Source organism: Rhinatrema bivittatum, chromosome 3 (assembly GCF_901001135.1).
Source record: "Rhinatrema bivittatum chromosome 3, aRhiBiv1.1, whole genome shotgun sequence".
Lineage (NCBI taxonomy): Eukaryota > Metazoa > Chordata > Amphibia > Gymnophiona > Rhinatrematidae > Rhinatrema > Rhinatrema bivittatum.
In genome coordinates, this window is record NC_042617.1 from 481,495,047 (window position 1) to 481,930,791 (window position 435,745).

General features: G+C 43.9%; 2 protein-coding genes across 12 annotated transcripts; one reads left to right on the plus strand and one right to left on the minus strand.

The window, feature by feature from the left end:
- Window positions 1-14,931: 14,931 nt before the first annotated feature.
- Window positions 14,932-133,620, minus strand: PFN4 (profilin family member 4). 6 transcript variants are annotated; one of them, XM_029596033.1, is made up of 7 exons: window positions 133,561-133,620; window positions 119,581-119,610; window positions 89,339-89,641; window positions 45,837-45,971; window positions 35,403-35,508; window positions 31,126-31,217; window positions 14,932-15,402 (listed from the first exon to the last, which is right to left on the minus strand). In XM_029596033.1, the coding sequence occupies exons 3-6, from the start codon at window positions 89,453-89,455 to the stop codon at window positions 31,165-31,167; spliced, it is 411 nt and encodes a 136-aa protein (XP_029451893.1). In that variant the 5' UTR covers window positions 89,456-89,641; window positions 119,581-119,610; window positions 133,561-133,620; the 3' UTR covers window positions 14,932-15,402; window positions 31,126-31,164. The 6 variants fall into 6 exon arrangements, with proteins under 6 accessions (XP_029451893.1, XP_029451894.1, XP_029451891.1 ...); XM_029596034.1 differs by lacking the exon at window positions 133,561-133,620 and adding an exon at window positions 132,271-132,331; XM_029596031.1 differs by lacking the exon at window positions 133,561-133,620 and adding an exon at window positions 131,640-131,776.
- FAM228B (family with sequence similarity 228 member B) lies at window positions 131,809-409,999 on the plus strand. 6 transcript variants are annotated; one of them, XM_029596027.1, is made up of 9 exons: window positions 131,809-131,958; window positions 148,396-148,516; window positions 245,289-245,444; window positions 247,276-247,353; window positions 250,191-250,388; window positions 334,221-334,301; window positions 381,624-381,711; window positions 385,983-386,127; window positions 407,778-409,999. In XM_029596027.1, exons 2-9 carry the CDS (start codon window positions 148,403-148,405, stop codon window positions 407,959-407,961), a joined length of 1,044 nt encoding a protein of 347 aa, XP_029451887.1. In that variant the 5' UTR covers window positions 131,809-131,958; window positions 148,396-148,402; the 3' UTR covers window positions 407,962-409,999. The 6 variants fall into 6 exon arrangements, with proteins under 6 accessions (XP_029451887.1, XP_029451886.1, XP_029451889.1 ...); XM_029596026.1 differs by having other exon boundaries at window positions 148,401-148,516; XM_029596029.1 differs by lacking the exon at window positions 131,809-131,958 and adding an exon at window positions 133,238-133,507.
- Window positions 410,000-435,745: the final 25,746 nt, after the last annotated feature.

Genomic DNA, 435,745 nt, shown 5'->3' on the forward strand with positions numbered 1-435,745 from the left:
GTAGATCTCTATGCTCTTCAGTTTTCAGCATGGTCATCAAATTTATTGGGCCTTGAGTTGACAAGCTCACAATAGGCCATATACTTGAAAAGATCTGACCTGTCTGACACTTCAGTTTTCAGATGATGAGAATTGCTGGATGCTGTGGTTGTGGGATGCTTTTGGTGACATATTGTCAGATTTCTGTTATGTTTTCCAGCTCGCAATATAGGCAGTGAACCAGCTCACTCATCCCAATATCAAACAGTGACAGGATGCCATCGTGCAGCTAGATGCTGCCACTCCTGCAGCCTCACGACGTGACACCATCCTCCTCTCCCTGTTGCTCCCTAGATGTGCACGCACAACATACGCTGGCACTTAAAGGCCCTGAGGCAGGAAACCAGCTCTTTGGTACTTCCTGATGATATCACATGGCTGGGTATTTAAATCCTGGTATGCAACACCAATGCATCTCAGCAACAGGTCTACTACCTGCTGGTAGTGTGTGTTGCTGCTTTGGACCATGTTTTCAGTTCAGCCTTGCCTTGCCTCTCTTGGAGTGACTCCTGGTCCTGACCATAGCCTGTGACCATCCTTGCTGCTGCCTGCCTTGTCCATAGCTTGTGATCTGACCATTCTTGCCTGCTGCGTGCATCAATCACAGCCTAACTACAGAACCTCTCTTAGTCTTCACCAGAGACACTCAACTAAGACCTGCTACCCCCAGAACCCAAAGGCTCAACCCATGGGGAAAGGGGCTGGGATAGGTGAAGCTCCAGTAAAGTCTCTGCATCATCTTCTGCCAGCTGGCAGTGAGGACTTACTGAGCCTTCCCAGTGGGTGGCATCAACCTCACTCCAGCACAAGGATCCACAATCTAACAATTTCTCTCTCACTGAATCAGTTCTAGGCATTGAAGTAGCGCAAGGTTGATCATGTGCATTTGGTTTCTGTGAAGGACATGTAGCATATGTTCTTGTTGATGACACACCCTCAGCATATCTTGAACACAATCCATATAGGGTGCTGAGATGTAGGCCTGAAGCAGTGTCTCTTTGTATATGTGTACATGAATCGTGAGCTAGCTGTAGTGTATCCATAAGTGTATGAGCGTGTGGATCACTGTGATAGCAATTAGCATTCATGGTAGAACATGCATTGAGTTGATCTCTGTTAGGGGTAGAGCCTACTTCATGGACAGACTGCACTGTCTCAGCATCTGTTACCTCTCCTGGCTGCGAAAAGATAACCATGTGTATTAGTGATAATGGATAGTCTTGCGGAAACCACTTTCATGTATCATGAGAAGGGCTAATTTAGCTCCATATGAGAGAGAAAAACATTTATAATAATAGGATGCAGCTTTGTGCTTGCTTGAATTCACTATAAAACTTAATTGTGTTAGGCAATCTTTCCTTTGCAGTTAGAAGCTTGCGATAGGGATAGGTAGGCCCCATTTTTTGTGTGAAAGTAAGACTCACAAAATGATAAAGTATGTTGTAAATGGTGAATGAGGTTATTATAAAGAAAAACACTTATTGGCATGTTTATTGGCATGTTATGTACATAATTTTCTGTACTTAGGGCCAGGCACACAAGAACACTTAGACTCAGTAAATGGTATAAAGTAAATTTTATTTGACATTAGAAGTGTTCTTGGGAGATGCTGGATACAGGGTGCCCTTTGTCTTTCAAAACGACCAGCATCTCATTGAATACAGGAAGTGACCCTTCTTTTATAGTTAAACATACAGTATTGCCGAAACTTCTAGAATTACGTGACTGCCCAAAGACTCATTTACAGAGACACATCAGGCTGTGGTCATGACAACCTATCCTCTGAACTGCCCTGACAAGTTTTTCCCCGGTGTAGCTCATTTGCCATCACTTTCCAGATACTCCTTTTGTCCTGTAAATGATCTTGTCCAGTGAGGTTTCAACAGAATAGTGCCTGAAGCTCCCGCCGTTGGTTTCTTCTGATCTCCTTTTGATCTTCTGTGTTGTGTAAACAGATAGTAGGTCTGTGTTCTGAATAGAGAGTAGGCCTGAATTCTGTTGCTGGTGCCAGAACTTTAATTAAAGCTGTAACCTTAGGGAATCTTCGTTTACCTGGCTCCTGTCCGTTGAGATAGGCATCTATGAGACACAAGCTTCTCGTGAGAACCAAGCTTCCTTGTATTATGAGTTAAATATTGCCATTGATGCCCACCTGGCCTTTAATTATAGGCTTTGCAGAGCATACAAGTTTCCCAGATCTTCTACATTCTTGAGTCTGAGAGGGTCAGAAATTCACTGTATTTCAACAGTGTCAGTGTGAATCAGCCAGCTGAGGATTCTGGGACTGGCTGAATGAGCCAAAGTTCTGAACCAGAGTTCTGAATTATATCAGTTATTATAAAGAAATACCACTTATTGGCATGTTTGTTCTCTTTGTTAAATTACTAGCACCTTTCCACTACTCAAAGTTGTGTTATTTCCCTGTTTTATTGTAACTACTATTTTTTCGTTCAGCACCTGTTTATGTTCTTATTATATTTCCCTTTGTCACACCTTGTTACATTGTAAACCGGCATGATGCGATTCCCATCGCGAATGCCGGTATAGAAAACCTCAAAATAAATAAATAAATAAAAAAAGACCAACTTATACTCCATATTTTAGTACAAGTTCAGCACATAGCTTGCTTAGAAAGTACTGAATATTCTGTCAGAAAAGATGAACGGAGACACAGTACTGCTTTTCTGAAGTTACAATGCTGAAAGCATAAACAAGAAATAACAGGATTCTGGGCAGTTAGGTAGCCCCTGCCCCTGTCCCCTTGATTGATAGAAACAGCCTGAAAACTTCAAGGTTATACACAGAGAGATACAAAAATTCAAGATAGTAAAAGACCTAATTAGAGAATAAGAACACCACTTAGAGACAGCTGGCAGTTAGGAAGTTAAATTTTGTTCTTGATGCTCACTGTACTTGTAACAATGAAAGCTGAAAATTAGAAAACACCTGCCATTTGCCCAGATTGAATTTCTACAGACTTATAGACCCTATGGATACAAGCGCATTTTTTTTAGCATTTTGTTATTTATTTTGATATCATATTACAGTAGTATTTGCTTCTGAAATAATAGTTATATGATTGCTTTTATTTATATGACGCTAATGATACTGACAGATTTTTATTATGATTTTGGGTATTAAATGCAGGGCCATTGGTCTCATGTTAGAGAGAATGTCTGAACAAAATGGCAATTACAAGTAGTGAGTACAAAAAAACCCAAACCCACCATTTCAGAGGACTCCTGACACACACAGTACAATAGTTTGACAATACTGAAAGAGAGCTAGTAGATCAAGAAACAGTACAGCGCATGCCCAGACATAGGGACAAGACTCTAGCACCCAGTGGAATGGGCAGATTTTCTGACGAGAGTTGAACCATGCCATTTCAGCAAGATCATCTCAGCAAAGATGATAACAGTACCGTTACAGTCCGCCCACTGAGACAATGTCTGCTGTCACACATCTGGGGAGCCTAGCAGATGCTCTTTCAGGAAAGTAGCAGCTTTTGCTAGGCTATTTGCATAGATATATATTTTCCTGTTAGCTGGGGAAGATTATTTACCCTTGCTCATTGTGCTTAAATAATTATTGGGTTTGTTTGTTATTGTCACAGGCATTCTTATAAGCATCTATTGGTGCATATATTATACAGGAAAATATAGTTTTTCATACTTCCACATAAACCATAGTCATGTGTAATTATTTTGTTTGTGTGCTCCAGACTGCAAGACAAAAACTCCTATGCTTCCACCTACTACACCATGTTCAGAGGTGAGTGCTAGGACATAGTGTTTGGTACATTGAACAAGATTATGTGAGAGAACCTGATCAATCTGGATCTCCCCACTTTCCTTTAGCGGCTTCTGCAGTTACAGCATCTCTAGTTTAGCATCTAGCTCGGACTTCCTGTGTACGGCTACCACTGTGTGCAACCATGGCAGCTTTCTGTTCTTCCTCCTGTAACTCAGTTTTCTTGTGTGCAGTTGCTGCTGCTGTTGCAGCCACTGCAGTGGTGGCAGCTTTGTTCTTCGGCCTTCAATTCCACTTTATTGTGTGTGACTGCTGCTGTGGTGCATTCTCTCTCTATAACTCTAGCTCTGGCTAGCTTTATAGCAGCTTTTTGTGTACTGAAAGAAGCATGTACTCATGCAGTTTCTGCTTCTATATTTGCCCTGGCAGTGGCCATACTTGCTGAAGACAGGTTTGAATGGATCGATTTCAGTGACCATGAAGATCCTGAGGAACTTCTATAAAAGTCTGGAGTATTTGGAGGCAGTTTATTTTACACTTTTAATTCTTTTTTCTGCTTGTGTATTAGTGTCTTGCACTAAATTGTCAAATTCTAAATCAATGTCCTTGTGCAGGTCTCTTTCTTCAAGGTTTCCCTGTGTATTGATTCTAGTTAAGAACATGAGGTATCTCTCTCTGGAGTTGATAGCATTTATAACTATACTGAAATTGCCTGGCTTGCTAAATTTCTTCTATACCTGTTGTGCTGGCATGTATGTATGTATGTCTCTCTCTCTCTCTCTCTCTCTATCTCTATATATATATATATATAAACAAAAACAAGGAACATTAGCAAAACCAAAATATTTTTTATTCACAAATATCTGATATACAAGTTATCTATTGTTTAAATAAAAATAGTTAATCAAAACACAAATACTTCCTGCTAAATTTTTCTTACAAAAGTAACCATATAAAACTGTAATGCATTCCACAGATGACAATCAAATCATTTAAATATTCTCAATGGTTTAAAGCAGACGATTTGAAGATGACGGATCAACACCTTCAAACTTCAGGAACTCAGTTCACAACTGCATTGTTGACACAAAGTTGCATTTTCTCAAATCGCCAAAAAAATGAAGGATGTTTTTCATAAAGCTCCAGAGATGAAAAGTGTTATAAAGTAGCCATTTTCCATATAACCATGACATGAGATTCTGACTCGTCTAACATTCTACTAATCTTCTAAAGGTAAACACCTTTTCAGATTTGTAATTCTCTAAAGCTTTGGTTGTTAAAACATCCTTTCACTTATAAGCAGCAGGTGTGGCTGGGACTGAAGTCTCATTTGTATGTTCACTGATGAGCACCATGTTTATAGAAGAGCCTCTTCTGCTACTGTGACAATAGTAAGGAAAGGATAGTGAACTATCTACAATCCAGTGGGTTGCTGGATCCAAGGCAGCATGGATTCACCAGGGGAAGGTTCTGTCAGACAAATCTGATTGTTTTTGATTGGGTGACTAGAGAATTGGATCAGGGAAGAATGCTCAATGTGATTTACTTGGATTTTAGTAAAGCTTTTGATATGGTCCTGCATAGGAGACTTGTGAACAAAATGAGAACCTTGGAAGTGGATGCCAGGGTAGTGGCATGGATTGCAAACTGGTTGAATGACAAGAGACAGCATGTAATTGTAAATGGAACTTACTCTGAAGAGAGAACTGTATTAAGTGGAGTACCACAGGAATCGGTTTTGGGACTGGTTCTGTTCAGTATCTTTGTGAGCGACATTGTGGAAGGGATAGAAAGTAAAGTTTGTCTATTTGTGGATGATACTAAGTTTTGCAACAGAATAGGCATGCCTGAAGAAGTAGAGAAAATGAAAAGTGATTTAAGAAAGCTTGAAAACTAGTCAAGAATTTGCCAGCTGGGATTAAATGCCAAGAAGTGCAGAGTCATGCATCTGGGGTACGGTAAACCAAAAGAGTTGTATGTGAAAGACTAATGTGCATGGACTGGGAGAGGGACCTTGGGGTGATAAGTGTCTGGCGATCTGAAGACAATATGACAAGGCAGTAGCTAAAGCTAGAAGAATGCTAGGCTGCATAGAGAGAGGAATAACCAAAAAAAAAAAAGGAGGTGGTAATGCCCTTGTACAGGTCCTTGGCGAGGCCTCAGCTGGAGTACTGCATTCAGTATTGGAGACCCTATCTCAAAAAGGATGGAGGTGGTCCAAAGAAGAGCAACCAAAATGGTATGAGATCTGTATCGGAAGACATTTATTTATTTAAAAGTGTTTCTATACCGCTTTTACAAACAAAGTTTAGTCAAAACAGTTTACATAAATATAAAAACATAAAAATAATAAAATAGCTGAAAAAATTACACAAATCATATAATGATAAAATAAAGGTTAATAAGAATTATAAATAATCTAATTAAATCAAAACAAATCGAAATCGAAATCAAGTGCCATCTTATAACCGCTAAAAATATATGGAAGGAAGGAGAAAATTGAGGTAAGGGGTTGACTTTTTATACAAGAAATTTATATAGAGATTAGTGGCAGGTGAAAAGGGAGGGGGAGGGGAAGGGGAGGGGAAGAGCGAGGATTTTTTGGAATGAAAAATTGACATGGAGTTCTTGGTTGATGAAATTTTGAAGGCAATCTGAAACAGGTATGTTTTTAAAGAATTCTTGAAATGTAAAGGGTTTATGAGGAGAAGCTGAATGAGCTGCATATGTGCACCCTGGAAAAGAGGAGGTACAGAGGAGATATGATGCACACCTTCAGATACCTGAAAGGTTATAACAATACATGTACTTCAAACCTTTTCTGTTGGAAAGGAAACAGAATTCCGGGGGGGACTCAGAAGCAAAGTCAGGAAATATTTCTTCATGGAAAGGGTAGTGGATGCTTGGAATGCCCTTCTGGTGAACACAAAAACAGTCAAACAATTCAAAGGGGCATGGGATAAACATTGTGGATCTCAAAAGGCTGAAGGATGGAAATGAAGAAAAGGGTGATGGTGGTAACCTGCTCAGTGGCCATTTCTACCCTTAACAATATGCAGGGGAATTACCCTTAAGTCTTGATGCTTTTGACCCAACTGCTCTCCGCTTTGACATCATGCTCCACTTTGATGACATGAGAGGAAAAGGGGAATTGGATTCAGAGGACAATCAACAAGGGCCTCGACTTTTACGGTCTTGGGTATTGAAACACAGACATATGGGAAAAAGAACAGGATTGCTTCTATGGCCAAACTCAAAAGCAAAGCACCTCAGGTAGCATTGTCTGAATTTTCAAGATGGCTCTTCACCCAGTAAATATATTGCTTTGTTAATATACAGTATAAGGATTGGGGGTAAACTGCATGGAGTGGTAGTTACCAGCCTTAACAAAAACATGGGGGGAACCTGCATGGAGTAGTAGTTACTATCCTTAACAGAAACATGTTTTCAGAGATAGAACATGAGAAGGCAGCCAGGTTTAATGAATGACATCACAACTGAGCATGCACAGAAATCCCTATTGTTTGCACAGGGCCAGTGTTTTAAAAATAAAAGAACCAGCCTCTTTTTTTCAACCTACAGGGATTTTGTGAATCAGCTAATTCTTTTTCCATTTATCTTCATCTCCTAAGTTAGAGATGTTGAATTTCAGCCCCTGTTGTTTGCAACAGAGACCAAAAAAACAGGACATGGCTAGTACTTTTATTTAATTTTAAGAGGAACAAACCAATATTTTTATAGTCTAAAGAAGAGGTATGTTTTCTTTTGCACATACCATACATTATAGCCAATTCAAGGGATCGTATCTGTTTGTGCTTACTTGGCACAATTGAAAGATATCCTCTGCCTCATTGTAAAATTGACTATCAGCCTATGGAAAAAGGGAAGTGAGAGGTTTCAGTTTAACAAGCCTTGCACTAAGACTGTATGCTGAAATTCAGTGCACAGTTTCTTAACACAGGCACTAAAATGGTATGCTAATCCATTTAAAAAATGTGCATACAAATTCAAGTTAAAATGTTGGTTCAGCACAGGCTGATTGCATATTTTAATTTGGGTGATGAGGATGATTCTCTCTGGAGAATTTATGTGCACAAAAATTATGTTTTGTGCACATACAAAACTCATAAAACATGATTTATACTTCTGTATACATAAAATTGTGTGCACAAAAATGCTTTCAGCACAGAAAATTCTTTTTGTGCACAAACCGTATTTATTTATTTAGAGTTTTTCTATACCGGCATTCGTGATTAAAAATCACATCATGCTGGTTTACATATAACAAGGGGGTGTGAAAACGAAAAGTAAAACGGAACATTAACAGGTGCAAAGAGGTCATAAAGTTACATTACAACAAGGTTGATATAACTGGGGAAAGAATTAGAGCAAGATAACCGAGCAGTTAAGGATTAACTATTTACATTATATTGTGAAGTCTCTTAAAAGATGTTGCTGTCATTCAATTGGGATCTGGGAAGGCTTGCTTAAATAGCCAAGTCTTAAGCCTTTTTCTGAATGTAGGTAGGCATGTTTCTTGTCTCAGATCCGGGGGAATAGAATTCCATAGTGAAGGTCCGGCTGTGGAGAAGGCTCGGTCTCTGAAAGTTAAATGGTGTGTGGTTTTGGTTTGGGGAATGAGAAGTGATCCTCTGTAAGCTTCTCTGATGGGTCTAGTGGATGTGTGTCGTCGGAGTGAAATTTGTAGATCGAGCATAGCATTGTGATGGGTAGCTTTATAGATGATGGTGATGGATTTGTGGATAATTCTAAAGTGTATTGGCAGCCAGTGTAAGTTCTTGAGAGTGGGAGAGATGTGATCTCTTCTCCCGGTATTAGTCAGAATTCTCGCAGCAGAGTTCTGAAGCATCTGAAGGGGTTTAATGGAAGCGGAAGGGAGACCAAGTAAGATAGAATTACAAGAGTCTATCTTAGAAAAGATAACTGCTTGAAGGACCATTCTGAAGTCTCGCACGTGAAGGAGAGGTTTGATTCTTTTCAGAACCTGTAGTTTATAGAAGCCGTCTTTAGTTGTTTGTTTGATGAAGGATTTTAAGTTAAGACGGTTGTCGATAAGTCCCTTGTTTGGGTAGTAAGTAGGTTGGTTGGAAGACATGGAGAGGGGTTACTTTTTTCTGGTGAGATGATAAGAAGTTCTGTCTTAGCTGTATTTAATATCAGATTTAGATTAGTGAGAAGGAGATTGATCTCTCGAAGGCAGAATTTATGCTCAGAATTTATGCTCAGAAATCCCAACTATACATCCTCGCACCAGAACTCTTGCTTCTACCCATACACTAACACTAGTGCTGGAAACCTTAATCCACCTCTGATCAGGAATAAACTTTACAGTGCTAAGAAATCATGAGTTAAGCCTGCACACTTTTCTGCATTGGGGGTAATAGCTAATGCCTTCATTAGCATGGGATTTCCATGCGAGGATACCAGAGCCACTGCAAGGGTATTAGATGCCCTAGGTGAACCTTACAGCCTTTCTCCCCATTTCCCAGCCCTTACACACACCATTCCTCATAAATCATAATATAATAAAATCAAGAAATACGAAACATAAATCATAATAGTAAAACCATACTAATAAAAAGAATATTTCAAAACTGTTAATGAACAATATCAAATAATTAAAAACATATACAAATTTTAAAAAACTTCCCAAACACCAATAAAATGTCAAAACAGCAGCCACATCAAACAACACTCAATAATTAAAACTAATAAAGATTTAAAAAAAAAAAAAAATCCTCCTCTCCCCATATCTGGGTAAGTTTGATTTCCAGTCACCCTGAAATTGTCGATTAATATGTGTATGTGTGTGTGCATCATGTACACGCACAATATTTCTCCTCTCTCAAATACACACACTAACACACCCACATTTATTCTCACACACATTCGCTTACATACGTTCACTAACACACACTCACACTTATGCTCTTATGCATGTGCATGCTCTCACATGCACTCACCCACTAAGTTACACTCACACACATGCACACACACTAATATTCACTCACTCAATCACAAGCACATTCTCACTCACATTACATGCACACACTTGTTCATTCTCACTCATGCATGCTCACCTATTTCTGTCTGAGAACAAGGACCGTACACGGGATTTCAATAGATACGTGCGTAGCCATGCGTATCCATTAAAATCTGGGGTCGGCCTCCATTCCCTTCCCTTCCCCCACCTTCCCCTACCTAACCCACCCCCCGGCCCTATCTAACCCCCCTACCTCTATCACGAAAGTTACGCCTGCTCGAAGCAGGCGTAACTTTGTGCGCGCCGGGCTGGCTGCCGCGCTCCATGTTCCGGTCCGGGGGCTGGTCCGGAGGCCATGGCCACGCCCCCGGAACGCCCCCAAGCCGAAACCATGCCTGCGGCACCACCCCCGGATGACGTGATGAACGCGTCACGCCCCCCCCCCCCCAGGAAAGCCCCGGGACTTACGTGTGTCCAGGGGCTTTGCGCCCGCCGGAAGCCTATGCAACATAGGCTTGGTGCGTGCAGGGGGTGTTTGGGCCAGGTTTTCGGGGGGTACGTGCATACCCTTTTGAAAATCTGCCCCTAAGTCTATTCCATGTTACCATTGCTAATGGCAGTGGCTATTCTCTAAATGAACTTAATAGCAGGTAATGGACCTCTCCTCCAAGAACTTATCCAATCCTTTTTTAAACACAGCTATACTAACTGCACTAACCACATCCTCTGGCAACAAATTCCAGAGTTTAATTGTGCGTTGAGTAAAAAAGAACTTTCTCCGATTAGTTTTAAATGTGCCCCATGCTAACTTCATGGAGTGTCCCCTAGTCTTTCTATTATCCGAAAGAGTAAATAACCAATTCACATCTACCCGTTCTAGACCTCTCATGATTTTAAACATCTCTATCTTATCCCCCCTCAGCCGTATTTTCTGCAAGCTGATAAGTCCTAACCTCTTTAGTCTTTCTTCATATGGGAGCTGTTCCATTCCCCTTATCATTTTGGTAGCCCTTCTCTGTACCTTCTCCATCGCAATTATATCTTTTTTGAGTGTTCTTATGAATTGTATTGTTTGTGATGGTTCCCGATGAGATTTCTCGTAACTGACCAAGAAACCCAGATTCTTCAGGAAGAATAAGACTTGTAGTTGCTGGATGTGAATCACGTCTCAATTTGGGGCTACCAGGAGTCATTCGTCGAGATAGGGGAAGAGTGTTATGCCATAGCTACTGTAAGACATTTGGTGAAAAGTCTTGGCGCAGAGGAGAGGCCAAAGGAAAGTACTTGATACTGATAGTGCTGATTGTGAGCTTGAAAGCATAGGTAGTGCCATGTATGTGGGCATAAGCATCTTTGAGGTCCAGTGAGCACATCCAGTCCTCTGATTATAGGGTAGGGTAGGATGTTCTTGAGAGAGGTCATCTTGAATTTCTCTTTGATGAGGAATTTGTTCAATCCTGAGATCGAGGATGGGTCTCAGCCCTCCGATTTTATTAGGTATGAGGAAGTATTTTGAATAAAATCGCTGGTAGCAAGTTACCTTCTGTACTGCCCTCTGGCTCAGGAGGAGCTCGATCTCCTGTATAAGGAGGGGATCATTGATCCCTCGAGAAGGAACTATTACAAGTGGTAACAAGGGAAGCATTTGAAATTCAGATGGTAGCCATTCCGGATGATGCTGAGGACTCAATGATCTGATGTAATCTGTTTCCATGCTGATGTAAGTCGGCATCCTACGATTTGAGGTAGCTGTGGTTGCAGAGGAATCAAAAGATGGAGTCTTTGGAGCAGCGGTTGGGGTTGGCTTGGGTGTATGCTGTGTTCGGGGTCTGCCCCGTAAGGTTGTATCTGGGGTGGTTGAGGCCTCTGGGTGATGTAGGAAGGACGGCAGTATGAAGGATATGGCTTGTAAGAGCGCCGGGGTAGAAAGGCCTTCTGTAGGAGAAATAACAACATCTTGAGGTTGATTGATCCAGGAAGAAAGTAAGAGAGGATACCACCACACTCTGTTCTTTATGTTGAGGGACAGTCTCGCGAAGCTTATCACCGAATAAGTTATTTCCTTTTCAGGGGAGATTGGCTAGTTTGTCATGAACATCCTCATGGATTGCGCTTGCTCTTAACCAAGCTCTGCATCGTGCTGCAATAGCATCTGCAGCGGACCAGGCCGATATGTCAAAGGCTTCATAGACAGTGAGTGAAAGGTGATGTAGGCCTTCTTCTGAACCATTCACCAAACTCCTATGTTGGTCTGATCCTGATGGTTGGTCTTCTTCAGATTTAGGCATTGAGTAATATAAAATTGGTGCTGTTGCACCTTGGCATTTAACATCGATCCCTGGAATACTTTTCGCCCAAAGTCATCTAGGTAATGATTGTCTTTGCCTGGCAGAATATTTGAATATAAACATGTCTTTCTGGCCTTTTTCATGGCAGATTCTACAACGATGGAGGCATGTAGAAGTTGTACTGCAGCAAACTGCTCATATTTTCGCATTCTGAATTTCAGCTCCGTTTTCCTAGAAGTGGTGGGCGTGGAGAAAGGGATTTGCCAGGCTTTGTCCTTGACTGCGTCGAGCACTGAGTGAACAGAAGTGCCCTAGGTTCCGCTGGAATGTCAAATATTTTGAGAAGGTCGGACACCTCTGATCATGGATCTAGACTCATCTTGAATTCAAGGTTCAATATGTAGCCCAGTTTCTCAACAAATCTGGAGTGAGCTGGATCTTTGGGCGGAGATGTCGTCTCCAGTGACCCACCAGGGGAGTCAGAAAGTATCCCTGTGGAAGAGCAGGGAGATGGTGGAAAAGGGGCTTCTGATTGCTCGAAATATGGGCTGCCACGGAGACACAAATGCTTAAAATCCGAGTGTTGAGGAAAAGGAGGTGTTGAGTGATCCATGTCCACACCAGAAATACTGGAGGGGGACCTAGGCTGTTGGGCATGGACCACCAAATCAAAGAAGATCTGGAGAAGCACTGTGATCTGAGAGAAAGTCTGTGAGGCCACTCCTTGGAGTTCTTTAGGAGGCCAAGTTGTCCTTGTCCTCTTTGGAGGGGGAGAGGGTCCAGTAAGGCGTCTCTGAGAAGAATGTCTGGAGGTGGAAGATCTTTTCCTTGAGCGACGTGCCTGGTCATCATGTGGGGCAGAGGCAGAGGAAGAGTGCAGAGAGTGATGTTAGGTATCCTCTTCTGAACCTGCTGAATAGTCCAACAGTAGTATTGGTAGTGGTGAAGAAGGTAACCGCTTCGGACTCTGGGGGGCTCAGTATTTCCTATGAACAGATGCTCCGTGTTCCATGAGGTAGGTCTTCTTATTTGCCTTGCCCTGTTTTTCAATTGGGTGCGTCGATGGACCACCCAATGCACCACGATGTGTTGGGTGCATCGGTGGCTAAAGTGTCAGAAGCGTCAGGGAATCTGCTCCATGCGCTGAGCAAGTCGGTTGAGGTCATGCATCGGTCGAAGTTTGATGAACTGGATCTTTAACTCGGCTTGGCACGTCTCCCTGCGCCGACGGTGGTCGTCCCAACGCAGATGACACATCACAGCTCCAGGAAGAGCTGGAAGTCGGGGCTTTATGGGCAGTCTTGGAAGGGGGTTCCCCGATCTTACCTTCACCTTCCCTTTCCCTCTGAGTGAGGAGGGTTGAAGGGACGAGGCTCTTTTTGTGTCCCTTGGCCTGCTTGTTTCCCTGGCCGGGGAAGATTGGGTAGACGTTGCGGGGCATAGGACCCCAATGTGTCCCAGACACTCTCCCTCAGATGTGTTATTTTTGCGGCCCGTTGTCTTTGGGCCCTGGGAGACATCTTCCCACAATTGGGGCAGGCCGCCATGTCATGGTCGGGCCCAAGGCACATATAACAATGTCTATGTCAGTCTGTGGCAGACATGATTTTGCTGCAACGGCAAAGCTTAAATCTTGGGGCCTTTGGGGCCATAATTAGCACTGAAAATTGCTGTTTGGGGCTCTCGGGTAAGAGGAATATAAAAAGAAAGGCAGGAGGAGAAGAAACCGCGTCCGAATCGCACACGAGGAAAGAAGAAACTGGCAGGAGACCGTTAGCTGCGAGGGCAGGGCACCGCGCAGGCATGCAGCAGCAAAACAATTAGCTGCTAGAAGAAGCTCCCGCCGAGAGCCGCCAGGGTGTGCTCCCAGGAAGCATGGCTAATTCAGCCCTGCTTATCTGCAGAAAAAAAATGTTTGTACAACAATGGGTAAAACTATATGCTCTACTGAGTGCATCTTATTAAGTCAAGCCCAATGTTAGTGGAGGCACTAATTTGTCTGTCTCTAAATGTCAATTTTTTTGATAGCATAATTAATTGCATGTCTGATTTCCAACAGGATCTCTGTACAGAGCTAGTGAGGTGAGTAGTCCCTGCTACCAAACAGGTAACTTCCCCATTGTGAGTAATGGACGTGATGTGTAAATAACTAAGTACTAGCAGGAGTGGCATGTATAAAGGCAGAGCTCCTTGTATGAGGAAATGATTTCTGAGGATGCCTCCTACAAAGCCTTGCAGGATAGATGATGTACAACTGGAGCTCTTGTGTTGGGCAGATGTGTTCCACTTACTATTACTCCTAACTCTTGCTGTCCTGTGTTGATGAATTCACTGTTGCTGGGAGCTGTCAGGCCATGAAAGCAGTACAAGGGTTGACTATTATAGGTTTCTAGTAGTGGCCTCATGAAGGGAATTTAGATCTCAAATGCTAGTCAAAAATATTTTCAGTTAGTCCAATAAAAAGAAACCTCACACAATGTGTTTACTGACCTTTATTTCTAATTCTTTATGATGACTGCCTCCTTCGACTGAATGTTTCTATCATTACAGGCCTGTGCAAGTTTCTCCTCCCCAGTGCTAAAAGAAGAAATCTGTTTCAGTAGTATGGGGATAAGGCTATTTGCTGCAGAAGCAAAACACTGTGAAATTTTGTACTACCACAGGAAAAATCCTCTGCATAAGTATGTGATGAATTAAAACATGTAAAATACCTCCAAGTGAGAGAGACCACTCTGTGGCCTGTGCCCATAATACTACTGAGTGAAAGTTCACAGGCATTCATTTAAGAGGTTTTCATTATAATATTTCATTTTACAACATTGGCATGAAGAAAACATTCAGGCTGTTGCCAATGGTAACTAAATTTATTGTATATTTACTGATTCATAAAACACCTTTAAAAACTGTACAGGGGAGAGTCAAGAAGCACCAGTAGAAAAGACCCGAAGGTTAAAAATAATGAAATGAGGTTTTGCCGATAGTAAGAAAAATGTTGGCACTTGTTACCATAGCCCCATCTCTCACATCCACCGGTGCTGTTTACATGTTTGGAGCTTATTATCCTGGTTTCATTGTCTACTTTTGAACTTTTTCCAGATAACTGAAATTTTCTCCGCAGATGAAGTGAATTATTATTATTATTATTATTATTATTATTAATATTTTTTACAACTCAAAACACTTCTACAATATTGTTTTCAGCTTCCTGTGGATTTCCCCACATATTTCTGTCCTTGCTTTTGTAACAATAAAGAAAGTCTTCAGAGTAGTTTTAGTGCCCATGCGGAACCTTGACTTCCTTCTCTTTGAAATAGTCACCTAGAAAGAAAAGAAAAATTACAGACAGAAAAGCCTCTGTGCATTAAAACCCATTGTGGACATGCAGACACTCGGGGAATACCACAAGTATAAGAGCCATAGACTCAGGAACTATGAATGAAATACTGCACAAGATAAAAAATCAGTAGCACATGGATATGAAACAGCAGAAGTACTGTAGGGTGCTCAGATGTTATGTAGGACAAGAGAAGAAGCCCAAGTCTGGGAGAAATATAAAGATTCTTGCTTCCTGGTCTGTCTTTGCAGGTCATACTACAGAGGGACAGTAAAGAACTTCAGTTTCTGATTGCAGAATTATACACTGTGCAGCACTTTCATATGACAGTTGGTTAATGTCACATTTAGCCTTCAAAGAGACTGCTTCCTTTACTTGAAGTCATGGGGAGAAGCAGTCACATCTGTTGAGAGAATATTAGTTAGGAGGGCAGAGCTGCATCAGGCCAGAAAGCTTAGCATGCTCGTAGTTGCAGTAATATCCTTAGTAATAATTGCACATGACTTGCTCACTGATCGGCTGATCATCAAAAGGTGAATACAGGGTGTCCGAATATTCTACAGCCCAATATGAATAAAGGAGAAAAGGAAGAAGTTGCAATAGCAAATAATAAAACTGGAAACTTGGATTTGGTAAAACATAGAAATAAATACTTATCCTGCTTCAAATTCAAAAGTAGCCAAAATTAGAAAGATCCATTATACCTAATAATTTGAGTCAAACATTGAATCAATTTGTAACAAACTGTGCTGCATAAATAGTTCTATATAGAAGGATTATCTTACATATAAGGAAACATTTTTTTTAAAAATCAAAGTGTACTCAAAACCAGTCATCTATTGGGGATCGTTCTCCTGATTTTATTCATGAGTGGAGAGAGAGAAATCACAAAAAATGTTTATCAGTTGGTGGCTTGTATTCCTTCTCAAATAGTGCCTTTATACTCAAATTTCGGGCTCCCTTGTATGCTTTTAATTCTGTCTTGCGAAGATAGCCTTTGCTTAAGATGTAAGCGGTCACCTCTTCTGCTCTTTGAATAAAATCAGACTTTGTGCCTTAGATGCATTCAGGTGCAGAAACTGTCCATTCAGGGGTGGACTGACAGTGATCTGTTCCCCCAGGTAGTAAGGGTCATTTGGAAAACCAGCCATCTGAGGCTAGGGGAGAGTGCTATGGGCCCTCAGGCATTGCCCTATTACACAAACAGTCAATCCGCCCCTGGCCCCACTATAAGGTTTATTTTAAGGTAAGGTAAATGGAACCTGCCATCTTGAAGCAAAGGCTCTCTGGCTATTGCTTTCATATATATTGTGGCAATGATTTGTTTGCGAGACTCTCATATCCAAAAAAGGGATGGTGGTTGTACCCATGTGCATACTGAATTTGCAGTCATAAGAATATAAGAAATTGCCATGCTGGGTCAGACCAAGGGTCCATCAAGCCCAGCATCCTGTTTCCAACAGAGGCCAAACCAGGCCACAAGAACCTGGCAATTACCCAAACACTAAGAAGATCCCATGCTACTGATGCAATTAATAGCAGTGGCTATTCCCTAAGTAAACTTGATTAATAGTTGTTAATGGACTTCTCCTCCAAGAACTTAAACCTTTTTTGAACCCAGCTACACTAACTGCACTAACCACATCCTCTGGCAACAAATTCCAGAGCTTGATTGTATGTTAGGTGAAAAATAATTCTCAGATTTGTCTTAAATGTGCTACATGCCAACTTCATGGAATGCCTCCTAGTCCTTCTATTATTTGAAAGTGTAAATAACCAATTCACATCTACTCGTTCAAGACCTCTCATGATCTTAAAGACCTCTATCATATCCCCCCTCAGCCGTCTCTTCTCCAAGCTTGACAGCCCTAACCTCTTCAGCCTTTCCTCAAAGGGGAGCTATTCCATTCCCTTTAGCATTTTGGTTGCCATTCTATGTACCTTCTCCATCACAACTATATCATTTCTTTAAGGTGCGGCGACCAATTCTGTGTACAGAATTGTACACAGTATTCAAGGTGTGGTCTCACCATGGAGCGATATAGAAGCATTATGACATTTTTCATTTTATTAACCATTCCCTTCCTAATAATTCCCAACATTCTGTTTGCTTTTTTGACTGCTGCGGCACACTGAGCTGACGATTTTAAAGTATTATCCACTATGATGCCTAGATCTTTTTCCTGGGAGGTAGCTCCTAATATGGAACCTAACATCGTGTAACTACAGCAAGGGTTATTTTTCTCTATATGCAACACTTTGCACTTGTCCACATTAAATTTCATCTGCCATTTGGATGCCCAATCTTCCAGTCTTGCAAGGTCCTCCTATAATGTATCACAATCCGCTTGTGATTTAACTACTCTGAATAATTTTGTATCATCCGCAAATTTGATAACCTCACTCGTCGTATTCCTTTCCAGATCATTTATATATATATTGAAAAGCACCGGTCCAAGTACAGATTCCTGAGGCACTCCACTGTTTACCCTTTTCCACTGAGAAAATTGACCATTTAATCCAGCTCTCTAGTTTCCTGTCTTTTAACCAGTTTCTAATCCACAAAAGGACATCGCCTCCTATCCCATGACTTTTTAGTTTTCTTAGAAGCCTCTCATGAGGGACTTTGTCAAACGCCTTCTGAAAATCCAAATACACTACATCTATGGTTCACCTTTATCCACATGTTTATTAACCCCTTCAAAAAAATGAAGCAGATTTGTAAGGCTAGACTTCCCTTGGGTAAATCTATGTTGACTGTGTTCCATTAAACCATGTATTTCTATATGGTCTACGATTTTGATCTTGAGAATAGTTTCCACTGTTTTTCCCGGCACTGAAATCAGGCTCACTGGCCTACAGTTACCCAGATCGCCCCTGGAGCCTTTTTTAAATATTGGGGTTACATTTGCCACCCTCCAATCTTCAGGTACAATGGATGATTTTAATGATAGGTTACAAATTTTAACTAACAGAATCAGAAATTTCATTTTTGATTTCCTTCAGTACCCTAGGATGCATACCATCTGGTCCAGGTGATTTGCTACTCTTTAGTTTGTCAATCTGGCCTACTACATCTTCCAGGTTCACAGTGATTTCGTTCAGTTCGTTTGACTCATCACCCCTGAAAACCATCTCCAGAACTGGTATCTCCCCAACATCCTCATTAGTAAACACGGAAGCAAAGAATTCATTTAGTCTTTCTGCAATGGCCTTATCTTCCCTAAGAGCCCCTTTAATCCCTGGGTCATCTAGTGGTCCAACCGATTCCCTCACAGGTTTGTTGCTTCGGATATATTTAAAAATGTTTTTATTATGAGTTTTTGCCTCTATGGCCAACTTCATTTCAAATTCTCTCTTCGCCTGTCTTATCAATGTTTTACACTTAACTTGACAATGCTAATGTTTTATCCTATTTTCTTCAGATGGATCCTTCTTCCAATTTTTGAAGGATTTTTTTTGGCTAAAATAGCCTCTTTCACCTCACCTTTTAACCATGATGGTAATCGTTCTGCCTTCCTTCCACCTTTCTCAATGTGTAAAATACATATGGACTGTGCCTCTAGGATTTTATTTTTAAACAATGTCCATGCCTGTTGAACACTTTTAACCTTTGCAGCTGCATCTTTTAGTTTTTTTCTATTTTCCTCATTTTATCAAAGTTTCCCTTTTGAAAGTTTAGTGTTAGAGCTGCAGATTTACTTATTGTCCCCCCTCCAGTTATTAGTTTAAATTTGATCATGTTATGATCACTGTTGCCAAGTGGCCGCACCACCATTACCTCTCTCACCAAATCCTGCGTTCCACTAAGAATTAAATCTAAAATAGCTCCCTCTCTTACATAAGAACATGCCATACTGGGTCAGACCAAGGGTCCATCAAGCCCAGCATCCTGTTTCCAACAGTGGCCAATCCAGGCCATAAGAACCTGGCAATTACACAAAAACTAAGTCTATTCCATGTAACCATTGCTAATGGCAGTGGCTATTCTCTAAGTGAACTTAATAGCAGGTAATGGACTTCTCCTCCAAGAACTTATCCGATCCTTTTTTAAACACAGCTATACTAACTGCACTAACCACATCCTCTGGCAACAAATTCCAGAGTTTAACTGTGTGTTGAGTAAAAAAGAACTTTCTCCAATTAGTTTTAAATGTGCCACATGCTAACTTCATGGAGTGCCCCCTAGTCTTTCTATTATCCGAAAGAGGAAATAACCGATTCACATCTACCTGTGGTTAGTGCAGTTAGTATAGCTGTGTTTAAAAAAGGATTGGATAAGTTCTTGGAGGAGAAGTCCATTACCTGCTATTAAGTTCACTTAGAGAATAGACACTGCCATTAGCAATGGTTACATGGAATAGACTTAGTTTTTGGGTACTTGCCAGGTTCTTATGGCCTGGATTGGCCACTGTTGGAAACAGGATGCTGGGCTTGATGGACCCTTGGTCTGACCCAGTATGGCATTTTCTTATGTTCTTATTTTCTTATGTACCTGTTCTAGACCTCTCATGATTTTAAACACCTCTTTCATATTCCCCCTCAGCCGTCTCTTCTCCAAGCTGAAAAGTCCTAATCTCTTTAGTCTTTCCTCATAGGGGAGCTGTTCCATTCCCCTTATCATTTTGGTTGCCCTTCTCTGTACCTTCTTCATCGCAATTATATCTTTTTTGAGATGCGGCGACCAGTTGGTTCCTGAACCAATTGCTCCATGAAGCAGTCATTTATTACATCCAGGAACTTTATGTCTCTAGCAAGTCCAGATGTTACATTTACCCAGTCAATATTGGGGTAATTGAAATCTCCCATTATTATTGCACTGCCAAATTGGTTAGCTTCCCTGATTTCTCTTAGTATTTCATCATCTGTCTGACCATTTTGTCCAGGTGGAGAGTAGTATACTCCTACCTCTATACTCTTACCCAACACACATGGGATTTCTACCAATATACATTCTACTGAGCTTTTAGTCTCTTGTATGATCTTTATCCTGTTGGACTCTATACTCTCCTGAAAATAAAGTGCCACACCCCCACCAAGTTGATCCTCCCTATCATTGTGATATAATTTGTACCCTGATATAGCACTGTCCCATTGGTTATCCTCCTTCCACCAAGTCTCTGTGATGCCAATTATGTCAATCTCATCATTTGCTGCTATACACTCTAACTCTCCCATTTTACTTCTTAGACTTCTGGCATTGGCATACAGACATTTCATGGTGTGTTTTTTGTTTGTATTAACAACCTGCTTTTCAGTTAGGAGGGATAATTCGGAAATCATTAGCTTTGGTGATTTTTTACATATAGGCACATGGACTATGTTTGCTTTTAATGGAACCTCTCTGTTGGGATGCCCTAACTCTCCTGTTTCATTAGTATCCTTCAAGGATACATTTCTCCGAACCATGCACTGCTGAGTGAGTGTCGGCTTTCCCGTTTGTTCTAGTTTAAAAGCTGCTCTATCTCCGTTTTGAAAGTTAGTGCCAGCAGCTTGGTTCCACTCTGTTTAAGGTGGAGCCCAACTCCGCGGGGTGGTGGATGGGTTTGATGAGGACTAACATCCTGCTGTCCTGTGAGAACACCTGTTACATGTAAACAACTCTGCTTTCTCACAGGACAAGCAGGATGGTAGTCCTCACACACGGGTGAATAGTGAGCTGAGGATGCCCGAGCAATGCACCAAATGCACCCAAAGACGTGCAACAGGCACAACAACAGGGGTGGATTTTGGTAGAAGGGCATCCTGAAACCCTGAACGGGTCGCTGGAAGGATGTTGGGAAGTTAAACTGAAAATAAGTTGCGAAGAACCGACTGTCCAAAGATGGAATCTTGCCAGCTAGCCTTATCCAAGCAATAATGGGCTGCGAAGGTATGGAGAGAGCTCCAGGTAGCAGCCTTATAGATGTCCTTAAGTGGCACGGAATGGAGGTGTGCCACTGAGGTTGCCATGGCCCTGATAGAGTGTGCTTTTACATGGTTTTGTAGCGGAATGCTTGCTTTTTGGTAGCAAAAGGAGATACAGTCCGCCAACCAGGAGGAAAGGGTGTGCTTTCCCACCGGATTGCCCAATTTGATGTTGTCGAAAGAAACAAATAATTGAGTGGACTTCCTGTGGCTTACATGCGCTCTAGATAAAAGGCCAGGGCACGTTTACAGTCTAAGGAATGTAGAGCCTGTTCTCCTGGGTTTGAATGGGGCCTTGGAAAGAAAGTAGGTAAGATGATGGATTGATTAAGATGAAATTCTGATACTACCTTTGGTAAAAATTTAGAGTGGGTGCAGAGCACCACCATGTCATGTAAAATCTTAGTGTAAGGCGGGTAGGTGACTAATGCCTGCAACTCACTAACTCTGCGAGCGGATGTTATAGCGAAAAGGAAAATTACTTTCCAGGTGAGATAGCGGAGATTGCAGGAATGGAGAAGCTCAAATGGAGGTTTCATGAGGCGTCCTAAGACCACGTTAAGGTCCCAAGCAGGGGCCGGAGGGCGCAGTGGAGGTTTCAGATGGAGCAAGCCTCTCATGAAGCGTGTGACTAAGGGTTGTGTCAAAAGAGAGACATCTCCCACGCTGTTGTGGAAAACGGCTACCGCACTGACATTCACCCTTATAGAGGAAGTTTTCAGGCCTGACTCTGACAGGTGCCAGAGATAGTCCAGAAACTTTGCAGTGGAACAAGAGAAGGGGTCTATGGACATGGACGTGCACCATACCGTAAACCTTTTCCATTTAGAACGATAAGATTGTCTCTTGGAAGGCTTTCGTGAAGCTACCAAGACTCGGGATACCGACTCCAAAAGGTTAAGGGGTTGGAGTATTAATCTTTCAACATCCAGGCCGTCAAGGACAGGGCCTGGAGGTTGGGGTGGCATAGGCACCCGCCGTTCTGAGTGATCAGAAGCGGATCCTCCCCTAGAGCGATGTGCCGGCATCCTGGAGGATTGGGAACCAGACTTGGCGTGTCCAGTGAAGGGCTATCAGAATCATTAAGCCCTTGACCCTCCGTAACTTTACGAGAGTCCTCGATATGAGTGGAAGTGGAGGATACAAGTAGAGGACACCACTGGACCACGAGACGATGAAAGCGTCCCTCGGCTGTGAGTGGCGGTTGCGAGTCAGCGAGCAGAATTTCTCTATTTTGCGGTTGTGGATGGATGCACCGTGGGGTTGAGAGACCATTCGTGCGGATGAAAGGTTCGACTCAACTTGTCTGCTAGGACATTGTCTATGCCCGCCAAGTAGGTCGCCCTGAGGTACATCGAGTGGGAAAGAGCCCACGCCCATATCTGCGTAGCTTCCTGACTCAGAAGGTAGGAGCCCGTTCCTCCTTGCTTGTTGATGTACCACATTGCCACCTGGTTGTCTGTCTGAATCAGGATGGCTTTGTTTGAGAAGCAATCCTGAAAAACTTTGAGGGCATATCTGATCGCCTGAAGTTCCAGGAAATTTATCTGATGTTTGGCTTCCTCTGGAGACCAGGTTCCGAATCTGAAGGTCGTCGACATGAGCACCCCAGCCTAGGTTGGAGGCATCCGTAGTCAACATGTTTGAGGATCTGGAATCTGAAAGGGAAGGCCTTGAATGAGATTGGAGTGTTGCATCCACCAGGCCAGCGATAGGCAGAGCTGCTTGGTAACGTGGACAATGCTGGACATTGGATGGTAAGCTTGATCCCCTGGGATTTTAGGGTCCACTGTGTTACTCCCATGGTGAGACGGGCCATTGGAGTAACATGTACGGACGATGCCATGTGACCCAGCAAAGTGAGGAAGTGATGAGCCATTGTGTAACTCCGAGCCTGGAGGTATTGTGCCAGGGATGTGAGAGTGCAAGCTTGATCCTGAGGAAGGAAGGAAGGCTTTTGCCTGTATGGTATCCAAATCCACCCCTATGAAGGAGAGGGTTTGAGATGGAACTAGTTTGGACTTGGGATAGTTGACTAGGAACCTGAAAGACAGAAATGTGTGGAGGATTAGACATAAGGAGGCTGGTGCGTCCTTTTGGGTTGGAGCCCTTATCAACCAATCATCGAGATAAGGGTAGACATGGACTCCTTGACCCCTGAGGTAGGCCGCAACCACTACGAGGCACTTGGTGAAGGCTCGAGGTGTGGACGCGAGGCCAAATGGCAGTACCTGTTATGCTGGTCAGCAGAGGAGGTCGACCCAGCTTACCCCTTCCGGCCATGGTCTGACGCATTACAGACCCAAAGGGGCTGCTGTAAAGTCGAAAGGCCTACCCCTGCGGTCGGGACGCCATCGCAGCGGAAGCTCCACCCCGGCGTCCTCTAGACGCGCGTGGCGAAGCCAGCCTTTTTTTTTGTTTTTTTTTAAGGATCAGCACAGGAAGGCTGGCCTACTACCACTGATCTCCCCCCCGAAGAGGAAGAAGTTGACGCCTTCGGAGTAGTTGGTGGCAGGTGGGCAGCACCAGTGTTCCGCTGCAGGCGAGAGGTCGATGGCACCGGTTCAGACGATGTCGAAGCGCTCGATGGAGTCGGTGGCTTTGCCTGAAAAAGAAACTCCATCTTCTCTGAGCGGGCCTTATGGCCCTTCAGTGTCATTTGGGCACATTTGGTGCAAGTTAAGATGTCATGGGGTCTGACCCCAAACACAATACACAAACCCTATGTGGGTCTGTGATGGACATTGTCCAAGGATAATCGGGGCACCGACTAAAACCCAACCTCATTGCTTCGACAAAAATTTAGCCGCGGTGTGGTTGATGGCCAGTAGGCCCCGAAGGGAAAACTCAACGGGAATCGATCGCAACTGAGGGTAAAGCCTTACCTTACGACTGCGGATACGGAAATCAATAGGGGGACCCTGGATGGGGTAGAATGTTTTTGAAATTTTTAAGAAGTTCTGTGAGGAAAATTCCAGTCAGGAATCTCTAGAGAGCTCCTTAACCTGCGTGGCTACTGCTGCATGGAAAAAAAGAGACTGAATGGGGGACCCCAGCTGGATGCAGGGTTAGTGCCATGCTGGGCATGCCCAGTAGGTGCCAGTCAAAGTTCTAAGAACATAAGAACATAAGAAAATGCCATACTGCGTCAGACCAAGGGTCCATCAAGCCCAGCATCCTGTTTCCAACAGTGGCCAATCCAGGCCATAAGAACCTGGCAAGTACCCAAAAACTAAGTCTATTCCATGTAACCATTGCTAATGGCAGTGGCTATTCTCTAAGTGAACTTAATAGCAGGTAATGGACTTCTCCTCCAAGAACTTATCCAATCCACACAGCTATACTAACTGCACTAACCACATCCTCTGGCAACAAATTCCAGAGTTTAATTGTGCGTTGAGTAAAAAAAAACTTTCTCCGATTAGTTTTAAATGTACCCCATGCTAACTTCATGGAGTGCCCCCTAGTCTTTCTACTATCCGAAAGAGTAAATAACCGATTCACATCTACCCGTTCTAGACCTCTCATGATTTTAATCACCTCTATCATATCCCCCCTCAGTCGTCTCTTCTCCAAGCTGAAAAGTCCTAACCTCTTTAGTCTTTCCTCATAGGGGAGTTGTTCCATTCCCCTTATCATTTTGGTAGCCCTTCTCTGTACCTTCTCCATCGCAATTATATCTTTTTTGAGATGCGGCGACCAGAATTGTACACAGTATTCAAGGTGCGGTCTCACCATGGAGCGATACAGAGGCATTATGACATTTTCCGTTTTATTCACCATTCCCTTTCTAATAATTCCCAACATTCTGTTTCCTTTTTTGACTGCCGCAGCACACTGTACTGACGATTTCAATGTGTTATCCACTATGACACCTAGATCTCTTTCTTGGGTTGTAGCACCTAATATGGAACCCAACATTGTGTAATTATTGCATGGGTTATTTTTCCCTATATGCATCACCTTGCACTTATCCACATTAAATTTCATCTGCCATTTGGATGCCCAATTTTCCAGTCTCACAAGGTCTTCCTGCAATTTATCACAATCTGCTTGTGATTTAACTACTCTGAACAATTTTGTGTCATCTGCAAATTTGATTATCTCACTCGTCGTATTTCTTTCCAGATCATTTATAAATATATTGAACAGTAAGGGTCCCAATACAGATCCCTCAGGCACTTCACTGTCCACTCCCTTCCACTGAGAAAATTGCCCATTTAATCCTACTCTCTGTTTCATGTCTTTTAGCCAGTTTGCAATCCGCGAAAGGACATCGCCACCTATCCCATGACTTTTTACTTTTCCTAGAAGCCTCTCATGAGGAACTTTGTCAAATGCTTTCTGAAAATCCAAGTATACTATATCTACCGGTTCACCTTTATCCACATGTTTATTAACTCCTTCAAAAAAGTGAAGCAGATTTGTGAGGCAAGACTTGCCCTGGGTAAAGCCATGCTGACTTTGTTCCATTAAACCATGTCTTTCTATATGTTCTGTGATTTTGATGTTTAGAACACTTTCCACTATTTTTCCTGGCACTGAAGTCAGGCTAACCGGTCTGTAGTTTCCCGGATCGCCCCTGGAGCCCTTTTTAAATATTGGGGTTACATTTGCTATCCTCCAGTCTTCAGGTACAATGGATGATTTTAATGATAAGTTACAAATTTTTACTAATAGGTCTGAAATTTCATTTTTTAGTTCCTTCAGAACTCTGGGGTGTATACCATCCGGTCCAGGTGATTTACTACTCTTCAGTTTGTCAATCAGGCCTACCACATCTTCTAGGTTCACCGTGATTTGATTCAGGCCATCTGAATCATTACCCATGAAAACCTTCTCCATTACGGGTACCTCCCCAACATCCTCTTCAGTAAACACCGAAGCAAAGAAATCATTTAATCTTTCCGCGATGGCCTTATCTTCTCTAAGTGCCCCTTTAACCCCTCGATCATCTAACGGTCCAACTAACTCCCTCACAGGCTTTCTGCTTAGGATATATTTAAAAAAGTTTTTACTGTGAGTTTTTGCCTCTACAGCCAACTTCTTTTCAAATTCTCTCTTAGCCTGTCTTATCAATGTCTTACATTTAACTTGCCAATGTTTATGCTTTATCCTATTTTCTTCTGTTGGCTCCTTCTTCCAAACTTTGACAAAAGTGTTCCGTGATTGGGCTCCATCCTGATGATGTCACCCATGTGTGAGGACTACCATCCTGCTTGTCCTGTGAGAACAGGGTCAAACTCTGGGACTGGCAATAGAGTGGAAGAGACTGAGCCTAGAGGTGGAGGGGAGAGATACTGGCAGGTGGAGGAGTTTGGGCCTGAGAGGGCAAAGTGGCCAGGGGAGTAGGGAGAGTGAGTGGAAGAGTGAATTTCTAGGGAAATTCTGCTCAAAATATTTAAAATTCTGCATCTTTAAGTAATTACTTTTTTCTGTGTTAATTTAAAATGTAATTACTTAAAGACTGTCATGTAAATTGTGTTATTTTGACCAATATAAAGTTTGCAGAATTTTCAGTTTTTGTGTGCAGAATTACCCCAGGTTTAAGATCCCTTGGCCAGTAAAGTATTCTCTTTTCTCCACAGAGAAAACTGACCAGTTAGCTGAACTCTGTTTTCTACCTTTTAACCAGATCTCAATCCACAATAGAATATTACCTCCTATCCCTTGACTTTTTAATTTCCTCAAGAGTCTCTCATGAGGTACTTTGTAAAATGCTTTCTGAAAATCCAGATATACTATATCAAATAGCTCACCTTCAAAAATATGTAGCAGACTGGAAAGGCAAGACTTCCTTTAGCTAAATCCAGAAATATTAATCTTGTAAACAAAGTTGTTCCCCACGGGCAACAAAGTTGTTTCCCACGGGCATGGAATCGGCCCGGGGGCATTCCAGGGGCGTGGCCACGGCCTCTGGACCAGCCCCCAGACCGGAACATGGCGCGCGGCTTCGAGCAGGCGTAACTTCTGCGACAAAGGTAGGGGTGGTTTAGATAGGGCCTGTGGGGGGGTGGATTAGGTAGGGGAAGGGAGGGGAAGGTGGGGGGAGGCGGAGGGAACGGGCAGCGCGCGCAGGGCTCGGCGCACAAAAGTTGCACAAATGTGCACCCCCTTGCGAGCACCGACCCCGGATTTTATAAGATACGCGCGGCTACGCACGTACCTTATAAAATCCGGCGTAGTTTTGTTCACGCCTGGTGCGCGAACAACAGTACGCGCACACGTAGATTTAGAAAATCTACCCCTAAGGGTTTTTCCCATAAACTCAGAATGGGAGAAAAGCCTTAATGAATCTGGCTCAATGTGAGGCATCCCTATTATAGGATAGACTATTATATGCTATATAAAAGAAATATTCAAACAGCTTAATGACACAATGTTCTTTCTATAAGACACCTAACAGGGACAGCATATAACAATTATAGAACATTCATAATATATGACAAAGACAACTTCAATCCAGGTGTATTTATATAACTGGAATTTTCTTTCCTATACAACAGAACACCCACTATTTGTGATCTGCATACTTTCTAAAATAACCTCTCAGCAAACCACTGTAAGGGGAAAGGACTCACCTTCTTCAACTACTGTCCAAATCAGGGATTGTTTTCTAAAAGACTTTGTACAAAAAAGTCCATCCTAGAGAGGGACTTCTCAAGAAAGAGTACAAGCCTCCGACTGACATCATTGCTTGTAATTTGTCTTTCTGCACATGTGAATAAAATCAGGAGAACGAGCCTTACTGAATGACTGGTTTTGAAAGCACTCTGTTTTATGGAATAAACTTATTTTCTTCTTGGTTATATGCAGCATAGGACCATCTTACATCTATTTATGTAGCACAATTTTTCACAAATGGTTTTAATGTTTGACTTGATTTTTGGTTTTGAAGATATTTATTAATATAATGGAGGTTCAAGGTTTTCTTGCCACTCATTTGTTTTTATCAGGGTTTTTAGGATTTTAGTATGTTTGATATTTGTTTCAGCTGATTTACATGCGTGACAATGACTAGGAAATTAGAGGGAAAAAACCAAGAGGCTTTATGCAAAGAAACAAAAATAGGATATTTCTTTGGCTCAGACATGGAATCTGCCTCAGATACTCCCAGCATCTTTAATGTCTGGGAAATCAGAGTCGGCAGCTCATCTCTATGAAAGAAGCACAACATAGTCCTATATGATTCCAGTCCTGAAGGAATTTCCCCCATCCTCCAGAGAGTCAGGATCAGCCTCATCATCTGTGCCATCCAGCTTCCTATCAGGAGGACCTGTTGCCAATTTAGTTGTACTTCGGCATTTAATAGCAGTACCAGGCGAATGAGAAGTCACCATCTGCTACTCTGGCCTGGCAGAATTGGACCGGGCTGAGGACTGTGCCTGAAGAAAGAAGTACAATCCTTGAAAAAATTCTACCCAAGAAAAGGCCAAGGGATCCATGTCAAAACCAGAAGGCACCTGTGCTGTGCCCACTGAGCTACCTTCCCCTGCTGACGAACCAGTTAAGGGAGTTCCAAGGTCAGGCACCCCTCCAAAAATGTGCTGTGAAGAATTAGGCTTAGTAAAATCAGAGAAAGATAATTCTCCCTGAGTCTCTAAGCAGCGCTGGTACAAGTTAGAGGGCATGCCAAGTTGAAATGCCCAAATATGTCAGGCAGCACAGAGGAAAAGGTGCTTAGGTTTCTTAGCTACAGGCACCATTAGTCCATCAGTATGCTTAACAGGCAACTGAAGGTATGTGTCCAGCTGAATTCATGCTGTCAAATACGTGCGTCCAAAATATAGGCGTCCCAAGATCAGGCATCGCAAAGTTAGGTGCACTTCTGCTCTTCCAAACATAAGTGCACAAACATTGCGGCCCAAATTGTGCGCACAGGCCTAACACAGAAGCTGCTATCATCTGGGTGTGCAAGCAGGCGTCCAACTAAGCATCCAAAAACTAGGCGCACACCCTGGACGCACAGCCAGATGCACTTGCACACACCAATGGTTCTGAAGATGGCAGCCTAATGTGCAGGAAAAGATGTGCAAAAACGCTGCTGCAGCCTACCATATAGCACTCAGAGAAAAGCCTAACAGCAGGGCCTAGCCTACACAGGCTGCTCGATCCGCCAGGCTGCCCATGTCCCTTATCTTCCCTTGGGGGTGGGAATGAATGTTGGAACGGCACGCCAAGCACAGAGACCAAAGGAAGGGGGAAGCCTTACAAACAACTCTTCTATTCTGTCTGGTTTTGGGGTTTTTTTTAAAGCTTTACCTGAGCTCAACGTTTCCTAACCGAGTACAGAGTAAGTCTCCGGCTGTGGGGGGAAAGGGCAAAGGCCTTCACAGCTGCGCTAGGCTTCCTGCACCCGCTAGTCTCTCAGCTGTTTCTCTCTCTACAGCAATGGTTTGAACCTTGTCCTGGGGACCCCCCAGCCAGTTGGGTTTTCAGGATATCCACAATGAATATGCATGAGAGAAAATTTGCATGTTATGAAGGCAATGCATGCAAAACGTTTTGAGGGAGGTATTGAGGGAGGGACCATAAGGTATCATCACAGGAGAGCGGGATGGAATAATTTCCTTTTCTCCTTCTAAAAGTTTTTTTTAAGCGATCCCCAAGAGGAAGATACACGTCTACCATCTGCTGGAGATGGAGAATACTGGCAGGCTGATGTCAGTGTAGGGGTAAATATACCGTGACATCAGCTTTGCTCCATCTCCATCTGCTGGTAGAGGTGCATAACCCACTGGTTGTGGATTAATCTATCTGAATGCTAAGAAAATTTCCAATCACGTAACAAAGGAGAGAGGAGAATAAACTCACTCAATACATCTAACAAACAATTTTTAACAAGACTGTTTTGCTCAAAGTGAATAACCCAACAAATGACAATATCATACGAGATTTTTGCTCAAATGATGTAATCTGCAGCCTCTCACCACGCAATGGGTCGCAGGCTGTTATCAGCTCACAGAGCTTGCTTTTTGTAATCATTTACCGTCATTTGTCCACCCACCAAATACCTTTATTTAAACCATTTGCTTAACCTTCTAAATTTCCAAAAAAATTTTAAATATTAAATCTTACTTAGAACAGAACGTTCTTTTAAATATCAAATCCAAAAATAGAATACTTAGCCGTAAATATTTTCAATCAAGCCACTACAGTGCTTTGCTGTTGAATTTTAACCGTCCCTGGGTTAAAATTCAACAGCAAAGCACTGTAGTGGCTTGATTGAAAATATTTACGGCTAAGTATTCTATTTTTGGATTTGATATTTAAAAGAACGTTCTGTTCTAAGTAAGATTTAATATTTAAATTTTTTTGGAAATTTAGAAGATTAAGCAAATGGTTTAAATAAAGGTATTTGGTGGGTGGACAAATGACGGTAAATGATTACAAAAAGCAAGCTCTGTGAGCTGATAACAGCCTGCGACCCATTGCGTGGTGAGAGGCTGCAGATTACATCATTTGAGCAAAAATCTCGTATGATATTGTCATTTGTTGGGTTATTCACTTTGAGCAAAACAGTCTTGTTAAAAATTGTTTGTTAGATGTATTGAGTGAGTTTATTCTCCTCTCTCCTTTGTTACGTGATTGATTTAGGAGAGGTAGCTGCTTCATCAATTTTTGATCATCTAAGAAAATTTCCAATGCATGAAAGCACTTTCTCTACCTATTTTATAATCATATGCACATATAATTGAGGTGAGAAAAAAAATATAAGATGTACATGCAATAACCCTGATTTACATGTGGAAGCAGATATTTTATAAAGTATGTGCATATACCATTTTAAAAACACTTACTTGTGAGTGTACTTGAAGTCATCAATTCACCCAGACCCTCTAGCACTTTCCTCTGAACTCCCCCTTGTTCACCCAGACCTCACACTCAAAATCTGCAGACAACAGACATCTGATTTCACTTGCGCTGGTCAAGTAGCAGGTGCAAAATTGAATGAATAATTTTGATAGTTTATACATGTATACCGCAGTACTTCTTGACTCCGCCCTGGACCACCTCTAGACTGCCCCTTTTTTTGTGCTGGTAAAATATGCACGTGAAACTGAAAATATGCGCATACTTTCCATGTATATAAAAAGCAAAATTGCTTACCTTGTAATAGGTGTTATCCCAGGACAGCAGGATGTAGTCCTCACATATGGGTGACATCATTCATGGAGCCCTGGTACAGAAAACTTTCTGTCAAAGTTTCTAGAAACGTTTGACTAGCCCTGTGAGGCCACTGAGCATGCCATGATATTCTCTGCCACAAGGGTCTCTCTTCAGTCTCGTTTGTAGCAATATGCGCGTAGCCGCATATCTTATAAAATCCGGGGTCGGCGCGCGCGCAAGGGGGTACACATTTGTGCAACCTGCGCGTGTCGAGCCCAGCGCGCGCTGCCTGTTCCCTCCGAGGCCGCTCCGATTTCGGAGCGGCCTCGGAGGGAACTTTCCTTCACCCTCCCCCCACCTTCCCCTCCCTAACCCACCCCCCCAGCCCTATCTAAACCCCCCCTTACCTTTGTTGGCAGATTTACGCCTGCTGAAAGCAGATGTAAATCTGCGCGCGCCAGCGGGCTGCTGGCGCACCATCACCCGACCTGGGGGCTGGTCCGGAGGCCTCGACCACGCCCCCGGGCTGGCACCACGCCCCCGGGCCCGCCCCCGAAACGCCACATCATTTACGGAACACCCCTGACATGCCCCTTTTACGAAGCGCCGGGACTTGCGCGCGCCGGCAGCCTATGCAAAATAGGCGCGCCAGCGCGCGAGGGCCCTGCACGCGTAAATCCGACTGGATTTACGCGCGCAGGGCATTTAAAATCCGGCCGTTGGTGAATACTCTGGGAGGAGAGGCAAGTCCGAAAGGCAGTACTCTGTATTAAAAATGTTGATGACCCACCATGAAGCGCAGATACTTGCGATGAGGAGGGAATATGAACATAAGCGTCTTGAAGATCCAGAGAACAAAGCCAATCTCCTATTTGAAGAAGTGGAAGCATGGTGCCTACAGAAACCATCCTGAACTTTTCTTTCTTTAGAAATTTGTTGAGATTTCTGAGGTCTAGGATGGAGCTTAAGCCTCCGGTTTTCTTTGGAATGAGGAAATAATGGGAATAGAATCCTCTGCCCTGCTGAGTCTGGGGCACCGGCTCTACAGCTCTAGCTCTCAGAAGGGTGGATAATTCTACTTGTAATTGGATTATGTGATTTTCGCTTAGAGAAAGAGGTCTCGGAGGAGAATCTGTTGAAATTGAGAGGAAATTGAGTTGGTAACCTCGAGATATTATTGCAAGTACCCATTGGTCTGTTGTTATTTGTAACCAATGGCTGTAAAAGGAGGATACTCGATCTCCTACCGGAAGCTCTGGATTAGGATTGGAGAGATGGCTTCGGTCTCTGGGAAAGGCCTCAAAAGCCAGCAGCCGGTCCCGTCTGTGGCGGAGGTTGAGGCCTAGCCACCCTAGGTTGTCTGGGCTGAGCTCTTTGTTGTGGCCTAGAAGATCTGCTCCTAGATGTTGGAGGGTAATAACGCCTCTGTCTATAGAAGGGTCTTCTAGCTTCTTTTCTTTGAGGCCTACGAGTTGACTGTGTAGCCGGATCCTGCGGAATCAATGAAAGTTGTCGCAGGGTTTCTGTGTGCTCTTTCAATTGAGCAACCGCATCTTGTACCTTGGAACCAAAAAGGTTATCACCAAGACATGGGAGGTCAACCAATTTTTCCTGGACTTCAGGCCTGAGGTCTGAGGCTTTAAGCCAAGCCCAACGTCTTGCACTTATACCCGATGCAGCCACTCTGGATGCTGTTTCAAAGCCATCATAAGCAGCACAGACCTCGTGCTTGCCCACCTCCAGCCCTTTGTGGATAATTGCTTGAGCTGCTTCTTGATGTTGTTGTGGCAATGATGGTATAAACTCCTGCATCTGTTCCCACAGATTTCTTTGGTATTGAGTCATGTATAATTGGTAAGAAGATATTTTAGAATTTAACATGGCTCCTTGATAAACCTTCCTACCCAGGGAATCCAAGAATCTGTGATCTTTTCCCGGGGGAGTTGAGGAATGTGGTCTTATTCTCTTTGACTTCTTTTGTGCAGATTCCACCACCACTGATTGGTGTGGAAGCTGTGACTTTTGGTAGCCAGGAGCAGACTGCACCAAATACGTTGTGTCCATTCTTTTATTTACAGCAGGCACTGAGCATGGATGCTCCCAAAGCCGATGTTGTAGGTCCAGAAGGACATCATGGACTGGTATGGCTACTACTTGCTTTGAGGGTCTACAAATTGGAGGACCTCCAATGTTTTTTGCCTTGAATCATTTTCTGTCACCATGGTGAAAGGTATGGTGTCAGCCATTTCCTGGATGAAATTGGTGAAGGATAAATCCTCCGGTGGAGATTTCTTTCTTGGGTCTGGAGGTGAAGGATCTGACATGAAATCTTCAGATGAGGTGTCTGTCCATCGTCCCAAGTATTGTATGGATCTTCTCTAGGTGGAGATAGTGGAGAAGGTCTAGGTGGACGAGGAAGCCCTGAAGGACCTGGTTGCGGGTCATCGAAGGGTATATGCCTTCAGGCTGTTCTTACCGAGGCATGGGAGGAAGAGCACCGACTCCCTCATCAAATCTTTTCATTAAGAGCTGATAGAGTGTCAGTTCTGGATGTCCTGGGTCTTCAGGTAAGCTTGGCATCGATGGTATCGGGGCCGGAATCAAAGATGGCTTCGGTGTCATTGATGGCCTTGTCGGTGGTACCTTGGCTGGTATCGGTGTAGGCACTGGCATCGACGGAATCGTCGGCATCGGTATAGGTACCGGCATCGACGGAGTCATCGGCATCGGTGTAGTCACCGGCTTCGGTGCAATCACCGGCATCGGTAATGGTACCGGCATTGGTTCGGGAACCAGCATCGGTGAAGGCGCCGGAATAGGCATCTGTTCCTTAAGGGCCTCGAGCACCATTTGCCGGATAAAATCCAAAAATTCCTGCGGAACAGCTGGTGCAGGCAGAGCAGCTGAATGCGGTGGCGGTGGAGGCGTCGATACCCCTTCCACAGAGCCCTGTGGAGGTTAGACTATTGGTTTTTCTTCGCAAGGTGAAGGCCCCAGTGTCGAGGGTAGCGGTGTTTCCTGTAGTTTAAGCCGCTTAGTGGTCAGTTCCTCCGGGGAGAGAAGCGCCGCTGGAGTCGATGTATGCCGATGTCTGTGACGGTTTTTCGGCCGGTGTTCGATTACTGACCTTGTCGATGCCGTCGATGGTGATGGATGATCTCCGGACCCCTCCTGATGACTTTTTTCCAATATTATTCTTTTTGAAACTCCAGCCGGAGACGATTTTGTTGATGTTGAGGGAGAAGGAAGAAGCTGTAAGTGAAAAAGATGTTCCATCTTCTCTTGGCGAAGTTTTCTTCCTTTGGGAGTCATCTCTGCACATTTAGGGCAGGTTGAGGCATCATGTTTGTCCCCCAAACAAAGGACACACTCGAGTGTGGGTCTGTAATGGACATTGTCCGATTACAGACAGGACATTTTTTAAATCCGGTAGCCATTTTCTATCGACAGCCGTCGATGAAATGAGGGAAAAAATTATGAGAAAAGTTTTTACTCAGGGAGTAAAAACGAGACTATGATTACTCACCAGCCGGTGGAAATCTGAGAGAGATCCCTTGTGGGAGAAAAAGAATGAGAAAATAGTGACTTTCAGTCAGCAAACACTGTGAGAAAACTCACAAGGCTCCTTGCTCCGCGATGCTTACAGCAGCGCGGAAAAACGAAGACTGAAGAGAGACTCTTGTGGCAGAGAATATCATGGCATGCTGGGCATGCTCAGTGGCCTCACAGGGCCAGTCAAAAGTTTCTAGAAACTTTGACAGAAAGTTTTCCGTACCAGGGCTCCATCAATGATGTCACCCATATGTGAGAACTAGCATCCTGCTTGTCCTGGGATAATAGCATTTACGCAAATACATGCTGCTTACATACGTATATGCTATTTTCCACTCGGAAACCCCTTCAAAATGTACTCATATTATTATAACTACTTTGTCAAGTTCAGCTGCAGACAATATTGGTTTCTTACCTAATTTCTCCACAGCTTCCACACAAACACTCGGATACATGCCTTCACTGTAAGTAGCAAGCAGGAGATATTCCATTGTTTTTACCAATATCAATCCCTGGTTCATCTAGACAAAGAAACAGTTACAGATTGGAAGACAATCAGTTTCCGATTTATCAGTGGCCACAAGCTGTAGAAATTGTGTTTGTTTTGTTTTTGGGGGGGGGGGGGGGAGGGGGGTTACACAGTTGGCCTATTGCTTGCACATCGTCTCACCCTAAATCCATGCCCAAGGATTGATTTCAGACTGTGTTTTCAGCCTCTCAGGCCAGCTGGGGGCTAACAGTATTCTGAATGTAGGGCTGGCAAGAGATCAAATGTGGGAATCTATGAGGTACCCTGGCATGAAACTGCCCACTGGCTAACCACAGCAGGAATGATCACACAAGATAGCCTATGGACCTAGGAGAAGAAGTAGCAATTTGAACCGAATATATAAGTGACAGCTAAAAGAAAAAAACAAAACTGTAGCATCCTTTTCATTTTCTGCTCATCACCACCACATATTTTTAAGAATCAGATCTCATATTCTCTTTACAGTAATTTCCATTTTCACAAGTCTAGAAACTACAGAGCAGAAAGAAATGTGCAATTAATATTTGTGTTTTTACAACACCCACTTGACCCTTGATTGCATGTTTTATCATAAAAGATCTTATCTGCATGACAAAGCATGAAGATCAATAGTCTAATGTCTTTTTTTGTTTTCTTCTATTCTGATTTCCCTTTACAAATCATAGAATATGCATTAGTTTCTATCTGTAATGCTATTAAGGAAAGTTTATAAAATAAGGGGAACTTTGCTACTAATGGGCAGTGACAGCACATTGTTCACTATGGGGCTGATCTCAGAAGGTGTGCTAGGCTGAGCGCACTCTTATGTTTGTGTGCATAACTGTATTTGCAATGTAATAAGAATTGTAGCACACAAAAATTGTGCACACATTCATGTAAATCCCATGCTAATAAAAGTATTGGCTATTACTCGCCAATGTAGGGAGGAGTGTTAAATTCCTGAAAGTTTGGTTTATGGTATTTTAACACTAGAAATTGAGGTGAAGTAAAGTTAACAGATATTTCTGGTGGCTAGTTTTAGTCTATGGTGTTGTGCCTCAATGGTCCTGGACCTGGAGTTCCTGTATATGGGAGTCTTGTACCTGGAATCCCAGGTCTGGGACCACGTTGGCATAGCACCATAGACAAATACTAGCCCCAGAAATGTGAGTTAACTTTTATTCTCTCTCTGATCCAGAGGAGGCCAAGTTGAAAAAAGAGTGAGCTAAGCACTGGGGTCCTCAAGTTCAGGACACCCCGAGCCAGAGACCCTCTGCCCCACCTAACTACCCACATCCACCTTCCCACTAATATCCCCCACCCAACTACCTACCCTCCCCACCAATTTCCTACTCAATCTAACCTACCCACACACACACTTAGCAATATCCCACCCATCCACTAATCTACTTCCTACAAATTAAACCCCATCCAACTACTCCCAACTCACCCATTATCCCAACCCCCACATATATCTAACTACATCTCCAACCTTCCACTAAAAGCTGAGATTACTTTATGTTTGTCCAGTGCATCTTTTATGTACAAGAATCATGTTTTATGCATGCTGATCATATAATGCAGCTGAGAGCATATTTTTATGCACACATTTTTGTGTTAGCGTGCTTTTTAAAACTCCTAGTGCATTTGTGCATCATTTGCCTACTGCATCAGGAGTAAATTTGTTTTTCAGCAAGTAAGTAAAGAAAATGTATACTAAACTTTAGCACACATTTTTTTATTACTTTGATCTTTGTGTCAGTGAATTAAAATAAAACCATTTTTGTCATTATCCTTACAATGAATCTCAACTTCATTTCATCTCTCAATGACCAGCATGCGGCAGGACTAAGTAACTAAGGTTATGTAGAAAAACCTTTCCCTAATGCACTTATTTTGAAAGATCACATATGATTTCTTTCTGTGTCTGATCACATCCCAGCAGGGCCATATTCTTGCAGCAATACTCATCCAAGAAAAACATCTGGATCCTTTTCAGGTTTTGCACCTTTTACTGGACCAACGTAAGTATTATCCAGATGATACTTATGAGTTTCCAAGCTCAGTGAGTCCTTTCTTCTCAACCAATGTCTCAATCTGATATCTCAAAAAAAGTTCCATATGGTCTCAAAAGTTCATATGAAACATCCTATTCCTTTCTTCTCTGTCTGTTTTGTCTTCTTCTCCCTCTCTATCCTTTTCCTTCATCTCTTCCTTCCATCTTACCTCTTTTGCACCTCTCTCCATCTTATTTCTTTTCTCTTCCTCTCATTCCATCTTCCCTTCTCTTTCCTTCCTCCTTCTACTCTGACTTATCTTTTTCTTGATTCAGTTCCTCTTCCCATCCTCTCCCTCCCTCTGCTCCAGGGATGAGTAAACGTTGGCCTGCAAAACCACTTTATCCAGTTTGTCAATTTTTAAAAATAACAGTCATATATTCACCAGCCTCATAATGCTGTAGCTGTGTGTGTCCTTATTGATATCATCAGCAAAGGCACAATATCATTTGTAGGCCTCTGCATATCATAAGAAGAAGATTGCTCAGGCCTTTGATGAGGATGTCGGCAGAGACATGTAGAGCTCCAGCATCACCAGCAAAGAAAAGAACACCGCCACCATCCATTCTCTTATTGGGGACTGGGCCAAGCTAAAAAAAGCATCAGCATTCATTGTACCCTTGTGCATTATGCTGCTCTCTGTTTACTCCTCCAGCTCATCAAACAAAAGTGGCAGCCCGGTCGGAGCAGGGGGTGGTTAGATGTGATGCGTGATCCTCGAGGTACAGAGCTTGTTGCATGTTACTGTCTCAGCTATGGAGGGTTAAGAGAGTCCTGGAAGATGCTGGGCTAATAAACCTATAATTTTACAGTGTGCTTTTTTTTTCTAATTCACTTTACAAACATGAAATAGCGAGGGATTCAAGATGGCTGCATGAAGGGGCCATGCTGAAACTAGGCTCTAATAACCTGTTTATATTTCGCCTATTAACCTTGCCAAATGTTTTAATTAAATGGTGAAGAAGTGAAGGGGAAAATCAGAGGAGTGTTCCCCATGACTCCGAACCTACCTTCTGGTTGCTAATTGATGCCTACTCTTTCTTCAGGTTTCAGTGGAGCATGTGAACTAGAGGCTTCAGTTTCTAGCCCTGAGACTGATGTCTCTCTCAGTCAGGATCTATGATTAACCTCCCCATCTGCTTCTGTGCAACTCATGGTGGATGGAGGCACAGAAAGACCCAGGGGGCTGAATTTTTTGGCATCAACAGCTGTTGAGTATTGCAGTGGGTGGGAGTTTGAAGCACCATGGGACCTGCAGGGACATGCAGACCTGACTGGAGTAGGAATTGGATTGTAAATGCCAAGGTTGAGCAGTCAGGAGGAAACGCCATCGGTGGGGGTAAATGGATTGGAACCTTCCCTTACTTCTCCCAGGAATGTAGTTCCTCTGTGCTTCCCCAGGTCAAGCCTGAGACTGGAGTCTTAGAGGCTATTTGGTCTGCACTAACTTCCCTTCATTAAGCTATTTCCTCGCTGGGGGTATTTACCTCACAAACTAAGAAACTCAGAAGTCCAATTTGTTAGGGCAAATCCAGGAATTTCCCCACTAGATTTGTTTAAAAGGTTTTCTGTCTCCACAGTGTATATTATGTGCTTATTATATTGTCATCCTGTGTCATCTTATGATATTGTGTAGCTTAGAGTCTTCTGGGTGTACAGCTCTTTTTCCTGATTGGTTATTGTTTGAATGTTTCAGAAATTCCTATTGGATCTATTCCTGTTTTTCTCTCTCTCTGTCTCCCTTCTCTCTATGTCTCCCTCCTCTTCTTATTGGTCCTTGCCTCGAGGCAAGCTGGGACTGTTTACTGCCTAGAAGGACTTTCAGTTGCAAAAAGGCTCTTGGCAAGCTAATAGCTCATCCTGAATCCTTCTCTACAAGCTCCTAAGAAGCATAACTGTTCACTTGTTCCTACTTTCCTATTCCACTTTTCTTATTCACCTCTATTCATTAGTTTCTACAGCTTCAATTACAGTTGTAGTTCATCTCCTTCTGATTGTTGGGCATCCAGAGATTCGTAACAGCTGAACAAAGTACTGCTGTCTGTACAGCTATTCTTTGTCTTGCCATTCACAGTGAGTGTTGAACTGTTACTGTTTTATCATTCTGATATACATTTTTGGTATTCAAGAACTTATATGGTATCTGAAGCTAGGAAAAGGTTTAACTGACTATCTAATCACTCAAGCTAGAGACTGAAAGCTGAGGGCAATACATAAATATTTGGTTAAAGGCCTTAAGATTCCAAAAAATGCTATTCTCCTTTTGAATAAAATGTATTATTCACCTGGTGTAAGAAAGGTGAAACAGAAAAGAGAACAACCTGGTGAGGAACTGTCTGTTGATAGCTTGGACTTGGCTGCTTTGTTAGAGAGATTGGGAGAGGAGGAAAACAGCATCTTGAACCACAGATTTAAAATCATCAATGGACAATACATTTTTCAAGTACATAACAGTTTGCATTTTATAAAAGGCAGTCCTAGCTACTCTAGATATCTGAGCCTTTACTGACAATCTAGAATCTAATAATACCCATAGATTTCTAGATTCCTCCTTGATACCAACAATCAATTTGTCGACATTAATATTCATGGGATGATCTAAGGGGATTTTTCCCACCCAATTTTCAGTAAATTAGGCCTAAACTGTTTTACTGGGACTTTTCCCAGGGTCAAACTGGGTATAAAAAATGATGCATAATCCATATACAATTTATGAATGACCCCTAGGACAGATAACATGCCCAGAGACTCATAAAAATATTAAAAAAGAGCTATGGACAGCACAGACTCCTGTGGCACCCCCACCCTACAAGAATACCAATCAGATCAAGTGCCTGCACAACAAACCTTTTGCATCCTGACTTCTGAAAAAGACCAAAAACAATACCACCCAATCCCCCCCCCCCCATACCACTATCCTTGTCTTCGAAGTAACACCACATGAGGTTCCATATCAAAGGCAGTTGTGATGTCCAGTTGTATTAATATTCCTGATTTTTTTCTATTCATTACTACAATATATCTCATCTAACAAAGACAAGAGTAATGATTCAGTTCCATAATACTTCTTAGTAAAGAGCAGTTTGGTTTCCAGAACAGAGTGTTCATTAGAAAATCATCTAGTTGTTTTAAAACCCAATTCTCAAGGGTCTTACTTAGAGAACAGAGATTGGATATAGGGCAGTAATTGATCAAATGTTCTGGAGGCATAGCAGCATCTATCTGAAATGTCCATAAAATTGCTTGTTTCAAAACCTGCAGAATAATGCCCTGTGCCAATGATTATTTCATGCAGATGCTTAATTTATCTTCAAAGGTAGACAACTTACTCCTAATCAGTAAAAAGGTGCAAGGAATCAGAAAACATGAATATGATCAAATTTGTATGACAGTTTCCCTTAATTTAGCAGGAGTAAATAACCTTAAAACTGGCCCATTAAACAGCAGCAGTGGACTATATCAAAATATCTTCATCCTGGCTTGTAGTGTATATGGGGAACTTGTAATTAATTGGAAAACTAATAAAATAAAAAAAACAAAATACATACATTTATTCTTTAAGAGGTCCATATTCACAAGCATTTAGCCGGCTAACTCAGATATTAAACCAAAAATTACAAAGCCCAAAAGATGTCCTCTCTTAAATTATCAAACTATCAACAAACAGAGGACACTATATTATTTAATGTACACAGTTGTCCAGTATTGCTCATTAGGCTACACCATAGATTGGTGATAGCCTTATTGGTATAAATACAGTTTTTTATTTTTAATTTTTCTTTGTGTTATTTCATATTTTAATGCAATTTTTTAATGTCCTTTAATAATATCCCTCCACCGAAGGTGTTCTTTAACAAGTGATACTGGTCTTAATCAAATAGCACTCTCTTGTACAGTCATCATCTATCGCCTTCCTTAATGTTATTTTGTACTTAACTATATTTAATTAGAAGTTATCTTCTCTTATGCAAGCCATTCATGATAGCGAAATTAGAGCCGCCAGCCCGACACTGGCAGTGTTTCGACCATCCCATCTTCCTCAGGGACTAAGAGAGGTTTTTGCTATATTTGTAGCATATTTGCTACAGTGTCGGGCTGACGGCTCCAATTTCGCTATCATGAATGACTTGCTTAAGAGAAGATAACTTCTAATTAAATATATTTATTTATTATTTATTTGTAGAGTTTTATATACCGTTATTCGGTAGAGCCATCATAACGGTTTAAAAACTACCGCCTGACCTGCGCCTTGAACCGTGTATGAACAACTTCAAAAAGAAATTAAAAACGTGGTTGTTCAAGCAAGCCTACCCAGAATAAAAGGCCCTCATACCTTCTTCCAAAGAACGACCACTCGGTGTTTACTCTTTTCTCATATTGAGGACCCATGTATTGTTAGTCTTTTTCTTCACAGCTGCCTCTTGTTACCCCTCTCCCAGTTTTGCTTTCCCTGTTAAAATGTAATTTCCAAGCTTAATTCATTTATTGTAAACCGGTATGATGTCCATAACTAATGCCGGTATATAAAAATGTTTAAATAAAATAAATAAATAAATAAATAAATATGCAAGTAGCATACAATCAAATGGAGTTATAGTTATAGTTAAGTACAAAATAACATTAAGGAAGGTGATAGATGGTGATCGTACAAGAGAGTGCTATTTGATTAAGACCAGTATCACTTTTTAAAGAACACCTTCGGTGGAGGGATATTATTAAAGGACATTAAAAAATTGCATTAAAATATGAAATAACACAAAGAAAAATAAAAATAAAAAATGATATTTATACCAATAAGGCTATCACCAATCTATGGTGTAGCCTAATGAGCAATACCGGACATCTGTGTACATTAAAGAATATAGTGTCCTCTGTTTGTTGATAATTTAAACTCAGATATCAGCCAGCTAAATGAATATTTGGGCACAAATCCAGTTAAATTCGGGCCGCTTAATAAGTTAGGCGGCTAGAATTTAGCTGGCAAATAGGGTCATTCATCAAAATGACTCTATAATAGGGTACCATCAATCTAGGGCAAGAGAACATTGTAGAAATATCATCTTTGTGAGACTTTCCTCACTCCAAATCTTCACCGAGGTGTACTGTGCAGTTTGTATTTCTAACTCTGCATGTAAAACTGGCCCCTAAACTGTAAACCAACACCTCACCTCAAGCGATTAGCTGGCCCTCCTATAGAGATATAAAAAGTTGACTACTATGAGGATCTTATAAATAGTTTCTCTCAATCTCAGCATTTCATGGGGTGCGAAAACTTTATCGCACCACATGATACTACCTATGCGAAGCGCTATGTTACTGCCCCTTTCTCTTACCGCGGGCGTTATGCATGCGATATTATAGCATTTTGATTAATCTAGGGGTAAGTTAGAAGTGTTCTGGGGGCATAACTCGGAAGAATTGAGTTTGCCAGCTAAGTTAACCAGCTAACTCCAATATTCAGTTAGCCGGATTACTTAGCTGGCTAACTCTGTTTGGCCAAATAGCTGTCCTACAGTTAGCCGGCTGACTAATTAAGGACCTGATTCACTAAGGCATTTCTCCCATTCTATGGGAAAATGCCGTGATGAATCTGGCCCTTAAGATAGCCAGCTATATTCAACAGGACTCAAAGGATCATGTGATTCTACATATGTAAGCTTATAAAATCAATGAAATATTACTCATATTTTAGCAGTATTAACATTTGCACATGAATATTATAAATTAGTCTTCAAACCTTTCCATAGGATGCAAAACTGGAAAAAACAATGGCACTAATTATACCTCTTCAGAAGGGAGTGGTTGGGGGGGGGGGGGGATGGAGAGTGAGAGGGCTGCACCAGAGTTTCTCATTCAAATATAATCTTTATCTAATTATGTATCCAAAACATTAATTGCTTAAAATCCCAACACCACCATATTTAAAATCCCAGGCAGCTTCTTCCTGTTTCTTGGAATTGGCCTAAACCCTGCTTGTTGCTGTTAATGACAAGGGGAGTTCTGAGGTCCAGGCCCCATGGCCCTTCATTCATATCTCCCACTTTTAATTCCTCCTCCTCCTAAGCCTGTCTCTGCCTGAGAGGCAAACAGCACAGTTGCCTTCAGAGCCCAGGAAGTATGTGTCCATAAACCAGCCAGCAGGAGTTGGCCGGGACATCTTTCTCCCCAGAGGCTACGAATGCTGCCTTCTAGCATCCCTGGCCCAAGAAGCCGAAGCTGAGTCTCCGGCACAAAAGCACACAGCACGGCTACTGGCCTGGAGTTCAACTGCTAATTCTGAAATGTTAACACATGCAGATGAATGACCAGGAAAAATGAGGGCTCAACCTCATAAACTGACAAATCTTTACCAGACTTTACTAAGTGATAATCATTACCAAGTGGTAAGGGAGGGAGGAGCCATAAAAGAGAACTGAAAGACAATAGGAAAAACAGAAAACAGTGGGAAATAAGGGAGCAAGTGAGGAAAAGAACAAATGTATACCATTCGAATTGCACACACACATATACACGATTTTGAAAATCTATTCGCTTAGTGAGAAGGCCCCTGAAGTAGGAGACAGCGTCTTCAGCTACGATCAGGGTATGGGAGGCAGCAGCAGGACCATGGGGATGAGACAGGGCTGAAGAAGGGGTGGGGAAATAGAGGAGAAGATTTAGAGGGATGGGAGAGAGCGAAGTGAGGAAAAGGGGGGAGGGAAGGTGAAAGGAGAGTGGGGGGAGGGATAGAGGAGAGTGGAAGGGCTAAAGAGGCAGAGGAGTGAGACTGGAGGGAGAGAGAGAAGACTGCACCTGATTTGGGGGGGGGGGGTAAGAGTGAGAAAACGGTACGTGGGTAGGATGATGGGGAAGAGGAGGGAGTGGTTGGGGGGGGGGGGGGGGGGAAGAGTGAGAGGGCTGCACCAGAGTGGGATAGGTGGTGTGTATTTGCAAGGGAAAAATGCATTCACTACGTCCTGCTGCTGCTCCCTGAAAATCAAATTATTGGGGGTGGGAGTACATGGTGACTGCAATTTTACCTCTGGCAAATAAGTCCTGGAAGAAATCTTGAATCTCTGTCCATATATGCACAAACTACACACTCAACATACATGTTTCTTGGTGGTACTCTCCTTTGTCACAAGAGCCAAATTTAACCACTGGTTTCTATTAACCTAAAATGTAATGCATGAGTGGTTCTAAAGTTTTCTTCCCGAGTCAGAGGGTGAGCATCCTGGATATACTAGGGATGTGCAGAGCAAAATTTTATGTTCATATTTTTTATGTCCGAAAGGGGGTCCCACTTGCGGCCAATATGGACATAAAAAAAATCCAATGAGTTGGGTATATGTACATATGTGCAAAAAAAAAATTTAAACCCCCTCACCCTCCTTAATCCCCCCCCCAGACTTACCACAACTCCCTGGTGATCGAGCGAGGAGTGAGGACGTCATTTCTGCAATCCTTGGCGAGAAGCATGTGACGTCGGTGGCACGTCGAGTGACGCGGCATCACGTGATTCCCGGCTCGTTCGCGCCGGACGGCTCGTTCGGCCCAAAAAGAACTTTTGGCCAGCTTGGGGGGGCCTCCTGACCCCCTCAAGCTGGCCAAAAGTTCTTTTTGGGCCGAACGAGCCGTCCGGCGCGAACTTGCCGGGAATCACGTGACGTCGCGTCTGAGTGACGCGGCGCCACGTGATTCCCGGCTCGTTCGCGCCGGACGGCTCGTTCGGCCCAAAAAGAACTTTTGGCCAGCTTGGGGGGGTCAGGAGGCCCCCCCAAGCTGGCCAAAAGTTCTTTTTGGGCCGAACGAGCCGTCCGGCGCGAACGAGCCGGGAATCACGTGACGCCGGCGTCACTCAACGTGCCGCCGATGTCACATGCTTCTCGCCAAGGATTGCAGAAATGGCGTCCTCACTCCTCGCTCCATCACCAGGGAGTTGTGGTAAGTCGGGGGGGGGGGATTAAGGAGGGTGAGGGGGTTTATATTTTTATTTTGGCTCAACAATCACGATTTCCCACATATCGAACATATCTATGTTCGATATGTGGGAAATCCGATCGTTTATGTCGAATCAATTTTTTAAGTAAAAAAAAAATATGAGTTGCGTTTTACTAATGCGGTCAATCCGAATGCACACCCCTAGGATATACTGCTGGACAAAGAGCATACAGTGATGGGGTTCTATATGTTATCCTGTTGTAAGATCTCTTTTTCTGTTTCCAGAGGTCACTGCTATACAACCTGAATAAAGAGGACATGTAGGTGTGAACCAGTTACATGAAAATTCAGGTTTATTACTTACATATTTAGCATAGATGGAAAAATTATCTGCTCGAACACAAGTGTAATTCTTGCCCTGGAAATAAATTCCTTCTTTTCTAATTACTGATGTGTTCTCGAAAGCATCTATAAAAGCTTCTGCTTGATGTGGCTGCACCTGCAATCAAAATGAATATGATTCATGCAATAATCCAGATCAGTAGAAAGTTTCATGTGCTGAGTAGGTAGCTCCTCACCAGCATCCAAGATGCTGTGCTGGTGTTCCCGTCCCTTGATTGCTTATGGCTAGAAGCTGCACTCAAAGCAAGCCAAAAGGAGCCACAAGGAGTACAAGAGCCTTAGCAACTGCTAATCTCCTTCCAAACGACCCCAGGCTGGAAAAAGAGCTGAATCCTGCCCCCTTTGACTCAGGATATCAGAGAAGTAAATGCATACTCCACAGTGAACTAATTTTGGCATTTGCGAATTATAAGAATCACTAAATAAATAAATATACTGAAATGCTGGAAAACAGAACAGGAGAAAAAAAATCTAGCAGGGAGACATTAGAGATCTCGGATCCTCTGGGAAAAATAAGAAGTCTTTTTTTTTTTTTTTTTAAATTTAAAGGGCATAGAGTTAGTCAGTGCTATATACCATCTGGGAACATTTCAAACTAGCCAGTATTTCAAACTAGTTTGAAATGATGGATCTTGCCCTCCCCTCGTTTGGGCTTTAAAACTCCCACCACTCAAGATGGCATGTCTGGGTGGCACCAGGAACTTTGAGATCAAGTAATTTTCCTCCTCTAAATTGATCTCTCAGTGCCATTCTTTATGGCCAGCACAGTAGTGGCAATCACTTCCCTCTCCTTCCCTTCCCTTTGGTTGAATCTATCGAATCTGCAAGCACATCCAACTCCAGCTGTCTCCAATGGACAGATGGCACACTACTGTGGCCACCCTTATATGTTCCTGTAAAGCAAGAGTTGTCATTGTCTTGTCTCAGTTTTGATCACATCTGAGTGAGGAATAAAATGATCTCCTAGCTCTGTAACCAAACAATCCAGTCAGTTCTTTTACACCTAGATTTTCTTTTAGAATAAGTAAAAAATTACTTGCAAGAATTATTTGTGAGAATTGAATTTAAATATGGCCACTAGTGCTCTTCTATGATTTTTCCATGTTTGTGGAATGCATGCTCTTATTGGCTCATGAGCAGAAAGGCTATGGGGTACCACAGACTCTTGGGGCAGAAATTGAAGAAAAGGATAGCCGGAGGGTGGGAAGGCTCAATAGTTCCTGGGAAACTAGTCACTAGCTTGATTCCTACTCAACCCCTCCCCATCTCCCATCCACCCTAGGCTCTTTTTCTGTTAAATAGATATCCCAGCCCCTCCAATTAGGAGGAGAATCTTAAAAATATGAGTCAGTTTGCAATTCTGAAAAACATATAATTAACCCTGATTTTAGTGATTGACTAATTTTAGTCTTGTTGCTGATCATTCACAGACTAACAAGAGTCACCTAGTTATCAATTTAACAACCTTAAGACTTTAAAAGACACAAAATAATTTAAAACCTTTTACACTGATAGACATACCTACTCCATAATAATCTTTGAAACTTTAGCAATTTAAGAAAATTAAGATGCAGACAGTAGTCCAGCACCAAATTGGGGGCTATTCATTCTTTTGCACCAAGTGCTACATATATGATCATCTGCTTATTGGTGAGATGTTGCATGTGTGCACCCGGTGCAAACAGCTGCTGGCTCTCAGAGAACAAGTCCGATCTCTGGAGATCGGTGTTGAAGATCTGGAGTAGCTGAGGCAGAGAGAGAGGTAAACAGAGGAGACCTTCAGGGACATAGTAGAGCAGTTCTAAATCCAGTCAAGTAGTCCTTATGCTGCTTTGGAAAACAAAGTCACCTGACAAGAGATCATCACCTTAGTGTAGCAGGAAGTGATCCTATAGGTAGGACCTGTCTACCAAGGGATGTCGTAGCCTTTTGCACTGAGAATGGTCACCAGGGCCGTGTGCCCAGAAGGGAAGGGTTAGGACAGCCGTTATAGTGAGTGATTCAATCATTAGAAATGTAGATCGCTGGGTGGCTGGTGGGCATGAGAAACACTTGGTAACTTTCCTGCCTGGTGCAAAGGTAGTGGACCTCACAAGCCACCTAGGTAAGATTTTAGAGAGTGCTGGGGAGGAACCGACTATCATGGTACATGTGGATACCAATGACACAGGAAAGTACAGGAGGGAGGTTCTGGAGACTAAATGCTCCCCATTCCAAGTGCAGGACTCCAAAGGCAGGTTGAGCTCCAGAGACAATGTGCGGATGAGACAATGGTTTAGTAAAAAGGGTTTTAGATTTGTTAGGAACTGTGGAATATTCTGGGGAAGGGGGAGCCTATTCTAACGGAATGGATTTCATCTTAACCAGAGTGGAACCATGATGTTGGCACTAACTTTTAAAAAGGAGACAGAGCAGCTTTTAAACTAGATGATGGAAGAAAGCAGATACCGGTAGTCGTTCAGAAGCACATGGTTTGGAATAATGTATCTGAAGGATACTAATAAAACAGGGATGTTAGGGCATCCTGATAGAAAGGATGCAATAAATGCTAAAATAGCCCGTGTGCCTTGAAGTAAAGAGCAGACAGAACAGAAAGATTACAAATTACCCCTGTCAACTGATAAGCAGGTTGTTAATTCAAACAAAATACATACTTTGAAATGTCTGTATACAAATACTAGAAGTCTAAAAAATAAGATGGGAGAATTAGAATGCATAGCACTGAATGAAGAGGTAGATATAATTGGCATCTCAGAGACCTGATGGAAGGAGGTTACCCAATGAGACACTTTGAAACCAGGGTACAAATTATATCGCAATGACAGGATGGATCGAACTGGTGGAGGGGTTGCACTAATGTATATGTTAAAGAGCGTATAAATTCAAACAGGATAGAAGTTCTACAGGAAACAAATGCACTTGTAGAATCTTTATGGATAGAAATTCTATGTAAGAATGAAATAGAGTAAGTGTGGGTGTACTACCATACACTTGGCCAGAATGAACAGATAGATCATAAAATGCTAACAGAAATTAAGGAAACTAACAAAAATAGCAACAGAGTAATAATGGGCGATTTCAATTACCCCAGTATTAGGTAAATGTCTCATCAGGACATGCTAAAGAGGTAAAATTTCTAAAAAAAATAAACAACTGCTTCGTAGAGCAGCTGGTACAAGAACTGACAAGGTTGGGGGAAACTATCTTAGACCTAATCCTTAGTGGAAGACATGATTTGGTGAAAGAGGGAATGAAGTAAGGGCCACTAGGCAACATGATCAAATCTGACTTGATAACTGGAGAGAGGACAATAAGGAAATCCACTGTGATAGTATTTAACTTTCAAAAGGGACATAGATTATGAGAAAATGAGAAAAATGGTTAGGAAAAAACTGTAATGAGTAGCTGCAAATGTCAAGAGTTTACACCAGGCATGGACATTGTTTAAAAATACCATCTAGGAAGCCCAGACCAGATGTATTCCATGCATTAAAAAAGATGGAAGGGGCGGTGAGGAGTCACCTACCTATTGAGCTCTGCAGCTGGAACACCTGAAAGCACCTTCAGCGCATTGCTGATGTCCTCTCTTTGTGACCTGGAACATGTTAAAAGGAGATGCACAGCAGCACGCTGCTTGCACCGGTGCGCATAGCCAAAGCTGCACACCAAAGGGGCGCAACCCTCTGTTACAATTTGGGCTCAACTGAACTTTTTAGACTGCTAGCTCCTCTTTGCTTCTTTGCTTTTTTTTTTTAACCTTCAATGGACAAGTGGAAGGGTTGGGTACATGGTTCCAATGTCCCCCTACCTTCTGGCCAATCAACGATCCTGCAGATGTTTTTGGGAGTTGGAGGGCCTTTAAGAACATAAGAACATGCCATACTGGGTCAGACCAAGGGTCCATCAAGCCCAGCATCCTGTTTCCAACAGTGGCCAATCCAGGCCATAAGAACCTGGCAAGTACCCAAAAACTAAGTCTATCCCATGCTACTGTTGCTAGTAATAGCAGTGGCTATTTTCTAAGTCAGCTTAATTAATAGCAGGTAATGGACTTCTCCTCCAAGAATTTATCCAATCCTTTTTAAACACAGCTATACTAACTGCACTAACCACATCCTCTAGCAACAAATTCCAGAGTTTAATTGTGCGTTGAGTGAAAAAGAACTTTCTCCGATTAGTTTTAAATGTGTCACATGCTAACTTCATGGAGTGCCCCCTAGTCTTTCTATTATCTGAAAGACTTGGTGAATTTTCTTGTTGCTGGTGGTGCCTGTGGAGAAGCATCTCAGTCAGAGACAGAAACATCTCTTAGTCCTGAGCTCAGTCTACTTCCTTCTGCACCGGATTCTGCAAGGTTCTCATGATCCTCAAGTGGGGCTGTCATTGTTGGGACAGGTGGATCTCCCCCCATGGTCACTGAGTCATCTGGACTAACAGAGGAACATGTAGCAGATTCCATTCTGCAGAGGCTAGCAAGTATAAGTCTGGAAGATATCTGGTGTGCCTTAATATTACTTGAGAAAACTGTGAGTAACAAAAAAAATTCCTTTTCTTCTTCGCTGGATGTAATGAAGAACCAAGTTTCTGTTCTTCAATCTGGAATTTCAGATCAAGATGAGAAGATTAAGAGTTTGGAATCCTATGTTTCTGCTACACAAGAGTTCAAAGCAACTTTGGCTATAGACATATCTTTTATCCATTGGTGTTTAGAACTAAAAAAAAAAAAAAAGGAGATTTCTTAATCTTCACTTCCTCAATTTTCCACGTTCTTCTTTAATAGGTCCAAATAGGTTTATCTTAAAATATATGAAAAATGCTTTGGGTTTATTTGATGAGTATATAATTTTTACTAAATTACTTTATATTTCTGTTAAAGGGAAAAGAGATTCTGATTCTAATGCTAATCCATTTCATTTGTCATCTTCTCCTACTTGTTTAACTGATTTCTTGCAGCAGACAGATGATATGATAAATGAGAGGGGTACCTTGGTGGTGTCACTTTCTCCTCTTGATCAAAAGAATCTGATAATGAGATTGTTCTTTTCCAACAGAGATGCTTTCTTTATGGATCATAAAATCCAGATTTTTCCAGATGTCTGTAAGCAGACACAAAATAGGAAGAAAGCCTTTCTCCAACTGAGAGAAAGGGTTCTTAGTTTAGGAGGAGAATTTTCTCTTCGATATCCCTCTAAATGTATGGTTAAATTGGATGGCCATAGATATTCTTATTTTGAACCAGCTGACTTATTGAACCTGTTAGATGCTAGACCAGTCAAGGTTGTTTCTTCTACTCCAGTACCTATGTAACTTGCGAAGTAGTGGAATTTAAAATTATTTGCAGCCTTGTATAGAGTACATTCTTTTTTTTAGGTTTACTCCATTAATCCTCACTTTCTCCTTTTAGTGGTTTTTCATGAGTGTTATTGGATAGTTTTCTATGTTGGATTGTTTTTTTCTTTTTTTTTTTAATGATGTATTTTCTTTCCAATAATATCTCTTATGTTACAAGCTATGATGTTTGCTTGTATTATATTGTGAAAATTTATAAATAAAGAGTTTAAAAAAAACAAAAAAAGATGGAAGGAAGGCAAAAGACTGCTGGCATGGTTAAAAGTTGAGGTGAAAGAGGCTATTCTAGCCAAAAGAACATCCTCAAAAAACAGGGGCATAGAGTGACTGCTGAAGTTGGTGGTGCACCAGAAAATGTGCTGCAGCCATGTGCCCTAGAATAGGGGTTGGCAAACATTTTTGTGCTGGGGCCACATTACAAGTTATCGACCTCAATGCGGGTAGGATCCCCCTTGGAACTCCTTGACACAACAATCAAGCCCCCATGTTGCAGGCATTTCAGCAAGATTAAGCACCATCATTTTTAGCACCCCAGGAGCCCCTTCAATCATGGATCCCAGCCTCTACCAAAAATCAGCAAAACCTTCAACCCAAGAGGTACAAGGCGTTTTTCCGGCTAGCAGAATATCTCACCTCGATCACAAATGCAGAACACAGACAGACCCTCAACAAATCAGAATAAAAAAGGCCATAAAGTATAAATGGTTCAGTTAGGTTCTTACCTGCTAATTGGCTTTCCTGTAGTCCTGACAAACCAGTCTGTACAAGTGGGATTATACTCTGGCCAGCAGATGGAGGCAGAGACCAAAAGCTCATCATTGAACCCCTTCTCCATATAAGCATACGGTGTTTCCTCAGTACACTATGCAAAAGCTAAAGACATCCAAAGACAATTGTTAGGTTTGGTTTCCAAATTCCCATCATAACCAAAACCTGATACCATCACAAATGTTCACTCCCTGGCTACTAGCACAGCAGCAAGAATTCCTACTTCACACTTGCAATTAGGATTGCTGCTTTCTGTATGGCCAACAACTTACTAGCCATTTGTTTTCTGAAGTTAAGGGTGCCATGGAACTCAAAGAAAGATATTAGCACAAACAATATCCTTTCACTCATTTCTCTGTGTATGTCAATCTATAAACCTACATACATATTTATGTATATATACACCTGCACACAGTTTTTTTTAAACCCCTGTTTTTCTTCCCAGGGTGGGGTTATAGACTGGTCTGTCAGGACTACATGAAATCCAATTCACAGGCAAGAACCTAATTGAAGCTTCCTGATTGTCCTGCCAGACCAGCCTGTACAAGTGGGTTGCACCAAAGCTGTACCTGTCCCAGGTGGGAGTAATTTAGACCTGCTTCTAGGACTCCCGAGGAAATACTGTGCCCTTCTCCTGAAGGTTCAGCCTCAAATATTTTGTAAATTCATGCAGAAATGCCCCTGTATCCACTCTGCAGATTTCTGCTAGGTCCACTATTTTATACCATGCCCAGGATGATGCCTGGGCCAAGAATGCTTTAGGCCCTTGGGGCATTGGCTTTGCCTTCAATATACCTTTTCCTGCATTTGCTTACTTAATCTGGTGTGCAATTGCTTCATTAAAGGCCCCCTTGCCCCTTTGGAATTCTAGACCATCAAGGAAATTCTAGATAGTTGGCTTTTGTCCTCTGCCTGGGCCCAGCTGCCTTGGTTCTCCACTAGAATTGCCATCCAAGCTTCAGCTAGTTCTGACCATATCCTCCTTCAACCTATATGGCAAATGCCAAGGGTGAAATTTGCAGGAGGGGCAGCTGTGAGGACTGGTCTGTACTGAAGCTTGGGAAGACTAGCTAGTATTTGAAATCCTGAACCATGAGCACAGGGCTTCACCTCGGCCCTATACTAATGTCTGCTTAAAAGGAGGAACTAGTTTCCCTCCCAGTCTAATTAGGCTTTACCCCTCCTTGTCTCTCAGGTATCTGGAGTCCCAGCTAAACCTTTTTGCGGTCCTTGAGGGCTCAAGAAGGCATATGAGCACTAATTTGTTCATAGGCCTACCCTGAGGGAAAGGAAATTCCCCTTATTGATGTTCTGCCACCCAGAGAAGAGACTCGCTGCATTTCTATGACTTATGTACACCAGTACCTGGGAGTCTATAATGACAATGGTGACTAATGCCTGATGAAACTCATGACATGGCTTACTTCCGAGGAAGAGAGAAAAAAAATTCCTAAGCTGATTGCTTTTAGCCTCCCACCCCGAGATCACGTGATGTAGTGAGGGAAGAGGATGTGATCCTCTTTCTCTCGGCGCCCAGCCCTCACCATCGGACCTCATCTGCACCATTTATACCTGCTAAATCAGCCCAAATTCATATGACGGCAGCCTGATCATCACATCCTACTCTGACCCGATATGTCAACGCGTGCCGCAAAAAAAGATAAAGAAAAGGGAAAAGACCAGCAGCAGGCCGTGGCTGCCCCAGAAATAGTGGCATCTCCCCCGACCGAGACGATCCCTGCCATGCCGATCGCAGATATTAAAGCCGCGGTACTGGAGGCGCTGGGACCAGATATAAAAAACATTGCCTCGAAAGTGGCAGAGATCTCTGTTAGTTTGAATAAATTTGAAACTCGTTTCGCTGAGATGGAGAATCACATGTTTGAGACTCAAAATGGCCTCCAGGTTGCCCAAGCCGATATTGCGGTTTTGCAAGCTTCGGTACAGAAGCATGTGGCTAAGCTTGAAGACCTGGAAAACCGCTCTCGTCTGGTCGTTTGGTCGGCTTGCCGGAATCACGAGAAGATCACAAGTTACCAGCGTTTTTGGAGTCGTGACTGACAAAGGAGCGGAGTCTCTCCTGGGCTCACGGCAAGCTCCATATCGAGTGTGCGCATTGGCTCGGGCCCTGAAAACAAAATGCTGTCAGACCCAGAGTTGTAGTGGCTAAGCTTTTCAATTTTGCACATAAGCAGGAAATCTTACAAGTGATTTGAGCTGGGAAGGCGCTGCAATATGAGAACACCAAAGTCCTGGGTTTCCAGGACTTTTCGATGGCAGTGGCGGCCCAGAGGAGAGCTATGGCCCCTATTTGTACGCAGCTAATTGCCCAGGGAATTCGGGCCACGCTGCTCTATCCTGCTCGTCTGCGGGTGGCCACCAAGAAAGGAGTCACTTGGAACAACTCTGCTGAAGAAGCACAGAGCCTTCTCAAACCGGCCAAGAAACAATGAGGCAGCCTATCACTTAGTTCCAGACGTTAGCTACTGGCTTTTCTGGGTTTTCATTTAAAAGTGGAGTGATTGGGGTTTTATGATCGTTCATATTGCCTGACATTCTTCACATCAGCTGCCCCTCTCTCACTCTATTTCACTGACCACTCTTTGACTGTTTCATGCTTCTAATCACTGTTAGGTTTGTTCTGCTTTAGTAGTGTGGTAGCTGCCTGTGTTTACTTATGCCAATGTACTTTATTCCCTGGCGAGCCTAGACAGATGATTTGGACTGCATGGGGGGTATGGGATAAAAATCATCTTCGATTGTATTCTTTTCCGCCTTGTGCACTCTCCATCCCAGCAGATAACGTGGGTGTTACCATCATCTGTAGGCTGGCTCGGGGCTTTAGCGCTCTCTAGTTCTGCGGAAATGATAGTCGGGCTTTATGATTGTTTATATCGTCTGAAGTTTGTTTCCACATGCTGCCTAAGCTTCTCGCTCTGTTTTTCAGAATCTTATGCCTGTTCAATAACTGCAGTCTCACTGTATTGTTTATTTTAGGACTGAAGTGCAGTTAGCTTCAGGTCCTTAAATTTTGTTGTATTTCTCATTTACAATGGGAACTGATATGGTGCGTGTGGGGTTAGGGTGGGGGGCTAGCATGGTAGTGTTCTCCAGTTATAGTAAGGGTTATGGGATAGGGGAAAGGGACAAGGGTCTTGTGGGGCTGGAAGGGAGGGGGGAGGAAGTGTGGGAACTTGCTGCGATTTATGACTGCTCTCATTATATTTATTCCTGTGTTCTGTCTACACTCTGATACCAAGAAATCCGGTTCTCAGTGTTTCGACGGCTGGGGGTCATTGCTGGGAGGCCCCCTGCTGTGGTTTCTGTATTGCAATTTTTTTATGCTGGCCCTTATTGTATGCTATCTCTAGTATTAGTACTGGCTTAATTACCTGGAATGTCTGTGGGATTAATTCCCCAGTTAAGAGGTCTAAGATGGTCTAAGATCCTGACTTTGCTTAAGCGACGGAAAGCCGCTATCACTTTTTTTTGCAGGAGACGCATCTTTAATGACATTGAACATGAGAAACTGTGTAGATATTGGGGGGTCTGGGTGCACTTTGCGTCTGCTACAACCAAATCTGCATGCGTGGCTATCTTGGTCAATAAAAATCTGCCTATCAATGTTCACAAAGAACTTAAGGACCCTGTTGGACGCTACATTATCCTAGAGGCTACAATCTGTCACTCGACAGTGATCCTTTGTAACCTCCTTGCTCCAAACAATTCTAGCCCTGGGTTTTTTCATGATTTATCAGCTCCTAATACCTTATTTAGGTGAATTTATTATTATAGGAGGAGATTTCAGTACAATCTGTGATCCTCAATTGGACAAATCTCCTCCTACAAGGCAGGATTCTGGCTGTGGCAGAGGCCCTCCTTTCTTAGAGCGCTCCCTGCACTTATTGGATATTTGGCATACTTTGCATCCTGGGGAATGTGATTTCTCTCATATCTCTCGAGCACATGGCACCCTATCTCGACTGTTTTTTGATCAGTGCTACGGCACTGTCTAAAGTCCGCACTGTGGTTATTGAGGACATTATTATTTCAGACCATGCCCCAGTTCGGTTGGAGCTGGCGCTGGATGCCTCTGCAGGTGCCTTTGGCTGGTGTTTTCCATTCTATCTGGCCACTGATGTTAAATTCCAAGACTATTTATGGGTCTGATGGATGGATTATGCGGAGCTGAATGAGCAGCATGTGTCATCCCCAGTATTATTCTTGTATGCGGCGAAGGCTGTCTTGAGGGGAGACATTATTTCGTACATGGCGCATAGAAAGAAAGCTATTGATTGCAGAATTCTGAATCTTACTGCCCAGTTACGCCGGGTGTGGACGAGTCTAAATAGGGCTAATATTAGCGCCTCACGGACTCAGTTTTTGACTGTGCAAGCCGAGATGAATACCTTACTCCACCAGAGGGCACAAAACTCTACCAGCATAGTAATAAGGCAGGTAAATTGCTGGCTAATCTAGTGCGCGCTACTCGCGGGTCCCATCACATTCCAGCGCTGCGTTCTCCTTCTGGTCAAGTCCTAACGGTGACAACAGCCATTCTCCAGCGCTTTAGGGACTTTTAGGCAGCTATACTCCTCGGAGGGCTGGGATAGCACAGCCTGTGATCGGTTTTGTTCGCAATTGAATCTCCCGCACCTAATGGATGACCAAAAACGGGTTTTGAATAGCCCCGTCATGTTGGAGGAGGCACGCTTGGTTGTTCAGAAAGTTCAACGCCTCAAGACTCCAGGACCTGACGGTTATAATGCTGAATTTAAGTGTTTGGCTGACTTGGTGTGTGGCCCGTTGGTTGATGTTTACTCAGAACTGCTAGTTAGTGGGGCCTTCCCTGCACATACTAATGCGGCCCATGTTACACTCATCCCTAAGCCTGGGAAGGACCCCTTGCTGCCGGAGTCGTACCATTCAATCTCATTATTAAACTTTGACAAAAGATTTTTGCAAAAATTTTGGCCGAGCGGTTGGCGGAAGTTCTCCCGTCACTCGTTGGGGTGGACCAAGTCAGTTTTATGAGAAAACGCTATGGCCTATCAAATATCAGAAAGGTGTTAGCCGCTATGACAATGTGTCAGCAAAGGGGCGCTCCATTTCTCACGATCAGTTTTGATGTAAAAAAAGCATTCGACCGGGTGGAATGGGAGTACCTCTTTTACATTCTGCATAAGATGGGTTTTGATGGGCTTTTTTTTATAACATGGTGCGCCTTTTGTACCAAGCCCCAGAGGCGATTATTGTAGCTAATGGATACAAAGCTGAAGCGTTTGAGGTCATCAGAGGTACCCAGCAGGGTTGCCCCCTTTCTCCCTTATTGTTTATTCTCCAGCTTGAACCCCTGCTGAAATCTATACAACTCTCTAAAGAGATAAAAGGCATGAGATTTCAGACAGTTACCTTTAAATACGCTGCTTTTGCAGATGATGTGCTCATTTTTCTCACTGATCCCCGGGGGTTCCCTGTTCCCTCTTCTCCAATTAATTTGGGCCTTTGGGGTCTTTTCGGGACTGCACCTTAATCTGGATAAATCCATGGCGTTGGCTTACCCGGAGGACCTGCCACAGACGTGGAACGCAGACTTTCCTCTCCAGTGGGCCGGGGAGTCCCTTTCCTATCTTGGTGTTACTATTCCGCACTCTATGGCAAAACTCTAAGACTAAATGTCCTGCCGTTGATTAAGTATACACAAGATAGATTACTTACTTGGAAGGATCTGCCGCTGTCCTTGGGGGGTAGGGTCAATCTCTTTAAGATGATTCTCCTCCCAAAATGGCTCTACCTCTTTCAGAACTTACCCCTTCAGATCCGGCGACTAGACTTAACACTTACTTGATAAAGCTCAGCGGAGGTTCTTTTGGAGGGATGGTAAGGCGAGAGTGCCGTTTAGTTGGTTGAGAGAGAGGTGGGGTTTGGATGGTTTGGGGGTCCCCAATTTAGCATGATACAATCTAGCTAGTAATCTCCGCATCATTAGAGATTGGTTGCTGGATACTTCCACATTTATTAATGTGGTCATGGACAAAGCCTTGGCTTGCTCCCTGGAGTTGAGGTATGTGCTTCAGGTACCGGCTCCTAAGCTTCCTACCTTCCTGGTACAAAATGTCCTTGTCAAGCCCATTCGGTCTGCCTGGGTCCATCTCCTGAGAGTGTTGAAGGCTGGTCGCATCTGTGTGTATTTTTTACCAGTCCGTGGGAATCCTGATTTTACCCCAGGGTCACAGATGAGTGTCTTTCACGACTGGGTAGCCAAGGGCTTCTCCTATTTGGTTAATGTGCTTACACCGGAGGGCTTAATTCTACCATGGCAGGAGCTCCGGGAGCTGTATGGCCTCTCGGTTCAGGGGGTGTTTTCATATTTACAACTTCAGCACTATGTGGGGTCCTTGACAATGGAATCCTGCCAGGCCTTGACTTTCCACTCACTGGATAATATTTTTTTGTTTGAGAAAATAAAGTACCTTCACTCTCGTGTTATTATAAGCGGTTAAAAACTCTCATGGCTATTGACACCTGCTCCATTCTAGCAGAGCGCTGGAACAGTGATGGGGTATTCATGATTGCTGGGGGTATGCTGCGGGCATGTTTTAAGCGAATAACCCAAATCTCAGCCAATATGAGCTATAGGGAAATGCAATATAAATTTCTTTGTCAGGGTTATATCTCTGCCCAACGCGCCTTTCATTTTAAACTATCGCCCACTACTGAGTGTGGGCAATGTTGACATGCACGTGGCACATTGTCCCACGCCTTTTGGGAGTGCCCGCCTAGCAAGAGTTACTGGGGCAAGGTGGTCAGCTACTTGAGTATTCTATTGGGGATTCCCATACCGCTTTCTCCCTATCGGGTGCTTTTTGGGTGTATTTCTCCCTTAAAGGTAAGAGATTTGGGATCTCGTTTATTAATTCGTAAGGCTTGTTTTGTAGATAAGAAAGTCATCTTACTACATTGGAGAGAGACTGCTCCTCTTTCATATTGGACATGGTGCAACTGTCTGCACAAGATGATGCAAATGGAAGCGGCAATGATGCGACATTCTCCGCGGTTCAAGAAAAAATTCCTGAGTATCTGGGATACATACCTCCTGTCTCTTTCACATCAGTCCTGCAGCTTGATTATAAACGAACGGTCTTAATCTGAACTGGAGACATTGGGTTGTTTGGGTTTTTTTTTGTGCGGAGTGGTGGTCAGAACAATGGACTATTGGAACCACCTGCTTGGCTCCCTTTCATCGCAGGGGTTGTAATTAGGGGTGGGGGTCATTCCCACAATGTTAATGTGAAGTATTAATGCAGCAGAGATTAACTGGCATGTGCTCTATATCTTGTATTTTTGTATGTTTCTGCATTCTCGTAAAATAAAAAACTGTTTTACACTAAACAGCCCCCACCCCTTCAAACAGGACCGGCTCTGGTTGGCAGGGTTGGCTGATGTGCAGAAGGAGCTTCTGATAGGCATTCCCCTACTAAGATCAGTCCATAAAAGTTTCTTTTACCATCGAAAAATACCTTGCAGCAAGTTTGAATTTATTGCATGATAACTGCAAATATTCCGTGTTTTAAAGCATGTTCTCGTAAATGAGTCCATACTTAAGACAATGAAGGGCAAAGTGACCTGCACAAGGTCACAAGTAGCAGCCGCTTGAACCTTGGCCTTGCTAGTCCACAGCCTGCTGCTTCAACTAGCAGGCCACTCCTCCATGCCCTCTGTGAGGGGGCTCCGCATAGGGCCTCTGGTCCCTCTTGAACTTGCCCCAACCAGGCTAGATGGGGGCATCTGACAAAGGGCAACCCCCAGCACTTATCTCTCCTGTGCAAGAGTCCAACTGTTACTCCGTCTGGGACCTTATGTAAGAAGGTTCACAACCTCGCCCTCTCTGTTGATTATTACCTGTGGGAAAAAGTTGCCTTGGCCTCCCTGAGGGCAGTGGGAACCAGCCCAGGAGAATATGAGACCCAGAGCCAAAGTACCTATTAGCCTGGGGAGAGAATGAGAAGGAAAGACAGCTTTAGTGGAGCTTTCCCCTATCTTACCTGGGATTCCTTAAACCTTTTTCCTTCCTCTGCTGGCTACAGACTTCATAGCTGAAGGCAACGCTCACTCACTGACTCAGTTTCCCACTCTGGAGAAATTTCTCCCTGTGGGGACCAGACTACCAGCTGGTTACACATAGGTAAATAGGTAGAGAAAGACATATGGAATCACCTTGCTAAAGTAAGATGCATCATATAATCTGCCCTCCTCATTTTTATTTTTTAAACCACGAGGCTTAAAAAAAAAAAAAAAAAGAAAAGGACTGCCATCCTCTTCAGCAGTGGCAGCTTATGATTCTACCAAACCCTATAGGAGCCTCTGTCAAGCAGAGGAGCAGACAGCCGGTTCCACTGGATGTTCCCAATCCTTCCCCAGCTGAGAGGGTGGGAGAGATATGCTCCCATGGACTTTGGGAGGGATAAGAGGTACAACATATGGCTTGATTGTCTTAACATAATTAACTACTTACTACTATATCTCTATATATTTAATTATTCATATATATGTGTATATATACACACACACACACAGACACACACACTTTTATTTTTTTTTTTAAACTAGGTACCCTGGCAAGGAGCTGGAATTACGCAAGGTACTGGAACTTGAAGTTCAAGCCAGGTTCCCAGATAACCGATTGCAGCTGATGATCTAAGTCAATGCCAAGTTCCCTGAGTTCATGGCAAGAAAATGCACCTTCACCCAGCTGCAACCTGGCCATTAGGATTACTGTTCACCTACTTTGAACTCCTAATTGGCTTTGCCTATTTTTCTGACATCCTCTCATTAAGGGAGTTTCCCCACAACTGTGACCAATCAAGGGTTTCAGAACCTGCAAATCTACTTTTATTATTTTTTCCCCAGCTCTACACCCACAAAAAATAATTCTATCTTCTTCTATAAGGAAATTGCAATTATGACTGCATTTTGCTATAATATGTGGGATCTGAACCCAGGATCTCCAAAAATGTGAATCTCAAGAAACAGATAAATTGCTTTGCACGATGTTAGAATTATCAGGTAACAAACTGGCTTAGGCAGTATTTTCCTAATTATTAGTCATTTATCTTAACCACTTAGCCACTTCCTCTCCTGGTTCCCTGAAGCATGTTCTTACTGTGCTCTTGAGTTGCCCACATGCTATTTCACAGTAGTGGTTGTGGGCTGGAGCTTTGCTACCATGTAGGAGAACAAAGTTGGATTCCCAAGCTCTGTTTCTGCTATTTAGGCCAGCAGAGGCTTGTGATCTATTAAGACTTACTTGCACCGTTTTCCTTTCTTCCTCTTTGGTTCCTGTCCTACTAGGGAAACCAGAGCCTTCTCTGGCTTTTTGCCCTGCTCCACCAGGGAAATCAGTACCTTGTCAGGTCTGTTGACTTGGGAACCCAGTCCTCAGCTCCTACTGCTGGACCCATCAAAGTAACACCACAGGGAATTCTCCTCCAGTGCTTTCTCCTTGGCACTGGGACTCAGAATCCATTGAGTAGGACTTATTATTTAAACACTTTTACATACCAAAGTTCGTATGGACATCACATCGGTTTATATAAAACAAAGGAAGCAGAGGGAGCGAAACTGGAAATAAAGTTACAATAAAACAATTAATTGATTAAATAAGAGGATCTAAGAAAGAAGAGGAGGGAAGAGACAAGCGGATAGGAGAGGGGGGTGACAGGTAGTGGAAAAGTTAACTGGAGAAATATAACATAGCTTCAGGAAACCAGAGAGACCAAAACACCTGGTTGCACTGGGAAGGGAAGATCATCCCTCTGGAGGACTGTCATCCCAGAGTATGCTAGGGAAAGCGACACTATAGAGTGCCGTTGCCCTGGAGACATTCCTTTCTGTTCCATGAAGCTAAAGCACCAAACCATATATCTGCACATCTGCTGAGGCAGAGACCTTACTGAGGAACCGAGGCAGCACTGGATGCTTATATGAAGAAGGGGCTTAATGATGAGCTTTTGTTCTCCGCCTCCATCTGCTGGCCAGAGGATAATCCCACTTGTACAGACTGGTCTGGCAGGACAATCAGGAAAGAAAAGGTACAGACAAAAAATTGGAAACTACTAAAAGTCATATTCATATGCAGTACAATAATGGAAAAACAGAAATATCACCAGTTCTCATAAAACAAAATCAAGAAAGCAAAATTGCTTACCTTGTAATAGGTGTTATCCCAGGACAGCAGGATGTAGTCCTCACATATGGGTGACGTCACTGACGGAGCCCTATTGCGGGAAAACTTCTGTCAAAGTTTCTAGAAACTTTTGACTGGCACTGCGAGGCCACTGAGCATGCCCAGCATGCCATGATATTCTCTGCCACAGGGGTCTCACTCTAGTCTCATATTGTAGCAATAAGCTTTAGCAAAAAATAAAACGTATTGGACCCAACTCCACGGGGTGGCAGGTGGGTTTCGTGAGGACTACATCCTGCTGTCCTGGGATAACACCTATTACAAGGTAAGCAATTTTGCTTTATCCCAGGACAAGCAGGATGCTAGTCCTCACATATGGGTGATTAGCAAGCTAGAGGCTGAGTCATTTTGTAGGGAAGCAACAGTGAAGTATTGTTGTTGAAAATGAATCAGCCGAAGGTTACAGCAGGTTGGATGTAGAAGGAGTTGGGATTAAACTGGAAACAAATTCTTTAAGACAGATTGTCCATAGGCTGAATCTTGTCATCCTTCTTTGTCCAAACAGTAATGAGCTGCAAAGGTATGAAGAGAACTCCATGTTGCTGCTTTACATATGTCAAGGATTGGCACTGAACGATAGTGTGCTACTGAAGTTAACATTGCTCTTACTGAATGTACCTTTACTCACCCTTGGAGAGGAAGGCCTGCTTTTTCATAGCAAAACTGTACGCAATCTGCTAGCCAATTGGATAGAGTATGTTTACCCACTGCTTTACCTGATTTGTTTGGATCATAGGAAACAAAAAGCTGATTGGATTTCCTGTGGATTGCAGTGCGGTTTAAGTAGAAAGATAGTGCACGCTTACAGTCCAAAGTATGTAAGGCTCTTTCTCCTTGGTGAGAATGAGGCATTGGGAAGAACGTGGGTAAAACTATGGATTGGTTCAAGTAGAATTCCGTAACTACCTTGGGGAAGAATTTTGGATGTGTACAGAGAACCACTCTGTCACTTGCTTGTAACTCACTAACCTTTCTAGCTGATGTAATGGCTATGAGGAAGATAGTTTTCCATGTGAGAAATTTAAGATCACAGGAATCTATGGGTTCAAAAGGAGAACGCATTAGTCTTCTTAAAACCAGATTCAGGTCCCATTCTGTGACTGGAGGCTGAATTGGTGGTCGAATTTGAGTTAAACCTCTCATAAACCTACTGACAAGAGGTTGTAAGGATATAGGTACATCTCCCATCTTGTTATGGTAAGCTGAGATTGCACTTTAATGCACCCTTACAGATGAAGTCTGGAGCCCAGAGTCTGAAAGATGGTATAAGTAGTCTAGTAGAGAAGTAGTGGGGCAAGTGAAAGGATCAATATTCTTTTGTCTGCACCACAAAGTGAATCTCTTCCATTTGGAATAATAGTTCTTTCGTGTGGAAGGTTTACGTGAAGCTATAAGCACTTGAGATACATTGGTGGAAAGATTGAGTGGTTGTAAAATCAAGTTTTCAACATCCATGCTGTCAGGGATAGGGATTGAAGGTTGGGATGGCGCAACCGACCCTGATCCTGAGTGATGAGAGTGGGAGCTATACCCAGGCGAATGGGATCCCTGACTGAGAGGTCTAGAAGTGTGGAGAACCATACTTGTCGAGGCCAATACGGGGCTATGAGAATCATAGTCTCCTTGTCCTGTTGTAGCTTCACAAGAGTTTTGGTTATAAGCGGTATTGGAGGCCTGAGTTCCAAGGGCGAGCAAAGGTGTCCTTGGCTGGCTGGTTTTTCTGTTTGTGTAGAGAACAGAATTTGTCCACCTTGTGAGTCAGATGTGACGCAAAGAGGTCTATTGTTAGTTGTCCCCAACGTTGAAATATCCTGGTCGCCACTGCAGGATCCAGGGACCATTCGTGTGGTTGGAACTGACGACTGAGTCAATCTGCCACTACATTGTGAATACCTGCCAGATAAGTGGCCTGGAGAATCATTGAGTGGTTCAGGGCCTAGCCCCAAATCTGTGCAGCTTCTTGACAAAGGAGATACGAGCCCGTACCTCCTTGCTTGTTGATGTACCACATGGCTACTGTGTTGTCCGTTTGGATCAGAACAGTCTTGTGTGAAAGGCAATCTTTGAACGCATGCAGCGCATAATGTATAGCTCGAAGTTCCAGGAAATTGATTTGAAATGTTGCTTCGAGCTTTGTCCAAGTACCTTGGGTTTGGAGAGTGTCTATGTGAGCTCCCCAACCCAAGGTGGATGCATCTGTAGTTAACGTTATCTGTGGGACTGGTTGTTGGAAGGGTAGGCCCTTGCGCAAACTGTCCTTGTTCACCCACCAAAGTAGAGAGGAACGTAACTGGTGGGTTACTTGAATTGGAGAATGCAGTGGTTGAATGGTTTGGATCTATTGAGATCTTAAAGTCCACTGAGTTATCCGCATGGCTAGTCTTGCCGTAGGGGTGACATGAACTGTGGAGGCCATATGGCCTAGTAAGGTGAGAAACTGATGGGCTGTTGCCTGTTTCTTTGAGTGAATTGAGTTTGCCAACAGGGATAGTGTTTCTGCTCGATCCTCGGGTAGAAAGGCTCTTGATAGGATAGTGTCCAAGTTTGCACCTATGGATTGAAGTAGGCGAGATGGAGTAAGGTGGGATTTTTGATAAATTGATGAGAAAACCCATGGAGTGGAGTAGGGAAATCGTTCGACTAAGAGAAGTGAGAGCACCCTCTTGAGAGTGACTTCTGATGAGCCAGTCGTCTAGATATGGAAAGACATGGACACTTTGCTTGTGCAAGTGTGCTATTACTGCCAGACATTTGGTGAACACTCTGGGAGCAGAGGCAAGTCCGAATGGCAGTACTCTGTATTGGAAATGTTGATGCCCCACCATGAAGCACAGGTACTTGTGGTGAGGAGGGAATATTGGTATGTGAGCGTAAGCATCTTGAAGATCCAGAGAACAAAGCCAATCTCCTGTTTGAAGAAGAGGAAGTATGGTGCCTAGCGAAACCATCCTGAATTTTTCCTTCTTTAGAAATTTGTTGAGATTTCTGAGGTCTAGGATGGGACGTAGGCCTCCGGTTTTCGTTGGAATGAGGAAGTAACGGGAATAGAATCCTCTTCCCTTCTGAGACCGGGGCACCGGCTGAACCGCCCTGGCTTTCAGAAGGGTGGATAATTCTATTTGTAATTGAAGCATATGATTTTCGCTGAGATGAGATTGACTTGGTGGAAAATCTTTGGGAATTGAGATGAAATTGAGTTGATATCCTCAATATTCTCAATTTTCTCAGTGGAAGGGAGTGGACAGTGGAGTGCCTCAGGGATCTATATTGGGACCCTTACTTTTCAATATATTTATAAATGATCTGGAAAGAAATATGACGAGTGAGATAATCAAATTTGCAGATGACACAAAATTGTTCAGAGTAGTTAAATCACAAGCAGATTGTGATAAATTGCAGGAAGACCTTGTGAGACTGGAAAATTGGGCATCCAAATGGCAGATGAAATTTAATGTGGATAAGTGCAAGGTGATGCATATAGGGAAAAATAACCCATGCTATAATTACACAATGTTGGGTTCCATATTAGGTGCTACAACCCAAGAAAAAGATCTAGGTGTCATAGTGGATAACACATTGAAATCGTCGGTGCAGTGTGCTGCGGCAGTCAAAAAAGCAAACAGAATGTTGGGAATTATTAGAAAAGGAATGGTGAATAAAACGGAAAATGTCATAATGCCTCTGTATCGCTCCATGGCAAGACCGTACCTTGAATACTGTGTACAATTCTGGTCGCCGCATCTCAAAAAAGATATAATTACGATGGAGAAGGTACAGAGAAGGGCTACCAAAATGATAAGGGGAATGGAACAACTCCCCTATGAGGAAAGACTAAAGAGGTTAGGACTTTTCAGCTTGGAGAAGAGACGACTGAGGGGGGATATGATAGAGGTGTTTAAAATCATGAGAGGTCTAGAACGGGTAGATGTGAATCGGTTATTTACTCTTTCGGATAGTAGAAAGACTAGGGGGCACTCCATGAAGTTAGCATGGGGCACATTTAAAACTAATCGGAGAAAGTTCTTTTTTACTCAACGCACAATTAAACTCTGGAATTTGTTGCCAGAGAATGTGGTTAGTGCAGTTAGTAGAGCTGTGTTTAAAAAAGGATTGGATAGGTTCTTGGAGGAGAAGTCCATTACCTGCTATTAAGTTCACTTAGGGGTAGATTTTAAGAGGCGCGCGAACAGCCTACTTTTGCTTGCGCATCAGACTCAAGCAAAAGTACGCTGGATTTTAGTAGATACGCGCGGAGCCGCGCGTATCCACTAAAATCCTGGATCGGCGCGCGCAAGGCTATCGATTTTGTATAGCCTGCGCGCGCCGAGCCGCGCTGCCTCCCCCCGTTCCCTCCAAGGCCGCTCCGAAATCGGAGCGGCCTCGGAGGGAACTTTCCTTTGCCCTCCCCTCACCTTACCCTCCCTTCCCCTACCTAACCCACCCACCCGGCCCTGTCTACACCCCCCCCCCTTACCGTTGTCGGGGGATTTACGCCTCCCGGAGGGAGACGTAAATCCCCGCGCGCCAGCGGGCCTGCTGCGCGCCGGGCCGCGACCTGGGGGCGGGTACGGAGGGCGCGGCCACGCCCCCTGGCCGTAGCCACGCCCCGTACCCGCCCCCAAAACGCGGCCGACACGCCCCCGAAACGCCGCGTCGACCGGGCCCGCCCCCCGACACGCCCCCGACACGCCCCCCTCCGAAAACCCCGGGACGTACGCGAGTCCCGGGGTCTGCGCGCGCCGGTAGGCCTATGTAAAATAGGCTTACCGGCGCGCAGGGCCCTGCTCGCCGAAATCCGCCCGGTTTTGGGCGGATTTAGGCGAGCAGGGCTCTGAAAATCCGCCCCTTAGAGAATAGCCACTGCCATTAGCAATGGTTACATGGAATAGACTTAGTTTTTGGGTACTTGCCAGGTTCTTGTGGCCTGGATTGGCCACTGTTGGAAACAGGATGCTGGGCTTGATGGACCCTTGGTCTGACCTAGTATGGCATTTTCTTATGTTCTTATATATTACTGATAGGACCCATTGGTCTCATGTTATTGATATCCAATTGTTGTAAAATTTGGATATCCAGCCTCTCACTGGTAGTCCTGGCTGAGGATTTGAGGAAAGGCTGAGTTCTCTGGATGAAATTTCAAAAACCAGTAGCAGGTCCAGTCTGTGGGGCAGGTTGAGGCCTAGCTGCTCTCTGCTGCCGTGGTTGCGGCCTTTGCTGAGTTCTAGAAGGCCTGGGTCGAGATGCTGGAGGATAGTATCTCTGCTGCCGGTAAAAGGGTCTTCTGGTGTCCTTTCGTTGAGGCCTACGCCCAGTGTGGGTAGGGGTATCCTGTGGGAGGGAGGATAGTTGTCTTAGTATCTCCGTATGTTCTTTTAATTGAGAGACAGCATCCTGGACCTTTGATCCGAAAAGGTTGTCTCTCAGACAGGGGAGATCCACTAATTTATCCTGCACTTCCGGGTCTTGAGCCATGCCCATCTTCTGGCGCTGATGCCTGATGCAGCCACTCTTGAAGCAGTCTCGAAGCCGTCATAGGCTGCCCTGACCTCATGTTTCCCGGCTTCCAGACCCTTGTGGATGATGTCCTGGGCAGCTTCCTGATATTGAGCAGGGAGAGATGGGACAAATTCCTGAATTTGTTTCCATAAGTTTCTTTGACACTGGGTCATGTAAAGGTGATAGGAAGAAATCCGAGAGTTTAGCATGGTCCCTTGAAACACTTTACGACCCAGGGAATCCAGAAATCTATGGTCTTTTCCTGGGGGGTTTGATGAATGAACTCTTGTTCTTTTTGATCTTTTTTGTGCTGATTCCACAACCACTGAATGGTGAGGAAGTTGTGACTTCTGGTATCCCGGAGTGGATTGGACTAAGTAGGTACTGTCCATCCTCTTGTTCACTGCTGGAACAGAGCAGGGATGTTCCCATAGACGATGTTGCAATTGTAAAGAACATCATGTATTGGAATGGCCACCACCTGTTTCGGAGGGTCAACAAATTGGAGTACCTCCAAGGTTTGTTGCCTGGTGTCCTGCTCTGTTTCTAATTTGAATGGAATGGAATCCGCCATTTCTTGCACAAAACTAGTAAACGAGAAATCCTCTGGAGGAGATTGTTTTCTGGGATGTGGTGGTGATGGTTCAGACATAAAATCTTCTGATGATGTCTGTGAGGTAGTATCATTCCAAGTATCATACTCTGGAGTCTGATGTGGTGGTACTGAAGTCCTAAGTGGTGGAGGAAGACCAGAAGGTCCTGGTAAAGGATCATCAGGAGAAGAGACTTCTGGATTATCCTCTCTTGGATTAGATGGTAAGGAATTCAATAAATCCTTTTATCTTTTCATAATGATGCTGTGTAGTGCTGACACTGAAGATCTTGGAGCCCCAGGAATGAGTGGCACCGTTGGTGAAGGTTTTGGCATCGAAGGAACTGGTGTCTTCGATGGATGTTTTCCAGTCATCGGTGTTTTACTCTTTTTCCCTTGTGTTGGTGCCAGGGTAAAGGTGGGCATCGGCACTGGAACCGATGAAGTCATTGATATCGGCAAGATAGAAGGTATTGGCTTTGGAATCGATGTCGAGGGCATCAGTGGAATCGACATCACTGGCATCGGGGTTTTCCCCGGCATCAGGAGTGATCCCGGCATCGGTGATGACACCGATATGGAGAGTGCCATCGTCATCAGCAAGGTGTCCGCCATCGGTGACGTCACCGGCATCAGCATGGTCGCCGGAAGCTGGTCTTTGAGGGCTTGCATTACTGCTTCTTTGATTAGTATCGACAAGTCCTGTGAGATTGTTGGTACAGTTGGCGTCAGTGGAGGAGGAGATAATATCTCCTGCGATGGCTGAACCGATTGTACCAGAGTAGGCCCGAATGGCACCGGTATGTCGGTATGTTTCTGCCGCTTCGCGCTCGGTTCCTCCTGGGAGTGGGGTAACGGTGATGCTGAGGCATGACGATGCCGATGTTTATGTTTAGGCCGTACGTCAGTTACTGACCTTATGGATATCGTCGACTGTGTTGGCAATGCTTCATCCCCGGATCCTTCCAGTCGACGTTTTTTCAGGAGGACTTTTTTCGTAACTCCTGCTGGTGATGATTTGGTGGATGTCGAAGGTGAAGGAAGGAGTTGCAGGTGGAACAGATGTTCCATTTTTTCTCTCTTTAGCTTTCTTCCCTTCGGAGTCATTTCCTGGCATTGTTGGCAAGATGAGATGTCATGTTTGTCGCCTAAACTCTAGGTGTGGATCTGTGACTGACATGGTCTGATTACAAATCGGGCATTTTTTAAAACCAGAAGCCATGTCTGTATCGACGGCCATCGATGAAAAGTTTTCTGTGAGAAAATCTATTATTTTTTCTTACGTAAGAACGCTATCAATTGCTCACGGTCCAGTGAGAAAGGGAGAGTGAGATTCCTGTGGGAAAAACTTTGGAAAAAATTTGACTTTTTCAGTCAGAAGTGAGTAATGAAACTCACAGGGCTCCTATCTCTGTGATGCTTACAGCAGCACGGACAAACGAAGACTAGAGTGAGACCCCTGTGGCAGAGAATATCATGGCATGCTGGGCATGCTCAGTGGCCTCACAGTGCCATTCAAAAGTTTCTAGAAACTTTAACTTTGACAGAAGTTTTCCCGCAATAGGGCTCCGTTAGTGATGTCACCCATATGTGAGGACTAGCATCCTGCCTGTCCTGGGATAAATATAAAATCAATCATAACAGTAAGTAAATCATACTAATAAAAAACATATTTCAAAATAGATGAAGAATGGAACATATAAATAAGAAGAATAAGGATTAAAAAAAAAGTTAATTTCCCAAAAATCAATTAAATATTTCAAAACTGCAGACTTAAACATTAAAACTAATAAGAATAAGAATATCTCCATATTCTGGATCAGACAGACATCCGAGTTTGCCATCCAGACAGATAAACTTTCTTTCCAATCAGTCCTCAAGACAAAGATTCTTTAAGTTTGAAATTATTTATTGTACAGGTAGATTCTACTTACAATTGTTGCATCTCAAACGTAAGCCCCAAGGCAAAGATCTTTGGTAACTGGAGACAGGGTAGCAGAAGGGAGAAGGATGTCTCTTGAGTTGCAGAAGTTAATTTATGGTGGAGGTAGGGAGCTTGAGGGATATGAGGCTGATTTAGTCTTCAGAAGAAGGCAGTAAAAAAAGAAGGTAAAAACTTGATTGTTTCAGGAAGTTTTACAGAGCGCTGCTGACTCTGAAGCCCGCATGGGCAAGACTGAGCCTTCGTCGAGAGCTGCTAAGGGAAACGCCTCCACAAGCTGGGGGCAAGGTCCAATGGCAGCGAGCCTAAGAACCATGTGACACAGGGGGAACATGAAGGGCAGTCCCTTGAGCCTATAAGGCACCTAGGAAGACTCAAGTTAGATTGAGGGACATTCAAGCTTTTCCGATAGTGAAAGAAAGCGGAGGGGGTAAGGAGCTTCTCTTAAGGGCAAAGGCTCCTCAAAGGAAAAACTCACAGACTTTTATCATGGGTTACAAAAAGTGTTTCAGTATCAAGAATCCTCAGAAGGAAGGACTGCACTAAACACAGTTAAACTACAGCATATACAGATACAAACATGTACTCACTGCTGGGGACAGAACACTCCATCTCCATACCTATGAACTTTTCATTTCCAGTCACCCTGAGATTGTAGTAGATTAGTGGAGAGGAGGTGGGGGAAACAAAAACTCTCTCTCTCTCATATATATACAAACACACACTTGCACTCACAAGCCCTTCTCATTCGCCTCTTCCATTGCCTCCTTCCCACTTCCCACACATTCACCTTTTAGTCATTCACCCCCTTTCTGCTACTCCATTTCACTTACCCCCTCAGTCATTCATCCTCCTTCCCTACCCTCCCACTGATACTCATCCCTTCCTTCATACTGACTCCCTTCCCTCTAAGTCACTCAACTCCCTTCCTGCTCACTGTCTTCCCTTAGTCACTGTCTCCTTTCCACTCACTCCCTTCCTGTCGCACACCTTATCGTTCCCCCCATTCATTCTCTTCCCTTCCATCTCCTCCCCTCTTATTCACTCACTACCCTCACCCCCCTTCCCTTCCCAACCTATCATGTGACCAGTATTCCCTCTAAGGATTGAGCTGATGCGTGGAAAAATGTTTTGCTTGTGAGCAAAATTTTTGGTTACGTTACTCTGTGAGCACTACTTTCTTTGATGCAAAAAGTCTATCAATTTTATGCTCACAGGAACCTATTCCTTAGAGAGAACACTGGCCAAGTCCATCATTAGAATAAATCACATAATCTACTAACAGCAGTTACAATAAAATGTGTATGAAAAAATAATTTCTGAAAGAACATTTAAAATCACTTTCTGCATATAAAGGAAATTAATAATGAGCAAACTTCTGTTTAAAATACAAATGAGGAACATGTGATATTAATGCCATATAAAACAGAGATAAGTACCATCATTTTCACAGCAAGAATTAAATTTACACAAGAATTAGACCTTTAATATACATACAGACTCTCACCAAATACTGAATAGAAAGACCATAAAGTATAAATAGAAATGTGCTGACAAAAACTCTACTGGAAACCACAAGCCTCACTGTATTATGCAGTGCAACAATGGAAAAACAGAAACATCAAGCAATAAATCAAGAGATATAAAATATCATTCATAATATTAAAACCATATTAATAACAAAAATGTCAAAACAGCAGACAAACTTTCAATAATTTAAAAAACTTGCATAAATTCATCCTATTTCCCAAATGCCAATAAAATATTTCAAAACATCTAATAAATAAAACATCCAATAATTTAAAAAATCTTCTATTATTTCTCCCCAAAAAAATTTCAAAACAAGAGACTCATCAAATTACATCCAATAATTTAAACTAATAAGGATAAAAGGTCTCCTGCTCTGCATACCTGGGATCTTTTGATTTCCAGTTACCCTGAGATTGTCACGCATTGGGGGAGGTAGGGCCACACAAACTATCTTCTCTCTCCCTCTCACATACACACTAACACATTAATTCTCTTACACATTATGGGCCAGATTTTAAAAAGCATTTACATGCGTAAATCTGGGTTTTACGCATGTAAATGCACTTTACTCGAGTAAGTGGGCTTTTGAAAATTGCTACAATATATGCCATTGAATCGTCCATAGGATTTATTCGCATAAGTGCACTTTACGTGAGTAAATGGCTTTTGAAAATTGCTACAATAGTAGTTACATTTATGCGCGTAACTCCTTTGAAAATTACCCCCTAGGTGTGTGTGCGTGCATGCCTGTGAGAGCCTATAAGTGACACAAAGGCTCTCACACAGACACACACACCATGCACTCAGGCTCTTACACAAAGGCTCTCAAAACAGACACACAGACAAGCCCTCACACACTCACACACACAGAGGACCTCCTTTGACTTATTCTGGTGGGGAGCAAGGAGAGAGATAGCTTCCCAAGTTGGTGGTATATGACACCTCAGTTTTAAAAATGGCAGTGTTTGTGCACTATGGATGCTATGACCATGTTCAAAAATGGAAAAGGGATCCAAATGAAGAAAATAGGAAACAGTATGTGCATTGGCAAGTTAGATGCAAAGCATTGATAAGGTAGGCAAAGACAGAGTTTTAAAAGAAGCTTACTGTGGAAGCAAAAAATTCTTAAATAAAAACATTTTGAAATATATTCAAAACAAAAAGCCTGCAAGGGAGTCAGTTGGACCATTAGATCAGGGGATCTCAGGAGGTAGTGCTTGCAAATAAATCTCATGCATATTCATTAGGGATATCCTGAAAACCTGACTGGCTGAGGGAGCCCTTGGGACCGGTTTGAGCACCCTGCATTAGATGATTAAAAGGTAAAAAGGGCACTAAAGGAGGACAAGGCCATAGTGGAAAGTTGAAATGAATTCTTTGCTCTGGTCTTTTCTGAGGAAGATGTAAGGCAGATTCCCATGCCAGAGGTGATATTTAAAGGTGATGATTCAGAGAAACTGAAACAAATCTCAGTGAACCTGGAAGATATACTAGGCCAGATTGACAAACTAAAGAGTTGTAAATCACCTGGACTGGAGGGTATACATTCCAGAGTCCTGAAATAACTGAAATATTAAATTGCAGACCTTCTGTTGGTAATCTGTGAACTATCATTAAAATCAGCTATGGTAACTGAAGATTTTAGGGTGGACAATGTAATGCCAGTTACAGACTAAGAAGCCCAATGTTAATGCTGGTAATAATGGTTGGAACTATTCTAAAGAACAAAACTACTGACCGTATAGATAAACATAATTTAATGGGACAAAGTCAACATGGATTTAGCCAAGGGAAGTCCTACCTCACCAAGTTGCTACTTTTTTTTAAGGTGTGAATAAACATGTGGGTAAAGGTGAGCTAGTTGATATAATGTATCTGGATTTTCAGAAAGCGTTTAACAAAGTACCTCATGAGAGACTCTTGAAGAAGTTAAAAAGTCATGGGATAGGAGGCAATGTTCTGCTGAGGACTGAGAACTAATTAAGATAGAAAACAGACAGTAGAACTAAATGGTCAATTTTCTCAATAGAGAAAAGTGAATAGTGGAGAGCCCCAGGGATCTGTACTAGGACCACTACTTTTTAATATGTTCATAAATGACCTAGAGATGAGAACGAGTGAGTTGATCATAATTGCTGATGATACAAAGTTATTAATTCACAAGTGGATTATAAGAAATTGCAAGAGGACCTTGCAACACTAGGAGACTGGGTATCCAAATAGCAGAAGACATTTAATGTGGACCAGTGAAGGATTTAGAATGTTGGTGCCCTAGGCACTGTTGATGCTGTCACTCCCTGTCATCCCCCTCTTCCGCCCCCCCCCCCAGGTTGGACAACAGGGGGCAGAAGGTCTAAGGCACAGTACCCCCTATTTTCCCGTGGCAGCTGAGAGGTAGATCTTGTGGCAAAAAAAGCACATTTGCTTACCGTAAATGGTGTTTTCCATAGATTGCAGAGTGAATTAGTCATGCTGTTTGGGTGCGATGTTCTCCGGCACTTATGTTACTTGTGCTGTACAACCCGGACACCTAAGTGAAAGGCTCTAGTTTTCTCCTACTTAACATACATAGTAATGACGGCAGAAATAGACCAAAATTGTCCATCTAGTCTGCCAAGCAAGCTTCCCAAGGTAGTAACTGCCGCTCCGTGCAAGTTACCCCACGTTTCTGTTAAGAGTAGTAACTGCCACTCCATGCAGGTTACCCCCAAGCTTTTTTATTTATTCCCATCCTCTAGCCTTTAGGGATCCACAGTGTTTATCCCATGCACCTTTGAAATCCTTCACAGTTTTAGTCTTCACCACTTCCTCCAGAAGGGCATTCCAGGCATCCACCACCCTCTCAGTGAAGAAATATTACCTGACATTGGTTCTAAGTTTTCCTCCCTGGAGTTTCAAATCGTGATCCCTAGTTCTACTAAATTGTTTCCAATGGAAAAGGTTTGTTGATGACCATGGATCATTAAAACCTTTCAAGTATCTGAAGGTCTGTATTATTTCACCCCCTGCTCCTCCTCTCCTCCAGGGTGTACATATTCAGGTTCTTCAACCTCTCCTCAAAAGTCATTCAATGGAGACACCCACCATTTTGGTCGCCCCTCTATGGACCGCCTCCATCCTGTCTCTTTCTCTTTTGAGTTACGGTCTCCAGAACTGAACATAGTACTCCAGGTGAGGCCTCACCAAGGACCTGTACAAGGGAATTATCACTTCCATTTTCTTACTAGATACTCCTCTCTCTATGCAGCCTAGCATTCTTCTGGTTTTGTCTATCGTTGTGTCATACTGCTTTGTCGACATCAGGTAGTTAGACACTATCACCCCAAGGTCTCTCTCCTGCTCCATGCACATCAGCCCTTCACCCCCCCCCCCCCCCCCCAAACGCATACAGTTCTTTTGAATTTCCACACCCCAGATGCATAACTCTGCACTTCTTGGCATTGAATCCCAGCTGCCATATCTTTGACCACTCTTCCAGCTTCCTTAAATCCTGTCTCATTCTCTGTATTCCTTCCGCATGTCCACTCTGTTGCAGATCTTAGCCAGTCATCTTTAGTTTAAGAACTGCTACCCGGCTAAAGTTGTTTATTGTATTCACCCTGTTAACATTGTTAATGAACCCAAGTTCTTAGCTTCCTTGTTTAATGTAATACCTTATTAGTGCAGGTTTTTTGGATTAATGTAAACCGAATTGATTTGTAACTTGTTACAAGAATATCGGTATATAAGAGCCCCTAAATAAATAAATAAACATATAAATAAATAAATAAATGTCATCTGCAAATAGACAAACTTTACCTTCTATCCCTTCCGCAATGACGCTCATGAAGATGTTGAACAGAACCGGTCCCAACACCAATCCCTGTGGCACTCCACTTAACACCATTCTCTCTTCAGAGTAGGTTCCATTTACCATCACCCGTTGTCCTCTATCTGTCAACCAGTTTGTAATCCACACCATCATCTTGGAGCTGACTCCTAAGCTTCTCATTTTGTTAATGAGTCTTCTATGTGGAACCGTATCAAAAGCTTTACTAAAATCCAAGTAAATTACATCGAGCGAGATCCAGTTCTCTAGTCACCCAATCAAAGAAATCAATTAGATTCGTCTGACAGGACCTTCCCCTGGTGAATCCATGCTGCTTCTGATCAAGCAACCCACTGGATTCTAGATAGTTCACTATCCTTTCCTTCAGCAGAGTCTCCATTAATTTTCCCACCACCGAGGTGATGCTAACTGGCCTATAGTTTCCAACCTCTTCTCTGCTCCCACTTATGTGAAGCGGGACCACCACCGCTCTTTTCCAGTCACTAGGCACTACACCCTTTTCCAGGGATCTATTGAACAGGTCACACAGTGGACCCGCCAGCACATCTCTGAGTTTCCTCAGTATTCTGGGGTGAACCTCATCAGGCCCCATGGCCTTGTCCACTTTCAGCTTTCTTAGCTCTTCCCATACATAACCTTCCGTAAATGGAGTTTCATCTACTCCACCCCCTTCTACTACTCTTCCTACTGAACTGTCTGACTCAGAAAGCTTTTCTAGACAATAACGAGACGTGAAGGTATGAACTGAGTACCATGCTGCAGCTCTACAGATTTCCGCTATAGGCACATTCTTTAGATATGCCACAGAGGATGTGGTCACCCTTATTTGGTGTGCTTTTACTGTCCCAGCAAGAGTCGTGGAAGTCGTGGTATGGCAGTGACGGATACAATTTATCAACCAATTTGCTAAGGCCTTTTGGATACTGCAACTCCCATTTTGTTGGGATTATAGGAAATGAATAACTGCTGGGATTTCTTGTGGCCCTGTGTTCTTTCCTTGTAATTTGCAAGGGCCCACTTGCTATCTAGCATATGTAGAGTCTTTTCCCTTTAATTTTTATGAAGTTTTGGAAAGTATGTTGGTAAGGAGATTGATTCATTCAGATGACAGGTAGATACCACCTTTAGCAAAAATTTGGGTGTGGACGAGGTAACACCTTGTCATGGAAGAATTGTAGATATGGCGAGAAATGGACCAGGGCCTGTATCTCACTAATTCATCTTGCTGATGTGAATGCTACAAGAATAGAGCTTTCCATTGTTGCTAGGGGTTTGAGGAGCTCTTCATGAGAACTGTCAGCACCACATTAACGTCCCATGGAATTGGGGGTTACTGTAACGGTGGACACATGTGCAGGAGGCCCTTTATGAAATGAGACACCAACGGATGCGTGGAAATGGATTGCCCATTTACTTGCTGGTGGTAAGCAGCAATTGCACTCAGATGCACTCTCAGCGAGGAAGTTTATAAACCTGCCTGGGATAGATGGTAAAGGTAGTTGAGTAGGAATTTCGGAGAGCTCTCGAATGGGTCGACTGATTGCGAATGTCACCAATGGACATAACGAGACCATTTGAAGGAGTAATTGCGGCAAGTGGACAATTTCCTTGCAGACCGGAGAACTTCTTGAATCAGGCTTGGAAAGTGCAATGGTTCTAATACTTGGCTCTCAATCTCCAAGCTGTGAGGTGGAGTGATGAGAGGAAAGAGTGTAGTAGGGTTAGGAGGCTTCCTTGGTCCCAGGGGCCTAGGCAGTTGCACTGACCGTTGTACAAGATTTGAGTACCATGGCTGCCTCGGCCACACTGGAGCTATGAGGATCATCTCTGCCTGGTCCTGGATGCACTTTTGCACTGTTCGTGTTAAAAGTAGAATTTTTGGAAACATGTAGAGTAGACCAGTTGACCACAAGAGGAGGAACGCATTGTTGTGCCCGGTCGCAGATGGCTGTGACCTCTCATGCTCACCACTTTTTTCCCTGCACATCAATCATGGGAAGAATGGCAGCCTCCGCCAACCTTCGCCGACCTCCCTGGGATCGGCGAGCATGCTGCCGACCGCCATCTTGCTTCCGGAATCACCTAGGTGCACGCACAAGGGCCTCCTTTTGTATATGTCATGGCAGGAGCCTCAGGGGCGTCCCCTCCGGATGACGTCAACTCGCTGCTGTACTTAAGCTGACCGGCCCATTGCTAATACGAGTTAGCAAGGAGTTCTCTCGTTGCTGAATCCGCTCCATTCTTTGATCTCCTGTTTCAGTATCTCCTCGTAGCATTCGGACGCTCTGGGTAACCGCTCCACGGGGGCCCTTCCATGTTCCTGGCTATCCGCTCCTCGGAGGGCCTTCCTGCCTTGGATTACTCCTGACCCGATCCTCGGGACTCTTTCCTGGAACTTCCTTGTGTGAGCATCTTCTTCAGCTTCCTACGATACCAGCATTGCTGAAGTCTCCATGATGTGCCCCATGCCTCGGGCCACTACCGTTCTTCAGCACTATCGCTCCAACATATCCTGAGCTGCAAGGTATTACTGCATCTGTTACAAGATCCACATCCGGGTTCCTGCACCTCAGACCTTATCTACATCTTCACCTACAGTACAGTCATCCTCGGCGTACCCCGTGCTGGGGGCCACTACCGGATCTTCTCATCAGTGGTATCACCCTGGGTATATCCTATTGTTCAAGAACTGTGCTTATTTGCATTCCCCGCTCCGCGAACTATGCCTTATCTTTCTCCTTAATAAGTCTCTCTCACAGCTGTGTCCTATATCTTTGAGACCATGCCCACCGATAGTGAGGCTCACAGGACTCCTCCCTGTGGGCGGAGACATCTCTCATCTCAGCCCAGGGTTCACATTCCAACAAAACCATAACACGCATCTTGTGATTCTCTGTTCGGGCTGGGAAGTAGAGCAAACCTTTTCCAGTTTCATATTGTAGTGAGTTGCAAAGGGGTCTATGTAAGGTTTGCCCCATTCGGCGAAGATGTTGGTGGCTATGGATTGGTCCAGAGCCCATTCATGTGGATGAAACACTGCTCAGTTTGTTTGCTTGTACATTCACTATTCCTGGTAGGTATGTAGCTTGCAACGAGATGGCCCATTCCCATATCAGAGTCACTTCCATGTATAGGCTCAGTGAACCTGATCCGCCTTGCTTATGTAAAACATGGCCACTTGGTTGTCTGAGTGGACCATGACTGTTTTCCCTGCCAGGATGTGTTCGAATACCACTAAGACCGTGTCAATTGCACTGAGCTCCAGGAGGTTGATCTGGTATGAGGCTTCTATGTTTGACCACAACCCCGGGTTTCATAGTGAATGAGGTGCGCCCCCCAGCCTGTGGTGGAGGCATCCATGGTGAGAATTAGCTGGTGAGGGGGAGGTCATAGACGTGCTCCCTCTGTTAGAACTCTTGGTTTCAGCCAAGTTATGTCTCTTTTCATTGAAGTTGTGACTAAAATCTTGGCAGAGAGAGGCTGACACTTGAGTCCACTGCCTTTTTAAACCCCTCTGTAGCCTTCTCAGCTGCAGCCGGGTCAGGGTTACCATGTGGATAGCTGATGCCATATGGCCTAGCAGTTTGCAACCTGTTGTTTTGGTTTTGTTTCTCAGGTGTAACACCAGACGTTGTAGGTATTTCACTCTATCCTTTGGATAGCAACATTCTCTCTCAAATGGAGTCTATCCTTGCTCCTATAAATTGTAGGATCTGTGTTAGTTGGAGGACAAACTTCTCGTAATTGATGAGGAAACCTAGGTCTTCTAGGCATTGTATGGTAATGTGAAGGTCCCTTTGAAGATCTAGTGGATTAGACGAAACAGTCAACCAGGTGTCCAGCTAAGGGAAGATTCACAACCCTTTGCAGTGAACCACTGCCAAACACTTTGTGAAGATTCTCAGGACAGAGGAGAGTCCAAAGGGAAGTACTTTATATTGGTAATGTGCATTGTCTGCTTGGAAGTTTAGGTAGCGCAAGCATGAGCAGTGGATTGGAATATGAGCATACTCAATCTTCGCCTCGCTGTATGAAGGGCAAAATGGCCTTCAGTATTGTCATCTTGAATTTCTCTCTCTTCAGTGTTTTGCTGAGGGACAGAGATCCCCAGTTTTTGGGTATTTGCCAGGTTCTTATGGCCTGGATTGACCACTGTTGGAAACAGGATGCTGGGCTTGATGGACCCTTGGTCTGACCCAGTATGGCATGTTCTTATGTTCTTAGATGCAGATCTCCCATGCATTTGGAGATGAAGAAGTACTGGGAGTAGAAACCCTTGTTGTGCAGGAAGGTGGAATGCGCTGAATCACTTTTTGCACTAATAACTTTCCTGCTTCAAGAGAGGAATTTGCTTGAGGTGCCTTGTTGGTGAAGCTAGTCGAGGCAAATATGGGGGAACCTTGAACTGTAAATGGTAACCTTGTTGGATTATTTTTAAAACCCATCGGTTGGAAGTTTTTTGGACCAAGCTAAAAGGTAATTGGTGACTCAGCCCCTACTGGTGTTGGTGGCTATGGCCTGGCTATCTTCAAAAACCCTGTTGGTTCTTTGAGGTTGTTTGTTGGAGAGGTTTTTTAGGTCTATGGTCCCACTGATGTCCTCTTTGTGCTGCTTGTGGAGGCTGTGGGTGAGGTTGTTGGTAGATTGAAGCCCTAAATTAGGTATACTCGCTATAGGGCTTCCACAGGTAGTAAGGTCTTTTGTAGTGTGAGAACTGATGTTTGTATATAGTGGGCTGGTGCGATTGCACTGTGAGGGACTGCACTGCCACATTCTGCTCCTTGATTTGCGTTATTGTTTCATGGATCTTGTCCCCAAATAGGTTATCACCTAAGCAGGGGACATGTGCCAATTTATCATGTACGTCCTCCCTGATTGAGCTTGTTCACAACCATGTGGTTTTACGAGCAGCTATTGCATATGCAGAGGTTCTTGAAGTTGTTTCAAAGGACTCATAAACCAAACTGAGGAGATGTTGGATTCCTTCCTCTAGGTCTTAGCTGAGGCAGGATTTGCTCACCCATGTCAGAGTGCACTAAGGGTTTGAATTGTTGCAAACACTCATACACATTCTGCACCATATAAAATTGATGCTGCTGAATACGTGAGGTAAGCATGGAACTCTGAAATATTTTCTTTATAAAGTTATTGAGGATCCTATTGACTTTACCTGGAGAGGAGGTCATATGAAGTTCTGACTTTCTCGTTCTCTTCTATGACTGAAGTGTGTGGAAGGGGAACTGAGGCGACATTTTAAGTCCAGATTTCCAGTCACCGGCAGATTAGAGTGAGGGGACTCTCAAGATTTGAGGAAAACTGAATCCAACTCTGCGTGAGATGGAATAGCTGCTGGTTCAGAAGGGATAACTAAAATCTTTAAGATCTGAGGGGGTTTGGGATTTTTCTTATCTTCATATTCAACGTAGTCCCCATTTTTTCCATGAACTTTGTATATGTGAGGGCCTCCAGAGATGTATGCTCTGGAGGCTCGTCAAGTGACAATGTTGGAAACTGAAAAATAAGGGTGAGGGTGGGGGGAAGGGAGTCTTCTCTGTTTCTTCAACCTGGATAGGGGAATTCTCTGGTGACCCCGGGCTCCTTGGACTTTCCTCAGTCAGTTTAGGAAAGTTTGCCTTTGTTCTTCTCTGTGCCTTTCAATTGGCGGAATGTGAAACCTTGGGGGACTGACATTCAGGTGGCAGGATGAGAAGAATCCTGTCAGTATGGCTGAAGTTTGTTGGATTGCTTCTGCGGAGCTATGTCTCAGAGATCCCAGAATAGGCTGCATCACCACTTGAGCTGGGGACAGAGGACACGGCCTTTTATAAGGCTGTGTTACTGGGATGGCTGCATGGTATATATCCGAGACTGGAGAATGAAGAGGCCTAACATATAAAAGCTCTTCAAAAACCCTCTTATCCCTGAAATACAACGTCTCCTGAAGATGGGGCTCTCCATGCTTCCGTTTTGACACTCGAGATGTCCAAGTAGACTTGAAGGTCGTGTTGTGAAGATCCTGATGAGACAATTGAAGGCGATTTTGACTGGGGAGACCATGGTTTGGGCGCAAATGTCTGGAGAATAGGTTCAACGTCTACCGAGACTTCTAAGTCCAGAGATGGTCCCCTCCCCTCGGGGACTCTCTAGGTGCTGGCGGTTCTCTTGAATTTTGGAGTTTTTCACAAACAAAGCTTTGGAATTATGCTTTAACACTCCTTGGAATTTTTCCTTAAGGTTATTAAACTATATTCATGCTCCTATTATTACAATTGAAGAAAACTGGCATACATTTCCATCTTTTATATTACATTCGGGCCGATACAGTAAAGTCTGCAGGAGAGTGGGCGAACGCCCGCTCTCCCGGTGCGCGCACCGGCCACTCACCGGTGCACGCGATTCAGTATTTAAATTAGGTCCGGCGGTAGATCCGGGTAAAAGGAGGCGCTAGGGACACTAGCACGTCCCTAGCGCCTCCTTTTTGACAGGAGCGGCGGCTGTCAGCGGGTTTGACAGCCGACACTCAATTTTGCCGGCGTCGTTCTCGAGCCCGCTGACAGCCACGGGCTCGGAAACCGGACGCAGGCAAAATTGAGCGTCCGGTTTTCGGCCCGACAGCCGCGGGCCAAATTCAAATTTTTTTTTTTTTTTTTACTCTTCGGGACCTCTGATTTAATATCGTTATGATATTAAGTCGGAAGGTGCACAGAAAAGCAGTTTTTACATCCTCCATCTGTTTCCATAAATTTCTCTGATACTGTGTCATGTACAGCTGGTATGCAGAGATTCTGGAGTTCAGCATAGAAGATTGATAAATTTTTCTTCCCATAGAATCAAGGAAACGATGATCTTTGCCCGGTGGGGTGGAAGAATGAGGACGGATTCTTTTTCATTTTTTCTGGGCAGATTCAACTACCACAGATTGATGTGGTAGTTGTGCCTTCTGGTATCCTGGAGCTGATTGTACTAAATAAGATGAATCTACTCTCTTGTTTACAGCTGACACTTTGGATGGGTGCTCCCAGATACGGTGTTGTAGGTCTAAAAGCACCTCGTGTGTTGGGATGGCCAAAACTTGTTTTGGAGGATCCACAAATTGCAGGACCTCTAAAGTATGTTGTCTTGAGTCCTGTTCCACTTCCAATTTAAAAGGAATGGTGTCTGCCATATCCTGTATGAAATTAGAGAAAGACAGGTCTTCAGGTGGGGACTTCTTTCTGGGCTCTGGAGGTGAGGGATCCGACATGAAGTCCTCTGAAGAGGATTCTGTATCTTGGCTATCACAGGATTCCTCTTCTTCCTGTCTGTGAGTGGTTCTTGGTGGAAAACGCAGACCTGATGGACCTGGTAATGGGTCATCAACAGGAGTAGGTGGAACACCATGTTCCCCAGGTTTTTTGGGCAAGGTGTCGATGACATCTCGGTATCTCTGAAGTAGGCGTTGAAAAGACGGTAGGTCATGAACCTCATCTTCATCCATCGGTGTCTGCCTCGATGGCACTGATGTTGGTCTCGACGACGTCGAGAGCGGCCTTTTCCCCGATGGAGGTGGTAACATGGGCATCGATACGGTAGTAGTCGATGGTAGTAGCGCATATATCGACGTCGATGTGGTGATTATCCTTGGTGTCGACGTCGACTCTTCTATTGTTCTTGGCGTCACTGTGGACACCGGCATCGGTGGTCCCACCGGCATCGGCAAAGTTGCCGGCATCGATGCTGGGAGCATCGGCGAGCCCGTCGGAATTAGCTGTTCCCTCAAAGCCTGTGATATCGCTTGTCTGATGATATCAGACAATTCCGGCGTTACAACTGTTGGTACCAGAGCAGTTGTAAGCGGTGGCGAAGGCTGAGGCGTTGGATCTGCTGCAGGGCCCTGCAGGGGATCAGGTGTCGAGATCGGAGGAGGAGGCCCAGGACTCTGATTCAGTCTCCTGGGACTCTGATTCAGTCGTCGATGACCTTCGATGTCGACCTGATGGACCTGGTAATGGGTCATCAACAGGAGTAGGTGGAACACCATGTTCCCCAGGTTTTTTGGGCAAGGATTGTCTGAAATGGATATGCTTATGCCGAGTGATGGAAAAATGAGAATGAAAAGGCTTGAAGTTGACAGCAAGACTGGCTAAGGCTGAATGGCTCGGACACATGGCTTACATGGTGTGAAGAACTAATGATCATGAAAGGGGGAGGGACAGAAGGAGAGGAAGTTGGAAGAACTGGGGATGGGGAAGGAAGGAGCAAGAGAACTTAAACTGACACAATCCCCTTCATGCCTATTCATCGCCTTGTACAAAGTTATCTCCTTACTTTAAATTGACAACTTTGTATACAGTTACTAATATATATATTTATTTCAACAGTTATGTACTCTCTTCTTCAGATGGACTGAATCAAATCACGGTAAACCTAGAAGATGTGGTAGACCTGATTGACAAACTGAAGAGTAGTAAATCACTTGGACCGGATGGTATGCAGCGCAGAGTACTGAAAGGAACTAAAAAATGAAATTTCAGGAGAGGATCTGGGTGAGAGGAAACTTTGAACTGAAATTACCTGCTCTGCCCTAACCGGGGGTTGGAGATTTTTCTTAGCCCCGACGGAGTGGTGGAGATTGATTGGCCGGCTGCCCCGAACCGGAACTGGGGCGGGACTTTAAAAACACTGCCAATAGCGGCACGCAGCCGACGCCAGGCGCGCCGCCAAAGCCGCGCGCCTAAGGGGCACGCGCGGTTATATCTGGCTTAGCCTGATTTGCCTGAATTGACTGCGACTAAATCGTGAGTTGATTATTTCTTTAAGTTTGCTGAGGTTTCCCCCACACAAATTCCTCTCCACGAGATTCTCTGCATTTTGATAAATAGTACGAGATCCTATCTGTACCTTGAAGTGACCAGGCTATTTACAAGGGTAAAATGCCTCATTCTAAGAGAAAGGCGAAACTACGCCTATTATCTAATATTCCTTCAATGCCTGGACAAAGATCAGTTACAGAATGGATGGAATCATCTGAAAATTCCCCCGTGGTACAGGTCGCTGTGCAGGGCGATTATGAGCTAAATCCCCTTCACCTGACCTCTGAAATATCTCTGAGTCCGGGGGCTCCCGATAAACCATCTCCTCCTGGTTATGAAGGGTCTCTACCCTTAATGGAACCTGAGGAACCACAAGAAGTTATTAATTGTAATGGAATAGTTGCTAACCTACAAAAAGGAGGAGAAAGACTGGTTGACCAACAGGTGGAACCTCCCTTATTAGAAGGAGATCATGAAATAATTCCCGATGGGAAAATTCAACAGGAACCTAGAGACTCTAGTACTCCTAAAATGTTAAATATAATTAAGGTTGATGTTGTAAAATCAGACCAGGAAAAATTGAAAATAATGAAACCTAATACTATAACATTAGAATCACTTTGGAATTACATGGTGAAAATTGATTCCCTCATTGTAAATTTGACAGGAGAAGTGCGACAGACTAATGTTTCTTTGAAAGAAAATAGTAATAAGATTCAGGAACAGCAAAAAGAAATTAGTAGCTTAGATAAAAGGTTGAAACATGTTGAAAACATTCAAGAATGTCAGATTAGAAGTGAGGTTATTATACAGAGAAAGATTGAAACATTGGAAAACACTAAGAGCATTGAATTTAAGAATAACAAATTTTCCAGTCTCTGAATATCTAAGCCCTATTGAATTGTTTAAAATATATGCCAACAAAATTCTTAATATATCTGAACAAATGTACCCTGTAATAGTACGAGCTTTCTATGTTGGGGGAAAGAAGAGAAAAGAGCAATTAGAGAAACCTGGTGCTGAGAGAGAACAAAAGATGGAACCATCATTAAATATTTCAGAAATATTACAAAAATCCCAAGATGAATTAGACATTAATGAAAGAAGTACTTTATTAATTCAGTTTGCTTTCATAACTGATAAAGATAATGTCTTAAAGTTATTTTTCCGTAACAGAACAAAAACTTTTTACGGACAGAAAGTTTGGATTTTTCCAGACTTGGAAAAAAATACACAACTACGAAGGAAAAAGTTTTTAGGTTTCAAAAAAGAGGTGGAAGAAAAAGGAGGTTTCTTTCTTCTAAAATACCCTTGTAGGTGCGCAATTAAACTAGGGGGGAAGGATTACTCCTTCCTAGATCCAGACCAGTTAAAAAAACTTCTTGGGAAATAAATTCGGGAAATAAGAGTGTAGCGAGATTCCAAGTACTATATTCTTGTGTATGTTTTCTTTTGAATTTGGCTCATTGATTGCAAATGTAGAGATCTCAACAAACTTTTCCTATAGTTAGAAGTGCATTTACGAATGTTGTATTGATATGACTATGTTATATTTTCTTTTTCATTGCTTGATGTAAATGACTTACATTTCTTATTTGCAAGATATTTAGAAATTCTTGTATATATGTGAAAATTCATAAATAAACAATTAAAAAAAAAAAAAAAGAAATTTCAGACCTATTAGTAAAAATTTGTAACCTATCATTAAAATCATCCATTGTACCTGAAGACTGGAGGATAGCTAATGTAACCCCAATATTTAAAAAGGGCTCCAGGGGCGATCCGGGAAACTATAGACCGGTTAGCCTGACTTCAGTGCCAGGAAAAATAGTGGAAAGTGTTCTACACATCAAAATCACAGAATATATAGAAATACATGGTTTAATGGAACAAAGTCAGCATGGCTTTACCCAAGGCAAGTCTTGCCTCACAAATCTGCTTCACTTTTTTGAAGGAGTTAATAAACATTTGGATAAAGGTGAACCGGTAGATGTAGTATACTTGGATTTTCAGAAGGCGTTTGACAAAGTTCCTCATGAGAGGCTTCTAGGAAAAGTAAAAAGTCATGGGATAGGTGGCAATGTCCTTTCGTGGATTGCAAACTGGCTAAAAAAACAGGAAACAGAGAGTAGAATTAAATGGACAATTTTCTCAGTGGAAGGGAGTGGGCAGTGGAGTGCCTCAGGGATCTGTATTGGGACCCGTGCTTTTCAATATATTTATAAATGATCTGGAAAGAAATACAACGAGTGAGATAATCAAATTTGCAGATGATACAAAATTGTTCAGAGTAGTTAAATCACAAGCAGATTGTGATAAATTGCAGGAAGACCTTGTGAGACTGGAAAATTGGGCATCCAAATGGCAGATGAAATTTAATGTGGATAAGTGCAAGGTGATGCATATAGGGAAAAATAACGCATGCTATAGTTATACAATGTTAGGTTCTATATTAGGTGCTACAACCCAAGAAAGAGATCTAGGCGTCATAGTGGATAACACATTGAAATCGTCGGTTCAGTGTGCTGCGGCAGTCAAAAAAGCAAACAGAATTTTGGGAATTATTAGGAAGGTAATGGTGAATAAAACAGAAAATGTCATAATGCCTCTGTATCGCTCCATGGTGAAACCGCACCCTGAATACTGTGAACAATTCTGGTCTCCGCATATCAAAAAAGATATAATTGCGATGAAGAAGGTACAGAGAAGGGCTACCAAAATGATAAGGGGAATGGAACAGCTCCCCTATGAGGAAAGTTTAAAGAGGTTAGGACTTTTCAGCTTGGAGAAGAGACAGCTATGATAGAGGTGTTTAAAATCATGAGAGGTCTACAACGGGTAGATGTGAATCTGTTATTTACTCTTTCGGATAATAGAAAGACTAGGGGGCACTCCATGAAGTTAGCATGTGGCACATTTAAAACTAATCGGAGAAAGTTCTTTTTTACTCAACGCACAATTAAACTCTGGAATTTGTTGCCAGAGGATGTGGTTAGTGCAGTTAGTATAACTGTGTTTAACAAAGGATTGGATAAGTTCTTGGAGAAGTCCATTACCTGCTATTAATTAAGTTGAATTAGAAAATAGCCACTGCTATTAGCAACAGTAACATGAAATAGACTTAGTTTTTGGGTACTTGCCAGGTTCTTATGGCCTGGATTGGCCACTGTTGGAAACAGGATGCTGGGCTTGATGGACCCTTGGTCTGACCCAGTATGGCATGTTATGTTCTTAATGTTATGTACTTTCTCTTACCATGCTATGCAATCTAATCGTTCCATGTAATTTCTCTCTCATTATTATATGTTCAATGTAAACCAATACGATGTGCAAACGGTTATCGGTATATAAAAACCTTTAAATAAAAAATAAATAAGTGCAAGCCCCCATAAAGAGGTAGCGGGGGAGTAAGAGGAGGAGGACCCAGGATGAAATGGAGGCACCCTCCTTAATTTTCACTCTGAACTCCATGCATGTCTAACATTGGCCCTAATAAGTACATAAGAAGTTGCCTTACTGGGTCAGACTGAGGGTCCATCAAGCCCAATATCCTGCTTCCCACAGTAGCCAATCCAGGCTACAAGTACCTGACAAGTAACCAATCATTAACTAGAATCCATGCCACTAATAAACAGTGGCTATTCCCTAAGTCAACAAGATTAATAGCAATTTATGGACTTCTCTTCCAGAAACTTATCCAAACCTTTTTTAAACCTAGCAAAAATAACTGTCTTAACCACATCCTTTAGCAATGAATTCCAGAGCTTAATTATGCATCAAGTGAAAAAGAAATTTCTCCAATTTGTTTTAAAATATGCAACTTGCTTACTTCATGGAGTGCCCCCGTAATCCTTGTATTATCAGAAAGAGTATATAACAGATTCACATTTACCCATTCAAGTCCTTCCTTGATTTTATAGAAATCTATCATATCCCCCCTCAGCTGTTTCTCTCCAAGCTGAACAGCCCTAACTTCTTTAGCCTGTCTTCATAGGGGAAACGTTTCATGCTCTTTATCATTTTGGTCGTCCTTCTCTGGAGTCTCCAGTACAACCATATCTTTTTTGAGATGTGGCAATGAGAACTGCATACAATATTTAAGGTGTGGTCTCATCACAGAGCGATAGAGGCATTATGACATTCTCAGTTTTATTCATCATTCCCTTCCTAATAATTCCTAAAATTCTGTTTGCTTTTTTGACCACCGTGGCGCACTGAGCCAATGATTTCAATGTATTATCTACTATGATGCCTAGATCTTTTTCCTGAGTGGTAGCTCCTAATATGGAACTTAACATCGTGTAACTACAGCATGGGTTATTTTTCCCTATATGAATCACTTTGCACTTGTTTTCATTAAATGTAATCTGCCATTTGAATGCTCAGTCTTCCAGTCTTGCAAGGTCCTCCTGCAATTTATCACAAATTGCTTGTGATTTAACTACTCTGAATAATTTTGTGTTGTCTGCAAATTTCATCACCTCACTCATTATACCCCTTTCCAGATCATTTATAAATACTGTATATTAAAAAGCATGATCCCTTTATTCTATAAACTTCCCTTCCACTGTAATACATCTGTTTCTTGTGACTTATTTATACTTTTGAGATTTGTGAATGTCTGATATTCTCCTAGTCTTTTTTTTTAACTCTAGGTTATGCGTATTTAGATCCCCACATCTCATCTCATAGGTCATGCCATGTCAGCCTGTACTCCATCAACTTCTAACATCAAATTACTGACATGGGCACCACTGCCTAAAAATGCCAAATAACCTGGAATTCTTTATTATGCTTATAAGTTCTGAAAACCACAGCACCGATTTGTGAGTTAGTTGGCCCAAATTTTGTGTCTCTCAGTGGACATTCTTTGTAGCCATTTTTCTCAGCCCTTTGGTTCGTAAAATTGTTATTGCTTACATTAATTCCTCTTGTCGATGCCAGCACATATTTTTCTTTAAGTTTTATTAGAGCTGCATGTTCCACATGCTTTGTTCTGATAAGGGCATCATACAGTAAATTCTGTGGCCAGTTCATGTTTCAGTAGGTCTGTTGTCGAGACAAGCTATTTTCCCTCTATTTCCTGAAGCAAGAAGAAAAGCCTCTAGTAAGGGGCAGGAAGAACCGGGCCCAAGTGCCTCCATTCAAAGACTCCAAAGGATTCAGAATACTGCTGCCCATTTCCTTTTAGGTCTTCGTCTGTCAGATCATGTCTCACCAGTTCTGAAAAATGATCAATATGAAAAATGATAAAAAGTGATAAATAGTAGAAGTACTAGTAATAAAATTCTCCACTGGTTTCCAGTGGATTTCTATTACAATTTAAAACAGTCTCCAATCTCAAGAGCATTATATAATAATGGGCCACAGTAGGGATTGTTTAGTCCACTGGTCCCAAACCTGAGGTCCATGAAACGACCAATGAGGGTTAGCTGAAAGGAGGAAACCATAGTGCAACTGCTAAGAAAAAGACTGACCTCATCTCTAAGGAGCTCTTCTGTAAAGCTGCAGCTGCCTAATTTATACAAATGTCTTTTATTCCATTCCTTCCACTTAAAAGTGTTCAGTGTGGATTTCATTTTTAACAAAATTATAAAACAAATATTAAAAAACAATTTAAAATACATCTTCACATTAACATAAAAAATACATTGTCATCCCAAGTCAGCAGGAAGAGAGGAAGAGTGCAGCTTCTAAGCCTAAACCAGCACGGAGAGGAGGCAGGGAAGAGTATGGCTCATAGCCACCACAAGGAGCCTGAAGCTGCACCAACAGGAGGTGAAATGTGATGCCATCAGCAGATTCAACAGCCACTCCACATGACAAGAGGCAGCAGGGTGATGACCCTGAGGAGAATTTGTGGTTGCTCTGCTGGCCTGACAGTGAGAGAAAAAAGCTGCACTAAGAGATTAGTATGGCCATGATTGGGTGGGGGATGGGGAAAGGAAGGAGTGGGCCATTAGGAAGTCAGCATTTGAGAAGGTATAGAGAATAGATCACAGGGAAGAAAGGGTAAGAGGGAGACCATAGGAGTGAGAGTATTTGGAAAGTGGCCTTAAGAGGAAGGAGGACAGGAGGGAAGAAATTGGGATGGGGCTATGGGGGAGGAAGAGGATCCTGGGAAAGGCTACAAGTGGGACAGGAGGGAAGGTACTCAGGAAGGGGCATGGAGGGAGGAAAGCAGGGAAGGCATTTGAGAAGAGGCCATGGGGCCTCATAAAGGGGCCGTAGAGAGAGGGAGGAAGGAGCACAGGAGGGAAAGCACTTCAGAAGGGGCCCTGAGGGATTAGAGAACTAGGGAAGGGGGCCACATTAAGAAAGGTGACAGAAGGAAAGGCATAAGGGAAGAGGTGGGGGAAGAAAGGCAGGAGGGAAGATTAGCACTCATGAAGGGGCCATAAGGGGAAGCACAATTTATATCAGAAACCATTATATAAGCAAGTTTGCTTACCATAAAACGGTGTTTCCGTAGATAGCAGGAGGAATTAGCCATGCTGTCTGGGAGCGTCGTCACGCGACCGGCAGGCGAAGCTTCTCCTAGAGTTCAAAGTTTGAACTCTGTGCTTCTGCGCGGTGAGGTTCCCGCGCGATTGTATCATTTACCTCAGTCTCTTGTTTCAAAGCGAGAAAAAATATATGCAAATAAAATAAAAAAATATATATCTGTTACGGCTGGGCTCCGTTCAGGAGTCGTGAACACCACCCAGAAGGGTGGCTCCAGGTTGAGAGAGACAGGAATGGCAAAAACAGAGTGCGGTTGCACTGCAGCCAAAACTGTAACAATATCTATATTCAGTGCATATGTATAGTCTGTCTAGGGAGGAGGGAGGGTCAGCATGGCTAATTCATCCTGCTATCTACGGAAACACCATTTACGGTAAGCAAACTTGCTTTTTCCCGGTGATAGCAGGCTGAATTAGCCATGCTGTCTGGGAGTCCCAAGCTCCCGGGTGGCGTCTAGATGTTTGCCCTATAGGTTAGGACGCCCACCCGTAGACCAGCTTATATGGTAGACAGTCTCATGGTTTTGTCATGGTTGACAGGATTGCGGAGCCCATGGCTGCATCAGAAGCGCTTTGCTGTTGTAAGCAGTAGTGCACTGTGAAATTAGGTAGAGAAGACCAAGTTGCTGCTTTGCAAATGTCTATTAGTGAAACGTTTCTGTAATGGGCGACTAATGTTGCAGTTGCTCTGATTTGGTGTGCCTTAGGTTTCGTTTGTAGTTGCAGATTACGCTTGTTGTAGCAAAACGTAATACATTGGGACAGCCAACTAGCCAAAGTCCGCTTGGTGACTGGCTGGTTAGGAAAATTTGGGTTAAAAGAGGAATAATTGAGATGGCCTGGATTCCGAATGAGTTCTTTGTTTGTAGGCCAATGCTCTTTTACAGTCTAAGGTGTGGAGAAGTTTATCTCTGTCGTTCTGATGAGGTTTTGGCTTGAAGATCGGTAGAGTAATGGTCTGGTTGATATGAAATGCCGATACCACTTTTGGAAGGAAGGTGGGATGAGGACGAAGTATGACTTTGTCGTGAAAAAATTGTAAATACGGGGAGTAGTGAACTAGTGCTTGCAATTCGCTTACTCTTCTTGCTGATGTTACCGCTACTAAGAAAACTGTTTTCCAAGTGAGGTATTTGATGTGACAGGTGTCCATAGGTTCGAAAGGAGGGAACATTAGTTGTTCTAGTATCATACTGAGATTCAATGGTACCGGTGGTTTCGTAACCGGTGGCCGGAGATGTAAAATACCACGCAAGAATCTGGAGATTAAAGGGTGGTTGGAAAATAGGTAGTCCGTTTTGAGTATTATGAAAAGCTGCTATTGCACTAACGTGTACCCTCACTGAGGCATAGGCGAGACCCGCTGTGAAGAGTGTATGTAGGTATTCAAGGAGATGTGTTATTCCAGTAGAGAATGGATCTTTTTGGGTTTGCACCATTCTGTATACCTGCGCCATTTCCCTGCATAGTTACGCCTAGTGGATAGTTTTCTGGACTCAATGAGAACATCTTCAAGGTGTGATGATAGCCCCAGGTAATTCTATACGTGCCTTTCAATCTCCATGCGGTCAGATGGAGGGATCGATGCATTGGATGCAGAAGGGATCCCCCCCTCCTGCTTCAGGAGTTGGGGATGGTCTTTTAATAGAATTGGAGGGCGAATGGATAGTCGCTTGAGATACGGATGCCATGGCTGCCTTGGCCAAGATGGGGCTATGAGAATCATGTCCGCTGCATCGTTGATGCATTTCTGTATTGTTCTGGAAATTAGCGGAATGGGAGGGTAAGCGTAAGGTAGGCCCTCCGTCCATGGAATGAGGAACGCATCTAGAGCGTAACGGAGTTTGCTGTGGTAGATTGAGCAAAATGTTTGTGTTTGTCAATTGCTCTCTGTGGCGAACAGATCTATTGTTGGAAATCCCCATTGATGAAATATGCTGACTACTACATTCCGATTCAAAGTCCATTCGTGTCGATGGAAGATTCTGCTGAGGCGATCCACTGTTACATTGTCGAGACCAGGGAGATAAGTGGCTTGAATCGATACTTGGTTGGATACTGCCCATGTCAGTATGCGAAGCATTTCTCGACAGAGGATCCAGGAACCTGACCATCCTTCTTTGTTTATGTAAAACATGGCTACTTGGTTGTCGGTGTATACCATGACATGCTTTCCTCGAAGCTGGTTCGAGAAGGTTTGAAGTGCTTTCCAGATGGCTCGAATCTCGAGGAGGTTGATCTGAAGATTGAACTCCCGTAGAGACCAACGGCCCTGAGTCTTTAAGGTGTTTAGATGGGCTCCCCAGCCCTTCCGTGAAGCATCTGTAGTGAGAGTGAGTTGATAGGGAGGTCGCTGAAACGGTGTCCCTGAGTTGAGGTGGCTGATCTTCATCCACCATTGAATGTCGGTTTTCATCTGTTTGGTGAGGTGTACTCTGGTTGAAAGTGGTTGCCAGAACTGTGACCACTGGTTCTTTAGTCCCCACTGTAGATGACGCATTTGGAGTCTCCTGTACGGAACTACATGGATGGCGGTTGCCATATGACCTAACAGTTGAAGAACCTGTCGTGCCGATGCTTGTGATTGGGTGAACAGACGTTGAGCCAGAGAAGACATGTGTATCCTGTCTGGAGGAAGATACGCCCTCTGATGAATCGTGTTTATGAGGGCTCCAATGAATTGTAGAACCTGAGTAGGTTGAAGGTGGGATTTTTCGTAATTGATTATGAATCCCAATTTTTGAAGACAACTGATTGTTTGAAATGTATGAGTCATTAATGTAGTCGGATGCGAGGCTACTAACAGCCAGTCGTCGAGATAGGGAAAAATCTGTATTGAGAGTTGTCTGAGATGAGCCACCACCACCGCTAAGCATTTTGTGAACACCCTCGGAACACCCTGAGGAAAGGCTAAAGGGTAGTAGCTTGAACTGGTAATGGGTATTCTGAACTTGGAAGCAAAGGTATTGCCAGGAGGAAGGGTGCATGGGTATATGGGAGTAAGCATCCTTCAGGTCTATGGAACATAGCCAGTCGTTGGGTTGTAGAAGAGGTAGGATATTCTTGAGAGATGTCATCTTGAATCTTTCTTTTTGAATGTGTTTGTTGAGATTTCTTAAATCTAAGATGGGTCGAAGTCTTCCTGATTTCTTTAGAATGAGAAAATATGGGGAGTAAAACCCTTAATTGAGTAGCGAATTGGGAATAATTTGAATGGATCTGTGCGCTTGCAGACTGACTAATTGTTCTTGTAGATCTGCTGCGTAATTTGATATGGTGTTGAGTGGAGAAATCTGTGGAAGTGTGGGTAGAGTCAACAGATTTAATCGGTAACCTTCTTTTATGATGTTTAGCACCCAACAATCTGAAGTGATGCCTTCCCAGTTGGGATAAAACTGTTGAAGACGTCCCCCTATGTAGTGGGGTGGAGGTGGCTCTGGGTAACTCAAAAAGACTGAGTTGGTTTTGATGTTGTTGCCGGAGTTGGTTTTGGCGGACGTGGTTGGCGGGGTCTGCCACGAGACGCCTGTGGTTGTTGTTGAAAACGTTGATGTTGATAATACTGAGATCTGTACGTGTTGTAGGGTCGAAATGAGGTTCTTCTGTAAGGTCTTCGTCAATATGAAGGATACAAACATTTAGCGGAAGAATGTGGATCTGAAGAAGTCAGAGATTGCACTGCCGTATTTTGCTCCTTAAGAAGAGTTACCGTTTCTCCAAACTTGGAACCAAAGAGATTGTCTCCCAAACAAGGAATATCCACTAGTTTGTCATGGACATCGTCCCTTATGGAACTAGCTCTTAACCAAGCTATTCGACGAGCCGCTATAGCTGTTGCTGAGGAACGAGTAGATGACTCAAAAGACTCGTAAACCGAACGCAGTAAGTGTCTGAGCCCCTCCTCCATATTTGTGAATGGTTGTGGTAAGGAATTATCCTCTGCCATACATACTGGACATAATTTCTGTAAGCATTCGAAGAGATACTGTACGACATAAAATTGATGGTGTTGAATTTTTGTGGACAGCATGGAGGAGTGATAGACTTTACGGCCAAAGTCATCTAAGGACTTATGATCCTTTCCAAGTGGTGAATTTGCATGGAGTTTTGATCTCTTTGCCTTTAAGAGTGCCGATTCAACCACTATCGAGTTGTGAGATAACTGGGTGGAGTCGTATATTGTGGAATTCCTCATTCTATATTTTAAATCCGTTTTCCTTGAAGTTGCCAAGGTAGAAAAAGGCTTTTCCCACATTTTGGGTAACACGGCATCCAACACCACATTTGGTGGTAAGGCAGTTGGTTCAGGGGGCATTTCAAAAATTTTTAAGATGCCGAGAACCTCTGCCCTAGGATCCGGACGTTTTCCCATTTCTATATTTAACAAAGATCCTACTTTCTCAATAAACTTAGCGTAGGATAGATCCTCGGGAGGAGAATATGGTTCGGGAAGACCTTCTGGTGGGTCTGATGGGAACCCTGTAGATGACGAAGGGGAAGCTGTGGACCATTGTGAATGAGGAGAGTCTGGCTGATCGGGATCTGGAACTGACTTTTCTGTTTGCTTTGGTGAAACTGTTGGGATCTGTGGAGTAGAAATTGGAGATTGAGCACCTGGGTCCCTTGGGTGCATCTCATCAAGATCTTGAAAAAATGATGACAAAGCAAGAAAAATTTGAGACATCGCCTTTGACGCTAAAGTATGGTGTGAAGGTGTGAGAAAAGGTTCTGAAGGAGGAGGTGGTACCTCCTTAGAGAATTCATGAGAAGGGTGACTTGGTTGTGCCCAGTAACTTGATTGAGATCTCAAGGAAGAGGACCAATTAGACTGAGAACTCTCCCCCTCTGAAGAAAGTATATCCACATCTGAATTGGTACCCGGTGAAGAGGGCATTTGGATATGTTTTGTCTTGGCCCTTTTCTTCCCATGGTGCTCCTGATGGGATGCCCCTTGGGAAGATGAGAGAGTCGAAGCTATAGGTGGATCATTATGCTTTGCACGTTTAGCCATATCGTGACGGTGATGGTGCAAATGCTGTCTTTTCCTGATAGTGTGATGGAATGACCCTGATAGCGAAGCCGCTCTCCTTGAAGGAGCATCAGAAGCATGCTGCCTCTTGTCTTCATCCCGAAGTACTGTAGGCGCCGGTGCTCCGTGAGATGCGCCATGTTATGCATCGTGCGCCGTTGCGCCGTGCGCCGTTGCGTCATGTTATGTGTGGTGAGCCGTTGCGCCGTGTTGATCTTTTGTGCCCTGCTTCGAACGGGGCCTTCCGCTTTTCCTGTGCTCCGATTGTTTTAGGGTCAGGGAGCGGAGGTATATTAATTGCTAAGGGAGTCGAGGCCTCGAGCTCCCTTCCTGGCCCTGGTGACAATACCGACCTGGCCGAATCCCCTTCCCATGACGTGGGATGTCGCGGCTTCGGTTTCTTCGCCGGACCCGGCGAGAAGAGAGGGGAACGTAGGCGCGCGATGTTCTCTGCGCGCTGTCTTCGGGCCCGGGGCGACATCCGACCACAGTCTCTGCAAGAGGCCGTGTCGTGCTCCGGGCCCAGGCAAATGTAGCAATAATTATGTCCATCAGTGATGGACATAATTTTGCCACATTGACAATACTTGAAACCTGATGGCTTCAGAGCCATTGCAAAGTGAGAATTCTTGAAATTGAGAAAAATCCAAAAATCTTGAAGAGATGAGGTGAGGAGAAAAACCGCCCGCGTGCAGTCTTGCTCACGGAAAAAAAAGAGACTGAGGTAAATGATACAATCGCGCGGGAACCTCACCACGCAGAAGCACAGAGTTCAAACTTTGAACTCTAGGAGAAGCTCCGCCTGCCAGTCGTGCGACCATGCTCCCAGACAGCATGGCTAATTCAGCCTGCTATCACAGGGAAATTAATATTACGTTTTAAACATTACAAATGCTTCTGGAGTGCATGTTAGTTGTTACATGAATCAGTTTTGATATGGCATTTAACTGCATGGAAAAAATAAAGGAGAAGCACGAAGGGGTTGGAAAAAATTCTGAAGGCTGAAAAAAAAGTCCATGCTTCCTAAAGGTGGGAACCCCTGCTTTAGTCCCTTAAATCCATACCCTCTGTATATTTGACTCATCTCAGGACCATTTTTCAACATTCCGAGGTCAAGTAATCAAGAAAGCTTTCTTTATGTTTGACCTAAACCGTGGAAATGAATGATTAAGAAGCTTCACTTAATGACTGATTAAAGATCTGCAAACAAGTTGAGGCCTGCCTCTTTATCACAGCTTTTAACTACCCGTATTTTTTGCTCCATAAGACGAACTTTTTTTTCCCCAAAAGTGGGGGGGAAATGTCTGTGCGTCTTATGGAGCGAATATAAAAAAAATAATAATTTACTACAACCCCCCCCCACCCCCCTGACCCCTCCAAGAGTTGCCAAAAGTCCCTGGTGGTCCAGCGGAGGTCCCGGGATTGATCTCCTGCTCTTGGGCCGTTGGCTGCCAGTAATCAAAATGGCGCCGGTGGCCCTTTGCCCTTACTGTGTGACAGGGGCTACCGGTGCCATTGGTCGGCCCCTATCACATGGTAGGAGCAATGGATGGTGGACCTGTTTTTGATTAATTTTATTAGCAATTTGTAATTTACTTTGTGCTCTTGTACTTTTTATATTAGTGGACTATATTTTTAGTTATTTTCTTTTAACTGCTGTACAGATAGGTCATGTCTATATGCTTTGTTAATTTTACTTATTTTATTAGATTTAAGTTATGAGTTTGCTCACTTGTGATGTTTTAGTGTTTAATGTTCATTTATTAGAATTATTAATCGCACTGTCAAAATACTAGACAGTGAAACCTGCATAATCAAATAAACATCACATAAACAAGACATAAAAGCAAGTTTCATTACCATAAACAGTGTTTTACGTAGATAGCAGGATGAATTAGCCATGCTGTCTGGGAGTGCCCCCTTGTGGTAACTTCTCTTAGAATGTTGAGAAAAAACTTCACTCCTGTACGCCTGCGTGGTGGCTTCCTGCACGACCGAGTCCCTCTCTCTTCAGTTTATTAAATAGCAAAGAAACAGGAGTGTACAGGAAGGTAGACATAGAGCATAAAGAAATGAATGAGACTGTCCAGGGAGGTGGGTGGGGACGCATGGCTAATTCATCCTGCTACCTATGGCAAATACCGTTTACGGTAAGCAAACTTGCTTCTTTCCCTTGCAGATAAGCAGGCTGAATTAGCCATGCTGTCTGGAAGTCCCTAGCTAGGGAGACTAGGCACAAGATTCTTTGTTTCGAAAAACAGTATGTTTGGATTTGTGTAGGGTTGTGCAGCATATGCCTGCAAAGTGTGGACAGTCTTAAGAATTAGTCACATGATGTATCTCTTGCCCCACAATTGCATCAGATTTGGTATGGTGCTGAAGGCAGTAATGAGAAGTGAAGGTAGTGTGTTGGAACTGTGGACCCTTGGACTGGGACCAAAGTTGATGCTACCACTGAGGGATGGCCCCCAATGGTCCTCGTCACGGGAAGGCGGTGCAGGTGAGGATGACCCGGCTGGAGCTTCACCTTTACCAGCCCTCGTTCTCCTCAAGTTGAGCCCTTGGATACCGGGGCCGGCAGGGCTTTGGTGCAGGTCTCCTCGACAAAGACGAATCCAGCAGCAGGCAGAGGCGAAGTCAGGAGTCCGGGTCGTGGCTAGCGGTGAAGGTGCGAAATGAAGATCCAAGCCGAAGATCAGAGGCAGGCAGCAGACGAGCAGAGATGAGGAAGCAAGCCGAAGTCAGAACCATGAGATCAAGCTGAGGAAGAGGACACAGGAACCAAGGAGAAGGGGAGGCACGGAGTCAGGAACAGGAATCCGGATCAGGAACTGGAGTCACAGGAACAGGAACAAGCAATGAACAATCGTGAAAACCTGTTGCCAAGGTTAGTCCTGACTATCAGGGCTCGCCTAATATAGGCCCTGGCAGATGACGTTATCGGGAAGGGCCAGCAGCCTTAGCGTGCCGCGGGCCCTTTAAATAAATCAGAGACGCGCACCTGGGGGAGCCAAGAGAGAAGAGGAGACGGCGATGGCATCTCAGGCCAGTCGGATGCAAGCAAGGCCGGAAAAGAAGAGCAGTGCTGGAAGTGCAACCTCCATAAGAACATAAGAAAATGCCATACTGGGTCAGACCAAGGGTCCATCAAGCCCAGCATCCTGTTTCCAACAGTGGCCAATCCAGGCCATAAGAACCTGGCAAGTACCCAAAAACTAAGTCTATTCCATGTAACCATTGCTAATGGCAGTGGCTATTCTCTAAGTGAACTTAATAGCAGGTAATGGACTTCTCCTCCAAGAACTTATCCAATCCTTTTTTAAACACAGCCATGTGGCGAGGGAGCTGGGACCCGCCCCCGGCAAGGTGGAGGACTGGGTAAGGAAAGCCAGGCGCAAGTTCTGCAGCCGGCCGATGCAACAGTGTGTAGTGATGACGTTGCTGCTTTGCAAATGTCTTTGATAGGACCCTGTCTAAGGTGGGCAATTGAAGCAGAGATGGCCTTCAACTGATGGGCTTTGACCTTTGAAGTTACATGCTCAGATTTGGTAGAATAGCAGAAGTGGGTGCATTGAATTAGCCAGTTTGCTAGCATCCATTTAGTCACTGGTAATCCCGGAGCATTCGCGTTGAAGGAAAGAAAGAGCTGGGAGAGCCTATTTGGAGTGTTAGTCTTTTGCTTATAATAGACTAACACTCTTTTGCATTCCAACATATGCAGCAAAGCTTCTCGACTGTTTGAATGCAGTTTAGGGAAGAAAGTTGGCAATGTTATGGTTTGGTTTCAGTGAAAGGCAGAAACTACCTTTGGAAGCAGGATGCATGTGTTCATAAGGTGGCTTTGTCATGCTAGAATTGTAGGAAAAGAGAATAGTGAACTAGTGCCCGAGGTTAGTTGTCTCTCCCAGCTGAGGTTATTGCTCCCAGGAATAATACTTTCCATGTGAGAAATTTTAGTGAAGATGTTTTCATTGGTTTGAAAGGAGGAAGCATGAATGCTTCCAAGATCACATTGAGGTCCCAGGGTACTGCTGGTCGGAGTCTCAAAGCACCCCTCATGAAGCGAGATACGAGGGGGTGCTTGGAAATGGAGGCTCCTTGTATTGAGAGACGATATGGTGCTATGACGCTTAGGGGCATTCTGATGGAGGAAATTGCTTGCTAGACCAGAAAGGAACAGTAGATGGAGGTATTTAAGCAACTGTTCTGGTGTGCCTGAAAGGGTTTGAGTGCTACTGATGCACACCAATGGTGATACCTTTGCCATTTAGCTGCATACTTTTTCCTCATGGAAAGTTTTATTTATTTATTTATAACTTTTCTATACCGAAGTTCAAATAACAGAGTTAATTATCTCTTGAAGAGATAAGAATATCAATCTCTGTGGGAATTCAAAGGTGGCTTAGTACTTCCCTTTCAATCTCCATGCTGTCAAGTGAAGGGAGTCATGCATGGGGTAAAGCAGTGTTCCCTCCTCCTGTATTAGAAGGTCCCTTCTGATTGGAAGAAGGATTGGTGGTTGTATGGAGAGATGCATGAGGTGGATGTACCAAGGTTGTCTGGGCTATATCGGCGCTCTGAGGATGAGATTTGACTCATCTGCTATGCATTTCTGTAATACTCGAGTTATTAGTGGGATTAGAGGGAATACATACAATAGGTTCTCTGTCCATCTGAGAAGAAAAGCGTCTTGCACTACCTTTTGTTTGCTTGGATAAAGAGAACAGAAACTTTGTAGCCTTGCGTTGTACTCGGTCGCAAAGAGATTGATGTGGGGCATTGTCCACCTTTGGAATAAGGAGTTTGTTACCAATGAAGCTCCCATTCATGGGGGTGAAAGATTCTGCTGAGGCAATCGGCCTCCGTATTCCTTACTCCTGGGAGATAGGTCACATCTGTCACATACAGTCGTATCAAGTGGGCTAGTGCCCAATCCAGTGTCAATACTGATTCCTTGCATAGAATCTTTGAACCGGACCCACCTTCATTGTTTATGTACAACATGGCCACTTGATTGTCTGTTTAAATCATCACTGTCTTGTGCTGAAGAAGTGTGAGAAGGCACAGATTGCATTCTGTATGGCATGTAGTTCTAGAAGGTTGATCTGGAATGATCTTTCGATGGGGGACCAAAGGACTTGTGTTTGAAGTGAAAAATGTGCACACCCCATCCCTTCATGGAAGCAACCGTAGTTAGGACTATCTGATGAGTCGGTACTTGAAAAAGGTGTACCTGCCTGTAAGATCCCAAGCTTCAACCACCAGTCCAAGTCCGATGACATTGGCTAAGTTAATGTTAGCATCTTTGATATAGAGTGGAATCTTTGCGACCATTGGGACTGTAGACCCCATTGCAAAATGGTTCATGTGAAGGCATGGTGAGGAACTACATATATCGCCGCTGCCATGTGACTGAAAATGGTGAGAATTTTCCAGCTGTAGATGTGGGAGGAGCTTTAGTGTTGAGGCCAGGTTCTGAAAGGTGTGAATTCTGTCCTCCGGAGGAAGGCCTTGCAAACACGCATGTTTATCATCGCCCCTATGAATTATAGGGTTTGAGAAGGGTCGAGATGCAGCTTTTCATAATTTATGATGAAGCCCAATCTTGCCAGGCAACTTATTGTTTGTGTTTTGATGGATGAGATCTGGACTCTTTGCTACAAGCAGCCAGTCATCCAGGTAGAGAAAAAGTTTTATTCCCTGTTTGCGAAGACGGGACACAGCTACTGCTAGATATTTTGTGAATACCCTGGGCGCTGAGGGTAGGCCAAATGGTAGGACTTTGTACTGGAAGTGCTGGGTACTGACTTGAAAACAAAGGTAGCACCAGGATGAGGAGTAACCTTGGTATGTGAGTGTATGCATCCGTCATGTCCAGAGAATACATCCAGTCGTTGGGTTGCAGAAAAGGTAAAATGGTTTTCAGAGAAGTCATTTTGAACCTCTCCAATTGAAAGTATCGATTCAGGGGCCAGAGGTCCAGAATCAGACGTAAGTCTCCACTTTTTTGGGGATGAGGAAGTATTGGGAATAAAATCTTTGGAGCTGTCAATGATGTGGCAGCATTTGAATCGCTTGTTGGCGAAGTAGCAATTGGGAGAAGGAGAACATCCCTTTCCCTTTTTTGAAGCAGAGCTAGGTGCGGTAATTGAGGAACTGTACGGAATTTTAGGCAATAACCAGTCCTTATGATGTTGAGGACCCAACGATCTGATGTGATCCGATGCCATTCGTGAAAAAAGGTAAGGTGGCGGCCTCCTATGGGTATTTGTAACTATGGCTTTTTTAGGCTCAAAAAGACTGTTGGGGTTTTGGAGCAATCAGCTGTGGCAGCTTTGATGTACGCTGAGAGCGATTTTACTCTCAAGGTTGGGTATTTTGAGACTGTGGTCTTTGTTGATATGGTAGAATCCTGTAGGAAACGGGTAACCCTATAAGAGCATCTAGGGTAAAATGGCTTCTGGTGTGCTGGATAATAACGTTTTGCTGTTGTTTGGTCAGAGGGCGATGTCAGTGAGAAACAGTTACACTTTGTTCTTTGAGTTGGGATACCATTTCCCTCAGTTTTTCTCCAAAAAGGACGTCTCCCTTACATAGAAGGTCCACTAGATTGTCGTGGACCTCTTCACGAATGGAGCTAGCCCGGAGCCATGCTATTCTTCTGGCCGCAATGGCTGCTGCCAAAGTGCGTGCTGAGGTATCAAGTCCTTCGCAATCCCTCTTCCATGTCTGCTATACTTTGTGTGTGTGGGACATTTTCTGTAGGTTGTGTACCAGACTTTAGTTTTTGAAGACATTCATATAAGATACTGCATTATACAGAATTGGCACTACTGGATTTTAGCTTTGAGTATTGTACCTTGGAACACCTTGTTTCCGAAGTCATCTAGATACCGGCTATTTTTACTCAGAGGGGTGTTAGAATAGAGCTTGGTTTTTCTGGCTTTCTTCATTGCAGACTCAACCACGACAGATGCATGCGGAAGGCTGACTGGCCATAGTATGTTGCCTTCCTCATCCTGAATTTTAAAAGTCTATCTTCTTGGAAGGGGGGGGGGGGGTACTAAGAGACGTGACTCCCATGTCCTTTCCATTACTCCATCTAATATGGAGTGGGACAGCAGAGCCGTTGGTTCAGCAGGTATGTCAAATATTTTTAGAAGAAGACCATGCATGTCTGCCCTAGGATCTGGTAGTTTTTTGGTTTCTAGGTTCAAGATGGGTTCCCACCTTTTCTATGAACCCAGGATACGAGAGATCCTCTGGTGGTGATGATGGCTCTGATGGATCCTCTGGAGGATCTGATGGTATACTTAGAGAAGGCTCTGGTGAGGGTGGAGAGGAATAAAGAGGCTTTCCACGTGGTATTTGTCATAGTGGGCTCCGTCCTAGTATCTGTTCCTCACCTTCTGTTTGTACATCGGGCGAGGGAGAAATACTGGAATGGTCTGATTCTTTCGCGGATGGACTAGAGGAGAGAGTACTGATTTTGAGAGGACACTAAAGTGTCAAAGAAGGTTTGAAGAATTCCTGTGATTTGGGACAGTGAATGAGAGGCTGCTGCTTGTAACCATTTGGTGGTAGGTGGAGAAGTTTTCTTTTCCTTGGCTGGTGGAGAGATGTCTTCTCCGGGTGAAGCTGACGTCCCTATCCGTTTTGAAGGGCAGTAGGAAGGTTGATTAGCGTCTTCCCCCTGTGTTTATCTGAACATTTTGGGATGCGAAGGATTTCAAGATCTGGAGCATCAGAATCTTCTAGATCAGAGATTGTAACCACCTCTTTATGTTGGTGCAAAGTTTTTGACGCATGTTGTTTCTGCATCGAATGCATCATTTTTTTAGTTTTTAATAGACTCGACTCCTGCGTCAGAGTTGGATGCATCGGCATCGTGGCCCAAAGCAGACTTCGATGCACTTTTTGATGTTTGCGTCAGTTGGCGCAGATCATCTGTTCCTTTGCGTTGGTTGGATTCATGCGTCGGTCTCGATGGTTCAGTGCTACCCTGGTTATCTCGGGAAGCATCAGGCGACGCAATGGTGCTTGACCAATTGTGCTTCGGTGCAGCCAGGCTGGAACAGCTATGCCCATGCTTCGTGTGCCCCCCCTTTGGATTTTGACTTACTGGCAGCTGGCTCTAAGGAGGATGCCCATTTTTGCTTGTGTGATCTGCTGGTTCTTGCCCTGGCGAAGACTGCATGGAACGCTGACTCGGGGCATAAGAACCAGATGGACCTTCTTCCAGTTTTTTTTTGAGTCCGGCTATCTTTGCGGCTCTCTGCTGCTGGGCCAGTGGGGACATTCTGCCACAATCCCGGCAGGATGCCCGATTTGGTCCGGGTCGAGGCATAGGTAACAAGTATGGCCATCCATGAGGGATATGATTTTGCCGCACTGGCAAAATTTGTATCCTGGATCCTTGGGAGCAATTGGGGCACTGAAAAATGCCATTTGGGGATCATCTTAGTGATTAAAAGAGAAGAGAGAAAAAATTGAAGAGCGAGAAGAACCCACAATTATTACTGAGTGGGAAAACTAAAAACTGAAGAGAGTGATTCAGCCGCATGGGAAGCCACCGCATAGGCAACAGGAGCAAAGTTTTTTTTCTCAACATTCTAAGAGAAGGTCCCGCGCCACACCGCCAGGGAGCGCTCCCAGAAACATAGCTAATTCAGCCTGCTTATCTGCGGGAAAACATCTTGGATCCTAATACTTCTTGACATAAAAGATCCTATCGAGGTTTCCTATTACAAGGATCCAGCAGATTTACAATCCCAGAGACACTAAAACCCAGATTTATCCCAGGCTATACACTTCTCTAAACAAAAAAGCTTTAAGCTTTTTCTAAACGACTGTACATCTACTACATCAGTTCTAATTTCATCAGGGAGCGAATTCCAAAACTGTGGTCTGGCAACTGTGAAAGCCTTAGCTTGAGTATCTTAATTTATAATATTTATATACCATATATTCAGTATAAGAACAGTAAATGCAGTTTACAAACACTCAATCTTTAAAAATAAACTAAAAAAGCATTTAATACCAAGGCAATTTAACTGCCAAATTTCCTACTCAGACAGTCCATGAAACAATGAATAAAAGAATATACCTCCCCTAATTTACACTCCTCAGATAAATTACCACTACTAAGATGAAAGGGAACATCCCTCCTACCTTGCCAATTTTGATGTTCACTTATTCCACCTAGGGAACAAATGGGCCTTAACTTGCTTACAAAATTTTAAGTAACTTAATTCTGCTCTAGTTGCTATGAGAAGGTTAGTCCATAACTGTGAGGCTACAATGGCAAAGGCCCAATTGGCGTACAGTCTACAACAAAACCTCCTGGTCTGAGCTGCAACTAACAAACAAACATGACACAGAGAGGAAACATCTAACAGATTCCTACCAAGAGATCATAGAGCAATTGAGGCTTTATACAATTTTCCACAGAGCACTTACACAATAAGGATTTCTCCACTTTGTGCCTTTTGCATTAATTGTTATTGTAATGCCACCTTGATTTATATCTCCCTAGCATCTTCTCTATGTTCTCTCTCTCTTTTCTATGCCAAAATCATCAGTTTCTTTTTTCCTGCTTCCTCTCACAGAGTTGGGCCCAGCAAGCTACCATCTGGCTCTGTTGACTAGTTACTCCAGGTGAAAACAGTTGTTGATCAGCCTACATATCTTATTGACTCCTTGCCAAGGTAAAGGTTTACCACTTCAGTACTAGTGGACTGGGTTATGCCATGAGGGCTGGAGTGCGAGTTCACAATCAGGCACTCATATTTATAAACCGCCTTTCCCAGAGGCCCAAGGCAGAATTACAAAACATAATATTTATTTATTTATTTTTAGTTTTTATAAACCGACGTTCCTGTATAATATGCATATCACACTGGTGTACAAGGAAATAAAACTGTCGCCTCGGGGGCGGCTTACATTTTAACAAATAACATTGTAAATAACATTGTAAACAATTAACAGAGAAACATAAAGGAGCATGACGGAGCTTAAAGGAGCATAAATGAACTTAGGGGAGATTAGAGGAGTTTACAGTAAAAACAATCGTGGCTAATTATTTCCTGCTCTTAGTTCTCCGGGAATGCTTGTGTGAAGAACCAAGTCTTTAGTTTCTTTTTGAACGTATTGTGGCAGTGTTCCAGGCGAAGGTCTGGAGGGAGTGAATTCCAGAGTGTGGGGCCCGCTGTGGATAGTGCGCGTTTCCTCAGGGAGGTTTTTGGCGGCTGGGTGATTAGCAGGTTCTTGTATGCGCTTCTGGTTGGTTTCTTGGAGGTGTGTAGCTGGAGTTGATAAGTTAAATTGAGAGGAGCGATGTTGTGTAGGGCTTTGTGTATCATCATAATGGTTTTAAAGTGAATCCTGTATTTAATCGGTAGCCAATGAAGCTGCTGAAGGATGGGGGTGATATGTTCCCTTTTTTTGGTGTTTGTGAGAATTCTGGCCGTGGCGTTCATTACCATCTGGAGTGGTTTGGTGGTGCAGGCGGGAAGGCCCAGAAGGAGTGAATTGCAGTAGTCCAGTTTTGGGAGTATGATGGCCTGTAGAACCAGGCGGAAGTCTCTGTAGTTTAGTAGTGGTTTTAGTTTCTTTAGAGTTTGCAATTTAAAGAAGCATTCTTTCGTGGTGTTATTTACGAACTTGTTTAGGCTGAATCTGTTGTCCAGCAGTACACCCAGGTCTCTTACTTGTGGCGAGGTAGAAGTGACAGGACCTTGGCTAGCCGAGGTCTATACTGGTGGGTGTAGGTAAGTTGAAATAAGCAGGCTTGAAGCACAGACAGCTAACTTAACTCAGAGAGAAAGCACAATTAAGACAGATAGGACAGATCAGAGCTCCCAATGGCAGGGGCCAAGGAGGTTGAAGGAAATCTGAGAGAATGCATGGGGGAAATCAGGATGCAGTAAGTAAGCTCCTCACCTTTCAGCTAAGATCAAATGGGGTTTTGTGATATGAACTGAGGACAGTCCTTTCTTGACCTTTTGACTGATATTGAACGTTGTTAAATATGGAATTTAATGTCTTGCAACCAGACCTTATTGGTAACATGATGATGTAACAACCATTGCCAAAGCAGAAAAATTAAACAACCTGCAAGTAAAAAAAGGGATGCATATACTCTCTGGAAGAAGTTATCAGTTAGTAAGGGAGTCTATCACAGACACAAAGCAGCCTTCCTCAATTTGTAATCCAGCACAAAGGTTCAGAAGAAGGCTTCACAGAGATTATAGGCCACTGGAAGCTGTGGTCCTGAAAAGAAAGACAATCTCTGAAAGGGAGGGCAGAGGACCAGACTTCAACAGAAGGCAATGAACCTCAGCACCAAGAAGCAGCACCACTGGGTCAGATATATTAAAAGGTTTCTCTCATTTTCTGCACATGGGAAAAATGCTTAGTACATCAACGTTGGAGATTTTGTCACAAAGTAAAGACCAATATCCATAAGCATAATTTATCTGCTTGTTTGGGAAGGGGAGCAAGGGCTAGGAAGGTCATACTGGCTAGAGGAAGGTTGCTAATTCACCAGTAGCACCTGGAGAAGTTTTTTTTTAAGGGAGCAGGAGGAGACTGACAGCAACATTGCTCTCCCCAAACTACACCTATGACAATATCACCAGTGCCACACGATATGGTTTTTAGATTTTGTATATTTTTATGTACATCGCTCTGAACATCGGATAGAGCAGGAATAAATCTTTCCAAATATATAAATAAAATAATCTCAATGTGAGACCTGAGCTCTGAATTCTGGAGAATTCACCTTCAGGGGTAACATACTAAAAGATGTGTTAATGGAATATTCTTCTTGTCCCCACTCCCCGATGAAAATAAAAACAGGCAAATTTAAATGAACAAAATATTAGCCTAGGTATTTTAGTATATTTTCATTGTTAAACATTTATCTTATGAACCTGAGCACACTATAACCTCAGGACTTCAGCGAGTGGGGGATGGGTCAGCAGAGGGAAACCAAAGTGCCTACTGTTTATGGTTGCTATGGAGAACCAAGCACTGAATAGTGGGCTCCCTCTTCCTTGTTGCTGCCTTTGTTAACTGTGTGTGCAGGATAAAATTTGTTGGATCCTTTGTTACACACCACTACAGAACCCACAGCTTCTGGGGCAGGAAGGAGAAAGTGACTGTTCAAACGGGTAAGAGTACTGAGATAAAGGAAAACGTCGAAAAGCCCAACAAACACATGCATATGCATTCTTTGCAACTCCTTGGCTCCCCCAAACCAAAATATCCATTTACATCACAACCAGATATAGTAGTGTAAAAAAGGAAAGAGATTACCTGATTCAAGAGGCTATCCAAAGCCCCTGAGCCTCTCCTCATCTATCGTCTGACTGATAGCACGGTTGATTCCCTGGCAAACTCAGAAAATCAGGTTTGCGTGCAAAGCGATTTGTTGGGGGGAGGTTCAGCCACATGCGGCTTTCACAGCCATTGAGGCAGTGTTGAAATCACCTGGAGTAACAGCAGCTGCAGGCTGCGTTGCTATGACTCCCGACAAGCCTGACGTACAGAGGGGAGGGGGAAAAAGCGAATGAGCTCCGGCAGCAGTCACTTCTGCCGCTGACTTGATAATCGCAGCGGTGAGAAGTTTGGACCGCCGCAGTTTTAATTAAAACTAGCTGAATGAACAAGGCCCCCGGGGACAAACCCCACTTAGAGCTCAAAACGAAGACAGTCAAGTCCAGGTAATGACATCAACAGGCGTCACTTCCGTGACCGCGAGAGAGTCGGCAGAGATACAAAAGTTTTAAAATAATGTAAATTAAGTAAACATAAGTTAAAAGCATGAGAGCAGGGGAAATTCTGCCTATAACCCCAGAAATCTTCGGAAATAAAATTAGAAAATTGGTAGAAGCAGCTTTACAACAAGCTGGCACAATAAGGAGAATAAAAAATAAAAAAAATTTAAATGAACTCAGGAACAACAGGATATGGGCAAGCCGTGCCCAAACTGACCCCCACTACGTTCAAACTGTTGAAATGAGACTGATTTAACACTGTATAAACGCTGTGATTTTCAGACAGGATGGAATAAATTGAAGAACGGAACAGTTTAGACCAGAGCTTCCCAAACCTGTCCTGGGGAACCCACAGCCAGTCGGGTTTTCATACATATGCATGAGATAAATTTGCATACCACGGAGACTTACTAAATGCAAATTTATTTGTGCATATTCATTGTGGATATCTTGAAAACCCGACTGGTTGTGGGGTTCCCATGACTGGTTTGGGAAGCCCTGGCTTCCACTATCTCTAAGGCTTTTATTAATGCCAAAGGAATGATTTTTGAAACAAAAAGAATGGGAAGAAAAGTTTATTTTTGCTGACTGAATACTTTAAAACAAGATCTCCCCAAGCGTGCTCAGCTGTTCAAATAGCTATTGCCATGGGAATCTGAGCATGGCTTGGGTAAACAAACATGGATCTGCCCGAGGAAGAACACTGTTGGGGGCACTGAAATAACCAAATTTAATATCCCAAACAAATTTAAGATGAAAAAATAACATCTAAACATGAACTGTTTGACACATGTGAGGACAGGTTGTCCTCACATGTGTCAAACAGTTCATGGCTTCAGTAAGTACACGTGACACCGAGTCTAAGGTCTCCAAAGCTATAAGGCTGAAAATTAACAGAGGCAGCTAAACAAAAATAGCTAAATTTGCCTCTACAGTAGAGAAAAAAATAAAGGAAAAGCTAAGATTATCCACCGATGAATGTGATGTGTGAATAAATGAATAGGATAGCTTGTTGATTGTTGCTAAAGATAAGAAGTAGAGTAGTTAAAAGTAAAACTGACAAAGTTGAGATAAGGTGATGAATGGTCTGCTTTTATTAGATTTATGTCTGACTGACTGACAGAAGGTCTGAAACAGAGCCTGAGATCCTCACACTGCAAATATATTATCCTGTGAAACTATGCTAAGGGCACTGAAAATTGAAATAAACTCCCTGTAAATAAAGGGAATTGGAAGAACACGGAAAGCCACTGTTGCAGCCATAAGAACATGCCAAACTGGGTCAGACCAAGGGTCCATCAAGCCCAGCATCCTGTTTCCAACAGTGGCCCATCCAGGCCATAAGAACCTGGCAAGTACCCAAAAACTGTCTATTCCATGCTACTGTTGCTAGTAATAGCAGTGGCTATTTTCTAAGTCAACTTAATTAATAGCAGGTAATGGACTTCTCCTCCAAGAACTTATCCAAACTTTTTTTAAACACAGCTACACTAACTGCACTAACCACATCCTCTGGCAATAAATTTCAAGAGTTTAATTGTGTGTTGAGTGAAAAAGAACTTTCTCCAATTAGTTTTAAATGTGCCACATGCTAATTTCATGGAGGGCCCCCTAGTCCTATTATCCGAAATAGTAAATAATCGATTCCCAATTACATCTTTAGAACAGTCTAGTTCCTCCTATACACAACCGAGTTAATTTCCTGGCAATTTACAGTGGTAGAAAAAGAATGGACATTTTGGTTGCTGATATCAGTACAGTTTGCTTCTGCTACCGGGAGTTCCGGTTGGGACAGGGGCTGAACGTGCCCTAGTGGACAGCAGGCCCCTCGGAGAAAGCACCGACTCTTCCTTCCATCGCAAAATTGGGGGGCGGCGGCGGCCCCCAGATGCCCTGTCAGTGGCAAGCGCAAGGCCTCCCACCACCCTCTCTTGTAAAGAAATATTTCCTTAGATTACTCCCATCCCATGGCTCCTTGTTCTGGAGCCTCCGTTCTATTGAAAAAAGCTTGCTTCTATGCATGGAAACCTTAGAGGTATTTAAATGTCTCTGTAATATCTCCCCTAACTCGCCTTTCCTATAGGGCAATGATTCTCAACTGGTGTGTCTCGTACTCCCACTGGCCCAGCTGCTCGTCCCTTCCCCTCCTTTTACCCCAATGAGACTGCACACATCCTTGCACTGCTGCCGTTGCTGCTCAGGCTCTCAGCATGCTCAACTCTGGATGGGAACGGCATCAGTGTCCGTGGGAGTTGGCCAGAAAGGGGCCAATGCAATAATCTTCGCGGAAAGTGGGCGCTGACTTTTCAGCGCCCACTTTCTTAATTCACATATGGCGCCCGTAAAGGGGGTGCCATGCAATATGTAAATTAGGAGGTCGCGCTAGGAAGGAGGCGCTAGGGTCACTTGCGCGACCTTAGCGCCTCCTTGCTAACGCAACCCACCGTGGCTGCCGGTTATGAAGACTGATGCCAGTAAACTCGGCCTCGGTTTTCATAACCTGCCCTTCTGCCAGTAATGATAATGGCTGCCGAGTTTCCAGTCTTTTAGAGTAGGAGTTGTTGCATGGTTTAAAATCAAACCATGGTGGAGTCGGGAACAGATTGATTCCTGATCGCTGGGCCTAAAAGGTAACTGGAGGAGTTTGGGGGTTTAGGGAGTGTGTGCGGCAGTGCTGAGTTTACTCGTCTGCCGTTCGTTGCTGCTGCTGCATCACGTTGGCTGTGTTCTGTGAGGCCCGGTCGGTTCTTTGTTGTGGTTGGTCCCCATGGAGTCCGATGAGGTGGCTATGGCAGCAGAAGTTGTCAGGGAGGAGAGCGGTTCCCTGTGGCCTGACATGATGGCAGATCGCGCTGATGTGAGCAGCCCGACGGGACCTGTGGCTGGTCCGGGCTTTCACTTGGTGAGTGTGCCCAACGGCGCGTGGTCCTTGCCTGTCGGCGGTGAGGGAGAGGCGGTCCGTCCCGCACCGCCACGTGAGGAAGGCGCAGGTTCCTGGGGTGTATTAGGCCACAACTATGCACACGTCGCGAGCTCGTGTGCGTAGTTGCGGCGCTCCTGCAGCCTCACAGGGGGAGGGCTTTGACTTGTAACGCTGTGCGGCCCTTGCCTGTGCCTCCTTCGTGAGCTGTGGGATTGGTCGATGTGGGGCCTGTTAGTGCTGCTGCCTCTGCTCCTGCTGCTGACGTCTGGGGTCGAACATTCCCCACCCCTTCTGAGGGGCAGGCCTTGGATTATCTTTTGGGCCAAGCACCTGACTCTGGATTGGTGGAGCCTGGAAGGGTGGAGTGGTCCCAGTGCATAGAGGGTTTCGCCAAGGGCATGATGGGAGAAGGGCATTCTGGGGATTTGTCTAATGCTGAGTTCACTCCGGATTGGGGGTTGGGGGTCAGGCCAATAATTGTAAGGGGCTATGGGAGAATTTGGGACAATATTTTCCTGCTGTGGGGGAGGGTTCCGCAGTGCTTTGGTTGGGACCGTGTTTTCAAGGGGTTTTCTTCACCGAATGGCAGTAGCTGGGGTAGTCCCCCTGGTTACTGGCCATCTGGCTCTAATTTTGGCAGAGTTCCATTCGGCAACCCAGGTCAGGAGGGGTGGTGTCCTATTTCCGGACATTATTCGGGTTGGGGTCCTTTGCCTGAGTCATCTAGGGTGGCTGACTCGGGTCCTGGGATGGTGTGGCTTGTCGGGCCTGCTGCTTCGGCTGCTTTTGTTCCTTCACAGGCTCATAATTTGCAGGAGTCGATGGATGGTCCAGGTCCCTTAAGTCAGGAAGGGTGGCGTAATGATCCAGCGTCGATTGCGGCCAATGCATCTTGTCCATTGATCCGAGCTCCTGGAGAGGTTGAACCAAGCACGGTTTCTGATTTGTTGCATGAGTTTGTGCTCTGTTGCATGATGCTAAATGTGACCATTTGGGCTCGTCATGTTCTGGGTGTGTCTAATGCTGAAGCTGATTCTCTTTCTCGTTGCAAGTGGGTGCTGTTTCGGAAGCATGATCCAGAGGCGGATATGTGTGGTGCTGCAGTACCTCCTTTCCTATGAAATTTGGTTCTTGGAAGAGTGGAAGCTGCTGCGTGTTATGTTCGCGGGTCACGGAGGGCCGCGTCTGGCTATGTGTACTTACCCTTGCCGCAGCGTGGCTCAAGAGGGCCCTGGGATGCTGGTGATGGCGGAGAGCAGCTGCTGATGCAGCTCCTCCTCACTGGCTCCCCGCCAGACTGACGCAGCCAGTTCCTCCGGCACTGCTTCCTTGCCAGCGTGTGGCCAAACACCACCGAAAGTTCGTCATTCCCCCCGGGAGCCATAGGCATGCATGGGCGCCTCCTTCTGAAATTTAAAGGGACTGCGCGGGAAAATGCCGTGTCCCTTCCCTCCTGTCAGCGGCCCATCCTATTTAAGGCAAGGTCTGGCCTGCAGACCTTGCCTTGACTACTTGGCTCCTTGCTCCTGAGTTTCCCAGATGTATGTTCCTGAGCTCCTGACCCATCCTGCACCTCGGACTGTCTTTTGGCCTTGACCTTCGCCTGGATAACCGACCACGAGATTCGCCGCCTATCATGAACCTTCCCTGGACACCGATCACAAGATTTGCCACCAGCCTCAACCCTTGCCTGGAAACAGACCCTGAGAACTGCCAACTGCTCCCACCCTCATCGGTACCCGCCCTCGTACCTGGCTCCAGCCAGCGTCACCACTCCACTGGGAGTGTCTGCAGATTCTCCATCCGGGAGAATCTGCAAAAGGGTTTCATCTGATGATCTACCTCTCTGGCAGTGGCTGGCTTCTTCTTTGTCTGCCTGAATGCCATCACCGTGAAAGATCGGTACCCATTCCCCCTCATAGCCGAACTGTTTGACCGCCTTCGGGGGGGGCGAGGGTCTTCTCTAAGATGGATCTCTGGGGGGCATTTAATCTGGTTTGGATATGGGAGAGCGACGAATGGAAGACGGCGTTTAACACCTGGGACGGCCAATTTGAGTACCTGGTCATGCCTTTCGGACTTAGCAATGCTTCTGCCGTCTTCCAAAATCTCCGATTGTGTGGTCGTGTATCTCGACATCTTGGTATATTCCAAGGACCTGCATGCTCATCGCCAGGATATTGCCAAAGTCCTACAACACCTAAGGGAAAATCGCCTGTACGCGGAAGTTGGAAAAGTGCGTATTTGAAAAAGAGTCCCTTCCATTTCTCGGCTACATAGTCTTCAACCACGGATTCCAGATGGACCTAGGAAAACTTAAGTGCATCCAGGATTGGCCACAACTCAGTGCCTTATGGGCTCTTCAAAGGTTCTTTGGCTTTGTGAATTATTACCGCAGTTTTATCTGGAAGGGGGCCAACGTCAAGAACTAGCCCGCCGGAGTGGTAGAAGCCTTTTGAGCCCTCAAAAAGGCCTTTCTACAGAAGTCATGATTCTGGCACTCAAATCCGAGGCTCCCGTTTATGGTGGAAGTGGATGCCTCCTCCAAAGCAGTAGAGGTGGTGCTCAGCCAACATGACTCGTCAGGAACCCTGCATCCATGCTCCTCCTTTTCTAGGAAGTTTTCCCTGGCTGAGCGGAACCAAGCCATAGGTGACAAAGAACTCTTGGCCATAAAACTCTCATTTGAAGAGTGGCGCCAGTGGTTTGAGGGGGCGCAACATCGTATTACACGGACCATAAAAACCTCGAACACCTCCAGCAAGTGCAGTGCCTCAACCCCCGCCAAGCTCGTTGGGCCCTTTTCTTCAAGCAATTTGATTTTGAGCTCCGTTACTGATCTGTGGCCAAGAATCTCCGAGCGGACGCGCTCTCCCGCTCGTTCTCTCCAGAAGACCACGTTGAGCCTTCACAACATATCATAGATCCAACCCGAGTCATCCTCACCACCATCCAGACCGTGCCGCCAGGAAAGACAGTCATTCCCAGAAGACTCTGCAACAAGGTCTTAAGCTGGGCTCATGATTCCCATATCGCCGGCCACCCTGGACAGGCCCGGATGCAGGCCCTACTCCAAAGGTTCTACTGGTGGCCAGAGATGCACATGGACATCTGGGCATTTGTGGACTCTTGCCCCATCTGCACCCAGCAGAAGACTCCAGTGGGAAAACCATGGGGCCTGTTGCATCCATTACCAGGCCCTGAAGAACCTTGGATGCACATATCCACGGATTTCATTGTGGTTGTACCCACTTTGGAGGGCAACAAAGTAATTTGGGTGGTGGTCGACCGCTTTTCAAAGATGTCACATTTCACGGCACTGCCAGGTCTTCCTTTGGCTTCCCAACTGGCGCAGTTATTCATTCAACACGTTTTCCGTCTACATGGGCTACCACAATATATCATCTCAGATTGAGGCCCTCAGTTTACCGCAAGGTACTGGCAGAACCTCTGCAAAAAATTCCATATTTCTCTGGATTTCATGACCGTTTATCACCCCTAAGCAAACGGGCAAGCAAAGCGGACTAATCGTGCCCTGAAACAATTCCTAAGAACGTATGTCAATGCTTGTCAGGACGATTGGGCTAACCTACTCCCCTGGGCTGAGTTTTCACATAACTTGCATCCCTGTACTGCTACTGGAGCTTCACCCTTTCAAATCATCTATGGTAAGCAACCGCTTCCGCCCTTACCACTCACCTTGTCTGTCCTGTCTCCTGCCACTCAGATGACGGTCAAGAAGTTGAAATTACTGTGGATATACCCTCAACGGATGATCCAGGAGACTGCCCTGACGGCTAAGAAATTTGCTGACTGCCATCAAAGATCAGCACCTTAATTCCAGCAGGGTGAAAAAATGTGGCTCAGCTCCCGCCACATTCGCCTGAGGATCCCATCCATACGCCTGGTTCCTCACTACATCGGCCCCTTCCCTGTACTCCGGCAACTAGGGCCCGTAACTTAGCAGCTCCGCCCAACTAATCTCTGAAGACAGACAATTCTTTCCACGTCTCACTCCTAAAACCTCTTTTACTCTCCTGGCCCTCCCAGAGAATCCCAGAGCCACCACAACTTGCCGCCGAGGACGAGACCACATACCAAGTTCATGAGATTCTTGATATTAGGAGACGAGGTTGGAGATGGGAGTACTTGCTAACCTGGGAAGGATTCGGCCCAGAAAAGAATTCCAGGGAACCGTCCTCCAACATCTTAGACAAGGGCCTAATTAGGCAGTTCCATGCGGATCACCCCAGAAAATCTAGACCCTCAGGAGGGGGGCTTAAAGAAGGGGGTAATGTTAAGTTCGCCAGTCACGGAGGGCCATGACCGGCTTCTTGTACTTACCCTTGCTGCGGCGTGGCTCAAGCGGGCCCCGGGGCGTTGGTGATGGCGGGGAGCCACTGCCAACGCAGCTCCTCCTCACTGGCTCCCTGCCAGGCTGACGCAGCCGGTTCCTCCGGCACTGCTTCCTTGCCGGCGCGCAGCCGAACACTGCCACAGGCTCCTCATTTCCCCCGGACACCTCCTTCTGAAATTTAAAGGGACCACAGTGGGAAAATGCCACAGCCCCTCCCTCCTGATGTCAGCGGCCCATCCTATTTAAGGCAAGGTCTGGCCTGCAGACCTTGCCTTGGCTACTTAGCTCCTTGCTCCTAAGTTCCTGACCCATCCTTCATCTCAGACTGTCTTTTGGCCTTGACCTTCGCCTGGAGAACCGACCATGAGATTCGCCGCCTGCCTCAACCCTTGCCTGGTAACCGATCACGAGATTCGCCGCCTGCCTCAATAATTGCCTGGATAACAGACAACGAGATTTGCAGCCTGTCGCAACTCTTGCCTGGATACCGATCACGAGATTCGCTGCCAACCTCAATGCTTGCCTGGACACCGACCCTGAGAACTGCCGACTGCTCTGACCCTCATCGGTACCCGAACCCAGCACCTAACTCCAGCCAGCGACACCACTCCACTGGGATTCCAGAGCCCATATGTAAGTCCAGCTGGCCCCGGCACCCAAGGGTTCAACCTGAGAGGAATATAGGCTGGTAGTGGTGAAGCTCCAGCGGGGTCTCTGTTCCTCTCTGGCCTCGCCTGCTGATGGTGGGGGCCTATGGGGCTCCTCCCCACAAGTAGTGTCAACTCCCCCTTGGTCCAGGGGTCCATGACCAGAACACTGCAAGCATCATTAGCCCCTTCAACTTGGATGGGTTATGTGAGTGGAGCCGACAAGGTGGTGTCTTTCCTTGCATCCCTGGTTGGCGATGGGGTCCTGTCCCTGTTTTCTTGTTGCAATTTATTTAGACATTGAAGGTGGAGGGGGTTTCAAAAGCAACAATGTCTAGGCAGTTATTAGGGTTTTCCTTTTTCATGCGGGTTCATGGTTGGGGCTTTCCTATGGGTCATTTCTTAGTCTGGCATTTGTTGCTTGGGTGGTCAAGGGGTGCTGTGCAGGGCTCAGACAGGCAGCTTCCCATTACTCATATCATGTTACTCAAGTTATGGGACGTGATGGCGAGCATCACCCGTTGGGCGACTTGGTTCGGCTTGGCTTGGCTTCTTGCTGGCCGGTGGCAGGAGCTGGTTTAGGTGGCAGGGTGCTACCTAAACAGGATTTGGCCAGATGGCCTGCAGATGGTTATCTTGCTGGCGGGTGGCGGATAACCACTGGTGTATACTGTAAAGGGCTTGGGCGACAGGTTTGTTAATAAAGCTGTGGCCTGTTAATTCCCAAAGTGTGCGTCTGTCAATTTGTAAATATGTGTGAAAGAGCGGTGAGAGAAAGTGTGTGCAGTGCTGACTGTGTGTGTTAGTCCATCCAGGGCCCTTATGAAGTGTTCACAGTTTACTAATTGTCTTCTCTTTACAGGTTCTGCATCCTGTGGGCAGATTGTTGGACCTTCATACATTTAGAAATCAGATTACAAAGAGACATCAAAACTTTCAGAAAAAGTCTAAAAATATGGTTAATTAAGCAGGCATACCACAAAGAGAATGGAGAGTAGAATCCAGGGAAATATAGGATGCGGCCAGTAGAACTCCCACACACACATCTTACTCAAATTGTGTGTATTTTATTTTTATTTTTTATTTTTATTTCAACAAAGGACTAGATTTAAGTATTAGTTTATCTTATAACTGATATAGATAGAATTAGACATAATTTATCTCACCCACCAATTCATATTTATTATGAAACTATGTTACAGCATTTTGATGGCACCTGTTTAGTTGATATAATTTAAGACATTTAAGCAACATGATGTTATGTGCCTTATTGTACACAGTTGTGACGGCATCTAGCTTAACGACGGTATAGAAAAGATTTTAAATAAATAAATAAATAAATTGTGTGGGCGTATAGGCATGCATGTGGACTTGACTCAGCTTGGTGTGACCATTCATTGTTTGAGGCATAGGAGGATGTTTTGGGATGAATTGATTCCATGTTTGCCGCATGGCCTAGAGCGGTTCGGTCAGCCTCATGTCTTGATTATCCATTTAGGGGGTAATGATTGGGGTAGGATGTCTGGGTGCAAATTCATCAGCATAGTTAGAAAGGATTGAATGTTTATTTCTTTACTATTTACCTGCTGCTGTAATTTGCTGGTCAGACATGATTGCAAGGTCTTCTGAGATGGATAAGGTGATTTGGCGTCACAGCTGGGCAAAGGCCATTGGTTCTTGGCTGGGTTTATTGGGGGGACGGCATATCAGACATTAGTAGTCATGAGATTTGGATTGGGGTCTGTTCCAAGATGAAGGGGTCCATTTATCCTTTATCGGTCTGGATTTGAATACATTTCAGGAGGCCTTGGAGGATTTGCTGATTTAGGAATCTTGGCTGCATCTTTGGGGGGGGGGGGGGGGGTCACAAGTTAGTTGTGCCTGTTTCCCAAGCCAGTTTGGGGTTCAGCATTATGCTGAGTGGTTTGCTGACTTGACAGTGGTCATGTTTGGATTTCTGGGGGGAACAACTGGGTGAAGTTGTCCCACGTACGGCTGGGCTGTGGCGGGGGTCTAAATGCACGGCTTCTTGCTAGGCAGTGGTGGGGGTCATGGGAGCATTGACAGTGCAATGCTTGAACCTGCAGGCCGGGTGGCCTGGTGATGTTCATCTTGCTAGTTGGTGGCGGATGTTCACACAGGGGGGGGGGGTGTTTGGAGGGAGGTTGATTATGACTGGAATTTCCAGTCTGTCAAGAGTAGGAGTCATTGCATGGTTTGAATTCAAACCATGGTGGGGTTGGGGAACACTTGAACACTGGGCCTGTAGGGTAAGGGGAGGTGTTTGGGTGTTTATGGGGTGTGCGCAGCAGTGCCATTTATTGCCATTGCTGCATCCCACCCGCACGCACTTATAATCTAATTTTATTGTAAGGGGTGTTTTCTCTATTGTTGCAGAAAAAAGGGGGGGTGCATCTTGCCCGAGCCATTTTGGGGTTCAGCGTTATGCTAAGTGGTTTGCTGACTTGATGGTGGTTATGTCTGGATTTCTGGGTGGGGAAACTGGGTGCAGTTGTCCTGCGTATGGCTCCTTGCTGGGCTGTGGCGGAGGTCTACATGAATGGCTCCTTGCTGGGCAGTGGCGGGGTTTGTCAGAGCGGTGATGGTGTAATGCTGCAACCTGCAGGCTGGGTGGCCTGGTAGTGTTCATCTTGCTGGTTGGTGGTGGATGTTCGTGGTGGGTTCATTATTTCTTGCTACTGTTGGGCTCAGGCACCTGGTTGTATATTATAATAAAGCTGCGGCCTATTTGATTCCACTCTGGTATCCGAGTGTTCATTGTGTTGATCTTTGTAAAAGGGTGGATGCTGGGAGAAGTGTATGTCCTGGCTACCCATATTATATTATATCTTAATTGTAAAACAAGGAAGAGCAAAGTAAGAAAAGGAGAAGAAACCATAAGGGTGGCTAGAATCCATACTTACCTGAAGACGACTTCATTTAGTGACATCATCCTGCAAAAGTGACAAAAATACACACAAAATGTAGTAGTATTTAAAAGTTACACTTTTCTGATATTCTTTCAATAGAAGCATTTTCAGAACTGGTTCTGCAATAGAAAAGATAAGAATTAAATTTGGCTTATTTACAAGTTTTGATAATTGTTACTTGTTGCCAGTACATTTTTGATTTGCAAAAAATTTCAACAAAACCATTTGACATTTTCTAGTTTCCTTTCCCTATATCCCTACTTTTCCTCTCTACCACCGGGAAAATTGATCAGGTGGGTCTTGGACCCTATTATAACAGACCTGATAGGAGAGAGGGTTTCTGGCAGTTACCCTGCGGTGACTCCTTTTGGGCAACATCAAGGATCTCCAAAATTTCATTATACTCGGTCAAGGACACCATAGTGGGAGGAGGTTTCATACAGAGAACAGGGGACATTCCTCCATCTCAGCTCATACAGGGCTGCTGCTACATTCTTCCTGAACACATTTTTAATTGCCAAAATGTATGGTCAGGGCCATCAAAAAATAAGAAAATGCAGGCCACTAACTTCCAAAATGTGCCGTCAATGATCATCATAAATAATATTTTCATTGGGAAAAGGGAAAATGATGATTTTAACTTCCAAAATATCAGAAATGAAAACTGACCCAACAAGGCACTGCCTTACCAGTATTGCACCCATTAGGGTTTGTAGTGCTAGACCCCTGATCCCTAATCGATTACAGTATGAAGCACACTTAGCGGGCATGTCCTTTTCCTGGCCATCTGCCATTGGCTGTCTCAGAAATCCAATGCCTGACCCCTCATGCATTCTCTGTGTTGGATTGGACAGCAGAGCTACTGTCACCCATTACTGCAAATGCACCACCCACAAAAAAGCGTTGCTGAAGCAACAGGATGCCAAGGGCCTGTTTGCCTAGGAAGGGTGGAAGGATGCATGGCTAAGTTTCACCATTCTTTCTTAAGGCCACTTAGTTTAGTTTGCTATGTTTCTGAAGACAGGTTTCATGTTAGTGTGCAAGTAACATCACATCATTGAGCGCTATCCAACAGGAGGAACTATTGTAGCTCGCAGAGGAGAACAGTTCACAGCAGCCCTGTTAAGTTTGAGGTATGTGGAATCGCCATTAGAAACAGTGGCAGTGCAGCAGATAGACTGGCAGTGACCTAGGACAGCGACCAGTGACCTCAAAGCAGAAACATGTCCCAGGGTTAAGCGGGCAAGAGTGTAACCTCCACCTGACTACCTCCAGTCCAGCAGGGACGTTTAGAGCCCAAATGGGGATGTTCTGTTCTAAGTGCCAAGCATACTTGGATTTTTAGTCCCAAACTTTATTCTGCTGAGGGCACGGAAGGAAGTGTTGGGGGGTGTAGAAACCAGGGCTGAGGGGATGGAGTTAGGGGATGGTGAGGTCCATTAGAACATGGCAGGATCTGGGGGTGAGGGGGCTTTAAAAAACAAAGTTTACGCTCTTGACTTAAAAACTGTGCTGCGTCTGCAGTTTCCTGTTTTCCTGCCATACACACGTGGCAGACCCTCCCACTCTGGCCATCAGATGTCATTGTCCCCTTTGTAAGGAACCATCCATACTCCTCAGTCAGCTGGAGAGTCTGGATTGGATGCCTAAGGACTGCTTAGCCCAGCCATGTTAATACACCGTTGGGTTCAGTTTGAGGAAGCAGTCAAGATGTTATTTTTTACACAGTCTGGTGGGGCCTCCCAGCTTCACCCAAAGGAATTTAGTTCAGAATTAATACCTCCCAGTGCACTCCCTGTCTGAGGATCCTTCTTATAATTTACAGAGAGATAGAGTTTTAAGCCTGATACCTTTTAGGGGCAAAAGGGCTCTCACCAGGGGACCAAAGACCTGTAAGCCTACGCTAAACCCTAGGTGGGCAAGCACCAGTGATGGATCCTGCTGCAAGAGACAGTGAAGGCAGAAGAGATATCCAATTTAAACTTTAAGATATTTTTTGGATTTAGGAAGAGTGGGGTGTGGATCTCCCCTTCCCCCCTGGGATTTCAGAGCAGAGAACTTGCCTGATCCCGCTAACTTTTCCCCAAGAGAAGTTCCTCAGAAAGATCAGAGTATAAGGATGAAAGAATTTTTAAACAAGAAAGAAAAAGAGCAGGAGAGCTGGAGCTCTACCATCAAAGGACTAGGACAGACTAGAATTATACCTGTATCATCAGTCAAATGTAAATTCACATTTCTGAATAATGGACTTTAATTTATGAGTATTAATCAGTAAACTTTATTTTAACAACTAGACCTGGTCCTTATTACAGCCGCTCACCTCATGAGAAGCACCAAATTACACACACACAAGGGCAACCTTTTCTCATTGTCTGGGCCATAAGCGAGAGCTTCCCACCAAGGATTAAGAGTCAGTGTGGGATGGGAATGGTTAGCCAGAGCAGCCCCTGAAGAAATAAATTAGTTATGTGCCCTTAGAAGGAACAATCCTCCAAAAAGAGGTTACACACAAAAGGTAGAAGTGGGAGTGACTAAGCAAGGGTCTTTCATAACCTCCAAAAGTTATTGCTCCCCAGCAATGAAATAGGAATCACAATGGAAAAGGGATTGTTTTAATTATATTGTCTGTTTTAATGACCTCTAAATAGTTGCTGACACTGCTAGTGTTATGGAAACTATACGGAACCTATTGTGGCAACCCCCCTTGGGTTGGCCACTAGATGTCACTGTCCCTGTCTAGAAAACACTATTAAACAGCCATTCATTTATTTATTATTTATTAACTTTTTTATACCACCATTCGTGGGTACATCATGGCGGTTTACAATATAACTGTTAAAGGTAGAAAATACAAAAAACAGGGCGGGTGAGGTGGAGCAAGAGAGAAGCATAGGCGATAGCAGCAGCAGGAAGAAAGGCAGGGAAGAAAGAAACTGATAGGAAAGCAGCAACCGGGGGCGAGAGGTGTAGAAGGGTGGACCATATAAACGGCCCAGGTAAAAACAATATTATGTACAGGGTATACAATAAAAATAATATTTACATGATTGAGCAAGACAGATACAAATAGTGAGAGGTTATTGGCAATACATGAATGGAGGGAAATTGCTATATATGAATGGTTAATGGCTATACATAGTTAAGGGCTATACATGAAAGGAGGGAATGGAGAGATGAAATAAAGATGACAGCAGGTGAATGACGGAGTCGGGTGAACTTGGATCTAGAAAAAAATTAACATCTTAGACAAGATTGGGTACACATAATAATTGGACGTACATAAAGGGTGCTGGGGGAGGCAGATGAAAAATAAAATATCAGAAAATTGAAACAAACTGGGGTGGGTTGGGATAGTCCTGTAAATGGTATGAGGACATTATAGTGACGAATACTTTATAGATGTCGTATCCAAGGGCTGGAGCACATGCTAAATTTGGTCCGGTTCTGGGTAGGCCTTTTTAAAGAGCCAGGTTTTAATGCCTTTTTTAAATTTGCGTGAGCATGGCTCTAAGCGGAGTTCGTGGGGCAGGGTGTTCCAAAGGGATGGGCCGGCGATGGAGAGGGCTCTTTCTCTAGTAAAGGTATGGTGTGCAGTTTTGAGTGTGGGGGTGAAGAGGGTCCCTGCAAGGCTGGATCTGGAGGGCCGATTGGAAGAGCGGAAGCGTGGTGCGTCATCAAGCCAGGAGTGATTGTGATTGTATAAAGCATTATGGAGGATGGTGAGGGTTTTGTATCTTATAACAGGCAGAAATGGGTAGCCAATGAAGATCCTTTAGGATGGGGGTGATGTGGTCAGCTTTATGGGTATTTGTGATAACTCTAGCCATGGCATTCTGCAGGATTTGTAGGGGTTTGATCGTTGAGTAGGGAAGGCCCAGTAGTAATGAATTACAATAGTCCAATTTTGATAATAAAGTTGTCTGTAGGACTGTATGGAAGTCATGAGTATTTATTTATTTATTTATTTTTAGTTTTTATATACCGGTGTTCCTGTATAAAATACATATCACACTGGTTTACAAGGAAATAAAACAGTCGCCTCGATGGGCGGTTTACATTGAAACAGATAACATAATGAGGCATAAAGAAACTTAGAAGTAGGTTACAGAGAACAAAACATGTTTGGTAAATTGTGATAACAAACTATTCAAAAAAACCTTTGTACAGGGGAGGATGGAGGTTCAAAGTCTATACAGGTATTGTATTCTTCTGGCTCTTAGATCTCTGGGAATGCTTGTGCAAAAAGCCAGGTCTTTAGCTTCTTTTTGAATGTAATATGGCAGGGTTCAAGTCGAAGGTCCAGGGGGAGCGAATTCCAGAGTGTGGGACCCGCTGTGGATAATGCACGTTTCCTCAGGGAAGTTTTCGCCGGCTGGGTGAGTAGCATGTTTCTGTACGCACTTCTAGTCGGTCTGTTGGAGATGTATAGCTGAAGTTGAAAAGTTAGACTGAGAGGAGAGATGTTATGTAGGGCCTTGTGTATCATCATAATTAAGTATATGGAGTTTGTAGAAACCTCCCTTTATGGTATTGTTGATGTGCTGTTTGAAATTGAGTTGTTGGTCTAGGGTGACACCGAGGTCTCTTACAGTGTGAGGGAGGGCGTCTGAGCGTGATATAGGATTGCTTGAGGAGGGAGGCGTACGCTCTGTGAGATTAGAAATGGTGAGGAGTTCCGTTTTGGAGGCAATTAAGACGAGGTGGAGGTTGGAGAGGAGAGTGTTGATGGAGGTGAGACATGATTCCCAAAAGTGGATTGTTTTGGGGAGGGATTCTTGAACGGGTATGAGGATTTGTATGTCGTCGGCATATAGGAAGAACTTTAGTCCAAGGTCAGATAGGAGGAGGCAAAGTGGCAGGAGGTAAATATTGAAGAGGGTGGAGGAGAGGGAGGAGCCCTGAGGGACGCCCTGGGTGAGGGGAATGCGGGAGGATTCGGAATTGGCAGTTCTTACGGAGTAATCTCTGTTGTTGAGGTAGGAGGTAAACCATTGGAGGGCTATGCCTGAGATACCAATATCAGTTAAACGGGTAATGAGGATATTATGGTTGGTGGTGTCGAAAGCCGCCGAAATGTCAAGTAGGGCAAGGATATAGGATTGTCCATGGTCCATGCCCTTGAGTATGGTGTCGGTGAGTGAAAGAAGGAGGCTTTTTGTATTGCGGGCTTTGCGGAAGCCGAATTGAGCGGGGTGTAGTATATTATGGTCTTCCAGGAAGTTGGAGAGCTGGGTATTAACAACCTTTTCCATGATTTTAGCTATGAGTGGCAAGTTGGAGATGGGACAGTAGTTAGCTGGGTTGACAGGATCGAGGGTGGGTTTTTTGAGGAGGGGTTTGACTAATGCATGTTTGAAGGAATCTGGAACATGTCCATGTGAAAGGAAGCAGTTGATTATATCAGCCAGGGGTTTAGCAACAGTCGAGGGAATTTCGACGACTTTAGGCCGTTTTGCTACTGGTTCCATCGATGGCGGAATCGACAATGGTCGACGGTGCCTATGCTAATGTTTTTGTTTAGATTCTGACACTGACCTGATTGAAGCCGAGGACGGTGTCGGTGAAGCCGCATCTCCAGAACCCTCGACATACTTCTTCTTAAGTAGGAGTTTTTTAGTTACCCCTGTGGGTGAAGACTTGGTCGATGGCGATGGTAACAGTTGAAGTTGAAAAACTTGAGCCATCTTCTCCCGTCTGAGTTTTCGACCCTTTGGGGTCATTTGTTGGCACTGAGAGCATGAAGATATTTCATGCTTCTCTCGTAGGCAGATCACACATTGGGAATGTGGATCTGTGATGGACATGGTCCGGTTACAAGAACATTTCTTGAACCCAGAGGCCATTTTGGAATCGACAGCCGTCGATGAGAAGTCTGTGAAAAAATTTTCCAAAAGTAATGAGAACCTATAAATTTGTCACCGTCCGGTGTCAAACAGGAATGAGACCCGATGTGGGAAAAAAACTTTGAGTTTTAAGTAACTTTTTTAGTCAAATTTGTAAGGAGACTAACAGGGCTCTGACGATCGCGGTGCTAATGGGCACGCGGAAAAGCGAAGACTGGAGTGAGACCTCTGTGACAGGGAATATCTTGGCACGCTGGGCATGCTCAGTAGCCCCAGGCTGCCAGTCAAAAGTTTATAGAAACTTTGACAGAAGTTTTTCCTGTGTTCGGGCTCTGTCGGTGACGTCACCCATATGTGAGGACTAGCATCCTGCTTGTCCTGGGATAATACTAAATCTGTGGTAAACCAAGGAGCGTAATGACCCTGAGGCTTCCTTTTTACAACTTTATCAGAAGCAGCTTCACTAGAGAGGTGTCATAGAGTGTGAGTACTTGGGCTATGGTGGAGTTGATACTACCCAGCTTGTGAGGCATGGCTGAGTCCATCCACGCCAATAGCAGGCAGGCATGCTACTAGCTGGGACTGAGAGAGAGACTTCACTTATACCAGCCTTTTTCCCTGCGGGTCAGAGGCCAGCAGGTTATGGAGAATGTACACAGGTAGGTGAGTGGTCCAAGGGTCAGGGAAGGTAGCAATCAGATAGAATCGGTATCCAGGCATGAATCAAGGCAGGTGGCAAACAGGTAGAGTCCAGGCAAATGTCGAGGCAATGAGAGATTAGTCTGAGGAGAGCAAAGGAAGGCAGGGACTGGAACAAGGCCAGGAGCAAAGCAGGAACTAGTAACAAACACCAGTGGGAAGCAGGAGGACCTCTTCCTGTTCTGCTCAGGTTTAAATAGCCTGACAGGTCTGACTTCATCAGAAGGTGTTGTTGAAAACTTTCTTGCTTGGCCCTGGAGGAAAGTTTAGACAAGGTCCCTTAACACTCAGCTTTGAATTATACTGCCAGGAAATAATAAAAAAGTGTTAGAAAATAAACTAATAAGGTAGTTTGGCAACTTACCCTTCCTTTTATTTGATCACATAGCATGCTAAATAGACCAGGCTGGCAGCCCAAAAATGAGAAACAAAAGTCCTGTGTCACAGTAGAAATGACATCTTATATAGTACTAGCTGTACCCGGCCACGCGTTGCAGTGGCAGAGCCAGGTTAAGTGGAAAAGAAAGAAAAGAGAATGGGGATAACCGCCCCCTGCCCCCCCCCCCCCCCGAACATGGACGCAAGAACATCCCCACGCCCCCCCTTGCAGGCCCGCCGATACCTGTCAAAAATGGTAGTCAGTGGAGCGGGTGTTCGTTCCGGCATGGAAATATTAGCGCCGGGCCCTCGGCAGCCAGCACTGAAACTGTCTCCGACGGCTGTTAGAACTTACTCTGTCAGTGGGGTGGAGCAATGGGAGCGGTCGTCTCGCTCAGATAGTAAGGGCGAAGGTGCGCCGGTTGCCAGTTCAGAAAATGGCGTCGACGGGCCCTCGCCCTTACTATGTCACATTGGCTACTGCCGCCATTGGCGTTCCCGAGTGTCCTAATAAGGGACAGAGCTGTCGGCGCCATTTTGATTGCTGGCAGCCGACGGCAGTAGTGTATGCAATGTGTCACGGAGCGCTGTTGCCCCCCCCCCCCCCCGCTGGAGCAGCCTGAACTATTCTGCAGTTTTCCGTGCATTCGGAGGTTGAGGGCAGTAAGTAGAAAAGTCATGGGTGTGGGGGGTGTGAGGAGTGTGTTTTTGTGTGAGTTCATAGGGTGTGGGAATAGCAAACATGTGGCATGTGAGTGGCCTCCTGGTGTAGCATGCTGGAATTTTGTGGGTTTTTGTGTGTTTTGGGAGGGTGTGTGAAGTAAGTACAATTGGCATGTGTGTGGGGGTGTGTGAGGAGGGTGGATTTGTGTCTGGTTGGAGGGTGTGTGAATCCCAAACATTGGTCACGTGTGTGTGGGGTGTGAGCGTTTGTGCAAGGTGTAAGGTGTAAGACCTTGCGCTTACGTCCAGCAGATGTCGCTGTTTTGTGGAACCAAATTTTAAAACTTTTTTACCAGCCCCAGGTGTGACATATATGTAATGTAAATGTAGAAGAACCTTGCCGTATGTGAGGTGAAGCTTGTGTCCAAATTTGAAAGCAATCGGTTCACGCGTTGCTGTGGCTGAGCCTGGTTAAGTTGAAAAAACAGAACAGAGCAGTAAAGGTTACAGTTTGTGTGTTTTTTGTATTTTTTTGTATCCCAAATGAACAGCACCAGCAAAGAATAGTTTAAATATGCAAGCACACCTTCCTGGCCCCCCCCCCCCCCCCCAACCTGGCGAAAGGGATGCATCAGGATTCCTGACCTAGTAAGGGCAAATGTCCGCTGAGGATATGGCGCCGACGGGCTCTTGCCTTACTATGTCACATAGTGTACCGACGTCATTGTTGTCTCCATATAGCACAGTAAGGGCAAGGTCCGCCGGCGCCATTTTGGTTGCTGGCATCTGACGGCCCTACTGAATGCGATGTGTCCCGGACCGTTCCTGTGGTGCCGGCGGAGCAGCACGGACTTGTTTCAGGTGTAGTGTGTGATCGGAGTGCAGTGCGTGGGTGGGTGGAAGAGGGTACTTTAATTTAAATTCAGAGGGTGTGTGAAATGCGTGGCTTCCCAATGTAGCAGCCAGGAATCCATGTTTTGGTGTGTTTTAGGAGGGTGGGTGAAGTAAGTGACATTGGCAGGCGTGTGGGTGGGGGGGTGTGGTGTGATGAGTGTGGATTTCTGTGTGTTATGAGGGAGTGTGAATGAAAGACAATAGCCCTGTGTGGGGGTGGGGGGTGGTGTGTGAGTGTGTGTGAAAGGTGTAAGAGGTTGCGCTTGCGCTGACGGCCACCAGATGTCGCTGTTTTGTGTAAGCAATTTTTAAACTTGTATTACCTGTCACAGGTGTGACCTATATGTAATGTAAGTGTATAAGAACCTTCCCGTATGGGAAGTGAATGTTGTGTGCAAATTTGAACGCATTCAGTTAAGTGGTTGGCGAGATTAGCGACGACGTACAAACTATTTAACATTTTTATTTATATAGATGTATAAGAGTACATTAAGTATATTCACCTTGTCTAACAGAAATGATACAAAACATTTTTAACGATGCTATGTCTCCTAAAGCACAGTTTGCACGCGTGATACATCGCATGCTACAGTAGTCAGTCTAAAAGCTGTAAACAACTTGTTCTATCAAGTCATAGAATACCTTATTATTTCCTAGCACTTACAGCAATGTTTAGCCATGTCACTTTGGTTCTTGCTTAAGCTCAACTGCGCAATCTCCGTAGATGCAGCGGTAAGTATCATAACCAACAGAATTTAATTAGAAATTAAAGCAAAATCACCTCAGTGCCATGAAGAAGTTCCCACTGCGAGGCCAATAAAGATGATGTATGAGCACACGAATGCCTAAGGAGAGGCAGCATGGCGGTGAGTTGGGGCCAGCCGCAGTGTGGCTGCTGTGGTCTGCTGATCATTACAACACACTGCCTCAGCTGGTGAATCCTGAATATCATCTTTAACTTGCTCCCATGATTGTAAAAAAAAGTTCACAATCTAACTCTCCCTTAACAGTTTTATAAGTATAAACAAGTTTAGAATATACTTTCTCTCATTCAATATCAAACTTTAAAAGAAAACTGTGAGATCAGGGGATCTTAATGTTTTCAATTACAGAAAAAGAATTCTAAGTTTTAAAAGCCTCAGACATGATAATTTGATCTAATAAATTAATGCTATCAGCAAGTAATCCTGGAGGCACGTACAAAAGACAAAATACCCTTACCTGCAATCTAACCAACATACCTTCACATTCACTAATACATTCATATGGTAGCTGAACATAAGTTAGCACCTTCTTCAATAATAACAATACAGCTCTACCCTGTTTGTCTTTGTGGGCAACTTCTATAAGTGCAATCTGGAAGACATACATTGTTTAGAAGAGAATCAGGTTCACAGTGCCAGGATTCAGTTATAAATGAATCTAACCTGTACTATAAAAATACATCAGGAATTTCTAGATCTTTCTTTCTTGCTGAGTATTAACATAAGCAACATGTATAGTATGTGCACAGGTACTTAAATAATTGTTATTGACCATAGGTGGATAAACCCAGGCCCGGCACGACTGGGTGTGCATACTGTGTGTTTGCACGAGGCAGCGAACCATCGGCAGCTGGAGAGACCACAGGACCGCTGGCAGCCAAAGAAGAAGAGAGGCTGCAAGCCGCCGTCGGCCATCAGAGAGGCCCGTCTTCTGGTTGCATGCCATGCGCGCGTGCATAGCTTCTGCTCTCCCCACCTCCAAACAGGAAGGCCCACAGGCCGGCCTGAAAACATCAGGAGGCTCATTGGGACCCAAAGACATCAGGAGGCCATGTGTGTATGTGTGTGACTGAGAACGTGTGTCAGAGCCTGTGTGTTTGTGCCTGTGTGTGAGCCTGTGTGTATGTTTGTGTGCCTGTAAGAGCCCATGTGTCACATATAGGCGCACATAATGTATCTGTGAAGGAGAGGGAGCCTATGTATATTAGAGAGGGAGTGTGTGAGAGAATAAATGTGTTATTGTGCGTGTGCGCAAGAGAGAAGATAAAATTTGGGCATCACTACCTCCCCCAATCCATGACAAATTCAGGGTGACTGGAAATCTGAAGATCTCAGATATGGAAAGCAGGAGATTTTTTTAAATCCTTTTTAGTTTTAATTATTGGGCATAATTTGATAATTCTGCTCTTTTGAAATATTTAATTTGGGGGGGGGAATAGGACATTTTTTTAAATTATTGGATTTTTTATTCATCAAATATTTTGAAATATTTTCTTGGTGTCTGGGAAATTTTGTAAATGCTATTCATTAACTATTTGAAATATATTTTATGAATATGATTTTATTATGATTGGTTTATATTTCTTGATTTTATTATTTAATGTTTTTATGAAGAATGGCAATGTTTCTAGTTTTTGTTTCTCTGCATGTAGAGGCTGGCTTGTTGTGGATTCCAGTTCAGTTCTTCTCAGCACATTTCTGTTTATACTTTCTGCTCTCTTTATTCAGTATTTGGTGAGGTTCTGTCTATGTTCTGCATATGTGACTGAGGTGAGGTATTTTGCTGGCATGTAATTTCTCTGTAGGAATCTATAGCAGCCTGGTTTCCTAATAAGAGTTTTATTTGTGTTCTAGGGCCTGGAGTAATATGTGCAGAGTTGCCTTTTCAGAGTTAAGGTTGTTAGTGTTGTTTTGCTATGGGAGTTTTACTATATTGTAATGGTAATTCTGTTTACTCTTGGCTTTCTGAGGGCCAAGCTCACACCCAATACACATTACAGAAAGACTAATTCCATAGAAGTTCCAAGTGTCTTTTTTGCATAATTTTCTGGTAGGCACCACAGCAGTGCATGTAAATATAATATGCATGTTGTTATTTTTACCTCAACAAACTGTACTTTTGAATGCTTTTTTTTTTTTTAAAGAAAAATGTATTATAAATGCATATTTTGTGTGTATCTGTAAAGGGGGTGTGTGTGTGTGGTGTGTTTTGGGGGGGGTGGCCTGTGTGCAAGTCTGCAAGGTTTGCCTAGGGTACCTAATACCTTTCCCTATCCGTGGATTCTGGGGGGAGGGCATATCAGTTTTTATTTACTCTTTCGGATAGTAGAAGGACTAGGGGACACTCCATGAAGTTAGCATGGGGCACATTTAAAACTAATCGGAGAAAGTTCTTTTTTACTCAACGCACAATTAAACTCTGGAATTTGTTGCCAGAGAATGTGGTTCGTGCAGTTAGTATAGCTGTGTTTAAAAAAGGATTGGATAAGTTCTTGGAGGAGAAGTCCATTACCTGCTATTAAGTTCACTTAGAGAATAGCCACTGCCATTAGCAATGGTTACATGGAATAGACTTATTTTTGGGTACTTGCCAGGTTCTTATGGCCTGGATTGGCCACTGTTGGAAACAGGATGCTGGGCTTGATGGACCCTTGGTCTGACCCAGTATGGCATTTTCTTATGTTCTTAAACATATAGATTGCAAGACGGCGCTGGGCTTTATTTGATGGGCCCGGGCCAGACACGGCACAGTAATTTTTCACACAGGGCAACAAACAAGCTAGCACCAGCCCTGGATAGACCAAACATTTACCTCGGTAAGGGTCCAGTTTGGGAGCAGGTAAGTCACCATACTGTCCTCTTCCCGTAACTCTCCAATATACATGCTTTCTAGTCTCATAGCCCCCCAAGAAATACCATATACAAACCAACATCCTAAACTAATCTTTCATCCGGACTTATATCGCAGAGCACTCCACGAAAAGACAGGCCCGCCAACGGCCACTCCTTTAATGTATTCTCCCTGGCGACGCCTGCTGACGTCACTCGTGGGGGCGGGCCAGTCTTCCGCACCAGTAGCAATCAGGAAAGGGCTGCAAGGAATGCTGCAGACACCGAGCTAAGGATGCCAGGTAGGCAGGCGCTTTCAATATTAGAACGCAGTAGGGCATTCTCTCAGCTATAAAGTGCTTCGTGCTATAAGCATTAGTGGAAAGTAATAGGGCAGTCTCTCGGCAAGAAAGTGCTGTTAGTAGTAGCAAAAAGTAGCAGGGCAGTCTTTCAGCAATTACTCGTGTTGTAAGTAGCAGCTTTCAATAGCAGGTAACAGCAGGGTAGCCTTTCAGCAATAAGGTGCTTTATGCTGCGTTCCGGTGCTTGAGACAAATTTAAGTGAACAAGAAAATACTTGCCTCTGTAGACTATTTTCCATTGTTAACATTTACCTGAATAAACCACAAGCTCAGGACTTCGGGGGGGCTCAGCATAGGGAAACAAAAGTGCCTACTGTTTAGGGTTGCTGTGGAGAACCGAAGCAATGAATTGTGGGCTCCCTCTGCCTTGTTGCTGCCTTTTGTAAACTGCGTGTGCAGAATAAAGTTTGTTGGATCCTTTGTTACACACCAGTACAGAATCCACAGCCAGTGGGGCAGGAAAGAAAAAGTGAACGCTGAAACGGATAACAGTACCCAGACAAAAGAATGTCAACAAGCACCAACAAATACATGCCTGCTTTGCACTTCCCTGGCTCATCCAAACCCAAATATTAATGCCCATCTACATCAGCTATCACAACCAGAGAACAGAGGGAGATTCCTCCACCTTGGCTCACAGAGGGCTGCTGCTGCTCCAATCTCGGCAAACACATTTTCAGTCACCAAAATGTATTGTGATGGGGCTTTGCCCATCACTAATACAATCCCCAGTACTTTTCCATCTTTAGGGATTAGGAGTGGAGGTTGCCAAAACCCCATCTTTTTTTTTGTGGGATAGGCTTCTTGGGATATATAACCCCTTGGAGCAAGCTAGGTTCTTTAGAAGGAAGAAAGAGTCAGGAGGTAGAGATCCTCTCCTAGGATCTTAAGATAGTCTTGAGTGGGTTAGGAGCTGGAGAGAGGACCAGAAGCTGGAGATCACCCCTTGATCTCAAAAAGAGGCATAGGCAGGCAATTTGGCACCTATGCCCAACTGAAAAAAAATGTATACTAAAGAACTGAATTAATATGCTGTAAAATATATACATGAATGAAGAACCACATATGCTGTCTGATTACACTTTATGAATGTCAGTGTTCGCCATCAAATGAGCCGGAGGCACTAGCGCTGTATAGCGTTTCTTTAACTTGTTCGCTTATTTTGATAATGCAAATTCCTTTACAAAGTGTAACAAAAGTGCCTGCTCAAAGACTTTTAATCATGGGGTTTTGAACACTTGTACATGATGTATACCACTTTCTTTTAAGAAAAATTTTTTTTTTAATTTTTTAACGGTTATATTATATAGTTCAACTTTAGCCTCCAACAACTTTGGAAAAGAAGAAGAGATATTCTTTAGACATTTATCCTTAAAGAGGCGCAGAAGCATTCAAAATTTTAGCTCTGCGACGCCCACGCTCGATACCGCTGGTGTTTCGAGGTCTTCATCAGGGGCTATTTTGCGTTACTGGAAAAGAAACATATTCTGTAAGTGTCATAAATACATCCATACAAATTAGTCACATTTCCAAGTTACATACATGTCTTAGTTGGAGATACAATTTTCTTTGCCGTGTGTCATTGCAGCAGGGATTCGCCATTTTAAAACTAACGTATTTAAGCTTACGTCTGACCCATGTCTCGGCCAATCAGAAGTAAAAATACTTTTGACCAATAGGAAATGTCCGGCTCACTCTTCAAACTAATGATGACCATTCAATGTTGTCATTCATGCCCTGGGGAAATTCAGTAGACAGTTCAAAGATCCATCTTTGTTCTTTATAACTGAGAAGCCGACGACTGTCTCCTCTATCATTTCTTGGGACCATATCTAAAACGGTCAAACGCAGCTGTAAAAAGTCGTGATGTGCTGATAGACAGTGTTTCACCATAGGGGCTTCAATATTTCCCGTATTGAGCCGGCTCCTATGTTCTCTTAATCTAATCTTGATTGTTCTCGATGTGCATCCTACAAACAACAAAAGGCAGACACATTGAATCACATAGACCACATTATGGGAATGACAGTCAGAAAAAAATTTCTTCTTATAGATGGTGCCAGTGATTGGATGTTTCCACTCTTCCCCTGTTATGGTACTGGAACACATATCACATTGTCCGCATGATGTATGAATCATAGCATTAGGTGAACTAGAAATGTCTGGCAATGCTGCACGTACAATGTGGTTTTTGATGTTTGATCCCCTTTGAAACAAAATTAATGGTGGTTCTGAAAATAAGGCATGTAGTTGTTCCACATGCCAATGTCGGCGAATGCTGCGGACAATGGCGGATGAATGATCCGTATGTTGTAATACATAAACATCCTGTGCTGTTGTTCTTCTGGTATGATATTCAATAAAGACTCTCTTGGTGTGAGTAAAGGGCTCTTTTGTATACCACCCTTATAACATTTAATGGATAGCCGCGTTCAAAAAAGCGTTTCACCAAGTTGAATGCTTGTTGTTTGAAATCACTCAATGAAGAGCATATGCGGCGTGCTCTAAAATAAAATTGACTCACCGGGAGGCCATTTTTAAAGGCTCTTGAATTGAAACTTTGATATCTAAGGAAATTATTTTATCAATAGGTTTCCGATATAATGTAGTCTTGATTGTAGTGCCATCTTTTACTAACAGAATATCCAAAAATGCGATTTGATGATTATCCACCTGAGATGTAAATTTTAAATCATTATCGATGGAATTTAACCACCTGAGAAATTGTTGCAACCGATGTGCATTGGACTTCCAGAAAAACAAGAGATCATCAATATAACGGATCCAAAAACATATGTCATGAAAAAATGGGGATTTGTAAATACGTAATGTTTCTAAACTGAAAAAAAAAGGCACCCTCATCCTGTGCACAACACATCACCATGAGCTGGAAGACTCTTAATTTTTAAAAAATTTTAAACAACACTATTATTATAATCTATAAGTCAATATAAGTGTGACCTTGGTCCCAAAATGTGACTCTCAGGTCTCTAAGGATTTGATCCTTAACCTTTACAAGAACTGACCCTTAATCCTTGTTACAAGAGAAATACAAATATTTCAGAACAGTTGATTAATAGAATAGCATCCAATAATTAAAAACTCATATGCAAATTTTTTTAAATTTCCCAAAAAATATTTCAAAACAGCAGAGATATCAAACAACCAATAATTAAAACGTATGGATTTAAAAAAATCACCAACTTTCCATACCAGGTTACTTTTGATTTCCAGTCACCCTGAGATTTTTGTGGATGTGTGTGTGCACAAACTTTCTCCTCTCTCTCCAACATGCACAAAGCATGCATTCTCTATCTCTCACACAAATACAATTGTTCTTTCTCTCCCCCCACGTACTCTCTCATGCACACACACACACACGCTTTCTCTTTCTTTCTCTTCACACAACATACACACTATCTCTTTCTCACACACAAACCTCTCTCCCCCCCTCATTCACACACACGAGCTTTCTCTCTCCCCCTCACACACACACACACGCTCTCTCTCTCACACACAGACAGGCTCTCTTTTTACACACACAGGCTCTCATACCGATGACCCTAGACAGTACAAGGAGAGGAGCTGCTGCACTGCCTGCAAGAAGCTTGTCCTCTTCATCTCCTTCCCATGCTGCTCTGCTCTTGCTCCGTCATACCTGAGTGAGAACAAAGCAGGTAGCATGTGCTTCTCTGCTGCATCTGTGCATTCGAAGGGCTCCTGGCTCCTAAGTATGACATTGATTCAGCAGCAAGGGAGAGGAAGATGGAGATGTGTACCTTAGTATACCTATTGCTACCTGCATCCTGCTGAAGTCTGCCTTGCCTCCTCTCTGGCTTGATACAAGAGCCAGTAGGAGGCGGCCAACCTGATTAGAGCCAGCCCATTCCTTCTGGTGGCCCCTGCTGCACTGCTCTCTGTCTCTGTTCCTAAGCCTTGTTCTGTGGCAGCTGTGGCTCACGGTGGATCCTCCTTTTCCCCTTGCTCTCTTGCTTCCTTTCTCAGGAGGAATGCAGCAGTGCACCGGCATGGACTGGATCAGCAGCAGATCCTTTTTCTGTAGGAAGCAGCACCTGTGTCACTGTGTGCTCTGCCTCTTTGGCCTGCACGTGCTCAGCTGTTTGCGATCGTGCTTACAGCAGGCACTGTGCCTGCGCTGTTGTGCCTTCTGTAAGCGTTTCAGCATGCCCAAAGTGCCAGTCCTGGGAGGGAAGATAGGAGGAAGTTGCGGTAGACAAGGTACTGCAATTAAAGGCCTTGTTCTGGACTGGAAGTTGCCACAGCATGAGTGGTGATGGTGGCGCTTTTCGGGCAATAGTGCCTATGGCCAAGGCCATATTGACCGCAGGCTAGCTATGGCACTGATCTCAAAGCAAAAGTACAGGGGAGTAGGAATTGCAGTTGGTCATAGCCTCACTTCATTGATTGAAAGGAGAGAAAGGATTTTGTCATGGATTATAGTGGAGACTTTGGACCTCTGACCAGTCTGGAAGGATGGGCTCCCCCCAGTATCTTGAAAGGCTGGGTCATTTTTTCTTTTAGCCCAAGAGATCAGGAAAACAAGGGTAAAGAGAAGTGTGAGGTTTGGACTTTTTGCCCAGGCAGCAAGAGTAAAGCTGGGGAGAACAGAAGCCGAAAGAAGTGAAGAAACGTTACAAAACATTTTTTTTTTTATTACAAGTTTGAGAATTTTGGACCCACATTTGGGATTTTTTTTTTAAATTTAGCTATCTTTTTGCTAGCTACATGCTGGGACCCCATTCCAGCTATTTAAACCTCCAATAAGGGAAATGTTTTCTATGGATAATTGTACAAGAGAGCCCATAAGGAAAGTAATGCCTAGTACAGATAAACTATCATATTTTGATGCTGTTTTTATTTTTGGAGTTTTGGCTTGGATTATTTTATTTATGTTGAAGTAAAGACTTTCAGTTGAACACCAACTTGGACTCCAGTTTGATTTTTACCTACTTTTCCCAGTGTTCTGGTTGGATGGAGGGAGCCTGGTGTGAGTGTGTGCTGCATCCTTTGTTTCCCATGCTCTCTTCAGGACTTCCGTGTACCAAGTGGCCAGGGGCCCTGGAGTTGAGCTTCTGTCCCCCATCTGGACTTGGAGTTAGACCTGTGGCACCCCTGGATAGTGTTTGGAGCACAAGATAGGAGCCGGCTACAATATGATCAGGGCCATCAAAAACCATAAAAACTCAAGCCACTAACTTTTAAAACTTGCTGTTAACGATCATAATAAATATTTTAATTGGGGAAAGGGAGAATGACTGTTTTGATTTTCAAAATGTCAGAGATGAGAGCCTGACCCAACAAAGCACTGGCTTACCAGTACTGCACACATTAGGGATCGCAGTGGGGGATTCCCGATCCCCAGCTGCTCACAGAATGAAGCACATGTCATGGGCATGCCCTTTTCCTGGCCCTTCGCCATTGGCTGTCTTGGAAATCCAGTACCCGCCCCTTCATACAGCCTCTGCGTCGGATTGGACAGCAGAGCCACCCGTCACCCATTGCTGCAAAAGGCACCACCCACAAAGAAGCGTTGCCCAAGCAACGGGATGCCAAAGGCCTGTTTGCTTAGGAAAGGCGGAGGGATGCGAGGCTAAGTTTCACTGTTCTTTCTTAAGGTCATTTAGTTTAGTTTGCTATGTTTCTGAAAACCGAATTCATTTTAGCACGGCAGTAACATCACATCACTGAGCGCCATCCAGCAGGAGGGACTGTTGTAGCTCACAGAGGAGTACAGTTTACAGCAGCCCCATTGAGTTTGAGGTATGTGGTATCTCTATTGGAAATGGTGGCAGCGTGGCACCGGACTGGCAGTGAGCTACTGTCCGGTCCAAGGACAGCGCCCAACAACCCAATTACCTTCAATCCAGCAGGGACTCTCAGTGCCAGGCGGGGGTGTTCTTTTCCAAGTGCCAAGCATGCTGGGATTTTTAGTCCCAACCTCTGTCCTGCTGAGAGCACAGGAGAAAACATTGGGGGTGTGGAAACCAGGGCTGAGGGGGCAGGAGTTAGGGGATGGCAAGGACAGGCACAATGTGTAAGGGCTCGGGAGCTTAAAAAATGCAGTATAGACTCTCAATTTAAAAACTGTGCTCTGTCTGCAGTCTCCTGACTTCCTAACATACACAAAAGGTGGAAGTAGGGGTGACTAGGCAAAGGTGTTTTCATAACCTCCAAACGCTGTTGCTCTCCGGCAATGAAATAGGAATCACAATGGGAAAGGAGTCACTTTAATTATATTGTTTGTTTTAATGACCTCTAAAAGTTGCTGACACTGTTAGTATAATAGAAAATATACAGAACCTATCTTTATTTTTTTGGCTTCCAGCTAAATCAGAACTGACCTCTGAAATGAGCCATCTTTTGTAGCTACTTCTAGATTTATTCTTTCACTCTCTTCCCTCTGTCATCACAGATCACAGCTTTTTCAGTCTGTATATTGGGGTGGGGGTGGGGGGGCAAGGTTAATATGGGTGGGAACTGGGGCTAACCTTATCCCATTCTATGTGGGACTTTAAGGCAGTGGCTACAAAAGCTTTTCCCGGATCAGTCCAGACTCCTGGGTTATTCATTCTTGCCAGCAGATGGAGACAGAGAAAGTTTTACTGCCACTGCCTCATAAACCCCAGTGCCACCTGCAGTTACTCATTATTTCTCTGTCTGCAGCAGATGGCAGAGGCTATGAAACCTGCAGTTCTGGTATTTTGAGCGTTCCTCTCGGGGGGGGGGGGGGGGGGATTTTTTTTGAACATAAGAACATAAGAAATTGCCATACTGGGTCAGACCAAGGGTCCATCAAGCCCAGCATCCTGTTTCCAACAGAGGCCAAACCAGGCCACAAGAACCTGGCAATTACCCAAACACTTAGTAGATCCCATGCTACTGATGCAATTAATAGCAGTGGCTATTCCCTAAGTGAACTTGATTAATAGCAGTTAATGGACTTCTCCTCCAAGAACTTATCCAAACCTTTTTTGAACCCAGCTACACTAACTGCACTAACCACATCCTCTGGCAACAAATTCCAGAGCTTTATTGTGCGTTGAGTGAAACCGCAGTCCACCCCCCAAAGCGGCTTGCTTTGGGGGGTGGACTGCGGTTTTCCACGGTTATTCCCTCTTCGGATCCCCTTTCCCATCATGGCCCGTCGTGCTGCGTGCAAAACATGCGGCTCAGCACGCTCGCAGTTCAATCGAGCAGGTCTCTGTGCGTTTTGTCTGGGGGGCAGGGAAGGCTCCTACGGGGCTCCCCCGCCCATGAAGCGGCGTCACTGCTCGGTCGATTATGGTGCAAATGTCAGCCAGGGCCCTGTCCTAGGTGCTGGTTCTTCTTCCTCCGTCGGCATGGGAATGGCAGCTATCTTGGATTTTTCGGCGGCTGTTCCCGTGCTGCTGAGGAGCGTGGGGGAGGGTTCTCCATCTTTGTCCCCGGTCTGGTCCAACTTGGTTGTTGGTCGGGGTTGTTGTTCCTGATGTTGGTCAGGGTTGTTGTTCCTGATGTTGGTCGGGGTTGTTGTTCCTGATGTTAGCCCTGAGGGGGCTGGGTCAGTGAGGATATTTTCTCCAGAATTCGTGTTATTACTTCATGAAGCCTTTTTGGCCCATCAGCAGCCCTCTCATGCACTGCCTTTGTCCAGGTCCTTGCAGGCATAACCCAGTGGTGCAGCTGGGGCTGCTCCTGTTCAGGCTCCATCGGGTAGTTTCTCTGAGGCTGGTTCTGCTCCAGCCCAGATGAGCAGGCCTGCAATATCCCTGGCTCATAGACTGCTTGACCCACAGGGTGCTATGTGGACTCCCAGAAACACAGTGGAGGAGCCTGACCAGGACATACCGGGGGAGGGGGGGGGGCCGGGGGGCCGGTTGATCCGGCGACCGTTGATACCACTCTAGGAGATGCCCAGGGAATCTCTACTCCAGCGGCTGAGGACCCAAAGGAGATCTGCTTGTTTAAAAGGGAGGAATTGGAGGTATTTCTCCCATTAGCCTTTCAAATGTTAGGAGTTAAGAGACCCCAGGGCGATATGGATTCAGAAGGGGCGGACCCGGTCCTTGAGGGGGTGAGGAGTCCCCCCAGCCTCATTCCCATTCCATAAGTTGGTTAGGAAGTTGGTAGATGCAGAGTGGGGAACGCCCGATGCTGGTCTGAAGGTTGTTAGGAACATGGGGAAGCTTTATATGCTTCCAAAGGAGGACTTGGAATGTTTTGTGAGCCTAAAGGTTGATGTGGCGGTGTCCACGGTGATTAAGAGAACTACTATTCCAGTGATTGGTTCCGCGGCGTTGAAGGACATGCAAGATCGCAAATTAGAAGTACACCTCAAGCGGATTTTTTAGGTCTCAGCCTTGCGGTTATGTGCAGCGATTTGTTCAAGCTTTATGCAGCGTGCATGCCTCAGCTGGGTGCAGCAGATGCAGGAGCACCTCCCATTGGCGAGGGAATATGCAGTCACAGCCAAGAGAGTCAAGGCAGCTGTGGCCTTCGGGGCGGATGCTCTCTATAATTTAGTATATACTTCCTCTAAAACTATGGCGTCGGCAGTAGCAGCCAGGAGATTACTCTGGCTGCGTAACTGATCGGCGGACATCTCCTCAAAGATGCAGCTGGGCTCCTTGCCTTTCAAGAGTCTCCTTTTATTTGGGGAAGACCATGAGCAGCTGATTCAATCTTTGGATGATAAGCCTCTTCGTTTACCTGAAGATAAACCTAAAGCTAAGAGATTCTTTCAGGTTTGGACTCTGTTTCATTCCGATAGGAGATCACGGCTAGCGAGGACTCCTCTGGCCTCTCAGAGACCATTCTCTACTCAAGGAAAACCTGAAGGCCAGTTAGGGAGACTGCAGGAAGATCTGCAGCCAATGGCAAGTCCTTACAATGAGATGAGGTCAGTCCACTCTCTCGTTCCTATTATGGGAGGTCGCTTGACTCAATTTTACGAGAGTGGGCCAAGATTACACAGGACCAGTGGGTTCTCTGTGTGCTAAAAGAAGGCTACATTTTAGAATTTGCTCGACCCGTTCACAAACTTTTTCTAATTTCCCCCTGCAGTCCAGTGAAAAAGCGATTGGCGGTGCGGGAGACCCCTAGTGCTTCTCCAGAGCTTGGAAGAAGTGATACCGGTCCCCGCCAAGGAGGTTCGCGTGGGGCATTACTCCATCTATTTTGTGGTCCCAAAGAAGGAGGGCACATTCTGTCCCATCCTCGATTTGAAGAAAGTGAATGCCACCCTCAAAGTTCCCCGCTTCCGGATAGAGACCTTGCATTCCATGATAGCAGTTGTTCGCAAGGAGGAGTTTTAGGCCTCTGTGAGATCCAAGGAAGCCAATCTACACATTCCAATCCACCCGGACTCCCAACGCTTTCTCCGTTTCATGGTGCTAGGCCAAGATTTTCATCCAGTCTCTCTGGCTGGGGAGCAGTTTGTCAACATCATTCAGTCCAGGGTATCTGGTATGTGACAGAATCTTCATGGTCTATCAACCGTTTGGAGACCAGGGCAGTCCATCTAGCCTTGAAGGAGTTCTTACTGTTGGTAAAAGGGCACTCAGTGTGGATTCTTTCCGACAATGCGACAACAGTGGTGTACATCAATCAGCAAGACGGAACCAAGAGTCAGTCAGTAGCTTGGGAAGCACAAGCCTTGCTTCGTTGGGTGGAGTTCCATCTAGAGGGAATAACGGCATCTCACATAGCCGGGGTCGAAAATGTACAAGCGGATTTCTTAAGTCGGACTCGATTAGATCAGGCGAGTGGGAATTATCAGAAGCCGCGATGCAACTCATCAGAAGTCGTTAGGGATCTCCTCACGTGGATTTAATGGCAACTCGTCAGAATACCAAAGCGTTTCGGTTCTTCAGTCGAAGGTAACAGCATGGAGCTGAAGGCGTCGATGCTCTAGTTCTGCCTTGGCCTCGGGCAGTTCTACTTTGTGTTCCCCCCTTGGGGATTTATCAAAATGCGTTAAGTATCGCAAAAGGGGCATGGTTTATGCAAATATTCAGTTTATCACAATTTGCGCTAATTACCTATGCGAAGAGCTAAGTTAGTGCAAATTGCGATAACATTATCAGACTTTGCGATAGTGCTAGGCCTGTTGTATTTATTTTTTATTTATTTATTTATTTCAGATTTTTATATACCGGCATTCGAGACAGCAGTCACATCATGCTGGTTCACATAAAACAGGGGTGCATAGTAAACATAACTATAACACATATGTTATATGTGTTATATATATATGTGTTATATATATGTGTGTTATATACATATGTTATATGTATAAATATACATATAACATATGTATTTCCTGCATACAACCACTGGGGGGACCATGAGAGAGAGTGTCTGGCCATAATGTCATCTCCCTAGATAGGTATTTGTATCCCTATGGTAGGCCCACCTAGTAACTCGAGGTAGGGGGTAAGGGGCCACTTTGACATTCAAAATGAGACGTACGAACAGAACAGTGGTCTCTTGTGAAGATTTGATGTCCTTTGGAGTGAGGAAACTCACTCCAAGATGAGATTTGGGCAATGTTCTCTCAACCTAGCTTGATGGACTCTCTACCTGGGTAACATCAAGCTAGGTGGAGAGAACATTGTACAAATCTCATCTTGGAGTGAGTTTCCTCACTCTGAAGGACATCAAATCTTCACAAGAGACCACTGTTCTGTTCGTACGTCTCACTTTGAATGTCAAAGTGGCCCCTAACCCCCTACACTAATACCTAAACCTCACCTCGAGTTACTAGGTGGGCCTACCAGAGGGATACAAATACCTATGTAGGGAGATGACATTATGGCCAGTCTCTCTCTCTCTCACTCACTCATCAGCGGAGTGCTTGGAGATGACCCTCGACTGTAAAGGAATGTAGATAGGTGGGTCCTTGGGCTGATGGCAGATGACAGCACCCCCAGGAGGATATCCTGAGAGGGAACACCGGCTAGGCTTGGATATGGAGACAGACACAGATAGTTCTTTTATTAGACAGGTTAGTAGAACCACCAGAGGTGGCAGTAGTGAGCTAATATACCCGGCAGGGCTGAAGTCCCTCAGAGACTGGAACAGTGATCCCAGGGTTGCTGAGCTGTAGAGAAACTATAGACAGTGAGTAGACAGGGTATGCAGTGTTCATAGCCAGAACTAGATGACAACTTACATAAGGTCTTAATGAAGCTCAGTAGCTGGAAAGGGTTAGGCCCTCGAGGAGCGAGTACCTGGTTCCAGGGAAAGCTCTGAGAGCGCGATGGTAACTCACAATTGTCTGTATCTGCGATAGCTTCCAGGCAGTAGAGATTCTTCAGAGTATTCAGGAACATAGGCCCTTGAGGAGTGAGTACCAGTTCCTGTCAGCAATCTGAAATAAGAAAAGAGAGCGAGACCCCCGAGGAGCGGGTACCCCTAGTAAGTCCGAGGAGGCAGAGTAGCTTAGGTAGCGAGACCGTTGCTAACTCGATCTGTTAGCAGATTCTGAGACCTTTTGTATTGGAAGCAGATGACTTCATCTCAAGGGACGCCCCCGAGGTTCACGCCCTTGCTGGTACATCAATGGGAGCGCGCGCCCTACGTCATCAGGAACATGGCGGATCCACAGCGTCGTGCCGGTCCGGGGACACAGGAGAGAAGCGGCAAGAAGACGCCGCGGCTGCTAGCCGTCCATCAGGCCCAGAGGGAGTCACCACAGAGGTAGAGAGGGCGTCGAGCAGCGAGGGACACAAGAATCCCTTCCTTCAAATTTCGGATTCGGGAGTTTTGTTGAGGACGGTGCCTTCTTTTTTGCCTAAAGTGGTTTCTGCTTTTCATGTAAACCAGCCGGTGGAGCTTCCAGCCTTTCCAATGGTAGATGCATCTGCTCCACATGCCAGGGAACTCTGGAGGTTAGATGACCACCTTTTTGTTTTGTGGAGCAGTGCAAAGCGAGGTTTCAAAGCTTCTAAGGCTACTATTGCACGTTGGTTGAAAGAGGCGATTGGTTCCACTTACATTACTGCCGGTAAGGAGATTCCAGAGGGCTTGTGTGCAGTTGGTGTCTCCTTAAGAGATTTTCAGGACAGCGACTTGAAAGTCGCTGCATACTTTTGCACGACACTAACGTTTGGATGTGGGAGATTCTTCCTTTGGCGAGAGTGTTCTACGAGTGGGACTCTCCAGGTCCCATCCTAAGTAGGGGGCTTTGGTACATCCCAGGAGTCTAGACTGATCCGGGTACATACAGGGAAAGGAAAATTGGTTCTTACCTGCTAATTTTCGTTCCTGTAATACTATGGATCAGTCCAGATCCCGCCCGCTTTTCAAGAGATGGAGAGTTTCCCGCTCAGCTCGAGTGTTAATTTATAAATACAGACTTGTTTCAAGTGATTTTCATGGTTTTTCAATATTTTTTAGCTTAGTTGCTTTTTGAATTGGATTTCTGGTTTATGCTTTGGTACAGAGCTATACTGAGGAACTGCAGGTGGTACTGGGGTTTATGAGACAGTGTCAGTAAAACTTTCTCTGTTTCCATCTGCTGGCAGGGATGAATAACCCAGGAGTCTGGACTGATCCGTGGTACTACAGGAATGAAAATTATCAGGTAAGAACCAATTTTCCTTTAGTATCTGGCAACACTATGTATCTCCTGTCTCTTCATCCTCTCCAGCTCTGTCTCAGCTGTTTCTCATTCTCCTTCTGTAGTTAATATAGTTACTTTATACAAGGATTGATCTCTTAGGCTGTTGAAGAACAATTATGTAATAGGCTTCCACCTAACTCAGCCATTCATGAATTTTGAAGGGGCTGAGAGGAGGGGTGATAATTACCTGTCAAAAATAAATAGACTTTGATAGCTTCACATTTTTACATGTTTAACCCAAGAGCAGGAGAGTTTCCTCATTCAAATTAACCCTCTTAAAGACACAGGGATCATGGACTGGCAGTGAGTCTAATACTTCCAGGCCTTCTAATTCATGCACCTTTAAGGAGCTGACTCAGATGAGACAGGATCCTGTTGCTAGGGGTGGGGCTTGATCCAAAAGTGAGGTGATGGACCCTTCCCTCTTCTGGGGCCTATGCATCTGCCACTATATGTACACCCTGAGTCCCATTTCTTGGGCATCCCTTGTGGGATGGCTGGGTATACCTTTGGGCACCCCCCCCCCCCTTAGGGTTTGTGAATACTACCTTTGCAACATCCCTGTCTGGGGAGCTGAAACTGGCTTCAGGAATCATACCTTGGTTTGTTGTCTAGTTACAGGCTTGGATTTAGGCATAGGCAAGTCTCCTAGGGTATCAGATTTTGAAGCGTGAAATATCTGGGCCAAAAATGTGCCTTCTCCCACTTATTTCAGAGAGGCACCACCATGGCAATCTGGTCTAACACCACCCTCCTATGCTTTCCAAGTTCCAGGGGTGAACCTCTGCTGTCTGCCTTTAGGCACCCAAATCTTTAATCCAGCCCTGCATAGTTACTCTATCACTGAGTCATCAAGCTACTCCAGGAACCCATACTGAGGCAAATGAACTTCTTTAGGTTTGCAGTGGCAATTATACACCTGGGAGCGGCATGAGATAGTCATTGTAGTATGTGTTGGAGGTGACCTATGGCTTTTAGCATAAGGAATAGTGAGATCTAACTCTTAAGTGCCCTAACCAGGTCTTGTTTTCAAAGTGCCTAGATCAGTGTGTGAGATTTATATGCAGGCAGTGGCATATTTACAATTTTTGGTTATCCTTAAATTGAGACGCATCTGTAATACTTGAGTTCATTATTTTTGTCATGGTATATAGATAATCAGGATCTGCTGGCCTGAATGATATTTGTACAGGTTGGGTGGTTAAAAACAAATAAAGGACAGTGTGCAGGAAAATAAATGGGACTGTGAACAAGGCTGGCAGTATTTTCAGATATATACAGGTTTATATATTATGTACAAATATATACAGGTTTATTATATCATTTCTACATGACTATGTACATTGCTAATAGGATGTCAAACAGCACACTTATCTACTCGTTGTTAGTAGGCCACACAACTATATACATTTCTACAAAATAGCAAGAATATTTAATATTTGGCAATTTGGGGTTGTTGGCCCCCACACTATACCACCATATGGAATAGAAGGGAGCTCTTACATTCCCACTTAAGCAAAAAGTATTATCATCCTCCCCTTTTTTCCCCAAGTCTCACCCATGTGAAAAGATGCAACTGGGCTGTGGGCAGGGTTGGCCTGGGGGGGGGGGGGGAGGTCTGTTGTATGTAAACCATCTCCTTCCACTCCTACTGAAAGGTCCACTCACTGGGGTCCATGCCCTCCTGGGGGACCTAACTGCACCTCCTGGAATGCCATTGGGGGCTGTGCCCTCCTGGGGGATCTGCTGCTAGGGTCTCCTTGCTCAAGGGGGACTGCTCCACCTCTGGATCTGGTGCTGGGTTTCCCTTGCTCCCTACTCTGTCATTCCATACTCCTCCCTTGATAGGAGGGTTTTCCATGGTGTGGGTTTTACAGCTCCACTAGGCTCATGGCTGTTTAAGGTTCATTGATTCGGGCCCTCCACAGTCTCAGCTTTCAGTGATTTTAGCTCTGCTAAGCTCATGGCTAGTCATTTGATGTTACCCAAGCTGGATGAGTCAACTTCTCTCAAACAAAAGGCCAAGTTTTCCTTTTTCTGTTGTCTGGCCCTGTATGGGTCAGCTTCTCTCAGTCAAAAGGCCAAGACCCAGGCAAGACCAAAGAATGAGACAATGTGCATGCCCCTCCATCCTGCCTAGTTATATCCTTCTGTTGTCTGGGAACTCGGCACCCAAGTGTTTGAATACCTTTGTTAGTCAGGGTGAGAATCTGTTTGCTTCCTAGGACTGTTCTCCAGTACATTTCTCTCATTAATCCCTTTCCCAGTCATAGTTCTGTGATTTAGGAGTTTGTATCCTTTGATTTTTAGTGATATTTCCTGCAAAATTACCAGCAGTAGTCCAGGGGGCTGTGACATGCTAATCCCCTACCTTAGTCCCTGACTAATCTAGTCAGTGGTCATTTAAGTACTTTCACAGTAAGGGGTCTGGCAATCTTTTCAATTTCCTGGGCTGGTGGCTCAAATTACATAGCTGCATTGTCTTCTCTTTTTTTTTTTTTGTGCTACAGTTCACCTAAATGGTAGCGTGCTCAAACCTCCATTTCTTGTGAGGGAGGTTTGATAATGAGCAGAAAACTGCAGCATGGAAAAGAACAGAATACATTGCTGCTTGTCCACTATTGTTCCTTAAAGGTTTTCAAACTGTCCCCGTTGGGAGAAAGATTGTGTGTATCTTGTACTGCAGACTTTGCACCAGTGCTAGAAGGAAACTGCATGATTACATTTGCATTGAGATTTGCCATGGATACAAGGTGTATGCTGTCACTTGCACCAGTTTTCTGGAGAGGTATGCATGAAACTTTGAAAATGCTGCATATGAATGATCCAAACTGAACATGCCTCCAGGACTATCTCCTCTGAGAGTGGCAAAAAGTCTGTGCCTTGTGGAAAAACATGTGGACTTTTAGCCACATGTGGGGAAGGCAGTGTTTAGACTGCCGATCAGTGACTTGTCTGAGACTGACCCACCAGTGGAGGGCTCCTGAAGCAGCATCCAGTACTTGATGTAATCTCTGATTGCTCACATGGGCAATTTCCTGTATCTGCCTGTTCCTGCAGTAAACTGCCTGGTTTATGAATCTGGAGAGTAATGGCCAGTGAAATTAAGCCACACCAAGAAAGCAGAAAGTCTTTTGCAAGCATCATTGAGCACCACTTAACGCCCCCACATGAGGATGCTGTTCCTTTTGATCTGCAGAGCAGGGCACTGCATGCCAGCCAGCACTCTGTCACAGTGCCTTGTTGTGAGCAGTTTTATATGCTGACAGTCCGCTCTGCCCTTTCCTCATTTCCTTTCCTATGCTTGTATATTCTGAGTCATTGGAGTAACCAAAATTAATAACTAGGCCAGTATTTTGAGTTTTTGGCTAACTTTTCAGTTTAAAAAAGTAAAATATTGAAGAGCTTATAACACAAAAGTCACGCTATAAGATGAGTCCAGCTGAAAAATATTTAGAAAGCACCAGCACATATCCAGTGCAAGTGCTGGATTGCTGAAGACAGGGCAATAATTGTTTTGTTGTTAATTAGTTTTTCATTTGCTTCTATTATTACCAATCTAATAGTTTGTACTTTGCAAGGAATCATGTGCAAATTCCCATCCCTAAAGAATGGGTTTACTAGACAGCTGAAAAGTTCTGGGAAATCAACTGGGTTACACTGTTAGTTGAGATATCTTAAGACATGAGTCTGAGACCAGGAGAGTTATTTTGTGATCGTGCTGTCTTAGTTTGCTCTTCTGCTTTGTTCAGTTTAGCCATGGCTTCAGCAGTGCGAAGCAGCTTCGGGGAAGGGATGATAACCATGCACTGGACCGTGGAGGACACCCAGAACCTCATAAGTGAAGAGCTGCCTGTTCCAGAATATCCACAGGTAAGCATTGTTGAATCGCAATTCATCCATTTCTGTGCTAGAATTTTGGTAGGGTTTTAAACTACTATTCTTGGGCTGACAAGGGATACCTTGGCATTGGGGGAGCTATAAAATTGAGTTAGCTTTATTCCAACAGAGTTACTTTCTAATTTGAATTCACAGATAGGACCGTGTGATATCTCACCAGAGGGTTGAAGCACTAAGACACTTGTTGAAATGGGTGTTCGTATTGAGTACCCGTTTCCCTAATGAGTGAGTAGCCACATCCCCTGGGTGCCTGATGCAATATTAAAATGAGGTGCTGCTTTAAAAGGGATGCGCTAGGGAAAAATTGTGAGTTCCTATCACTCAAATACATCAGGGGCCCAGAATTGCAAGAAGCATGCGACTGTTTTATCCCATTTCAGGCCAATTTTACCCCTTGCTGTTGTGCCGAGTGTATTTTGCGTGTAAAGTGTGTGTCCAGAATTTTTTTTTTTTTTTTTTTTACAGCAAGCTATTATATTAAACCTTTATTTTTATACACGCTCAGTAGCAAGGGGCGAAATTGGCCTGAAGCAGGATAAAACAGACATATGCTCATTGCAATTCTGGGCGCCCGATGTATTTTTTAATTTTTCATGAGCCCTTGACTTGTGGATTGACTTAACTCCAGCGCATAAAAGCTAATAGCCTCAACTATATGGAATTTACATGTAATGCGCGCTCTCGGCTACACATTTGTTTGAGCATGTGTTTTGGATGGACTAATCCCTTATTGCATCAGCTGCAAAACATGTGTAAACCTTTGTGCACTTATTGCATTGGCCCCCAGTTGTCCAGAAGGATATGGAACACTACATAATTATTTTACCTGTCGGAAAACACTGTGAATATGTCCAACAGCTCCCTGCTAATTTAAAATTCTAAAGGAAGATGCTATTCACTTGTATAGAGCATGAAGATGTTTCTCAGACATACAATACGAGAGAGAGAGAAGCTGTTGTACTGATATGGAGATTCTCTTGCTTGTTTCTGGTAGAAGCAAGATAACACAATTTCCTGCATATTACTACGTTCCCATGATTTATTTTTACCTTCTCCAGTACAAAGTGCTTTGTCTGGGTTCAGTCCTCTATGCTCCTGAGCCTTGCATTATGAGAACTAACAGTACCTTTCTTTGTATCGTCATCTTCCTGTATTGTTATTATTACTAGTGGAAGAGCTCTTCAAAAATGAGGGGCCAAAAATACATCTATACATGTAGACTCGGGCTCCTGCCTTCCCCCCATCCCTAGGCATGCCTGTTTTCTCAGACACGAAGAGAAAGCATGTGTACTTTTCTCAGTGGGTGAAAGTAAATACAACATTTCACTGCCTGTATACTTTTACCGTTAAAGAGGTTTGGATACTTCAGAAGTGCAGCTTATACATGTACATCTGTTCGCATCTATTGGAAAGATGAAGCTGGAGAAATTCATTTTTATTTTATTTTGTCTTTAATTTACATTCCTAAGAGGCAGTATTGGTTGAGATACCGAGAGGAGACTCTAACCAAACAAAACCAATTAGTAAATCTTCTGAAAACTGAACAGAAATATGTTATTTTTAAATCAAACATGACATACACAGTGACCAACACACAAACTGTTCTCTATACAAACCGTATAGAGAACAATTAATTTAATTTCATACATTGTGCATATTAATGGACTCATACACTAAAGTCTTTACTTTTTTGGCTCCGATCATAGTGTTCAGTCTGTGGTAGAATTTAGTTGTAGAACTGGGATTAGCATCTCTATGCTTGAGAAAAATGCCTTGGGAATTTTATTGCCCAGAGGGTAGACAGGATATGGGTTTTAATGTCTCATGTAAACGTTGGCATTCTCCTTAGCATAGTGCCCTTAACAGTGTATGGGGGCACTGGTTTGGTACTGACCTAGAAGAAGGTTTACATTCAACTCTTTCTCTCAGATCCCTCATGAACTCTTTAGTCCTCAGATATCTCTTGTATTTATAAGAGAGTCCATCATTTCAAAAATCAACTTTGACTTCTCATAGCAGACAGTCAGTAGTCACTGAGAAGTGCATGGCTTGGAGAGGGGTATCTTTAAAAGATACTGGCAAAACAGGGAAGTTAGCATATACTAATAGAGAGGTTGTGGTAAAGGTTGAAGTAGCATAGATTTAAATTAAGAACAAACAGATATGAATAATGCTAAACTGCCTATATTATCTGCTAATAAGAAGGTTATGAATACAAATAATAGAAATACAAATAAAAAACATACTTTAAAATGTCTGTATGTTAATTCCAGAAGTCTGAAAAATAAGATTGGAGAGTTAAAATGGCTTTGAATGAAGATATAGCCATAATAGGCATCTAAGAGTCCTGGTGGAAAGAGGATAACTAATGTGACAACTAGGGTACACATATTGACATGACAGGGCGGATCAAATTGGTGGAGGGGTGGCACTATATATTAAGCAGAATAAAAATTCTATAAGAAATAGACTGCACTCTGGAATCCGTTTGAATAAAAATTCCAAGTGCAATGGGGAAGAGTACAGTAGCTGGGGTATACTACTGACCACCTGGCCAGAATGAGGAAACAGAGATTAGACAGGCTAATAAAATTGGCAACACAATACAAGAAGATTTATTCACCCCAGTATTGATTTAGTAAATGTCATATCAGGACATGCTAGAGAGGCAAAGTTCCAAGTTGCTATAAATGACTGCTTTATACAGCAGCTTTTAAGAGATTTTTTTTTTTTTTTAATTCTTTATTTTCAGTTTTCACTGATTATAACAAGCAAAATATATATTTAGCAAACTGAAATATAATCATATAATCACTTTGACCTATATTATATTACTCAAGTTTTGCCCTTACAGTCAGTATATAGTAATTCATTCATATAGAAATTGTAAGACATTGACACAATTAATGAGCGAATTATAAGGGAAAGCAGAGTTATCACACTCAATTTTAAAGGAAACAGAAATGCAACAATTTAAACTTCTTGCTCTCACACATTAGCTGCTTTTGGGGGGTGTGCGTCTAGAAATGTCTGTAAAACTTCATAAAAGAGATATTTTTGGTCTTCATACCATATTTCACATTTACATGGATATCGGAGATAAAATTTTACTCCTCTAGACAGAATATCACTTTTCAATCTGAGAAATTCTCTTCTCCTTAATTGCGTTACTCTTGATAAGTCTGGATACATCCAGATCTATCGGCCATAATATTTCTGAGCCCTATTACGTAGAAATAACCGCAAAACTGTATCTTTTTCTAACGGAAATATGAAGGAGATGAATAGAGTTTGTCTTTCAGATATCTCTGTCTCATTTGACGTTTCTAGGATTTCTGACAGATCCATGGATTGCTCCGACTGCTTGTCCCTTTTTGATATTTTTTTGGAATATAATAAATTTTTGCCAAAGCAGGTATAGCCTGCTCTGGTATCTTTAATATCTGCTTTAAATAGTCCTTAAACATTTCTTTAGGTGCAATAGTTCTTTGAAAAGGAAAATTTAATATTCTTAAATTAGAATATCTAATATTATTCTCCATATATTCAAATCTTTTTTTATTCGAAATCTCTGACTTAACTAGATTCTTTTGAATATCTTCCACTTTATGTAATCGTTCATCTTGTTTATCCAATTTATTATTGTAAATGGCAACTACTTTTTCTACTTCAATAACCTTTTGTTGAGTATCAGTGTGAATTTTTGTTAACTTGATTATAGCAGTCTCAAGCTTTTAAGAGATTTTCTGTGAGATCCCTGATACTTGACCTGAGTTAGCAGATTTCAGATAGTCTGCTGCCCTGGGAAGGGCATGAATAGAGGAGATTCTGCTGCTTTCCTTTTCACTACTAGTAGCTGGATCAATGGTGATTCACTACAGGAGAGTTCCAATTTTTGTCCTTTTGTGAAGACTGGCCTTGTATCTTGGGGAGAAGTTTTACTATCACTCTTCCTGTCCCAGGGTGGGAAAATTGGAAGAGCTGCTTGTTCCCTGCTGCCTGAACCTTTCATTTGAAAGATCCCGTATGACACCTGGAGAAAGAGAACTGTGAGCAAGACCTTTTTGTTACATATGGAGACCCCCATCCAGAGTATTCACCCTGGGGAGCAGAGGTATAAGTGGCAGTTGTGTTGTGTTGTGCTTAGGATCCTATTTTGTCTTCCAGTATTTTTAGAAGGGGATTTTCTGCCCACAACTAGGAGTCCTTGTCTGTTTGGGAAGCCTGACTTTTTCCAAGCCCTGGAGAATGAGTTATTCCCTGGTTTAACTACTGAGGGATGCCTGCACAGATAAAGAAAATTGGGGAACTGTGATAATAAACTGCTGTGCCAAGAACTCGTTTCTATAATGCCATAACTTGCTATTGAAGAATTGCTGCAGTAAAGTTTTATTTGGAAACCCAACCTGAGCATCCAGAGTATTTTGTTGGCATTCATAACCTTCTCACTGAAAGTGAAAACTTCGCAGGAAAGAAAGAGGGAGTCATCTCCATATCTTGGGCCTTAGAGGAGTATTCCTCCCCTTCTCTTGTTGGAAAGAATCCGACAAGCTGGGGCTGTGGGACAAAGAGAAAGGAGTTGGTCTCAGGGGCTACATTAAAATCATCCAAAATCACTTGTTTAGAAAACCTACCTAGACATTAACTAAATCTGTCAAGTCTGAAAAGATATCTACAGAGGCTTGGGGGCTGTATAAATAATTTAAAAAAAACCCCACATCCCTTAAAACTCCAGATCTCATTAAAATATAGTCTGCTCTTAGGGTAGAATAAAATTTCAAATAGGAAAAATCAAGACTTGAATTAACCACCACTGCCACTCTTCTGCCCCTTCCATTTGCCCATTCCTGACTCAGCACTTGAAATACCAAGGGACAGCTAGAAACCAAACTTCTCATCTCCACCGCTACCCAAGACTCTGTCACACAAAGAATGCCTAAATTAAATTTGTCTATTATATCACAAACTAACTGACCCTTATTCCTTATTGACCTAATGTTGACAATCCAACTGATATATCAAATCTACAATGTGTTTCTAACCACCTTCCCCTGCATACCCTGGGGCTCCCAACAAGGGAATAATATAGTAATTAAAATTAATATTTTTCCTATTACATTGACCTTCCCAAAAGCTTTGCTTATAACGTCCGTGACAATTCTTTTAACCCTGTATCTAACACTTGACGCCATCTGCAAATAAAAAATATTCCAAAAGACATAATGCAATAATATTTAATTTTTTTTTCCAAAGTATTTTATTGGTCCAATAGATAAAGCAAATACATCACAAATAAAACCAGTTACAAAACTGCCACTGCCATGGCTTCCATACATGACTGCTCTGTGTTCGGCCTTCTATAATGACAACATACGGACACTGATTTTATATTTTCTCCCCTACAGAAACACCCACCCTACCCCCCCCCTTTCCTAGCATTGCGCAGTATACAATCTTACCACAATAATATCGATATGTATTTTTTGCCAACTGTTGGTTATAGTAGAGCATCAGTAAACAAAAATGGAAACGTAGCATAGGAAAACAAAAAGGAAAATTATACACATGTGTATTCAAGCACTTGAGTTCCCTCTCTCTCCCCTGGGAGCCACGGCTTCCAAAGGAAACAGCTGTTGAATCTTAATAGGGAGAGTTTCATAAAACGTGGACCACACGTCTCTGAAAAAGCATTTCCTCTTAAATGAAAATTTGTGGTAAGCAGATCCATATTCCATCTGGAACAAAGTTATCATCTGATTAGTCCAAAGAGAGCATTTCGGAGGAACTGCCTCCAGCCATTTCAATAATATACACTTTTTGGCCATCAAACACACTTTGCAAAAAAACAAAATATTATCATGGTTCAATGAGGCATCACCCGTATCAATATTTAACAAACAGAACGCACGAGACCACTGGATCTGTACAGAAAACATATTGGACACCGTCAAATGGACTTGTTCCCAAAAAGCTTGGATCGGAGGGCATTCCCAAAGTGCATGAATTAATGAGGCAGTACTCTGTGAACATTTTGCACAGAATTCTGATGTAGATAAACCCATTCGAAAAGCAGAGCGTGGGCTATATACGACTCTGTGAAAAATTCTTCCTTGCATTTCCCTCAAAGATACATTGGTGGTAATTTTAAAAATAGACAAATAACCTTCTTTAAGCATAAGAAAATCCAATTCTTCTGGGATATCATCTTGCCATTTGAGAACTAAGCGTTCAAAGGTTGAAGAGGGGGTAACATTCTGGCGGAACTTATATAGCAGTGATAACGACCCTTGTTTCCCCAAATATAACTGTATAAGGAAAAGAAATGTTGTATTGTCTAGTGGTCCTTGCGTATCCTTCAATAATTTGTTTACAAAAGCACGTAGTTGCGCATATCCCAAAAAAAGATTAGAGTGTAAGCCCATCTGTGTTTGCATTTCTGCAAAAGACTTGAGGCACCCAGTCTTAGGATCTATCAGTATTCCCAAATTTGTTGTCTCACGGTTGGGGGAAAAGCCTCTAAAAAAGGTGTCCATAAGTGAAAGCCCCGGATTACCTTGCAACGGGTACTGAGAAGAGACCCGTAGTGGCAAGCACAAGGCAGTCCGCAACTCAACCCAGACCCTTCTCAGAGCAAAAGCCAACTGAGCAGTAATTCCCTTTTGTACCAATGCTCGCTTCGACAGATGTAAAATCAGTTTAGGGTCCAAAAGTCTACAAATATCAACTGCTGAAGAATAATCAGTAAATTCTGAGGTACCATGTAGCCAGTCTCCCAAAAACTTTAGATTCGCAGCCCAGGCATATAGCTTGAAATCAGGTAGGTTTAAACCCCCTTTCTCTTTTGGGGCAGTCAAAACTTTAAAGGCCAATCGAGGTTTTTTACCCTGCCATATAAATCTTGTAACATCACGCTGTATATGCTTTAAATCTTTCCCCAGAAGGAAGATTGGCAGCATCAATAACAAACAGAGGAGCTTAGGTGCGATGATCATTTTTATAACTGCAATCCTGCCGTGCAAGGATAATGGGAAGCATCGCCAAGCTTCCAATTTACCTCTGATTTTATTTAACAAAGGAGGTATATTAACATGGTACCATTGGGTAGTTTTCTTGTGTATTTGTATCCCTAAGTATTTGATTCTATCCCCCGCCCATTTAACAGGAAAATTACGCCACGTGGTTTCCAGGGAACCATAAATATCTAGCGCCTCCGTTTTATCTAAATTCAATTTAAAACCAGCAACCTTCTGATACTCTTTGATGAGGCACAAGGCCGCGGGGAGAGACTTTCTGGCATTTGTAAGTAGTAGGAGGAGATCATCTGCAAATAGTAAAGTTTTATGACTATGGGATCCAACCCATGTACCTTCTATTTCTGGGTGTGCTCTAAGAGCTATTGCCAGGGGTTCTACTGATAGGATAAAAAGAAGAGGGGATAACGGACATCCCTGACGTCTCCCGCAACAAAGTGGAAATGGATGTGACAAAGAACCATTGACCATGATCCTAGTAGTGGGATTCGTATAAAGTAGTGTGATATATTGGAAAAAATTCCCCCTAATGCCGAATTTCTCTAGCACGGATTTCAAAAATGCCCACTCCACTCGGTCGAATGCTTTTTCAGCATCACACGCCACCAATAATGGTTCTCTCACATTTCCACGAGTGCACGCTTCCAGGGCACAGAGTACTCGATGGATATTAACCATTGCTCGGCGTCCCTTGACAAATCCCACCTGGTCTTTCTCAATAAGATACGGGATAACATGTTTGAGTCTATTGGCAAGTATTTTTGCATAAATCTTTATATCCAGATTTAATAAAGAAATGGGTCGATATGAGCCTGTAAGCATGGGGTCTCTACCTGGTTTAGGTAGGACCACTATAGTGGCAGACCGCATAGTGTCAGGCATCTTCCCCTCATCCTTCATAGTTACAAATACATTCCTCAGGGGTTCTGAAATGTCTGATATTAATGCTTTGTAAAAGACAGAGTCAAAGCCATCAGGCCCGGGGGCCTTGTGTGCCGGCAAAGACTGTATCGCGTCTCTTACTTCTTCCACTGCTATGTCCCTGTTTAGAGCAAGACGCTGATCTTCTGTTAGAACAGGGCAAGGGACACAGTCCAAAAAGTGAGTAATGGCATCTGGGCAGAGATTCTCAGATGAGTACAATTCGTGATAAAAGTGTGAAAATATATTAGCTATTTCCAAAGATCCATTTTGTACCCGTCCCTTATCATCTTTAATTGCAGATATGAATTTACTGGGCTCTTGACTTTTAAGGAGGTTAGCTAACGCTTTGCCAGCTTTATTTGCGTGATGGAACATGCGGAATTTATAAAGCTTCAACGAGCGCTCAGCCCTACTATGAAGAAGATTATTGAGCGCCATTTGGATCGCCTTAAACTCATCCAGTTTATGTCGGGCGGGGTGCCCTATGAGCTCTTTTTTCATATCTTTCAAGGATTTGGTGAGTTTAAGGATTTCAGCGTTTTGTTTCTTTTTTTAAGTGGCATACATAACTAATGATATGGCCTTTCATGACCGCTTTCGCTGTCTCCCAGTAAGGGGTCGGTTGTTGAGTGTGTTGGGCATTCTCCGCAGCAAACTCAACCCACTTTTTCCGTAAATATTTGGGAAATACAGGGTCTGAGAAAAGAAACCCAGGTAACCGCCATTGGGTTCCACCAGTGGCAGCAACAAATTCCAATTGAGCAGTCACTGGGCAGTGATCTGAAATCAAGAGTTTGGCAATCTTTGCCTTAGAAAATCTCGAAAGCAGAGATTCCGAGACTAAAAGATAATCAATTCTGGACCACGATGTGTGGGCCCTAGCCAGATGAGTATAATCATGGTCTCCTGGGTTCAGAGTTCGCAACAAGTCTAACATACGTAATTGCTTACATAAAAATGGGGGACCTTTGTTATCATTCATAGGCCTACCCTGCGTCCCTGGTCGCCTGTCTAAAGTAGGGTCCACAATGCAGTTAAGGTCTCCCCCTACAATAATCGGTCGGTCAGCATACACAGAAAGCTGAGATACTAAGTCAACAAAGAAAGAATGATCGTACTGATTGGGGGCATACACCGACGCGAGCACTATCTCCACCCCCATTAAGTGACCAATAACTATAAAAAACCTTCCTTTCGGGTCCACTATTTGTTTTTGCAATTTAAAGTCAAACGCTGTGTGTACTAAAATCATTACTCCACAGCTTTTGGAAGTGCCAGCGGCTGAGTAGTTCTGCCCAAACCCCTTTTTCTTCAGTTTGCACGCCTCCATTTGGGAGAGGTGTGTCTCTTGGAGAAAGACAAGTCTGGCGGACATTTTATGTAAACGGGACAAAACTTTCTCCCGCTTAATAGGTGTGCCGAGACCGGCAACATTCCATGTGACTATCAGCCCAGCCATAATACCTCGTCCATAGTAACGTGGAATTCAGAAAATCCCAAACCTTGTTTCCCAAAGAGACACCCAGCAGTATCAACATGTTGAGAAAATGTACACGTATTGTGAAGTGCAAAATTAAAAAAGACATGTAAGACCATATACATTTCTAAAGAGCAATGCATTCCCCACCCTTTCCCTAAACCACTCCCCCCACCCATCCCAAGAACCCAAAAGAACTACTAAATAAATGAGCCCCATAAGAGCCCCTGTCCCAATAATAGGACTGGGAGTCATCGAGTAGTCATGCTCAGCCATCTCATCCCTTGCAACGCTCGACAGCATCTGATTTGTGAGAAAAAAAAACAAAAGAAACAGCGTTCGGGATATCATGTCCACCCGTTGCCTGCCAACGGAAGTTCAGCAAATTATCTTCCATTTATTAAGGTATCTTATTAGACCCCAAAGTTCCATCCTTGCTTTATACTTCTTCCACTGGCGGCAGAATCATTAGGTAACAAAACTGGGGATCCGCGACACAAGCGCTCAACCATTCGTCTGTGGTGCCGTAGAGGACATCGCGTTCGTAAACTCCTGTGCAAGCTGTGACATCATCAAAAATTTGTGTTGTTCCTTGGTGCCATATTTTCAGTTTGGCGGGATATAGGAGCGAGAAACGCACTTTCTTAGTGACCAAGTCTGAGCAAATAGGGCATTAAGCCTTCCGTAATCCCGAAACGTGAGCTGAGAAGTCCTGAAAAATCAATATTTTCTGATTCCCAAATTTGAGATCTCTCTCCTTACGGAAATTTGCAGAATAATTATTTTGTGCACATAATTCAGAAATCTAGCGATAACCACACGTGGTCTGGGCATTACCCCCTTGGATAATTTAGGGCCCAACCGATGCGCCCATTCCATCAGGCCTGACACACTCTGCAGGGCTGGTATGTGGGATGACAACCAGGTATCTAGCGTGGTCATAATATCTGCATCCGCTATAGACTCGGGGAATCCAACGAAGTGAAGGTTGTTACGCCTCGCTCGGTTTTCTAGGTCATCTAGCTTTTCGCCTTGTTGTTTATTAAACTTCTCCAGCTCAATGATCCGGCGTTCTAGGGCCCCGACGTCATCTTCCAGAAGGGTGGTGCGGCCCTCAACCCTTTCCACCCGATTCTCTATTTCCACAATCGAGGATCTTACTTCAGCTATTTGCTAAGCTATTTGATGAAGCCGGGCGTCCAGTGCGAGTACCACCACCTGGGAAATCCTCTCTTCCAGTGATTCTTCCGTTGCCGTTTCTGAGACCTCCGGGGAAACTGGCGCCATTTTGGGATCAGGTTGCTTAGCTTTCTCTTTTTCTTTCCGCTGTATTTTCATTGCCATTGTGCTGTGAGCGATCAAATTTTGTCCGATGGGATCGAGGGTGTGGTAAGTCACAAAAATCTAAATGTTAATCGTCCACAACTAGCACCCACATATTTGTAAATAGATGAGACGGCTGGAGCTCGGTCAACGTGAGTCTATCCGAGCTCACCACATCACGTGACTCCTCATAATATTTAATTTTAAAAAGAGAGGCTATGATAAAATGAGGAAATTAGGAAAAAATAAAAGGAGATGCCAAGGTTAAAAGTGTGCATGAGGTGTGGACATTATTTTAAATTGCGTATATAACAGTCTATGCCATTGAATATAACACTCCCAAATAAACTTGTAAAGCAGTCAGAAAATGTTTTCACTTCTTTAAACCAAAATAATTTGACAGTATTGGGAGGAGCCAGCTGTCATGGTACTTGTTGGCACCAGAGACATAGGAAAGTATGGGAGGTGTTGTGTTTGGTCGGTCATGGGTCCATCACTCGACCGGCCGCTCTTAACTCCAGCCCCAGGTAGCAGGGGGCCCGCCAGTGTCGCAGCTGGGACCTGGTCAAAGACGTGGCCAGGTACTGCGCAGGCCCACTGCACTAGGGATACCGCTCAGCTGAGCGGGGCGTCCTTAGGCATGTGCATGACCTAGGCACTCTTAAAGGGCCCGTGGTGGGAAATCTGCTGTCCGTACCTTCTCCAGCAGCCCAATTAACTGCCCAAGAGCTCCAGTAACTCTGGATTTATACTGAAGAGATGCTTCAGAAGGCAGTTCAAAAAGCCAAAAGGGTGAAGAATGCTCACCATTGACCCGCTCCGCAATTTAGACGTAGGGATAGGGTTTGATTGAGTATCTGCCATATCCAGCTCAGAATGCCTTCCATGAGATTCGCACTGCGCTACATTGGACCCTTCCTTGTTTCACGTCAGGTGGGGTCTGTGACTTACCAACTGTGCTTACCCACCTCTTTGGGAATCCATTATGTTTTCCATGTCTCCCTCCTCAAGCTTTTAATTCTCACATGGTCATCTCGAAGGTACCCAGACCTCAAGAGGTATCCACTAAAGAAAACCAGGTCTGTCAAGTAAATGAGATACTGGATGTTTGGTATCAGAACAAAAGGTGGGAATAACTGATCTCGTGAGAGGGGGTATGGCCCAGAGGAAAATACATGGGAGTCTGCCTCGAACATCTTGGACAAAGAACCTCCTAAGGGCATTCCACTCTTTACACCCCAAGAAACCCAGGCCCTTGGGGAGGGGTTAAAGGAGGGGGTACTGTGGCATTTGGCCAGTCGCGGGTCTGTCCAATGACCGGCTGATTTTTCCTCCAGTCACAGGGGGGCCATCAACGCTGCAGCTGGGATGCCGCTAGACTGAGCGGGGCATCCCTAGGTGCCCACGACTCTGGCACTCTTAAAGACCCGTGGCGGGAAATCCTCCATGGTGCCCCTGGATGAGGTCACAGGCCTCTCCCTGTATAAGGCCTGCTTTGCCCTGCTTCAGATGCCTCAGCAATAAATCAAACTCCTTGGAGTTGCTGTTTGCCATGACGTTCCTTGTTCCTGTTCCAGTGCCCTGTCTTCATGTTTCTAGATGTTTCCTGCTTCTTCGAACTTCCGTTCTCATCTAGTGGTCCTTCATTTGTCTTCAGTGTCTTGCTGCTGTTCTGCCTTGCCTTCCTTCCCTCGGATTGACTCCTTGGCTTGACCTAGGCTTGTACCACTGGTTTCATCTTCATTTGGATTCCTGGCTTGACTTTGCACCTCTTCTCAACCACCTGGATTTCCACTTGCCTTGTGACCTCTATTTGCTTCTCGTCCTGCTGAACCCCGCCCTCCCTGATCTCGGCCTGCTCTTGTCTGCTGTCTGCTCTGACCTCTTCTTGGACTGACTTTGTTCTCTTCCTGCTGGCCAACTGTCTCTTCTGTGATGGATTCATCTCTGCACAGAGACCTGTGCCTAAGCCCAGCTGGCCTCGGCACCCGAGGACTCAATCTAAGAGGAACCAAGCTGGTAATGGTGAATTTCCTGTTGGGTCTCTGCTCCAGCCAGCTCTGCCTGCCGGCATTGAGGACCTGCAGGACTCCTCTCTGTGGGTAGCACCAACCTCACTTCTGTCCAAGGATTCACTTCTGCAACAGGAGGGAGGTTCTGGAAGCCAAATTTAGGCTTTTAGGTAGAAAGCTGAAATCCAGAACCTCCAGCATAGCATTCTCTGAAATGCTCCCTGTTCCAAACACAGGTCCCAAGAGGCAGTCAGAGCTCCAGAGTTGATGGTACAGGGAAGAGGGTTTTAGTTTTTGTTAGGAACTGGCCAACCTTATGGGGAGGGGGGGAGTCATTTCCTAAAGGATGGTGTCCACCTTAACTAGGGTGGAATCAAGCTGCCGGTGCTAACCTTTTAAAAAGGAGGTAAAGCAGCTTTTAAACTAGAACTAACAGGAAAGCCAAATGTTGCTCAGCAGCACATGGTTCGGAGGGAGGTATCTTCAAAGGATATTAATGAAACAGAAGAATTAGGGGATCCCAACAGAGGTTTAAATAAAAGTAAAAGTTGTCCATGTACCTCTAAGTAAAGAACCATTTGAGTTACAAGATTCCAAATGATCCCTGTCAACTGATAAGCAGGTTATTAATACCAACAAAAAACATGCTTTGAAATGTCTGTATGCCAATGCCAGAAGTCTAAGAAGTAAGATGGGACAGTTAGTGATACCACTGAATGAAGAAGTAGGCATAATTGGCATCTCAGAGACCTGGTGGAAAGAGGATAAACAATGGAACGGTGCTATATAGGGTACAAATTAAAATACAATGATAGGGTGGATCAACCTGGGACGGGGTGGCGGTTTATGTTCAGAATGGCATAGAGTCCAACAGGATAAAGATCCTGCAAGAGACTAAATGCACAGTAGAATCTTTATGGGTAGAAATCCCATGTGTGTTGGGGAAGAGTATAGTGATGTTATGGTTTTGAGGTGTTTGAGTGGATTCTTGGGTACTGTGGAGATGGCCACTCCCACGGGGAGTTGCCCTGTGAGGAACTGCAGTAATAGGCTAGACTCTATACATGCAGACACAGAGAATTCATGTTTATTATACAGCTTGATGGTACTGCCCAGGGGTGGCAGCTGTGAGGTAACCCAGTAGAGTAGTCCAGGGGTCCTTGGCAGAGGAGACCCATCCCACACTCCAATGATGGTAGACTGTGCTGGGTAGAAGAGAGAGTCCCAGATGTAGACTCGCAGCGCTGGAGCTGGAGGTGAGACAAGCTGACAAAGGTTAGTTTACTCACTGAATAGATAGCTGTATTTGTTGAAGATCCTGGCAGGTAGAAGTAGTTGGTTTGCAGGCACCAAGGCAGGGAGAGCAGGCCCTCGAGGAGCGAGTACCCAGTATCCCAGATAGGCACCTGAAAGAAAGCATAGGTCCTCCGAGGAGCTGGTACCCAGGTTAGAGGTGAATGGCCCGGAGGGCAGAGAGAACTTCCAGCGGCAGCAAGGAACCGGCAGAGTTGCATAGACCAGAGGCAATCCAATCCTTGCTAACTCAGTTTCAGGCGGATACAGTACAGTGCGCTCCACTGCGTTTGGACGCGCGTTTTCGACGCGCTAGCTTTACCCCTTATTCAGTAAGGGGTAATAGCGCGTCGAAAACGTGCGTCCAACCCCCCCCCCGAAACTAATAGCGCCCGCAACATGCAAATGCATGTTGATGGCCCTATTAGTTATTCCTGCGCGATTCAATAAGTACAATGTGCAGCCAAGCCACACATTTTACTTTCAGAAATTTGCGCCTACCCAAAGGTAGGCGTTAATTTCTGCCGGCACCAGGAAAATGCACAGAAAAGCAGTAAAAACTGTTTTTATGTGCACCCTCCAACTTAATATTATGGCGATATTTCAGTTTGAGGATCGGTTCATACGATAGATTCAGAAGATGTACGTAGCCCCGAAGGCCTGTTTAAAGATTAATGGTGGGTACTCCCAACCGTTTACTGTGGGAAGGGGTACCCGTCAGGGATGCCCACTCTCACCATTACTTTTTGCTCTTTTTCTGGAGCCTTTCACGCATCACATTAAGAATAATTTTCACATTCACGGAGTAGAGGTGGTCTCGTTCTCGTCTAAGCTTTCTCTATTCGCAGATGACATTCTCTTTACCATAATTAACCCATCACACTCCCTGGTAGCACTTATGATGAAATATCGGCCTTTAGCAGAGTTTCTGGTTTTAAAATAAACTGGGATAAATCTGAAATATTGAATGTCTCTACCCCCCAATCTATGGCCGATCGTCTCAAGGAATCCCACCCATTTAAGTGGGCAAAAGAGAAAATTAAATATCTGGGGATTTACATTGGATGTCAGAAAGATCTCTTTCAGTTGAATTATCCCCCGTTGATATAAAAAATTTACAAAGATTTAGAAGAATGGGACCGCTATCACATTTCGTGGTTGGGACGCCTAGCTATCCTAAAAATGAATGTGTTGCCTAGGATTCTGTATTTGTTACTCACGCTACCTATCGTGATACCCATAAAACTATTAGATAAGTGGCAGGGGAGGCTATTTAAATTCCTTTGGAAAGCCCGGAAACCTAGGATCAAGAAGCAGACTTTATACCTTCCCAAATCCCAGGGCGGTTTGGGAATGCCCAACTTTTTGGGTTACCATTGTGCAGCGCACCTTAAGGCTGCCGTGAAGTGGAATAACATTCGCTCGCCGAAACCATGGGTACAACTGGAGCAGGCGATGATGGGGGGGTTTCCCAGTATCTGCTCTTTTATGGCAAAAACAATCTAGCTGGACACCATTATACGCTTACCGGAATCAGTCCAAGCCACTTTAACCATAAGGAATAAATGGAGGGTGAAATTAGTTGGTCACCAACAATACTTTCTTAGCACACACCTTTTCCATCACCAATCATTTAGTTATGCCACACACTCACTAGTTTCTAAACAATGGACAGCGAAGAGCTTATTTCAGATCTCACGTGTATGGGAACCAGGAGGTATGTTAGCCTTCAATGCCCTTAGGGAATGTTATAATCTTGCTGACACAGACTATTATTTTTACTTACAAATTAAGCACTTTGTTACCTAGGATGATGGGGGATTTTGGCACGGGGAACAACTCCATTTGAAGCTCTTTGCATACAAGCGGCTAAAGCACGCAAACATGTTTCCAGACTTTATCTTATGCTAGTGGGAGTACTCTCGTTACAAGCACCTCATATTGTGGCGTGGGAAAAGGATCTCAATGAAAAGTGGCCGGTGGAAGACTGGAGACGTCTAAGCCACTCAGTAGGAAGGGGTCTTATATCTTCTTCCCATATAGAGAATGGTTATAAGATTTTATACAGGTGGTATTTAACCCCGGATAGGCTGCACAAGATGCAACCCAATATATCGAACCTCTGCTGGAAAGGGTGTCATGAACTGGGTTCTTTCTTCCACATGTGGTGGACATGCCATAAAAATACAATCCTTTTGGGCATCCGTGTCTTCATGGTTGACCAAAATATACGGCTGTACCATTAAACTCACACCGTCCCAAGCACTCCTAAATATGGAAAACGCACAATTTTCTAAGAATCAAAATGTTTTTATTAAAAATGTTATGACGGCAGCTAGAGAAGCTATGGCATTCATGTGGAAAGATCCAATGGTACCTTCTATACATGAGGTGCAAAAAAGAATGGTCCACGTATACACGTTGGGGGAAATTACCGCGCATAAACATAAAACCATTCTCAAATTCCAAAGGATATGGCAGCCCTATACAAATTGGCAGCTACAATCACATATCTAATATAATCTGTCATCTTTATGTTTGTTTCCATACTATCTGTGACTAATCCGGATAAGCATCTGAAGGCTTTCATCTCCAATTGGGATTTGTTCCACAGGGTTGGTTGAATAGACTACCATGATGAGTATGTCATCCTTCAGGTTATCATTGGTAATACAGACTTCATTATTTATAGCCCTTTCTTACTAAGCTTCGATATTTTTAGAAGATGTGCGGGTTAAAGGGTAACAATGAGGTCTGCATGTAACAATCTTAGATACTCCTTTCAGATTATTGTAATTAGACATCGCTCGTTCAAGATTCTTTAGTGTAACTTTAATACGCTTTCACTGTGAGGTGTGTGAATGGGGAGGGGGGGGACGAGTTGGATCTGGAAATCAATATTAATATGTAATAATGGCATATATGATGGGAGAAAAGATTACGGCATTTGTTGACAAGGTTGTACATATAGGGGTAGATCTGTAAAAAAATACGCGATCGCATACTTTTGTTCGCGCACCAGGCGCGAACAAAAGTACGCTGGATTTTATAAGATACGCGCTGAGTGCGGGAACGGCGGCCATTTTGTTTTCTGAGGAGGAAGCTGGCGGTTCTGATTTGGAGGAGACGGGAGATCTGATCCCGAGGCAGCCGGCTGTTTTAGCGCCCCTGGCCCAGAAGGAAGGCAGGCTGCAGGCTGGAGAGGTCCCAGGGGGACCTCTGCAGCCTGCCTTCCTGCCATGCAAACGCGGGCAATCCCCCCGGGATTGCCCGCGTTTTCCCCGGAGTTCATGGTCTTGATGCACCGGGCCTTCCTCCAAAGCTCCAGCCAGGCTATGGGTTCGTTTTTGGGCCCCTCTCCCGCCAAAGTACCGCGTCTGGATGCCCCGCTGGGGGGCTCTCCGGCACAGGGGTGGGGACAGCCCCTCAAGGTAAGCCAGACTCCTCCCAGGGCTCCCATGGGACCGCCGCAGGGCCTCCTGGTGCTCCCGGAGGGGGATACGCTGCAGGATCCAGCCGGGGAGGACCCCACCCTTTCGGCTCAGATGAAAGGCGACGATCCTAGGGTTCTCCGCATTTTTCAGGCTGAGGAATTGGAGGGTCTCATCCCGCTTATCCTTCAGGAGATGGACATTGATCCTCCTCCAGAGCCAATGCCTTCAGATCCCAAGATAAGAAAGGGAGACCCTCTCCTAGCGGGACTCCGGCCCCTAGCCAAGGCTTTCCCTACACATCCCAGTTTCTTGCAGTTGATCTCCAGGGAGTGGGACATGCCGGAGGCTTCTCTCAAGGTCAGCAGGGCTATGGAGAAGCTTTATCCTCTCCCGGTGGAGTTCCTGGAGCTTCTCAAGGTCCCGACAGTGGACTCTGCGGTCTCGGCAGTCACTAAGAGTACTACCATACCAGTCACTGGCGGAACGGCCCTAAGGGACCTGCAGGACAGAAAGCTGGAGGTCTATCTTAAGCGCATCTTCGAGGTCTCGGCGCTCGGAGTAAGAGAGGCCATTTGTAGCGCCCTGGCGCAGAGAGCTGGTCTCCGGTGGGTTCAACAACTACTCACCTCGCAGGATCTCCCGACGACCGAGGCTCAACAGGCAGATAGGTTGGAGTCTGTGATGGCTTATGGGGCGGACTCGCTGTATGACCTTCTCCGAGTCCTATCTCGTTCCATGGTGGCAGCTGTGTCGGCTCGTCGACTCCTGTGGCTCCGTAACTGGTCGGCGGACTCCTCTTCCAAGACACGTCTGGGTTCGTTGCCCTTTAAGGGTAAGTTCCTCTTCGGGGAGGATTTGGACCAAATCATTAAGTCTCTGAACGAGAATGCGGTTCATAAGCTGCTGGAGGACAGACCCCGTTCCGCCAGGTCATTCAGCTTTTCCAGGAACCGGTCCCGGAACCAGCGTCGTGCTCGAACAAACAGACAGCAGCAAGCTCCACGGACCCCTTCGTATCGCTCTCAGAGCTGGAACCGGTCCTTTCGTGGGCGCCGGCCTGGCAAGGAGGCTCCAGGATCCCGTGCCGCCTCAAAACCAGCTGAATGATGCCAGGTTGACCCACGAGCCGATCCCGTGGGTGGGGGCCGGCTCGCTCTCTTTTACGAAGAGTGGGCCCGCATTACGTCGGATCAGTGGGTCCTGGACATCCTAAGGCACGGTTACGCATTGGATTTTGTCCACGTCCCCAGGGACAGGTTCCTTTTCTCCCCTTGCGGTTCTCTTCGCAAGCAGAGGGCCTTCCGACAGACCCTGCAGCGACTGATAGCGTTGGGGGCAATAAGGCCGGTATCTGTCAACGATCTGGGTCGGGGACATTACTCCATCTATTTCGTGGTTCCCAAGAAAGAGGGCACGTTCCGGCCCATATTGGACCTCAAGTCTGTCAACAAGGTGCTGCGGGTCCCTCGCTTCTGCATGGAAACGCTCCGATCAGTGTTGGCGGCGCTTCATCAAGGGGAGTTCCTCGTCTCTCTGGGTCTGACGGAGGCGTACCTCCACATCCCGATCCATCCGGACTACCAAAGATATCTCTGCTTCAAGATACTGGGACAACATTTTCAGTTCCGGGCTCTACCCTTTGGTCTAGCAACATCGCCGTGGGTCTTTACAAAGGTGATAGTCGTGGTTGCGGCGGCTCTTCGCCAGGAAGGAATCTTAGTTCACCCATATCTGGACGACTGGCTCATACGGGCGAAGTCTCAAAGCCAGGGGGTTCAAGCCGTGAACCGGGTGGTGTCCCTGCTACGGTCGCTCGGCTGGATCATCAACTACAAGAGTCACCTCACACCCTCCCAGTCGTTGGACTACCTGGGCGCCCACTTCGATACGAGGGAAAGAAAGGTGTTTCTACGGCCGGAGCGGGCACAGGCGTTGCGAATGCAAGTGCGGCGTTTCATGTCTCTCTCGGACCCAACCGCCTGGGACTACCTGCAAGTACTGGGGACCATGGCCTCCACGATCGACCTGGTCCCGTGGGCCTTTGCTCATCTCCGCCCCTTGCAGAAGGCATTGCTGTCCCGGTGGAAGCCGGTCTCACGGGATTACTGTGCGGTCCTCCCGATCCTGGCGGCGACTCGGCTGAGTCTGGGATGGTGGTTAGATTTTCAGAGCCTAGCCAAAGGAGTCTCCCTTGAGATACTGGACTGGATAGTAGTCACCACGGATGCCAGTCTCACTGTCAAGCGAGCTCCATCCAAGGCACGTGGACGTGGGATCAGAGGCAGTGGCCCATCAACCACCTGGAGACCAGGGCGGTCCGGCTCACCCTGCAGGGTTTCTTTCCGCTAGTCCGTCGGAAAGCAGTAAGAATACTGTCGGACAACGCAACCACGGTATCGTACGTCAACCGACAGGGAGGTATGAGGAGCAGTCTGGTCGCGTGGGAAGCGGAAAAGCTGATGCAGTGGGCGGAGCGCCACTTGCTTCGACTAGCGGCTTCTCACATAGCAGGCGTGGACAACGTTCAGGCGGACTTCCTGAGCCGCCAGCGTCTGGACCCCAGCGAGTGGGAGCTATCCATGGACGCGATGGGCCTGATAGAACGTCGTTGGGGGAAGCCTCACATGGATCTCATGGCCACAGCCGGAAACGCAAAAGCGCCTCGCTTCTTCAGTCGCAGACGAGAGCACGGTGCGGAAGGAGTCGATGCCCTGGTTCTTCCGTGGCCCAGGCAGGTCCTTCTGTATGTCTTCCCTCCGTGGCCCCTGGTGGGGAAGGTGCTCCATCGCATAGAGACTCATCCAGGGCCGGTAATTCTGATAGCACCGGAGTGGCCGCGGCGCCCGTGGTTCGCGGATTTCCTCCACCTCGCACGTGAGGGGCCATTATGGCTCGGTCACTTACCTCAACTTCTCAGTCAGGGCCCCATATTTTCGAGGAGGCAGATCACTTTTGTCTTGCGGCCTGGCTTTTGAGAGGCACAAGCTGAGGCGTCGGAGCTATCCAGAGCCGGTGATTTCCACCTTACTACGAGCTAGAAAGACGTCTACCTCCGTAACTTATGTGAGGGTCTGGAAGGTCTTTGAAGATTGGTGTATTGTCCACTCCATTGTCCCGGGACGCGCCTCCGTGGTCCAGATCTTGGACTTCCTACAGGCTGGTCTGGAGATGGGACTGGCGTACAACTCCATTAGGGTTCAGGTGTCGGCGTTGGGGGCTCTGCTACACAACGGTAAGGACTCACTTCTCTCATCGCATCCGGATATTCTCCGCTTTCTCAAAGGGGGTGGGCAGCTGAAGCCTCCATCTAGGCCGCCCTGTCCATTGTGGAGTCTTAACTTGGTGCTCCGGGCCCTTGGCGGAGCACCTTTCGAGCCCTTGCGGGTGGCCACCATCAAGGATCTTACCCTTAAGTCCATTTTTCTGGTGGCCATTAGCTCAGCCCGCCGTATCTCGGAACTTCAGGCTCTGTCCTGTCGAGAACCTTTCCTACGCTTCTCTGATGGCGGGGTTTCCTTGCGAACGGTGCCTTCCTTCCTTCCGAAGGTGGTCTCGTCTTTTCATTTAAATCAGTCGGTGGAACTTCCCTCCGCGGCGACGGATCACAGACACCTCCGGACCCTGGATGTCAGGAGGTGTCTGATACAATACTTGGCAGCTACCAATGAATTCCATCTCTCGGATCATCTCTTCATTCTCTGGTCGGGCCCCAGGAAGGGGCACATGGCTTCCAAGACCACCATCGCACGATGGCTGAAGACTGTGATTTCTTCAGCATATCTAGGGGTTGGTCGCCAGCCACCGATGGGGGTCAAGGCACACTCCCTTCGGGCTCAGGCCGCATCGTGGGCGGAAAGTTCGGCGGTTTCGACCCAGGAGATTTGTCGAGCGGCCACCTGGAAGTCTCTTCATACTTTCTCTAGGCACTATCGGTTAGATGTCTGGGCCCCTGTTTTCGGGTCCTTCGGAGATAGTGTTCTACGAGCAGGGCTTTCATCGGCCCACCCGGTGTAGGGAAGCTTTGGTACATCCCACCGTCTGGACTGATCCTGGTACGTACAGGGAAAAGAAAATTATTCCTCACCTGCTAATTTTCATTCCTGTAGTACCGAGGATCAGTCCAGACACCCTCCCTGATCTTGGGGGTTGTTGTTGGGATAGGCCTCTGCTCATTATCTCTACTTGTCTGTTTCTTTTAAGCTCGCCCTGGGGCTCCAGGGTTCTCTACTTGAACAGTTTGGTTTGCAAGTTCCGTTTGGTTCTCTTAAACTTAGTTCAAAGTTTCTGGTTTGCAGTTTATTGGGTATGCTCAGTTCTTAATCCCTCCGTCTCTTCTCTTCTTGGCTTTGTAAGTCTAGTTACTGAGGATTGAGGCACAGGGGATGAGGTCATATAGGACCTCCCCCTCGAGCTTTTGTTCTGACTTCATCTGCTGGACGGGGGACATAACCCACCGTCTGGACTGATCCTCGGTACTACAGGAACGAAAATTAGCAGGTGAGGAATAATTTTCTTATGTCTGGTAGTGGCCTACACTGGAATGATCAAACTCTCAATAAGGTGGGTTTTTTTGTTTTTTTTAAAGTGGCACCTGCCTATAAATTAAAGGATGGGCGAGGGGTGGGAGGATTGGGAAATACAAACAATCTAACTTCAGTTAGTCAGCCAGAGTGACTCACTGCTCTCTTGATTAACAAATGTTGGTACCTAATCAAACCAAATCACACTACATAAGAACATAAGAACATGCCATACTGGGACAGACCAAGGGTCCATTAAGCCCAGCATCCTGTTTCCAACAGTGGCCAATCCAGGCCATAAGAACCTGGCAAGTACCCAAAAACTAAGGGCCTCATTTTCCAAGGAGTTACAGCGTGTGATAGTTCCGCAAACCGCAGTTAACGCGATTTGCGAATGCAAATTTTTAATTTCGTATTCAGGGGGCGGGGTTGGGGCGGAGCAAATGTAAAGTAGGGAGGATTTATCATGTGCCGCGAAACAGCCGCACTGTTAGCGTGGCTAATAACTACACCTCTTTCATTGTGTTATGTTGTGCGCTACAGGCCGGTAAAGGTTTATCGCGGTTCACGATGTCTCCTGACTGGCCTGTTTCAGTATGATGAGAGAGAGAGATCGAGAGCGAGCGAGCCTTGCCATAGTGCCTCCTCCCTAGACAGGGAGAGAGTCCATCAAGCTAGGTTGAGAGAACATTGCACAAATCTCATCTTGGAGTGAGTTTCCTCACTCCGTAGGTCATCAAATCTTCACAAGAGACCACTGTTCTGTTCGTACGTCTCACGTTGAATGTGAAAGTGGCCTCTAAACCCCTACACTAATACTTAAACCTCACCTCGAGTTACTAGGTGGGCCTACCATAGGGATACAAATACCTGTCTAGGGAGGAGGCACTATGGCAAGGCTCTCGCTCTCGCTCTCTCGCTCTCGCTCTCTCTCCTGTATCATACTGAAACAGGCCTGTCAGGAGACATCGTGAACCACGATATACTGGCAATGTAGCCCAAATTGGGCTAATAGCGCAACTTGCGATAACAAGTTGCTGATAGTGCAATTCGCGATACACATGCTTATTAGCATAAGGTACACCCCTTTTTGGTATCGCATGTGATACCAATGCGATATTGGAAAATGAGGCCCTAAGTCTATTCCATGTTACCGTTGCTAGTAATAGCAGTGGCTATTTTCTAAGTCAACTTAATTAATAACAGGTAATGGACTTCTCTTCCAAAAACTTATCCAATCCTTTTTTAAACATAGTTATACTAACTGCACTAACCACATCCTCTGGCAACAAATTCCAGAGTTTAATTGTGCATTGAGTGAAAAAGAACTTTCTCCGATTAGTTTTAAATGTGTCACATGCTAACTTCATGGAGTGACCCCTAATCTTTCTATTATCCGAAAAGTAAATAACCGATTCACATCTACCCATTCTAGACTGCTCATGATTTTAAACACCTCTATCATATCCCCCTCAGCCGTCTCTTCTCCAAGCTGAAAAGTCCTAACCTCTTTAGTCTTTCCTCATAGGGGAGCTGTTCCATTCCCCTTATCATTTTGGTCGCCCTTCTCCGTACCGTCTCCATCGCAATTATATCTTTTTTGAGATTCGGCGACCAGAATTGTACATAGTATTCAAGGTGCGGTCTCACCATGGAGCAATACAGAGACATTGTGACATTTTCCGTTTTATTCACTATTCCCTTTCTAATAATTCCCAACATTCTGTTTGCTTTTTTGACTGCCGCAGCACACTGAACCGACGATTTCAATGTGTTATCCACTATGACGCCTAGATCTCTTTCTTGGGTTGTAGCACCTAATATGGAACCTAACATTGTGTAACTATAGCATGGGTTATTCTTCCCTATATGCATCACCTTGCACTTATCCACATGAAATTTCATCTGCCATTTTGATGTCCAATTTTCCATTCTCACAAGGTCTTCCTGCAATTTATCACAATCTGCTTGTGATTTAACTACTCTGAACAATTTTGTATCATCTGCAAATTTGATTATCTCACTCGGCGTATTTCTTTCCAGATCATTTATAAATATATTGAAAAGTAAGGGTCCCAATACAGATCCCTGAGGCACTCCATTGCTCACTCCCTTCCACTGAGAAAATTGTCCATTTAATCCTACTCTCTGTTTCCTGTCTTTTAGCCAGTTTGCAATCCACAAAAGGACATTGCCAGCTATCCCATGACTTTTTACTTTTCCTAGAAGCCTCTCATGAGGAACTTTGTCAAACGCCTTCTGAAAATCCAAGTATACTACATCTACCTGTCTACCTTTATCCACATGTTTATTAACTCCTTCAAAAAAGTGAAGCAGATTTGTGAGGCAAGACTTGCCTTGGGTAAAGCCATGCTGACTTTGTTCCATTAAACCATGTCTTTCTATATGTTCTGTGATTTTGATGTTTAGAACACTTTCCACTATTTTTCCTGGCACTGAAGTGAGGCTAACCGGTCTGTAGTTTCCCGGATCGCCCCTGGAGCCCTTTATAAATATTGGGGTTACATTAGATATCCTCCAGTCTTCAGGTACAATGGATGATTTTAATGATAGGTTACAAATTTTTACTAATAGGTCTGAAATTTCATTTATTAGTTCCTTCAGAACTCTGGGGTGTATACCATATGGTCCAGATTGTCAATCTGGTCTACCACATCTTCTAGGTTCACCATGATTTGATTCAGTCCATCTGAATCATTACCCATGAAAACCTTCTCCAGTACGGGTACCTCCCCAACATCCTCTTCAGTAAACTCCGAAGCAAAGAAATCATTTAATCTTGCCGCGATGGCCTTATCTTCTCTAAGTGCCCCTTTAACCCCTCGATCATCTAACAGTCCAACTGACTCCCTCAGGCTTTCTGCTTCGGATATATTTAAAAACGTTTTTATTGTGAGTTTTTGCCTCTACGGCTCAACACTTTCCCAAGGTGAGTAACTGAACTGAACTTTTCAACCTTTTTTTTTTTTTTAATTTATATTTTACAAAGCCAGGCAAACATTCTCTCATAAAAACAAAACATTTGTTGAAATTACAAAAACTCATTCCATGTTCGCATACTAAGCATCAAATCTGGCTACATACCTTTTTACTTAGGTATACACTGCTCCTAGCTTATTTCTAGCTTCTGGCTACTTTTTTTTAGTATACAAATACTCTAACTTCTGCTTACTAGCTGCCTTACAGACTGTCTATTTAAAAATACAAACAATCTAACTTCTGTTTATTTGCTGCCTTACTGACTATTAAAAGCACAAACACACAAAATAATATTACCAAATAGTTAACTTTGCCCCAATACTTTAAAAAAAGACAATGTCCCAGGCAAAACCTTACTGATCCTCTCCTCTCAGTGCTCCCACTGGATTGTTATTGTTTTTTAAATTTTTATTTCATGCATTTTAGATTTTCAAACAAGTATCCACTTGCAAAGAAAAAGTAATCATTTTAAAAACAGACAAAAAGAAAACTAAATCCTAAACAAAGGAAAATAATTGCAATGCTTACTTACACAAGAACAAATTAAAAGGGAGGCCACAAGAATATCAGGGAGTTAAAAGTAAAAAAAAACCAAAACAACACAAAACAAAAAAAACAAGAAAAGCTATTCCAAGAGAAGCTATCCCCTCTAGACAAACATTTAGAGCTAACTGGGCCCCAAATCAACTTTGAGCAACTACACACATCAGAAAGAGGGAGTCCCATGGTTCCTGTATTTTAGTCTATAAAGTCTTTATTTTACATTAAATAATAAGAGTAAACATCTGCAAGGGAAACAAAGGAAAATAAAACTTGCACCTAGGTCCATAGCCTCATGGCACATAGACAACAATTTCTTTCTACACTCATGTGTAGATCTATGCATGTCCAGAAATATCCATATTGTGTAGCCCTGAATAAATGCTTAACATTCCAATTGTAGAGATGCAGGATCAAATCTCAATCTTGTAAGAATGCAAAAGTCACAAGCAGAGTGCCCTGTGAGACTCATCCACCACTGTTGACTCTTCTGTCTCAGAAAGGTTCAAGATAGCAATATCCTGACTTGTCTTATGTTGTCCATCCCCCCTCCCCCATTTATCTTTTTTCCTTTTCCAGAGGGAAGAAAAAAGGTCTTGCTAATAGGGGGCATTACATCTTGTGAAATATTGAGAACTTCATGCATATAGGACTTAAAGTTCAACAAGAGAGATCAGCGATATCATAGGAAAATTTAATACCTGCAACTTTAAATAGCTTACAGTATTTTCTAATTTCTCAATTCTTCATTGAGTTGCCATCTTGTCTTACACAAGAGTTTACTGTACCAAAAGATAGTTGATCAGTAGATCTTCCCAGATTCTTTATCTTCTCTATCTGAGCAAATTTGGAAGCTTCCTGAGTCTGTATCTGGCTATAAGTATTATTTGTAATTGTAACAAAAGATGAAACAGATTGTTCCAAGGAAGAAAAGACAGTCCATATACTTTCTAGTGTAATAGGAGAGAGTTTGGGAGTAAAGGGCCTGTTAACCAGAGCTGCAGTAGTCATAGGTTCAGGGGGAAGAGAGCCTGTGTTAAAAAGGGAAGGAAAAAACCATCTTCAATCTTAGGACCCCACATACCTTCCAAGCGCTTCTGGTACCTCTCCTCCAATCTCCATATGCTGCATGCTTTGTTCCATCCCCAAAAGTAATCCTACACGGGCTGAAAAGCCAAACACCAATGCATCTCCAACGCTCTCCTCCATAGTTCATGTGGTTAATGCAGTTAGTGTAGCTGGGTTTAAAAAAGGTTTGGATACGTTCTTGGAGGAGAAGTCCATTACCTGCTATTAAGTTCACTTAGAGAATAGCCACTGCCATTAGCAATGGTAACATGGAATAGACTTAGTTTTTGGGTACTTGCCAGGTTCTTATGGCCTGGATTGGCCACTGTTGGAAACAGGATGCTGGGCTTGATGGGCCCTTGGTCTGACCCAGTATGGCATGTTCTTAATTCTATGAGTGACTTGCTCACTGCCAGTGCTACTACTGTGGGAAATGGAGAAGGAAATTCTCTTAAGGTCCAGAGTGGAAACAGGCTGCTGGCACTAATCTTTAAAAAGGAGATAGAACAGTTTTTAAACTAGATGATGGGGGAAAAGCCAACTATTGCTTAGAAGTGCATAGTTTGGAATTATGTATCTTTGAAGGATACTAACAAAACAGGAAAGTAAGGGCATCCAGATAGAGAGGTTGTAATATATGGTAAAGTAGCCCAGGTGCCTTTTAAGTAAAGAAAAACAGAGCAGAAAGATTCCAAATTACCCCTGTCAACTGTTAAGCAGGTTGTTAATATAAATAAAAAACATACTTTGAAATGTTTGAATATACAGTATATGCTAGAAGTTTAAAAAAAAATAAGATGGGAGAGTTAAGTGTATATAATTGGGATCTTAGAGATTCTGGCAAAAGATGGATACCCAATGGGAAATTGATATCAGGGTACAAATTATATCACAAAGATAGGATGAATCAAATTGGTGGAGGGGTGATGCTATATATTAAAGAGGGCATTGAATCAAACAGGAAAAAAGTTCTGCAGCAAACAAAATATAACATAGTAATGATGGCAGAAAAGGACCAAATTGTCCATCCAGTCTGCCCAACTAGCTTCTTGTGGTAGTATCTACCACGCTGTACAGGTTACCTCCATGTTTCTCTTTTACTGAGTGATGAGCCACCTTGAAATTTCAGACACAGGAGGAGCGGTTATCCAAGATCTGTGCTCCTCAGAGGTCGGCTTCAATTTTAATATTAATAATACAATTTCTTAGCATCCAGTCAGATGAATCCAGAACCAAGTAGGTTATGCACCTCTACTAGCAGTTGGAGATGGAGCAAACTGATGTCACGGTATATATATCCCTGCAGTAAAAGCCTGCCAGTATTCTCTGTCTCTAGCAGATGGTGGATGTGCATCTCCCTACTGGGGATTGCTTCGTTTTGAAAAAGGAGAAATAAAGAAATTAAATTTGCCCCACTCTCCTGCGGTGATACCAAAAAGGTCACTCTGCCAGTTGAGAATTCATGAGGTGCTCTCCATGGTCCCTTGAATGAGTGCCTTGGTCTGGTAGTTGGTTTTACAGCTGGCATGGACTTAGCTGTTAAGCAGCTAAAGTGTGCGTCTAGCTATGCATTCAAGTTGTGCGCCCAGTTTTTGTACACTCAGACAGGCCTAGTAATCTGTGCTTCCAAGTTAAGCAGTGCCTTAAGTGGCCATCCGCTTACCTGTGCGCACAAATTGAGCGTTGCTGTGCACTTAAGTTTTTTATGGCACGCTTCCTAGGGACACCTAGGTGTGAGACACCTAATTTTTGGATGCCTAGATTGGACACCTACAATTTTTTGCTCCTGGAGGAATTCTGCGCAAAAAAATGTAAAATTCTGCGCACAAAAACTTAAAATTCTGCAAACTTTATATTGGTCAAAATAACACAATTTACAAGACAGTCTTTAAGTAATTACATTTTAAATTAATACAGAAAAATGTTATTACTTAAAGATGCAGAATTTTAAATATTTTGAGCAGAATTTCCCTAGAAATTCACTGTAAGAGTGTCCCTTCCACTCACTCTCCCTACTCCCCTGGCCACTTTGCCCTCTCAGGCCCCAACTCCTCCACCTGCCAGTATCTCTCCCCTCCATCTCTAGGTTCAACCCTTTCCACTCTATTCCCAGTCCCAGAGTTTGACCCCGTTCTCAGTACTGCCCCTCACACAGACTCCCTCTGTCCCTCCCTCTCTCACACACATGCTCCCTCTCTCTAATACACATACACACACCCCATACAGGCTTCCTCACTCTCTCGCACACACACACATCCCCTCATACAGAGCCCACTCTCTTGCATACACACCCACACAAGCTCCCTTTCTCTCTCTTACACATACATCCTCACACAGGCTACCTATGTCTCTCTCTCATGCACCCCTTCACTCAGGCTCTGTCTCACACATACACAATCCCTTCACACAGGCTAGCACCCTCACATACACACGATCCCTTTTTCATACACACAAGCTCCCAATCTCTCACACACCCACACACACTCCTTCACAATCTCCTCATATAGGCTCCCTCTCTCGGAAACCCACATTCAAGCATCCCCCCAGCTCTCTTACCTCCCATGCTCTCTCTCACACTCTCCTGCTGTCTCTCACCCTCCCCTCATATAGGCTCCCTCTCTCTGAAACCCACACTCAAGCACCCCCCCCTTACCTCCCATGCTCTCTCTCACCCCCTCCCCTCTCTCACACCCATTCTCTCTCACCAGGGCCTTTATCTTCGCCGCGAGCAGAGCACACTCTATTCGTGGCACACGGGGGCCTTCCATCTTCACTGCGAATGGCACGCTGGGGCCTTTGTCTTCGCCGCAAACGGAACACATCCCATGGCACACACGGGCCTTCATCTTCATGCGCTCCGTTCGCGGCATGCCAGGGTCTCCTTTGCTATTTTCTATGCAGAATTTGGCAATTCTGCGCAAATTCTGTTCTCCCGCAGTAGCGCAGAATTTCCCCAGGACTAAGTTTTGGATGCCTAGAATTTTTTGGACGTCCTAAACAAAAAAAAAAAAAGCTAGACACATGCCTCTGGCTGCCGATCAGTGAGCTGCTGGTCTAATGGCATCAGTATCTTAAGAAATCTAAGCACCTTTCTCTTTGCCTTTCATGTTCGGGCATCTCAACTAGGAGTGCCCGCTGACTTGTGCCAGCACTGTTTGGAGGCTCAGAGAGAATTATCTGATTTCAGATTTCACTAAGCCTGGTACTTCCCAGCCTGGTTCTTCTCAGCCGGTTGTAGCCTGGTTCTTCCCAGTCGGTAAAGATGTTTCAGATGTGGTACCTGATTTTGGAGCTTCCCTAACTGGTTCTTCAGCAGGGGAAGGCAGCTCAGTGAGTATGTCTCAGGTACCTCCTGGTCTGGATACCTCTACATTTTCATGGATAGAATTTTTCCAGGGATTGCAATCCTTTCTTCAGGCACAGTCCTCAGCCCCATCCAATGTTCCCAGGGCAGAGTCGCAGGTGCAAACCTTGCCTGGACCTACTGTTAAGTGCCGGAGGACTCCTAGAGCAGCAGCGGGACTGCCCAATAGAGATCCGGATAGCACAGAATATGACACTGATCCTATCTTGAGGCTGGTGAAATTCCTCCAGGATTAGAACTGAATACGACTATGCTACAGTTCTTCCATAGAGATGAACTGCCAGCCCTGATTTCCCAGACCTTGAAAATGCTGTGAGTACCTGGGGCAGATTCCATGTCTGAGCCAAAGAAAAATCCCATTTTTGTTTCTCTGTGTAAGGCCTCTTGTATTTTTCCCTGTGATGGAGGCCATTCAAGAATTGATGGATCTTGAGTGGGGTGCCCCAGAGGCTAATTTCAAAGTAGGTTGGGTTTTGAAAAGCCTGTACCCTCTGGATCTGAAAGTGAGAGAGCATTTCCGTTTTCTGAAGGTAGATGCACTTGTATGTGCAATCTCCAAGTGGATGACTATCTCCATGGAGGGAGAAGTGGCCTTGAAGGATGTACACGAAAGAAGGATTGAAACTATCCTTAAGCAGGCATTTAAAACAGTGGCAATGACTTTGCAAATAGCTTCTTGTTGTTCCCTGGTGGCTCTCTCTTGTTTACTTCTCTCTCAAGAGGTTGATGACTCTGGAGTGAATTCAAGGGTAGTTATGAAGCCAGCGGCTGTGATTTGGTCCGCATCTCAGTCAGAGGGGTGGCTTCGGTAATTGCGGCCAGGTGTCAGTTATAGCTGAGAAATTGGTCGGCCGATGCAACCTCCAAGGCTAACCTCACGAAATTGCCCTTTAAAGGCTCGCTCTTGTTTGGGAGCGAGTTGGAGAAACTGGCCAGTAAGTGGGGTAAATCACCGGTTCCTTGATTACCGGAGGATAATAGGCAGACGCCATACTCCTTTAGCATGAAAGGTCGTGCTAGGGGATCCAAGTGTTTTCAATCCTAAAGAGGAGTGTCCTTTCAGAAGACTCCACCTTTTGGTAAGTCTCAGTCCTTTCATCCCAGACAGCCCAGAAGGGGCACAGGCTCAGGAAGTGCATCCTCCTGAGCTTCCCGATGAAGGTTTGCCAACCCACCCCCGGGAACAGGAGATAGGGGGACACCTCTCTCACTTCTATCAGAGGTGGGTTGAGATCACATCAGATCAATGGGTCCTGGAGGTGATACAAGAAGGATATGTGCTGGAGTTTCACAGTATTCCTTGGGACAGTATTCCTTGGGACATGTTCATGGTCTCTCCTTGCCACTCCCCACAGAAGAAGCAAGTCATTGGAAGACTTTGGGATTCGATTTGACATGAAGCAGGGCAAGGTTTTCCTGCCAAAAGCTTGTATTCGGAAGTTGATGGCAAAGCTACATTTCTCGATGAGCATTCTGCGCCCGACCTTATGGTCCTCCCTGCAGGTATTTGGTTTAATGATGGCAACTCTGGAAGTGGTACCGTGGGTGAGAGCGCATATGTATCTTCTTCAGAGCTCCCTGTTGTCTCGGTGGAACCTGCAGTCTCTGGACTATTTGGTTTGGCTCCACCTGCTGATGGAGTTCTCCTCCCAACTGCAGAGAAGGCTACAGCTGGATCATCTAAGGAAAGGAATTTCCCTAGCACCACCGGACTAGCTAGTACTGATGACAGATGTGAGCTGTCATGGTTGCGGAACTCACTGTCAGGAGGAGACAGTGCAAGAGCGCTGAGATGCAGAAGAGTCTGTCTGGAACATTAATCATATGGAAACCAGGGCAGTCTGGCTTGCATGTTTCTGGTTTAGTGACAGGCTGCAGGGTTGAGCAGTCCGGATAATGTCGGACAATGCCACATCTGTGACTTATATAAATCAACAGGATGGAACCAAGATCCAACAAGTGTCACAGGAGATAGATCAACTTATGGAATGGGCCGAAAAACATCTCCTGATGATCTCAGCCTCACATATAGCAGGAAAAGACAATGTAAGAGCAGCCTGTCTCTGCAAGGAATGTTTGTAATCAGGAGAATGGGCACTATCAAATGAGGCATTTCAGCTGATTATGATTCTCCCATTTCTAGACCTGCTGGCAACTTCTTGCAGTGCAAAGGTTTTGTGATTCTTCAGTCGCAGGAGAGATCTGAAGTTGTTGGGAATCGATGCCTTGGTGCAGGAATGGCTGAAAGACAAGTTGCTGTATGGCTTTCCTCCATGGCCCATGTTGGGCAGATTAGTCCACAGGATCGAGCGCCACAGAGGGATGGGTGCTCTTGATTGCTCCGGATTGACCCAGGAAACACTGGTATGTGGATCTGCGGTGGCTCCTGGCAGAATCGCCCCTTCGGCTTCTGGTGCACAGGGATCTGTTGGGCAGGACCTGTAAAAGGCAATAAACCCCTGGCTAACAGACCCAATAAAAACCAGCTCTAAAGAGTCATAAAAGTGAGAGGTTTAATAATAAAAAGAAATGTGTCTTTTCTTTGGGGCAGCGGAGCATACAAGACAAGGGCTGTAACATCTAAACCTGTACAATGAATTAACGTGCGTGTTCAGCAATTTAAGGGTTACGTTCAGCCAATCACCAGGTGTCTGCAAATGCTCACCCATTATCTTATAGCCAATTAATAAATTTTAGCATGTGTACGTGCTCTGTTACTATGAACAGGTGCCCTCCTACAGGTACTTCCAGAGAATAAGCCCAGTCTAAGTTTCGTTTTCCCAGAATTTACGTCACTGTGTGCTGACGTGTGCTGGCTAGCAGTCCACTAGGTGTAGTTTTGTGTTGGCTATTCATACAGACCCTATTCTTCACAAAGATCTGATTCAATTTTGTCTCACAGTATGGCCCTTGAAAGGACTCGCTTGCTGAAACATGGATACTTTACGGCAGTGATTTCCACCTTGCTAAAAACTAGAGAGTTCTCCACTTCTTTGGCCTATGTGCATGTTTGGCGAGTGTTGAGGCCTGGTGTAAGGATTGAGGTACTCTTCCTTATTCGGTCAAGATCCCACTCATTTTGGAATTTTTGCAGGATGGCTTGAATAAAGGCTTGGCACTTAATTCCTTAAAGGTACAAGTAGTGGCTCTCACCTGTTTCAAAGGTCAGGTGAATGGCAGCTCCTCATTGGCTCATCTTGTTGTGGCCCATTTCCTGAAAGGAGTGAAACATCTTCCTCCTCCTTTGTGGTTTCCAATGCCCTTATGAAGTCTTAATTTGGTATTGGATTTCTTAACGGGACCTACATTTAGACTATTGCTTAACCTGACCTTGTGGTTACTGACCTTGAAAACGGTGTTTCTTATGGCAATTTGTACTGCGCAGGTTTCCGAATTGCAGACCTTGTCTTGCTGGGAAACATTTCTCTGGGTGACTCCGGGTGACTCCAAGGGCAGTACACTACTGAAGGTGGTCACTGACTTTCACTTGAATCAGTCCATCTCCCTGCCATCTCTGGACAGAGAAAGAGATGTAGAGGAGAATCGTCTGTTGCGACCCTTGGATGTCAAGAGACATATTGTTCAGTCTCAGGAAGTTACTAAGCCTTTACGGAAGACAGTTCGCCTGTTTGTACTTTACAGCAGTACTAGGCAGGGAGAGTGGGCCTCATGGGCTACCATAGCTCACTGGAGGTAGGCCCGGCTGCATACATTGATGCTGGGAAGCCATTACTTAGTCAGGTCAGGGCTCATTCCACTTGGGCTCAGGCAGTGTCATGGGTGGAAGAGAAATTGTTGTCTCCTGTCGACATTTGCCGAGCTGCGATGTGGTCCTCGTTACACACTTTTTCCAGATATTTGTTGCGTTCGTGCCTATTCTCGCCCTCGCTCCACCCTCTCTACCTTTGTGGCGACTCCCTTCGGCTCAGACTGACAGATGCAGCCGTGGCTTCTCCCCGCCTCTTGGTCCCGGTATCCCTGGGCTGGCTTGAAGCTACGGATCCGCCATGTTCCTGATGATGTAAGGGCGTGCGCGCGCTCCAAACTTTGTACCAGCAAGGGCGCGAACCTCGTGGGCGTCCCCCCGTAATGATGTCATCCGTTTTCAATTTAAAAGGTCTTTGTTTGCTAACTACTAGCGAGTCTGCAAGAAACTCCAATGGGACTTGCTTCGGCAGCCCACGCTACTTGCAACTACGTTCCAAGTCAGCAAAGGGAATTCTTCTCCACTGCTTGGCCTTTTCAAACTTACCAGGAGTACCCGCTCCTCGGAGGCTCCGCTCTCTTTATTCTTGATTTCAGATTGTTGGACGGGATCCGGTACTCGCTCCTCGAGGGCCTACATTCCCGAAGACTCCTATTGCCTGGAGGCAATCGCAGACGTGAACACAGTGAATCCTATCAGACAGGTACTCGCTCCACGAGGGCCATTGTTCCTAATCGCTAAGGCTCCCTTCAGTCTAAGACGTTATCGCAGGTACGGAGATAGTGAGTTACCATTGCAGATTGCAGATAGGAATCGGTACTCGCTCCACGAGGGCCCATGTTCCTAATTCCTTTCTCATACTCTCTTCTTCCTCAGACGATATTACATACCTATATCTTATGGATTACTATTACAGATTAACAGACAGGAACCGATACTCGCTCCACGAGAGCCTAAGTTTCTAAATCTCTTCTAGCCTCTCTTCTATTCCAGAAGCCATCCCATACATAGTTATTGTGAATTCTATTTCAGACTGCCTATTGAAACCAGTACTCACCTGCGGCTCCTGTTCCTGAATACTGAAGACTCTCTGTTGCATAAAGAAGATACTACAGAGATCTACAATTGTGAGTGTATCATCTACCACTGGTTATGCCCAGCATACCCTGTCTACTCACTACCTATAGTCTCTCCTTACAATCAAGCAACTCAGAGATCGTAGTTCCAGTATCAGAGGGACTTCAGCCCTGCCGGGCATATCAACTCACTACTGCCACCTCTGGTGGTTCTACTTCCAGTCTAATAAAGAACTATCTGTGTTTGTCTCAATACTCCAGCCTAGCCGGTGGTCCCTCTCAGGATCTCCACTTGAGGGCGCTGTCATCTGTCATCGGCCCAGGGATTCACTATTTCTACTAAGTGTTACTCCTACACTAATAGAGCGGTATTATCATTTGCCACTCTGTGGGAGCCAACCCACATCAGACCATTACTCCTCTCTGCCGAAGCTGATCCATATCAGATAGCCATCTCTCCGTGGGGATCATACAGGTTGCTGGTTCATCTTTCTACAGGAACAAAGCATAACAGTTGCTACTCCTTTCCTCTGGAATAGCAGAGCACTTGCTACTCCTTAGCAAGATCCGTAACAGAGTGCTACTCCGCCCCCTGGCGGGGTGATCGCTAACAGATTGTTAACTCCTCCTTCAACAGGAGTATCCAGCAGCTAAATTCATAACAGATTACTAACTCTTCCCCTCGTGGGGAGCAGATCTATAACAGATTGCTAAATCCTCCCCCTTTGGGGAGCAGGTCTTTAACAGTATTATTGTCTGGATGTGCAAGTCTTTGCACATGTGATTTTAACTGGACCACAGGCAGCCTTCTGCCCTATTCGGGAATAGCTTGTTATATCCCACTTGTTCTGGATTTATCTGACTGGATGCTAAGAAATGAGAAATTACTACTTACCTGATAATTTCCTTTTCTTTAGGACAGTCAGATGAATCCAGCTTCCCTCCCTTGGCTGCCAAATGGTTGTATTATGGTCCTCCTCCATAGCTACGTGTTACAGGAGTTACTGGTAAGTGTTCGTCCAGTCCCTAGTCTAGTGTTAATATATTCTTGCCTGAGCTCAGTGTTGCCTGTTGGCTGAGTATTAAAATGGTTATCTGTTTAATCAAGTTTTGCTAATCTGTCCAAGTTGCTTTTGAAGAGAATACTGGCAGGCTGATGATACTGCAAGAGTATATATATTTATTTATTTATTTAGGATTTTTATATACCGACATTCTTGATAAAAATATCAAATCATATCGTTTTCCATTGAAACAGAACAGTCGCAGCTATGGCGTTACATTGAAACAAGTCAACAAATCATTAAATAACAGGTGAATATAGAAAAGAATAATATTTGTAACTAAGCAATTGTAACTAAGGTGAAAATAGAAAAAAAAATAATTATAGATAAACAATTATAAATAAAACCATTATAGTTAACAATTGATTATAAATAATCAGGTTGTCAAAAAACAAATGACAAATATAATATGATGGGGCAGCAAAAACAGTGGAAAACAAGCGATACATAAAGAAAGGCGACTGATATATATATTGCTGTGCGTGAGCGGAATAGAAAGGGCATGGTGGGGCCCAGGGGAATCGGGTGGCCATGAGGAAGGAGAGGGTTGAGAAGCACAGGCTGAAAGGTGGATTGAGAAGATCTGGTTGAAGGATGGGGGAAAGGAAGAGCAAGGAGGATGGGGAAAAGGAAGAGCGAGGAGGGGGAGGGATGAGTGTCATTGAATCAGGATCGGGGAATGTGCTAGAGAGGTTGAGTCTCTCTACGGATCGGGGGATATGCTAGAGAGGTTGAGACTCTCTACGGTTCAGTTAAGTCCATTGACCAGTGTCTCCCTAATGTCCTGTTATGTCCTTTGACCAGTGTCCGAATGTTCTCGAGCCTCCGGGAAGGCTTGTCTGAAGAGCCAAGTTTTGAGGTGTTTCTTGAATGTTTGAAGACACGGTTCTTGTCTCAGCTCCGGAGGAAGCGAGTTCCAAAGGGTGGGCCCGGCTGTAGAAAAGGCGCATTTTCTTAAAGTGGTTTTGAGCGGAGGTGCGTATAGAGATCCTTTGTAGGCGTTTCTGATTGGTCTGGTAGATGTGTGTGTGCGAAGTTGAAAGCTTAGCTTGAGAGGAGCAACGCCGTGAATGTCCTTGTGGATCATCAACAGTATTTTGAAGGTGATCCTGGATTTATAATATATATATATATATCAACTCACTATATATATTGTTACGAGCGCGCGCGGTCGTCGTAAGCGGGTGGTGGTGAGCCCTTGGGCCACGGCAGGACTCAAGGAGGAGCCCCAAGCCCCACCGTGGGAGGTGAGCTGAGCAGGCATGGTGAGCGAGGCAGGCAGGAACAGAAGCAAGGAGTCCGACCCTCAGCCGGACCTGCATGCCCATGGTAGCCAACACGGGGAAGTTGACTAATGAACGGTCCTCCGACTGTTCCCGGCCCTTTCGGACCTGCCGCAGGGAACGGCAATGGGCAGCAGGCCGGACAGAGGCGAGGGCAGACAGAGTCCTTAAACAGAAGACATCAGACGGGGCAGAAGCAGGCTGAAGCAAGACGGAGACATCAGGACAAGGGCTGAAGCGAGACACAGGAAAGATCCAGGCGAGCAGGAACTCCGATGCTGGGATACTCACATCCGAAGCCCCCTCGGCTGGCAGAAGCTCAAGAGCCCGTGGGACGAATCCCTCCTGTTGGCCACTCCAGGGCCCAACAGGACAGAAGGCTCAGGAACCAGACGAGGACGTAGGTCAAGGCAGAGACAGGAAGACATCCGGGCAAGGGCTGAAGCAGACACTGTAGACAAGGCTGGACGGAAACATGGCACTGTCCATCAGGGCGCCCTACTCAGCCCACCCATGGGACTGAGTCGCGGACCACCCTGTCCCAGACGCGCCCTACACAGCCCAGGAAGGCTGGTCGCGGACCACGCTGAGAAGGAGGGTGCAGGGAAACTCCAGGCGAACAGGAACTCCGATGCTGGGATACTGACATCCGAAGTCCTTACGGCTGGCAGGAACAGGATCAGACATCAAGGCAGAGACACTGGACAGGGATCCATCAAGCAAAAGAGACCACTGAAGACCTGGATCAGCACGGATACAGACGACTGTAGGACCTGATCCGAAGGCCCTTTGCAAGTGAACAGAAAGTCCTTAAGTACTGGAGGTAGAAGGCAACTCCCTGGGAGGAGCTTGCCAGGACCGCCCACCGCTGGTCCTATAAGTCAGGTGGAGAGCTGCGGGCCAGCCCCTAGGAGAAGGGCGTCGCCAAACAGGAAGTCCAAACGCTGGCAAGCAAGCCACAGGCACAGCTAGGCCTCTCAGGCCCTGGAGCAAGTCCCGGATGGAACACAGGCGAGGCCCAGGCTTCAGAGCGGCCTCCGGAGGAAGGTAAGAGACCTCCTGTAGCGCAGCAGCAGGGGGGATCGCAACATATATATACTGTTATGTCAGTTTGCTGCGTCTCCATCTGCTGGTAGAGGTGCATAACCCAGTTGTTCTGGGTTCATCTGACTGTCCTAAAGAAAAGGAAATTATCAGGTAAGTCATAATTTTTCTATTTGAATCGAACTGCCTGCGTAAGAGGTTTGCCATTACGCCTGGATCTTTTTGCGGCCAATATTAGTGCGGAATATAGCAAATAGAGGAAAGAAAACGGGCACAGAGAAGGCCGCGACACAGGAGGACAAAATGGCTTAGGTACTAGCTCGGTGATTGAGGAGATCTCGGACTAGCTGCTGCGTGAACTAACTAAAGCAGTATCTACCATGGTGCAAATCAATTACAAAAATAACAATCTTCTCTCAATGCATTATATGAAAAATGGAGAATCAACATTTGTCATTTCAGTGATTGATCAGAAGTTAGGAAAACATGGAGAACAACTGGAGTCATTAGATACTAAAATGGCACGTCCTTAAAAAAAAGATACCAAATCCTGGAAGAAAAAATAGATGATCTAAAAAACTGCAGCAGAAGGAATAACTGCAGATTCTGGGCTTACCAGGAAGCATGAATAGTAAAACATTGCTACGATGGTGCAAAAGGGACCTCCTGGAGTTGTTGGGAGTGGAGCCACATGGCCACTAAATTTATTGGAAAGTGCACACTATTTGGGGACCTATGACGCAGACGACTCAGAAATCACGGCAATTATTTGTTAAATACCTCAATTTCATTGATAAAATGAAAAATTTTAATGCCTACAGGAAAATGGCTGAACTGAAATATGAAAGCCACAAATTATTTCCAGATTTCTCTGCTAAAGTCATTGTAGTGTGACGAGAGTTGAAACCATACTACTTGAAGTTATACCAATAAGGAGTTAAGTTTCCTGCAGTTCCCAGCTCATATGATAGTGTATCACAAAGGAGATATTAAGGTAATTAACACCAAGGAAGAAGCTAAAGCTTTTATGAAAAGTTTGGAATAAATAGCCAACAATGTGGGGAAGATTGCACATACTGTCAGATTCATTGCTATAATTCTCTGAACTTGGTGCTTGGAAAATGAACATAAAAAAATCAATTTTGCAACAAGAGCAAATAAGGTGGTAACTTTGCAGCTCAGATTGTTTCAGTGCTACTTCTTCTTTCAGTTAACACAGCATTAAGCTATTGTGGTTGAAGACCCAGCTAGGCTGGGGAACCACCACGGGAACAGACCAGGGCTACAGGGCAAGATAGAACTAAGCTAGGGAATCTTCAGCCTCTATCAGCCACCTCCCCTGTAGGTTAAGCCCTTGGGTTCTGGTGGCCAGCAGGACTTAGACAGGACTGAAGCTAGTGCTGGACTGGAGACTGGACTCAAATCAAGGCTGGAAACAAAGGTAACATGGAACTGGAGTCTGGAACCGGATGCAGGGAGGCGTGGGACACTGGAACTGGCTGGAACCTAGAACACTGGAGTAGGCTGGGACACTGAATCAGAACAAGACAGACAAGAACTAGACCAGACAGGTAACACAAAAGGCCTAGAGAGGCCACTGAGCAAGACAAAAGGAGAAGGCATAGGGAGACCACTGAGCAAGGCAAAAGGAGAAGGCCTAGGGAGGCCACTGAGCAAGGCAAAAGCAGAAGGCCTGGGGAGGCCACTGAGCAAGGCAAAAGCAGAAGGCCTGGGGAGGCCACTGAGCAAGGTTGTATTATGGTCAGATGTTCTTTTTATCAGAATCCTCCCCTTCCAGAAGAGAATTATTTTTGCAATGGAAATTCTCTTTTATATCACTCACACAACACAATGCTATCAACAGATATTCTTTTTGTGTCAATCCAGTCCAACGAGAGCCTCGTTTCACCCTGTTACCCAGGGCTTCTTCAGGGACATCACTCTCTTGAACTTTCCAACGCGATATTCTTTAGTTGCCTATGTTGTCTTATTAAATCAATGTATGGTGGTCCACCATATTGTGCTGTAATTGTATCAACAACAAAATGATCGCATCCCTCTGCTGAATCCTGTGCTTAATATCTTCATTTTCATCCGGAAACTAAGCGGATTATGAAGGAATAATAGCAAGTTACAAGATTTGGAAATACATCGGATGAAAATGAAGATATTAAGCACAGGATTCAGCAGAGGGACGTAATCAGTGGATCGTGTGGATGGGTGAAATTTTGAAGGGGGAGGTTAATAAACATTTGTGACATTTATTGATTACAAGCAATGTGATGATGTGTTTTCAGATTTTAATGGAAACTATCGTTCATAAGATTGAACCGACTGTGTTTTTGAGAGACACTTTGAAATTTGGTTTCATTGGCAACATTGGGAGCCCGATTTGGAACTGTCCACTGATGCAGGTGGCAAAGAGCCGCCGAAACGCCATGGGGTCGGGTATGGTTTGATAAGGATAAATGTGCGGATGAGAATCCATGTGAGACTTACAAAAGAAGAAGTACAATTTCTGCAAAGGAAAACAAAGAGGATCTTGATGTATAATTAACAAGAAAGTGGGTTATTGCTGATATAGGCGATACGAACAAAGTTATCATCAGTAAATACAATGATATTGTGCAAGTGCAAATATGATGGTAACATTTATTTAAGTGGCACTGTTTGAAAAATTGATTGAACTGTTTATTCAACGGGATAGATTTGCAATGCTGATCTTATATATGTCTAAGGTTTACAGGGTGGAGGTGAGTGTTGTGTAGTATGAATCGTGATGAATGAGTGTTTGTGTTTTAAAATATTAAAATATTAGAATATTGTTTAATATGGTATTTATATTGTTGAGGAAAGTTATAAATTAATAAAGAAGTATTATAAAAATTTAATGAGTATTGTGATATGCAGTGAGCAAAAATTGAGACTTTGTCTTTTGAGGTATTGTGTTTGTATATAGAGAGACAAGGGTAATCGGTAGTATAGAAAAAGTGTGGAAAAAGATATCTCCCAAGCATTTGGGCAAATATATAAGCTCTTGTTAGTAGCCAATATGAGAGAAATTCAATTCAAAATCATTCGTAGGAGCTATATTAGTAGAGAGATATGAGTAAAAATGAAATTGTGAGATAAAAAAGCGGGCCCGAGGCAGCTGCCAGGAGCCCGACTATGACGGCAGCGCGCGGGCAAGAGAGGTAACGGGGGAGGGGGGGTGGAAGCGAGAGAGAGGTGGGGGTAAAAATTACGGCGCTCATACCTCCACTCATGCGGCAGGAAGGCGGGGCGAGCTCAAGGCGGCGAGCCAATGATGTCATCGGGAGGCGCCGTCGGCGCAAGCAAATGACACCCACGGCCCTTTAAAGGGCCGCGACGCGCCTCATGCGATCCTTTTCGGATCGCCCAGCAAGCCGTGCATATCCCACCCACCCACCCTAAGGGTTTTCTTATACGCTCAGATAGTTATACTCTGTTAGACAGTTTGTTTCCCTGTTGATGTTCAATTGTTTTGCATGTTGTCGCAGCTTCATGGGGGGGGGGGGCGGGTACCCGGGCCGGGGCTGGCAGATTACACGTGGTGCTGGTGCCATTAAGCGACGGCGGGGTAGCCGTGGGCTTTGGAGGCAGATAAGGCAATGGACCCCTTGCTCGGTAACAAGGCGGGAGTCCCTCCTCATCAGACTGCCTTGCTTTGGTCCACACGGCGGGCAGCAGGGGACATACTGCTGGCTCGGGTAACCTCAAAAAAGTTATTATGTTTTGTTTAAATAAAAGCTGCGGCCAATTTTATACCAACAAAATGAGTCCGCGTAGTTACTTTTACTGGGAAGAAAAGGCGAATAAAGGGGGTTACGTGTATGGTTTATAAATGAAATGATCTGGTGTCAAGCAATGAAAGACTAGCTAGCAGCTGCTAACGTCATAATGTCTGTTTGAAATATAAAGCCCAGAGTGGCACTTTTGGCCACATGTTTACTGGATGTCCTAAGCTGCAACATTTGTAGAGGCAAGTATAGAGTTTGTTGGAAAAGATATTGAACTGTGAAATTGACTGGTTGGGAAAACTTTTGTATTTATATCTGTTTGATAGACCCAGAATAATGCAAAGTGGGGGAGTAAAGTTTTTTGTCTGTGGCTTTGTTATTAGCAAAAAAATCTTGTGGAAGGAAGAAGCAGTACCAGTTTATAAAATATGGACAGGCCTAATGCACCAAACAGAACTATTTGAGATTCAAAGAGATAAGGACATTTCTAACCCACATCAGAAATTGAATTTGAAAGGATACTTTCAATTATGGGTCAATACATGTCTACTGCTGTAAAGTACTTTAAAGTAAAGTAATTTACTTTGAAGGGTACAGTTTATCATAGCAGCTGTGATTTTGATGGGGATGAAAACTATAAGAGGTTAACTAAAAATAGATGAGAGGTATGAATGGGTGTGAGGAAGAGAATGAGTGCGAGAATGAGGAAGAAAAATGATGTAAAATATGTTTGAGCATACATATTTTCTTTGTAATACTTTTGTCTATGTTGGATTGAGACTTACTTATTATATTGTATATGTCTCAAACAAAATAAAAAAAATAAAATAAAATTCAGACAGTGCTGCTTGATGTATTTTGCTTATGGACATGGCCGTAGAAGTAGTCCTGTGCATTTCCCTTTATGTCTGTATATTAGTACACCAGATTGTAAAAGTCAGGGCCCATGTTGGTTATTGTCTGAATCCAATACCTTTTTCCACCACCATAATATAATACAGGATTGGAGACTCTGGTTCTTTTCTCTTGGTTCAGCTTTTGTCAGCAGACCCTCCCATCCCACTTTGAGTCCGTATATTAAGCCCTTAGCTGTCGCATGCTCAGAACAATTTTCTTCATTCTAACTCCTGATGTTTTTCCAAAATATCTGATAAGGAAAAACTACTGCGTGTGTCTCAGGACCACTCGGAAAATGGTAGATTTCTTGTAGTTTGTACACTACCTGTAATCGCCATTTTGTATAGACATTCTCTCTCTCATGTGAAACTACTTGCTCTTCATTTTTCTCTAAACCTAACCAAAAATCAGAATATGTATCACCTTTGTCAATGTAAAATAAAAGCAAATAATATAACTATTGTCTCCGATAATAAGCAAAACATTACTGAAAAGTATAAAAGTTCAGTGCAGTTGTCAGGTATTTCACCTCACAACCCTACTAGAACTGCTACAAAACCTTTAACTCTCTATCTCCTGGCTCACTCTAAGTAAGTGGTCTTCTTATACTTTTAATTAAGTCCTGTCTCCATTTTATACTCAGTTATCTAAGTGCTTGTGACATTGAAGCTTGCAAACTTAAAGTTAGGGGAAGGGAAGGCTTTATGGACGAAGCTGTGGGCTGTAACAGGGAAAATTGTGTATTGCAAAAGAAGAGGGGGCTATCTAACAGCCCAAATTCCTGTAGTTTCTTTAAGAAATACTGTGTGTCTGTATTATCTTTCTTTGAAAGAAAGCTACACACTGACCTTGTACATATAACTATATTTTCTCTGTCATATCGGATTAAATTAACTCTTTATGCTTCTCTTATTAATACAACCCCCCTTCCCCACCATCAAAGCAGAGTGATGTTGCAGTTACATCAAAGGCATCAAGGCTTATTGATTAAGGGTAGTAATCCCATGACTTATGTTATGCTCCGGGCAGGTTATTCCCATGCTTATAAGTTCACCAGTCCGTAAAAGTCAGGGCCCTCATTGGTTGTTGTCTGAATCCAATTCCCTTTTTCCCCTTGCGGTTAAAGCATAGAAAATATTGCAGTTGCATTAAAACATCAAGGCTTATTTGTTAAGGATAGTAATCCCCATACCTTCTGTTAAGAATAGTAACCGCCACACCAGCAGCTTACCCCCGTGCACCCTTTTTTTCATTTCCATCCTCTAGTCTTTAGGGATCTTCAGTGTTTATCCAATGCCCCTTTGAATTTTTTGACTGTTTTCATCTTCACCACCTCCTTTGGAAGGGCATTTCAATCATCCACCACCTTCTCTATGAAGAAATATTTCCTGATGTTGTTTCTGAGTCAATCCTCCTGGAGTTTCATTTCATGACCCCTAGTTCTACTGATTTCTTTCAAACAGAAAAGGTTCAAAGTTCGTGCATCATGAAAACCTTTCAGGTATCTGAATCTCCCCTGTACCTCCTCTCTTCCAGGATATACATATTTAGATCCTTCAGCCTCTCCACACAAATTTTCTGATACTGAACCTTCTGTGGACTGCCTCCATCCTGTCTCTGTTCTCTTCTCCAGAACTGAACTCGGCAAGGACGTGTACAAGGGCATCATCACCTTTTTCTAACTGATTATTCCTCTGTCTATGCAGCCCAACATTCTTCTTGCTTTAGCTATTACCTTATCAATTGCTTCACCATCTTCAGATCACCAGACACTATTACCCCAAAATCCCTCTCTCAGTCCATGCATATCAGTCTTTCACACACACCCCCCCCCCCCCCCCATATACAGCTCTTTTGGATTACTGCATTCCAGATGCATGGCTCTGCACATCTTGGCATTGAATCCCAGCTGCTAAGTTTTCAACCACTTTTTAAGCTTTCTTAAATCATGTTTCTTTCTCTCTGCTCCATCAGCATTGTCCAGTCTGTTGCAGATCTTAGTATCATCTGCAAAAAAACAAACTTTAACTTCTGTCCCTTCTGCAGTGTCGCTCACAAAGATATTTTTCCTTCTCCCAGTTCTATTACCTTGTTTCAATGTAACTGCAACCCTTATGCACCAGTTAAAGTTTTATCGTTCTATGCATCCCCTGTTCTAATGTAAACCGGCGTGATGTGATCTGCTCATGAATGCCGGTATAGAAGAAACCACGGAAAGGGTTTCTTCTATACCGGAAAGGGTGGTGGATGCCTGGAATGCCCTTCCAGAGGAAGTGGTGAAGTATAAAACTGTGAAGGACTTCAAAGGGGCGTGGGATAAACACTGTGGATCCATCAAGTCTAGAGGGCGTGAATAAAGAGGAGGCAGCAAAACACTGCACGGAGCGGCAGTAGCCACAGAGGCATTCACGGAGCGGGATGCCAGTGGTTGGTGTTCCACCTTCACGGAGCGGAAGGATGGAGGGCTGCCATCTCCAAAAAAAAAACCAACAAAAAAACAAAAAAAAAAAATCAGGGTTGGTAAGAGTATGGGGCAGGGGTGTGGCCTGCTTGTTACAGCGGTTGCTACCCCTAATTGAGCTGGATGATCACTTGGATGCAGATACGGCGCTGCTCTCTGCATTGGTGGTGGGGTGGAGGGGAATTAGGGCTGGAGGGTACTGGAAGCCAATAGTAACAGGTGGGAGAGAGAAAAAGGGAAAAAAAAAATGGATAAAGTGCGTAGCTTGCTGGGCAGACTGGATGGGCCGTTTGGTCTTCTTCTGCCGTCATTTCTATGTTTCTATAAATAAATACATAAATATTGAAGAGTAGGTTCCATTTATCATTATACATTGTCTCCTATCAGTCAACGAGTTTGTACTCCATGCTACCACCTTGGCGCTCACTCCTAAGCTTCTCATTTTATTCACAAGTCTCCTTTGCGGGACCATATTGAAATCCAAGTAGATCACATTGAGCGCTCTTCCTCAATCCAATTATCTAGTCACCCAACCAAAAAAATCAATTAGGTTTGTCTGATAGGACTTTCACCTGGTGAAATCATGCTACCTCAGGTCCAGCAACCCACCCAATTATAGATAGTTCACTATCCTTTCTTTCAGTAATGTCTCCATTAATTTTGCCACCCAGCAAAACCCCAGATGAGGATAACCAGCCTGGAGTTTTATTTATTTATTTATTTATTTATTTAACATTTTTTTCTATACCGACCTTCAAGGTTGAATACCATATCAGGTCGGTTTACATCGAACAGGGGTAGATCAGTATAACGTAACATAACATAAGGAGCAAATTTTGTGGTAAGAGACAAGAGCAGAGAAGCAAAAAGTTACATAATAACAAGGACCTTGAACTTGGAAGCTGGTTCAGCTGGAAAAAGAGAAGCCTTAAGAAGGTATTAAATTAAGTACATTGTGAGTACACCACAGTTTTAAGAGCTTTGTCTACCCCATCCCCATTTACAGTCTTCTCAACCAGTAACAGTCTTTCTCCAGGGTCGTCTTTAGTGAACACTGAACTGAAGTATTTGTTTTTAATATTTCTGCTATTTCTTCATGTCTGTGTACACATTGCTCTTCATCACCTTTCAATTTCACTATACCACTTCTTGGCTTCCATTCTTTCTCTGATATATCTTAAAAATGTTTTGTCACTTCGCTTTACCTCTTTGGCAAACCTTTCTTCCACTGGACCTTTGGCTTTCCTTATTTATTTTTTTGTCTCTCTGTTTTAACAGATTAATCCATATGTTCCCCTTTTTTGGGATTCTTTATACTTCTTGAATGCCTTTTTGCCTTTATTTTTTCAGCCACCTCCTTTGCGGACAGATCAGTTTCTTTTTCCTCTTACTCTTGTTTACTTTTCTAACATATAGATTTGTTGCCTTTGTAATATCTCCTTTTAATTTGGTCCACTGTTGTTTCATCTCACCCATTTTCTCCCAGTCTTCCAGTTCTTCCTCCAGGGACATCCCTATTTGTGAAATTCAAAACTCATGTCTTTGTATGACTTCTCTGTATTCTTTTCGTGATATCAAACCATATCATCTGATGATCACTGGTTCTCAGGTGAACCCCTACCCAAACATTAGACATCCCCGTTAGTGAGCACTAGATCGAGGATCACACCCTCCCTCATGGGTTCTATTAGTATTTGTTTGAGCAGAGCCCCTTGAAGGGGATTTACTATCTCTCTACTTCTCATAGATTCTCCTGTAGGGATACTCCAATTCACATCCAGCAGATTAAAATCTCCGAGTAATACTTCTTCCTTCTTTCCCACCTTTTGGATGTCCTCAGTCAAATTTCTTTCCAGTTCTTCTGTTTGAGTCGGTGGCCTTTAGATCACATCAGTAAAAATGGAAGCACTATCTTCTTTTTTTAGGAGGGTCCATAATGCTTCTTCTCTACCCCAAGTCCCTTGCGATTCAGTTCCTTGGATACTGTTTTTGACATAAAGAGCTACTCCCCCCCCCCCCCCCCCCCCACACACACACACACACTTTTCTGGCCTCTTTGTCCTTCCTTAACAAGTTATAGCCCAGGATGGCCGTATACCAATCTTGAGACTTGGTAAACCATGTCTCTGTAATAGCAGCATTGTCCAAGTCCGCCTCCGCCATTAGGGCCTGCAGGTCAGGGATGTTATTGTCCAGACTACAAGCATTTATGGTCATAGCTTTCCAGCTGCTCTTTCTATTCACATTTTCTGCATTTTTTAACTGATTGATTTTGTTTCTTTCTCTTCCTTCTTCCTATTTTGCTTTGGAATGACATACTAATTTCACTGGCTGCTTCCTGCCACTCCCACGCTCTAGTTGAAGTGCTTGATAATGTAGGATCTGAATTTTTTAGTTAGTATCCTCTTTCCTGACATAGACAAATGTAGGCCACCCTTACCATATAACCTTTTATTGTTCCATACATTTTATTTATTTATTTATTTATTTATGTTTTTTATATACCGGTCTTCTTACATTATATGCAAATCAAATCGGTTTACAGAGAACAGTTGAAAAACTTGCTTGGGGCAATTACATATAACGAAGAACTTTTTAAACAAACAGTTAAATAGAACTTTTTAAACAACAGTTAAATAGAGAAATATATTTGACAAAAAACAATGTTTTAAATGTCTAAATGTCTTAATGTTTTAAATATAGCTTTTAAATAGCATTTATAAAGAAGAAAACAATAAATAGCCAAAAGACAATGTCTAAATAAACATGGTATTAGGAATTATTCCTATTCCTAATTGTACAGATGCCTTGCAAGAGGCTGGAAACAGAAGTCATTGGATAACTAACTTCTGCTTGAGTGAATCGAATGACCCATTGTGGGAATGAAAATTAAGGGGTGGGGAGGAGGATGGAGCTGGAGTTATGCATTTTAGAGCGAGGCAGATGCAAAAATAGCAGGTTGAAAGCTGCTTGTTAGTGGTCAAGGCCCCAGCCTCCAATGTATCCAAAACCACTTTCCTTATACCAGGTTTTGAGCTAGGAATTAAAATTATCTATATGTCATAGTCTGTCCTTTTCCTTTCCATGAACAGCTAATACTTCCTACAAGTATTTCCTAAATAGTCTTTGCCATGTGTCTAATCTTCTTCCCTAAATTTTGGAAATCTTTCTGTGTTTCATGGACATCATATCTAGCAAGGTCATTGGTCTCCAGATGGATGAAAACATTGGTAATGGAGTCTTTATTTTCTTCTATAATTGTTTTGACCACCTGGTTTGCATTTCTTTTTTTTTTTTTTCTCTTTATTAACTTTTTCAAAATTTACATCAAGAAATATTTCTCGACATGCATATATGTATACAAAGTATTCTTCATAATTAAAAGTGCTCAAGAAATATCAAATCTCAAGTATACATTATTAAGTCCACAATACAGACTCCAAGAATAGCTATTAAGCCCAATTATCAATTATTTTCATATATTAAGGAGGAAAATTTAAAACTAAAACTAGCAACGGCAGGTGCTACTATTATAACTATGAGGTGGTATATTCTCAGACATACTGAGGCTTCGGTAACTGAATATCAGAAACTCATTCAGAACCCTCTACGTGTTTATCACTCAAGAACTGTGTTAGCTGTGAGGGTGTAAAAAACAAGAAAGATTTATCTTTAAATTTAACAAAACATTTACAAGGGAATTTAAGTAGGAATGATGCCCCTATCCGTAAGACCTGAGGTCTCAGCAATAAAAATTGTCTTCTTTTTTTTTGTGTAGTTTTAGAAACATCTGGATACACTCTAACTTGCATTCCCATAAATTTTTCAAGTTGATATTTAAAGAAACGCTTCAACACCCATTCTTTATCCATTTCTAGGACAAAGGTAACTATTAATGTTGCAGGTTCCGCCTGGGCCTGATCTGAAGTTTCCAAAAAGTCTGTTGTTAAACCCATTTTTTGTTTCTTTTTCCCCTCCTGTCACTCCCAACAGTTCTTTGTCATCTCGAGAAGTTAGTCTATTTGATTCTCCTCTTCTTATTTCTTTAGCTGGTATATAAAACGCCCGCACAAGTGGTGGAAGTTACTCTTGTCTCACTTTCAATATTTCTTGAAGGTACTTATTAAAGATATCTCTTGGCAACATATGTGGAATTTTCGGAAAATTCACCAGACGCAGATTTTTATTTTTTAAAGTGTTTTCCAAATTTTCCATTTTACCATGTAATGCCAAGTTATCTTTTACCATTAACTCATGCTTAGCTTTAATAGATTCTAATAAAGGTAATTTCTCAGCATCATGTTGATGTAATACTTTAACAGTACTTTCCAGCATTTTAACATGAACTTCATGGTTTTGCATATGTTACAAGAGGCTCAGTTTGTGTGATAACTAAATTACCAAGTCTCTCCATTACTTCCCACAGTGATTCCAACGTTATCTGGGCAGGTTTTTGTAATGAAAAAGTAGGAATAGACAAACTTAACTTTTGGGGTGTCGATGAGCTTCCCGGCATACTCAGTCCCGTTGAGCCTCTGTCTGGGCTGCCTATGGCCGCGACCAGCCCTTTGGGTCGATCTTCGATGCTGTCCTCTCCCGAATTGAGACTCCCTGGCCGGGTGCATTCTGCAGCTACTTCGGCCCGCGTTGCTTCCGGGTCTCCATCTGGGTTTCGCAGCGACGCAGGGTTCCTCGGCGCCTCCTTCATCATCGGGGATAGAGTGGTTTCTGAGTCTGGCAGGGAACTTGCTTCCTCCAATTCAGTTCCCAGTTCCTGCGACTCACCTCCCGATGTCAAATCAACTCTTAGAATGTGGGCATCCATCGGGCCGGTTTTCAGCATCTCAGGGATATCCCCAGGGATGGCTTTCTCCCTGGCTCGCCGTTTCCTGGCCGAATGGGGCATATTAACAAGATAAATTCTTAGGAAAACTTCCAAGTTAAGCGCCCCACGCTCTCGATGCTAGCACTCCAGCGCCATCTTGGAGTTGCTGGTTTGCATTTCTATTAGCTGAGGATCCTGGGAGGCATTTAACTGTTGTGTCCCCATCAAAATGAGTTCCTAAATTGATTCCTCTGTTGACTGAGTATCCCAGCAAAAGAAGTTTTCTTTTCTGGCATTTGATCTTCTTCAAGGGTTCCTGGATGCATTGGCTGACTACTACCCTTTTAGACATCACTTCATTTTCTATTGCTGGAGTACTGTCATTTTCCAATCCACAAAATGCATTATGTTAAGGTAACAGTAGGAAAACTGGATGTCTCTTCATCACCAGCCTTAATCTGCTAGAGCCCACTGTAATCCAATTATTCCTGGGTTTCTGAATCTTGGAAGTCTGACTTTTCTGTGGAAGTGGGGGTGGATACACAGGATGCATCAAAGTCTCAGAGTCATAGGTCTTGTTCTACCAGAGTCCACTGTAAACCATTTATGCCTGGGTTTCTGAATCCTCTGTAGGAGTTGGGAGAGAGATTCTGGATGCTGGAAGGAAGGGGAGGTTATTCTTTCAGGTGAATTAGCTCCTTATTCATGGCAAACAACAGAAGGCAAATTGGACAACCTTTAATTCTCCAAATGATAGGCCTTGGGACATAAGCTCCATAATTGTTGCACTGAATAAAGGACATTTTACTAATAGTGACTAATAAACAAGTTGTGAGATTAATGTTCTGCCTCTGTATTATTCACTTAACCTAAGGTCTTGGAAGAACTATTTAAGAAGAAAACACTCTAAAGCAATGTAGAATCTTTATGGATAGAAATTCCATGTGAGACGGGGAATAGAAAGCAGTGGAGGTGTACTACTGTCCATCTGGCCAGAATGAACAGATAGATGATGAAATGCTAAAATTAGGGAAGCTAACAAAATTAGCAATATAGTAATAATGTGTGCTTTCAATTGCCCTAATATTGACTGGGTAAATGTCACATCAGGACATGCTAAGAACATAAAGTTTCTAGATGAAATAAATGGTTGCTTCATGAAACAGCTGGTACAAGAACCAAGGGAGCTATTTTACACTTAATCCTTAATGGCACACTTGATTTGGTGTGAAAAATAAAGCTGTTGGGGGCCACTTGGCAATAGTGATCATAACATGATCAAATTTGACTTGATAACTGGAGGGAGGGCACTAAGGAAATCTATTGTAATAGCATTTAACTTTCAAAAGGGATACTGATAAAATGAAGAAAATGGTTAGGAAAATAATGAAAGGAGCAACTGCAAAGGTTAAGAGTTTACATCAAGCATGGGCATTGTTTAAAAATATCATCTTGGAAGCCCAGATCATATATATACCATGCATTAAAAAAGGTGGAAGAAAGGCCAAATAACTGCCTGCATGGTTACATGCTGAGGTGAGAGAGGTTGTTCTAGCCAAAAGAACATCTTTCAAAAAATGGAAAAGGATCCAAATGAAGAAAACAGGAAACAGCATAAACACTGGTAAGTTAGATGCAAAGCATCAATAAGGAAGGCAAAGACAAAATTTAAAAAGAAGCTTGCTCTGGAAGTATAAACTTTTTCAGGTACATTTGAAGCAAAAACCTACAAGGGAGTCAGTTGGACAGATGATCAAGGGGTAAAAGGGGCATTAAGGGAGGACAAAGGAGAGAGAGAGAGATTAAATGGATTCTTTGCTTTGGTCTTTCCTGAGGACGATGTGCCAGAAGTGATATTTAACAATGATGATTCAGAGGAAATGAAACAAATCTCAGTGAATCTGGAAGTCGAAATAGGGCAAATTAACAAACCAAACAGTAGCAAATCACCTAGGCCAGATGGTATATGTCATAGAGTGCTAAAGAACTGAAAAATAAAATTGCACACCTACTATTAATAATCTGTAAACTATCATTAAATTCAGCTGCAATTCCTGAAAATTGGAGGGTGGCCAACATAACACCAATATGTAAAAGGGTTCCAGGGGTGATCTAGGAAACTACAACCTGATGTTTGTGCTGGGAAAAATGATTGAAACTATTGTAAAGAACAACATTACTGAACATATAGATAGTCATAGTTTAATAAGACAAAGCCAAATTGAATTTAGCCAAGAGAAATCTTGCCTCACCAATCTGTTACTTTTTTTGAACGTGTGAATTAACGTGGATAAATGTAAGCCAGTTGATATTCTATATCTGGATTTTCAGAAAGCGTTTTACAAAGTTCCTCATGAGAACTCTTGAGGAAATTAAAAGTCATGGGATAGGAGGCAATTGATGTGGTTCACTGAAATAGACACATATCCAACAGCTTTGAAGAAAAGCTTCTTTATTAAATTCTACAGAATCGTATAATAAGGCTTTACTGAGAGAGAGACCAGCAGAGTGCTACACAAAGCACCAGTGTACAAGTCTTTCTTAAATGATTTCACTGATAATAAGATGTTATATAGGATTTTACACTTGTTTCTTTCCATCCCAAACTAGGTTACACAATTGTCAAAATTTCTATGATTGGTTGTCAACTGTAAACAATCTGAATGGCTGTATTTAGATTTGTTCTCACTCTGAATGTAAATTCATCCTTGCTTTGTATGCAGATGGGCCTGCCACTAGTTACATTGGCAGCATGGCCTTGTTTAGAATCAACATAGTTCCTGTAGCCCAATTCTTTTTGATAATATAGCATTTTCTTTTAGCCTGCAGCGTCTGTTTATCTAGCAAAAGCAAAGCACAAAGTGAAGCAGAAATATTATACAATACTTATTAGCAATTATAAAGTTCTTATGATCAAATTAAAAAATGTAGGAGAAGAAGAATACTGACTTCTTGTGTGACATGTCAAAAAGTGTTTCACTGCTCTTTATTACACGTTATATCTATAGTAGGGACTAAGGGCCTAGGAGCTCCCACAACACAATGTTCTATTGTGGACTGAGAACTAGTTAAAAGAAAGAAAAACAGAGTAAGGCTAAAGGTCAATTATTTTAATGGAGAAAGGTGAATAGAGAAGTGCCCAGAGATCTACACTGGGACCTCTGTTTTTTTTTTAACATATTTATACAGTAAATGACCTAGAAATGGAAACAATTAGTGAGGTGGTCAAATTTTCTGATACAAAATTATTTAAAGTCGTTAAATTACAAGAGGATTGTAAGAAATTGCAAGAGGATCTTGCAAGACTGTGAGACTGGGCATCCAAATGGCAGATGACATTTAATGTGGACAAATGCAAAATGATGCAGATAGAGAAAAGCAACCCAAATTATAGCGACACAATGCAAGGTTCCACATTGGGAGTCAACACTCAGTAAAGGAATCTGGGCATCATTGTGAATAATATGTTGAAATCCTCTGCTCAGTGTGTAGCAGCAGCCTAAGGAAGCAAATAGAATGCTAGGAATTATTAGTATAGAGCCTTTTTTGCTTCCCTACCAGTTCAAGATTAAACCTGTTCTTGTTTGGGGAAGAAACATAATAATAGTGTGTGGGTGGTTAGCTCCCCCATGTGAGAGATGTGAAATGGTGAGCTCCTCTGATATATAACCCTCTGACCACTATTTTACAGTATGGCAGGTTTTAGTTTCCCTTACATGGGCCAGGAAGCTGTCAGGTGTCCCCTGTTTGTATTGTACTGAAGGGAAAGGCCTCTGGGGTTCTCAAAAGCGAGACCTGGGATAAACATGGATTCAGAGAGCCTTCCTTTAGTTTTTGAAGAACTATTTTTAAGAGCATTTTCTTTTGCAGAGTTAGGTGTTTTTCCACTCTCCTGGACTCATGTATTTTTCCCTTTTTTCTTTAAAAGGATTTTCATTTTCCTTTTTCTGTGCTCCCATCAACTAGGTCCCCACTATGAAATAACTTGGGATCATCTGGATCCTTAGAAAGGATGACTTAAAGCCTTCCAGGGGAGGAAGGAGTTTGAGTGGATCCCTACAAGGGCTCACATACATCTGTTGAAGGTCTTGGGAGAAGAGTGCAACACATACCACTCAGATACTATGAAGAGAATGAGGAGTTGTCAGAAACTAATTGAGCGGTAGGAGATACCTGTGATTGATTGGACACTTAACTTACCAACTTTATGGGAGGGAAGCTTACAACTGCCTCTTTCCATGGGAAAGGAGAGAAGATAAAGTTCAAAGATTTGTATAATTGTCTTTACATCTATTAATAAATTAAAGGACAAAAGAGGTCACAAGTTTATTTAAAAAGCACATTTGTAACATCTAGACATGAAGATACAGCTGTAAAGATTATTTCATCGTTGCACATCAATTCAGTAAAAGCATTGTTGGATACCAACACAGCTGTCAGTGTGTTTCCTAATACATAGATAACATCTGTACTCATCACTTCTATATACAACTTTATTTTGAAAAATAAGTATATGCAATGCATAGGGACTAGAAAACTTGTCTTCCCCCGTTCAGGGAATCTTGATCACTCAGACCCTACTACATCATGGGACGATGTAGAGTAAAACCTATAAGGTGAATTATAAAAACCCAGTGCATGCCAAAAATTGGGAGATACATGTACAAATCGAGCTCGCGCACGCACACTGAATTTTAAAAGATGCCCAGATGCATGTGTATCTCCCACTGTACGCACACATCTGAAAAGTTTTCAAAAAGGGGCAGGGGATAGATGTGGTCTGGGCGGGATATAGGCATTTTGGGGCATGGCCAAGAGATGTGCATGTAAATACTTGCATGCCTGGGCGCTCACCTCGATCCCCTGCTGCAAAAGTTTATGTCTGCCATGGAGACGGTATAAGTTTAAAAATAAAAAAGGGGTTTAAAGGGTCTGGGGTAACTGGCAGCAGTGCAGACTATCAAAACATGTGCGTGCAGTCAGGCTATTTTATAACATACTTACATATATGTGTGCTAATTATAAAATGGCAACGTATCTGGGAAACGCACACCCACCAAAGTATTCCCGTGTGCGAAGTTGCCATCCTTTTTTGAGATATAGCCTCTGGTCCTTATATCCAGGACTACCAGACCCCGGGGTTACATTAGTAAAGGAATGGAGAATAAAACAGATATAATGCCTCTGTATGGCTCCATGGTGAGATCTCACCTAGGGCCAGTGCGGGAATAGTTGATGCCATAGGCGAATATTTTGTCATGCACCCCTTCTAGCACAGCGCTCCCTGCTACCGGCATCAGCAGCTCCAGAACAGTGCTCCCGTCTGGACCTCTTGATGGTAGAATTTTGCCACTGCACGCCAGGCAACCACCTGGTTTTCCTAATAGAAGCACTGGCCCTGACTGCACTGTGAGTAATGTGTGCAATTCTGGTCACCACATCTCAAAAACGATATAGCAGAATTAGTCAAGTTACAAAGAAGGACAACTAAAATGATAAAAGGGGATAGAACAATCCCCCTATAAGGAAAGGCTACAGAGGTTAAGGCTCTTCAGCTTGGTGAAGAGATGGCTTGGGGGGGGGGGGGGGGGCGGGATATGATATAGGTCTATAAAATAATGTGTGGAGTGCAATGGGTAAATGTGAATTGGTTGTTTACTCTTTCAAAAAGTACAAAATCTAGGGGACATGCAATGAAGTTACTAGGTAATACATTTAAGACAAATAGAACATTTTTTTTACTCAACACATAATTAAACTCTGGATGTTGTTGCTGGAGGATGTGGTAAACCGATGTTAGTGTAGCTGGGCTTAAAAAGGTTTGAACACGTTCCTGGAAGAAAAGTCCATAAACTATTATTAAGGTGGCCTTGGAAAAATCCACTGCTTATCCCAGAGAAAAGCAGCATGGAATCTATCAGTCTTTTGGAATCATGCCAGGTACTTGTGACCTGCATTGACCACTGTTGGAAACAGGATACTGGGCTTGATGAACCTTTGGTCTGGACCAATATGGAAATTCTTATATTCTTAAGGTTGCGGTTCAACAAAACTTGTGCATTTGCATCCAGCCGCTGAGCCGCTCTCTCGACTTCAATGACAATGGACATAGCTTCTGACTGAAAAATGGGGGTAGAATATAGGAGCTCCAGGATTGACTACTGATACAATTGGGAGGTCCTCTGGTGAGTAGGGGGAGATCCCCTGAACCTTCCCTTTCCATTTAACCATAGTCAGAAAAAATTGAGGAAATAATTTTTTCGATAGCTCAGGAGCTCATAATCAGAAATCCTCTTCAGTTGCCATCTTGGCCCCCAATACTCATTTTTTTTAACCCTGGGAATTTAATTCTTGATTAGAAGTGGAATAAAAGCTTACATTTCCAGTGGATGGCCTAGGTGTAGGTTACTGTGCCAGTTTCATTTCTGCCAGCATGATTTACCTGTGATTATTCTTTTGACTCACCTGCTTTTTCCAGATGAGGTCTAGAATTAAAACAAGAGAGTAGTAGAAAGAGAAGAATTAGTGAGGAAGAGAGAGGATCAAGCTGCTCTGGCTCAAGCTGCTAACAGGATGTCCGACAGGCAGTTTATACAACCAAAATGCTTCCAAAATGAATGTAGTCAAACTTTAATAAATCTAGGTAACTGAGAATGAAAATGATGCTTAAAATTGTTCATCTGCTTTAGTTTTCAAGATATGCTACTGAATCAGTATATACAACCTTTGACTTAGAAATGGAGGGAAGTGAGTTAAGAAGGGAAAGGATCTCAAATTAAACTATAAATGACTAATATACATCTTTGACTGAATCTACGAATAAATCTATGACTGGGTTTGCATAGCAAGGAAAAGATGGTGTGGAAAGCCTTCCAGTTATTGGTGATAAATTTTCTCAGAGCCAACAAGGCTGACAACTACAAGGAGTTGTTGGGAAAACCTCCTCATAGCATGCAAAGGCCTTAAGAACATAAGAAATTGCCATGCTGGTTCAGACCAAGGGTCCATCAAACCCAGCATCCTGTTTCCAACAGTGGCCAATCCAGGCCATAAGAACCTGGCAATTATCCAAACACCAAGAAGATCCCATGCTACTGATGCAATTAATAGCAGTGGCTATCCCTAAGTAATAGCCGTTAATGGACTTCTCCTCCAAGAACTTATCCAAACCTTTTTTGGCCTTGGCCGCAACATGCCACTAAAGATACATTTTTTGCATTCTCATCTAGATTTTTTTTCCACCAAACTGCTTAGCAGTGAGTGATGAGCAATTTCACCAGGACATCGCAGCAGTGGAAAAATGGTATCGGGGCAAATGGAGCTCATTGATGCTTGCAAATTATTGCTGAATAGTGACAGATGTTCCATTTAATTAACACAAAAGACAAGCCAAGAAGAGCTGAGTAGCCATTGAATAAGGACTAAACTATGTACATATATATATATGTGTGTGTGTGTGTGTGTGTGTGTGTGTGTGTACATAATAGATTTTGGCCTTTTGTTTCATAGTAAATTCTATTTCTCTAATTCATTTGTTGATTTAATTTTTAAAGTGATACATAAACAGGCAGATGAAATATTATGCAACACAAATACACAAAAAGGCCTATGTTTACAATTTGATTTAAAAATATACTACCTACACACTATCTACACAGACATAGACAGACATAAAATATAAAAATGTTAATATCATGGAAACAGTAGCCAATCAGCTGGTTTAATTGTCATATTTGGATATGGCACATTTTTTCACTGAAGCAGATGACTTCTAAAAAATGTGTATACCAGTGTTACCAGAGGTGGATGTGGTATGCAGGTAACAGGATGAGCTTTAGAGCAATTTTTTCCCTACACAAAGCCATTCAGATAATATTGATCATTTTACAGCTAGTGGGCATGCCATGCCTGGGTTGGTGAAGTTACTCGGCACCTTACAATTTCTGGCCAGTGGATCATTCCAGAATACAGTGGGTAATTAGGCTGGAATGGGCCATTAATTCTTTTCCAGACATTTGAGCCAAGTACTACACGCCAATACAAAGCATCCACTATCCTCAAGAAAAGGAAAAATGGCAACAGATGAAATATGCTTTTTTTGATATGGCTGGTATGCTAAATGAGATTGATGCAATTGATTGCACTCATGTTGCTCTTGCCACTTCCACTTGTCTCTTTGAGAAATGGCTTTCCACAATAGGAAATACTTCTCTTTGAATATCCAAGTTATGACATATGTATGAAAATCTTGTCATTTCAAAGTTTCCTAGGAGTTGCCACAACTTTTATATCCTTTCGCAGTCAGTGTTGGGCACCAGTTCACAGAAGGGAAGCACAGTGAAGTCTGGTTGATGGGTAAATTTTACATGGATCAGGAGTTGTTAACTGTTTGGTTTGGGCACTTAAAACGGCATAATGTGTTTTTGCCTTTGAACTCTTTGCTTATATACAGTATGTAGCAATCAACTCTTGGGGGAGCACAGGTTGTGGCACAAAAATAAGCCTCACTCTTTGTTTTTATATATATATATATATATATATATATATATTTACATAGCAGTCAGCTTTTGTGGGTCATAAATTGTGACGCAAAGGGAAGTCAGCATTGCATGGTGCTCACTCTTAGCTTATATATAATGGTTGGCTCTAGAGGTGCAATAAAAAGGCTTGTCATCAGTGTGAAAGTGCTTGATGCAATTTGTTATTTTTACCTTGATTTGTTTTTTTAGTAGATGGTGGATAAGTCTGCAAGCTATGGCTCCTAACTCCTCTGATAGCAGCAGGTACAGCTGCAGAGATGATATAATGGGGCACACAATACCTCTAGTCATTTCCATTGCTTGGTCCATTCTAGTAGAGCAAGTGGCAGATATTATTGTGATCTGCTGCATGCTTCACAATATCACTCTCAGGTTTGGCATGCATGATGAAGTTGATTCCAACCTGGGCTTTGAGCTCCCTATGTGCTTTCCTGCAGCCAATGTCGACAGTGCTGTGAAGAGGAACGAGGTCCACTGAAGGTCATACTACTTCTCACGTAAGTTATGAAGCCAGCTCTGGTGCCATACTTGTAGGGTTGTGGGGTCTCCAAAGAGCATGCAGTTTTTTCCATGTGTATAATGAGTGACTTGCATCTTTTGCCTTTTATTTTTCAGGGCACTGCAATTATAAATGGAAAGGTTGATGGAGTAAATGGACACCCCTGTGCTCATCATTGTCCATTCTTGTAGTTCAGTAGTTTCATGTATGTGAGAATTAAAATAAAAGTTTGTTTTCAATTACAATGCTCTTAGTTGTTACATATGTTGACCACCCTTTCTGTAAAGACATATTTCCTTTCATTCTTGTCCCATGACGCCTCATTCCTGAACTCCTTGTTCATTGATAGAGCATTTATTTCTTGGAGATATTTAAATGTTTCTATCATATCTCTCTTTGACTTTCTGCTCACCTTGAGATCATCAGATACATCAAAAGAACTTCTCTCCCTATATATTAGTATGCCACGCCCTTGGGTTTTGCAAATGCAGAACCCAACTTTTTTTTTTTTTTTTTAGATGGAGAAAGGGGTCCTGGAGCAGAAAAAGGATAGTTTCCTCAAACTCATCATCTTTCTTGTCCTTGACATCTAAAGTTGGGCTGGAAGACTAACCAGAGTTAATGGGCCAGGTTCACATCCCACACCATTAAGTTAGGTTTTCGCTCCAGTGGTGCTATTTAAATTGAGCAGAACTGGAAGGTAAGAAGTGCATGGGCTCCACACACATTGAAATTAGAAGTTGTGCACGTGGGAACAAGGTCCATGAATAACAGGACATCTGCATGCATAGATGCAAAGTTGCAAACACAGATTTGTGTTATGCATACATTAGCATGACATGCGCGTAATACTTTATTCATATGTGCAAAACTTTCTGCCCATGCGCAGAGCCTTCCATTTATGTACAAGGCCTTCTGGTAATGCACAGAACGTTATGCTTATATGTAGAGCACAATCTGCAGCAGTTCACCACAGATTCAGCAGGTGGGATATCCTGCACCTAACCCAGATAATTGTGACTGATGAATAAAGATTATTCCCCTAAGCCAAGCGGCAAAGAAACCAGATAATAGAAAGACTAGGGGGCACTCCATGAAGTTAGCATGTGGCACATTTAAAACTAATCGGAGAAAGTTCTTTTTCACTCAACGCACAATTAAACTCTGGAATTTGTTGCCAGAGGATGTGGTTAATACAGTTAGTATAGCTGTGTTTAAAAAAGGATTGGATAAGTTCTTGGAGGAGAAGTCCATTACCTGCTATTAATTGAGTTGGCTTAGAAAATAACCACTGCTATTACTAGCAACAGTAACATGGAATAGACTTAGTTTTTGGGTGCTTGCCAGGTTCTTATGGCCTGGATTGGCCACTGTTGGAAACAGAATGCTGGGCTTGATGGACCCTTGGTCTGACCCAGTATGGCATGTTCTTATGACAAAGTCTGGGTTACATTCCATAAGGAGTTCATGAAAAGTAAGTGCCTTGCAGAGCATTAACATGAGTAGCATCTGCTATCAGCTAATATGTCATCCAGCAAAGGGTGGTGGGTACATGGAAGGGGCTCCCAAGGGATACAGAAATAAGAACAGTATTAATTAAAACATTGGATGAAGAACAGATGTACAAAGGGTGCTTGGCATTGCATGGCGCTCACCTTTTGCTTATGAATTGTGATCTGTTCTTGGGGGAGCACAGATTTGTGCCATAAAGGGTAGTTTGCGTCACATAGTAGGTGGTGCATGCTTGGAAGGGGCTTCCAAGGGATAGATACAGAAATGGGAACAGAATTAAATAATGCATTGGATGAAGAAAAGAGGTGCAAAGTGGAAGGAAAGCCAGATATCAACAGGGCATCTATAGTTATTCAGCAGCAACAAAATTGGGCAGACCGACGAGAAGGATCCTTATCTGATGCTATCGCCTCTGTTTTTCCTTACTGCCTTTCTAGATGGAAGATCTGGGGGGGGGGGGGGGGGGGGGGGGAAAGCACACTATCTGTCTAGCAAAAGGAAACAATGGCTGCTTCAATTTTGGAGGAACCAGCAGCCAGATACTGGTAAGTGGGGAACTCTTTGGGGCTTGGGAGGGGTGTCAGATTTGACTCACTATTGTCCTTGGAACCACAGGTGCAGCATTATAGTCCAGGTAGCCTATTTTAAATTGTGTCATATGTGTCAGCTTCACCCACTGCTGGACTTAAATTCATTTATGCTGATTGTCCAGGCTTGTGTATCATCTTATTTAGACTGTAATGATGGGCTGCTGATTGAACTCCTGCAGAGATTGTTGCACCGAATTCAAGTTGTTCAAAATGTGGCAGTCAGATTGATTTGTGAGTGGCCATGGAAGATGTCTGCACAGCCATTGCTACTTCAGATGCATTGGCTGCCAATATCCTGTCAAGTTCAGTTTAAGATACTGTCCTTCAGTGAAGAAATGGGCCTACATATCTGAAAGATAAGATACAGTGGTATGAGCCCATGAGAAACCTTTGCTCTTCTCACTCTGCAAGATTGGCTGTTCTTCTTGTAAAGAGGCTAAGAAGTCTAGGTTGCAGGCCAGGTTGTTTTCTAAAGCTGCCCCTCAACTTTGGAACAAGTTTCCAACAAACATTAAGAAGGAGCCTAACTATCTGTCTTTTAAGAAAAAGTCAAATGCCTGGTTTTATCCAGTAAAGTGCCTGTTGGGAGTTATTAATTTTCGTTCAGATTGTACTGTTAGTCTGTTAATTCTACATTTGTCTGTTGTTGATTTTAAACCTTTTTATTTTTATTGTACACCGCTTTGGGTGTCAATAATTTGGTCAGGTAGGTGATCTATAAGAAGTTTAAATAAAATAAAAAACCATGTTCAGCTTCTGAGCTCTCGCCACATCTTTCTTGTTTCAGATACCAGTAGTTCTTCCTCTTCCTCTACAGAAGATGGTCCTCCTGATGTGCCACCATCATTGTAGGATACCGACATTGAGGAAGCACCAGCACTTCCACCAGTTCCACAGGCCCCCGTGGCCATTCTGACATCACCCTTTTCCCCTCCTTTTTTTAAATTTCATCTTTATTAATTTTGTCTCAAGGCAATGACATGTACAACGCAATCACATTTTCTTATAAATAATAAATATCAAGTTTGTCACATGAAATAAAGATTCATTCTCTTTTATAAACACTAAATATCAACTGCTTACAGCATGAAATGCAGCCATCCCCTTCTTTGACCCATCCCCTTCACCCAAACCACTACTCCTCTTTAATCTCTCATTCCTCCCCAATGGCATTCGCTTCATTCCATTTTTCAAATGGTTCCCAAATCTCTGAGAATGTAGAGAACCTGACCCTCTGAATTGCCATCAGCTTCTCCATTTGATATATATTACAAATACACTTATATAACAATATAGCACCGAGAGGCATTGGATTTTAAAATGAGCATGCTATTGCTATGATGTCCCCACTAATACCGGTATATAAAAGCCTTTAAATAAATCAAATAAATAAATATTGTGTGCCTGGCTGCCAGCATCAATTGATAAATTAATCTGTCTCTCAGTCTTTCACCTGGGAGACTCAAAAGGTAATTCTTGGTATTCCACTCTGTTTTTTCTGTGATATTGTTGTAAATAATCTTTGGAACTTTTTCCAATTGGGTACAATTTCCAGACAGTTTCACCATATGTGGGCCATGATGCACACTTCTCCACAACCACTCCAAAACTGCTCAGAAACTTACTTATATATATTTTTTCAGCCTCTGAGATGTAAGGTACCATCTGTAATAAACTTTATATGCAGTCTCAACTAAATTATGGATATGGATTTTTTTGTCACTCTGTCTAGCATCTTCCCAATCATCTTCAGCTGGAATACAATTTAAAACCCTCTCCCATGCCTTTTCATGTTTAGGTTTATCAATAGATAAGGGCAACAACATTTTATAAATTTTTTATATGATATTTGGATGTCCCAGGATTACCATTTAAAATTTCAAAATGGGTTTTCCTTCTTTTCAGTTTGTCTCTACCTGCTTTGTATTCCAAATACTGTCTCACTTGAAGGTATGCAAATAGATCCAAGTTCTGCAAATGGAATTTATCCCTCAAGGATGCAGAATTAAGAACACGTTTTGATCAGTAAGTTGCCCTAACCTTAATAAACCCTGAACCTCCCACTTTTTAAAATCCCCCATCCCCAATGTAAATTTTCTGTTGTACCTTATAGGTGACATAGGAGAGTAATTGCTCATCAATGCCAACTTTTTAAGCTAAGCATGTCCCATAATTTAACAGTGTGTTTTATGTAGAGATTAATTGGTTCCCTCTTAATCCGTGATGCCCGCTTTATCCAAGGACAATATCCAGTCGGAGTCTGTCTTAAGTCGTGCCGCTCTTTTCTTACCCATTTCTTCAATTTCCCCCTTTCCTTCTCCTATTGACTCCTGCTCTCTGTTTTGCTCCTCAGAGCTAAGGACAAAGGTCCTCTGGCACTTCCATCTTTGGAGCAGATTCTCCAGTCTGATGGCACAAAGGCTGCACCTGCTGTTGAGATGCCCGCAGCATCTGTGGCTGGGACTCAGAGAGAAACTGTACTTCCTTCTGCTGGTCCTAGTGGTAGAAACTGTGCTGGCAGTTGTGGATTGGCAGAGCCAGATGCTGACCAGCATTCAGGGGAATGAGGTAGGAGCAGCTCTTAGATATGCTAGCCATGATGTCAGCCCTGCTGTTCTGACTCGGTTGCCATCATGTTGGCCTATACCCCCTTAAAGGCAATACCATCCAGAACTTCTCCTCAGTTCCTTGGGGTCCTTTTTGTTTAATCCTCTGATTTTTTCCATTAGTTCTTCTTTCCTGCACTTATCACCCTCTCTCTTCCCCATTTGTTTGTATATAAAAATACTTTTCTTTTTCAATCGATAAACAGGCTTATTTAGCCATGCTATCTGGGTGACATCATCCAGGCATCACGGGGCGGAGATATCTCTCTAAGTTTGCAGAGTTTTCCCTTTGTGTGGTTGCGTGGCTTTTTCTGCATGTCTCAAGTGAATCTCCTCAATTTCATTTTTTCCGCGCTCTGCACAGATGTCTGGAGTCGAGTCTCTCTCTTATTTTTTTCTCCTCAGGAAATTAAAAAAAAAAAAAAAGCACTTTTAAGTGCTACAATGCCGAAGACCCCTGGCTTTAAGTACTGCCCGTGTGACAAGATCATGTTGGCGACCAATGGCAACAGTTGTCTGTGCCTCAGTCCCAATCATGACCAAGTGGCCTGCAAGGACATTGGGAGAATGCTCCCATAGCCCAGTGCCAAAGAGCCACAAAGATCTTAAGGCTCTGAGAGCAATCCTACGCACCTTCACCACATGAAGGAAGATCAAAGCACTCCTCTCCAGGACCAAAATTCCACCATCCAGACCCAGTAAGGCAATCATCAGTGGGATCTGGAGATGCCAAAAATAAACAAAAACAGGCATCCATGATACAGGCCACTAAAATTCATAAAAGTACATAGGAGTGGTCAATGCAGGCTAATCCTCCAGACAGATTGACGCAGACTGTGGCGTCAGAGGAATCGATGCAAAGGAAAGCATTGGACTGCCCAGCGCATGAGAAGGCATCAAGACCATCGACGCAGGTGAAGGCATCGGGGAAGTCAACGCAGGTAAAGGCGTCTGAGCATAGGGGAAGTGGATGTATTCTGAAGCATCGGAAAAGTCAACACATGTGAAAGTGTTGGCCCGTTCGAACCATGACAGTGAGTCTGGAACAGCGCACATCAAGACGTCGGAGAAGATGACACAAGTGAAAGCGTCATACCCCCTGACACAGATGAGTTCAAAGCACTTCAAATAGTACACATTACGCAATGCAAGACAGAATTTTGACGCAGGTGATGCACAGTAGAGCTTTGGACAAGTCTCTCTGCAAAAAAGAGATATCATCAAGAGCAGAACATAGTGACGCCCCAACATACCTCGAAGCTCTATCCAAAATCATCCTGAGATCAGAACAGTCACTAACACTATCCCCTCAGGATAGTGGCAGACCGTCATTACATAGGCCTCTGCTATAACTGTATGATCAGGAAATGGATGAAGAATCTCTTATCGAAGTATCCTCTTTCATAGACTCAGCTCACTTGAGATGGGATCTTTCTTTCAGGGATCATAGATATTGTTCCCCTTCTTTATAGGAACCTCTGCAAGATAGACCCAGACTTCCAGTAAAAGAACTTCCAATGCCCAGACCTAGGGTACCGGAGTCAAGCATTCTTAGGGCATCACTACCCCCACTGATAAGGAAAAGTTCCAGATCCCAATCATCTCCGGGTTCTGCATCTCAGTCCTCGTTGGACTGGTCAGAAGTTAAAACATCTCATAAGGGGCATACCCATACAACAGCCCCATGTATCTCTGCTGAAGAAACAATGTCCCAAATTGCCTCCATTTTGAAATCCTTCTTTGTGAATCTTCCTTCTCAACAGGTGTCTAATCCACCTCATTCTCCAGTTCCATATGACTCCAGTTCCATCTGAGGGAAATCACTCTCCTTATTCGGAATATCCTCCATCACCTACAAACATGGAGTTCACTCCACAACCTTCGGGACGTTCTAATTTTCCCCCTGAGCCGACCAACCACCCTCAAGAGTCACCTGCATCTTCACCAGGAAGCTCTATGTGTATCCCTTTGGACCCACTGAAAGAGCCACCTGAGCCTTCTTCACTGTATGAGGACCTAACCTACCCTAAATTTTTAGAGAAGGTGGGCACATTCTTGAAGGTGGAAATCCGCAAGATCCCTGATCCTAGAGTGGAGACAATGGGCATTTTAAAGATTTTAGAAGTTCCATCAAAACCAACAGCTCTGCCTTCCCATTCACTGCTAGATTCTGTCAAGGATAAAACATGGGAATCATCCCCCCACCCCCCCATACTATACTGACAACGTCCAGAAAATTAGATCTGAAATACAGGATGTGAAGGAAAACAGAGTGTTGAATGAATTTGGTCGAAACATTTTTCAGGGCTCCTTGCTAAATGCACATATACAACAATTTTACATTACACAAAACCTATACGAATGCATTGAAAACTTGATGCCCTTCATCTTGTAGGACAGGAGGATCCAGAAACACCACAACCATTAATAGATCTGCAAGAAGGTCTATGACATCTATTAACAACCATATAGGAAACTTTTGACACATCGGCTTGATCTTCAGCGACTTCCATTGCAGCCAGACACATAGCTTGGCTTCGCTGCAGCACAACGAAGACATTCATGATAAGTTAGCGAACTTTCCCTGTAAGGGAGATAGCCTTTTCGGAGAGAAGCTGAGAGAAACAGTCTCTCAAATAAAAGAACAAAATGTGGCAGTACATTTATTAACTTCAGCCACAGACAATCAATCTGCCACCAGGAGATGATATTCTCAGTACAAGAGGGGCTTCTACCAGTATAGATTGTATAGGAATTGCCATCTGTATTATCATCCATACAGAGAACCTTCCTATCAGCAACCGATTTCTCAGGGGCAACAGCCTCAACAAAAGAATCATCAAAGGGTTCAGAGACCCCAGAAACCCCAACAAATGCAGTCCCAAAAACAACAGAGTTTTTGAAAAAGACTCAATCACAACACTGACTGCAGTTCGGGGGTAGGATATCTTCCTTCTACCATGCCTGGTCCAAGATCCCAACCAATCAATGGGTCCTCAGTATAATATCCCAGGGATACAAACTAGATTTCACTCATTTCCCTCTGATTACCTCATCAAGTAGCGCCCACAAGAATCCTTTCCCAAATTTCCACACTACAGCAGGAGGCAAGAACTCTGGTGAAGCAACAAGCAATCCACCCACTCCTGCTTTCCCAGATCAACACAAGCTATTATTCCCAATACTTCCTCATTCCCAAGATGTCAGGGGGATCTATGTCCCATTCTGGACTTGTGTTCTCTCAAAAGTTTATTAAGAGGCAAAAGTTCAAAATGACTTCTTTGAAATCAATTCTGCCTTTTCTGCATCCCAACGATTGGATGTGCTCTCTGGACCTGAAGGGCGCATATACTCACATTCCCAACCACAAAGCTTATTGGTGTCACCTTTGTTTCCAAGTGGGGGATCAGCATTACCAGTACAAAATACTTCCTTTTGGATTCTCATCTGCTCCGAGAGTCTTCACAAAATATCTTGTAGTAGTTGTGGCTCATTTATGAAATGAGGAATTAGGATTTTCCCTTATCTTGACAATTGGCTCATTGTCTCGCCTATCCCGTAAACACTACAGGATCATTTGGTTGAGATAATTCAATGCTTAGAAGAACTGGGATTTATCATAAATTACAAAAAGTTCCACCTACATCTTTGCCAGATTCTTCAGTTCATAGGAGCAAGGATTCACACCCTGTTGCGCAGGGTATTCCTGCCCGATGATAGGGCTCAGCCTCTGCGTTCCCTGTGCCTGATCTTTCAGCAACTGTTGCATCTGTCAGTCTCAAACTGCTTCGACTCTTGTGCCTCACCTTTTTCTCTGTTCTCCCTGCTAGCCTTGGGAAGATGGCTACCGCCATGTCTGCTAGCCGCGTTCTCCGGCGTCCCCGGAACGGCTATGGCAAAGCCTCACACCATGTTTCTCCTAAGGGCGTCCTAGGGTGCGTGCGCGCACGCCACCCATGACTTTATCCACGTCATGGTGGGAACCTCGGGGATGTCCCCCTCGAGTGATATCACGCCATCCGGATATTTAGTCTACGCTTGTTTGCTAGCTCATTGAGTTAGCAAGGATTGGATTCATCCAGTCTAAGCTACTCTGCCACTTCCATGCTGTGGCTGGAAGCTCTCTCTGCCCTTCGGGGTAATTGTCTAACCTGGGTACCCACTCCTCAGGGCCTTTGCTTTCTTTCAGGTGCCTTACTGGGATCAGGTACTCGCTCCTCGAGGGCCTGCTCTCCTTGCCTCGGTGCCTGTTACCATCTACTTCTGCCTGATGGAATCATCAACCTTACAGCTACCATCTAGTGAGTAATCTAATTCTCAGTCTGTCTCATCTACAGCTCTGCCGTGCTGGGAAACCTACACCTGGATCTCCCTATACTATCTCGATGAGACGGGTTCCCTCTGCCGAGGGTCCCTGGACTGTTACCTCTGGATCATCTGACTACTGCCACCTCTGGAGGTATACATCAGCTGTACAATAAAAGACAAAACTCTGAGTTTGTGCATCCTGAGTCTAGCCCAGTACTGTGGCTCCCCACGGGGCTCCTCCCCGTTGGCATGGTCATCTCCCACAGTACCCAAGAATCCACTCAAACACCTCGAAACCATAACAGATTGCTAACTCCATGGATTCGACTCAGCTCACCGCATTGCAGGCCATTCCAGGCCTGGCCGAGTGAATCTCCAAAGAGGAGAACGCGCTGGAGAATTTGACTGCTGCATTTAACCAGCTGCATGCACAGATGAATTCACCAACCACCACAGGTAAAGAAGTTACACCGCCAGAACTGGCGGTCAAGACAATTATACCTCTATCTGCTCCAACATGCTTCTCAGGGGAAGTTTGGAAATGTAGAGGATTTATCAACCAATGTTGCATGCACTTTTCCCTGCAACCTAATCATTTTCCTACAGCCTATGCCAAGACCACCTACATCTTGTCTTATCTGGACGGAAGAGCGTTGGCTTGGGCCTCTTCGCTGTGGGAGCGCGATGATCCTATCCTACATGATATTGCCGGGTTCCTTGAACTGTTCAGATCAGTTTTTGATGACCCTGCCTGGCACACAACTGCAGGATCTTCGTTGGTTCACCTGAAGCAAGGTAATAATCCTTTACCAGACTTCGCCATAGAATTCAAGACACTGGCGTCTGAATTACATTGGGACCCTAAATGTCTGAGGACCCACTTCTTTGAAGGAATAAACTCTCGTTTGAAGGATGAGCTGGCAGCTCGTGAGATGCCTGCAACCTTGGTTGAACTGGTGAAGTTGGCAACAAGGATTGATCGCCGACTTTGTGACAAGGTTCAAGAAACCAAGACTCCCAGAAGACCCCTTCAGGGTGAAACTCGAGTTAAGTCTACACCCAGGCCTGTTCCCTTGGGCCCATTTGCTGGCAAAGAAGAACCAATGCAATTAGGCCGCAGTCACCTGACGTCAAAAGAGAGAAGAACGCGGAAGAGGTAGGGACTATGCATGTATTGTGGACAAGCTGGCCATGCTGTACAAACATGCCCTATATGTCCAGGAAACTGGCGGACCTAAGTCCTATAGGAGGACTCCATTCTCTCTTCCTGTATCCTTAATCTGCGGACCCTTAGAATATCAGACTCTTGCCCTAGTGGACTCAGGGGTAGGAGGCAACTTCATTTTGAAACGATTAGTGGAGCACTTGCGGATTACCACCACCACCATGACGTCTCTACTACTCCTTTCTTCAATTCATGGGGAGCCCTTACCGATTGAAGTAACCCAGCTCACCGAACCAGTGAGTTTACAGACCGGTGCTTTCCATTCAGAGACTCCTTCTTTATACTAGAGAAGGCCATGCACCCTGTAGTACTGGGGCTACCGTGGCTGCAGCAGCATATGCCTCAATTCAATTGGGCCACTCTGGAGCTTTCACGTTGGGGTCCAGATTGCCATGGTAAATGTCTGATGGAGGTCTCTCCTATACCCTGCATGCCAACTACCCCATTGATGCCTGGGTTGCCGCCTTAGTATGCATCTTTTCAAGATGTACTTTCCAAAGAAGCCGCAGACGTACTACCTCCACACAGATCCTACGACTGCGCCATCAATTTAAAGCCTAACACTGAACCACCCAAAGGAAGGGTTTATAGCAGAACCTTCAGAAAGGCTTCATAAGACCCTCCAAGTCTCCTGCCGGCGCAGGCTTCTTTTTTGTGGGGAAGAAGGATGGAACATTGCGTCCATGCATTGACTAAGAGGTCTAAACGAGATCACTGTGAAAGACCGCTATCCCTTACCACTCATCTCAGAGCTATTTGATAGACTACAGGGAGCCAAGATATTCTCCAAGCTTGATCTCAAGGGAGCCTATAACCTAGTTCGTATCCGCTCTGGCGATGAATGGCAAACAGCCTTCAATACCCGGGATGGGCACTTTGAATATCTAGTGATGCCCTTCGACCTGAGCAATGCCCCAGCTGTCTTCCAAAACATGATGAATGACATTCTGCGTGATCTACTTTACAAATGTGTCGTTGTGTACTTGGATGACATCTTGATATTTTCCCAGGACATGAGCACTCATCTGCAAGATGTCAAAAGAGTGCTGCAAAGACTCCGTGAGAACCACCTATACGCCAAGTTGTCAAAATGCGAGTTCCACAAGGAATCAGTGCCTTTCTTAGGGTACATTGTTTCCAACCAAGGTTTCCAGATGGACCCACAGAAGCTGGAGAGCATTCAGAAATGGACACAACCCACAGGTCTAAAGGCTCTTAGACGATTTCTGGGATTTACCAACTACTACAGAACATTTATCAAGAACTACTCCTAACTGTTCCGCTTACAGCAATGAGTAAGAAAGGTGTCAATGTCGCCAATAGGTCTACGGAGGCAGTAACAGCATTCCAGAAACTGAAAGACGCCTTCTCGAGCAAGCCATGCCTCCGACATCCGGATCCGACCTGGCCCTTCATCGTAGAGGTCGATGCCTCAGACGTAGGCGTAGGGGCCGTGCTAAGCCAGTCCAGTGACTCTTAGACCTTACACCCATGTTCTTTTTTCTCCCAATGCTTCTCGCCAGCAGAGAAGAACTACGGCTAAGGGGATGAAGAACTACTGGCGATAAAGATGGCATTCGAGGAGAGGTGCCCCTGGCTTGAAGGTGCAGAACATCAGATCACAGTTTTTACGGATCACAAAAATCTGGAGTACCTCCATCACGCTCAGCGCCTAAACCATAGGCAGGCGAGATGGTCCATGTTCTTCAACAGATTTGACTTTGTGCTGAAATACCGCCCTGGAGATAAGAATGTCAGAGCAGATGCCCTATCTCGCTCATTTCTCTCTGAGGATGTACCTGATGAACACCAACATATCATCGTCCCGAAAAGAGTTATCTTGTCAGCTACTCACCCAGTACCTGCAGGTAAGACTGTTGTACCCAAGAACCTAAGGAAAAAGCTGTTAGCATGGGCTCACGATTTTAAACTGGCTGGACACCCTGGTCAAAGCAGAACTCTGGCTAAACTACAGAAGTACTGCTGGTGGCCCACCATGAAGGAAGACACATTCTCCTATGTTGTTTCTTGTTCCAATTGTGCCAGACAGAAACCACCGCCCGACGTCCTTGGGGCCTACTCCAACCTTTGCCAGTACCAGATGAACCCTGGACTCACATTACTACAGATTTTGTGGTAGACTTACCACTCTCGGGAGGTAACAAGACCATCTGGATTACAGTGGATCATTTCTCGAAGATGGCTCAATTTGTGGCTCTCCCTGGCTTACCCTCAGCCATGGAGCTTGCAAAGCTTTTCATCACTCACATCTTTCGCCTACACGGCATGCCAAAGCACATCTTCTTTGATAGAGGAGCCCAATTCACAGCTAAGTTCTGGAAAGCATTGTGCAAGAAGTTTGATATCTCTCTTGACTTCACCTCTGCATACCATCCTCAGTCAAATGGGCAACTGGAGAGAATGAATAGGACACTCAAGCAGTTCATTCATGCCTATGTTGGTTCACGTCAAAATGACTGGGCTGAACTGTTGCCCTAGGCTGAATTCACCATCAACTCTCATCCAGCAACATCAACCTGATCAACACCATTTGAAGTGGTCTACGGACGACTACCATTACCACCCTTACCACTTCCACTTTCAGTGTCGTCTCCGGAAGCTCAATCTACTGCCAAAGAAATTCAACAACTATGGACTAAAACTAAGGAGATGGCTCCGTAGAGCAGGACAAAGAGCAAAGAAAGGCTATGATGCTCACCACTGCAAGGCTCCAGAATTCCAGCCTGGTGACAAAGTCTGGCTGTCTACAAAACATCTAAGACTCAAGCTAGCATCAGCTCGTTTTGCTCCACGCTTCGTCAGACCCTTTCCCATTCTCTGACGTCTAGGTACTCTCATATACAGTCTGAAACCTCCACCAGCAATGAAGATTCATAATGCGTTCCATGTCTCACTACTGAAACCGCTAGTCCTTAGCGAGTTCTCCACCAAGACACCTGAACCTACACCTATAGATGCAGAAGAAGACATCGAATACAAGGTAGATGCTATCCTTGATGTGAGAAAGAGAGGCAGAGTATGGGAATACCTCCTGTCATGGGAGGGTTATGGACCTGAAGAAAACTCTTGGGAACCTTTGGCAGATATCATGGATAAAGAGATGCTTCAGCAATACCACAGAACGCATCCTCAGAAACCAAGACCAGGTAGGAGGTCTGGAGGGGGCCCTTTGAAGGGGGGTACTGTTGTGTCCGTCGGTCTCAGACAGCTTCGATCCTTGTGCCTCACCTTTTTCTCTGCTCTCCCTGCTAGCCTTGGGAAGATGGCTACCACTGCGTCTGCTAGCTGCGCTTTCCGGTGTCCCCGGAATGGCTATGGCAAAGCCTCCTAGGGTGCGCACGCGAATGCCATCCACGTCTTTATCCACGTCATGGCAGGAACCTAGGGGGCGTCCCTCTCGAGTGATGTCCCCCTCGAGTGACGTCACGCCATCTGGATATTTAGCCTACGCTTGTTTGCTAGCTCATTGAGTTAGCAAGGATTGGATTCGTCCGGTCTAAGCTACTCTGCCGCTTCCGTGCTGCCGCTGGAAGCGCTCTCTTTGCCCTTCGGGGTAATTATCTAATCTGGGTACCCGCTCCTCGGGAGCCCTTTGCTTTCTTTCAGGTGCCTTACTGGGATCAGGTACTCACTCCTTGAGGGCCTGCTCTCCCTGCCTCGGTGCCTGTTACCATCTACTTCTGCCTGGTGGAATTATGAACCTTACAGCTATCATCTAGTGAGTAATCTAATTCTCAGTCTGTCTCATCTACAGCTCTGCCGTGCTGGGAAACCTACACCTGGATCTCCCTATACCATCTTGGTGAGACGGGTTCCCTCTGCCGAGGGTCCCTGGACTGTTACCTCTGGATCACCTCACTACTGCCACCTCTGGTGGTATACATCAGCTGTACAATAAAAGACAAAACTCTGTGTGCGTCCTGAGTCTAGCCCAGTACTGTGGCTCCCCATGGGGCTCCTCCCCGTGGGCATGGTCATCTCCCACAGTACTCAAGAATCCACTCAAACTCCTCGAAACATACCAGCAACAAACCTTTACTACAGTATGCTGAGTTCTTGTCTTATTGAGACATATGGCAGCAGCAATACATGTGGACCCTCATATCCATCTTCACATGAGGTGATTACAATGGGGCTAAAATCACAATGGAATCAGCGCAGAGAACCCATGTCGAAACAATTCGCATTACGGCCTCAATGAAAAGAGACATTTTGTGGTGGCTAGCGCCCTCAGTATTGACAGGAGGAGCACCATTCAGGAATCCTTCTCACCAATTGATAGTCATGATGGATTCTTCAACAAAAGGTTGGGGTCCCATCTTCTTCATCTAAAAACACAAGATTTATGGACCCCAGAAGATCACCAATTCCAAATAAACCTATTGGAATTGAGAGCAGTAAAGATGCAATGCATACATTTGAACCTACATGGGACATCAGTAATCTACATGGACAACCAAGTAGCCATGTTCTATATAAACAAAGAAGTAGAGTCAGGTTCCAGGATTCTCTGCAAGGAAGCAGTACAGATTTGCGAATAAGCAAAGAAAAATTAGATGATCCTACAGGCATCATACCTGCCGGGACTGGCAAATACGAAAGCAGACAGCCCTAGCAGAATCTTCCATCCACACAAGTGGTTCCTAGACCAAGCTGTAGTTGAGGATCTTTTCAGCTGCTGGGGAACTCCATGCATAGAGCTATTCACATCGGAATGCAACACAAAACGGGTCACCTTATGCTCAATTTTCCCCAGCAAGCAAAGAATATGTCAAGGGGCCTATTATATGCCTATCCCCTGATTCCACTAATATCCCAAACAATACAGAAATGTATACTGGACAAAAAGCAATGATACTTATTGCTCCAGCATGGCCAAGGCAGTTATGGTATGCCTATCTAGTACACCTCTCCAGTCATCCACCAATTTTTCTGGGAAACAGCACACAATTACTAACACAGGAGAACAGAACTCTCATTCACAATTGCCCTTTATTCGCAATTAGGCTAATTGCGAATAAAGGGCATTTCACACACCGATCTCCATTTCTTCTTTGCTGCACAGCCAACTGGATTGGCTTCCGATTTGTTTTTAAGGTTTTATTGCATACATTTCCGACCTTTTTACCTAAGGTGGTTTCAGCCTTTCACTTAAATCAGTCAATTTTATTACCCACCTTCTTTTCTAAAGGAGAGAAGGCACATCATATATTGGATTGCAAAAGAACCCTTGCATTTTACCAGAGAAGAACTCAAGCAGTTTAGAAGTACATCCCAAATTTTAATCTCTTTTAATCCAAATGACCCAGGAAAAGCAGTTACGAAAAGGACGCTATCAAATTGGATAACTCAATGCATTCAATTCTGTTATAAGTCACATTCAATGGTGCTCCATAATCCAATTAAGGTGCATCAGGTCAGGACTACAGCAAATTCATTGGCACACTTGCATAATGTACTAAATCAAGATATTTGTAAAACAGTGACGTGGTCATCATTTCACACTTTCACATCCCCCTACTGTCTCGACCAACATTCAATGGCTGACAGTGCATTGGGATCAGCAGTGTTGCATCATGTCCAGCAAAAGTAGTGGCTGTCCACAAGCACGGGTTTCTAGTTGAGATTGAAAATAATTGACTAACCCAAGCAACCTTCAACTTGGGACTCCTAGACAGCATGGCTAAATAAGCTTGCTTATTGACAGAAAAAAGCAAGTTTGTTTACCGTAAATGGTGTTTTCCATAGATAGCAAGATGATTTAGCTATGTGACCCCCTCCCTCCTCCCTGGACAGCCATCTGATATGTATTATTCATACATCTGTTAATAATCAACAGAAGAGATTCGCTCGAGCCACAGAGCCGCACAAAGGGAAAACTAAGAGCTTGGAGAGACAGCTCTGCCCCATGATGCCTGGATGACATCACCCAGACAGCATGGCTAAATCATCATGCTATCTACGGAAAACACCATTTACAGTAAGCAAACTTGCTTTTTTTAATTATTGAGATTTTTTTGGTACATGGGCCCACGTTAAGGGGATGGAAGTTTGAAACCAGGATTGCCTAAATCAGAGGTTGAGGTCAGTTGCTATCAATGGCAAAAGGTTTTCAGAGATTGATTATATCTACAAAGGCGTTATCTAAATATTCAGACAAAAAGTTAATATATTTGTGGTCTGATTTGTGGGAGTGGAAATATGTTACAGGATTTAGGGGTGTTGATATCCTCAGGCTAGCCTGGAAGGCCTGAATCCAAGTTTCACTGGACTTCTTGCTTCTGTAGGAGTAAAACATTTAATTTCAACGTGTGTGGAGTCCACGAACCACTTACCTTCTAGGCCTCACAGCTGACAGTTTCCAAATAAAAAAGACATTTCTTTATTAGTTTAATTACAACATGTAGTCAATCATCCTTTAGACAAAAAAACACATTAAATTAACTCAGAAAAATAAACCAGGAACCAGGCATACAATCAGATCATAGAACACGTATAAATACAGGAATCTTACAAAAATTAACCCAAAGGAATTCAATTCAGTAACGGATACTGTTTTGGTAATTGCATGTACATGGTTCAACATGGAAAGTTCTTGTAATTCCCTGCTCACTTTGAGAGCCTTTGTCATTTTCCACATGCAGCTGTTAAGGTTACTGAGCATGCCAGTGATGTTATGCATATATTGGTTATGTCTCTTCATGCTTTGATGTATTCTGTGCATTTCCTTTAGGGCATCCCACCATCCCTCCAATCACAATACTATCATGCAGCTCTTGCCTTGCCAACATTTCCATTTCCAGTTGTTCACTAAACTCCTCCACAGCCTGGATTGGTGCTGACTGGATATTAGGCTCTGCACTCTCACTGGCTGCAATGGTGCCTGTTGATATTAATATATCTGCAAATTCATGTCCAGACTATTGGCTATGGTCAGGGTGATCCAGGAGAGGCAAAAGGCAGTTGGATGTCTCTCTTTACCATCCCCTTGCTGAAAACTGGATCACACTTGGTCCTGGCTTTCCAAGGGGAGAAGATAATGAGCAGAATGGCAGGAGCTTCCAAGGTGTCTTCTGGCCTGCCTGCTGGGGCCAGTTCAGCTGCCACTGGATGCTCACCTGGCAAAGAACAATTGAGAAACATACGAGTAGCTGCTCCCCCTGATTAACTTGCCTTTCACAGTCACTGCCTTACACTGTACCTGGAACTCCAACCTGCAATACTACCCACTCCCCCTACACACACAAGGAAGTAGTAGTCTAAAACTCTTTGTGGAAAAGCAATTTAAAATCTAAATTAATATAAAATTAAGTAAATAAATAGTGGTTAGAGCAATGGGCTGCGAATTGGGGAAGCCAGGATTCAAATCCAGTGACATTCCTGTTGCGTCGGCAGGCCCACGGCCAGGCCCTCTTAACCTCTGCAGCCTAATCCAGCATCTGGCTCCACTTCCCTCACGGTGGTAGGCCGCCGGCTCTGTCCTCGGACCATCCCCGGTGCTCCTGATGCTACAAAGAGCTCCTGTGTTCCGCGGTGGGCCTCTCCGCGTGGCCTGATGAGAGACGCTGCCATCCAGCGCCATGCCCCTCCCTAAGCGCACGCTACAATTAGTTCAAAATAGTGCAGCTCGCTTATTATCCGGTACCTCCATTCGCAATCACATTACACCTATTTTACATTCCCTTCACTGGTTACCCATAAAATACAGGATAAAATACAAAGTAATCTCAATCATCCATAGTTTAATTTACAACTCTACATCCACTTGGCTTTGCACCTTACTCCGCATTTACAAACCCACCCGACACTTAAGATCACTTACTCAAAATCTCTTAGACATTCCATCACCACGACAGGCTAGATTAGATATCACCAGGAAAAGAGCTTTTTCAGTAGCAGGACCATCTCTCTGGAACTCTTTACCCAACCCACTCCGTTTAATATCAAATCCTCATCATTTCAAAAAGGCTTTAAAAACATTCTTTTTTCAACAAGCATTTAACACTCCCACTAAGCATCTCCCCGATCAAAAATGAAACTCCATCCCCTAAATTTCTCTCATCAGATACATATTACCTTAACGTCTCTCTTCTATTATCCCATCCGTGTTCCTTCTAGGACATTACAATTCGATAAGTTGCTACCCCCCCCCCCTCCATCCCTTTTACCCTCCCTACTCTTTACCCATGGCATGTTACCATTATTATTATTTTGTTTTTTAATAATTTGTTTTAGCTAACATTTATCTAGCTATTTAGTTAAATTTATGTATTTTAAGTTTATTTTAGTTATATTTTATTTTTTACTTTATTTTAACATGTTGTAAACCGTTTTGATAAAATTTTATTTTAAAAAGCGGTATATAAATACTTTTAAATAAATAAATAAATAAATAAATAAATATCACTGTCTCTTTTAAAGGGGAGGAGGAATAGCCTAGTGGTTAGAGCAGTGGACTATGAACCAGGAGACCAAGGTTCAAGTCCCGTTATCACTCCTTGTGACCTTGGGCAAGTCACTTTACCCTACATTGCCTCAGGTACAAAAATTTAGATTGTAAGCCCTCTGGGGATAGAGAAATACCTACAGTACCTGAATGTAAACCAGTGAGATATCTCAATTGAGATGAATGTCGGTATATAAAAAAAATATAAAAATAATAAAAAAAAAAAAAAAGGGCCCGTGGCCCCGGATGATGATGTCGCTGAAGCACTGGTATAAAAGGCCAGGTTCGGCTCCTGTTAGTCGGCTTTGCAACAGGTCTCCACGCTGGTTGTGTACTTTGTTGCCTCCTGGTGATTCCTTCGTGTTCCTGGTTCCTGTTCCTTTTGAGTTCCTGTTCCTGGTTTCATCTTCTCCGTTCCTGTGTTTTCTGATCCAGCCTATTCCTATGGACTGATCTCCTGGACTCAATCTCTGCTTTGCTCGACTACACTACTGATCTTCTCTTGGACCCGTCCTCTGCTTTGCCCGACTACACTACGGATCTTCTCCTGGACCCGACCTCTGCTTTGCCCGACTACACTACGGATCTTCTCCTGGACCCGACCTCTGCTTTGCCTGACTACGCTACTAATCTTCTCCTGGACCTGACCTCTGCTTTGCCCGACCACACTACGGATCTTCTCCTGGACCCGACCTCTGCTTTGCCTGACCACGCTACTGATCATCTCCTAGTCCAGACCTCTGCTTCATCCAACTACGCTAATGCTTCTCTCCTGGATTTGACCTCAGCCTTGCCTTGCCACCGTTCCTCGATTGCCGCCTGCCCTGACTCCAGCTTGTTCTACGATGCCTGTACTGTCTACGTCCTGGACTTAGCCTTTCAGGCTTCGGCCTGTTCTTACTCAGGCACCCCCTGTCAGACTTTGATTTCCATTAGCGCCCGGGCCTCCGGGACTCCGCCTCGTCCAGTACAGACTCCTCAGTGTTGCAGTTTCTGTCTCTGGGCTGATCTCTCCATCTTCCCATTGACGATTTCATACGGAGGCCCACCTAACTCCAGCCGGCCCGGGTACCCAAAGTCTCAACCTGCAGGGAACAAGGGCTGGTATTGGCGAAGCTCCAGCCGGCCTCTGTCAGTCAGCCCACTCTGCCTGCCGACGGTGGGGACCCATAGGGCCTCCCCTAAGGGTTGCATCAACTCCACCTCGGCCCAAGAGTCCACCTCCTGCGCAACAATTCCAGTATCTCCTTTTAGCTCAGGTAACCACTTAGATTGTAAATTTTTTGGGGAAGGCTATCTTGAGCATTATTTAGAAAGGTTGGATAAAAATCCAAAATTATATTATAATTATATACAAAGCTTATCCCTGACAGAGCTCCATACAAGTAAGAAATATACAGGTTTTCGTTCTGCTCCTGAATGTATGGGATAAGCAGCTGTGTGGGTATACTGCTATTATTTATTTAGCATGTAATTTATACTATTTATGTCAAGGAATAAAATTGCTCTTGATGTATCCAGTAGCCCATAAATTTGAAATATATTTAGACATCACTCTGATAAATATATTCCAGTCAGCATCATTGCCAAATGACATCAGTGGTCTCTTGAAAAAGCTGAAATCCAGTCATCATTGCAGAGAGTCCCGGGCAGGAAACTGTAAACTGGATTTAGGAATTACTGAAGCACAAGTTAATGTTTTATTTAATTACTTTAGCAATTAGGTCAACACAAGATTTATGTGAAACTTGATAACATGTATCAGGGTTTTGTTTTCTTTTTCATAACCAGATTATAGGGCCCATTCCTGTTTTTATGTGAAATTGAGATACAGAATTTAAAGAAGCTAGGGTATGTACAGTTAGGATCAGTGCAAGAGTATTAGGCTCCCTAGGTAAACCTTACAATCTTGTGCCCCCAAACCCTACCTAGCACTCCCCACACAATTAAAAACTAAACAGTTTTAAATTCTGAGGTAAGGATATGATTTACAACATCATATATATTTATAAGCATTACTGTGGTGCCAAGCAGAAAATCCTGCAAAAAAAGACATTTGGAAAATTTGAAAACCATATATCTATTGTAATGTATGTTGGATGTGGAGTTGGTCCTTAGAAAGCCTTAAATAAATGGAATTACAATATAGAAAATCTCCCATGCCAAAATCAGTACTAATTGCCAATACTCAAACAGCAACAACTTTACTTAGGAAAAGACAACACTGCTAATGTTATACCAGGCCTTCAAACAACTATACACTAAAACACAACCTATTAGGAAAACAAAACAAGCCAAGCTGCTATAGATCCATACACAGAAACTGCATCAGACATGCAGAATACAGCAGACCCTCATCAAATACAGAATAGAGTCCATAAAGAATAAATAGCAATGTTTAGGAAAAAAAATGAACTGGAAATTGCAAGAAGCCAGACTTTGTATGTAGTACAACAATGGAAAAACAGAAATATAAAAAAAATCAAACAAAATCAAGAAATATAAAAATAAATAGGGATCTATATTTTTGTTTTGTGTATTTTTCCTCGGAATTTAACAGGATTTATCATGAAAAGAACAAAAACAGGAGAAAATCAGTGGAAAAATATACTAATTATTTTTCTGGGTAAATATCAGCATTTATTTTGCTGGAGAGAAGGCAGGGCAGTAAATCAATATTAAGCAGATTCTCCTACCCACCTACTCAATAGCATATCCCTCCCTACCCCCATCCTCTGCCTAGCATGTTCCTCTTTCTCCTTTTCCCCACCAAAAATCTCCTTCTGTCCTCTGTCCCCCCACCACTGCAACAGTATTCCTCCTTACTGGTGGTAGCTCCAGACTCCTCCTCCCTCCTTGTTTGGTAGCATGCTTGCTGTGGCTCCTGTGCTCTGCAGCACTGCACTTGTGCTTTTGTGCAGGCCAGACAGCTTTCTGGGAGGGGGAGCCTGTTTCAGCGGCACTAGGCATTGTGGCTGGTTGGAGAGGGGAGGCATGACTTGAAACATCACATCAGCAAGCGCTTTCATAGGTGGCAGGGAGGCAGGACTTGGAACATAGTTCTTGTGTTGCGTCCGTCAGTCGCAGATGGCTGCACCTGCTCTGCCTTACCTCTTTTTCTCCCCTTTCTCTCTCTTTGGGCAAGATGGCTGCCTCCGTTGCCGAGTGCCAAGGGTCTCGGTGTTTCCAAACCAGCATGGGTGTCCCCATCTACCATGCTCACTCCCATGGCCTAAGAGGGGGCGAGCGTGCACATCTCCTACGCTCAAATACATGTCATGGCGGGAACCTTGGGGACGGCCCCACCGCATGATGTCAGTACCTCCGGGTATATCTAGCCTCCACTTTCACTACAACCTTGAGTTAGCAAGGACTTTGGTTTAAGCTACTCTGATCACTCTAAGCTGCATGCTTAGACGCTGCTTCACGCCAAGGGCCTCGCTCCAGTAGAAGCTCAAGATACCCACTCCTCGGGGGCTTTCACTTCCAACTACCCTTCGGGGTACTCTCTAACTAGACAACTGCTCCTCAGGGGTCTTTCTCTCTCTTCTACATTTCAGGATATCGGACCATCGGGTACTCGCTCCTCGAGGTCCTACCAGCCATTATATCCTGCACCACGGATATTGCACCATCAGGAAGACACCATCATTCCTGTGAGTACCTCTACGATCCGGTGCTCCAGCTCTACCCACCAGCTGCGACGTTACTTGCTCTGCGGGCTTCCGCCTAACGTGAAACATCTGGGTGAGACTTCACATTTGAGCCTGTTGAACATACTGGCACTTCTGGGATCAGTGCCTTACCTTCCTGCTTTACCATCTATCTACAAGCAGTACAATAAAGCCTCTATCCATACTGTGTCTGCTATCTAAGTTCAGCCTATCGCAGTGGTTCCCCACGGGGCTCCTCCCCGTGGGCAGAGTCATCTCCATTGTGACCAAGGGTCCACATTGCCACAAATACGACATCTTGCTTTGGCCTGCACTAGCTTCCAGCAGTAGCTTGAGGCCTTGAAACATATCCACAGCTCTGGAGCTGCTCTTTAATCAATCTAAAAGTAGAGTGAAGATCAGTTTAAACCCATCATCGTCTTTGGAAAAACCTGAGAATGTATAGTTGAAAATATTCAGTATAAACATAAATCATAAATCTTAAACCATACTTATAAAAAGAAATAAATATTTCAAAACAGTTCACAAACAGAATAACATTCAATAATTAAAAACTCATATACAAATTTTAAAAATTCCACACACATCAAGAAAATGTCAAAACAGCAGACACATCAAATAATATCCAATAATGAAAACTTATTTTAGAAAAATTCCCGCAGCTCTCTATACCTGGGATTTTATGATTTCCAGCCATCCTGAGACTATCGATTAGTGTATATTGTCTCATATACCCATACGAACACACATGTTCATAAGTATGGATTGTTAAATGTTTTTAAGGTGTATAATAATGATTAGTTTATGTTTATGTTGAAAAGAATAGGCTGATGAAGATCGTTAGTTCGAATAAGAAGTAAAGTTGGACTTTCCCTGTATGAAATAAGAACAACAGAAGTTTATCAGCTGATTGGATGTTCCCTGAAGTGGAAAGAAAAAATAATCGTTTTGTAGTGATCCCCTGAGGAAACCATCAGATGAAACAGGAGTCTCTTGTTGGGAGTTTTTTTCAGAAGTATGAGGAAATAATTTTTGGTGGGAACTTTGTATAACAGGGTATATGTAGACAAATTAAGTAAATTTAGCTTTAGAATAGATTTTGACATAACAAGACTAGCATTTGTAAGAAATGTGGTTATATAGTAGGAAAAGGGATGAAGAGTAAATAAAAATGAAATGAATACATATTTTAAGATTATAGGGATGTGTGCAATAAGTATTATTGTATTGTATTGTTATTGCTGGATGAATGTGTTATGAGTGGAAATGAATTACGGTATATAAATGTTTTAAATTATATGTTTGTAATAAAAGAATAAATATTGTTGAAAATAGAAACAGGTATATATTTTATGATTACCCTGTAGGAAGCCAAACAACATACTTCCTTTAGAGACTTTTCAAGCTGTTGCCTCATGACATAAGTCCGGTTCCCATCATACCAAAATTAGGGATGGGAGATATTTTTTTGTTTACTTTGAGCAGACTGCCCAACTAGCCAGATGGCATGAGGCTGTTTGGACTACCTATCTAGGAAACCTCTTAACAAGCAGTAGCCAAGCAGCGTATTAGTCTCCAAATCCAGATGGAAGGGCTAGCTATGCAGATGTAAAGACACCCACAATAGATAGGGCTGGCTGTATCCTGGAGGTATATTGGTTATGGTTGCAAAAAAGGACCTTGTGCTCTGGAGAAAGCCCCAGGAATTTATTTCATTGACTTAAAGATCTTGAGAGGAAATGGCTACAGCCAGAGGGGGAAGTCAAGTGGTGAAGTAGCCAATATAGTCTTGCTGGAGCAATTCGTAGAAGGCCTTTAACCAGCCATGTGGCCTGGAATCTGCCATATAGATGACCGATGCATTCTATTAAGCCAACTGGCAACAGACTATCCTAGTGTATGACCCAAGGTAGAGGGACACCCTGTACAAATGCCCGATCATGACAGAGAGAGTAGAGGAACCCAATAAATGTCCTCAGCGCAGGACATACCCACCTTGGTTTTCAGAGGACAGCCAGCAGACTCTTCACTGTGTTTCAGTTGTGACAGACCATACAGATGAGTGTGTTAGCTTTTGCCTGTTATGTAGCCTTATCCTACCCCTGCTGCCTCCTTGATGAAGCCTCCCCACTAGAGGAGGCCTCTGGTGAGCTTGGCTTCTAGTCATTGGAGCCAGCTCCTCAATGACCATCTGACTCAGCCCGTGTTGCGGCCTCAGCTCCACCAGGAGCCCTCAGTGAGCTTAGCCCCCAGCCTTGCCAAGCTCCTTGTCACTGCCTGCACCACATCCAAGCTGCATGTCTATATAACCCAGCCTCACCAGTGTAACCTTGCATTCTTATGGAGTCACTTTTGGCTCTCTGACTCGGCCGCTGTTTCCCTGCCTTAATCCTTTAGACTTCCGAGCCTTGTGGCCTATCTGGCCCCTCCCTTCTCCCAGGGGCTTTGGTCTATGCCATCCATTGCTCCTACCATGTGACAGGGGCTGGCCAATGGCACGGATACCCTGTCACATGCTAAGGGCAAAGGGCCATCAGCGCCATTTGATTAGTGGCAGCCGACGGCCCGAGAGCAGGAGATTGCTTCTAGGACCCCTGCTGGACCACCAGGTACTTAAAAAATTTGGGGGAGGGGTCGGGAGGGTGGGGGATGTGAAAGAATTAAATTTAAAGGGTCGGGGTGTTTTGGGTTTTTTTTCTGCACGACACAGCCGATTAAAACGGGTAAGAATCACGGGAACAAAGATTTTCCATGGTTTTTACCCGAACTCGATACCAGAAACGAGTCCGGTACCGATTCACATCCCTACTATGTAGTGCTGCTGCCGCAGAGGCCTATTGACTCCCACAACCCAAGGGCTCCACATGAATGGGAGGGAGCTGGCAAGGCGGAAGACTGGCCCTAATTCTGTTCAACATCCAGCCTTGCAGTCCTATACTGCTCCTCGGGCAATATACCACCCTGAAAGAGTGCCTATGGCTGGAAGATCTAGAATGGAAGCATTGGCTAGCAGAGCAGAGCAAGAAAGAGCGCAGTCAGCCAATGGAAGAGAATGATGAACCCTTGGTGGGAGCAGTTGAACTCAACCCGAAGGAACATTTTGACAAGGGTGGCCCCCATCTGGTGGAAAATGAAGAGTGGAAGCATGAATGGGCCAATACCTTTATGAAGCTTCAAAGCTGCAATCTGGTGGATGGTCCACATCTAGGACTGGCAGAATTTGTGATCTCAGTCAAACTGAATGAAGTCCCCACCCAAGCACTGATAGATTCAGGGTGTGGCAAGACACTCATTTGGAAGTGATTAGGTCAAAGTCTGGTGTATCAACTATAAGAAGAAGGCAACCCTTGCATGTATTTACGGGAACCAACAACAGTATCCCACCTCCTGTTAAACAGTACTGACAACTACTGCAGAGCATGGATATATGGAAGTCAGAATACTGCCTCAACTCCCATACCCAGTAGTAATAGGATAGAACTACCCACAATTTGAGGCACTCTGGAAACACCTCAGGACTAGCCCGAACAAAGCAGATTTCAAGGAATACTCCAAACAAACTAAGAAAGATAGACTTAAAAAGAACTAAAGAAAAAAGAATCCCCAATCTAGTCCAGGATACAAAGACTGAGGGAAATGGGACTCTCCTGTGGAAGGCCTGAAAGCCTACAGGAATAAGAGGAATTTTCTCACCCCAGTAAAGTTGAGCTGAGGGGGGAGGGTATGTGACAGAGTATTTATTATTTATTTATTTAAAGTTTTTTTATACCGGTATTTTTCAAAACATCATATCGGTTTACATGTAACGTGTAACAGAAGGGAAATACCTGGAACACCTTAAGGACCGTTCCCAGGTGTCTGGTCCCAGTATACTTTAAGACAGGGAATTATGAGTTCACAGACTCTCTTCTTGGAGAGAAACATAATGTTGGCTGAGAGGAGAAAAGAGAGAAGCCCCCAGGACTTCAGGAGAAGGTAAAAGCTAACCTGTTTTGTGTTTCTAAAAGGTGAATGTTGATGGTTTTGCTACACTGTGAATAAGTGATATAACAACCTGTATACAATTTTTACTTTTATTTATACAAGATACAAAAAATATATATAAAGCTCTTTTAATAATTATAGAGATACACTTAGAAACAGCTCAGGAACAATTCACCCAATAACAATAAAACCATACCACCACACATACAACCATTCACACCAATAATAACCAAATCTAACAAAATCTCCCAACATGTTTCGCTACAAAGATCTTCTTCAGGGGAGTCCACAATAGTCACAAATCACAATCGGGTTGATGTTCCTGTGCACTTTAAAACCGGGCACTCTTGCATTTTTCCGTCTCGAATGCTGATCCACTCCTCCAAAGAATAATTCATATACGTGTATCTTTCCAAATATTCATGAAAATATATATAAAATAAATTCATCCAAATAGGTTATTTTTATCACTAAATTCTTTTGTTCACCCTGTGTCTGGAAAAGAGATTTTTTTTTAGTTCTAGGACAACGTGTGAATCAGCGTCGGTTGTGTATATTGTTCATTGTTCATGCAATTTTTGTATGTAGGAAAAACCAATAGAAGGATGAAAACACGAATTGCGGAACATTGTAGTAGAATTTGTAATTTTGTTGCCAGTGCTCCTCTTGTTGAGCTTTGGCAACAATATCAACATTCTGTGGATAATCTTCATTTTTTTTGTTCTCCAGAAATAACCAGTAGGAGGGGCAGAGATATTAATAAGATGTTACGGGTTGAACAGCCTTGGACTTTTTTTCTTAAGAACTATCACTCCGGATGGTTTTAATGACAAAATCGATTGGGTGTCATGTCAGCTCATGATTGGCCCTTTCACATTATATAACCTGATGTGTTTGGCATTGTTTTGAAGCTTTTTGTAAAGATTCATCCATCTCACCATAGAAAACACAGATTTCAGATATATTAGCCTTCTTTCAAGGTCTAGCACATATCTTATGGAAAGACCAAGTTGCAGCCATAGCTTGTTATAGAGGACAAGTTAAAGGTCTACAAATGGCATCTCATCCTGATATCGTGCAATTTTTAAAAGGAATAAAAAAATGTGTCCTACTTCCAAACAATACCTCAATGGAATCTAAATTTGGTTCTAAAAGCTTTAATAATATCTCCATTTGAACATTTAGAAAAAGCCTCAATCAAGAATCTTACTTTGAAGATAGTACTTTTAATTTCCATCACATCTGTAAGACGAATTTCTGAAATTCAAGCCCTGTCATGCAGAGTTTCAGTTTAACAATTCAACAAAGATTCAGTCACTATAATCCCTGTACCTTCCTTTATACCAAAAGTACTGTAATTTTCTCCTTTCATTTAAAACAAACAATTACCTTGCAGGCCTTCTCAAAAGAGAAATGTCAAGAGAATGGAAAATCTTTAAAATTTCTGAATGTTAGACAAGTTTTAATTAAATACTTAGAAGTTACAGATTCATTTTGAAAGATGAAAAGGTTATTTGTGTTTGGCAGACAATGCAAAGAGGAAACAACTTCTTAAGCTACAATAGCAAGATGGCTTAAAGAGTCTATTTCTTCAGCATATATATTGCAAGGAAAACAAGTTCTGAAAATAATGAATTTCCATTCTTTGAGAGCACATTAATTGTCTTGAGTAGTATTAAGTGCTGTAAGTTCTGCAGACATATGTAAAGCAAGCTACTTGGTCCTTATTACATACATTTTCAAAACATAGATTTGATGTTTTTGCTAAAGCAGACATTATGTATGGAGCAAGTGTCTTGAAAGCAGGATTAACAACTTCCAACCAAGCATGGTTGGGCTTTGGTACTTCCCAAACATTCTGGACTGGTGTGTAAGAAAGTCAAGGAAGAAAAAATGTAACTTATCTGATAATATTATTTCCTATATTTCTGCTACACCAGTCCAGATACCTTTCCATGAAATTTAAAAAAAAAAGAAAGAAAAGAAAGTTCAAAAGAAACCTTCATCAAGCTTTTTCTAGTTGAAAAGCTTTTATAGATTTGAAGTTACACATTTTTTGTCTTTCAAGATTATATGCCTGCATGAAGGTTTTTTGGTTTTTTTTAAGTTTTGACTTGATGAATACTGGCTTATCTGGTTGTATAAGTAATAGAAGTAATGTCATTAAAAAAGAAAAAAGCTCTCCTTTCATCAGCTGAAATAGGGACAAATCTAAGCATTCTGGACTGGTGCAGCAGAAATAAAGAAAAGAAAGTTATCAGGTAAATTTAATTTTTGCTTCTGGTCTGTTTCTGTTGTTGAATAAAGACTTTCCTATACATGCCAAGGACCAGATGGTGTGCACCTCAGGTTTCTGAATGAACTAAAAAATGAAATTTCAGATCTCTTGGTTAAAATTTGTAACCTATCATTTCCTAGCGTGTAGCCAGATGGACTCAGGACCAATGGGTATAGTGTACTCCTGATAGCAGATGGGAGACTGAGTCAGATTTCAAAGTTGACGTCAGCCTACATATACCCGTGCAGGAAGCTCTGCTCTTCAGTATTTCTCCGTCTCCTAAAGCAGATAAGGACACATCCACACACTAGAATAGTGTTAGCAATCCTAAAACAAAAAAGAAAGAAAATTTACCTCAAGAAGACGAGCCCCGCTCTCCTGCGGTGATACCTAAAGGTCCCTCCCCCAGTCGAGAATTCCTGAGGTGATTTCCGAGATCCCTCAGAGGTAAGCCTCGGTCCGGTAACTGGCTCCCAGTGTGGACTTAGCCCCCAGGGTGGCTTAGAGGCAGCGGGTGCTGAATCGAGCGCGGCGGTGAAGGTATTTCCCTCTTCCCCCGCAGCCAGAGACCGCCCGGCACGAGACCGGGAAACGCCGAGACCAGGTAAGGTAGAAACTTTCTTTTAAGTCTCTGGTCTCCGAGGCTCCAATAGCCGCACAGATCGTCCCTTCCAGCGTCTGTTAAATCGGGTTGAGCAGCTCCGTCCGAGCTAGACCCCAATCCGGTGCGAGGGTCCACACACGTGGAGACTCTCCGGGGGGGGGGGGGGGGGTTCGCCATCTTGCCCACATGGTCAGCGCCATTTCCCCCCTTGACTGCCGTATTGTCCGCACAACTGAGCCGTGTGCACAGCGACAAGCGCTACGGTGCCGGGCGCATAGCGGCCCACATAAATGGCCCGAGTGCACAAATGGGCCCGTGCGCACAGTGACGCGCACATCTCACTCAGGCGCATAAAGTGGTAGCCTGCATGCGCATCCCGTACGCACATCATCAGCCACCATGAGCGTACAACTAAGCCTCCCGGCGTGCATACCAACGCACACAGATGAGTTTTGAATCACTCCACGCGCACAAGTCATGGCACCGCTGGCCAAGAAGATCAAGGGACAAGCCCTCTGCCCAGCCTGCCACCTGAGAGCAGAATCTGAAGTGGCCTCCACCTTATGCCAGCAGTGCGAAGAGGCTCATGGGAACTTAAGCAAGGCCCCCCCACAACCCACAGGGGGAACTTAAGCAAGGCCCCCCACAGCCAGTAAACTGTTCTGGATCCACTAACGATAGTACCCCGGATCTCTGTATCTCCGACTCAGCACCTACACAGGAAGGTACCTCGGGGGCTTCCACTATAAACCCACCGGGATTCAATATGGACCCAGGGACATTTTCCTGGGTGGAATTCTTCAGAGGGCTACAAATCTTTGTCCAGGAGCAATCGGTACCACCGGCGACACAGTCCCAGTCTCCACCAGAAGCATAAGTTCTTCCAAGCACCTCTAAGACCTCTCGAGATGTGCCCTACCTAGGCAAGAGCCTCTCTACAGGCGATACAGACACCTCGGGGGACGAGACTGACTCCCTGGAGGAAGGGGAAATCCCTCCAGGAATGGAACCATACCGAACCATGCTGCAATTCTTCTCCAAAGACGAGTTACCAGCTCTCGTGTCTCTGACGCTGCAGACGCTGGCCATTCCAGGCACAGGTACCACAGTGGAGCCAAAGATAAACCCCATCCTGGTGTCCCTCCATCAGGCCTCATGCTATATTCCAATGTTGCAGGCCATACAACAACTGATTGACCTGGAATGGAATGCCCTAGAGGCCATCTTCAAAGGAGGATGGGCCTTAGAAAGCCCTATACCCCCTGGAACCCATGGCCAAGGAACTCCTACGGTTCCCAAAAGTGGACGCTATGGTCTGCACCATCTCTAAGTGCACAACCATCCCAGTAGAAGGAGGAGCGGCGCTCAAGGATGCCCAGGACAGGCATCAGGGAGCCATCCCTAAACAGTCCTTTGATGTAGCAGCAATGATCCTGCAAATCGTGTCCTGCTGCGCCGTAGTAACACATGCCTGCTTGCTTCTCTCCAGAGATACAAACACGTCCACTGAAACATTAGAACCGGCAATATCCTTCCTCACGGATGCGACCTCGGTCGTAGTGCGCACCTCAGCCAAGGGTGTCTCCTCCATAGTGGCAGCCAGAAGACAACTATGGCTCCGAAATTGGTTGGCCGACATGACCTCCAAAACGAACCTCACGAGAATGCCTTTTAAAGGATCCCTTTTGTTCGGAAGTGAATTGGAGAAGTTAGCCAACAAATGGGGCGAATCTCCAGTACCTCGTCTACCACAGGACAGGAACAAAAGAAACCAGCGCTCCTCTCCCCAAAGAACCAAGGGCAGAGGAGCACAATGCTTTAGACCGTACAAGAACACATACTACCAAGCACCTCGCCCCACTGGCAGGTCCCAGTCCTTTCGGAACAGACTCAACAAGAGGGGAGCAGGCTCAGGTTCAGACTCCGGTCGTACCCCACAATGAGAATCAGCAGACCCATCCACAGGAAGAAGTCATAGGGGGCAGACTTACCCTCTTCTACCAAAGATGGGTCAAGATAACGTCAGACAAGTGGGTCCTAATCATCATTAGAGAGGGATACTATCTGGACTTCCACAACATCCCTCCAGACAAATTTGTGAGATCACCGTGCCACACCCTCTCCAAGAGGACGGCAGTGGAAACCACACTAACAAAACTACTCAGCCTAAAGGCGATAACCCTGGTGCCCACCATCAACAATATACAGGTCACTATTCCATCTATTTTATCTTTCCCAACAAGGAGGGAATGTTCCAGCCCATCCTGGACCTCAAGACTATCAATCGTTACTTGAGAGTACCACACTTCCGCATGGAAACCCTACGCTCAGTCATAAGAGCAGTACAGCCGGGAGAATTCCTGACTTCACTGGATCTATCCGAAGCCTATCTCCACATCCCGGTCCATCACGACCATCAGCGCTTCCTATGCTTTGCGATGCTGGACCATCATTACCAGTTCCAGGCGCTACCCTTCGGACTAGCTACCGCCCCTCGGACCTTCACCAAAATCATGGTGGTAGTGGCGGCAACACTGAGGAAAGAAGGAATCCCCGTACATCCTTACCTGGATGATTGGCTGATCAGGGCAAAATCTTCAGAGGAAAGTCACCAGACGACCATCAGAGTCAAGAATCGGCTGCAGAATCTCGGGTGGGTTGTCAACACAGCCAAGAGCTGTCTACAGCCCTCCCAGTCGCTAGAGTACCTGGGAGTCCGCTTTGACACCAAGCAAGACAAGATTATCCTCCCCCCTCCAAAGAGAAGGAAACTGATGGGTCAACTGTGAAAACTGTTGAACTATGCTCGCACCAAGGTATGAGACTACCTCCAAGTCCTCGGTCTCATGACATCAACTCTGGAAGTCGTTCCATGGGCAAGGGCCCACATGCGCCCACTACAACGTTCCCTACTGTCACAATGGGACCCGACGACCCAGAACTATTCCATGCACCTCCAGCTACCAGCAGAGGTTCGGACACTGCTCCAATGGTGGCCACAGGAGGGCCACCTGAGCAAGGGAATAAGACTATCCCCACCGAACTGGATCTTGCTCACCACGGATGCGAGCCTGCGAAGGTGGGGAGCCCACTGTCAGGAGCCAACAGGTGTCCCTGGAGATAGACCCCCTCATGGTGTGGGCGGAAACAAACCTGCAAGGGATCTCAGCCTCCCAGATCACGGGAAAGGACAACGTCTCTGCGGACTACCTCAGCAGAGAGGTAGTCCGCAGAGATCCAGGGGATCCAGAGATCCAGGGGAATGGACGCTGTTGACCACAGCCTTGCAGTTGATAGTAAACCGCTGGGGAACCCCAGCCATAGATCTACTGGCAACCCGGTCCAACGTCCAAGTTCCCAAGTTCTTCAGCTGCAGACAAGAATTGCAACCCGGGGGAATCAACGCCCTCATCCAGACCTGGCCACAGGAAGACCTGCTGTACGCTTTTCCCCCATGACCACTACTGGGCAGGATCATCCGAAAGATAGAACACCACAGGGGACTAGTACTTCTAGTGGCCTCGGACTGGCCAAGAAGACCATGGTATGCAGACATGCGAAGACTTCTTGCGGGGAACCCTCTGTGCCTACCTCCACACAGGGACCTTCTCTGGCAAGGACCGATCCTCCACGAAGACCCGACTCGATTCTCTCTTACGGTCTGGCCATTGAGAGGACTTGTCTGAAGAAGAGCGGATACTCTAAGGCAGTGATTGACACCTTGCTCCGAGCATGCAAGTTCTCCACATCTCTAGCTTACATACGAATATGGAGAGTATTCGAAGCCTGGTGTGAGGACCGCGAGATCCTTCCGCAGACAGTCAAAATCCCCATGATCTTGGAATTCCTGCAGGAAGGCTTGAAGAAGGGGTTGTCTCTCAACTCAACTTCCGGACAATTCTACAATCACTAATTTTCTCAGGACTTGACTACTGTAATTCTCTTTATGTAGGTCTTCCAGACACTCCAATCACTTCAACTAATTCAAAATGCATCTGCTTGCATTCTATCAGGTTCATCAATTAGAAATCACATTACTCCAATACTTCAGTCTTTACACTGGCTGCCTATTAAATATAGAATACAATTTAAAATATTAATCATGATACATTCCCTTATTCATAATCCTAATACTGATACTCTGTGTTCACTTCTTCGAATATACAAGCTATCCAGACATCTAAAATCAATGAATAAAAATCTTTTAGATGTGCCATCGCCCCGACAAGCACGCCTTGACATAACCAGAAAAAGAGCTTTCTCCATTTCAGGTCCTATTCTTTGGAATGCTTTACCAGATTCATTAAGATCCATTTCCAATCCAAAACAATTTAAAAAATCTTTAAAACACACCTTTTTCAAATCACATTCAAAATTACACCTACAAAATAATCATTCAACCATTTTTCTTCAAATTAACATATGGCACCTTACTATTATTAATATTATTAAGTAAAAATGTATTTTTCATTAATTATTTTTTATTTTTCATTTAGTATATTTTTGTAATTTTTAATAGAGTTTTTATTTTATTTTATATATTTTTATTTTTTTTTCCTTGAAATATTGTACACCATTTTGATTAAACTATGTTTGTAAAAGTGGTATATAAACATTTTTAAATAAATAACTCCCTCAAGGTTCAGGTGGCCACGCTGGCCTGCTTCAGAGCCAAAGTGGACGGCTTCAGTCTATCAACCCATCCAGATGTTTCCCGCTTCCTGAGAGGGGTCAAACAAATCTGTCCACCACTAAAGTGGCCGGTGCCCCTATGGAATCTCAATCTAGTACTAGGCTTCCTAGCTGGAGCTTCCTTCAGACCTACACGCGGTCTGTCACTATAGCTCCTGACCTTGAAGACTGCATTCCTAGTGGCATTTTGTTCAGCCCGTCACATCTCTGAGCTTCAAGCACTATCCTGTTGGGAACTGTTCCTCAGGTTCACACCGGGATCCATACAGCTTCGCACTGTCCCCTCTTTTCTTCCGAAGGTGGTTTCTTAGTGTAGACAGATGGACTCAGGAGCAGACGAACATAAGGACTCGGAAGACTCACGCCTTCTTTGCCATCTTAATGTCGGCAGACTCCTAGTCTGATACCTGGAAAGATCGGAATCCATACGAAAGACGGACCACCAGTTCATCCTTCATGCGGGAAGAAACAGGGGGAAGCGGCCTAACGGGCAACCATAGCCCGCTGGATCAAAGAAGTAATCAAGGCAGCCTACATAGAGGCAGGGAAGCCCCCACCTCTACAGCTCAAGGCCCATTCTACAAGGGCCAAGGCAGTGTCCTGGGCAGAAACCAAGATGCTGTCGCCTGCTGAGATCTGTCAGGCGGCAACATGGTCCTCCATACATACCTTCTCCAGGTTCTACCACCTGGATGTCCAGGTCCAGGAGGACACAACCTTTGCAAGGGCAGTACTAAGTGGGTCATGGGCAGCCTCCCGCCCGGTTCGGGAGTAGCTTTTGTACATCCCATTGGTCCTGAGTCCATCTGGTTACACGCTAGGAAATGGAGAAATTACTTACCTGATAATTTCGTTTCCTTAGTGTAGACAGATGGACTCAGCAACCCGCCCACGGCTGCCTCGGAATCCGGGAACCTCGGGTGACAAGCCCCGAGAACAAGACAAGCACGGGTAAGCCAAGTATTACCCTAGTTCAAGACCTCAATAGTTGGCGGTCTCCAATTGGAAATCAGTTGAACCAGTCCTAGTTAACTTGATTAACTTGGTTAACTTGATTATCAGAGCACACATATATCCACAATTGCTTTTCGAGGAGAATACTGAAGAGCAGAGCTTCCTGCACGGGTATATGTAGGCTGATGTCAGCTTTGAAATCTGACTCCGTCTCCCATCTGCTATCAGGAGTACACTATACCCATTGGTCCTGAGTCCATCTGTCTACACTAAGGAAAACAAAATTATCAGGTAAGTAATTTCTCCATTAAAATACTCCATTGTACCAGGCATGGACATTGTTTAAAAATACAATCTTAGAAGCGCAGCCCAGATGTATTAAATGCATTAAGAAAGGTGGGAGGAAGGCAAAACGATTACTGGCATGGTTAAAAGGTGCATGAAAGAGGCTATTTTAGCCAAAAAAAATCCTTCAAAAATTGAAAAAAGGATCCATCTGAAGAAAATAGGAAAAAGCATAAGCATTGTTAAATTAAGTGTAAAACATTGATAAGGCAGGCTAAGAGAGAATTTGAAATGAAGTTGGCCGTAGAGACAAGAACTCATAATAAAAACGTTTTTAAATATATCTGAAACAAGAAACTTGTGAGGGAGTTGGTTGGACTGTTAGATGACCTAGGGGTTAAAGGGGCTCTTAGATAAGATAAGGCCATTGCACAAAGATTAAATGAATTCTTTGCTTCTGTGTTTACTAATGAAGATATTGGGGAGATACTAGTTCCAGAGATGGTTTTCAAGGGTAATGAGTCAGATGAATTGAACTAAATCACTGTGAACCTGCAAGATGTAGTAGGCCAGACTGTCAAGCTAAAGAGTAGCAAATCACCTGGACCAGATGGTATGCCCCCCAGGGTTCTGAAGGAACGCAAAAATGAAATTTCAATTCTTTTAGTTAAAATTTGTAACCTATCATTAAAATCGTCCATTGTACCTGAAGACTCAAGGGTGGCCAGTGTAACCCCAATATTTAAAAAGGGCTCCAGGGAAATCCAGAAAACTATAGACCAGTGAGCCTGACTTCAGTGCCAGGAAAAATAGTGGAAACTATTCTAAAGATCAAAATCACAGAGCATATAGAAATCATGGTTTAATGGAACACCGTCAATATGGTTTTACCCAAGGCAAGTCTTGCCTCACAAATCTGCTTCATTTTTTTTGAAGGGGGTTAATAAAAGTGGATAAAGTTGAGCCAGGAGATGTAGTGTATTTGGATTTTCAGAAGGCTTGTAAGGAAATTAAAAAGTGATGGGATAGGAAGTGGTGTTCTTTCATGGATTACAAACTGGTTGAAAGACAGGAAACAGAGCAGGATTAAATGGTCAATTTTCTCAGTGGAAAAAGTAAACAGTGGAGTGCCTCAGGGATCTATATTGGACCAGTGCTTTTCATTATATTTATAAATGATCTGGAAAGAAATACGATGAGTGTGGTAATCAAATTTGCATATGATACAAAATTATTCAGAGTAATTAAATCACAAGCAGATTGTGATAAATTGCAGGAGGACCTTGCAAGATTGGAAGATTGAGCATCCAAATGGCAGATTAAATTTAATGTGGACAAGTGCAAAGTGATGCATATAGGGAAAAATAATCCATTATGAAGTTACACAATGTTAGGTTCCAAATAGGAGCTACCACCCAGGAAAAAGATATAGGCGTCATAGTGGATAATACATTGAAATTGTCAGCTCAGTGTGCTGCAGCAGTCAAAAAAAGCAAACAATGTTAGGAATTATTAGGAAGGGAATGGTGAATAAAATGGAAAATATCATAATGCCTCTGTATTGGTCCATAGTGAGACCACACCTTGAGTACTGTATACAATTCTGGTCGGTGCATCTCAAAAGAGATATAGTTGCGATGGAGAAGGTAAAGAGAAGTGTGACCAAAATGATAAAGGGGATGGAACAGCTCCCCTATGAAGAAAGGCTAAAGAGGTTAGGGCTGTTCAGCTTGGAGAAGAGACAGCTGAGGGGGGATATGATAGAGTTATTTAAAATCATGAGAGGTCTAGAACAGATAAATGTGAATCAGTTATTTACTCTTTTAGATAATAGAAGGACTAGGGGGCACTCCATGAAGTTAGCAAGTAGCACATGTAAAAATAATCAGAGAAAATTCTTTTTCACTCAATGCACAGTTAAGCTCTGGAATTTGTTGCCAGAGGATGTGGTTAGTGCAGTTAGTGTAGCTGGGTTTAAAAAAGGTTTGGATAAGTTCTTAGAGGAGAAGTCCATTAACTGCTATTAATCAAGTTGCCTTAGAGAATAGCCGCTGCTATTACTGGCATCAGTAGCATGGGATCTTCTTAATGTTTGGGTACTTGCCAGGTACTTGTAGCTTGGATTGGCCACTGTTGGAAACAGGATGCTGGGCTTGATGAATCATTGGTCTGAGTCAGTATGGCATGTTCTTAAGGCCATTGAGCAGTACTATAGGAATTCAAGAAGTATTAATGGACTGTCCTTATGCTGCTAAATATTGTATTTTCAAACATTTAGTTGTACATTTCATCTTCTGAATTGTAAAAATTGCAATTCATGTATTGTCCACTGCTCTGATTGTGATTGCATACTTTGCAAAGAATAGTTTTCAGTGAAAGACTAAGTAATGTGATTTTTACTAATTAATACTAACTCTGTTTCAGAAGCATTACACCAAAAAGACTTCTCGGGAAACCTTTAAGACCATGCCTAAAAAGCCAAGTTCACCACGACCATTGTTTCGGAGCCTGACTCCTTCTTTCTTAAGAATAAAACCTTGCGAAGAATGGCTGAACACTAAACCATTAACTGCTTTGGAGGTAACACATTTTGGTACATACCAAGGGTTCTAGTGTCATAAAGGGGTTTTGATTATATAACAGGAGCAGAGGGACATTGGTATGGAAGAGGCACCAGAACACTGAGAAGCCATTATGACATTATTGAAGAAAGAGGGTGAGTAGGATGTTGACCTGTTGGTTTCTGGCCACTTGATAGGTATGAGTTTGATAGTTGCACTGGGTTCTTCCCTTCTCTCCAGAGCACACTTAACTCCAGTCTACTCAAAGTCTGTTAGCCCGAGTCAGAAAAGAAGCCTAGGTTTACTTGCCTGACAGGGGAAAATGTTAAGCAGTGGTCCATCAGACTAGTCGGCACTACATATTCAGACATTCCACTAGTGACAACAGAAAACCCTCAGTGTATAGTATGGATGCCAAGGATAATTTAATAGTAAAGTTCAGGTGAGATTTGAACAGGCATTCACTTTGTCGTCCTTTATATATATATATATATACTTCTGATATTTGACCCTGTATTAAGTCTAGTTTTAGGCTTTCTAAACGGTTTGCAAAAGAGATGGAAACTTTGTTGAAATTAGGGTGGTATTACAATGCATACCTATTAGTCCCTTAGCACAGATCCAATACACTAAGATATAACATTGTTAGCATCTGAAATTTCCCTACATGAGCCAGAATGTTAGATTAAGAGTAGAAGTATCTGGCAGATGAGAGGGCACCTGAGCAGCTTGGTGCAGAGACGTGTGTACGGGCTAGATTTTTCAAAATTATTAATATGAATATTTATTGTACCTTTCTCTTTTGATGATTTTCCATGGTTTTTTTTTTTTGTCTTAATAGATTTATTTAATTTTTTCTATTTTTAAAAGATTTTGCAATAAAAAGTAAGCAGTTTTCTAATGTAGCCAGGCCCATGTCTTTGCCCTGTGAACCCTCTTTCATTGATCAGTTCATATTCATGCTGTAGTGGCCTTATTGTGGTGTGTTTCTGGGGTTCTGATAAGGATGAGGACAGTAATACTCTGGTTTACTTGAACGGCAAATAGTAAGATGGTAAAGTACAAGAGCAGTGTGTAATAAAACAATTGTAATGTGATTTTTTTTTCATTTTTGTCACGAGTATCTTGTAGTGTTGTGTAGATTCTTATAATTTGTTAAATACAGATATTCCCAGAATCCTGTGGAATACCTTTAAACCATTTGAATGAAACCAAATAATAAATAAACATTTTGTAAGCATTTTTTGCATCCATGTTTTTAATGTAAATCTTTTTATTAAAGTAAAGAAAAATTACAGATATCTCAGTGCACATTTGTTCCTTATGTGCACAAGGTCACATGCAAAAATACAGTTGCACAAATTTACAATTTCAAAAATGTTCCTCTTAGAGCTCACAGATACAGTAAGATAAACAAAATGTCTGCTTTTCATCCATATGTAGATATTCAAAAGCTAGCCGGTTATCTAAATTAGCCAGATAGACATATCCGGCTTTCTTAGATGGGATATCACTATAAAAATTGTTACTTAGATGACTAAGTCTTAACTGTCTACATTTAGACCTGCCTTTGGACAGGTCTGACTTAGCCGAATAAGTTATCCATCTGAGGCTGAATATTGCTACTTAACCAGATAACTTATCTGGCTACATAGTGCTGCCACATTCCGTCCATTGCCTGCCCACAGCTTATCCGGCTAACCAGATAGCCAGATAAGTGATTTATCTGGCTATCTAGGAGCCACTTAATATAATCAGATATTCAGTGGCCACTAAATAGCCAGATAAGTCCTAATTATTTGGAGTCTGAATATCGACCTCCATGTTTTTAATTATATCTTTTTTATCAGGAAATAGAGGATGATGAAAGGCGTGCATTTAATCGAGCAACTCAGACTGTGCTAGACACAGAAAATTACTTTGTGAAGGTAAGAAAGGGCTGAGGGTAGTGTGTTTGCTTGGGTTCATGCATCTAAATCTCAGTGTCTAAATGAATGGATGGGGATTGTGCTGGGTTTCTACAAGCATAATAAGGTTTCAGTGAGGCTTCTCTTGGGATCTGGACTGCAGCTCTAACAGCTTCTTTTAACAAGGAAAAGTGCAACAAATTATGTTAATGAGAGGAACAGAAGAGGTAGCAGATGTGGAAGGACTAGAGCAGCTTGAAATGCTATTTAGAGGAAGCTAAGAGATATTATAATTTTAAAACATCCACAAAAAAAACAAACAAAAAAAAAGCAAAGCCAAACCTTGTGTCAAGTCTGAGGGAAAAAAATAAAGGATGGTATGAGCCATCCAAAAAGTTAAACAAAGTTCAGTACAAAAAGCACTGTTCAAGTCTGTTTAAGAATATATTAGAAAACAAAAATGAGAAACAAAATGGATTAGTTCACATCTGAGGGGGTATCAGATTCATGAGCCTCAGCTGAAACATTGCCTATCCATTCCCAAGTATATAAATTATTTATCCTTGTCAGTCATAAATAAGTGGTCAATTTGTTTTCTGGGGTTTTTTGAAAATGCCAAATGAAACAAACGAAACCTTATGCCAAGAAAAGTAACAAAAATTAGTAACACTGGCCAATGTTTCAACAGTGCCTTCCTTGGGGGCAATCCAAATGCACTTAGCTGACATTTTTTAAAATAGTCAGTGGTCCAAAGTACAAGATCCAACCCTCACAATGATAAAACCCTGAATTTAAAGAGCATTGATGGGTCACAGGAGCTACGCTATCACAGCTGCCCTCTGGCAGCCAACTGAAGCCTCGTTTTCAGTTGGCATATAGCTGTCAGCCGGCTGCCAGAGGGGAACTGTGATAGCATAGTTCCAGTAACCTGCCAATGTGCTTTAAATTTGGTGGTTTGCCAATGTCAGGATTGAATCTTGTATTTTGGACCACCGATTGTTTTCCTCACAGTGACCTAGTTGGTGTTTTAAAAATGGCTGCACTCAGATAAGTGAATTTGGATTTTCAGTTCTGGTATTCTCATGAGGAAGGTGCTACTATAATATTGGCCACTATCAGGGATTTGTTGTTCTATCTCTTGACAACAATTTGGTTTGTTTGACTTTGTCTTTTGAAAAAAGACAACAAAAGTTGTCTACTTATTTTTTACTCATAGGGTTAATGATTAATATCTTTAGGCATAACAGGCTATGATAACTATAAGGCAGACACCTCTCTATCTACTCTTTCTCCTGATCTCCCCCTAATTTTGCATCCACTAATATAGGTTTTTTAATTGTTGCCTTCATAGATAGAAAAAATATTAATTATGTGAAAAATGTGGCTGCTGCAGGGATACCTGAAGAAGGGAAATTTGAAGTCATGAAAACTAATGTATAATAGCACTTATGTGGAGATTCTTTTGGTTGACCCACTAAAAATATAACAGGCCTCATCATATCCCATGCCAGTGTGTTCATTTTTTGCCAAGTTAGACCAGTGGCTAGCAGCAACTTTAAACCAGCAATATAATAGTTATTTTCTAGGAGCAGTTGGTCAGTCCCTCCATCAACCCTGTAGATTCCACTCACTCTATTCCCTCCTGCCTCCCCCTTCCTAGCTCCATGCTTTGAAACAGTAGTGCTCTGTCAGTGATTGGCAGATGCCACCATGAGGACTGTAATCAAGCACTGCTCACGTCCCTCAGCCAGTCACTGTCCAAGTACTGCTGTTTCATAGTGCCGCATTGCAAATCTAGTGCTTTGGGAGAAAGATGAGTGGATGGGAGGCAAAGAGCAGGGGGAATGGAGGTATACAGGAAGAGGAGAGTGCGAGGTAGAGGCTATTATTTGGTGATCTGGGTAAGTAGCTATACCTGGAACTAGTATGGCAACAAATGCATTTCTGGTACATAAAATAGTAATTTACAGAACTGAATGATGGCCTGGCTTCTAGAGCGCTATGAATCTGAAATCACAGCTGTGTAGTTTACTACTTAAAATTACTTTATGGTGGTTCAGTAGCAACATGCAGAGAACCTTGGTTCCATTTCCAGATCCATCGTGTGTTCTTGGACTGGCAGAAGCTGGGAATTCTACAGAGGCAGCATTCACTGTCCCTTGGGAGAGAATCTCAACCATTGCATAACAGCGGCACTTAGGGGTGGGTTTCAGGGTGCATGCATAGCAAGTTTCAAAGGGAGCAGAAGTCTTTGGTTCCCTATCGAACACATTGACTGTGGTGACTGGGATTTAAAAGAAGGACAATGGAATCTAATTGGGGAAAATCCCCTGGTGTGTCAGCTTCATACCCTCTTGTCATAAGTGGCAAGGGGAGGGGTTGGGGCAAGTTGTGACAGGATTGGAAGCTCAGGTGCTGACGAAAGCGAGCCAGGGAAAAAATATAATAGCTTAATCATACATTCCGTTATTGAAAAGAGAACATGAGGTGTGAATCTCTGAAGCTCCCCTACCATTAAACTGTTTCTCCTGTAAATACTTTACCTCAGAGGCTTACCTGCAAACAAGATTTCTTGTCAAACCTGTTTTCTTTAACTTGCTTTGGATAGAAAAGATGCTTTTCTAGTGACAAGTGGAACGAGTGTATGCACATAATACAGTCACTGCCCCAGAAGCAGCCCTTGTCCTGAATCTGCCATTCTGCCCACTAACCACGCGTCGATGCCCTCAGCTGCAGGCATCCTAATGGCTGTTGTGACCTCTGACTGGTGAACAGGGCAAGGCACCTACTCGTGTTAAAGTCTACCATAGCGTTTTCTGCAGGTGAAATGTGCATGTGTGTATTTTCTGGCTTTTCAGGAGCTGGACAAATATTTGAAGCATACAGAGCTTGTAAATCTGCGGAAGAAGGAAATCAACTACAAGAAATGGAGTCAGAAAGTTTCTGAGCCACTTCTGCAAGCAATAGAGGATCACATAGACAGCTATTCGAGCAAAGATATTGAGAGGAGGAGGCGGCATCAGCTGGCACAGTATTTAAACCACTGTAATGCGAAGGTACTGAAAAAGCAGGAGATGAGCTTAAAAAGTCTGAGTATTTTACCACACCTCCTCCACCGCATGGGTTCCCTCTCTCCTCCTTTGAAGGCAGATGGCGGCAGAGCCAGCCAGAATGCAGAGTGCTAGGGGGGGATTTCTTCTCATTTTTTTCTAGTCAATTAAGTGCTTGTGAAAGGTAGCAGAAATTGAAGTCCCCCATTTATCCAGGACAGGTACAGAACAGGCAGTGACAGTTCAAGCTTCCAGAAGCTGCCTGCCAATGTTCCTCTACCCCAGTTTGAAGGGACCATGTCCTCCATGGGCGCAGAGTAATTCCCTCTCAGAGCCATGCAATCTTTGGCATCTCTACTGAGATTGCCAACAAGGGTGCCGAACTCTGATAAGAATTTTTTTTTTTTTTTAGAAAGGTGAAAACTAGCAAACTGGATTGAAACTATGGTAAGAGCTTTTGTTTGGTTGGTGGTGACTTGAGCCAGATTTGAATTAGTAATGGGAAGGGCAGGAATGTAAGCCTTTCACTTGTCATGGATAAAATGTTGATTTACCAGTGGAACTGAACTTTTTGATTATTGCTCCCCCTCTGTGAGGGTAAAAGTAACTGGGGACATTTTGAAATCGTTCCTATGGTGGGGAATGGGTTAGGGGAGGCACTTAAGTGGTTAATTGTGAATAATTAAAACTGCCTGCTTATTTTTGTCTTAAAAAGTCCCTGCACAAAAAGCAGGCACAGGTTAGATCAGGTACTTTCAATGGGGCAATAATCAAAACTACCTGCGTAGTTTTTTTTTAAAATTATTTTGGCAAACCCTTTGGGGAAAAACTATCTGCAGGTTTTACCTAGGTCACAAATAGTTTGATTATCTCCTAAAATTCTGATCTAGCGGATAAAATCTCCAGTCTTTTTCTAAAACAATCTGGAGCTCCCCTCTACGTGATCTTGAGAGACCCTTTCCATGCCCTTATCACTAATCCAGAACATGGGTAAAGATCCTGCTGGGTAGCAACAGGTAGTTTGTGAGGTGAAAGGAAAGTTGTAAAGATACAAGGGTGAAAACAGTCTTCTTCTCAGCCTCCCTGGACAATATCTGCAGAAGACCACAGGATCTTCAAAAAGGCAAGAGGATCTTCATGCTAGAAAGTTTACATTTAAGGTCTGTGATAAGTCTCCGGCAATCACATTACATATCCAGGAACTTTGATGTGGACAGAGATTAAGGAACTGCAGCACTCTGAACACAATGAATAAATGAGGCCTCAGCAAACACTAACACTAGGGCTAAGAGGATGAGGACTCTGTGCCTGGATGTCACATGATAGGAGCAAGGCTGGTCAGCACCAGTTTGAAAAATGGTGTCGACTATACCCGGGACTTGGGGGCAACCTGGGCCCTCCGTTGAGTGCTGAAAATTACTTTTAGAGGTATGGGGGGGGGGGGGGGGGGGGGGGGGGGGGTTAAAAGGTGAAGGTGGGGGACTGCTTGGACCTCAAAACCACCAGAATCATTTTATGGGGATTGGGGGAGGGAATCCTAGACAGCGAGGATATTAATTTATTTGGATGGGATTTTGTGCGGGGGGGGGGGGGGGGGCTAAAGCCAAAGGGGGAGAGGTGGAGTTAGGGAGCAGGCTGTTGTTGTATAGTTGGCATCATTCTTTTTTTTTTTTTCTTCATGGGGTCAGTGCTGCCTCAGAAGGTGGCAGAGGTCACATTGAACCCCAAGATGGTTGGTGGCCTTAGGGGGAGGGTTTATTTTTGGTCTCAGCATCTTTAATTTTCCTGTGGGACCATCGGGGACCTGTATTAGCATCCTGATGCTCCCGGGGGAAATTGCTACAGCTCCCTGAAATGCGCTATAAAAATGGAGCTGACTTTTTTTTTTTTTAAGTCAGCCGTGTTATTTTATTTACATAGGATTGCCTATACATATAGTAAGTGACTTTACATACATTAGGAAATTTTATGCATGCAAATGCATACAAAGCAACTTATTTACATAGGGGAGGAAATTTTGTTTTCTATCGTGCAGTAATGCTGCGATATGGTGATATTGCATGATAAACAGCATTTAATGCACGTTGCATGCTGTATAACTCACAATATTGCCTATTCGCGGCTTACTAAATCTGCCTGATAGTTTGGAAAAAAAAAAAATGTTCTGCCCTTAGCTGCTGATTGTCCTAGTTTGAAAGCCTGTTACAGAAAGTTAAACCTCTTTCTTTTTTAGCTTCCAAAAGTCAGAGAGAACTTGGATCTTAATACCAAAACATTTGTTGAATGATAAATAGTTTGACACTCATTTTGAATGGTATGGTACGGAATATAGCCACACAAACAGACCTGATATAGCTGTAATGAGGAATTCTGAGTGCTCAGTCAAAAGCAGATGATTGCAGCTGAAGAGGAAGCTGTAACTACTAATAAATAGCAGAAGCCTGCAGTAGTGGGCAAGGAAGTAAGGTGAAAAGAGCAGTGCTTCCAAGAGCCTGCTGTGGAATTCAGCAGAGCTGCAAGCTAGTCAGGAGCCAGTTCCAAACTAAATTTTCAGCAGGAAGTAGGGACTCCCAGGGATTCCAAGGGGTAAAAGACCAATAGGAGAAGCAAGAGAAGACAGACGGTGGAGGTGGGGAGCAAACAGGAACAGATCCAATCATAAGTTCAGCAACATTTAAACAATAATCAATCATGAAAAAGGGAAGCTACACAACATGTAGAGAATCTAAGCTGTGCAATTATTGTAAGGTAACACAGGGAGGCAACATAATGAGGAAACATATATACATTTAAATTTACTGCAAAGGCAGAACAATACATGCATAAATTCCTTATTCTTGTTCTGTAATAGGCTGTCTGGAAGGGCCATGAGTCTGACTGAGAACTGCTGTCTGACCCTGTTACATGCATAAATCTTTCTCACTGGGCAAGCAGGATGGAATTCCTCACCCATGGGTGACATCATCAGATGGAGCCTGGCACGGAGTTTTGAAATTAGAGCTTCTAGAAGCTTTGAGCATGCCTTACTGGGCCTGTGTAATCTTGGCCACTCCCCCACATCCAATGCAGGAGATCTTTTCCATGGAGCCTGCAGGTCACAGTTTATTTCTTTCTCTCACAGCTGCTGTAGTGAACGTTCCTGGAGTTTCAGGAGCTGTTTCTTGCAAGGTCTGTGGGCTGTTTTTTTATCCCCTACTACTCTAAGTAGATTTTTTGTATGATTTTAAGCTCCCTTATTTTTCTGTCAGCTGCATGGTGCACCGGTTCTGCCCCAGGGCGATGTTGTTGAGGGGTTTTTTGCTCCACCTTCAAGTAGTTTATTCAATTTACTTGTTTTTCATCGGATGCCTTGGAAGTCCTGTCTCTTAGGTAAGTGCCCCCTGCGCAGTTGGGTCTGGTCTATTGTGCTCCATGATCATTGGGCATTTTGTCTGGTGGGCTGACCATGACATCTCAAGATGCTCCTTCAGTGAGGCTGTGACTCTTAGAGGACATCATTTGCAGTAGGAGCTCCTAAAATTCAGGAGACTTTAGCCTGGCCAATAAGTGCTAGAATCAGAGGCATCTAAATCAGGTTTGATTTCCCCTTTCCCTAATTTCCAGGCACCAAGAAGGATCAAAGCATCATAAGACTCTCCATAACTGCTCAGATCAAAGGTCCATCAAGTCCAGTATCTTGTCTCCAACAGTGGCCTGTCAAGGTTTCTCGACACGGGACTGCAAGGCAGAACTCTGGAAGAAACAAGAGCCGGTCTTCTGCCTAGCTATCCCCCTCCCCCACAAGTTGAGCCCTTGGGTTCTGGGGGCCAGTAGGTCTATGTGGCAGCAGTACATAGAGTGAGTCCATACTGGCAGGAAACAGACCAGACAAGGCAAGGCTAGGAAGGCAAGGCCTGGACAAGGCATGCAGGGCTTGGCAAACTGGACAAGGCAGATGAGGCAGGCTGGATGAGGCAGACAAGGCAGGCAGACTGGACAGATGAGGCAAGGCTTGGTACCCAGATCCAAGGCAAGACTGAATACTAGACAGGACCTGGAACTAGACAAGAGACAGGCTGAGGCAAGGCAAGGACAGGACTCTTGTACAAGCAGAACTGGATATGATACTTGGAACAGACAGGACAAGACCAACAAGGTAGACTAGGGCAGGATTTAGACAGGGCAGACAAGGATAACACAGAACAGAGAACATATAAGCCTGAAGGCAAGAGGCCCATAGGCCACTAGGTACTAGGAAGCCCTGGATAGGCCACAAAGCAAGGGAGTAGACAGAATAAGCCTGAAGGTCTCAAGGCAAGATACAAGAGAGAATAGGCCAGAAGGCCTCAAGACAGGAAAGAAGACAGGCTAGGCCCGAGGGCTTCAAAGCAAGGCAAAGAACGAGGGTCAGGTCACAGAGCCAAGGGTGATACCATGAGAAGACAAGGAGCTTCTGGCAAGGCAGGGCTACATAGGGGTGAGACTTGTGCATGGCAACAGCATGAGGAGGAGCTTGGCAAGGCTAGTGGTGAGGCTTACTGACGGTCTCTGCATGGTGGGCATCATTGCAGGAGGCAGCAAGGTAGGATGAGACTGCGTAGTAGGCCAATTCAGGTGACAAGTATTAAGATTTCGTCTGTTGTGCAGCTTCATTGTCCCCCGATTCAGATTACTATGGTGCCTCCCCACTTGCCGAGGCCTCCAGTGAGCTCTGCTCAGAGCTATCCAAGCCATCTCCACACTGGCTTCCTGAATCAGCCTGTCTTGCAGCCTCTGCTCCTCCAGGAGCCCTCAGCGAGCTTGGCCTCCAGTCTTGCCAAGTTCTTCCCCACTGCCTGCACCACACCCATTCTTCATCCCTGTGTAACCCAGCCTTGCCACGTCACTCTTGCCTTCTCATGGAGTCACCCTTAACTCTTTCACCTGGCTGCTGCTCTTTGCCTTGAATCTTCCAGGCCTTCTTGCTCCTTGCCTTGCCTTGTAGCCTCTGGGCCTTCTTATGCCTTGCCTTATGGCCTTTGGACCTTCTTGCTCCCTTGCCTTGCCTTGTGGCCTTTAGGCCTTCTTGCTCCTTGCTTGCCTTGAGGCTTTTGGGCATACTCTGTCTTGTATCTTGCCTTGTGGCCTTCAGGCCTGCCCTTTCTAGTATCCTGCCTTGTGGCCTATCCAGGCCTTCCTCTAGCCTAGTGGCCTATGGGCCTCCAGCTTTGTTGACTTTGGGCTTCTGTGTCCTCTGTTCTGTGTTACCCTTGTCTGCCTTGCCTAAGTACTGCCATTATCTGCCTAGTTTAGTCCTTGTCCGGTTCTGTACTTGTCTGTCTGGTCTGACCCTGCCCTGCTTCCAGCCCTATACCAAGCCTTGCCTCGTCCAGCTTGAACCAAGCCTTGCCTCGTCCAGCCTGTACCAAGCACTGCCTCGTCCAGCCTGTACCAAGCACTGCCTCGTCCAGCCTGTATCAAGCCCTGCCTTATCCAGCCTGTACCAAGCTTTGACTCATCCAAGCCTTGCTCTAGCTTGCCTTGTCTTGTCCAGATAGACTCACCGTGATATACTACCACCACAAAGACCTACTGTCCACCAGAACCCAAAGAGTCAACCTGTGGGGAAGGGAGTTGGCCATGCCAAAGACCAGCCCTTGTATAAATCAGTGTCCTTCCTTGTCATCCTGTACAGCTGATGATGTACCCCAAGTACAGAGATCCTAACAACAAGTAACAGGCATGATCCCAAGGGGTAGATAGATACCATGCTGCTTATTCCAGGAATAAGAAGTGGCTTTCTGCAACTCCACCTTAATAATTGTTTATGGACTTTTCCTCCAAGAACTTGTCCAACCTTTTTTTTAAATGCTATACTAATAGCTTTCACCACATCCTCTGGCAAGAAATTCAAGAGCTTAATTATGCGTTGAGTAAACAAATATTTACTCTTTTAATTTTAAGTGTATCACCTAGTAACTTCATTGTATATCCATTAGTAATTGTACTTTTTGAAAGAGTAAACAACCAATTAACATTTACTTGTTCCACGCCACTCATTATTTTAAAGACCTCTATCATATATCCCCTCAGCTGTCTCTTCTCCAAGCTGAAGAGTCCTAACCTTTAGCCTTTCCTCATAGGGGACTTGTTCCATCTCCTTTATCTTTTGTAATTCTTCTAAATTGAGGAGAATATAGCCTAGATTCCCATGTTTGAATTGACAAACCTTCTAGTCGAGAGGAAACTGAGGTTTTATGTAAATTTTTGGCCCATAGTATCCTTAGATACTTGGCTTCTCAGTATAATCAGAAGAAGACAGTATGCTATTCGATAATCCTCTTGCAGAGAAGTGCTTTGGCAACTTCTCGGCATCAGGACCTGCTGCAAGAGGAGCTTCTCTTCCTGTCAGATGCCCATGGGGTTCAATCTGGTTCATTAGGGGTAAGTTCCCCAGGTGTATGGGGAACTTAGTCCCATCCTTGATCTAATAAACAGGTACCTGGTAAGGGAAAGCTCACAAGGGTTTCACTCTGCACCATGATTCTCTTTCTAATGTGCTTCCTAGATTTAAGGGATCCTTAAAGTCATACAGAGATCTTCCAGCTCTCATGAAAAATCTCAGATCTGCAATTGGAAAATACATTTCCAATAGTGTGTACAGACTTTCAGCCTCATGTCAGCACCTCATGTGTTTCTAAAATGACTTGTGGTGGTATCCGTGCACATATGTGAATTTGGAGATGTATGTTTTCCCTACCTGGATGATTAGTTGGTCAAGAGCACATCTCGAGGAGGAACCTCAGAATTAATGAGCAAGACCATCTATGCATTGGAATTGCTTTAATTTGTAATTAATTACCCCAAATCCTACCTGAACCCATCACCTCAATTGGATTTATAAGAGCTCTGCTATTTGTGACTCAGGCAAAAGCCTTTCAGTCACAAGAGAGGATTAACATGTTGATATCTGCTGCAAAGAGGACAGAAATGAATCAGTAGATGTCAGCATGGGATATGTCCAGGTTATAGTCCTGGCTTCAACTGAATGGGTTAGTCCTAAAGCACAACTTCACAGTTAGAGTTTAATGGATTCCATCCACTCAGCAATTCCAGGATAGCAACTGTATCGCTCAGACTTGAGGGGCTCTCTGTCCTGTATAACTTGTCCTAATCATGGATGCATTCAACCTGGCTTATGGAGTTCAGATAGAGGGGCTCAGCACTCAGTGTCTCTGGTCTGCTTAGGAAGCATTTCCCAGTTGATGGTGGGATGATAGTAGAGGAGGATTTGTCAGAAGACAATGGGAGAGTTAAGAGAACCAAGTGAGGACAGAGTACCAAGGAGTGTAGGGGGTGATCAACAGTGTCAAAAGTAATAGATAGGTCAAGGAGGATAAGGACTGAGTAAAGGTATTTGGTTTTAGCCATAAATAGGTCATTGGAGACTTTGACATGGATTGTTTCTGTGGAAACCAGACTGGAGTGATCAAGAATGGCTTGAGATGAAAGAAAGTCAAGACAGTGGCAGTGAACAGAACATTCAAATAGGAAGCAAAAGGGAGGAGGGAGATGGGATGATAATTGGCAAGACAGGTAGGGTCCAGTGAGGGCTTTTTGAAGTGAGATGGGATCACAGCATGTTTGATGGCAGCAAGAAAGGTAGCAGTTGAAAGTGATAGATTGAAGATGTGACAGATAGAAGGGATAACTGCAATGGAAACAGAGCTGAGGAACTGGGTGGGAATAAGGACAGAGGAACAAGTAGTTTGGGGAGGAGAGAAGATGGGCAGTTTTCTCCACTATGATTTCAGAAAAGTAAGAGAGAGAGGTGAAGGCAAGGGGAATAGGAAAGAAGTGGGGGAGAAGGAGGTAGCGCTCACCTGTTTGAGAAATCAAGACTAATTTTATGAACTTTGTCATGGAAGTAGTTAGCTATAATCTGGGCAGAGAGTGAAGAGGAGGAGAAAGGTGATGGAAGTTTGAGGAGGGACATGAGTGTGGCAAAGAGACAGTAAGGGTTGGATGCAAGATTGGCAATAGCAGACTGGAAGAAGATCAATATGAATTTGAAATGTATGAAGTCTGCATAGGCAGGGGATTTTAACCAGATATGTTCCGCACAGGAAGTTAGGAAGTGAATTCTATGGGTGAGCCAAGACTGGGGTTTGGTGCACATTTCAGGATAGGTAATGGGCAGGGCAAGAGTTTCTAAAGCAGAGGAGAGCATCGTGTTATAAGAATAAATTGTTTTGTCAGCTAAGACTATATAATGGAGGAAAGAAGAGATTAAACAATAATGGAGAGGATACAAGGGTCAAAGCATGGAGTTTCCCGCAGATGTTTGTGGTGACTAGATGAGGCTGTGAGGGAGGGTGGGTTAGTGTGAAAGTTATCAGATCATGGTTTGAGAGAGAACTGAGATAGAGAAGTCTGAGAGACAACAGGAAAGGACTAGGACAAGCTAGTGGCATGCTTGTGAGTAGGGGCAGTGGAGAAGAGCTGGAGATCAAATGAGGTTAAGGAAAGGAGGATTGAGTCATGAGAGTCAGAGAGGTCATCAACATGGAGGTTAAAATCATCAAGAATAAGGGACAAGGAAGATGGGTGAAGGAAGAAAGAAAGACAGGAATCAGTCAGTGAGAAAGGTGGAAGGAAATTTATCAGGAGGTTGATAAATGATAGCTACCTGAAGAGGTAGTGGAGTGAATAGACAGATGGAGTTGGCCTTAAAGGAAGAAAAAGAGTAAGATTGAGGCAGAAGAAGGGGTTGAAACCTACAGAAGGGGAGAGTAGCAGTCCAACATCACTATCATGGTCTACAGTAGACCATGGTTTATGGGAGAAAAAATAACCTCCATGACAGAGAGCAGAAACTGAAGCAGAGTCCTCAGAGGAAAGTGAGGTCTCAGTCAAGGCAAAAAGATAAGTATATGAGAGAGAAAGAGGTCATGAATATAGGCAAACATTTTGGAAATAGAATAGGCATTCCACAGGAGCACAAGAAATAAAGAGAAGAGGGAGGAAGAGTAAGATTGGAGGGATAATGGTTTCATATGCAGTGATGGGGTGAAAGGTACCTTGGAGAGCTAGGAATGGGATTGATTTCCCTGGCTAAGCGTAGAAGGAGGAGCAGGAGAATAAGTAGAAGGGAAGTAGAGGTGTGACAACAGTGACAAAGACGAGATGCTGTCAGGGAGAGTGGAGATAACTGTATGAGAGGAAGAAAGCTTTGACATTCAAGAGCTGGGGACAGTGCAGATGACAGAATAGCAGGTAAGATAAAGAATGTAGTGAATGGGAAGGTGGATTTAGTGTTAGTAGTGGTTTGCAGCAGGGAATAAGATTGGGGGGGATTAGCATCAGGAAGAGAAAATGTGGAGCCATAAGAAATAGAGAGGCTGCAATTTCCTCAGTACTTAGCCAGCTGCTCAAGGAATGCAGGGTGGGAGCAACTAAAGGCTCGAGCTGAGGTACAGTAACTTCTGGAGTTGACCCCCAAGGCATCTGGAAGAAGAATAGCTATCTGGTAATTTGGCATAAATATAAATTATCTATATAAATAAAAATGTAAATGTTCATTTGTTCAAAATCTTAAATCTCCGAAAGTTCTTCACCGATTGTTTTGAAATTTTGACACAACGTTGCATTTGAATACGCGCGTGTTTTTATATACCTATATTATATAGATGTCACACCTGTGACAGGTAAAAACATTCTTTTTGGGAAAAACAGCACCATCTGTTGGACGTAAAAGCAACACACGCTATCTACAATATAAATAGGCTCTGACCGATGGACCGCAAATGCGCAGTAGAGAGTAGCTCTACCGTGCATGTGCGGAACATAGAGCTCTGCGCTACGTGCTGGGTGTCACAGAGGGGAGGAGGAAAGGGCAGACGAGTCGCCGCTCCGAGAAACAGCTCAGCCCGTTCCTCCGCCGCTGGGGAAGGGGGGAGAGAGTAGGGACTGCCGGACAGTTAAACACAGGAGGAGGAAAAGGTAGAAGAGTCGCCGAGCCAGTCCGTCCACCGCCGGGGAAGGGGGGGGGGAGGGAGTTGGGACAGCCGGAGCAGAGCAAATGCGCATTGTGAAATTAAACCAGACTGAGCCACGGCAATGCGTGGCCGGGTACAGCTAGTTGTAAATAAATAAATAAAATAAGCATGCAAATGGGCTGTAATCACCCCCCTGTTCCTGGCCAGCTGCTTAAGTAGCATGGGGTGGAAGCAGCTCAGGTCTGAGGGGGGTTGTGGTGATTTCTGTAATCAACCACCGAGGCAGCTGAGTAAAGTATTGAGATAGGTTACAATCTCCTGAGAAAGATTTTGAGGAAATCCTACTGTTTGATATGGAGGACTTTTGCTATGTGATATGAGGGGAAGGCCCTAATCTTTCCTCCTGCTTTACTCAGAAATTGCTTGAGTACTGTTTACATCTCTGTCAATCGGATTTAAGAACCAACTGAATAAGGGTTCACCTCAGTGCAGTTGGTGCTTATCCCCACTATGTAGAAGGTAAATCCATCTCCCTACAGTTTTTTAGTTGTCTGGTACTCACCCAGTTGATGAAAGCACCTTTTGATCTTCTGAACTCTTGTTAGTAGAAATAGCTGACCTGAAAGATCATATTTTAGTGGTGGTTACTTCAGCACTTGGAATCAGTGAGCTCTAGGCCCTAGTAACTTATCCATTTTAAACAGTTTTTCCCAATACACATATTTTAAGTCTCTGCCTGTGGTTGTGTCAGAGTCCACAAAGGTGACTGGACACTTAGTTTAGATTGCAAGGGAACTGTAGCCTTCTCTCTGGGGCAGACTGAAACTCTCAGATAGTCCATCCAGGTTTTATTTCATTTGGCACCAATATGCCTGGAATTACCATAACCAAGCGCTCTATTTGTATTTGGCTAGCAGTTTGTGACTCCTTCTATTAAGCCCAAACAGACTTGGATCTGGTGTGCCATTTCAAGGCTCACAGTGTTAGAGCCATGGAAGTGTCAGCAGCCCACCTGAGATCCATCTCCATTGAGGAGGTCTGCAAAGCTGCGACATGGAGCTCTCACCAAACATTGAACATCTCACTACTGTTTGAAGTGAAAAACCGAACTTCAACTCTCTTAGGATCTGTTATTTTGGTTCCAGTCTACCATTGAAATAAAAACACCCCCCCCCTGAAGAAAATGTTAGGATGGCCTGTTACCACCAAAAACAGTCTGGCCTGTTGTTACTGTTTTAAGGATAGGTTTTCCCTTTTTTGCTCAGGGCAGCCTGTAGCTTGGGATTCTCTATGTGTGAGGACTGCCATCCTGCTTGTCCTTGGAGGAAGTGGAGTTACCTGGAACAGGGGTTTTCCAAGGACAGCAGGATGTCAATCCTCATAAACCCCTCCCACCTCTCCTTGAAGTTGGTTTCTCCAGGTCTTAGCTTTATCATGGACTTAGGGGCTCTGCTTGGGATGTGGGTTACTGGCTGGGGCTGTACTTCCATGCCAGGTTTCATCTGATGATATGAGAACCCCTGTTACAGGCAAATAACTCCATTTTATCGCCGTTTATCCTGTCATGTGTTCTGCACTATTTACTCCCTCATTCTTGCTTTTTGCCAACACCTGCAATGAGGAAGATCTTCATCTTCACAGATTAAATTTATGTATGAAAATGATAGATTATACTTAGTTGCCAGGTTTTTCTCATCAACTTGAATTGTTAAATTCTATAGTTTAGTTGCAATATTTATTTTCAGCCATTTGTTTTGGGGGATATCACAAGGTATCTCATTATTAGGAAAACATTAAACTGTACAGATCACACCAGATCATATGCTTTGTACTGGGAAATCCTGTGAGGATGGTAGTAAGTCTCAAAAAGAAGAAATAAGGAAATCCGGGTGAAAGAAACATGATTTCGTAATTAAACAACCAGTATGTCCACACTACAACTTGCTGAGCAGTTTTGCTTGATAATATGAAGTTTGTTGATTATCTATAAGCATGATGACTACACATGTTAGGATACTTGCTATGCTATTCTACGGTACGTAGTGGAGGATGACGATCACTTGTAATTGATCATAGAGTAGCATTGATTTAAAATTTAGCCTTTGCAAAGATGTAAACATGTTTTCATGTTTGCTGCATGAAGAATGTCCCTCTGCTTCCAGCTCAGTCAGAACTGGCTTTGATTGGGTTACAGTGCTATGCACCGTCGGGATTCCTCCCCTCCCACTCCACTACCTAGCCTAGCCATTGCAGTGATGGTCCTTGGCCAAGTCCTCTGGAACCTATTATGCATGCTCCCTGGGTCTGGCCACTATGTGTCACCACTGTGCAATGGCTGAAGGGTCATCTTCTCCATAACTCTTCAGCCCTGGCTGAACCTAGGAACCACACCTGGGTCTTCATCAGAGCAGCACACAACAGTGCCACAGAAACACTGGCCAACCTAGAATGGCATTTTTCTAACTGAAAGATGCAGCCCATGTTTTGGAAGTTCATCAAATTTGGTACTATAAAAATAAAAAAATCACTAGGTATACAGGTTTTACATGAATATTATTACATGTTCCTTAGTCCAGAAAAGTGTTTTTTAAGAACATAAGAAATACCATGCTGAGTCTGACCAGTGGTCCATTGAACTCAGAAACCTGTCTTTGATCATGGATGGTCTGGGTCACTTGAAAAGTATTGCAAAGTTCTCTTAGTGGACAGAATGAGTGATTATATGGGTGTGTGTTCTGGATGCAAAACGATAAGGATTACATGGGGGAATGGGTATTGTGAATGTAACTGTTGGACTGAATGTTTAGGATGTGCCCATATAAAAGGTTTCTGAGTGGGTGAGCAATGAATGGGTAAATAGAACATGGTTTGAAACAAAAAAAAAACGGTGGCTGTGCAAGGCATTTCAGTGTTTCTGTTGACCCTTGTTGAAGTGCATCATATTATATTACATATTTATTTATTTATTTATTTATTTTTGGTTTTTATATACCGGAAGTTCCTGTATACAATACATATCACTCCGGTTCACATTTAACAGAGATAACTATCGCCGGGGAGGCGGTTTACATGGAACATATCGAAATAATGAACGGATAATATATAATAAAGTACAATCTATTGGGAAAACAACTAAGATCAACTTAGAACAACTAAGATCAACTTAGAACACAACTTGGAAACATATAACTGAAGCAATATAAACATTAGATTATTGCTGTAAGGCAAGGATGGTTGTTGTTCTTCTTGCTTTTAGCTCTCTGGGAAAGCTTGACGGAAGAGCCAACACTGTACATATATGTACAGTGTTGGTATACTGATACTTTGTGTTACTGTATTGTGCGGATGCAGAATAAAAATTATTAAAAAAAAAAAAAAGGAAAAGTATCCAGAGGGTCCTAATAGTAAAATTCTTTCCATGTTGCTTACTCTGTGAAGCAATAAGTGGAGACCCTTCCCGCTAGCTAAGAATTGCTAATGAACTTGTCCTCCAGAAACTTTACCAAACCTGGTTTAAATTCAGCTTTACTATTGGTCTTGCCCAGATTCTTGGGCAACAAACTCCAAAGTTTTATTGTGTGTTGACTGAAAAAAACATTTACTTAAATGTGTTATAAATCTGCTACCAGTTAGGTTTATGGAGTGTCCTCTAGTCCTGGTACCATTTGATAGAGTAAATAACTGTACTGTATTTAGCTGTTCCACTCTACTGATTATATAAACTTTTTTCATATTCTCTCTCAGATGTGTCTTCTCCAGGCTGAAGAGCCCTAATCTATTCAGTCTTTCTTAGTAAGGGAGCTGTTCCATCTCCTTAATTATTTTTCCTGACAACAATTCTATGTTCTGATGTTCTTGTTAAAGAAAACAAAAACATGACATTTAATGTCTTGTACCATTATCCTTTTGTGTGGTTCATGTTCAGACATGCTTTTTCTGGTCTCAGAAATGTCAAATTGGCCTTCAGCTTCATCAGTTAACAAACAGCGTGTAGTGACATGGAATACAATGAGACCTCCTGCTGTTTTGTTGGATGTAAACTCCTACCTGTATTTTGTGTTTATATCAGTTTCCTGATATCTGTATGAAAAAGAATAATTTTATGCCTTGGCACTTTTCCTTCTGAGGGCTTCTGGTACTGATTAACCAACTTTGTGCTTGGCCCTGAGATGAAGCATGCTAAAAACAGTGGATCGTGGATGGCTGAGATTTTTAGAATGTTTCAGAGAAAATATTGCCTCACTTGCTGAGAACTAGACATGAGCTTTCTTTGTGGGAAATAAATAGTCTCATTTAGAATAACATTTTTCTATGTAATTAAATTGCCATCAGATGTGTAAGATTTCACTTCCTTCTGTCTTCCATTCTGTGCTCAAAACACATTTTTCCAAGTTGTGTTTTCTGCCATATAAAAACTGTAAATAAAATAGCAAAATGTTCTTTTTTTTTAAATATGTTTATTAGGTTTTACAACAATAACATAACAATTTGTATTGAAACATTTTTTTACTTAGATTCAATACAAATACAATATCACACCAAATAAACAAATGAAAACACCACAATAGATGAATAACTCTTTATGCTTAAAATTTGCAGAGGCCAGCCAGACTTGCCCCTAAATTAATCAAAATGCTATAAATATAGTGGAAATAGTCCCACAATAAAAAAAAATGGGCATGGTTAGGCAAATTGTAGAGTTACTGCATTGCATAGATAAATATTACTTTGCACATTATTTGTTTTTAACACATGCAGTAAATTATCTCAAGTTATAACACTCACCCACAGCTGTTATGGCAGAGAGAGACTCTGTTCAGAGTCAATGTGACGTGCTATTTATAAATACCAGTGTAAGAGGATCCACTTTCAACTCGGGATGGTTTGGTGGGGGATGCTTTTGCATACACAGTCAGAGGAATTAACTGCAAATTAGATATGACTGATATGATGTGAGCACGGGGAATGTGGTCGCTTGCTCGAGAAGAGTGAGCCCTTGAACCACGGTGCAACCACAGGACGAGACTCCAAGGAAGGCACCATGGGAGGCAAGCGATTCCGGCACATGCAGGGCTTGGAACTTGGAACATGGCTTGGAACTTGGAACATAGCTTGGAACTTGGAACTAGCTGGGAACTTGGAACTAGCTGGGAACTTGGAATGTAGCTTGGAACTTGGAATGTAGTACACTCAGAACTCTGCTGAGCCTGTACGCACAGAGTGAGACCCAACAACACAAAGCCAGTCTCTGGGGTAGCCCTCTGGCCATTCAATAGCCCTTTCAGACCTGCTGCTTGGGAACGACTTGTGTGTCAGGGCGGATGAAGGCCAAGAACAGGACGTGGCATGACATGGAACTTGGACGGAGACTCAGGAGACTCGAAAGACTTGAAACTTGAGACGGAGACTCGGAACTTGAGATGGGGTGTTAGGTTTAGGAGGAGTCCAGTTTCCCAAGGCACTGCACCACAGCGCGCCCAACACAACCTGCCACAGGTTGGTCGCGGACCATGCGGGGAGTGGGACAGGTTTAGGACAGAAGTCAAGGCATCACAAGGAACAAAGCTTGGAACGAGGAACACAGAGATCTGCTGGCTGGACAAGCTGCACGAGCCTGGAACGTGGAACACGAACAGGAACTTGGAACTCTAGAAACAAGGATGGACTCAGAGGACTTGATCCAGTGAAGACAGACTTGGAAACAGGCCCTGTGCCAGGAAGCGCCCTACACAGCTGCCCGTGGCTGGTCACAGACCATGATGCTGGCACGCCTGGAGGGAAAATGAGGGAGAATCCAGAAGGCTGACCTTGGAATGAAGACCAGAACATCAGGAACTTGATTAAAGACTCAGATGAGATGAAGGTTCATAAGACTAGACGAGGAACCAGCAGGAGACCAGGAACACAAAACAAGCAACATGATGGAGCTCCGGCAAGAAACAAGGAAACCAGAATAGTAACGAGAGGAACAGGAACATCCAATGAAGAACATGGAGACCATCAAAACAGAACGATGGAGGACTTCCGGTGATGACGTCAACTGGAGCGGAGGGAGAAGCTTGAGCTCTGTGGTCCCCTGCGGGTCCCCCCCCGATTGCCCTAAAACGACCGGCATATTGAGTAGCTTTTGCTTCAGGGGGTTTTCACAGGCAGATGGACCCCCGAAGCCGCTGTTTATAATTACCTAGGTGGCGGATGCGGGCAGATTGCAGCCGGGATCGGAGCAGCAGCAGCGCGGCCAAGATGGCGGCCGCTATGTGGAGCGGCCCACGCGATTAAGATCGGTACAGATGCAGCACAGCTGCATTTCTTGGCAGAAAACATGTGGCCACAATCCGGGGGGTCCAGGGATCCGATAATGTGCCCGATGGGACAGTGCCACAACGCAATCTGTAGGAGCAGCTGCCGGACCGGGATGGCCCCATTCTTCAGTGGTATAGTGAGTGCACACGTTGGGGAGCGGGGGCTGGAGCCTTAGAACTGTCTTCCGTATTTAATATTTTGAATCTTAATGTATTCTGGGCCCAGCCTCTATTCTATGGTGTGGAGAGCAGCTGGCCGGCAATGGTTAAATGCTCTATGGAAGTTTAAAGCTCGGCCTTGACAGGCCCCTGCACCAAGGGTGGTGGCTATTTAAAATCCCAGGCATTGCTGTTGTACTCAGTTGGTTATTTGGAATTCTCACTCACCGATGTCTCAGACTGTCCTGTTTGGTCTTACTGTAACAATTTGCTGACTACTTGGATCATTTCTTCCCAGATATCTCATCTTGCAATCCCAGGCCTTGCTGTTGCACTCCGCTGCCTGTTTGGAGTTTTCATTTTAAGATGTCCCGTACTGTACTCTCTGGTTGCACTGTTACACCTTGATGCTTGTTTGGAATATTGCTTCTCAGAACTCACATATTGCAATCTCAGGATTTGCTGTTGTAATCCGCTGACTATATGGACCTTTCTTACTCAGATGTCTCAAACTGTATTCTCTGGTTGCACTGTTGCACCTTGATGATTATTGGGAGTATCACTTCCCCGATATCACATATTGCAATCTCGAGCTTTGCTGTTGCAATCTGCTGGATATATGGACTTTTCTTTCTCAGATGTCTCCTACTGTACTCTCTGGTGGCACTTTGCACTCTGCTGATTATTTGGAACATTGCTTTCCAGCTATCATATATTGTAATTTCCAGTTTTGCTGTTGCAATTCACTGAATATATGGACCTTTCTGTCACAGATGTCTCATACTGAATTCTCTGGTTGCGCTGCAGCATTCTGCTGATTATTTGGAACATTCCTTCCTAGATATTTCGTCCTGCATTATCAGGCTTTGCTGTTGTCCTGCTGTCCAAGGGGTCCACCCTTATCGATTGGAGGAAGGGGCGATGCGCCAGAGGAGTGCGCGGAAGAGTGTCATCTGTCAAGATGGCAGAGGCCCCTGCAGGCACAAAGGTTCTTGATTCGCTGTCTGCAGATGCACTCCTCCAAATTTCTCAAAGTGTCACAGCAGCCTTAGACCTTCGTCTCACCAAAATACAGGCATCTATGGACGACATCAAATCGGCGCTGGAAGGTCAGACGAAACGGTTGGATGAAGCGGAACATGTTCTGTCGGATGATGGAGATTGGCTGGGCGAGTCGGAGCGCAGTTTGGAAGCACTACAAGCTACCCAACGAGACTTGCTGGCCAAAATTGAAGATTTAGAAGACAGAAGTCGGAGGAACAATATCCGTATTATTGGGGTCCCAGAGTCAGTCAAAGACAGTGAGTTGTCCGAATTTGTGGAATCTTGGTTGCCGAGACAACTGGGTCTGGATTTCTCTGTGACGCCAATGGTCTGCGAACGAGTTCACCGAATTGGAATCTTGCGGGAAGGAGCGAATAGGCCTAGACCGATACTAGCGAAAATACTGAACTGGGCACATAAAACGCAGATCATGCGAGCATCTTAGCAGGCGTCCATGGAATTTCAAGGCCATAAGATACTTCTATTCAATGATTTTTCAGCGGCGACGGCAGCGCAACGAAAGACCATGTCCCCGGCGTGTACAGAGTTGCATAAGCGAGGCATCAAATTTGGGTTGCTTTATCCAGCTAAGCTACGAGTCTTCCATGATAACAAGGTACTTTTCTTCACCTCCAGAGACGCTGCGGACAGATTTATAGCTACCTTGCCAGCCGTAGGGGAAGAATAAAAGCTGATTGTTGTAGGGAAGCCTTCTTTGTTGCGGAATAGAAGGAAGATGGCTGAGGATCCTGGTTCTTGTTAAGTAGCTCTTTTTCTAACCTTGAGGATCGAAGGGGCACGTCACAAGTCTTTGCAGCTGAGACGCAACCTAGTCTGAATTCGCTACAGTGCCCGAGACTTTGGAGTATAGTTGGCATGTCAGGGTCCCCTTGATTGGGGGCCTCGTGGCTCTATCATGATTTTAAAATGCTGTCAATGTTGCTTGATCCTCTGTACAAGTTTGGTTGTTGGTTCGGGGGGAGAGGCGTAGGGGGCCTAGAGGGGGGCCTTTTTTCCTACTGCTTCCAGGAGTGGGGGTGGGGGGAGTGGCTCTGAGCCTCTTGGGGCAGGTATTTGTGTTATGGGTTGTGTGTGTATGTGAGTTAATATGGCTGTGGTACGATTGGTGTGACTGTTATGCTTGGATTGAGGTGTTTGGCATGTTGGGATTGGGTTGGGGGGGGGGGGGAACCCTGGGAGACATCCCTTTCATTTGGGTGATAAGGCAGTTTTTTCTGGCTCATGGCCTATGTTTTTGGTGGTTATTTCCTCATGATCCTGGGGGCTTAGGCTGGGGAGCCCCGGGATTTCATTTTGTTGTCATGGCTATTTAGCCATATCTTATTGGTAATATTTTTTAAGTAGCTTCGGATATGGCTACAGTAAAATGCACATCTCTTAATGTAGATGGCATATACTCCCCTATCAAGCAAAATAAACTCCTTATGGCTTTTAAGCGAATGGGGTCGCAGGTTGTGTTCCTTCAAGAGACCCACTTGTCAGCAAGTGAACATATTAAATTACAGAGAGAGTGGGTGGGGCAGTGTTTTTCTCCTCGTTTTCATCCAGAAAGCGAGGGGTGGCTATACTCATTCATAAACAACTGCCTTTTCAATCTGAACGGGTATGGCACGACCCTGAGGGTCGCTATGTTGTAGTCCAGGGATTGTGTAATCAACAAAGAGTGGCTTTGTGTAATGTATATGCGCCTAATGTCTATCAGCATGCATTTTTCACTCGTCTAGTGGGGATCCTTGGTGAACTTTCTGATTGTGCACTTTTGGTGGGTGGAGATTTCAATATGGTAGCCAACAAGTTGGAAGACTGCATACCTCCTAAATCTGTAGAAGCTAATGATACCCATAAGGGCCCTAATTTTCTGCGTCACGAATTGAGTTTGCTGGACATTTGGAGGGCGTTGCATCCTGGAGAGCAGGACTATACTTTTTTTCTCACATCCTCATGGGTCTTATTCCCGTTTGGATTATTTTTTGATCTCGGAATTCCTGTTCCTCAGAGTGACAACCGCTACCATAGGCACCTTTGCCTTATCGGATCACGCGCCAATCTCTGTTACAGTAACATTTGGACGTACTCCCAAGCCCCCTTTTTCATGGCGTATGTCTCCGGGGTTGTTCTTGGATAAGGAGTTTTCTCGCTTCCTTGTAGCCTGTTGGGAAGAATATATGCTTTTGAATAATACTCCGGGTATTACGCCATGGGTGCTGTGGGAAGCGGGAAAAGCAGTAATGCAAGGGCACATTATAGCTTATTTTGCTACCCAGAATAGGAAGCGTAACGCTGCGATTCTTAAATTAACCGAAGAATTGAAACAGGCACAGCTCCGGCATATTAGTACCATGTCAGAATCTAGCAAGCGAGAAGTAGACGAGTTGAGGGAAACCCTGCAAGCACTCTTGTTTCAGCGAGCCTCCAAGTCTATGAGATATTATAAGTAACAATTGTATCGATATGGTAATCGGCCCAGTAAGTTGCTAGCTAGTTTGGTTAGGGCGCGTGGCCCTAAGTCTTTCATAACTAGTATCAAAGATAGATCTGGGTCCAGCCAAACTGCAGTGGCAGCAATTACGGATCGTTTTCTGGAATACTAAAGTGAGCTCTATGGGAAAAAGGATAGCCATCTCCCATCAAGAGAGTCTTTCTTTTTTGATCTTCCTTGGCCGCAACTTACTGAGACGCAGCTTCTTTCGTTAAATATGCCAATAACTGATTCCGAAATTCATGCCATTATACATAGCCTTAAGTTGGGAAAGGCAGCTGGTCCAGATGGCCTTGGGCTGGAGTTTTATAAGATTTTGAAATTCCCCATTTTACCTGCGCTGCGACCATATTATAATAGCTTAGTCCAGGAGAATCCGGTCATACCTGCAGAAAATCAATTCACTATAGTGCTGCTCCCCAAACCTGGCAAGGACTTACAGGAAGTGGGCTTGTATAGGCCCATTTCTCTTATAAATGGGGATTTAAAAATATTGGCAGCAGTGCTGGCGGCCAGATTGAGTCTTCTTTTGCCCTCCGTGATACACGGTGACCAAACTGGCTTTATTAAGGGGCGCCAGGGCATTAAAAATATGGGGCGCCTGATTGGCCTATTAAATTTTCACTCTAAAACAGAAGCCCTGGTGCTGAGCTTGGATGCTGAAAAAGCTTTTGATTCCCTTCCGTGGGACTACTTATTTTGGGCTTTGCAAGCATATGGCATATCGGGCTCCTTTTTATCCTGGATGCGAGCTCTGTATGGGGTGCGTCAGGGATGCCCTTTGTCTCCTCTTTTATTTGTCTTAGCCTTGGAGCCTCTGGCTATTAAGCTGCGCCTGGAGGATGCGCCTGGAGGATGGGTTTCGTGGCCTCCGCATAGGCTGTCATCAGATGAAGTTAGCAATGTTCGCTGATGATATCTTGTTGTTGTTTGTGGGGCAACCTCGGACTAGCATCCCAGTCATTATTCAATGCTTTAATGTTTTTCACTCCATTTCGGGCCTGACCATTAATTTTTGTAAATCAGAGGCGCTTGCCCTTGACCCTGGTGTACAACAACATTGGACGGGAGGGTTCCCATTCGTATGGGCTCAGAATAAAATAAAATAAAATATTTGGGGGTTTGGATCTCTTGCGACCCTTTGGACCTTTATGCTCTGAACAAAAGAAGCACACTAGTAGACTTGGATGCTCAACTGAAGGCTTGGCGCTCTCTGCCCCTCTCCCTTTTTGGTAGAAGTGCTCTTCTTAAGATGGTCCTCATGCCTAAGCTTCTTTATAAATTGCACATGTTGCCCTGTTGGCTTACTAGCAGAGATTTAAAGTGGTTGCAGTCTTCTTTTAAAAAATTTCTTTGGGCGGGGAAAAAAGCGAGGTTACGTTATCAGGTGTTGATGTCTCAGAGAGGGGAGGGTGGACTATGCCTGCCAGATGTTCGGTTATACAATGCGGCCTGCCAACTTAGATTTGTGGGGGAATGGATCCTCGATGAATATGCATACTGTGAGGATGGGCTGGTTATAAGTATGGTTGCACCATGGTCCCCTTTGTACTTGATTCAGGCTAGTCCTGGGGCTTATCGGACCTTAAATATCCCCCAAAGTTTGGTGCAACCATGTGGACAGGCCTGGCGATAGATAAGGTCCAGAGGAGGACTGGAGGATCTTACCTCTCTTTTCATGCCCTTAATGGGCAACTTGGACTTTCTTCCAGGCCGCAACAACCACTTTCTTTTTGATGTATGGCCACAGAGAGGTTTAGCGTTTATTTTTCAATTCTATGTCACTGACTCACCAGTAGTGCATGACTTTGCGTTTTTGGCTTGAGAATATGACTTACCAGCTAAACATTTCTATGCATATTTACAAACCCATCATTATCTTCAATCCTTTCACTGGACTGAGGAGTCATATCGTCGGGAGTCAGCCTTTACGCAGCATTTTTTTGACGGGGCTCTAACGTGTAATTCCATCAAAGGTTGGTGTGAGTTTGGTAGAGCATATCGCTCGGTGATGCATGTGGCCTCTTTGGCGCGATACTGGACTGAGGCGTGGACCATGGATATTCCTACTTCCTACTTGCTTTCTTGTTTTAAACTTAAGCCCAAAAGTCTACCAGATCTCTCTCTTCAGGAGCTACAATTTAAGATTTTGCATCACATTTTTTGCGATGATGTTCGCCGTTGCCGGATGGGCCGGTTACCCTCATCAAAATGTATTAAATGTCATCAAGTGACAGGCACTTTGGCACACAGATTGTTACTTTGTCCTGTTCTGCGAACATTTTGGACGAAGGTGCTTGCAGTAGTAGCTCAATGTACTGGCTCTTCTATTGGCTGGACGGGCAAGTTACTTCTTTCTGGTTTAAGAGGAGCTCTTCCTTCTTACAAATTATCCTTGGATAAATTTGGCCATACTGCAATATTACTGGCATGCATACGATCCTAGCTGATTGGACAACACCAGACAAGCCGCCCAACCTGTGGGCGTGGTTTGGGCGGCTGGCCTTTTCAATGCAAATGGAACGACTGGTTGCTATGGACAGTGAGAGAGAAAGGGATATGCTCTACCAGTCTTGTTGGTCAACTTGTTATGGACTACTGCCGTCAGACCTTCAGTCTACTTTAACCGCCGCTGTATATCATCCCTCTTGGAAATGACTGGAGCTTTTATACTATCTGGTTTATCTTATTTCTTGATACTTGAGCTATGATCACTGTACATTCTAATGGAAACTGAATTTTGCAGGGGCACATAATGTTGTGTTGTTACCCATGTTGGATAGTGATAGTTATGGAGGGGGTGTCTCCCAGGGCAGGGTAGGGAGGGGGTTGTGCGAGTCATGTGTGGAATGTTAGTGGGAGGTTGTGGTGTGATTGGGTGGTGGGATATGCTTGGAGTTTATCCTGTTTCTCTGGGTCAAGAAGACCACAAAAGGAGAGAACACGGGGAGTTGTTATAGTTGACTTTGATATATTTTTTATATATATTTTTTTTATTTAAGGTTTTTCTATACCGGCATTCATGAAAGCGTTCACATCATGCCGGTTTACATGAAACAGGGGTGTGAAGAACAAACCAAGAACATAACTAAACGTGATGAAGAGATGCAGTTACAATTAACAGGGGCTGTAAACTGGGAGGAGGAAAAATAGAGAAAATAGGAAAAATAGAGAGAGAAAGAGGAGGTTAATTATATACAATAGTACAGTATATATACATAATATATATATATTGGGGACTTGTTCTTGAAATGTATCATACTGATAATATTTGATTCCAATTGTACTCTCTTCTTCTAAGTTTGGGTTATTGATTGTACCTGTGTTGTTCTCTAATAAAAAAAGGATTTTGACAAAAAAAAAAACAAAAAACAGAGCGATGACCACGGATGACCTTGAAGTAAGACACACCATGGACAACCATGAAGTCCCTTGCGAAGGCCCCGAGGAACTGACAGAGAACCCTTTTATAGGGCTGAAGGCAGGACAAGGAGATGACATCATCAATAGGGGCCGTGGGCCTTTTAAATCCGAAGGAGAGGCATGCGTGCGCGCCTAAGCAGGAGCCCGATGTCAGGGCAGGAGCAGCAGCGTTGGCGGCATCTCCCTACTGTAACGAAGGACAGCGTCGACAAGGGCAGCAGTCAAGCCACGCAGGAGCTATGTTGGTGGCACTCAGACGCAAAGACAAGCAGCATCTGCAGCTCCCAGCCACAAAAACGGAGAGAGGCCTGCTGCGAAGGAAGCATGGGGCCGACGTCATTGGGCTGGAGGTGAGAGGCTGCTCGTGGAATGGGCCCCGCGAGCATCTACTGCATTGTACAAATCAGCTCTTGTTGGTACCTTTCATTGATTCAAATGATAGAAATTCATCAGTCTTATCTAATTTGCAGTTAATTCCTCTGTGTATGTAAAAGCACACCCCCAAACCCGTCCTCTCGCGTACGATAAAAACATTTTCCCCAACAGAAGGCTAAAGCAGGCTAAAGATGTAGTTATTTCTAATGTTAAATCCTGTGTTAAAAAAACATAAGAAACATAAGAAATTGCCATGCTGGGTCAGACCAAGGGTCCATCAAGCCCAGCATCCTGTTTCCAACAGAGGCCAAACCAGGTCACAAGAACCTGGCAAGTATCCAGAAGATCCCATGCTACTGATGCAATTAATAGCAGTGGCTATTATCTAAGTACACTTGATTAATAGCAGTTAATGGACTTCTCCTGCAAGAACTTATTCCAAACCTTTTTTGAACCCAGCTACACTAACTGCACTAACCACGTCCTCTGGCAACAAATTCCAGAGCTTTATTGTACATTGAGTGAAAAAGAATTTTCTCCGATTAGTCTTAAAATGTGCTACTTCTAACTTCATGGAATGCCCCCTAGTCCTTCTATTATTCGAAAGTGTAAATAACAGATTCACATCTACAATAACAGATTCACATCTAGTGTGCGTTACTCTATCGCATTCCGCGTCTCCAGACCCTCATTTCCATTAACTCGTGCGTTGCAATATTTATCACATGTGTAGGGGTCACCCTATACCGCAGCTGCTGTCTCCACCACAGTATGCCAGGGACCCCAAGCAATGTCATGGGTTCCTGAACCATTGCTGCATGCACTTCACCCTGCAAGCACCGTTGTTTCCAGATGACCTGATCAAGATCAATTATATTCTCTCTCTTCTGGACAGCAAGGGCCTGGCATGTGCCTTCCTACTCTAGGAACATGCAGACCCACTGTTGCACAGCCTGCAACAGTTCACAGGAATATTTAAGTCGGTTTTTGAGGAATCTGGTAAGATGACCACCATGGGGTTCTGATTTACTCCATCTCCACCAAGGCACCAGAATCTTAGCAGAATATGTGATTAAATTCAGGACCCTGGCAACAGATCTCAATTAGTGGGAAGACTGTCTCCTTACTATTTTTCTGGAAAGCGTGTCTTCCCAGATTAAAGACAAGCTTGCTGTTCAGGACCTCCCAACTTCCCTCGAATGATTTATCGAACTAACTGGCAGGATTGACTGCTGACTCCAGCAAAGAGTAAGGGAGGATTGACCACCTCGAAGAACTGTTATGCTGGCACCTCTGTTCCAAAGGCCGCTTTCACCTCTGCTCCTTCAGCCTTCGTATTTTTCTGTTAATAAGGAAGATAGAGGAATATGGGAGGGTATCAGGGATTAACATTAATATAGAGAAGTCAGAAGTTCTGAACATTTAATTTATCATAAGAGGGTAAAACAGAACATACCTATTCATTTGGAAAATTAGAAATTGAAGTAACTAGAAATCAAGATAAAAAGAAATAGAGTGTGTTATTTGAAGCAACCTATCCCCTCTCATATAAAAAGGACCTGCTGAAAAGGGAGGAGTATGTAATTACATGGGTAAAATGGATTGCCAGTGTAAAAATGAATGTGCTGCCCAGGTAATATTATTTGTTTCAAGAGCTTGCTCATTACAGTTCCAATTATAACCATGAAAAAACTGGAAGCAAACAAATTTGATTATAATATGGAAGAGGAAACCCTCTAGGGTAGCAAGTTCAGCAATGTATTGCCCTTAAGATCAAGGTGAGTTGGGAGTTCTAAATTTTCTGTATTTTTACCATGCATGTAATTTGAAAATAATAATAGAATAGAGGTTGGTTGAAGAAGATAAGCAGTTGTTATATATAGTACAACAGATGAGTCCACTAACATACCCTGCATTTATAGGAAAGAAACCTAGAGGACCTCAAAAAAGCTTGAATCCATTTTCTAACCATATATTAAAGTATGGGATAGATTAAATGACAGATATCATTTAATGAAGAAATTCTTAGAATTAATGTCGATAAACAGTACTCTATTTTCACCTGAATTAGATTATCTGGTATACAGGAGTTGGGAAGGGGAAGGGCTTCAGTATGTTGAGCAGCTCTATAAGAATGCAAGGTGTTTAAGTTTCAAGAAACTAAGAGTCCTATGGGCTTTTAGAATGGATTATTACTCTTAAATCCATCTTAGGTACTGTATGAATGGGAAAACAAAGCACGTTTAGAGGCAGAATGCATGGTCTATGAGGAACTATGTTGAAAGAGCCAAGTCACGAAAGACTTAATATCTAGAGTATAATTTATTTGATTCCCTACCAGTGGTTACTGCCCCGAATGATTTACACATCATTAAATATAAAAACAAGGTAGCTAACATAAAATCAAAAAAATTAAATACAGTAACTGATGCAGTATACACTACATAAAAACTATTCTTATAAAAACATAAATCATAAAACCAAACATTAGATATTTGACACTGCACACAATCAATATCTTCCTATTTATATATTTAAAGATTTCTATGCTGCCTATTCACAGCCATTGGCTGCTCAAATTATTCACATAAATAGTGCATAAAAACATAAAACAATAAAATACATTTTGCTCCTAACTATAATTGTAATCTCTCAGCTACATCAATTCAATATTCCTAAAATGCACAGGTCTTCCCATGCTAGCGTCCCTGTGTACAAGTCTCTTCAATCTTTCTCTAAGTTTAGTAAACTTCCTGGGGGTGGGAGAGATTGGTGGTTGTTTGTTTTGCTATCCATGAAGTACACTTGTTATAGGTAAGCAACTTCACTTTCTCCATGGCATGTACAACAAAAGCCACACAAGTTGGGACTCTACAGCTGAAGGTTGCTTTGAACTAGTTCTGAATTTTACTGTTTTTTGGCAACCTATCTTCTGATTTGTGGGAGGTTTCCTAATTATTTAAAATGTTCTTAAGAAATGCTTGACCAAATGAACTGCCCTTGCATGAATCCTTGTCCAGACAGTAGTGCTTTGCAAAAATATGTATAGTTACAGTAACCATGTGGCAGCCTTATAGATCTCTTGAAATGAAGCTGAATTGTGATGTGTAATTGTCATGCCCATTGCTTGAACTTGATGCGCTATTGTTTCACAGGGAATTTGCAATCCCATAGATGTATAGCAATGAGAGTTACAGTGCATTAGCCATTTTGATAAAGTTTGTTTCTTGACAGCCAATCCTTTCTGTCCAAGTAAAACAAAAGGGTGGTTCTCCAATGTAGGGTATGTAATGCCTGTTCATCCATTGACACATGTGGTTTAGGAATGTTGGAAGTATTTCTTGTTTTAGCTGGAATTGTGATACTACTTTGGGAGAGTTCTGAGGAGTATTCTGTCTTTAAATATTTGTGTCTAGTAGATATAGGTTATTAATGCCTGCAGTTCATTTACTCTTCTGACTGATGGAACTGCTATTAGAAACAAGGTTTTTCATGTTAGGAATTTCATATCCACAGTAACCATTGGCTTGACTGGAGGTCTCATAAATTGTACTAAAAGAATATTTAACCTCCACTGGGGAATGAGTTCTTTGAATGGTGGTCTAAGGTTATACGGTCCTTTTATGACTCTAGCTACTAATGGTTGCTGGAAGTTGTTTTTTCTTCACTCATATTGTGATAAGTTGCTATTGTGCTCAAATGTACTCTGATGGAATTTGTCTTTAATCCCAAATCTACTAGATGAAGCAAGTACTGGAGAATTTCCAATGTTGAACATTCGAAGGACAACCCAAGGGGAGTCCTTCGAATGTTCAACATTTGATTTTTACACTAGGTAGCGAATCTTTTCCATTTGAAATTGTAGGATCTTCTTGTGGCAGGTTTTCTGGATGCTTTTAGAATCTTACTTATTCTTTGCAGTAAGTGTAAATATTTTATTATGTTGCTCTCAACATCCATGCTCCTCAGTGCTAGAGACTGGAGATTGGGATGGAGGATCGCTCCCTTGTATTGAGTCAACAGGTTGGGAATTCTCAGAGGTCAATTTTCAAAAGCCATTTAGATGGATAACTCACAAGATATCCGACTAAATGGCAAATGTGGCATAATCAGCCACTTATCCATCTAAATTATAGCCGGATAAGTAGTTATCTGGCTATAATTTAGATGGATAAAAAAAAGGGGCATTTCAGGGGCGTTCCCAGGAGAGGCTGAGATATCCAGCTAACCTAGCCAAATTTCAGGTATATCGGGCTAGGTTAGCCAGATAACGTTAGACCTGCTGAGCAGGTCTAAAGATATCAGGCCTTGTGTGGCTGGATAACTAGCTATTTAATTGGATATCTTCAAAAATATCCAGTTAAGTAAAGATTTGTAAAAGGAAAAAAAAGCATAAGTAAAGGGTCTGTTGTCTGTTCTCTTTTGATCACTTGTCCAAATTATAAATGAGAGCCTTGCATCTGCCACCCATCAAAACCAATGAAGTATGTTTAAATGTTCCGGGCTAGCCAACCTTGTTAGCAATTTAAACAAATAATAAATCTTCTTCCTCCTCCGACCCTCCCATACACCCATGGCTTAAGATGTGGCCAGTCCACATGCACACCCCTGGAACCCTTCTTCATCCCCACCCCGCCCCGAGTCCTCACAATCTGTGTCTGGAGCGGAGTATTACTTTACTCGCTTCCAGCATTCTAGTACTAAGTTATCAGATTCAGCAGTGGAAGCGTTAAGTACATAACTTATGCTTCCAGTGCTGAATCTGACAGACTCAGTGATGGGAGTGGGTAAGGTAATACCCTGCTCCTGGCATGGACTGTGAGGTCTTGGAAGAATTCAGGGGGTGTGTGTGGACTGGCCATATCTTAAGCCATGAATGTGTGAGTGGGGTCTGGGGGGAGGAAGATTTACTATTTGTTTAAATTGCTAACAGGATTGGCAGGCCCTGCACATTTAAACATAATTTATTGGTTTTGAGGGATGGCAGATGCAAGGCTGACAGGGCTTCATTTATAATTTGAGCAAGGGATCAAAATAAACAGGCCACAGACCCCTTTACATATGATTTTTTTTCTTTGAAGATATCTAATTAAGTAGCTAGTTATCCAGCCACACAAGGCCAGATAACTTCAAAATCTAACTGGCTATAGTCAAACATAGCTGATTAGGTTTTAAAGTTATCCGGCTACATGTAGCCACCAGCGAATAGGGGCGCCGGGGACAGGCCTCTGTCTTTCTCTTCCAGGACATTGGGTTTATTGTCATTGACCTCGGCACTGGGGAAAGATTGGGTTGAGCACCAAGGGAAGCCGAGGAAGCATCAGCACCAATCACTTTTGATGCATGGTGCCGGATTTGGGAAGGCGCCGGCTCATGCCGTGATGCCTCTGAAGTGACCCCTTGGTTTGGAGTGCCCATCCTTCATCGATGCCAAGGGTCCACTCTGGTCTCCACCGGTTCTGGTGCCAGTCACCGATCCACCTCCAGGATCCGAGGAAGATCTGGCCACCCCTCTTGCCTCCCAGTCGGTTTTGGCATTGGCAACTTTCGAGGAGGAGTTGGAGCACAGAGTCCAGCTGGCAGTGGAGCAGATATTGTAGGGCATCAAGCCAGAAGCACCGATAGTGCCGATACCTGTGCTTTCCCTGCTGGAACCACTGCTGGAATGGCTCAGTGTGCTCATTGGTGTGATACTGACCCAGTTGGCATCGGTTCCCGGGAGGCTATCGATGCCTGGCAGGGTACCAATGCTTCCCCCAACTGATACGGTGCTTGTTGCCGGTTCCTCTGAGGAGGAAACTCCATCGAGGCCGGCAGTGACACCAAGGCCTGCAGCCCCCCGTCCAGCTTTGTTGGGGCCGGCACTGGTGCCCATGCCTCTGGACGAAGGCTGAGCACCTAGGGCCCCATCCCATGTGGATTACAGTGAGGATGAGGTCCTGAATGTCCCCTAGGAGGATGACACTGCAGAATCCTCCCTTCAGAGCCGTCTTCTCCAGAAGAACGTAGGAGGTCTCCACTGGAATACTTGATCTTCACAGGTTTTGTGTGGGCAATGGCTGAGGTCATCCCTTCCACTTGATGAGGGAGGAGGATGCCAGACACAAGATGCTGGAAATCCTCCAGTTCATGGAGGTTCCTAAAGAGATCATGGAGGTCCCGGTGCACGAGATCTTTAAGGAGATGCTGAGGATCTGGGAACATCCCTTAATGGTACCTCCTGTAAACTGGAAGGCAGATGGGGTTTACTTCATCCAACAGGCTACCGGATTCAAGAAGTATCAGCTGTCGCACCAATCAGTAGTGGTCAAATCCGCTCTCAAGAGGGCGAACCGCTCTTGGACCCATGCTTCGCTCCCCGGGAGGAAGTATTCCTTCCCCGGGAGGAAAGTATTCCAGGGGGCCATGCTCATTGCCTGCATTGCCTGTATCAGTTCTATATGAGCCAATATTCGTGCAACCTCTGGAAGCAGGTGCAGGAGGCGGCCGAGCAGCTGCCTCAGCAGCAGAAAGTCACCCTCTTACCACTGGTACATCAGGGCCTGGAGTATGGAAAACATGAGGTTCATTCAACCTACGATGTTTTCAAAATGGTATCGAGAGTCTCTGCAGCAGAAATCAGTGCCTGCAGAATGGCATACTGCGTGCCTCGGATTTCCGACCAGAGGTACAGGAAAGACTAGCTGACTTGCCATATACAGGAGAGAATATCTTCGGACATAAGGTGAGGGATGCGGTGGCTCAGTTACAGGATCACCATGAGACCCTCCAGCAACTCTGCGCCAGTAGTTCAGACCTGCCCTCCTCAGCCAGCAGGTCTATGAGGCAGGGTCAGAGGAAGTCTTTCTATTGCCAGAGGAAATACTATCCTCTGGCCCCTCACTTCCATTCACAGAGGGTGAGCTCCCACAGCCATCCCAAGCAACAGAGAACTCCCAAGCCCCAGCCAAATCCCGGGATGGGGTTTTGACTGAATTGTAGAGAGCATGAACCAGCCACCTGTACCTGTGATGCTGAACTCCCTCAGACGGGGGCAGGCTACAGTTTTTTGCAGATCGATGGCACAGTATAACCTCGAAATAGTGGATTCTGTCCATCATCTGTCAAGGGTACCAGTTGAACCTTTTGAGTATCCTGCCAAATTGTCCTCTGTGCCCATTTTAGGGGCCAATAGTGCATCAAGAGGTACAGTTAAGGGAGCTCTCCACCCTCTTAATGGTCAGAACAGTCTGTCCTGACCCACTGAGTCAAAGAGGGTGGGGATTCTACTCCCAGTATTTCCTGATTCCAAAGAGAGCAGGGGAACTCCGTCCCATCCTAGATCTAAGGGCCTTGAACAAGTTTCTCAAGCAGAAAAGTTAAAGATGGTTTTCCTGGTCACCCTGATTCCCCTCCTGCAAAAAGGGGACTGGCTATGCTCCCTCGATTTAAAGGATGCATACATTCACATAGAGATCTTCCCAAGTCACAGGAAGTATCTCAGATTTGTGGTGGGAAAACAGCATTTCCAGTACAGAGTGCTGCCATTCGGGCTAGCCTCGGCCCCTCGTGTCTTTACAAAATGCCTGGCCAGGGTGGGGGTACACCTCTGCAAGCTGGGAATACATATTTTCCCTTACTTGGATGATTGGTTGGTCAAGAATGCCTCTCAGGCAGGGGCCAATCGGTCCATGCGTTTGACCATCCGGGTGTTGGAGTCACTAGAGTTTGTCATCAACTACCTGAAGTCCCATCTCAGCCTGTCACCTTGATTGGACTTCATAGGAGCTCTGCTAGACACAACTCAGGCAAGAGCCTTCCTGCCGCGATCCAGGGCGGTCACCTTAGCGTCCATAGTGGTGGGGTTTCAACAGAGCCAGCAGGTTTCAGCTTGGCACATGTTGAGGCTGTTGGGCCACATGGCCGCAACCATCCATGTTACTCCTTTGGCACACTTACACATGCGCAGAGCCCAGTGGATCTTGAGATCGAAGAGGCGCCAGGCCAAGCAGAGCCTCCAGGCTCGCATCCGAGTCACTCTGTCTCTCCGGGACTCTCTGTCCTTGTGGCGGATTCTCTCAAATTTGGAATGGGGAATATCTTTCCAAAATCCCCCCACCAAATTGTCCTAACTTTGGATGCATCCACCCTGGGGTGGGGAGCTCATGTCGAGGGGCTCCACACCCAGGCCCTATGGTCCACCCAGGATGCATGGTGTCAAATCAACTTCCTGGAGCTCCAAGTGATCAGGTACGTGCTGTGGGCTTTCAGAGATCAGCTGTCCAACAAAACTGTTGTGATCCAAACAGACAACCAAGTTGTGATGTGGTATGTCAACAAGCAGGGATATCTTTACCTCCTGGGTCCCATGGGATGGTAATCAGGGCCATATATCTGGCTAGAATGAAGAATGTGATAGCGGACAGATTGAGTCGTGCCTTCAGATCCCACAAGTGGTCTCTGGACCAGGGAGTGGCGAACCGGATCTTCCGCCTCTAGGGAAACTCAGATTTGGACTTGTTCGTGTCCCCCTGCAACAGGAAGGTGACTCAGTTCTGCTCCCTATAATGGTCAAATGGTGAACCAGCCTTGGATACCTTTGCCCACCATTGGGGCAAGGGTCTTCTGTACACGTATCCTCCGATTCCTCTGGTGACAAAGACTTTCTTGAAGCTTTGCAAGGACCAAAGGATTATGATCCTTATAGTCCCTCACTGTCCTGGTTTCCACTCTTGTGGGAGTTGTCCATCTGGAAACCAATCAGTCTGGGGACTTCCCCTGATCTCATCACGCAAGATCAGGGCAGGCTGCGGCATCCCAACCTCCAGGCCCCATCACTCACAGCTTGGATGCTGAGAGATGAATTCTGCAGCCACTTAATCTCTCTGAGGATGTGTCTCAGGTCCTGGTGGCTTCCAGAAAGCCTTCCACTAGAAAGATCTATGGACTGACGTGGAGGAGGTTTTCTGAGTGGTGTAAGTAGAAGGCCCTAGATGTGTTCTTCTGCCCCCCACAAAAACTGCTTGACTACCTCCTACACCTATCGGAGGCTGGCTTGATGACCAATTCGTTAGAGTTCGTCTCAGTGCAATTGGCGATGTACAGCCAATTAGTTGTATGCTTCATGCGGGGCCTGCTTCAATTGAAGACTCCCCTAAGGGCTCCCGCTGTGTCTTGAGACCTCAATGTGGTGCTCACTCAGCTGATTAAAGCTCCCTTTGAGCCTCTGTACTCCTGTGACCTGAAGTACCTGACCTGGAAGGTCATATTTTAGGTGGCGGTCACTTCAGTGCGCAGAGTCAGCAAGCTCCAGGCCTTAGTGACTTATCCACCTTATACTAAGTTTTATCATGACAGAGTAGTCATGTGTATGCACCCTAAGTTCCTGCCTAAAGTGGTGATGGATTTCCATCTTAACCAGTCAATCGTCCTGCTAACATTCTTTCCCAGGCCCCATTCGCACCATGGCAAATGAGTACTGCATATTTTGGATTGCAAGAGAGTCTTAGCCTTCTATCTGGAGTGAACAGAAGCCCAAAGACAGTCCACCCAACTTTTTATTTCTTTTGACAGGAATAGGTTAGAGTTGCCGTTGCCAAACAGACACTATCCATTTGACAGCAGACTGTATCTCCTTCTGTTATGCCCATGCAGGACTGCATCTTGGGGGTCATGTCAAGGCTCATTCTGTCAGAGCCATGGCAATGTCAGTGGCCCACTTGCGAGCAGTTCCCATGGAGATTTGCATGGTTGTGATGTGGAGTTTTCTCCACACATTTGCATCTCACTACTGTCTGAATAGGTATGGCCGATATGACAGTAGGTTCGGCCAGTCTGTCCTTCGGAATTATTTGAGGTGTAGAATCCAACTCTCCTTGCCTGCCTACTCATTGTTTGGGTCAGACTGTCTCCCTCTCTGTTACCAACAGCACTGTGGTTGTGGTGCCCATTGGCACCTGGTTGGTGCTTGTTGGTCCCCTCTTGTGTTGGGGAGCAGCCTGTAGCTAGGAGTGAGGACCACCATCCTGCTTGTCCTAGGAGAATGCAGAGTTACTTACCTGTAACAGGTGTTTTCCTAGAGTTGGGTTTCTCCTGTTTTTTATTTTAATTGTAATTCTATGTTACGAGACTGAAGAGGGACCCTGCAGGGACGTGTTTTTTAGGGCATGCTGGGCATGCTCAGTGTGCACAATCAAAGTTCCAGAAACTTTGACATATGTTTTCTGTGCTGAGCTCCATCTGATGATGTCACCCCATGTGTAAAGACTAACATCCTGCTGTCCTAGGAGAACACTTGTTACAGGTATGCAGCTCTGCTTTCTTTCACAGTGGGTAGATTGCCAAGATCTGCATTCTCCTTCTGGTTGCCCAGTTCCATATATCCATGGTCTCTTTGCAGAATAGATAGGATCCTGTTTCTCTCTGCCTGTTCATATAGAACATGGCTATTTGATTGTCCATTTGTATTTGTGAGGGAGTCTATAGGAAACTCCCTCAGATCACCTTAAGGGACTGGGCACACCTGCCTCGCACAGTCTTCCTTAAGATTCAGATTTGCACCAGTGTACAAGATCTCAAGGCCTAAAAGGTTTAGAGAGGCCCCAGAAAGCAGTCAGGAACCCATTCTATGCAAAGACCTGCTATGTGTGATATCAGTGTGCTATCTGAACATAAGGTGAGCTGCATTTGTTTGTTTGACTTTTTTCACTGTAAATAAATTGCACATTAAGGAAACAACTAGTCTGCCTCCTTATTCCTTCTGGCTATTTCCCAAACCACTATTGCCAAGTTATCACATATGGGGGCAGGAGTGGGATCTCTTGTCTAAGCAGGGGCACAGGCAAGAGCCCATAGCCACAGCAGGAGAAGAAAAAAAAAACCTTGCAGAGTTTTGTTTTTTTCTTTTCCTGGGGCCTCCCAGTTACATTCACCCAGCCTTCGCACAAAAGGCCAAGGAGGTTAGCCCCACCTGTGTAGTCAGGGATCAAGCAGTGAGTAAGGGCCGGACAGGCCAGCAGGTTTTTTTTTTTTGCTTCCCCCCCCCCCCCCCCCCCCCACTTTTTCGGAGAGGTATGCAACTTGGAGGCAGCTCGATAAGCAGGGAAGATGGAGCAGGTGATCCAGGTCCTTTCTACAGGGCAGCAACAATTACAGAATGCCCTGCAAACGTATTGTGAGAGCAGGTGATGCAGCAGCAAACAATGCTTACCCAGATAGCACAAGCTGTGCAAACTGCTATAATCAGTCCACCTGTGTAACCGACAGAAGACCCTGATAGATTTCTGAAAAACTTTGAACGCACAGATCAACTGATAGGCTAGCTAGAGGACAGATGGGCTACCGATCACTGGGAGTAGCCAAGTTGCCTTCCAATCCACCAAAATGGAAGGGAGGGCTACGCACCAGGAAGTCAAGGCCGCCATTCGAGAGAGCAGGATTCACACCAGAAACCTATCAACAGTGATTTCAGCAGGGAGTTCTACAGGCTGGAGAAAACCCAAGGAATATATTTCACAGACTTAAAGATGTTGCTTAGAAGTGGCTGCATCCGGAAGGAACAGTTCCTAGACACATCCTAGAAAGACCTATGTGACAGTGGGTCTATCGACACCCAAAATTATAGTTGAAAAGGCGCTGGAAGTAGCAGAGGCCTAGACTATGCATGAGTCATCATGGTTCCGAGAGAAGTCACTGGATCTGGGTAGTGGGTGACTGAGTCCTAAGAGCCAGAACACGATAATTAGTAGCACAGGTTCGGCCAGACTCTTCACCTCAACCACAACCCTTAGCCAGACTGCTATGTTTCAGCTGTGGAGAAAGGGGCCATTTTGTCAGAGACTGTTCCCATAGGAAAGATGAATCCATGGATGTTAATGCCATGGCCCCACACTTTTGTAATTTTGTGGATGTCTCCAACCAGGGAGTTTCTATTTTTGTGATTACAGTTGAGCTAGATGGCATTCCAACCCAAACATTAGTAGACTCTGGGTATGTGAAAACGCTTGTTCTAAGAGAATGAAGCAAGTTCAGATTGACTACAACAGAATATTGATCCTGGCATGCATACACAGAGACCAACGGCAGTATCCAACAAACTGGTATAACTGAAGACACCGGTCGGCCAAGACAGAATTGAGGTGGGAATTCTTCCTTTGCCATAGGATAGGACTGTCCAAACTTTAAGAGACTCTGAAACCAGCTCACAATGGGATTGTCCAGCCACAATAATGAAGAATTGGGCTTCCCAGAACTCTTTCCCTGGAGTGATCCAGATCTCTATCATAAAGACTCCAAGATTCCTAAGTCCCGGAGAAACTTATATTTTATTTATTTATTTTTAGTTTTTATATACCGATCTTCTTGCATTAGATACAAATCAAACCGGTTTACAATGAACAAAGAACTTGCCAGTAGGCGATACATAGAACCATGAACGTATAAGAAAAAAAAAAACTCTGGGTAACATAGTCAGAAAGTTAACTGACCAGGAAAACAATTTGAATTACATAGTAATAAAGGTCACAATAAGCGAACGATCCAATTAATTGTGCAAGGATCCATTAGGGTGTAGGCAATAAGAAGATAAGAAGAGGGTTAGGAATAGAGGAAAGATAAGCAAAATAAGACTAAAGGGTATCTGAGGGTCTCTATTTAAAATACGCATGTAAAATCTCCACGCTTATATTTTTTAAATTGAAAGTAAAAATATCCATGTACAGCAGTTCAGCACCATTTAGCTGGCTAAGCTTTGCCTTCTCTGGCTAACTTTACTTAACCAGATAAGTAGCACTTTTAAGACTTATCTGGCTATCTTACTTAGCTGGATAAGAAATGCTTTTAAGACTTCTCTGGTAAAGTAGCTCCAAAGCCACCATTTAGCCGAATAAATTGGAACTTATACAGCTAACTTGAATATCTATTTACATGTAACTTTTATATGTGTGTGAAAATTACAGAGTAGATTTACACTTATTATATAACCTGCACATGTATGATAAGTATGAGTTATAAAATACTGGGGAAGATCAACATACAGTTATTTGCACGTGTATATGGGCCTGCGCATAGGTGTTTGTTTTCCTCCCTATGCATTTTTCTTATGAAAATCCGCCCCTATGTTTCTTCAGGTGAGTTGATACCAGTGCTAGTCATCTGATGAATACTCAGGGTGCTGCCACAATACTGAAAGGCAACAACCTGTATTGGTAGTGTTAAGAACATAAGAAAATGCCATACTGAGTCAGACCAAGGGTCCATCAAGCCCAGCATCCTGTTTCCAACAGTGGCCAATCCAGGCCATAAGAACCTGGCAAGTACCCAAAAACTAAGTCTATTCCATGTTACCATTGCTAATGGCAGTGGCTATTCTCTAAGTGAACTTAATAGCAGGTAATGGGTATAGAGGGAAGCTAGATGCTCAATGATATTTAACTCTGCTGCTGAGTTCTCGATATATTGAATGTAACTGCGAGAACCAATTCAGGAAAGGTACAGAATCAGAACAAAACTGTAAATATATATTTTCTTGTATCTTATCTTCTATTATATTTGTATTATTCTTATTTTCTAGGTTATCCTGGTCAAGGCTGGTCTTTTTCAGTAGAGAGCAAACAACTTTTTTCAGTACTGTTGGTATCATAGGGGGTCATTTTTCAAAATGCGGTAAGGCGTTTTCGCATGCGTTAAGGGCTTATCGCATGTGAAAAGCCCCGTTAACACATGCGATAGGCCTTTAACGCATGCGAAAACGTGTTTACCGCATGCGATCGCACCATATCGTATGGTGCGATGCTAATTCTGAAAATAGGAGGAGTTAGGGGCGGAGAGTGGGCTGGGTTAGCCTGTCTGTGAAGAGCTATTGCACAGCCGTAACGTCGATTTTAACTACACCTCTTTCAAATGCGTTAGGCTGTGCAATAGCTGCCGTGACCATGCAGTAAGGTTTCATCACCATTTGCGATGTCTCCCGTAAGACCGATTTCAGCTGAATTGACAGCCTGGGGGAGAGGGGGAGAGAGAGAGAGAGACTGGCCATAATATCATGGCCCATAGGCAGGTATTTGTATCCCTATGGTAGGCCCACCTAGTAACTCAAGGTGGGGATTAGGTAAGAGTGTAGGGGGTTAGGGACCACTTTGACATTCTCCGTGAGTTTCCTCACTCCGAAGGCCAGCAAATCTTCACAAGAGACCACTGTTCTGTTCGTAGGTGTCACATAGAATGTCAAAGTGGTCCCTAACCCCCTACACTCTTACCTAATCCCCACCTCGAGTTACTAGGTGGGCCTACCATAGGGATACAAATACCTGCCTATGGGCCATGATATTATGGCCTCTCTCTCTCTCTCTCTCTCTCTCTCTCTCTCTCTCTCTCTCTCTCTCTCTCTCTCTCTCCTTGGATCATTAAAAATGGTCCCCCAGTGGTTGAATGCAGGAAATACAACAGGTCTGGCACTTATCACAGAATCTGAAATGGTATCACAATTTGCACTAACATAGCTCTTCGCACAGGTAATTAGCGCAAATTGCAATAAATACTATATTAGCATAAAACACGCCCCTTTTGCTATCGCATGCGGTACTTACCGCATTTTGATAAATCCACCCCATACTCTCTGAAAGGGAGGAGTTGACAATTTTGGATTTCTATACCATGAGGCTTTTGCTTGCCAGCATTAAATTTGATAGGCAGGAGTCTAGGGATCGGGTTGTTGTTGACTCCCTATAGCATCTTTCTAAGCTCCTCTTCTGTTATGAAGTTAAGAGTCCCACTTGTCTAGGCTAGTGGAGGGCAAGTTTGCATTTTCTTGGCTAGGAGTAGAAGGGCTTGGTGGGCTATTCTGAAGAATTTTGTGGAGTCCCTTAATTTTACATTGAAATAAGATGCAAAGTCTTCACATGTCTTAGTTGATTAGGGAGCTTGATTGTGTTGTAGTGGACGTTGTAGTAGATTGTTTACTAATTGCAACCCTAACACAAAGCTCAACCCTCTCTGGTTATACCATCCACCATCACAACTGCCATCTATTCAATCTCAATTCAGTTATTCAGTTAAAATGAATACAATCCATTTATAACTCCCTAAGAAATTTGTGGTTCAGTTAATAGCAAGTGCAAAAAGAAACCACTTGGCTAGTTTTCTAAAAGATTTGTAATTCATCTCTTTCCATAGGACTTTAGGCTGAGAGTTCCATAAGGCAGGGACACTACAGGAGACTGCTCTCCTACTAGTTACAACCAATCTAATTTTCAACAGTGGTAGAGATCACAATAGTACCCACATCCTGGGAACATAATGATCTACCTGGCATATAATGGTATAAACATTTCTTCAGATATACTGGAATGATCCCATTAAAAAATTTAAATGCAAATGATAAAAGTTTACATTTACCTCTCCTTTCTACTGGTAACCAATAAAGTACTAGGAATGATGGAGAGAGATTATCCCAGCAATGCAGCCCTAAGAGAAGTAGATATAATTTCAGCAACGTAGCACTAAGAAAAGACGTACCTCAGTATTCTGTACGTGTTGAAGTTTTGTCAGAGTATTATTAGGTAATTCTACTTATGAAGAATTACAGTAACCTAATTTTTTGGTATTTAATGACTAGATCAATGTTGCTAGATCATCAGTCTCCAAGAATAGCTTCAGCTATTTCAGATGAAGAAAATCATAAAATTCACAATATGAGATCTCATGGTAAGCTCTGAGTCAACCAGAACTCCCAACACAGGAACCACTTCTTTACTACAAAGATCTTTTACATCCATCTTCACCATTGGACTAACCATTTGAATACCTAGCTTCCTGACCCACAATATCTCAGATTTCTTAGGGTTCCATATCGGTCTATGTTCCAATAGCCAAGAGGAAATTTTCCTTAAGTAAGTATTTAACATGACTAAATTATCTTCTGTATCTCAACTCAGCTCCATGTGGAACTGCATATCATCTGTGTACATATTAAAATTAGCCCTTCTGCCCTAATCAACAGCTAGATTAATCAAAAAGTGTTAATAATGCATTGATAACACTCTAGTGTTTTTCCTTTTGAGTTTGCTAGCAAAAAGTTATAAAATATAAACTTAGAATACAATTATTAATAGCTGCTTCTTGGAGAAGAGTACCAGCATCTACATTAGATAGGTGGTATAAAAATTTGGCATAGTTGTATGATGGATAAACTTACTGCAGTCAGGAATGAAAAATACCCAGGATATATTAAAGTATGGAATTTATAGATCAGATGGAAGAAGTAACAAATAATGGACATAAGAATAGAAGAGAAGAAGATCCATAAGAACATATCATGTGTCATGATGGTTCACTCTAAGGTCCATTGAGGCCAGGATCCTATTTCCAACAGTGGCTAGTTCAGGTCACAAATACCCAGTAGCTCCCAAAAAGTAGGTCTATTACTTATTGGTCACTTCTAGGGATAAGCAAAGGCTTTTCCAGGTCTATCTAGCCAATAATGTTTTATGGACTTTTCTTCCAGGAACTTATCTAAACCTCTTTTAAACCCCACTATGATAGTTTCCTTAATCACAACACTGGCAACAAATTCCACAGTTTGTGCATCAAGAGACAAAATACTTTCTATTTATTTATTTTTAAAATATATTAATTGCTTTCCAATTTTTATAATAATTAATCCATTCTACCCCACTTGTGATTGTTTCTCTTCCAAGCTGATCTCTAACCTGTTTTACGTTTCATGATAAGAGAGTCATTCCATCACTTTATTATTTTTGTACCTTTTCTAATTCCCCAATGTCCTTTTTTTTTTTTTTTTTTTTTTTTTAAATGGGTGACCAGAAATGCACACAAAACTCATGATGCAGTTGCACCATGGATAGATACAAAAGCATTATCATATTCTCTGTTTTATTTGCTATCCCTTTTCAAATAAGTCCTAACATTCTGTTTGCTTGTTTGACCGTCGTTGCACACTGAGCTAAGGATTTCAAAGTATTGTCCACAGATCCTTTTCCTCGTCTGTGATCTGTGATACAGGAAATTGGGCAGTTGATATGGGTGTTCTGGCCCTTGTCTTCTGTCGCCTTTTGTGTACTCTCTTTCTATGAGGATAAACCCCCTCCATCCTGCTCTTTTATCAGCAGGGGTCACCTCTGCACTGGTTGTTCGTTTCATTAAGACTGCAACTTTCAAACAGCACATGTACGCGCGTATGTTGGCTCATGCTAGTGGACGCAGCCATTTTATAACATTCGCACATGTTATAAAATCAGCTGTAAGCACATACATGTAAGCACAATTTTATATGGACGTGCGCAAATGCCGGCTCTAAGTGGGGGGGGGGGGGGATTTTAAAAACAGCATGCGCCGACGCAATAGCTCTTTTTCCCAGTTCTCTCTCAGTTTGCCCAGTTAATGGATCGGATTTCCTACCCTCATCCCTGTTATTTAGCCTCCCTTTTACCCCCGACTCTTAAAACCCTGCTCACTCACCTTATTTTTTAATTTAGTACTTACACGCTGTCCAGAGCAGAAGTAAAATTACACGGTAGGGGTCCCCAGTCGGCACTTGTGCGTGTAAATACTTACGTGCACGTTTCAAAGTAATGTCCCGGAACACCCATGTCCTTCCCATGCTCCGCCCAGAGCACACTCTCACCCCGGCCCTTTTAAAAACTTTTTGATTTGTGCGCATATCGGGAGATACTTGTGTATTCACAGTTTTTAAAATCTGCGTACACCGGCCTGAGACACGCACATAGCTCACAGCTTTGGCACATATAGAGCTTTTAAAATCAACCTTTATGAGCTCAGTTGCATCACAGCACTGTGCTATCCTCTTCCATGCTCTCTTTATCTCCTTTTAGTCATATATGTCAAATGAGTCTGCTGATAAAGAATTTTATCTCTGTTTTGACTTCTAGGAAAATGTAGAATGTTCCCTTCTTTGATTTTTCATTAACACCTCTCTCATTCCATGTTTTATAAACCCAGCTCGCATGCTTTTTGCTCACTTTATATTGTTTGCCATTTGTATTTGAAGATTCTAACTTTTATGGGTTTTTCTATATTGCCTCCTGTCTCTTCTTGTCTTTTTTTTTTTTATCTTCAGTGACCAGTTTGATGAAGATATTTATCCAAGCTCACTAACTTCCCTTAAAAACACAACCCATTTACTGTAGAACTCAGTTCTTTCCTCTGATTTATTTATATACGCCAGTACATTCTTTCCCCAGTTTTTCAATTCAGAATCCACTAAAACTATATTTTAATTTTGTAGTAGCATAATTGTCAGTCAAGTTAAATCAGTTGAGTTGTGAAGGACTTTATTCGATCACCCATTGCTACCGTAAGCCTAGAACGTACTGTATTTAGTGTTTAACCTGTGGAAGTTAGTTTTGGCATCCTTGAATCTGTGTCATTTCTGTTGAACTTCCATTGAGCAACCTTGTTATTGTTAAAAGTAAATTGTTGCTGGCCTTCTGGTGATGACGCGCTGCTAAGCAGAAGCTGGTGCTCCTGGGTATGCAGTGGCAAAAATCTGAAATTTTCATATTTTTTGGACCAAAGTGCATTCTACTTATTTTTTCATAGTGTGCTGCTGCTTCACATAGAGAATTTTGTGATTTGGACATCTCAGGATATGTCAGGCAGACAGAAACGTGCTTGTTCAGAAAAAGCCACAACCACCAATGAAGACAAGATGACTCCAGAAACCACTAGTGCGCTTGAAAGCATAATAGAGGTATCTTTGAAAGATCTGATGTGAGCGGTATTAACTGCTGTGAATGATCAGTTTCAAAAAATTCAGTTTTCTTTGGATGAATTGCATGAGAAATGTGAGCAACATACGAACAGCATTACCATGCTAGATCACACTGTGACGCAGCATACTGAGCGCCTTGATTCTGTTGATACCTCACTTCTTTAGTTTCAAATTCAGAATCAGCCGTTAGAGGAAAAGATCGACTATCTTGAAAGCAGGAGTAGAAGGAACAAAAATGTATTTTGGGGCTACTGGAGTCCTTGCAATGCGATTCTCTGCAACATTGGTGTGATTCGGGCCTTCCGACGACGTTGGGCCTGGAGATAAGTAACCGTCCAGTTTTGGTGGAACATGCCCATTGTGTGGGCCCTTTCACAGAAGCTTCTGCCCTACCTAGGCAAGTGGTTATCAGCTGCTTAACTTTAGTCCATAAGATAGAAATTTTGTATGCGGACAAAAAAAGGAAGACTTTTCTTCTGAATTGGTGAAATTACTAGTGTTTCCAGATTACTTAGTGAAAGTCCTGGCTATGCGCAACAAAATGTCTCCCTATTTCTCTCAGTTGTTCCACAAGAACATTACATTTTCTTTGCAGTATTCAGCTAAACTAAAAGTTTTTCATGAAGTAGGTACACAAATTTTTACATCAAAGGATAATGTGAAAGCCTTTATTGCACAGCTTTGAAGCTGAGAGATTCTGCACTTTCAGAACATTTTGTTTATCTTGTCTTGAGTTCCTGAGTCTTACTGACTGTTGTTTTGTGGTTTGACATTTTGAGCATTTTTGGATTCACAGGATGGACTTGTTTTTCATATCCAGCAGTGGACGTTATGCTACAGTAGCTGCTGATTCCCGGAATGCTGAACCTTGCGTGTTCTTCATTCAAATGAAGCTGAAGAAATAAAAACCCATGAAGACCTTGGTTTTCATGCTTTTGGGGGGGGTTGGCCTGTTACTGTAGTCAAGAGGAATTTTGGAGGGGTGCGAGGGTTTTATGTATGAGTATGTGGTGTGTATGACTGGTTTCCTATGGGTGAATATGTTTTTGCTTTGGTTTCAATTATAGACTTGCAGTGTTTACATATTTTTTCATTCACCTCTCCAGGTGGGGGTTTAGGCTGGGTGCCCGCTCCTGGGATAACTCTGTTGATATTTTGATGTTTGCCTAATAGGTTTTGGAATAATGGCTAATATCAACATATGCTCTCTTAATATCAATGATATTCACTCCCCTATAAAAAGAAAGAAAATGTTGAATACTTTGCATAAGAATCATGCTAACGTTTTGTTTTTTTTTTAATAGGAAACACATCTTGATGATAAAAAAATATAAAAAATTACATCGGCAATGGGTGGGCCAATGTTTTTTCTCCTCCTTCCTTGAGTAGGCAATGTGGTAGTGTGATATTGTTGAATAAAAATACTCCTGTTTTTGAGTGCCAGTTTTCTGATAGGCAAGGATGTTATATATTAGATTTAGGCTTACCTTTTGGTATCAAAGTAGTACTAGCCAATATTTATGCCTCTAATTGTTACTCGCAAAGTTTTGTTTTTTTCTACTTTGGGCCTAGAATCATCAAATTTCTTTAAATATTGAGGAATATTGCGTGTTAGCATCCATGATGAAAAAGGGGTGTGTTTATGCAAATGTTAGACATACCGCATCGGGGAGGAAAAATTTGAAACCTGCAATGATGTGTTGCATTGCAGGACACAGTATCATGGTATGCAATGCATTACCGTGTTGCATGCCCAAACAGGGAGATACACTCACAAGTCCAACTGATACATACAGAACTTTTTTTTTTAATGCCACCCGAGTACACACATATCTCCGGTTATGTGCACAGGTGAAATCAAATGGAAAAGGGGTCGGGCATTGTTGTATAGGGGGGAACCAATAGATGAGCGCATATATACTTAAGCGCACAGGCACATGCCTGGGACCCCTACCTTGTTACACACTATCCATAGCAAAAGTAAAGTAAGTCCTAAAAGCAAAAGAAATAGGCTACTCAGTGGGCTATAAAAGGTTGAGACTAACGGGGGAAATGAACATACATAAACTAGGAGGATTAGGAAGTCCTATCCCTTATCTGTGCAAGCCTGGAACAAACTGGTGAATCTGGCAACAACGGTGGCATCCCTCTCTTTAAAATCCCCCCCATTTGCGTGGTGAAAGTGGAATTAGCATGCACATATGCATGTCTATTAGAAATAGCCGATAATGGACGCATATACACACAGGAGAGCATTTTGCAACATGTGCTTGTGTACACACACGTTGTAAAATGCGTGCATATTGACCTTGCCGGGTGTTCGCACAGATACGTGTATATGTGCGTGCATGCACATTTCCTTGAGGATGGAACTTCCTGTTCTTCCCAGAGCTGCTGCATAACAATGCCTCTACTAGTGCGCCAGCCCAGTTTTACCACCAGGGACATCGGCTGCTTGGCGTCCCGGCTTGTAGCCAATGAGGATCACCTCTTTCCGTGCGCTGGTGTGAGGAACAATCTACACCAAAGCATGCAGGCCTGGGAAGACCTGCAGACAACTTTTATTAGAGGAGCCTCCCACCCACGTGGGGTAAGTGCAGCATGAGGGGAGCAAGTAGGGGCTGGGGTGGGTAGGTGGTGCCCCTCCGGGCCAGTAGGGGCTGGGGTAAGTGGTGCATGGGGAGGGCACTAGAGTGCCAGAATTGTCCAAAATATAGCTCCTAAGTAAATACGTTTGCCTGTAGAATGTTATAAATATAAAAAAGAAGGGGGAATGTGCGAGAAAGAAGGAGGGGGTCACTGCCTTCCCCGAGGCCTACTAGGCGCCGAGGTCCCCATGAACGACATCAGCCGGCAGGAAGTACTGGTGGCGCAGCCAAGTGACATCAGCCATGGCATCCCCACCGACGATAAAAACTGCGGTGTGGCAAGTTCTGGCCGGGGAGTGTGCGAGAGAGAAGGAGAAGGTCGCTGCCTTCCCTGAGGCCTACCAGGCACCGAGGTCCCTGTGAACGACATCAGCCGGCAGGAAGGTACTGGGGGCACGGCAGAGTGACATCAGCCAGGGCGTTCCCACCAATGATAAAATCAGCGGAGGGGCGGTACACTACAGCCGCTGGCGCACTGCCTAAGCCACACGCTCCAAAGGGGTGCGCAGCTTGGTCCGGCTTAGTCCGGAAGAGTTCGGCATCTGGCAGAAGTTCAAGCTCGTTTATTCTATCCATTTTTTATGGGCAGAAAATGAAAGGCAAAGATCCTGACATCTTCTCCAGTGCTGCAATATCGCACCGGCCCCATGGACCATCATGTCATTCGACAGATGGATACGCCGAATGAGGACGGTTTGGGAACTACGTCACTAGTTTCTCTAAGTCCTGGCGAAGGACCGTCATCTCCACTGCAGCCGAATCTGGAACCATCAATAGAAGCGGCAAGTAAATTGGTAGGAGCAGTTCAAGGGGACTCAAGTTTGTTAAATCAACCTGACTGTCTTCGGACTGAGAAAGTTAAAATATCTCAAGTTTCAGATGTGTTAAAAGTTAAGCTCCCAGTTAATGCAGAATGTAGCATTAGACCGGTAGTTATACCTGATAATGTTACATTGGTAGATCTAGGACGGATGATATCACAACTTGATAATAATGTTGTAATGATGAATAACTCCTTGTCAGCTGTGATTAATGCTAATAGAGTTTTAAGTGATGAGCAAACCAGGAAAATCAGTCAATGTGAAAAGGATGTAAATGCTTTGACTAATAAGGTTGAGTTGATACAAAATTCTAAAAATGTGTTCATTCATGATAGCATAGTCATGCATAAAGAAATTGAATACATGGAAAATATGTTAAGGTAAAAAAATTTAAGAATTATAAATTTTCCATTAACACTTTTATTATCTCCTGATGAGATGTTCAAAACGTTTTTGAGAGAAATACTGCTTTATGATGAGGACGCTATCCCTAGGATATCAAGAATATTTTATTTCCCACAAAAAAAAGTAAAGAAGGATGAGAGCAAAATGTGAATGTAGAAGTCTCTTCTAATATAGGTGTTTCTACCTTTTTAGAAGAGTCTATTGATATAATAAATAATAGAGCAACGCTTTTCATCTCTTTTGTAGCAGAACAGGACAAGGAGAATTTGTTCAAAAAGTTTTTTAGATTTAAAGACATGCTATTTTGCGGTCACAAAGTTCAAATATTCCCCGATGTAGCACGTGCCACTCAAGCAAGGAGAAAATATTTCTTAACTTTAAAAAATCGTGTGTTGGCATTGGGAGCTACTTTCTTTTTAAAATTTCCATGTTTGTGTTTTGTAACATATCAGGGGGAAAAAATTGCCTATTTTGACCCTGCACATTTAGAAACGTTTTTGTTAGATAAAAATCAAGTTGTGATTTCAGAGAATGATGCTCAGTAAAATAAATAAGAACTCCTATCTCTTTATTTTATTTGTTTAACCAGGGAACCCAAGTAATTTGAAAGGGTGATCCCAGGGTATATATATAAGTAAATATATATATTTACCTTTGTCTCCCCCAATTATATGATATGTTAATAAATTAATGATGTTGGGTAGTATAGGATAATTTTTTGCAAGTGTATAACATATTTTCCTGTTACTTCATGAAGATGTCTTTTATGAAAATAATAAAGTTTAAATTGAAAAAAAATATAAAAAAGCATACTTTAATATACATATCTAACATTCTACAGGCAAACATATTTAATTAGGTGCTATATTTTGGAGAGTTCTGGCCGTAATGTTTATATATAGCCAGTCCTACGTTGTTATGGCCTGTTGCAGAGATCTTCGTACTCCACAAAGCTGTCTTCTCTGTGTAAACGGATATGCCTGCTGCCTGTACTGCACAGCTACCTTAAGAGTGACCTAGAGATTTAGGGCCCTTCATGCAGGATGCCTGGCCAGGAATATTTTTGGTGCAGGTGTCATTGAATCACTTCTGTGTTCAGTAATGGAGTGCAACGAGTCATGCTACCCATTTTAGTCATCAGTAGGATACTCTATGACATAGCATTATGGAAGTCCCTGTTACAGTTATAGTGCACACTCAACTTTTTCATCCTATTCCTTCCTATAGATTGAGGACCTAAACAAGAAGGCCTGGTGGTTGCACCTTCTGTAGAGGAGGTGGATGGACTCGATGCATGCTCTGCGCGCTGAGGCTGGAGGTAAGTTCTTCTCTAGCCATATTCACATGGTCTGTATAAGTCCTGTTTCTATCAGCACACACACATGGGCCTATTGCTCAGCATGACCCTGCCTCTGCTTTCAGCTAACAAGGATCCTCATTCATACATACTTACATTCAGAATACTCTCAGGGTCTCAGGCAGGTACCCTCTGGCTTAGCTGGGAAACCTTCAGTTTCTTCACAAACGCTCAAACATGTCTTTTATATGCAAATGATATGGGCCCTATCCAACACAGCAGGTATGTACAGCTTCATAGTACAAAATGCTTTGCTATTTAGACCCTTATCCATCACTTCAAACCCTGTCACAGAGACAAACACACAACCCATTGCAAATGCAAGTCATCATCAAACAATAGTCAGCTAAAAAAGGTATTCTGAATGTCCTAGAATTTATCTATCAGTTAGGCACCACATATAGGATGTCATAGCTTCATTTCTGTTTGCTTTTCTTTTGCCCTAGAACAATACCTTCTAATAGAATGGAAGCACATGACACAATATTGCTGTTCTCTTCACAGATGACAATGTTTTGCCGGCGGAGGAGGAAGAGCCAGAGGAGGCGGCCGAGGGGGCCACTGGCAACGCCCCAGCCTCTGCTGATGTATCTACTACCACTGAGGAGGAGCAGGCTGCTCCTCCAGCACCCCTGCCAACATCTGGAGGAGCAGTGGTGGCAGTTCACCACCTCCAGAAGGAGGCACACCCTGAGCCACAGCCCCCTCTCCCCATACAAGTAGGGCCTCCTCCCCCTTTGGATTGGGGTAGTAGGGACCCTGAGACTCATACTGGCCAGCATTTGCCATGTGCCAAGCCAAGGCCAGCAGCACCAGGCTCTGGCGCCGCTGGACCTCAGCATGGCACATGGATTCTGTGGCAATACCCCCAAAGGCTGCATGTATCACCCTCAGCTCTTCCAGTATCATCTGCTGGCCTGGTTGGAGAACCAGGCTCAGTGTCTGAAGTGCCCGCTCCAGGTGCTAAGCCTGTTTCTCAGCAGCAGTTTGCTTAGGCCATGCAGATTATGTTGGCGATACCCTTTGGGGGTATTGCCAAAGAATCCATGTGCCAAGCTGAGGTCCAGCGGCGCCAGAGCCTGGTGCTGGTGGCCTTGGCTTGGCACATGGGAGATTTTCGCCAGTGCTCCTAAATCTGTGGTCTCTGGCCTCCCTACTGTCCCAGCTCCTTTTTCTTTTCTTGTATATACTTTTGGTCCCTAGTTTTTCTCACCCCTATCCTTTTTTCTTTTAAAATTAACCCAACATATTGTAAGTATTTTTTAAATCATTTTATTAAAAATTTTGTTATATTTGCTACTTGGTGTGTGTGCCCTTTCTTTTGTAGGGCTTGATTATTAGTGTTTCACAGGTTTCCAAGGTTCATCTTGTTTGATCAGAAAACCCCCTCCTATGCTAACAGTGCCTCAGCACTGAGAGTTTCAATTTTTGTGTCATTCCCAGGGATCAAGACTCCAACAGGCTGATGCAATAATCTGGGCACTAATAAAATGAGCGCTGGTTTTCACTGCACATTTTGTAACACCAATATTGTTACTTTGGGTATACTCCCGATGCAGTAAGCTAATGATATTCTAATGTATCTGGACTTTATAATTGATAAGAAACTGTAAACTTTGCGTTTGGCAAAGGTGCTATGCACATTTTAACTAGGGAAGAGGGTGGAGCCATCCCTGAAAGGCTATCTGGGTAAGTGGTGGCTGCTGCCATTTACTTGGAGAAGTCCATTGTTATCCGTGTAAATAGGGGTGGCTGCTTACACTGTGTTAGATTATTTTTCATTCTACCTATGTCCTCCAATTAGTTTAATGCGACCCTGCTTCCCCAACCATTTCCTCATTTACTCTCTTACACCTTCCCCCTACTCTAGTATGGTCACCAAAGATGGTGGGGATGCCAGTATGCTAAGCAGCAACTCAGCCAGGAAGCTGTCACACCTAGCATCCCCTGAAATAGTGGGACAAACAGGCAATCACTTATGTCTCATTAGACCTCATGGCCTTCTCAATTATGACCTCACATAACACCCAAATCTGGTGTCATGTGGTTATACTGTCTCTGGGTAAGCAGCTCCAACTCACTCAGCTCTGCTGTGCCTCCCTGGTCAGGCAGAAGTGATTTGTGTTCGGCTCTGCTTATGCAGGAAAGTAGGCTCTGGAATTCATTGCCAGAGGATGTGGTTACAGCAATTAGTGTAACTGGGTTTAATGGATGGGCCCGAGGAGGATGCAAGGACCCACAGCTTACCTGGGCTATAGGCGAAGACGATGACGGCGGCACCCCGCACTGAGGGGGGCGTTCTTGGGGGCCGGCATCATCGGGGACAGCAGCAGTCGGCCTTGATGACAGGCCGGGTATTTAGTGGAAGGGCCGCGCCGCAGCCGGTCTCTTTCCAGGGACAGACTTTGAGGCTCGGCTGCGGCGTGACTTTGAGGCTCAGCTGCAGTGCGCGATACAGCGGTGAATCGCACGCGGAGGCGACGATTCACTTGAAGAGAGAGAGGACAATTAAAGGAGAACTTTAAAAGAAACAAAACACGCGGACGGCTCGCAGGCTGAAAACGCCAGGGTTATCCAGGCGGGTCATCAACCACGTGGTGCTCTGGAATATCGGGCACCACACAACAAAAAGGATTGAAAAAAAACAAAAAAACTTTACAAACTGTTCAGCACAAGCACATGAAGCACAGCACAGGACCCAGCACGAGCAGAAGTAGGGCTCAGGATCCAGTGCCAAGAAGCTCCTAGTGCCAGGCAGCGTGTACCGAGGAGTAGAAGCAGGGCACAGGACCCAGCGCCAGGTAGCCTCTCCAGCCAGGCGGGGGAAGAAAGAAGGCACCAATCACAGAAGAGGGAGCAAGAGGCCCAGGATCAGCGGCGCAGTGAGTACCCAACCAAGCATGGGAAGGGGACCGAGAACCCAATCTGGGGGACAGCAAAGGAGCGCCACAACTCGGGGTCCACAGGTCCGCGGAGGAATGAGGACGGCGGAAGGGGGAAGTCGTAGATGGGATCCCCCGCAAGACGGTACCGGGTGCATGATCGACGCTAGTGCAAGTGGGCGGAACGAGGGTCGCGGCGCATTGAGGGCACGGGCCCCACAAGGAAATAGGGGGCAGCATACGACGGCAGTAAATCATAAGAACCTGTCCGTCAGAGATAGCGTCGCACCACCCACGGGACGGTCAGCAGTGGGCAGAGGAAACCCTGGCATACCACAGTTCCTACCACCCACAGGTGTGAACCCAGGCATGGGGGAACAGTCACAAGGTATGGGTTTTCCATATTTACCGGGGTTCCCTCCCCCATGGGCCTGCGGTCCATGGATGCCCCCAGGCAGCACCAGTGGCAGTAACAACAACCCCGGGCCGAGCATATTCCTGCAATGGTCGCACATGGCCTACGCAGGAGGGATGCCATACCCAGTATATCCTTGGGGATATTGGCCAGGGCAGCAGGGCATGCGGAACAGCCAAGAAGCCTAGGAAAGAGGAGGGAGACTCCGCCGGCAGAAGGGATCAGCGGGCAAGCTGGACACATGGCAAGCAGTGGAGAAAGTAGTAACATTGCGGCGAGAAGACAGTCCGATGGAGAGGGCCACCAGCACAACGAACCAACCGGTGCAATGACCACGAGCAAGATAGCGGACATGATACTACCTAAAGATGGTTCGGGGGACACCGTTGCGGCAGAAGAAAGGCAAGAGCCACAACAGCTGGGTGAGTTATCAGGGCCAAATGTTTCCACAGCACAGTCCCCCGCGGATGTGGCAGTCATACATGCGTCAAAAAGGAAGGGGAGGGGAAAGCGAAAGAGAAGGAACAGTTCAAGTTCCAGTGACAGTAGCTCGTCTTACGATTCTGCGCACAGACAGACAGGAACAGCCTCGACGGCATCGAACAGTTTAACCTCTTTATGAGTAAGCATGCCGAGAAAGCTATGAAAAGAATTTAAAAAAGGAAATACATCGACATTTTCCTACTTATGGAAGGAAGGAGAGGCACAAGAGACAAAAGGAACAAGGGCAAGGATACACAGCTGGAAGAAGGCAAGAACATACTGTGCAACATATTGAACTGGACTAGAGCATACCTTAGAATGATGAGTGTCATAACGAAAGACGATCCATCACAATGCGGACCGATGCTCGGGTATGCAGACACAATTTTGGAAACATACAGAGCATATGAAGGATGGGTGTGGCTAAATTATGATGAGCATTTCCGGGAAAAGATGGAGGAGACCGGTACGATGTCATGGTGGACCCACGACGTCGATCTAAGGTTAAAACAAATGACGAACAAGGCCGGTGACGCTGGTGGGCATGAAAGAGCAGCAACAAGGACAACATCCATGGGAGCAGCTTACGGCGGATCGAATAGCACTCAAAATAACACCTGCTAGAGATTTAACAAATCATCCTGCATGTTCAAAGATTGCAGGTTCAAACTCGTTTGCTTGATTTGCTCGGCACCTCATCCAGCAAGCAAATGTACAAAGAAGATGGCCATGGGGAGTTCTCCCCCAAGAAAATGAACCAAGGCAATGGCAAAATGTCGCCTCGCCGATCAGATTGGACAGAATGTTGGACTGGCTTGACAAGTAGCCAAGAAGGGAGGATGCTGGGAGGATCACCAGAGGATTTAGTAAAGGATTCCGAATCCCTTATCAAGGACATATCAGAGAGTTTACAGTAAACAATGCAGCATCGACGAGACATCCCGAAATAGTACACGCCAAGTTAAACACCGAGCTGTCGTTGGGCAGAATGGCAGGCCCTTTTGCATCACCCCCATTCCAAAACATGGCGTTATCTCCCTTGGCGGTGGTACCGAAGAAGGAGCCAGGCAAGTACAGGCTGATCCAAAACCTATTGTTCCCACCGGGGCTCTCAGTTAATGACCACCTGCCACAGGACGAATGCTCCGTGCAGTATGCCTCATTTGACAGTGCGATCACTCTTCTTCGGAGGTGCGAGGAATCAGCAGTCATGGCAAAAACGGACATCGAGTCGGCATTTCAGCTGCTACCAGTCCCCCCATCTAGCTTTCCATTGTTGGGCTTCAAGTTCTGTGGGATGTTTTACTTCGACAAGTGCATGCCCATGGGGTGCTCCGTGTCCTGCACCTATTTCAAGGTGTTCAGTTCATTCTTACACTGGGTGATGGCAAAATCCACTACTTGGATGACTTCCTTTTCATTGGTCTGGAGGAACAGAGGTGGCGGCTCGTCTGTTTTGTACCTTTCAGGCGGTAGCGGAGGATTTTGGAGTTCCGTTGGCACAGGAGAAGACAGAGGGGCCAACTACCACCATGTGCTTCCTTGGCATTGAGTTGGAGTCCAAGAGAATGATATCCAGGCTGCCAACAGACAAACTCAAAAATTGCGAGACCTACTGGACAAGGCATCAAGGGTTAAAAAGATGACACTCCAGGAGGTATAGGCAATGTTGGGAGCATTTAACTTTGCCTGCCGAGTAAACCCAATGGGTAGTATAAAGCACACTCTATGCTTATAGCCAGGGATACAAGAACACTTAGACTCAGTAGAAAGTATAATTTCTTTTTATTAATCAGTATAAGTGTTCTCAGGAGATGCTGGGTACTGGATGCCCTTTTGTCTGACAAACTGACCAGCATCTCTTCATATACAGGAAGTGACCCTTCTTTTATAGATAATATACAATATTGTGGAAGCTTCTAGACTTGCGTGACTGCCCAAAGAATCATTTACATAAGTTGTGATGTCAAATGCATGATTAGATCATCCCTAACTATCCCTGATTGGTTTACTAGGAAAGTGTAGCCCATTTTCCATGGCTTTCAAGATAGTTCTTTGTTCTGTTAAAATCTTTACTGGTCAAGATAATCAACACGTCTGTAGCTGTGTTGATTACAAACTCCTGAGAATAGTGCCTGAAGCTCCCCTGTGGTTTCTCCTTTGTGATCCTAAAAATAGGCATCACATGTCTGGTGCCAGCTTGCCTGCCTCTATAGATATCCAGGGACATTCTGTAAGTCATGCTCAGAAAGTCACTCAGAGTCCATTCAGCCTAGGCAGGCTAAAGAAAAGCAGAGGCTTCTGGGGATTTCCTTCTCCATGTTGGTTTTCTGTTCAGGCATACTTCTCAGTAGAGCCTTCCTGTGCAGACTAGCCGCTGCTACTGCAGGGGTGCGCCATCCGCATCATTTCATCAGAATATCAAAACCGATACGCGAGGATCTTACGATATGGGCCTCATTCTTGAGCAGTTACAATGGCGTATCGGTGTGGCAGGAGCCCCCGGTGTCAAGCCGGAACTTGGACATTTATTCAGATGCTTCAGGAGGTTGGGGATTCAGCGTTTACTGTCAAGGTGCATGGTCCACCATACAATGGCCGACAACATGGGTGAACGAAGGAATAACAACAAATACAACATTCCTGGAGCTTTTCCCCATCTGGGTGGCACTGATAATATAGGGGGAGCGGATGCGGGACAAACATATCGTCTTCTGGTGTGACAATCAAGCCGTGGTTTCTGTCATCAACAGGCAGTCAGCAAAATGTCCACGGGTGGAGGACCTGTTTCGGCAGGTAGTCCTAAGTAGTCTGTGCATTAATACCACGGTAAAGGCATGTCACGTTCTGGGGGCTTGCAATCGTGTAGCGGATTCGCTATCTTGCACTAAATGGTCTTTGTTCTGCAAACAGTTACCCGACGCCGATGAGGTGGCGACTCTAGTACCGGAGCATGTATGGTCAATTGGTCTTCAACCATGGTAGATCTGTTACGGCGATCTGTGGCTCCCACCACGTGGGATGCTTATTGCAGGGGATATAGGAGAGTGTGCTACTTCCTGAGACAACATGGTTGGAAAGAAGGACCGGTGGCAGAGGAACTGATTGTGGCAAACATATCGTGGGCCAAGGATACTGGACTGTCCAGGGGCATAGTGGTGAAGCAACTAGCTGGCCTGGCATTTTTCATAGGAGCCTAGGGTTGGGGGGACCCTACCAAAGGATTTCTGACACGTAAAATGTTGAAGGGTTAGGGAAGGAGGCTGGGGGTCAAGAGGGACGGGCGGCATCCCATAACGCATGACTTGTTGGTATTAATATGGCATAGTTTGGGCGACGTATGCGATTTGGTATTTGAGACACAGTTATTTAGACTAGTCTTTACACTGGCCTTCTTCGGCGTGCTACGCATTGGCGAGCTGGTGGAGGCATCTAAGAAGGATGTCGGTCACACGGGAATGTTGATGAGGAATGTCACGAAGCAAGGTGACATGCTGAGGATATTAATTCCGTGCTACCGTGACTCTAAGACGGTTGCACAATCAAGTCACTTGCCCGTGGTTAACTTGGAGACATATCAAGCCGTGCGACCAACGTCGGGGGAGCATTTACTTATACATGAGGATGGGGCCCCCTTAACGCGATATCAGTTTTCAGCGATACTCAAGTGAACCTTAAACGAGGTGAGAGAGAATGCGGATAACTTTGGGACACACTCCTTTAGAATAGGATTGACAACTGCCATAGAACAGATAGGGAGATGGCGTTCCTCCGTGGTAAATTCTTACATCAGGTTGGATCAAGCCAGCGCATTATAACATGTTGATTAATTAGAGTGTTTTTTAATTGCAGAATCGTATTCTAGGCCGGTACAGGTGTGGATCGTGGGCACTCATTCATGCATTGGGCGGAACAGAGGGCACTGCAGCGCAGATACGGCCCGCACCTAGGTTTGGCACGCCGGGGGATGTGCATCACTTGGATGGGGAAGCGTGGAATGTGCTGGGGCAGTTACTGCCCATACTGCGGGTCAAGAGGGAATCGTTGACAATACCGGACATCATAATAATACACTTGGGCGGGAATGATTTAGGTGCAGTGTCATGCAGACATCTATTACGGCAGGTAAAGAGGGACCTACGGGAAATACAATCATGGTTCCCGGGAGTGCTTATTTGCTGGTCCAACATCATATCACGCATTAAATTTGCAAAACAGAAGTTATGGGGGAGAGCCCGGAAGAAGTTAAACAGACAGGTTGGAGGATGGTTAGTGCGCATGGGGGGTGTCAGATACGGCACAAATGGGTGGATGGACAGTGCGAGGGCCTTTACTGGCAGGACAGAGTACATCTATCGGATATTGGATACGACCTGTTCAATAATGAAATACAGGAGACACTCAAAAGGAATTGCGAACGGGTGTGAAAGAGCCACAGCTAAGGTTTTGGTGTTTGGGGGGGCACCAGGCAAGTGTAAACACTACTTGGCGCTGGTGGCGGGTACCCGGGCCAATAGAGACTTATTGGACATAGGTCAGCCCCAGGGCTGACGAAAAGCAGGTTGTCTGAAGGGTGGGGACCACGCCCAGAGGCAGGGCCCCCATGCTTGTAAATGCGGTGGGGGGTCGGAAGTGATGTCGCCTTGCTGGAATCGTGGCGAGCAGCAAAAAGGGGCATGGTCCCGGAAAGTGGTGGAACCAAAAGGATTGGCCTGGGTGGGTGAAGTTGTTATAATGTTGAGTTCATATTAATTGTTATGCTAATTAAAGCTGCAGCTGCTTAATACCAAGATTACAGTGTAACATAAATCATTTCGGGGATGGAAAATTGTGGGGGGGGGGGGGGGGGGGGGGGGGGGGGGAGTATGCCAAAGGGCACCTGAATGGAAGTCACGGCTCCCAGAGTGAAAAAAGTTTTAGATAAGTTCCTAGAGGAAAAATCCATAAACTTCTGTTATTGTAATTAATAAGCAATAGTAGCTTGTGATTTATATAATGTTTGGGTACTTGCCAGATACTTGTGGCTTGGATTGGCCACTGTTGGAAACAGGATACTGGGCTTAATGGACCCTTGGTCTGACCCAGTATGGCATATCTTATGTTCTTAGGTTGCCACACCCAGCTCAGTTCACTTTCCATGGGAGGGGAAGAACTAGTGTACACAACTGGTTCTACTCCACTTCCTTGGGTCCCAGAAAAAAACTACCAGAAAACCACTGTGGGTTGTTTCCCCAAAATTTATATCGAAACAGATGTACAGAGTTATGTGGTTTGGAAAGGATCTACTCTCGAATCACCGGGGATAGGGCAATTACACATAGGGCCTTATTACCACAGGGTGAAGGGGAAACAGAGTACGCAGAACACATTGTAAATAAGGAGTGGACTAGGGATGTCAGTTCAGCATCACCAGAGCTAAGAGGAGGAGGGGTTTGGAGTTAGAGAACCCCATAGTCACTTTAAGCCATCTACAGTTTTCCACTGTCAACCTGCATTCCCAGTTTTCAGTATTCCTTTAGCTACCTGTGCTCATCCAATATATACAGAGTGTGAAGAAATTGTTAGAGTACAAGCTTAAGAATAAACATTTATTGGAATCCCATTTACTTCAAATGTCATAGAACATTTATTTATTTATTTATTTATTTATTTATTTATAATTTTTATATACCGACATTCTTACATCCGATGTAAATTATACCGGTTTACATTAAACAGAATAGGAGGAAATAAATTTACATAGTCTAATACAAAGAACATTTCTAATTAAAATTATTAACAAGCAAAAAGGAAAGGTAAAGAATTGGAATAAAGTTTAAATAAAAGAAAAATATAAAAGATATTTTTTTTATTTTTTTTTTACAAGCACAAGGGTTGCACGAAGGGGTGCACAAAGGGGAGGGCCCCTTTGTCGCGCCGCGCTTGATGGTGAGGCGCTCTTCAACTGTCGCCGGAGCTCCCAGTGACATCAGGGGGGGGCGTGGTCATAGATCTCAGTCATTCAATTTCCCTCACCTCCTGCTGTTGGTTGTTGGTTCCGTATCTTTTTTTTTTTTTTTTCTGCCATTCAGTTTGTTGTTTAGTTCTCGCGGGGGCCCAGGATGGAAGGTGGCCTCCTCGCTCGCCGTGTATGTAATGTAATATATCACAAACAACTGATATGCAATAGCTACCTATAAAAAAAAGGCTCTTACACATCCCTATCAGCCAGCTGACACATCTCCATGAGTAGCCATTGAAAATCCCTTCAAAGATCAAACAAAAGACAAGCTCTTACATCCTACCCTTCAGAAGGCTTCAGGCAGCTCACAGCAAAAATCAAGCACTCTCTCCTGCTGATATTCAATGCTGGCCTCTTCAACCTCTTCCATATGTTGAATATGCAGTGGACTAGAATAGTGACATGATTGAAGATATTTAACAGAGCCAGTAGAGCAGCTGGATGGGGGTTGAGGCAATGTCGGATGTTCCCCAGCTAGTTCACACTGATTCTGATTTGATATCACAAAGGGATGGGAGGGAAGAGAAGAAAAGACATGGGTGAAATATAAAGTCTGGCATGGATACTTTTAGAGATACAGGACACTTCCTGTATTAATGCCCATGAGCAGATGGAGAGAATAGATAAGGTCCCTAGGCTTCATCTTCCAAACCTCTTATGTTATTGTATTGTTTCCTCAGTTCCATGAGCTACCTTGTGCTGGACCTACAACAGCGGAAAAGCAAAAGTCCACTCCAGGTATTGGCCACAATGGAAGACATTAGGGAGAACTCTGGATCAGGATTGCAGAGTCACGGAGGATATTATCCCAAGCCTGCATCTGTGATAATCAACCCACTCCTCCACACTCCAAGCAGTCAGGTGTTGATATAATCCACAATAATTTTGTCTAAGCTGGAAAAGCCTCCCCTTGATCGCTTAATGATCTTTTGGCATATCACTGTGGATATCATTAACACTGGGCCCTAGGTGTGTCATGATGAGTGGGTGGAGAATCCCACCTAGAAACTATCTGCCTAATTGCCATATGTAGGTTTCACTATTTAAAAATATACACACACATTACAAATACGGCGCACATGTATGCACTTTCAGCCTGTTATACCATGCTTGCATGTGTGCGCCTATGTTACCATATAACATAGGTGTGTACATGCGCACCTGGTTTAACATAGGCTGAAAGTGCATGCATGTGCGCCATATTTGTAATGTGCATACACATGTGCGTGCAAAATCCGCTTCCATCCTGTAAGTGGGCCAGTATCCCAGTACTAACAGATACGTTTTAGAAAGGGCAGTGAAAAAAAGAAATTTATTTTGGTCCAGCAGTGCTGTGTAGGTGTGTGTGAGAAAAGCCCCATTTTATAGGTCACGATAATAGCTGTGACCCGTAATAACTGACAGCTATCCCCTCTACTGCACCAAAAAAAGGTGTTATTTCCAACATTAAATCCCGCATTAGTGTGTGATAATTTTTCACAACAGGCGTTAGGAGTGCCTCATTTGCATAAAAATCTAGCTTTTGCATACTCCTTATACAATTTACATACAAACACACGATGCTATAAATATCACATGTTTATTGCACATTAAACCCCATTTAATTTGCATTAGGGCCCTAACGCAATTTGATGAATGACCCTGTTAATTTCTTAACCAGCCCAATGGGAAGGATATGCAGTATTTTTGAGTTGAGATTTTAACATCACGGACAATCCACTTGTTGATTGTTGTCGATCTAGAACCCCAAAGAAGCATCAGGCACAGTTGAGAATATATTTTTTATGTTCTGAATTGTGTCTGGTAGATGCGTGGTATAAGCATATGGAGGATAGTAAATTCACTTTTTATTCTTATGTTCACAACCTGTATTCATGCATATTTTATAGGGTCCAGTCCATATTCAAAAGCCATTTAATTGGATAACCTAACAGTTACCCATTTAAATTTTTATTTATTTATTATTTATTTATTTATTTAACAGCTTTTAATATACCGGTGTTCGTGCAAGCACATCACGCCGGTTTACAATAAACTTGAGAAAGGAGGAAATTACAAAATGGTACAAAATGGTATAACTAGCTATATTCAGTCCTTATCCAGCTAAATTCTAGCCGGGTATCTGGCTATATTCAGTCCTTATTCAGCTAAATTCTAGCTGGGTAAGTAGTTTCCTGGCTAGAATTTTGCCGGATAAAAAAGGGGCATTTTGAGGCATTCCTGTGAGGTGCTCAGGCATCCAGCTAACCTAGCCAAATATCTGGTATATCCAGCTAGGTTAGCCGGATAACTTTAGACCTGCTTCAAAGCAGGTTTCAAGTTATCCGGCCTCATGAGGCCAGATACCTCGTTATTTACCTGGCTATCTTCAGAGATATCCGGGTAAGTAGTATACCTTCCAAAAAAAAAAATTTGAGGGCCTTCCAGCACCCTCCCTGCCTAAAAACATTTACAATTTGCCTCTACCTACAGCTACCCTCCCTCCCCCAGCCCAGGATGACACCCTCCCACCCATCTTTAAACAAGGTCGCATCATCCTGCCGGGATTGCTGTACTCAGTGATTCCAGCCACTTCCAGCATTACTTAGGTAATAACTCTGGAAGCTTATGCAATGGTGGCATCCTGCCATGAAAAAGAGGAAGGCGGCATCAGGTAAGTAGCATGGCTTGCAGGTCCTTGACACGAGCCGCGAAATGCAACGTTATGTGGTCATATAATTTCTTATTAAGCCCACTTATGTAAAAGCAGGAATAAGAGAGTATTGTCTCTATTCACAACTGGCTACTCTCAAACGCATGCATACATCCCTCTTGTCTGATGACATAAAAGTTCAAATTGCTTCAAGCACAAAAGAACATTTTATATTATCGGAATAAGTTATTTCAATGGGGAATAAAAATGGTAAAATGGCCAAATTGGTGAAGAATATAAAACAAGAGCTGATGCTTATCGAATCTTCTGGACGAGGTAAACACAATCTGCCTTCTTATTGACAGGAGACACTATGAGGGGGTGTTCCCAAATCCTCAGCAGCAACTCTAAAAGGATCTCATGTACTGGGACTGCCATGATCTCCTTAGGAGCCTCCACAAATTGAAGTATTTCAAACATCTTGTGCCTGGTATCATCCTCCATCAACTGCTGGAATGGGATGGTCTCTGCCATCAACCTCTAAAACCTGTGAAGGTTAAGTCCTCAGGCAGAGACTTCCTTCACTCCTTTGGAGGAGAAGGGTCTGACGGGAGACCATCCGAGTTCTCGGAGGAAAACTCCATCTGGTCATCCCCCCAGGGATCATAGGGCCCCTCAATCTCACTGTAAAAAATCTCACTGGCAAAAAGTCAAGCAGAAGAGAGGATTGCCAAGGAGATAAAAAATGGTGACAAAACATTTTTCAGATACATCAGCGAAAAGAGAAAGGTCCAAAGTGGTATAGTGAAATTGAAAGGTGGTAATGATCAATGTGTGGAGAGAGACGAAGAAATGGCAGAAATATTAAACGAATACTTCAGCTCTGTGTTCACTAAAGAAGACCCTGGAGAAGGACCATCTCTACACAACAAGAAACTGGAGGGAAGTGGAATAGATGAAAATCCTTTTACAGTAGAAAATGTGTGGGAAGAGCTAAAGAACCTGAAAGTGGACAAAGCCATGGGGCCTGATGGGATTCATCCAAGGATATTGAGGGAGCTCAGAGATGTTCTGGCGGCTCCGCTGTGTGACCTGTTCAGTAGATCCCTAGAAACGGGAGTGGTGCCGAGTGATTGGAGAAAAGCGGTGGTGGTCCCGCTTCACAAGAGTGGGAACAGGGAGGAGGCTGGCAACTACAGACCGGTTAGCCTCACTTCGGTGGTGGGAAAAGTAATGGAGTCACTGCTGAAAGAGAGAATAGTGAACTATCTACAGTCCGGAGAATTGATGGACCAGAGGCAACATGGATTCACCAGGGGAAGATCCTGTCAGACAAATCTGATTGACTTTTTTGACTGGGTAACCAAGGAATTGGATGAAGGAAGAGCACTCGATATCATATATTTGGATTTCAGCAAAGCTTTTGATACAGTTCCGCACAGGAGACTGGTGAATAAAACGAGACGCTTAGGAGTGAGTGCCGAGGTGGTGACCTGGATTGCAAATTGGTTGACGGACAGAAGACAATGTGTGATGGTAAATGGAACCTTCTCTGAAGAGAGAGCGGTTTTAAGTGGTGTACCGCAAGGATCGGTGTTGGGACCGGTCCTGTTCAATATCTTTGTGAGCGACATTGCAGACGGGATAGAAGGTAATGTTTGTCTTTTTGCGGATGACACTAAGATCTGCAACAGAGTGGACACGCCGGAAGGAGTGGAGAGAATGAGACGGGATCTAAGGAAACTGGAAGAGTGGTCGAAGATATGGCAGCTGAGATTCAATGCCAAGAAGTGCAAAGGCATGCATATGGGGAGTGGAAATCCGAATGAACTGTATTCGATGGGAGGGGAAAGGCTGATGTGCACGGAGCAGGAGAGGGACCTTGGGGTGATAGTATCTAATGATATGAAGTCTGCGAAACAATGTGACAAGGCGATAGCAAAAGCCAGAAGAATGCTGGGCTGCATAGAGAGAAGAATATCGAGTAAGAAAAGGGAAGTGATTATTCCCTTGTACAGGTCCTTGGTGAGGCCTCACCTGGAGTACTGTGTTCAGTTCTGGAGACCGTATCTACAAAAAGACAAAGACAAGATGGAAGCGGTACAGAGAAGGGCGACCAGGAAGGTGGAGGATCTTCATCGGATGACGTACGAGGAGAGATTGAAGAATCTAAATATGTACACCCTGGAGGAAAGGAGGAGCAGAGGTGATATGATACAGACTTTCAGATACTTGAAAGGTTTTAATGATCCAAAGACAACAACAAACTTTTTCCGTAGGAAAAAAATCAGCAGAACCAGGGGTCACGATTTGAAGCTCCAGGGAGGAAGATTCAGAACCAATGTCAGGAAGTATTTCTTCACGGAGAGGGTGGTGGATGCCTGGAATGCCCTTCCGGAGGATGTGGTGAAGACCAGAACTGTGAAGGACTTCAAAGGGGCGTGGGATAAACACTGTGGATCCATAAAGTCAAGAGGCTGCCAATGAAGAGTGGGTGACTCGCCAGAATGATGGCTACTGCCTGGAGTCAATACCCTTATTCAATAAACATACACATGCTTACTGTGACTCCAACATCGCTCTAAGCTTCAACAGCAAGAGGAAATGTGGAAAAAAGGATTTACACTCACAAAGAGGGGAGTAGCTGGCTTGTTACGGCGGTTACTACCCCAAACCAAATAAGCCTGATACTTCACTTTCAATGCATATACAGCATAGTTCTCTGCTTCAACGGCAGGGGAGAAGAAAAAAGGGTTCGCACTCACAAAGCGGGGAGTAGCTGGCTTGTTACGGCGGTTACTACCCCAAACCAAATGTGTCTGATACTTCACTTTCGATGCATATCCAGCATGGCTCTCTGCTTCAACGGCATGGGAGAAAGACTGACACATCACGCATTTCCAGCATAGCTTCAACGGCAGGGGAGAAGAAAAAAGGATTCGCACTCACAAAGCGGGGAGTAGCTGGCTTGTTACGGCGGTTACTACCCCAAACCAAATGTGCCTGATACTTCACTTTCGATGCATATCCAGCATGGCTCTCTGCTTCAACGGCATGGGAGAAGACTGATACATCACGCATTTCCAGCATAGCTCTCTGCTTCAACGGCAGGGGAGAAGAAAAACTGATACTTCACGCATATCCAGCATAACTCTCTGCTTCAATGGCAGGGGAGAAGAAAAACTGATACTTCAAGCATATCCAGCATAGCTCTCTGCTTCAACGGCAGGGGAGAAAAAAAAAAACCAAAAAAAAAAAACAACTGATACTTCACGCATATCCAGCATAGCTCCCTGCTTCAACGGCAGGGGAGAAGAAAAACAACCAATAAGGACTGTATAACATAGTCTGGGTAAAACAAATAAGCATGGGTGTAGCTTGCTTATTGCGGTGGTTACTACCCCTACTACCCCTAACTAATCAAGCTAGATATTTCACTTGGATGCAGCTCCATCACTGCTCTCTACATTAATGGTGGGGGTGGAAGGGAAATAGAACCAAGAGCTAAGAGAAACAGATAAGTATGAGAGAAAAAATGTGTGAAGCTTGCTGGGCAGACTGGATGGGCCGTTTGGTCTTCTTCTGCCGTCATTTCTATGTTTCTATGTTTCTATGTATGGCACAGGGACATGGTCCTAGGTGCCAAGCCAATGGTCAGAGGTGCAGGCACTGATGGAGCTGGCAGGAGGCTACAGCCTCTGTGGAACTTCCTCCTTGGAGGATCTGCATCTACCATATTGGTCAGAGGAGGCCCCATTGCCGCATTGGGCAGCAGTGCCAGCCTGGGAACAGATGCCAGCTGAGTCAGTAAGGCACCAATAAGCACACTGAGCTTCTCCAGAAGTGGTACAAGAATGGGCGGTACCGACTCCGGTTCTGTCAGTGCCACAGGACCATGGCCTTGCAGCGCCCGCTCCACTGTCAGCTGGACTCGACACTCCAGCTCCTTCTCAAATGTTGCAGATGCCAACACTGACTGGGAGGAAGGAAGGGTGGCCAGATCTTCCTCGGACCCTCGAGGGAGATGGCAACTGGCACCAGGACTGGTGGAGACCATTGCATATCCGAGCATCAATGGCGTACTGGTGCCTCTCACCAAGGGGTCACTTTGGGGGCATTGTTGCAAAAGCCTGTGCATCACCGTGCCCGGCACTGTACATCAATGGAGATGGATGCCAATGCTTTTGGTCTTCCTACAATTCTCGGCCTGGTCTTTCCCTGGTGCCAAGGTTGAAGACAATGAACCTGTTGTCCTTGATCCGGAGATCGACAGTGGTCTGTCTCCAGTACTCTTATCTACCATCGATTTTGGAACCGATGGCGATGTTGATGGCGAGGTGCCATCTGTGTGGCTTCGAGATCCTTAGATGCCGATTCCCACTTCGATGGGTCAGACTTCTTCAACCCGAAGAAGTGCTCCATCTTGTCAAACCAAAGTCGATGTTGCTTTGGGGTCATCTGGTCGCACAAGTGGCCCCCAGGCAGAGGATGCAGATGTCATATGGATTGGTGATCAACATGTTCCGTGGGCACTGGGGGCATCGGCAAAAACTGGACATGGCAATGATGGAGTGAAACGAAAGGGCTGAAGGATGGAGAGGTTGAGGCGAACATCGATGACAAGTGGGCACCAAGGCACCACCACCACGGGGGAATTGACCACAAAAGTAAACTTACCTCAAGATGTCGAAAACCCTGACTGGGGACACTATGGAAAGGCACCGAGAGAGTCCCGGCAACAGAACAGAGAGAAAAAAATTGCAAAAACGCGAAAAAGAATTTTTCCGTTAGGCCAAAAAGTCAATATTTTGAAGAGCTCAGTCAACCATGAGGCTCACAGCTCCACGGAAAAGAAGAGACTGAAGAGGGACCCTGTGTGGATGTGTGGTTTAAGGCATGCTGAGCATGTTCAGTGTGCCTAGTCAAAGTTTCCCGCATCGGATTCCATCTGATGTTGTTACCCATGTGTGAGGACTCCCATCCCGCTTGTCCTTGGAGAAATGCAGTTCAAACTAATCCATCATGTGCATAACATAAAACTTTGGAATTCTGAAATGTAACACATCAGTAGGAAACTTTTGTCATATGTATGTTGTATGTCATAAATTGGGATCTTATTGGAGACAAATCTTTGCTTTTCTGCAAAAGATTTTGAAATGTTCGGTAGAGTGGTCTCACATTTTGGTGATTTTGCATCTTTTTCTACATTCTTGCATACTTCCTTCTAGGGGACAGAAATTTCTTTGTATGTCTTTTTTAATTGCTAAGAAGATTGTTCTCATAAATTAGGAGGAGTACAAACTGCCCACTTTTCAACAGTGGAAGGTGGAAATGTATAATTTAGCTACATTGAAGTTATTGAGAAAAAAGGATCTTCTCAAAAATAGGAGAAAGACCTTTAATTATCGTTATTTTCACTTTTGACAGGAGGTTCAAAAGTTACTTGTATGATATTATTTAATGGAACCAATTTATTGTATTTATTTTTCCTTCACTGTATGCTGAATGATGTTCACAGAATATGGGAACTTTGAAGGTGTGAATGTGGATTGTGTGCGAGGGCATATATATACTCTTGGAAAACCAGTCAGGCACAGTATGTACAATTATTTAAGTTGTTATATTTTCAAAGTTCAGCTTTGTTCTTATAATGTTCATTGTGTTGCTGACTTGATAAATATATATATTTAAAAAATAAAAAAAAGCAAATTGTTGCTTTTGTCTTGCTAATTGCAGTATTAGATTACAATTTAATTGACCTTCCTGGTGGAGGCCTGTGAACTTTCTGCATATCAAAGAATTTGACAGGTTCTATCATATAAGTCAACTGTCATTACAGTTTTCAAGATTTTTCTACTTTTATGTATTCAGGTAACTCCCACTAGGGAAATCTGATTTTGTCTATCGCAGTTTTCCAAATTATTAAACTTTGCTGTGTATTTGTTTGCCTAACAAATTTTGCTGTGTTTGAATAAACTCTTTGCTTAGTTTATTCACAAGTTTTTCTTATATGTTGCTTTGCCTCCATAACATGGATAAGTCCTGACTAGGAAATGTAACTTATTTAATCACTAGTTATTTCTTACATTCAGAGTTGAGAATTTCTCCCTCTGTTTTTGTATCCATGCCTGGTTAAGATTTTATATTGTTGCTTCTGCTCCCATATAATCATGAGTGTATAGCACATAGCAGCTATATGCAGCACTTTACAGACACACATAATGGACTGTCCTTACTTTGAACGTCAAGCTGGTCAAGACTGACAGACCAAAAATAAACCAGAGACTTTGATTTAAAGCAGAGGAGCTATGATTATGAACAGAGGCGGCTCAAGGCAATCTGCTGCCTGAGGTGAGGAAAGAATTTGTGCCCCCATCCCCTTCGAGGCCTGGCGCAGATCAGATCAGCAAGAAGGCAAAAAGGGGTGAGGGGTCCTCTTTGGCATCTAGTCCTTTTGGCTAGTTGAAATGCTGGGGAAGGGGAATGCGGGACCAGGATTCCCAGAAGAGTGGTAAATAGAGGGCTAATGATATTTCTAGAAAGCTGGCAATCCTGTCACACTCCCAGGAACCTTACCACCTGCATCACCTTGCCGCTGGGGGAAGTTGGAGATGGGTAAATGGTGTGGTTCTGTGTGTGACAAACTCTCAGGGCTCACCGGGTATTAGGCACCTTGGTGAACCTTACAGCCTTACTCACGCATACACTTTTCTCCTCCTCTTTAACACAGAAGCTACAACAGTCACCTTTACTCACTCCTCACTCCTCCCCTCACTCACACCTCCTCCCTCTTCCCTTCCCTCCCCTACAACTCCCCTCACTCACAATCCACTCCCTTCCCTTCCTGCTCACTCACTCACCCCTCTCCCCTTCTCTCCCTTCTTAATGAGTTGAGAAGGGAAGGGGATCTGAGCTGTGTGAAGGGGAAGGGGAGGGTAGGAACTTCCCCTTACCTTTCAGTCAGCTCAACCTCCATTCTCTTCCCATCGGAAAAGGAGAGGAAGGAAGGGAAAGGGGGGCTGAGCTAGGGGAAGAGGACTGTGAAGAATTAACCAGGTGGATGTAGGTGAGATTAATTGAGGGGCAATTTGAATTGAATAATGATGATGCTCAACTTGTTCAGCATGCCATGATAATATTTAATAAACAAGAAGAGCCCAATATAGCAAAACGAAAATGTCCCAAAAGTAACTTAACACGTATTGCTGAAAACAATAAATTGGATAATAATAAGAAAGCTTTAATTTATCACTGGGACGATCATACCATCCTTTTGGTTTTTAGAACATAGTGATGTTCAAGAAACAAACCTATAGGATCTTATATAATCATCGGTCCTATTTTCTAATCATTTTAAATGTGATGACTTCCACCAAAGTGTAAAAAAGGTTTTTTACTTCCCCTTCTGATGAATGCAATCTTGCCAAGCCCAACACGATACCATGTTTCGCTAGAGCTGCTTCAGGGGCTTCGTTTCTAGTAAACACTTCCAAAATTCCCAGTTATTTCATATAGAGTAAATTCTTGGTCCCACAAATATTTTCTAAAAGATAAAAGAACATGTTTTTGCGTCCCATCATGCAATGATAAACAAGATGTTAAGGGCGAAGACTTACTTAAATTCCCGACATTCTATATGGATACCACGGCGCCAAGCTTGAGATGCCTAAACTACGGAGGTTTTAAAATCATTCACGTAATAGCACGTAGCTAGACGTACATGACATACTTGTTCATTCAGTTCATAGTACTGGCATTCAAAAAAATACAAATAAATTATGAAAAAATAGTTCATTCAATTTCCCTATTAAGACCCAACGGGGCTACTGTATGTAATCGATAAATCCACTTTTGTTCTTGTTATACCAATCTTAAAGCACGGTCCCCGCCTCGCCAATGTGATGCCACTTTTTCCAAAATAGTCCATCTGCAGTCCTGAAAAACCTGATCATTTTTGAGAAAATGATCTACCAAAGGTGCCTCTTCTTTGTGAGTTTTGAGGTGACTTTTGGACGTTTGGACGCGCGTTTTCGACGCGCTAGCTTTACCCCTTATTCAGTAAGAGATAATAGCGCATCGAAAATGCGCGTCCAACCCCCCCCAAACTAATAGCGCCCGCAACATGCAAATGCATGTTGATGGCCCTATTAGTTATTCCTGCGCAATTCAGTAAGTAAAATGTGCAGCCAAGCCGCACATTTTACTTTCAGAAATTAGCGCCTACCTAAAGGTAGGCGTTAATTTCTGCCGGCACCGGGAAAGTGTACAGAAAAGCAGTACAAACTGCTTTTCTGTACACCCTCCGACTTAATATCATGGCGATATTAAGTCGGAGGTCCCAAAGTAAAAAATAATTTAAAATAATAAAAAAAAAAAAATTAAAATCGGCCTGCGGCTCGCGGGTTGAAAACCGAACCCTCAATTTTTGCCGGCATCTGGTTTCCGAACCCGTGGATGTCAGCGAGTTTGAGAACCGACGCCAGCAAAATTGAGCGTCGACTGTCAAACTTGCTGATAGCTGCCGCTCCTGTCAAAAAAGAGGCACTAGGGATGCGCTACTGTCCCTAGCGCCTCTTTTTACCGCGGGCCCTCATTTAAATACTGAATCACGCGCACAGGAGAGTGGCCTGTGCGCACACCGGGAGAGCGGGCACTCGCCCCCTCTCCCACGTCTTTTACTGAATCGGCCTGATATGAGAATAGTGTGGGAGTTTGGGCACTGCACAGCTCAAACTTACTGAGAACCATGCAGTGCAGAAAGAAACTAGAAAGCTCTTCTAGAAATAGCTCCAGCAGCAAATCTCTGGAGAAAGTGAGGGAGAGAGGTTAACAAACTGACAATAAAGCTGGCTTGGAGAGGATGTGGGTGAGAACAGGATGGTGGAGACTGATTGGTGGAAGAAGGGTTTGGTGGTCGGAAGAGAGGGGGAGAAGAGAGGGAGTAGAGAGATAGCATTGGGAGGGGGAAGAGTGTGTTTGGAGAGGGGGAGAGTATGGGGTAGGGATGTGCATCCGTTTCATCCGTTTCCTATACAAGCATGTAATATGAAATGTATGAAACATATGAAACGAATGCACATCTAATTGACATGTAATGGGAAACGTATGAAACAAATGAAACGGATGCACATCCCTAGTATGGGGCAGCAGAGTTTGTTTCATTCATATGAGTTACTGTGTGTGTCTGAGCAGCAGATCTAACTGCATATTTGGATAGGAACCCTCCCTGCCCTCCAATTCAGCCACATCATTGGAAGGGGTTCTCTCCCTTGCCCATGATGCCAGTAGCTTTGTCAGGCAATGATCTTGGTTCTCACACTGAAGTGTTTTTTTTTTTTCCAAATTTGCCCCTGCATGAAAAATATTGAAGATCACTGTCCCAGAGGGAAGGCTCAAAACTGAACACCTTCTGGCTCAAGTATACTTATAGAGTATTATGAAGAGGATTGTAATCTGTTCCTCTTATCAGAGGGCTGTCACTTCAGTGGCTGGGCTAGACAGGAGGGGAAAAAAGAATAAAAATAGGGAAAACCCTACCTGCAAATGAAATCTCACAATGCTTTGTCCGACTGAGACAAGTTCCAATTAAGATGTAATCTCAAAGAAGCAGGAGTACACTCAAAGATAACACAATAATGACCTGCTATAAACAAGGTTATATGGAGCAGTATTTCATTTGGGCCTGTTAAGAGGACAATGGTAACTAACTTTCAATATACTAATAACAGATGCAGTTTATTTCTCCAAGGACAAGCAGGATGGCACTCCTCACATATGGGTGATATCATTCCATGGAGCCTAGCATGGAAAAACTATGTAAAAGTTTCCAGAATTTTAACTGAGCCTACTAAGCATGCCCATGACATGCAATTATACCAAGCATCCACACGGGGTCTGTTCAGACTCTGTTTTTACGCAGAGCCTATAGGCCATGGTTAGTGAGTCTCTCTCTAATTTTTTCCTTACGTTTTGTATAAGTTTTTGTGCATTTCACTTGTTTTATTTCTAGCTTCCAGCACCAGGTCCTGTGATCTCAACCCTCTTAGTTCCCCAGGAAAGTTTTTTTGTTGTTTGTCTTAAGTTTCAGTTTGATGTCATTCCCCTGGGCTGAGCAGACGTTGGTGCCTGCCAGCCATTGATTTTGTCTCCTTTTTGTTTCACTTCAACTTGTAGTGGGTTCCAGCTGTGCCTTCGTTGCAGTAGAACCATGTCTATCAAGGACCCCTTGATGAATGTGTCTTCTGCTTGAGGGCATCACACAATGTCTGGGGGTGCCGCAAAGGTTGTGAAGTAACTCTAAAAGGACACCAGTCCTGGTTGCATCTCAAGAAACGTCTGTTTGGGCACCAGAAGGCCAATTCATCAACATTGAGAGCATCAACACTGAAGGACCCCAGATTTGCATCAATAGCAGGAGAGCCATCTGCATCAGGGGGACCATCGGTTCCCTCAGCGTCGATGGCGTCTGGTTCCATCTCTTTAACTTCAGATTGGGGAAGTCCCATGTTGAGCATCAAGGGAAGAAGCATCGATCTTTGTCAATACGCGATGCGGAAACTATCTGGTGCCAGCCGAGAACCCCCCTTAAGACATCATGCTGAAGAGAACTCATCTTCTAGACACGCCAAGGACTCAAGATAGTTTCCAATGGCCTGGTGTCAGTCATCGATCTTGGTTCCAAAGAGAATCTGGCCACTTCTGCCTACTAGTCATGTTGGCATCAGCAATCTTCAAGGAGAAGTTGTTGAAATAGATCAGGCAGGCCATGGAAAAAGCCAGAAACAAGATGCTTGTCATCTTCCAGTACATGAAGCCTCTAAGTAGATTGTGGCAGTCCTAGTTCATGAGATTCTGATGGAGGTATTATTGAGGATGTGAGAGAGCCCCCTCACAGTGGCTCCTGACAACAAGAAGTTAGACGTGGTATACCTTGTCCAGAAGGCTGCTGGATTCAATGAGCATAAGCTGCCACACCAATCTGTGGTCATCAAATCTACTCTCAAAAAGGCCAAGAGGACTAGAATCCAGTCCCCTTTGCCCCCAAGGAGAGATTCTAGGGCCATGGATACTATTGAGAGAGCAAGAGATTTTTCAGGGCACTATGCTCATCGCCCACATAGTGGCCTACCAGCTTTTCATAAGCCAGTACATGTGGAATATCATGAAGCAATTGTAGGAAGTATCCAAGCAACTTCCTCATAAGCAGTGGGAAGCCCTCCAGTCACTGGTGAACAAAGGACTGGATTATGGAAAACACAGGGTCTATTTGACCTATGATGCTTTTGAAGTGGTATTGAGTCTCTGCTATAGGAATTGGGGTGTGCAGATTTGCCTGGCTGAGAGCCTTGGATCTTCATCTGGGGGTGCAGAAAAGGCTTGCTGACTTGCCATGCACTGGAGAGAATCTCTTTGGAGATAGAGTCAAGGATGCAGCGGCACAGATCCATAATCATTCTGTGGCGCTTCAAAAGCTCTCCACAGCCATGCCAGACTCGGCCTTCTCATCCAGGAAGAACTCAAGGCCATCCTATGCCTCCTCAGTCCTTGTTGCAGCAGGTTCCTCATGTCTGTATAAGGTAGCAAAGAGCCCCTAAGCCCCAGCTGCTAACCTAGTCAACATCTGGGTCGGGGGTTTGACTGGATCACAAAGAATATGGCCAGAATCCCGGTATCCCAGTTCAAGCTCAGACATATGAGTCCTCAGAATTATCAGAAGAGGATGCAAATTTAAATATGTTGGGTCTTTTGCCAAATTTGCACCCAGACCCATCTTGGGATCAGTTGCCGCATAAGGAAGTACTTCTTGAGGAGGTCTCCTCCCTCTTGCTGGCCAAAGCAATCACGCCTGTTCCACCAAGGCAAAGAGGGTGGGGATTCTGCTTCAAGTATTTCCTGATTCCAAAGAAAACAGGGGGACTCCATCCCATCCTAGACCTAAGGGCCTTGAACAAATTCATCAAAAGAGAAAGGTTTTCCTGGTCACCTTGATCCCTTTCCTGCAAAAAGATTTATTTATTTAATTTATTTATTTAACACTTTTCTATACCGACCTTCATGGTTAAATGACCATATCAGATCGGTTTACATCGAATTGGGGAACTGTAACAAAAAACAATCGTTTGAACAGGAAGAGCAAAGTTACATTCAACAAGGATAGTAAACTTGGAGGCATAGAGAGCTGGAAAGAAAGGCCTAAGAGGGCCGTAAACAAAGAGTATAAACAATTGATGAATCAGGGGTAGCTCTTATTAAGTGCTTAAAGGTAGTACAGAGATCCATTGTTCATGAAGATGACTAGCTATGCTCTCTCGAGCTAAAACACTCACATAGAGATTTTTCCAGGACACAGCAAATATTTCAGATGTGTGGTAGAAAATCAGCATGTTCAGTATTGCATTCTGTCATTTGGGCTAGCATCTACTCCACATGTCTTCACAAAATGCCTAGGCATGGTGGTGATGCACTATGGTGAGCAAGGTGGATCTGCATGTGTTTCCTTAGCTGGTTGATTAGCTGGTCAAGAGTAAGTCTCGGGCAGGAGCTGAAGAATCAATGTGCATGACCATCCGGGTGTTGGAGTTACTAGATTTCATCATCAACTATTCCAAATCTCACCTGAGCCTATCACCTCAATTGGAGTTTACTGAGCTCTACTAAACACAACTTAGGAAAAAAGCATTCCACTTGCAGGAAAGGGCTGCCACTTTGATGGCTGTAGCAAAGGAGATCCAGAGGAGTCAGCAGACATCAACTAGCACATGTTGAGGTTGTTGAGCCTCATGGCATCAACAGTGCATGTAACTCCCATGGCACATCTTTTTATGAGAAGAGCCAAATGGACCTTCCAGTTTCAATGGCTGCAGGCCACTCAAGCTCTCTGGGACAGCATCCGGATAACTCAGCCGCTCAGGGATTCTTTGTCCAGGTGGTGGGACAATTCCAATCTGATCCATGGAATTCCCTTCTAAATTTCTCCATTTCAAATTGTTTTCATGATGGATGCGTGCAACCTGCGATGGGGAGCTTATATAGATGGGCTCTGCATCCAGGGCTCTTGGTCTGCCAAGAAAAAGTTACAACAGATAAACTTCCTGGAGCTCTGGGCAATTCGGTATGCTCTATGGGCTTTCAGAGATCAGCTGGTCAAAGTCATTCTTGTCCAGATGGATAACCGAGTGGCGATGTACTATGTCAACAAACAAGTAAGTACAGGCTTGTACCTTCTATCTCAGGAAGCCATTCAGCTGTGGGGTTGGACTATCTCTGGGGTGGAAAACATTTTGGTGGACAGACTGAATCTGTCTAGCCACACAAGTAGTCTCTGGATCAAGGGGTAGCAAACCAGATCTTCTGCCGCCGGGGTACTCCATTGCTGGATCTGTTCACATTCCCTTCAACAGGAATGTCCCACTCTTCTGCTCTAGGCATTGTTGCGTCCGTCGGTCACAGACGGCTGCGACCGCTCTGCCTCACCTCTCTTTTACCCTTTTCCTCCTCCATTGGAAGGATGGCTGCCTCTGCTGCTGTTTGCCGAAACCCTCGGCATCTACGAGCCAGCATGGGTGTCCCCGTCCACCATGCTTCTTCCTGAGGCCTCCTAGGGCGCACATGCTGCCTATGTTTTTTAATACGTCATGGCGGGAACCTCGGGGGCAGCCCCACCGCATGATGTCAGTACCTCCGGGTATTTAAACCTTCGCTCCGTTCCAATTGAACGAGTTAGCAAGGACTTCGGGTTTGCTACTCTGACTGCTTCTAAGCTGCTCGCTTGGATTCCTCACTACCCTCCGGGGTATCTCGCTACTACGGAAGCTCTGGGTACCCGCTCCTCGGGGGTCTCTCGCTTCTACTCGCCCTCCAGGGTTAATCTGCCTAACCTTAAGGACACCCACCCCTCGGGGGTCCTGTCTGCTTTCTTTCAGGAACCCTCGGTGCTCCTAGGTACTCGCTTCTTGAGGGCCTATTCTGCTCAGGGTATCCTGCACCTCGGACCTCAGGTCCCTCTCTTCATACAAACTACCAAAGGACGTTATCAGCACTGCTACTCTGTGAGTATCACTACGCTCCAGCTCTCCTCATTCCACCCTTCAGGTTCACGGCCTGTCCTGCACTGTGGAACACTACTGGACCTTTGCTACATCTGGGTGAGACCATCATCTACAGAGAATGTCTGAGCTTACTGTGATATCGCTGGACTACAGCAGTGTCTCATCAACTACAGTATAATAAAGCTTTCTCTCATCAGTGTCTGCTTACTAGAGTCTAGCCAATCATTGTGGTTCCCCACAGGGCCCCTTCCCATGGGAGGAGTCATCACCACTTCGACCAAGAGTCCACAATATGCCACAAACCCAACAGGCAGAAAGTGAGCAGCAAACTTGCCTAAGATGCTTTTGCCATCCATTGGGGCAAGGGTCTCCTGTAAGCATATCTTCCAGTTCCATAGTAGTGAAGACTTAATTGAAGTTCAAGGAAGACTTAGAGAGATAGTTTGGGGGTGGGGTGGGGGGTACGATCTTCATAGCTCTTTTATGGATGAGACAGGTCTGGTTCCCTCTCACGAGAGATGTCCGTCAGGAAACCCATCAGATTGAAGTTTTCCTCAGCTCTCATCATTCAGAATCAGGGCAGATTGTGCCATCCCACCCTCTTGTCTGTGACACTGACCACTTGGGTATTGGGAGATTGATTCTACAATCTCTTGCATTGTCTGATGATGTCTCGTGTTCTTTTAGCATTAAGAAAGAATTCCACTAGGAAGTCCTATGGACTGAAGTGAAGGAGGTTTACCTTGTAGTTTGAGCAAAAGATCCTAGATCCTTTCTCCTGCTCCACACAGAAATTGCTTGATTACCTTCTACATTTATGTGACCAATTTGGTTAAGGTCCATCTTAGTGTGATTGGCACATATCATCACTATGTAGAAAGTAAGCCCGTCTCTGTACAGTCTTTAGTTCTATGGTTCATGCAGGGTCTGCTTTACTTGAAGCCTCTCCATAGACTTCTGGCTATGTCCTGGGATCTCAACATGATTTTTGCCCAGCTAATGAAAGCTCCCTTTGAGCCATTGCACTCCTGTGATCTAAAGTCCCTTACTTGGAAGGTCATATTATGGTGGTGGTCACTTTGGCATACAGAGTCAGTGAGCTTCAGGCTCTAGTAACTTATCCACCTTACACAAAAGGTTTCCATGATAGAGTCATCCTGCACACCCATCCGAAGTTGTTGCCTAAGTTGGCTTTTGAATTCCATCTTAACCAGTTAATTGTCCTTCCAACATTCTTTCCCAGGCCGTATGCTCAACAAGGATTGCAAACTGACTAAAAGACAGGAAACAGAGATTAGGATTAAATAGACAATTTTCTCAGTGGAAGGGAGTGGGCAGTGGTGTGCCTCAGGGATCTGTATTGGGACCCTTACTTTTCAATATATTTATAAATGATCTGGAAAGAAATAAGCGAGTGAGATAATCAAATTTGCAGATGATACAAAATTGTTTAGACTAGTTAAATCACAAGCAGATTGTGATAAATTGCAGGAAGACCTTGTGAGACTGGAAAATTGGCATCAAAATGGCAGATGAAATTTAATGTGGATAAGTGCAAGGTGATGCATATAGGGAAAAATAACCCATGCTATAGTTACACAATGTTAGGTTCCATATTAGGAGCTACAACCCAAGAAAGAGATCTAGGTGTCATAGTGGATAACACATTAAAATCGTCGGTTCAGTGTGCTGCGGCAGTCAAAAAAGCAAACAGAATGTTAGGAATTATTTGGAAGGGAATGGTGAATAAAACGGAAAATGTCATAATGCCTCTGTATCGCTCCATGGTGAGACCGCACCTTGAATACTGTGTACAATTCTGGTCATCGCATCTCAAAAAAGATATAATTGCGATTGAGAAGGTACAGAGAAGGGCTACCAAAATGATAAGGGGAATGGAACAGCTCCCCTATGAGGAAAGACTAAAGAGGTTAGGACTCTTCAGCTTGGAGAAGAGACGGCTGAGGGGGGATATGATAGAGATGTTTAAAATTATGAGAGGTCTAGAACGGGTAGATGTGAATCGGTTATTTACTCTTTCGGATAATAGAAAGACTAGGGGGCACTCCATGAACTTAGCATGTGGCACATTTAAAACTAATCGGAGAAAGTTCTTTTTTACTCAATGCACAATTAAACTCTGGAATTTGTTGCCAGAGGATGTGGTTAGTGCAGTAAGTATAGCTGTGTTTAAAAAAGGATTGGATAAGTTCTTGGAGGAGAAGTCCATTACCTGCTATTAATTAAGTTGACTTAGAAAATAGCCACTGCTATTACTAGCAATGGTAACATGGAATAGACTTAGTTTTTGGGTACTTGCCAGGTTCTTATGGCCTGGATTGGCCACTGTTGGAAACAGAATGCTGGGCTTGATGGACCCTTGGTCTGACCCAGTATGGCATGTTCTTATGTTCTTAAGGTGAACTTGGACTGCATAAGAGCCTTGGCCTTCTACCTAGAGCGGACGGATGCCCATAGAAAGTCCACCCAGCTTTTTGTTTCTTTTGATGCCAACAAGTTGGGAATCACTGTTGCCAAACTGACTATTTCTAATTGGCTAGCAGATTGCATCTCCTCCTATTTATGCCATGGAATTGAACCTGGTGGGTAATGTCAACACTCATTCTGTTCAAGCCATGGCTTACTTGCGACCAGTCCCCTTGGAAGAGATCTACAAGGCTATCCCTTCTCGATAGGGATGGCCAATCTGTCCTTCTGAAGTTGTTTGATGTGTATAACCCAAATACTTCCTGCCAACGGCCTGTTGTTTTTGTTCCAGGCTGTCTCTCATAGCATGAGAATAGAATACAAAAAAGTCAATTTTGTTGCCAACATAAACACTGTTCTTGTGCCCATTGGAATTGCTTTGTTACTTTTTTTCATTGAGGACAGCGTGTAGCTAGGGATTTACCTATATGTGAAGACTGCCATCCTGCTTGTCCTTGGAAAAAACAGAGTTGCTTACCTGTAAACAGGTGTTCTCTGAGGAGTGGAAGATGTCAATCCTCATGGAAGCCTCCCAGTGCAGTTGGTTTCTCTAGCTTTATTTTTCATTCTTTGCTAAGAAGGAGAAATTACTGCTTACCTGATAATTTCATTTTCTTTAATGAAGACAGGTTAATCCGCAACTAGGGGGTTATGCACTTCTATCAGCAGATGGAGAGAGAGCAAAGCTGATGTCACGGTGTATAGATCGCAGCACTGACATCAGGCTGCCAGTATTCTCTGCAAAAGCCAGCTGTGGACAACTAAACAATACGTGATCATAACTATTAAAAGACAACCATTCAAGCACTCACTTAACAGGAAAACATTGCACTCAGAAGCGTAATATCACTAACCTAGGGACTGGAACTGACCCTTACCAGTAATCCCTGGAAACGCAGCCACTCAAGAGGACAATAGTGCCACCATCCGGCAGCAAAGGGCATGAAAGTGGATTAATCTGTCTTCATTAAAGAAAAGGAAATTAGGAGAAATTACTACTGGGAGAAATTACTCTGGGCAGACTTAGGTTGCACACACCGGCTGTGTGCCGGTATGTGATCCCCGGGCACAGCAGCAGTGGAGAGGCCTCTCACCACGCCCACGCCCCACCCCCAGATCGCCCCATGCCCACGACCCGCCCATTTTTTCAAGCCCCGGGACTTACACGCGTCCCAGGGCTAGCGCGTGTCGCTGGGCCTATGCAGAATACGCTTGGCGCGTGTAACCTGGATTTATGTGCATAGGCTTTGAAAATCTGCCCCCTTGTATGTATTTATTCTATGTATTTTATAAAAGCTGTAATGGTTAGTGCAGTTAGTGTAGCTGGGTTCAAAAAAGGTTTGGATAATTTCTTGGAGGAGAAGTCCATTAACGGCTATTAATCAAGTTTACTTAGGGAATAGCCACTGCTATTAATTGCTTCAGTAGCATGGGATCTTCTTAGTGTTTGGGTAATTGCCAGGTTCTTGTGGCCTGGTTTGGCCTCTGTTGGGAAACAGGATGCTGGGCTTGATGGACCCTTGGTCTGACCCAGCATGGCAATTTCTTATGTTCTTATGATTTCTTAGCATTCAGATAATTTAATCCACAACTAATGGGATGTAACAAAGCTACTCCTAAACAGGGCAGGAGGCTGCCCGTGGTCCGATCAACACTGCATGTACAAAGGCTGCATCCTCCCGGGCCTGCACAGCCAGGTGATAATGCCTGGAAAAGTTGAGTAAGGAGGACCACGTCGCAGCTTGGCAAATCTTGACGGGAGACAACAGTCTTATCTTTGCCCATGACACTGCCTGAACCCTAGTAGAATGAGCCCTAACCTGACTAGGCAATGGCTGCTCAGTATCGCATACTCCTTAATCTAGTGGGCTATTGTAGCCCAGGATGCTGGCACACCCTGTTTACCCCCACCGTGAAGTATAAACAGCCGGTCCATTTTCCTGAGAGGTTTAGAAACCTCCAAACACCTCATGATAAGCCACTTGACATCCAAGGCCCGCAACAAACAATATTCATCCACATCTCTCTCCCTGTCTAGTGTCAGCAGGGAAATTGATTGATTCAAGTGAAAATCTGAGACCACCTTCAGCAAAAAAGTTCACAGCTGGACCGCCCCCAAAGTCACACACAGGAATGGTTCCCCATGAGACAGAGCCCACAGTTTGGAAACTCTATGCCCAGAACACTGTCCTCAAGTAAGTAACCTCAAGAAGATGCTATGCAGTGTCAAAAGGTGGGAACCCCCCAGAAAATCCAGTACCAGATTAAGGCTCCACAAGGGCACCAGCATCCGAAAGGGGGGATGAAGATGCTTCACCTCTTTCAAGAACTGGACCACATTGGATGGGCCGACAAGGTTTCACCATTCTCTTGACCCCAGAAACAGGCAAGAGCCTGTACCTTCAAGGAATTAAGGGCCAGGCCCTTAAACAACCCATCTGCAAAAAATCCAAACTGAGCGGGATTTTAACCGAATGAGGATGAACCCCTCGATCCTCACACTGAGCCTCAAACACTCGCCAAACCCAAACATAGGCTAAGGAAGTGGAGAACTTTCGTGCTTCAAGCAAGATGGAAATCAAAGCAGTAGAATATCCATGCTTCAGCAACTGAGCCCTCTCAAGGACCATACCATAAGATAAAATTGAGCAGGATCTTCATAAAGAATAAGCCCCTATGTACTGGTAATTGGAGAGGAGAGTCCACCAGGACCCTCTGCAAACCTGCATATCACAGCCTTCTAAGGCAATCTGGTGCCACCAGAAGCACCAACCCCATGTGTCTGTTGATCCTCTGAATCATTCTACGGGCCACGGGGAAAAGGCATATAGAAGCTTGCCTTCCAGCCACTCTGCACAAGGGCATGGATGCCCAAAGACTTCAGATCGCTCTTGCAACTGAAGAAGCAAGGAACCTTCACATTGTGTGATGTCGCCAGCAATTCTAGAAATGGGAGGCCTCAGTGGCCCATTTTTTAACAATTGCCATTCTCTTGGATCCAGACTTTGCTGAGAAAGTTGGCTCATACATTGTCTTTTCCTGCAATGTGTGAGGCCGAGATCTCCTGAAGATGTACTTCCCCCCCATTCCTGTGACACTTTGTAGCTCTTGGTTCCTCTCTGGTGATTGATGCAAGCCACTGTTGTTGCACTGTCTGACATCATTCGTACCACTCAACCCTGCAAGTGATCAATGAATCGCAAACATGCCAACCAAATGACACAGGCTTCCAGACGATTCATGCTCCAGAGAGACTCCTCTGTACGCCAGTGCCCCTGCACTGTCAACTCCTGATAGTGAGCCCTCTCAATCCTGTGGGCTCGCATCTGTCATGAGTACTAGCCAGTCCGGAGTTTGTAGGGGGATGCCCTTCCTTAGATGATCCATTTGCAACCACACCTCTGTAGTTTGATGCTGATCGCCACAGGTAAATGAAGCCATAGTGAGTAGACCTGAGACTGTGGATTCTAATATGGAAGCAGTGTGCGCTGAAGAATATGTATATGCATATGCACCCTTGCCCATGGAACCAACTCTAGGGTGCCATCAACCCAAGCATTTGTAGATAAAATCACACCATCAGGCATATTGTTTCTGTCAATAGTCGCATCTGGGCCAGCAGTTTTTTAATGCGGATCTCTGGCAGGAACACCTTGCCTTGCTTCGTGTTGAAATGAACAGCAAGAATCTATAGTGTCTGGGATGGATGCAGATTGCTGTTGGTCAAGTTCACCACCCAACCTAGTTTCCTTAGCAAGGAGAGCATCTTGCATGAGGCCTGAAGACCCTTTCATGCTCTTGGCCCGAATTAGCCAATCGTCTAAGTATGGTTGGACCAGAATGCCAGCCTTTCTCAATACTACCGCTACCACCACCATGACCTTGGAGAAGGTTCTGGGCATGATGGCCAAACTGAAGGGTAGCGCTCAAAACTGATAATGTTGCCCTCAACAGCAAAACGCAAAAAACTGTTCATGGGAAAAGGCAAACACACCTCTGACAAATACAGAGATGTAAGAAATTCTCCCAACTGTACTCCCATTATCACCGAGCGTAAGGTTTCCCTGTGGAAATGAGTCACTAGCAGTTGACTGTTGAATCCCTTGAGTTCCAGAATTGGGTGAAAGGAAACCTCCTTCTTGGGTATAATGAAATGAATAGAATATCGGCCCGTATTTTCTTGTGACATGGGCACTGTGAACACGGCCCACAAGCTGAGGAGCCTTGACAATGTAAACTCCACTGCCTATCTCTTTTGCGGAGAGCCGCAAGGAGACACCATGAAAATGTCCCGAGGAATGCTGAGAAACTCCAGAGCATAGTCATCTCTTATCAACTTCAGAACCCACTGGTCTGACCTAATCTCGAACTACCTATGATAAAAAGGAGAGGCAGGTGACACCCTATCTCTTTTTCCCGGAGGTGGATCGGCACACCCTCATTGAGAGGGGGTCAAGGGTGCAACACCGCTCGAGCCTGTACCCTGTCTGGGCTGCCTGGGAAGAAGGACTAAAACCTACCCAAAGGTTGAGCCCTCTGAGAAGCCGCTCCTCTGTAGGGTCAAAAATGTTTGAAACCCCTAGCATGACCTCTTGCGCCAAACGAGCCCTGCACCTGCTTTTTATCCTCTGGTAACTGTAGAACCTGGGTCTCACTCCACTTATTAGCCATTTTTTTTTCAACTCACTCCCAAACAAGAGTGATCCTTTAAAAGGCAATTTCGTAAGATCAGACTTTGAAATTATATCGGCTGACATATTCCTCAGCCATAGCTGATGCCTGGCCGCTATCAACAAAGCCACCCCTCTGGCAGAAGTACAGGTTAGGTCACAGCTCACAACCGCCAAAAAGGCAGCTGCTGGTTCCATCACTGCCCTGGAATTCAAACCAGATTCATCAAATTCCTGAGAAAGAAGCAAGCAAGAGTGAACTACCAGGGAGCAGCAAGAGGCTATCTGCAAATTCATTGCACTGCCTCAAGACCTACATAAGGACTCAATTCTCCTATCCTGTGCATCCTTCAATACCGCTCCCCCTTCTACAGGGATAGTTGTCAGTTTGGTGATGGCACACACCAGCTCATCCACTTTTGGAAGGTGCAACTGCTCTCTCACCACCGGATCTAGGGATACTGTGCTTCCAAGGCTTGTTCCCCCTTTAACATTAGCTTCCAGGGTGCCACATTCAAGATCAATCAATTCTTCAAAAGCATCCATAATGCTTTATGCAATGAATGGGACTCTTCCTTGGCTCAGACATGGAATCAGAACCCAAAACCCCCATCATCTTCAGGGTCTGGGAGAACAGGGCTGGCAACTCATCTCTAAAAAAGAAACATAACATTGCTCTACATGGCTCCAACCAAGGAGGAATTTCCCCATCCTTTCGTGCCATCTGGGTCCCTATCAGCATGACTCAGAGCAGGTACAGACGTACTCTGACGCTTACCTGCAGCACTAGGCATGTGGGGATCTGCAGTCTGCGATCTTGAACTCTTAGGTTTGGCTGGCTCCACCGACTATGCGTGAAAAAAGGACTGCAGCCCTAAAAACTTCCACTCAAGAAGAGCAGAAGGATCCATACCAAAATCAGGGGGCATCAGTTCTGCACCCACTGAGTTGCCTTCCCCTGCTTACGAACCAGTTAGGAGAGCCCCAAAATTAGGCAAAAGCTCTGACAGGCCCCCTCCAGTCCCATTTCCGCATCATGCTGAAAAGGGCTGGGATCAGCAAAATCAGCCAGAGACAACTTTCCCTGAGCCTCCAAGCAGCACTGACACAAGTTAAAGGGGATGCTAGGCTGAGATGCCTGAATATGGCAAGTAGCACAAAGGGTAAGGCGAATAGGCTTCTTTGCTACCAGCGCCATCAATAAACACCCACTAGTAGTATGCTCCCAAAGGCGTCTGACAATTGTGCACCCAACTAAGCGCCCAAAAAATCAAGCCTGGATAGGATGCTCTGTCCAATGTGCACACACTATGGATGCCCAAAATGTAATCGCCCAATATGCAGTCTGGGTAGGCGCCCAACTGAGTGCCCACCGGGACGCGCAAGCGCAAACCGATGTCAAACACTTTTGCAGCAGAATTGTGTGTAGAAAAGTGCGCGAATGCCACCACAGCCTACCACATGGCATCTGAGAGCAGGATCTAGCCAAAAGGCTGCTCAACCAGGCAAGCTGTCATGACTCCCCAAGTTCCCCCAGAGGCGGGAACGGATATTGGATCAGAGTGCCGATGCTCAGAGACCAGAAGGGGATTGGAATCCTTAAAATTATCTCCCCTTCTTTTTTTTTTCCTATTTATTTATTTATTTATGTATTTATTTGCTCTTTACCTGAGTTGGCCCGTCCCAGCCGAGAATAGAGTCATTCTCTGGTTGCCGGAGTAGAGGGCAAAGGCCTTCACCACTGTGCTCAACTTCCTGCACCCTCTAGCATCTCAGATATTTTTCTCTTTACAGCTAAATCCACACCAGAAAACCAGTTATTGGACTGAGGCAGTTTACTGAGAGAGGGACTGAAAGATATCACCACAGGAGAGCCGGGCAAATTAATTTCCTTCTTCTTTTCTCTTTTTTTACCAATCCCCAGTAGGGAGATACATGTCCAACATCTGCTGGAGACAGAATACTGGTGGGCTGATGTCAGTACTGGGGTATATATACTGTGACGTCAGCTTTGCTCCATCTCTATCTGCTGGTAGAGGTGCATAACCCACTGGTTGTGGATTAACCTGTCTAAATGCTAAGAAAGAGACTAAATGGCCCTATGTGGTCGTGTGGTATAATGGCATGCCATGGGCATGCTCATTTAAAATTCTGGAAACTTTTATATACAGGGTGGCCCATGGAAAAGTAGCTTGCCTGCATGGCACTGGTATTGGAGGCGGGCTACTTTTCCATGGGCCACTCTGTAGTTTTATTCTGTGAAGGGCTCCGTTGGATAATGTCACCCGTATGTGGGGACTAACATCCTGCTATCCTCAGAGAACACCTGTTACAGGTAAGCAATTTTTTATTTATTTGAATTGAGTAAATTTATAAAATCATTTACTCTGATGTCTCCACAAATCTGTTTATATGTAAATAATGTATTTAAATGACAACTTCCCTTGTATTAACTATCAGCAGTATCCTAGTATTGTGATCTGTTGTTTGACTTTTTCTACAGGGTCATGTATTTTTGGATGTTTATGATCCTTCGGAGTATGATCCTTTTTATCTTTCCAAATCCTGCAGTCAATATTTTAAGGTATGTAAAATAACATAAATATATTAGGACAATCTGATATTTTTTCTCTAGATTTAGGGAGGCTAAATAAGATAATCTAATTAGCGAATTCATTATTTTCTGATGCATAAATCCACCTATGAGAGAGTGGTGTGCGAGGCCTAAAGCTTCATTTGATCTCAAATGTTTTACTAGTATAAAAAAAGAATTCTAGCATGTAGTTTTGTGACAGATGTAAAACGAGTTGGAAATGCACAGGATAGTTAGGATTTAAGTAATGCCTATTGTAAATGTTAGGTGTTGGGGATTATGAGCAAAACTCTATGTAAGAACAGAGTTCATTATAATCAAGTTTACAGAATGGCCATAGTCCTAATTTATTTGTTTCAATTACTTTATTACCACGTACAGCATTGAAACTGCTGACTATGCAAGATACAGACTATGTACTGTAAGTAAAAAAGTAGAGAAGAATGATACAAGAATTGCAGATTTACTAGGTGGCAGAGAAAGAATCTTTCTCCAAACAACATTGTCCAAATGGGTAATAAAGATGGAACACAACAAAATACAAAAATATGTGAGTTGAATGAAACAGTCATTGGTGGAGCAAATGGGATGAAGGATTAGAATAGGCTGACAGTGGGATAAAAAATGTGTCCATGGATGCAAAAGCTGAGCAGCCCAGAAAGAAATTAGTATAGGGAAATGGGAGATAGCAGGCATAGGAAATGTTCAGGACTCGGGAAAGCCTAATAGATTTGTAAGGAGTGAGGGAAATCAAGTTTGACATATTACAAGGAGATCTTTATTACAAGGAGATCTTTAGTTTGATGAGCCTTCAAGATTAGGATGTGTTATATATTATAATCTAATAGTTGTGCACTTGCTACATAAGTGTAATGTACATACTATATCAAGCTAGACATCTGCTGCACCTGAAAATGGCTGGTGTCACAATCTGATCATGGTGGCACTGCTGCAGACCATGAAATCGGCCATGAATGATGCCAGATGGGCTGTGTACATCCCTTCCAAAGGGGCCTGGGTTCCATTTTTGGTGTTCATGGGATTTTGCAGTATCCACAATGCCCATAGTTGTCAAGAATTCATCAGTTTTCCTATGCTTGAACCATAGACTTCAATGAGACAAGTATAGTGGGAAATTATAAAACAACTGCAGTGGAAGTACAGAAGAGCTGGGAAGAAGAAGACAGCAGCCTTCATGAACGCTACGCTGGGATTTTCATTGGGGCATGAGTGGTAAAAAGCTAGAAATATATGTAATTGTACTCCTTTCTTGAGTCCCAAGCAATAGATCTAATAAACTTGCATCCCATATATAGGGTCACAGTTATTTATTTATTTATTAATATATTTATCGTTAGAAGATATCCTAGGCGAATTACAAATTCTGAATAGAAATACTATGATCTAGTGATCAAATAGTCATATCAGTAATATCCTGCAAACGTGCATTTAGGAGTGAATTTTCAAAAGTCTATTTATGCGCGTAAAGGGACGGATTTTAAAAGCTCTATGCGCGCCGGGCCTATTTTATAAAGGCCCGGCAACGCGCGTAAAGCCCTGGGACGCGTCTAAGTCCCGGGGCTTGAAAAAAGGGGAGGGGCGGGGCCAGAGGCCTCCGATACAGCGGCCATTTGCCGCTGTATCGGAGGATCGCGTGCCAGCAGACTGCCAGCGTGCGCAAACTGTGCCTGCCCAGAGGTTTGATAAAAATTTTGGGGGGGTTAGAGTAGGGCTAGGGGGTGAAAGGTTAGGGGAAGAGGTAGGAAGGTTAGGTTAGGGGAGGGAAGGAACCGGGGAAGCCCGCGGGCGTCGGCGTGCGCAAGTTATAAAATCGGACGTACATGTGTGTGCGCCGGGTAGCGCGCCCACATGTATGCCCGCGCGCAGGTCTTAAAATCTACCCCAAAATCTTTTGAAAATTACCTCCTTAGAGTTTAAGTGCAATTTCTTTCCTCTTTAGACATTTCAAAATATAAATTAAATATTTTGTGATGCACTAATCTGGATTACAGAATGGTAGAAAGAATCCATGCTCAATGTTTGACTGATTAAGGCTCTTCTCCATACTGCTATCAAATCCATAGATGGTAAAATAACTTTTAAAAATCATATTTAAAGAATACAATAAGACAGGATAGGGTGTACATTGTAATGGTATATGTCTTTAATGATTAAAGACAATTGGCCTTCAAATTTATAGGTTAATGCACTTGAGCTGTGGCTGATATCTGTCAAAAACTCACTGCTTGTTCTCTATTAGAACCATATACCTCAAAGTATTTTTGCTTTCCAGATATTTATTTTATTTATTTATTTAAAAACTGTTCTATACCATTGCTAAGTTAAATACCATCGCAACGGTTTACATGTAGGCACATATTTAATGTAGGTAAAAGTGTACTAAAGTACATTGTAACAGGTGCCGTCAAAGGTTCGGTTACAATATATCATTAAACATAGACATTTAGTGAAGTAGTTCATGACCAATTGTACCAAGGTACTTACACCGGTAGTTTTGTCACATATAGTATTATCGTTATGCTTTATTGTGGTATGGAGTTCGTAGACTAATCTACTGTACAGTCCTCGGACTGTGTGTCGGTGCCTTTCTGTCTTTTCCTGAATAATTTCTCTCTATTTTCCTGTCTCTTTATAAAATGCTTGTTTAAAAAGCCATGTTTTTAAACTTTTCTTAAATGTCTTGAGATTACTTTGTAGTCTGATCTCTGGAGGCATTGTGTTCCAGATTATGGGTCCTGCTAGTGATAGGGCTCTGTCTCTCACTTGGGTTAGTTTTGCTGTTTTAACTGATGGAATGGTTAGGAGTGCTTTATTTGCTGATCGGAGGTTCCTGTGTGGAATGTGTACCCGTAATGCTATGTTCAACCAGTCTGATTTCTCATCATAAATTAGTTTGTGAATGATACATAGGGTTTTGTATTTAATTCTGTGTTCACTGTAACTCTGCTAGGGTTTCAGTTATATGGTCCCTCCTTCTTTTTCCGGTTAGTATTCTAGCTGCTATGTTTTGAAGTATTTGCAGTGGTCTTAATGTTGTATTAGGTAGTCCTAACATAAGGGCATTGCAATAATCTGTGCTGGAGAAAATTAGTGCCTGTAGTATTGTTCGGAAGTTATTTTGAGTTAGTAGTGGTTTAAGTTTTCTGAGTACCATGAGTTTTGCATAACCTTCCTTTACTTTTAGTGATATGTGTTGCTTCAGATTGATTTCAGGGTCCATTATTATTCCCAGGTTACGTACTTTTCCCGCTAATTCAATTTTCTGTTTGTCTTTGAGTATTATTGAGCTTTGACTGATTTCAGAATTTTTTCGTTCTAAGTGAAGGAACTCTGTTATCAATATTAATTACAAGTTCCATTTGTGTCAGTAGTTGTTTTATAATGCTTAGGTACACGTTGGCTAGGTTTAATGTTTTCTCTAGAGTGTCCTCTATGGGTAGAATTAGTTGAATATCATCGGCGTAAATGTAGTGTATAATTCCTAGCCCTGCAAGTAAGTGGCATAATGGCAGCATGTATATGTTAAAAAGGGTCGCAGATAGGGCTGATCCCTGTGGAACTCCTGTTTTGAGATTAATTTTTTCTGATAATGTATTGTTGATCTGAACTTGGAAAAACCTGTTTTTTAGGTATGAATTGAACCATTTTAATGTTAGGCCATGTAATCCGATTTCTTCCAGTCTATTTAGTAGTATTTTATGGTTTACTGTGTCAAAGGCTGCCGATAGGTCAAGCATTAGTAGAATATAGTGTTTACCACTATCAAAGCCTCTTAGAATGTTATCTGTTAGAGAGAGGAGTAAAGTCTCAGTGCTGTAGTATTTTCGAAAGCCGTGTTGAGATGGATACAGTATGTTATTGTTATCCAGGTGTTCAGCTAGTTGTTTCTGTACCGTTTTTTCAATTAGTTTGGCTACTAAAGGAAGATTTGATACTGGTCTGTAGTTGTTTAGGATAAGGGGATCACTGTTTTTTTTCTTAATTATTGGTTTTATTATTGCTCCTTTCAGTATATCTGGCATTGTTCCTTCTTTTAGGGATAGGTTTATGATTTTAGTCAGAGTTTGGGCTACTATGTTAGCTGATTTCTTCAGTTCAATTGTAGGTATTGTGTCAATTTTGTGTGGGGCGGGGTTTACATTTTTTAGCATATGTTCCACTTCCATTTCAGATATCTCAGTGAAAGATGTTCATAGGTTGACATCCCATTTTTGCATTTTAATTTCTTGGTTGGCAGTGTTTGGAAGTTTTTCTCTTAGTTTAGTAATTTTGTCACTGAAAAATTTGGCGATTTCGTTACATTTTGTTTCTGGTAGGTTTTGTGGTGATTCTTGTTTGTCACTGGTTAGGTTTGAAACTATTGAGAATAGTGTTCTTGGATTATGTGCAAATTTTTCAATTTTATTGCTGAAATATTCTCTCTTAACATTAAGTATTAGATGTTTGTAGAAAGCTAGATGCTTTCTGTATTTAGTTAGGTTCTCGGATGTTTTGTGTTTTCTCCATTTTCTTTCCAATGCTCTGAGAGTCCTTTTTGCATCTTTTACTTTTGTATTATGCCATATGGGGCAGATTTTAAAACGAGCGCGAATAGCCTACTTTTGTTTGCGCTCCAGGCGCAAACAAAAGTACGCTGGATTTTAGTAGATATGCGTGGAGCTGCGCGTATCCGCTAAATTCCTGGATCGGCGCGCGCAAGGCTATCGATTTCGTATAGCCGGCGCGCGCCGAGCCGCGCAGCCTACCCCCGTTCCCTCCAAGGCCGCTCCGAAATCGGAGCGGCCTCGGAGGGAACTTTCCTTTGCCCTCCCCTCACCTTCCCCTCCCTTCCCCTCCCTAACCCACCCACCCGGCCCTGTCTAAACCCCCCCCCTTACCTTTGTCGGGGGATTAAATCCCCGCGCGTCAGCGGGCCTCCTGCGCGCCGGGACGCGACCTGGGGGCGGGTCCGGAGGGCGCGGCCACGCCCCCGGGCCGCCCCGGGCCGTAGCCACGCCCCCGGAACGCTCCCGACACGCCCCGAAAACGCCGCGCGGTTCGGGCCCGCCCCGACACGCCCCCCGACACGCCCCCTCCGAAAACCCCGGGACTTACGCGAGTCCCGGGGCTCTGCGCGCGCCGGTAGGCCTATGTAAAATAGGCTTCCCGGCGCGCAGGGCCCTGCTCGCGTAAATCCGCCCAGGTTTTGGGCGGATTTACGCGAGCAGGGCTCTGAAAATCCGCCCGGTTTTGGGCGGATTTACGCGAGCAGGGCTCTGAAAATCCGCCCCTATATGTTCATATATGTGTTTCAATAAAACTAATCAGTATCTATCCATAAATATTTATCTATCTATATAGAACTTTATCCCACCCATGTTTTTGGTGGTTTGGATGCAAGTTTCTAGTTTCATAAAAGTAATATTTTACTTTTGGTAAGGTTCTCTACCTAACTATTCATTCTCAGGCTTTTCGTTTTTTATTTTTTTTCCAAATTGCTAGATCTCTCTATTTTCTCCTTATTTTTCACCCCAGACAGCATGCCCAGGCAACATGTATGTTTTCACTAGCCAGAAGTGTTGGGGGAAAGACTCATTGAAGACTTACCCTCAGCACTACTCCTTTGGCCAGTAGGGGTTGCTGCACTAGTGGTAGTTATCTTCTCTCCATCCTTGGAAGCAAGTGTATCACCTCTACAGTATGCTGAATCCCATCCAGCCCCATTTCATTTGAGACTTGCACTCAAGTGTCTTGTGCTGCAGCACCATATTGCTGACATGAATCTTTCATATCTTTTACTCTCTTTAGAGGAGTGACACTCTTCTAGGATAATATAAGAACATAATAACTGCCTTACTGGGTCAGACCAAGGGTCCATCAAGCTCAGTATCCTGTTTTCAACAGGGACCAATCTAGGTCACAAGTACCTGTCAAGCTCTCAAATAGTAGATAGATTCTATATTGCTTATACCCAGGGATAAGTAGTATCTTTCCCCAAGTCTACCTGGTCAGTAACAGCTTATGGACTTTTCCCCCAGGAACTTCTCCAAACCTTTTTTTAAAATCAGCTACACTAACAGCTTTTGCCAACAATGAATTCCAGAGCTTAGTTGTGTATTGAGTGAAAAAATATTTTCTCCAATTTGTTTTAAATGTGTTATTTAGTAATTTCATGGAGTGTCCCCTAGCCTTTTATTTTCTGAAAGAGTAAACAACTAATTAGTGATTACCCGTTCCATGCCACTCATGATATTATAGACCTCTATCAGATCTCCCCTCAGCCATATCTTCTCCAAGCTGAAGATTCCTAACCTCTTTGGCCATTCTTCATGGAAAAGCCATTCTATTCCCTTTATCATTTTGATTGCCCTTCTCTGTTCTAGTTCCACTATATCTGTTTTTGAGATGATGCAACCAGAATTGCACACAGATTCTAGGTGTGGTTGCATCAAGGGTTGATGCAAAGGTATTATGATAGTCTCCATTTTGTTCTCCATTCCCTTCCTATTGATTTCTAACATTCTGTTTGCTTTTTTGATTATTGCCATACACTGAACCAAGAATTTCAACATATTGTCCATAATGCTACCTGGATGGTGACTCCTTAAATGGAACCTTTGTGTAACTACAGTTTGTATTTTTTCCTATTTGCATCACTTTGCAATTGTCCACATTAGATTTTGTATGACATTTGGATGCCCACTCTTGCAAGGTCCTCCTACAATTTCTCACAATCCACTTGTGATTTAAAAACTCTGAATAATTTTGTAAATAAATTTGATCACCTTATTTGTTTCTTCGCTTTTCCGGATCATTTATATATATGTTAAAAAACACCAGTCCCAGTATAGATCCCTGGGGCACTCCATTATTTATTTTCCTCCATTGTGAAAATTGACCATTCAGTCCTCCTCTCTGTTTTCTTTTAACTGGTTTACAATCTATAATAGGCTATTGACTTCTATCTCATGACTTTTTTAATTTCTCAGGAGTCTCTCATGAGGGACTTTGTCAAATGCCTTCTGAAACTCTGGATACACTATATCTACCAGCTCACCATTATCCATGTTTATTCAAAAAAGTGTAGCATATTGGTGAGGCAAGACTTCACTTGGATGAATCCATGCTGGCTTTGTCCCTTTAAACCATGTCTATCTATATGTTCAGTCATTTTGCCTTTAGAATAGTTTCTATTATTTTTCCTGGCACTTATATGAGACTTATAGTTTAGTTTCCTGGATCACAATTGGAGTCCTTTTAAAGATTGGTGTTACATTGGCCACCCTCAGTCTTCAGATGTATTTCAATGATAGGTTATAAATTACTAATAATAGGTCTGCAATTTCATTTTTAGTTATTTCAGAACTCTGGGATGTAATCCATCTGGTCCAGTTGGTTTGCTACTCTTTAATTTGTCAATCTGCTATATTACTTTATGTCTTCCAGATTCGCCAAATCATAACCATTAAATACAGTTTCCAGCATGAGTATCTCCCCAACATCCTCCTCAGTAAAAACCAAAGCAATCATTTTTTTTAGCCCTTCCACTATGGCCTTGTTGTCTCTAAGTACCCCTTTTACCCCTTTATCATCTAATGGTCCAACCTCCTCCCTCACAAGTTTCATGCTTTGAATGTATTTGAAAAAGTTTATATTATGAATTGTTGTCTCCATGGCAAGCTTCTTTTCAAATGCTCTTTTTTGCCTGCCTTATCAATGTTTTGCATCTAGCTTGCCGTTGTTTATGCTTTATCCTATTATCTTCATTTGGATCCTCTTTCCATTGTTTGAAAGATGTTCTTTTGGCTACATTAGCCTCTTTCAACTCATCTTTCAACCATGCTAGCAGTTGTTTGGCCTTCCACCTTTTTTAATGCACTCCCAAGATTTTTAAATAAGGTTCATGCCTGGTATACATTTTTATACTTTGCAGCTGCACCTTTTAGTTTTTTTCTATTTTCTTCATTTTATCATAATATCCCTTCTGAAAGTTAAATACTTGTACAGTAGTTTTCTTTAATGTCCTCCCTCCAGTTAAGTCAAATTTGATTGTGTTATGATCACTATTGCTAAGTATACCCACTACTATTATCTCTTGCACTAAATCTTGTGCTCCATTAAGGATCAAGTTTAAAATAGCTCCCTCTCTCATTTGTTCCTGGACAGCTGCTCCATGAAGCAGTCATTTATTTCATCTAACAAGTTTACCTTGGCAAAGATTATTGCCTTCTCGGAAGTATTACATGTTCATAGAAAAGGAAAGCCTATGCCATATAGATAATTTCAATACATGGCTCAAAACCTGGTGTACAGAAAGTGGTTTTGGATACATTGGAGGCTGGGGCAGTGTTACGCATCTCGCCCGCACATGGACATGCTCACCCTCATGGTTCCACGACAAGTCCTGGGTCGGCCTCCCTAGCGGTAGCTGCAAGTGCTTCCAGGCCCCGGCGTCCTGCGGCGGCGGTCGCTGGGCCTTCCACTGCGCACCAGGCCTCATGCTGAAGCTCGGCGTCCTCGGCTGTGTTGGCCAGGCCCCTGCGCACGTGCAGACCGCCCGGCCTCTTGTAGGGCCAAGGGCGGGTCCTAGCTCCAAGGCACACCCTGATTGATTCCCTGTTATAAGAAAGTCATTGCCTGCTCTTCCTTGCCTTGTAAATCGGGTCAGCGTTTGTGCTAGATTGTCACTGCATTTGTTTCTTGCTCCAGTCTTGTTCCAAGTCTTGTTCCAGGATCCTTCTGTTCCTGCCTTGTTCCTGCATCCTAGTACTCTAGCGTCCTTCGTTTCCTGTTCGTCTGTTCATCTCCACAGGTAGTACCTCCGGACTGTTTCACTGGTACTGACCTCGGCTTCTTCTTTGACCTGTCTGCCTGCTGCCTGCCTTCTGACTCCAGTCTGCTCCTCGACCTGCTCATCTGCTGCCAGCCTTCTGACCCCAGTCTGTTCCTCTACCTGCCTGCCTGCTGCCTGCCTTCTGACTTCGGCCTGCCTGTGACCTCGTCTGACCTCCTGAATCTGACCTCTGCTTTGCTGACTACTCCTCGGACTGACTCCTGGACTTTGACCTCTGCCTGCTTGACCATGTCTCTAGATTCTCGTTCTGTTCCTAGCCTTGTCATCGCCTACACTCTTCTGGTCCTCCTTGTTACATCTGACCTTCAGTCTCTAACCTGACCGTGCTCCCCTTCTGCCTGTGGGCATGCTGGACTTTCATTCTCCCAGGAGACCCTGCAAGGCCCACCTAAGTCCAAGCGGCCCGGGTCCCTACGGGCTCCTCCTAGGGGGACTTCGGGCTTCCAGTGGTGAAGCTCTTCCTAGCCTCTGTCTCCTCCAATGCTCTGCCCCTGGGGGCAGTTGCTTCCTGGTTGCTACCAGGAGGCAGTTCTCCACTGCCTCAGGACAAGGGTCCACCCCTGAGTGCAACAGGTTGCCAAGGCCATGGACTCGGAGTCTCCCGCCTCCCGGGCCCCACCGGCTTTGGCCGCTACAGTTAAACAACATCATCAAGCTTTGGAAACTCTGACCTCTTTGGTGGAAGAACTTCCCAGCTAGAAGATACAGCTTTGGCCAACCCTGTGGGCCTCTCAGCCACCATGCTTTCCAAAGCATCATTGGCACTTCCTGCACCTCCTTGATACAATGGGGATCCATGCTCCTGTCGTGGCTTCCTTAATCAGTATCTCATGCAGTTTGCACTACAACACTCATTGTTTTTGAAGGAAATCACCAAGGTGACCTTCATCCTGTCTCGTCTGGAAGGGAAGGCCCTTGCGTGGGCCTCTCCCTTATGGGAACGTTCTGATCCCATTCTTTCCAAGTTGTCTGAATTCATCGCTCTCTTCAAGCAGACCTTCAGAGACTTAGGCCACCAGGCTGTTGCCAGCCATAACTTACTCCACCTTTGTCAAGGGGCAAGGACCCTCTCCGAGTATATGGTGGCGTTTAGGACTCTGGCCACAGAGCTTGGGTGGCAAGAAGATTGTCTGCAAGGCATCTTCCTAGATGGACTTTCCTGTGCTCTCAAAGATGAGCTCTCCATCCATGAGACTCCCACGTCTCTAGAGGACCTGTTATCCTTTGCCGGGTAAGATTGATCATTGTCTCCAGCAAAGATACCTAGAAGTAAAGGCTCCATGCTCTCCTATAGCACGTCCCACAAGTGCCTCCAATCAGTGAAAACTTTAGCAACACCACCTCCCTCCATGGTGGAATCCATGGAGATGAATCGTGGGCGCTTGTCTCCAACTGAACATCTCTGTCGGCGGAAGGAAGGTCTTTGCCTTTGTTGTGGCAGTTCTGGACATCGTCTGCAGTCTTGCCCGGTTCGGCCGGGAAACTGCAATGCCTGAGCCCAGCAGGGGTCCCAAGCTTGGGCGCAAATGTTACTGGCCCTCAACTCTTGCTTTCTGTATCCCTGGGTATCAAGGCCCACACCTTCGCTACCACTCCTCTTGTTGATACTGGAGCAAGCGGCAGGTTCATTATGGATGACATCGTCAAGCTCCTGAACATTCCTCTCCAGTCATTGGAAGTGAGTCTTTGCATAGTCTCCATCCAAGGAGATCATCTCCCAGGACTCATCACTCACCAGACAGTGGCTGTTCATCTTACCATGGGCACTGTCCACGAGGAGGAGATGTCCTTTTACATATTGAAGTGATCAACCCATCCGGTTATCTTGGGGTTGCCCTGGCTCCAGACCCACGAACCCCAGTTCAATTGGCATTCCCTGCATTTGGTACAGTGGGGCTCCAAATGCCAGAAAAGTTGCTTGCATTCTGTATCTCCAGTAGTTCCTGTCCTGAAGTCTGTTACACTATCTGGTTTGCCTCCGCAGTATTCTGACTTCAATGATGTCTTCTTGAAGCAGAAAGTGGATACTCTGCCTCCATTACATAAGTTCAACTGTCCTATTGAACTCCTGCCGGGCACTACGCCTCCCAAAGGCAGAACCTACCCGTTGTCTCAACCTGAGACTCAAGCTATGTCTGAGTATATTAAGGAGAATCTAGAAAAAGGATTCATCCACCCATCTGACTCACCTGCAGGCGCGGGGTTCTTCTTCATTAAGAAAAAGGATGGCAGTCTACGTCCTTGCATGGATTATAGGGGGCTCAATGCCATAACCCACAAAGACCGGTACCTGCTGCCCCTCATTAGTGAACTGTTCGATCGACTTGAAGGGGCGCGGATCTTCTCCAAGTTGGTCTTGAGGGGTGCGTACAATTTGGTACGCATTCAACCTGATGATATTTGGAAAACCGCATTTAATACAAGGGATGGTTACCACAAATACACTGTGATGCCCTTTGGGCTATGTAATGCCCCAGTGGTCTTTCAACGCCTTATGAACAAAATCTTCCAAGATCTTCTGTATTCCATTGTAGTCGTATACCTTGATGACATCCTGATCTTTTCTAAAGACCTTGAATCTCATCGAGATCATGTTTGGATTGTCCTCCAATGCCTGAGAGAGAATAATTTATATGCCAAACTGGAAAAATGCCTGTTTGAGCATAATCGCTTACCCTTCCTAGGGTATATCATTTCTGACAGAGGATTTTCTATGGACCCTGAGAAAGTCCAGGGGATTCGTGACTGGCTCCAGCCAATAGGCCTCTATGCCTTACAATGGTTTCTGGGCTTTACCAATTATTACCAGAGATTCATTGCTAATTATTCTTCCCTGGTTGCCCAACTCACCGCGATGACTAGGAAAGGGGCCAACACTTGGGGATGGACACCCAAAGCACTAGCCGTCTTTCAGACGATCAAGGAGGCTTTCTGTTCTGGTCCTTGCCTGCAGCATCCAGACCCTAAATGTCCATTTGTCCTAAACGCCTCTGCAATCGGCACAGGAGCTATCCTGAGCCAGTTTTCCCCCAAAGGTAAACTGATTCCCTGCTCTTTCTATTCACATAAGTTTTCTCCCATGGAACAGCGTTATACCGTTGGTGACTGTGAACTCCTCGCAGTCAAGCTCATGCTTCAAGAGTGGTGCCCCTGGTTGGAAGGGGCGCAACACAAGTTTATCATTTCACTGACCATAAGAACCTTGAGCATCTTAAAGAGGCTCAACTCCTGAACCCTCATCAAGCTCGTTGGGCACTCTTTTCGAACAATTTAACTTTGTCCTCTGTTTCCACCCTGGTTCCAAGAATCTCCGCGCAGATTTATTTATTTATTTTTATATACCGGTGTTTGATTTACATATCACATCGGTTAATTTAAAAGTGCACGAAGGAAGTCCTTTTCTTTTGACAGGTACAGAAAATGATTAGAGAAATGTAATAAGATGTTATAGCAGTAACATGGGTAAAAAGAGTGCCAATAATGGAAACCATCGGCATCAATGGAGGAATAGATAACATAAATAATAATAGTGTAACAATAATATAATATGCGCTATCTAGATCATTTGAACTGAAGATGTCCCTGAAGTTCCTAGCTTCATCATTGATTCTGTCTGTATATTCCTTGCTGTGACCACTACAGTTCCTACTGGGAAAACAGTCATATCGTGTAGACTACCTGAACGAGTTCTGAAATGGGCTCATGATTCCAAGTTGGCAGGCCACCCGGGTTGAGCCCAGACCTTAGAGATGTTGCAAAGACACTATTGGTGGCCCAATATGGTGCAAGACTCCTGAAACTATGTAGACTCGTGTCCCATCTGTGCCCAACAAAAACCACCTATTTCAACCACTCCCAGCACCTACAGAACCATGGTCTAGCATCTCGACGGAATTTATTACGGACCTACCTCCTTCTCAGGACAATACCATGATTTGGGTCATCATCGACCGTTTTTTGAAAATGGGTCACTTCATTCCCCTGCTGGGCCTTCCTTCGGCCCCGGAGTTGGCGAAGATGTTTCTGAAGAACATTTTTCACCTTCATGGACTCCCCAAGGAGATTATTTTCGATCGGGGACCACAGTTTGCTGCCAAATATTGGCGTTCCCTATGTAAGAAGTTTAACATTTCCTTAAGCTATACATCGGCCTATCATCCACAGGTCAATGGTCAAGCTGAAAGGACCAATCGACTCTGAAGATCTTCCTCCGTTCCTATGTAAATGATCAGCAGGATAATTGGGCTGATCTTCCTTGGGCTGAGCTGTCTCACAACACTCATGTTGCTGCAGCCACCGATGTAGCTCCGTTCTCTGTGGTATTCAGACGGCAGCCCCAACTGCCTCTTCCAGTTCCTCTGACAGATCCTTCTCCTGTGGCATAATCCATGGCTCACACCACTCAGCAAGTATGGAACCAAGTAAAAGAGCGTCTTTCCCAAGCCACTGAACACTCCAAGCTTAACTCTGACATCCATAGACGTCCTGCTCCACTCTTCCGTCCTGGCCAGAAAGTGTGGCTAAGTGCTTGAAACATAAGACTGAGACTTCCCTCTAATCGCTTGGCTCCAAAGTACATTGGACCATTCCCTGTAATCCGAAGAGTGGGAGCTGTATCTTATCAGCTCCAACTACCTCGCGCCATGGATATCCATAACACGATCCATGTGTCCTTGTTGAAGCAGTTGGTCCTCTCATGACCCTCCTGTAGAATTCCCTCTCCTCCATGGGTCTCTACAGAACCTGATTCTTCCCTCCAGGTATGAGAGGTCCTTGATGTGCGGCAGCGTCAAGGAAAATGGGAATACCTCCTAGCCTGTGAGGGTTTTGGGGCCAAGGAGAATTCATGGGAGCCTTCCCACAATATCCTTGATAAGGTATCCTGAAAACCTTTCATAGGACTCATCCTGATAAACCACGGCCATATAGGGGAGGCCTAGAAGGGGGGGGGGGGTACTCTTACGCATCCCGTCCGCGCATGGCCCGCACAGGGGCCTGCTCACCCTCATGGTTACACAGCAGGTCCCGGGTCGGCCTCCCTAGTGGCAGCTGCAAGCACTTCCAGGCCACAGCGTCCTGCGGCAGTCGCCAGGCCTTCCACTGTGCACCAGGCCTCACATCGGAGCTCGGCATCCTCGGCTGTGTTGGCCACATCCCTACGCGCGTGCGGACTGCCCGGCCTCTTGTAGGACCAAGGGCGGGTCCTAGCTCCAAGGTGCACCCTGATTGATTCCCTGTTATAAGGAAGTCATTGCCTGCACTTCCTTGCCTTGTAAAGTGGGTTGGCGTTTGTGCTAGATTGTCACTACGTTTGTTTCTTGCTCCAATCTTGTTCCAAGTCTCGTTGCAGGATCCTTCTGTTCCAGTTCTATTCCTGCCTTGTTCCTGCTTCCTAGTACTCCAGCGTCCTTCTGTTCCTGTTTGTCTGTTCGTCTCCCCAGGTAGTACCTCCGGACTGTTTCACTGGTACTGACCTCGGCTTGTTCCTTGACCTGTCTGCCTGCTGCATGACTCCAGTCCGTTCCTCAACCTGCTTGTCTGCTGCCTGCCTTCTGACTTCAGTCTGCTCCTTGACCTGCCTGCCTGCTGCCTGCCTTCTGACCTCAGCCTGCCTGTGTCCTTGTCTGACCTCCGGAACCTGACCTCTGCTTTGCTGACTACTCCTTGGACTGACTCCTGGACTTTGACCTCTGCCTGCTTGAACACGTCTCTAGATTCTGGCTCTGTTCCTAGCCTTGTCATCGCTTACGCTCTTCTGGTCCTCCTTGTTACATCTGACCTCCAGTCTCGAACCTGACTACACTCCCCTTCTGCCTGTGGGCATGCCGGACTTTCATTCTCTCAGGATACCCTGCAAGGCCCACCTAAGTCCAAGCGGCCCGGGTCCCTAAGGGCTCCTCCCAGGGGGACCTTGGGCTTCCAGTGGTGAAGCTCTTCCTAGCCTCTGTCTCCTCCAGTGTTCCACCCCCTGGGGGTAGTTGCTTCCTGGTCCCTAACAGAAGGCAGTTCTCGACTGCCTCAGGATAAGGGTCCACCCCCGAGCGCAACAGGCAGTGTATGGAGCAGTAAAAGGCTATATGGTAAGGATGGTCTAATTCTGTAGCAGGAAAGAGGATGCTAAGTGAAAAATTCAAATCATATATTATCAGGCATTTAAACTAGACAATGGGCGTGGCCAGAGGTGGCCAATGAAATTGGCATGTCACTCTCAAGCGATACAGGAAGTGGGAGGAGAACATAACAAAATCAATCAGCTCAAAAAAGCAGAAAATTGTGACTAGGAAATTCAGCAAATCAAGGAGAAAAACTGGAAAGCTATGACCACAAATGCTCCTAGTTTGGGCAATAAAATCCCAGACCTGCAGGCCCTAATGGTGGAGGTGGACTTGGACATTGTTGCGGTTACAGAGACATGATTCACAGATTCTTATGATTGGGATATGGTCATACCGGGCTATAACTTGTTAAGGAAGGACAGAGAGGACAGAAAAGGGGGAGGAGTAGCTCTTTATGTCAAAAACAATATTCAAGCAACTGAACTGCAAGGGACATGGGGTAGAGAAGAAGTATTATGGCCCATCCTAAGAAAAAAAGGTGGTGCATCCATTTTTACTGATGTGGTCTACAGCCTCTGACTCAAACAGAAGAACTGGACAGAGATCTGATCGAAGCCATCCAAAAGTTGGGAAAGAAGGGATAAGTGTTGCTTATTGGAGATTTTAATCTACCAAATGTGGACTGGAGAATCCCTTCTGTGGAATCTATGAGAAGTAGAGAGATAGTGGATGCCCTTCAAGGCTCTGCTCAAACAAATGATAATGGAATCCCCACTAATGGGGTTAATTTCTCTAATGTCTGGATGAGTGCCCACCTGAGCAACAGTGATCATCGAACAGAATGGTTTGATATTGCAAATAGGATACAGAGAAGTCACATATGAAGACCCAAGTTTTGAATTTCAAAAATACAAACTTTGACAAAATGGGGATGTACCTGGAGGAAGAGCTAGAAGACTGGGAGAATGTGGTGGTAGTCCTGCTTCCCAAGTTTGGGAGCAGAGAGGAGGCTGGAAACTACAGGCTGGTTAGCTTCAGCTTGGTGGTGGGAAAATTAATGGAGACTGCTGAAGGAAAGGATAGTGAACTATTTACAATCCAATGGATTGCTGGACCTGAAGTAAGGGGAAGGTACTGTCAGACAATCTGATTGATTTTTTTGAGTGGATGACTAGAGAATTGGATCAAGGAAGAGTGCTAAATGTGATTTACTTGGATTTCGGCAAAGCTTTTAATACAGTCCCACATAGGAGACTAGTGAACAAAATGAGAACTTTGGGAGTAGGTGCCAAGGTAGTAGCGTGGATTGCAAATTGGTTGATTGACAGGAGACAGTGTGTATTAGTAAATGGAACCTACTTTGAAAAAAGAACGGAGTTAAGTGGTGTGCCAAACGGATCGGTTTTGGGACTGGTTCTGTTCAATATCTTCGTAAGCAACATTGCTTAAGGGATAGAAGTTACAGTTTGGATGATTCTAAGATCTGCAACAGAGTGGAGATGCCTGAAGGAGTAGAGAGAATGACAAGTGATTTAAGAAAGCTTGAAGGCTGGTCGAGGATTTGGCAGCTGAAATTCAATGCCAAGAAATGCAGAGTTATGCATCTCGGGTGCAGTAATCCTAAAGAGCTGTATGTGGTGGGGGGTGAAAGACTCATGTGCATGGACTGAGAGAGGGACCTTGGGGTGATAGTGATTGGTGATCTGAAGCAGTAAAGCAATGTGACAAGGCGATAGCTAAAGCCAGAAGAATGCTGGGCTGCATAGAGAGAGAGGAATAACCAGTAAGAAAAAAAGAGGTGATAATACCCTTATACAGGTCCTTGGTGAGGCCTCACCTGGAGTACTATGTTCAGTACTGGAGCCTGTATCTAAAAAAGGATAGAGACAGAATGGAGGTGGTCCAGAGAAGGGCAACCAAAATGATGTGGAGTCTGTATCAGAAGACTTATAAGAGAGGCTGAAGGATCTGAATGTGAATACCCAGTTGTCTCTTTACATAAAGGCATCTGGGCTATTTTTGCCTTTATTGGAACCCCTCATCAGGATGCTCAAACTTCCCTTTTTTTTTTTTTTTTTTTTTTTCATATCCTTCAATGATATCTCACTCCAAACCATGCACTGCTGAACGACTGTCAGCTTTCCCCCATGTTCTAGTTTAAAAACTGCTCTATCTCCCTTTTAAAAATGTTAGCCCCGGCAGCCAGGTTGCACCCTGATTAAGGAGGAGCCCATTCTTTCAAAATAGGCTCCTCCTACCCAAAATGTTGCCCAGTTTGTAACAAATTTAAAGCTCTCTTCCCTACACCATCACCTCATTCACACATTGGCACACCAGAGCTCTGCCTGCCTCTGGAGTCCTTCATGTGGAATGGGGAGCTTTTCCGAGAATGCCTCCCTGGAGTTGCAGAACTTACCCCCTCTCCCAATGCCTACCTACTGTTGGTACCCATGTGTACAAGAACAGCCAGTTCCTCCCCAGCATTCTCTAAGATCCTGTCTAGGTGACACGTGAGATCAGCCACCTTCACACCAGGCAGGCGAGTTACCAGGCAATCCTTACACCCACCAGCCTTCAGCTATCTACATTGCTAATGGCACTGCTGTTGCAAAAGATAATTTTGAGCTCAATGGACTTTATTTAGTTTTTCAATCCATCATTATTTCACAAGTCTAACTGCAATAATAAATCTGTTCTGTTTTTCTGACATGTTCATTGCGTGATGTTTTCAGGACCTTTCAAATTTTTATTGAGAGCATTGCTCCCATTTCTTCTTAACCCCATTTTATTTCAGGTCTTCTTTTAAAGGGGCAGTTTTCAAATGCCTGTGGTAGCTGAAAAGTCCTTGAGTACTTTTACCCTCAGTCTTTGCACCATTTCTTAAGAGAAGTACTCCCATAACTTCCCCTTTCAAAATTCCCTAGAGAAAACGTTCCTGCAAAGATTTACCTCTGCTTTTTTTTTCTGTGGATGGTATTCCCCTGCCAAACAACACTTGTAGTTTTGAAAATGGAAAAATATGCATGTTGATGCATCCCCTGACCTCTCCCCGCTATCCAAGCCTGCCTACTTTTCCTGCATGTAAGAGGCGGGTCATTGATCCCTGCGTGTACTTTTATCCGGAGAAAGGGTGGGCAGTTATCAGCCAGCTAATATAGTCTGGTAAATGGTTTTGAAAGTTGCTCTTCCCATCTTATTCTTCTTTTAAAAGTCTTCTTTATGTTTACTCATTAATCTTGCTAATGTCCATCAGTGTGAATCTGTAGAACATGGCCTACTAATCCTTTCAGCGGAAAGGAGGTTCTAGAACAAGGGGGTCATGGGATGAGGGTGAAAGGAGTAATCTTAGGAAATATCTCTTTACAGAGCATGTAGTGGATGCATGGAATGACCTCCCAGTGGAGGTGGTGGTGGAGGAGACAAAAAAACAGTATTAGAATTCAAGAAAGTGTAGGATAAATACAAAGGATCTTTGAGGGAGTGATGGGAATTGTAAGGGCAACATAAATTGAACAGATGGACAGGGTAGATGAGCCGTCATGTTTCTATGTTACCTATAATTGCCATTTTCTGGAGGTAGAATTTTCAAGGATTCACACAAGCCACTCTCTTCTGTTTTGGCAGTTTTAAATTCATTTCATTTTAGCCTAGTCCCATCAGGGTTAAAAAGGAACTAACAGTTGAAGCAAGGCAATAGGCCATGCTATGCCTCCAACATAGAATACTGAGTTCTAGAATTCTACTCTTTGAGGAGATTATCCTGGGTGCAAACCACACTCACTGTGAATCCAAGAAAATCCTGTCTTCAAAGAATAAATGTTATATGTAAGTAATTATTCAATATCATATACTGTTTGTTCAAAAGGCAAGATAGTGAAATGAATATTTAGTGAGCAAGTGATTGACATTTCCTTGAGTTACTATTGCATCTTTAATATTTTAGGTCTCAATTCACCCAAATTCAGGTGTTTGAAAAAAGTTCTGCCTTGGAGATACCAAACTGAGAAATGCACATATTCTTCATATCCCAACTCCCAGGGTAGATTCTCCTCTGCTCTGCTCTTCTGATGGCATAAACTGAGTTTCTTATGCTTTCAACATGACACACATTCTGAACACCTTACATGCCTTAAATGGTTATAACGCTAAGAAGCTGTGAGTCTGACAAAATAAATTCATCTTTAGAAGGTGAAAGGTTTACTCAGTAACAGCCAAGGGCTAATAATGAACTGCACTGTAGTGCTGTTTGATTGGGCTTTGAGGATGAAAGATTATTTTCAGGAAGTAGCTATTATGACCTACCCAGGCATAAAAAAGATGAAAACAAATCAGAAGACTAAAAGTACATATCTTAAGAACATATACACGGAACAACCCCTCTGCCTTGGGAATCCTGTTCAGACAATCAGCCAAACAGTTCCTTAACATATGCTCATTGTGTCAGATCCCAGGAAACCTGACCACCATATCAATCATCAGCATTCAAAACTCATACCTACATGTTGAACCTGAGTATGGTTATGGTCAGACGCAGCAGAATGATGTCTCGGTCAGGGGGGAGCAACCAAACTCTGCCCCTACCTGCACCCCAGCTCCACTCCCACTACCAATTTCTTACCTTATGTTTACAGTTAATATCATTCTTTCTTTTGTATATTTTTGCATAAATCATAAATGAAAATTATTCATTTCCAGACCTACCAATATAATACTTGATGCTAGAAAACTGCTAGGATCTTTCACCTGCAGGCAGGGATGGTCTGTCTGCCCCTGAGGCAAAGTTGGACAGGCTACGGTCTGGGTGGGCCACTCCGTTCTGATACCTATGCAATGTTACCAACTCCTGCTTGAAGAAAGCCACCAGATCCACGGTGAAAAGTCTCCAGCTTGGGTAAAAAGTAGCAAAACCCAAGTTGTTGCGCAGTAGTGTCAGCATAGCTGGCGAGCCTAAGATTAGTGGGGAAAGAGGGGAGGCTCACCCATACTCGCTTGCTGTCTCAGAAACTGGCACACACATACCTGCATTCTTTCAGTCACACTCACTTTCTGAGACACACTCAGATACTGACACACACTCATGTACTCTCAAACACAGGCAAACACAAACACACACACACACACCACAAAGACACACATGCTTCTACTGCTCCTCATGCGCTCACTTAGGAGGTAATTTTCAAAGGAGTTGCACTTCTAAATTTAACATACTATCATAGCAATTTTCAAAAGATATGCCTGCAAAGTGCACTTACATATGTATAACCTATGGACAATTCAATGGCGCATATTCAGGGGCAGCTCAAGGCAGCCTGCTGCCTGAGGCAAAGGATCATATGGTGCCCCTCCTCCTCCCCCTCAGCACCCAAAATGGATAAAGAGATTTATTTATTCTTGGATTTAGTAAACCACCTTTCCCTTTACACAAGAACTCAGGGCCAGTACATAACATGAAACAAATTACAGCACATAAAATAAAAAATTGGCAAATATATAAAAATGAATATAACAAATAGCAGCACTAACACCCAGAATTCAAACAGCAAAAACTTCTATGTATGAAAAGGCAGCACTACAAATATTGTAAAGTGACTTAGAACAGTGGGTCTCCGTCCAGTCCTCGGGACACACCTACCCAGTCAGGTTGTCAGGATATCCACAATGAATGGAAAATGTGCAAACAAATCTATCTCATACATATTCATTTGTCGATATCCTGACTGAATGGGTGTGTCCTGAGGAATGGGTTGAAAACCTCTGCCCTAGAACACCAATACACTTTATATTAGGAGGTGCAGATTGGAAATAAAACAAGTTGGATTATAGATCCTGATTAATTCACTGTACAAAACAAGTGAAAACATGATCTCTTCTTTTTGACAGCAGATTTTTCTATTCATTTACTACTGTATTCCATCCTGCCTGCTCCCAAATTCCTATTCCCCTGCCCCTACCTAGCACCAGTTCATTACCCTGCCCCTGAATTCTTCCCTTGCCTTGAACCCCAGTTTCAATCTCACTATCAGTACTCCAGCAGGACAATTTAGGTGACTCTTGGTGACAGCACTCAAGGGACTCTATCACACCAGTCACCGTTCCCTGCCCCCCCCCCCCCCCCCCCCCCAGTCTCTCTCACATACCAGTTACCTCCCCACCAGTCACCCCCATTTGCACCAGTCTCTCTCACAAACCAGTCATCTCTCCCACACCAGTCTCTCTCTCTTACTCCACACTCTCCCCACCAAGGTCCTGGAAGATTCGCAGGCTACCTACAGAAGCAGCTGCACTGTTCAATAATTATTGCTGTTGCCTGTTTCACAGAGAGAGAAACTGCAACCCCTGATGAAATCTAAAATACTTTTCTCACCCACCATTATTTTAATCCACATTCCAGCACAGCATGTTCACTCCTTCTTGATTACGAGGGCCTGTTAACCAGGCCAGGGAACTGGAGTCTATTTGGCCACAGAGGCACGAGCTTGTCCCTGCAGTCTGCTGCCAAAGAGAGGCCTGCTCAGTGCCTTCCATATCTCTGCTGTACTCCCCCAGCCTCCCTCCGGTCAGTGTGCTGCCTTGGCTTTTCCATCTCTTTGGAGCTTACCTCCCTTCCACTCCCAGTTAATGTGCTGCCTCATTCAGCTCTCCCAACTCCTATGAATCCTGCCCCCCTCCTGCTGGTCGTGAAAATGCTCATTTAAATAAAGCTACAGATAGTGCTCACCTCTTAAGGAAACTCAAGATCCCTGGCAATAGGGAGAAGAAGAGGAAGAGCGGATCTAGCAGCAAGAAACAGAACTGCACCTTCAGCCTTTGGAAGCAGAAGCTCTGCAGCATGAGGCACTGTGTGGTGAGCCTGCATGCCTCGGTGACATCAAATGCTGGAGAGCTGTACTGCAGTTTTCAAATATCCCTGCTCTGGCTTATTAAGTGAGGCAGCCATTGCTGCCCTAAAATTTTGCCATCTGAGGCAGCTGCCTCACCCTGCCTTATGAAAGAATAACAATTTTCAAAAACCCACTTACACAGGTAAAGTGCATTTACACATCTAAAATCCAGTTTTATGCATGTAAATCCTTTTGAAAATTACCTTCTTAGCAAGTATACCCGCCTCTGGACTGGTTACTAAAGGCACTACAGCATCATCATGTAAAGCTCCTGCCCATGATGCCAGCCCTTACCCACCTTTACATTTCCTCCTCCCTCTTCAAGCACTCACTGTCTCCATTTGCTCTATCACTGGCCCATTGCACTGCCCTTCTCTGAGATCAGGCCAGCCAGCTCACACAGATGCCTGACTTGCAGGACAGAGAACTTCCCTTGACACCCAGAAGCACAACAGCAAAATAAAACTGTTGACAAAACTTCGCCCTCTCCTTGTCTTTTTTCTGCTGCTGTCAGCCTGTTAAAGGTGATAATAAAGTTGCAGCTCCTGCTTTTTTTTTTTTTTTGCTGCTGTGATTTGTTTTCCTTCCAGCAGAGAGAGCTCATCTGTGATGTCATCAGATTATCCAGGTTGGAGAGGGGAGAGACTGAACCAGCAGAGGCTGTTCTGAGGAGGGTGGGGGGCACGACCAGCAAGCAAGGCACTCTAGCCGGATGTCTAACTTTCTCTTGCAAGTTTCTGCAGTACTCTAGCCAGAGGATGTCTCATTCTTGCACTTTTCAGCTTCCAGACAAGCTTGGTAAGTAGGGAGCTTGATGTAAAATTAGGAGTAGGGGAGGAGGGAGCAATCCTTGCAGGTGGTGGCCTGAAGTTTGGGGGAGACATGCCCTTGTGCCCCCCCCCCCCCCCCCCCCCCATTTCTTAAACCTACTTTCCCTGTACATACCAGGATCAGTCCAGACCGCTGGGTTGTGTCTCCCTTCCAGCAGAGGGAGTCAGAGAAAAAAACTGAAAAGGCACCCCTCTTAACCTGGTGTGCCACCTGCAATCCCTCACCATTTTCTCTGACTCTCAGCAGAAGGGTTGACAGAACATGCGGTCCTGATTTTTCAATTTCTTTAAATTTAGTTACATCTTTTTTTTTTTTTTTTACAGAGTTCTAAGGCTCTGGATGCTTTAGTTAACACCTTTGGCTACAGCAAGTTGGTTGTATAAAAAAAAAAAAAGCTTAGTGCGGTTTTATTTTCCCAGGCTTTTCACTCAGCAGGTAGAGGTAAGGCAGGGGCTGGCAGCTCTAAAAGCCTTGTTTCCTGAGGGCCGTTTCTCTCTGGAGGGGGATTAACCGGTAGGCCGGTCCCTTCCCTCGGCGCCCCGAGACGAGTTTCCTCGGGTGCTGCAGCGTTCCCAGACCTCCGGAAGGCCGCAAGTCGGCAGGGTATTTTAAGTTCTTCCTTTTTTTTTCCTACTGCGCTGTTTGTCCACTCAGGAGAATATTTGGCCTCTTTGGATCTGACCGAGGCGTATCTTCACATCGGGATACGCGAGCGCCATCAGCGGTTTCTCCGGTTCATGGTCCTGGGGGAGCATTATCAGTTCCAAGCTCTTCCGTTCGGCTTAGCGACAGCACCTCTGGTCTTCACCAAGGTAATGGTAATTGTAGCAGCGGCCCTCCGGCGGAAGGGGATCTTGGTTCACCCATACCTTGGCGATTGGCTCATCCGGGCCAAATCGGAGAGCCTCTGTTGGGAAGCAGTGAGCAAGGTTCTACTCCAGCTCCAGTCCCTTGGTTGGGTGGTCAACTTTGCCAAGAGCCAGTTGGAACCAACTCAGGTTCTCAACTTCTTGGGAGCATGCTTCGATACCTCGTTAGGCAAGGTCTTCCTCACTCGGGAGAGGAGGCTCAAGTTAGTGGCGTAGATCTGTCGGCTCTTGTCCTTCCCCCTGCCCATATTATGGGATTATTTGCAGGTACTTGGTTCCATGGCGTCTACTCTGGAAGTGGTTCCCTGGGCGTGGGCGCATATGAGACCATTACAACGCGCATTGCTTTCTTGGTGGGATCCGAAATCGGAGGAGTTTCGCCTGCCTTTGCCACTGATGGATCCAGCCAGGTCCAGTCTCGATTGGTGGTTGATTCCGGCCCACTTGTTACAGGGGATGGACCTGGAGGAGCCGCAGTGGGTAATAGTCACGACGGATGCCAGCCTCACTGGTTGGGGAGCAGTTTGTCAGTCACAATCCACTCAGGGTCGTTGGACAAGTTATCAGGCGATGTGGTCAATCAATTGATTGGAAACCATGGCGGTACGCCTGGCGTTACGTGTTTTTCTCCCTCTGGTAGCTCAGTGTGCGGTGCGAGTCTTGTCAGACAACGCGACGACAGTAGCCTACATCAACCGCCAAGGGGGAACCAGGAGCCGGTCGGTGGCCTGGGAGGCCGAAAGGCTCATGACGTGGGCAGAGCGACATCTGGTCCGGTTGGCGGCCTCGCACATAGCCGGGGTGGACAACGTGCAGGCAGACTTTCTCAGCCGCCAGCATCTAGATCCCAGCGAGTGGGAATTGTCCGACGCAGCTTTCCAGCTGATCACTTGTCGTTGGGGGGTTCCACACCTCGACCTGATGGCAACTCTGACAAATGCAAAGGTGCCCCGGTTTTTCAGTTGTCGGAGAGACCATGGGTCGGAAGGAGTAGATGCTCTCGTCCTTCTATGGCCTTGCGGCGTACTGCTGTATGTGTTTCCGCCTTGGCCACTAGTGGACAAGATCGTGCGTCGGATAGAGAACCACGTGGGGTCTGTCATTCTTGTAGCCCCAGAGTGGCCCTGAAGGCCGTGGTTTGCGGATCTGATCTCGTTGGCGATCAACGGTCCGGTGTTTCTCACCCACCTTCCAAATCTTCTTCGACAAGGTCCAGTATTTTTCGATCGAGCGGATCGCTTTTGTCTAGCGGCCTGGCTTATGAGAGGAGGTAATTGAGGAAGAGGGGATATTCGGATTTGGTTATTTCTACCCTCTTGCTTGCACAGAAATCGTCCACGTCATTGGCCTATATTCGTGTTTGGAGAGTTTTCGACTCTTGGTGCCAAGGTTTGAAAGTTCCCCCGTGTCTGGCTTCGGTGGCTCACATCCTATCCTTCCTGCAGGAGGGACTGAAGAAAGGTCTAGCTTGCAGTTCTCTCCGGGTGCAGGTCGTGGCACTGGGTTGCCTGTGGGGCAAGATTGATGGCTTTTCACTGGCAGCTCATCCAGATGTGTCCCGTTTTTTGAAGGGGGCCAAGCATTTGTACCCGCTGGTATGACAAATTTGTCCTGCCTGGAGCTTGAATTTAGTTGTCAAGGGCTTATGTGGTCTTCCTTTTGAGCCCCTCCGGCGGGCTATGTTGAAGGATTTGACACTCAAGACTGTTTTTTTAGTAGCTATTACCTCCGCACGGCGAATTTTACAGCTTCAAGCTTTGTCGTGTCGGGATCCGTATCTTCGTATTTCGGATTCTGCAGTTTCGCTGTGGACCGTTCCCTCCTTCTTGCCCAAGGTGGTATCGGCTTTTCATCTCAATCAGACGGTAGAGTTACCGGCCTTCCGGAATTTGGATCAGACTTCTGCGATGGATAAGGATCTGCATAAGTTGGATATGCGCCGGGTTCTCCTTCGCTATCTAGAGGTGACCAATGCTTTTTGATTATCGGATCATTTGTTTGTCTTATTGACTGGTCCTAGACAGGGACACAAGGCATCCAAAGCTACGGTTGCTAGGTGGTTGAAGGAGGCCATTTCCTCCACTTATCTTTGCGCAGGGCGTGCCATACCAGAAGGCTTGAAAGCGCACTCTACCAGGTCTCAAGAGGCCTCTTGGGCGGAGAGCCAGTCGGTCTCGCCGCAGGAGATTTGTAGAGCAGCCACTTGGAAATCCTTGCATACTTTTGTGAAACATTATCGTGTGGACGTCCGGGATCCTGAGGTCAACTGTTTTGGCAGCTGTGTTCTTCGTGCGGGACTCTCCAGATCCCACCCCAATTAGGGCATCTCTGGTACATCCCAGCGGTCTGGACTGATCCTGGTAAGTACAGGGAAAGGAAAATTGATTTTCGTTCCTGTAGTACTAAGGATCAGTCCAGATGCCACCCTTGGGTTTTTTGGAGAGTCCGTTTTTTCTGTATGTTTTCTTCCTTCTTCTTACCTCGGCAGAGTTCTTTACAGGCATGGGAAGGAATCTTCTTGATTGATATGTAATGCGGCGGTAAGGTTTGTTTATTTTACGGTGAGTATTGTTGTAGCCACTGGTTGTTTTGTTTGGGGATTTGTTCTCCTTTATTGGTTATTCTGCTTTGATATCGTATATACTGAGGGATCGCAGGTGCCACACCAGGTTAAGTGGGGTGCCTTTTCAGTTTTTTCTCTGGACTGATCCTTGGTACTACAGGAACGAAAATTAGCAGGTAAGAACCAATTTTCCTTTTTTGATAGTTAACTTCCTAGCATCTGAGAGGTGTCAAGACCTCATTAACAGGCCCAATCAAGAGAAGTTAATGAGTAACTTTATAGAAGCTCTATTGTACCTTGATTTCTCATGTACAGTATAGAGAAATTGGATGCAGTGAGGTATGTAAGCTACCATGGCTTCCAAAACAAGGGTGCAAGGCATAGCAACAGGACTGACTGATGCTGGTTTTGTCCTATTCATCCTCTGAAGGACTCAGCCAGGAAGCAAAGCTCTTTCAGGGCTGTCATACCACACATAAGAAAGGCTAAACTAGGCTTTATTGCAGCTGTGGCCTCCCCAGGTCACAGAGCTTTCTGGTTAGTCAGAAAAACTTAGTCAGGCCCTTTCTTCCAAGGCAAGGGTCACTCTAAAAGCCACAGAGTTGTAAATCAATACATGGTTTATTCTGGCAGAAAGCAGAATTAAGTTTGCTTTTACTTTTGTGCTTTTTAGAACTTGTCCTGAATATGAACCTGCAATCCAGTAATTATAATCAAGTGTGTAGGACTATGTTAATTGGACAAAAGCTCTCTAGTGACTCCTTACTTCCTCCATGTACGTATATGTACCAAGAATGTGATCCAGCCTGTTGAATTAAAAAACTCTTCATTGCCTGCCTAATCATGGTAGAGAGCAGAAGGATGATTCAGCCATAGCCACCACAGCTTCAAGGTGCTTCTTTCCCCTCGCATGTCATTTTCAGGAAGACCATGGAAATGCTCAGGATTAGCCATGACTGGTAACGTTCCATATCTCAATAAGTTTAATATTGTATTACTTAAGAAGAGATATAACTGAATTGAAGTGTACGGGGAAGGGGGCAGTTGGGGCTTGGAAAGCAAGAAATGCTGAGGAAAGTCTGAGAGTGTTGCTGGCTTGGTGGGAAGGTGCTGCAGGCAGCTTTATCAATCTGTTTATGCTGCCGAATAAATACATTATGATTTCCCCCTGAAAGAACATGCAATTGTCATTATTCTTGAAGAAATCAGTCTGAAATATCCATGTATGAACTCTCCTACTATGTTGCATGAAGTGAAAATGGAGTGCACATATGGCAGGAGGGTACTGTGAATATTGCTGCAGATAGAAAAAAGAGGAGGGAGGAGGTAGCTGCAGATATTTTGCTCTAGAAATCGTCCCCAAAGATTGCTTGTTTGGAATGTAACAGTTTCTGATGACAGGCTAAATGGAGAAAATGTTGATGTATAATATGCAATTGAAAGACCAAGCCTTGGGGCTCTAGGAATGTTTTTTCCTTAAGTTTTCATGAATGTTATACACATTTTGTACTGTCTATTATGCAAATTATTTTAAAACATTGTGGATCTCTTCTGGTTATTTTGAATATCCTTGTGCACAAATTGGGCAAAACCTATGAAAGTTATAGCACCAAACTCTTCCACTGATAGGATGCAGAAATCAATTTGTGGGCTTTATTTTTAAGTATGTCCTCCCAAAAAACTGCAGGAAAGCTTGCAGAGGACTTTTAACCCAAGAACTGAGAGGTTATGTCCTATAAAAATGCAGAGATTATGTAATACCCAGGGCCTTGTCATAAACTAACACAAAAAATGGTTTACATTGGTTCATAGTCCACCTCCATAACACTAAAAAAAAAACCAACTCTGATCCATAGCTAATAAAAACAAAAGTAACACATCCAGCTGTTTGGCAAGATTGATATCACTGGGGAACACAATTTTCGTTGAATTAGATCAGACACTTATTTTTGACTAACTTTTGACATCTGAATCAAAAAATGACCCCAGTTTTTCTCTATCATGTCAACTTTTTAAGATACAGGATACCCTCCCTTTGTCCCAAACATCATACAAAATGTACATACAAAGGAAATAAGAGAAAAAAATTACCTGAATATACTGTTTATTTAGAGTTATTTTATTCATACAAAGGCTAAATATTGTTACTGTAAGTCAAATTGTGTACAAGTAGTAAAGTTCTGCTACCAAACATACATATTAAGGTAAAGCTTTACGCTTATAGCTTTTCCGGCAGTGTTCAATCTGTGGACAATCTCGCCTAATACAACAATAGTCAGCCATCATATGTACATCCATCTACCTTGATACCGTGCTTCCATGACCTTCAAATCTTGGTGGAATCGTTCACCTTGCTTATCACTGACTGCACCAAGGTTTTTCGGGAAGTCAGCAAGATGGCTATGCAGAAAATGCACCTTGATGCTCATGTTGCAACAAAGCATTTTGAAGCTTTCCAAGAGTTTCTGGACAATTTCGGTGTAATTCTGTGCTCGTGTATTTTCAAGAAAGTCTTTGACAAGGTTTTTAAATGGCAACCAAGCATTCTTTTGAAGTTCTGACATTGTCCCGATGAAATGTCATCTTTAATGAGCTGTCGAATCTGTGGACCGTCAAACACATCGGCCTTTATCTTTTCAAACGACAGGCTAGGAAATGCCAAAATTAGATACTTGAAACAGTCTCCTTCAGTTGGCAAAGGTTTAACAAATTGCTTCATGAGACCCAGTTTTATGTGCAGAGGTGGGAATGTAATGCTCTTTCTGTCAACAAGTGGCTCACGAAGAATGTTTGGATCACCAGGTTTGAGGTCAGATCTTGGAGGCGATAAACAGCCTATTACCATAAAACACGTCCCTTTTCCTATCGCATGCGATATTTAGTGCATTTTGATAAATCCAGGCCTAAGATAGGCTGTAGAGAAAAAACTTGATGTGATAGAAGAAAACTAACTGCAGTTTTGAAATCAGCATGCCTATTTAAGTCTAAAACAGCTGAAAAATCGAACTCAACAGGAATTATGTTAAAAATGTTTCCCCAGTGTATCAATGCTTTCAGAGAGAAATTATCCAAGAAAATCACTAAGCTATTCTTCAGTGTAATAACTGTTTACATTTTAGTCTACATTATAATTTTTATTTCCTAAATGAACATCTGTTTTATTTGTCACTTTCAAAATCATACCATCCTGTTCAAAGTTGTTGTCTTCGGATGCATCTTCAGGCTCAACTGCAGAATTAGAGAATATTTTTTCATTGTTATGCATGGAAATGGCTTTGAACCCACATTCAACAATCTCTCATTTCAACCACCAGCAATTGTCAAGCATTGGACACACAAGTTGAAGCCTATAACTACGATGTCATCAAGTATCCAGGCAATAATCTGGTTATTTATCCAGGCTCCATTGCCACCAGCCAACAGCAACGAGTTTGCCACAGTGCCACTGAAAGTGTTGAAGCAGAAGCTCAAGTCAACATTTTTCTCTGTCATAGTGTTCCTAAGGCTATGACCCTTTCATAAATAAAAACTATTGCAGAATCAGTCACCTGTCAATGTATTCAAATAATTATCCAGACAATTAGAGGGGACACTGGAAACACCTCATTGCTCAGCCACAATGACTAACTCTTGATGCTTGTGATGCTTTTATTATTATTTTTTTTTTTTTTTTGCAAGCTTAAATAGAATCAACTGCCTCAGAGGATGTCCTGGTTCTACAAGGCTCAAAACTTGCCATGCCTCTTTCTTTGAACCTGTTCAATATAATTCATGAAAGTCCTCAAGCTATTGTGAAAATAAAGTAATTCTGTGGGGAGAAGGTGTGGTTCCCACGAATTGATTGGCAAATGGAGCTCTGCCTAAAATCCTTCTATTTGTGTCAAGCTGCAATACTTACAAAGCCTGCAGGTGCACTGCACACCACTCCTCTGCCATCAAGCCCTGGGTCAGAGGCCAACATGGATTCTGTGACTTTCCTGCCTCTTTCTTGTCATGGATGACTATTAGGGATGTGTATTCATTTGAAACAAATGAGTAAAATGCAACAAATGAAACCATTTTTGTTTCATATGTGGATCCCTGAAACAAATGGAAGGTGCCCACAGATTAAGAAAAAAATTTCGATTCATTCATTTATGTTTCCTATTTGTGTCTATAGTCCATTGAAAAGTACTGCGGTGAGACTTTTAGCAACCAAGACATTCTTGCTTAAGGTAGAAGCCAGGAGAGAACCGAGGTGAGAGAAGAGGGCAAGTAGACAGAACAGAGGACTAACCAAGGTGAAGCAGCCCTGCTCCTGACAATACACCTTGGTGATCTTGCTACTACTCAGCCTTGCTGAATACCCCAGACTCCACAAGTTAGGGGTCTTTATGCCACTCTGACTTTCTGCTGTACCCCTTATGCTACACTTGGGGAGGGGGGTCTTGCTGCCACTATGCCTTGCTGCTATACCCCTGATGTACATTTTGGGGGTCTTGCAACCACTGAACCTTGCTGCCATACCACAGGCTTTACACCTTGGCATCTTGCTGCCACTCTGCCTTGCTGCTATATCACTTATGCTCACTTTAGGGATCTTTCTGATACTCAGCCTTGCTGCCATACCACAGACTTTACACCTTGGGGGTCTTTCTTGCTGCCATACTAGACTCTACACCTTGACGTTGTTCTTGCCACTATGGTGGCTGCTTTGCACCTTTCATAGTACTTTGGGATCTTCATGCCACACTTTGGGCTGCTTTGTCTTTCTGTCAGTACCTGTTTTTTTCCTGCACCTTTGCTGCTTTGTTCCCCCTTCATGGTGCCTTAGGATTTTATGCTACTCTTAGTGCCACTTTACACTTTCAAGCTGCTTTTCGGGGGTTCATGCCACTGTTAGAGGTGCCCTCTTTTGAAGCCTTGGGGTGTTCTTGATACTTTTGTAGTTGCTTTGCTTCTCTGATAGTGCCTTGGAGAACCTCTGCCACTGCTGGTACCCATTTACCTCTTTACAGTACCTTTGGCTATTCATACCACTTTTAGTACCACTTTGCCAGTTTTGGTGCCTTGGAGTTCTCTTCCCCCTTCTGATGTTTTCTACCCACAAGTTTCATTAAATCTGATTAGAAAACCTCAATTTTGAAGCTCAAAATAGACTGTATTACTTCCCACATTGACTTTAATGGGACATGAATAATCAAACATGTTTTTGTTCAAAATTAATAAAATGAATGGAGATGACTTATGAAACAAATGAACTGAAATGAAAATTTCACCTCTGCATATCCTAATGAATATTCCTGGAGTCCAGAAGTGCAATCTGTTACTTCCATTTCTGCAAGTGATATAATATACTTTTCTCATCATAAGGGATCCCAGATGTTGCCAAATCAGACAATAGTCCCGCCTTTCAGAGCACCCAGTTCTCAAAGTTTGCCAAGCTTTCAAATGTCAGAGAATCACTCCATATTGACCTCAGGCTTATTGTGAAGTTGATCACTTCTTGAGAATACTGAAGAAAACACTGCAGATTACCACTGAAATTTGATACAACATACAGCAGGAGTTGTGCACATTTCTGTACAACTACAGGGCTATATCTCATAATTCCACTGGTGCTACTCTGGCTGACTTGTAGAAACAAAACTTCCTCACTTTTGCAAGGTTCTGTCATGAGAAATTAGATGCAGCCACATGACACCACCATCAAACTCAAAATGAGGATTTATGTGGATCTAGGCATGCTTAAACCCAATCTTGCAAAGTTGAGGACAATGTTCAAGTGAGAACTTTGAGGCCACAGAAAAAACAACCTGTCCACCCTTATTGTAGTGACCTTTCATGCATCAGCTCCATAGAGTTATACAAAATGCCTCTTACTTCATTCTGTGCCCATCAATGCATCTGATATCACTGACAATATGGATGCCCACACTCTCTCACCATCTCCTGAAGGGAACCTGAAGATGTCTAGGTGACACCCCCAACAGCTTTGCCCCCTCCTAGAACTACTGTCATCATTGCCACCTCCAAAACCAAACAGTCTGAGTCTAGATTGATTGATTGATTGATTGATTGATTTAAAGCTTTTCTATACCGGCATTCATGATGCAATCATATCATGTCGGTTTACAAATAACAGGGGGTGCAATAACTATTTTAACCAGTGCCTAGGAAGTAAAATGTTACAATATAACAAGGTTGTTGAAACTGGGGGAGGAAGGAGACAGGAATAGATAAGACATAAAAAACTTACAGAGGTAAATTATTTACATTGTGCAGTAATGTCTCTTTAAGGATACTATTTACATTGTGCAGAGGTATCTCCATGGTGCATTAAGATCTCTTAATGGATATTGCTGTAGGGTCTCTTCCTGCCGTAGGATCTCTTCCCTGGCTATTAGACTCGGGAAAGGCTTGTTTAAATAGCCAAGTCTTAAGCCTTTTCCTGAATGTTAACAGGCAAGGTTCAAGTCTGAGATCTGGTGGTAAGGTATTCCAAAGAGCAGGGCCCGCTGTAGAAAAGGCCCGGTCTCTGAGTGCAATATGGTGTGTAGATTTAGTTGGGGGAACAGTCAGGGATCCTTTGTAGGCTTCTCTGATGGGTCTGGATGATGTGTGTGGTCTGAGGGGAATTTGGAGGTTGAGAGGGGCTTGGGAGTGGATTGATTTATGTATGATGGTGAAGGACTTGTGTAGGATTCTGTAGTGTATGGGCAGCCAGTGTAGATTTATTAGAATGGGAGAGATGTGGTCTTTTCTTCTGGAATTAGTAAGGATTCTGGCTGCCGCATTCTGGAGCATCTGCAGTGGTTTGATAGATGCGGACGGGAGACCTAGCAAGATAGAGTTGCAGTAATCTATCTTGGAGAATATTACGGATTGTAGGACTGTTCTGAAGTCATGAAAGTGTAGGAGAGGTTTCATTCTTTTGATTACCTGCAGCTTGTAGAAGCAGTTCTTGGTTGTGTTGTTAATAAATGATTTTAGATTCAAGTGTTTGTCTATTACTACCCCTAGGTCACTTGCTTGTGTAACCATGGTGTTAATTGGAGTAATTTGTGGGGAGTTGTTGTTGTCGGGGGTGATGAGGAGGAGCTCCGTTTTGGTCGAGTTTTAGATCTTTTAGATTATATGAAGACCCCGCACTGGACTGCCCAATTGCCAAGGCAAGTGGTCAACAGTGGTACTCTCTGTGGACATGCCGATCTCTCCTTCAATTCCAGGACTGTTTTCATTTATTCAGTAATTAAATCACACAATATAAGTCAAAAGTCATACAGTTGAAATATCAATGAATAGGGAAAAACAGATGTCAGTATAATAATTTTCAAAATATTTTAAAGAACAAGCAAATTCAAAAATAATTTAATTTGTGCTAAGGACCATCATACTACCCAGTGGATACTGAAGTGAATTTTTCAGGCTGTCAGTGTTTTCACTGCTCCTGGGCACACTTTAATCATAGGTCCAAACAAATATTTTAACGATTTTTTGACTTTTACATTTTTTATGTAAAAAAGAGATACTTCTCCCATTTGGCATAACCCAACATGATATCACATTTCGCTCACGCTGCCTCAGGGGCTTGCCGGTTCAACTTCAAAAAGGTGTATCTCTCAGAATAATTGCTCTAAAATAGAAGAACATTGTTAAGAAAATATAATAATGACACATCATCGGGATAGACATCAGCGTTCCTTAGATACATCAAGCATATATATGCTCATGAAAAAGAGCGTGACATTTAATCCTAAGCACGCCACACCGACAAGCAGTATGCTTGTCAGGCAACCATTTGAACTCGGCACTGAGCATGTGCAGTAATTTAAAGGTAAGCACAATCTACATCAATCTGACATCATACCATCAAAAAATAATTGACAACCCAATTACAGAAAAGCTGTCCATTCAATTTCTCAGATTAACCCATGAGGGGTAACTGTTTGAAACTGAAAAATCCACTGTTGTTCACGTTGTATTAATGTTTTGACACGATTACCTCCACACCAATGAGGTGGAACAAACTCCAGGATAGTCCATTGTATCTCATCAAAATCGAGAGCTGCCTCCAAAAAATGGGAAACCACTGGGGCCTCAAGTTTGCCAGTTCTTAAACAACTTCGGTGTTCAATAAGGCGAGTCCACATCGTGTGTTTAGTCATGCCAATGTACTTCATATGATATGGGCAAATAATCATATATTCCACAAAAGAAATTTTGCACGTGAATTTAGACAGTAATTGAACATCGTATCCCAGAGATGATTTCATTGTAGGTTTAGAGTATTTCTGTGAACAAAAACTACAATCACAGACATCTGTATTGTAATCACATACTTATAGGGGATCATAGAACGCTGACTGAACAACATAATTCCTCAGATTAGGACCTCGAGAAAACGCAAATCGAACTGGAGCTTGAAAAATAGGGTGCACTTTCTGCAGCATAGACTAGTGCTTACAAATAGCACTGCAGATAGATGCAGAGGCAGTAGTGTGATGTAGCACTTCCATCTGCTGGTTCAAATCCACTGAAGAATTTTAGTTTTTCACACGATCATTTGAAGGAAGTGCCTCTTACCACCTCATTGTTTTCTGAAGGGAAGTCTTCATGTCTTGCTCCCAGTTGAACGGATTTAATTTCTCTTCAAAAAAGACTGATTCGTACAGAGTTACCTAGTGCTAATTTGGTAGAATATTTAAAACATCAACGTATCCCTCATGGCTTGCCGAATTGTTAAAGAACCTAAAATATATACAGAATATCCTGATTTTTTTTTGGAAAAATGGTCCTTCATTCTAAACAATGTTGAGATTACTTACCTGATAATCTCCTTTTCCTTAGTGTAGACAGATGGACTCAGAACGAATGGGATAGTATCCGCATTCTAGGAGTTGGAGACGGATCTGACGTCAGCACGGGGTATATATATCCCCACAGGAAGCGTAGCAACTTAGTAATCTTCCTTGCAAAAGCTGTTATGGATGTGTGTACTGACGCTCAGTGAAAAGTGAAACAGGATTCCCCTGACCGATTGATAGTAGCTGGAGACCTCCAGCATTCACAACCGGAAGGCATTAACACCTGGTAGAGTGTACGCTCTTATAGAAATAGATGACATGGCTTACCTTGAATCGGTGAAACCCATGTACACAGGCAGCTGGGCGGGATGCTGAGTCCATCTGTCTACACTAAGGAAAAGGAGATTATCAGGTAAGTAATCTCAACATTTCCTGGCGTGTAGCCAGATGGACTAGAACGAATGGGATGTACAAAAGCTTTACTCCCAGCCTGGGGGGGAGGCTGCCTGAGGACCATGTAGGACTGCCCTCGCAAATGCTGAGTCCTCCCTGGCCTGGACATCCAGACGGTAGAACCTGGAGAAGGTATGGAGGGAGGACCATGTCGCCGCTTTACAGATTTCTGCAGGCGACAGCATCCTGGATTCTGCCCAAGATGCCGCTTGTGCTCTGGTAGAATGAGCCTTGACTTGTAGAGGCGGAGACTTCCCGGCCTCCACGTAAGCTGCTCTGATAACTTCTTTAATTCAGCGGGCGATGGTGGGCCGCGAGGCCGCTTCACCTTGCTTCCTCCCGCTTTGCAGGACGAACAGATGGTCCGTCTTTCGTAGTTCTTGTGTCACTTCCAGATATCTGGGCAGCAATCTGCCAATGTCGAGATGGCGTAATAAACGCCCTTCTTCAGATTTCTTCAAACCCGCCGTGGTAGGCAAGGATATGGTTTGCTTAAGATGAAACTGTGAAACCACTTTAGGTAGAAAGGAGGGAACCGTACGAAGATGGATAGCCTCAGGAGTGATTCTGAGAAAGGGATCACGGCAGGACAGTGCTTGTAGCTCTGAGATGCGGCGTGCCGAACAGACCGCCAATAGGAACACCATCTTCAAGGTTAGAGAACGGAGAGACAGTCCCCGAAGGGGTCTGAAGGTGGATCCCGCGAGGAAATCCAAAACAAGATTGAGGCTCCATAAGGGCACAGGCCACTTTAGTGGCGGACGAATATGCTTGACTCCTTGCAGGAAGCGAGAAACATCTGGGTGCTTGGCGATGGTCTTGCCATCCCTCCTGGGACCACAGCAAGACAGCGCAGCCACCTGAACTTTGATGGAGCTGAGGGAGAGACCCTTCTGAAGTCCATCCTGCAGGAAATCCAACACAATAGGGATTGTGGTCGCATGTGGATTGGTGCCGTGAGTGTCGCACCATGCTTCAAATACTCTCCAGATCCTTACGTAAGTGAGGGACGTGGAAAACTTGCGAGCTTGGAGGAGTGTATCTATCACGGGCTCCGAGTAACCTCTTTTCTTCAGTCTAGCCCTCTCAATGGCCAGACCGTAAGAGAGAATCGAGCTGGATCCTCGTGGAGGATGGGACCTTGACGTAGAAGGTCCCGGAGAGGAGGCAGGGGAAGAGGCTCCCCTGTCAGTAGTCTTCTCATGTCTGCGTACCAGGGTTTTCTTGGCCAGTCTGGTGCCACTAGAAGAACTAGGCCCCGGTGTTTCTGAATCTTGTGGATGATGGCACCCAGCAGAGGCCACGGAGGAAAGGCGTATAGCAGAGTCCCTGGAGGCCACGGCTGGACCAGGGCATCGATTCCGTGTGAGAACGGGTCGCGCTTGCGGCTGAAGTATCTGGGTACTTGAGCATTGGACTTGTCTGCCCGTAAATCCATGTCCGGAATCCCCCAGTGATCCGCAATCATCTGGAAGGCCGTGGGCGACAGCTGCCACTCTCCCGGATTTAGGCTTTCTCTGCTGAGGAAGTCTGCTGTGGTATTGTCCTTCCCGGCAATATGGACGGCGGAGATGTCCTGAAGATTCGCCTCTGCCCAAGCCATCAGTGGGGCGATCTCCAGAGATACTTGTCAGCTTCTGGTTCCTCGCAGTGTGCTCCCCAGCCTCTCAGGCTGGCATCTGTGGTGAGCAAAGTCCACATGGGTGAAGACATCTTCGACCCCCTGCTCATGTGGTTGGACTGCAACCACCACAGCAACTGGGTCCGCACTCTGGTTGGCAGATGAAGGTGTGTGGAATAGTTCCGTAGGCGGGGGCTCCAGCGAGAGAGCAGGGAGTGTTGTAGAGGTCTCATATGGGCCTTCGCCCAAGGTACCACTTCCAGGGTGGATGCCATGAGACCAAGAACCTGCAGATAATCCCAGGCTATGGGCCGACTGGCTCCCATCAAATACTGGATATGCTGCTGAAGTTTCAACTTTCTCTTGGAAGTGAGACTGACTGTGTCTGCCCGGGTGTCGAACTGTACTCCCAGGTATTCCAGTGACTGGGAAGGCTGTAGGCAGCTCTTGCTGAGGTTGATTACCCAGCCCAAGCTTTCCAGAAGGGCGATTACTCTGTCGGTTGTCCGAAGGCTCTCCTCTCGAGATTTCGCCCTGATCAGCCAGTCGTCTAGGTAGGGATGGACCAGAATTCCTTCCCTCCTGAGTGCCGCTGCTACCACTACGACCACCTTGGTGAATGTCCGTGGTGATGTGGCCAACCCGAAGTGCAGAGCCCGAAACTGGAAGTGGCGTCCTAGAACCTTGAAGCGTAGGTAGCGCTGATGATCCGGATGGATTGGGATATGCAGGTATACCTCTGACAGGTCTAATGCCGTGAGGAATTCTCCTGGCTGTACTGCAGCCTTGACGGAGCGCAGAGTCTCCATGCGAAACCTCGGTACCCGTAAGTATCGATTGACTGATTTGAGGTCCAGCACAGGCCGAAAGGTGCCCCCTTTCTTGGGTACCATGAAATAAATGGAATAGTGTCCAGAATTCACTTCCCAGGCAGGTACTGGGATGATGGCTTTCAAGGACAGGAGCCTCGCCAGGGTAGCTTCCAATGCTGCCTTCTTGTGTATGGGACATGAAGATTCCACAAACTTGTCCGGAGGGAGATGATGAAAATCCAGATAATATCCCTCCCGGATAATGGCGAGGACCCACTGGTCCGACGTGATCTCGACCCATCTGGGGTAGAAGAGGGTTAACCTGCCCCCTATGGCTCCGTCCCCCAGATGAATCGGCGGATTCTCATTGTGAGGCGCGGCCGGGACCCGAGCCCGGGCCTGCTCCCCTCTTGCGCTGCTTGGTCCGAAAGGACTGATTCCTGGCCTGAGGACGTGGTGCCTGGTAGCGACCCCTGTAAGGAACAAAGCGCTGTGAACTCCTGCCCCTGGAGGGCCTTGGAAAGGCGAGCTGGCCCCTTCTGAACCGATCTTCCGGCAGTCTAGGCACTGGAGAGGCACCCCATGTACTGGCCAGTTTATCAAGGTCGCTGCCAAATAGGTAAGAGCCCTTAAAGGGCAATCTGGTGAGGCGTGTCTTTGAAGGCGCATCAGCTGACCATCTCCGGATCCAGAGCTGCCTCCTGGCAGCTACGGAGGATGAAATCCCCTTAGCTGTTGTCCGGACTAGGTCAGATGCAGCATAAGAACATAAGAACATAAGAAAATGCCATACTGGGTCAGACCAAGGGTCCATCAAGCCCAGGATCCTGTTTCCAACAGTGGCCAATCCAGGCCATAAGAACCTGGCAAGTACCCAAAAACTAAGTCTATTCCATGTAACCATTGCTAATGGCAGTGGCTATTCTCTACGTGAACTTAATAGCAGGTAATGGACTTCTCCTCCAAGAACTTATCCAATCCTTTTTTAAACACAGCTATACTAACTGCACGAACCACATTCTCTGGCAACAAATTCCAGAGTTTAATTGTGCGTTGAGTAAAAAAGAACTTTCTCCGATTAGTTTTAAATGTGCCCCATGCTAACTTCATGGAGTGCCCCCTAGTCTTTCTACTATCCGAAAGAGTAAATAACCGATTCACATCTACCCGTTCTAGACCTCTCATGATTTTAAACACCTCTATCATATCCCCCCTCAGTCATCTCTTCTCCAAGCTGAAAGGTCCTAACCTCTTTAGTCTTTCCTCATAGAGGAGTTGTTCCATTCCCTTTATCATTTTGGTAGCCCTTCTCTGTACCTTCTCCATCGCAATTATATCTTTTTTGAGATGCGGCGACCAGAATTGTACACAGTATTCAAGGTGCGGTCTCACCATGGAGCGATACAGAGGCATTATGACATTTTCCGTTTTATTCATCATTCCTTTTCTAATAATTCCCAACATTCTGTTTGCTTTTTTACTGCCGCAGCACACTGCAACCGTCGATTTCAATGTGTTATCCACTATGACACCTAGATCTCTTTCTTGGGTTGTAGCACCTAATATGGAACCCAACATTGTGTAATTATAGCATGGGTTATTTTTCCCTATATGCATCACCTTGCACTTATCCACATTAAATTTCATCTGCCATTTGGATGCCCAATTTTCCAGTCTCACAAGGTCTTCCTGCAATTTATCACAATCTGCTTGTGATTTAACTACTCTGAACAATTTTATGTCATCTGCAAATTTGATTATCTCACTCGTCGTATTTCTTTCCAAATCATTTATAAATATATTGAACAGTAAGGGTCCCAATACAGATCCCTGAGGCACTCCACTGTCCACTCCCTTCCACTGAGAAAATTGCCCATTTAATCCTACTCTCTGTTTCCTGTCTTTTAGCCAGTTTGCAATCCACGAAAGGACATCGCCACCTATCCCATGACTTTTTACTTTTCCTAGAAGCCTCTCATGAGGAACTTTGTCAAACGCCTTCTGAAAATCCAAGTATACTATATCTACCGGTTCACCCTTATCCACATGTTTATTAACTCCTTCAAAAAAATGAAGCAGATTTGTGAGGCAAGACTTGCACTGGGTAAAGCCATGCTGACTTTGTTCCATTAAACCATGTCTTTCTATATGTTCTGTGATTTTGATGTTTAGAACACTTTCCATTATTTTTCCTGGCACTGAAGTCAGGCTAACCGGTCTGTAGTTTCCCGGATCGCCCCTTGAGCCCTTTTTAAATATTGGGGTTACATTTGCTATCCTCCAGTCTTCAGGTACAATGGATGATTTTAATGATAAGTTGCAAATGTTTACTAATAGGTCTGAAATTTCATTTTTTAGTTCCTTCAGAACTCTGGGGTGTATACCATCCGGTCCAGGTGATTTACTACTCTTCAGTTTGTCAATCAGGCCTACCACATCTTCTAGGTTCACCGTGATTTGATTCAGTCCATCTGAATCATTACCCATGAAAACCTTCTCCATTACGTGAGGAACGAAAGAGCTGACTCCATGTCTGCTGCTGGAGCGTTGTTCCTAACCTGTGACAAACAGGCACACGTCACCACTGTGCAGCAGGTCGCGATCCGCAAAGATAGAGCTGCCACCTCAAAGGTCTGTTTCAGAATGGCGTCCAGTCGCCGGTCATGAGGCTCCTTGAGGGCCATCCCCCTTTCAACTGGAATGGTAGTGCGCTTGACCACAGCGCTAATCAAGGCGTCCACCTGAGGGCACGCCAGCAGGTCCTGGATAGCCGGTGCCAATGGGTAAATGCTGTCAGGGCCCGGCCCCCTTTGAAGGAAGCCGCTGGTGCCGCCCATTCTAAATCTATCAGTTGTTGAGCTGCTTGCAAGAATGGAAAATGGCGGGCTGTAGGACGAAGACCTTCCAGCAGGGGGTTCTGCGCAGAGGGCACCGTAGCGCTGGGACCTGTAATATCCAACTCCGCCAGACACTGAGACACCAGGTCGGAGAGATCCTCCTTGGGGAAGAACCGCCTCATGGTTCTATATGGCTCAATCCCTGGGGGAAGCTCCCCCTCGTCCGGGAGTTCGGACTCGTCCGGTGAAACCTCCTGGTCCGATTGATCTGGACTGTCCAGTGGCGGGAGGTCCCGCTCACGATAAGGGCGTGAGGGTCCAGGAACAGGATCCGCAGGAGCCACCACCGCAGCGGTAGCCGCAGCAGCCGCCACAGTCGCAGCCACCGCAGGAACCGCAGGAACAACAGGAACAGCAGGGCCCGGACGGAAAGCCGTTTGCATCTGTACAAAGGCATGAATCCCCTTAAAGAGATCCACCCAGGAAATGGAAGCAGCCTCTAATCGCTGGGGTACAAGATCCCCCGGGATTCCCGATTGGTCGAGACTGCCCGCTAAATCCGGGGTAGCCCCTGGGGAACTGTCAGCAAATCGTGGCTGAGACTGGGCCCGGCTCGAGGGCCCCACGGCCTCCTCACATTGGGCACATAGGGAGTCTGGCTCTTCACTGTGCGTGGCTCTAAGCTGGCATGCAGAGCAGAGGCCCAGGGCTTTAATGCCTGAGGCAGGCGGCGCCGCCGCTGAAGACGCTGATGCGTTCTGTACCATTGAAAGAGAAGCGGCAATAATATTTGTTTAATATAACAGGCGCGCAATAATAATATGCGGCAGCAATAGGCGCTTAATACAACAGGCGCACAAGAATAATAATATGCGGCAGCAATAGGCGCTTAATACAACAGGCGCACAATAAGAATAATATGCGGCAGCAATAGGCGCTCAGTACAACAGGCGCACAAAAATAATAATATGTTCTCAGCACTTGGTGGTCATGAAAACAGCTCAATTGTATGCAATATGCTCTCAGCAATATGCCGCCAACAATACACGCTGAAAGGCTTTCAATAAGCGCTCAGCAATAAGCGATTAGCAATACACGCTGAATGGTATTCAATAGGCTCTCAGCAATATGCGGTTAGCAATACACGCTCAATGGCATTCAATAGGCTTTCAGCAATAAGCATTTAGCAATACACGCTCAATGGCATTCAATATGCTCTCAGCAATAGGCGGTTAGCAATACACGCTCAGTGGCATTCAATATGCTCTTAGCAATAAGGCAATATACGCACAAGGAGAAATAGAGCCGCGCCTATTACGGGCGCTCAATACCTGAACAGGGCCCACAAAATGGCGCCCTCCACGGCGTGCCACGCCGCCGATCCTCTGTTCCTCGGAGACCAGAAATAAGAGATGTACGCCTTACCTGATCCTCGGCGCTTCCCGGCTGGAACCCGGGCAGTCTCCGGCTGCGGGGGTAGAGGGCAAGTACCTTCACTGCCGCGTTTGAGGATATGCACCCGCTGCCTCACCCGAACCTCGCCCGGGGGCTGTGTCCCTGCCGCGATTCGGCCACCGGACCGAGGACTTACACCTCCGGGGGATCACGGAAATCACCCCGGGAAACTCTACTGGGGAAGGACCTTAGGGTATCACCGCAGGAGTGCGGGGCTCGATGCAATAGAAGTTTTAGTAAGTAGAAAAAGAAAAGAAAAAGTAGATTTGGAAAACACGCTCAGCAAGCATGCAGGCTCTCCAAACTGCTTTGGAGACGGAAATTACTAAGTTGCTACGCTTCCTGTGGGGATATATATACCCCGTGCTGACGTCAGATCCGTCTCCAACTGCTAGCACGCGGATACTATCCCATTTGTTCTGAGTCCATCTGGCTACACGCCAGGAAAATGTAGTATGGAACTGATGTTACTTATTGTTGACCAAGCACGAAAAATTTCAAGTGATTTGCCATCTCAAGCTCAAACTATGTTGGAATCTTTAAAGACCAATACTGTTTTAGATGTGTTTGATTCCAGTCTGCAAGTGTTCAATAAAAGTATGGATAAATTTAAATCAGAATTAAAAGTGGCTAAGATCAACAAATTCAAGCAGGATGAAGCCAATTATAAGACGGGCCCTATTTTTCCTTGGCTTAACAAAGATCAAGTAGTTAAAGGTACCAAGCATGTTACCTTCAACCTCACAGATAGCTCTTCAGGGAGCGATGAAGAACAACAGTCTGGGGAGTATTTTCAACAGCCCCATTGCCAAGGACAGAATGCCCGTGGACGGCGCAGAGGAGCTCGCAATTACAACATGCCAGATAGGAACAAGCCATGGACACGGTCTCAATTCCCGTCCAATCATCCACAAAGTCAGTATCTTCCAACTTATGTCCTCTGCTGTTATTAATCTATCTGATTGTTCATTAAGCAACTAGGAAGAACTTATACTTATTAAAGGACTCAACTATGTACCAACTCAATGACATGATCCTTTTCTTTTTTGACGGGATTTCTTTAAGTTTATCAGGCAATTATAATATAAGGGTTTTTTTTTTAAATTTCCAAATCAATCTTTGGATGATTCATTGGTTAAAAATAAATCTCATTGGTGTCCTCCACCTCCAGGTGATCCTGCAATAATCACTTTTCAAGAACTGGTTCTTAGTGATGTGCGAGATATAGAACTTTCCTCTGGGCACCATTTTCTTAACTTAATACATGCAGAATCTAGGGCTTTATATCAGCTCAAGACCAGAAAAGATATTGTAATCAAGCCATCTGATAAGTGGGGAGTGATTGTGATTCTTAGCAGTTCACAATATCGTCAGCTAATGGATACTAGTTTTTATCAGTAAATGTTTACAGATGCTACAGGTGAAATTCTTGCTGAGGTTACTCAGTGGAATTTGGTTATGCACAAGGTTTTCTGACATCTTAGGAAAAGGAATTCCTTATTAATAAACATCCAAGGATCCCTATTTTGTATATCATCCCTAAGGTTCATAAAACTCTTGATCATCCTCCAGGCAGACCTGTTGTATCAGCCAGTGATTCTGTTCTAGAATCCATTTCAATTTTTTTGGATAACATTTTTCAGCCTTTTGTATCAGATGCTCTGAGTTATATTAAGGATAGTATGTACAATCTTGTTTGCAATCTTTAACTCTTGAAACAGATGAATTGTTAGTCACTTTTGACATCGAATCACTTTACACTGTTATTCCTGAAGATGAGAACATAAGAACATAAGAAAATGCCATACTGGGTCAGACCAAGGGTCCATCAAGCCCAGCATCCTGTTTCCAACAGTGGCCAATCCAGGCCATAAGAACTTGGCAAGTACCCAAAAACTAAGTCTATTCCATGTAACCATTGCTAATGGCAGTGGCTATTCTCTAAGAGGTTATCATGTTGCTGTCTAAACTACTTTCTACTCGTCCACGGCCACAACGTATTCCTACTAAATATATAATTCAACTGCTGGAACTCACTCTTAAGTAGAAATTATTTTTCATTTGAAGAAAATATTTTCCTCCAGATATGAGGAACTGCTATGGGTGCTGCAATGGCCCCTGATATAGCTAACATCTATGTTGCTGATTTTGAGAAAACACACATTGAAAATTCAAATTGGTGTGGGCAATTAAAATGTTGGAAACGCTACATAGATGATATCTTTGTCATATAGCATGGATCGATTTCTGCTTTATTTGCCTTTCATCAGTGGCTTAATACACTAAATCCTTCTTTAAGGTTTACTATGAATTACCATGAAGTTCAAATTTCTTTTTTGGCCATTCTCATCACCAAACAAGATATTTCATAGAAAACCGAATGAGCGGAATAATCATTTGAGATTTGACAGTTTCCGTCCAACTAATTTTAAAGTCAATCTCCTAGTTGGTCAATTTCTTAGATTACGGCGTTTGTGTTCTGACACTATGGATTTTAAAGTCCAGGCCAAACAAATGGCTCAAAGATTTTTGCAGCGGGGATATCCGATGTCATCATTAAAAGCGGCATACCGACGTGCTCTGTATTCCGATCATGATCTTCTGCTGTCAAACAAAAATAAAAATTAATTGGTGGATTCAAACTGGCAGACGGTGGTGTTGAATCACACTACTGCCTCTGCATCTATCTGCAGTGCTTTTTGTAAGTATTGGTCCAATCTACAGAATGGTGCACCCTATTTTTCAAGCTCCAGTTCGATTTACGTTTTCTCGAGGTCCTAATCTGAAGAATTACGTTGTTCAGTCAGCGTTCTATGATCCCCTATATGTATGTGATTACAATACAGATGTCTGTGATTGTAGTTTTTGTTCACAGAAATACTCTAAATCTACAATGAAATCATCTCTGGGACACGATGTTCAATTAGGGGTAGATTTTAAAAGAAGCGCACACAGCCTACATGTGCACGCACTACCCGGCGCGCGCAAGGGGGTGCACAATTGTGCACCTCATGTGCGCCATGCCGCACTGCCTTCCCCTCCCAGGCCCCTCCGAAATCGGAGCGGCCTAGAAGGGAACTTCCCTTCCTCCTAACCTGACCTTCCACCCCTTCCCCTAACCTTTCCCCCCCAGCCCTGCTCTAACCCCCCCCCCCATCCTTTGTCTTACCTTTTGCCCCTGCCTCCGGGCAGGTGCAAGTTGCGCACACTGGCAGGCTGCTGGCACACGATCCTCCAACACAGCAGCAATGGCCATTTTGTCGGAGACCTCTGTCCCTGCCCCCGAACCGCCCCTTTTGTAAAGCCCCGGGAGTTACATCCCGGGGCTTTACGTGCATCGCTGGGCCTTTTAAAAATAGGCCCGGCGCTCGTAACCTTTTTAAAATCCAGCCCTTACTGTCTAAATTCACGTGCAAAATTTCTTTTGTGGTATATATGATTATTTGCCCATATCATATGAAGTACATTGGCATGACTAAACGCACGATGCGGACTCAACTTATTGAACACCAAAGTTGTTTAAGAACTCGCAAATTTGAAGCACCAATGGTTTCCCATTTTTTGGAGGCGGCTCTCGATTTTGATGAGATACAATGGACTACCTTGGAGTTTGTTCCGCCTCATTGGTGTGGAGGCAATCGTGTCAAAACATTAATACAACGTGAACAACAGTGGATTTTTCAGTTTCAAACAGTTACCCCTCATGGGTTAAACTGAGAAATTGAATGGACAGCTTTTCTGTAATTGGGTTGTCAATTATTTTTTGATGGTGTGACGTCAGATTGATGTAGAATGTGCTTACCTTTAAATTACTGCACATGCTCAGTGCCGAGTTCAAATGGTTGCCTGACAAGCATACTGCTTGTCGGCGTGGCGTGCTTAGGATTAAATGTCACACTCTTTTTCATGAGTATGTATTATGCTTGATGTATCTAAGGAATGATGTCATTATTATATTTTCTTAAGCAATGTATTTCTTTTTTAGAGCAATTATTCTGAGAGATACACCTTTTTGAAGTTGAACCGGCAAGCCCCTGAGGCAGCGTGAGCGAAACGTGATATCATGTTGGGTTATGCCAAATGAAGGAAGTATCTCTTTTTTACATAAAAAAATTTAAAAGTCAAAAAATCGTTAAAACATTTGTTTGGACCTATGATTAAAATGTGCCCAGGAGCGGTGAAAACACTGCAGCCTGAAAAATTCGCTTCAGTATCCTCTGGGTAGTATGATGGTCCTTAGCACAAATTAAATTATTTTTGAATTTGCTTGCTCTTTAAAATATTTTGAAAATTATTATACTGACGTCTGTTTTTCACTATTCATTTATTCAATGCTATGGTCTAGTTCTATAGGCTGTTCTCACTTGTTTATGATTGTTTGCTATCTGTCATTTAATTGTTTAAAGAAAAAGAAGAATGTCATGTCCTTAAGATACATATTCTTGGCCAGGACCTTTGTGCTTTCTACTAGTTCAGTTTGTTTATTCTGCACCCCAGGTTTTGGGAATAGTGCCACCTAGCAGCCAGGAGTCAGAGATTATTAGGCTTGACACAGGCAGACTAAGAAAGCAGGAGCCAGCTATCCTAACATTAAGATCTTTTATGTGTGTCAGTAAATCTGCTTGATTTAGTCTCAAGTCTTGGTCTTGATCTTGATGTTTGAAGCACCCAGGGATACTACAAAGAAGACAAAAGAAGAAAGAAAGCCAGATTGAGACAAAGACGTAAAGCAGCAAACCTACTGGAGGGACTGCCTGAAGAGCTGGAAAAATGAACCAAGCATGGAAAAATTCAAAACACACTCATTTAAAATACCGAAAGAAGAAAAAGCATTGAGCAAAGATTTTTAGAAGGAAATAAAAACTAGAGAAGTAGGTTAGCCCCATTGAAGTAAATGGAGCTGCATTGGAAATTTCAGCCAAACTGGTATTACTCTTATCTAAGTAAGGCGGGAGTAAATATATATGCTGGAAGATCTCGTGCAGCTGCATAATTGCCAGAAGAGTCACTCAGATCTTGCTAACAGGGGAAGAGGCAGAGCTGAGAGCATCTCTAGGGTATCCATGGAAGCTATACTGCCTACAATGCAGAAATATTTGGCATGGCCCATAGCAAATATTTAGCAAATATGTTTTTTGGTGAATGTCTCTTTAAGAAAATGTATCTCTCCCTTTTCCCCCAAAATTATCTGGGTGAATTGAGACCTTATAACTTTGCTTTGTTTATATTATTTTGGCATACATGTTGCTTATTGCATTAGTTGTGTAGTATCTTTAAATCTACATATTTTGGTAGGTGTCAACTCCCCATTTGAATGATCCTCTGTTAAAACCAGTTCAAGATAAGCTTTCAGAAGACAGGATTATTCTGCATTGTATAAAAGGTATTTCATATCTTCCCTATCATTAAGTATGAATTTGATTGCAGTTTGTTATTGTGATCCATTCTAGTCTGGCATTTTTTAATATCTTCATGCAAACCACTCTACAGTGAAAGTCGGTACAGATTGCTTGGGGAAGAAAAAGAAGAAAATTATGTAGCTGATCAATGATAGTTAATGCTAAGATATGACATTTTGGCCTTTATTTTAAATAATATATAGGGAAGTTGCAGAAGAGGCTAACTGACTTGATGAGCAGGGGACGAGTAGGACAAAGAAACTTAAGCAAAGAGCAGTAAGAGGAGTCATGAGTAAGAGTATGAGGCATGGGAGCTAAAGAGGTATTAAGGGGTATAAAGAATGAGTGATTTATTTTTTTATTTTATTTGTGAAATATTTCTATACCGGTGTTTGGACCAAAGACCGTCACCTCGGTAGAAGACGATCACGAAGCACATGCAATAGAAAAAAGATGGTGGGCATACTAGAAATGCTAAAAATCTAAGACACGGATAATAGTAATGACACCTTTCAATCATGATGCTACAAATCTCACATTCTTTAATGGACACTTATTTTAATGGCTTGGGATTGGGACTGGTACCCTTCCATATTTTGAGAGTGGGGTTGAACATTATTTTTCCAAAGCATATTTGTTCAAAAATAAGAAATATCATCTCTACTTTATCAAAACTAAGTTGTGGCAGAACAAACGGAAAGATTTTGTTTTTGATGAATATAAAAATTAAATGTCCTGCTGCTCACAGAAGGAATGATCTTAAAAGCAGCTGTGCATTATGGAGACATAGCCAAAGATCTGTTGAAATGCCTGCCCAAAAGAGGTTTTCTTTATTTCTTTGTTCAGATTTTTTTTCATTTGAAATGAGTGCTTTTTTTTTGCTTTCAGTCACTTGAACAGCTGATATAGTGATGCTTCTTTTTTTTTTCTTTCTACCTTGTAAACTGCTATATGCCACATGCTGTTTCTTCATCCTTGTCATGCAGTCAAATAGAAATTTACATTTCATAAGGTAAAACGAGAGAGATGGCGGTGAATAAAATCCTGAGATATTCCCCTGGCTGACACATTTAAAATGGAAGTCTGGACCTGGGACTGACAAATGTAGACAGCATCACAGATGTCATGGTAGGGGATAATTTAGGATCTAATGGTCACCATATAGTATGATTCAAAATTATGCTTGAACTGGAAAAGAGCCACAGTTAGTAGGAGAAGCATCCAGGATTTCAAGAGGGCTGCCTTCAAATCAATGAATGACTACATTGTGCAAGGCCAAAGAAAAAAACAAAGATCCAAAGGAGAGCAATAAAGGTGGCACATCTCTTTATAAGGCAGATTAGTAGGGGGAACAGACAAAAAAAAAAGAGACCAAAATGGCTCTACAAGGAAGGAATGGAAATAGTACAAACAAAAAGACTTGGATCCAGAAAATAAAAATAAAACAGGATGGGAAGGACTGGCAAAGTAATCAGACAAATTTTAAAAAGGTAGGGAAGGTAATTTGATGAGCAAAAGACAAGAAAAAAAATACAACTTTTTTCATATATGTAAAGGCAGAAGAAATCTAAAGAGGGCAATAGTAAAAGTAGGATTAATGAGGAGGACCACCATAAGGCAGGAACCTTAAACAGATTGTTTTGCTCATTGTTTACAGAAGAAGAGGAAGTGTGCCAAAGGCAGGATACAGGAGCAGAATTGATAATAAAATAGTCACAATCCTATTTAAAGAGGAACTATTTAAAGTATTAGCACAGCTGGACATGGATAAGGCAATGGGATCTGATGGGATACATCCCAGCATATTTGCCAGAGCTCAAGGAAGTGCTAAGCACACACCTCATTGCTCCGTTTAACTTGTCTTTGGACAAAGGAGAGGTTTTAAGGGATGGCAGAAGAGTAGATGCAGTCCCATTGCACAAAAATGGGAACTTGGAGGACATAGAAACTACTGGCCTGTCAGTTTAACTTCAGTAGTAGGCAAAGTTATAGAAATACTGTGGAAGAGAATAATTAGGTAGTGTCTTGAAACAGATTACAGGATCCTAGACAACATGGATTTATAAGGAAGAGGCCTTGTCAAACAAACTTGGTCAAGTTTTTTTTTAAGATGACTAGGGAGGTAACTCTGGATGTTGCCTATTTGGATTTCAGTAAGGCCTTTGACAACAGCTCCACGTGGAAGACTGGCAAACAAACTAGCAGGTATGGGTGAAGGTCAAAGTTGTTAACTGGGTGAGGATCTGATTAAGCAGAAGAACATCGTGATATCGTTTACCAGTGTAGGTGATGAAAAAAACTGAGACTTAATTTAAACATATTTAGGGCAGATACCAAGAGCAGTGGTAAGAATGGGGTGACAAGAGCTTGGGTAAAAGAACTGGAAGTCTCTGTATGGGATTATGTATGAGAATGTATCTGCTCAATTACCCAGAATGAAAGGGGAGTGGACAAAGCCAACTTAAAAAAAAAAAAAGAAAAGTCTCCTGCAGGTGGGAAGTAGCCTTACTTAGAGCAGTATAGGCAGGGAGTGGTGGGCCAGTTAGTCCTTATCTGCAATATCTACAACGTTACTATGACCAGAGGAGTGCCTCAAGTCTCGGTGATGGAGCAAGTATTCTAACATTTTTATTAATGACATTGCGGACAGACATGCAGGTAAAATATGCCTGTTTGCAAATGAAATACTAGGAAATGTAGGAAAAAGAGAAAGATGCCTTGAAGAAATTGGAAGAATCTGAAAAGTCTTGAATAATGTACTTCAGTACAAAAAAGTGTAAAATCATACATCTGGGGCACAAAACCGCATAGAAAAGAAATCCAAGGACCAAGAGATCATATGACGTTGGAAGGAGGGAGGTGTGGATGAAAAGCTTCTGTACTGAGAGGGTTGAGGATTGCCTGGGATCACCTACCAGCAGAAGTGGTGGAAACCCAAACAGTGTCAGAATGTAAGCGTGCTTGGAACTGAAGCATAGGGATGTGGCAAGGGTAAAGGAGGGAGAAGACGAGATCAGGTAGAGTTTGCAGTGACACAGTAGGTTGGGACTGGTGCACAGAAGTCTTTATCTGCCAGCAACTACAATGTTGCTGTATTAAAATGCATTTTTTTAAAGTATTTTCTTATTGGCTGATCAGCCATAGTGCATAGGTTTGAGTTTCCTGCCCATTAAGACTTGGGCATGTTAGGGAGGTGAAGTTCCGAGTGGGTAAAAAGGTGATTGCCACTACTGGATTGACCCTCTGCTGGGAAAAGAGCAGCACAGAGAAGACTGCCCTTCCAGCCTTCTGCCAATAAAAGAACTTGAAATCACATGGTCAGGCATTTGGAGACCGAGGTGTTAAAGATGGAGAAAGAGAGTATAGAAAAGTATTTCTGTTAATTCTACAAAATCAAATTTTAGTCCATGTCAGTGATCTACACTGCTTGTCAAGTGGGGGCCACTTTGGCAAAAAACAAAAACTAATGTGAGAGCCAGGACCATCACCAGACAAAGTGACTGGGCAAAGGGGAGGAAGGGTTTCAATGATGCATCTGGGCCTGGGGGAAAAGGAATGGGAGGGAATGGCCTTCCAATGATGTGAGCAGTCCAGCTGCTCAGGCACACTCGGAGCAACTCATGCCTGCTCCTCCACACACTCCCTCTCTTTTCCCCAGCCTGTCTCTTCCTCCAGCTACTCTTCCTCACATTTTTTCCCAGCCCTATCACAACCAGTCTCAGCCCCCACCACCTCACTCACCAGTCATCAAACACCTCCTGTCCCAACCCCCATTCCCTTCAAGCCAGCTCTTCTGTTAATTCTCCTCACCTTTTCCAAAGGTCTTGATGCACGTGCTGCCTCAAATACAGCTGTTCTGTTTTCTTGCAGAACCACGCAGCTTTCAGTGGGTCTGAGCTGTGTGCTGTGTTGTTCTCAGTCTGTTAAAAATAGTGCAGGGGTTTAGACAGCATTCAGCTCAACCTCGCTGAGAGCTGTGCAGCGCCAGAAGAAAACAAGACAGAGCAGCACTGGCTTCAAGCCCTCCAGAGAAGGTATGGGTAAAGTCTCTGTTGGAGGAAGGGAATCATGGAGTTACATTTAGGGTTGACGGGAGTCACCACTGGCCCCTGGGCCTTACACTGAAGAACCATGTTCTAGATCTTATTTAGCTTTGATCAGAATTGAATGAGTAGGAGGCACTGCTGCTTTAAAAAAAACAAAAAAAACATTTTGATTTATTGAAGTACTGTTTTCATTCTATCCCTTTTAACAGGGAGAATATATTCTAACAAGGAAATTGATGATCTGCACAAACAAAAGTTGCCTTTCATTCTTTCGGGTCGGGAAGATACAAATGGAATTGAATGGTTGAAAGCACCTTTATGCTACATAGAAAGTGAGGTTCGACAAAGAAGCAGGTAAAGTAAAATAATATATTCCCAAAAGCAAATTTTGAGGGAATAGGAATTTTTTCATGCCGCTACAATAATATTGGGATATCAGATGATATGGTCCTTTTTCACCAGGCTACACCTAGCTCAGAAAAGTCATTTTTTTTGTTTTTATCTTTGATCAGCCTAGTTAGAGAACCATATCACATACATATGTATAACAAACTGAAAGGTGAATTTTCAAAGCATTATGTGCATAAAATAAAGCACATACGCACGTAAGTAGCTTGTACTTGTATATTCCATTGTCACAGTGAGGCAGACTGAGATCAGGGATTATCCCTACAGGAGCAGCACAGGACTGTAAGCCAGGACTAGAGACGGCCTTCTGTCTAGACCAGCCACCTCCCCCTCAGGTTGAGCCCTCAGTTTCTGGTGGCAGGCAGCACTTAGCTGGAACAGGAGATGTGGTGGGACTTAGAAGCAGGCAGGGCTGGAGACATGGATTAGAACCAAGGGCAAGGCTTGGGTTAAAGACAAGGCCTGGAGCAGAAGACATGGTGGGTCTTGGAATCAGTCAAGGCTGAATACAGGTAGGACTGGAGATACGGGCAGGAGCCAAGGGCAAGGCTTGGGTTGGAGACATGGTGGGTCTTGGAAGCAGTCAAGGCTGGATACAGGTAGGGCTGGAGATATGGGCTGAAACTAAGGGCAAGGCCTGCCTTATGGCCCGAGGGCCATAAGGCAGGACAAGAAGGCCACTGAGCAAGGCAGGAAGGCATGGAAGGCCACAGAGCAAGACAGGAAAGCAAGGCAAGATGGGCCAATACAAAGAATCAAAGTGATTAGATGAAGAAGCAAGGAGTGCATGGAGAGGTTGGGCTAAATATGTCATGTGATCACAGTAAGAAAGCAGCTAGAGTGGCTGTGAGCGAGGCTGTTTTTGCTTTTGCTTTTCTATGAAAAGCAAAAACAGGTATATATTGTATATTTAATCAAGTATTACTAATACCTGTGGGATAGCCCAAATATTGTGATATGCTCACTTTTGCACATATGTAATGTTTGGCCGGCTGCAGGAAGACCCCTCAACCAGCCATACTCACCCTGTATGCTAACGAGCCCCGATGGGGCAAGGACTCCGCCATCCTCTCTCTACCACCGCTGCCCTTAGGTGGGTGCAGGCCTATGAAGGCCCCTTGGTGGGAAAGCTTCCTCCGGCACTTCAAGATGACATTACTTGGTGGGATATTTAAACCCCCACCGCACTCCCCTTAATGCCTTGTCAACAGGTCCATTAGCAATGTATATTGCCTCATCCATCCTGCCTTGCCTTTTCTTGCCTTGCCCTGCTTCCTGCTTCATCCTGTCCCGGTCCTTGCTTGCCTGCTTGGTATTGACCTTTGTTACGGACCCCGACTACTCTTATGCCTGCCACTGACCTCTGCTACAGACCTCAACTACGCTCTGCTTTCTGCCTGCCCCTACACTTGGCCTCACCCTTGTAACTGTCTGACCAGTGCCTGCCCTTTCATTGGCCTGGCCCTGCACTTTTTAATCCTGATCTCCCTGTGGGACTCTTGACTAAATCCTGCCAGCCCCTGGAACCCAAAGGCTCAATCTGCAGGGAACTGGGCTGGTATAAGTGAAGGCCTAGCCATGTTCCAGCCCAGGGCATGTTCTCCAGCTGACAGTGTGGGCCTAATAGATTTTCTTAGCATTCAGACAGATTAATCCACAACAGTGGGTTATGTGCCTCTACCAGCAAATGGAGATGGAGCAAAGCTGATGTCACAGCATATATACCCCATCATTGACATCAGCTCACCAGTATTCTCCATCTCCAGCAGATGGTGAACATGCATCTCCCTACTGGGGATTGCTTAAAAAATACATTTTAGAAAGAGAAAAGAAAAAGGAAATTATTTCACTCTGCACTCCTGTGGTGATACCTATTTGTCCCTCCCTCAGTCAAGTTTTCCTGAGGTGATATCTGCGGATCCCTCCCTCAATAGAGTGCCTCAGTCTGGTAGCTGGTTTTCTGGCATGGACTTAACTCTAGAGATACAAATAGCTGAGAGGCTAGAGGATGCAGGAAGCCAAGCACAGTGGAGAAGGCTTTTGCCCTCTCCTCCCGCAGCTGGAGACTGACTCTGTACTTGGCCAGGACGGCCAGAGCTCAGGAAAAGAGAATATATTTAAAAATAAATAAATAAATAAGGGGAGTTAATTTTAGGGATACCATTTCCCTTCTGGTCTCGGAGCTTGGCGCATTGATCCGACATCTGTTCCTGTCTCTGGGGGAGCTTGGGGAGTCGTGGCAGCTTGGCGGGTTGAGCAGCCTTTTTGGCTAGGCCTCGCTCTCAGGCTTTGCTTAGACACCACGTGGTAGGCTGCAACAGAGTTTGAGCGATTTTCTACGCACAAGTCTGCCGTGAAACATTGTCTGATGGTTCACGCTTGTGTGTCTGGGTGTGCTCTCAGGTGGGCACCCTCATGGACCACATATTTTGGGCATCCTTAGTGTGCGTTTATTGGACAGAGCTTGTTTTTGGATGCCCTGTCCAGGCTCGCTTGTGCAGGCTTTTGGGAGCGTGCTGCTAGCGGGTGTTTATCCATGCCACCGGTAGCAAAGAAACCTAAGTGCCTTACTCTTTGTGATGCTTGACATATTCAGGCATCACAGCTGGCGTCCGCTGTGTCAGCGCTGCTTGGAGGCTCAGGGAGAGTTGTCTCCGACTGATTTTACTGAGCCCAGCCCTTCCCAGCATGATGCGGGAATGGGACCGGAGTGGAAACTGCCAGAGGTTTCGCCTGGTTTTCTGCCTCTCGTAACTGTTTCGTCAGCAGGGGAAGGCACCTCAGTGGGCGCAGGACTGACACCCCCTGGTTTTGGTTTGGATCCTTCTGCTTTTTCGTGGGTGGAATTTTTTCAAGAGTTGCAGCCCTTTCTTCAGGCGCAGTCGTCGGTCCTGGCCAAACCTAAAAGTTCAGGATCACAGGCTGCGGATCCTCGCATGCCTGATGTTGCGCTTAAGCGTCGGAGTACGTCTAAGACTTAGTGCGGGTCATGCTGATAGGGGCCCAAATGCCACAGTTAATGAAGACGATCTTTACTCCCTGGAGGATGGGGAAATTTCTCCGGGGTTGGAGCTGTGCAGAACAATGTTGCGTTTCTTTCATAGAGATGAGTTGCCAGCTCTGATCTCCCAGACATTAAAGATGCTGGGGGTGCCAGGTGCTGATTCCATGTCTGAGCCAAACAAAAATCCCATTTTAATTTCTTAGTGATTGATCTTGAATGGGGTACCTGGGAAGCTAATTTTAAAGGGCGATGCGCCTTGGAAGTGCTGTACCCCTGGATCCAGCAGCGAGATAGTTGTTGCACTTTCCGACAGTGGATACACTGGTGTATGTGGTCACCAAGCAGACAACTATCCCTGTAGAAGGGGGAGCGGCATTGAAGGATGTGTAGGATAAGAGAACTGAGGCTATCCTTAAGCAGGTCTTTGAAATGATGGCAATGAATTTGCAGATAGCTTCTTGCTGCTCCCTGGTGGCTCACACTTGCTTGCTTCTCTTTCAGGAAGTTGATGAATCCGGTTTGAATTCCAGAGCATTGATGGAACTGGCAGCTGCTGAGGAATTGATTGGCCGATACAATTTCAAAGTCTAATCTTATAAAATTGCCCTTTAAAGGATCATTCTTGTTTGGGAGTGAGTTGGATAAAATGGCTAATAAGTGGGGTGAGTCCCAGGTTCCTCAGTTACCAGAGGATAAAAACAGGCACTGTGCTCATTTGGCATGAGAAGTCATACTATAGGTTTTAAACGCTTTAGACCCTACAGAGGAGTGGCTTCTCAGAGGGCTCAGCCTTTGGGTAGGTCTCAGTCCTTTTGTCCCAGGCAGCCTAGATAGGGTGCAGGCTCGAGTGGCGGTGTCCCCTGACCTCATCAATGAAGGTCTGCCAACCAGCCCCCGGGAAAAGGAGATAGGGGGTCGCATCTTTCTTTTTTTTATCGGAGGTGGTTTGACATCATGTCAGACCAGTGGGTTGTGGATATGATAAAATACGGCTTTGTTCAGGAGTTTCTCAGCATTCCTTGGGTCATTTTCATAGTGTCTCCCTTTAGCTCTCTGCAGAAGAGACAAGCTCCTCAGCCTGCGGGCCATGATCACAGTGCCCATGTCACAAGAAAATAAGGGCTAATATTTCATTTATTTTGTTGTACTCAAGAAGGAGGGTTCCTTTCACCCCATCCTGAATCTCAAGGGAGTCAACCATCATTTATGAGTGACTCATTTCTGCATAGAAACCTTATGCTCGTGATAATGGCAGTACAGTCGGGGGAGTTTCTTACATCTCTGGATTTATCAGAGGTGTACCTGTATATTCCCATCTGATTGGATCATCAGCAGTTTCTGCGTTTCTCTGTTTTGGGGCAACATTATCAATTTCAAGTGCTATCCTTTGGTTTGGCCACCGCACCCAGAACATTCTCCAAGGTCATGGTGGTGGTAGTGGCAGTATTGAAAAAGGATGCCATTCTGATCCACCCATACTTAGATGATTGGCTAATTCGGGCCAAGAGTATGAAAGAGAGTCTTCAGGTCTCACGCAAGGTGATCTCCTTGCTACAGGAACTAGGTTGGGTGGTGAACTCGGCCAAGAGCAATCTACTGCCATCCCAGACTGGAGTATCTCAGTGTTCGTTTTGACATGAAGCAAGGCAAGGTGTTCCTACCAGAGAGCCGCATTCTGAAACTGATGACACAAATGTGACTATTGATAGAAACAATACGCCCGACGGTATGGTCTTACCTACAGGTGCTCGAGTTGATGGCAGCCACCCTAGAGGTAGTTCCATGGGCAAGGGCGAATATGTGGTCTCTTCAGTGCACATTGCTTGCACGTTGGAGTCCACAGTGTCAGGAGTACTCGATATGTCTTCACTTACTGGTGGAGAGCAGCATCCAACTGCAGAGTTGGTTGTAAGCAGATCATCTAAGGAAGGGCGATCCTCTACGAGCACTGGACTGGCTAGTACTCACGATGGATGTGAGCCTCCAGGGTTGGGGGGGTCATTGTCAGGAGTTGACAGCACAGGAGCAATGGAGTACAGAAGAGTCTGTCTGGAGTATCAATCGGTTGGAAGCCCGTGCCATTCGGGTGGCATGTTTGCGATTCGTCGACTACTTGCAGGGTTGAACGGTTCGAATAATGTCAAACAATGAGATTGAAGCTGGCTTACATCAATTGCCACGGAGGAACCAAGAGCCATCAAGTGTCACAGGAAATAGCCCAACTCATGGAATGGGAGAAAGTACATCTTCAGAAGATCTCCGCCTCACACATTGCAGGAAATGACAATGTAAGAGCCAACTTTCTCAGCAGACAGAGTCTGGATCCAGGAAAATGGGAATTGTCAAACAAAGTGTTCCATCTCATAGTGGGTCACTGGGGCCTCCTGTTTCTAGATTTGCTGGCAACATCACAGAATGTGACGGGTTCCTCGCTTCTTCAGTCGCAGGAGAGATCTGAAGTTTTTGGGCATTGATGCCGTCATGCAGGAGTGGCCAGAAGGCAAGCTTCTATATGCTTTCCTCTGTGGCCCATGTTGGGCAGAATGATTTGGAGGATCTGGAAACACACAGGGGTGGTGCCAGATTGGCCCTGGAGGCCCTAGTATGCAGATCTGTGGAGGTTCCTGTGAACTCTCTTCTCCGATTAGCGGTCCACAGGGATTTGCTGCGGCAGGGGCCTGTTCTTCACGAAGATCCGAGAGGGCTCATTGCTGAAGTGTGGATACTCCACTGCTGTGATTTCCACCTTGCTTTGAGCATGAAAGTTCTCCACTTCCTTAGCATATGTTTGGGTTTGGCGAATGTTTGAGGTTTGATGTGAGGAACTCATTTATCTTCGTTCAGTCAAGATCCTGCTCTTTTTGGATATTTTGTAGGATGGGTTGATTAAGGGTTTGGCCCTTAATTCCTTGAAGGGACAGGTGGCAGCTGTTGCCTATTTCCAAGGTCAGGTGGATGTGGCCTGGTTCTTAAAAGGAGTGAAGTATCTTCGTCCTCCCTTGTGGTTACCAGTGCCCTTGTGGAGTCTTAATCTGGTTCTGTATTTTCTGATGGGTCTCACTTTTCGACCACTGCGAAGCCTCTCCTTGAGGTTACTTACTTTGAAGACGGTGTTTCTTGAGGCAATTTGTTCTGCACGTAGAGTTTGTGAACTGCAATCCTTGTCTTGCTGGGAACTGTTTCTGCAAGCGACTCCTGGAAATGTACACTTGTGAACTGTTCCATCCTTTTTGCTGAAGGTCATCTCAGATTTTCACTTGAATCAATTTCCCTGCTGACACTGGAGAGGGAGAGAAATGTGGATGAATATCACCTGTTACAGACCTTGGCTGTCAAGCAACATATCATGAGGTATTTGGAGGTTTCTAAACCTCTCAGGAAGACGGACTAGCTTTTTATACTCCACGGTGGGAGTAAACAGGGTGAGCCGGTATCGTGGCCTATGATAGCCTGCTGGATTAAAGAGGTTATCACAGCCACATATGTGGATGTTGAGCAGCTGTTGCCTAGTCAGTTTAGGGCTCATTCCACTAGAGCTCAGGTAGTTTCGTGGGCGGAGATTAGATTGTTGTCGCCCGTCAAGATTTGCGGTGCTGCTCCTTACAAACCTTTTCCAGGGAGTCGTCCTGTGCAGGCCCAGGAGGACTCAGTCTTCACGCGTGTGGTGTTGATCGGACCATGGGCAGCCTCCTGCCTTTTTCAGGAGTAGCTTCAGTACATCCCACTGGTGTGGATTAATCTGTCTGAATGCTAAGAAAGGAGAAATTACTACTTATCTGATAATTTCTTTAATAAAGACAGGTTAATCCACCTTCCTGTTCTTGGCTGCTGGATGGTGGTGCTATTGTCCTCCTGTGTGGCTGCATTTCCAGGGATTACTGGTAAGTGTCAGATCCATTCCCTAGATTAGTGATATTACACTCCTTGTCCGAGCTCAGTGTTTTCCTGTTAACTGAGTGCTTGAATGGTTGTCTGTTAATAGGAATGTTCATCTATTGTTTAGTTTTCCACAGTTGGCTTTTGCAGGGAATACTGGCAGGCTGATATCAGTGTAGGGGTATACATACTGTGACATCAGTTTTGGTCTGTCTCCATTTGCTAGTAGAGGTGAATAGCCCACTGTTCTGGATTAATCTGTCTTCATTAAAGAAAAGGAAATTATCAGGTAAGTAGTAATTTCTCCTTACCTATTAGGCCTTGTCAAGCATGCTACAGCACAAGGGTCCACTATAATTACTACATATACATATATATGTAGAAAAGGTGTGGTCTAGAGACATTCCTGGTTGGGGCTAACAAACGTAGATACTGCCCTGCACAATTGTTTTAAAATTATCCTCTGTCTGACTGATGTAAGAGAGACAATTAGGTGGAGTAACATTTGATCTAGCTTTGGTTCTAGTCCTGAAGCATTTCTAATGGGATAATTCCAACCTTTGCTTCCCTCCTGTGCTTCCTTAAAACTCTCCCAAAGTTTGAAATGGTCTAATATTCCTCAACATCTTTGTTCCACACCAAGTTTGGTTGAGCTAGGTCTAGTCATCATAAGTTATAAGGGGGCTGCACAGGCATACATACAAAGACAACGGTATGATCTGGAAAGCATCTCTTCATATCAAACAGAGGCTAAAAATATTGTGTGGGGGAATGTAATTTATCACATTAAATATTTTATTTTATTTTATGTTTGTTATTCTTTAAGAAAATAGCACTAGCACTTTTCCTCTCAGCCCACTTCCCCCCATAGCATCAGTACTCTTCCCCCTACTATCCCAATGTGAATAATATTTTGAGAACAAGCTGTTTGGAGATGGAACTGAAATTAAGTGTGCAGCTATCAACAAATTGTCCTAAACTATACCATATGGAGATATCAGATGAAACTAACAATGAAATGTGACTTGTGGACAACTGTCCAACTGGTGAGGTGAGACGAAGACAATGAAACAGAAAAGCTACAGAAGTTAGCATCAAGACAAGTAAGGGCATTCACAAAGGGATAAGCCACAAACAGTAGCAATATGTTCAGCATTGAAAATACCCAAAGGAAATGGGAAAAGAATTTTAGAAGCTGTATGCACCAAAATATAGTAAGTTCCATATAATTCATTTCAGATTCCAGTTGTATTCTGAAAAGCTTAGGGGTAGATTTTCAAAGGGTTACGCGCGTAACCCTTTAAAACCTACCCCTGTGCGCGCTGAGCCTATTTTGCATAGGCTCGACGGCACACACAAGCCCTGGCACGCGCGTATGTCCCGGGGCTTTGAAAAAGAGGCAATCCGGGGGCAGGGACGGTCCCGGGTCCTCCGGCACAGCAGCTGTGCCGGGGGTTGGTGCGCTGGCAGCTGGCCGGCAGGCATAGCTCCTGCAATAAAGGTAGGGGGGGGATTTAGATAGGACAGGGGGGTGGGTTAGATAGGGGAAGGGAGGGGAAGGTGGGTGGGAGCGAAAGGAAAGTTCCCTCCGAGGCCGCTCCGATTTCAGAGCGGCCTCGGAGGGAACGGGGAAAGCCATCGGGCCTCCCCTAGGGCTCGGCGTGTGCAAGGTGCACAAGTGTAGCGCGCACAAGATTAAAAATCTGTCCCTAAGTGAGCATGCACATATGGATTTTTACTTGGGAAAACAAATCATACAATGACTGAACTTGTGAATATTGGTGACAAAATAGAAGACTGTCTTGTGCATTTTGTCCAACGGAGCAGTGTCAACTGTAATGTAACCTACCTGAGTATGAGTTTGTGTGTGCAGCTGTAAAATGGAGGTTGCTGTTGGATGGATCTTAAGTCCAAGAGAGGGATCAGATGCCATGACAGTTGGTGCAACTAGTAAGGCACATGAAGACAAGAAATGTCCATTCAAAAGAGAAACCAGTAGATAAACCACCGTTGTTCAAGTGTCAAAAAAAGGGCCATTTTTCTAGAGAATGTGAAAGCAAGGCAAATCCAAGCTTGGAGGACACAAAAGCTCACAACCTGTGCACTAGAAGACCATCAAGGCTGTGATGTGTTCGTGCCATGCAGTGTTCTCAACAGAATTTTTTCCCTAACACTTGGATCATAGATTCTGAAGCACAATTTAAAATATACAAGGCTATGGTATCTGATAAGGTATATCCTAGAATATTAAAGGAGCTAAAAGAGATACTAACTGTACATCTCATGGCTTTGTTCAACATTACCTGAAACAGGAAAGCTTCCAGGAGACTGGAGAAAAGATATAGTACTGCTACACAAGGGTGGGAACAAGGAGGAAGTGGAAAGTTGCATAACATTAGTTGTGGGTAAGGTCATGGAAGCACTATTGAGGGACAGAATAGTGCAGTTCATTGAAGCTAGTGAGTAACAAAATCATAGGCAACGTGGTTTTACAAGGAAAAAATCTTACCAAATAAATTTGATTTCTTTTATTGAAGTGACCCGAGTAGTAGATCCAGGCAGAGTGCAGCAGATGTGGCATCACTGGGTTTCAATAAAACCTTTGAACTGTTTCACCAAAAAACACTGGTGAGAAAGCTAGCCAGTCTGGAAGTTGGAATAAAAATGATAAGCTGGGTGAGAAATTGGTTGAGCAATAGAATTCAGAGTAGTAGTCAATGGAATCTACTTTGGGAAAGAGAAAATGACCAGTGGAGTACCACAAGGTTCATTGTTAGGTCCAGATCTCTCCAATATCTTTATAACCGACATTGGGGAAGGATTAGAAGGGAAAGTGTTTTATTTTCTAAATTATGTGACAATTTGTAGACATTCCAAATAAGATGAACGATTTGACAATTTTTCGATTTTTTTAAAGTATGGCAACCACACTTTAATTTAAAAAAAAATGCAAAACTATGCATTTAAGATACAGAAATCTAAGGACCAAATATGTTTTTGGAGATAAAGAACAGTTACCAAGCAGGAGAAATCCTGAATGTCATCATCCCTGATGACCTCCAGGTAGACAATGTGATAAAGCAGTTGGGAAAAGTAATATTAACTCTCTAAAGGTCTCTGGTGAGAGCCCATCTTGAGAAATGTGTTCAGTTCTGGAGACCACATCTAAAAAGGACAATGACAAGGCAGAGGCAATTCAAAGGAGGGCTACTAAAATCGTGCATGGACTGCACTATAAGTTATGCTCTAGAAGAAAGAAAGGAAAGGGAAGGTATGATACACACATTTACATATTTAGCAGGTTGCAATAAAGTAAAACAGCGATTCTCAACCGGTGTGTTGCCAAGCACACGCGGGTGTGTCGCCACACTTCCCAATCCCGGCTGGTCAGCTGCTTCCCTTTACCCCAGCAAGATGCAAACTCTTCTTCCGCCCAGGCTGGAAATGCTAATAGCCTGCAGCATGGTCTCTTCTCTCCCCTGCGGCCTGGAAGAGGAAGTGGTGTGCAGCTGCTGTGCGCGCAGGAAGAAGAGACCATGGTAAGTGCAGGCAGCATCGGGCCAGAGCAAAAAGAGGAACAACATCAGACCCTGCAGCTGATGGGACATCTTTCTCGAGGCCGTGAGGGTTGGAAGAAGAGGAGGCTGCTGCTGCTGCTGCCACCAGTTCTTTTTCGGTGGGGGAAAAGAGAGAGAGTGAGTGACTGAGCGAGTAAGTGAGAATGTGTGTTTGAGACAGCATGTATGTAAGTATGTGATTGAGAGCCTGATTGTGTAAGTGTGTGATTGAGAGCCTGTGTGGTGTGTGTGAGATAGAGCATGTGTGTAACTGTGAGATTGAGAGCCTGTGTGTGAGAGAGAGAGCCTGTGTGTGATTTATATCCTTTGTGTGTGAGAGACACAGTATGTATGTGTGTGTGATTGACAGCTTATATGTGTAAGTGACAGAGAGCATGTGTATGTAAGATTAAGAGCCTGTGTATATAAGTAAGAGAGAGAGAGAGAGAGATCATGTGTGTCTGTGTGTGATTGAGAGTCTGTGTAGGTGAGAGAGAACATGTGAGTATGTGAATGAGAGTATGTGTAAGCGAGAGAGAGACAGCATGTATGTGCGTGATTGAGAGCCTAAGTAAGTAAGAGTGAGAGCATGTGTATATGTGTGAGAGAAATCTTGTGTGTGACTGAGAGGAGAAAGTTGCAAGCAAACTATCCCTCCTCCTGCTAATTCAAAACCACCTCAGGGCACCTGGATATCAAACATTCCTAGGTATGGAAAGCAAAGCATTTTTATCTCATCATTTTTAATTATTTGGTCTTTGTGTCTGCTGTTCTGAAATATTTTATTGGTGTCTGGAAATTTTTTATTTGAGTTTTTAATTATTGGATATTTCATGCATCAACTGTTTTTAAATCTGTTCTTTTTATTAGTATGGGTTTACTGCTATTGATTTTATATTTCTTGTTTTGTTTTATGAGGACTGGAGATGCTTCTCTTTGTCCTTTCTTACACTGCATACAGTCTCTGGCTTGTTGTAGTTTCCAGTTCAGTTTGGTCTGCATGTTTCTAGTTATGCTTTATGGTCTCTCTGTTCTTTGTCAGGTGAGGGTCTGCACATGTGGCTAATGAGGTATTCTGCTGGCGTGTAGTTTCTGTGTAGGGCTCTATAGCAACCTGACTTGTTCCATTTTCCTAATAGGAGGTGTATTGGTGTTTTAAGGCCTGGTGTAATATTTTCAGTGTTGCCTTTTTTATCTTTTAGGTAAGGTGGTTACTGTTTGAGTGCTTGAAGTTTATGCTCTTTTAGTATGGGAGGTTTACTATTTATGTAATTTCTGTTTAGACAGAGTACTTATCGTTCCCTTGTGTCATTCTTAACAATAAAATTATACCTGGCCTTTATTTTTTATTTCTGCCATGGATTGTAATAAGTAGTGTATCTATCAGGTGTGACACAATAGGAAAAAGGTTGAGAACCACCGAGGTAAAAGAAAGAAGCATTTTCCATATAAAGACAATTTCAAGGACAAGGGATCTTCATATAAAACGAAGGAATGTGAAAAAGTACACTTTTGCTGAAATGCATGGTGTACACCTTCAACAGACTTTCAGTGGAGGTTATAGGAGCCAAAACAGTCACGGAATTCAAACATACATGGAACAGACACTTAGGCTTGTAGAATCAGTTAATGACACCTGTAAACAAGTATAGAGTTCTGAAGATAGCCAAGTAACCAGCCATGAGAAGATTGGACTACAAAATAGCAAAGCCTTCCAAGTGCAATGACTGTTTGAAAGGCAAGTCATCTTGTTAGCTATTTCCAAAACAACCACTGAGAGGCGATGAGGATGACCGTGTTGATCCACATACAGTATGATCTGATGGGACCACACAACATGCAGAGCTGGGGGGTGACGTGAGATACGTTCTCAGAATTATCAACAAAGTTACAAAATATGTACGTGTTCTTCCTATGGGACATAATCGGTGTGCTGAGAAAGTTCAAGACAGGGTGGTGGTGGCCAGGTACTTGTAATGAGCTCGGTATCTGTGGGCCATTAGTGCTGTGGTGTGGTTAGCGCAGCCTAGCGGGCGGGTTCGTTAGGCCCACACCAACAGCTGGCAGATTCACCCTGCAGCGGGACAAACTGAAGTTTCAACTATACCAGCCGCCTCCTCTGCAGATTGAGTCCTTGGGTTCTGGTGGCTGGCAGGACTTAGGTGGTTCCCTGGGGCAGTCAGACCAATGAGAGTCTGAAGGCAGACCGAGATCAGGGCTGGTGGTAAGCAGGCGATACCAGAGACAGGCCCGAGGTCGGAGCTGGCAACAGACAGGAGATACTGGAGACAGGCCAAAGGTCAGGGCAGGCAGCAGGCAAGGCGTAGTCAGATCCAAGCAAGAGGTCAGGTCCAGGCAGCAGTCAAGAGTGGTCAAGGTCCAGACTGAGGTCAGAAAACAGGAGTCAAGCCAAGGAAGACAAGGAGAGACAAGACAAAGACAAGGACCAAAATGAAGGTTAGGACAATGATTAGAATACAGATGGGCAAGGTGGACACGGATCAGGCAAGGCAGACCAGAACTCCAGGAACAAGGCAGGAAAATGGGGAAGGGCAGGAAAATTGGAACACAGGAACAAGAACAGGAATATTGGAGCAAAGCAACATGCACTGAGGCACAAGGCACATCAGAAGACCTGTTGATGAGGCATTTATTGCTTCTCAGAAGGAGCCTTTTGAAGAGAGGGAGCCATTAGTCATCTGTGGGCACTGCAGCAGAGTTGCTGCCGCTGACCCTTTAAGAGTTGGGCCGTCAGGCATGCGTGCACCTAAGGGAAGTCATAGGAAGAGGCAGCTGGTAGAGTCTCATGCTGCACTGAGTGGTGTTTGTGGATTAAGGCAGTGTCCCAGCTGTGAGCCGTCAATCATAACAATAATATCTGGTAATTCTGTCAGGATTTAGGAACCTGGATGCTTGGGGAGTGGCCTCTGTAGTTTTGGTAATTGTTTAGATTATTGAAAAAGCTTAGTAATAAGATATAGAGATAGGGGATGCAAGTTGGAATAGGTCTGGGAGCTTGTTTGTTAGTCTACCAGGATTGTAGAGAAGCAATGGGGTAACCTGCATAGGCACAGAGTGATGTTTGCAACTTAAACAGCAGTGGTACAACTGCATTGGGCTTCCAAGATGACTGAGGTACAGTGTATGGATGGACCATGGTTTAAACCCAAACATCATTGAGCATGAGAAGCCAGATATTTTGGATAACAGCTTCACTAATTTTGGTGGCTGTGTAGATTACAAAACTTGATAAAACAGAAAAGGGAGCTTGGGAGTTGAATTAAGTATTGATCTTGTAGGAATTAGGAATACAATGCAAGGTCTGAAATGGCCTACCAGTGGAGGTGGACAGCATTGTATCAGTTTTTGATCAGGCTTGGGACCACTATGGAGGCTAGTTGTAGGAAAAGAGTTAAGAGATCAGTTAAGACATGCGGTGGCAGGAGCTGGTGTTGGTTTGTGTATGGAAAATTATTTGCCAATCTACCAAACATGGTAGAAAACCAGAGAAGAGTTATCTCAGTTGGGCACAAGAGATGAACCAATTTGTCTTTATCTGTTGTCATGGATTCTGTTACTATGTAATGGATACAAGAGGCTGAAAGGTAAACTTGTATGAAACCCCCCTCCCCACCTTGCAGAGAAGATATTCAGTGACCTGAAGAATCCTCCTTAGATAGAGTCAGTGTTCTGGAAAGGTGGTGACTTCTAATGAAGAGTGAAGCAGATGAACCCAACTCGTATTATGAAATTATCAAGACTCTTGATGTAGTACATTTGCTTAAAGAAATGATAGACACAATGGATGAACACAGCATGTGGAAACTTGCAGTATTGCCTAATGGTACAATCCTCATCAAATGCAAATGGTTTCTATGAAAGAAGACCCGTGCAGCAGGCAAAGTTGTACAACGCAAGCCATGCATGGTAGCCAAGAGATTTTTTTTTTATTCTCTATTTATAATTTTACAGAATGATTACAATCAAATAATGACTTTAGGAAAAATAGAGCTAGTATACAAGAAAAATAAGAAAGCAAAACATTTACCTTGCATTCAATACAGTATGCAAGCTACATTTTAGTCCACAATAAAGGGAGTATACAGAGAAAAAAGAATATAGCACTAAATACCCAGAAAATCAATTTAAGGGTTTTCAGAACCTTCATCATGCCCTGCGGTATCCAAATTCAGAAGAGCTTGATTAACAAAAAGAATCCAATTGCCAAGGAACATAAACATTTATTTCCTTTATAGTTCACCAAACACTTGAATGGAAATTTTAATTAGAAAGTTTCTCCAATGGCAACTACTCTCTGCTTATAACTTAAAAAGGGCTTTCGCCTCTGTTGGGTTTCCTTCATAACGTCAGGCAAAATAAAAATCTGATGACCAAGAAAGGACCTATCTCTAAGACGAAAACTTTCTTCAAAAAAAAGGAACTGTTCCATCCCCTTCTCTTTACCTTGTACAATTTCACCCTGTCTGTTTTTTGAGATGGTACAACCAGAACAGCACAAAATATTCAAGGTGCAGTTGCACCATAGATTTATAGAAAGGCATTATGAAGTGCTCTATTGTATTCTCCATTCCTTTCTGAATGGATTCCAAGATCCTTTTCGTGGGTGGTTACCTCTAATGCAGAACCTAACATTGTGAACCTGTGATTGGGATTATTTTTCCTGTGTGCCTCACTTTGTACTTGTCCACATTAAATTTCATCTGCCATTTAGATGCTCAATAATTCATTGTTATGTTTCTGCTGTCCTCCATAGACAAGCAAGATAAATCAGCTACAGAAGTGGACAATGTCATCCAAGACTCTGGAAAAGTCTAGAAGGATTTTCTGGGCATGCGTAGGAATTCCCATGCATCTGTGCAGACCCCTCGTTTTATTTTTATCTTACAACACTGAATGTAGTTTCTTCCACATGATACACATTTCAACATGTTTTTTCTTTGTATTTTTGGGCCTTCTCAGCCACTCCTAGCCAGGGTAGAACTCTTAGATTTACTGGCATTGTATAAATTTTGTTCTGTTTTTTTTCATCATTAATTGGTTGATCCCTAAGAATGTTTTACTCTTCCTGCGGCCTGTTTTTAGTAACCTCAGCCAGTTCCCTTTTTACAAACATTTCCTATTTTAAATTTGCTTAGGCTATTTTTTTCATATAGAAACATAGAAACATAGAAATGACGGCAGAAGAAGACCAAACGGCCCATCCAGTCTGCCCAGCAAGCCACGCAGTTTATCCATTTTCCCCCCCCCCTTTTTCTCCCTCCCACCCGTCACTATTGGCTTCCAGCACCCTCCGGCCCCAACTCCCTTCCACCCCTCCACCAATGCAGAGAGCAGCGCCGTATCCGCATCCCAGTGAACATCCAGCTCAATCAGGGGTAGCAACCGCCACAACAAGCAGGCCACACCCCTGCCCCATACTCTTACCCACCCCTGCTTTGTTTGTTTGTTTTTGTTGGGTTTTTTTGGAGATGGCAGCCCTCCGTGAAGGTGGATCTTCAAACACTGCTCCTTTATTGTAAACTCAGGATGTCCCCAATGGATTGTTATGAGGTGTGTATGCACTGTTTGGGGCCAGGACATGTATGGTTGTGTATGGTAGCTGTAGCATAGTAACAATATGCCCAGTTGAGTTTCTTACACTTTAGCTAGACGAGCATATAAATTCCCATATACAATCCGACCAGGGACAGTTCTATAATGAGGCAGGGTGAGAGGGCCACTTTAGGCAGAAAACTTTTAGGAGCGCCAGCAAGCATCTCCAAAAAAAACACCCTGCAGTGGTTGTCTTACTTTATATTTGGAATGCTATGCCAGCGGGGTTCCCATGCCCACTGGAAGGAAAACTGTGGCTCCATAGGATGAAGGGCTGGCGGGGTTCCCATTCCCCGCCAACAACGGATGGATCTTGTGGGCGCTACTGATGATGTGCTGGCTGAGTTCCCACTCCCCACCAGCAATGGGGTTCTGCCAGCAATGAAAGGACCCCCTCAGGTATAATGAGATGAAGTGAAGGTGGACTTCCCAACTCCTTGCCAGCAGGAAGACAGCCAAGTGGTGGACCTTATCCCGGCGAGGCAGTGACCAAAGAAGAGAGGACGAGGCTGTGTGTGTGTGTGTGTGTGATAGAGAACGAGCCTATGTGTACGACTGAGGCAGCTTGCTTGTGTGTGTGTCTATGAGAGAGCTTATATGTGTGTGTGTGAGAGAGGATAAAGTTTGTACACTCCCTCTCCCACAATCCACGATTGTCTTAGGGTGACTAAAATATCAAATGATCCCATGGATGGAGAGTGGGTAATGTTTTTTCTTATCAGTTTTAATTGTTGGATGTTATTTATTGTGTCTGTTTTGAAATATTTTATTGGGTTTATGAAAATTGTAAAACTTTTATGAATTTAATTATTGAATGCTGTTCTGTTCATCAGCTGTTTTTGAAGTAATTCTTTATTCTATAGTTTTACCATTATGATTGATGTATTATATTTCGTGATTTTATTATTGTTTTATGAGGTTTGTTTTGTTTTTCCATTGTTGCACTGCATACAGCCTGGCTTCTTGTGGCTTCCAGTTCAGTTTTTATCTGCATGTTTTTATTTTTATTTTACAGTGTTTTTTCTGTTTGTGGTGAGGATCCATCTATGTTCTGCATGTGACTAAAGTGACGTATTTTACTGGCATGTAGTTTCTGTGTAGGGATCTATAACAAACTGGCTTGTTCTGTTTTCCTAATAGAAGGTGTAATGATGTTTTAGGGCCTGGTGTAATATTTGCAGGGTTGCCTTTTCATAGGTAGTACCATTACCTTTTGAGTGTTGGCATTTAGTGCTTTTTTGGTATGGAAGTTTTACTATATTGTAATTGTAATTTAGTTTAAATGTGGCTCAAATGCACTTTACAATAGGCCTAATATCATATGGGTTCAAAGTGTCTTTTTTGTTGTGTTTCCTGGTTGGCAACATAGCAGCGCATGTAAAAATAATATACATGTTGTACTATTTTTGCCTCAGAAGACTATGAACATCCTTTTTCATTTAAAATTTGTTGTTATAAATGCACAATTTTTAATTATGTATGGTGAAGGCTGGGAGGAAGGGGGCGCAAGGCAGTAAAGTTTGCATAGGGTGCCTAATACCCTTGCACCAATCTGGAGATGCACCACACTCAGGGGACAAATGCTGGGGAGTCATAGGGTTCCTGGGAGTGTATAACAGGGTTGCCATCTTCCTAGAAACAATTATCACTATCCGTCAGTCCTCTGGGAACTCTGATCCCTGCTTTCTCCCTTCTGTAGCATTTCAAATTGTTCAAGCCCCCCCCCCCCCAGCCCTCTCAATTATTTTGCCCTGTGCTGTAACTTGGAGGGGGTGGGGGGAATGCTCTCTCACCACCTCGCCTTGAGTTGCTCCTGAACCTGTCACCAGCTCCCTCCCTTCACATCTTCTCTTTTATCTGATTTCTCAACATTTTTCCCATCACCGCCCTCCATAGCCATCGTAAACATGCCCAAACTTCATTAAAAATGCTGTCCACCGCTTCAGCTGGTAGATTAGTACAGGCTTTTTCTTCAACTTGTCTGCTTATAAGACCAATAATCAATCCAGATCAAAGCCCCTTCCATGTCTTATTATTACTATGTTTTGTAATAATTCACACAGCCTCCAAATTAATGAGGCTGTTGTCAAAAAAAAAATCTAGCCTCCTCATGCTCATTGAGGTTTGGGTTTAAACCAAGGTTATACCTGCCTTTTGTAGCACTGCTGTTAGGGTTATAATCACCACTTCATGCAGGCTATCCACATGTCTTCCTGGAAGCCTGATGCAGTCATGCCATTGCTGTTGGTTTTGACCTCTACTCTGTCCAGATTACTCCAGTGTACTTAAAACAATTTTGAAAAGGAGTGTTATACCATATGACATTCCAGAACATTGAACTGTAGAGCCAGGTGATGTTTCACATTTAAAACAATTTGGAGATTGCAACCCTTTTACTTCATCATCTTGCATTGCATTTCCTTGAACTTTGTAGCAATAGAATAACTTTTCATTTGATGCAAAAATCCTCTTAGCTTGTTAAATAGAAATAACTAAACTATTTTGTCATTTGGTGCCAAGTGGTAACATTTGAGCCAAACTTCCATATAGCAATTTAAAGCAAGCTAAAATAAGTGTTACTTTTCTTTCCTATTTCCATAATTCCTAATTCTAAAGGGTTAAACAAGTTGTGTATAACATCTGGTTTGCATATGTGTAAAAAAAGTTGACATTGTTCTTGCAACTGTTAAAATGATTTTATTTTGAAATATACATTATCAACCAAATTTGCAATAATATTGCTCCCTTCTGTCTCCATTACTGGAACTATGTACTACTTACATTCCTCAACAGAAGAAGAAATAAAGACTATTGCATTCTTTCCTTCCCCATCTTACACAATCTCCTCCGAACTGTCCTTCCAGCTTTAAGCACTGTGAGGTCAATATTCAAAGTGCGTTCATCGCTATTTATTTATTTATTTATTTATTTCTTTTATATACCGACGTTCGATCGAGATATCACATCGGTTTCCAGATAACTAAAAGAATAGGGTAGTAACAGCCCTATTTTACATTATAACATTGTAATAAATATAATAAATTATAACATTGTAATAAAATATAACGAATTGTAACAGAAATAACAGGATTACATGGAACATTTGATATAGTATATAACATATGTACATAAATGACTTGTTGATGAGGATATTTTAAGGTTAAGGTTGGCAAGGAGGGTTGAAAGGGGGGAGGGGGGGGATAGGTGGGAGGAAGGTGGTGCAAGGGAGGGATGATGGTGGTGCGAGATGCTTGTGTAGGGGGCGTGGTGTGTTGCAGTTGCATTTGGGCAGGTTACGTGTCAGGTGGGAAAGCTTTTAGGAACAGCCATGTTTTGAGGTGTTTTTGAAGACTTGCAATGAAGGTTCATTTCTGAGACAGGTGGGGAGGGAGTTCCATAAGGTGGGGCCCGCTATTGTTATGGCTCGTTTGCGGGTGACGTTGAGGTGTGCAGATTTGAGATTGGGTACGGCTAGGAGGCCAGTGTTGGTGGATCTGAGAGTTCTTTGAGTAGGGTAAGGTTGTATTCCGTTGTTTAGCCAGTTCATATTGTTGTTGTTTATTTTTTTGTGCGTGAGGGTTTTATACTGGATTCTTTGTGTAATGGGTAGCCAGTGGAGTTCTTTGAGAGTGGGTGTGATGTGGGAGGATTTTTTGTTGTTAGAGATGATTCTGGCGGCAGCGTTCTGTAGCACTTGGAGGGGTTTGATGTGGGTTTCTGGTAGGCCAAGGAGGAGGGAGTTGCAGTAGTCAAGTTTTGTGAAGATAATTGATTGAAGGACTAAGTGGGACTTATGCGGTTAAGTAGTGGCCACTGAATATGCGTCCATGTACCAGTCCCTTGTACGGCTAAAAAGTTAATTGCATAAGTTTTGGGCAGGCAGTGGACAGATCAGGATGGAGCAAGTTAGCTATGGCTAAACTTAGATGTGTCTTAGATCAGGTTTAACCGTAGCCAGCTAGACTTTTCTAGCTAAGAGCTCAGTTATACGTGTATATTCAGTGGCATGACCGTATCGCTGAGCATACATCATTATCATTATCTAGTTTTCTACTGTTATAATCTTCCGTTGTAAGCCTCTGTATTAATTTTATGATATCTTACTTATGCCTCTATTCCTTTCTTTTATGCAAATTACTTTTGCATCTCCCAGTTTGCTGCTCCCTGTTTTTTGTAACTGATTTCTCTATGTTATTCTCCCTTGTTTCGATGTAAACCGGCATGATGTCCCTGACGAATGTCGGTAAAGGAAAGCCTTAAATAAAATAAATAAATAAATCTTAACCAGATAAGTTGTAACTGGCAAAGTTACCTTTCCGGCCAGTTTTGAATATTGACCCCTGTATTATTAAAAATGTGCCTGCAAATTTTAGACGTTTTTGCATGCAAAGTCCAGGCTTGCATATAAGATTTCAGGCTTCCCTTTTCTACTGACATGACACTTTCTTTCTCATGTCTTGTCAATCAATCATACTAGTGCCTCATTTGATAGGCCAAGTTATATAAATGAATATCTGGAAAAGTAACACCGGCCTTAGAAAGAAAAAGTGTTGCCAAGTGAATTCTAATACATCCTCATTCCATAGGAATTTTTGGATTTTTTTCTTGAAGGCTTTTAAATCTTTTGCTGGGGTTCAATAAGTAGTAACATTTATAACAGGTACAATATATTTGGCAAGATGATAATTGTAAATAGAGCATATTTTCCCATAAGAATAATGCAGACCCCCCCTCCCCCCGCTTACATTTTATCATACACTTTACAAAACAGATAATGGAATATTATACAAAATTGTTTTGTCTTGTGTTAAAAGCACACCTTTTTATTTTATACTATGATTTATCCATGTAAATGGAAACCTTGCTATTTATATTGGATTACTGGACTAAGAGCTAGTGGTGATGACTTTTTAAAGTTTATTCTTAACCTTACAAACTCATCAGACCTACTTATCAATCTTATTATTTCACTCAGGTCTTAATTCAGGTTTTCTCATCAATCAGAAAGGAACTGTAGCTAGTATAACTTTGATCTTCTTTCACCCCTTGGAAGAATTGGGGACATGTACCAGAAAGATAATTCCATCTGTTTGAATTGTTTTTGTTCCCATACTGCTTTAAAGATTGCTATCCTAAGGAGCCATTTTCAGACTGACCACACATGTGCAAAGTCTAGGAGTAGTTTTTTACCTGCAGACTTTGCATTCCTTTTCAAAGTGCATGCTTTCACTTGGAAAATTTCCTAAGGAAAAATACCCCCATGCATGTACACCTGTCAGTTTGTGCAGATCATTTTTCTGACTAAAACTGGACACATATTTTTGAAAATGCAAATGCGGATGGTTCCACAGCCTGTCCCCAAGCCTCCCCTGCTGCAGGTGAACATATGCTCTTAGTGGCATTTTTACCTGCGTATAAAGATAGGAAAATTTCCAAAAAGACTGTCTGTGGGTAAAGCACTGTTTTAACTTGCAGAAGTGGCTTTGAAATGTGCCCTCCCTACCGTAGGGTCAAATCATAAATCTGTGATCTTCTTTATGTTTAAGGAGAAAAATACGAAGAAACGTCAACGCCGGCATTCTGGATTTTAAGGCCTGGGCAGAAAGCAGATGTACACCAGAACTATTCAGCAAAGAAATGCACCTCCGTCACAAAAGAAAATTCCTAAATTATTCATTGCACTATACACCAGCTGTTAAGCAAGTGCAAGCCAACCTTACTGAAGTATAATCTTCATTCTGTTTTTTTAAATTGCTTCTTAGGATTGTCACATAGTTTTGGCTTGTAACTTGCTAGTAGACATATTGGTTCTAGAAAAAGCAATGATACATAATGCAGGCGGTCATTTTATGTGGGTATTGTAGCCATGTTCAGCTCTAGGCCTGTGATGTCCCTCCCTGGTCACAGCTACTTCATAGTTGTGGTCAGAGGGCGTAGGTACCTGGCACTGACCTGTGTACTTTTGTCCCACCTCTTCTCTTAGAAGTGGCAGCATGGCAATGCAACCTGAGGGCAGCCTCCTGCCTAAGAATGGTTGGAAAAAAAAATACATTTTTTTCTTTTTGCCAGCAGTTTTATGAATATGCCACAATGTTTGCAAAAAAAAACATTTCCCATAGATGTCAGTAGGAGAATTTCTGCTCAGAAAAGGAAAAAAAGCAAAATTCACCCAGAAAAGAGGATTGTGAACATGCCAGAAGTTGTTTTTGTTTGTTTTGGGTTTTTTTTGCTAGTTTAATAAAAATTGTCACTTTACAGTTTATGGCAAAAAAGAAAAATCTCAAAAGCAGATATTTTTCCAAATTTTTCTGCAACAACAAAAATGTAGTTGCAGCTTGGTTGCTTTCACTGTGAATTTTTTCCCTCCATGTCTGTGCTAATGGAGCAGCAGTATATTCTTAATTGTCCTCCTGTAGGCAAAACCACTGTCTCCATTTTGCTCCATAATGCTGCTGCCTCCTGATTTACATTGCAAATGTTTCTAATGAGAAAGTTGCATTATGATATAACTGCAGCAGCATGGAAGATGGGAACCATGAGAAAGCATTTAGTATAAACAATTTTTCCTAAGTTTCTCGGCATATGATTTTCTAGCAGGGACAGGATCTAGCTCTGCCATTAGAGCAAGATCTCAGTATTCTGTCTTACAGCAACACTTCAGTGTAATTGACTGCAAAGTTGGTTTTGTTGTAATGTTTCCCTTTAAGAGGACATTGCTATTTTATGCAGTTATTGCACTATAGTCCCCAAGGAGGAGAAACAACTAAAAAAAAAAAAAAAGAGGAAAGTAAATGCCAAGAACTGTCAGTATAATCCCTGATGGCCTGCTGGGCCCTAGCAAAGAAATCTACACTGTCAAACTGCTCCTTGATAGGGTCTTGTAGGTGGCTGTATACTTCCAGAAGAAACCCTGCAATCTGAAAAGGCAATGTTTTCTCCTTAGGGTGTATGAGTGCTATAAAACAGCACTATAGACACCAATGCTTCCTAACCCTCTCTTAGAGGCACACCCAGCCAGTGAAGTTTTCAGGATAGCCACAATGAATATGCATGTTAGATTGTGTATGCAGATCTATCTCATGTATATCTATGACAGATATCCCGAAAAACCTGACTGGCTAGGTGTGCCTCCAGGAGGGGGTTGGGAAACACTGCTATATACTCACCGGGAAGTACTTCAGTAGCTCCAGCTTTTCAGCTGGTGAGGTTGAAGTACTGCTTTAATGATTTTGAGGTGTTCCTTTTTAATATATTTCCTTTTCCAATCATATTTACAAATATTTAGAATGTCTACCATTGTAAACGGTCTGTTGATCACATGATGTTATTGTATGTGCAAGCTTGTAATTCTATAGCATTAAGTGCTTGTACTTCTCACTTTCCTCTGTCAGTTATAGCCCTTACAAAATAAGTTTTGTCTTTCCCTTACCACCCCCCCCCCCCCAACTTAGGAGTTTCCTGCTTATCTTCTTTAAATCTAACATAATAGAGAGTAACCTTTTTCTAATTGTTGAGAATTTAGCTGAAATATTTTTCAAGTGGAAAAAAACTACCAATCTTGCATTGCTTGGACCCATTATGATCAGGCGGTGCTTAGCCTTTTTTCCTTTTAAGAATGTAATGCACTGTTGAACACTGCAGCTAAAAATGTAAGAACTGAAATGTATTCCATTCCACTCTCATATGTTTTGCAACAAAACCTTACTATTGTAAATTATGCAATGCAAACACATAAAATACCAACTGCTGATGGCTTTTGACTTTTAAACATGGTTTCCTGTCTTTTTTTATGGTCTCTTCTGCCCCTTCTTTAACACTGCTGTGCACACCTTCCTGTATTTTCCCCGTTTTCTCCCACATTCACTGCTCCACTTGCGCTGTTTGCGTTGGTTTGTTGAGAAGGCGTTTGTTGCATCAGCTGCACATGGTCGATGAAAGAGTGCAGACAATTGAACAACTTCTGGGACGAGATTGTGATGGCAAAGAGAAGGTTACTTTGTTCATATAGATTTATATACAGTACATTAATTTCTGTTTGCAGTTTTTTTTTTCTCTCCCACAGGTCTCCCAGCGCTCCTGACACCCCCTCGGTATTCGGGCCGTGCTCTGCCCCCTCGGCGATGCAACTGACGTCATCAGAAACGTGCCAGAATCCCGGGGGGGGACGGGGACCTGCTCTCCTGCCTCCCGATCCACCTGAGGCTTCTACTAATCACTGTTTGCTTTCCCTTCTCCTGTTTGCAGTTTTTTTTTCTCTTCCACAGGTCTCCCAGCACTCCTGACATCCCCTCGGTGTTCGGGCCATGCTCCGCCCCCTCGGCAACGCGACTGACATCAGAAGCCCGCCGAGGATAAAAAGCATGCCAGAATCCTGAGGTGCCGCGCCCCAAAGGGGCACGTCAAAGGGACATGCCCCTTTGTATGCCTCTCGTGCACCCCGAGACAATATTAATGGCTGAAAAACACTGCTCGCGAAACTCCGAAACCATGCCAATGAACAAAAATTCAACATTCCCCATACAAGTATGCACAGGAAAGGGTAAGTATGGAAATAACACAATGAGAAAACAATGCAAAAACCACTATATTAAAAAAGAAATTAGCAATCCAAATACAAATAACCTAATTCCAATAAAGCAAACCAACAGTACCAAATTAAACAGCCTACTAATGATCATCTTCCTGCTAGTTAACGCACAATCAGTGACAAAAAAATTTCCCATCATCACAGACCTGCTATACGACATAAAACCTAACTTTATAACAACAACTGAATCATGGCTAAAGAAATTAGATGTAGTCTTAAAAAATCAGCTACCTAACAAATACTACGAGGTCTTCTCAATCCCTAGAATAAATAAAAATGGGAGTGGATTAATATTAATCATTGAAAAGAAATACAAAACTAAACTGCTCGCAATCACGACACCAGCAAATCATGAAATTGCCATTTTCGACACTGACCATTTACAAATCTGTTTGATCTACTGCCCACCCAGCCTCCTCGAGCTAAACATCTCCCCACTAATAGAATTTTTTACAACACATCTAAACCGACCATAATATTAGGCGACTTTAATCTTCACATGGACGTTCACCCCCTATCAAATTCCTGTCAAACGTTAATTGACATAATGACTGCACTAGGTTTCAAACTTATCACAGACAAATCTACTCACAAAACAGGCCACTGATTAGACCTGACATTCATAAACAGTAATCTTCTAGAAAACATAAAAACTGAATACACTCAAATCCCATGGTCAGATCACTTCCTCATCAGTTCTCAGATCAAACACACAGGCCCAACAAAAAAACAAAGCATTGAACCAGCTGAATTTATATACCGCCCACCCTTTAACACAGAAACTCTAAAAGACAAATTACAAGATGAACTAACACATGTTAACTTCTCAAATAGCCATACCACAACATCCGATTGGATAAACAGAACCATGAATTTGGCAAATGTAATAAACCCACAAAAAAAGGTCCACATTAAAGAACCAAATCAGAAAAATCCATGGTATATCGAGCAAATCAAAGAAGTAAAACAGATCCTTAGAAAAAAAGAAAAAGAATGGAAAAAGACCAAAATAACTGAAAATTTAACAAAATACAGAAAACAACTGGCCTGCTACAAAAAAATAACTCTTGAATCTAAAAAGAAATATTTCAGCTCAAAAATAGAAAAGTTTGCAAATAATGCTAGAACCCTGTTTAACATAATTAACAACCTCACCAGTGACAATACAAACAATCAACAGACCCTAATAGAGAATCAATGCAATGAAGTAGCTCAATTCTTTAAAGATAACATTGAAAACTTAAGAACAAAAATCCCTAACACAACCAAATGAGATTAAAATGCCCACAAGAGACGTCAACATATGGTCAGAATTTGAAGAGATATCACACAACGAAGTCGAGAACATGATAAAAAAACTGAACCCAGCTCCTCACTCAATTGACACCATACCCATAATGGAATTTAAAAAACTAGCTAACATAGTAGCTCCAACTTTAACTAAAATCATCAGCCTTTCCCTTAATGAAGGATCAATGCCAGGTACCCTGAAAGGAGCCATAATCAAACCGATCATTAAGAAAAAGAACCTAGACCCTCTAAATCTGAGTAACTATAGACCAGTTTTCAACCTACCACTAATAGCCAAACTAATTGAAAAAACAGTTCAAAAACAATTATCAAACCACTTAGAAAGCAATAACATATTATATCCTGCACAGCATGGATTCTGCAAACATTACAGTACTGAGACACTTCTACTAGCCCTATCAGACAATATCTTAAGAGGCTTTGATACAGGAACACATTACATTCTGGTATTACTGGATCTCTCTGCAGCTTTTGACACTGTAAACCACAAAATACTAATCAATAGACTAATAGAAATAGGAAATAACAAAACAATAAACTGGTTCGAGTCATACTTAAGTAATAGATGTTTCCAAGTACAAATCAAAAACTCACTATCAGACAAAATCAAACTACAAACTGGAGTCCCGCAGGGTTCAGCCCTGTCCGCAACACTATTCAATATTTACCTCCTCCCAGTATGTCACCTACTCGCAGGACTTGGAATAATACATTACATATATGCAGACGATATACAACTACTGTTACCCATCGTAAACAATATTGAGGAAACAATGAACCTAGCCAATATGTATCTTGAAATAATCAAACAACTCCTAAATCAAATGGAACTCATAATAAACATTGATAAAACTGAATTCTTACACCTAGAACGAAAAAAATATACACCCTATACAACCTACAATTGCAATAAAAAATAATCTAACCATAGAGTTGGCAACAAAAGTACGAAATCTAGGGGTAATAATTGACCCAGAGCTAAACATGAAACAACACATTTCACAGAAATTAAAAGAAGGTTATGCCAAATTAATGGTACTCAGAAGACTAAAACCCCTGCTAACGCTAAACAATTTTCGCACAGTGCTACAGGCAATGATATTCGCGAGCACAGACTACTGTAACTCTCTGCTATTAGGGCTACCTCAAGTTACCATTAGACCACTCCAAATATTGCAAAATTCTGCAGCTAGAATTTTGACAGGCAACAAGAAAAGAGACCACATCACAGGAACACTTGCAGAACTACACTGGCTTCCAATCGAACAAAGAATACAATACAAGGCACTGTGTATAATTCACAAACTAATCCATGATGAAAAGGCTGACTGGCTTAACACTGCACTGCACGTACATGTTCCACACAGAAACCTGAGATCTGCTAATAAGGCCCTACTAACTGGTCCCTCTGTTAAATCAGCACGCCTCACTCAAGTAAGGGAGAGAGCACTCTCACTGGCTGGACCTGTAATATGGAACTCCATGCCACTTCAAATAAGGCTGCAAACAAATTCGAAACTATTTAAAACTAAGTTGAAAACATGGCTTTTTAAACAAGCTTTCTTGAAAAACAAAGAGAAGGAGGAAAACAGTCGATAGATAAGGACGCACCGAGCAATCAGCTTTTTTCCCTTATATCTCCCAATACATATTAACATAGATTTGAACCGCGTCACAGTTTACTAACCGACTTTTAACCTTTATTCAACACATAGTCGCTATTATTAAAATATGTTACCGTTCTATGTTGGCACATGTTTAATTTGTAATCTATACCAATTATATTATTTTCTTATTGTGCCTATCTGTAAACCGTTGTGATGGTGAATTAACTTAATGACGGAATAGAAGAGTTTTTAAATAAATAAATAAATAAGATTCCCTTTACCTCTTTTCACTTTCTCCATTTTCAAAGAAAAGAAAAAAGGGTATGATCTTGATTCAACTGAATTATGGTTTATAGATTTATGTCTTTCCTTGAACTAATTCCTCTATCACCCAGCTTGTGCATCCGAAGGGAGAAAGCAAAGTTGCTTACCTGTAACATGTGTTCTCTGTGGACAATAGGATACATCAGCACAGAAGTGAGTGTCACTGAGTTGGAAAAGCTCTTTCAGTTTTTCTCTTCTCTGTTTTTCTGAGCATGTGCAGGTGTTCCTGCAAAGCCACCCACTGCACGAGTCTTCAGTCCTTAAAAGCAAGCTATTCTTCAATTGCAAAGGGAAGCATTGATACCAGCCGCACAATAAAAAGTACCCCTCCCACCAAGAAAACCATCAACTTCCTAAAACCTTGTAATACTGAAGACCTCATCGAAGCCCTCTCAGAAGAACTCCCCAAGTTAGACCTTACAGATGCCAACACCGCCATCTTCTCTTGGATTCAACTCACCAACACTGTGGCAGACAAAGTATGCCCCACACAATGTAAGGAAATCAATCCCGCTAATAACAAAAAGAAACCATGGTACACTCCTGAACTCAGAACCATGAAAACTGAACTCAGAAAATTTGAAAACAGATGGCACAAAGAACAACTCCCTGCCATACAATCAAAGTTTCGAACCTTACTCCACACCTATCGAAAAGCCACTGACAAAGCCAAAAAAGACTTCTACTCTCAAAGAATTCACCAGTTCCAATTCAACCCCCGAGCCCTCTGTCAATGCGTCTCCAGTCTTATTACTTCTCCCAACTCCCTTCCCGACAACAATGACCAATCCAAATGTGAAAAACTGGCCTTATTTTTCCACAATAAAATTGAAACCCTTATGTCACGCTTCACTCTCCCCCTTGTAACCACCAACCCCCTCACACCCACCAACACCCCCTCCACTAATTCCACGTATAACATGCTCTTGCCCAAATCCACTCAAACCACAAACACCACAGCTACACTTACTTCCTTCGAGAATACATCCCCTTTAGAAATAGAATCCACTCTCAAAAAAATCAAACCTGTAGTGCATCCCTCAGATACTATCCCTACTAAGACACTCCTCACCATCCCCAATATAATAGCAAAACCCATAGCCAACATTATTAACAAATTCATATCCCTTGGCTTGGTTCCAACGCAACTCAAACAGGCCATTATAAAACCTACTCTCAAAAAATCCAACCTTGATCCCTCTGAACCTGAACCTGCCAACTATCGCCAGGTCTCTAACCTCCCTTTCCTTTCTAAAATCCTGGAAAAAATCATCAACCGGCAGCTGACCGACTACCTTGATGAACATCACATTCTCTTCCCATCTCAATATGGGTTTCGCAGACTTCATAGCAATGAAACCCTCCTCATCTCCCTCTCTGAATGCATACTTAAAGCTCTGGACAAAGGGAAATCCTATATACTTGCTCTATTAGATATTTCATCCACATTTAACACAGTCAATCACAACACCCTCCTAAAGCACCTTAAAGAAATTGGCATCTCTGGTAATCCCCTCCTCTGGTTCCAATCATACCTTAATGACAGGCACTACAGTGTAAAAATCGGACACTGTGAATCAAAACCTATCAGACTGTCGCAAGGGGTGCCACAAGGCTCTTCACTTTCCTCCACACTATTCAACATTTACCTCCTCCCACTCTGTCAACTCCTCTCCAAACTTGGTCTCCCATACTTCATCTATGCTGATGATGTACAGATCCTCATTCCCATTACAGACTCACTTCCGAATGCCTTAAAAATTTGGAACTCAGCCCTCACCGACATTAACAAACCACTCTCAGACAACTTCCTGGCTCTTAACACCACCAAAACAGAGCTCCTCATTATCTCACCTCACAACATCTCCTTCCTCTCCCCATTACCCCACACACAATCCACTCCCTCCACCTACTCTCAACATGTACGCAGCCTCGGTGTAAATATTGATAACCATCTCAATCTAAAAAAGTTCATCTCCTCCACCATCAAAAATGGCTTTTTCAAACTTCACACTCTAAAAAGACTCAAACCCCTCCTACACCCCTACGACTTTCGCACAGTGCTCCAAGCCACTATCCTATCCAAGCTTGATTGTTGTAATGCTATCCTCCTAGGCCTCCCAAAAAATTCAATCCAACCCCTGCAGATGTTGCAAAACGCCGCCGCCTGCATACTCACCAACACCCATAGTCACGATCATATTACACCGGTTCTCCAGTTCCTACACTGGCTACCAATCTCCTCCAGGATAATATATAAAGCCCTCACACTCATACACAAATCCATACACAATCATAATATGCAATGGTTCTCTGAGCAATTCATCTTCTGCAATCTGAATAGAGCAACCAGAATGCAATATCAGGCAAAACTTCTTACACCATCACCCAAACTAACTAAACTTGTCTCCACCAGAGAACGCTCTCTCACCATTGCAGGAACAGCCCTATGGAACAAAATGCCCCCAAGTCTATGCCAGGAATTATGCCTCAGGAAATTCAAACAAAACCTCAAGATCTAGCTTTTCAAACAGGCATACTCTTGACTGACTCTCACCTTACCCCACTCTCTGGTGATCTCCCATGATTTCCAGTCACCATGACTCTTTTCCCCCCAACAAGACAACTTCCCTGACAATACCTGCTTCTAATCAATCACCCTCCTTCTCCTTTTCACAGCATTGCCTTTAACTCATTTTTGTTCTGTATTTATGGTCATCTTGCAGTCGTTTAGTTATTAAGTTTTATCCTGTTATTCCTCCCAATCCAAGAATTTATTTTTTATTCCTGATACCATTTATTATTTATTAGGGATGTGAATCGGGCTTCGGACGATTGAAAATATCGTCAATATTTTCAAAATCGTCAGAAATCAGGAGCTCCCACAAAACGATAGGAATGCCCCATGATATTTATCGTGGGGGTTCCCTTACCGTGTTGGGGGAGGGCGGGAAAACCTGCACACAAAAATAACCCCTAAACCCACCCCGACCCTTTAAAAGTAACCCCTTAGCTTCCCCCACCCTCCCGATCCCCCCCACAAACTTTTTACAGGTACCTGGTGGTCCAGTGGAGGTCCCGGGAGCAATCTCCCGCAATCTCCCACTCCGGGCTGTCCTCCCGCTCCCAGGACGTCGGCTGCCACTAATCAAAATGGCGCTGATGGCCCTTTGCCCTTACCATGTGACAGGGTATCCGTGCCATTGGCCGGATCCTGTCACATGGTAGGAGCACTGGATGGCCGGTGCCATCTTGTGCTCCTACCATGTGACAGGGGCTGACCAATGGCACCGGTAGCTCCTGTGACATAGTAAGGGCAAAGGCTATCGGCGCCATTTTGATTACTGGCAGCCGATGGCCCAAATGTAGGAGATCGCTCCCGGACCTCCGCTGGACCACCAGGGCTTTTGGCAAGTCTTGGGGGACCCTCCTGACCCCCACAAGACTTGCCAAAAGTCCAGCGGGGGTCCGTGAGCGACCTCCTGCACTCGGACCATCGGCTGCCAGTATTCAAAATGGCGCCGATAGCCTTTGCCCTTACTATGTCAGAGGGGCTATCGGTGCCATTGGTGAGCCCCTGTCACATGGTAGGAGCACAAGATGGCGCCGGCCATCCAGTACTCCTACCATGTGACAGGATCCGGCCAATGGCACGGATACCCTGTCACATGGTAAGGGCAAAGGGCCATCGGCGCCATTTTGATTAGTGGCAGCAGAGGGTCTGGGAGCGGGAGAATGGCCCAGAGCAGGAGATCGCTCCCGGGACCCCCACTGGACCACCAGGTACCTGTAAAAAGTTTTTTGGGAGGGTCAGGAGGGTGGGGGAAGCTAAGGGGTTACTTTTAAAGGGTCGGGGTGGGTTTTTTGTTTATCGGCTGGGGCGCAGCCGATAAACAATACAATACAATGGAATTTCATTGGTCATCTTTTGGACAAAGGCAGGGCATGACATTCCCAGAGGAAGAAGCACTCCTTGGAGACTATGGAGAGGGACCTGACGGGAGACCACTAGATGCTTCATCATCAGAATAGAATGATGAAGGGGAGAGGAGCAAGATGGCGGCACAAATGTGGACATATTTAAGCTGCTGTGCCTTTTTGTTTCTGCTTTACTTTTTACCTTGAAGATGCCATCTAAGCATAAGGAAAAGGTACAGGTTTTTTCCTCCGGAGCCCGCTTACCTTTCTGGCCAGCAGCAAATTACAGCCTACATTGTCCCAGATGACTAACGAGCAGGGGGTGGGGCAGACCCCGTTGTGAACCATGACAAAGGAGCGACCACTTCACCAGGGAAGGAGGTATCTCTCAGCCTCCTGGATCAATGTCTTCCTCCAGCTGAGAGATGCGATTCTCTGTGGACCATATCCACGGTGCTTCTGGATGACGTTACTGATGCAACTGAGATGGACGGAGTCTACACGATTACAGTGTCAGTGCAGCAGCTTCCTTCTTTGCTGCTGGAGGAAGAAGGATTATGTTGTTTCTAATTAGTGGTCATCATCTCCTGTATGGTATGCTGGAGACTATTTGATGCAGCCTGTTTCCCTTAGTGAGTTTCCTCCAATACCAGCAATGCCTGAGGTATTGATATTAGACTTTCACTGGTTGGTTTTGGGAAGACCATTAACATTTGTACTGTCAAGATTGACTCATCTGCTTAAACTTGAGCCTATGATGAAGAAGCATGTAGAACAAATTATGGATGTTAGTAAGAAGGTTCAAGCAGTGAAAGGTGATAAAGGATATTCAGAGATTTAACACTACTATGATAAAGCACTAGAATGCCCTTTCTAGCAGGATAGAAATATTAGAAAACCAGCCTAGGCATTTGAACTTTCTTTTGTTAAATTTTCCTAACATGATATGTGAATTGCTTTATATTACCTTAAAGAAATATTTCCTGGAGGTGTTTCATATTGAGTCAGATTAAATTACATCCATTAATAAGTTATAATTTCTGCCTGTGATATTTGGTTCTAATTTTCAACAGAATATTTAGTCCTCTGCTGAAGGGTATAATCTGAAGGATTTTTTATTCTGGTCTGGAAGTCATTGAAAGACATGCCTTGTTTGTATCTGTCACTGAGCAACATAGAAGCAGAGTAATGAGATTATATTTTAGGAATTTTAATTTTATATTTTATTGTCAAGCTGTTACAATTTTTCCTGATCTAGCTAAAATAACACGAAAGAAGGAAAGGTTTTCTTGCCTTAAGGCAAGACGCTATTGCTTTGGGACTTTCCTTTAATTTATAAGATCCTAGTAAACGTGTTATAAAATAAAAGAATGTCCATTATATCTTTTTGGTTCCTGAACAACTGAAGTCATTTATAGATTAAAAAAATCAAAAACTGGTACTATCGTCTGTAGTTTCTACTTAGGTCTAAATGTGATCATTTATGGTATAGCAGTTTTCTCATGCTTTACTGTTTCTTATACATATTTCCTTTGATCTCATTTTTTGCTCCTCTCTAGTTTTATGAGATTGTTATGGGAGTATATATTAGGTTTGTTTTATGCACTGTATATTTTCCTTATATTTTTTCTTGGTGATGCCCATGTGTTTCCAGGTACAAGGTGTTTTGCTTTGTATATTGTTAAAATTAATAAAGTTTAAAAAAATGGAATGATAGAGAAAAAGGAGATGATTCAGATCCCTCCTGCTAGCCAGAGCATACCATAGGAGGATCCTCTGAAGTTGTTCTATCCCTAGAGGAAGGTAGCCATGAGACTTCGGTCATAACTGAGTCTGGGATTATTATTTGTCTCCTGGTGCAGTGCTCTAAAGCCTGAATTTTAAAAGTGCTGCGCGCAGTAAAATTGGGAGTTATGCGTGTGGCTGGGCCTTGCGCACGCTGCATGCATTTTAGAACAGGCCCGGCCACAGGCGTAACTCCCAATACTCGAAGGGCCGGGCCAGGGGCAGGCCAGGATAGCGCCATTTGACGCTGTCCCGAGGAAGAACGCGCCGGCAACCAGCCAGCATGCAGAGTTTATTTCTGCTCAGGAAGAGCAGTAAGTATTTAAAAAAAATTGAGGATAGATAGGTTTAGCTTAGGGGTCAGGGAGGAGAGGGGAAGAGGGAAGAAGAATAGAATTAAGGAAGTTCCCTCCCAGTCCGCTCCTTAATTGGAGTGGACTGAGAAGAAACTGGGAAAAAGGCCAATCGCATCGCTGTGCGCAATTGAAAAATTCTCCCCCCCACATGCACGAATGGGGCTCCCGCCCGCACATGCGCATGCCAATATCGTATTTCATAACATGTGCGCAGTAACATGTGGATGTTATAAAATCAGCGTATCCATGTGTGTCTGCCGGGAACCATGCGCACATGGATGCGCGTGTGCGTCTTTTAAAATCGACCCTATAGCGACGTACAAAATGAACATACAGAAAAATTCATAAAAACAAATATTTATTTAAAATCCGCCTTGAACACTTGGAAATTCGCAGAATACAAGATTAAATAAATAAAATATTTCTAAGTCTGCTGATCTACCATTCTCAGTGGATTACAAAGGACATGCATAAAATCAGTCGAAGTATTAAATCAAAACGTATTACACATACAAAGATGACAAGGAAGCATAATCAAATCACAACATAAAAGTAAATACTAAAAGTTAGAGAATAAAAAGATATGTCCTCATACAGAGAAAGCAAGAGCATACGGATGTCTCTAACTTCTTTCTAAACCTAAGCAAATGAGTTTCGGCTTATATTTTCTGGTAATTCATCCCATAGGACTGGACCTGCAATGTTAAAAATGCGCTCTCAGGACTCAACCAGATGTGCCTGCTTGAGTGGGAGGACGACTAAGAGATGCTGTGAGGATGAGCATAGAGACCGTGTGACAGTATCTGTTCACTGCAGAAGCAAGGCATAGAGAGCTGCGGCCATAACAGGCCTTAAAGATTAACACAATGACCTTAAAAAGCACTCTGCAGACCACAGGTAACCAGTACAAGTTGGCCAGCGCTAGTGAGATGTGGTCCCATTATGAGGAACCAGTGACCAGCCTAGCTGCAGAGTTTTAAATGAGCTGCAGTGATCTAAAAGAAGAGGCTGGTAAGCTTAAAAACAATCAAGGTGTGTCATGATAAGCACATGTGTAACTATTCGCCAATCAGAGCGATTAAGAAAAGATTTTAAGACCTCAACACGTGTATCTTGAAGTGGGAATTTTTTGCTAATAAACAGGCCTATCCTGTAAAGTGCGGCCGCGTTTACCCTGCTCCTAAGCCGTTTTTAACTTCGTTTTCGGCCGCGTTAGCCCTTCCTGCGATCCCGAATCCCCTTTAACCTACTCCTACCGCGTCCTAAATTCCCTGGGCAACCCCTTCCGCCCGCGGCATGTATATTGCATGCAAACGAGCGAATTAGCTATTCACCTGCAATCCCGTAACCCGCGCCCCGACTATCGCTACCTATCCCTGCTGTTTTGTCGCGCGTTTAACCTGGAAACTTACCGCCTACCCTGACCCAGGCGGTAGAGGCATGGGTAAGGGTAGGTGGAAAGCTTTCCCCCAGCCCCCGCTCGCCTGCCCCGGCCGCGATCATGGTGCCGGTCTCCGTGGCAGCCCCAGTCCTCTCCCCTGCTCCCGAAGCCAAAAAAAAAAAAAAGCATAAAAAACGTTGCAGCCCCCCTCCGATGTCCGGACTGGGGCTGCCACGGAGACTGCAACGGCAAAGTGACATTTCAGTGTCCCCCCTCCTCTCGGAGCAGGGCGCGAAAAGCCGCCTTGCTCCGGGAGGAGGGGGGACACTGACAGCGGCGAAGAAAGCGGCAAAGCGACATTTCAGTGTCCCCCCCTCCTCTCGGAGCAGGGCGCGAAAAGCCGCCTTGCTCCGGGAGGAGGGGGGACACTGACAGCGGCGAAGCAACGGCGAAGAAAGCGGCAAAGCGACATTTCAGTGTCCCCCCTCCTCTCGGAGCAGGGCGCGAAAAGCCGCCTTGCTCCGAGAGGAGGGGGGACACTGACAGCGGCGAAGCAACGACGAAGAAAGCGGCGAAGCGACTTTTCAGTGCCCCCCCTCCTCTCGGAGCAGGGCGCGAAAAGCTGCCTTGCTCCGAGAGGAGGGGGGACACTGACAGTGGCGAAGCGACTTTTCAGTGTCCCCCCTCCTCTCGGAGCAGGGCGCGAAAAGCCGCCTTGCTCCGGGAGGAGGGGGGACACTAGCAAAGATGAAGCAACTTACTTTTCTGAAGCCATCATCAGGAACACATGCGATCGTAGCTCCTCCCGATGAAGACAAAGATGGCCGCCTGCACGGGGAAAGCGTGCAATTGGCTGCTCAAGACGTGATGTCGTGACGTCACGTCTTCAGCGGCCAATTGTACGCTTTCCCCGTGCAGGCGGCCATCTTGTTGGGAGGAGCTACGGGAGCCAGATCGTGTTCCTGCTAATGGCTGATCCCAAAAGTAAGTCGCTTTTGAAAAAAAACAAAATTTGCTCCCCTTTTTTTTTTTGCTTCGCCGCTGTCACCTCTTCTCCCCCCTCCCGGAGCAGGGCGCGAAAGCAGCCATGCTCCGGGAGGAGGGAGAACAAACTGACAGCGGTCAGGTCGGGTCCGGTCGGGTCCGGGTTGGGGGTCCGGGTCGGGTCCGGGCTGGGGGAAAGCTTCGCCGCTGTCATCTCTCTCCCCTCCTCCCGAAGCAGGCCTTGCTCCGGGAGGGGGGGGAGAAGCACTGTCGGGTCAGATCATATCCCGACTTGCACGTTCCAACAGTTTCTTATGATTTAAACCAGATGTCTTATTGGCTAATAAAAACTTATCTTCAAAATTTTTAGCCGATGGTATTCTCGGCCGTGAGCCGCTCCAACTTCTCGAATTGAAGCTGCTATAACCGCTTCCAATTTCTTTGCTGAAGCCGCTGACGTTGGCAACGTTTCGAAATCTGCATCAGGGCAAATATTATATTGGACAAGAGCGTCTCAATAGTCGGGTCTGTCATGCCAGACCGTTGCCAACGTCGGCGGCTTCCGCAAAGAAATTGGAAGCGGTTATAGCAGCTTCAATTCGAGAAGTTGGAGCGGCTCACGGCCGAGAATACCATCGGCTAAAAATTTTGAAGATAAGTTTTTATTAGCCAATAAGACATCTGGTTTAAATCATAAGAAAACTGTTGGAACGTGCAAGTCGGGATATGAGAGGCTATATTGCCCCTTTTGAACAGGTTACTGTCTGTATTCTGTTGGGTGGCACTATTGAACATCACTGCAGTTGGTTTTGAGCGGAAGAATAGAAGCCGGCAGGCTCCAATACAAGCTAAAAATACATTTCCACCACTGCATTGATTCACAACATTGGAAATTAAAAGTTGCTCATTTGGAGAACATCACTGCAGCTAATTTTGAGCAGAAGAATGGAAGCCGGAAGGCTTTACAATTAAGTTAAAAACAAAAAAATTCATCTCAATTACTGCATTGATTTATAAAAACGTTTATCTGGAAAACTATTATTAGGCTTTGATGGAGTCATAATATTAGAAATTAAGAGTTTCAAAGTTACAAATTTTAAAGAAAATTTATTTTCAATAAATGTAGAATTTACAAATTTTAGAAAAATACACAATTTCAATGAATTTAGAATAAAATTCAGGCAGTAGACCTGTGATTGTACCAACTCGGCTTTGCAATCATTTAATCACTGTTTGTTAACAGAATGATTGAGCCGGTGCTGAGGTCTACTTCCTTTCATTAAAAATTTTACAAAAATTTTTTTTTGAAATTATATGCATATTCAAATGATGTAAAAATTCCATAAACTTCAAATTATCAATTTGTTTGAGATAGCAACTCCTAGAAGTAGGTAATTCCATTGGTGCCCACACACTAATAACTAGTTGATTATTCCTGTTGGCTAATGTATCGCCAGTTGCAACATGGAAAGAACAGTTAGAGAGAAAAGACGAAAAACAAACTAACACAGTTGAAGAAATAACTAGAGAGGCCAGTCAATTGAGCAGGATGGTATGGTTAATGGTTTCAAACATTGAAGGTATGTCTAATAAGACAAGGAGAAACTTCTTCCCAGAGTCAAAACCTTGCTGAATAACATCAATAGAAGTCAAAAATAAAGTTTCAGTATTACCTTTACAAGTAGAGGCAGGAAGGAAATTGGAAGATGAACAAAAGACATCTTTCATCTTGCCCCAAATGAAGGACGTTTAAGATGATGAAGTAGGAATTAAAGCGTCCCATGAAACCAATCCATGTGGATAAATTACATCAAAAGAAGGGGAAGGGATCCAAGATGTCCGATCAGTAGTCGACAGTGTGGGATCTCCTTCCAGCAGATTTCCTAAGTTTCTTGCTTACAGGCTTGTTTTTTTCCTTCTAATGGACAGAAAGAGGAAGCCAAAGATGGGATCTTTCCCTGCAGCCCACCTGACGCCTTCTCCAACAGGCCCAATGGATGTCCATGTTGTCTACAGCAAACAGATGCCAAGCAGTCAGCTGTTGAAGAGAGGGAGGGAAATTTGAACTCCCTTCTCTTCCAGACTCTTTATCACCATTAAGCCCGGCACAGAGGTTACCGGACGGTAATCCTCCTGCAGTTAGAGCCTCCCGAGTGCAGTTGGGATCGCCAACAGATGAAGAAACTGGTATAGCAATCTCTGTGGGAAGTAGTGCGGAAGGCCCTGTAGCATTTAGTCCTGAAGTGTTTCAGGACTGCTGGGTGAAATAGCGGTTGGAGTTGGAGGACTGGGGAGTGATGGAGTACACGACAGTAGTGAACCAAATGAATTGCAACCTCAGCCATCCTTTTTTAGTAAAGAGACCTTCTTCCTTTTCATTGGAGGTCCTATGGGATGCCATAGTGGACTCAGCAAATTCTATATCTCAGCAATTATCTCCCTTAGTCCAGCGAGTTCAAGCTTTGACCAATTTCACAACAGATTTGGGCCAGCAACTTGTGTTGGTTCATTCAGATATGAACAATGTTAAATAAACTCAAGAAGTAATTATTAAAGAAAACTGAATTTTCACTCAAAAAATTGAAAATTTTGAGAACATTCAGGCCGATACAGTAAGGACGCAGTAGAAACAGTGTGGTAGTGCTGGGCGCACCCTCGTTTGCCAGGCACTCAGGTCACAGTGTGCGCTCATGCGCCTTCGCTGCTTGAGTGCCCAAATTAGACGTGCGTTCATGCACCTTCGCCGGCGTTTGGGCGCTCAAGGGTCAGGGGTGACGTCACAAGCTGCAAGATGGCGCTGGGGCGGCAGTGAGCGGTGGAACGGAGGGAGGCAGGCAGGCAGGTGAGCTGGAGCTGCCCCGCATGCAGGAAAGGTAGGGGAGCCGCTGCCCCGCCCCCCTCCCGCGCACACCTCCCCCCCGGCTCCGCCACTCTGGCAATCTTCCAGTTGCCTGACGGTGCAATTTTTTTGGCATGATGAGCTCGCACCGCCTGTACGTCCCATTTGGGCGCTCAAGCCAGGCGTGCGTTCATGCAGCTTCGCTGGCGGGGGCTGCTGGAAGCCGCCTCGCGGAGAGCGCCCGATCAGTCCCGGGCTGCTGAAGTGGGAGAAGGAATGCTGAAAGAGAAAATGAAGGGACAACATGAGCCAAAGCGGAAGAAGGAATGCTGAAAGAGAAAATGAAGGGACATTTGTGAGTCAATGTCCCTATCCCTGTCAGTGCGGGCCCGTACGGGAGACCAGCACCCATGGACGCGGCCAGGGCAGGTGAGCGGGAGCTAGGGGAAAGTTTGCCCGTGAAATTTCACGGGGAAGCTTTACTGCCTACCCTCTAACGCAGGGGTAAGGGTAGGCAGTAATTTAGCAGGTTAAAGACGCAGCTAAACTGCAGGTTAAAAAGGCGATAATCAGGGCGCACGTTACTGTATGGGAGGGAATAGCTAATCGGAGCGTTTACAGATCATATACATGCCGCAGGCAGAAAGGGTTACCCGTTGATTTAAAGAAGCGGTAAGGATGGGTTAAAAGGGATAGTGAATCACGGGTTGGACTTACGCAGCCAAATTGCGGGTACAAAGCGGGTTAGAAACGGGGTAATCGCGGCCACGCTTTACTGTATCGGTCTTATTGTTAGGAATAAGAATCTCAGGTTCATAAACTTTCCAAAACTACCCTTAATATCTCCAAAAGAGATGTTTAGGAGTTATCTAGCAGAGATTCTTCATGTTCCTGAGAATGAAATTCCTCGTTTCCAAGATATTCTATCTTCCATCCTTCAAAAGGAGTTCTACTGAAGATCATGGGGATATGCAAGTGCCTTTGGTTCTTTTTGATAGAGCTGCTTTAGATGTGTCTTTACTTCTTAAAACATTGGATACAGAGTTAGCAGTCCTGGCCACACTTATCATTACATTTGTTCTTGAACCTGATAAACATTGGCTTTTAAAGTTGTTTTTTCAACACATATCTGAAACTTTCTTTTAATTAAAAGTGAAGGTTTTTCCTGATGTCTCTAGACAGACACAGAAAAACTGGAAACAATTTCTTATGTGCTCTAGGGTTCAACAAGTGGGGAGTGTTTTTTTCCCTTAAGTTTCCCTGTAAATATATGGTCAAATTCCAAAATAATTCTTATATTTTTTATGATCCCTCACAATTGACCCAGTTTTTGAGCGATAAAACATCGATTGTTGGTTCTTCTGGTAGCTCCCAGTCTTGAATTGTTTTAACCATTAATGTTCTCTGATATGTTAGTTTTGCTTAAATATTGATCTTTCTTAGGTTAATATCATTATTATACTTAAGGTTGTGTATTGGATCTCCCCACTTTGAGAACTTTGATTGGAAATTGAAGAGAGACTATGTATTGATAGAATTATTTTTGTAATTTTGTTTCTCATCTCAATTACTTATTTTTTCTTTCAAGATTCATGTCTTGTATATTATTTGGAAATGCATAAATAAAAAAAAAAGAAGGGGAAAGGATGGGAAGTGAGTTCACTACCTGGATGATCTTATTAACAAAACATAAAGCAATTTCCTCATATGAGGATTGAGAGACTGCCAGTGAACATGCTGGCCATGTCATGGAGAGAGAATATAGAATCCGATAGAGTTTGTGTGCTTGAGAAGCAATGGAATTCAGATAAATAGAATACCATGCATGCATTGCAAGGTCAATAGAATTTCTGTAACCAGCCAAAATTGCATGGTAATCAGAGAGAGCTATCTCAATTTTATTTTTTTGCCAGTAACATTCTGCTTGTCATAAGTCCCTTTTTTTTAATGTGCAATTCAGTAGTGAACCCTGGTGCATAGTTTCGGCATCTAATGAGGGCCAGTGAATCTAAAGCCTCTTGAAGGGAAGAATGGTAATGCTCTGTCAGACTCTCTGGATCAGCGTCTTGATCATCTGAGATACAGAGCCTAGGCAACCATTGGGCCACACGCTGTCATTCTACTAACTCTGCTGTGACATCGCAAAAGCAGTTAGAATGACACGGGGGGAGGGAACATCGCAACAACTGTAGTAGAGGTAGTAGAAAGTCATTCAATTTCAATTGGAGGTCATCTGCATACCTATCAGTAAATAATGGCTTTGGTATGCTAGAGAAGCACCCCTGCCCACCATCCAGAGGCAGCAGGAAGAGGACGCCAGCAACAGAGAGCTTGCACCCACTCATCGATTGGCCCACAGTCCACCCACCACCACCGAGCTCGTGCCCACCGGCTGCAGTCTCTCACTGGTGTGAGAGACTGCAGCCCACCGGCTGCAGTCTCTCACACCAGTGAGAGACTGCAGCCGGTGGGCACGAGCCAGATCCTGACTCCACCTTCACCAGAGCTGAGAAGCAGCAGCAGGGCCAGCACTAGAGGAGCCTCCCCCCCCCCCCCCCCGGAGGTAGCAGAAAGAGGATGCCGGTGCCAGAGAGCTTGGGCCTGCCCACTACCACCGAGGGAGCAAGAGCGAGGTGGCCATGCTGGTGAGAGAACGCAGCTGGCAAGAGATCGTAGCTGTCGGGCACGAGCATGAAGGAGCACAACAAAGGAGCCTGCCCCTTTGTGCGTGCCCGATGTATTTAATCTCATTCTAACCTCTCTACTTCAATAATGGAGCAGACACACCTTATCAAAACCATCCTAGGATGGGGCATATACGGAAATCTAAGGAGAATCACTAAACACAAGCAAGGAAAGAACATAAAGCTGATCTTTCCCATGATAAATAACAACTACCCTGTAATCTCCTCCTGCTTAATGTTCACACTCCTATTATTAAATGTTCAATCACTGTGAAAAAAAAATCCCACTAATAAATGAGCTGTTAGAAGATTTAAATCCAACTGTCTTCTGAATCTCCGAAGCCTGGTTGAATGACAAAGTTAATGTACTTCTAAATCAAACTGACCAACCCAACTACGGCTTTCACTTCCCTAGACCTAAAGGTAAAGGCGGGGGTAATTCAAATACTCTGTAAAAAAAAAAAAAAAAAAAAAAAAAAACATTTTAAAAACCCTCAAATTTAAACCTTACAAAGTAGAGATTAACTCTCCCTACGAGGTAGCAATACTAAACTCATCACAACTAAACACAGGAATGGTTTACTGCCCCCCCCCCCCCCCCAGAGCACTTCAAAAAGACTGCTCACCACTAATCAAATTATTCACTAAAGCACTTCCATCACCTGACTCCACACTAACTGCAGGAGACTAACCTACATGTAAATAGAACATCAAAAACTACAGCATGGGAAATCCTTTTAGATTCAATGGAAGCAATGGGATGGTCACAATTTGTAACCAATGCCACTCATAAAGCAAGACATATCCTTGAATATTTAAGAACATAAGAACATAAGAAATTGCCATGCTGGGTCAGACCAAGGGTCCATCAAGCCTAGTATCCTGTTTCCAACAGAGGCCAAACCAGGCCACAAGAACCTGGCAATTACCCAAACACTAAGAAGATCCCATGCTATTGATACAATTAATAGCAGTGGCTATTCCCTAAGTAAATTTGATTAATAGCCGTTAATGGACTTCTCCTCCAAGAACTCATCCAAACCTTTTTTGAACCCAGCTACACTATTTGCACTAACCACATCCTCCGGCAACAAATTCCAGAGCTTTATTGTGCGTTGAGTGAAAAATAGTTTTCTCCGATTAGTCCTTCTCTTATTTGTAAGTGTAAATAACCAATTCACATCTACTCATTCAAGACCTCTCATGATCTTAAAGACCTCTATCATATCCCCCCTCAGCCGTCTCTTCTCCAAGCTGAACAGCCCTAACCTCTTCAGCCTTTCCTCATAGGGGAGCTGTTCCATCCCCTTTATCATTTTGGTTGCCCTTCTCTGTACCTTCTCCATCGCAACTATATCTTTTTTGAAATGCGGCAACCAGAATTGTACACAGTACTCAAGGTGCGGTCTCACCATGGAGCAATATAGAGGCATTATGACATTTTCCGTTTTATTAACCATTCCCTTCCTAATAATTCCTAACATTCTGTTTGCTTTTTTGACTGCTGCAGCACACTGAGCCGACAATTTTAAAGTATTATCCACTATGATGCCTAGATCTTTTTCCCGAGTGATAGCTCCTAATATGGAACCTAACATTGTGTAACTACAGCAAGGGTTATTTTTCCCTATATGCAACACCTTGCACTTGTCCACTATAAATGTCATCTGCCATTTGGATGCCCAGTATTCCAGTCTTGCAAGGTCCTCCTGTAATGTATCACAATCTGCTTGTGATTTAACTACTCTGAATAATTTTGTATCATCCGCAAATTTGATAACCTCACTCATCGTATTTCTTTCCAGATTTATTTATATATATATATATATATATATATATATATATATATATATATATATATATATATATATATATATAAAAGCACCAGTCCAAGTACAGATCCCTGAGATACTCCAGTTTACCCTTTTCCACTGAGAAAATTGACCATTTAATCCTACTCTTTGTTTCTTGTTTTTTAACCAGTTTGTAATCCACGAAAAGACATCGCCTCCTATCCCATGACTTTTTAGTTTTCTTAGAAGCCTCTCATGAGGGACTTTGTCAAATGCCTTCTGAAAATCCAAATACACTACATTTACCGGTTCATCTTTATCCACATCTTTATTAACCCCTTCAAAAAAATGAAGCAGATTTGTTAGGCAAGACTTCTCTTGGGTAAATCTATGTTGACTGTGTTCCATTAAACCATGTCTTTCTATATGCTCTACGATTTTGATCTTGAGAATAGTTTCCACTATTTTTCCCGGCACTGAAGTCAGGCGCACTGGTCTATAGTTACCTGGATCGCCCCTGGAGCCTTTTTTAAATATTGAGGTTACATTGGCCACCCTCCAGTCTTCGGGTACAATGGATGATTTTAATGATAGGTTACAAATTTTAACTAATAGATCAGAAATTTCATTTTTTAGTTCCTTCAGTACCCTAGGATGCATACCATCCGGTCCAGGTGATTTGCTACTCTTTAGTTTGTCAATCTGGACTACTATATCTTCCAGGTTCACAGTGATTTCATTCAGTTCGTCTGACTCATCACCCCTGAATACCATCTCCGGAACTGGTATCTCCCCAACATCCTCATTAGTAAAAACGGAAGCAAAGAATTCATTTAGTCTTTTTGCAATGGCCTTATCTTCCCTAAGAGCCCCTTTAACCCCTTGGTCATCTAATGGTCCAACGAACTCCCTCACGGTTTTCTTGCTTCGGATATATTTTAAAAAATTTTATTATGCATTTTTGCCTCTACGGCCCACTTCATTTCACATTCTCTCTTCGCCTGTCTCATCAATGTTTTTACACTTAACTTGACAATGCTTATGTTTTATCCTATTTTCTTCAGATGGATCCTTTTTTGAAGGATGATTTTTTGGCTAAAATAGCCTCTTTCACCTCACCTTTTAACCATGACAGGAATCGTTTTGCCTTCCTTCTACCTTTCTTAATGCGTGGAATATATATGGACTGTGCCTCTAGGATTGTATTTTTAAACAATGTCCATGCCTGTTGAACACTTTTAACCTTTGCAGCTGTACCTTTCAGTTTTTTTCTATTTTCCTCACTTTATCAAAGTTTCCCTTTTGAAAGTTTAGTGTTAGAACTGCAGATTTACTTATTGTCCCCCTTCCAGTTATTAGTTTAATTTTGATCATGTTATGATCACTGTTGCCAAGTGGCCCCACCACCATTACCTCTCTCACCAAATCCTGCGTTCCACTAAGAATTAAATCTAAAATAGCTCCCTCTCTTGTTGGTTCCTGAACCAATTGCTCCATGAAGCAATCATTTATTACATCCAGGAACTTTATGTCTCTAGCAAGTCCTGATGTTACATTTAACCAGTCAATATTGGGGTAATTGAAATCTCCCATTATTATTGCACTGCCAAGTTGGTTAGCTTCCCTGATTTCTCTTAGCATTTCATCATCTGTCTGACCATTTTGTCCAGGTGGACGGTAGTATACTCCTATCACTATACTCTTACCCAACACACATGGGATTTCTACCCATATAGATTCTACTGAGCATTTAGTCTCTTGTATGATCTTTATCCTGTTGGATTCTATACCCTCCCAGACATAAAGTGTCACACACCCACCAAGTTGATCCTCCCTATTATTGCGATATAATTTGAACCCTGATATAGCACTGTCCCATTGGTTATCCTCCTTCCACCAAGTCTCTGTGATGCCAATTATGTCAATCTCATCATTTGCTGCTATACACTCTAACTCTCCCATCTTACTTCTTAGACTTCTGGCATTGGCATACAGACATTTCAAAGTGTGTTTTTTGTTTGTATTAACAACCTGCTTTTCAGTTGTTAGGGATAATTCAGAAATCATTAGCTTTGGTGATATTTTACATATAGGCACATGGACTATGTTTGCTTTAAATGGAACCTCTCTATTGGGATGCCCTTACTCTCCTGTTTCATTAGTATCCTTCAAGGATACATTTCTCCGAACCATGCACTGCTGAGTGACTGTCAGCTTTCCCCCTTGTTCTAGTAGTTTCAAAGCTGCTCTATCTCCTTTTTGAAAGTTAGTGCCAGCAGCTTGGTTCCACTCTGGTTAAGGTGGAGCCCATCCTTTTGGAAAAGTCTCACCTTTCCCCAAAAATGTCCCCATTTACAATAATTGTCTAATCAATACATCCCACAATATATTGCCCTGGTCTGACCATCAATTAATAAAAGTGGATATAACCCTTCCTCAACACAAAGCAAACAAATTTAAATAATAATCAAACTTTCAGAAGTACTTGAAGAATCAATTAAAAATAAGCTAATTGATTTTAATAAAGCTAATGCCTCCTCAGCTTTTGACTCCTGGGATAAAATAGTCAATGAGATAGCCGATAACCTAAGCCCGGTCCAGACAAAAATGTTCCAAAAAGAAAGGAATACCTCTAAACAAAAGAAACCTTGGTACAGCAAATAGCTAAGATGCACTAAACAGACACTGAGAAAAACAGAGAAACTATGGTGGAAATGCCCAGCTGCAGAATCTCTAGGAAAATACAGATCCCTCCTAACAAAATACCGAGCACAAATCAATAAAGCAAAAAAAATAAAAATAAAAATCTATGCAAAATAGATTCACAGTGTAATTTTTTAATTCCAAATTACTCTTTGAAACCATTAAAAATTTAATCAAGGTCCCAACTTCTTCCATCTCGAGTAACCACTACTTTTCAAAGAATGCCTGCCATGAATACGCCATTTTGTTAGACAATATCAATAGGTTAAAAGCACAATTCTCCACATGCTCACCAACAAAAGAACCTGAAGAAAAACATGGGCAAGCTAAATGGACCACATTCAACAGAGTAACTAAACTCGAAATTAACCATATCAATACCAAAATTAAGTCTGCTATCCACCCACTAGACCCAATCCCTGCGAGTTCCCTCTAAATAGTATACAAAGTAATCACTCAGACAATCACAACCATAATCAACCACTCACTATCAGAAGGGTTGGTCCCTGCTGGGACAAAACAAGATGTGATAAAGCCAATACTAAAAAATAAAACTGGTAGAATTGACGATTGGGACAATTATCGACCAATATCCAACTTGCCTTTTATAGCAAAAATTCTAGAAAAAGCAGTGTTATCTCAATTAGATAACCACTTAGAAGACAATACTATTCTATATCCTAACCAATTTGGATTCAGAAAATATTGAACAACAGAAACTTTACTCATTTCCTTAATGGACCATGTACTACAGGGGTTTGACAATTATGAATCTTATATCCTAATACTAATTGACTTAACAGCAGTCTTCGACACTGTGGATCGTACCATGCTATGCCATCAGTTGAAAAAACTGGAATAGATGGAAATGTGCTTAAATGGTTCTCTTCAAGTCAAATTGGGCAACTACATTTCTGACACCTTCCCAATTGATACAGGTGTCTCCCATGGTTCAGCACTCTTGGCAACACTATTCAACATTTCTATACTTCCTCTGTGTGCACTACTAGTGGAACTAGGAATCAACTTCTTATACTTGATGATATACAGTTCTACGTTCCATTCATCAAATTATTTGAAAAAACTGCATCAATACTCTTAATACATGAAGGCAATACTACAAGAACTAACACTAAACACAAAAAAAATGAAATTGTGTAGTTAAAGAGAAACTCCTCTATAGTTAAACTACCACCCCCGACATGGGTAATTTTCACATTACACCCTCAGATCAAGGAGGGGACCTAGGAATACAGATTGATGAGAAACTTACAATGAAAAAGCACATAAGCAAATTAATTAAATCAGGATACTCCAAGCTGAGAATATTACATCAGCTGAAACCATTACTAACATTATAGGACTTCTGCAGTTTTATAAACACTAATATTTTCAAACATAGATTACTCAACTCCTTATTACTAGGCCTACCTTCAGGACTATTAAAACCACTACAGTCACTACAAAATGCCGCTGAAAGACTTTTATTAGGGACAAGGAAATTTGATCACATCACGCCCTCGCTGATAACACTGCACTGGTTACCTGTACAATTCAGAATTCATTATAAAGTACTAATTTTTTATTATCATCAACGACAGAAACTCCTTCCTAATAGGAGTGACACTTCAACCACATACACCGCAGTGAACACTAAAAATAACAAAACAAAGGACTATTAATTGAACCTACAATGCAAAGTACACATCTAACACAAATAAGAGACTGAATGTTTTCCATAGCAGGCCCCAAGTTGTGGAATTCCCTACCAGACATTATGTCTGAAAACAGAAAGAGTTTCAAATGCAAACTGAAAACCTGGCTCTTCAAAAATGCAATGATCAACTTAAAATATCAATATGCAGAGAACTTCACTATCAAAACACAGAAAATGTATGAAGAATGAGCTATAAGAAATATGAGATGTAAAGCGGATTAAGAAACTTACTAATACATGAAGGTTATTGAAATGGAACTTATGTATCACAAACTACTGTCTTAGCCCCTAATTAACATGTTCTAAATGTTGTGTTGACCTAGAATATGAATATTGATTTTATAAACCATTGTGATCTTCTATTGGAATGACAGTATATAAAATACTAAATAAATAAAAATAAAAAATGATCAGAATGCCTTGAACAGCTGAGCATGAGGTGGTCAGTCCAAGGCATTTCAGTTAGTGAGCAGGGAAATGAATGGCCAGCTAACCAAGCACTGCACACAAAGATCAGATCAAATGTATGGCCCAGCTTGTGAGTAGGCTTGTCTACAAGTTGAGTCCAGCCCACAGTCTGCATAGATAATACTAAGTCTCTTGCTGAGCTTGAGAGTCTGTGTCAAGATAGATGTTAAAATCATAATAATTGCATCTTTTAAATCAGCTTTAATAGATATCTGAAGGTCAATGAATACTGAAAAACTAGAGAGAGAGCTAGAGGGACAACAAAAACAGAGGCTCCACTTCTCAGAAAAAAGACTTTCAAGGGTGAGATATCCTGAGTGGGACATAGAGTAAAATGGAGCAATGTTTTAGCAATAACCAGAAGCCCCCTTCTTTGTGCCAGCCGAGGTTTAGAAAACACATCATAGTCAGGTAGAAGGAGATGCTTTAGGATAACAGTATCAGAGGGAAGAAGCCATGATTCTGTTATGCACAAAACATCAGGGGGATTCATCCTGCAACAAGTTCAGTAATATCGGGATCTTTTTCTGGCCTGCCTGGACATTAACTAATACAACAGAAAGGTTGGGGGGGGGGGGGGGGATTATAACAGCAGAGTTAGTAGAATGATGGGGGGAGGGGACATTGCAACAGCTGAGTTAGTAGAATGACTGTCAATTTCAATATTAGCGAAGGTGCTAGGACTCAGTCTAAGTCAAGCAGAAAACCAAGAGCATAAAAATCCATATTGGCCCCTCCCAGAGATCACAGGAATCGCTTCACCCATTACACCACCCCCCACTACTATAGGAAGGAAAGAAAGGAGGTAAGTGAAAATGAAGACCCACAGCACCACAAAAACACCCAAGAAAACTACCAATCAAAAGCAGAAGAAGCAAAGACAACATAGCAAATATACAGGCAAATAACCACATGAACAGTTAGGACTGTGATACACTTACTCGCGCATGAAGGAATGCACAAGAAAGCATGCTCCTTAGTCATGCTCCATCATGCGCATGACTGAGGTGCACACACCCCAGTGCATGTTGTCTCTGGCGTCATCACGGGCAATTAA

Excerpts from the sequence above, each read along its gene's own strand:
- PFN4 (XM_029596033.1), bottom strand. The coding sequence starts at position 89,455 with ATGAACTGGCCACAGAATTTACTGTATGATGCCCTTATCAGAACAAAG. Across the intron at positions 45,972-89,338 it reads CATCGACAAGAGGAATTAAT|GTGCAGCCACATCAAGCAGA; the intron begins GTAAGCAATAAC and ends TTTTGATTGCAG. Across the intron at positions 35,509-45,836 it reads TTTCCATCTATGCTAAATAT|ATGAACCAGGGATTGATATT; the intron begins GTAAGTAATAAA and ends TTCTTTGTCTAG.
- FAM228B (XM_029596024.1), top strand. Across the intron at positions 381,712-385,982 it reads TATTCTGCATTGTATAAAAG|GGAGAATATATTCTAACAAG; the intron begins GTATTTCATATC and ends CCCTTTTAACAG. Across the intron at positions 386,128-407,777 it reads GAGGTTCGACAAAGAAGCAG|GAGAAAAATACGAAGAAACG; the intron begins GTAAAGTAAAAT and ends TTTATGTTTAAG.